General features: G+C 42.7%; 4 protein-coding genes across 7 annotated transcripts; 2 read left to right on the top strand and 2 right to left on the bottom strand.

Moving 5' to 3' along the window:
• Positions 1 to 49,046: 49,046 nt before the first annotated feature.
• DSE (dermatan sulfate epimerase) lies at positions 49,047 to 91,824 on the bottom strand. Of its 3 annotated transcripts, none has more exons than XM_044291514.1 (6): positions 91,150 to 91,263; positions 69,531 to 69,999; positions 61,259 to 61,512; positions 58,217 to 58,456; positions 52,960 to 53,167; positions 49,047 to 51,580 (listed from the first exon to the last, which is right to left on the bottom strand). In XM_044291514.1, the coding sequence occupies exons 2-6, from the start codon at positions 69,944 to 69,946 to the stop codon at positions 49,834 to 49,836; spliced, it is 2,865 nt and encodes a 954-aa protein (XP_044147449.1). In that variant the 5' UTR covers positions 69,947 to 69,999; positions 91,150 to 91,263; the 3' UTR covers positions 49,047 to 49,833. The 3 variants fall into 3 exon arrangements, with proteins under 3 accessions (XP_044147449.1, XP_044147450.1, XP_044147448.1); XM_044291513.1 differs by lacking the exon at positions 91,150 to 91,263 and adding an exon at positions 91,593 to 91,824 and having other exon boundaries at positions 49,048 to 51,580; XM_044291515.1 differs by lacking the exon at positions 91,150 to 91,263 and having other exon boundaries at positions 69,535 to 69,661.
• A 22,341-nt stretch (positions 91,825 to 114,165) lies between these two features.
• NT5DC1 (5'-nucleotidase domain containing 1) lies at positions 114,166 to 387,731 on the bottom strand. Its single transcript, XM_044288786.1, has 12 exons — positions 387,464 to 387,731; positions 383,194 to 383,285; positions 381,893 to 381,964; positions 380,811 to 380,920; positions 363,007 to 363,086; positions 361,360 to 361,441; positions 190,337 to 190,511; positions 183,264 to 183,361; positions 167,871 to 167,989; positions 140,873 to 141,034; positions 131,151 to 131,319; positions 114,166 to 116,159 (listed from the first exon to the last, which is right to left on the bottom strand). Exons 1-12 carry the CDS (start codon positions 387,554 to 387,556, stop codon positions 116,041 to 116,043), a joined length of 1,371 nt encoding a protein of 456 aa, XP_044144721.1. The 5' UTR covers positions 387,557 to 387,731; the 3' UTR covers positions 114,166 to 116,040.
• On the top strand, positions 263,694 to 340,269 carry COL10A1 (collagen type X alpha 1 chain). Of its 2 annotated transcripts, none has more exons than XM_044288785.1 (3): positions 263,694 to 263,865; positions 323,308 to 323,464; positions 332,840 to 340,269. In XM_044288785.1, exons 2-3 carry the CDS (start codon positions 323,323 to 323,325, stop codon positions 334,702 to 334,704), a joined length of 2,007 nt encoding a protein of 668 aa, XP_044144720.1. In that variant the 5' UTR covers positions 263,694 to 263,865; positions 323,308 to 323,322; the 3' UTR covers positions 334,705 to 340,269. The 2 variants fall into 2 exon arrangements, with proteins under 2 accessions (XP_044144720.1, XP_044144719.1); XM_044288784.1 differs by lacking the exon at positions 263,694 to 263,865 and adding an exon at positions 312,309 to 312,386.
• A 24,107-nt stretch (positions 387,732 to 411,838) lies between the features above and the next one.
• FRK (fyn related Src family tyrosine kinase) lies at positions 411,839 to 530,878 on the top strand. Its single transcript, XM_044290865.1, has 8 exons — positions 411,839 to 412,557; positions 462,726 to 462,847; positions 490,268 to 490,431; positions 501,366 to 501,534; positions 503,144 to 503,302; positions 518,132 to 518,313; positions 521,424 to 521,583; positions 526,575 to 530,878. The coding sequence occupies exons 1-8, from the start codon at positions 412,163 to 412,165 to the stop codon at positions 526,787 to 526,789; spliced, it is 1,566 nt and encodes a 521-aa protein (XP_044146800.1). The 5' UTR covers positions 411,839 to 412,162; the 3' UTR covers positions 526,790 to 530,878.
• Positions 530,879 to 535,562: the final 4,684 nt, after the last annotated feature.

Raw genomic sequence — 535,562 nt, 5'->3', positions numbered from 1 at the left:
GCAAATCTTTTCATCATACCTTATCTCTGTATAGGCTCCACTACGGCTTTTGACATACAATCACCTATTGAAATCTCTGATGTGTAAATTAGATGTCAGGGAACAGAGAGTAAGACAAGAGAGTGCACTCTGACTCCACCCTCAACACCTGTCCCTGCCTACTTACACTACTCGCCCTAGGCGACGAGGCGTAACTGGGCGACGGTCCCTTACTTACGTAAGTGCACAGAGGAAAGATATGGAAGGTCAACAAACCAAGGGTCAGAACCAGGAGAAGTGGGAGTACAAATGGAGCGGGCAAATGCAAAGTCAACAGTCAGAGCCAAGGTCAATCCAGGAGAGCAATACGTACAAAGGAGACGAAGTCGAGGTCAAAGAACGAGCCGAGGTCACAAGGTCAGGAGGTCAATCAGAACAAGCAGCCATAGACTAGAACCAAGGAACAAGGAAGCACCAATGGACCAGTATCACAGGCAACCTGTAGCCAGCAGGTTGCCTGCATTTATAGTGGGGAGTGAGGGTCATGTGACGTGGCCAGCGCCACATGACCGACAGACAGACAAGTCGAGCGCCGAGTGATCAGCTCAGCGCTCAAGGCAGACCTAGGAGCAGGGAGCCTCCCAGCTAGCAAAGCCGCCCTGGGAATGAGGCCGAACACAGATCCTCGCTCCCGCAGCTAAGCAGCAGGTCTGCGGCTGATGGGAGACCGAGTGCGCCTTCGGCACCCCGTTACATTAAATCTAAGAATTGTTCTACATTGTTAATAAACTGAAGCCATACCTACAGTTATACATATTCTCAAAGTCATTCTGGCATAGGCAAATATATAATGTGGGATTTAACCCCGGTGAAAAGATAATATTGTCTAATACATTATATATCTATTAGCGTAATATTATTGTGACCGATCCAGAGTGATTTGGGCACATCTGTTTCTGCAAATCACTGTTGAACTGGTTTATATGCAGGGCAAAGTTCCATTTAAATTAAAAAAAAAAATAATATTAATACCTGAATAAGTCAGATAAAAATCTGAGAAAGTAAAGTGGAAGATCTAGAAAATAGGTCCATAAGGAACAATGTCAGGCTGCTGGGTATACTGCAATCTATTCCCTAGTTCAAATACAAGATTATGTTATGGTGGACATTTGCAAAGAGTTGTCTTTAAAGGCGGGTTTTAAAGTGGAAAAAATTCATAAAGTAGGTCACGGATCCACCAAAAAAACTAAACACACAGGCCAGTCATGGCCAGAATATTCGATGTGCATGACAAACTTAAAGGGGTTCTGCAGCTTTTTCTTACTGATGATCTATCCTCTGGATAGATCATCAGCATCTGATCGGCGGGGGTCCGACACCCGGGACCCCAACCGATCAGCTGTTTGAAAAGACAGCAACGCTGGCAGTAGTTCTGCAGCCTTCACGTTGTATCCCACAGGCCCAGTGATGTAATGACTAGTATCACTGGCCAGGGTGCGGCTAAGTCCCATCGAAGTGAACTGGGCTTAGTCGCACCCAAGCTAGTGATACTATTCGTGACATCACTGGGCCTGCGGGAAACAACGAGAAGGCTGCGGTGCTACAACCAGTGCCTGACCCATGCCAATCAGATGCTGATGATCTATCTAGAGGATAGAACATCAGTAAGGAAAAGCTGCAGAACTCTTTTGATATTATGAAGGCCTATAAGAGATCTCAGCCTCTGATGATAGAGGGACATAAAATCTTCATTTTTCCAGACTTTTAGGCCGAAAAGGCTGCTAATAGGATAGCCTGGGCACCTATATGCTCTAAACTGTATGAAAAAAGTTGAAATGTTTCTTGAGTTTTCCAGCTGTTCTGCACATTATGGACCAGAAAGCGAACATGAATATTTTTAGAGACATAACTGCTGCTAACTAATTTGATAAACGGTGGGGCTTGATATTGTAATAGACTTCGCCAAGTAGAAAATATACAGACATGTTGGTGGCATAGTGTATGCTGATTATACAAGTTTCAAGAGATGGTCTTTAAGGGTTCAAAGAGGTAAATGTTATATTTTATGTTTATTATGTGGGGCCAATCTTCTCATAATAATATAATAATCTTTATTTATATAGTGCCAACATTTTCTGCAGAGCTGCAAAAATTAGAGGGTTCATGTACGAACAAAATCATACATTAATGGCGACAAAACAAGTCAACAATTAACACAAGAGGAATGAGGGCCCTGCTAGCAAGAGCTTACAATTTATGAGGAGATGAGGTGACACAGAAGGTAAAAAGTGAATCACTTCTGATATGGCAGGTAACAGACGTGTGGCGCAGATTGGAGGGAAGGGGAGTACCCTTTCACTAGGGAGAGGGAGGAGTGGTGACCCCTAACTCACCTAGCCCTTGCACCTGGCTGCCCTGACATCCCTAGATGGGCTGCTAACCCTTACGCTGATTACGTGCCTTGACCCTGGCTTTCCCTGAAATAAGCCCTAGGTAGTAAGTAGGGCAGTGGAAGCACTAAGTCCTCTCCACTGACACCTAGGGTAACAAGAGGCAACACAAACACCACAAACAATCCCCAAAGGGAGACAACAACAGGAGTCAACCGGAGATCCAACAGCTCCACAGCAACTCCAACTCCACCAGAGATCAGAATAGAAGATCTGGAAAGAAGGTCTATATCTGGCAACAAGAGAAGCAGTAAGGGAGAATATATAGTATCTGTGAGTGGCTGACAGAGAACAGCTGAAAGGAAAAGCAACAGATTCCTAAATGGGATTAAAAGGATTGCAAACCTAAGCAGGAAAACCTGGACCGGAATCCATTACCACCACTAGGTCATGGAGTGATCTCTTGAAACCAAGCAAGTAGCCACCCACTGCGACCTTCTGATCCCAGGCACAACAGGGTCAGCGATAGGTCATGACACCCTTGTGACAAAGTGCTTGTTTTGAATAATAGTCTGTCCATCTTAACCCAATAGGGGAGTAGATAGAAAAGGTGCATGAGCCAGCCACTAGCAAATATCTGTAGTGCTTCTGAGTGCATATGGAGTTGGATTGTGTTTGATGGTGGATTAGGTGCAGAAGAATGGTGTTAAAGGGGGGTAGAAAGAGTTATTGGATGTGATAGGTCACCTTAGAAAGATGAGTTTTTAGGGAGTGCTTAAAACTGTTGTAAATTATCCAAATTTTTTCTCCTCTTTCTTTTCTCACAAAGGAAAGTGCATGTTTTTTAGGTTTGATGGGAAATAGGGAAGATTATCATTGAAAATTGAGGTGCAGGTACCCTTACACGAGGAGTAAACGTTTTTTTCATATATATGAGTACATATTTTAAGTTCTTAATCTGTACAGACAAACTCAAGAAAGCAAAGGTCAGAGTAATGCTTATATATTGTCAGTTGGCAGCAAATGGAACATAGCCATCAGTAGTATCTGGCATCCAGTTCCCGAGACAATGCACAATAACAGTTGTATTTTAGGGCCCTTTACACTGCCCGATGTTCGGGCAGATTATAGCAAACAAGCATTTGTACGGGGAAAAAATAGGGAGAGCTTACTCCATTGGTTGTATCGTTCACAACTACCTGTCGAGGCACTAAAATGTGAGCAACCTTCAGCACTCCAGCTGCTGTTTGTAACTCCCAGGAGGATTCTGGGAGTTGTAGTTGCAGAACAGCTGGAGTGCTGGAGGTTGCTGATCCCTGCTCTAAGTGGTAAATTTGGTCCACTTTGTGTCCATTGTACAATGGACGGTGGGTTGTTTTCCAGGATTGTTGTGATTTATTGCAGGGTTGAGGTACCAGCACAAACAGGTTTTTAGCCATTTTCCCTAACTCTAACCTGGATATCATCTTCACAATTGCAATAAGGGCAAATATTCAGGAAGGTGAAAATGTTGTTTGCAGGTCCTTCTCCCAAGCTTTGAGGAAGAGTAGGCCATCAAATGTTTGTACTACTGGGGCAGCTGATTATATATGAGATTAATCTCACCAGGTATTGTTGTAGGAGTAGGCAGTCTATTGTAATTGGGGTGTTTGAAAACCTCTTTCAGCATGGAAAGTATCTTATTGGACATCAGTAATTGAATGTTACTAGTCTGTAAACTGTGGTAGAGTTCATATGCAGATGGAAGTAGACCTTTATCTAGTAAGATGGGGAGGGGGTAGCCACTGTTCCAAAGGTGAGCAGGGACATAATCATTCCAGCTACACTGATAAGATGCAAAGGCATCACTCACTTGAAGAAGCGGAAATGGAAGTGAGTCAGGGAGGAGGAATAGCAGTTTGCTAAGTAAAGCGTGTGGCCCAAATCAGTGGATTTTGTAGGGTAGGAATCCTAGGGGATGATGTGTTGTGAGCAACCAACAGGCAATCAGGGCTTGGTGATAATGATTCCTCAACACCTATCCATAGTTTTAAGATTGGGGGGGAGGGCGCTTAAACCAGTCCACTGTGCTGTTGAGGTGCACTGATTTGTAATAAGTTTCAAAGTTAGGTAAACTAATAGATTGCCAAATAAATTTAGAGATCCTTTGTGTAAGGGACATAAAACAGGAAATCGTAAGAAACAAGTACTGTACTTTAGGTAGAACAATATTTCCTACTTGGTTTTTCTTGTCCAGCCAGGGAGGTAAACAGAACATACTAGCTATCCATTGTTTGGATGATGTCATCTAGCATGGGTACGTAATTCAGATTGTATATAGCAAGTCCCGGGTTGCAGAGATCCAGATTCCAAGGTATTAGATGGAAGAAGTTGTCCAGTCAAATGGTTAATGTTTGGCAAGTTTTCTTTGTTTATTGTGGAAAAGAGAAATATTTAGAATATCTGTTTTCCATTGATTAATTTTAAAGTTAGAGAAGTGTTCAAAGTGGCCAAAGAGAGTTTACAGGTAAGACAAAGCTATATGGAAATTTGTAATAATCAGCAAAATGTTGTCCACAAAGCAGCTAGCTTGTACATTTTGCCTCTACAACGGGGGGCTTCTGTGTAAGGGGATTGCCTAATTGTCTGAAGGAAGGTTTCTGTTGTGAGGACAAAAACCTTGGTGAGTTCTGTTGTAAATTTTAAAAATAGGAGAAACGGTATTGTTTACTTCCATTCTGACGGGTGGTGGTACATCTAGAACAGTGATGGAGAACCTTTTACAGACTGAGTGCCGAAACTGCAACCCAAAACCCACTTATTTATCGCAAAGTGTCAACACGGCAATTTAACCTGAATACCAATACAGTATACCTTCCATGTACTTTATCATTTATCTATAATAGCCTGCCTACATTTAGGGCGCTGCCTGTGCCGTTCATAGTGCGCCCTGCGCTGATGAATGGTAGGAAAAGTCTAAGGCATACTGGTACACCATAGACTCTTTCCAGGGTGTGGGTGCCCACAGAGAGGGCTCCGAGTGCCACCTCTGGCACCAGTGCCGTAGGTTCGCCACCACTGATCTAGAAAATCACTTCCACAAATTAATCCACATAAAAGCAGTAGGTTTAGGTGTGTCCATAAGGTCCATTAACTGAAACCTGAAATGAAAATGAGTGTAGTAGACCACAGACATAAGGTTAAAGAAAGGATACATCCTTTGTTATGTCCAGCTAGCGTCTGGCAGGAGTTGTTTCATTGTAAGCTTCTCTAGTAGTTTCTTCACCTTCGCTCCTTTGTCCAAATAAACTTGTTCCCATGGAGTAAAAGTGTGGATGGATGGAGGTGTTCTGATGTCCTGCACAGTTGGCCAGTCTTGAATGTTGATGGTCAGTGAGTCCAGCTTTTCCAGTAGTTCTAACAGGTAATAATGTTTGCGAATGGCATCCGTGAGGGGGAGCATGGTAGCGTCTCATGTGCGATGCTAAGCTCCGCCTCTCCCCCTCGATATACGCTGTGGAGTCTCGCAGGCCATGTGGAGATGCTGAGATCCCGGGAGCAGTGAGGAAGCTATGGGAGTGAGGCGAGATAGGCTCCCCAGCCCCACTTGATTAGTTTAGCCCAGCTGAATTTTGCTTGGTGCAGCGCATCTGAAGGCAATACTGCAGGAAGCCGGACTCACTCGGGGCAGTAAAGGAGACGGTGAGAGACAGTTGCTAGCGGTGAGCGGCTCTGTGTGGCTGATGCGGAGGTGGACGTGCTCGTTTTGGAAGGATGAGGAAAGAAAAAGTTTTGTTGGAGGAAAGGAAATTGGAGGTTGGAGGGGTCTCCTCCATGAATGATTAAGGGAAAGAGTGTTAGGACCTGTGTCTCCCTTTATTAACTGCGCCCCCCTCACAAGTACTCTAACCTCTTACTAATAAACTAAGGCTTGGTAATAGCCTGCTAATCCCTAACCTCTAATCTATTAATTTGGGGCTCCCAGCGCTGTCGGAGGTGTGTTGTGGAGGAGTAATTTACGATTGGGGAGATGGTAAAACACTGGACGGCGAGAATCTGAGAGCGTAGTTCTGGAGTTGCCTTGTGGCCATTATTCAGAGATTTGATGATAATTGTGACTTTTTATTGGCTCCTTATCATTTATTATCTGGGATATATTCTTCCATCTATCTCTTTGTAATGTAATGTAAAAAAAGGGAGGATCAGCAGGGGCCTAGTACTAATAGAAGGTCTAAAGCTGGAGCTAGGCTGGAAATGAGGCAGAAACAAAATGTGTTAAGCAAGTATCTGACTCCTACAACCCGCCCATTGAGGTCTGCTGATTCTAGGAAAGAGACAGCAGAGGGATTTGATCCTCAGTCGGAAGAAAACCCTAACCTAAATTATTCAAGGGGAAGGAAATGAATGTTGTAATAACTGAAATTGATGCTAAAATGGTTAAAGAGATTTTACATACTGTGAGTAGGCTTGAAAGTGTGATGGAGAAACTAGTAACCCAGATTGGGACAGTACAAACAGATGTGATTAGAGATGATCTAGTAAAGCTGAGAGAACGTTTGCAGGAGATGGAGAGTAGAACATCAGTAGTGGAAGATTTAATACATAAGTTGGAGAAGGATTTAACGTCTCTAAAGCAAACTAAGGTGGATATGGAGAATAAATTAATAGATTTAGAAGATAGGACAAGAAGAACTAATCTGAGATGTGTGAGAATACTGGAGGGGATGGAGGGATCTAATCATGTTGAATTTATGGTGAAATTAATTTCCGAGAACTGCAAGCCTGGGGCACTTTGTAGTCTTTTTGCCATAGAGTCCCCAGTAAAAAAAAAATACCAGGAGATTATCCGAGATCAATTTTGGTTAAGTTTCAAAGACCGTGGATGCTATCTTGCAAGACTCTAGATCCTCTGATAAGTTTCAGATTGAGAGGATACAAATAAGATTATCTCTGGATTACTCAGCAGCCACTAATGGATGTAGGAAAAAATATACGGACATAAAAAAAGAGATTGAGACCGGCTTGATTAAAGAATAGTCTGTTATTTCTAGCTAAGCTTTTGGTGGTTTATCAGGATAAGTCTTTTTTCTTTCAGTCACCTGAAGAAGCAAATGAATGGGCAGAATCGAAGGGCCTGTGAGAAGTAACTGTAATTTAATATTTGCTTTTTTTCTCATTTTCTAAGCGGAAAAGCGAGGGGGGGGGGGATATATGGAGTAATATGCATAGTTTTGGAACTCTCTTTCTTTTTATATGGGAGCTGCCAGAGGGTGAGGAGGGATGGGGGGTTTCCTTTGGGGAGAGAGGAGAGACGTTTTTTTTTTCTCTTTTGTGAATGTTGAGAGTAATTTCACTTAATGTATGGGGGTTAAGAGAAAGATTAAAAAGGTTTGCAATTTTTGACTGGATGAGGGGATATATGCCAGCCGTAATCTGCCTGCAAGAGACACATTTGGATAGGGATTCAGTGGGGTGGGTGGAAAAAAAATGGATAGAGGGCTGTTATCATTCTATATACACATCATATATTATCATTCGATATACACATCATATATTAGTATATAGTAAAGTTTATTATGAATTTGTGGAATGTAAGGCAGATGACTGCGACAGGTATCTCTTTAGCATAACTGATGTACAGATGGTGATAGCAAATATTTACATTCCGCCTCCATATAAACCTGATGTGATTTATGATCTGCAGAAATATATGCTTGATAGACAAAATTGTGTGTTGGTTGCAGTAGGAAATTATAATGCTGCGATGGATCCAATTAAAGATACATTATCTAATAGTAAAACTTAATTCTATAATACTAACTTGGCCAACGTAATAGCTGAGTTTGACTGGGTGGATGTCTGACGTTTATTAAATCCGTAAGAGAGAGTTTATTCCTTTTATTCAAAGACACACCAAACTTGGTCAAGGATAGATATGATTCTGGGAAATAAAATATGTCCGTATGGCCCTATCAGATCATTGTTCTGTTGTTATAGAGATTGGGCTCATGCCTAAGCAGGGCCCTTCACTATTTAAGTTCAACTCTTACTGGCTAACTCTGTTATAAGATAAGGAAGATATTAAATAATTTTTCAGCGTCAATAAAGATTCAACCAATAACCAAGTGGTTTGGGATGCGGCGAAGGCCTGGGACCTATTATCATGATCTATATAAATCAAAAATACTTTATAAGAAGGAGGAATTATGTCAATACTTAAATGGTGTGCCTTTTGAAAAGCTGTCAGCAACTCAAGGAGATCAATTGGAGAAAGAAATACAATTGGAAGAGTTAGTAAGGACTTTAAGATCTGCCAGGGATAAGAAAGCGCCAGGAGGAGATGGATTACCATTTGAGATATAGAAGGAATTTAGTCAAATACTCCTACCAGAATTAAGGGAAACCCTGTGTGAGGCTATGAGGACAGAAAAGTTGCCTGATTCAATGGAAGAAACCATTATTGTTTTAATTCCCAAGGCTGGATTTTTTTAAACCAGAATCATATAGACCTATATCATTATTGAATAACGATATAAAAATATTAGCTAGGGTTTTAGCGGATAGATTATCGAAAGTAATAAAAACAATAGTAAATGAAGATAAACGGGATTTATTCCTGGGAGAATTATATATTCCAATATTAGGAGGGTGTTTATTAATTTAGAGGGAAATAGAGAAAAAGATAGTAAGAAAGGTATATTGTCATTGGATGCAATTAAAGCGTTTGATTGTATAGAATGGGAATATTTGTAGGAGGTTCTTAAATGCTTTGGTTTCGGGGTTCGTTTTATAGATTGGATTAAGTTCATATATTCACACCCTAGAGCTAGGGTATCGGTGGACCGTGGATGGGGTGATGTCCCTGCATTTTGCCTCTTTTTAGGGGCACTAGGCAGGTTTGTCCCCTATCCCTGCTGCTCTATGCCATTGCAATAGAGCCATTGGCTATTATAATTCGAGTAAATGATGAGATTAAGGGATTTCAATATGGAAGTATTAATGACGGTTTATGCTGATGATATTTTGTTGTTTTGGGGGAACACAGAGGTGGATTTAGACAATAAGTAGTTGATAAGTTTGGATATTTTGTGGATTGAAAATAAACTGGGAAAAATCACATTTGATGTTATTAGGTGAGGGAGATTTGAATAGAAGTTTAGATGTATATATAGTGGATAAAGGAGGTAGTTTTTAATATTTAGGGATATATATTGCCCAAAATCTGGAGGAGTATGTAAAACTAAATGTGGCCCCACTTCTAAGTGAATTGAGAAAGAGAATCCACATTTGGAGAAGATTACCATTATCAATGATGGGTCGAATCAATTTGATAAAGATGGTTTTCTCCCCAAGATTTTGTTTGTATTGCAGAATGCTTCAGTGTGGTTGCCGAATAATGTCTTTAGGACGATGGATAAGTTAAAGGGGTTCTGCAGTTTGTCTAAACTGATGATCTATCCTCTGGATAGATCATCAGCATCTGATCGGCAGGGGTCCCACACCCGGGACCCCCGCCGATCAGCTGTTTGAGAAGGCAGCAGTGCTCCAGCAGCGCCGCGGTCTTCTCACTGTTTACCGCTGGCCCAGTGATGTCATGACTATTATCACTGGCCTGGGCGGGGCTAAGCTCTGTTCATTTGAATGGACGTGATGTTACTGGGCCAGTGGTAAACAGTGAGAAGACAAACTAGAGACTGAGAGATTAATTGCCAAAGAGAGTAAAACCAACCCTAAAATGTTCTTCAATTATATAAATGTTAAAAAGTATAAATCTGAAGGTGTCAGCCCTTTAAAGAGTAATGATGGGGGAGTCGCAGAGAGCAACGAGGAGAAAGCAAAGCTGTTTATTTATTTATTTATTCCAATGTATTCAATGAGGAAAATAAACTGTCAGATGAAATGCTGAATGTAAAAATAAATTCCCCATTAAAAGTGTCCTGTCTGACCCAGGAAGAAGTACAACAGCGACTTAAAAAGATTAAAATAGACAAATCGCCAGGACCAGATGGCATACACCCCCGTATCCTAAGGGAATTAAGTAATGTCATAGCCAGACCCTTATTTTAATGATCTTGTAGAAGGCTTGCACTGAAGAGGACAGTATACTACTGCAGAGGAATCTGGATAGATTGCAGGCTTGGGCAGATAAGTGGCAGATGAGGTTTAACACTGACAAATGTAAGGTTATGCACATGGGAAGGAATAATGCAAGTCACCCGTACATACTAAATGGTAAAACACTCGGTAACACTGAAATGAAAAAGGAGCTAGCAAACTAAGCTATAAAAAACAGTGTCAGGCAGCTGCTACCAAGGCCAATAAGATAATGGGTTGCATCAAAAGGGGCATAGATGCCCGTGATAAGAACAAAGTCTTACCACTTTACAAAGCGCTAGTCAGACAACACATGGACTAGTGTACAGTTCTGGGCTCCTGTGAACAAGGCAGACATAGCAGACCTGGAGAGGGTCCAGAGGAGGGCAACTAAAGTAATAACTGGAATGGGGCAACTACAGTACCCTAAAAGATTATCAAAATTAGCGTTATTCACTTTAGAAAAAAGATGACTGAGGGGAGATCTAATTACTATGTATAAAAAAATCAGGGGTCAGCACAGAGATCTATCCCATCATCTATTTATCCCCAGGACTGTGACTGTGACTGTGACGAGGGGACATCCTCTGCGTCTGGAGGAAAGAAGGTTTGTACTCAAACATAGAAGTGAGACTATGGAACTCTCTGCCTGAGGAGGTGGTGATGGTGAGTACAATAAAGGAATTCAAGAGGGGCCTGGATGTATTTCTGGAGTGTAATAATATTACAGGCTATAGCTACTAGAGAGGGGTCGTTGATCTAGGGAGTTATTCTGATTGCCTGATTGGAGTTGGGAAGGAATTTTTTTATTGGCTTCTACCTCACAGTTTAGGAGCAGTGATGGCCAGTTTGCATTGTTCGCCTGCGAACTTATGCGGGCTACCATCTTTTTTCAGGCACGGCACAGGTAAGCCTTTAACTGTGCCTGTGCGCGAGTCGGTCTGAAAACAAGTGCGGTCAGCGGGAACAGGCAGTTCCGAGAACAGCCACCGTGGGCCTTCATCGGGCTGTTCTCAGAACTGCCTTCTCCCGGTGACCGCATTTGTTTTCAGACCGGCTCGCGGCACAGGCACAGGTACAGGTAAGGGCTTACCTGTGCCTCGCCGGACTTGTGAAAAAAGATGGCAGTCCGCATCTGTTCGCGGGCAAACAATGCGAACTGGCTATCACTGTTTAGGAGTACAATTATATGGTGATCCTGTAGCTTGTATATTGGGCAGTACAATACACTTGGGGTTGTGGAAGGTTGTGAAGCAAGTGCTCTGTAAGCTGCTGTTTCAGGCAAGATTGCTTGTTTTGAGAAAATGGATTGAAAAAGATAAGCCTTCTATGAATGAATAGAAGAAATCTGTGAATAATATGATAAAAATGGAAAGGATATTACAGTATATGAAAATAGATGGATGAAGGACCGCTTTAGTCAAATATGGAACCATTGGCTTAATAACATATAACTTATAAGTCTGATTATAAATGGGCTTAATATCAAAGATGCAACATTTTTATATAATTATTATTTTTTTTTGTCTCTCCTTTCTCTCCACAGGGATAGGTTTTGGGTTGGGTTTGGGTTATCTATAGTGATGGCTAGGCAAAGGAGTACAACCATCAATACATATTGTTTCCGCTTTGGAGAGCATCCGTGAGTGATTCTTCTCTTGGTCAGGGTAATGAGACCCAGGTCTTGGTAAAGGGTGATGGTGCAGTGACACTTATGCAAGTTTTCTTTAACTACTTGCAATTTAGAAGGTTGGCTAGAGTCTCTGGAAGCGCTACTGCCATGTTTCACCATTGTGGACCCAAATGAGACAAGGTAGTAAATGTGAAGCATATAAAATTGAGGTAAGACAATGACATCATGAAGGAAGTCCGAAGAGAAGATGGGGAAGTAATGACTGGAAAATACCACTAGATGGAGCTTAAAGATCAAATATTGATTTCAGTAAGTATCATACATCACCGGTGCCAATTCAGTCTGATAATGTGTCTGGTATTGAAAAGGTGGCTGATTTGAGGCTGATGGAGGTTGGGGGCAGATCTGAGGCTGAGAAAGGGACAAAGGCAGGGGCAGTTGTGAAGAAAGAGGCAGGGCAGTGGCAAGGAGAGTAAAAGCTGGGTGAACCCCTCTCTTGACCACTTTGGGTTTAGTTTGGCTGTCATTAATGCCAAATAAAGAACTAAATATATAACATTCTCAACTAAAAAATTATATGCTATATATCAAAATGGCAGCTGTACTATTTCTAATATATAGTGCAGGCGCCATTTTGTGCTGCAAAAATACAGCGCTCTAAATTTTTTATTGTAACATACCCCTATGTCACTTATATGTTTGACCAAATATAGCCGTCAAATTTTTAAGTTGAGAATTTTTGTATGGCTGCTGAACGATGTTACAAATATCCAAATGTCCCTCGGCAGTAAGAAGGTTCCCCATCCCTGTTTTAGTGATGAACAACATGTAATTTTACAATAGTAGCAGGGGGCACACAGTGTTGCAAACAGCTCAAGCTGTGAGTTTAGACAAAACATGACCTGCCCTTCTCTATGTAAGCTCCAAGTGAGGCCCTTTCCTTTCCCGCTGAGTCGAATTCCCAGAGAGTTCACAGTTTCTCCTTCTCATATGTCGTCTCAGATTTCTATGTCTGGGCTAGCTGTAGTGAGTTGAGGTGAACCACCTGAGGCTCATGGGCAGCTCAATGCACTGACCTGTCTCCCTGTGTTTTCTAGGCAGTCTGACTGCTAAAAAAGGCTCTTGTGCAAATTGTGCACCGGGTTGCTTCTCTGTAGTGAGCGCTCCCACTGCATCTCCAAGTTTGCAGGGCTTAGTAGGCTGCAAGTTTGTTTCCTGCTCTAGAGCTGACCTGCACCTCAGGTGATTAGGACCAACAGCCATCTTGAGTGCCCGTCTTTGTAGGAGCAAGCTGTGACTGATAGCTCCCAGATCCTTGCCATTGCCTGCATAGCCCCCTGATCACAAGTGTGTCAGCAAAGGAGAAGTCCCGTCCAAGCTGCAAAGTAGATCAGTAAGCTCTTCGGGAGTGTCTATAACTTTAGTAATGGGGCCTAAGTGAACTGGGTAAAATATTACAATTCCTGGATGCTCAGGTTGCTTCAGAGCCACTCAAATCGAACACCTGGCTTCAGGCCTTGGAATGCCAAAGCTATTAGCAATACTGGATCTGTTATGAACCACTGTACCAGTGAATAAGTAGCAGTCTGGGTGCAAGGTATGTGCAGAAAGGCTGTTATGTGCTAGGACAGCTTCAGATTAGGTTATTTCTAGTTGAAACTCAGTCTCCATGCATCCGCTCTTTTCTTTTGCAAGCCAAGTGAAACATATATTTTTTTAATTCAAGTATTTATGATGATTTTTTTTTTACAGATGAAAAAAAGATGAAATGGGGAAAAGAGGATCTTTTTACTACAAATTTAAAGGGAATTGCACTTAAGATGAATACCAAATGTAAAATTACTTATTCACACAGATGGGTTCAAGGTGTGTTTTTATTCTCTTAATCCCAGATGGTAAAGTCATAAAGCTTGTGCAGTAATTTTTTTGGGTGTAGGGTGATGGAGTAGAGAAAAAGAGGTAGCCGATTCGCCGAATTTTTCGAAGATTTGATTCGATCTGAATTTATTTGCGGCGAATCACGTTAAAACGCCACAGAGTGACACAATAACAGAGTGTGGAGGTGGCAGCAGCATGAGGAGACGACAGAGTGGCCCAGAGACAGAGTTGTGAGTTGGCAGCAGCATGAGGAGATGACAGAGTGGCAAGGTGACATAGTGTGGAGGTGGAAGCAGCATGAGGAGGCCACAAAGTGGCAAGGTGACATAGTGTGGAGGTGGCAGCAGCAACAGCAGAATGAGGAGGCCAGATAGTGGCAAGGTGACATAGTGTGGAGGTGGCAGCATCAGCAGCAGCATGCGGAGGCCACAGAGTGGCAAGGTTACATAATGTGGAGGTGGCATCAGCATGAGGAGGCCACAGAGTGACCCAGTGACATAATGTTGAGTTAGCAGTAGCATGAGGACGCCACAGAGTGGCCCGGTGACATAGTGTTCATTTAGCAGTGTTCATTTAGCAGCAGCAGGATTAGGAGGCCACAGAGTGGCACAATGTGGAGGTGGCGGCAGCAGCAGCATAGGGAGACCTGAGTGGTGAGGTGGCAGCTGCATGAGGAGACCACAGAGTGACCCGGTGACATAGTGGAGAGGTGGGTGGCAATAACAGTACCCGCTGAAGATGGTGGGTGTAAGAAGGAGCACTTGGCATCAGATGTGTGGCATCAGGCGGGTGGCAGCATCAGAATAGTAGCTGAGACAGGTAGCCAGAAGAAACCTGTCTCTTTTGTCAAGTTTTGGGTGAGGCAGCATGGATGATCTAATCTGGTGCATCAGGCATTGGTGGGTGGAAATTCTGGCTGATCCATGCCTGATTCATCTTGACAGAGGTCAGTCTCTCCACATTTTGGGTGGACAGACGAGTTCTCCTTGGGGTAACTATGGCCCCTACCGCACTAAACACCCGCTCTAATGCCACACTACTGACCAGGTAGGACAGCTTTCCCAGGGCAAACTCGGCCAGTTGCGGACACAAATCCAGTTTGGCTGCCCAGTAGTCCATTGGGTCTTCTAATTGGGGTGGCAGGATGCTGTCCAAGTATGCCACCACCTGCTGGTTCAGGTTCTGCTCCAGGTCTAGCTGCTGCTGCCGGTGAGTAGTTTCTTCACTAGGCGGGTTAAGAAAGCTGCTCATCATCGACTCTAGACTGCTGATGGAACTGGTACTTCTCCTACCCCCACCCCACCACAGTAGCCACGGCAGTGGAATGAGAGCACAGAAGGCCCCCCGGTCAGATCTGCAAGAGGATGGACGCTGGCGCAGATAGGTAGCGGCCAACTGACTACATAGGATGCCTCTATAGTAGTTCAGTTTGTCCTCCCTCTTAGCGGGTGTAAAAAAGGTCCCCAGTTTGGAATGGTAGCAAGGGTCCAACAAGGTAGAGAGGCAGAAGTCATCCCTCTGCCATCCTCAAAGGGCCTGAGCAAACGGCAGGTGCCACGCATGAGCTGCCACTGGCTGACATCGACGTTACACAGGGGAGTACTCCTGTCCACTTGGATCATCAAGAAATCGTTTATGGCCTTTCTCTGTAAGTATAGTCAGTCCAACATATGGAGGGTGGAATTCCAACAGGTGGAAAAGTCGCATATCAGCCTATGTTGGGGGACCCCGTTCTGCCACTGCAGCTCAAGTAGGGAGTGCTTGGCGGTTTACGAGTGGCTGAAGTGCATGCAAAGTTTCCTGGCCATTTTTAGGATGTCTTGCAGGAAGTGCTTGACAACCAAACGTTATTCTGGTTAGGAGTATCTTTTCATATTCATCACAATTTACCTTGGAAAGATCACCCAATATCCAACATTCCACAGTGAATGGGATCATCAGTTTCAACTTATTCATAATGAAACTATTAATCGCATTCCAATATTCTTTTAATTCTATGCAGGACCATAGCATATACAAGTGATCATCCCCGAGTACATCACACCGTGGACAATTAGAACTGTTTCTTAATCAACATTTAGCTAACCATTTCGGAGTGACATAAACGCTGTGCAAAATATTGAATTGAACCAATACGTGATTAAAATTGCGGAATATTAAACTTAAATTCGCAAAGATATTTCCCCAATCATCCAAGTGAATTGTTGGACAGTCAACACCCCAGGCCCTTTGTCCAGGTGACCCTCTGGTCAAATTTCCCCAACAAATCATTCAAAAAGGTAGAAGTGTCTATCTCCAATAGTGATTTATCCTTTACAGTAGAGTGACGAACGTAACTGAAAATATCTAAACCAGGGGGAATTACTCCTATTATCATTCTGTGCTAACCCCGCGATCGGTAAAATTTCTCCATTCCTCACCACCTGTGCAACATAAGAAATATTACTTTTTTGCCAACAGTGATCCCCGACTAAGTTATTCAAAATCTGAAGGTGATGGTTATGCCATAGAGGAGTATAACAAAGAGAATCCCTTACTCCTAACCATCCTCTAATGGTGTCCTATGTCTTAGAGAGTTGTTTTCTACCCTCTCTACAGTCTTGGTCTACATTAATTAAGTTCCCAGAGTCCAATAATGTAAATATGTTGTTATAAGGAGATCTCCTCACCAGACTCTTGCAAAGTACACTCTTCTCCCAATGATAATATAACCATAACTGACCAGCAATGAAATAGCCCATGAAAAAGGCAAGGTTCAGCCCTCCCTGTTCCACAGGCCTGTATAAAAATTTTAGTTTAAGCCTTACCCGCTTTCTTCCCCACAACAAATCATTAATGATTCTCTCGATTAGTTAAAAAAAACATATGCTCAATCCATATGGGTGAGTTCCTTAAAATATAAAGGAGTTGAGGTAGAATTGCCATTTTTACCAAAGATATCCTATCAGCTCTAGATGAAGGAAGACAGAGCCATATCACAATGTTGGACCTTAGTTTAGTTATCAATGGAATCAAATTAAGTTGTAAAAAACTTTTAATCTTGGGAGATATCATAATGTCCAAATATTGAAACGAGTCAGAGACCTTTAACATGCTCAGGGATCCCTTACTGGGAAGTTCAAAACTGTCAATTGGCAAGAAAGTTGTTTTTTTACCAATTTATGTCAAGACCCGAGACCTCACCAAAAATATTAACTATTTCCATAATTCTTGGAAGTATTACATTAGTACGATTAATAAAAAATAAAACATCATCCGCATATAAAGAAATGCGGTCCTCAGGCCCCATTGTTCCAGAACCTTCAATCTTAGAATCTTTCCTAACCATCAAAGCTAGGGGCTCAATATATATATATATATATATATATATATATATATATATATATATATATCAAATAGCAGTGGAGAAAGTTGACATCCTTGACAGGTACCTCTGTTGCAAGTAAAACTCGTTGTCAAAGCCCCATTAATATTCAATCTTGCCATAGGAGAATTATAAAAAAGCTTAATCATATTTATGAACCTAATTCCAAATCCCATTCTCTCCAAAACCCTCCAGAGGAATCTCCACTCCACCCTGTCAAAAGCCTTGGACGCATCCAAGGACAGGATGGAGCGAGAGCCCCCCCCCCCCCCCCAGGAGACTGTATATTCGTAAAAAAAAAAATATGGAGATTAAAATGAGTACCCTTATTTGGAATAAATCCATTCTGATCTGGGTGTATAATTGATGGAATAACCTTAGATAGTTTTGTAGTCAGAATCCTTGAAAGAAGCTTCACATACCATATTCAATAGGGATATTGGTCTATATGAACCCAGATCTAATGGGTCTTTATCCTTTTTCAATATTAAAATTATTACAGCTTCTGTCATTTGTTCCACCAACCTGCCATCTTCCAATGAGTCGACAAATACTTTTAAGTGACGAGGAATGATAACCTCCCTATATGTATGATAATATTCCTATGGAAACCCATATAACCCGGGATAAGAATTTCCCGAGCAGGCTTTGATTGCAATCTCTATCTCTTGCAACGAAAATTCTACTTCAAGCGATTCCCTTTGAATATCTGTCAGGGTTCAGAGAGAAATGGAATCCAGATTGGAGTCCATCATTTCCTCCGCAATGGTATTATCTGCTTTATACAATTCCGAGAAATGCTTCAGAAAAGTAGCCTTTATAAGGTCTTCGATAATAGTACCCTATATGGAGTGTATTAATTATCATTTTTTTTCTAAAATCTTGATTAGAGATCACCCTAGATAAGAGTTTCCCTGGGCAACCCGATTCAGTAAAATATTTTTGACCCTTGAAAAACAAACTGTGCTGGGCCTTATCCAACAAAAAATCGGAGTATGCCCGGCTTGCATTCTGCATCGCCCTTCTATTCTCTTCTGTCTTGTTGTTTGAGAACTCATTCATGCCTGCTATAGCTGCTTCCTTTAAAACCCTCTCCTTGATACCATATGCCTTTCTTAAATTTAAAATATCACTCACAAAAAAAAAACCTTATAGGCCTTAAATGCATCCCACACCAGTTGGCTTTTTTCTGAGTTATAAGTGGTGTCCAAAAAATTGACAATTTCATGTTTTATCGATTCATGGTTGTCTATGATCAAAATCCAGTAAGGGTTTAGTCTAAATGGAGGTCTTACACTACCCATATCAGGGACCATGTGGAGCTCAAGGAAAAAAGGGTACATGGTCCGAGACAGACCTGGCCTCTAGTGTTCCCTCTAAGCCTCTGTGGTTGCTGAGCGGTGCAGCTAGGTAGCTGGGCAATACATCCTGAAATGTGGGCAATCGCCACACTAACCAATTACTAACAGTGAATTCCTATGTAACAACCACGGGGTGACCTGCAATACCGTGTGACCATAATTTAAAGGGGAATTCTCATCTAATGTTTTCAGTGGATTTACAATAAAAGTGCGACAGGTGCTGAATCCTATGGCAGTGTAAAAAGAGGTGGCTTAACATGTGTGGCTCCTTCCATTTACTTCTATGGGAGAATGGGACCTGTGGTATCTGAATCTATGGGACTCCTGTGGATATTCTGTAAAAGTTTTATCTGCAGTCCTATGTAACACTACAAATAACACATTGATAAATCTCTGAGTACAGATAATGTAGTAGATGTCCTCTGTAGTCCTATGTAACACTACAATAACACAGTGATAACTCTCTGAGTACAGATAATGTAGTAGCTGTCACCTGTAGTCCTCTGTAACACCACATATAACACAGTGATAACTCTCAGAATACAGATAATCTAGGAGGTGGTCATAGCTTTCAATTGTTAAAAAGACACCATGCCTCTAACCCTGCTTAAAGTCTATTTATGCACGTCCCAATTCCACCCAGTCCCCTTTGGGGCCTACAAAACTGAATTCCTCCTTACAGTAGAATGCCTCCTTTGATGGACCCTCACAGTAGTGCCTGCCCCTGAATTGTTAATAAAATAAAAAAATGAAACACAGCAATTCCTTCCTTCCACAGAGAAAGATAGAAGCTATAACCCGCACATGACACTGGGAAAGGGAGTCATTTAAACTCATACAAACGACCCCACCCAGTGCACCTGGAAGGAGGCAGATACAGCTCAAATCCAAACCCAAAACAAAACAAACTACACATGTGATGCTAGCCTGGCAGACCTCTGCACATAACCTGAGCAGGGCATGACAGTACCCCCCCTTCAACGGGTGACCTCCGGACACCCCGGACCAACTTTATCCGGGTGGGCCCTGTGAAAGGCCCTCACCAGTCGGCTGGCACTAACATCCACAGCCGGAACCTACATCCTCTCCTCGGGGCCGTATCACCTCAAGTGCACCAGGTACTGAAGGGAACCCCGAAGAACACGTGAGTCGAGAACCCTAGAGATTTCGAACTCTAAATTTCCATCAACCAGAACAGGGGGATAGGGCAATGGCAATGGTTCCACCGGTTTCACATATTTCTTCAGTAAAGACCTGTGGAACACATCATGGATCCTCCAGATCTGCGGAAGATCCAGATGAAACACCACTGTATTGACCACCGCAGATATTTTGTAAGGTCCAATAAATCTTGGACCCAGTTTCCAAGATGGCACTCTCAGTTTAATATTTTTTGTAGATAACCACACCAGATCACCTACACACAGGTCCGCACCAGTCATATACGTCTCTTGTCAGCCATTTGCTTATACCTCTTACCCATCTTCTCCAAATTCACTTGAATACTGCGCCAGATAGAAGACAAGGCAGAAGAAAATCTCTCCTCCTCTGGCAACCCAGAGGAACTAGTCCCAGAAAAGGTACCAAACTGAGGATGAAAACCGTACGCGCCAAAAAATGGCGATTTACCCGTGGACTCCTGCCTACAGTTATTCAAAGCAAACTCTGCTAGGGATAAGAATGAGGACCAGTCCTCCTGATTCTCAGCCACAAAGCACCTCAAGTAGGTCTCCAGGTTTTGATTAGTACGCTCTGCCCATTCGACTGCAGAAGAAAAGGCGAAGAGAGCGAAAGTTGAATGCCAAGCCAAGAGCAGAACGCCCTCCAAAACCTGGAAACAAACTGCGTGCCCCTATCAGAAACCACATCCAAGGGAATGCCATGTAATTTCACGATGTTATCAACAAAACCCTGAGCAAGAGTCTTGGTATTGGGCAAACTAGCTAACAATACAAAGTGAGACATTTTACTAAAACGGTCAACAACCACCAGAATCACAGTTTTCCCGGAGGAACTCGGCAGATCCATAATAAAGTCCATAGACAAGTGCGTCCAAGGACGAGATGGAATAGGCAAAGGTCGAGTGTGAGCAACCTTTGACAGTGCACAGGTCTCACAAGCTGCTACGTAATCCTCAACACTCTTACGTAACCCGGGCCACCAGAACCTCCGGGAAATAAGATCAAAGGTGGACTTGCCACCAGGATGTCCAGCAAGGACAGTATCGTGATGTTCCTTGAATACCTTGTATCACAGTCCATCAGGAACAAACAACCTCCCTGGGGACAAGAATCAGGGGCCCCCTCCTGGACTCCCAACACCTCCATCTCCAATTTGGGGTACAGAGCGGAGACCACCACCCCATCAGCCAAAATCGGAGCAGGATCCTCTGACTCACCTTCCCCAGGAAAACTACGAGACAATGCATCTGCCTTGATGTTTTTAACCCCCGGGCGAAAAGTAACCACAAAATTGAACCTAGTAAAGAACAATGACCATCTAGCCTGTCTAGGATTCAGACGCTTGGCAGATTGCAGGTAAGCCAAATTCTTATGATCAGTATATACCGTAACGGGATGAGACGCCCCCTCCGACCAGTGACGCCATTCCTCAAAGGCCAATTTGATGGCCAGCAATTCCCTATCTCCTACGTCATAATTCCTCTCAGCGACCGAGAGCTTCTTGGAAAAAAAAGCACACGGAACCCATTTGCCAGGAGATGAACCCTGCGACAACACTGCTCCAACCCCCACCTCTGATGCATCCACCTCCACCACAAATGGCTGAGACACATCAGGCTGCATCAGAATGGGAGCAGACGCAAAACACACCTTAATAGCCGAAAAAGACCTGCAATGCCTCCTCCGACCAGACCGAGAAGTCGATGCCCTTCTTAGTCATATTGGTCAGAGATTTTACAATGGTAGAATAGTTCAAGATACATTTTCTATAATAATTGGTAAACCCCAAAAACCGCATCAAAGCTTTCTGATTCTCCGGTTGGTCCCATTCCAGAACCGCCCGGACCTTTTCGGGGTCCATACGAGAACCAGAGTCAGAAAGCAGATATCCCAGAAACGGGAGCTCCTGCACAGAAAGCACACATTTCTCCAATTTGGCATATCATTTATTCTCCCGAAGCATCGTTAAAACCTGTCTCACGTGATCCTGATGGGTCTTCAGATCAGGAGAGTATATTAGAATGTCATCCAAGTAAATTACTACAAACCTTCCCACAAAATGACCAGATTCTTGAAATGACCCTTGTGCGTGTTGAAGGCCGTTTTCCACTCATCCCCTTCCTTGATTCTGATCAGATTGTAGGCCCCTCTTAAATCTAACTTGGAGAACACCTTGGCTCTAACAATTTGATCAAAAAGGTCAGAGATCAAAGGAAGGGGATACGGATCCCGGACTGTAATACGGTTCAATTCCCGGAAATCCAAACAAGGTCTAAGCGATCCATCCTTTTTCTTTACAAAGAATAAACCAACTGCAACCGGATACTTAGATGGTCTAATATGACCTTTTGCCAAACTCTCGGCAATATACTTCCGCATGACCTCTCTTTCAGGTTGAGAAAGATTGTACAGCCGAGACTTTGGCAACTTAGCCCCTGGGATGAGATTAACTGAACAATCATAGTCACGATGAGGAGGCAATTACTGAGCCCCACCCGCCGAAAAGACATCCGCAAAATCTGAGAGATACTGAGGTAAAGTAGATACACCAGAGATAGATGTGCCAAGACAATTGTCCGAACAAAATTCACTCCAACCAGTGAACTGTCTTTCCTGCCAATCTATAATTGGGTTATGTTTAGTCAACCACGGTAAACCTAAGACTATAGGAGCGGGCAAGTCCTTCATGACAAAACAAGATATGATCTCAAAATGTGAATCACCCACCCTTAGGCCTCATGCACACGACCGTGCCGTTTTTTGCGGTCCGCCAACCGTGGATCCACAAAAAAACATAAAGCGCCCGTGTTGCCTTCCGCAATTTGCGGAACGGGCACCAGCAATATAAATGCCTATTCTTGTCCGCAAATCGCGGACAAGAATAGGACATGTTATATTTTTTTTCAGGGCTGTGGAACGGAGCCACGGATGCAGACAGCACACGGAGTGCTGTCCGCATCTTTTGCAGCCCCATTGAAGTGAATGGGTCCGCATCCGAGCCGCCACAATGGCGGCTCAGATGCGGACCCAAACAACGGCCGTGTGCATGAGGCCTTAACTGAATACCATGAGCAATATGAGTGAGACTCCTTTGAGAAAGAGGGGAAGAGTCAATTGCGAAAACCGGAATCTCTCTTTCTAAAGTGCAAGTACTTAGGCCCAGATTTTGAAGAAAAAGAAAATCAATAAGGTTTGCTCTAGCACCACAGTCAAGGAATACTTCAACATTAAATTTCCTTGAGTCTAGCACCACCATAGCTGGAAGGAGAAAACGAGTATTACAGGGAGCTTGCATACCTGCTTGCTCCGCCACCCCATTCACACTACCAAGAGTCAGGGATGTTTTTTTTTTTCTTTATGTAAACCTCTTTGTGATTCTTTATCATCAACATGCGGTTTAACTAAAGGACAAGCAAAAATAAAATGACCACTTTTTCCACAGTAATAACATAGCTTATGCAACCTCCTAAAGTTCCTATTACCAGAACGGAAAGACACCAGACCCAGCTGCATGGGTTCCTCCCCTACCCCAGAGTTACATGTCATATTACCCTGGGGAACAGGTGAGACGAAACCACTCACAGAAGGGATCCCTCGCGCGGAGGGAACCTTACACCTCTCTCTAATACGTCTATCTAACCGTACTGCCAAAGACATAGCATTCTCCAATGTATCCGGGTACTCATGAAAAGCAAGGGCATCTTTTAATCTCTCAGACAACCCCTGACAAAACTGACTACGTAGCGCGGGGTCATTCCACTCTGACTCAGTAGTCCATCTCCTAAATTTAATGCAGTAAGCCTCTACCGTATGTTCACCTTGTAATAAATTATGCAATTTAGATTCTGCCATCGAGACCCGATCTGGGTCAATATAAATTAATCCTAAGGCTTTAAAAAATTCCTCCACCGACCAGAGGGCCAGAGAACCGGACGGCAGAGAAAAGGCCCAGGATTGCGCATCTCCTTTAAGCAGGGATATGATTATCCCTACCCTCTGACTCTCATCACCAGATGAAGATGGGCACAGCCAAAAATATAGCATGACTCTCTAAAGCATTGCATGACTCTCTAAAGCGGATAAAGTCATCCACACCCCCTGCAAATCTATCAGGGAGAGCGACTCTAGGCTCCCCAAAAATTTGACTTCGTCCTATTGCACCTGATGCCAGAGCATTCTAACACCATGTGACCGAATTACGCAGATCAGCAACCTCTAGGGATAATCCCTGCATGCGATCAACTAGCGCATCCATTGACTCCATCTCAAAGCAGCTGAGAAAATGGCAGTCTAAGTATTGGCGGATTATAATGTCATGCTGGGTAGGATACAAGATACAATAGAAACACAGAAAACCATGAAACAAGTGTCTAGGCCAGAAGCTGTGGATAAAGGTCACCTCCTAGCAAATCCCTACCAACTCTCCCTGGACTTCTGTGCCCATGTTCAGACCCTGAAGGTGGGAATAAACTTGCCCCTTGCCTAAGACTGAAGAAACCCTAAGATCCCTAAGATAGTGGAAAAGGGGAAAAGAGACTGCCTGCTTCTTCAAGCAAGGAGGGAGCAGGTGTCTCTCTAACAGCCTAGACAGAAAACAAGAGAGAAACAAACCCAACTTCTCTGTAGCTGAGCAGAAACAGCAATTCATTCATTCCTCCCTTCCTTCCTTCCACAGAGCAAGATAGAAGCTATAACCCGCACAGGACACTGGGAAAGGGAGTCATTTAAACTCATACAAATGACCCCACCTAGTGCACCTGGAAGGAGGCGGATACAGCTCAAATCCAAACCCAAAACAAAACAAACTACACATGTGCTGCTAGCCTGGCAGACCTCCGCACATAACCTGAGCAGGGCATGACACTGGATTAAAAAAAACACAAATTTTGGCAATATCCTACATCTGGTGCCTTTGCAGCATTTGTCAGTGTGAAATAGAAGCTTGCAATACTTCAATAATTTTCTGGGTTTAAAAAAATCACCCATTTTTTGCAAGACCCTACATCTGGGGCCTTTGCAGCATTTGTCAGTGTGAAATCCGATGTTGAAATACTGCAATACTTTTCTGGGTTTAAAAAACACCCATTTTTAGCAATACCCTACATCTGGGGACTATGCTGCATTTTTTGTGTAAAATACTGCAATAATAATCTGGGTTTAAAAAAAAACACCCTTTTTTAAAAAAATATCCTACATCTGGTGCCTTTGCAGCATTTGTCAGTGTGAAAGACAAGCGTGAAATACTTCAATAAATTTCTGGGTTTAAAAAAACACCCATTTTGGGCAAAAAAATAAATTTGCAGCCTTTGCTGCATCTATCACTGCGAGATACACGCGTTGCATAATGGTGTTCTATTCTGTTATTAACAAAACACCCATTTTGGGCAAAATACTGCATCTGTCAGTGTGAGATACAAGCTTGCAATACTGCAATAATATTCTGGGTTTGAAAAAACACAAATTTTTGTCAATCCCCTACATCTGGGGCCTATGCTGCATTTGTTAGTGTGACATACAAGCTTGAAATACTGCTGTAATATTCTGGGTTTAATAAAACACCCATTTTTGGCAATACCCTACATACTGCAGTCCTATGTAAAACCACAGATGAAACTAGTGTAGATTATATGGTAGTGCTACCTATGTCCATAATGTGCCTCCATGTGCCTACCCATGGTACTCCATGCTGGTGGAGCTGCCTCCTCTTCCTCTTCTTCTTCCCCTGCACAGGGAACACTGTGGGCATGGTGATCGTGACACACACACAGGGACACACACATACACACAGAGACACACACACACAGCTAGGCTCTGATCTTTTTCTGGTCTGTGCTGCACTGTGAATGGACGTCGCCCGGAAGAATACCAAGGAGAGGAGAAGAGTACAGATTGTGGAGCGCTAGACTCCCTGCACCTCCTGCAAACTGATGACGGCTTTCATAATGGAAGTGGTCATTAGCAGTCGCTCTATAAGACACACTATAATTTTTCCACTTTTAGTGGAAAAAAGTGCATCTTATATGGTGAAAATACAATAAATATGATCACCAATAGAGAGAGAGTGAGACAAATACATGCATAGGCATAGACAATAGATACCTATACACGTAAAGACACACATTTTATATATATATATATATATATATATATATATATATATATATATGTATATCTATATATATATATATATATATATAGATATATAGATATATACACACACACACACAGGCATACATAGATATACACTGCCTGTCCCAAAAAAAGTCACCACCAAAAAAAAAAAGTCACACACTCTAATATTTTGTTGCACCGCCTTTAGCTTTGATTATGGCATGCATTTGCTGTGGCATTGTTTCGATAAGCTTCTGCAATGTCACAAGATTTATTTCCATCCAGTGTTGCATTAATTTTTCACCAAGATCTTGCATTGATGATGGTAGAGTCTGACTCCTGTGCAAAGCCTTCTCCAGGACATCCCAAAGATTCTCAATGGGGTTAAGGTCTGGACTCTGTGGTGGCCAGTCCAAGTGTGAAAAGGATGTCTCATGCTCCCTGAACCACTCTTTTACAATTTGAGCCCGATGAATCCTGGCATTGTTATCTTGGAATATGCTTGTGCCATCAGGGAAGAAAAAATCCATTGATGGAATAACCTGGTCATTCAGTATGTTCAGATAGTCAGCTGACCTCATTCTTGGAGCACATACTGTTGCTGAACCTAGACCTGACCAACTGCAGCAACCCCAGATCATAGCACTGCCCCCACAGGATTGTACAGTAGGCACTAGGCATGATGGGTGCATCACTTCATCTGCCTCTCTTCTTACCCTGATGCGCCCATCACTCTGGAACAGGGTAAATCTTGACTCATCAGACCACATGACCTTCTTCCATTGCTCCAGAGTCCAATCTTTATGCTCCCTAGCAAATTGAAGCTTTTTTTTCTGCTTTGCCTCACTGATTAGTGTTTTTCTTACGGCTACACAGCTGTTTAGTCCCAATCCCTTGAGTTTTCTTTGCATTGTGCGTGTGGAAATGCTCTTACTTTCACTATTAACCCCTTCACGCAACATCACGTACATGTACGTGGGGGAATGTGGTGCCTCACCGCATCCCCACGTGCATGTACGTGATCGGCTTCACTGTCAGCGCAGGGACCTGAGCGCTGAAGATTCAGTGAAGCCGGCGTGCTGGGGTTGCTAGGCAACCCTAGAAGCCGGAAGGAGATGTATTGGCCCCCTGACCCGCCCACGATCGCTGTGATTGGTCCAATACTGCAGAGGGACCAATCGCAGCGCATCGGGGCAGGTAAGGGGGGTTAGGGAGGGACTGTGTGCCTCTCCTTCTCTGATCGTCCCCATTCCTGTCAGGGAAGCGATCAGAGAAGGAGAGAGTGACAATCTGACTGTACCTATCACATGTATACTAGTCATGGAGCACTGCTACTTAGCGCTCCATGACTAGTATACTCGTCATGGCATAAAACTGTCACCATGTCTGCAGACATGGTGACAGCGCTGAGTGCCGGCTGTTACACACAGCCAGGCACTCAGGCTCAATGTCGATGGGGGTCCTGTGACCCCCGTATCGGCGATCGGGTAGTTTCGGCACCCCCCCCCCCTATCGGCGATCGCTTTATGTCGTTTCTGATCCCTGCGGTCCCTGACCGCAAGGATCAGAAACCTAAAAATGGCCCCAAATCGATTTTTTTTACCCCCCCTGCACCCCTGAATTCCATTTATGTGGCGGGGTGCAGGGGGCGGTTTGTGGCCGGTGCGGGGCCGGTGCGGGGCGGTGTGGCAGTTGCGGGAGGCGGGCGGTGCGGCAGGCGGGATCGCGATCCCCCGCCCGCCTCCCATTATAATCATCGTTGGTGTCTAGTGGGTTATACCAGGGTGCCAGCACATTGCTGGCACCCTGGTATAAACGGCTGACATCGGTGATGCGATGTCAGCCGTTTAACCCTTTCCATACCGCGGTCCGTACGGACCGCGGTATGGAAAAGGTTAACAGCTCAGGGAGCTCCCTCCCTCTCCCATCGGAGGGCTGCTGTACCTTTGCAGTCCCCCGATGGAGAGGGAGAGAGCTTCCAGACAGCCCCCCCAGAGCCCCGTCCTTACCCTTCCCCGTCTGCGCAGTTCTGAACATAACTGAGCAGACGGGGAAGGTTCCCATGGCAACAGGACGCCTCTCAGGCGTCCTGCTGTCCATGGTGCTGAACAGATCTATGCTGAAAGCATAGATCTGTTCAGTGTAAGTAAAATATAGTACAGTGCAATATATATTGTACTGTACTGTATTATACAGACATCAGACCCACTGGATCTTCAAGAACCAAGTGGGTCTGGGTCAAAAAAAAAAGTGAAAAAAGTAAAAAAAAAGTAAAAATCAAAAAACACATTTATCACTGATTAAACATGAGAAAAATAAAATTCCCTACACATGTTTGGTATCGCCGCGTCCGTAACGACCTGATCTATAAAACAGTCATGTTACTTTTCCCGAACGGTGAACGCCATAAAAATAAAAAATTAAAAACTATGATGAAATTGAAATTTTGCCCACCTTACTTCCCCAAAAAAGATAATAAAAGTGATCAAAAAAGTCGCATGTACTCCAAAATTGTAACAATCAAACCGTCATCTCATCCCGCAAAAAATGAGACCCTACTTAAGATAATCGCCCAAAAACTGAAAAAACTATGGCTCTTAGACTATGGAAACACTAAAACATCATTTTTTTTGTTTCAAAAATGAAATCATTGTGTAAAACTTATATAAATAAAAAAAGTATACATATTAGGTATCGCCGCGTCCGTATCGACCGGCTCTATAAAAATATCACATGACCTAACCCCTCAGGTGACCACCGTAAAAAAATAAAAATAAAAACGGTGTAGAAAAAGCAATTTTTTGTCATCTTACGTCACAAAAAGTGTAATAGCAAGCGATCAAAAAGTCATATGCACCCCAACATAGTGCCAATCAAACCGTCATCTCATCTCGCAAAAAATGAGACCCTTCTTAAGATAATCGCCCCAAAACTGTAAAAACTATGGCTCTTAGACTATGGAGAAACGAAAAAAAAAAATTGTTTTAAAAATGAAATCATTGTATAAAAATTACATAAATAAAAAAAATGTATACATATTAGGTATCGCCGCGTCCGTGACAACCTGCTCTATAAAATTACCACATGATCTAACCTGTCAGATGAATGTTGTAAATAACAATAAAAAAAACGATGCCAAAAAAGCTATTTCTTGTTACCTTGCCGCACAAAAAGTGTAATATATAGCAAACAAAAATCATATCTACCCTAAACTAGTACCAACAAAACTGCCACCCTATCCCGTAGTTTCTAAAATGGGGTCACTTTTTTGGAGTTTCTACATCAGGGGGCTTCAAATGGGACATGGTGTCAAAAAAACTGTCCAGCAAAATCTGGCTTCCAAAAACCACACGGCGCACCTTTCACTCTACGCCCCGCTGTGTGCCCGTACAGTAGTTTACGGCCACATATGGGGCGTTTCTGTAAACAGCAGAGTCAGGGCAATAAAGATACAGTCTTGTTTGGCTGTTAACCCTTGCTTTGTTAGTGGAAAAAATGGGTTAAAATTGAAAATTAGGCAAAAAAATGAAATTCTCAAATTTCATCCCCATTTGCCAATAACTCTTGTGCAACACCTAAAGGGTTAACAAAGTTTGTAAAATCAGTTTTGAATACCTTGAGGGGTGTAGTTTCTTAGATGGGGTCACTTTTAGGGAGTTTCTGCTCTAGGGGTGCATCAGGGGGCTTCAAATGGGACATGGTGTCAAAAAAACTGTCCAGCAAAATCTGGCTTCCAAAAACCATACGGCGCACCTTTCACTCTACGCCCCGCTGTGTGCCCGTACAGTAGTTTACGGCCACATATGGGGTGTTTCTGTAAACGGCAGAGTCAGGGCAATAAAGATACAGTCTTGTTTGGATGTTAACCCTTGCTTTGTTAGTGGAAAAAATGGGTTAAAATTGAAAATTAGGCAAAAAAATCAAATTCTCAAATTTCATCCCCATTTGCCAATAACTCTTGTGCAACACCTAAAGGGTTAACGAAGTTTGTAAAATCAGTTTTGAATACCTTGAGGGGTGTAGTTTCTTAGATGGGGTAACTTTTAGGGAGTTTCTATTCTAGGGTTGCATCAGGGGGCTTCAAATGGCACATGGTGTAAATAAACCAGTCCAGCAAAACCTGCCTTCCAAAAACCATACGGCGCACCTTTCACTCTACGCCCCGCTGTGTGCCCGTACAGTAGTTTACGGCCACATATGGGGTGTTTCTGTAAACGGCAGAGTCAGGGCAATAAAGATACAGTCTTGTTTGGATGTTAACCCTTGCTTTGTTAGTGTAAAAAATGGGTTAAAATTGAAAATTAGGCAAAAAAATGAAATTCTCAAATTTCATCCCCATTTGCCAATAACTCCTGTGCAACACCTAAAGGGTTAACAAAGTTTGTAAAATCAGTTTTGAATACCTTGAGGGGTGTAGTTTATAGAATAGGGTCATTTTTGGGTGGTTTCTATTATGTAAGCCTCGCAAAGTGACTTCAGAGCTGAACTGGTCCCTAAAAATTGGATTTCTGAAAAATTTCAAGATTTGCTTCTAAACTTCTAAGCCTTGTAACATCCCCAAAAAATAAAATATCATTCCCAAAATAATTCAAACATGAAGTACACATATGGGGAATGTAAATTCATCACAATTTTTGGGGTTATTATTATGTATTACAGAAGTAGAGAAACTGAAACTTTGAAATTTGCAAATTTTTCCAAATTTGGGGTAAATTTGGTATTTTTTTATGCAAAAAAAATTAATTTTGGGACTTAATTTTTCCAGTGTCATGAAGTACAATATGTGACGAAAAAACAATCTCAGAACGGCCTGGATAAGTCAAAGTGTTTTAACGTTATCAGCACTTAAAGTGACACTGGTCAGATTTGCAAAAAATGACCTGGTCCTTAAGGTGAAATAAGGCTGTGTCTTGAAGGGGTTAAGCATAGCCCTGAGTTCTACTGTTGTCTTTCTTCGATTTGATTTCACCAAACGTTTAAGTGATCGCCAGTTTTTAATAATGCGTTGGACAGTTCTTAACCCAATTTTAGTAGTTTCTGCAATCTCCTTAGATGTTTTCTCTTCTTGATGCATGCCAATGATTTGACCCTTCTCAAACAGACTAACATCTTTTTCACGACCACAAGATGTGTCTTTCGACATGGTTGTTTAAGAAATAAGAAGCAACTCATTGCACCAGTTGGGGTTAAATAACTTGTTGCCAGCTGAAAGATAATCGCCCATGCAGTAATTATCCTATAGGAGGCTCATAACCATTTGCTTAGTTAAATCCAGGTGGCGAATTTTTTTTGGGGGACAGGCATTATATATAGACACATATATACACATACATATACATAGACACACACATGCATGCACAGATAAATATAGACACATATATACACACATACATGCATACATATAGACACACATGCATATATATATATATATATATATATACACACACACACAAAACCATACATATATATATATATATATATATATATATATATGGCAAAAATGTATAGATCAGCAGCTCACCCTATGTACTGAATGGACAGGGTGCTCACCTCTCGGTCCACCCAGACCGCACAGAAGGTGAAAATTGTATAATAAGAAAATGAGGGGCACTCCGTATAAGGGAACAGGAGACAATAATTGGCAGTACAAATTTAATGTCGCATCAGATCATCATACATAAAACCAAACAATAAAATATAATAAAAAATATAATAAAATATATTTTATTATATTTTTTATTATATTTTATTGTTTGGTTTTATGTATGATGATCTGATGCGACATTAAATTTGTACTGCCAATTATTGTCTCCTGTTCCCTTATACGGAGTGCCCCTCATTTTCTTATTATACAATATATACAGGTCATTCTCAAAAAATTAGCATATTGTGATAAAGTTCATTATTTTCTGTAATGTACTGATAAACATTAGACTTTCATATATTTTAGATTCATTACACACCAACTGAAGTAGTTCAAGCCTTTTATTGTTTTAATATTGATGATTTTGGCATACAGCTCATGAAAACCCAAATTTCCTATCTCAAAAAATTAGCATATCATGAAAAGGTTCTCTAAACGAGCTATTAAACAAATCATCTGAATCAACTAATTAACTCTAAACACCTGCAAAAGATTCCTGAGGCTTTTAAAAACTCCCAGCCTGGTTCATTACTCAAAACCGCAATCATGGGTAAGTCTGCCGACCTGACTGCTGTCCAGAAGGCCATCATTTACACCCTCAAGCAAGAGGGTAAGACACAGAAAGAAATTTCTGAACGAATAGGCTGTTCCCAGAGTGCTGTATCAAGGCACTTCAGTGGGAAGTCTGTGGGAAGGAAAAAGTCTGGCAGAAAACGCTGCACAACGAGAAGAGGTGACCGGACCCTGAGGAAGATTGTGGAGAAGGACCGATTCCAGACCTTGGGGGACCTGCGGAAGCAGTGGACTGAGTCTGGAGTAGAAACATCCAGAGCCACTGTGTACAGGCGTGTGCAGGAAATGGGCTACGGGTGCCGCATTCCCCAGGTCAAGCCACTTTTGAACCAGAAACAGCGGCAGAAGCGCCTGACCTGGGCTACAGAGAAGCAGCACTGGACTGTTGCATGTCATTCGGAAATCAAGGTGCCAGAGTCTGGAGGAAGACTGGGGAGAGGGAAATGCCAAAATGCCTGAAGTCCAGTGTCAAGTACCCACAGTCAGTGATGGTCTGGGGTGCCATGTCAGCTGCTGGTGTTGGTCCACTGTGTTTTATCAAGGGCAGGGTCAGTGCAGCTAGCTATCAGGAGATTTTGGAGCACTTCATGCTTCCATCTGCTGAAAAGCTTTATGGAGATGAAGATTTCATTTTTCAGCACGACCTGGCACCTGCTCACAGTGGCAAAACCACTGGTAAATGGTTTACTGACCATGGTATTACTGTGCTCAATTGGCCTGCCAACTCTCCTGACCTGAACCCCATAGAGAATCTGTGGGATATTGGGAAGAGAAAGTTGAGAGACGCAAGACCCAACACTCTGGATGAGCTTAAGGCCGCTATCGAAGCATCCTGGGCCTCCATAACACCTCAGCAGTGCCACAGGCTGATTGCCTCCATGCCACACTGCATTGAAGCAGTCATTTCTGCAAAAGGATTCCTGACCAAGTATTGAGTGCATAACTGAACATAATTATTTGAAGGTTGACTTTTTTTTGTATTAAAAACACTTTTCTTTTATTGGTTGGATGAAATATGCTAATTTTTTGAGATAGGAATTTTGGGTTTTCATGAGCTGTATGCCAAAATCATCAATATTAAAACAATAAAAGGCTTGAAGTACTTCAGTTGATGTGTAATGAATCTAAAATATATGAAAGTCTAATGTTTATCAGTACATTACAGAAAATAATTAACTTTATCACAATATGCTAATTTTTTTAGAAGGACCTGTATATATATATATATATATAGACACAGCACTCCAATAGAAAAATGAAAAAGTGGACCCTTTATTAATCCCATCATTTTGTAAATGTCTATTTATTTTGGACATTAGAAAGCATTAGAATTTTAGAAGCAATTCTTAAAATGTTTAAGAAAATTGCCAAAACCCACTTTTTAAGGACCTGTTCAGGTCTGGTCACTTTGTGGGGCTTACATAGTGGATACCCCCCCATAAATGACCCCATTGTAGAAACTAAACCCCTAAAGTTACTTAAAACTGATTTTACTAACTGTGTTAACCCTTTAGGTGTTCAACAAGAATTAAAGGAAAATGGAGATAACATTTTAAAATTTCACTTTTTGGGCAGATTTTCCATTTTAATGCATTTTTTTCCTTAACACATCAAGGGTTAACAGCCAAGCAAATCTCAATATTTATTATACCGATTCTGCGGTTTACAGAAACACCCCACATGTGGTCGTAAACTGATGTAAGGGCACATGGCAGGGCCCAGAAGAAAAGGAGCGCCATATGGTTTTTGGAAGACAGATTTTGCTGATTTGGTTTTTAGATGCCATGTCCCATTTGAAGCCCCCCTGATGCAGCCTTACAGTAGAAACTCCCAAAAAGTTACCCCATTTTGAAAAATAGGGGATAAGGTGCCAGTTTTATTTGTACTATTTTGGGGTACATAGGATTTTTAATTGCTCTATATTATGTCTGTGAAGGTTCTCATTTATCCAGGTCATGGTATATATCTGTAAAGAATAATTCAAGGCAACTGGACATACTGTAGATTTGTTGAAAACGTTTCACTCGTTCTTCCAACAAGCTTTCTCAATTCTGAGTGATTGTACAAAAATTCTATTTATTCCCAGATTTTTTTTTGTACAATCACTCAGAATTGAGAAAGCTCGTTGGAAGAACGAGTGAAATGTTTTCAAGAAATCTACAGTACGTCTAGTTACCTTGAATTATTCTTTACAGATATGCTCTATATTATGTTTTTTTTTTTTTAGGCAAGGCACCGTTTTTAGGTTTTATTTTTTACAACATTCATCTGACTGGGTAGATCATGTGCTATTTTTATAGAGCAAGTTGTTACAGACGCAATGATATCAAATATGTCTAGTTTCTTTGTTTCAGTTTCACATAATAAAGCATTTTTGGAAAAAAAATATGTTTCTGTGTCTCCATATTCTGAACGCCATATTTTTTTATGCCGATCATCTTGTGCAGGGGCTCGTTTTTTGTAGGAAAAGTTGTCATTTTTATTGGTACCACTTTTGGGTACATATGATTTTTTGATCATTCATTATAACACTTTATGGGGCAAGGTGACCAAAAAATTGGTTGTTTTGCACAGTTTTTATTTATTTATTTTTACAGCGTTCACCTGAGGGGTTAGGTAATGTGAAGCATTACTCTGAAGAGATTGTGTCCAACTAGATGGTCTTCCAGGAATGATTCCATAACAGCACTGCAGTATAGCTACACTGATATACAGAAAGCACTGACAAAAATCATTCTAAAATCAGACAGAAATTCTAATGACAGCAACGATGCCACAAGCTTAAAAAAAAAATCAGCTCTTTTGAGTTTGTGATGAGAGATGTTCTTCAAGCAAAGATTCTGGATGTTGTGGGGCCAATTTCAGAGTGTCTGCAAGCTAAAGACACAAATATTGAGAAAGCAACATAATTACTTCAAAACGCAGTTATAATCCTTCAGAAGTTCAGAAGCGATTATGACGCAGCCAAAAGCAGCGCAATACAATTGTCAGGAAAATGGGGCATAGAAGTCACATTTCAACAAAGAAGACAAAGACGTGTGAAGCGACAGTATGATGAGTTGTGTGAGAATGAGCGACTTCTGGATGCTGAGAGGTACTTCCAGATAAACATCTAACCTGTTTAGACACAATTATAATACAACTAAAACAAAGATTCCAAAGCCTTCACAAGACTGTGAAAAAATGTTAAGCAATCCTTCCCAGCTCACTTTTATCATCATCTGATGAGGAACTGCATAAGGGTGGTGAAAAACGTGTAATGCATTTCAAAAATGACTTTTCATCGGCTCTCCCTGACCAGCTGATTTCTTTCAGAGCTTGTTTAAAACCACAGATCTCACAATTGACAACTGTAGAATAAAATTGCCAAGTTATTAATTGTTGAAAACAATATACTAACCTAAAGTTTTCCTGAAGTATGCACAGCGTTCATTTTGTTCTTGACCCTGCCAGTGACGGTGGCAAGTGCTGAACGTTCGTTCTCCAAACTAAAATTGATCAAAGACTACCATGAGGTCTACCATGGGGCAAGACAGAGTGGACTGGCTATGTTGTCCATAGAAAATGAACGTGCTAGGATGATTGACTTAAATAAAGTCATTGATGAATTTGCAGAAATGAAGGCCAGAAAAATGAGTTTCAAGTAGATCAACCAACTGTCAAACAGGCCAGCAAATGGCAGAATCAAACTATTAAAGTTGTTTGCTCTTTGCCATTTGCACTTTTTCTCATACATTTTCTATCAACAATCTGTAAAACCTACATTGAGTTGATAACTAAATTTCAGTTCCCTTGATTTGGTTTATTACCTTGGTTATTAGTATTTTGTTCTATGTGTTTACCTACAGCATTGTGTATTTGCATCAAAAAGCATTAGCCAGCAGCACAATGCTTTGTTTGTTAGGAGGTGTTCACATTTTAAAGCAAACCTGTCCTTGCTCCTGACATGTCTGATTTAATAGCTTCATGCATTCCCCATGTAATAACAATTCTAGAACATCTATTCTTTTGTCTCTATGTTTTGCCAATCCTTTATTATTTCTACTAGAAGTTATGAATGAATTGCTATTAGCCTTCAGTAAGGGTACAGAGGGGAGGTAACCAGTTGGGGGGTGTACCTGCACAGACTGACTCTATCCAATCAGTGCTGCCATTGTCAGACTGTGCAAGGACACATCCCCAACAGGTAACACCCCTCTGTACCCTTACTGCTAGCAATTCATTCATAACTTGTAGTAGAAATAATAAAGGAATGGCACAACACAGAATCATAAGAATAGACGCTCCAGAATTGTTATTACATGGGGAATGCATGGAGTTATTAAAACAGGCATGTCAGGAGAGGGGACAGGTCCTCTTTAATGTTGCACCTCTAGCGACCCCTCCAACGTTCAGGAGAGGAGCCAAAGGGGTCACTCACCTAAGCACTGGAGGGTTTGCTGAAGAGTGCCAAGTTTATAAAGGAACGGACCCTTACTTCTGTTACAAACTAGCAATAAAGTGTGTAATACAGATTTGTCCTTGGAGTCTTTTTATTAACAAGATATATGTATTTTGCATTTATATGTTTATATCTGTATGTGTGGTTTTGGGGGGGAGAGGAGTCACAATCTTTTCACAGGGGCCCTCTGCTGTCTGTGTCCGCCCCTTGCCTGCCCAATACCATCCGTACTGTGAAGCATGGTGGTGGCAGCATAATCGTGAACGGCCCAGCCAGATGGGCCAGTGCTGGAGTGGGCCTCCCAGACACCATCAGGCCAAGACAACTGGGGCTTGGGCCCTGGATGATTTGCCCAGGACCCAGAAGATAGTATTCTACCATAAATACACCTGTATCACAGTCCTCAGAATTAAACATGAGCAAATTCTCACTGCTCCTTCGACAGCTATTAATAACAAAATGAATAGCCAGGAAACTAAGATTGTGGACCAGCGATTGCTCGGAGCATAGATTTAAGGGTTTTTCCAGACTTTTAATATTGATGACCTGTCCTCAGGATAGGTCACCAATATCGGAACGGCGGGGGTCTGACACCCGGCATCCAAGGCGATCAGCTGTATGAAGAGAAGGCTGTGCGCGTGTGCTGTCTCCTGTCTCTCTTCCTGCTCACTGCTGCTATGTCTATGGCAAGCAGGAAGAGAGACGGGAGATGTAACACGCACACGTTGCGTTACTTAGACTTCTCTTCATTCAGCTGATCAGCGGGGGGTGCCGGATGTCGGACCCCCACCAATCCAATACTGATGTCCTATACTGAGAAAAGGTCATCAATATTAAAAGCCTGGAAAACCCCTTTAACTCTCACCTGGCCAAGTTGCTGGCGATGCAGTTGCTGTTCTACCACTCAGTGGATTCTGCTGCCATTAGGGAACTGATGTTGTGCGCTCAGCCTCGCTGGAAGATACCTAGCTGTCATTATTTCAACAAAAAAAATCATCCTAGCCGTGTATTATCAAGAGGTGGAGAAAGTGAGCTGCTTTACCGTGGACACCTGGAGCAGCTATTATGGGCAGGGACAGTGCATGTCTGTCTCTCACAGCCCACTGGTCAATGTTTTGCAGCAGTAGCAAGGCAGCACCGCAACAATTGGACCAGGTCCTTTTGGCACTTCCACATTTGTTTAAGTCTGGTTCTCACTACAGCCGCTTATCCAACTCCTCCACATCCCAAAAGAAGCAGGACACAGCATTACTCCCACTCCTCCTCCCCTCTATCATATGTTAAATGTGAAATGCTGCGATGCCACTTTAGAGCTGATAAGCCTGGGCTAGATTAGCCACACAGCCAATCACTTGCTAAAATGCATCAAGCAGCAGACATCCGACTGGTTGTCTCCCGATTAATTCCAACTGTGCAATGTGGTCACTAAAATTGGCAGAAACATCATGGCTGCACTGAATTTATGGGAAATAACACATGCTCCCTGCACGTATCATGTAATAAATTTAGTAGTGCAATGTTTTTTGAAAAAGTTCAGTAGCGCGCAGAGGGGCTGGCCATGTCCAGGTACCTGTCCTCGCATTTCAGCCATCCTTATGTGGCAAGAGAACACAGAGAAAGTGCCATGGAGGAAGTAGAGGATGAGGAGTTCCCACTGAAGGAGTTGTCGTCGCTTGTGCAGGACGACGAGGATGGGGATGACACTGGCTATGATCAATCATTTCAGTGGGGTCCAGAGACAAAAAGAAATGGGTCCTTGGGTACACTGGTGAACATGGAAAGCTGTATGCTTGCTTGCTTACGCACTGACAGGCATATCATTTGCATAAAGCAAACTGATGATTACTGGATGGCATGCTTTTAGACACTCACTGTCAAACAAAATGGGGGAATGTTATCCTGTTGCAAAAAAGGGAGGTCGATTCTTGCGATTTCTTCACAAATTTGGACTTTTTTGCGGTTAAAAAGATGATTTTTTAAATTTTTGATGGATAAATAGCCTTTTCTCTGCGTCCCACTCCTCACAGATCAGCCCTTCAGATTTTCATTAACCAGAAATACTCTCTTGCATTTTACTCTGAGCCCCCCAAATATCTTGCCCAGAACTGAGATTGGTTTCTGGACCTCAGTCTTGAGAGAGAGTCCATATCCTCTGAGGAAAAATACGGTAATTTTTCTCTTGCTCAGTACCAGAAATATCCATTATTTATTATTGATTTTCTAACATTGACATATTCTGCAGCATTTTACAGACATTAGCATCACACTGTCCCCAATGGGGCATACAATCTAAGTTCCTTATAAATATTTCTTTGGAGTGTGGGAGGAAACGGGAGTACCCGGAGCAAACCCATGCAAACATGGTGAGAACATACAAACTCCATGCAGATGGTTACCTTGGTCAGATTCAAAACTAGGACCCCAGCATATAATCTCTGAATCTTCCAGCTCACCTTCTGAAATGTCTTCAAATTATGACTCAAAATAATTATCGGAATTAAGCACTGTTCTAGGGCTTTTGTTGGAAGTAGAAAGATTGCTACAAATTGGAGGCGAGTGGGTAGGAGTAGAAGGGACAGGAACTTGCAATATCCGTGCCACAGTAGTTAACTGCTCTTAATTCTAACATGAATGTGGGTTGTTCTTTTATAGGCTACTTTCACACTGGCGTTTTGGTTTCCGTTTGTGAGATCTGTTCAGGGCTCTCACAAGCGGTCCAAAACAGATCAGTTTTGCCCTTAATGCATTCTGAATGGATAAGGATCCGCTCAGAATGCATCAGTTTGGCTCTGTTCCGCCTCCATTCTGCTTTGGTGTCCGTATGACGAAACTGAGCCAAATGGATCCATCCTGACGCACAATGTAAGTCAATGGGGACGGATCAGTTTTCACTAACACAATATGGCACAATAGAAAACGTTTTGGCTATGTTAAAGATAATACAAACGATCCGTTCTGAACGGATGCATGCTGTTGTATTATCTGAACGGATGTGTTTGTGCAGATCCATGACGGATCCGCACCAAACTCGAGTGTGAAAGTAGCCTTAATGAACTTTTTAATACAAACTTTGTGTAAAGGTTTTATGTAAATCTGTGCAATTTTTGGCACAGGAAGCACAGTTTCTTGCCGTTTTGTAGTCTGGCAAAGATTTAACATTAATCTACTTGTCTTCCTATCAAAAAGAGAGAGAGAGAGGAAGTCACCACAGTATGCATATACATATTAGCAGTTGGCACAGAGAAGTGATTTAGGGTATATGGCAAAGAACATGGCATTTGGGTTGTTATATAATGTAATATAAGTGTGTGGATGTTGCACACGGGGACGTTTTAATTAACATTGCAATTCAAATCAATTATTGCTTGTGAAAGAATCCTCAAGTAAAAATTAAACTAGTTTTAATAATTATTTTAACCACTTGCTTACCACTAGGGATGAGCGAACTCGAACTGTATAGTTCGGGTTCGTACCGAATTTTGGGGTGTCCGTGACACGGACCCGAACCCGGACATTTTCGTAAAAGTCCGGGTTCGGGTTCGGTGTTCGTCGCTTTCTTCGCGCTTTTGTGACGCTTTCTTGGCGCTTTTTGAAAGGCTGCAAAGCAGCCAATCAACAAGCGTCATACTACTTGCCCCAAGAGGCCATCACAGCCATGCCTACTATTGGCATGGCTGTGATTGGCCAGAGCACCATGTGACCCAGCCTCTATTTAAGCTGGAGTCACATAGCGCCGCCCGTCACTCTGCTCTGATTAGCGTAGGGAGAGGTTGCGGCTGCGACAGTAGGGCGAGATTAGGCAGATTAACTCCTCCAAAGGACTTGATTAACTGATCGATCTGCAGCTGTGGATCATTGAGCTGCTGATCCTCAATTGCTCACTGTTTTTAGGCTGCACAGACCGTTTGTCAGTCTCATTTTTCTGGGGTGATCGGCGGCCATTTTGTGTCTTGTGGTGCGCCAGCACAAGCTGCGACCAAGTGCATTTAACCCTCAATGGTGTGGTTGTTTTTTGGCTAAAGCCTACATCAGGGTGAAGCTGTCACACCAAGTGCATTTAACCAGCAATAGTCTGTTCATTTTTTGGCCATATACAAAATCAGGGGCAAGCTGCGCCTGTCACCAAGTGCATTTAACCCTCAATGGTGTGGTTGTTTTTTGGCTAAAGCCTACATCAGGGTGAAGCTGTCACACCAAGTGCATTTAACCAGCAATAGTCTGTTCATTTTTTGGCCATATACAAAATCAGGGGCAAGCTGCGCCTGTCACCAAGTGCATTTAACCCTCAATGGTGTGGTTGTTTTTTGGCTAAAGCCTACATCAGGGTGAAGCTGTCACACCAAGTGCATTTAACCAGCAATAGTCTGTTCATTTTTTGGCCATATACAAAATCAGGGGCAAGCTGCGCCTGTCACCAAGTGCATTTAACCCTCAATGGTGTGGTTGTTTTTTGGCTAAAGCCTACATCAGGGTGAAGCTGTCACACCAAGTGCATTTAACCAGCAATAGTCTGTTCATTTTTTGGCCATATCCCAGTCTAATTCTGTCACTAAATCCATACCGGTCACCCAGCGCCTAAATACTAGGCCTCAAATTTATATCCAGCTAAATCTGTCCCTAGTGCTGTAGCTGGGCGAGTTATTTAGTGTCCGTTCAAGCACATTTCTTGTTCTGGGTTGAAATACAATTCCCAATTTAGCAATTTCATAATTTAGTGGTTCCTGCTATATCAGAGCTATTTGAAATCTATCCCAAAAAGGGTATATAATATTGAAGGTGCACATTGGGTCATTCAGAATAACTTCACACACACCCGCTACTGTGTATTTCCAAGTCTAATTCTGTCACTAAACCCATACCTGTCACCCAGCGCCTAAATACTAGGCCTCAAATTTAAATCCCTCTAAATCTCTCGTTACCCACCGCTGTACTGTTGTTGCTGGGCAAGATATTTAGTGTCCGTCAAAGCACATTTTTTGTTCTGGGTTGAAGTACAATTCCCAATTTAGCAATTTCATAATTTAGTGGTTTCTGCTATATCAGAGCTATTTGAAATCTATCCCTAAAAGGGTATATAATATTGAAGGTGCACATAGGGTCATTCAGAATAACTTCACACACACGCTTCTGTGCATTTCCAAGTCTAATTCTGTCACTAAATCCATACCGGTGACCCAGCGCCTAAATACTAGGCCTCAAATTTAAATCCCTCTAAATCTCTCGTTACCCACCACTGTACTGTTGTTGCTGGGCAAGATATTTAGTGTCCGTCAAAGCACATTTTTTGTTCTGGGTTGAAGTACAATTCCCAATTTAGCAATTTCATAATTTAGTGGTTTCTGCTATATCAGAGCTATTTGAAATCTATCCCTAAAAGGGTATATAATATTGAAGGTGCACATAGGGTCATTCAGAATAACTTCACACACACGCTTCTGTGCATTTCCAAGTCTAATTCTGTCACTAAATCCATACCGGTGACCCAGCGCCTAAATACTAGGCCTCAAATTTAAATCCCTCTAAATCTCTCGTTACCCACCGCTGTACTGTTGTTGCTGGGCAAGATATTTAGTGTCCGTCAAAGCACATTTTTTGTTCTGGGTTGAAGTACAATTCCCAATTTAGCAATTTCATAATTTAGTGGTTTCTGCTATATCAGAGCTATTTGAAATCTATCCCTAAAAGGGTATATAATATTGAAGGTGCACATAGGGTCATTCAGAATAACTTCACACACACGCTTCTGTGCATTTCCAAGTCTAATTCTGTCACTAAATCCATACCGGTGACCCAGCGCCTAAATACTAGGCCTCAAATTTAAATCCCTCTAAATCTCTCGTTACCCACCGCTGTACTGTTGTTGCTGGGCAAGATATTTAGTGTCCGTCAAAGCACATTTTTTGTTCTGGGTTGAAGTACAATTCCCAATTTAGCAATTTCATAATTTAGTGGTTCCTGCTATATCAGAGCTATTTGAAATCTATCCCAAAAAGGGTATATAATATTGAAGGTGCACATTGGGTCATTCAGAATAACTTCACACACACCCGCTACTGTGTATTTCCAAGTCTAATTCTGTCACTAAACCCATACCTGTCACCCAGCGCCTAAATACTAGGCCTCAAATTTAAATCCCTCTAAATCTCTCGTTACCGCTGTACTGTTGTAGCTGGGAAAGTTATTTAGTGCCCGTCAAAGCACATTTTTTGTTCTGGGTTGAAGTACAATTCCCAATTTAGCAATTTCATAATTTAGTGGTTCCTGCTATATCAGAGCTATTTGAAATCTATCCCAAAAAGGGTATATAATATTCAAGGTGCACATTGGGTCATTCAGAATAACTTCACACACACGCTTCTGTGCATTTCCAAGTCTAATTCTGTCACTAAATCCATACCGGTCACCCAGCGCCTAAATACTAGGCCTCAAATTTATATCCCGCTGAATTTGAATACAATACATTGGGCCAAATAATATATTTGTTGTTGTGGTGAACCATAACAATGAGAAAAACATCTAGTAAGGGACGCGGACGTGGACATGGTCGTGGTGGTGTTAGTGGACCCTCTGGTGCTGGGAGAGGACGTGGCCGTTCTGCCACATCCACACGTCCTAGTGTACCAACTACCTCAGGTCCCAGTAGCCGCCAGAATTTACAGCGATATATGGTGGGGCCCAATGCCGTTCTAAGGATGGTAAGGCCTGAGCAGGTACAGGCATTAGTCAATTGGGTGGCCGACAGTGGATCCAGCACGTTCACATTATCTCCCACCCAGTCTTCTGCAGAAAGCGCACAGATGGCGCCTGAAAACCAACCCCATCAGTCTGTCACATCACCCCCATGCATACCAGGGAAACTGTCTCAGCCTCAAGTTATGCAGCAGTCTCTTATGCTGTTTGAAGACTCCGCTGGCAGGGTTTCCCAAGGGCATCCACCTAGCCCTTCCCCAGCGGTGAAAGACATAGAATGCACTGACGCACAACCACTTATGTTTCCTGATGATGAGGACATGGGAATACCACCTCAGCATGTCTCTGATGATGACGAAACACAGGTGCCAACTGCTGCGTCTTTCTGCAGTGTGCAGACTGAACAGGAGGTCAGGGATCAAGACTGGGTGGAAGACGATGCAGGGGACGATGAGGTCCTAGACCCCACATGGAATGAAGGTCGTGCCACTGACTTTCACAGTTCGGAGGAAGAGGCAGTGGTGAGACCGAGCCAACAGCGTAGCAAAAGAGGGAGCAGTGGGCAAAAGCAGAACACCCGCCGCCAAGAGACTCCGCCTGCTACTGACCGCCGCCATCTGGGACCGAGCACCCCAAAGGCAGCTTCAAGGAGTTCCCTGGCATGGCACTTCTTCAAACAATGTGCTGACGACAAGACCCGAGTGGTTTGCACGCTGTGCCATCAGAGCCTGAAGCGAGGCATTAACGTTCTGAACCTGAGCACAACCTGCATGACCAGGCACCTGCATGCAAAGCATGAACTGCAGTGGAGTAAACACCTTAAAACCAAGGAAGTCACTCAGGCTCCCCCTGCTACCTCTTCTGCTGCTGCCGCCTCGGCCTATTCTGCTGCTGCCGCCTCGGCCTCTTCCTCCGCCTCTGGAGGAACGTTGGCACCTGCCGCCCAGCAAACAGGGGATGTACCACCAACACCACCACCACCACCTCCGTCACCAAGCGTCTCAACCATGTCACACGCCAGCGTTCAGCTCTCCATCTCACAAACATTTGATAGAAAGCGTAAATTCCCACCTAGCCACCCTCGATCCCTGGCCCTGAATGCCAGCATTTCTAAACTACTGGCCTATGAAATGCTGTCATTTAGGCTGGTGGACACAGACAGCTTCAAACAGCTCATGTCGCTTGCTGTCCCACAGTATGTTGTTCCCAGCCGGCACTACTTCTCCAAGAGAGCCGTGCCTTCCCTGCACAACCAAGTATCCGATAAAATCAAGTGTGCACTGCGCAACGCCATCTGTAGCAAGGTCCACCTAACCACAGATACGTGGACCAGTAAGCACGGCCAGGGACGCTATATCTCCCTAACTGCACACTGGGTAAATGTAGTGGCAGCTGGGCCCCAGGCGGAGAGCTGTTTGGCGCACGTCCTGCCGCCGCCAAGGATCGCAGGGCAACATTCTTTGCCTCCTGTTGCCACCTCCTCCTTCTCGGCTTCCTCCTCCTCTTCTTCCACCTGCTCATCCAGTCAGCCACACACCTTCACCACCAACTTCAGCACAGCCCGGGGTAAACGTCAGCAGGCCATTCTGAAACTCATATGTTTGGGGGACAGGCCCCACACCGCACAGGAGTTGTGGCGGGGTATTGAACAACAGACCGACGAGTGGTTGCTGCCGGTGAGCCTCAAGCCCGGCCTGGTGGTGTGTGATAATGGGCGAAATCTCGTTGCAGCTCTGGGACTAGCCAATTTGACGCACATCCCTTGCTTGGCGCATGTGCTGAATTTGGTGGTGCAGAAGTTCATTCACAACTACCCCGACATGTCAGAGCTGCTGCATAAAGTGCGGGCCGTCTGTTCGCGCTTCCGGCGTTCACATCCTGCCGCTGCTCGCCTGTCTGCGCTACAGCGTAACTTCGGCCTTCCCGCTCACCGCCTCATATGCGACGTGCCCACCAGGTGGAACTCCACCTTGCACATGCTGGACAGACTGTGCGAGCAGCAGCAGGCCATAGTGGAGTTTCAGCTGCAGCACGCACGGGTCAGTCGCACTACAGAACAGCACCACTTCACCACCAATGACTGGGCCTCCATGCGAGACCTGTGTGCCCTGTTGCGCTGTTTCGAGTACTCCACCAACATGGCCAGTGGCGATGACACCGTTATCAGCGTTACAATACCACTTCTATGTCTCCTTGAGAAAACACTTAGGGCGATGATGGAACAGGAGGTGGCCCAGGAGGAGGAGGAGGAGGATGAGGAAGAGGGGTCGTTTTTAGCACTTTCAGGCCAGTCTCTTCGAAGTGACTCAGAGGGAGGTTTTTTGCAACAGCAGAGGCCAGGTACAAATGTGGCCAGCCAGGGCCCACTACTGGAGGACGAGGAGGACGAGGATGAGGAGGAGGTGGAGGAGGATGAGGATGAAGCATGGTCACAGCGGGGTGGCACCCAACGCAGCTCGGGTCCATCACTGGTGCGTGGCTGGGGGGAAAGGCAGGACGATGACGATACGCCTCCCACAGAGGACAGCTTGTCCTTACCCCTGGGCAGCCTGGCACACATGAGCGACTACATGCTGCAGTGCCTGCGCAACGACAGCAGAGTTGCCCACATTTTAACCTGTGCGGACTACTGGGTTGCCACCCTGCTGGATCCACGCTACAAAGACAATGTGCCCACCTTACTTCCTGCACTGGAGCGTGATAGGAAGATGCGCGAGTACAAGCGCACGTTGGTAGACGCGCTACTGAGAGCATTCCCAAATGTCACAGGGGAACAAGTGGAAGCCCAAGGCCAAGGCAGAGGAGGAGCAAGAGGTCGCCAAGGCAGCTGTGTCACGGCCAGCTCCTCTGAGGGCAGGGTTAGCATGGCAGAGATGTGGAAAACTTTTGTCAACACGCCACAGCTAACTGCACCACCACCTGATACGCAACGTGTTAGCAGGAGGCAACATTTCACTAACATGGTGGAACAGTACGTGTGCACACCCCTCCACGTACTGACTGATGGTTCGGCCCCATTCAACTTCTGGGTCTCTAAATTGTCCACGTGGCCAGAGCTAGCCTTTTATGCCTTGGAGGTGCTGGCCTGCCCGGCAGCCAGCGTTTTGTCTGAACGTGTATTCAGCACGGCAGGGGGCGTCATTACAGACAAACGCAGCCGCCTGTCTACAGCCAATGTGGACAAGCTGACGTTCATAAAAATGAACCAGGCATGGATCCCACAGGACCTGTCCGTCCCTTGTCCAGATTAGACATTAACTACCTCCCCATAACCATATATTATTGGACTCCAGGGCACTTCCTCATTCAATCCTATTTTTATTTTCATTTTACCATTATATTGCGATGCTACCCAAAGTTGAATGAACCTCTCCTCTGCCTGTGTGCTAGGCCTAAATATATGCCAATGGACTGTTGCAGTGGTGGCTGACATGAAGCCTGATTCTCTGCTATGACATGCAGACTAATTCTCTGCTGACATGAAGCCAGATTGTCTGTTACGGGACCTCTCTCCTCTGCCTGGGTGCTGGGCCTAAATTTATGACAATGGACTGTTGCAGTGGTGGCTGACGTGAAGCCTGATTCTCTGCTATGACATGCAGACTGATTCTCTGCTGACATGAAGCCAGATCGTCTGTTACGGGACCTCTCTGCTCTGCCTGTGTGCTAGGCCTAAATATATGCCAATGGACTGTTGCAGTGGTGGGTGACGTGAAGCCTCATTCTCTGCTATGACATGCAGACTGATTCTCTGCTGACATGAAGCCAGATTGTCTGTTACGGGACCTCTCTGCTCTGCCTGTGTGCTAGGCCTAAATATATGCCAATGGACTGTTGCAGTGGTGGCTGACGTGAAGCCTCATTCTCTGCTATGACATGCAGACTAATTCTCTGCTGACATGAAGACAGATTCTCTGTTACGGGACCTCTCTCCTCTGCCTGGGTGCCGGGGCCTAAATATCTGAGAATGGACTGTTCCAGTGGTGGGTGACGGGAAGCCAGATTCTCTGCTATGGAACCTCTCTCCAATTGATTTTGGTTAATTTTTATTTATTTAATTTTTATTTTAATTAATTTCCCTATCCACATTTGTTTGCAGGGGATTTACCTACATGTTGCTGCCTTTTGCAGCCCTCTAGCCCTTTCCTGGGCTGTTTTACAGCCGTTTTAGTGCCGAAAAGTTCGGGTCCCCATTGACTTCAATGGGGTTCGGGTTCGGGACGAAGTTCGGATCGGGTTCGGATCCCGAACCCGAACATTTCCGGGATGTTCGGCCGAACTTCTCGAACCCGAACATCCAGGTGTTCGCTCAACTCTACTTACCACCACATAATGTTGGGGCTGTAAGCTTTTACTGTTGACCATCTTAGGGGTTAACAGTGAAATAATATAGTCACTATGAAGGAGTTTCTAATGTTTTGGCAATGTACGGTGCCATAGAACCAGCAACAGAAAATAGGTTGTCAAAAAACAATGTGTGCACCAGTCCTTTGAAGTCTTGCAGTGAGGCTAGCCAGTACATAAATTACAGTACAAACATACGGTAATGGTTTTATAAATATTTTGTCTTGAAATCTTTTGTAATAAAAAAAATAGCTAAAGGAAAAATATTCATTTCTTCATAATTTTCACAATATTCATAATAGTTTAATAATATATCTGTGATCTACTGGCACAAAATAAAGGTGTAATGTGTCCTGTGAAAAATAATATCAAATACATATAGGTTGGTTCAGAAATTAAATAGTAACCGGATTTCCCGCACCATATGATGCACTGGCCCATAAGATTCACCTATAAGAAAAATATCTAATGTAATCAGTCCCCCAATCTCCATCAGACCTCCAAATCAGACCCCTAATCTTCATCAGACCTCAGACCAGACGAAAAATAAAATAACTTACCTCTTCTGCTCTGGATGGCACCAACATTTGGGAGATCCTGTGTGCTCTTCTGGCAGTGGTGCACTGTGACCCGAAGTCACACAGCTTCGGGTCAAAACTAGTGATTATGTGCACAACAACCTGACGCTGGACACAGCACAGTGCGGCACCCGGAGAAGACCTGGGAGAGGTGGGTAAAGCCAGCACCGGCTATATTCACTGCTCCACAGGCCTACTGTAATAATGAGAGCTTCCGCTCATTGGTATACACATCATAAGACACATTGACATTTTCCCCCCACTTTTTGTCAGAGAAGGTGTAAAAAGCTTAGTAAAGTGTGTAAAACTATTGGTAAATGTGATGCAAAGCATGCATGCCAATTTTGTGGAACATTTCAATAGTAAATCTGCCCCAGTGTGTCTTCACTAGAGTTTTCTTCATGGTGTTTTACCTGTATAGAGAAGGTTTTGGCTAAACACCTGAAAAAAATGCCAAGAGTTACAGCATGCTACATTTTTGAAAAGAAGAAAGATAATTAACAGAAACCTCAGAAGCAAAAGAACGCTTGTGTGTCCTGTGTTTCATATTTCCCATAGACCTTCAGCTAAAATCTGGCATTGGCACTCTTGCAGCAAAATACTCTGCAAAATACAATGCAAAAGTGCAGAAAATGCCACCAAAAAAACTATTCGGGTCATATATCAAACTTGCGTGAAGTAAAACTGGCTTAATTGCCCATAGCAACCAATCAGATTCCACCTTTCATTTTTGACAGCTTCTTTGGAAAATGAAAGGGTGAATCTGATTAGTTGTCATGGACAACTAAGCCAGTTCCACTTTACACCAGTTTGATAAATAACCCCCTATGTCTGAAAACATCTTTAAAGAGGTATTGTATAAAATTATCTAATTTTTCAAAGTGATACAATCTTAAAAATAGATTTTCATATACATAGAATAGAACACAACATATATACCACAGCAGAGGCAAGATCAGTAACTGACCTGTACATATTTTGTCCATTGATGGGATTTGTCCATTGATGGGATATGTCCGTCATATTAGAAGTGTACTGGAGTAAGAAGTGGCAAAATATATTAAGAACTTCACACCTTTTTATAAATTTGGCACATCTGACAGTTTTACACTGACCTAGATTTGCACTATAATTTATGCAAACTGCTGGATTAAATTATAGTAAATATGTAAGCCATGGAAGGCCACGTCCTCACACTAAACCCCATCCACTGTTTTAAAGGTGGCTTAGGCGGTGTACAGATGAAAAGGAGCAAATCTGCAACCTTTGTTTATTGAAAAACTGGCATACGGCCTGTGATAAAGTCTCCCCAACTGACCACCTGCACAGCATTTCTAACATACATTTATAGAATATTCCACACATTTAGGTACTTTAACAAACAAAACAAAATTTATTTTCCTGTCTGTAGTATTGACCGAGCAAGTAAACATTCATAGTAGTCCATTCATATTTTATAGTGAGTTTCCCTTTATAAAACATGTCCAGATATAAACGTTTTTATAATATTACCATTTTACAAAGAATTGCAAAAAATTTGCACTAAATGCTGTTGATGTCCCAATTTTGCATAGATGTAAAGGTCTTCCTGTTCTAACACTGTGTCCGATGACATGAGGAATAAAGCCACAATAATATACAGAAATCAACAGACAGTATGACATAAAGACACCTCTTTCTATAGACATTTTTAGTCCTCAAAAATCGTGACAATTGTAATGCTAAGAGAACTATAAAAATGGCAATATTTAGGATTAAAAAAAGTCTTGTATAAGAAGCAGATATTAATGAAGGCTTGTTGTAATGTGTCGTCCACATGGGGCCATGCCTGTTAGGAGGGCTAGATTTCTGCTTTACTGATGGCTCATCTACAAAATCCAGAAGGTCTTTCATTTCTTCATCCTCATTTATTGGAATTTCACTTTGAGCCAGAGCCATGGCCTTTTGTCTGGTCTGCTTTTCATTTACTTCTATTTGTGCAAACATGTCTGGAACAGCATTGATAAACTTGTACTTTCTTGGTCCCTTTTTGGTTTTTTTCACCTTGCTTGGTTGCCTCTGCTGCTGAGAAATAGAAAATAACTTCTCAATTGCCTCCTCTGTATTTCTTTTATCGGAAAACCTAAGAATCCGCTCAGCAGTCTCCCTAAAACTAGCGGTGTTCTTTACATGCGACAAGATTTGTTTCTCCAGTTGCTGGAAGACTGGTTTGAAGTGTTGGAGATGCTGCTCTAAAATGGCCACATAATCCTTTACTTCAGTTGGTGAAGAGCTTTTGATGGATGAACTTTTGTCAAACACAATTCTCTGTCTGTCTGCAACTACTTTAGCATAAATTGACTCACTTGGTGTTTCCCCAGTGAAGAGGTAGACAGCGTAAGCATGATCACTAGTTGCCAGAAACACGTCAACTTGCTGATAGTCTCCATGGACACTAAAACTCTCAACATCAACAGATGGTCCAATAAAAAGGTATATTGCTCTTGTGATTGGCTTCCTGAGATGGGTAGTAACATTCACATAGTTAGTTCCATTATAAGGGTAACCTTGCGGGTAGTTTACGGAGGTGATGATGGCTTTCTCACTCAAGCCAGTGTCATCCATCCAATACATCTTATATATTTCATCTCTGTGCCTAATTATTGCACCATGAACACCATCAATAGAGGTTTCCTCAAAAGGCAAGTCTACATTGTGGAAAAAAGTTGTTGTTGCCTCCAAAGTACTACTGTGGTCTAGGTGAATATGGTCAACAAGTAGCAGCAGTTGTGGATGGAGTAGAACAAGATTTCTTTGAACGCTTTTCAACTTTAGTGCTGGGCTGTAGGCTGAAACCCCTTCACCCCTTATGAAAACAACTCCACTTTTCTCCATTGCTGCAGTCACCCTTCCGTGAGAGTCTGCAGCTTCACCATGCTTATATTTAAGCCATTTTGAAGTACAATCTTCTGTCACCTGACCTTCCCACGGAGAAAAGCAGCAATCTGAAACGGATGGGGAAAACATTAAGACATTGTTTAAATAAGTATATTTTGGTCCGTATAAAGCTTCTGTTATAAAAGGAAATCCATTTGGTGCAAACGTGAAGGAATTCTGATCTGGATGTTCATGCCCAGCATTAAAGTTTCTCCATCCTTTGATCCACTGATTGTATTTATTTTTGTGAACAATATCAAATATTGCACGGCCACCAAGCTTTCCAGATTTGAAAGAGATAAAAGGCCTGTTGATTTCAGCTGGTAGAGAACTCCCAAAGGTCACCACACCCCAGTCTTCAAAAAAATGCAACTTAGGAGTACCATAGTCTGGTGGAGGTGTAGATGGCAATGATGCGTCATACCTGTAAAACATAAAATAAATCCTTTAGCATTAATATTCAGTCACTGTTAAGTTTTTTTTTTTTATGACATTACATATTGCAGTTAAAGTGACACGACAACCACAGTCATTGTGGCGTTTTCAATAGCAGATATGTTCTATGTACAATATTTGTCCTGTGACGACCAATGTAACTTTGAATTTTTGTAATCTGAGACCATAACTCTATGGAACTTTGTTGGGTGATCTCTTCTGTTATAGTTTTTTGGTCAACAGCACATTATCCTGTCTAAACCAGGGACTTGCTGCCAAAAATATGCAAACTCAAAGGGGGATGAACGGTTACAGTAATGATCTTCTATCCCTCATTCAGTTTGCAGAGATGCTACAAGGCAACCAATCAGTGCCTGCACTTCAGTAATACAGAGGTTTCATCAGTGAAATGCCCATGCTTATTGACTGGATCTTCCATCCAATCACACATGCTGCAAATCTGGACTGTCTATGATGACACTGGATGTGGTTTCAAGCTACTATAAGCCAGGAATGACCATTGTATGTGGAAAATATTGTATCCCGAGACTATTGTAACTTGACGGAGCATTGAATTGCAAAGATTTATGAGGTCATTTGTTTCAAATGTTTCTACTCTCAGACCAACTCCTTTGGCTACAGAACAGTAAGCTACCACTGAAAAGTATAATCAGCTCTAGCGACTAGAATAACCAAGCTCACCATATTACCTCTTGAATTCTAAGCTGTCTGCTAAGTATTAAAAGGACCCAGGGGTAATAACACAGGCCAAAGTAGATCCCCATACATTTTAGTGATGAAGTCTGGATCACAAACATACCATAGCTATAACTATCTTAAAATAGTGCAATGCAGTGTGATTGTTAGCCCAATACAAGAGACTTTTTGCTAACTTATAGCTTTCGGCAAGCGATTACAGCTTGATAAGAGTGACCAAAAATGTCTGTGCTAGGTAAATAAAGACTGCTCACTATGATATTATGCTACATCATAGCAAGCAAGAACGTCAATCAAAAGCATTCAAGTATGAAGTCGGAGCTGGCAAGTCTTACCTCTGATTCTCACTGGCTTCATGCAGGTCTACCCCCCTCCATTTTAGAATATGATCAGCAGTTTACTAAATGACTAAGCCACTAGTCATTTTATTAAGTAAGATTAGAAAAAGTGTGTGCAACAATGTCACTGTTAGTAGACCTTTATCTAATATTTTTACAGAGCTCCAATGACTGCTCCCACCTAACATTGGAAGAATCTGAACTTCCTGAGAGTGGAATTGTTTTCAAAACTCTTGGATCCGTGTAAGAAGCTAAATCTGAAATGAAAGTTATGATGCAGTCATTTTAGACTTTAGAGAAAATGCTTGCTTACCAAAGAAACTCTGTGTGCAGAGTACACCAACGTTGACCCTTGGCTGGGGTCCCAGGTCCTTCCTGGACTCTGTTTAGTTGAATCTGTTCCGCCAGCCAATTGCCACTGCCATTCCTCATAACAAACTTATCCAAAAACACCAGCTGGCTCTCAGGACCATAGAACCAATTGTAGTTCGAATCGGCTATGGCAACTGATCTCCGAAAACCTAGAAAAAAAGCACATTATATACATCATCATACAGCTAACCATTAGCATTCTATAAGGCAGTGATGGCGAACCTTTTACAGACCGAGTGCCCAAACTGCCACCCAAAACCCACTTATTTATCGCAAAGTGCCAACACGGCAATTTACCCTGAATACTACAGTCCACTATAGGATATCTTCCATGTACTTTATCATTTAGCTATAATAGCCTGCGCACATTTAATGCGCTGCCTGTGCTGTTCATAGCGTGCCCTGCGCTGATAAATGGAAGGAAAAGTGTAAGGCATATTGGTACACCATAGACTTTTTCCAGGGTGCGGGTGCTGAGAGAGAGGGCTCTGAGTGCCACCTCTGGCACCCGTGCCATAGGTTCGCCACCACTGATATAAAGGATATAAAATTAAAGCACATTCTCAGGCAGTTAGACTATATTAAGGGCAATTGTACACACACTTTATGCAGTACATTTTATATATAATCTATATCAGGGGCGTAGCTATAGGGGGTGCAGAGGTAGCAGTCGCTACCGGGCCCAGGAGTCTGAGGGGCCCCAAAGACCCTTGTACCACATGAGAAGACACCTGTTTTATAGAAGGTGCATACTGGTCAAGTTACACCTCTGGCTGGAGGGAAAGTGTTAGGTCAAGAATTTGGCAGAGGGGGGTGCTGTTTCAATTTTTGCCTCAGGCAGCAGGAAGGCAATGTGCTTCCTTGCCCCTGGCCACAAAGCAATGAGCTAAGGGAGGCCCTAACTGAACTCTTGCACCAGGGCCCATGAACCTTTAGCTACACCCCTGATCTATATATAATCTTTGAAAAAGATATCAGCTGGCCGAGAGTAATGAGAGTAGTGCACTTTTGCAACCACATTTATAGTGACACATGGCACCCCCAACTATCAGCTGTTTTCGGCAGCATCGGCCTCCAGTAACAAAACAATGGATGGAGCTGGAAGCAGAATGCTCCACCCAATGTGTAGTTGCATACTGCCACTCAGCAGATGATCCTGGTCCGCCACACCACTAATCTGATATTGACGACCTATCCTGGAAAACCCTTTTAAAGCCTATTTCAGAAGGATGATAAGAAACCAGTGAACATGGATGAGATTTCAAATGGACCACAAACAGATGGGTGTGTTTTTTTCTCAGAACCCATGTATTTAAATAAATATCATGCTGCTATTTTCTTGGCAAAGACCGTTGGTCCGTGCAAAAAAAAAACACCCATGTGAATGCTTCCATTTAATTGAACAGGTCAGTGCTCAGTCTGGGTGCTGTCTGTTGTAAACTGGGACAGCCACTAGATGGAAGCATCACCCATCTGTAAGCGCACTTAGGGCTGTATTACACCAATTATTTATCTGACCAATTCCTGTCGAATCAGACCAATAGTTGGTGTGTGTAACAAAAGATCTGAATGTGTAAGCGGCCATCTGACCAATGATTGGTCAGAAAATCTGTCAGATAATCTGCTGGTGAAATACAGCCCTAAGACATCCCATCAGGATTAGATAAGAAAATTAGGTTAGTTTTACACCTTGTTTTGGCATCTTATTGAAATGTACAGTTGGGGGGGGGAGCATGTAGCATTGTCAAATTTACTGTAAAAAATGAAGCAAAAGGACAACAAAATGATGCGGCTTTCTTTCTAACCTGTTAATGTGAACCGGTCACCTCCAAAAACCACCCCAAGCCGCCAGCAGTACCTGACAGTAGCCAGCAGCGTGTTTCCGACGATAAATTACTTCCTCAAGGCTGATACGGCTAAAGCTCAGAAAACCTTCTTTTATCCCCTGCCGACGCGCTTCTCTAGTCATGCTTGAAGTCAAGGGGGCAGCGGCCTCATTGCTTCAAGTCAAGATAACCACGCCCCCTTCCCTGCCCCTTCGCTGTGACTGACAGCACTTATGCAGAGAGTTCGGCAAACCCAGCCGAACTGCCATCTGTCAGTCACAGCGAAGGGGCAGGGAAAGGGGCGTGGTTATCCTGACTTGAAGCAATGAGGCCGCTGCCCCCTTGACTTCAAGCATGACTAGAGAAGGGCGTCGGCAGGGGATAAAAGAAGGTTTTCTGAGCTTTAGCCGCATTGGCCTTCAGGAAGAAATTTATCGTCGGAAACACGCTGCTGGCTACTGTCAGGTACTGCTGGCGGCTTGGGTGGTTTTTGGAGGTGACAGGTTCCCTTTAAGGATTCATTCTTATCCTGTTTTCTCTGTACAATAGATACCAATGACAAGATGCAACAGGGTAAATATCCTGTTGTATACTGTTTTAAAGTTACCCTTTTTTCTACCTTAGAAAAAAAAAACTTTTTCATCAGGATTACAAAAATGTGGTGAGAATGGGGCCTTAAACAGTTGTGCAGTGTCACCATATTGATGACCTATCCTCAGAATAGATCATCAATGTCAGATCTGAGAGGGTGTGACATCTGGTTTGAAGTGGCCGCAGTGCTCATGGAAGCGCCACATCCTTTTCAAAGTTTACGAGCACGCCATCCAGATCGTCATAGCAGTACAGTGTAATTTCAAGTGAATATGAGAGGAACCTGTAATTACGCTGTACCATCACTGCAATCCAGACAATGCAGCACTTGCATAAGTGCCACGGCCTTGATGAGAATAGGGCATGAATATTATGAAGCTGAACAACCCATTTAAAGGGGAAAACAACAACCGATACCCTTGTTACCAGATACTGATTACCCCCATTGATAGAATGTATCATTTCTAAATTGTTTTAAATGGGAGAAATAATCCTGTATGGATTGAGATTAAAAAAAAGCGAAAATAAATGCAGAAAATAAACAGTCAAAACCAAATTCTGAGAGTGATGATATAATTAATCATACATAATCTCTGTTCAAAATATGGTTTCTGTGAACTAACCTCAAGCTTTTAGAGCTTCCAATTACGCAGTTTTTTAACGTTTGTGTGGTTGTAGCTCAGCACACAGCATTGTAAACAAGTCAATGAGCAGCTACCATTACAAAATGTTCCTACCAGACAGAGAGATGGAATTTACAAGACTGGGCACTTTCCTCTAAATCCTGAATAAATAACTTTAAAAAGCTGTGGCTTTCCTTAGCCATTAGTCATAGAAAAGAGTCCTATTATCCAAGAGTACAGTCATACTGTATAAGAATTCATCCACGTGATTTCAGCTGTCTCTCGTGTTTCAGCTTGACCAGGTCTCAGATTCTCCTAACTAAAAAAATGTACACGGTATAAAACTGATGAAAGGTAATCCATTCAGAATCTTGTAAAAAGGTGGACATCATGACACCAGTGTGGACAGAGCCATTTGTAATACAAACAAATAGCCTGGGAGACAAAATACCAATAACCAATAAGAATTCAATGTGTTGTATGAATAAGAAAAACGTGTAAGACTGGGCATGTGGAAAACCTTTCGAAGATTTTGGAGAACTTGAATGAAGTTTCAGGAAACTGCAGCCAGAGCATACCCATACGAAAATTCAAAGCTGTATAGAAATGTGTGCTTTGCATAAAACATACCACAAAGATGCTATGTTTAGGGCACCTGGAAAGCCCCAAACACCTCACATTTTCAGAAAGCAAGGGTGGGATTTAACCAGATTGTCTCTCTTCTCTCAATCTGGTTGGTAAAATCACAACTGAATTGCAAAACGGGTTGATGGATGATTCTGCTCTGGTGTCATGTAATTTTATTGTTGATAGCTCTGCTTCAGAGTAACAGTACATACAATGAATTTGCAGCACCAACTGGTGCCAGCCATTAGTTGGTGGTCATGCTTTCCCTGGCGGCTCACAGTTTACAGCCTACTGCTGGTTAAAGGGGTTATTCCATGATTGATGTAGAAAATGAAAATCAGACATCACATGGTACACGAACAATCTCTTTCTAACAAAGCTAGAACCAGCTCTGTACCTCACATGGATCTAGATATCTCCCCATTCATTGCTCCGTTTGTTCTGCTAGATTCTCTTCAGGCTGACATCTCAGGGGGAGTGTCCTCTCTGCTGCAGCTCTTTCCCTGTATCTGACACAGCTTATAACAAAACATATGGCTGGTGGCAGATAAAGATGTAAACTGGGCATGTAGACCACCTCAGTGAGGTGGACAGAGAAACACAGTAAGTAAAAAATCAAAAAGCAGGTAGTGCTATACGGATACATTTCATTTAATGACATCATGTCTATACAAAATTTGTAATTACATGCAAGTACTGAAGTATTCTGAACCAAGTGCTGGTTTCAAAAATGGAGAATATTCTATGTATATACACATACACACCGCGCATTTGGAAACTCTTTAGACCTTCTCACTTTTTTCACATTTGTTACAGCCTTTTGATCAAATGAAATAACCCCCCCCCCCCATCAATCAATCTGCACTCAATTATTATTTTAGTTTCTCTCTTTTAAATAAATTAGCAAAGATTTTAAACTTTGTGTGTGTGTGTGTTTACAATCGCACCATCGCATTTACAATCACGAAATTTGGGAAGGTTTTAGACCAGGTCTTAGCTGTCTAAGACGTACTGTTCCCGAGATATTCCCAAAAAATGCAATAGCCAATAGAAGCTTGATCACATGACTCTTATCAGCCAATAGAAGCTCGCAGGCCGTTAGCATCCACATACACAGTTTTACTCCAGGTTTCCATAACAATCCAGCCATTTATCTTCACTGCTGTAGGAGAGCTTTAAAGGAAATCTGTCACCAGGATAATAGCTATTGAAGTAAAGCCATGGCCTAATAGCATTTATTACCTTATTTCAAGATGTGCCTTTGTTCCAGCAATAGCTGTTTTTATCCTCTGAAAATCCAGTTTATTTGGTATGCAAATGAGCCAGTAAGGTGCCCAGAGGGGCGTCACTCTTGCAGGAAGGAACCCAGACACGCCCCCTGCCACAATGTGTCCACCCTCAAAAGACAAACTTAAAACCCCACCCCCAGGTACCGCTGAGTCACAAATTTAGTAATAAAAAAAGACCTTATTTTCATCTGGAAAAACTGTTCTGTTTAGATAAATTATTTCATTTTTCCAAAGTCTCTTACCTGGCAAGACAGTCCTGTACATAAAAGCAAAGTGTTCTTTTAGCCAAGGATGGTTGAAATGATTGATATCAAAATGCCTTTGGACAAGAAACATATACTGGAAGAGAGATCTTGTTGTATAGCTGCCATAAGCCACACCTTCATAAAGTGACCCATCTGTCACATCATTCAACAGGACTATGGATTTTTCCATGATGGTTAGAACTTGTTTTGTCCAGAAGTAAGCTTCTTGTAAATATCCTAATAAAATGAAAACGCATTCATTTAAAATACAGCAACAACAAAAACAGCATGGTTGAAAATTATTTTAACTGAATCTTTTCAGCTGTATTGTATTGCTTCAGTGTATCTATTAAAAAAGAAAAAACTTTTCTGTAAACCTATGTGTCTCCATTTTTAAAATGTGTAGTCTGATCCTGCAGTCATGTGTTAAGGTCAGTGTTAAGATAAAAGTTGGCTGAAATTGCCAATTTTGGCCAAACATGGTTTGAAAAACTTGACAGATTTGGCTGCCAAAAAGGTGACTTGCCAGGTTGGAAAATTGGCCATAGTCAGCCATATAGTTGGACAGGATGATCTACTGAATTCAGGCATTTATTTACAGTACTATTTTGCTTCAGGACCAGGGTGTCTACTATTGTAAGGAGGACCTGTGATCAGTTTTTGAAATCAACATGGCTTGCCTGTAATAAATCCCACTGCTGGCTGCAGATTGCCTGTGCTTGGCGTTATTCTTTTGGTTCGCTTCACTAGCCTTCTTGTGAGTATTTTGTCTACTAGATTCTTGACCTCTGATTTGCACCCTTAGGGTACTTTCACACTAGCGTTATTCTTTTCCGGCATTGAGTTCCATCCTAGGGGCTCAATACTGGAAAAGAACTGATCAGTTTTATTCTAATGCATTCTGAATAGAGAGCAATCCGTTCAGGATGCATCAGGATGTCTTCAGTTCAGTCTTTTAGACTTTTCAGAACGGAGATAATACTGCAGCATGCTGCAGTTTTTTCTCCGTCCAAAATTCCAGAACACCTGCATTTTTTCCCATTGAAATGCATGAATGCCGAGTGTTCCGGCAAAGCGAATCCGTTTTTTTTTTGGTCTGCGCATGCTCAGACCGCAAAAACTGAAAATGCCGGATCTGTTTTTCCGGTTGACACCAGAGAGACAGATCCAGCATTTCAATGCATTTGTCAGACAGATCAGGATCCTGACAAATGCCACCAGTTTGCATACGTTTTGACGGATCCGGCAGGCTGTTCCGGCGATGGAACTGCCTGCCGGAATCCTCTGCCGCAAATGTGAAAGTACCCTTAACTTGATTTTTCCCTGACTATTTGGACCCCAACATTTCTTCCTGGTTTTGACCCTGGCTTGGTATTGCATCAAATTTGGCTTGTTTTCCCCTGTCTGCCCTCCTGGTATTGACATTGGCGAGGTCCTGATTTATGGTTCCTGATTCAGCTCAATTTTGTCTCTATGGTCTGACCCAGCTTGTCTGTTTCCATCTTTTTCCTGTTTTCATGGTTGCTGATCTGTCACTAGTTTATTATTTTCCTCCTGGCCTTCCCTCCCATATAGACCTCTGCATTTATTATGGAAGGGACTGTCGACCAGTTGAGTGACGCTGTTTAGGCTGGATCGTGCGAGTAGGTAGGGATAGTGAAATGAACGCATTCAGGGTACACTGCTCCCTACCGTGACTACACTACTTACCATATTTTACATTTATACCCTCCAACACTTTTTGGTGCACTAACAGAGAGCCTAAGTACAAAAGGACATAGACCAGCTCTATGCTCCACAGGCAACATGCACAATATCGCTCTTACACTGTCATAGTGGAGAGCATCTAAGCACTGGAGAGGCACAGCCTGATCTCTAGAAAATGTAACTAATCTCGCAAGAGCAGGTTGTGGGAAGACCATCCCCTGCTCCTCCACTTTGAATGCCATCACCGGAACCTGAGTGATTTCAAAAACTGATTACAGGTCCTTTTTTAATACCAACTCCCTATTCAACCAGTTTAGTCTGGACATGTTGCTGGTAAGATTGTTCGTACAAATGATGTAGCCAATTGGCTGCAGCCAATAATTATCTTGTGGCTTTACTATCTTTGCTTCCTCAGCTTGCTAATTAAACTACAGAGAGGTCACACAAATCCACACATCCTACATCCTTCCATCCACTCACTGGTCTACTAAATCCTATCTACTAGTGTCATCAAACCTAGTCCTACTCTAACGGTATATTTATATGAGGCAGACTTGCAGATTATTCTATGGCTGAATATAATTCCCTTTCATCTGAATGGTGTTGTCTCAGAGGTAAGAACATGAAGTTTTGCAAGTCTCTTGGTGCATGGTATACCTTTTTCACCATTTCCCCCTGTATGGTATGCTGACACAAAAGGTTCAATCAGTGTATGTGCTGGGTGCTTTCTCTAAGCAAATTAATAAAGTATAAAGAGAAATTAACACAGCCTTAGTGTAGTGTATACAAGAACTTACTGCATAGATATGGTAACAGAGACAAGCTTACTGCTTAGATGCAGGAACAGAACCGAGCCTACTGCATAAATAGAGAGAAATAACCAAGCCTGTAGCAACTACTAATTGTTGTCAGACCACATCATTCCTTGGTGGCAGCAGTAGAAGACAACCAAAGGTCCACCAAGGTATGATTCTGCCTAAAGTTACTAATAACTAATATCATAATTCCTCTGATTTCTAATATATATGGCACCAGGCTATATACACGTCTGTGTTGGAGGCTCCATTAGAAGCAGATGATGTTGTTTGTGACTGGAAAAATAGTGCCGAATACAGAGACAACTTTTTGTGACAACTGTGAACAGAGGCTCAGAGTAGAATATTCTTGGGCAGCATTTGATGGAAAGAAAACATGAAACAAAAAATATATAGCATATGGCAATATTTTACTGTCAAAGTAGTACAATGTCAAGTAAAGACACCTGAAATTAATGCTTGGCATTCAAAGAAAGGTCAGAACCCATGAACCATACATTCGCCTTCTGAAACATACCTTGATTCATCATGACCAGGCTTCCTGTTAGTAGAGCTACACAGTTAGTAGGCTGATGGTTGTGGAGATACTGAAATCCCCACCCTCTCCTGTATGAGGTTTCATACATGTAACCTGAAGCATTTGCAATTACTTCAAGAAACCTCTCTTTTTGGTGTTTAGAGAAAGAGTTGTAGAGAAAGTCGTAAGCCGTGGCAAAGCCTACAAGTGAGTGTGCCAGGGGAACCTCATCCCACGGAGCATCCTTCACTAACCTGTAAAATAAACAGATAGTTAGGAAAGTTAGGAAACTTTTTTTTTTAAATACCATCATTACAGATATTTAGATATGGAGAAACATGGCAAAAGTCAAAGCAATTGTGACCCCCCCCCCCCCCCCCCCGTATCGGCGATTGCGGCAAACCACAGGTCAATTCAGACCTGCGGTTTGCTGCGTTTCCAGGTTATTCGGGTCTCTGTTGACCCGATAACCCGGAATAGGATGGTGATCGATGGTGTGATAATACACCACCAATCACCATCCTTTGATCCTGAGAGGTGACGCTGATGTCACCTCTCAGGATCGCTTACGATTGGCTGCACGAGCTGGAGGGGTGGTTGACTTCCCCCAGCTCTGCCTCCTCCTCCACACTGCTTCCTGGAGCGTGGAGAGAGGGGCCTTGTGGAGCCCATCTGTGCCCAGCACCCCATCTGTGCCCAGCACCACCCACAGGTACTTAGGGGCAGGTTTAGGGACAGCTTAGATTAGGCAGGGAGATTAGGGAGAGTTTAGGAAAAAGTTGTTGTTTTTTCAGCTTCACCCTGATCGGGTGTCTGGGTGCACAGCACACTTAGCTGTGTGACCCTCATTTTTTGCGGGATGAGAGGACGGTTTTATTGGCACTATTTTGTGGTGCATATGACTTTTTGATTGCTTGCTATTACACTTTTTGTGATGTAAGGTGACAAAAAAAAGAATTTTTTTGGTCACCTGACATCACAAAAAGTGTAATAGCAAGCGATCAAAAAGTCATGCACCCCAAAATAGTGCCAATAAAACCGTCCTCTCATCCCGCAAAAAATACGCCCCTACTTAAGACAATCGGCTAAAAATAAACTGACTCTGAAACTGAATTTTGGGGTGTAAAAAAGGATATTATAGTGTAAAACCTAAATAAATTTAAAAAAGTAGGCATATTAGCTATTGCCGCGTCCGTATGAATCTTCTCTATAAAAATAACACATGACATAACCCCTCAAATGAACACAGTCAAAAAAAGAAACGGTGCCAAAAAAGCTATTTTTTTGCCAAATTTTCCATTTCAATCCATTTTTTCTGTTAACAAAGCAAGGGTTAATAGTCAAACAAAACTCTCTATTTATTGCCCTGATACTATCGTTTTCAGAAACACCCCATATGTGGTTGTAAAATGCTGTATGGCCAAACGGCAGGGCGCAGATGGAAATAAGCGCCATATGGTTTTTGGAACGCAGATTTTGCTGGACTGTTTTTTTTTTTTACACCATGTCCCATTTGAAGCCCCCCTGATGCACCCCTACAGTAGACTCCATAAAAGTGACCCCATCTAAGAAACTACACTCCTCAAGGTATTCAAAACTGATTTTACTAACTTTTTTTAACCCTTTAGGTGTTCCACAAGAGTTGGAGATGAAATTTCAGAATTTCTATTTTTTGTAACCTTGCCTCACAAAAATGTAATATAGAGCAACCAAAAATCATATGTACCCTAAAAGTAGTCCCAACTAAACTGCCACCTTATCCCGTAGTTTCCAAAATGGGGTCACTTTTGTGAAGTTTCTACTCTAGGGGTGCATCAGGGGGGCTTCAAATGGGACATGGTGTAAATAAACCAGTCCTGCAAAATCTGCCTTCCAGAAACCATATGGTGTTCCTTTCCTTCTGCGCCCTACTGTGTGCCCGTACAGCAGTTTATGACCACATATGGGGTGTTTCTATAAACTACAGAATCGTGGCAATAAATATTAAGTTTAGTTTGGCTGTTAACCCTTGCTTTGTTTCTTGAAAAAATTGATTAAAATGGAAAATTTGCAAAAAAAAATTAAATTTCATCTCCATTTGCCAATAGCTCTTGCAAATTTTTGGTAAATTTGGTATTTTTTTATTCACACATAAAGTGACACTGGTCATATTTGCAAAAAATGGAGTTAATGGACCTCTGACTACAATACTGTAAAATCAGAATTGAAATTACTTAATTTGCAAGCAAAACTGCTAAGATATTCTAAGGTTGTGTTCACACTGTGTTTTCAGTGTTCGTTTGGCACTTGTGCTGGGAAAGGTCTTTGCATACACATGGAACCTATCCATGGGCCACATTTTGTTCTCATACTGTAGGTCAAAAGAGTGTCTTTTTGGCCTTTGTCGAGTCTAGTACATGGCCGTATACCTTTATTTTGCTTTAATATATAGCATGATCGACTATGCTATTCTACGCAGAGGCATCCTGTGAAAAAGTTTATTGCACAGTATATATTTTTTAACATAAGAACCTATTGGCAATGTATACCTATACAGTGGCACACATTAGTAGCATAGTTATAATCCTTCTGAAATATGCTTGCAAGTGTACTGCAAATGCAATGGCGAGATCTTAAAGGGGTTATCCCATGATTAATGTAAGAACTACCTCTTGACTAACTCTTTCTAGCAAAGCTAAACCCAGCCCTGTACCTCACATGGATCCAGCGATCTCCCCATTCATTGCTCTGCTACATCAAGCTGACAGCTTAATGGGAATGGGTGTGTCTTTTCTGCTGCAGCTAAGGGGGTGTGTCCATGCTCTCCCTATCACAGCTCAGGAGGCAGTTAAAGGATGAAACTGAGCATGTGCTGCCATTTCAATGAGCAGGACAAAGAAATAAGAGAAAATACAAACAGCAGGTGGCGCTATACAGATATATTTTGTTGAATAACTCAGCGACTATGCAAATTTTTTAATTACATGCAATTACAAAAGTATTCAGATCTAGGAGCTGGTTCTAAAACTGTAGAATATTTTTTGTGAGAAAACCTATTTAATAATCCAGGCGTTGCCCTGCAATTGCTGTCTCAAGTACTAATACAGAAGGAATGTAGAAGAAACTAATTAAAAAAGTCATACCTATAAATGTTTATTCTGGAAAAGTCTATTTAATCTGGCCAAAAATGACTTGTGTTTTGACAAGGCATGATCTGACAGGAACTACATTTCCATATCAAATGCCCCATATCATCCCTTGGAGCTCATTAGCTTAGAGATGTTAAGATTTTCAACCACGTGTGCTCCATTCACAACATCTGTGCCAGGCATGATGACAGAAGCGCACATGTTTTATGCTACCCTGTGCTTAGGGTAGAAAAGATCAAAGCAAGTATCTGCAGAATTGTAAAATCCAAAGGCAAAACCCTCTGGCCAAAAAGCTAAACTTCTCATACATTTCCTACAATGTGTGAAATCTATCAGGATGTATCTTAAGGGTCCCGTCACACGTCCGTAGTGTGTTGCGGATCCGCAATACACTCGGCGGGAACCCCCATAGAACTGCCTATTCTTATCTGCAATCCGCAAGAACATGTTCTATTTTTTTGTGGAGACGCGGCCCAGAAAGTTGGGGCCGTGCTCCGGAAATGCGGATGCGGAGAGCACATAGTGTGATCTCTGCATCTCTTCCGGCCCCATAAATAATGAATGGGTCCGGACCCGTTCCAACAAGTGCTAAGCATCTCTGGGAATTCCTTCAAGACTGTTGGAAAACTATTTCAGGTGACTACCTCTTGAAGCTCATCAAGAGAATGCCAAGAGTGTGCAAAGCAGTAATCAAAGCAAAAGGTGGCTACTTTGAAGAACCTAGAATATGACATATTTTCAGTTGTTTCACACTTTTTTGTTATGTATATAATTCCACATTTGTTAATTGATAGTTTTGATGCCTTCAGTGTGAATCTACAATTTTCATAGTCATGAAAATAAAGAAAACTCTTTGAATGAGAAGGTGTGTCCAAACTTTTGATCTGTACTGTATACATATATATATATATATATATATATACACACACACACACATACTGTTACAATTGCAACTTCATTAACCTCTTAAGGATGAGAGATTTAGCTTTTTTTTAATTTTCAATTTTCACTCACTGCCTTTCCAAAGCCATATCTGTTTTATTTTTCCATTCACATAGCCGTACAAGGGCTTTTTTTTTTTGCGGGATAGGTTGTATTTTCTAATTGCATCATCTTATATTGCATACAATGTGGTGGGCAGCTGGAAGAAAATTCCAAATGTGATGGAACTGAAAATAATGCAATTCTTCCATAGGTTTATAGGTTTCGTTGTTATACCTGTTACCTTCATTCTACGGGTCAGTACAATTATAACATGTGATTGCTTCTCCCATAGACTGCAGTGAATTACCATTGCAGCCTATGGTATTATTGCCAATTACAGACATTGACTGTGGGTGTCTGCTGTAGAAAACAGCAGGCACCCAGCGAATATGGTGCCTGCTACGCTCCAGGCGCCATCTTTAAAGAGGCAACATGTGCCATACGTATACAGTGCAAGTCACTGGGTTTAAAAACAAGAAAATACATTCCAAGTTATGAAAAAACACTGGAGTGATATGAGAGAAACATTTTGAACTATGTATAAAACATGAAACCCATTGCAATATAAAGAGAACACTTAATTGCACTGTAAATACACATAGAAAAGCACTGAGATCATTACTATCATTAAGACCAAGTGTGCCCAATGCTTCCATACTCAGGATTAAAGGGGTTTTCCGGGATTTTGATACTGATGAACTATCCTCGGGATAGGTAATAGGGGGTCCATCACCTGGGATCCCCGCCCAATCAGCTGTATGATAAGGCACCAGCATTCCTGTGAGTGCCGCGGCTTTCTTTCTGATTACCCAGCACAGTGCCGTACATTGTATAGTGGCTGTGCTTGGAATCATGCTCAACCCCATTCACTTCAGTGGGTCTGAGCGAGATACCAAGCACAGCCGCTATCCAATGTATGGTGCTATGCTTGGTAAGCATGGAAAAGCCTTTGAAAACAGCTGATCGGCGGGGGTGACAGACCCCCACCAATCAGATACGGATGGCCTATCCTGAGGATAGGTCAACAGTATCAAAATCCCAGAAAAAAAAACCTTAATTCAGTTTCCTTCCACAAAGAAGGTGAATTGTGGGAATTGAAATGCAGCAAATCGTAGCTCCAAATAAACAATAATCCCGGAGTGTGCATGCCGACAATTTTTTTAAACTCCTGTAGATGTATCCTATCCTTGTCCTACCGTTCCTAAGATCTCTTATACAGTTGCAAGAAAAGGTATGTGAACCCTTTGGAATGATATGGATTTCTGCACAAATTGGTCATAAAATGTGATATGATCTTCATCTAAGTCACAACAATAGACAATCACAGTCTGCTTAAACTAATAACACACAAATAATTAAATGTTACCATGTTTTTATTGAACACACCATGTAAACATTCACAGTGCAGGTGGAAAAAGTATGTGAACCCCTAGACTAATAACATCTCCAAGAGCTAATTGGAGTGAGGTGTCAGCCAACTGGAGTCCAATCAATGAGATGAGATTGGAGGTGTTGGTTACAGCTGCCCTGCCCTAGAAAAAACACACACCAGTTCTGGGTTTGCTTTTCACAAGAAGCATTGCCTGATGTGAATGATGCCTCGCACAAAAGAGCTCTCAGAAGACCTATGATTAAGAATTGTTGACTTGCATAACACTGGAAAGGGTTATAAAAGTATCTCCAAAAGCCTTGCTGTTCATCAGTCCACTGTAAGACAAATTGTCTATAAATGGAGAAAGTTCAGCACTGCTCCTACTCTCTCTAGGAGTGGCCATCCTGTAAAGGTGACTGCAAGAGCACAGCACAGACTGCTTAATGAGGTGAAGAAGAATCCTAGAGTGTCAGCTAAAGACTTACAAAAGTCTCTGGCACATGCTAACATTCCTGTTAGCGAATCTACGATATGTAAAACACTACACAAGAATGGATTTCATAGGAGGATACCACAGAGGAAGCCACTGCTGTCCTAAAAAAACATTGCTGCACGTTTACAGTTTGCACAAGAGCATCTGGATGTTCCACAGCAGCACTGACATATTATTCTGTGGACAGATGAAACCAAAGTTGAGTTGTTTGGAAGAAACACACAACACTATGTGTGGAGAAAAAGAGGCACAGCACACCGACATCAAAACCTCATCCCAACTGTGAAGTATGGTGGTGGGGGCATCATGGTTTGGGGCTGCTTTGCTGCATCAGAGCCTGGATGGATTGCTATCATCAAAGGAAAAATGAATTCCCAAGTTTATCAAGACATTTTGCAGGAGAACTTAAGGTCATCTGTCCACCAGCTGAAGCTCAACAGGAGATGGGTGTTGCAACAGGACAACAACCCAAAGCATAGAAGTAAATCAACAACAGAATGGCTTAAACAAAAGAAAATACACCTTCTGGAGTGGCCCAGTCAGAGTCCTGACCTCAACCCGATTGAGATGCTGTGGCATGACCTCAAGAAAGCGATTCACACCAGACATCCCAAGAATATTGCTGAACTGAAACAGTTCTGTAAAGAGGAATGGTCAAGAATTACTCCTGACCGTTGTGCACGTCTGATCTGCAACTACAGGAAACGTTTGGTTGAAGTTATTGCTGCCAAATGAGGTTCAACCAGTTATTAAATCCAAGGGTTCACATACTTTTTCCACCTGTACTGTGAATGTTTACATGGTGTGCTCAATAAAAACATGGTAACATTTAATTCTTTGTGTGTTATTAGTTTAAGCAGACTGTGATTGTCTATTGTTGTGACTTAGATGAAGATCAGATCACATTTTATGACCAATTTGTGCAGAAATCCATATCATTCCAAAGGGTTCACATACTTTTTCTTGAAACTGTACATCTAAAAATGAGTTTGTCTGTCTGTTTATCTGTTCTTTATGCGGGACCAAACGACTGGACCGATCTTCACCAAATTTGGCACAAAGGTACATCAGGTGTCCAGGAAGGTTTTAGACGTGCCGTTCCTGAGATATTCCCAAAATATGACCTGCATTATCCAATACAAGCCTGCAAGTCTCTCTTTAAATTCCAACTGCCATACACACATTTTTACTCCAGGTTTTCATAACAACCCAGTTATTTTTCTTCATTGCTGTAGGTCAGCTTTAGGCTAGGGCTACAGGATGACAATAAGTCGCACGACACATAGGGCACAACTACGCTGCTACATGCATCCATCCTGGGGTGCGACAGCATAGCCTATCAATATAAAAATTGTTGAGACAAAATGTTATGCAACACTTGTTGTGTAGCCCTAGCATTAAAGGGGCCAGGCACTGTGGAGGTTACTTTTAAAGGGGCAATGCGCTATGGAGGTCACTGTTAAAGGGGTGTAAACTGTGGAGGTCACTGTTAAGGGGGCAGGAGCAACTATTAAAGAGGCAACTGCTGTGGAGGTCACTGTTAAGGCAGCAGGGTACTGTGAGGTCACTGTTAAGGGGGCGATCCCCTGAGGAGGTCACTGTCAAGGGTGTAGGGTGCTGTGAGACTCACTGTTAAAGGGGCAGGCTGCTGTGAAGCTCAAAGTTAAGGGGATGGTCTGCTGTGAATGTCCCATTTTAAAGTGGCAGGGCACTGTGGGGGGGGGGGGGGGTCAGTGTTAAGGGGGTGAGGGGCTGTGGAGTTCACTGTTAAGGGGGTGGGGTACTGTAGAGGTCACTGTTATGGGGGATAATGTTGATATCTTTTAACGACACACAGAAACATTAAATTATAGATGAAATATACCCGTTCGAAGCTGTGTCCTTCTGCTAATATATATATATATATATATATATATATATACACACACACAAACTATATCTTACAGGATATTGTGACTTATTTTATTATTTGACATGTGTGCTTTATATGTTATGATCTAACCGACGAGATAGTCTTTCAGCTGTGGGGAGAAATTAGGGAAACACCACAACCCTGTGTAGAACTCCAAAAGTGCTCCAAAGCTGCAGAATATGTTTTGGTACATCCAGAAATACATGAAAGATTGCACTGTGAATGGTTACATTAGATTACATTCACATGGAAGTATAAGAGTCCCATGAAAGTAGATTAGGGACATGGAGGTTTATGTAAAAGAAACTGCAACAACTCTTCTTTCATCAGTAAATATTGAAAACTAAAACATGCATCAAAAGAAAATATTTGAAAAAATCTACCAACTAGGCTGTGCTGCCATTCTTTCCATGTATTCTCTTGCCAGGCCAATTGCTTCAGTGTTGTCAGGATTCAAGACACAGAACATCGCCAATGCCCCCAAGTTGTTTCCATAAATTTCATTCCATCTGGCAGAGAAGTCCTTTGGATCCCAAGGTGGGAGGTATTCCGAGGGATTGGTGAGCATAGTATAAACGGCTTTATTAATGCGTGATGCAATGTGCTGATGGGTGCCTGCAGCTTGGGTGCGCAGCTTCTCCACCTCACCCTCTGAAAAGTACAGCATGGGGTATCCATCGTATTTAGCATTGAGGAACGGGATTTGAGTATTTGTGCTGACATCGGAGCCATGTGCAAAGGCACAACAAAGCACATATATGAAAAACACACTGGGGGCTCCCCGTGTGTGTGTCCTCATTGTAGCATTAAATCTCCAGACCAAGCACTCTGCCAGACCATTTTTGATACAGCCTAATGGAAAAAAAAATATAGAGATAAGTGTGAGGAAAAGAAAAAAACACAGTATGGAAATGTGGTACTAAATTGTAACTTGGCAGAAAATCACAAATCAAAAACACAGTAACATTGAAAAACTAAACAAGGAGACAGGTAATACCAATCCAGGGCTGTTTTATAAAAAGATTAGCTGTGTCCTGCATGATGCATTTCTAGTCACATTGGTCACCGTGACCAGCTTTTAAAAAAATCTATATAAAAATCCTGGAAAACTCTTTTAAAGCCTATTTCATACATCAGTGCTTGTGATTGAAAAGCAGGTGCAGGTCAAAACCACAGAACAGGAGCAACTCTTTCCATTATACCTGATCTCTATGAAGGCTCCACTCCTGGTTTTGGCTCACCATCACTGAGGGAAACCAGTGACCAAAACTCTGACAAGAGCTAGGCCTGACTATGCTTTTTATTATTAACACAAAAACACAAATGCAATCGCACTCTGCCCTGCCTCTATGCTGGATGTTGAATAAGGCATTGGTGTACATTTTGACCAAAGCGTAATAAGCCACTCACCACGTCAAGGTCGCCTCCATGAGTGGCCAAAATGTACACCAATGCCTCATTCAACATCCAGCATAGAGGCAGGGCAGAGTGCTGGTTGCAGAGTGCGATTGTATTTGTGTTTTTGCGTTTGTATCTGTATTTCGCCATAGCAATCTGTACCTGCTAGGGGTTGTGCGGGCTGAATCGCCTCAGTAAGGCTACTTTCATACTCGTGTTTGGTGCGGATCCGTCATGGATCTGCACAGATGGATACGTTCAGATAATACAACCGCATGCATCCGTTCAAAACGGATCCGTTTGTATTATTTGTAACACAGCCAAGATGGAGCCATCTTGAACACCACTGAAAGTCAATGGGGGACGGATCCGTTTTCTATTGTGCCATATTGTGTCAGTGAAAACTGATCCGTCCCCATTGACTTACATTGTGCGTCAGGATGGATCCATTTGGCTCAGTTTCGTCAGACTGACACCAAAACGCTGCAAGCAGCGTTTTGGTGTTTGCCTCCAAAGCGGAATGGAGCCAAACTGATGCATTCTTGTGCAGAACACACTCTTTTACAATTACATTCCTGCTATTCAATTTGTTGTCCACAGTGCCCTCTATTAGAATGAAATAATATACGGTGGATATAAAAAGTCTACACACCCCTGTTAAAATGTCAGGTTTCTGTGCTGTAAAACAATGAGACAAAGATAAATCATTTCAGAACTTTTTCCACCTTTAATGTGACCTATAAACTGTACAACTCACTTGAAATACAAACTGAAATCTTTTTAACTGGGGATGTAGCTGTGAAGCAATCACATTCAAAATCATGTTATATAGGAGTCAGCATACACCTGCCATCATTTAAAGTGCCTCTGATTAACCCCAAATAAAGTTCAGCTGCTCTAGTTGGTCTTTCCTGAAATGTTCTTAGTCGCATCCCACAGCAAAAGCCATGGTCCACAGAGAACTTCCAAAGCATCAGGGGGATCTCATTGTTAAAAGGTATCAGTCAGGAGAAGGGTACAAAAGAATTTCCAAGGCATTAGATATACCATGGAACACAGTGGAGACAGTCATCATCAAGTGGAGAAAATATGGCAACAGTGACATTACCAAGAACTGGACGTCCCTCCAAAATTTATGAAAAGACGAGAAGAAAACTGGTCTGGGAGGCTACCAAGAGGCCTACAGCAACATTAAAGGAGCTGCAGGAATATCTGGCAAGTACTGGCTGTGTGGTACATGTGACAACAATCTCCCGTATTCTTCATATGTCTGAGCTATGGGGTAGAGTGGCAAGACGAAAGCCTTTTCTTACAAAGAAAAATATCCAAACCAGGCTACATTTTGCAAAAACACATCTGGAGTCTCCCATAAGCATGTGGGAAAAGGTGTTATGGTCTGATGAAACCAAGGTTGCACTTTTTGGCCATAATTCAAAAAGGTATGTTTGGTGCAAAAATAACACTGCACATCACCAAAAGAACACCATCCCCACAGTGAAGCATGGTGGTGCCAGCATCATGCCAAGGGGCTGTTTTTCTTCAGCTGGAACTGGGGCCTTAGTTAAGCTAGAGGGAATTATGAACCGTTCTAACGACCCAAAGCATACATCCAAATCAACAAAGGTATGGCTTCACCAGAAGAAGATTAAAGTTTTGGAATGGACCAGCCAGAGCCCGGACCTGAAAATCTGTGGGGTGATCTGAAGAGGGCTATGCACAGGAGATGCCCTCGCAATCTGACAGATTTGGAGTGTTTTTGCAAAGAAGAGTGCTTCAACAAAGTATTAGTTTAAGGGTGTGCACACTTGTGCAACCATATTATTTAATTTTTATATTTTTTCTTTCCTCTACCTAAAAGATTTCAGTTTGTTTTTCAATTGAGTTGTACAGTTTATAGGTCACAATAAAGGTGGAAAAAGTTCTGAAATGATTTATCTTTGTCTCATTTTTTTACATCACAGAAACCTGACATTTTAACAGGGGTGTGTAGACTTTTTATATACACTGTATGTCTTGTTGGCATGTTGACTCACGCCCACTAATACTAATTTTCCTAAACTGCATATATTTGTATATTAGGACAACATGAAAATGAAATTTCAAATCTATTTTCATTTTCATTTGAATATTGGCACAAATAATGGCAGGATGAAAACTGAATTTAAAACTCTCGTTTTGACCTTTTCCTGTTTTTATTTAACTTTTAATATTAACCATGAAATACCAGGATGGGTGATGAAAACTTCAAATTAAAAAACACAGAGCTTTTTGATTTTCATTTTCTTTTTGTCACATACTGTATTAACCATGCTCGGGTCGAAAATGAAATTGCAAATGAAAGGATTTTATTTTTAATTTCGGCATGAATTCTGCACACATTTTGAAAATGAAATGGCAAATGGGTATTTTAACCCTAGCTTCATTTGCACGTGTATTGGTATTTGCTTTAGTAATGCAAATTACAAGCTAATCTTCAACATTAATGAAATCAATACACTTTCATTTGTTTGAGGTATGTTTCATGAAGCCAGAATGTTCAGCTGTTAAATATTGTCGGAGATGCTCAACCTGTGGCCCTTCAGATGTTGTAAAACTACAACTCCCACAATGCCCTGCTGTAGGTTGATAGCTGTAGGCTGTCCGAAAATGCTGGGAGTTGTAGTTTTGCAACAGCTGGAGGGCCGCAGGTTGAGCTTGCCTGTTTTAGGTAATATCTGTGATTTGTGTATTTGCAACAAAGAAAAAAAGAACAGCCTTTAAGGCCTCATGTACATGGCCGTTGTGTGGCCATTCCGTGCATTGGGGATCGCAATTGCGGTCCCCAATGCACGGGCAACATCCGTGCAGCGGGCCGGACCTATTCAACTTGAATGGGTCCGTGGTATGTCCGCACCGCAAAAAAAAAATGACACCATATTTTTTCGTGGTGCGAAATTACGGAAAGAAACACAACGGAAGCACTCCGTAATGCTTCCGATGTTCCGTTTTGTGACTCTGTTCCGCATCTCTGGAATTGCGGACCCATTCAAGCGAATGGGTCCACATCCGTGATGCGGGGTGTACACGGCCAGGGGACGTGGATTGCCGATCCACCGTTTGCGGGCTGCAATACAGCCACGGCCACCCAACGGCCTTGTGCATGTGACCTAAGTGTGGTAATTCCTTCATTTTTGCCATGGGTTGTATATATCTCCACACGGTGAATCTCAACAACCTAAAACCATTCTCTAGCAAAACCCTCTCTTATCCAATCAGATTCCAGCTTTCATTTTACCACAGCAGGCTAGAGAAGGGAACTGGGCTAATTAGTTGCTGTTGTTAACAGTGTTTTAGCACTGAATTACATAATGGATGGTTATAGTACACGGCCTATTTCTATGCCTTATAAAGTGACACCATCAATATATCTTTACTTCTGAATATGTATGTTCAATTTATACAGAGCCGGCTGCTAATCCCTCAGCTATAACCTTTCCCCTGTAAAGAATGTAAAGAATTCCCTGACTTTCCTCAAGGGATTTTAGGCCTGTTTTAACCGAGACCAAAAAAAAAAAAAAGCTTATAGCAATACTTAATGGTTATAACACACAAGAAAGATGCCTGTTGATTGCATCTGCATTTATTTATAGAGACATGAACCCTAGAGTCTTAAAGATATCAAATATGTCTAGAGTATGGACTGCTGCTAGACCTAGCCACACGGCGAAGAGACTGGAGGCTGCGTTCAGACACGATAACCTTATGTCTGTCAGCAGCTAAATGGAAAGTCTCTGGAGGCAAAGCCGTTTAAAATGGAAGACTTATTTCTTTTAAAAACATGGTTGTAGCTGCATGGTAGTAGTTCAAGTCTAAAGGCTCATTAATATGACTCACGTTTTCTTGTATTTGTAATGATAAAAAATAGAAATTCAGGTCAGCTGAATGGGCATACAATTTTATGATGAGATTAGGATAGGAAGCTGCCACACACTCCTGTTGACACGCATCAAGACGGCAAACAGAATTAGGTGTGCTGAAACCTCTCTGACTCCTTCCAATCTGTCCACGACAGTCGCTTTCTCCCCACCAATGTCCTACGATATTTTGTTAGAATTATCAGCTAAAGTACACCTCACCCCAAACATCCATTCACCCTCCATCCCCCATAAAAAAGAAAAAAATTGAGCGGATATTGCAGATTTTGATATCTGCAGTTGCCCTGGGTTGCAGATTTTGGTCCAGATTTACCCATTTTTTTTACTAAGGCCTCATAAACACGACCGTATGTATTTTGCAAAAAACATATCTTCAAATAATACGGATGCTGTCCGTGTGCATTCAGTATTTTGCGGAACAGAACAGCATTATCCTTGTCCGTAATGTGGACAATAATAGGACATGTTCTATTTTTTGGGACGGACACGGAGAAAAAATACGTTCGTGTGCATGAGACCTAAGGATGTAAGGCCATCTCTGCGCATGAGGAAGAGGTGCTCGTCAAAGACAATAAGACAATTCTAAATGTAGGTACCACATATTTTGCATATACACAATATGAATGTATTTGGGGGTGAGACACACACACCGAATTCAAAATCTGGGGAGAAATGTAAGCATTTTCAGCAAGTTTTATACATTGCTGCATGCTCACTAAAACTAAATTGTCAGTGACCATAACATTTTGTTTCTTCAGAAAACAATTCTGGTATGTAATAAAGTTACATCACACCCCGAAAACACACTACGGAAAGATGAAAAAAAAGAAACCTGGAAAACGTACTGTAATTGAGATTGAAAAAGTATACATTGCTAGTGATGCTTGGTGAATGATGACAACCCTTTTTTTGGGGTTCTGCAGCAGGGCATATCTTGGGGCAGGGTCACATTAATACTGGGTGGAATCTCCCATTGTTGTAATGCAGGCTGCCACTCTGGCATGGTAATGGTCATACAGATGCTGGATATCCTCCAGTGGTATGTCATTCTGTGGCCTTTCAACATGGACCTGTAGGCCAGCCAAGGTGGTTGTTGGCTGCTATGCATGGGAGATCTTTTGCCCCATTTAGTCCCACACTTTCTCTATGAGGGGAGAGATCTGGCGATTGAGCTGCTGGATATGCTGAAGAGCATATATTATATAGTGAGGGCATGTGTGGGTGGACACTATCTTGTTGGAACACTGTGTCACCCGAGTCAAAATGAGTATCAGACTCACCGATAATCTGGTTTCCTGGAAGCCTCCATGACAGAATATGGATTGCCCGCCCAAAACTCATATTTCGTTTACTGAGTGTTACTTCTGTCTTTGGTGGTTCCATTAAAATACACTGGTGTTGAAAGGGAGGGCTGGGGCTTTTAAAACTCTCTGTCTTTTCCTATCCTATCAGGGGAAGGCAGTCTCAAATGTGTGCCCTCATGAAGACGACTGGGGGAAAAGGCAGTAGAACTGGTTCCACAATGTCCAAACTGGTTCTGCAATGTCCTAGACATTCTCCCCATGAATACCAGACAGGACAGTCACGGTAGCTAATACTGCCCCAGGTGTTAGTCCTCTGTGTTTCCGCACTTTGCATGATGGTATTATTTGCTCCTCAACCCTCCTGTGAACTCTGAGACGGCCATCATTAGTACAAAAGCTGAACCTGCTTTCATAACTGAACACGGATGGTCACATTGGCGTTCACAGGAGGGCTGGAAATTGCCTACTGCCATCATGCATAGGGTCAGTACAGCTGGTGATCTACCAGTGGAACAGAGAAGTATGTTTATGACCATTCCTTTATATATCTCAATGGGGGCACAGATGGACTGCCCATTCCCCTCCCCCCATGATCCTCTAGACTGAGGGCTCATTCAAACGACCGTATCCATTTCTGCAGTCCGCAAAACATGGATACCGGCCGTCTGCCTTCTGCATTTTGCAGAACCAAACGGCCAGACTTATCATACAAAATGCCTATTCTTGTCCGCTATTGCTGACAAGAATAGAACATGTTCTATCTTTTTTGTGGGGCCACGGAACAGAAGTACGGATATGGACAGCACACGGTGTGCTGCTGAGCGGTCCGCACCTTTTTGCAGTCACTGTTTCATATCAAAATGATACAAAATAGGAAAGTAAGGCCTGTTGTAGACGAGCATGAGCGGATTAGGTCCAGATGCGTTGAAAATGCGTACAGTGAAAAATGAGCGATTTCGCAAGCAAGGTCATTCCGTTTTGTATGCGATCGCGGGTGCAATGTGATTTAATGCGTTTTGCACGCACGTGATAAAAAAACTGAAGGTTTACAAACAACATCTCTTAGCAACCATCCGTGAAAAATTCATCACAACCGCACTTGCTTGCGGATGCGATTTTCATGCAGCCCCATTCACTTCTATGGACCAGCGTTGCGTGAAAAACACAGAATATAAAACATGCTGCGATTTTCACGCAAAGCACAAGTGATGTGTGAAAACCGACGCTTATGTACACAGACCCATTAAAATGAATGGGTCCAGATTCCGTGTGGACGCAATGCGTTCGCATCACACATCGTATCAGTGCGGAAAACTCTGTGTATCTAATCCCATCACTGGCTGTCAGCAGGCTCTTCCCTCACCATCACCAGAGTGTGAAAAACAGCTTGAATCAGCAAGCTTATCCAATCACATCTGTATCTAATCCTATCCTGTGTGATACAGCCTGTTGAGCGGTGTATCTAATCCCATCACTGACCGTACACGGGCTCTTCCCTCACCATCTCCAAACTGTGATAAACAGCTGAAATCGGCAAGCGTATCCAATCACATCTGTATCTAATCCTATCCTGTGTGTGTGCCTGATACACATCCTGTTGTGTGCGATACTGCCTGCTGAAGTGTGTATCTAATCCCATCTACTATGATATAGCCTGCTGAGCTGTGTATCTAATCACATTTTGTATGAGACAGTCTGCTGAGTGGTGTATCTAATCCTATCTTGTATGATTCTGTCTGCTGAGCTGTGTATCCAAACCCTTATGCACACGACCGTATCCATTTTTCGGTCTGCGAGACGCGTGCGAACAGCATTTAATTTTTTATTTTTTCTGTCAGTCCCATTGATTTCTATGGATTTCAGGTCTGCATTATGAGGCCCAAAATAGACACTTTCCAGATCCATATCTCAGTACAGCAAAAGCTAGAACATGTCTTATTCTGGTCCTCATAATGCAGATCTACAACCCATAGATCTCAATGGCTCTGAAAAAAAATGCACATCTCACACAGGCAGTATCCTTATTTTATCAGATCTGCTACTTGGAGAAAGCTGAACAGATACGGTCCTGTGCATGAGGCCTAATCCTATCTTTTTTGGTCCTGACTGCTGAAGGGTTTATCTTGGGCCAACATGCGTGATACATGTTAGATGCCATAACAGTGTCATCCACAGTGCCCCCATAACACAGTCATCCACAGTTCCCCCATAACAGTTACATCCACAGTGCCCCCATAACAGTTACATCCACAGCACTCCCATAACAGTGACATCCACAGCACCCCCATAACAGTGACATCCACAGGACCCCCATAACAGTGACATCCACAGTGCCCCCATAACAGTGACATCCACAGTGCCCCCATAACAGTGACATCCACAGCGCCCCATAACAGTGACATCCACAGCGCCCCATAACAGTGACATCCACAGCGCCCCCCACAACAGTGCCATCCACAGAGCCCCCATAACAACTTTTATTTGGCTATTCCCCACCCCTCTTGTAATTGTTCCGCTACTTGTGGGCGCGCGGGAATGAGTTGAGTCACTTCGGTGGGCAATCCCGTCTTGCAGCGCGTGATCCCGCAAGACCTGCCGCTGTAGGTCACGGGTCTCGCGGGATCACGCACCACAGGATGGGATTGCGCACCGAAGTGACTGAACTCATGCCCATGTAGCCCGCAAGTAGCGGATCAGTGGAACAAGTACAAGGTGGGTGGGGGGATGATCTGTGGGGTTGCCCAGACGGCTAGGCCCTTCACAGTAGTTATTAACCCCTTTCAGCAGTCCCCCATTCACTGAAGGGGAGACTGCTGAAAGGGATTAATAACTACTGTGAAGGGCCTCCCCCCCTTTCACAGTAGTTATGCCCAGATATGTGCCCCCTTCACAGTAGTTATGCCCTGATATGTGCCCCCTTCACAGTAGTTATGCCCAGATATGTGCCCCCTTCACAGTAGTTATGCCCAGATATGTGCCCCCTTCACAGTAGTTATGCCAAGATATGTGCCCCCTTCACAGTAGTTATGCCCACACTGCTTCTAAAAGAGGCTCACTAATGGACGCTGAGATTAGATCACCCCATACGAGAGCATTGAATCAATGCTTTCCTATGGGGAAAAATTTGACCCTGGAGGTCATCATGCAGGGTGTGAGGCCGTCCAGCGTCAGATACCGGACCAAAGGTCTGTTTGAATCCAGGAATCCCTCAGGTGGCTGCCGGCCACTAGAGACTGACTTATTGCTGGAACGTAAACAATGCAGTTTCTCTATAACATTGCAGCTCGATTTGCCAAAGGGACACTGTACCCAGACCACGTCAATGAGCTGAAGTGGTCTGGGTGCCTTTTGTGTCACTTTAACTTTGAAATCTTATTAAAGATTGTGTAGGGTGTGGCTGGAGGCGGGGCATGGAGGCGGGACAAGGGTGGGGCTTGCAGCAGAACATGGGTGGGGCCTGTAAGGAGGCCCTTGATTTATTTTGCCCGGGGACCCTGAGGGTTCTCAGTACGCCCCTGCCCACAAGGGCACCCATGTGCCATCCAGAGTGCCCATCCAAAGTGTCCCCCACAGTGCCATCCAAAGTGTCCCCCATGTGCCATGCACAGCTACCCCGATGACCTCCACAGCATAGCGATCAGCCTCTGTGCCTCATATGTCAGCCTGTCACTCATGTGCATCGCTTACATCGCTCTGTACATGAGTCAGTACAGGCTTTACATAGAGGCCTGTACACTCAGAAGACGGCCGGCGGTCCCAGCGCATGCGCAGTAGTGTGCAAGCGACAGGACCGAAGAAGGCTGGCAGGAGGTGGTGACGTCAGTGATGATGTTCCGTCTCCTGCCTCAGGCAGGAAAAGAAGAGGACGCGCTGGACCGGAAGACTTGAAAATGCTTCAGGAGCGGTCACGTGACCGTGAAGAGAATCATAGGAAGGGCTGCGCTGTGGAGAGTAAGTATTGGTGTTATAACCTTCCCTCCACAGGTTATGAAGATGGACAATTTTCAAGTAGAGGCCGGAGAACCCATTTAAAGTATAATAGCATTTATGCAATACGGTCAAATATTATTATTTTTTTAAGTATTAAAACATTACACATAGCTAAAAATTTGGCATCACTGTATTAGTATTGATTCCACACCATTAATTATACATTGTGTGGAATATGAAATGGTACCATTAGAAAGTACAACTAGTCCTGGAAAAAACTAATCCTCATATAGCTATGTGAAGGGAAAATGTAAAAAGTTATGGCTTTTAGACTATGGGGAGGAAAATAAAATAATATGACAACTGTGTAGGGTGCCAAGACTAGACTTTTTTGTGATGTAGGTTTTTTTTATTTGTTGGGTTACCAAAATAATTTTTGCTACATTTTTTAAGTAACCCATAGAGCTCTTTAAGGATAGGTTTCTAAAGTTTTTTTCTTTTTTTAGTTTATTTGGGGGAACTACAGAAAAAAATGGAAGTTTTTCAAACTAGAACTAAAATGGAACACATTCCCTGTCTGGGAAAGGCTGTATGTGAGCTAGAGGGCACCAAGAACAGTTTACAACATAGACAGGGGGTGACAGACTCCCTTTACGTTTAGAACAGACACCAAAATGAATGACTAAAATGATTTCTATATTTTCTATAATTTTTATATATAACATACATTCTCGTATGATTAGAGCGGCTATGGCGACTGCATCAGTTGTCTTTTTAAATATTTTATGGCTTTCATTTCTTATATATGTATTTTATCTTTTTTTGTCACATAATGTGTCCACTAAGAGGGCATAAAAAGGCCTCTAGGACAGTTACACTTTTCTTTATTTTTTTATTATGCAGTTTTCCATTGTAACTGGGGTATCCAAAGATCTAGCACGTCTACTATGCCCGAAAACACCTGGTAACATGATCATGGAGTCCAATAGAGTAGCAGTCCCCAACCTTTCTTGCAACTCGGACCACTGTCATGCAAGAAAAATTTCCTAGGGACCAGGGTGAGGCTACAGGCGGTGTGTATGGAAATATCCAGTAGCATATACAGGGGACACTGTTATATCACATCTAAAGCAAATGGCCAGATATTTGCCCAGAACTTCTTATGAAGCAGTGTGCTACTACTGACAATAGTTGTTAAGGCAATCATACCAGTTTGTAAGGAGGTTGAACTGCCACTTTTTCCCTCTTTAAAGTTGCACCAAAAGGTACACCTACACAGGTCTCCTCCTAGGAACGGAGAGGAAGAAACTTCATCTCTGCCTAGTGGGCATTGTCTTCGCCCTGGTTGTGAAGCAGTCCACAGCAATTGGACGGCATCACAGCCAGGGAGAAGACAACACCCAGTGAGCAGAGATGAAGTCTCCTCCCTGTACCACATCATCCATGGCCAGTACTGGTCCACAGCCTGGCTGTTGGGAACCACAGCAATAGAGGAGGCGATACAGCTGCTTAATGTATTCACTACATAACGCTCACTGAGCGGTAGGTACACCGGAAATAAATCGCTGCTGTCTTCTCCTTGGAGGCCCTGGCTGTCCTGATTGCAAATGAAGGGGCTCTAATCCTGCACTGGATTAAAGACCAGCCCATACATGTATGGTAAATGGTGGAAAACAGGGAACATGATTTCCATTACAGCAAGATTACAAAATTAGAAGCAACCAAACCCAAAGAGAAGGGTCTCAGGGAACTGCCGCACATATGCCAATCAGATTAAGATTAAAAAAGGTAAACTGAATAACATTAATCATCTTGTGAATCGTTGCCTGTGAAGGGATACAGAATACTCATGAGTAATATAAAGAATGAAATCAACCATCATATAGTACATGACAACCTCGTTCTAAAAATGCTAGAATCTCCCCATTCATTACATCAAATGCTCTGCTACATTTATTTCAAGCTGGCAGCTCAGGGAACATGTACTTTCTCAGGGGTATGTCACGTCTGCTGGCAGTGTCAATTGTAGGATGGAACCAAGTATGACTGTCAACCTCAGTGAGCTGGACAGAGAATTTAGAAAAAGGTCAGGTGGCGCTATACAGATAAGAGTACAGTGAATAACTCAGTGGCTATACTTTTCAAAGTATTCAGGTCCATTGAAAAATGTAGAATATTTTTCATGGGACCATCTGAGTGGGTTAGGGTTATGAGCACCAAAGCTCATTGGTTGGGAGGGCACTGAAAGTTTGATCATCTGGTCTGATCCCATGGAAGAATGACTGTAGCACAAATTGCTGAAAAAGTCAATCACCAAAATGCTGATGCTTGTGCAAATAAAGTATTGAAAGCAGCACCAATGTCTCTGTCACGGGACGCCGACGAAGAGCTCGCTCTCCTCAGTGCCGTCAGCGTCCCGTCTCTGTGCAGGAGCGAGGACGCGCACAGCGTCATCATCTCCTAGGTGATAGGGGACTGGACGGACTGGCCGCGCACGTCTCCTCAGCGCAGCCGGCGTCCTCAGGGGAGGTCTGAGCACCGAGCTGGGCACTCGGTGCTCAGCTGTATTCAGCAGCGTGGGTCATGTGGCGCTGGCCACGTCACATGACCCCAGCTAGTCAGTATTTAACAGGCAGCCACAGGTTTCCTGTTAATTAGGTTCATTTGCGATTCTGTTACCTGGCATACTTACCTGTTCCTGTGTTCCCTGACGATCCTCTGCCTGCTCCTCCTGTACTGCGCTGCTCTCCTGGTATTCCGACCCCGGCTTCCACCTGACGATTCTCTCCGGACTCCTGTGGTACTTTATTGCTCTCCTGGTATTTGCCCCGAAAATCCGCGCCAAAAACACATGCACTTCCCTATTGATTTCACCATACATCGCTTTTTCTTTCTGCTAGCGGTTTTCAAAACTGCACAGTGGAAAAAAGAAGTGTCCTATCCATTCTTGTCACAGAATCCACGTCCAGAATTCCACCAAAAAATGGCCAGGAATGAAAATCTTCACTTACACCACAACAAATAAATGCATGGAAATGCCCATTCCTAACTCAGAAAATACTTTATGTGAACCTAGCCTTAGACTATGTTCACATCTGAGTCTCTATCACAGATTCTGATATCCAGCAGACCTTATCAAAAGTCATAGGAGTCCATCAGGCGCTGATGGTGTAAGCCATGCAATGGAACTGGTACTATGCCATTGTGTTCATTTATGATGGAAAAGTCACCATAGATATGGATGGCTGATGGGTCCTTCTGACAAATTTATGGCCAGCTGAAGGTTTTCAGGTAGAAACATACAACAGAAGAGAGATAGATAGATAGATAGATAGATAGATAGATAGATATAGATAGATAGATAGATATAGATAGATAGATAGATAGATAGTAGATTAGATAGATAGATATGAGATAGATAGATAATAGATATGATATAGATAGTAGATCTGATAGATAGATAGATAGATAGATAGATAGATAGATAGATAGATCTAATAGATAGATAGTTAGATAATAGATCTGATAGATAGATATGAGAGCTAGATAATAGATCTGATAGATAGATAGATAGATAGATAGATAGATAGATAGATAGATAGATAGATAGCAAAACAAAAAATGGCAGGCAGCACAGCAGTAAATAGGTGAAACAGAGTGCCATCGGCTGTAGAGGCGATCCATCTACTAGACAATCTAAGTAAACGAACTCCACGGCACTTCCCAAAAAAAAAGCGTACGTTTATTCACCAAATAACAGCAACGTTTCGGTCCACACAATGGAACCATTCTCAACAGTGACAACGATTGTCACTGCTTGAGAAAGGTTCCATGTGTGGACCGGAACTACGCTGTTATTAGGTGAATAAACGTACGCTTTTCTTTGGAAGTGCAGTGGAGTTTGTTTACTTAGATAGATAGATAAATAGCTGATGGATAGATAGATAGATAGATAGATAGATAGATAGATAGATAGATAGATAGATAGATCTATTCATATCCTGAGAAACTCCCCAATCTGAGAGACTGACATATCCTTAGCCGGTACAGACTGAGCGCCCACAGACTGCTCATCAAATCCGGGTGGCACAGGTACCTGCCCAGGGAGAGCAGACTGTGCCAACAGTGCGACCAGAAGGCCGTGGAGGATGAGGCTCACTTCCTGTTGCGGTGCCCCAAATACTCAGCAGTGAGGGACTCTCACTTCAGGAGACTGTCTGATCTCTGCCCAGACTTCACATCCATGGAGGAGGAAGAGAGAGACTCTCCATACTGCTGGGGGAAGAGGAGAACACAGCAACCATAGCAGCACAATATATTACTGCCTGCCATAGACTGAGAGGAGCCTGATATACCATGGACTCCTATTGTCACGGATGGTGTTGCAGAAAACAAGAAGTAACAAATAAAGACCCGACTGACTTGATCCCAAACTAAGGAACAAATGGGTGAGCCCTATAAAAGCCCTAGAGCTCTCCCTGACTGCTCAGCCCATGCAAAGATCTTTATGATAGAAAGTTGCATGTCCACGTACCTAGACTGAGTGACATCTGCAAACCCTATAATAGTGAGGGGACACGACCACCAGCTTCCTGCACTAAATACGGAGGGAGTCAAGGTCACCTAGAATCAAGCCAACAGGAAAACACAAATACAGAAATAGACTTATCTGAGGAACCAGCAGTAGTGGCATATAGCAGTGAACACAATCCAGGAAGTAGTATAAACCGCAAAGTGAGGCAGTATGGGAGGGGATATAAAGGGAGGCAATCACTGCTAATAGATGACAGCTGGAAGAGGGAGAAGAGATGTCAAAGCGAAACCAAAACAAAAGAACATCATGCAGGAGATACTGAAGAATGTCTGTCAGAACTTCTCAGAGATCTGGCGTTGACACCTATACCCCCACCCTGGATGTGTCCCCATCCCCCAAACTTACCCTATACCCCCACCCTGGTCGTGTCCCCATCCCCCAACCCTACACAATTATTTCCCACTTGCTTTGGCAATGTATTTAGTCCTGCCAATAAAGCTGATTTGATAAATAGGTAGATAGATAATAGATCTGATAGATATTCTCTCCTTATAGCCTCTATAATGGGTTGATAAGACGCTGAATCTAGCGATCGTATATGCACTTTCATGTAGATCGCGGGTTGGCAGTGTCCTAGACCCTGTTATCAATATAAGATTCTTTAATAACTATATCTATAGAATCCTGCTCCTTATATTCATTTGTTATCCATGTACACAACTACGATTACGTAGTGACTGATGGGCGGCCCCTACTACGGTCCGGACATGCGCATATTACTTGCGGGGCTGTCTCAGCCATCTTGGTTGTGGTTGCCATTCAGTCCCCAGGTGCCGGAAGAATCGCGATACTTGTTCCTCCCGCGCATGCGTGGTGAGTGAATGGGAACGCGGCTGAGCACGCGATTCAAGTTACATACAGTCACCCAGCTGACAGTGAGTTTTTTAATTTCACGTGATTAATGTATTCACCTGCACTCATCATGATCTTTTCCACACAATGTAAAGGAGGTTGTAGTAATGATTCATTATTTATATGCACTATACTTGCCAGATTGTGGTGGTCGTTTATATGTATTCATGTAACCATATGTATATTTATTGATTTTGACTGTATTTTTTTAATTGATGTTAATCTTTTGTTGATCAATGTCCTTATATAAAACATGCTTGTAACACATGTGCACTAAGCTTGATAAAGACAGCAACAAGCTGTTGGAACGTCGCTTGACTTTTGGGTCAATAAACCACACGTTTTCTTTGCTAATCTGGAGTGCTGCTGGCTGTTTTTCTACTTCTAGTTCATTGGACCTAGGTGCTGGTCCACACTGGCCGGACGTGCACCCCTCGTGTTCATAGTGTGCTGCATCCTCATTTTTCAAGGTTTTTCGAGATAGATATATAGATAGATAATAAATACAGAGAGATAGATAGATAGATATTAGATAGATAGATAGACAAAGGCTCCATTGAGAGAGCAGAAACGTTGCATTGTTATTGAGTGTAATAAAGATCCACTTTCTTTCACTGGAAGACCGGAGTGCTGCCCAGCTACTTTTACTTTAGTGGCAGTTTTTTTTTTCGGCCAAAAACCTTTCAGGAATATTGAACCTGGTATATGAAAAGAGTGCTGCTGTACAATTTTTCTTTTTCTGTCTAGATAGATATGAGATAGATAGATGGATGGATAGACAGGTATAGATATGAGATAGATAGTTAGATAATAGATCTGATAGAGTTTAAGAAACATCGACATTCAAATCCTTCTAGAAACATGGACTAAGGCAGAAAGTGAGCCCCTGGCACCCACTGGATACAGGGAAATCTCTGTCCCGGTCCTGAAAAATAAAACCACCAAACTTGGCCGCTGTTTGGGAGGAATACTAGTGTGGTATAAAGTGGAGCTCCATGAGCAGATCAGACCAGTGAAACAGGGAAACAGACACATCTGGATCAGAATAGACAGCTCCATCCTCACCTCCCAGTCAGACATCTACCTCTGTGCGGCCTACAAACCACCACCTGAGTCCCCCTACTACAATCCAGAATGTCTTTAACAAGTGAAATGCATGCTCTATTGGGGTCAGATCAGGTGACTGACTTCGCCATTCAATAATATTCCCCTTCTTTGCTTTAATAAAACTCCTGGGTTGCTTTGGCTTTATGTTTTCGGTCATTGTCCATCTGTATTATGAAACGCAGAGGAATCGGTTTGGCTGCATTTAGCTGGATTTGAGCACACAGTATGTCTCTAAAAAACCCAGAATTCATCCGGCTGCTTCTGTCCTGTGTCACATCATCAATAAACACTAGAGACCCAGTGCCACGCATGCCCAAGCCATTACCCAGCCTCCGCCGTGTGTTACAGATGATGTGGTATGCTTTGGATCATAAGCTGTACCATGCCTTCACCATACTTTTTTCTTTCCATCATTCTGGTAGAGGTTGATCTTGGTTTCATCTGTCCAAAGAATGTTCTTCCAGAAGTGTGCTGGTTTTTAAAGATGTTTTTTTAGCAAAGTCCAATCTAGCCTTTTTATTCTTGAGGCCAATGAGTGACTTGCACCGTGCAGTGAACCCTCTGTATTTACTTTCATGCAGTCTTCTCTTTATGGTAGATTTTGATATTGACACGTCTGTATGCTGGAGCGTGTTGTTCACTTGGTTGGTTATTATGAAGGGGTTTCTCTTCACCATGGTAATTATTCTGCGATCATCCACCTCTCTTGTCTTCCGTGGGCGTTCAGGTATTTTTGCATTGTTTAGGTCACCAGTGCTTGCTTTCTTTCTCAGGATGTACCAAGCTGTAGATTTTGCCATTCCTAATAGTGTAGCAGTTTTTTGGATGTTTTTTTTTCTGTTTTCCCAGATGAAGGATGACTTGTTTCACCTGCATGGAGAGCTCCTTTGATCGCATGTTTACTTCTCAGCAAAATCTTCAAAATGCAAGCACCACACCTCAAATCAACTCCAGGCCTTTTATGTGCTTAATTGAGAATGAAATAATGAAGGAATTGGCCAAACCTGCCCATGAAACAGCCTTTGAGTCAATTGTCCAATTACTTTTGGTCCCTTTAAAAACAGGGTGCCACATGTAAAAGAGCTGAAACTCCTAAACCCTTCATACATTTTTAATGTGGATACCCTCAAATGAAAGCTAAAAGTTTGGACTTTATGTCCATGCCCATTATATAACTATAACTTGAATATATGTTTTAGTAAACAGGTAATAGAAACAAAAATTGTGTCAGTGTCCACTTATACATGGACCTAACTGTATATATATGGAGCACAGACTGACAGCGACAGCTTAGTACATACAGAGAGGAACAGTTACGACAGTACGGTAAATAAAAGTGGCAAAAAAATGTTAAATCTTTGCCGAAGCCTAGGACTCCACATCTTCAACGGTCACAACAAGGGAGACTCTCTAGGAAGGACTACATTAAACTCCCATGTGGGTAGCAGCGTAGTGGACTATGCCATCACAGACATGGACCTTGCAAACATTGGGGCCTTCATAGTCAGCCCACAATCGCACTTGTCTGATCACAACCAAACCCCTATATATTAAGTCCACAAACAAACCACCAGGACAAATACCTCAGCAGGCCGGGCTCTTCACACTACCTCCATCTTATAAGTGGTCCAAGCCATCGGCTCAGAAATATGAAGAGGTGCACAATAAACCAGAAATCCAAGGGATGCTTTACTACTTCAACAACAAGGTGTTCGAGATAAACCCAGAAGGAGGCAATCAAGCTGTAAGAGATCTTAATAATATATTTTACACCATGGCAGAAATGGCTGACCTGAAAAAGTATAGCCACCTGAAGCAAAAAGAAGATAACTTTGATGAGGAGTGCAGAGCTGTACGGAAGACCTTAAGATGAGCCTCAAATAAAAAGCATAGCGATCCCAACAATAGCAACCTGCGGAAAGTCTATGACACAACGCAGAGGCAATACAAAACCATCCTCAGAAGGAAAAAGCAAGAATATACCTCAACTAAACTTATAGAGCTTCAAGATGCCCTCCAAGATAACTCCTTCTGGGAACTATAGAACCACCTGGGCACAAATGAGAAGAAAAAACAACCTCTATATTCAGAGACCTCTACAGAGACATCCCAAAAGAAGAACCTAACCCAGACCCATACACTGCAGGAGATATCAGAGAGAATATCAACCATAAGAGGCAAGAAAGCCAGTGGCACAGATGGCATCCCACCCGAAATTATTAAGTACAGCCCACCAGCAATACAGGCAGCCATAGAAAAACTGTACAACATTGTGCTAAGCGCTGGCTACTTCCTCCAAGCCTGGAACCAAGGTGTCATAACCCCAATACACAAGAGCGGGAACAGGTATGACCCAGCCAACTACCGAGGGATATGTGTCAGCAGCAATCTAGGGAAACTATTTAACAGTATCCTGAACCAGAAAATCCTCGGCTTTCTCACCCAGCACAATGTACTCAGTAAAAGCCAAGTAGGGTTCATGCCAAACCACCGCACCACAGACCACGTCTACACCCTGCACTGCCTCATCCACAGCTATGTCCACAATACAAAGCAGGGAAAGATATATGCTTGTTTTGTGGACTTCAAAAAGGACTTTGACTCGGTGTTCCAGGATTGCTCCTGATGCTATTGGAGAGCAGAATAGGAGGAAAGACATACAACGTCATCAAAAGCTCCTACACCGAGAACCAATGCAGCGTGAAGGTAAATGGGAAGAGAATGGTTTACTTCCAGTAGAGCTGAGGAGTTAGACGGGGCTGCAGCCTCAGTCCAACGCTCTTTAACATTTACATTGAGCTGGCAGCGGCTCTGGAGTCCTCCTTAACACCAGGTATCATCCTCCATGACACGGAGGTGAAATTTCTCCTGTATGCAGATGACCTTCTCCTACTATCACCAACTGAGAAAGGTCTCCAAGACCAGCTAGTCATTCTGGAGAAATTCAGCACCACATGGGCCCTTCCCATTAATTTAAAAAGAGACCAACACTGTGGTGTTTCAGAGAAGGAAAACAAAGTCAGCCAGGCCCCCTACCTTCACACTACACAACTGCCCTCTTACAGCCACCAACAGGTACACCTACCTGGGCCTGATAATTTACCAAAGTGGGAGATTCAAATCAGCCATTGAGGAGCTGAAAGACAAAGCATGCAAGACCTTCTACAACATCAGAAGATGACTGTACCACCTCAAAGCACCCGTGAGGGTTTGGCTTAAAATCTTTAACTCCATCATTGCACTAATCCTGTATGGCAGTGAAGTCTGGGGCCCTCACACGTACCCCAACTGGTCAAGATGGGATTCCAGCCCAACAGAAATACTTCATCTGGAATTCTGTAAGCATCTCCTCCAGGTCCATCGGAGCACCTCTAACAGGGCCTGTCGAGGGGAGCTAGGCAGATTCCCTCTACACTGTACAATCCAGAAGAGGGCGCCATCATTCTGGGGCCATCTACATGGTAGTAGTGAAGGCTCCCATCACCATAAAGCCTTGCTAGATACACCAAGGGATCCCTAGCAAGGCAAAGCCCCAAAATCAACTTACTGAAACCCAGCCCAACCAGAAAATCACCCCACACCACGTCATAAAAACCAGGATCAGGAACAGTAACAAGACACAAGAGGAATACGTCAGTAAATGGAGGAATGAGGTGAGAGCAAACCAGAAGCTGACGGTATACCAGAGCCTGCATTGACACTACAAACTGGCCCTATATCCGGAGAAACTAGGGAACCCCAGAGACCATAAAATCCTGAGCCGCTACAGACTGAGCGCCCATAGCCTGGCCGTCAAGTCCGGGCGGCATCGACAGAGCTACATGCCTAGAGAAAGCAGACTGTGCCAGCAATGCCACCTGGAGGCGGTGGAGGATGAGCCCTACTTCCTGATGTACTGTCCCAAATACTCAGCAGTGAGGGAAACCCACTTTAGGAACCTCTCTGATCTACTCCCAGACTTCAGCTCCATGGAGGAGGAAGAGAAGCAGCCCGTCCTGCTGGGAGAGGATAAGAACACTGTGGACATACTGTAGCGGCACTATATATCAGTGCCTGCAACAGACTGAGAGGAGCCTGATATGCCATGGACTCCGATACCCTGACCCGGGGTTTGTTCCGCACCCCTTCCTCCCCTGTCATGATATGCCACTGACTCCTATACACTGACCCCGGTTGTGTCCCCATTTCTCAACCCCCTATTTCCCACATGCTTTGGCAATACTAATGTATAATTTTAGACCTGCCAATAAAGCTGTATTGATAGATAGATAGATAGATAGATAGATAGATAGATAGATAGATAGATAGATAGATAGATAGATAGATAGATAATAGAGACAGATAAATAAATAGATAGATAGATAGATAGATAGATAGATAGATAGATAGATAAATAATAGATACAGAGAGATAGATAGATAGATAGATAGATAGATAGATAGATACTGTAGATAGAGATGAGATAGATAAAAAATAGATAGATAGTAGATAGATATTAGATAGATAGATAACAGAGATAGATACTGTAGAAAGATAGAGATGAGATAGATAAAAAATAGATAGATAGTAGATAGATATTAGATAGATAGATAACAGAGATAGATACTGTAGATAGATAGAGATGAGATAGATAGATAATAAATAGATAGTAGATAGATATTAGATAGATAGATAGATAACATAGATAGATACTGTAGATAGATAGAGATGAGATAGAGATAGATAGATAGATAGATAGATAGATAGATAGATAATAGATAGATAGTAGATAGATAGACAATACATAGATAGATATAGATACAGAGAGATAGATACAGAATTACACATAGTTCTGGACATGTAAAGTTTGGGGCTAGTTGCCCCACAAACAGCTATGTCTAGTAATGTCTGCTTGGACTTGTACCTTTTTAGAAGACTGAGCTCTACATTTCCTATGAACACTAGTTGTCATCACATGCTACATGTCACCGAGCGACCTTCCTGGAACTGCTGCAGAGCCATCAGCCCCCTCACCTCCTGCACCGCTTCCTCCCAGATAACGCTGCAGACTATCCTGCCTGGTGTGCCTTGGAGCTATATACACAGATGTAGCTGAGCTGATGCTGTCTCAACACCACGATGCTGGGATTTGCTATTTGAAGGGTTACACCGGATCCCAACCTGAAGTCATTAGTTGTGGAGATGGCAGCACGAAACAGTTGATGACAAAACGCAGCTGTTACATAAATACTGTAAGAAAAAACAGAAGAGCTGAGGAATAAAAAAAAAGTTGGACACTTGGGGGGCAGCAAAGTTACTCCAGCTCTTCCCATAGTGCACAGTACATACCCTTGTGCCCACACTCACCCGGGACTGAGCCTAGGTCACCAGAGCTGCCGGCCCGCGAGCTCTGAGGGCTCTGCCACTGAGCGCTTGGCCAGCAGCATCCTCAGGAGGGTCTGTGCCAGCTGGGGAGGATGCTGCCACTCCGTAAGGTCCCGACGTGCCAGCCAGGAGGGGTCTACAAGTTGCAGAACTACAACTCCCGGCGTTCCTATGGAAGGCTAGCGCAGACAATAAGGAATGAGTCCGCCGTCTGCCTGAGCTGTGTTGGCAATGAAGCTCCACCCCTTGCAAGAATTTAACCCTAGTGTGTGAGGGTGGAGGTCTGGGAGGGAAGAAAGGGAGTCTGTATGTTCTGCCGTGTGCTCTGCAACGTCAGCACGAGCATAGGAAACCCAAGCTGGAGATGGGAGCCTGTCACAGGCTGAGGAGCTGGAGATGGGACAGGCTGAGGAGCTGGAGATGGGACAGGCTGAGGAGCTGGAGATGGGACAGGCTGAGGAGCTGGAGATGGGACAAGCTGAGGAGCTGGAGATGGGACAGGCTGAGGAGCTGGAGATGGGACAAGCTGAGGAGCTGGAGATGGGACAGACTGAGGAGCTGGAGATGGGACAGGCTCAGGAGCTGGAGATGGGACAGGCTGAGGAGCTGGAGATGGGACAGGCTGAGGAGCTGGAGATGGGACAGGCTGGGGAGCTGGAGATGGGACAGGCTGAGGAACTGGAGATGGGACAGGCTGAGGAGCTGGAGATGGGACAAGCTGAGGAGCTGGAGATGGGACAGGCTGAGGAGCTGGAGATGGGACAAGCTGAGGAGCTGGAGATGGGACAGACTGAGGAGCTGGAGATGGGACAGGCTCAGGAGCTGGAGATGGGACAGGCTGAGGAGCTGGAGATGGGACAGGCTGAGGAGCTGGAGATGGGACAGGCTGGGGAGCTGGAGATGGGACAAGCTGAGGAGCTGGGACAGGCTGAGGAGCTGGAGATGGGACAGGCTGAGGAGCTGGAGATGGGACAGGCTGAGGAGCTGGAGATAGGAGCCTGTCACAGGCTGAGGAGCTGGAGATGGGACAGGCTGAGAAGCTGGAGATGGGACAGGCTGAGGAGCTGGAGAGGGGACAGGCTGAGGAGCTGGAGATAGGAGCCTGTCACAGGCTGAGGTGCTGGAGATAGGAGCCTGTCACAGGCTGAGGAGCTGGAGATGGGACAGGCTGAGGAGCTGGAGATGGGACAGGCTGAGGAGCTGGAGATGGGACAAGCTGAGGAGCTGGAGATGGGACAGGCTGAGGAGCTGGAGATGGGACAGGCTGAGGAGCTGGAGATGGGACAGACTGAGGAGCTGGAGATAGGAGCCTGTCACAGGCTGAGGAGCTGGAGATGGGACAGGCTGAGAAGCTGGAGATGGGACAGGCTGAGGAGCTGGAGAGGGGACAGGCTGAGGAGCTGGAGATAGGAGCCTGTCACAGGCTGAGGAGCTGGAGATAGGAGCCTGTCACAGGCTGAGGAGCTGGAGATGGGACAGGCTGAGGAGCTGGAGATGGGATAGGCTGAGGAGCTGGAGATGGGACAGGCTGAGGAGCTGGAGATGGGACAGGCTGAGGAGCTGGAGATAGGAGCCTGTCACAGGCTGAGAAGCTGGAGATGGGACAGGTTGAGGAGCTGGAGATAGGAGCCTGTCACAGGCTGAGAAGCTGGAGATGGGACAGGCTGAGGAGCTGGAGATAGGAGCCTGTCACAGGCTGAGGAGCTGGAGATGGGACAGGCTGAGGAGCTGGAGATGGGACAGGCTGAGGAGCTGGCGATGGGACAGGCTGAGAAGCTGGAGATGGGAGCCTGTCACAGGCTGAGGAGCTAGAGATGGGAGCCTGTCACAGGCTGATGAGCTGGAGATGGGAGCCTGTCACAGGCTGAGGAGCTGGAGATGGGACAGGCTGAGGAGCTGGAGATGGGAGCCTGTCACAGGCTGAGGAGCTGGAGATGGGAACCTGTCACAGGCTGAGGAGCTGGAGATGGGAGCCTGTCACAGGCTGAGGAGCTGGTGATGGGAGCCTGTCACAGGCTGAGGAGCTGGAGACGGGAGCCTGTCACAGGCTGAGGAGCTGGAGATGGGAGCCTGTCACAGGCTTGGGAGCTGCTTGCTGGAATATAGGGCAGCTTTTAGTTCCAGGACATGTTCATGAATAAATGAGACTGTAATGAGGCGTCCTGAGGAGAATAACGTAGAGAGTAGCCTGGAATGGGACAAGAGTGTGAGGGTTAAATGATAACGGACCGCTGAGATCAGGATCAGAGAAGTTGGATTTTCATTGTTGGTTCTTTTGGTTCTCGGGGAGATACACTGACACCACAGGGATCTGGCAGCACCTTTCTCGACCCTTTCCATTGGGGGCACATACATGCTCAGCTGAGCAGAGCATGCATGTGTATGGAAGAGGTCAGGAAATATATGCTTAATTGCTGATATCTATGGTCAGTAACGGTACGTGGTGAATTACGAATTGGCCATGCTGCGGTCGAGTACCACGCGTCTGTACAGTGCATCCATTAACAATGCAGACCGACTAAACAGTGCTGTCTCATTAGTTAACAAGAGCCAGCTGCAGGACTAAACCGCAGCACGGCCACCTCGCTACTCGCTACCCCACAATCGTCAGCATGGGAAATGTGACGTATAGTGTTCTATCCATTATCCCTGGATGATGCTGGCCCACTGTGACCCGCAGTGATCCATCCATTATCCCTGGATGATGCTGTCCAATTGTGGCACGCAGTGATCCAACCATTATCCATGGATGATGCTGGCCCATTGTGACCTGCAGTGATCCATCCGCTATCCCTGGATGATGCTGGTCCATTGTGACGCGCAGTGATCCATCCATTATCCCTGGATGATGCTGTCCCATTGTGACGCGCAGTGATCCATCCATTATCCCTGGATGATGCTGGTCTATTGTGAAGTTTAGTGATCCATCCATTATCACTGGATGATGCTGGTCTAATGTGAAGTTTAGTGATTCATCTATTATCCCTGGTTGATGCTGGCCCATTGTGATCCGCAGTGTTCCATCCATTATCCCTGGATGATGCTGGCCCATTGTGACGCGCAGTGATCCATCCATTATCCCTGGATGATGCTGGTCCATTGTGACGCGCAGTGACACACACTGATCGAGCGCTCGGTGCGAGCTCTTCATTACATTGTGGATTTTCCTACTTCCGGTGCGGGCGCCTAACGAGGCTGAGTGCCGACCATTTTTGACTACTGTGATACAGTGTAAGGCCCTATTCACGCAGTCAGTGTTTGTTCAGTGATTTCCATCAGTGATTCTGAGCTAAAACCAGGAGTGAAGCCTACACAGAGATAACGTATAAGACTACATTTACACGAATGTATTTTGTTTCCGCGTCCGCTCCGTTTTTTTGCGGATAGGATGCGGACCCATTAGTATGTCCATTCTGTAGCCCCGCAAAAAATAGAACATGTCCTATTCTTGTCTGTTTTGTGGACAAGGATAGGCATTGTTACAATGGAGCCGCAAAAAAAAACTATGGCATACGGATGTCATCCATTTTTTTGCGGACCGCAAAACACATACGGTCATGTGAATGTAGCCTAAGGCCTCATGCACACGGGGTCACGGAACGGAGCAACGGATGCGGACAGCACACGGAGTGCTGTCTGCATTTTTTGCGGCCCCATTGAAGTGAATGGGTCCGCACCCGAGCCGCAAAAATGGCGTCTCGGATGCGGAACCAAACAACGGCCGTGTGCATGAGGCCTAATGGAAAGATTTCCTCCTGTTCTGTAGTTTTGACCTGCACCTGTTATTAGCTCACAATCACAGACGGAAATCGCTGATCAAACAATGGTGGAGATTTATCCAATTGGAAGAACTGCTTATTTGCCCACAGCAACCAATCAGATTCCACCTAACATTTTCCAAAGGAGCTCAGAAAAATGAAAAGTGGCTTTGTGGCTATGGGCAACTAAATTGGTGGATTGGTGGCTATGGGCAACTAAAACAATTTTGCTTTACACCAGTTTTGATAAATCTACCCGACTGACTGTGTGAATAAGGCCTCATGCACACGGCCGTTGGATGCACAAAACATGCATACTGTCAGTGTGCATTTCGTATTTTGCGGAACAGCTGGCCCCTAATAGAACAGTACTATCCTTGTCCATAATGCGGACAATAATAGGACATGTTCTTTTTTTTTGGCACATACATGGACATACAGAAAAAGAATTGCACACGGAGTCATTGCAGTTTTTTTGTAGCTCCATTGAAATGAATAGTTCCGCATACAGGCTGCATCCATCACCATAGGGTTCGGCTGAAAAAAAAGGTAACTGTTTAATGTACCGTATACGTTTTTAGCTGGATGGAAAGAATAGTATACTGTACACTGCATCCTTTTTTCCTCCCAACATATATGTTAAACATAAAGCGTGATGTGAACACAGCCTAAGGCCTCCTGCACAGCTCCCTAAGGCTTTCCGTTTACGTTCGGTTTTTTTGCGTTCCGTATTCAGAGCCATTAATTTCAATGGATCCGCAAAAAAAAAACAAAGGTACTCCGTATGCCTTCCGTTTCTGTATTTCCGTTCCGTTCAAATATAGAACATGTCCTATTATTGTCCGCATAACAGACAAGCATAGTACTGTTCTATTAGGGGCCAGATGTTCCGTTCCGCAAAAAAACGGAATGCACACGGATGTCATCTGTATTTTTTGCGGATCCTTTTTTTGTGGACCGCAAAATACTGACAAAGCCATACGGTTGTGTGAAGGAGGCCTAAGGCAGAGGCTACACAGCGCAACATGAAGATTGCATGTTATACAGTATTTGTCTATGGAGTCCATTGACGCAACCTGCCTTTACTGCGGCACAACAGTTACAGAAAATATAACACTAAGGGCTCTTTCACACTTGCAGTCTTTTCTTCCGGCATAGAGTTCCGTCGTCGGGGCTCTATGCCGGAAGAATCCTGATCAGGATTATCCTAATGCATTCTGAATGGAGTGAAATCAATCCGTTCAGGATGCATCAGGATGTCTTCAGTTCCAGACCTGAACGTTTTTTGGCCGGAGAAAATACCGCAGCATGCTGCGCTTTTTGCTCCGGCCAAAAATCCTGAACACTTGCCTCAAGGCCGGATCCGGAATTAATGCCCATTGAAAGGCATTGATCCGGATCCGGCCTTAAGCTAAACGTCGTTTCGGCGCATTGCCGGATCGACGTTTAGCTTTTCCTCAATGGTTACCATGGCTGCCGGGACGCTAAAGTCCTGGCAGCCATGGTAAAGTGTAGTGGGGAGCGGGGGAGCAGTATACTTACCATCCGTGCGGCTCCCGGGGCGCTCCAGAGTGACGTCAGGCGCATGGATGACGTAATCGCATGGCACGTCATCCATGCGCATGGGGCGCTCTGACGTCATTCTGGAGCGCCCCGGGAGCCACGCGGACTGTAAGTATACCGCTCCCCCGCTCCCCGCTCCTACTATGGCAACCAGGACTTTAATAGCATCCTGGCTGCCATAGTAACACTGAAAGCATTTTGAAGACGGATCCGTCTTCAAATGCTTTCAGTACACTTGCGTTTTTCCGGATCCGGCGTGTACCTCCGGCAAGTGGAGTACACGCCGGATCCGGACAACGCAAGTGTGAAAGAGGCCTAAGGGGGAGATTTATTATCTCCCTTGCACATGAAAAGTGGCGTTAAAAAGTCGCAGGTATAGGCCTTCGGCAGTGCAGGGAAAATCAAGACCAAAAAAGAAAGCGCTTGTCTTGATTGTTGTTTTTTCAGCCAAATCGTAGCCCTAGAATAGTCACATGACAAATCGCACTGCTTTTTGTAAGACTTGCTGTTGCATGACACCGTCGTCATGTAGTCCCAGCCTTATAATATACACCTCTGGGGTAAATAGACGTGAGCGTGATAATCTAAGGGCTCTTTCACATCTGCGTTCTTTTCTTCCGGCATAGAGTTCCGTCGTCGGGGCTCTATGCCGGAAGAATACTGATCAGTTTTATCCTAATGCATTCTGAATGGAGAGAAATCCGTTCAGGATGCATCAGGATGTCTTCAGTTCCAGACCGGAACGTTTTTTGGCCGGAGAAAATACCGCAGCATGCTGCGCTTTTTGCTCCGGCTAAAAATCCTGAACACTTGCCGCAAGGCCGGATCCGGAATTAATGCCCATTGAAAGGCATTGATCCGGATCCGGCCTTAAGCTAAACGTCGTTTAGCTTTTTCTGAATGGTTACCATGGCTACCGGGACGCTAAAGTCCTGGCAGCCATGGTAAAGTGTAGTGGGGAGCGGGGGAGCAGCATACTTACCGTCCGTGCGGCTCCCGGGGCGCTCCAGAGTGACGTCAGGGCGCCCCAAGCGCATGGATCACGTGATCGCATGGCACGTCATCCATGCGCAGGGGGCGCTCTGACGTCATTCTGGAGCGCCCCGGGAGCTGCACGGACTGTAAGTATACCGCTCCACGCTCCTACTATGGCAACCAGGACTTTAATAGCGTCCTGGGTGCCATAGTAACACTGAAAGCATTTTGAAGACGGATCCGTCTTCAAATGCTTTCAGTACACTTGCGTTTTTCTGGATCCGGCGTGTAATTCTGGCAAGTGGAGTACACGCCGGATCCGGAGAACGCAAGTATGAAAGAGGCCTTAGTGCATACATGGCAATCGGGGGCAATTATCACCTTCTCATGGGTACAACAGGCATCAAAGCTTAGTTTGAATGGATATTTAGTCAACAAACTGTGTTCTAACCACTGTGTGGACTACACCAACTATCTACCATCACTTGTCTACACGGACAGTAGTAAGAAAGTACTAGACAAATCCCTGAAATATTAGAGCAGATTTATTCATCCTAATTTTTAGACGGTGTAAATTTAGGGGGTAATGTATCAAGTCTGCTACATCCGAAAATTGGGTAATTTTTACCGTTTTGTCGGTGGGTTAGGCATTCATGAAAAATGTATTACACATTTGCACTCTTTTTAGGGTGGTTTACACCATGCTCAGCAGTTTACATTTACTAATGGGAGGCCAGATGTTTTGTGGGCACAGCTACATTTATCACAGCGACTTGTATACTCCAGGCTCCTAGTGGAGTACTAACTGACGGACTCTTGTAAGAAGTAAGATTAGGCTTCAGACTGAAATGTCCCTTGTAATTTTGTGTGATAAATTTAATATGGTGTGCAACATTTTGAAAATTTGTTGCAAAATAATGGATTCAAACCAAGCAGACAGTTAAAAAAAAGACAGAAAGTTGCATATTGATACTTTACCGTCTTAAGCTCCATTCACACGTCCGCAAATGGGTCCGCAATTTTTGCGGAACGGGTGCGGGCCCATTAATTTTCAATGGTGCCGGAATGGATGCGGACAGCACACTGTGTGCTGTCCGCATCTGCATTTGCGGAGCGCAGCCCGGATCTTCGGGTCCGCAGCTCTGCAAAAGATAGAACATGTCCTATTTTTGTCCGCAGCTGCGGACAAGAATAGGCATTTCTATAGGGGTGCCGGGTGGGTGTGTTACGGATCCGCAACACACCATGGACGTGTGAATGGAGCCTTAGACTAGACAATCTAAAAATGTGCCAGATTCAGTTGCTGGATGGTAAGTCTGGCATGACTTTAGACTGACTAGTCTAATGGGGCAGATTTACTAAGGGCTCATGGACACGAACTGATAGGATGCAGACATATTCATTTCAATGGATCCGCAAAAAATGCGGACAGCACAACGGGTGCTGTCTGCATCCATATGTCCATTCCGTAGCCCCACAAAAAAAGAACATGTCCTATTCTTGTCTGTTTTGCAGACAGGGATAGGCATAGTTACAATGGATCCGCAAAAAAATAAAAAAATAGATGCAATACGGATGTTACACAGACAGAGTTCACTATGGGGAAATTACACTCCCACAAGGAGCGCATTTCACACAGTGAACACGTCTGAAATTAGCCTTAGGCTACAATCACATGACCGTATATGTATTTTGCAGTCCGCAAAATGCGGATCCACAAAAAATACGGATGACGTCTGTATAACATCTATTGTAACAATGCCTATCCTTGTCCGCAAAACAGACAAGAATAGGACATGTTCTATATTTTTTGGGCGGGGCTACGGAACGGACATACTGATGCGGACAGCACACGGTGTGCTGTCCGCATTTTTTGCTGACCCATTGAAATAAATGGGTCCTTATCCAATCTCCAAAAAAACGGAACGGACGTGGAAACAAAATATGTTTGTGTGAATGTAGCCGTAGGGGCAAAAATATTAAAAGATTTACACCACTTGTATAGCGTAAAAAGGCAGAAATTGTGGTGCATACCATATTTGCACTATAAATTGTGACTTTATATTTTAAAAAGAGCTTAGAAAAGTGGGCGGGGCTCAGTGTAAGGGGTCGGCCAGCTGCATACCAGAGATTTCACTCCAACGGACTTTAGAGTTAGGGCTCATGCACGTGACCATTGCCATTTTTGCGGATCTGCAACACAAGGGTACCTTCTGGGAGCCTGCAGACATTTTTTTCACTCCTTAAGGGCTCATGCACATGATCGTATGTATTTTGCGGTCCACAAAAAATACGGATGACAGCCGTGTGCATTCTGTATTTTACGGAACAGCTGGCCCCTCAGAGAACAGTCATATCCTTGTCCGTAATGCGAACATTAATAGGACATGTTCTATTTTTTTGCGGAATAAATATACGGAAATACGAAATGCATACGGATTGACTTTAGTTTTTTTCTGCGGACCCATTGAAATGAATAGTTAGTTCCGCAAAAAAAACGGAACGACACGGAAAGAAAATATGTTTGTGTGCATGAGGCCTTACACAGAGTCTGTTCAAAGGAACAGGAGATGAAAGGGGTTTTCTTACCATTTAGGGCCCATTCACACAACCCTATGTCTGAGTCCGCAGACCCATTCATTTCATTTCAATCGCTCCAAATCATCCGTGGCCTCACCAAAAACGAAGAACATGTACCATTCTATTCTTGTCTGCAATTGTGCTTCTATCATAGGGCTGGCTGTTCAGTTCTGCATTTTTCCGGTATAAATTATTTTGCGGTCTGCTTTAGCAATTTGCGGACCGCAAAAAAGCATACGGTCATCCGAATGAGCCCTTGAATATACAGTATAGAATATTAATAACCTGCCATAAATGGATGTTTGGTGAGGGACTCCACATGGTTACCTCCATGATTGGTAAAAGAAAGCAGCGTGTCCCTTCACGTTACAGCTTTTTGGCTTTTCTCATTATACAGATGTGAATGTATTATGTTGGATGTGGTTTGTCTATTGCAGCTATGGTGGATAACGCGTGTTAGTGCACTTATATACCCTGTACTTACAAACCTCGGCCCAGATACCATAATGCATTTTGTTAACAGAAGGCAGGCCCTATATTTTGGTTTGTGTGGTTTTTCCCTCTCTGGTCCTGACCACATAAGTACAGTCCATGGACTGTATGAGGCAGAATGTAGGTTAATCTTTGGACAAACTGACGGTTGTATGCCAGGTAGTCACCATCGGTCGGCAGAAAGGACAAAATATCCATATTAATTGTGCTACATGTATTGCTGATATTAATGACAGTACATTTTGTGTTGTATCTTTTTCTAAGGAGTTTGTGCATTTTTTGCGTTGAGCTGTTTTAAATCTAAATATGACATGGTGTGATAAAAAGTAGCATGCTGCCTTGCCCTATGGTACAAAACCAAGGGCGTAGCTAAAGGCTCATGGGCCCTGGTGCAAGAGTTTATCCTGGGCCCCCCCCTTCCCTCAGTGCATTGTGGACAGGGAAGCACAAGGCCTTCCTGCTGCCTGAGGCAAAAATTTAATTGAAACAGCCCCCCCCTTCCCAAAGTCTTGACCTAACCTCTTCCCTCCAGCCAGGGGTGTAACCTGACCTGCATGCACTTTCTATAATACTGGTGTCTTCTTGTGTGGCACAAGAGTCTTTGGGCCCCCTCAGGCTCCTGAGCCCTGTAGCAACTGCCACCTCGGCACCCCCTATAGAAACAACCCTGTACAAAGATTCCACCTTTCATTTTCCAAAGGCTCTCTGAAAAATGAAAAGTGGAATCTGATTGGTTGCTATGGACAACAAAGCCAGTTTTTCTTCACACTGGTTCTGATAATTCCTTCAGTCTGTCTTGTTTTTTTTGTGAATTTAATGCATCTTTAAACATTACACCTTTCTTGAGCGATGCGACTCCAGTTTTTATACTCCACCACCTACTGGAGTCAAATAGTGATTTTTTCGTAACATTTTAAAACTTGGAGTGAAGAAAATGAACATATCTCACCATACCCACTTTCCCACCCACTTTTCAAAACCAGTGAGTGGTCTAAAAATGCAACATTTTGCAAAATTATTTCATAAATAAGCTCAAAAATTTTGCAACTTTTTAAAGCCAAATTCTGGAGTGCTGATGCTATCCTCGGCTGTGCTTCATACATTTCCCTCACTGCAGAGCTAGAATTTCTAGAGCTGGGTTGGTAACTGTCAAAGCAAAACATAGAGTAAGGCCTCATGCACACAACCAGTTCACAAATGGCGGATCTGCAAATTACGGATACCGTCTGTGTGCTATCCTCGTTTTTTTGCAGACTTCAATGGGGCTGTGGACTGCATTTTTTTCGACCAGTATAGAGCATGTTTTATAATTTGTGGAACAAACCTACAGTTCCGCAAACCACAGATCTGCAAAATACGGATGGATACCTTCTGTATGCATTCTGAATTTTGGTCAGACTATTCTCATGTGCAAAATGGACAAGAAGAAGACATGTTCCATAATTTGCACAATGGCCACAAGGACCCTCGAAAATATTGATGTGTGCATGACTCCATAGAAATGGATGGCTCAGTGTGCCATTTGCAAAAAATGCAAACAGTACAGGGTTGAAAAAATACAGTTGCGTAGATGAGGCTTGTATTTAAATCTCTGATTTGTCTATGCTTAGGAGTCATGTGGGCGGTGCTAATCAGTTATTGACAGCCTTCCTTGTATGCATACCGCCTACTGGACTCCTAAGCATAGAAAACACAGATTCAATGAATAAAATACAAGTAAGGCCCCCTGCACACGGCCGTGTTTCACAGCCGTGTGCGGGCCGTGGAACCGCGGCCTGGATCCCTCCTGAGAGCTGGAGCGCACGGCGTCACTGGTTGCTATGACGCCTGTGCGCTCCCTGCTGCCGGCACAGTACAGTAATACACTGGTATAGATCATACCAGTGTATTACTGTACTGTGCCGGCAGCAGGGAGCGCACAGCGTCATAGCAACCAGTGACGCCGTGCGCTCCAGCTCTCAGGAGGGATCCAGGCCGCGGTTCCACGGCCCGCACACGGCTGTGAAACACGGCCGTGTGCAGGGGGCCTTATACTGACATTTTTACACTAAAACTATATATTGATCTGCACGGCTCCTCCAGCTCCACTAAATGCTGTCTGCAGACTGCACTGCATTTTTAACATGACCGGTTTGCTTTGAACACACATACTTAGGCAATCATATACGTTTATGGAAAATCTTTCAGAGATCATCATCTGTCTTTATGAAGAAGTCTTGCATTAAAGGGATTCTGTCACCTAGAATTTGCATATAGAGCAGTTTATACAGTCTGCCACATCTCCTTTAGGATGTCCTCAATATACCTTTGCCATAGATATGAATGCTTTCATTTATTCAGAAAATTGATTTTACCAATATTCAAATTACCTCTGAAAAAGAGCCCAAGGGGCATTCCAGCAGTGGTGGCCATGGTTTCATACTACAGGAAAACGCTCCGGTCAATCTGGTGGCAGGGACTGCAGAAGTGCACGTAGGCCAACACTTTTTCCTATAGTGTGCAAACACGGCCACCACTGCTGGATTACAGGGTGACCGTAACCACGGAAACAAGAAGTGTATAATGTGATGGAAAAATGAATCAAGGAGGCAACATGGACAATCACAGTGCATTAGTAAGTGGCTTGTGTTAACTTTTTATAATAAATGCCATTTGCTGAAGTGAGACAACCCCTTTAAGGTGGCTATATACATTACACAGAATTAGGCCTCATGCACACGACCGTTGTGTGCATCCGTGTCCGTTCCGTCATTTTTCACAGTTTAGCGGAGGTCCCATTCATTTCTATTGGGCCTCATGCACACGACCGGTTTTTTTTAAGGTCCGCAAAAACGGGGTCCGTAGGTCCGTGATCCGTGACCGTTTTTTAGTCCGTGGGTCTTCCTTGTTTTTTGGAGGATCCACGGACATGAAAAATGAAATAAAAATCTAAGTCAAGTTTGCCATTAAAATAATAGGAAAAAACGGACACGGATCACGGACACGGATGACAATCTTGTGTGCATCCGTGATTTTTCACTGACCCACTGACTTGAATGGGTCCGTGAACCGTTGGCCGTGAAAAAAATAGGACAGGTCATATTTTTTTCACGGCCAGGAAACACGGATCACAGATGCGGCTGCCAAATGGTGCATTTTCCGATTTTTCCACGGACCCATTGAAAGTCAATGGGTCCGTGAAAAAAAACGGAAAACGGCACAACGGCCAGGGATGCACACAACGGTCGTGTGCATGAGGCCTAGAGCTGTGAAAAAAAACTGATGGTCATCAGTTTTTTCTCCGCGTCCGTGATCCGTGATTCCAGTCCGTCAAAAATATATAACCTGTCCTAATCTTGTCAGTGGAAAACGGAGGACGGACCCATTCAAGTCAATAGGTCCGTAAAAAAAAAACGGATGCACAACTGGTATGTCATCCGTGTCTGCGTCCGCTTTTTTCTACAAAACCTTGGTGCAATAAAATTACACTGTTCATTAACCTTCCTTTTTTTCCCCTGTCAGACAAAAAAAAAAGGAAGACACAAGAAAACACAACTGAAGCAAAATCGGACACGGACCACTGAAGCCAAATCACTGACAGTGAAAAAACACTGTCGTGTGCATGAGGCCTAAGGCTGATGGACAGTTAAATGAATGATTGCCTAGTGAGCGATTTTACATTTTAGTCCATATAGCCTCTTCTTTTAGACACAGTGCTTCTTTTAAAATCCTCTTTCTATACCGTCTATAATGCAGACCCAATCACCCCTCCTATCTTGCATACCGAAATCTCTGCCCCATGCAAATTCCAGCTATTCATTCTCTTCCTGCAGATGGAGAGTTACTTTCCAAGCAGTTACAAATTTCATTCCTTTTCATTTTGTCATCAAAATATCACATTTTAAAACTATCCCTCTAAGTTTTTATTTTTATTTCACTGCATCAACTTTTTCTTGAAGATACAACATGCTACAATGTATAGTCTTTATAGTCTAATCTCTATTTACACATAAACTCTTTTCCCTCCTTGCTAGCCTATACGGCTGGCCATACACATAAGATAGCCGTCAGACAATGCTCATATCAGCAGACAGCTATCACTCCTATGATTCCCTCATATTCATGCAGGCTTAAGGCCTCTTTCACACTTGCATTGTCCGGATCCGGCGTGTACTCCACTTGCCGGAGGTACACGCCGGATCCGGAAAAACGCAAGTGTACTGAAAGCATTTGAAGACGGATCCGTCTTCAAAATGCTTTCAGTGTTACTATGGCACCCAGGACGCTATTAAAGTCCTGGTTGCCATAGTAGGAGCGGGGAGCGGTATACTTACAGTCCGCGCGGCTCCCGGAGCGCTCCAGAATGACGTCAGAGCGAACACGTCATCCATGCGCCTGGGGCGCCCTGACGTCACTCTGGAGTGCCCCGGGATCCGCACGGATGGTAAGTATGCTGCTTCCCTGCTCCCCACTACACTTTACCAAGGCTGCCAGGACTTTAGCGTCCCGGCAGCCATGGTAACCATTCAGAAAAAGCTAAACGTCGTATCCGTCAATGCGCCGAAACAACGTTTAGCTTAAGGCCGGATCCGGATCAATGCCTTTCAATGGGCATTAATTCCGGATCCGGCCTTGCGGCAAGTGTTCAGGATTTTTGGCCGGAGCAAAAAGCGCAGCATGCTGCAGTATTTTCTCCGGCCAAAAAACGTTCCGTTCCGGAACTGAAGACATCCTGATGCATCCTGAACGGATTTCACTCCATTCCGAATGCATTAGGATAATCCTGATCAGGATTCTTCCGGCATAGAGCCCCGACGACGGAACTCTATGCCCAAAGAAAACAACGCAAGTGTGAAAGAGCCCTTACTTGGTTGAACAAGCGTGCATCCTCATAAGAAGTGCGTAAGAAGCTGGTGCCAGAGGATTGTCTCCCAGAGAACAATATCCAACTTGCCTGACCCTGATCTCTCCTGACATATGCCATCAGGGGGGAGAGTCGGGAGGCCCCCATACACAATAGATGATCAGCTGGTCCTGTGCTGTAAACCACAGCAAGTGATTGGCTACAGAGATGTACACTACCGCTGCAGCCAAAACACATGTGACGCAAAGGGTCAGGTCACCACCGTGGCCTTCTAATGGATTTACCCCCTCTGTTGACGGATGTTGTTTTCTGCAGGCAGCGGAGATGTGAAGCTGGCCGCGGAGCAATCCGGAAGGAAACCAGTGTTGGGGACCAGGTATGTATGCACAGTGTCGCGGGTCCGGGCATTGTAGGGGGAGGGGTTATTCAGCCTTGGATAACCCCTTTAAAGTATACACATTTTGTGTACGAATATTTGTTTCCATTTTGTTTTGATAAGTTTCTATGGTAATTTGTCTTAAGGGTATGCCAAATATTCTGCATTTACAAATGGAATTTGCCACCTGCTGTATATCTCGTTGATTTTATCTTGGTTGATTTAGTCAGAAATGCATCTATACTTTGTGTGTTTTTGTCCTTGGGAAAAATTTGTGAGATTCCACATTCTGCTTGGTACATTTTGTTCACTGCGAAGTGACCTTCATATGATATTATACAGTAAATGTTTATACAGTATGTTGGCAGATGGAAATATTTGAGTGTTTTACACAGGGAATATACACCGGGGAGGGTCACACTGCATTCAGTGAGGGCCATTCACAAAACGGTTTGCAGAAGAAGCTCAATGGAATCTGTGAGCAAATATCAGAAAAGGACTTTACAGTAAAACATATCGTACACGTGTATTTACTAGAGATGAGCGAATTTCATGTTATGAAATTCGTTCACGCTTCATTTGGTGGCAAAAGCAGAATTGCGTTATGGATTCCGTTACCACGAACCATAACACAATTCTATGACGGAATGCATAACGGAATTCATTCCATCATAATAGAAGTCTATGTGCTGCAAAACGGATCTGTCCCGTTTCCGTTATTCAGGGGAGTCCTCTCCTGATCCTGAGTCCTCTCCTGCATAACGGAAACAGGACGGATCCATTATGCAGACCATAGACTTCTATTATGACGGAATGAATAACCGAATGCCTCTAAAGGCATTCTGTTATGCATTCCGTCATAGAATTGCGTTATGGTCCGTGGTAACGGAATCCATGATGCAATTCTGCTTTTACCACCAAACGAAGCGTGGACGAATTTCATAACATGAAATTCGCTCATCTCTCCTTTTTACCTTTCCATACCGTATAAGCTGTATCTGTCAGATCAAACGACATCACATTCCATATTGCGTATAGTAGTGTTCACAGGGTCAGCGATTGACTGATCATATTCACTGTGCTGTTTATCAGGATTAATTTAATATTCAGAAATACACTAAAGATTAAATTCTAATCCCATCTTTTCTTTTATGTATCTCTGTTATTCTTTGGTTAATTACTTTCTATACTAATCCTCTTTATAATGGCTGAAGGATATTTTAGTTTCATTTTGGCTAAATCTAGGCCTGTTGATTTTCATTTAGAAACAACCCAGTAATCTTTAATGTCTGGAAGATAATGCCATGTCTGATTTGATTGTAAAACATTTATATTCAACACAGATAAGTTGGATCAACAACAATAATGCAATGAAGCTTTCAAGCTAACCACCGGGGACAGACACATGACCAATAAATATACATGTATTTTATTTAATCCAAAACCGTACATACAGGAAAAGGAAATAATGAGCACTGTGTCAGTCCTGTGTGTTGTAACGTGAATATCACATAAGTATAAAACTGGTGCATTTGTGCACCCGTACCGTGGCCGCAATGCTCGGTCTGCCTACTGGTTTAATGACCCAACTAAAAGCAACATAGGGAACTGGGATGCTGTTAATTCAAGTCGTCAGACCCATGGTCAGGCTGGGACTTGCAGTCATAGTATTGATGCATAAATGTGATCATATTACACTTGTTTGAAATTGGCCTCAAAGTGCCCATACACCTTCAAAAACGGTTGGGTGCTTATTTGGCCAATGGCTCTCTCTTCTACTCCTCCATACACACACACCCTCGGCAAAGTGTATATGTGCTTTCAGAGAGAAAAAAGTCAGTACTGGGCTTATCTCCAAGAACAATGTTGAAATTGATGTTGAAATACACCATGCCCGATCCTTCTCTACCCAACATCATGTATCTGGGATGGCTTGGAGCTCTCCAAACACAAAACAATGGGTTTAGCCAACTATACTGTACTGTCTGTAGGGGTAGACCATTTGTTGGTTACCCAGCAGTTGGGTCCTTTGAATTCCAAGAATTAGCTGGAATTATATGAATAATTAGAAAAATGACTGCAACACAGATTGCACAGGCTACAGTTCAAAGGAGGCCTGCATTACCAGGCATGGCATCAGTGCTATCACAGATAAGTAATGGATACGGTAACAGTTGCACTTTGTGACTAAGGACCGATTCACACAACCGTACTCAGTCTGGGAATCAGGGAATCCTTGCAGCACGTAAGTGCTAGGATGTGGCTGTGTGTCTTATGGCTCAGTGAGGCCAAAGAGGAATCCATACTCCCATACACAGTGCTGGGTATGGATTCTAAAGCGTGATAGGCTTCAGGTGCCTATTTTGCAAGGAAATAGTGGAAAAATCACATTTAAGATTAGTTTTTAGTAAAGTATATTCCAAGGTCTAGGTACACTTTAGATTTTTTATTCTATTTCCTGAACATTATTATGGGGGCGGCCATCTTGCCTGAGCTGTTCTTAACAGAATTTAGAAAGCATTAAGAAAATTGCTTTACGGCAGCCCCATGGTCCATAGACACAATGCTCAGGAGGTGACCTCACTGACTTCTATGGGAGAGTTCTCTAGACTATGCTCTGTGACCTGCGCAGAGGTCATTGTACAAGGGAAGAATGGATAAACTCAGGCAATCGCCTACTGTGAATGGTGGATCCTGTCTTATCTGTACACAGAAGTGATATCATTACAGGCTGTACAGACCAAGAAGTGGTGCCTATTATTATGCCTAGTGGTCAGTGCGAAAACTGCAGGATTTTATGGTTTTTATTAAAATATAGACATTGACAAAATAACAGTATAAAAAATAATTTCAAAATATATTTAACATAAAAACAGCATTTAAACAATAGGTCATTTTCTGATGACACACTCCCTTTAAAAAGAGGATAAGATTGGTGTAAAAGTGACACTTTCCAAAATGCAAGTCACCAGAGAAGATTCTGTGCAAAAACGGAGCCAGCAAAGCATGTCGGGAGTAAGTGGACCTTGAATGGGAAAATACGGCTTCTGAAGGCCACTAATATGGGCAGTCTTCACACAGAAGACACAAACTGATCAAGGCGAATGTATCATTCACACGATCATATGTATTTTGCCTTCTGCAAAACACGGATCCGCAATAAATATGTGACACTGTAATAAAAACTCCATTCTATATGATTGTGCAATACAATACTATAGCACTGACTAAAGACAGAATAGATAAAAGGAATTACCCGTCATTTAATAGCAAAGTTATGCCACTCTTTTTCTTTCTTCATTTTCGGTGCTGCTTCCTTTGCCAGAGAATACTTGCGAAGCAAAACATCTGGAATCAGTTCCTCTTGGCATCATATTTCCTGAAAGCGGATGTTTCACTTTACAAACACTATTCTAGTAACCCACCCCCCACACCACTACAAGCTGGGGGTTATCCAGTGCAGTTCCACATTCGCCTGCTAGCCCTGGAACAGTATGACGACCTCGAGACGTGTACACCATTCATGCTGCTTCATCAGACGGGACAGATCTAACTTCCAGTGAAATCCTGACAACATGGCTTTTTCCCATGTTTTCATGTATTGCAGTTATAATTACAATAGGCAGCTCCATGCTTTACCAAATGGATAGGTTAACACAGGGATGGCCAAAGGCATATACATTCAGTTTATGTGCAGCTCAAACTGGTCACACGTTATATTAATGTTGCTCAACCATGCAGATTTCAGTGGGAATGGCTGACAATGTAACGTGTACAGGAGAAGTCATTTAAAAGATCTCAGGGGAAAGAAGGATTGGTCATTTTACATGGCGATTCCTTGTTCCCCTTATTAAGAACAGAGCAGATTTATCATGAGGGTGATATTTGAAGTCAGTTTTAGTTTTACTTTGAGCCAAGTTTATAACATTTTACGTGCTGCTTTTAAAGGGATTCTGTCACCTAGTTTTAGCTTATAGAGCTGCGGACATGCATGGCTAGATCGCCGCTAGCATGTCCGCAATATACTTGTCCCATAGCTCTGTGTGCTTTTATTGTGTTTAAAAAATGATTTATAGATATGTAAAATAAGCCTGGTAAGGAGCCCAAGGGGCTGTACGAACCTTCTTGGAGCCCAGCCACGCCCCCCACAGCGCTATGGGACAGGTATATTGCGGACATGCTAGCGCCGATCTAGCCGTGCATGTCCGCATCTCTATAGGCTAAAACGAGGTGACAGAATCCCTTTAAATCTGATGCATCTTTAAACCTTACACTTTGTATAGAAATGCTATTTCAGGGTTTCTACGCCATCCAGCTTCTGGACTGAGTTAGTGACTTTAAAAAAAAAAAAAGTTGCAGTGATAAATCTGGAGTGAAACTAATTAACATAGCTGACCACCTCCACTTTCCCACCTACTCTTTAAAACCGGAGTAGCAAAGCTTTTGTGCAGGTCAGTTCAAAAAGTCACAAAAGCCCTGCGGCTTTTTTGAAGCCAGAATTCTGGGATGAAAGGAATGATAAATTCCGCTCTATAGATTAATATACTCAGATCCTTCTGCTCTGTAACATGATGTCTGCAGTATGCAATGCATTTTCAAGGAAACTGGTTCTCTTTAGAATAGGGCTACATGGCGATGTTGGCCACAATCAAAGATCATTGTGCTCCAGTGCAGCCATCAAACTGAATGTGATTGCAGTGTGACCTCAATCCCAGAATCCTTAAAAATCCAGCCGTGTTGGATTTAGTTGCGATTCTGGGGTCACAGTCGCAGCAACTTGTGAATGGCAGAAAGCTAGGAACTTTCTAGTTTCCCTATGTAGTTTATAATGCAATGTACTTTCTCTGAAGGCTTATTATGACCCATCCATGTATACAGTGTACTTATTGTACAGTGCCTTGAGAAAGTATTCATACCCCTTGAACTTTCCACATTTTTTCACATTACAACCACAAACTTAAGCCCCATTGACACGACTGAATTTTTGGTCTGCATCCAATTCGCGTTTTTGAGGATCACACATGGACCCATTCATTTCTATGCGTCTGCAAAAAAAACGGACTGTACGTGTGCTGTGCGCATCCATGTGTCCGTTGCGCAGTCCTACAAAAAAGATGTCATATTCTTGTCCGTTTTGCAGACAAAACTAGGTATTGTTACAATGGGTCCGCAAAAAACCAAAACAATGCAACACATCCTTATTTATTGCGGATCCGTGTTTTGCAGAAGGCAAAATACATATGATCATGTGAATGATACATGGTTGTCAAAACTTTTAAATAAAAATCTGGAAAGTGTGGCCTGCATTTGTATTCAGAACCCCCCACCCCCAAGCAATACTTTGTGGGACCACCTTTCACTGCAATTACAGCTGCAAGTCTTTTGGGTTATGTCTCTACCAGTGTTGCACATCTAGAGGCTGACATTTTTGCCCATTCTCCTTTGCAAAATAGCTCAAGCTCAGTCAGATTGGATTGAGAGCATCTGTGAACCTCAATCTTCAAGTCTTGCTACAGTTTCCCAATGGGATTTGGGTATGGATTTTGACTGGGCCATTCTAACACATGAATATGCTTTGATCTAGACCATTCCATTGTAGCTCTGGCTGTGTGTTTAGAGTCATTGTCCTGCTGGAAGGTAAACCTCTGCCCTAGTTTCAAGTCTTTTGCATCCTCTACCAGGTTTTCCTCCAGGATTGCCCTGTATATAGCTCCATCTATCTTCCCATCAACTCTGACCAGCTTCCGTGTCCCTGCTGAAGAAAAACATCCCCACAGCCTGATGCTGCCACCACCGTGTTTCATGGTGGGGATGGTGTGTTCAGGGTGATGAGCAATGTTAGTTTTCCACCACACATAGCGATTCGCATTTAAGCCAAAAAGTTCAACTTTGGTCTCATCTGACCAGAGCAACTTCTTTCACATGTTTGCTGTGTCCCATACATGGCTAATGGCAAACAGGACTTCTTATGACTTATTTTCAAAAATGGTTTTCTTCTTGCCACTCATCTATAAAGGCCAGATTTGAGGAGTACATAACTAATAGTTGTCCTGTGGACAAATTCTCCCACCTGTGCTGTAGATCTCTGCAGCTCCCCCAGAGTGACCATGGGCCTTTTGGCTGCTTCTCTAATTAGTGCTCTCCTCTCAGTTTAGGTGGACCGCATGTCTTGGTAGGTTTGCAGTTGTGCCATACTCCTATTTTCACATCATGGATTGAACAGTGCTCTATGAGATGTTCAGAGCTTGGGATATTTTCTATAACCTAACCTTGCTTTACACTTCTCCACAACTTTATTTCTGACCTGTCTGGTGTCTTCCTTGGTTTTCATGATGCTGTTTAATCATTGTTCACTAACAAACCTCTGAGGCCTTCACAGAACAGCTGTAGTTATACTGAGAATAAGTTACACACAGGTGGACTCTCTTTACTAATTAGGTGACTTCTGAAGACAATTGAACACACTAGATTTATTTTAGGGGTATCAGAGTACAGGGGCTGAATACAAATGCACGCCACATTTTAAGATTTTTATTTATAAAATTTTTTGAAAACCAGCATTTTATTTTCACTTCACACACACTTTGTGTTGGTCTATCACACAAAATACTAATAAAATACATTTAAAATTGTAGGGGTAATGTGAAAAAATGTGGAAAGGTTCAAGGGGTATGAATAATTTTTCAAGGCACTGTATATTCTTTTGCCCACTTGCATTATAGGGCTGTTTGTATCTCCTAGAAAGACTAAATAAAAATATAATTACAAAGTGAACTTTGTATATCAAGTTATATGGCAGTTTTTTTTAGTCAAAGCTGAAACTGGGTTGAAAGGAATAGGAAATATAAAACAATGACTTATACTTCTCTTCCTTGCTGGATCCACTTTTGTTTGTGGCAAAAAAAAAACTGCAACAAAAAACTGTGTTTCACACCAGCCTTCTGATCGGTCACTGAACAGAATTTTTTTTAAAAGATATGGATCCATTATTGAGCATCAGTTAGCTTCAGTCTGTCACTTCTGTCAGAGATCGTCACGACTAGTATCAATGGCCTGGGCGGGGCGAAGCTCTGTTCACTTGAATGGAGCTTAGCCCCGCCCAGGCCATTGATACTAGTCATGATGTCACTGGGCCTGCAGTAAACAGCGAGAAGGCCGAAGTGTCCGACCCACCGCCGATCAGATGCTGATAATCTATCCAGAAAATAGATCATCAGAAACCCTTTAAAGATAATACAACCGGATCCGTTCATAACGGATGCAGATGGTTGTTTTATCAGTAACAGAAGAGTTTTTTCTGAACCTTGTCGTATCTCCTTCAAGGAGATCTAGCAGGCTATTCCAGCATAGTGCACCCTGCCATATCTTGCAGGATCCGACATTTCTGGATTTTCTACTTCACCGCCGGATCTCCATTGACTGTAATGAGGTCAGGAGGTCATTCGGCAACTTTCCGGCATAAATGCATGCAATGGTTTTTTGGAAGGCCGATAGTTGGCATTTGTGCCGGATCTCCTGGACAGAGATGTGAACTCAGCCATAGTGCATGTCCTATTTTTTTCTAGTTTGCGGACAAGGATAGGCATTATTACAATGGATGCGCAAAAAAAAACGGATCAGCAAAAAAAAAAAAGGATGCCATACGGAACGTCATCCTTTTTTTGGGCAAATCCGCAATTTGCGGACCGCAAGACACATACGGTCGTGTACATGTAGCCTTACTCATATAGTCTAGTTTTATATATGTGCTATAGGATTAGGCCAGTACAGTTTATCTGCCGATTGAGCTTTGGCAATTTATAGCATGAAACTGTCATTGATGTGATCTTTTAATTACCAACACGGCTGAATTAAGTGTAAATTATCTTAAAAGATAGATTTAGATTTCCCATTTTAGGGTGGATGGAAAACTCAAAACATTTCCTGCAATTAAACTGTAGAAAACATATTTTTATAAACAGGCAAAAACAATTTCAACTCATTTATTGGAGAAATGCTACAGTACTGCAAAAAATTAGGACCAAACAGGAAAGAAAACAGAAATGAAAAGAAGACAAGTGTGGGGTGTCCATGTCCACAAAAAAAAACATAGTTCGCCTTGTGGCCACATTCTCAAGGTCATAATTTTGGATCTCCTCTACTCAGAATATAAAAAGAATAACTTGTTCACACATTATTATATTTGTTGCAGTTTTATTTCAGTCATCATGCACAACAAATGATATGTTCAAAAAGAATGTTGTTCGGGTTTATAGACTGTCCACCTGGTACAAGCAGATATTGGTTACATCAATAGAAAGTATACAGAATTTTCACTCATGATTGAAACCAGTACTGTATTTCCCTCACCATTACTAGTCCAGATACAGCTGAGTTTACAACTGCCATTCTAATGGTTAGTGAGTAGTAAGGGCCCCTTTACACAGGCTGATGCACAGGGCACTGATCAGGAACAAATTTTGTTCCTGATAATTGCCTGATCGTTAAGGTGCAGTAGAGCAGTACATGCAGCAATTATCCATTCTGTATGATCACCACTGCAATCATTCACCCCCATACAGATTCATTGCTCGCCAGCAGCACTTTCTTGATGAAACAAGACGGTGTACTGCAGGCAAGTGATGATTTTAAGTGTGACATGAAAGATGCAATCACTCGATGACAGAGAGTATGCTCATCAGTCAGTTGATTGGCAGCACATTTACACAGGACAATTATCGTGAATAAGTGTTCATATGAATGTTTGTGTCTGATAATCGTCCCAATTGTTGTCATGTGTAAAAGAGGCTAAGGCTAGTTTCAGAGTAGCGCTAGAGATCCGGCAGGCTGTTCCAGCATTGACGGAAGCTTGTAAGTTTCTTTCTAGCCCCATTAACTATAATGGGGACTGGCAAAGATCAGGCTGAGAATCGGTAGGAAGAAAACAACTGCCGGATCTCTAGCGCTAGTCTGAAACTAGCCTAACACTAGAGCTATAGGGACTATGGATCAATAGTGTCATGTGCTTAACATGTAAGGCTGCATTCATGCTGAACTTGGGGCAGACATTTGCAGGACACCTTTGACATTACAAAACCTAGGCAGTAAACATATGCAACTACCCGTCATTGGCTTTCATTCTAAAAATAAATGTATACCCACAGTATACATCAGGGGTACTCAACTGGTGGACCGCGGACTGAAAGCAGACTGCAGTAGCCAGCTGTTTGGACCCCTGCATGTCCTACTCTCAATTGTATCTGCGTCCTCAGGGCCAATTCCAAAGGACACTTTTTTGGCATACATGTGGATAATGGAATTCCATAGGCTGTATATTTCAGTAGCAACATTAATCTTTAATGGAGAACCCAAGCAGTGTGAACCAAGCCTTAGGTTTTCTTATGATAAAACTGAAAATGGTAGTATTTGTGAAATTATGGTTTTTTTTGTATTTGGGAGGCAAAAACAAGCAGTATGTTAATAATTATGACAAATGAATTTTAAAAAGTAAAAGGACATTTTTTGTTGTATTGTATAAAGTCTGATACATAACTTGATGGACAAAATGATTTTCAAACACCTTTAATTTCTGTCTGCAGGACCAACGTAACAGGATGAAAACTTTGTATTTCAACTTCAAACTTTCATTTTTACAAACAGTAGGTCACAAATTTGCTCCAGAATTAATACAAAATGATCTTACAAAACTTTTGGTTCATCCTACTTATAATCAACTAATACTTGGAGTCATTTAATAAAGAAACACTTGTCCTTAAAGGCATATTCAACCAGAGTTGTAGATTTACATGAAAGTTTAGAACAGTTACAGCCATTACAACAGTCATGTATTACTGGGAGTGCCATTTATGCTGCAGTACCCTCTGTGCTCTGAGATATGAGGATTGCGGGAGCCTGGGGGTAGTAGCCATCAATGTCTGTATTACTGCCTGAAAACCTGGTAAATTTATAATCCAGGGGCAAATCTGAAAAACAGCAAAATAAGATATTATTATTATTTAAATATTACTATTACTACATTATTTTCCTAATGTGTATATTATATTGTTAACCATTAGTCCACTGATCAATCCTCTGTACACTTTGAATCTATTGCCAAGCTAGGAATATCTATGGCAGCAATTCTGGCATTACATACAGGTTACATGGTGCCCTGTGTGGAATTTTCTTTTGGTGCCCACCCCATGATCATGTCTGAGGTGCTGATGGGCTGACCGAGGGAGCCTCTTCCTTTGTCATGCTCCTTAGATGCTACAATTAAGTGCAGAATTGAAGGCAGGGGTGGGAAAACTTTTTGCTGCCGAGGGCCATTTGGATATTTGTAACATCGTTCGGGGGTCATACAAAATTCTATATTTGGTCAAACATATAAGTGACTTAGGGGTAAGTTACAGAAATTGAGCTTCAATTAAAAAAAATCTAGAGCGCTGCATTTTTGCAGCACAAAATGGTGCCTGCACTATATATTATAAATAGTACAGGAGCCATTTTGACCACATATAGCAGTCTAATTTTTAAGTTGAGAATTGTATATATTTAGTTCTTTATTTGGCATTAATGGCAGCCAAGCTAAACCCAGGGGGTCCAGAGAGGGGTTCACCCAGCTTTCACTCTCCCTGCCAGTGTCCCAGCCTCTTTCTTCGCAACTGTCCCTGACTTTGTCCCTTTCCCAACTTCAGATCTGCCCTCCACCTCCACCAGCCTCCTATCAGACCCCCCAGCCTACATATGCCTCAGATCAGACCCTCATCAGACCTCCCAACCTCAGATCAGCCATCAAACTCTCCCTAGCCTCAGATCAGACCCCACGAGCCTCAGACCAACCACATCAGACCCCCCAGCCTCAGATCAGACCCCCAATAGGCCCCCCAGCCTATGTACGTGTCAGGACACCGCGTCCTCACACGGGGCCGGAAGAATGCCAGGGAAATTGAGAACAGCTAGCGATGCGCTGTTCTCACCTTCCTGTTGCTCCTGAATGCTAATAATGAAAGCGGTCATTAGCATTTTCACAATATGTTCTGGCAGAGAGCCCCATCCCTGATTTAAGGGGTTAAGCGGCTGGTATTATCCCCTTTTCTGATACCTGTATTTAGAGCTGGAGCCCTGTTGTCAATGACAGCTTCTGTCATTTTTATATAAATTTACGTGAGGTAAGGTATACATTTAAGTAAGGATACATTAATAAGCTAAGATATGTACTGTGCGGTTCTATATACACATACAAGTAATATAGTGATATTTCAGATTTCTAGGCTGCATATTACTCTAAATGATACAGTCATAGAGTTACCAAGTGCCAAAAAAAAATTCCACACTATGACCACACATTACTACTACATATGTCTATGAAGCTTCTCATTCATCCATTTCATGGTATATCGGTAGTAATGCCAGAGCAACTGAACTGCACTTTATGTTTTTCCACCTTGAAGAACGTTCACTAGTCATCTGATTGGCTTTCTCAATTAGCCTCTTTTAATTGAAAAAGTCAGTCAGATGACTAGCAAAATGTCTTTAAAAAATATACAAGTCCAGTTGCTCTGACTTATTACTACTAATATACTACCACATAGTCAATAACATCACCATACTGTTACTAAATAAAAAAACACTATAAAAAGACCAATAATATCACCATATAGCGACTGTCTAGTGATAGACAGAAGTTCTGCACAGACACTTTGCAAATTGTATAAGTGATTATAGTGCAGTTAAATCCACTTACTTATGTGTTCTCTGACCAGTCACTCACTTTCCTTTTTAGTCTTCATCCGACCCAGACCACCATAATTACTTCTCACAACTATAACTTGTCTCTGCAGAGTTTGCTGCTCAGTCATCTTTGGTTCCACACTTTTTCAGTACTCTCGTTTCCTATTCCCTTTCCCTTTACACAAACTTGTCATTTTACTGCTCCTTTAGAAGTTCCATTTCAATACTCCCTCCATTACTGTGTCTGCTCCTATGCCAGGTTCCCACACTGCTGTATCTGTAGTGTATTAACATGCCTCCAAATGCCATACTTTAAAAATAATGCTGTTAAAACTATGACTACTCCCCCAAATTATAGATAGTAACCCAGGATCTAATGTTTCCTCTTATTGCCCCTACATGTAATAATGCACCCTTACTTCCCTTACAAAGTGTCCTCTTAGTGTCTCCTACATAGTAAATGTGATCTTAGTACCCTCCACACAAAGAGTGTTCCCTCACAGTTGTAGTGCTCTGTAAGTAAGTCCTAACCAAGTACCCTGAAAAGTAACACAATTTATACTCACCCACAACTGCTCTGATCTTTGGTCAGCAATTAGCATTCAACAGTGAGAGTAACACAGAAGAGTCAGGGAGGAACACAGTAAAAGTGGCGGTGCACAGCAGCACACAGAACGGACCGTCATAAAGAACAACACTATTATTATCCCTGACGGCCTGCTGCACTGTAGACCCCCTTTACAGTAGATAATGTGACTTGGGTGGTCACAAAGGTAGTACACCTTAAAGGATGGCTATGGTCACAATAACAGCTAAGCATGTGCTAAAGGTCTTTTAAAGAGGTATTCCCATCTTCTAAAGTGATGGCTATACAGGGTTAAAAGGGTATTCCAAGCTGATAAAATAAAGACAAATACAGTGTATATAAAAGTCTACACACCCCTGTAAAATGTCAGGTTTCTGTGATGTAAAAAAATTAGACAAAGATAAATCATTTCAGAACTTTTTCCACCTTTAGGGTCCATTCACACGTCCGTTGTTTCTTTCCTGATCTGTTCTGTTTTTTGCGGAACAGATCTGGACCAGATCTGGACCCATTCATTTTCAATGGGTCCTGAAAAAAAATCAGACATTGTGCTGTCCGTTTTTTTTCAGGACCCATTGAAAATGAATGGGTCCAGATCTGGTCCAGATCTGTTCCGCAAAAAACGGAACAGATCAGGAAAGAAACAACGGACGTGTGAATGGACCCTTAATGTGACTTATAAACTGTACCACTCAATTCAAAAACAAACTGAAATCTTTTAGGTGGGGGGAAGAAAATATAAAAATAAAATAATGTGGTTGCATAAGTGTGCACACCCTCTTATAACTGGGGATGTAGCTGTGTTCAGAATTAAGCAATCACATTCAAAATCCTGTTAAATAGGAGTCAGCATACACCTGCCATCATTTAACCACTTCAGCCCCGCTAGGTGAAACCCCCTTCATGACCAGGCCACTTTTTACACTTCGGCACTACACTCCTTTCACCGTTTAACGCTCGGTCATGCAACTTACCACCCAAATGAATTTTACCTCCTTTTCTTCTCACTAATAGAGCTTTCATTTGGTGGTATTTTATTGCTGCTGACATTTTTACTTTTTTTGTTATTAATCAAAATGTAACGATTTTTTTGCAAAAAAATGACATTTTTCACTTTCAGCTGTGAAATTTTGCAAAAAAAACGACATCCATATATAAATTTTTCGCTAAATTTATAGTTCTACATGTCTTTGATAAAAAAAAAATGTTTGGGCAAAAAAAAAAAATGGTTTGGGTAAAAGTTATAGCGTTTACAAACTATGGTACAAAAATGTGAATTTCCGCTTTTTGAAACGGCTCTGATTTTCTGAGCACCTGTCATGTTTCCTGAGGTTCTACAATGCCCAGACAGTAGAAAAACCCCACAAATTACCCCATTTCAGGAAGCAGACACCCTAAGGTATTCGCTGATGGGCATAGTGAGTTCATAGAACTTTTTATTTTTTGTCACAAGTTAGCGGAAAATGATGATGATTTTTTATTTTATTTTTTTTCTTACAAAGTCTCATATTGCACTAACTTGCGACAAAAAATAAAAAATTCTAGGAACTCACCATGCCCCTCACAGAATACCTTGGGGTGTCTTCTTTCCAAAATGGGGTCACTTGTGGGGTAGTTATACTGCCCTGGCAATTTAGGGGCCCAAATGTGTGAGAAGAACTTTGCAATCAAAATGTGTAAGAAATGACCGGTGAAATCCGAAAGGTGCACTTTGGAATATGCGCCCCTTTGCCCACCTTGGCAGCAAAAAAGTGTCACACATGTGGTATCGCCGTACTCAGGAGAAGTTGGGGAATGTGTTTTGGGGTGTCATTTTACATATACCCATGCTGGGTGAGAGAAATATCTTGGCAAAAGACAACTTTTCCCATTTTTTTATACAAAGTTGGCATTTGACCAAGATATTTTTCTCACCCAGCATGGGTATATGTAAAATGACACCCCAAAACACATTCCCCAACTTCTCCTGAGTACGGCGATACCACATGTGTGACACTTTATTGCAGCCTAGGTGGGCAAAGGGGCACATATTCCAAAGTGCACCTTTCGGGTTTCGCCGGTCATTTTTTACACATTTTGATTGCAAGGTACTTCTCACACATTTGGGCCCCTAAATTGCCAGGGCAGTATAACTACGCCACAAGTGACCCCATTTTGGAAAGAAGACACCCTAAGGTATTCCGTGAGGGGCACTGCGAGTTCCTCGAATTTTATTTTTTTTTGTCACAAGTTAGCGGAAAATGATGATGTTTTTTTTTTGTTTTTTTTTCTTACAAAGTCTCATATTCCACTAACTTGCGACAAAAAATAAAAAATTCTAGGAACTCGCCATGCCCCTCACGGAATACCTTGGGGTGTCTTCTTTCCAAAATGGGGTCACTTGTGGGGTAGTTATACTGCCCTGGCAATTTAGGGGCCCATATGTGTGAGAAGTACTTTGCAATCAAAATGTGTAAAAAATGGCCTGCAAAATCCGAAAGGTGCACTTTGGAATATGCGCCCCTTTGCCCACCTTGGCATCAAAAAAGTGTCACACATCTGGTATCGCCGTACTCAGGAGAAGTTGGGGAATGTGTTTTGGGGTGCCATTTTACATATACCCATGCTGGGTGAGAGAAATATGTTGGCAAAAGACAACTTTTCCCATTTTTTTATACAAAGTTGGCATTTGACCAAGATATTTATCTCACCCAGCATGGGTATATGTAAAATGACACCCCAAAACACATTCCCCAACTTCTTCTGAGTACGGCGATACCAGATGTGTCACACTTTTTTGCAGCCTAGATGCGCAAAGGTGCCCAAATTCCTTTTAGGAGGGCATTTTTAGACATTTGGATCCCAGACTTCTTCTCACGCTTTAGGGCCCCTAAAAAGCCAGGGCAGTATAAATACCCCACATGTGACCCCACTTTGGAAAGAAGACACCCCAAGGTATCCAATGAGGGGCCTGGCAAGTTCATAGAAATTTTTTTTTTTTCGCATAAGTTAGCGGAAATTTTTTATTTATTTTTTTTTCTTACAAAGTCTCACTTTCCGCTAACTTAGGACAAAAATTTAAATCTTTCATGGACTCAATATGCCCCTCAGCAAATACCTTGGGGTGTCTTCTTTCCAAAATGGGGTCAGTTGTGGGGTGTTTGTACTGCCCTGGCATTTGAGGGTCTCCGCAATCATTACATGTATGGCCAGCATTAGGAGTTTCTGCTATTCTCCTTATATTGAGCATACAGGTAATGAGATTTTTTTTTCCGTTCAGCCTCTGGGCTGAAAGAAAAAAATGAACGGCACAGATTTCTTCATTCGCATCGATCAATGTGGGTAATAAGATTTTTTTTTTTTTTTTTTTATCCGTTCAGCCTCTGGGCTGAAAGAAAAAACGAACGGCACAGATTTCTTCATTCGCATCGATCAATGTGGATGAAAAAATCTCTGCCCAAAAAAAAAAGGAGGGGAAAGGCGTCTGCCAGGACATAGGAGCTCCGCCCTACATCCATACCCACTTAGCTCGTATGCCCTGGCAAACCAGATTTCTCCATTCGCATCAATCGATGTGGATGAATAAATCATTGCCGGGATTTTTTTTTTTATATATATATATATATATATACAAAGTGTTTGCCAAAGCATAGGAACGCCGCCTCCTCCTCAGCTCGTATGCCTCGGCAAACGTATCTGTCACTGCAGAGGAGAAAATCCCGTCTTGCAGCGCCGCATACACCGACTTGCGTGTAATCTGACAGCAGCGCAATGCTTCTGTCAGAATGCACATCGGTGCTGCAGCTAGTAGATCGGTTGGTCCACCTGGAAGGTAAAAAAAGAAAAAAAAAAAAAAAAGAAAAAACCAGGCCACAACGCAATAATTTTATTAACTTTGGAACAGAACATGTAACTTTAACTTTTGGAACTAAACATTAACCTGTTTGCTTACCTGTTTTTTTTTTAGTTTTTTTACCTTTATAGAACAAACCTCTCCTTCCCCATGGGTCAATGTGCAAAGCGCAAATCGCCCAAAGATGTGGCGAAGTGCGTTATGCACTTTGTCCCATGTGAAAGGAGACGTTTGCAGCAGCAGTGAGTGAATGGGCCCTAATAGCCCTGTGTGCCTGTCCTGGTGAGATGATCCCTATGCTAATAGTGTACCTGTGAGTGGTACTTCCGGAAACACTCTCCAAAGCATAGGGCAGGGTGGTCCGGACAGTCAGGACAGAAATAGCGGGTGTCACGCCTTATTCCACTCCTGCTACAGACACGACATCTTTTTCGGGGTGACTGTTGGGTTGAGGTACCAGGAACGACATTGGGGAAATGTCGCTCGTGTAGACGGCTAACTACACTGGTGGTTGGGGCCACGGAACCTCCTGGATACAGGAGGTTCTCGATGATCTCTTCCTGAAATTTGAGGAAGGATCCAGTTCTCCCAGCCTTACTGTAGAGAACAAAACTATTGTACAGAGCCAATTGAATTAAATATACAGACACCTTCTTATACCAGCGTCTGGTGCGTCGGGAAACTAAATACGGAGACAACATCTGGTCATTGAAGTCGACCCCTCCCATGTGGAGGTTATAGTCGTGGACTGAGAGGGGCTTTTCAATGACACGGGTTGCTCGCTCAATTTGTATTGTCGTGTCTGCGTGAATGGAGGAGAGCATGTAAACGTCACGCTTGTCTCTCCATTTCACCGCGAGCAGTTCTTCGTTACACAGTGCGGCCCTCTGCCCCCTTGCAAGACGGGTGGTAACGAGCCGTTGGGGGAAGCCCGCGCGACTAGTTCGCGCGGTACCACAGGCGCCAATCCGTTCTAGAAACAAATGCCTAAAGAGGGCCACACTTGTGTAAAAATTGTCCACATAAAGATGGTACCCCTTGCCGAATAAGGGTGACACCAAGTCCCAAACTGTCTTCCCACTGCTCCCCAGGTAGTCAGGGCAACCGACCGGCTCCAGGGTCTGATCTTTTCCCTCATAGACCCGAAATTTGTGGGTATAGCCTGTGGCCCTTTCACAGAGCTTATACAATTTGACCCCATACCGGGCGCGCTTGCTTGGGATGTATTGTTTGAAGCCAAGGCGCCCGGTAAAATGTATCAGGGACTCGTCTATGCAGATGTTTTGCTCTGGGGTATAAATATCTGCAAATTTCTGGTTGAAATGGTCTATGAGGGGCCGAATTTTGTGGAGCCGGTCAAAAGCAGGGTGGCCCCTGGGACGGGAGGCGGTGTTGTCACTAAAGTGCAGGAACCGCAGGATGGCCTCAAAACGTGCCCTGAACATGGCAGCAGAGAACATGGGCATGTGATGAATCGGGTTCGTGGACCAATATGACCGCAATTCATGCTTTTTTGTCAGGCCCATGTTGAGGAGGAGGCCCAGAAAAGTTTTAAGTTCGGAAACTTGGACTGGTTTCCACCGGAAAGGCTGGGCATAAAAGCTTCCCGGGTTAGCGGTGATAAATTGTGTGGCATACCGGTTTGTTTCGGCCACAACTATGTCTAAAAGCTCCGCAGTCAAGAACAGCTCAAAAAATCCCAGGGCCGAACCGATCTGAGCCGTCTCAACCCGAACTCCAGACTGGGCAGTGAAAGGGAAAACTACAGGTGCGGATGAAGTTGGGGACTGCCAATCAGGGTTTGCCAGCACCTCTGGGATTCTAGGGGCTCTACGGGCACGTCTTTGCGGTGGCTGCGACGGGGTCACTACTGCACGTGCCACCGTACCAGCTTCAACTGCCCTTCTGGTGCTCGCTACTTCACCAGGTTGTACGGCAGTGCTGGTACTAGGTCCAGGGAGGGCTGGGCTGCTGGTGTATGCCTCACCACGTAATCCAACAGCACCAGCCCCACTCTGCTGCTCTTGAAGCGGATCCTGCGCAACCTGCGGTCTAGCGACACGGGGCCGGGTACGCCTGGTGGTATCAGGGACCTCAGCCTCCTCGTCCGAACTTTGGGTCAGAGAGCCACTGCTTTCTACAGGTTCGTATTCTGACCCGCTGGATTCATCAGATGAGGGTTCCCACTCCTCATCCGACTGGGTCAGAAGCCTGTAGGCCTCTTCAGAGGAATACCCCCTGTTAGACATGTGGGCAACTAAATTTAGGGGTATTCCCTGAGACTACCCAAGAAAAAAAAAGCAAGCCTGTCTTACAAAGGGGAGGCTAGCGAAGTACCGGAGGCCGCTGCGGTTGATAAAAAATATCAAAACTGATTTTTTTATCGCCGCAGTGCGTGTAAAGTGAATGTGCAGTGATCAAAAAAAAATTTTTTTTTTGTCACTGCGGTGGGGCGGGTGTGGGCGAACGCACGTGTGGGCGACCGATCAGGCCTGATCGGGCAAACACTGCGTTTTGGGTGGAGGGCGAACTAAAGTGACACTAATACAATTATAGATCTGACCGTGATCAGTTTTGATCACTTCCAGATACTATAAAAGTACAAATGCTGATTAGCGATACGCTAATCAGCGAATAACGGACTGCGGTGCGGTGGGCTGGGCGCTAACTGATCGCTAACTACCTAACCAAGGGACCTAAACTATACCTAAAACCTAACGGTCAATAACAGTGAAAAAAAAAAGTGACAGTTTGCACTGATCACTTTTTTCTTTTCACTTGTGATTGACAGGGGTGATCAAAGGGGTGATCAAAGGGTTAATTGGGGTTCAGGGGGGTGATCAGGGGCTATAGTGTAGTGTTGGTGTACTCACTGTGAAGCCTGCTCCTCTGCTGGATCCAACCGACGAAAAGAACCAGCAGAGGAGCAGGCAGCCATATAACAGATCATATTTACAAATATGATCTGCTATCTGGCACTTTGATTGGATTTTTTAAAAATCAGCAACCTGCCAGCCACGATCATTGGCTGGCAGGTTGCTGACGAAATACTGCTGTGCGAAATGCCGGCGCGAACTGCGCATGCGCATATTCGCGTCATCTCGCGTCTCGCGAGATGACGCGTATATGCGTGACTGTGCGCAGCGCTGCCACCTCCGGAACGCACAGTGTGCGTTAGGCGGTCCGGAGGTGGTTAAAGTGCCTCTGATTAACCCCAAATAAAGTTCAGCTGCTCTAGTTGGTCTTTCCTGAAATTTTCTGAGGGATCTCAGAGGGAGACAGCATGCTCCCTTAGCTGCATCCAAGGCATCGCACTCAGCTAGTCTCCGTGCAGATAAAGGGTAAGCACCCTGACACAGCTGTCTGCAGATGTCATCTATTTTTGCAGGTTTTACAGCCTGGCGTAAGATCATGAAATTTTATAATTCCGTTGCAATGTCTGGTCCATAACTGGCAATTTATTTTTTATGTTCACTGGGTGTTCACTTTCCATGTTTTGTTTTTGTCACTAGGACTTTTCAGGGTGACAGCGCCCCTATGGGTACCCCTTTCTGTGGTCTAGAGGTGTGTGTGTGTGTAGCAATCTGTTTGCTCACCCCCCCCCCCCCCCCAAAAAAAAAAAAATTTTTTCCAGACCTTGACTTTGGCTCTTAGCCAACACCTGGGGTGGCAGAGGTGGAGGCCGGAGCAAGACTGGCACTTCTCCAGCTTCGGCTGTGGGGTGGCCCTAGTCCTGGTCCCCTGCAGGTGCTTTCTGGCTTGGAAGGACCGGGATTGGTTTATGCAGGGCCCTTCTCTTATGGAGAGGCCCGTGATGGACAGTGACCTAGACCTAGTCATGTCCCAAGGTTTGTTAAAAAGTTGTACTTTGACTCATAGGGAGACAGTTCCAGAAGATGGTGTTAGCAAAATGGTTTCTTTTCCCTGAGAGATACATCTTTGCAATTGAGTGGACTTAATAAGTTCAGACTTGAAATGGTTTAAAGGGAACCTGTCACAGGCATTTTGTGTATAGAGCTAAGGGCATGGGCTGATAGATGGCCGCTAGCACATCCTCAATACCCAGTCCCCATAGCTCTGTGTGCTTTTATTGTGTGAGAAAACAGATTTGATACATATGCAAATTAACCTGAGATGAGTCCTGTCCCTGACTCATCTCACGTACAGGACTCATCTCAGGTTAATTTGCATATGTATCAAATTGATTTTTTTTAAGCAATAAAAGCACACAGAGCTATGCGGACTGGGTATTGCGGATGTGCTAGCCGCCATCTAGCAACTCATGTCCTCAGCTCTATACCAAAAATCCCGGTGACAGGTTCCCTTTAATCACAAAAGCAACCCATAGGAGAGTAATCCTCTTTGCTATTAATAAACTACATGACTATTTACACTAGTTCTTGCAATAGCAAAGACTTTAGTTTCCACCGGAAAGCAAATAACGCTAAAGCACAAAAGACAACACCTTTCCCAACATATATATTCCTTGGCCCCAAAAACCTGCCCTACCCGTTCTGGTAATAAAGTCCGAACATCCGGTACATTCATCTCTAAGCATTGTCATAATATTGCTTAATGTGGACAGTCAAGTATTGTTATTTGGATGTTATCAACAGTACAAAATACCCTTCTGAGCTTGGACTGAAGAAGCTTCTCGGTTACGTAATTCTGCTTTGCAGACTCACATCTGGTTTATAAATAAGCCCACATCTTTTAAACATATGTCCAGTCTCCACATTTTGGTAACAGTGCTTTTATGAGATTATTGAAATGATTGCTCCACATTCCTCTTAATGGAACAGGCCTGAGATTTGTCAGTTTACAGGCCAAACACTCAATGCTATTGTTGTATTATCACCGTTAAAGGGGTCATCCAAGAGCAAAAATAAAGAGTCAAATCAGGGAAACTGCATAAAATAATAAAAGAACCATTACTCTCCTGCCATTCCAGCAGTGCAGCTCCAGTGCCTGCCATCAGTCTTTCCTTTCTGTGCTAACACACATGACTCCTGCAGCCAATCACTAGGCTCTGTGGTCTCCTCTACTCAATGGTCTACAGTAGGTATATTTGCCATTTTATTGGACTTCTACCCTACTAGAAGACCATTTTTAATGCAGCATGGGGTGTCACTGTGGTCATATATTGTATAAAGCTACATTTTGACACTTACTTCTATTCTAAGTTAGCCAATGTGTATTCATTTTTTATAAAACAAAACAAAAAAATACCAATTAATATCATAACTACAAAAAAATAAATAGGCTATATCATCAAAGCCAATAAATATAGGGTATTATTACACAAACCATGGCAAGTATAGGTGAAGCCAGGCAATTACTGATGCAGAACTCATGGCTCAGCAACAGAACCTGTAATAGCACCCTAGTAGGCATAAATCAATAATAGTAATTGTCATATACCTGTACTGATAAACTACAATGTAGTCACAGTACACACTAAATGAATAGCGATAACTGTCATATACTTGTTCTTATGAACCACAATACAGTAGAAATACCACCTAAAATTCATTAAATTATTATATATGCCTTCAAAATTGTCTTAAGGGCAATCTGTCACCAGTTACCTCCCTTTCAAACTGTTTGTATAGAGACATATCTGCGTTACACCAGATTTAAACATTGGTGCAATGAGTGTCTCCATTGTTGCACCCAAGCCCCTGGCTGGCTGGCCACAGAAAGTGGTGGTGCTTGGGTGCAACAAGAGCAACGGTGACGCCTTTGTTGCACCAAAGGCCACTAATTTGCATATTATGAAAAAAGTATCATAACTTGGGAATACTTGGATAGAAAAACCACACTTTAATCAGGTGAACCACAGGTATATATCTGTGCAAACAGTTGGATAGGAATGTCAGAGCAGCTGACATTCCCGTTAAGAATCAATAAATGGACTAGTATAGATAATAAATATCTAATTGTAAGCTTCTGCACACACAGCGGAGGAGGAAACAGATCTTCAGCTCATAATTAAATCCATAAGTTGTTAAATATGCCCATATTGTAAACAGATGTATTGCTGTTAAAGGGTGTTTTCCTGGATACAGGATTGGTGGGGTCTGACCCAGGGGGCTACATTGAAACCGAAGATCTTGCTTTTTGATGGCATGCATATATTTTTCCATGAACTCTAGGTGATACATACATTTTATTGTAGTATGTCTCCTACTCTTATAGTTCATTTATGCCTGTTTATATGTTAAAGGGATTCTGTCACCAAGTTTTGGGCTATAGAGCTGCGGACATGCACGGCTAGATCGCCGCTAGCATGTCCGCAATATATCTGTCATATAGGGCTGTGTGCTTTTAATTTCTTTAAAAAAGGATTTTATAGATATGTAAATTATTGTTGTATGTGTCCAAGGGGATGTACTACATTGTTGTATGTGTCCAAGGGGCTGTACTAACCTTCCAGGAGCCCAGCCGTGCCCAGCCACGCCCGCCTGTGAAGGAGCCCAGCACCGCCTATGTGCTCCGAATAGATTGCAGTAATCTCGCGATGCGCAGTGTCGGTATAGTGTTCCTTCCCTTCTCTGTGCTGGCATCAGCCTCAGGGAAAGAACTGCGCATCGCGAGATTACGGCAATCTATTCGGAGGACATAGGCGGTGCTGGGCTCCTTCACAGGCGGGCGTGGCTGGGCTCCAGGAAGGTTAGTACAGCCCCTTGGACACATACAACACTAATTTACATATCTATAAAATTATTTTTTAAAGACATTAAAAGCACACAGCCCTATATGACAGATATATTGCGGACATGCTAGCGGCGATCTAGCCGTGCATGTCCGCAGCGCTATAGGCCAAAACTTCGTGACTGAATCCCTTTAATGTGATGTTTGTGTTGTGGCATGTTCATAATTGCTGTGAATTCTGTGGGATCATGCTGAAGACCAAACTGGGCCTGATAATATACAGTATGTATGTACATCACTGTACATTGAATCAGAGTAGCCTTGTGTACATACAGAATCCAGAATATTTTCCAGCTTGCGGCTGGATCTCCGCCGGCCCTTATTATAGTCAATGGGCATTCTGCTGACATCAAGATAGATCTGGCAGGCTGTCCTCTGCTAGAACTATGCTAGCAGTGTGAAACAGGCCTTAGTCTTGATGTCTAGGGCTGCACTAGATTTATCATAGGTGCTCGAACTGGATGTTAAATGTGGTGCATGGATAGTCACACTTTTATTAAGCCCTATTGGTTGGCTTACTTTGAGACAAAATGTTATGCCAGAATTGTGGTGCAATTTTGGCGTAAAATCGGCACATCTTAGGTCCCACCCCTTCACGGGAAGCTTTACTCTTTCCACTAAGCCCCACCCCTTTAAAACAAGTTAGGGGAAAAAGTGTAGAAACCCTAGTTGTGCCAAAATTGCAAAATTTTTAGCAGATTCTAGGAGCAAAACATTAGTAAATCTGGCCCAGTGTATGTGGACACTATGTGTATTTTTGATAATCAATAAGTCCTCCATCCCCTTGTTATTACTGACTGCAGAATGCCAGATTTGCCTAGTTATGTACTGATAAATCCCCCAACTGTATTGTAGCATACGTAGTCAGAATTGCTATTCAGGGTGCCAGGGCTGCAACCAAATTAACCATGTGAAGCTGTGATAGTCTGCAGAATACAAAATCTACCTGTATAAATCCCCCTCCTTGCTCCTAAATCATGCCTTTCAGGAAAGTGAGGAAGCTGGAACAATAAATATGTAAGAACGTTCATAAATAACATTTTCTCAGCAAATTTTTGTTGAATTTTTAGTAAAAAATCTTAAATTTCCTGTAAAACAAATTCAACAAAAAGTACATGAAAACATCAAACATATAACCTATATCACCTATTCCAGATGTAATTCTTGCCCTGGAGCTACACTCATTCCTAGCAGGTCCTTAAGCACAGAACAGCTAAATGTAACCTTTAGGAATGTGTCCAATCCACACATTTTGCAGATCGCACACAGACCCATGTATTTTGATGGGTCAGCAAAAAATGCAGGCATTCCATCCATGCGACCATTCTGCAAATTAGAGAACATGTCCTATTCTAGTCGTTTTGCGGACAAGAATAGGCAGTTCTATTAGGAAAATGCAAAACGCACATGGCCGGTATCCATATTTTGAGGATCAGCAGTTTGCGGCCATAAGTGCTTTGCAGTCCGCAAATCACGCATCCACAAAACACGGATTCCGGTTGTGAGCATGCTGCCTTTTTTTCTGCAGTGATGTCATGCTGATGCACAGATACCAACCATTCTTCATTCACGCCTCATGCGCACGGCCGTAAGTGTTTTGCAGTCCGCAAATCATGGATCCACAAAACACGGAGCATGCCGCCTTTTTTCCCCCTGTCTAGAGAAAAATCCTATTCTTGTCTGCAATATGGTCAAGAATAGGACATGTTCTATTTTTGTTGTGGGGACATGGACTGGACATACAGGTGTGGACGGACACGGTGTGCTGTCCTCATCTTTTGCAGCCCCATTGCAACGAATGTGCCTACATCTGATCCGCAAAAAATGCGGATCCGATGCAGACCAATACTTCAGTTGTGTGCATGAGGCCTAAGAGGGAAGAGAGCTCCCCTGCGCCTGCTTGTTTCTGCAAGTTGAAGGAAGATGCATTTACAGCAGACATTTTTATGTATGTTTTAGTTTTTTCAGGCTTTAGTTTAATGGCCCTCAGCGCTACTCCATCAAATTGAATAGGACTGAGCTGTAATAGCAGACACACCTGTGGGCAGGTGTGCAGCCATGTTTTTCTAACTTATAAATCATGGCCATCATGAAGATCATACTACTTACCTACAATTGCCAGGATGCTGGGGATGGTTATTGTGCTGTAATTCCTAATACTGGAACAGCACCAAGTCACATACGGTGTATCCTGTGAGCTCTTAGCTCCAGCAATGCAGTCTGCAAAGTACGAGCCCCATTTCTTCGATACAGAGTAATTTTCTTGTCCTGTAAGGCTCTAGAACCAAAGAAACAAAGATCTTCATGTGATGTACTGTGGAATGTAAACCTGTAGAGACACTTATATTGTTACCCCTTGAACACCATTTAGTTTTTATTTTTATGTTACTCTTACAGTAGTTGTAGCACTGCTTTCTGACACAGAGCTCCAAATCACCTACAAAAATACATAGTTAAAAAGCATCTGTTAGCAGGATCAACCCCATTAAACCTGGCATAATGTCTGGTAGGGCCGATCCTGCTGACTTTAACGAATAGGAAGGGGAGGGATTGGGGGATTTAATCGCTGTGGGTTTGTTTGTTTGTTAGTATGAAAGGGAATCCATCAATGGATTCATGTGATCCTAACCATGGGCAGCATAAAACACTGGCAGGCTCCTACATTACAAAGAGCTAGGATTTACTCTGAAACACTGCAGCATTTCATAGTAAAAAATGGTTCTTTATAACATAGCAGCCTATCAGTATGTCATGCTCCTGGTTAGGACAGCATGAATCTAGTAACAGTTTCTCCACTGATCAGATAGTGATGGCCTATTTTGAGGACATGCCTACACATGTAAAGGTTTGGATAGCTCCTTTAAACTTACCTTCCTAAGCCCTCTCCTATCCAGCACAGCTGATCAGTCACCTCCACCCAGCTGCCGCTGTGCTTTAATGTTTTTGCTGCAATGCTGACATCTCATATACTGCTGCAGCCACTCACTGGCCTCAGTAGTGTTTGGCACAAGACCACTGAGGCCTGTGACAGGGCTGCAGTGACAAATGGAATGTCTCCGCTGCAGCCAAAACATTATATCACAGCTGCAGCCAGATGGAGAAGATGGAGTGGTTGTGCTGGATCAGAGACAGCTTCATAAAGTGGAACGTAGACAACCCCTTTAATGTTCTGCTATATGCTTTGAAGAGAGAATGTTGGGGGCATTACAGCACTCTGTCTAAATATTCTGTTGATATGAGATAAATTGTAATAGAGGATACTCGGGGGTACTACAAAATGTCACCCCTCCCCAAAAAATCTGCAAAAGCATAAAAAAAAATAAAAAATTAAAATATAGAAAAGAAAAAGTGTCAAATGACCTGACAACCTTAGGAAATGGTATCCAAACTTCCAGTAGAGCAAAAATACAGCAAAAATAAGAAAGGAAGCAATTTTATTTGAAACAGTGATAAATATCCCACCATTTTGTGTATACAGGCTTCTATGGTTACAGCTAGAGATAAGCAAATTCTATATTTTGAAATTCATTCACGCTTTGTTTACTGGTAAAAGGTGAATTGCGTTATGGATTCAGTTACCACGGAACTTTATAGGCATTCCGTTATTCTTTCCATCATAATAGAGGTCTATGGCCTGCATAACGGATCCATCCCGTTTCCGTTATGCAGGGGAGTCCTCTCCTGCATAACGGAAATGGGACGGATCTGTTTTGCAGCCTATAGGCTTCTATTATGACGGAATGAATAATGGAATACCTCTGAAGGCATTCGGTTATGCATTCCATCATAGAATTGCATTATGGGCCGTGGTAACGGAATCTATAACGCAATTCACCTTTTACCAGTAAACGAAGTGTGAATGAATTTCATAACCGGAAATTCGCTCATCTCTAGTTACAGCCTACATCCTGCATGTCATTTCTTCCTGCAGTCATTCATCACTTCCTCTGCCCCCTACTACAAAGGTCCGGCTAGGAATTTAAAATGGCTGTGGAAAAAAGCTAAAAGTAGCCCTGCGTTCTAGGCAAGTCCAAATTGACAGAAGACGGGTCAACACAAGTAGGCGGGGCCTGCAATACCATAGCGGAGCACAAAATACTGCCCCAGCAAAACCAAAAACCACAGTGAAGAACAAAATACTGCCACCCTCACCACAGTATTCCACTATAAGGAAGGTGACACAGTTGCGTTCAGGAGGGCGCCTCTAGCATTACAGATGCAGCCGAGCTAAAATTGATGGTTAACACGTTAAGTAAAAGTGGCACAAAAAGGTTAACTAACTCTTTCAATATATTTCAATGGCTTTTGTCACAAGATGGCACGAGATAAAATTGTGATATGTGTTATCAGAGTTATCAGAGTCAATTTTAGCTCGGCTACATCTGGAATTATAGTGGAAACCATCAGATCATTGTGTACCTAGCTGGCGGCTGTGAGAAGGGCTTAAGTGGCCCCCCCCGGGCATTGGCCCACTGGGAGATTTCCCTCTAGGGTCTATGGCCAGTCCGCCCCTGCAGGGGTGGAAATAGAGTATGTGAACTATTTGCATAAGGGAGTTAAAGTGCACAGTGAATCATGATGACAAAATGTTCCGAAGCAGGGTCAGGTTGTATCTGTACCTGCTGTTTGATTAAGTCAGAAATCCGCTATAGTGGTTTTCTTGTTATGTCGGTTTTTCGGATATGACACATTGATAACTCTGCCCCCAAGTGTTAAATCATTTCCTTCAAATAGTTTATTTCTCTATTTAAAATGCTATATTTAGGTGCTTGACTCTTCCCTACTATTACCGTGAATTAGCATTTCAGAAGTTTTAATTTATTGGTTACTACAAAGAGGCGTGGAAAAAGGACAGATTTTTTTCTATTAAATATCTCAAAGGGCTGTAATAGTTGTTTTTGTTAACTTTGGCAAGGCCACGTCTCACAGCTGTAAGAAATCAGTTTCTGCCCTGTGTCTCAAAGGCGTAGTATGTATTTGAATTAACCAGGATTACACTACTTTGGATTATATTTGCCTTTATGTTTCCATTATCATGCACAGTACACATAAAAGTATGGGTCCGTACTAAATGTCTCTTAGGTAGAGGATTGTTCACAAGCAGTTACTCTTCCAGGTAGTTCCTTTTTAATCCCTGGCTTCCAACTTCTTCAGTCACTGAACTAACTGGCAGCAGAAACCTTTTTTTCTCCCTTTAAAATAAACCAGATACGGTATAGTGCAGACCCGCAAGTATAAAATGTTATTGTACTTACAAGATCATTTCTTGCAACATCGCATATACAATTAGTATCTCGGCCCGACCCGGGTTTCGCTACCAGCTTAGTCTGGGGCGCCATTTATTATCCCACCCCCTAAACACATGTTCAGCTTTAGTTAACCTCCGTGATTAAGCGATATACCTTTAATGAAATAACAAATACAAATATAGAGGGGGAAAACAATACATTATTTCTGTGTAGAAGTTTGAAACCAGATAAAGTAAAAGATTTTAATGGTGTTTTATGGATAGATAGTTAATAAATGAATGATGCTGATATATGAGTTTTAGAGAAACAGGATGTATGTTTTGTGATGTTTTATATTTATTCATGATTTAAATATATGTGGATTTTGTTGGTATTAATGAATAATACACAAGGTAATTCGAAAAATGTGAATATACAAAAGTCCAACTCCGGACCTAGAAAGGGGTGGATAACTAAAGCTGAACATGTGTTCGGGAATAGGATAATAAATACCGCCCCAATGAAGGTAAAATGATGACGCCCCAGACTAAGCTGGTAGCGAAACCCGGGTCGGGCAGAGATACTAATTGTATATACGATGTTGCAAGAAATTATCTTGTAAATACAATAAAATACAGAGAAGTTTTATACTTGCGGGTCTGCACTATATCGGTTTCCTTTTGAAGGGACAAAAAAAGGTTTCTGCTGCTGGTTGGTTCAGTGACTGAAGATGTTGGAAGCCAGGGATTAAGAAGGAACGGCCTCTGGAAGAGTAACTGCTTGTGAACAATCCTCTACCTAAGAGACATTTAGCGCCGACCCATACTTTTATGTGTACTGTTCAGATTTTATAGGGAGAACGGACCTACTCCCTGTTTTTGGGACTGCAGCTTTTAAAAGAAAAACATTCAGAAACTGCAAACAAAACCCCTTTTCTTTTAAGTTCCATTAGAATGTGGCTAAAACACTAACTTGATTGTCTCTAAGATGAAGACAGTAAATATTTCATCATCTGGACCCTTGCCAGGGAAATTGTAACTTTGGAAAGAGAATCATGCAATGACCTTTAAGGAGTACCACTTGACATTTAAAACACTGTTATCCAGTTATTCATCTGCACCTTGTCACAAGCCTGTTAAGGGAACCTGTCAGTAGATTGATGTTGTCCTAACTATGGGAATCATGAAATATGGACAGGATCCCACATTACAAAGATTTTGGGGAACTTATGATGGCCTGTTTGCCGGTTTTCTTCAATAAACAAATTCACAAATTTTGCCACACACCATTTTTTGCTCTTCAGCCGGCCGTTTTTTAACAGCTGTGACATGGCCATTTTCAGAGCCATTGAGGTCTACTGGCCTACTCACATGGCCATTGTCAGAGCCAGTGAAAGACGGACGTAAAAAAATAGCACATGTCCCATTTTGGCTTTTTTCAAGGACAGTCAGCCCTCATACAACTGAAAGGTACTGTTTTTGATGGCCTTCTTTTAGAAAGCATCCATTTTAAAAAAAACGCCCATTAACAACAGGCTATTTTTATGGTTATCATGTGAATTTAGACTTTAAACAAAAAAGTAGGAGGAGTTTAACAGAAAGGGCCTCATAGTCTTGACAAATTTATCATAATTTACCCGAATTATAGCTGAAATCTAGGCCAGCTCATAGATTATCTAGGATTCTGTTTGTGGCACATGGATAAGTCAAAGTAGTGCCAAATTCTTACTCCAACTTTTAAGTATAACTGATGAATGAAACGCCAGTAAATCTGCACATTTTACTAGGAAGTGTATATAGGAAAAGTCCTGTCAATCAAGTGTTAGGCCTCATGCATAGTAAACTGTTGTAAAGAATGTGTTAGTGTTGCCTATGGCAGTCAATCAGATCAATGGTGCTATTCAAACTTTTTTTTTTAAAGAAAATGAAAGCTTGGCTGTCACCCATGTTTCCCAAAAATACAACTCAATGACTGACAGTATAGTAACTGCTATAAATATTATAAGGGTTTATGTTTAAAATTTAATGGTTGTCTCACTTTTCTTGAATGTGTTGGGACAGTTATGTTAAATGTCTTTGTATTGCACTTTATTAGGGAAATATGCAAACTTTTCTTAGAAAACTGACAGTAAAGTGTCCCCTTAGCAACCCTCTAACCCTGAGTTCACACCTGAGCGTTTCTGAGACGCGCGTAAAACGCGCGTATTTGTCACGCGTTTTTATGCGCGTTTTTTGCAATAGTAAACGCGCGCTTGACGCGCGTTTGTGTGATTGACTGCAGTGTTGTCCAATGAGTCTATGGCCCAAACGCGCAACAAACGCCCCCAAAAAAGCTCAAGAACTTGTTTATGCGTCGGGCGTTATACAGCGCGTTCAAACGCGCTGTAAAACGCTCAAGTGTGAACCAGGGCCATAGGGAAGCATTGGTTTTCACGTGTTGAGCGTTTTACAGCGTGTTTGAACGCGCTGTAAAACACTCAGGTGTGAACTTGGGGTAACTGAACTTTGCTAAGAGGAATCCATTTTTTATTGATCTACTGAACACTAAAGATGGATAAATGTATGCAGAGGCAAGCTTCCAAGACCTCTGTCTGTTTCGCTTTCCAGCATAAATGGCGACTTTCGTATGGACAAAATGTCCAGGGCATCCTGCAGTACCAAGTACCTAAGTACCAATTCAGTTACCTATGAGTCTGGCTGTTATGGGAATTGTAATGATCTAACAGCTCAAACAGTATATTGCAATACTTGTAGCAGGTAACAATATGCAAAGTTCATGAGATATGCAGCTAGGATGCATACACGTATAATAATTTGCTTATGTTTCTTCCATCCTGCCTATTTCTTAGAATAAAAATGAGGACTCTGTGGGTGGTATGGAGATATGATCTAAAAGAGTGTCATCAAAAAATTCACTAATAAACCTGGTGCAGTGTCTTGCAGGGCTTAGCTCAGTTAGTGACCAGTTGCTTAATTCTGGAGAAAAAGTACTTCGTTTTAACCCCTTCATAACACAGTGATTTTCAGTTTTTGATTTTTACTCCCGCCTTCCTAGAGCCATACCTTTTTAATTTTTCCGTGGCACCATTTAATAACTTACCTTTGTGGTACAACAGACCTGTTTCCTTCATTCTCTGGGTCAGTATGATTATAGCGAGACCACATTTGTATAGTTATTCCTGTGTTTAAAATAAAAACTTCTTTTCATCGCCATATTCTGACCCCCATTTTTTAGATTTAAAGGATAACTGTCACATTTAGACACAAATTTCAATTTTCATATATGCAGTTACTAATAACATGATATTCCAGAATCAGTTACTATTAGACTGACTTACCCCATATTTAATAAGATTCAGCCCTTAGCAACCAGTCTGCATAAAACTGCAGTTTCACTATTCAGTTAAGATGGCCGCCACTGCCCTCACCCTGAGGCTAATCCCGCCTGCCCTCACTAGCCAGTAACAATAGCCCCCCAAAAGTGACAGTAACCAGAGCCCTCCCCCTAAAGGGTTAATCTCCTGCAGCACAAAGAGATCTCCCTTCCCTGGTCTGCGCTGGTTCAACTCTGCATTCTCCAGCTCTGCTGAGTGAGGGAGCGTCTGCCAAGCGCAGGGACAGGGAGAAGTGCACACAGCCCAGGCACGGTTATCAGCTGCTGGGGAGGACCTGGCTTTAATCATTTACTTACAGTCCCTGGCTGTCAGTAATGTGACCCTGCAGCTCCGTCCTTCAACACATAGACGGACCATGCCTAGCAACCCTATTTTAAGCACAGGTAAAAGTAGGCAGTACAGGGAACAGAAATGTGGAATTAAGGGGTAATTGAATACACAGTGAAAAGTTGAAATAGGGCCACCAAGGTGATATTAATCACCACAATCCAATACAAAAAAATATGACAGTTATCCTTTAAGTCTACAGAGCTGTGTAAGGGTTAATTTTTGTGGGGTGATCTTTAGTTTTCAGTGATACCATTTTGAGGTGTGTACGACTTTGTGTTCAGCAGCAAATCGGATGTTTATAGTTGATTACTATATTGTTTTCTTTTTATTATGGAGATAAGGGGGTAATTTGAATTTTTATATATTTTATATTTTTTTAAACTTAGGCTACTTTACACACTAGCGTATGTAATTCTGCTATTGAGATCCATCATAGGATCTCAATAGCGAATGAAAACGTTTCAGTTTTGTCCCTATTCATTGCGCTCCCATCCTGGGCAGAATAATGCTGCCAACAGAGTTTTTCTGTCCGCGATGTGGTGCGGAGCAAGACGTCCTGACACACAAGGTAAGTCAATCTTGATGGATCAGTTTTCTCTGACACAACAGAAAACGGATCCGTCCCTCATTTACTTTCAATGGTGTTCATGACGGATCCGTCATTGCTATATAAGACACAATACAACCGGATCCATTCATGACAGATGCATGTGGTTGTATTATTGTAACGGAGCCGCAAAAAACGCTAGTGTGAAAGTAGCCTTATGCCTACATTGCAATGAATTATCACTGCAATAAAAGTAGAATTTGCTATGGTCTGCAGGTGGCAAAGCTCCATAAGAACTACAACTGTAACAGCATGTGTTTCTTCATAGCAACTAACGCTATTCCAGACAATGAACGGCTTCCACGAACGCCGCATGGGGGAGCCAAAATGGCCCCGGGAGCACTGCATGGGGAGCCATACTGGTTCCGGCAGTGCAGCGCTCCTGGTTAATTGTATGGGGTTGAATGCCTGTGATCGGCATTATCACCTTGTGTAAAATGGCAGAAACCTGGTGGCCAGGGGGCCCGCTCCACTCAGGATATAACAGCAGAAATCCAGCAACTAGGGTGCCCGCTCCACTCAGGAGAGAGTGCCATCTATGAAGACCTGACATCCGCCGTACATGCATGGTGGATGTAGTGAAGGGGTTAAACCATATGCAAATACCCAGTTAAGAGCACAGAGGGAGAACCCAAGCCAATGTGGCACCTTTACTCTGCCACCTTTATCTGCCTTCTCTTTTTTGATTGATATGGCCAGGGGAGATGACTGTGCAGGAACCTGACCCTTTCAACCAAGAAAGAGAAGGAGGTGCTGGCAGGAAAAGAAGATGGAGTAAGGGTGCACAGAGTGCTTGTGCCCACCCTCGGTGCACTTAACTGTACTTAATTTGCTTATGGATAAAAGGTAATTTTTCTTTAGGATGAAGCAACAGATTGCTAAGTGAAAGTATATTCAGATGAGCTAGCCCTAGAACGCATTGTGCCTGGTTTAAGGGAATCTGTCACTTTGGATGAGCCCACAGCTACATTACTGGAGTCCTCTCAATGCATTACATGGCCAGTTTGTGGCCACACAATAAAGCCTCATTCACACGTCAGTGTTTTGGTCAGTGATTTCCATCAGTGATTGTGAGCCAAAACCAGTAGTGAAGCCTCCACAGACATCAGGTATAAGGGAAAGATCTGCACCTGTTCTGTGTTTAGAGCCGTTCCTGGTTTGGGCTCAAAATCACTGACAGAGATCACTGACCAAAACACTGATGTGTGAATGAGGCATTATAGGAATGGGGGTGAGTACAGAGCGAGAACTTAGGCTGGGTTCAGACCTGAGCGTTCGCGATGGAGCGCTCTGTATGCGCGATTGTACGGGCGTTTGCAATCGCGCATACAGAGACAAGCGAACGCCCATTGTCGCGCGTTCCCGCTGAAGTCTATGTACGGGAACGCGCGACAAGACGCCCCAAAGAAGCTCATGTACTTCTTGGGGCGTCGGGCGTTGTACAGCGCGATCGTACGCACTGTAAAACGCTCAGGTGAGAACCATTCCCATAGGGAATCATTGGTCCTTGCCTGTTGAGCGTTTTACAGCGCGTAGGAACGCGCTGTAAAACGCTCAGGTCTGAACCCAGTTCATTATGTAAAGTATAATATTCACATACTGTAGCCTGCGCTAAATAAGCAGAATCTTTACTGTCAGCAGGAGGACATCCGTTTCTGCCACAACCTCTTGAAATCTTTTTAGGAAATTCTTGCAACTATATATAACACCCACATATAAAATCCTAAGAAATGCATGTATATAAATATGACACAAAGCCATATTCAGGTGCTTTGGCTTTGACGCAAGTCCTTTCTCTACCAATGAGAAGTTCCCATAAATACTCATGAAAGTGGCTGTAAACTGGATTGCTTTACAAATAGCAATTAGCCTTCTACCGGGATAGACGACTCTCTGTGCACTGGCCACAGTTCTGTTTTCCCATTACATTCATTAATCCTGTAAACAAACAGTCCAACAACTTGGGAGCCGCTGAGCTATGTTTGCTGTGCTGGAGCCTGTTTATTGCCTCTCGTACACATGAAAGTGTTATCCTGGACCTCAAAATAGCAATCTTTCCACAGTCTGTCCTGTCAAAAAGATGGGAATTTCCGGATTAAATTGCTGCTATGCCGCTATTAAAATTATAAATAGTCAGTCGACTTTGATGTTACTCATTAGACAAAACCGAAAATAATGCATTAGTAGATGTTTGTGCACATTCCTAGAAGCTTTCCTGTGGGACCTAAAGTGATGCAATTTCTAGAAGAAAACACTAGTAAAGATCACTTACGTCATACTTTCCTTTCTTTTTTAAGGAGGATCCAAAATCCGTTACGTCTGGCTCTTGGACTTCACCGCCTTCTAGCTCCTCAAGAATGAGGACAGTCTCCCAGTTGCTATAGTAACGGGCTGAGAAAATATCTGACCGCATGCTGTCACCAAAATACACCACCTGCAAGCCAGGAAATACATAAATTAGAAGACTCCATTAGCCAAACAGGGTGGCTAGTTTATGCTGGCCTATGAATCAAATAATGATCAATCAGTCATATGAGTAATTACATCTTTATTTGTGACTGGGGTTCTAAAATACTAAGATTGCATTAACACACTCCTACTAAAATTCAGGTAATATACTGTATATACTATACTGATACAAATTGTCCTCATTTAATTCCGTGTCCTCATTACATTTGTTTTCTCAGCTGCTTTGTCTCACATGCCCACTGTTATGGAGCAAATATAGAACACAACAAAACATGAAAACTATGGTACCAAATAAACAGTAGAACATACTGGGGGAGATTTATCAAACCAGTGTAAAGTAGAACTGGCTTAGTTGCCTGTAGCAACCAATCAGATTCCTCCTTTAATTTCCAAAGTATCTGTGAAAAATTGGCAACTTAGGCTACTTTCACACTAGCAGCAGGACGGATCCGACAGGCTGTTCACCCTGTCGGATCCATCCTGCAGCTATTTCACGTGCCGCCGCTCCGTCCTCATTGACTATACTGCAGCACGGCAGTGCACGGTGAAAGGCCGCTGGACTAAAAGTACTGCATGTCCGACATTTTCAGTGCGGCGGCCTCTAACCGCCAACTACCGTGCTGTGCCGGAGCTCCGCCACCCGTCCCCATTATAATCAATGGGGACGGAGCGGTGGCTTGGCGAAATAGCGGCAGGACGGATCAGACAGGGTGAACAGCCTGTCGGATCCGTCCTGCCGCTAGTGTGAAAGTACCCTAAGCCAGTTCTACTTTACACCAGTTTGATAAATCTCCCCCACTGTGTTGACACCAGCTCTTCCAATATGAAGCTAATAGTGACATGAAATTTATAGCTATGAACAAGGATACAGAAGAGTTATAACACATATTAAGCCGAGTTCACAATGCGTTTGAACCCCCTGCTGGTCCTTGTGTCAGTGGTATATGTTTAACCGCCTCCGGACCGCCTAACGCAGGATTGCGGTCCGGAGGCGGTCGATTCATTCCTCTTTGACGCTCAGGCGCGTCATCTCGCGAGACGCGACATGACGCGCATAGCCGGCCCGCGCATGCCGGCAAAAGTCACAGGAGGAGTTCGTCACCAGCCTGCCAGCCAATGATCATCGCTCACAGGTTGGTGATTTTCAAAAAAACAAATCACAAGCCAGTTAACACATTATATTTATAAATATAATGTGTTAAATGGCTTCTGTGCTCCTCTGCTGGTTCCTTTTCGTCGGTTGGTCCCAGCAGCATAGATCACTGTAAGTGCACAAACACCACACATTTAGCCCCAGATCACCCCCCCCCCCCATCACCCCAATTAACCCCTTGATCACCCCTGTCAATCACTAGTGAAAGGGAAAAAAGTGATCAGTGTAAACTGTCACTTTTATTTTTCCAATAGTATTGACGGTTAGGTTTTAGGTTAGTTTACCTTTGTTAGGTAGTTAGCATCGGTTAGCGCCCAGCCCACCGCACCGCAGTCACTGATTAGCGTATCGCTAATCAGCATTGGTACTTTTATAGTATCTGTAAGTGATCAGAACTGATCACAGTCAGATCTATAATAGTATTAGTGTCACCTTAGCTCGCCCTCCACCCAAAACGCAGTGTTTGCCCGATCAGGCCTGATCGGTCGCCCACACGTGCGTTCACCCACGCCCGCCCCGCCGCAGTGACAAAATTTTTATTTATTTTTTATCACTGCACAATCACTTTACAAGCGCTGCAGCGATAAAAAAATAAATCAGTTTTGATATTTTTTTATCATTCGCAGCGGCTTCCGGTACTTCGCTAGCCTCCCATTTGTAAGACAGGCTTGCTTTATTTCTTGGGTAGTCTCAGGGAATACCCCCTAAATTTAGTTGACCAAATGGCAAGTAAGGGGTATTCTTATGAAGAGGCCTACAGGCTTCTGACCCAGTCGGATGAGGAATGGGAACCCTCATCTGACGAATCCAGCGGGTCAGAGTACAAACCTGTAGAAAGCAGTGGCAGTCTGACCCAAAGTTCGGACGATGAGGTTGAGGTCCCTGATACCACCAGGCGTAGCCGGCCCCGTGTTGCTAGACCACAGGTTGGGCAGGATCCGCTTCAAGGGCAGCAGAGTGGGGCTGGCGCTGTCGGATTACGTGGTGAGGCATACACCAGCAGCGCAGCCCATCCTGGACCTAGTACCAGCACTGCCGTAGAACATGGTGAAGTGGCGAGCACCAGAAGGGCAGTTGAAGCTGGTACGGTTGCACGTGCATTAGTTCCCCCGTCGCAGCCACCGCACAGACAGGCCCGTAGAGTCCCTGAGGTGCTGGCAAACCCTGATTGGCAGCCCCCAACTTCAGCCGCACCAGTAGTTCCCCCTTTCACCGCCCAGTCTGGAGTTCGGGTTGAGACAGCTCAGATCGGATCAGCACTGGGGTTTTTTGAGCTGTTCTTGACTGCGGAGCTCTTGGACTTAGTAGTGGCAGAAACAAATCGGTATGCCACTCAATTTATAGCCGCCAACCCGGGAAGCTTCTATGCCCAGTCTTTCCGGTGGAAACCCGTCCAAGTTTCCGAATTTAAAACTTTTCTTTTTTGGGCCTTCTCCTCAACATGGGCCTGACAAAAAAGCATGACTTGCGGTCATATTGGTCCACGAACCCAATTCATCACATGCCCATGTTCTCTGCTGCCATGTCCAGGACACGATTTGAGACCATCCTGCGTTTCCTGCACTTTAGTGACAACAGCACCTCTCGTCCCAGAGGCCACCCAGCTTTTGACCGTCTCCACAAAATTCGGTCACTCAGACCACCTTAACAACAAATTTGCAGATTTGTATACCCCTGAGCAAAACATCTGCAAAGACAAGTCCCTGATACATTTTACCAGGCGCCTTGGCTTCAAACAATACATCCCAAGCAAGTGCGCCCAGTATGGGGTCAAATTGTATAAGCTCTGTGAAAGGGCCACAGGCTATACGCACAAATTTTGAGTCTATGAGGGTAAAGATCAGACCCTGAAGCCGGTCGGTTGCCCTGATTACCTGGGGAGCAGTGGGAAGACAGTCTGGGACTTGGTGTCACCCTTATTTGGCAAGGGGTACCATCTTTGTGTGGACAATTTCTACACAAGTGTGCCCCTCTTCAGGCATTTGTTTATAGAACAGATTGGCTGCTGTGGCACCGCTCAACCTAGTCGCCGGGGCTTCCCCCAACGGCTCATTACCACTCGTCTTGCAAGGCGGGAGAGGGCTGCCTTGTGTAACGAAGAACTGCTTGTGGTGAAATGGAGAGACAAGCGTGACGTTTACATGCTCTCCTCTATTCACGCAGACACGGCAATACAAATTGAACGAGCAACCAGTGTCATTGAAAAGCCCCTCTCGGTCCACGACTATAATTTGCTCATGGGAGGGGTGGACTTCAATGACCAGATGTTGGCTCCTTATTTAGTGTCCCGCCGCACCAGATGCTGGTATAAGAAGGTGTCTGTATATTTAATTCAATTGACTATGTACAATAGTTTTGTTCTCTACAGTAAGTAAGGCTGGGAGAACAGGATCCTTCCTCAAATTTGAGGAAGAGATCATCGAGAACCTCCTGTATCCAGGAGGTTTCAAGGCCCCATCCACCAGTGTAGTGAGCCGTCTACAAGAGCGACATTTCCCCAATGTCGTTGCTGGTACCTCAACCCAAGCACCACCCTGAAAAAGATGTTGTGTCTGTAGCAGGAGTAGAATAAGGCGTGACACCCGCTATTTCTGTCCTGACTGCCCTGACCACCCTGCCCTATGCTTAGGGGAGTGTTTCCGGAAGTACCACACACAGGTACACTATTAGCATAGGGATTGCGTGACACAGGACAGGCACACAGGGCTCTTAGGGCCCTTTCACTCACAGCTGCTGCAAACCTCTCCTTTCACCTGGGACAAAGTGCATAACGCTTTGCGCTTTGCACATTGTCCCATGGGGAAGGAGAGGTTTGTCCTATAAAAGGTAAAAAAAACTAAACAAAAAAAAAAAATTACTGGTAAGCAAAAAAGTTAATGTTCTGTTCCAAAAGTTCAATAAAGTTTATAAAAGTTAATGTTCTGTTCAAATGTTATATAAAGTTAATGTTAATAAATTTATTGCGTTGCGACCTGTTTTTTTTACCTTCTAGGTGGACCAACCGATGAACCAGCTGCAGCACTGATGTGCATTGGGACAGAAGCATTGCGCTGCTGTCAGATTACACAAAAGTTGGTGTATGCAGCGCTGCAAGACGAGATTTCTCCTCTGAAGTAAAATAGATACGTTTGCCGAGGCTTATGAGCTGAGGGGCGGTGTTCATATGCTTTGGCAAACACTTTGTATATGAAAAAAATAAAATAAATCCCGGCAATGATTTATTCATCCACATCGATTGATGTGAATGGAGAAATCGGGTTTGCCAGGGCATATGAGCTGAGTGGGTTTGGAAGTTGGGCGGAGCTCCTATGTCCTGGCAGACGCCTTTCCCCTCCTTTTTTTTTTGGGCAGAGATTTTTTCATCCACATTGATCGATGCGAATGAAGAAATCTGTGCCGTTCGTTTTTTCTTTCAGCCCAGAGGCTGAACGGATAAAAAAAAAAATCTTATTACCCATATGCTCAATATAAGGAGAATAGCAGAAACTCCTAATGCTGACCATAGATGTAATGATTGCGGAGACCCTCAAATGCCAGGGCAGTACAAACACCCCACAAATGACCCCATTTTGGAAAGAAGACACCCCAAGGTATTCGCTGAGGGGCATATTGAGTCCATGAAATATTGAACTTTTTGTCCCAAGTTAGCGGAAAGGGAGACTTTGTGAGAAAAAAATAAATAAAAAATTCCGCTAACTTGTGCTAAAAAGAAAATCTTTTATGAACTCGCCATGCCCCTCATGGAATACCTTGGGGTGTCTTCTTTCCAAAATGGGGTCACAAGTGGGGTATTTATACTGCCCTGGCATTTTAGGAGCCCTAAAGCGTGAGAAGAAGTCTGGAATCCAAATGTCTAAAAATGCCCTCCTAAAAGGAATTTGGGCCCCTTTGCGCACCTAGGCTGCAAAAAAGTGTACACATGTGGCATCGCCGTACTCAGGAGAAGTTGGGCAATGTGTTTTGGGGGTGTCTTTTTACATATACCCATGCTGGGTGAGAGAAATATCTCTCTAAAATGAAAACTTTGTATAAAAAAATGGGAAAAGTTGACATTTAGAGAGATATTTCTCTCACCCAGCATGGGTATATGTAAAAACACCCCCTAAAACACATTGCCCTACTTCTTCTGAGTACGGCAATACCACATGTGTGATACTTTTTTGCAGCCTAGGTGGGCAAAGGGGCCCAAATTCTAAAGAGCACCTTTAGGATTTCACAGGGCATTTTTTACACATTTGGATTTCAAACTACTTCTCACGCATTAGGGCCTCTAAAATGCCAGGGCAGTATAAATACCCCACAAGTGACCCCATTTTGGAAAGAAGACACCCCAAGGTATTTCGTGATGGGCATAGGAAGTTCATGGAAGTTTTTATTTTTTGTCACAAGTTAGTGGAATATGAGACTTTGTAAGAAAAAAAAAGAAAAAAATTAATCATTTTCCGCTAACTTGTGACAAAAAATAAAAATTTCTATGAACTCACTATGCCCATCAGCGAACAGAGCTGCTTCAAAATGCGGAAATTCACATTTTTATACCAAAGTTTGTAAACGCTATAACTTTTGCGCAAACCAATAAATATACACTTATTGCATTTTTTTTATCAAAGACATGTACAGTACAGACCAAACGTTTGGACACACCTTCTCATTCAAAGAGTTTTCTTTATTTTCATGACTATGAAAATTGTAGATTCATACTGAAGGCATCAAAACTATGAATTAACACATGTGGAATTATATACATAACAAAAAAGTGTGAAACAACTGAAAATATGTCATATTCTAGGTTCTTCAAAGTAGCCACCCTTTGCTTTGATTACTGCTTTGCACACTCTTGGCATTCTCTTGATGAGCATTAAGAGGTAGTCATCTGAAATGGTTTTCACTTCACAGGTGTGCCCTGTCAGATTTAATAAGTGGGATTTCTTGCCTTATAAATGGGGTTGGGACCATCAGTTGCGTTGTGGAGAAGTCAGGTGGATACACAGCTGATAGTCCTACTGAATAGACTGTTAGAATTTGTATTATGGCAAGAAAAAAGCAGCTAAGTAAAGAAAAACGAGTGGCCATCATTACTTTAAGAAATGAAGGTCAGTCAGTCCGAAAAAATTGGAAAACTTTGAAAGTGTCCCCAAGTGCAGTCACAAAAACCATCAAGCGCTACAAAGAAACTGGCTCACATGCGGACCGCCCCAGGAAAGGAAGACCAAGAGTCACCTCTGCTGCGGAGGATAAGTTCATCTGAGTCACCAGCCTCAGAAATCGCAGGTTAACAGCAGCTCAGATTAGAGACCAGGTCAATGCCACACAGAGTTCTAGCAGCAGACACATCTCTAGAACAACTGTTAAGAGGATACTGTGTGAATCAGACCTTCATGGTAGAATATCTGCTAGGAAACCACTGCTAAGGACAGGCAACAAGCAGAAGAGACTTGTTTGGGCTAAAGAACACAAGGAATGGACATTAGACCAGTTACAAATCTGTGCTTCGGTCTGATGAGTCCAAATTTGAGATCTTTGGTTCCAACCACTGTGTCTTTGTGCGACGCAGAAAAGGTGAACGGATGGACTCTACATGCCTGTTTCCCACCGTGAAGCATGGAGGAGGTGTGATGGTGTGGGGGTGCTTTGCTGGTGACACTGTTGGGGATCTATTCAAAATTGAAGGCATACTGAACCAGCATGGCTACCACAGCATCTTGCAGCGGCATGCTATTCCATCCGGTTTGCGTTTAGTTGGACCATCATTTATTTTTTCAACAGGACAATGACCCCAAACACACCTCCAGGCTGTGTAAGGGCTATTTGACCATGAAGGAGAGTGATGGGGTGCTGTGCCAGATGACCTGGCCTCCACAGTCACCGGACCTGAACCCATTCGAGATGGTTTGGGGTGAGCTGGACCGCAGAATGAAGGCAAAAGGGCCAACAAGTGCTAAGCATCTCTGGGAACTCCTTCAAGACTGTTGGAAGACCATTTCAGGTGACTACCTCTTGAAGCTCATCAAGAGAATGCCAAGAGTGTGCAAAGCAGTAATCAAAGCAAAAGGTGGCTACTTTGAAGAACCTAGAATATGACATATTTTTTAGTTGTTTCACACGTTTTTGTTATGTATATAATTCCACATGTGTTAATTCATAGTTTTGATGCCTTCAGTGTGAATCTACAATTTTCAGTCATGAAAATAATGAAAACTCTTTGAACGAGAAGATGTGTCCAAACTTTTGGTCTGTACTGTAGAACAATAAATTTAGAGAAAAATTTATATAGAAATGTAGTTTTATTTGAAAAATTTTACAACTGAAAGTGAAAAATGTCTTTTTTTTGCAAAAAATTCTGTATATTTCGATTAATAACCAAAAAAGTAAAAATGTCAGCAGCAATGAAATACCACCAAATGAAAGCTCTATTAGTGAGAAGAAAAGGAGGTAAAATTCATTTGGGTGGTAAGTTTTATGACCGAGCAATAAACCGTGAAAGTAGTGTAGTGCAGAATTGTAAAAAGTGGTCTGGTCATTAAGGGGGTTTAAGCTAGGGGAGCTGAGGTGGTTAAATACCAGAAATATGTATCACTTGAATAAGTCCAAATGTTTCATCTGTGGATGGGTTTGGCTAGCTTGCCATTCGTTTCTGTCTTAAAAAATTTTTCTGGTTAGTATAGTGTAGTCTAAGGGCTCATACACACGACCCTTGCTTGTTTTGCGGTCCGCAAATTGCAAATCCGCAAAACACAGATACCGGGTGTGTGCGTTGCAGATTTTGCAGAATAAAACAGTCCATATCCTTGCCAGTAATGTGGGAAGAATAGGACATGTTCTATATTCCGATGCAACAGAACGGACAAACGGATTTGGACCGCACATGGTCCCCATTGAAGTGAATGGTTCTGCATCTGACCCGCCAAAAATGCGGATGGGATGTGGACATAAAATATGTTTGTGTGCATAACCCCTAAAAGGCACTGTGAACCCAGTCTTTTGAAGATTCAGAATAAAATGCTAAATTATGCAAATCAGGCTTAACTTTTTTGTTTTTAGCTTTTGTTGACTATTAGCATAAACATATTTGTAATATTTCAGTTTTCACACTAAATGTGAAAAGCGGATGCTAGGCTACCACTTTCCGTCTTCTGCAGTTAACTTGTCCGGTTTGCTATATAAATTGGAAGAAAATAACTAATCTCAGTATCATTATTTGAATTTGAGGGATCCAAGCTCCACCCTGACACTCCCAGGTCTAGAGAAAAGGGCAGTAATTCATTACTATCAGCAGTGAGTGACCTTGTATGTATCATCTGTATCCCCGGTTTGATGAATAGCTAATGAGCTATCGAGAGATGCAGGAGAATGGGCGGTGATCTCCTGCATCTTCTGGCAGCTAGTTAGCGCACCAGGCGTAAAGATCACACGTACACTGTTGGCCAGACAGGGCAATATTTATATAGAGGAACATTTATTAAACCAGCATTTTCTTGATTCTTCCTGCGCCACTGGAGGATGTACCAAATTTATGCAGAGGCACATGCTGATTTGGTGCATCCTTCCTCTGGACATGCAACAGTCTAAAATCTACAGTAGCCTTCAAGCTACCAAGAAAACTGGTGTAAATAAAGATAAAAGTGGCAGACCTGCTGCGACTTCCCCTGCCAGCCCTCACCACACTCGTTTCTCACCACTTCTGAAAATTGGTGTGAAGGTTTAAAAATTGCTGATTTTGCCACAAATACAGCATGCTGTACAGCATCTTCACTGTTCAGAACAGCAGAAGTAGTGAACAGTGAAGATGGGTTTTCCATTACAACTCTTTGTCAAAAGGCAACTTCAGGGGCAGTTTTACCATGAAAAAGTAAAAAATCAACAAATAAAGTATATTGCAAAAATTACCTAATTACTCTCAAAGTGTAACTGTCATTTCATTTTTTTACATGTAGGGACAGCGAGAGTGTTGTAATACATTTTATTAGTGAAATATGTTAATATATATTACAAACCGGATTCCAAAAAAGTTGGGACACTAAACAAATTGTGAATAAAAACTGAATGCAATGATGTGGAGGTGCCAAATGTCAATATTTTATTTGTAATAGAACGTAGATGACAGATCAAACGTTTAATCCGAGTAAATGTATCATTTTAAAGGAAAAATACGTTGATTCAAATTTTCACTGTGTCAACAAATCCCCAAAAAGTTGGGACAAGTAGCAATAAGAGGCTGGAAAAAGTAAATTTGAGCATAACAAAGAGCTGGAAGACCAATTAACACTAATTAGGTCAATTGGCAACATTATTGGGTATAAAAAGAGCTTCTCAGAGTGGCAGTGTCTCTCAGAAGCCAAGATGGGTAGAGGATCACCAATTCCCACAATGTTGCGCAGAAAGATAGTGGAGCAATATCAGAAAGGTGTTACCCAGCGAAAAATTGCAAAGACTTTGCATCTATCATCATCAACTGTGCATAACATCATCCGAAGATTCAGAGAATCTGGAACAATCTCTGTGCATAAGGGTCAAGGCCGTAAAACCATACTGGATGCCCGTGATCTCCGGGCCCTTAAATGACACTGCACCACAAACAGGAATGCTACTGTAAAGGAAATCACAGAATGGGCTCAGGAATACTTCCAGAAACCATTGTCAGTGAACACAATCCACCGTGCCATCCGCCATTGCCAGCTGAAACTCTACAGTGCAAAGAAGAAGCCATTTCTAAGCAAGATCCACAAGCTCAGGCGTTTTCACTGGGACATGGATCATTTAAAATGGAGTGTGGCAAAATGGAAGACTGTTCTGTGGTCAGACGAGTCACGATTCGAAGTTCTTTTTGGAAATCTGGGACGCCATGTCATCTGGACCAAAGAGGACAAGGACAACCCAAGTTGTTATCAAGGCTCAGTTCAGAAGTCTGCATCTCTGATGGTATGGGGTTGCATGAGTGCGTGTGGCATGGGCAGCTTGCATGTCTGGAAAGGCACCATCAATGCAGAAAAATATATTCAGGTTCTAGAACAACATATGCTCCCATCCAGACGTCATCTCTTTCAGGGAAGACCCTGCATTTTTTAACAAGATAATGCCAGACCACATTCTGCATCAATCACAACATCATGGCTGCGTAGGAGAAGGATCCGGGGATTGAAATGGCCAGTCTGCAGTCCAGATCTTTCACCTATAGAGAACATTTGGCGCATCATAAAGAGGAAGGTGCAACAAAGAAGGCCCAAGACGATTGAACAGTTAGAGGCCTGTATTAGACAAGAATGGGAGAGCATTCCTATTTCTAAACTTGAGAAACTGGTCTCCTCGGTCCCCAGATGCCTGTTGAGTGTTGTAAGAAGAAGGGGAGATGCCACACAGTGGTGAAAATGGCCTTGTCCCAACTTTTTGGGGATTTGTTGACACCATGAAATTCAGATTCAACCAGGGCCGGTGCTACCATAAGGCAGACCAAGCGGCCGCCTTAGGGCGCACCCTGGGGGAGGGCGGAAAAATGTGACATTGAGGGGGAGAAATGTGACATGGGGGTCTGATGGCTGACATTGGGGGCTGATGGCTGGGGGATGATGTCTGACATGGGGTTCTGATCTGAGGTCTGATTAACACTGGGGGTCTGATTGGGGCTGTGAGCTAAGGGTCTGATTAACATTGGGGGTCTGATTGCTGGTCTGACCTGAGGTGTAATGGAAATTTTTTTTTCTTATTATCCTCCTCTAAAACCTAGGTGTTTCTTAGAGGGTGAAAAATATGGTCCTTAAACCAGCCATTGTCTGAAGCAGAGAGAAGATACCAGGACCACAGAGAGGAGAAGCGTGGGGGGGGGGGGGGGGCGCCAAAATGTAGCTTCGCTTGTGTTGGCAAAAATCCTTGCACCGGCCCTGGATTCAACATATTTTTCCCTTAAAATTGTACATTTTCTCAGTTTAAACTTTTGTTCCGTGATTTATGTTCTATTCTGAATAAAATATTAGAAGTTGGCACCTCCACATCATTGCATTCAGTATTTATTCACGATTTCTATAGTGTCCCAACTTTTTTGGAATCCGGTTTGTAGAAAACTGTATATTAAGTCTCCAATTAGCAACCCTCTAGCTGTGAACTGCTAAGAGAATCCTACTTCAGTGCTCTACTGAATGCTGAATAACTGTGTGATGAAGAGGCAGTCTTCTCAGCCTGCCTCTCCTTCCCCTGTCCCAGCTGTTACCTCCTTTTACCAGTTTTCTCTCCCGATATCGGCACTAGAGCTTACTAAAAAGATGACCGGTAATTTAATTTCCCGTAGCCTCCACAACGGCACTGGTAGGAGCTTGAGCCCGCCTCCCAGGGACAGGAAACAACAGTGGAAGCCTAAATAAAAAGACACCTCCTCCTACATACTCCAGTTAATAACAGAGAACCGGAGATAATTCATAACAGCAGAACATCTTATAAACACACAGTGAATTTTCTTTTTAACAACCACAAAATATGTGCAATATATGCATATATGAATATAGACCACACACAAGTTTTTTATTTTTTTTTATTTTTGGGGGGGTGGACCCCAGTGCCGTTGTGGAGGCTACTGGAAAATTAAATTACCAGTAAGAGTAATTGTCATCTTTCCCTAACGCCTCCACACCGGCACCGGTAGGAGATTTTCAGGGAAGACATTGCTTAGAGAGGGACCACAGCCGAAAAAAAGACTTTACATCCAAGCAGAAGATCCTGGTTAGACATAACATCAAGTTTAAAATGCCTGAAGAAGGTCATGGAATGGGCCTTCAACTCCAAGGGAGGAAAGACTTCCTTTTCTTTATAACAAAGGATGATGGTAATTTTTATCCAACGGGCTATAGAAGCTTTTGAAGCACCAAGACCCCTGTTTTTCTCTGAAATTAGACAAGTAGATGGTTTATGTAGACCATGGTAACGAGAGAGCATCTATTTGATTTAGATTCTCCCGGGGGCAGATGGAATAGAAATTTCCTACCTTCCTGTTCTGCCTTGACGTGAAGAGATCCCAGACTGGAATCCCCCACATCTGTGAGATTTGATTAAATATGTCCTGATTCAATGACCATTCTCCTTCTCTGAGAGACTGTCTGTTGAGAAAATCCGCTAAGGTATTTTTTCTCCTTTTAAATGAACCGCCGAGATGTACTTTAGGTTCTCCTCTCCACACTTGAATATCATCCCTGAGACAGCCGCCAAGGACTTGCTCTCGTCCCCCCTTGATGATTTAGGTATGCCACAGTCGTCGCGTTGTCTGAAAGAACCTTTACATGGTGGTGTTGGATAGTTGGTTTCAGATTTAGGAAGGCTCGGAAGACAGCTGTCAATTCACTCAGATTTGAGAATGCTGAAGACATCTGGGGACCTCATGTCCCCTGTACCAGTTCTTGTAGAGCATGGGCACTCCAACCCTTGCTGCTTGTGACGGTGGTCACTGTAATCTGGTCTTTTGGCCGCCACTGCACTCCTGGTTTGTAAATGTTTCTCCACCGTCCACCAGCTTAGTGCTTTTTTCACTTTGTGAGGGACCTTTATTTTAATTTCCAAGGAACTCTGTGTCTTGTCCCAAGATGAAAGAAGGAAAGACTGCAGGATCCTGGTGTGGGCTTGAGCCCAATTCACAGAGAGTATTGTGGACGTTAAAAGTCCCAGCAAGCGCATGATGTCTCTTTTCTATGCTGTCCTTTTGGAAAAGGGGATTTTTTACCTGAGTTACCAGGTTGATCTGTTTTTTCTTGGGGCAAAAAGGAATATAGATGCTCAGTGTACTCCCAGAAATAACCTCTGCTGGCTTGGGATTAGTTTTGACTTTTCCTGGTTGATGGTCCATCCTAAGGAACCAAGGGTTTCTTTCACAATTCTGAGATGGTCGATAAGACAAGAATAGGAATCTGCGGTGATCAGAAGGTCGTCTAGATAGGGGACCACAATTATTAATTTCAGAAGCAAGTATCCTACCACATCTGCCATTTCGCTGTGGACAGGAACATGATAATAGGCATCTGCCAGGTCGATTGTTGCCATATAAAAATTCTAAAAAAGGAGATTTACAGTACTGCAGACCTTATAGATTTCATTAGAATTTTTTGTAAATTACATACTGATTTAGGTATTTCAGATTGAAGATTGTCCTGAACTTCCCAATTGGATTTTTTATCAGGAACAAAGATAAGTAGACCCCCTGACCCCGCTTGTCTATTGGAACCTTTGTAATGAAGTTTTTTTTTTTTTAAAAAGGGAAGAGACCTCTGATTCTAGAGCCTCCTGTTTGACAGGATCTGAAAAAATCTTGTTTGTAAGGAATCTTATGGTGCCCATCTCTGGAAGGGAATGGAAATCTAATTTGTGACCTGATCTTATTAGTTCTAAAACCCAGATGGAGGCTCCTATAGACTCCCAAGCTTGGCCAAATGTTGAAAGCCTGCCCCCTACCAGACTTCTGGCGTCATTGGTACTTCTTGGAATTGGAACTGAATAAAAATCCCTTCCCCCGGTGTGACAGATCGGAGTGAGGGTAACTCTAATCCGTGGGATGTCAATGTGAAAGATAGCTGCTAGGCCAGGGCAGGAATTAGGGAGCAGGTCACCTCCTATCACATCCCTAATTCTGACCCTGTCTCCTAGCCGTATGAGGCAACCCTGATGGCAGGAGGGCTCATACTCAGGAACCTAAGATCCCTACTAGCCCTTAGGGTGGCCCTGGACTAGGAGCAGAGTAAGACGACCTGTTCCCCCCACATCACGGAGGAACTGGAGTCTCACTGGCCAAGTGCAAGGAAAAGGGAACATGTACAGCATATGGCAATGGCAGGTAAGTAGACTAGTATCACACGTACCTGCCACAGACACACAGCCTGGAACCCATGCACGAGTGCTGCTGTCCACAAGAACACAAACGGACACAGCCCACACCACACATCACACAGGAACCCACGACTATAAGCTGCAATAAAGATAAAGACACCACTAGACATATAATAATACAAGAACAATAATGTCTAACATAACTTATGACCACAAGGGTGGCCCTCAGTGGACAGTTGGAATAATACCAGGAGGATGACTCCAGCAACCGCATGGCTGAAGTACCCCTCAGCTTCTGGCATCCAGCAGGAGCTAAATAGCCCCAAGTAGCCACACCCACACAGAGACACACCCAGTGTTTACACACTAGGAAGGGAATTAACCCTTCCAATACCAAGCAATTGATGGAAGCCACTTAAAGGGGAAAAGCAAAAACAAGCACACACTCCACCTGTTACCGCGGGGCAACGGCATACGTGGCAACCATGTCCTGGGGATCAGCTAGAAGGCCGAGACACTGCCACCACATGCACACAACACCACAAGTTGCCACGGGCAACCACAAGTGAAGGAAAGTGTCACTAAACACACCATAGGCCGTGACACCCGGCCTCTGGAGGATTGCCATCTACCTGATGACTCTTTTTTGTTCTGATTTTGTTTAAACCTGGCTTGGGAACAATTTTTTTTTTCTTTTATGTAAAAACCGGGATTCAAATGGAAACCCCTTCTTTCTGTCTGAGGCTTTATCTAAAATATCGTCTAATGCAGACCCAAAGAGCCTATCCCACTCACAGGAAATAGGGCAGAGGCGACTCTTTGAGTCCGCATCACTCGACCAGGACCTTAACCAGATGGCTCTATGGGTAGCGTTTGAAAGAGCAGAAGATCTGGCCGAGAGCCTCACCAGATCTACTGAGGCATCTGCCAGAAAACTTGAAGCCTGCTTCAAAACTGGGAGAGAGGAGATAATTTCTTCCCGGGGGTACCGGCTGCTAAGTGGTTTTCCATTTGGTTAATCCATACAGACAGGGACCTAGCTGTGCAGGTCTCCGCAATAGCCAGTCTAAACATAGTCTCCCTAGATTTGTTGAGGAGCCCTTCACATTTTTTATCTATGGGGTCCTTCAGTAACCCCATGTATTCAAAGGGGAGGGAAGATTTTTTTGAAATTCTAGCCACCGGGGCATAAATTTTAGGTTTTTTTCCCCATGCTTCACAATCTGCATCTGCAAATGGATATTTACATTTGAAGGCTTTTGAAATAAAGGCTTTTTTCGGAGTCCTTCCATTCCCTAGATATAATATCCCTAATATTATCATGAATAGGGAACACCCATCTTTTCTTTTCCCCCCAATCCTTGAAACATCTAGTCTGGAATTGATTAGGGTTCCTTAACATCTTCTAATTTCATAGTAGCCCTTATAGTTTATAACAAAAAACGGATGACCGGAGCAGTCTTTAGAGGAATCAGAGTCCCCAGAAAAAAGTTCTCCTTCATCAAAATTACCTATGTCCAAGGACAGATCCACAGACTTTGAAGTATATGGATGGGGAGAGGAGGGTTCCATACGTTGATCTATTGCCGAATTAACCTCATCCCTAATAAGGGTTCTAAGGTTTTCCATAAATGAAGGTGAGTCTTCTGCCACCACCTTTTCCATACAGCGTGGGCATAGCGGCTTTTTACAAGCAACGGGGAAGTTCTACCTGCACATGACATTTCTTTTTTGAAGATTCACCATCCGTGGACCTTGCAGGGCCAGCCTCTTTTACCTAGGGAGTATTGTACAAGGTTAGAAAGTGGACCCAAGGGGAGGCCACAACACAGCACCCAGGTGGTGAAGAATAATCCCATACATCAACCCCATAACTAAAACGGAGAAGGTCTCTTACCAGGCTGAGGGTCTTACTGGGATCAGCAGCTCTGCAAGGGGCATCAGTATCAGCAGAGGACATCTTTCTCTTTTCTCAGCAACCGCAAGCGCATGGGATCGCAGAGGCATTTTAAAATTCTGCATCCTGCTTTTCTTTTAGCTCCGCCCCCACGCCAACTTCGGGAGCATGCCGTGCTTCCTCCAAGCCACGCCCCTGGCTGGCCCGCATGCATAATGACATCAGCCGCCGCCGCCGGAAGAGTAACCCTTACTGCAGAGAAAGGGTAACACGGCATACATCAAGAACCTCCGGCCCAACGAGGATTCCCACTGCCAGGATGCGCAAGGCGTCGATCCCCTCTACCATAAGTAGGAACAGCCCGGGATGCCCAACGCAGGACTTACATCAAGGGACAGAGAAGGAGAACAATGCCCCACCTGGAACCTCTGTCCCCTGCTCAGCCCTCCCAAGAAGGGGAAGGATCCTAGGCTGAGCGTCAAATCTTCAGCCAGCGCACTGGAAAAGCTTCCACCCATCCCGAGGGACAGGAAACAACAACTACAGTATATAGGAGGAGGTTTCTTTTTTTTTTTTTTTGCGCGGGGGGGGGGGGGGGCTTCCGCTGTTGTTTCCTGTCCCTGAGAGGCAGGATCAAGATCCTGCCAGTGGAGGTGTGGAGGTGTTAGGGAAATATGTCATGCTTCCAGCACTAATCATTGGTAGCAGTCCTTTCCTCTATTCCCAATGCGTCTCTGATTAGCACTGGAATAGCGAGAGGAGCCGGGCTGCAGTATTCAGCTCTTACAGTAAGTGTATGGCCACATTTTGCCATAAGTAGAGAGATCTGTAGTTATATTATTACACAGAGCTCTAGACACATTCCCTTTAAGAATCCCTTTAAGTAATAGATGAAACTTGGACATTACATTTAGGTCGCTAGGTTATAACAAACCTCATATCATCTTACAGTTTCCGTAATGTATGCTCTTTGTACATAATTCAACTTTTTTTTTTTTTACTTGTACCCCTATCAGCTATGTATGACATATCCTGAAGTTATGCCATAAATGTCTAAACTTGTTCAACTTGATCAGCCTGTTTGTTTAGCCATTTGTAAGCAAGCAGTGCAATACAATGGATATTATTTGAAGGTAAAATCTGAAGACGAACATGTTACAAGTTGGTTCTACTTGATACATAACTAGGAACACAGTGAAGAGTTCAATGGTTCAGGCACTGTCAGTCTTAGGCCTCTTTCACACTTACGTTGTCCGGATCCGGCGTGTACTCCACTTGCCGGAATTACACGCCGGATCCGGAAAAACGCAAGTGAAATGCTTTCAGTGTTACTATGGCACCCAGGACGCTATTAAAGTCCTGGTTGCCATAGTAGGAGCGGGGAGCGGGGGAGCGGTATACTTACCATCCGTGCGGCTCCCGGGGCGCTCCAGAATGACGTCAGAGCGCCCCATGCGCATGGATGACGTGCCATGCGATCACGTCATCCATGCGCCTGGGGCACCCTGACGTCACTCTGGAGCGCCCCGGGAGCCGCACGGATGGTAAGTATGCTGCTCCCCCGCTCCCCGCTACACTTTACCATGGCTGCCAGGACTTTAGCGTCCCGGCAGCCATGGCAACCACTCTAAAAAAGCTAAACGGCGTATCCGGCAATGCGCCAAAACGACGTTTAGCTTAAGGCCGGATGCGGATCAATGCATTTCAATGGGCATTAATTCCGGATCCGGCCTTGCGGCAAGTCTTCAGTTTTTTTGGCCGGAGCAAAAAGCGCAGCATGCTGCGGTATTTTCTCCGGCCAAAAAACGTTCCGTTCCGGAACTGAAGACATCCTGATGCATCCTGAACGGATTTCACTCCATTCAGAATGCATTAGGATAATCCTGATCAGGATTCTTCCGGCATAGAGCCCCGACGATGGAACTCTATGCCGGAAGAAAAGAACGCAGGTGTGAAAGAGCCCTAACCAGGTAAAATCAACACCTAATTATAACATAGTGCTCCTATATTCCAGCCTTAAAACATACACGCAACACCTATATATCCATTTGGATCTTATATATACCATATTTGCTACACTTGAAGACACATGAGGGTCATTTATCAAACTGGTGTAAAGTAGAACTGGCTTAGATGTCCATAGCAACCAATCAGATTCCACATTTCATTTTTGACAACTCCTTTGGAAAATTAAAGGTGGAAAATGATTGGTTGCTATGGACAATTAAGCCAGTTCTACTTTACACCAGATTGATAAATGACCCCAACACTTTCTATCCCCAAAAAGTGGGGTGAAAATGGCAGTGCATCTTATAATGTGAATACTAATGAGCACTTCCATTATGCAAGTGCTCAGTAATACAGTAGGACTGAGGAGTGTTGAACATCGTGTTATTTGCCTCAATCATCATAGCAATGGTCCAGCGTACAGCGTCATGATGTAGTATGCATAAGTGCACACTACGACCTAACACTGTGCATCATCATGCCACAGTGCAGGGCTCAGGAAGAGCGTGCTGGATCTCCCATGCCGTCTGGAGCAGGAGAGGTACATTCTTTTATTTATTTTCTTGTCTGATATGAGATTTGATGAAGATTAGGAGTCTGATTTGAGGTATGATGAAGATTTGGGGTTTGATCTGAGGTCTGAAGTAATAAATAATAACGAAAATATATATATTTTTCTTATTTTCTTGTTGCATCTTATGGTGCGGAAAATACAGTATGAGAACAGAAACCTATACCCACCAGTATTAAGTTAGTAAATTGTTAGTAAATTGTATTACATATGCCATTATTTGTATGCACTATCAAACATCCACTATAAATATATGCACAGAAAACAAATACCAGTTCTAAACAAAAGTCAGGCAGCAGAGTCCTGCTCAGACCATCCAGAGGAAACGATGATACGAAACTCATTAGGGTCTGAGAGGGCCTCTGATATCCACTTTTTTACAATGTTTCAGTGGTCTTAGGTAGTCTAATGCCATACTTTACATTTGTTAGGTTCTAACTAGACCCGAGTGAATCAAAGTTGACGAAGTGGAATTCGATCAGAATTTCAGGAAAATGATTTGCACCAAATCAGAATTTCCTCACGCTTTGTGGTAACGAATCACATTTTTTCCTAAAATGGCTGCTGCACGTGTTAGGACATGGATCAAGGAACTCTGGGAAAGAGGAAGCAGTCACAATGCCATGCATGCAGCCAATCAGCAACCAGCCAGCCCTGTGATGTCAAATCCCCATAAATAGCCTCAGCCATCTTGGATTCAGCCATTTTCCAGTGTATTTAGTGCAGGGAGAGACGTCAGCAGGCGCTAGGGAAAGTGGTAGAAAATACTTACATTTTTTTATTTTGCTGTATAGAAGTTCAGGGAAAGGATAGGGAGGAATCATTCCACAGTATTGAAGCAGAACAGGGTTCAGTAGAGGAGGTTACAGCCTGGGTAATAGGAACAATCCTATTACACCTTGCTGCACTCACTGGGGATCAGAATTGCCATTACACAGCTCTGTAATTCCAGCAGACAGTTCTTGTTATTGGGGAGCAAGTGCTGTTTGATACAGCCATTAACAGGGTTTATTACAAGGAAATATTTTTACATCTCATATGCCCTTGTACGGTGCAGTTATATGTTCTATAGCATGTTTTGACTTGTATTAGTGGGAAAAAGGGGCATATTAGCAGTTGTGTGGTGAATTGAGAAAATTACAAGCTTTTTTGGCGTGTATTAGTGGCAAAAAAATATATGTTATTTGCCTTTCAGCGGTGCAGTTATATGTTTAAAACCCTTCGGTGGAGTGTATAAGTGGAAAAAAGTAAGGGCCTATTTGCCGTTCAGCGGTGCAGTTATATGTTCTAAAGCCCTTTTTGGCATGTATTAGTGGCACAAAAAAAAGTATTTGCCGTTGTGTGGTAAAGTGAGAAAATTACAGCCCTTTTTGGCGTGTATTAGTGGTAAAAAAAATATATATTATATGCTGTTCAGCGGTGCAGTTATATGCTCTAAAGCAGGGGTGCACAACCTGCGGCCCGGGGGCCACATGCGGCCCTTGATACCATTCTGTGCGGCCCCCAACCATCTGGTAACAGACATGTATGCCTATGTCTTGTGGCTGCTCACATGCATTTTTCATGTATTCTCCCATTAGATGGGAGTCCTGGAGGTATAATTAGACATTTATGATATATAACTGTGTGTACAATATACATTCCACTGTTTCATGTCCTGCAACAGATGCTGGTAAATCTGGCTGGTCAGGGGACTGGAGACGTGGGGTCTAGATCTCACGGCCCTGTGGGTGCTGAACTAGAGGAGGAGGAGGAGGAGGACATTGGAGCACAAGCAATGTGTTGCTAAATGGGTGGTTTTTATACACAGGTGACAGTAGAGGAGGAGCAGGATCAGTCAGAGGAGCTACAGGGCGATGAAGATGAGGCAGAGGATCCAGACACACCATGGCAGTATGCAGTGGAGATGGAGGCTGGGAGTCGCGTAGTAACAGCCGAATTGTCAGCATTCAGCAGAGAGATGACTTCTGGCTCTTCATCTTGTTGGACCCTTGCTACGGGTCCAAAATGGGGCCCTTTATTTTTTGAGAGGGAGGACAAACTGAACTACTATAGAGATATCCTATGTAGTCAGTTGGCCGCTGCCTATCTGCACCATTATCCATCCTCTCGAAGGTCTGACCGGGGGGGCCCTCTGCGCTACCGTTCCCCTGCCATAGCTTCTGTGGCAGGGTGGGGGGTAGGAGCAGTTCCAGCTCCATCAGCAGCAACTTAAGTCTAGAGTCACTGATGAGCAGCTTTCTTCACCTGTCTAGTGAAGAAACTACTGACCAGCAGCAGCAGCTAGACCTGGAGCAGGACCTGAACCAGCAGATTGTGGCATACTTGGACAGCATCCTGCCACCCCACATTGAAGATCCACTGGATTAATGGGCAGCCAAACTGGATTTGTGGCCACAACTGGAAAAGTTTGCCCTGGAAAAGTTGCCCTGCCCAGCCAGTAGTGTGGCATCAGAGCGGGTGTTTGATGCGGCGGGTCCAACCTTTGTCAAGATGAATCAGGCATGGATCAGCCAGGATATCCACCCATCAATGCCTGATGCATCAGACTGGTCTCTTCTGGCTACCTGCCTCAGCTACTATTTTGATGCTGCCACCCGCCTGATGCCAAGTGCTCCTTCTTTCACCATATTCAGCTGGTACTGGTATTGCCACCCACCTCCCCACTCTGTCACCAGATCACTCTGTGGTCTCATGATGCTGCCAGCTCCACAGTATGTCACCTTGCCACTCTGTGGTCTCCTGATGCTGCTGCCACCTCCACACTATGTTTTCTTGCCACTCTGTGGTTTCCTGATGCTGCTGCAACCTCCACACTATGTCATTGTGCCACTTTGTGGCCTCCTGATGATGCTGCTGTCACCTCCACACTTTGTCATTGTGCCACTCTGTGGTCTCCTCATGCTGCTGCCACCTCCACACTGTCATTGTGCAACCCTGTGGCCTCCTCCTGATGCTGCTTCCACCTCCAGACTCTGTCATTGGGCCACTCTGTAGTCTCCTCATGCTGCTTCCACCTCACCTCTATGTCATAAAGCCACTCTGTGGACTTCTCATGCTGTACCCACCCTCCGCCCTTTATGACTGGGCCACTATTTTGCCTTTCGGCCTGGCTGACATCATCATTTATTTGACCCTTCTTCTGATCTGTCAGAAGGAAGGAAAAACGAGATGCACAATGGATCCTGTCTATGTAACAGCTGTAGGGCCTGCATGACATGGTCCCTATTTTGCATCAGAATTGGCTTATGATTTGGTAGCCAAAAGCAGGAGTGGGTACAAAACACAGAAGACATGCAAATATTCCATTCACGTGTCATCTCTGTTTTGGATCCCCTGCTGTTTTTTGGGGCTTTAGCAATACTGATGTATTACTGAACAAATGCTGACTGAGTGAAGGCAGTTGCTCCACAGACAGGATCCGTTTTTGGGGGTGATTGTTCTGACGGATCAGAGGAAGGGCAAAATAATTAGTGATGTCAACACAAACTTACTGCTGACACCCACTCCCCTCTGTCGGCGGGGCTTTACTTGTGTAAAAGTGTTTAATATAACAGGTTCTGTAGAAATCCATGTGGAATCAGTGAATTGGTGTAAAAGGAGTGCGCTCTTTCATGCTATAGTAGGATATGGGGCCTCTGCACGGTTCTTTATACCTGGCACTAACATTGACCTTTAAAGGGAGTCTGTCACCTCCATATGGCCATATACAGTGCTTACATGGCTTTGTAGCACACCTATAAAGGATTGTAACGGTACCTTTGTCTTTAGACTTGCACCAGCAGGAAAAACGGAGTTGAATTCATATGCAAATGAGCACTCGCAAGTGCTCAGGGGAGGAGTTCAGTGTGTAGGTGCCCAGGCTGCTCTGCCTTCTTTTCACTTTACTCCTCCCCAGCCTCTGCCTTTGCCCGCCCTCCAAGTCCAGACCTATCCATGAGGCAAGAGACTTGGAGGGCGGGCAAAGGCTGGGGAGGAGTAAAGTGAAAAGAAGGCAGAGCAGCCTGGGCACCTACACACTGAACTCCTCCCCTGAGCACTTGCGAGTGCTCATTTGCCTATGAATTAAACTTCGTTTTTCCTGCTGGTGCAAGTCTAAAGACAAAGGTACCGTTACAATCCTGTATAGGTGTGTTATAGAGCCATGTAAGCACTGTATATGGCCATGTGGAGGTAACAGACTCCCTTTAAGGCTGAGTTCACATTTGAGTTTTAGCCCTGTAACTGCCCAAATAAGTGAAGTGTGCGGTGATTCTAAGAGTGATGCCAGTCATACTGACTCACAGTATTGTTTCACTACCACAGCAGACTCCCTATGCGTGTTACTGCAAGTCACAGTGTTCTACACCACTATAAAGGCTCTCTGCAGCCAGGAAATAGCAGTTTTTTAACACGATTCACCACAAATAAATTCGGATCGATTTTTGAGAAATTCACTAATTTCGAGATCTAACGAAGATCCTATGTCAGATTGGAGGCAGTACAGTAATTACTGCGGTGTTACCGGTTTGAAAAACAGCATTAGAAGCTGCAGAAAAGGTTTAGCTGGATGTATTTGTTGGGAATTCCCGCAATATCTATAATTCCAACCTCCACTGCTTGGACTGCTGTAGAGGTGCTATTGCCAACAGAAGCTCTACGCAGGGAATAAAGACATGTGAAACTATGGATGCACAAGGATTTCAGTACTGTATTGCAGCGCTATAAAAATACAACAATTGGGCACAACAATTTAGCCATTATTAGAAGAGAAAGGATGCAGGATAAGCAGCGGTACGAACAGGCCGCTCCGGCCCTGAAACGTGTCACCAGCCATAAAGAGACAACTTCAATTAAGATACTTTTCAAAGAACTCCATTTTTTAAAGGGTAACTGTTATATTTTTTTTATTTGCTAGTTTATTAGAGCTAGGCATGTATACCTGAGTTAGTCTGTCAATAACTGTCAAAAGATCTGTAATTACCTTATAATAACAGCTTTCATTAAAGGGAACCTGTCACCTGGATTTTGTGTATAGAGCTGAGGGCATGGGCTGCTAGATGGCCGCTAGCACATCCGCAATACCCAGTCCCCATAGCTCTCTGTGCTTTTATTGTGTAAAAAAAACTATTTTATAGATATGTAAATGAACCTTAGATGAGTCCTGTCTCCTCCATGCTTGAGAGATGAGTCCAGTGTTCTCTGACTCTGAGCCCAGCCACGCCCACTGTGAAGAAGCCCAGCACTGCCCAGCATCCTCCGAATCTCCTCCTTGCTCCCAGACGTCACAAAGTTAGAGCGCCATAATCTTGCGATGTGCGAGCTAACACATGCGCAGTCCGTTCCCTGAGGATGATGGCAGCATAGGGAAGGATCACTATGCCGACACTGTGCATGCGCTAGCTTGCGCATCGCGAGATTACGGCACTCTAGCTTTGTAACGCCGGGGAACAAAGAGGAGATTCATATTGCGGAACGCACACGGACGCCATCCGTGTTTTGCGGATCCGCAATTTGCAGACCGCAAAACACACAACGGTTGTGTGCATTAGGCCTCACTGAATGTCAGCAGCCAGCCTGGACCACTGCTGCCCCATTTAACTTGTGGTACTGGATGCTGGTAGGAAAAAAGACCTGTGATGATGTCATCACTATGTAACCAGTAACATCAGGTCCTTTCTGCTACCAGCATCCAGGAGGAATGTTGCTGCAGGAGAAGTTTGCTGTAGCTTTATGTGGAGATTACATCAGGAGATGGTGACAGAGGGTGTTATACTATATACTGCATACTGTGGGGTATTATACTGTACACTGCATAGTTAAAGCGCCGATAAGGAAAATCGCACTGCTTCAAACATATCATAAAAATATAATCTTTATTATAACTACAAATAATTAAAAACAAGTACATGGTATTGACAACTACACCACAGAAGAGGCACCAAACTGTGGTCAAAAAGTACATGCAAGTGGAAACATGAATACATGGGGTAAGTATAATAACAATAACATAAGTTCATATAGAAGTATATCGACCCAGAAATTGCACCTCAGTCAAACCCCTATACGTGTTTCGCGTTGCGTCCTCGGGGGAGGTGCTTCTTCTGTGGTGTAGTTGTCATTACCATGTACTGGTTTTTAATTCTTTGCAGTTATAATAAAGATATTTTTATGATATGTTTGAGGCAAAGTGCGATTTTCCTTATCGGTGTTATCTATTTGTTATTTGTACCTGCAATTATTATACATTATAGGTGTTCCTGTTACTGCATACTGTTGGGTATTGCCTACTGTGGGGTTTTATACTATATACCAGTGATGGCTAACCTTGGCACTCCATCTGTGGTAAAACTACAACTCCCAAGATACCCCCCTTGCTTGGCTGCTCTCAGAACTAGAAATAAATGGAGCATGCTGGGAGTCGTAGTTTCACCACAGCTGGAGTGCCAAGGTTAGCCATCACTGCTATATACTGTATATTGAGGGGTGTTTTACTATATTCTGTGAGGCTGTTATACTATATACTGTGGCGTGCTATACTGTACTCTGTGTGCTGTGGGGTGATATACTACACACTGTATAATGGGGGTTTATAATATATAATGTATACTGTGGTGGTGTTATACTATATATTGTGGGATGTTATATACCAGTGATGGTGAACCTTTTAGAGACTGAGTGCCCAAACTGCAACCAAATACCCACTTATTTATCGCAAAGTGCCAACACAGCAATTTACCCTGAATACTACAGTCCAGTATAGTATATCTTCCATGTAGTTTATCCCTTAGCTATAATAGCTTGCCTACATTCAGTGCACTGCCTGTGCTGTTCATAGTGCGCCCTGCGCTGATGAATGGGAGGAAAAGTCTAAGGCATATTGGTATGCCATATACTTTTTCCAAGGTGCGGGTGCCCACAGAGAGGGCTCTGAGTGCCGCCTCTGGCACCCGTGCCATAGGTTCGCCATCACTGTTATATACTATATACTGTGGTGTGTTAGACTAAAAACTGCATACTGTGGGGTGTTATATAGCATGAGGTGCTGGGGATGTTATACTTTATATGAGGTATCATTTTCTTTAATATCTACAAGAAAAAAATAAACATGGGGCAGAACATGAAAGTGGGATGGTCGGAGGGAGGGCGCCCCAAATGGATAAACAGCCCTGGGCCTATGATACACTTAATCTGCCCCTGCAGGGGGGCCATTTTTAAAGAAAATCTTTATTTTTCACTGTTGTATGAATGTACCCTTAAACTGTGAGTTGTGACTCATGTGAGAGTGAAAGGGAGAGACATCTGTTTGTTCAGTGCACGCAGCTCACATCTCTAGCTCTACTCTAGGAAGGGCCACCCACTCAGCAGTTATGAGAGAGAAATTGCAGAATAGAGGAAACTAATTTTTTAATGATAGGTACAGTATGACGTATATTACAACAGCGGGTGTGGAACCGATGTACCAACCTATGGATTTCCCTTAGGGCTAAACCTAAGGGCATTATCCTGATGGTCCCCATGGCTTTCACCATTTAACCCCTAGACAGGGATCTGGACTTTGCTGTAGGGAACACACCAGGCTGCTACCTCCTGGAGTAGTGTCCATGTGGTTGTCTGCTGACCCACATGGGTCAAGAGACAACAGTGTGTAGCACTGAAAGCACAGGGCAGGAAGAGTACGTGTGAATCCATGAAACAGTCCGAAGGTCAGCACAGGCAGTAAATAGTCAATATGGTAGGGGTCAGGTCAGGCAGAGGTCGAGTCAGGCAGCATAGAATCAGGAATTGGGCAGAAGTTGGCATACGAACAGACAAAGAGAAAAGCACACCTTTGCAGAACTAGCTATACTAATCTATTGCTTAGGCATATTCCCACAGGGGAAGGTGGCTTAAGTACCCTAGGGTTGCCAGCCATTGGATGGTGAAGATTAGGGCGTGCGCTCGCCCTAAGGGCAGACTGGAGAGGCCAAGCCAGCAAGCATAGGCAGTTTCCTGTGGTAGCAGACAAGACATGGGATTCTGGTGGCTGGACCTGCTGTTAGAGGGCAGAGGAGGGCCAGCGTTTCCAGGCTACTGGAACAGAAGCAGTGCCCACCCTGGATAGCGGAGCAGCGGCTGGCACAGAGCACCGCTATAACAATGTAATATATTATGAAGATCTCAAAGTCTGTCCATTACTAGTTTGAGGACTTTTGATTTGCACTTACATCACAATGAATATATTGGTCAGCAACAAAGTATGGGTAGTTGTATAGTCCCAAGGTACAATCCCTTGTTCTAGAATATCAACATATTCCCGCTACCATGAGGTATCCTTTAATCTTTATAAGTTTATAATATGTAACGAAAATCTAAGCTGGAAAATGTTTGACAATAAACAATTTTCATTATTATATTACCTTTGGCTCAGGTTTTTCAGTCATTTTCTTCAACAATTCCAATAAATGCACCCAGTTACCCTGAGAGTACCAGCCAGCCTTCTCCAATGCAGGAAGCATGTCAGTTTCCACATCATTGTCTACAAAAGCAAAAAAAAAAAAAAAAAAAATTAAGAAAAAGAAGATCCATTATGAAAAGTATAAAAACTCCTAAATGCAACTATATGAAGAAATACAGGCCAACTAGATTAGATAGATGACACATAGGCTAAGCTCATCTAAAGAAAATGCTGCCTCCTCCAATGTGAAGAATTAAGAGGTTTTGAAACTTTAAGAAAATTAGTAGTTCCATGTACTGAAGGCGTTGCGCTTCCCTTGGTGCATGAAAGATCCACTTCTTCAGCCACCTAGCCCCTCCATCTGAACGTTCATTGACAGGCCAAGCATTAGATATGTCAACTTGCCTGGCCCTGTCTTGTCACGCAAGTGCCATACGATTACAAATCAGCACATGTGCAGTGGACTTGTTTGAGTCCAGCAGGGACTCCAGGTTGTACTGTGCTGATGCATAATCACACAGCACTTGCATTAAGTGACAAGGCTAGGTATGCCTGGCCCTGACAATCAACATTAAGAGGGAAGGGCTGGGCGGCTAAAGGGGTGGATTTTTAGTGTACCACGGGTGGCGGGAGAGGCTTCTGTGCATGGGACCACCAATTTAAAAATATTTTATTTTTATTTCCTACATGTGCCCTTAACCTAAATTTCATTGCCATTGGTTTGTTGGCACTGCTGCATATGGCAAAATCCCTTTGAAGGGTGTTGTCCTCTTTCAACTTTACTCGGGGGCTGAGAAAGTGTTTAACACAAAGAAAAAAGTGCACCTACTTATTAAACAATACTCTGATCCAGTGCAGAGGCTCCCGTCCCCACTCCCTCCAGCCCCCAGTGGACTAGAAGTGTGACATCCCATCTGCGGTCACGTGCACTGCTGCAGTCTTTCACCGGCCTGAGCGGTGACATTTCTCCAAGTGCAGTGTGACCACAGAGGCTCAGTGGTCAGGGCAGATATGGCAGTTCTTATAGCCCAGCAATCTGGATGGAATTGACTTTTATATAAATCATTCGTTCCCACAAAATCCTACAAAAGTCCTTCAAAAATGCTGTCTCATCTGCATCCTCTAATACCACATTGCAGAATGCAGATGAGAAAGCATTTTTGGAGGATGCATGACAATGTGTCCCAATGAGGACATCTATATTGGACATGTTTTATTTCCTATTGCCCTTGCATCTCTACCAAAAACCTCAGTTTTATAGCTTTGGTTTCTGCTAACGATGTATCACCCTATGTATAAATGTCTGTAAGGTCTTTAAATTCTTTCATTTGTAAATCTGTCTGATGAAGGAACATCTGTGCTCTGAAAGCTTACAAATATGATTTCTCTGGCTATTCCATAAAGGTATTGTGTCCTTTTTAACATAAAAGTATGTAACATCCCATATACCATATTCTCATGTAATATACGTACATAAACACCTATTCTACGAAGAGTTTTTCAGAGGGAGCTTTTAGAAGGGTCTAATTAAGATCAATGTGACACTGGAAGAAATGACATGTTAAGGCAAAGGGAGAGAAAACATCTGTAATCGCTGTGCCACTCTGGGAACAAATGTAGTTCATTAAGACCTAGCCAAAGATTTATACAGATCCAAGGTCATCCCAAAATGGGTGGCCTTAGAAGCAGACAACATGTCTGCCAAATGTACTAGCAGTAGGCTTGGAGTTGATTCGAAAAAGGTGGCCAAAGCAAACCATTTAGCGAGGACATATGGAAGTATGAGTGGGCAAATAAGATGCTGCCAAGGATTTATTATTCAGTAAAAGGGATATGTAATGTTTTCAATTATGAAATGCCCAAACCATCATAAATTAGGGGCAGGACATCCTTTCAAGCAGGAATTTATCCTGTAAAATTCTGGATCACTTGTTTCTTTGTATATGTATAGTATGATTCCAAACAGTATAAGAAAGTGGCATGTGAAAATACTGAATGCTGGGCTGTCAAGCAAAATGAAATGACCAGGCATATTCAAGAGAAACATGTGGTTTGTATAAACTGCTGAGCCTACATGTATGAAATGGATATAAATACAAATCTTCAATTCTGCTGTACTTACCCCGATTCTATAGAAAAATAAAGTCATCACCATTTCCTTTTTCATGAGAAATTCAGTTTCAAAATAATTTATCACTATGAGCAATGCCTTCTTCTTTTTAATATAAATCTTAAAGAAATATGCTTATAAGAACCTTAAAGGGGGTGTCCTGGATTACTATGGTTTGTAACACATATACTGCACTCAGGTAGTTTCTTACCTCATGTACAGTAAGCCCTATTGCTCCTGTTGTGACAAGCTAATTTACATAACATCACAGGAAATAAGAAAGAGATGCTTGGACATGGTCATATGGCAAGCGTGTGACTTTTCACAAGTTTACCCTTGTCTGGGGTACATATGTTCACGACATCTCCAATATTTGGGCCTTTTTCTCTGATAAGGGCCCGTTCACACAGCGGGTTTTACAGCGTAATCTACAGATGCATTCTTGATGAGAACGGACATGTCCCTTCTTGGCACAGCTATAAGCCGCCCCTTAGGACAAGGCGGCGGATGGGGTTTTCAGATGGGGAATTTCACTGTGGCGGTCTGCTCCAAAATTACACGGTTAAACCTGCTATGAGAGTGGGCCCTAAAACGTTCGTAGCTCTAATGCCACTTTATTATCCACGCCCTATTTTCTCTGCAGATTTTTATTTTGGCGTGAATCCTTCTTTCTGGAACGAATACTCACGTTGGTATGTGAAAAATGTGGTGCAATCTAATATATGGGTACATTTTGCCACATTTTTGGGCACAGATTGATAAATCTCCCCCTTTGTCTCCTGTTGGCTCTTCTCAGCGCCCTCTGGAGGCTAGGTGGTTGCCCTTGCAGCTGTCTGTGGAATGCTGAGAGTGTTATGAACAGCAGAACTTTTGCTGCTTTCTCATGTGTACAAATTAGGTACAGCTACAGCAAAGGGTAAGATGCCAACACTGCCGTTGGCTGCTAAAGGGTAAGGGGGTCATTTATCAAACTGGTTTAAAGTAGAACTGGTTTAGTTGCCCAGACTCCTTTCATTTTCCAAAGGAGTTGTCCAAAATGAAAGGTGGAATCTGATTAGTTGTTTTTTAGGAAACTAAGCCAGCTGAAAGCCACCTGCTGTATCCACTGTTAGAAGGTATGACAGATTCATGGAAAGACCTGCAGCAGAAAGACGCACCCCTTAGATAGGACACACGCCCTGATCTGCAGCAGAAAATACACACACCGCTGCCTGTGCTATCAGAGCAATTGGAGCAATAATTTGGGGAGCTCTGTGTCCATGTGAGATACAGGGCTGGTTCTAGCTTCGTAAAAAACACAGATCAGGCTTAAACTGGTCCTGACATTACTAAATAAGTACCTGGCAAAAAAAGCTCACCTTCTGCCTGGCTGTGACGCGGTCCACTGCGACTGAACAGCTCACAGCCAGAGAAAAGGAGACAACCCCCGAGAAACACGGCCGTCTCCTCCTCCCTGTTTTTTTTTTTTTTATCAGATTATATTTATTATGTTTTAACAATGAAAAAGTTAACATTACATTAACAAAAATGCCCCTCCCTCCCCTCCCTCCCCTCACCACCCCATTCCCTATCCACAACTTTGCGGTCACAGGTAAGTCCTTAGAGGAGGAATAAAGAAAGTTCTTCCAACGTCTTCTTAGTTCTCATTCCTACAAGAATGCCAGTACAGTTCCTCACAATGAGTCCACGGATCTTCATCAGCTCCTCATTCGCATCATTCTGACACACACCTAAAGTATCTGTTCTATGTTCAACCCATCATGAACCTTGTCTACTATACATGTGTGTTCTAATAAAAGTTAGCAACTAAACCATTGTATTGTGTTGATTTATCCATATCTACCATATTTTCTCAAATTCTTTGTGGTTCCCTCTCTTTCGGTACACGTAACTCTCTAGTTTTACTAATATATCTATTTTTACTAACTAGCTCTTGGATGAGTGGAGGATTAGATGCAATCCAGTGAAATGCTATCAATTTCCTTGTAGAATACGCATAACAGCTATTTTTAGCTCAAGGGTTACAGCCAATGTTCTAGTAGGACCCAGTACACAGCAATATTAAACACACTGTTTTATTAATTCAATGACCTCTATCCAATACCTTCTTAATCTTGGGCAGTTCCACATTAAATGTATCAGATCAGCAGAATGTGTTCAGCATCTCGGACATTTATCATCTGCCCGGTATCCCATTTTATGTAATAAGACAGGGGCAACATACTCTGTGTATCAATAATAATTGTGAAACCCTTTGAGACTCACTCACCGCCACCACAGGAAAATCTTCCAACACCTCTTCCCATAGTTCCTCTGTTAGTTCAGCAATATCCTGTTTCCATTTCCCATATAAGGGTAGTGGGTTCTTTTTATGCATTGCCTCCATAAGGCTCAAATAATGGAGTGAAATCACTCCTTTTGTATCCCCTTGAGAGGCAGCTAGATCTATAATCCTATGTTTGTCTGCGGGTAATATTCACCCCCCCCCCCCCCACCTTGCTGGTCTTGCATCCGTATAGCATGTCTTACCTGTAAGTAAATATAAAATAAAGACTTAGGCAATCCAAACTCTTGTTGTAGTTTATCAAATGTTTTAAGGGATTTTTCTTCAAATAGCTGACATAGTCGGTTAAGTCCATATTTACCCCATGCTTTAACATTCATTACTTTATGTAGTTCTTTATACAGATAGTTAGGCCAGATTGGTGTTGGGCTTTGCTTATAAGGGCTAATAATCTTCCCACTTTTCCCCCCTCCTCATAGTATTTTTGTTTTTGGAATAATCTCTTATTTTGCGCATTCAAAAGTAATCTGTCATTTAGTGTACGTTGAGCCTCTTTCCACCTATTCATATCTTCTAAAGACGGATGTACCACCTATTTAGCCTCCGTCACCGCCACTTCTTGTGTCAGTTTCTGTCTAGTCTCTCGGTCTCTCTAGTTTCATTTTTCTTCCCATTAACCTTCGCCACCACTATACCTCTCAAAAAGGCTTTTATCGCGTCCCATACAATTAGTCTGGAGCCTGTGGCCAAATTATAATTAAAAAATTCCTTTAATGGCTCTTTGATATCTGACACATCCGGTAGGATATATAGCCAATATGGATTACATTTCCAGCATGTACCCATCGTCACTGATCGAGGCAGTATATTGATATATTGATAACTGTTAGTATCGGAGAATGGTCGGATATTAGTCTACAAAGGTATTCAATAGCAATTGTCCCAATTCTTCATTTCCCAGAACTAAATCAATTCTGGACAATGAGTCATATGTGCTAGAGTGACACGAATAATGTTTTCCATCTGGATTTCTTAGTCTCCAGAAATCAAAGATTGAAGTCTCATGCAGTAATCTGCAGAAGGGAGTAATTTCACTATTTATCAGGTGAGTGGCCCTACTGAGTCTGTCCACTGCTGGACATATCGCGTTAGAAGTATCGTGGGAATATGTGGTATCTCAGCAATAAGAGAGAGCATTTTTTTTTATCACTAATGGCAAATGGGGCGGGGGAATATAGATTCCTATGATAGTGCATTTGGTGGCAAACAGGGTTCCATGTAAATAAATAAACCTCTCCTCCGCGTCTATTTTTTTTATCTATACATATAAATGATATATTTCTATGAATAAGAATGCTCCCCCCTCTGGCGTATGCCGAGTAAGTAGCTGTCACGAGGGTATCGAGAACCACGCCTGACTCCGTTATACCCGGGGTCAGGAAGTCGCAGCGGTTGGCTGCACGCTCTATTTAAGATAGGGCTGTTTTCCTTATGGTAGCTTTCTGGGTTTGCTTTGCAAACCCTTTTGGCTCACTCAGGAATCCAGTAGCTCCTTCTCCTCAGCTGTTCCTTGTCCAGCACTCCCAAACCTCCTTATATTCCTCTCTCACACTTCTCTGGTTGCCAGAGATAGAGCTTCCTGCCTGGACATCTATCCTGACCCACTGGAGCTGTGTTGCTGCGTTCTCTGACTTTTGATTCAGAACGCTACCCTCCGGATCCCTGTTGGACCTTTGTGGACAGTTGTTGTCGTCCACCTGGGTGTTTGTGTTTGTCTGTGTTTGTCTGTCCTCTCCCTGGTGTTTCCCTCTTAGTGCAGTGGTGAGGACTAGCGATCCCACCGGCCCGTTCACTATCTAGGGCTCATTTCAGGGAAAGCCAGGGTTTAGGCACGTGATCGCCGCACGGGTGAGGAACCCGTCTAGGGACGTCAGGGCAGTCAGGTGCCAGCCGCAAGGTGAGTTAGGGGTCACCACCTTTCCCTCTCCCTTAGGCAGGGCTTTCCCTGTTTTCCTCCCTGTGCGTGACACCGGTCATTACAGTAGCATGAAAACTGTGCCCAGTCCACTGGGGGCTGAGTAGATGAGTTTCATCTGACATTAAGTGGGTTTCTTGTAAGCAGCAAATCAAAGGTTGATATTGTTTTATCTCTTCTAGAACCTCTTTTCTTTTGTTGGCATCCCTCTAATATTCCAACTCAGGAACTTCACTGAACTAGCCATAGTTGTCTTTGAATTGGAACTTAATGATCAAAGTGTACCTCTTTAGAACCCCCAGGAGCTTGACCGCAATACCTAAAGCAACCCAAAACTTCCCCATTAAAACAGAATTACTGAGGGTTGCTAGCCACTCCGACAAGTCCCTGCAAACAACTCCAACAATGGGACCGCGGGTTCAACTAGAAAAACCTGTCGGGGCCACTAGTCCCTGGAATTAGGTAAGTAGCCCAAGTGGGTGGCGACAATCAAATAATGCAAGTGTGGAGCAGTAAGCAATATTCAATAATATTTAATAACAATAATAGCAATAAGGCCGGTTGAGTCCTATCACTTGCTTTAATCTAACACCTCTGGCTGATTGTGTGCGATATTGACCCATAGCTATCAAAAATCTCTTTTGTGGACTCTCTGTATCCCTCAATACAAAGGAAAACATATATTGGCAAATCTATCCACATATATCATGAGAACCTTAAAAATCACCCACACATACATTCACTCCTTTTCCGTATGCTCATGTGTCCCGTGATAGACAGAGATGAAGATGGTTCAATCCCCTTCCGCTCTGGGTTCAGCTGCACGTAACTGACGTTCATGACTGTCAAGCCATCTCAATGCTTCTCTTGGATCTTCAAAAAAGATTGTATTCCCCAACATAGCTATTCTCAATTTTGCTGGGTAAATCGTGGAATAGGAAACGCCAAGTTATCTCAAGCGATGTTTAATATCTAAGAATCTCGCTTTTTTTGAATCTCTAGAGAGTAATCTGAAAATAGTGACATCTTGTGGCCATTAATGGACATGTCTGGCATTTCTCTGGCTGTTCTAAGGATAATATCCCTGTCTCTGTAGTGCAAAATCTTCATAAGCATAGGTCTGGATGGGGCCCCTGTTGGTAATGGGCGTATAGGGACCCGGTGAGCTCTTTCAATTGCAAAGAGTGGAGTCAATGTTTCTATTCCAAACTGATATTTCACCCATTTCTCAAAGAATTCAGTGGGATTCATCCCTTCCACTTTTTCAGGAGCTCCCACTAGTCTGACATTATTTATACGCAGAGGATTTTCCAAATCATCCTGTTTGGCCATAATCATGTCGAATTTATGTGCGTGCTAGTTTGTCTCTTGTCTGAGGGGTGACAGGGCGTCCTCCAAATCCCCCATGCGGCCTTCCAGAGCGGTTGTACGTTCCGCCAACCTCTTCAAATCAAGTCGCACTATGGACACATCCTCTTTAATAGTTCCCACTTGCGTCGTGAGTACATTCAGTGACTTTCCACATTTAGTTATGGCTCTCAGCACATCTTTAAGAGTTGGTTCTTCTAGATCTAGATCCACCTCTGGGGCCTCTGACTCCATATCTGCACTACAAGACTGCAGGGGATCATACTTGTTAGAAGTGCGTATAATCTCTGTTCTGATCTCAGAGCTCTCTCCATCCAACTCTGGGCCCTTTGTCAGTGGTGGTCGATGCCGATCATCACAGGCCTCTTTAGCATGGGGTGAAGCAGAGTTCTGGGCATGTTTGCCAAGTTTGGCCGCAGCCTCGCACTGTAAGTCTCCTGCGTGCTCCCGGCGTCTCGGAGTGTCGGGTCCGGCGCCATCTTGGATTTCTCTGTCGGCTCCTTTTACCCCTCTCCGTCCGGTCATCTCAGCACCACAGCTAGACTTTTCAGGTACCAGGGTGTAATCTGTGTATTCCGGATTGCATACAGGGTCCAGCGACAGAAACTTTCGGGTCAATTCAGGATAATAAGCCGATAGTGTGTAGGAGCTCAGCCAGCATGCGTCTGCTTACATGCTCAGCTAGCCACCATCTCCTCCTCCCTGTACCGATGGTATCGATTAGCATACAGGGTGGGAAACCAGAATAGGGGACACAGCGTGGGGAACGGAGGAGCCCATTGGAAAATAAATAAGCGTGAGGATATCTCCTCACCACGCCCTACAGTGCCTGGTACTTACACAGGAGTTTATACTGTAAATGTTGATCTGGACTCCTTAAGTGCAGTACTACTCATGTATTACTGTATAATGGTCCAAGATCATGGTGAGAGATCTCAAATGTGCATGTATGTACATTACCTGGTCCTGGGCCCCATAGTATCTGAACATTGTATATTTAAGAAATCAGTGCAAGAAACTGTGCAGCAGAATTTCAGGTACAGACATGTCAGTAATTGCCAGGCACCTAAGTGGTTTATCACCATTTCTGCCATCTCTGATTTAACAAGCACAGCACAGTGGTCAAAGGAACCCTATTTGCCCAGAAGGAAGTGGTCCCAAAGGTGCAACATGTGGATATGCCTTTAATGTCTACATTGAGTGGCATAGCTAGCTATAGGGTTGCAGCAGTCACACTTGCAACCATGCCCCTAAACCAGGGTGGCCAACAGGCCCGACTCACCACATTATCACTGATTGGGCAGAGTCCCTGAAGCACCATGGCCAGACATGGAGAGAACTGAGCAGTTGTACAGTTACAGCTTCATGGTTCTATTCCTCCCCCATCTTATAGTCTGTAATCATTGCAGGGAGAAACAGAACGTAAAGAAAGGACAACACTGGAGCCTGGAGAGGGGAGTATCCAGTATGCATCATTAACCCTTCCACTGCCCTAGATCACCAGATATTCTGACATTAAAACCTTCACTGCCATAGACCCCCAAGTATACTGGTCTTTAAGGGATTGTATAACCATTAAATGTTATTTTAATATAATTCAGCATGAAAAACTAGTTACTTTTCTAAGTTACTGTCTGTTACAAAAATGCTCCAGTCGTAAGATATTCTCTTTACTTTATTATAATGGTGCCCCTGGTGTTTGGTCCTTTTAACAGGGGTCAGAAATTGTTGGTTTTCCAGCTGTTGTAACACTACAACTCCCAGCATCCTCCATTCACTTGTGGATGCTGGGGGTTGTAGTTTCACCATTGCTGGAGTGCCGGAGGTTGCTGCTTACTGGTGTATAGTAACGTGCATGTCCATCCACTGCAGTGGTCACACATGCTGAGTTCTTTTCTTCAACAGCCACCAACCATTTATACTGTTAGAAGCTGTGACAGTTAGGCTGGGTTCACACCTGAGCGTTTTACAGCGCGTTCCTATGCGCTGTAAAACGCTCAACAAGGAGAAACCAATGCTTCCCTATCGGCATGGTTCTCACCTGGGCGTTTTACAGCGCGTACGATCGCGCTGTAAAACGCCCGACGCCCCAAGAAGTACATGAGCTTCTTTGGGGCGTCTTGTCGCCCGTTCCCGTACATAGACTTTTGGGAACGCGCGACAATGGGCGTTCGCTTGTCTCTGTATGCGCGATTGCAAACGCCGGTACAATCGTGCATACAGACCGCTCCATCGCGAACGCTCAGGTGTGAACCCAGCGAACCAGGGATAGAGCTGAAGCAGAAAGGATACACCCCTTTATCAAGAGCTGCAGTAGAAAGGACACACACCCTGAACTGATACGAAGAGAGAGCTGCAGTAAAAAGTACACGGCCCCTGGGCTGATAGGGAGAGAGCTACAATAGAAAGGACACGCTGCCAGCTTAAAATAAATCTAGCACTGCAATTGGAGCAATGAATGGGGACATCTCTGGAGCCATATGCAGCTTTGGTATCTGATTTCCATTTGTTACATCAATCATGGCACAACATCTTCACTGCCCCACAGGATTAGTTATACTGTCTATATGTGTAAGTAAGCAATAGTGTACAGTGAAGGGTAAGATGCTGACATGGCTGTTGGCTGCTGAAAAGTAAGTGCATAAATGCAAATGCTTATTAAAGGGGTTCTCCGGGAATTAAGAAAATGAAAATACTTAAATATTTCTTCATTATAAATATATTACCAAATACCTTACATACAGACGTGGACAAAATTGTTGGTACCCTTTGGTCAATGAAAGAAAAAGTCACAATGGTCACAGAAATAACTTTAATCTGACAAAAGTAATAATAAATTAAAATTCTATAAATGTTAACCAATGAAAGTCAGACATTGTTTTTCAACCATGCTTCAACAGAATTATGTAAAAAAATAAACTCATGAAACAGGCATGGACAAAAATGATGGTACCCCTAGAAAACACAGAACATAATGTGACCAAAGAGACATGTTAATTCAAGGTGTGTCCACTAATTAGCATCACAGGTGTCTACAACCTTGTAATCAGCCATTGGGCCTATATATATGGCTCCAGGTAATCACTGTGTTGTTTGGTGATATGGTGTGTACCACACTCGACATGGACCAGAGGAAGCAAAGGAAAGAGCTGTCTCAAGAGATCAGAAAGAAAATTATAGACAAGCATGTTAAAGGTAAAGGCTATAAGACCATCTCCAAGCAACTAGATGTTCCTGTGAGTACAGTTGCACATATTATTCATAAGTTTAAGATCCATGGGACTGTAGCCAACCTCCCTGGACGTGGCCGCAGGAGGAAAATTGATGACAAATCTAAGAGACGGATAATCCGAATGGTAACAAAAGAGCCTAGAAAGACTTCTAAAGAGATTCAAGGTGAACTTCATGCTCAAGGAACATCAGTGTCAGATCGCACCATCCGTCGTTGTTTGAGCCAAAGTGGACTACATGGGAGACGACCAAGGAGGACACCATTGTTGAAAACGAATCATAAAAAAGCAAGACTGGAATATGCCAAACTACATGTTGACAAGCCACAAAGCTTCTGGGAGAATGTCCTGTGGACAGATGAGACAAAAATCGAAGTTTTTGCCAAGGCACATCAGCTGTATGTTCACAGACGAAAAAATGAAGCATATCAAGAAAAGAACACTGTCCCTACTGTGAAACATGGAGGAGGCTCTGTTATGTTCTGGGGCTGCTTTGCTGCGTCTGGCACAGGGTGTCTTGAATCTGTGCAGGGTACAATGAAATCTCAAGACTATCAAGGAATTCTAGAGAGAAATGTACTAGCCAGTGTCAGAAAGCTTGGTCTCAGTCGCAGGTCATGGGTCTTGCAACAGGACAATGACCCAAAACACACCGCTAAAAACACCCAAGAATGGCTAAGAGGAAAAAATTGGACTATTCTAAAGTGGCCTTCTATGAGCCCTGACCTCAATCCTATTGAGCATCTTTGGAAGGAGCTGAAACATGCAGTCTGGAAAAGGCACCCTTCAAACCGGACACAACTGGAGCAGTTTGCTCATGAGGAGTGGGCCAAAATACCTGCTGAGAGGTGCAGATGTCTCATTGACAGTTACAGGAAGCGTTTGATTGCAGTGATTGCCTCAAAAGGTTGCGCAACAAAATATTAAGTTAGGGGTACCATCATTTTTGTCCATGCCTGTTTCATGAGTTTATTTTTTTACATAATTCTGTTGAAGCATGGTTGAAAAACAATGTCTGACTTTCATTGGTTAACATTTATAGAATTTTAATTTATTATTACTTTTGTCAGATTAAAGTTATTTCTGTGACCATTGTGACTTTTTCTTTCATTGACCAAAGGGTACCAACAATTTTGTCCACGTCTGTAGTTATAACGGTTCCTTTCATCTGGGGAGCAATCATTAGAAGAAATAAAATGGCCGCCATACTACTGGTCCACACAAAACCTGTCCTAATTACACTGGAAGACAAGTGAAAGAGCTGCGCCATCTTCCTCTCTTACTTGTCAGGGATTATGATCCTGAATACAGTTTAATATGATCTTCAGATAAATCTCTGTAGGAATGGAGTTCATTAGGATACATGAAGTACAGAGAGGATAGTGGGGGTGTAGATAATGAGCAGCAGTCTCCATTACCACAGTCTGTCCTGTCCGTCCTCTCTGTACTTCATGTCTCCTCATGGACTCCATTCCTACTGAGATTCAGCTGAAGATCTTAAAATCTGCATTCAGGATCATAATCCCTGACAAGTAGAGCAGAGAGGAGGATGAAGCAGCTCTTTACCTCAGTGTTGTGCTGTGTGATTAGGACAGGCTTTGTGTGTGCTAATAGGACGGCGGCCATTTTATTTCTCCTAATGATTGCTCTCCAGACAAAATGAACCATTATAGCTAATGAAATATATTTGGGAATATATTTATACTAAAGTAATATTTAAGTATTTTCATTTTCTTAATTCCCAGAGAACCTCTTTAAAGAGAATATTCAAGAGGATGCATTATTAAATCAGGATCAACACAGACAATGTGAACTTAAAAAAGAAGAGAGAGCCAGTGAGCAGATGATACATCTTAGTACATTAGGGAAGGTTTTGACAGGGTACAGCTCAGGAAAAAACCCTTCACTGCACTCGACCACCAGAGATACTGACATTAACCTCTTCACTGCCCTAGAACACAAGTTATACCAACATTAAATCCTTCACTGCCATAGAAAACCAGGTATACTGACATTAACACATTTACTGTCCAAGACGACCAGGTATAGTGACATTAACCCCTTCACTGCCATAGAACAGCAATGATCCTTGCCTATTCATGGGATCCCAGCTCTCCACCTCCTCAATACAGAACAACACAAAACAGCTAGGTCAGTTCAAGTAAGTCACCCAGATGTGTCACCAGGTTATTCTGCTCTTGGATAGGGCAGCATAATACTGGTGCAGATTCCCTTTATTATATATTTGTATATAACTCACCAGCTCAATAGCTACACACTGCCAGCAATGCAGCTTAAAGGGTTTCTACCACCAGAAATACTGTTATGTAGCTGACTGACATTAGAGATGTGCCCATGTCAGCACTACATAACAGTATGTTTCTAACGTTAGTCCTTGCAGCCGTTTTTGTTAAAAAAAAGCACTTTTATTATATGCTAATGAGCCCTTTAGGTGCTATGTGGGCGTAAAATCAGCACCTAGAGGCTCCGTCCACTCACCCTGTATTCCGCCCAGGTCCAGTGTTGTGCCCGCCCAGCTCCTCTTGATTGATGCCACTGTTCCCTGCATCGTTGGTGAAATCCCGCGCCTGCGCCGTTCACTTCAGTCTTCGGCGCAGTGAGTGAAGGCTGCTCTCCTAATGCCGGCTTCCTCACTGTGACGTAGTCGGCGCAGGCGCAGTGAGGAAGCCGGCGCCAGGATCGCATCACTCACTCACTGAGCCTGCGCCGAAGCCAGAAGTGAATGGCGCAGGCGCGGGATTTCGCCTACGATGCAGGGAACAGTGGCATCAATCAAGAGGAGCTGGGCGGGCACAACACTGGACCTGGGCGGAATACAGGGTGAGTGGACGGAGCCTCTAGGTGCTGATTTTACGCCCACATAGCACCTAAAGTGCTTTTTTTTTTAACAAAAACGGCTGCAGGGACTAACGTTAGAAACATACTGTAAGTAGTGCTGACATGGTGCATCGCTAATGTCAGTCAGCTACATAACAGTATTTCTGGTGGTAGAAACCCTTTAAAGTTACACGTGGTCACAGCCAGCCAATATGAAGAGATGTTGTGTGGGGAAGGGAGGCTTAATCTGAACTTTTGGACCATGGTCAATGAACTTTTAGATACACCCTTTAAATACATTGTGAAAACCTCCAAAGCAAATTTTTTTCATTCAGTGAATCAAGAATTACTCCGTAATGCACTTTAACTTTTTAATGGCTGGTCAATTTTCTATTTTTTCCTTTTTTTTACTCTCAGCCTTCTCAAAGCCATAATAATATTATTTTTCCATTCACATAGCCGTATGAGGGCTTGTTTTCTGCGGGATAAGTTGTACTTTCTAATGGCACCATACAATGTAGTAGGAAGCGGGAAAAAAAATCCAAATGGGGTGGAATTATAAAAAACAAAACACAATTCCGCCATAGTTTTATAGGTTTTGTTTTTATAGTGTTTCCTATGTGGTATAACTGACCTGTTACTTTCATTCTATGGGTCATTACGATAACAACAGTAGCACATATCTGTGTTTTAAAAACAAAAACTTTCGAAAAAACTATTTTTTTCTTTGCATCACCATATTCTTACCCACATAACTTTTTTATTTTGTGTACGGAGCTGTGTGAGGGCTCATTTTTTGCAGGGCAATCTGTACTTCACAACTTACCATTTCGAGAGTAAGACTTTCAGCTCACTTTTTATTACATTTTTTGTGGGATGCAAAGGGACCAAAAAACTGTTCTGCCGTTTGTCGTATGGGATAAATATTTGTATATTTTATTAGCACAAGCATCTTCACAAAGCGTGATGCACATGATGCTTTTTTTTAATTATGTATTTTTATTTAGATTTTGGGGAAAGAGGATTGATTTAAATTTTTATACATTTAATTTTTTACACTTTTTAATAGCTTTCCCTAGGGAACTATAACAAGCAATCATTAGATTGCTTCTCTCATAGACTGTAATGCATTAGCATTGGAGTCTATGAGAATTACACTAAGGGGCACATTTATTAAGAATGGATTTTAGACATTTCTCCAAGCAACTGAAGGGCCAACACATTTATAAACTTAGATTAATGGGAGTTTGTCACCTCCTGCAAGCATAGTGCAATGCTACATAAATAGTACTGCTGGAATAGACTCCATGTCACTAATAGGGTGACAGTCACCCTTGTTCCTCTGCTGTGCTGCTGCAAAGCACAGCGGAAAGACATTGACTGGACTTCTGAGTGCACAATCATAATGAAGAGGATCTTCTGAGCACAAACTTGAAGTCCACTCAATGTATTTCCGTAATTCGCAGTGCCACGGCAGGGAAACAGAGGTGAGTATCTAGCTATTATTTAGTGATCTGATCTCTTTAATGCAATGACAAGAACAAACTTACCAAGAGTCCAGAATGGTCTTTGTTGAGGAGTAAGAGAGAAAAATCCTGGCTTTAAGGCGTTAGTAATTATAATGTCAAAAAGCTCCTCAAAATCCTTCCTACAAACAAAAAAATTAAACTATTGAAGCAGGGATATTCCTTCTATAAGACAATACATTTTTCTATGTAGAAACATATTTTGACACCCATGATGTGTTATATAGTGAAATTAATACAAATGATAATAGAAATGATTATTTTACACACATATATATATATATATATATATATATAGACCAAGGAATATGGGCAGCACCACTGTCTGAATAGTACGGACGGAGTGCCAGCGGCTGAGTCGACGATCCACCTCCAAACGATATAGAATAAATGAACTCCGCAGCACATCCAAGTCGTAAAGAAGTAAAAGAAACTTTAATCACCAAGCATGCGACGTTTCAATCCTCTCAATGGTTTTACTTCTTTACGACTTGGATGTGCTGCGGAGTTCATTTATTCTATATATATATATATATATATATATATATATCCCCTATATATACAGGTCAAATTAGAATATTGTGCAAAGTTAATTAATTTCAGTAATGCAACTTAAAAGGTGAAACTAATACATGAGACTCATTACATGCAGAGCGAGATATTTGTTATAATTTGGATGATTATGGCTTACAGCTTATGAAACCCCAAAGTCACAATCTCAGGTCCCCTTTCCTCAGGGGATATGGATTAATTAGCTGACTAGAGTGTGACACTTTGAGCCTAGAATATTCAACCTTTTCACAAAATTCTAATTTTAAGCTGCATAAGGCTCCATTCACACGTCCGCAAATGGGTCCGCATCTGTTCCTCAATTTTGTGGAACGGGTGCAGACCCATTCATTTTCTATGGGAATGGATGCAGACAGCACAGTGTGCTGTCCGCATCCGCATTAGCGGAGCGCGGCCCCGATCTTCGGGTCCGCAGCTCCGCAAAAGATAGAACATGTCCTATTCTTGTCTGCAGCTTGCGGACAAGAATAGGCATTTCTATAGGGGTGCCGGGCGGGTGTGTTGCGGATCCACAATTTGCGGGTCCGCAACACACCACGGACGTGTGAATGGAGCCTTAATGCAACTCCTTTTAATTTGCATTAGGCCTCATGCACACGACCGTTGTTTTGGTCCGCATCCGAGCTGCAGTTTTTGCGGCTCGGATGCGGACCCATTCACTCCAATGGGGCCGCAAAAGATGCGGACAGCACTCTGTGTGCTGTCTGCATCCGTTGCTCCGTTTTGTGGCCCCGCAAAAAAAAAATAACATGTCCTCCAGAGGAAGGCACCAGCCGAAACACGCGTCGGGGTTACGTGGCTCTCCTGAGGTGTATATCCCCATACTATGGGTATGTAGATATGTAATGCTTTTGAGGATTTTTGGGGATGTGTTTACTGGCTCTGGTGCTTAGCTATACCCACTTGGGTTATCCATAGGTGGATGTTGCCGTGTACCTGAGCAATATCTTTATGTATATGGAGTTCTAAGTTGTCACCACAGTTTCCATTGTGATATTGGACCATTGATGTGGTGACTCTCTATGCACTTTAATTTTTTGTTGGCTGCTGGATGTTTCCATACATCTATTGGAACTATTACACATCCATATGTTGCGGTGTAGTCTGTAACCATTTATTGATGTGGTGTTTTATCATTTGCACTTGCACCTTAGTATTTTTTGTTGTTTTTTTTTTGCCCCATATACTGAGTAATTTTGGTTACAGAAGTACATGTAGAATTTAGTGAGGCATTGTACTCTCTTTCTCTGCCTCCGTTTTTGTACTCCATCCCTCCCCTTTATGTTTCACTTGCGCTGATATGCCTCCTCAGATGTAGCCATTTTTTATCTGTTGTCTCACGTTCTCGTCTATATATGTTATTTATTCAATAAAGGATTTATTTTTGACGATATACCCGTCTAATCTCAGTTCATTCTCGTTGTTTGGTGTATCTATATACACTGGGTTTTTACTTACGTTTTCCGGGTCTATTTAACATAGTACATCTAATTACCGTTTATGTGTATGTCTATGTTTTGTGTAACCTACTTGTAATAATTGCAGCATTATTATGTCCGCGATAGGGATGCAACCAAACGGAACACACCAGAATGTATTTCATTCCGATTGGTTGCGTCCCCGCGCACTGTCAGTTTTGTCCCGATTGACAATGAATGGGGACAAAACTGAAGCATTTTTCTCTGGTATTGAGATCCTATGACGGATCTCAATACCAGAAAAGAAAAACACAGATGTGAAAGTAGCCTTAGCAACAAAACTACAGTATCTACAGCAGCCAAAGCATGGCCTTGACTCCCAGCTTGTGCTGGTGAAGGAATTTTTCCCCCTTTCAGGAAGCTGTACTTCACTTCTTCCTGCTTGGAGGCCCACTGTAAATGTTGGACCTGACTAATATTTCTGGACTTCAAAAAATTTCTAGGTGATACGGTTGACGTTCATAACAGAATCAACTATTTGTATGTGTAACATGTGTGTATATATATATATATATATATATATATATATAAAATACATTTACGTTTGTGGGTGTAATGTGAAAAAATTTGGAAAACTTCAATACTTTTTGAAGGCCATGTATATGTGTTTCTACTCTTACATTGTTCAGCCTTTCTGCTCTTTTTTAACCCCTTAGTGACCACCAACACGCCTTATATTGGTGGTCATTAAGGGGCCTTAGGCTGGGCCGCCAGGTTTTCAAGGTGGCCCGGTCTAAGCACTGCATGGGTCCACAAGGCAGCGGAGAGCTGGGACTCGCCTCGCACATAAGAGTGGTGCTCCTGCTCTAACAGCCTGGACAGGTAGAAGGGCCGATCCGGGCTGTTTAACCTCTTACATGCCACAGGCAATGGCGCTTGTTGCATGTAAGTGGTGACAGAGGGAGCGGCAAATACAATCGCGGGATGCTGATGTGTGTAAAGGCTGGCTGGCGCCTGGTATAGGCCTGTAGCCTGCTGGTAAATGCCAGTATAGCACTGACATTAAAATGCAATGCACTACAGGGATAGGAACGGAACGAAATTGCAGACGTGTGAATGGAGCCTAAAGGTAGCACCGTACCCACATTAAAGCGTTAAATGTTTTTTAGGGAAAACACTTTTTAATGTTCTTGTCCCTGTAAAAATACAGCCACACGTTCAGGTTTTTTGCTGCAGTTCTAAAAGCCAAAACCAGGAGTGGATTCTAAAAAGAATGTCCCTTATACATTCTCTCTTTTTATGATCCACTTCTGATTTTGGCTTCCAAAACAGCATCAGAAAACCTGAACGCAACAGCCACCAATAACATACTCTAGGTAGCACAGAGAGGGTCCTGTCACGCAGCGCAGTTGGGAGGCAGTTAATGCATGAACAAAATTTATTTGCAACGCAGTTAAAGAATTTAGCCAGCTTCAATTAATTAAATCATTTAGATGATTTCTGCTATGTAGAACGCCAGTGTTTAATTGGACTGCTGCAGTTACTGCATGTGGTCAACTGCAATCGTTTTCAACTGCAGCACCCTAGAAAGCAGATAGGAACGGGAAGCGGCTGCAGTTCCTCTCCCTCTCAGTGTCTATCAGGCCGTGAGAGAGGAGGGAATGGAGAAGTCTGGAGACATCCGATTGGCTAAGACTGCTGACCAAGGCATAAGATCTGCAAAAAGCTCAGCTTGCCTGCTTAGAAAGCAAAAACATATTTTCATATGGAAAGCAGAGGGATGGAAAAAGATCCAAAACCCACGAAAACACACACACAATCTCTGCCTGCACTGCATCTAATATGTACATGCAGCTGCTTTAAAGGGTTTCTGTCACCAGATTTAACCCTATTAAGCTAGCTGACATAAGCGATGTGCTAATGTCAGCTAAACCTAACTAGCCTATTCCTACTTTTATCTATGCACCCGCTACGCAAAAATCTAACTTTTATAATATGCTAATTAGCCTCTAAGAGTGGAGGAGGGGGCGTTGTTCCTGCTCCTAGAGGCTCCGTTCTCCCACCTTTGTTGCCTCCTTCCAAGTCCTGATTGACAGGGCCAGGCAGCGCTCGCATCTGTCTGCCAGCCCTGTGCTCTGGTGAAATCTCGCGCCGTTCAGTATTCGGCACAGGAGCGGTAAGGGAAAGACGCTCGCAGGCTACCAGCTTCCTCACCGGGCCTGCGACGAATACTGAACAGCTTGCGATTTCACCAGAGCACAGGGCTGGCAGACAGATGTGAGCTCTGCCTGGCCCTGTCAATCAGGACTTGGAGGGAGGCAACAAAGGTGGCAGAACAACGCCCCCTGCTCCTAGACGCTAATTAGAATATTATAAAAGTTAGATTTCTGGCGTAACTGGGGCATAGATAAAAGTAGGAATAGGCTAGTTAGGTTTTGCTGACATTAGCACATCACTAATGTCAGATAGCTTAATAGGGTTAAATCTAATGACAGAATCCCTTTAACCACTACAGGACCGCCGCACGCAGGATTACGAGATTTCCTGTGAACGTGTCCACACAGGCGCACGCGTTCACAGGATCAGCAGGTAAAAGAGTGGATCTACAGCCTGCCAGCGGCGATCATTCGCTGGCAGGCTGTAGATGCAATTTTGTTAACCCCTAAAAGGTATATTAGAGGCTGTTTTGATAACAGCGTCTAATATACCTGCTACCTGGTCCTCTGGTGGTCCCTTTTGCTTGGATCAACCACCAGATGACACAGGCAGCTCTGTAAAGTAGCACCAAACACCACTACACTACACCCCCCCCTGTCACTTATTAACCCATTATTAACCCCTAATCACCCCATATCGACTCCCTGAACACCCCCCTGTCATTGATCACCCCCCTGTAAGGCTCCATTCAGACGTCCGTATGTGTTTTGTGGATCCGCGGATCTGCAAAACACATACGGACGTCTGAATGGAGCCTTACAGGGGGGTGATCACCTCATATAGACTCCCTGATCACCCCCCTGTCATTGATCACCCCCCTGTAAGGCTCCATTCAGACGTCCGTATGTGTTTTGCGGATCCGTGAATCCACGGATCCGTAAAACACGGACACTGCGGATCCGCAAAACACGGACACCGGCAATGCGCTTTCTGCATTTTGCAGATCCGCACATTTCCAGAACTATATAGAAAATGCCTTTTCTTGTCCGCAATTGCGGACAAGAATAGGACATGTTCTATAGGCTCTACAAAAAATGCAGTGTTCGCCCGATCATGCCTGATCTTTTTCTGATCACTGCAAAAACACTGTAGAAAAGCTGCTGTGCTATAAAAAGATCACTTTTGAGGGGCATGGCGAGTTCATAGAAGATAGTTTATTAGTATTTTCTTACAAAGTCTCATATTCCACTAACTTGTGACAAAAAATTAAATCTCACGGAATCCAAATGCGTAAACATTTTTAGACATTTATATTCCAGACTTCTTCTCACGCTTTAGGGCCCCTAAAATGCCAGGGCAGTATAAATACCCCACAAATGACCCCATTTCGGAAAGAAGACACCCCAAGGTATTCGCTGAGGGGCATAGTGAGTCCATGAAAGACAGAATTTTTTTGTCACAAGTTAGCGGAAAGGGAGACTTTGTGAGAAAAAAAATAAATAAAATCAATTTCCGCTAACTTGTGCAAAAAAAAAAATAACTTTGATGAACTCGCCATGCCCCTCACTGAATACCTTGGGGTGTCTTATTTCCAAAATGGGGTCACTTGTTGGGTATTTATACTGCCCAGGCATTTTAGGGGCCCTAAAGAGAGAGAAGTCTGGAATCCAAATGTCTAAAAATGCCCTGCCAAAAGGAATTTGTGCCCCTTTGCGCATCTAGGGGGCAAAAAAGTGTCACACATGTGGTATCGCCGTACTCAGAAGTAGGGCAATGTGCTTTGGGGTGTCTTTTTACATATAACCATGCTGGGTGAGAGAAATATCTCTATATAATGACAACTTTGTATAAAAAAAATGGGAAAAGTTGACTTTTAGAGAGATATTTCTCTCACCCAGCATGGGTATATGTAAAAATACCCCCCAAAACACATTGCCCTACTTCTTCTGAGTACGCCGATACCACATGTGTGACACTTTTTTACAGCCTAGGTGCCCAAAGGGGCCCAAATTCTAAAGAGCACCTTTAGGATTTCACAGTGCATTTTTTTACGCATTTGGATTCCAAACTACTTCTCACGCTTTAGGCCCCCTAAAATGCCAGGGCAGTATAAATACCCCACAAGTGACCCCATTTTGGAAAGAAAACACCCCAAGGTATTTCGTGATGGGCATAGTGAGTTCATGGAAGTTTTTATTTTTGTCACAAGTTAGTGGAATATGAGACTTTGTAAGAAAAAATAAAATAAAAAATCAAATCACCATTTTCTGCTAACTTGTGACAAAAAATAAAAACTTCTATGAACTCACTATGCCCATCAGCGAATACCTTAGGGTGTCTACTTTCCAAAATGGGGTCATTTGTGGGGTGTTTCTACTGTCTGGGCATTGTAGAACCTCAGGAAACATGACAGGTGTTCAGAAAGTCAGAGCTGCTTCAAAATGCAGAAATTCAAATTTTTTGTACCATAGTTTGTAAACGCTATAACTTTTACCCAAACCAATAAATATACACTTATTGCATAATTTTTTTGTCAATGACATGTAGAACAATAAATTTAGAGAAAAATGTATATAGAAATGTATTTTTTTTTATTTTACAACCGAAAGGGAAAAATTTCGGTGAATTTCGATTAATATAAAAAAAAGTAAAAATGTCAGCAGAAATAAAATACCACCAAATCAAAGCTCTATTAGTCAGAAGAAAAGGAGGTAAAATTCATTTGGGTGGTAAGTTGTAATAAACGGTGAAAGTAGTGTAGTGCAGAATTGTAAAAAGTGGTCTGGTCATTAAGGGGGCTTAAGCTAGGGGAGCTGAGCTGGTTAAGGATTAGGAATTTTATCATAGTACTCTATATGTTGTGGACAACTGAGAACCCTGAGACATAGCATGAGTAATCAGAATGCAAGTCAATTCAAATGAATGAAAAAATATATATATGTTACGACTTACCCTAAAATGTGTTCACACAGGAGTCGGCAGTAGTCGCTGTGTGAGCTAGTGATTAACAAAACAGTTTTTCCAGCATTTTTCAGACTCCTTAACCAGTTTTTCAAAGACTCAGGACATGTCTTTAAATATTTGCCTGGGTCCTTCTTCACAGTTGGAAAATATGTTCCACAATTTTCTATAATAACAGAAACACAGTTTTGTTTGATTTGTGTTGAAGATGTTACTATTGGTTGCTATGCACACATACCGCAGTGTCATTAACTGGGAACTCTAGTGGAAGGTGCAATCTTTAAGGTGACCCTTCTAAAGGCCCTTTTTATACTGCCCGATTGTTGGGCAGATTATTGCGTTTGTCCGAATGCTTATTGTTCCTAATAATTGCTGTCGATCACCTGATGAACAAGCAAAACACTCATTCATAATTGGTGTGGTCACCTAAGGGCCCCATTACACTGCTCAATGAAGCAGGCGATTGTCAGGAGGGAGGTTTTACTGTCTGCTGGTCATTGGAGGAGAAGATGCATTTACATGCAGCGATCCCCTCCACAGTATGGGGAGGAGCGATTGCTATTGCCATTGCTTGTTCTCATAAAGCTGCATTGTTTCTGGGCAGCAGAGGCAGTTTATACAGCATTATCTGCTGCCCAGAAATGATCATTTAGGTGAATTGCACCAACGATTGTATTAACCGAACAACAAGCGTTTTGCTCGTTCATAGGGTGCCCAGAAACAATACCGCTATATGAGGATGAGCAGCAATGAGATTAGCGATCCCTTGTTCTCATACTGTGGAGGGGATCACTGCAGGTAAATGCAGCCCTCTCCTGAACTGCCGAGCAGGCGATTGTCGAGAAGGAACGCATCCTTTTGGACAATCACCTCCTCCATCGGGCAGTGTAAAGGGGCCCTAGAGTCAACATATTACCAATATGTGGCCACCACTAATAATCTAATGGTAAATGGAAGCCTGATCTCTGGAGTGTCTGAAATGTGCACATGGACTTATTACACCTCTGTTTTGTACAGAGCTATACAAGGCCAGTCATAGAGGCATCTACATTATCTCCATTTTCATATGGAGGCCCATATTTTCTTAAATACAACAGAAAAAAATTGTGGACTGCTCATTCATATGCTGTATGTATGCTGGCATTCCAACTTCACCGCCAGAAGGGTGCTGATTTGTACGATACGTCAGCGGAGGTCAGAGTTTATACAGCATGACCCCTAGGTCACACGTACCAGATGTATGTATGCTAGATATTATATGTTCATGCTTTGTGGTCCATTCACGTTTGTGACCAAATAGAATGGAGACACTGTAACGGACACTCAGCACCTTTGTGTCATTTGTGTCAAATGTTTTGAATTCAATGGAAAGTCATAAAAATGGAGACAAGGGTGTTTTTTCAACGGCGAATACAGATGAAGTACATAAACACCATGTGATTCACATGTACTTGCTGCAAAATGTGTAGTGTTTGCTGCACACCACATACCACTGCACAACATCCACATGTATGTCATCTGACAGATTTAACAGAAGTTTTTTTTTTTCAATCACTGTTACAGTGTCATCACAAATCTTACAAAGATGCCTGTTCCTGCTCTTAGTATTACAAAAAAAGCTAAACCAATTAGAATACTGGTGACATGGCTTAACAATACTACAATACTACTACTGGCCATAATGTTCTGTGTGCTAGGAAACCGTCCCATCTTCACGGCATAGGTAACAGTTTTTAGATTGATATTCATTTAAAATGTTTAATCGGGTGCAGATTCAGGAATCTGTGGAATTTAATTTATCTACAAACTGTTGCTGACCCCTAGTGGCTAATGTTGGAATTTCTCATTTTTTCATTTACCTTTGACAAATATTTTACTGTTAGCAGATGTCCCTATCAGTGTCCTACCTTTATAAGAAGCAGCAGTCTGATAGCATATACTGTAAGTCAATGCAAAATCAATGTTTTATTATTAAAAATGCAGTTTCAAGAAATGTTACTGGAGATGCTCATATGGAAAAAACGGTATGGAGAAGGAGAACAGGGATTTCAAAGTGCAATGCTACCTTCAGATGACAGTCAGGATACAGTTCAGATTCAGGAAGTTTTTATTATTTAAAGTGTAACGGTTTAATTTATATATATATTTTTTTTTTTGAGTATTGGATTGTGGTGATTAATATCTCCTTGGTGGCCCTATTTCAACTTCTCACTGTGTATTCAATTACCCCTTAATTCCACATTTTTGTTCCCTGTACTGCCTACTTTTACCTGTGCTTAAAATAGGGTTGCTATGCAGGGTCCGTCTATCTGTTGAAGGACGGAGGACGCAGAAGCCCGCTGTGTGCAAGGTCAGATTACTGACAGCCAGGGACTGTAAGTAAATGATTAAAGCCAGGTCCTCCCCAGCAGCTGATAACAGTGCCTGGGCTGTGTGCACTTCTCCCTGTCCGTGCGCTTGGCAGACGCTCCCTCACTCAGCAGACTGGGACAATGCAGAGTTGAAGCAGCGCAGACCAGGGAAGGCAGATCTGCCATCTGCTCAGTGTATAAATGAAAGCAACATGTGGTAAGAGGACCCCTTTGTGCTGCAGGAGATTAACCCTTTAGGGGGGGAGGGTTCTGGTTACTGACACTTTTGGGGGGCTATTGTTAATGGCTAGTGAGGATAGGAGGGATTAGCCTCAGGGTGAGGGCAGTGGCAGCCATCTTAACTGAATAGTGAAATTGCAGTTTTATGCAGACTGGTTGCCAAGGGCTGAATCTTATAAAATATGGGGTAAGTCAGTCTAATAGTAACTGATTCTGGAATATCATGTTATTAGTAACTACATATATGAAAATTGAAATTAGGGTCTAAGTGTGACTGTTATCCTTTAACTTATAACACATTTTTTGTCCGGATCGGACCCTTTGTCAGGCATTAACATGTTCTCTATAATAATAAAATCCCTGTGTGAGTGAGCTGTGTCTGTGTGTGTGTCACCAGTTTTGCACTGGGCATGTGCGGCATCCAATTAGGCGCCCCCACCGCCGTCTGCTCCTCTCTCCACACAGGAGATACAGAGCGCACAGCATCCCCCCCCCCTTTTAGGGTGGAAGAGCGGCAGCGGGGTAGAGTGTTAGCTGGAATGTCCAGCTAACACTCTGCTTGAAACGGCCGACATTGGTGCTGGCACGGATGTTGGCCGTTTAACCCCTTCCATGCAATGCTGTATAGAGGGGCTAACCATCAGGCCGCTGCTCTACCCTGGCAGTGGCCCGATGCTTGAAGGGTTAATGCCCCCCACACACACACACAACACCCCAGCCCCCTCCTTCAAGATGTCAAGATGCAGAGTGCGCAGCACCCCTGCCCCCCCTTTCAAGATGTGAGCGCGCACAAGTGATCCAACCCATCTGGTAAACACCATAAAAATAAAATATGCGAAAAAAATCTATTTTTTATCACCTTACATAACAAAAAGTGTAATACCAAGCAATAAAAAAGTCATATGTGCCCCATAATGATACCAATCAAACTGTCATCTCATCCCGCAAAAAAATGAGACTCTACCTAAGACAATAGCCCCAAAAGATAAAAAACATATGGCTTTCAGAAAATGGAAACACAAAAACAAGATTTTTTTTTCAAAAATGCTTTTATTGAGTATACAAAAAAAAAATAATAATATGCACATATTAGGCATCACTGTGTCCGTAACAACCTGCTCTATAAAAATAGTATGTTATCCAACCTGTCTGGTGAACGCCGTAAAAAAAAAAAAAAAAATATGTGCCATTTTTTTAAATCACCTTACAATCACAAAAAGTGTAATACCAAGCGGTCAAGGCCAGCAGTCTCAGCCGCAGCCACCAGTCAGTGCCAGCAGTCTCGGCTACGAGCCGCAGTCAGTGCCCAGTGTCAGCAGTCTCAGCCATGGCCACCAGCCTCAACCACCAGTCAGCGTGGTCAAGTTCCCTTGCCATTTAATATAAACTGTTCCTACTAATGTTTATGCACTACAGTTCTAGCGCTCCTTATTGTAACGGGCTTAAAGGGAACCTGTCACCAGTTTTATGGTGTCCTAACTAAAGGCAACATAAATAAGTGAATGATTCTCTTAGCAAAATGTTGGGTCACTTTCTTTAATTGACCCAGTCAATATGCCAACATCTTGTATTGAAAAGCTCCAGCTCATAATGATGAATCCTGAATATTCATGAGCTCCTGACTCTCCCCGCCTACCTGCTGCTGAATGACAGTTATTTTCCATATGAATCAGCAGCAGGTGGGCAGGGGAGTGGCTATAGCTCTGAATTAAATATACACTGGACTCAATGATATCATGCCATATACAGCGGCGTCCAGGGATCTCACTGCACTTACTATTAACCCTGGGACCGGCTCCTTTCTCCCGTTATGTCCTCCGGTATGTTTGGGGACATGGTTATAGTAGGAGGAGACTGCCCTTGTTCTGCTGGGCGTCTCCTCCTCCCAGGCTGTGAGCTCTGCGCTGCGATTGGCCAGCGCTACAGCCTAGGAGGAGGAGACGCCCAGCAGAACAAGGACAGACTCCGCCTACTATAACCAAGAGTCATAAGTCTCCGCCTACTATAACCAAGAGTCATAAGTCTCCGCCTACTATAACCAAGTCCCCGAACATACCGGAGGACATAACGGGAGAACGGAGCGGCGCCCAGGGATAATAGTAAGTGCAGTGAGATCCCTGGGCGCCGCTGTATATGGCATGATACTTAGTTCACAATGTTTTTCCAGGTGAAAGGTCCTCTTTAATGTCTAGTGTATTATAAAGTGTGATTTATGTTCTATTCATGGAGACAGGTTCCCTTTAAATTAGACTGCTTTTCGTGCTAAAAGTCCATACAAAGAGGAAGTAGAAGGAGCCAGAACAGAAAGTAGAATACATGGCATGATTTCAAAAAGCTATATCCCAAAAAAATCCATCCATTTTTTATTTTAAAAAATGACATAGAATATTCACATATAGGTTGTAAATATATGACAAAAAATTATGGAAGTGTTCCTTTAATGGCAGTGGATATGACAGGTATATCCAGGCGATGCCACAAATGCAGACCGAACAACCGTGTTACTTTTAGCTCATCAGAAATGGACACATCAGATAAACACATGGATTTGGAATCACCTTCAGGTTTAACAAATGCACGTCTTTCCTATTATAGGAATCCAAAGCCATTAAGAAAACAAACATCTAACAACACTCCAAAAAACGGAGAGCAGGATACAAACATCGAAAACGCAACAGGTGTGATTACACGCCAACAGCACAGGAAGAACTCACCAATCAACAAATTTAAGTCCTCAGCTTGGGTTTAAATGTTGCACCTACTAATTAATACTCCTAATATTTTTGGTCTCATAAAAGACATCAACAAATTTATTAGGGATCTAACAATCAGGAGACATTTTTTTGACAATCAAGATGTTGCTGCAGATGCGGAGCACACTAATGTTCATCAAGATATGGAATTTTTAGAGCACTTATCAGTAATTAATTCTGAAAATACCCAATACATTCTAGGATGGAATCCATGGATGGTTTCCAAACTGTATTGATTAGGGAGATCAAAAGTTTGAATTCTAAATATGATGCTGCACATGTCAATCACAAATTGTCACCAGCCCAAAAAGTTGCATTATCACAGTTACAGAATAAGGCTACTTTCACACTAGCGTTCGTCGGTCCGCTCGTGAGCTCCGTTTGAAGGGGCTCACGAGCGGACCCGAACGCAGCCGTCCAGCCCTGATGCAGTCTGAATGGAGCGGATCCGCTCAGACTGCATCAGTCTGGCGGCGTTCAGCCTCCGCTCCGCTCGCCTCCGCACGGACAGGCGGACAGCTGAACGCTGCTTGCAGCGGAGGCGAGCGGATCCGTTCAGACTTACAATGTAAGTCAATGGGGACGGATCCGTTTGAAGATGCCACAATATGGCTCAATCTTCAAGCGGATCCGTCCCCCATTGACTTTACATTGAAAGTCTGGACGGATCCGTCCGAGGCTATTTTCACACTTAGCTTTTTTTTGCTAATATAATGCAGACGGATCCGTTCTGAACGGAGCCTCCGTCTGCATTATTACGATCGGATCCGTTCAGAACGGATCCGATCGAACGCTAGTGTGAAAGTAGCCTAAGTCACTATAAAGGAGGTGCCGTGGATGTGATGGACACTGTGCAATATAAGCAGCAAACCATGAGTAGGTTGAACCAGCCACTTGAAATCCTGACAAGTGACCCCACTAAAAACCTATTGAAACAAATAAAAATCTTGTTATCTGAAAGTCTAGCTTTGGGGGTCATTAACCAAAAACAAAGTGACTTTTTACTTATTAATGAACCTATTACACCTATTATGTACGGGGTCCCGAAGGTTCACAAGGGGATCTCACCTCCCCCACTGAGACTTATTGTCTCAGGTTTGGGTACCCTTTGTGAAAATCTGGGAGCCTGGTTAGACAATTTACTCCAACCCTTAGGCCTCTTTTACAGGGGCGTCATGTTTTTGGCCCGGATAAGATGCGGGTGCGTTGCGGGAAAAAGCAAGATTTTTCCGCGTGAGTGCAAAACAATTGTAATGCGTTTTGCACACGCATAAGAAAAATCGGCATGTTTGGTACCCAGACCTGAACTTCTTCACAGAAGTTCGGGTTTGGGATCGGTGTTGTGTAGATTGTATTATTTTCCCTTATAACATGGTTATAAAGGGAAAATAATAGCATTCTTAATACAGAATGCATAGTACAATAGGGCTGGAGGGGGTAAAAAAAATTAAAAATCATTTAACTCACCTTAATCCACTTGTACGCGCAGCCCAGCTTCTCTTCTGTCTTTTTCTTTGAGGAATAGGTCCTTTGATGACATCACTGCGCTCATCACATGGTCCATCACATGATCTTTTTTTACCATGGTGATGGATCATGTGACGGACCATGTGATGAGCGCAGTGATGTTACCACAGGTCCTTTTCCTGTGCTCAGCAAAGATGAAGACAGAAGAGAAGCCGGGCTGTGCGAACAAGTGGATTAAGGTGAGTTAAAAAAAAGTTTACATTTTTTTTAACCCCTCCAGCCCTATTGTACTATGCATTCTGTATTAAGAATGCTATTATTTTCCCTTATAACCATGTTATAAGGGAAAATAATAATGATGGGGTCCCCATCCCGATCGTCTCCTAGCAACCGTGCGTGAAAATCGCACCGCATCCACACTTGCTTGCGATTTTCACACAGCCCCAAGTGATGCGTGAAAATCACTGCTCATGTGAACAGCCCCAAAGAAATGAATGGGTCTGGATTCAGTGCGTGTGCAATGCGTTCAGCTCACGCATTGCACCAGCGTGGAAATCTCGCCCGTGTGAAACCAGCCTTAGTATGCAGAGTACCAGGCTTTTTAAAGGGCACAAAAGACGTATTGCGCAATATGGAACCTAGAATTTGGAACTGTAATAACTGATGACATAGCTGTGATGTAACAGCTCTGTATCCGTAATTACCACATGGGTTTATAATGTAAACTCTGGAATTCCATTTGAGAGCTTAGGCCCCATGCACACGGCCGTGTTTCACAGCCGTGTGCGGGCCGTGGAACCGCGGCCTGGATCCCTCCTGAGAGCAGGAGCGCACGGCGTCACTGGTTGCTATGATGCCGTGCGCTCCCTGCTGCCGGCACAGTACAGTAATACACTGGTATAGATCTATACCAGTGTAATACTGTATTGCGGCGGCAGCAGGGAGCGCACGGCGTCATAGCAACCAGTGACGCCGTGCGCTCCTGCTCTCAGGAGGGATCCAGGCCGCGGTTCCACGGCCCGCACACGGCTGTGAAACACGGCCGTGTGCATGGGGCCTTATAGCGAATACTTTAGAAATTACAGTTTTTCTAATAAAAAACAATTTCTTTCAGTTTGACAAAAAAATATGGGTGCAAAATGTGCTCCCTATGGGTGCAAAATACTTTAGGTCCCTGGCCAATTTAGCCATGGCTTACTGGGAGACCATGTATATTTATAATGAAAATAATCATTTTTTGGATAATATTAGGTGGCACGGCAGATACATCGATGACCTGCTATTTATTTGGCTGCCGTACCCCCCTTTATATCCTATTTAAATAATAATAACTACAATCTTGCATTTACCCATACTGTAAATAAATATTAAATTACATTCTTAGACCTAAAATTACAGGGTATACCAAATCAGGAGATCACCACAGCTACATATAGAAAACCCACCTCAGGTAATACAATTCTTCATGCAGGTACATTCCACCCAAAACATACTTTGAAAGCTATTCCCACTGGTGAAATAATCAGAGCCAAACGTAATTGCAGCACAGACAAAACCTACCAATGTGAACAGAAAGCTATACATAATAGATTGTCAGCCAGGGGTTACCCTAACTGCCACTGCCCGTCTTAGGCTATTTTCACACTTGCGGCAGTGTGATCTGGCGATTTGGATGTGACTGAAAGCATTTGTGAGACGCATTCGGATGCGGATCTATTTCACAAATGCATTGCAAGAACGGATCCGTCTCTCCGCTTGTCATGCGGACAGATGGATCCGTCTTGTATCTTTTTTCACATTTTTACCAGTCTGCGCATGCGCACACCGGAAGTACGGATCCGGCATTCCGGTATTTTGAATGCCAGATCTGGCACTAATACATTCCTATGGAAAAAAATGTCGGATCCAGCATTCAGGCAAGTCTTCCGGAGATAAAACCGTAGCATGCCGGAAAAGGAAAAAACGTTAGTGTGTAAGCACCCTTAACAAGTTAACACGACATGAGCTTAACCAAAGAACATAATGAAAACAGGAACAAAAATAAAAGCAAGTTCACACTTACTTTACAATATAATCCTCTGTTTTATCAAGTACGCTCTTTAATTTACAAATATATACCAATACTTTATGAAGATGAAAATTTATACTACATATTATCAGAAGGATTTAGAGTGTCTAACCCTAACCTAGCGATTTAAAAACAAATTATTCCAAATCGCTCACATGGCTATCCAATTTCGGATTTTATCCCTGTAGGAATCATCCCTGCAAGACCTGCTCTTATGTTCACTCAACCAAACAATTCCCACACACCCAAAAAGAAACAAAATAAAAGCTACATAAATTGCAACACAGAAGGCATCCTAAATATGATCATGTGCACACTATGCAATTTAGCTCACATAGGCAGTACAACCAGAAAACTGAAGGTTTCACCAACAAAAATAAAAATCGTAACATCTCTGGCGCATCTAAACAGTTTTGGAATAACATAATAGTAAGGTTGCGTCCCTCAGTTTAATTGGTATAGAGAAAGTAAAATTATACAAGCGAGAGGGCCGTTTCAAAAAATTATTATTGGAGAGAGAAGCTTTCTGGATTTTTACCTTACACACACACAGCTCACCCTTATGGAATGAATTATCATACAGATATGTTATTACATTATTAATATATTATTGTTTCCTGCATTAGTCAGTTTTCAGCCACAGGCATGTACATCAAGAGTTAATATTATCTACATTTTACCCTAACCATTTTCCTAAACATTTTCAATTGATTTCATTTCCCCCTTTTTGCTTAAAAAGCTGTTACATCCCTGTACCTGAATAATCTATACTGTCAATCCATGAAGCAGACCTGTCTTATGGTTGAAACGCGTTGATTTTATGCAGGAGGATTACTTGTTTATACATTTTTTTAAGAAAGTGAGCCCTTTAAAATGACCTGGGTTTCTCCACTGATTACTAAAAAAAATGTGGTTTGTTATTTAAAAGGGTTAAAAAAAAACACTGTATAATCATTTTGGAAAACCCTGATATAAACAAACACAATCTAAGCTAATAACACAGAAAAAGTTGTACCATTCGGGTCTTCTATTGAGCATATTGAGGTACATTTATTAAGCTAATTACACCACTGCTGTGGCATAAAAAGTCGCACCTTATGGCTCATGCCATATGTGTGCCATAATTTGCGACTTTTTAGGCTTCTCGCCACTTTTAAAAGCTCAGTGATCCCTTAAGTGACTTAAAAATGTTTATTATAAAATATAAATATAATGTATTATAAAATTATATTATCTCCGGTATGGGAACGCAACTAAACAGAACGGAATGCATTTTGGAGCATTTTGAAAGGAACAGTTTTTGCTTCACATAGGTGACATCTGACTGTTGGGACACCATCCGGCGGAATTTGCACTGGCATCAGAAAAAGTGGGGTACTGATCTCTCTTAGGTCCCGTTCACACAGAGCTTTTGTCAGTGGAATTTGGTGTGCATTCTAAGCCAAAAAGCCGCTGGTGGCCGCGTTGACTTTACCTCCCATTGTTTTCAATGGGAGGCTGTAAGGGATATTATGCAGCCCTGGTTTACAGCACGCTTGCTCACTGTTTAGTTCCATTCAATGGGGATAGACTGCGAGTGGGTCTACCGCATTCATAATGAAAAACCGTAGCAGAAGCCAGAGGGGTTCCTGCTGTGCAATAATTGGTGGATTTTTATAAAATTTATAAAAATGAACCCTAGAATTATTCAGAGGATCTCTCGACCTACCTTATGAATATGTTTATTTTATAGGCTAAAAAGTGGTAACAGGATATCTTTAATGCTACTTGCTTTTAGATCATATTTTACAGCTACAAAATGAATAATTGAACACTTTTTCATAATGCACAAGAAAAACATTTTTGTGTAAAAAAAATAAGTCTTCCAAGATCCAAGCAAAATAAAATAAGCGGCCACAAGAGTGTGCTATATTCTTAAAAAAATAGAATTTCTGGATTTTTTTTTTCAGACAGACTGGATTTTAACATAGTGCAAGAAGGGATTATTATTAAAGGGATTGTCTAGCCATATAAAAGGGTTTTCAAATGGTTTACAATTCTATAAAACACCCAAAGAAGTAATACCTAACACAGGCTGTAACACAAAATCTGAGGTGAATAGACAGATGGATAGATCTCATATTCTCCTAAACTTACATTATCAATAGCTAATTGTATAGCAGTGGCTAATTGATCTATTAAGCAAATGGTGCCTCTAGATCAAGCATGTCAAACTCAAAGGCTAACATGGGCCAAAAAAACAAAATTTAAGTTTATGTGGGCCGCATAAAAAAAAAAATCGCCTGGCCGTGCGGATCCGTCCAGACTTACAATGGAAGTCAATGGGGACGGATCCGTTTGAAGATGACACCATATGGCTCAATCTTCAAACTGATCCGTCCCCCATTGACTTTCAATGTAAAAGTCTGGACGGATCCGTCTGAGGCTACTTTCACAGTTAGAATTTTTTTTACAATATAATGCAGACGGATCCGTTCTGAACGGATCCACCGTCTGCATTATATGAGCGGATCCGTCTCAGACGGATCCGCTCTGAACGCAAGTGTGAAAGTAGCCTTAGGGGCGAGAACCTGGGATCTTTCATCCCTTGTCCTATTCAGCTCTATCAGGGTGAATAGGACTTCACACTGTCCCTACTGCTCTGTGCCTTGTGCACACAGCATCAGGGATGTTACCATGGCAACCAGGGCTTCTGTAGCGTCCTGGCTGCCATGGTAACTGATCGGAGCCCCAGGCTTACACAGCTGGGGCTCCGATCAGAAGCTGCCACTGCAACACCAATGAGGGGGAGGGGAGAGGTCCCTGTGGCCACTGCCACCAATGATTTCAATACTGGGGGGGGGTTGAGAGGGGCTGGCGCACTGTGCCACCAATGATTTTAATGAGATGGGGGGGGTTGAGGGGGGGGGGGCACACTGCACCACCAATGATAAATTACCCCTTTATACAGGAGGCGGGTACTGGCAGATCAGCAGTTAACCCCTCAGGTGCGGCACCTAAGGGGTTAACTGCCTCTGATCGCAGCTCCCTGTCAGGGGCAGGGTGCCGGCAATGCGATTCTGCTGCCGGCACCCGCCTCCTGTATTGTGTTAAACTGGGCGCCACACAGAGCGGCGCCCAGCGATGTCTCAGCACTCACCATTAGTCCTGGGCGCCGCTCGTTTGACTGCAGTGCTCCATTACTGTCTCCTCTATTGCTCCACATGCTGCTGATTACTATCGGAGCGATGGGAGGAGACATCAGCTTCACTAGTGGGCGTTCCTTCTTCCTGGCTGTAGCGCTGTCCAATCGCAGCGCAGGGAGAAGGAACGCCCACTAGTGAAGCTGATGTCTCCTCCCATCGCTCCGATAGTAAGCAGCATGTGGAGCAGGAGAGGAGACAGTAATGGGGCACTGCGGGCGAACGGAGCGGCGCCCAGGACTAATGGTGAGTGCTGGGCGCCGCTCTGTGTGGAAATAGTCCAATCATTGGTGGCGCAGTGCACCCCCCCTCCTCCCCCCCCCCCCTCTATTCTCATTGGTGGCGCAGTGCGCCCGCCCCTCCTCCCCCCCTCTATTCTCATTGGTGGCGCAGTGCGCCCGCCCCTCCTCCCCCCCCCCCTCTCTTCTCATTGGTGGCAGCGGCAGCAGCACAGGGGGAGGGAGGACAGCTTCCTTCTCCCCGTGCTGCTGAGAGAACATGAGCGCGCCGATAGCGCGCTCATGTTCAGAAATACTTGCCGGGCCGCAAAAATATTCATTGCGGGCCGCATGTTTGACACCCATGCTCTAGATGCTAGCCCATCTGAAGACTAGGTGAGAAACTCCACATTCTCAGAGGAAGCCCCCATTTAGCACAGGCCTGCTAATTGCAAACCATTTGGGCAGCCTAATGAAGACCTGGGAAGGGGATACTTAACCGCTTGCCGCCCTCCTAACGCCGAAAGGCGTCATTGCTGCGGCGCTCTCAGGCTACACTAACGCCGATTGGCGTCATCTCGCGTGAGCCAAGATTTCCTGTGAACGCGCGCACACAGGCGCGCGTGTTCACAGGATCGGAAGGTAAGCGAGTGGATCTGCAGCCTGCCAGCGGCGATCGTTCGCTGGCAGGCTGTAGATGCGATTTTTTTTAACCCCTAACAGGTATATTAGACGCTGTTTTGATAACAGCGTCTAATATACCTGCTACCTGGTCCTCTGGTGGTCCCTTTTGCTTGGATCGACCACCAGAGGACACAGGCAGCTCTGTAAAGTAGCACCAAACACCACTACACTACACCCTCCCTGTCACTTATTAACCCCTTATTAACCCCTGATCACCCCATATAGACTCCCTGATCACCCCCCTGTCATTGATCACCCCCCGGCCATATGTTTTTTACGGATCCACGGATACATGGATTGGATCCGCAAAACACATACGGATGTCTGAATGGCGCCTAACAGGGGGGGATCACCCTATATAGACTCCCTGATCACCCCCCTGTCATTGATCACCCCCTTGTAAGGCTGGCTCCATTCAGAGGTCCGTATGTGTTTTGCGGATCCACGGATCGGATCCGCAAAACACATACGGACGTCTGAATGGAGCCTTACAGGGGGGTGATGAATGACAGGGGGGTGATCACCCTATATAGACTCCCTGATCACCCCCCTGTCATTGATCACCCCCCTGTAAGGTTCCATTCAGACGTCCGTATGTGTTTTGCGGATCCGATCCATGTATCCGTGGATCCGTAAAAAACATATGGACGTCTGAATGGAGCCTTTCAGGGGGGGGGGTGATCAATGACAGGGGGGGTGATCACCCCATATACACTCCCTGATCACCTCCCTGTCATTGATCACCCCCCTGTAAGGCTCCATTCAGAAATTTTTTTGGCCCAAGTTAGCGGGAAATAGTTTTTTTTTTCCTTACAAAGTCTCATATTCCACTAACTTGTGTCAAAAAATAAAATCTCACATGAACTCACCATACCCCTCACGGAATCCAAATGCGTAAAATGTTTTAGACATTTATATGCCAGGGCAGTATAAATACCCCACATGTGACCCCATTTCGGAAAGAAGACACCCCAAGGTATTTGCTGTGGGGCATATTGAGTCCATGAAAGATTAAAATTTTTGTCCCAAGTTAGCGGAAAGGGAGACTTTGTGAGAAAAAACAAAAAAAATCTATTTCCGCTAACTTGTGCCTAAAAAATTCTATGAACTCGCCATGCCCCTCATTAAATACCTTGGGGCGTCTTCTTTCCAAAATGGGGTCACATGTGGGGTATTTATACTGCCCTGGCATTTTAGGGGCCCTAAAGCGTGAGAAGAAGTCTGGGATCCAAATGTCTAAAAATGCCCTCCTAAAAGGAATTTGGGCCCCTTTGCGCATCTAGGCTGCAAAAAAGTGTCACACATCTGGTATCGCAGTACTCAGGAGAAGCTGGGCAATGTGTTTTGGGGTGTCATTTTACATATACCCATGCTGGGTGAGATAAATATCTCGGTCAAATGCCAACTTTGTATAATAAAATGGGAAAAGTTGTCTTTTGTTGAGATATTTCTCTCACCCAGCATGGGTATATGTAAAATGACACCCCAAAACACATTGCCCAACTTCTCCTGAGTACGGCGATACCAGATGTGTGACACTTTTTTGCAGCCTAGGTGGGCAAAGGGGCCCACATTCCAAAGAGCACCAAGGATTTCACAGGTCATTTTTTACACATTTTGATTTCAAACTACTTCGCACACATTAGGGCCCCTAAATTGCCAGGGAAGTATAACTACCCCACAAGTGACCCCATTTTGGAAAGAAGACACCCCAAGGTATTCCGTTAGGGGCATAGCGAGTTCCTAGAATTTTTTATTTTTTGTCACAAGTTAGCGGAAAATGATTTTATTTTATTTTTTTCTTACAGTCTCACATTCCACTAACTTGTGACAAAAAATAAAAACTTCCATGAACTCACTATGCCCATCACGAAATACCTTAGGGTGTCTTCTTTCCAAAATGGGGTCACTTGTGGGGTAGTTATATTGCCCTGGCAATTTAGGGGCCCTAATGTGTGCGAAGTAGTTTGAAATCAAAATGTGTAAAAAATGACCTGTGAAATCCTAAAGGTGCTCTTTGGAATGTGGGCCCATTTGCCCACCTAGGCTGCAAAAAAGTGTCACACATCTGGTATCGCCGTACTCAGGAGAAGTTGGGCAATGTGTTTTGGGGTGTCATTTTACATATACCCATGCTGGGTGAGATAAATATCTCAACAAAAGACAACTTTTCCCATTTTATTATACAAAGTTGGCATTTGACCGAGATATTTATCTCACCCAGCATGGGTATATGTAAAAAGAGAAAAATTTATATATGGATGTGGTTTTTTTAAAAAAAATTTACAACTGAAAGTGAAAAATGTCTTTTTTTTGCAAAAATTTCGTTAAATTTTGATTAATAACAAAAAAAAAGTAAAAATGTCAGCAGCAATGAAATACCACCAAATGAAAGCTCTATTAGTGAGAAGAAAAGGAGGTAAAATTTATTTGGGTGGTAAGTTGCATGACCGAGCAATAAACCGTTAAAGTTGTGGAGTGCCGATTTGTAAAAAGGGCCTGGTCACTAGGGGGGTATAAATCTGTGGTCCTTAAGTGGTTAAAATGCAAAGCCACCCTAGACATGTTGGCACCTTGACCAGTGGGTCGTCTAACCCATTCAGTAGATGAATGAAATAATATCAGAAGCCATAACTCCGACCTCATGGCACCCAAAGCCTCAGAACCCTAATAATTGTGTTCAGCCTGACATGGGCTTGGGGCAGAGTCTGTGCGTGAAATACTGGACAGGAGGCATTTCTCGGTATTCAGGATCTGGCCTTCTGGAACTCAATAACTCAATCACATTTGGTGTCTGTATTACCGGGACAAAGCGACTCAGATTATGGGATCATACCTGTACACGCAGTCCCTGTCATACAGCGAGGAACCGCCGTGATTCATATTTCCACCAAAGTCAGTCTTCTGGGAAGGTGAGGCAGAAACCTGAATAATATCAGACTGCCCATAAGGCTGGACCGAAAGGAGGGAGGTTCCCTCACAGCCCATCCCTCGGCTAAGAGGGGGATAAAAATGGGTGTTTGAGAACAGGTAATTGTCAGCCATTTTGGGGATCCACATCGTTTGGAGTGACTGCCCATATCTTCAGCTGTCCCCACAGCCGGAATATAACTGCTGCATCTCAGTAAGTCAATATTCTGTATTTTACCTCTTTTATTTATTTGTTTTACTGCATTGTTATTGTATGTATATTTTTATCTTTTATCTGACACTTTCTTTTTCTATTGCACTGCACTATTGTGTATTAAATTAAAAAATTGATAAGTCCCTTCTTTGTGGTCTTATAGAACTTGCTCTTTCAGAGGGAATAACGTTACCAGTAGTTATTCAGAGGATTTTAGGTCCCATATAGATAAACTGTGTTGCTGTGTTAAATTTGGGTTGAGAGAATATCTGAGTATAGGCCCCTATTGCCTTATAGTATAGGTGGTGGCAGCTATTGTGATAGAAAATATTGGGGTGTTAGAATCTAGGGGAGTAAGTTAGCATAATTCCGTCATCTAGAATAGGTGGGTGGGAATTTCTGTGGTAACTTGATGAGCTCACTAGTATAATTCACCCCAGTGACGTGACCTATTGAGTAGGGATCGTGACACAGGCCCCACAGTAAAACTTAGTATGGGCCGCCCTGCCCTACCCACTTTACCAGTATGCATGCCTCAAACACTCCTAGGCAATGCGGAACATAAAGCAGAACTCCCCAGATTTTTGACAAATTTACATTTTTGGATTAAAGGAATTGTAAAGTGCAAAGATATTGATGACCTATCTCCTCAGGATAGGGCAACAATATCAAATCTGCGGAAGTCCAACCCCCGGGACTCCCGCCGATCAGCTGTTTGAAGTAGTAGCTGTGTTTGGTGCAAGTATTACTGATACTTTTCCTATGAAACTGTATATCAGTCTGCTTAGTCTCCTGCTCTATAACATTCTGCCTGCAGACTGCACTGCATTTTGTGGTGAGGTCCTCTTTAAGTAAAATAGCGTGAGGGTGCTATATTCATCAGTGTATAAGGCTAACTTCAGATCAGCATACCCACCATGGAAAACAAAGCTCCATGTGGCAGCGTGATTTCCGGTTATGGTCACTGTTCCTTTTACAGGACTGCACAGCGTTATAATGATTTATAATGCTGTGTGTCTCTGCCCGACTGAATTCTATGCCATCAGTAGAATTCAGTAGATGCAAGATCAGCCAGAAAAAAGGGATGCAAATGAGCTCTTAACAAGCTCTGCAGATGAGGTGCTGGCTTATTTAATATCCCAGTCATGTCTCGAGGCCTATTTAAAGGGTTGAACACTGACTTATAGGATAGCCAACTTAAGTAAATAATCAGTTGTGAGCATAAATCCAATGAAATTACTTCAGCATGATAAGTGGTAAACAATATTTCTGACTCAAATTGCTGTTATTTTTATAAGGTTATAAATTGCTATTTAAAGAGAACCATCAGATATGCTCCAAAAGAATGCATTGCTACTGTGACATGTCACAAGCATTCCTGAAGAAGGTGTGCATGGTGCAGGTCTGGATCATAACTGGTGAAGAGGGAGCTTCAGACAGGGCCCCACCACCCTAGGGACCCCTATGCGACCTTCTACTGAAAAAAAAAAAAGCTTCTATGAATGGAAAACAATCAATTAGGGCTCGTTCACACAACTATGGCTCTGGTCCGCATTGTCCGCATCCGTTGCTCCGTTCCGTGGCCCCGCAAAAGTTATGAGTCATGTCCTATTCTTGTCCGTTTTGCAGAAAAGAATAGGCATTTCTATGAAGGGCAATTTGCAGACCGCAAAACACGGTCGTGTGAACAAGTCAAGGTAACCGCGCCCCCTTCCCTGTCCCTACGCTGTGACTGACCGTGCTTCTGCCGAACAGCCGGTTGTCAAAACAGTAGGCTTGAAGCCACTGCCCCCTTGACTTCAAGCCTAACTGAAAAATAGCACGGACGGAGGATAAAAGAACGTTTTTCATACTTCTGCCTCATCAGAATGCAAGAAAATCATCATTTGAAACTCACTGCCGGCTACTTGAAGGTACTGCTGGCGGTTTGGGATGGGTTTTGCTGCTGACAGGTTCCCTTTAAATTATATATTTTGACGAATAAAGATTATTATATATTTTATAGTCATAGTCCCGTTGATCTTTCTTTTGGTTAGAACCCGTTTTAGGCTACTTTCACACTCGCATTTGGTGCGGATCCGTCATGGATCTGCACAGATGGATCCGTTCAGATAGTACAACCGCCTGCATCTGTTCAGAACGGATCCGTTTGTCGTATCTTTAACATAGCCAAGATGGATCTGTCTTGAATACTATTGAAAGTCAATAGAGGACGTTTTCTATTGTGTCAGATTGTGTCATGGAAAACGGATCCGTCCTCATTGCAAGCAGCGTTTTGGTGTCGGCCTCCAAAGCGGAATGGAGACGGAACGGAGGCAAACTGATGCATTCTGAGCAGATCCTTTTCCATTCAGAATGCATTAGGGCAAAACTGATCCGTTTTGGACCGCTTGTGAGAGCCCTGAACGGATCTCACAAATGGAAACCAAAATGCCAGTGTGAAAGTAGCCTAAGGGGTTCAGATTATGGCAATGCAAAGGAAAAATTAACTTTACATTTGTGAGTGTTAAGCCTCATGTGCCACTTCTCTGCCCAAGCCTCCAATTAATCCAGATCCCTCTGTAGCAGTATACTATCCTCTTCCGTGTTAATTACTTTACACAGTTTAGTGTCCGCTGCAAAAATTTATATTTTACTGTGCAAGCCTTCTACAAGATCATTACTAAATATATTGAAGAGTATAGGGCCCAATACTGACCTCTGAGATACTCCACTAGTGACAGTGACCCAATCTGAGTATGTACCGTTAATAACCACCCTCTGTTTTCGATCACTGAGATCCAGTTACTTACTTACTTACTCACATACAGACATTTTCTCCCAGTCCGAGCATTCTCATTTTATATACTAACCTTTTATATGGTACAGTGTCAAATGCTTTGGAGAGGTCCAGATATACGACATTCATTCACTTGCCGCGGTCAAGTCTAGAACTTACCTCCTCATAGAAACTGATTAAATTAGTTTGACATGACCGGTCCCTCATGAAGCCATGCTAATATGGCATTATTTTCTTATTTTCATGAAGGTACTCCAAGATAGCATCTCGTTGAAAACCTTCAAACAGTTTACCAACGACAGATGTTAAACTTACCTTCCTATAGTTTCCGGGCTCTGTTTTTGGATCCTTTTTGAATATTGGCACATTTGCTATGGCCAATCCTCTGAAACACACCCTGTCAGTATAGAGTCCTTAAATATCAGAAATAAGGGTCTGTCTATAACATTACTTAATTCTCTTAGGATACGGGGGGTATATGCCATCTGGTCCCTGCGATTTGTCTATTTAAATCTTTTTAAGATGCCGCTGTACTTTTCCCTGGGTCAGACAGGGCACTTTTAATGGGGAATTTACTTTTATATTCTGCATTTAATCTGACAGTTTATTTTCTTCAGTGGATACAGTGGAGAAAAAAGTATTTAATAGCTTTGCTTTCCCCTCATCGCTCTCTGCAACTCCCCACTCATTACTCTGTAAAGGGCCGACACCTTCAGATTTATACTTTCTACCATTTATGTAATTGAAGAACATTTTAGGGTTATTTTTACGCTCTTTGGCAATTAATCTCTCGGTTCATAGTTTGGCTGCTTTTATTTTAATGCGTCATTTATTGCTTTCTTTACATTTCTATTTATCCACTTTTTCTTGTTCCTTAACCTTTTATTCCCATAAGCTATGTACCTCTCACAATTAGATTTTAGGATGCTTTTAAAAATATCCAATTTTCCCAGTTAGTTAGGCCTATGACCTCTCTTATTTGGCTAAATTTAGCATTGCAAGATTACGGCAATCTAACTGTGACGAAAGAAGGAGATTCGGAGGACATAGGCAGTGCTGGGCTCCTTCACAGAGAGAGCGTGGCTGGGCACCAGGAAGGTTCGTACAGCCCCTTGGGCTACTTACAAGGCTTATTTACATATCTCTAATATCATTTTTTAAACAAAATAAAAGGACACAGCCCTATAGGACAGGTATATCCGCAATGTGTCGAACTCGAGTGCCAGGAAGACAACACACCGTTTGACAATCCCGGTCTTTGTGACAGATTGCCCTATCGGTACCCCTAATAATTGAGTCTCCCACAACCAGCACCTGTCTGGCCTACCCTGTTTTCCTGGTCCCCTGCTTACTGGAGCTGACATTTCCCTGACCGGCAGAGGAGGGGTCTGGCTGCAGCAGTGCTCTCCCTGAACTGACATCCCCCTAATCTGCCAACCATGCAAACTTGATGGGGTGTGGCAGATCAGGGCTAGCCTCCCTGGCACTCTTCCCTCTACCCAGCTTTCTAACTGTTACCCAGCTAGCTACCTCACTTTCCTGAGCCTCCTCACTACCACCCTCCCCCAAATCTACCCCACAGAGTGCCTACTCAGTTAGAAGGAAACTCTGTTCCAAATTGCAAACGCTTCTCAGTGTTGAAACTCGCCAGGTTAGATACTCTATGTGCGATTCCAAACTGGCAATTTGCTCACATTTTGAACAAAGATATGCACCCTCAAACGGCTGTTCCAGGACTGCGTACATTAGAAAAGATGTGCACTGGACTGCGCTGTCAATCATGGAACACCTACTAAATGGGGGTTACGCAAGAAAAGAGAAAAATTACAATACAGTGCAGTGATAAGAAACTGATTTACTGTAGTCCCCTCCTAAAGTCCCTGAAACTCAAGTCACTTAATCTGAGTCACACACAAACTCGAGTTCTTTGTCTGCTTCTATAAATGCAGCTCCCAAACAACTTCAAACCAGACAGCTTTTTTCCATCCATTTATAAAAAGTTTTGTTTAGGGTTCTGGTTTGCTTGGTGAGATATACTGTATTTGTATTAGGCATGCACATCCATGTGTCTACTCAATGTGTACAAAACACTGCTTATGTATTATCAGTTTAGACTGCCTTTTTTTTTTTGTGATAATTGTGACTTAGCAATCAGACTACTTTTTATTAGTAATCTATGCAGAAATCCAGAAAATTCTAAAAGGTTCTTTTTTTCATGCCACTGTATGTGCAGTGCTTGAGCTCCAACCACAGCATCCTCACATACACAGTAGCATCAATGAGGTAATCCATAGCTATGATACAGTACAGATTTAGAATGCTAAGCACATTAACAAGTTAAGAAAATAAGGTATACATCTGGATACTGTTTTTGACAGGTCCGAAGAGAGTAACAGGCAGTACTGTTATGTTGTGTCAAAAAAATCATCTACGGTATATGTACAGTGTTTTTAGTTTTTTTTTCTAATTTTAAAGCAAAAGTTGATAACCGTATGCAACTGCATAGAAACCTTGTTGCTTACATGTTGCAGTGATTTCCAGTGTTATTGATGAAAAATACTGACCGTGTGAAAGTTGCAAAACACAGTCTATGGAGGAAGCCCTCTGGCACTGTTGATAGGATTGCTCTGGTTGCCATTATGGGTTATGTCAGACTATGTAAAAAAAAAAAAAAAAAAAAAACTAAAAACTTTTCATATAGGCTCCCTGAAAGGGATTCTCAAGTCAGCAACTAGTTACATATAACCGCATAACTGCCATAACAGTGATAGAACTTAAAGGGATTTTCTGATGGGATTAATATTTTATAATTATGGTGCACAAAAGGTTATTAAAAAAAGGACACATTAAAAAGGACACACCATTCCCTTGCCACTTCTGTTCTGACAGTTACCAGGTTCCGGGTTGTCTCCATTTCCTGGCCCCAACTTGTCAGACAGGAAAACCCTTGGGGGATATCCTGCTCAGCCAACGAGTGGCTGAAGTGTATCACTGCCGTGGCTAGTAATTGGTTGAGCAGGAATCATATGCCATTTCCTGTGCGTCAAGCCAGGACAAGGAAGTGAAAACCACTGGAGACTAAGGGCTCGTTCACACCTGCGTCATTGTCTTCCGGCATAGAGTTCCGTCGTCGGGGCTCTATGCCGGAAGAATCCTGATCAGGATTATCCTAATGCATTCTGAATGGAGTGAAATCCGTTCAGGATGCATCAGGATGTCTTCAGTTCCGAACCGGAACGTTTTTTGGCCGGAGAAAATACCGCAGCATGCTGCGCTTTTTGCTCCGGCCCAAAAAACTGAAGACTTGCCGCAAGGCCGGATCCGGAATAAATGCCCATTGAAAGGCATTGATCCGGATCCGGCCTTAAGCTAAACGTCATTTCGGCGCAATGCCGGATACGACGTTTAGCTTTTTTAGAGCATACCTACCGTCCGTGCGGCTCCCGGGGCACTCCAGAGTGACGTCAGGGCACCCCAGGCGCATGCATGACGTGATCGCATGGCACGTCATCCATGCGCATTGGGCGCTCTGACGTCATTCTGGAGTGCCCCGGGAGCCGCGCGGATGGTAAGTATACCGCTCCCCCGCTCCCCCTATGGCAATCAGGACTTTAATAGCATCCTGGGTGCCATAGTAACACTGAAAGCATTTTGAAGACGGATCCGTCTTCAAATGCTTTCAGTACACTTGCGTTTTTCCGGATTCGGCGTGTAATTCCGGCAAGTGGAGTACACGCCGGATCCAGACAACGCAAGTGTGAAAGAGGCCTAAGTAAGTTTCGTAGTCTTGGGGTACCAGGGAGTTAAGCAATGCTTTTTTAACCTATTATGCATCTTGTATATAAATACATATATATATATGTTTGGCCTTATACATTATTCTGTACTTGCATTCAAGCGTTTTTTTCATGTTGTCTATGACGTGAGGGTCATGTGATGCATTAACACGTGACCGCTCCTTCAGTGACGTCACGGACATGCGCAATTCCAGTTCCGGGACGCCGTATCCATGAGGCACAGCACGGAATCCTGCATCCACCTGCAACTTGAGCTTGCCTGACTCCATGCCTGGCCCTCCTACAGTGTCACATACACAGGTGACAATTATTCACTGCTGATTATCACTTGTTTGTAATAAGTATATATTTTATGTATCGATGGCCTCGTATGTCTGAGTCATATGTATCTATGTATTTGATTGCATTGTCTCTCTGATATGATGTCCGGATATATTCACATGAAATGTTTTGTATCCTATTTTCACTATTTTGCTTAAGTATCACTTATGTATGTTAATTTGACACGACCATATAAAAACTCACAGTTGTATTTGATGCATTGCTTGAAAATGGTCCCAGCAAGCGGACCGAAACGTCGCTGCTTGGGTGAATAAAGGATCCCACCAATTTTTCACCATCGGATGTGCTGTGGTGTGCTTATTCTCCATATATTATTTATATATATATATATATATATATATATATATATATAAAATCCTGACTGGAAAACCCTCATCACACCCTAATGTGTATGATTATTTGATTTCACACAATAATGAGGGTGAACAAGTTCACAGGCAAAAACATTTGAGGCTTTGGACCCCTATTCTATACACATGCATTTTAATTTCATTAAAGAACCTCTGTTAGCATGAATGACCCTATTAAAATCAGGCATATAGCCTGGTAGGGTTGATCATGATGATAAAATCAATACCTTTATTACGAATATCCGTGGCCCCATTGTTGAGAAACACATTTTTATTTATGTGCTAATGACCTAACTGCAGCACCAGGGGGCTGGACAAAGATGTTGGAGCACCAGTTTGTTACACCCCTTTCCCTAGACTCACAGTGCTAGACATCAGGTATAGCTATGTCTTTTTGTGCCTGCTCTCCTGGTCTTAGCGATTGTTCTATGTTCTCCTGCTGCTTTCCAAGTGTTGAGCCCTGTCATCTGTGCCTGCATTGTATCTCCTGGACTCATCAGTGTATCTCAGAACAACATAACACAGAACAAGGACTGAGACTGGGAGAACAGGGTCAAGCACAAGAAGACATGTGTCAATCCAGGGGAAGGGAGGTGGGAATGAAGGGGAAGTGGTGTAACAGACTGGTGCTTTGAGGGCTTTGGCTGGCCCCTCAGTGCTCCAGTAAGGTCATTAGCATGTAAATAAAAATGAGTTTTTCGAAGCAATGGGGCAACGGATATTCGTAATAAAGGTATCAATTTTATCAGCATGATCAACCCTACCAGACTGTATGCCTGGTTTAATAGGGTTGATCATGCTGGCGCTTTAAGTATTTTAATTTAATTACCACATCTCTCAATCCTCTGCTCATTCCCTGATATTTAACAACCACATCAGACTAAGCAATATCAACTCTGCATCCTGCATGGCTGGTTGCCATCATAAACCAAACATAATAATAAGCTTTCTTCCCAAATACAAATCTTTCCTCGGTAATTTTGAGCGAATGCAATGATATTTAATAAACTAAGCTTGAAATGTACACTGTCTAGGAGCTGCATGTTCACATTTTATATTGGCCACATTTATCTTGGAAACTTCAGCAAAGGGTGTAGTATTTTCCAAATTAAAATAGGGCAATAACCAGGCCCGGATCATCAATGATGCTGTTTTAGCTGCTGCTCAGGGCCCCTGATGTAACCCAGCATATTAAAAAGGTTCTCCAGCCTTGAAAAACATATATAATGAAAGCAGCTTAGAATGTTCCGAAACAACAAATGAGGTCATATTCACCTTACCAGCCCCAGTCAGCATCTACTCTCAGCATTCTCTTGACAAAGACATGTGTCACAGCCACTGAATGGGCCCTGGAAGATGCCGGAGTGGAAGCAACAAGGAATTGCTTTAGGCGAGTGTGAAATTGTTTTCTGTTTTCAAAATAATTTTTCAAGGCTGGACAATCCCTTTAAGCACTTCTTGGAAACTTTATTCAGACCAATGGGAGTTTCAATGAAATAACATAGGGAGGGATTTTCCCATATTCAGTACCAGAGTGAAGCCTGTTCTCTCTGCCAACCTCTCCAGTTGGAGCTACTGGTGAGTTACTATACTGTGCAGAGATGACAGCATCAGGACGTGACCATGGGAGGAGACTAAAGAGCGAATGTGCTGCTTCAGTAGGTGGGCATGGGGAGTATGTGCTGTTGGGGAAGGGGAAAAAGAGAATGTGGGGAGAGGCTGGGGTTATTAAAAAAAATTATATGCAGCTGACACTGCCGATGGTTACAGGACAGTGTGGTGCTAATGCAAGAAGGTGTAGTTGTGGGGGGAAAGACAGTACTGAACAGTTTAGCTGGTGAGATAAGGGGTACGTGATCCAGCAATTATGTCTATTGCGAGGACCGAAGTGCACTAAAGCTTAGGACCCATGAAGCTGGAACCAAGTGGTGGGGAACAGGTAAGTATATGTTCTTTCACAGGTCTGCCAGGATGTGGCAGAATTAAAAAAAAGTTAGTCAATCCCGGCATAACTCATTAAAATTAGAAACCTAGTGTACTCTTTACCAAATCAGGAACATGTGACACCACTATCTACTATTTTTTTGTGGTCTTGAGCGATTAATAGGAACAGTCTGTAACCTTAAAGGGAATGTGTCATCAGAAAATGACCTATTTCTTAAATCATGGTTTTATATTAAACATATAATTTTAAGAATCCTTTAGTGAGTTTTTACTTTTTTTCATGTTACTATCTAAAAAAAAAAGTATATAATCCTGCAATTTTTGCATTGGTAGGGAGTCGGGAGAAACAAGCTATTAACTGCGTATGGCCAGCTTAAATCCATGTGCAAACAGAATTTATTCTGCTATACATTCCCATCATAGGAAAAAAGTATAAAAAAATAAAATAAAATAAAAAACTTGACTGCAAAAGACATTCAGAAAGCTTTAGCAGACTCTGGAGTTGTGATTCATTGTTCTACTGTGCAGCGACACCTGCACAGGTGCAAGCTGCGTTTTAGTGACCGCCTAAAGAACGCAACGGAGACCAAACGCAGCCAAATTGATGCATTTTAAACGGATTCTTATCCATTCAGAATGCATTAGGGCTGAACTGATCCGTTTTGGGGCAGTTGTGAGAGCCCTAAAACGGATCTCACAAGCGGACCCAGAAACGCCAGTGTGAAAGTAGCCTTTACAATCCTGATGCATTTTGCAAACAAGTCCTGTGGACCAATGAGGTTAGAATATAACTATTTGGTCATAATGAGCCAAATAGCCATAAAGGAGAAAAAAGGGCACAAAATTTAATAAAAAAGAACACCTCTCCAAACATTAAGCATGCGGGTGGATCAATCATGCTTTGGGGTTGTGTTGCAGCCTATGGCACGAGGAACATTTCACTGGTAGAGGGAAGAATGGATTCAATAAGATTGTAGCAAATTCTGGAAGCAAACATAGCACCAGCTGTAAAGAAGCGAAAGTTTAAAGGGATTCTGTCACCAGTTTTAACCCCCTCCAGATAAAAATATGGTTATGTTCAGGGAGCTTTACTGATTCATAATGTGGTCTTATAAATGTAATCTGTAGGGTCATTTTGCCTAAAAAACACTATTACTAACCTGTCATTCATAAAAATAAGGTGCCCAAGGGGATGTAAATGGACCGCCCGCACCCGCCACCGTTCGTGCCCAGCTCCGCCTTTCCTGACCTCAGCACCGCCTCATAATCCAGTGTGACGCCTCCGGCTCTCCCTCCCCCTCCCTCTGCTCTAACATCTCGTGCGTGCGCACAGGCCTCTGCCTGATGCGCACTTCTCCGTTCGGCTTCATGGAGCGAGTGTGCAGGTCATCGGGAGGTTGAGCGAAGTGCATGCGCACTTCGCTCCATGAAGCCGAACTGAGAAGTCTGCTTGGGCGCATCAGGCAGAGGCCTGTGCGCATGCGCGAGATGTTAGAGCAGAAGGAGGGGGGAGGGAGGGAGAGCCGGAGGCGTCACACAGGATTATGAGGCGGCGCTGAGGTCAGAAAAGGGGGAGCTGGGCACGAACGGCGGCGGGTGCGGGCGGCAGCTTGGATCTATTTACATCCCCTTGGGCACCTTATTTTTATGAATGACAGATTAGTAATAGCGTTTTTTAGGCAAAATGACCCTACAGATTACATTTATAAGACCACATTAGGAATCAGTAAAGCTCCCTGAACATAACCATATTTTTATCTGGAGGGGGTTAAAACTGGTGACAGAATCCCTTTAAAAGAGGATGGCTTCTACAAATGGATAATGATCCTAAACACACCTCAAAAAAAAATAAAAAAAATAGGCTTCCTCAGAAAAAGACTCAAGCTGAAGGTTTTACCATGGCCCTCACAGTCCCCTGATCTGAACATCATCGAAAATCTGTGGATAGACCTCAAAACAGCAGTGCATGCAAGGTGGCCCAGAAATCTCACAGAACCGGAAGACTTTTGCAAGAAAGAATAGATGAAAATCCCTCAAACAAGAATTGAGAAATAAAGATGGCTTTGGCAGCATCTCGCATCATCCAGTATTTTTTATTGCGACCTCAAGATAAATGTAACAGCAACGTTTCAGCTGAAACTCAGCCTTTGTTAAGCCTAATGGCATCAACATCAATAGGTGTATATATACCCCACATAAAAGACACACCCCTTCGGATCATAAATACAAATCACCAATCATTAAAACACATATCCATAAATTCATTACCTTGCACCTGGCTAAAGACCTGCCATGGCCATGCTGTTCATGTCGGCGTTGTCCCATGTGAAGTGCGCAGCCGCGCATAGCTACACTTGCTCAACCGGATGTATCAATCGTCTCCATGGCAAATGACGGCACTCGTTCCTGGGTCCAATCAGCCATCTCCAAATACTAGTGACGCCCATAATTGCGTGTCAAGTCCACAGACGTCATCCGAACGTGCCCTTGTGCGTCAGATGAGCGCATCACGTGGACGTCCACGTCCGGTGTCAATACAGCGCAAACGTCAGTGCCATGGTAACGGAGACGCATCTGCAGGAAACCTTCCTATCACTATAGGCAAGAGAAATCAACTTGCATCCCTAAGGGTAATAATCGCATGGGACAATTCCGATCAGTCACAATATGAAAATCGCATCCCCAGCATGACCATATAATCTGCAAGGGATAACATAATACATCACATACCCCAATACCGATTGTAATGGGGAAAAAGATACATAATTCAACATAAATGATATGCATCTATATCACATATTATGGATGTATACGATAAAACCACATATTCACAGAGTCATATCGTGTCAATGAATCTATGAATATCTGATTGCCCCATGAATAGGGGATAGATCCTCAAGGATTATTTTACACATATTATAAAAACAAGATGTCCCCATACCTAGAAGACAAACTAGTTTCTCATCCTAGTCCCCACTCCACCATTCACCCAGCCTATATGTGTGGGTGTGTGTGTGGGTGTGTATACAGGTCCTTCTCAAAAAATTAGCATATTGTGATAAAGTTCATTATTTTCTGTAATGTACTGATAAACATTAGACTTTCATATATTTTAGATTCATTACACACCAACTGAAGTAGTTCAAGCCTTTTATTGTTTTAATATTGATGATTTTGGCATACAGCTCATGAAAACCCAAAATTCCTATCTCAAAAAATTAGCATATCATGAAAAGGTTCTCTAAACGAGCTATTAACCGAATCATCTGAATCAACTAATTAACTCTAAACACCTGCAAAAGATTCCTGAGGCTTTTAAAAACTCCCAGCCTGGTTCATTACTCAAAACCGCAATCATGGGTAAGACTGCCGACCTGACTGCTGTCCAGAAGGCCATCATTGACACCCTCAAGCCAGAGGGTAAGACACAGAAAGAAATTTCTGAACGAATAGGCTGTTCCCAGAGTGCTGTATCAAGGCACCTCAGTGGGAAGTCTGTGGGAAGGAAAAAGTGTGGCAGAAAACGCTGCACAACGAGAAGAGGTGAACGGACCCTGAGGAAGATTGTGGAGAAGGACCGATTCCAGACCTTGGAGGACCTGCGGAAGCAGTGGACTGAGTCTGGAGAAGAAACATCCAGAGCCACCGTGTACAGGCGTGTGCAGGAAATGGGCTACAGGTGCCGCATTCCCCAGGTCAAGCCACTTTTGAACCAGAAACAGCGGCAGAAGCGCCTGACCTGGGCTACAGAGAAGCAGCACTGGACTGTTGCATGTCATTCGGAAATCAAGGTGCCAGAGTCTAGAGGAAGACTGGGGAGAGGGAAATGCCAAAATGCCTGAAGTCCAGTGTCAAGTACCCACAGTCAGTGATGGTCTGGGGTGCCATGTCAGCTGCTGGTGTTGGTCCACTGTGTTTTATCAAGGGCAGGGTCAATGCAGCTAGCTATGAGGAGATTTTGGAGCACTTCATGCTTCCATCTGCTGAAAAGATTTATGGAGATGAAGATTTAATTTTTCAGCACGACCTGGCACCTGCTCACAGTGCCAAGACCACTGGTAAATGGTTTACTGACCATGGTATTACTGTGCTCAATTGGCCTGCCAACTCTCCTGACCTGAACCCCATAGAGAATCTGTGGGATATTGGGAAGAGAAAGTTGAGAGACGCAAGACCCAACACTCTGGATGAGCTTAAGGCCGCTATCGAAGCATCCTGGGCCTCCATAACACCTCAGCAGTGCCACAGGCTGATTGCCTCCATGCCACGCCGCATTGAAGCAGTCATTTCTGCAAAAGGATTCCCGACCAAGTATTGAGTGCATAACTGAACATAATTATTTGAAGGTTGACTTTTTTTTGTATTAAAAACACTTTTCTTTTATTGGTCAGATGAAATATGCTAATTTTTTTAGATAGGAAATTTGGGTTTTCATGAGCTGTATGCCAAAATCATCAATATTAAAACAATAAAAGGCTTGAACTACTTCAGTTGGTGTGTAATGAATCTAAAATATATGAAAGTCTAATGTTTATCAGTACATTACAGAAAATAATGAACTTTATCACAATATGCTAATTTTTTTAGAAGGACCTGTATATATATATATATATATATATATATATATATATATATATATATATATATAGCAAAGAAAATCCGCAGCACTCCTTGAAGTATAAAAAAATGTGTAGTTTTATTCACACATGTCAAAATAAGACAATATTTCGGTTCTCTCACAGAACCTTTCTCAAGTCACCTGACTTGAGAAAGGTTCTGTGAGAGAACCGAAACGTTATCTTATTTTGACATGTGTGAATAAAACTACACATTTTTTTTATACTTCAAGGAGTGCTGCGGATTTTCTTTGCTGCTTAAGTCCTGAATCGAGGGACCACCGCGGGCACCTTACAGCTACGGCTGTGTATCCAAAGGAGTGCTGCCTGACTATTTCTATGGATATATATATATATATATATATATACATATACACACATACATACATATATATATATATACATATACACACATACATACATACATATATATATATGTTTTTTTTTTAATTTTCTTATATAATCGCTTTACTGTTCTATGATGTACCTGTATGTAATAAACATTAAGAGGAAGTATGGAGTGGTCTGACGTGCTTAGCTTTCTTCATGCAGTGGGTGCTAGCTGTATACAACAGCTGCGACCCGCTGGCAGTGGTGACCAGGATCGGAGATGACTCCACCCCCGTTGTTTAACCAATCACATCCCACTGTCAATAATAACCAGGGGCATTGCTAGGGTCTCAAAAGATCTGGGGCCCAAGCCCCAATGAATATAGCCCAGTTCTCTAAGTCGCCCCCCCTCCACCTGCACTTACTATACAGCAGCACATACCTCTCAAATGCGTTCTTATTACTACTGGGGTCTCTATAGGAGGGACTTATAGATCTGCCTTATTTCTACTAAGAGCACTGTGGAGAATCTTATTACTACTGCGGGGTCTGTAGAGAGCTTTATTACTACTGGGGAAACGAGAGGGCGCATTATTTCTACTGGGGGCTCTATGAGGGCATTATTAATACTGGAAGACTCTTCTACTAATGGGGGCACTTTTGGGGAGCGTTATCACGGTTGGGGGCACTGTTGTGGGCAGTATTACTAATGGGCATTCTTGGGTGAGCGTTATCACAGTCGGGGCACTGTAGGGGGTAGTATTACTAATGGGGGCATTCTTGGGGAGCTTTCTCACAGTTGTGAGCACTGTAGGGGGCAGTATTACTAATGGGAGCATTCTTGGGGAGCTTCATCACGGTTGGGGGACACTGTAGGGGGCAATATTACTAATGGGGGCATTCTATAAGGGAATTATTATTGGTGGGACTATGAGGAGCACTATTACTATGGGGGGGTACAAATTTTTCTTCAGGATGGTATTGGGGGTATTGGGGAGCATAGCGAGCAGCAGGATAACACTGTGGGGATTCCAGGTTTGGGGATGATAATAGAAATGTGAGGAAGCTAAGATGTCTGTGTGTCACACTCTGCAGAGACAAAGTGCAGCTGAAAGAAGTTGTACAGACCGAATGGAGAAGATGATGACAGAAGAATTACATTTTCTGGGATTTTAATTTTTTTACTGATGACCTATCCTCAGTATCTGATCGGTGGGGGTCCGCTGCCTTCTCTCAGCTTACCAAGCACAGTGCTTTACATTGAATAGAGGCTGTGCTTGGTATCGCAGCTCAACCCCATTCACTTGAATGAGGCTGAGCTGCTCCTAGGCCACGTGACCAATGAACATGACATCACTGGCCTAGGGAAAGCAGAGAGAAGGCTATGGCTCACAGGAGCGTTGGTACCTTCTGAAACCCCCACCGATCACATACTGATGACCTATCATAGCAAATCTACTTATTCATCTTGCATTATTCCTTAAAGGGGTATTCAATGATTTTAATATTTATGGCTTCTCAGAATAGCTCATCAATATCAGATCGCAGAGCCAGACACCCCCTCAGATCAGATGTTCTGCAGTAGCTCAGCACCAGAATTGCAGAGCTTCATCCATCGTGTAGTAGATGAAGCTGGTAACTGCATCACTTCTCCCATTAAATTCAACTGATAAAACCTATACAATCATTTTAATCCAGGCGATTTTAGCCAAATGAAATTTTTTAAATGTTTCCCAATATAACAGTAATTAAAATTTTCAGTTGAAGCACGTCATGCATATGAACCCTACTCTACTTTAGAATTAGATGATAGCTGAGTCTGCAAGAGAAAGGTTCTTTTAGAAATCAGTCCAATGAGCGTCTTATCTTCGAAGGCCAATAAAGGTTGTTACAAAAACAGATGTCTGAATATTTGACTGTTTATCTGCAGTATATTATGTATTTATAAACCACAATCTTCCTTTCCCAGACCATAATCACCGAATTCCATTCTTAAGGTAATGGAAACATTGTGTGCAAGTATGTTTTTGTCTATTTTCCTAAAAAAAAAAAAAAATCATTCTGTCCTGCTTAGATGGCAGTGCTGAACTTTGCAAGCACCAAATATCAGTTTCGTACCTCTTACGGCAATAGATTTCGTTATGAAGAGAGGACAGTTACCTGCGCCTGCCAGCAGACAGTTCAGAGAGTTGCATCATAAATTTTAAGATTCTCCAAAAGCAGCTAAATATTATGGTAAATCATGTATTTGTCAAAAGCAACTACTTAGCATTACAAAAGGAAATGTGACACCATGTCTGCTATGAAAGAGGTCAAAGTTTTGTCAGTAAATATGGAAGAGGACATTTGCATAACTAGTTTGGACTGCAAAAAGAAGCAGCAAACAGTAACTGAATGAATGTACGCTCATGTTTTTCTGAACAAAAAAAACCCACAGATTAAAGGGTCCATTCACACGTCCGTGAATGTGTCCGCACGCGTTTCGCAATTCTGTAGAACGGGTGTGGACCCATTCATTCTCTATGGGGACGGAATGGATGCGGAGAGCACACTATGTGCTCTCCGCATTCGCATTTCCGGAGCTCGGCCCCGATCTTCGGGTCCGCGGCTCCGGAAAAAATAGAACATGTCCTATTCTTGGCCGCAATTGCGGACAAGAATAGGCAGTTCTATGAGGGTGCCGGCCGGGTGAATGGACTCTTATGTATATATGAGCACTAGCAACCAAGGAAAGAAGAGTGTAACATGAACCTCCTCTTCTATTTTATGTACCATAATTTTAGGAATAGAAATAAAAATTACCGTAACTTCTAAGAATTGTTAAAGAGGTCACCACAAAATGCAATGCAATCTGCAGGCACCATGTTATAGAACAGTTTCATGGAAAAAGATTCATTAAAATGTTTAATTTATACATTGACATCTCAGGGCTCCAGACTAAAAAAAATATCAAGGAGCCATTGGCTCCTAACCTGAAAGTTTTAGTCGCCAAATTTAGAATACATATAATTACGGTATAATAAAAAAAAAAAAACACACGTCTTAGCTAGGGTTTTCACGATACCAAAATTTTGACTATTTCGATACCATAAAAAAGTATTGCGATACTTGATATCACGTGAAAAAAATAAAACGCCCAAAAAGCCGCGTGCATTCCACATTTTTATGGAACGTCTGGACCATAATAGAACAGTCCTAACCCAATTTTTGTCGAGACAAGGTGACAAAAAAATGGCAAATTGCACGTTTTTTTTTTTTTCTGTTACGGCGTTCACCGCATAGGAGATATTTTTAAATATTTTAATAGTTCGCACTTTTTCGGGCGTGGGGATATGTAATTTTTTTTATTGTTTATGTAAAATTTGGCAAGAAGGTGATTTAAACTTAATATTTTTTTTAACCTTTTTTTATTTAATAACTATTTCCCCCTAGAACCTGGGATCTTTCATCCCTTGTCCTATTTACCCTGATAGAGCTCTATCAGGGTGAATAGGACTTTACACTCTCCATGCTGCCCTATGCTCTGTGCACACAGCAGCAGGGAGCTGACTATGGCAGCCAGGGCTTCAGTAGCGTCCTGGCTGCCATGGTAACCGATCAGAGCCCCAGGCTTACACTGCTGGGGCCCCGATCGGAACTGCCACTGCCACCAATGATTATAATACTTGGGGGTGGGGGGGGGGGAGTTGGGGGCGCACTGTGCCACCAATGGTTCTACTTTATAATACTGGGGTGGGGGTGCGGTGCACTGCACCACCAGTGAATATCGTTTATGCTTAATACACAAACATATCCCATACCCGGAACTCAGCCTCTATGACTGCGCGCTGCACCCAGCCTCTATGACAACGCGCTGCAATCCGCCGCTATTAACCCCTGAGGGGTTAATAGCGGCGGATCGCAGCGCGCAGTCATAGAGGCTGGGTGCTGGGTATGGGATATGTCCAACACCCGCAGCGCAGCCTGCGGTTGTACTAAGCATAAACAATATTCACTGGTGGTGCAGTGGCCACAGCCCTTCCCCTCCTCCTCCCTGCTATCAGCCCATTGGTGGCAGCCGCAGCAGCTGTGCAGGGGCATGCGCTGCGCTGACAGCAGCGCGTGACATATCAGTTTGTGAAAGCGCAGAGCAGCGGTGGGTCTAGGCGCAAATGGCGACAAGACTACAAAGCCTTGTCGCCATTTAGCAATTCTAACTCGCATTTGCGACCATTTTGGTCGCTATCTGGAGCCCTGCATCTCTGTTCTTTATGAGCTTAGAAAGATCAGATATTGAAATGTATAAATTACATGTTTTAATGAATCTTTTCTCACTAAACTATACATCAATCGGCTCAGTTCCTCCTGCTCTATAACATGTCGCCGTCAGTTTGCATTGCATTATGTAGTTCTTTAAAGGCTTCTGTCACCCCCAAAACTAATTTTTCATTTTTGGGCATATTAAAATCCTTATTGGACGACTATTCCCTATATAGGGCTCTTACCTTGTTCTGTGGCTTGGTTTCACTAAAAATCGATCTTTTAAAATATGCTAATGACTTCACTACCAGCAAGTAGGGAGTCTACTTGCTGGTAGCCGCCGCATCCTCCTTTAAAAAAAACGCCTCCTCCGAAGGCGCGGGATTTGAAATGCAGACAGGGCCAGCCGGAGGAGGGGGCGTTGTAAGAGAGGAGCTGGAGGAGATGTGTGCATGTAATCAGGTCTCCTCTGCTAGTGATCAGCAGACTGTCGGGAAGGAACCCTTTCTTCCCAACAATCTGCTAGATCGTCGTCCAGTGTAAAGGGACCATCTATGTGAAATTCGTTGCAGAAGTTTCTTCTGTGATGCAGTTAGAAGGTGCATCGGGCGGTCTGCCTGATCTAACAATCTAGGTTTGAACAATAGGCTGTAAGCCAGTTAGCATGTTATAGTACAGTGATGGCGAACCTATGGCACGGGTGCCAGAGGCGGCACTCAGAGCCCTCTCTGTGGACACCCGCACTGTGAAAAAAGTCTATGGTGTACCATTATATCTTAGACTTTTCCTGCCATTCATCAGCGCAGGGCACACTATGAACAGCACAGGCAGGGCACTAAATGTAGGCAGGCTTTAATAGCTAAATGATAAAGTACATGGAATATATACTATATTGAACTATATATTCAGGTTAAATTGCCGTGTTGGCACTTTACGACAAATAAGTGAGTTTTGGGTTGCAGTTTGGGCACTCGGCCTCTAAAAGGTTCGACATCACTGTTATAGTACCTTTATCTGTGCGCAGTTATAATACTAAGTAATTACCCTCTCACCTGTGCAGCCTCCATGTAATTTGTTGGGTACTGAGTTTGGCACTATATTTTCAGAAGTACTAAAGGCCTCTTTACATGGGACATAAAATTGCAATGTCCGACAGCAATCATGTTCCAGTTCCGGTTAGTATCAGCAGATGGCTACTAGCTAACTCACCACTACCCAGTGGATCAACTAGAATGGAGATAAGTTACCTGGCACAGTCTGAGAAAAGTCACTACACAATTCCTGCTCATCAAACCCGTTACACAGGCTGACAGATCAGGTAATAATTGGTAACCATCCGTTTGTTCCCAATAATTGCTTGGTCATCAGAGGAGTTGAGAGCTGCATTTACATGGAATCACTTCTGTGATTGCTCATTCCCATAGAGAATCATTGTCTATCGGTAGCAGATCGCTAGTTAGAGAGCACTGACCAGAAACAATGAATTAGGTGGCAGCACCAGCAAGGCTTTCACTCAATGAACGAGTGTTTGCTCATTCATTGGGTGATAGGAGGCACCTGTACACTAGAGTGTTCCTAGGAACACTCCTTCCCAATAGACCATTTAAAAGGGCCTTAATAGTTGCCATTCTTTTATGACCAGTGTGTGTGCCACTATCATTATCAAAAACAATATGGGATAATAATTTTTGAGGGTTCTAATATTGGTACATTTATGTTTGCAGTATAATATCTAGGTGGTATGTACAGTGTAGTCTACATACACTGCCTTTCAGTTTTGGGGGTTTATGGCATTTTTTCCAAACGCAGCATGCTCTGGAATTGCAATTATCCCACAGTTGAAAAACACTTGTAAAAGAAAAAAAAAAAAAAACCAAAAGGCTTAAAATGAATGGCATTTTTTACAAGCATTTTAAAAAAAGTGCTCCTATAAAAACAACAACTTTTTTTGCCCCCTCCCTATGTGTGTATCCTTACACAAATAATTACGTGTTTACAAAAATAACTGTAAAATAAGAAATAAAAATAAAACATTTATTCACTGATCTTCACTCCGCAGTCTACACAGCCGTCCATATAGCATTGTTTATACTAGCACACATACTAAAGGGGGAGTGGGGAACAATTTTTCAGGTACTGCTTCTTGAAACACTGAAAAAAAATTATATGTGTGAAGGGGGACTAAAGGGGGTGGCAAGGGTGCTTTTTTTCTTTCCCTGCCAGATTTTCGCGAGTATAGCTATTAAGTCACATAAGAAAGGAGGAATATTTTATGTGTATTTAAATTATGTTTAAACAATGTTTCTCCATTATTACAGCACAACTGCCAATAAAAACTTACAGCAGGAATGCTCAGTCTCCAAGTGTCAATGAAGAAAAGTCGGATTATCAATGGGTTCTGCTTGAGTAAATAATTTCCAGTAGTGTATATATTACCCCAAAAGCAAATGCAAAGTGTCTTTGTATGGTTCCAGTAATAAAAAAAAATGTAAATGAACTACACAATCCTAAAGACTGACCACTGCTTCACTTGCTCTGAGAATCTCTTTTGTACAGACACATTGGCAAGTTCCCATATGTAGAGATCCAGCCGTGCCGTCACTGGCTCCTGAGCAAAGCAATTCTTTCCAGCAGTTTCACATACCACAAAGGTCTACTAGTTCAACTGTCACGCTCCCAGAGACCACTGAATTTTTGGCAGTCTCATTGGTCTCAGATCTTTCCTGTTTGAATATATTCAAAACTCACTAAACCAAAGAGATTTTCTAAAGAACCATGAGTAAGACCGAGACTGAAAATTGGTAAGGCATTCTTTTACCTACAACATGCCCTTGTGGAAACAAAGCCAGAGTGCAGCACTTAATCCACTTCATTTCCCAGAACACCTCCCTGTATTTCTACTTACAAAGAACATGTACAAATGTATGTTTATATAGCTGGAAATCTGCAAAATCAGACATATTTAACACTATACCTATCAATGTCAATTGTTCTTTAAAGTATGATTGTAAGGGAAAACGTTTTCAGAAGAAACGTCAAAATTCTTATATACAAGTTTTTGCAAAGGCAAGTAATTTGAAAGAACAATTATCATTACAGGGGTTATGCATGACTTGACGACATGATCAATACTACCAGGCAATATGACTGGTAAAATTAAAAAATTACTGGACCACAAAATTATGCCACTGAAAAATACAACATGGCCAAATGCAACAATAAAAAAGTGAAGAAAAAAAAAACCTGCTTAGTCCTTAAAGGGGTTGTCCCACGAAAAATATTCTAGTTTTCATACCAGCACCTGGATCTGAATACTTTTGTAATTACATGTAATGAAAAATTTTGTATAGCCACTGAGTTCTTCAATAAAATGTATCTGTATTATTTTTCTTATTTCTTTGTCCTGCTCACTGAGAAGGATGCCTCCAGAGCTGTGATAGGGAGAGCATGGACACGCCTCCATGAGCTGTGATAGGGAGAGCATGGACACGCCTCCTGAGCCGCGATAGGGAGAATGTGGAGATCTCTGGATCCATGTGAGGTACAGGGCTGGTTATAGCTTTGTTAGAAAGAGATTGTCATGTACTATATGATGTCTGAATTTATTTTTTTACATTACTTGTGGGTTAAGGTCCAAAACATGTGCTGATTAAGGGGTTAATATAATATAAAGAAACAAGCCCCTCCAACCATATCTAAAGTCCTAAAACAATCAGATAATCTAGGGCACATCATCTATTAAAATGAACAGCAGGCAATGTTCAGTCAATTTTAGTAGTTTTTACATGATTAAATATATACAGGGTGGGCCATTTATATTGCTACACCTTAATAAAATGGGAATGGTTGGTGATATTAACTTCCTGTTTGTGGCACAATTAGTATATGTGAGGGGGGAAACTTTTCAAGATGGGTGGTGACCATGGCTGCCATTTTGAAGTCTGACATTTTGAATCCAACTTTTGTTTTTTCAATAGGAAGAGGGTCATGTGACACATCAAACTTATTGGGAATTTCACAAGAAAAACAATAGGTGTGTTTGGTTTTAACGTAAATTTATTAGTTCATGAGTTATTTACAAGTTTCTGACCACTTATAAAATGTGTTCAATGTGCTGCCCATTGTGTTGGATTGTCAATGCAACCCTCTTCTCCCACTCTTCACACACTGATGATGTGTTTCCCTATTTATGCACTGAAGCTGGCATGTTCCCAGAGTTTTTCCAGCAAGATGGTGCACCACCACATTATGGGTGTCAGGTCCGAGCATTCCTAGATGAACAGTTTCCTGGAAAGTGGATTGGTCGTCGTGGGCCAGTTGAATTGGCCCCCAAGGTCTCCCGATCTGACCCCCTTAGACTTTTATCTTTGGGGTCATCTGAAGGCAATTGTCTAGGCTGTGAAGATACGAGATGTGCAGCACCTGAAACTACGGATACTGGAAGCCTGTGCTAGCATTTCTCCTGCGGTGTTGCTATCAGTGTGTGAAGAGTGGGAGAAGAGGGTTGCATTGACAATCCAACAAAATTTATACACATTTTATAAGTGGTCAGAAACTTGTAAATAACTCATGAAAGAATAAAGTTACGTTCCATTTTCAAGTAAGTCGGAAAAAGTTTTAGAAAACCTTGTTTTGCCAAATTGCCCCACTTTTTAGATACATTTTAGGCACAGACACAGGCACCATAAATCTGGGAGGAATTTTATGTGATGCCTCTGAGATAAGATGTAATGACATTCTGTAGTACTACTAAAAAGAAAAAAAAAAAAAACTACCAGAGAAAGCTTATTTATATAACGCTTATTGGATAGAAGTAACGATCAGGGCCGGACTGGCCATAGGGCAGACCGGGCATTTGCCCGGTGGGCCGGGCCGCCTCAGGGCTCGAGTGGGTGTGCCTAATCACACCCCTGTCTGTCTGTGCTCCGCCTCCTGCCAGCCCCGGCCGCACATCTTAATAATCTGTCTGATCAGGGCCGGGCCGCCTCAGGGCTCGAGTGGGTGTGCCGGTATGGCCTAATCACACCCCTCCCTGTGCTCCGCCTCCTGCCAGCCCCGGCCGCACACTCATACTTACTCACTGTGTGAGTCCACCCCCACTGCTCCGCCTCCTGTGCCCGGCCTCTGTGACTCCATCTTCCGGCGGCCGGCAGCGTAACGTCACTCAGACGTCACGCGCCTGCTCCGCCTTCATTAATAAAGAGGGAGGAGCGTGCGACGTGACGTAGTGAGTGACGGCACGTTACGCTACGCGGCCGCCTAGTTTGAATGTTGAAGAGCGGGACTGAACTGGAGCCACCACCGCACCAGCCCACCAGCTTCTGCCTGCCCGCCTGCCCCAGTACTAGTGCCCAACTGGCTTTGGTAAGTTAGTGATGATAGTGATAGATTATTAGATAGTAACTTTATGTAAGTGAGAGAGCTATTGAGCTTGTAAATAAACTTGTGCAAACTGCAAAGTATATGAGTAGTTTAGTTACTAACTACTCATATACTTTGCACAAGTTTATTTACAAGCTCAATAGCTCACTTACATAAGGAACAGACGTCTTACAATAGGGAGGGACACTGTTATGGGGGGGGGGGGAGATGTGATATGTGGATGATGACACATTTATATAGCACAAGATGCTTGCGCTGCCATATATGTGTATCATCCACAGATCCCCCCGGCCACCCATAACAGTGTCATCCACAGATGCCCCCCCCCCGGTATCTGTGTCAGATTCCATCATTCCACAATCCACACAGATGCCACCATGCCAGTGTCATCCACAGATGCCCATACCAGTGTGTCATCCACAGATCCCCCATAACAGTGCGTCATCCACAGATGTCCCCATAACAGTGTCATCCACAGAAACAGTGTCATCCACAGATGCCCCATAACAGTGCGTCATCCACAGATGCCCATAACAGTGCGTCATCCACTGATGCCCATAACAGTGCGTCATCCACTGATGCCCATAACAGTGCGTCATCCACTGATGCCCATAACAGTGCGTCATCCACTGATGCCCATAACAGTGCGTCATCCACTGATGCCCATAACAGTGTCATCCACAGATGCCCCCATAACCGTGTGTCATCCACTGATGCCCATAACAGTGCGTCATCCATTGATGCCCATAACAGTGTCATCCACAGATGCCCCCATAACCGTGCGTCATCCACTGATGCCCCCATAACCGTGCGTCATCCACTGATGCCCCATAACCGTGCGTCATCCACTGATGCCCCCATAACCGTGCGTCATCCACTGATGCCCATAACAGTGTCATCCACAGATGCCCCCATAACAGTGCATCATCCACAGATGCCCATAACAGTGCATCATCCACAGATGCCCATAACAGTGCGTCATCCACAGATGCCCATAACAGTGCGTCATCCACAGATGCCCATAACAGTGCGTCATCCACTGATGCCCATAACAGTGGGTCATCCACTGATGCCCATAACAGTGCGTCATCCACTGATGCCCATAACAGTGCGTCATCCACTGATGCCCATAACAGTGCGTCATCCACTGATGCCCATAACAGTGCGTCATCCACTGATGCCCATAACAGTGCGTCATCCACTGATGCCCATAACAGTGTCATCCACAGATGCCCCCATAACCGTGTGTCATCCACTGATGCCCATAACAGTGTGTCATCCACTGATGCCCATAACAGTGTGTCATCCACTGATGCCCATAACAGTGTGTCATCCACAGATCCCCCATAACAGTGCGCCTGCGAGGAGAGACAGAAAGGAGGGCAAATAATCAGTGGAAGCAAGCAGAGGACGGCAAAGCAGACAACTTAATAGCTTCTTTTGTAAGTAAATTGTTTTATTATAAATGTAGTAAGTAAATGTAGTGGTGCTATAATGTGGACCCCAGGCCTCTCTGATGTCCTGCAGGCTGGGCTGGTGCTGTGGCAGCATACGGTTGGTCAGGCAGCAGAAAGGCTCTGGGGCAGTCATTGCGCTCTGGAACTTTTCCCTTCACAGCCACTGCTATCTCTCTCTTGTACAGTGCAGACTCTGCAAGAGGCTTTCAGTTTGCTCTCCGTCCTCATAAAAGTCTATGGGAATCAAAACAGATCCATCTGGTTCCTGTTATGCAAGTCGGAAAACAAAGTCAATTGTGCTTCCGGTTTTGGCTCCACCCCTAGACTGCAAGGGGGTGGGGCCTGTTGGGTGTCATGTGATTGGGCTGCTCAGTCAAAAATGCCCGGGCCTATTTTTTGTCCCAGTCCGGCCCTGGTAACGATGTGTCTTGGGCTACTTTCACATATGCGGTACAGCCTTCTGGCAGGCTGTTCCAGCATAGAATGCCAGGAATCAGATGGACGCTACGTGCAGCGTTTTGTTCCGGCCGAATCCTGGAGTATTTTCTGGGGAGCGGCCGGACTAGCCCTCATTATAGTTAATGGAGCCGACGGGCATTCCGGTACCCTTCGGCAATGTCGGATCCAGAGAGCTCCAGCAGGCTGTGTTCTGCTGGATCTTTCACCGCATATGTGAAATCTTAAATATGTTATCTCCTGAATATTATTATTTTTCTGTAAGGGCATGAATTATGTATAAAAGTGTCACTTACTATAAGATGTACAGCTACTGCTAAAAAAAAAACAGACATGAATACCTACTGAGAAAAACTGCAAAAAAACAAAACATTATAACCTACACAAGGATGACCATATTAAATGAATCCCCCCCAACAGAAAAGATTTAAATTGAGAAACATGATGATGCGGTGTAGGGTACTACAACTAATATTCTCATATTATGACCACAAAGTGGAACTCTAGATACTCAACACACAGCAAGAGATTCACATGTTCTACATCAAATATTCAAATATCTCACAAATACTGTGCACCTGTTATGACCCATAGCATCTGCACTGCTGAGTGGTCCTCTCCTGTTTAGGGCAATTCCTATGCGACTATCTCATACCATTACTGTGGGTCAGCTGATCAGTGAAGACATTTTAGATTGGACTGCCTTCATGTAAATACTTTTGGTCACTGCTGTGATCTTGCTGGTAATAGTGTAAGCTTTGTGTATTCGTAGCCTGTATATCCGTAAAAAGCAACTGTCAGCTGGATCAATGCTTTGAAACCAGGCATATTTCCTGGTAGAGTTGGCTTCTGCTGATTTACATGATACCCATCGTTTGCGGCATTCCCGATAAAAAATTATTTTATTATTTTTGCAAATGAAGGCTCCTGCTCCACAGCTTTCTAGTGCTTGACATGTCCCTCAGTACAATGAAGCCACAATTTGCATAAAAAATAAAAGTATTTTTTTCTTTTGAACACTGCAACCAATTTTCACAAGACAAGTATCATTTTAATCATCAGGATCAACCCTACCCGGCAGTATGCCTGCTTTAATAGGGTTTGATCGTGCTACCAGGTGCTACAATACATTCTGAAAGTCTTCAGACCCTTTTACTTTTTTCACATTTTGTTTGTTCTGGACTTGTGCTAAAATAAAAAAAATATAAAAAATAAAAAAGTCCCCACCCCCCCCCCCAATCAATCTGTACTCAATAGCCCACATCAAGAAAGTGAAAAAAGAATGTTAGAAAAGTTTGCCAATGTATTAAAAGGGAAAAACGTATTTCACATGGCTATAAATATTGAGATCCTTTGATATGACACTTGAAATTTAGCTCTGAGGCCTCGCATTTCTCTTGCTCATCCTTGAGATGTTTCTACACCTTGATTGGAGAACACTTGTGGTAAATTCAGTTGATTAAACATGATTTGGAAAGACATACTTCTGTCTATATAAGGTCTCACAGCTGACTATGCATATCAGAGAAAATACCAAGCCATGAAGAGGAAAAAAAAAATGACTGTAGAGTTTAGAGACAGGATTATGTGAAAGCACAGATCTAAACAAAAGGTACAAAATGGTACTAAAAGTTACCAAGATCACAGTAGCCTCCATAATTCTTAGATTAGATTAAGAGGTTTGAAACAACCAGGACTCTTCCTACAGCTGGCTGCTGGTGGTCAAATGCGAGAAACTTCCCAAAGGTTAACCATTACTGTAGCACTCCACCAATCTAAGCTTTAGCAGAGTGGCTAGAAAGAAGCCTCTCCTCAGTAAAAGACACATGAAAGTTTGCAAAAAAAGAACCTAATGGACTCCCAGATTGTGAGAAACAAGATTCTCTGGTCTGATAAAACCAAGACTGAAATTTTTGCCTCAATTCTAAGGGTCATGTTTGGAGGAAACCAGATACAACCCAATACCATCCCTACAGTGAAGCACTGTGGTGACAGAGTCATGATGTGGGGGTGGTTTTCAGCAGCTGGGACAGGAAGACTGGCCAGAGTTGGGGGAAAACTTAATGGAGCAAAGTACAGAGATAATCTTAATGAAAACCTGATTCAGGGTGCTCTAGACCTCAGACTGAGCCAAAATACAATGGCCCTAAGCACACAGCCAAGAGAACAGAAGTGGCTTAGGGACAAATCTGTGAATGTCCTTGAGTGTCCCAGCCAGAGCCCTGACTTGAACCTAATTGAACATTTCTGGAGAGCCCTGAAAATGGCTGTCCACCAATGGTCTACATCCAACCTGAAAATAGCAAAAAAATACCCAAATCCAGATGAGCAAACTTTGTAGCATTGCCAAGAAGACTGGAGGCTGTAAAAAGTGCTTTAACTAAGTTCTAAGTAAAGGGTCTGAATAATAATAATAAGTCAATGCAATATTTATTTATATTTTTTCCTTTTTAATAAAATAGCAAAGAATTCTAACAATCTAATTTGTCTTTGTGATTAAGGAGTACTGTATATACTGGCGTATAAGACTACTTTTGAGCCCTAGAAAATATTTTCTAGAGTGGGGGGTTGTCTTATACTCCGGGTATGGCGGGCGCTGTAGTGCCGGGACGCCCGAATTATCAACAGAGAGCCCGGGCTATTGCCTTGTATCCCCAGCAGCTGAGAGCTGCGATGTAACCCACGGCATATGCCCCCCCTGTGCTGTACCTTGTATACCGCCCCTGCTCTGTACCTTGTATACCTCCCCCCTGCTCTGTACCTTGTATGCTCCTTGTACCGCCATCCTCCCGGCCGCTCGCATCTCGCTCCTACGCATGTGCGAGATTTCATGCGGCGAGCGTGGATACACGGGATCCTCACGGCCGCTCGCATCTCGCTCCTGCGCATGTGCGAGATCTCCGTGCGGCGTATCTAAGTGCGGCGCAGATGTGCATATGTGAATGTGAATAATAACATAACAAAAACATTTTCAGGGTATAGGTGGCACATGTTTAGGGTCTGGGAGGCAGGGAGGGAGGACAAGGAAGGTGGTGGGATGCAGGGATGGTGGTGATACCATGGGATGGCGGTGGTACCTAGGGATGGTGGTGGGATGCAGGGATGGCAGTGGTATCTAGGGATGGTGGTGGGATGCAGGGATGGCAGTGGTACCCAGGGATGGTGGTGGGATTCAGGGATGGCAGAGGTACCCAGGGATGGTGGTGGTATTCAGGGATGGCAGAGGTACCCAGGGATGGTGGTGGGATGCAGTAATGTACTGCTGTGTGTTGAAAAAGGGGTAGTCTTATACGGCGAGTATATCCCAAACTCTATATTTTCAGTGTAAAAGTTGGGGGTCGTCTTATACGCCCAGTCGTCTTATACGCCGGCATATACGGTATTTAGTAAGGAATGATGGGGGGGAAAAATTTTAACTTTTTTTAGTATAATGCCACAATATAACAAAAAAATTTTAAAAAGTGAAAGTGTCTTAAGACTTTTCGAACAAACTGTAATTTAGAGGCATACATAAAATGTGCAGAGTACATCAGGGCACAATAAACCGGTATTTGTTGGGTTTGTAATAGAAAAATCTAGCAATTCTGACATAATGGTTCCGATTTCGTTCTTATGGCATCCACTGTGTGATATAAATGACAAATTACTTTTATTCAGCAAGTCAGTACTATTACGGCAATACCTCATATTAGGTTTTATGGTTTACTACATTTATACAATAAACAGATTTTTCAAAATAATGCATCCACATTTTCTTAGAACCATATGTTTTTCTTTTGACGGACCTGTTTGTTGGCTTATTTTTGTAGCATCAGTTGCCATTTTTATTAGTATCATTTCAAGGTACATACCGCTTTTTGATCATTCTTTGACACAATAATCATGTTTTTGTGTCTCCATTTTCTGAGAGCCATCATTTTTATTATTCTGATGATGTATGATAGCTTGTTTTGTGGGATGAGTTGCGATTTTCATTGGTGCCATTTTGGGGTACATACAACTTTTTGATAACTTTATGTTACAGTATTTTTTTGGGGAGGCGGGGTGACCAAAAATGACAGTTCTATTTATTTTTTTACAGCATTCACCTGATGGGATAATGTGATATTTTTATATTGAAAGTCATTATGGACGTAGTAATACCAAGCATGTGTAGTTTTGTTTGTTTCTCAGTAACTAAGGGCTTGATGAGGGCAAAAAGGGTGACATTTTTACTTGGAATATTTGCCTGTTTAGGTCTTTGAATTCTGTGCACTGAATGCCATAATTTTGCCATTGCCTATCTACTATATTGATCCTAGTGCACAAAAAATAAAATATAAATTACAAAAATACTACAAACATTTTGGCAGCGAAGTGTTATTTAAAGATGTTTGTCTAAAACTTGGTTTTTTAAGGGTTAAAGACTTTTGGCATCCAGTTTTGTCAATATATGCATGAATTCAGGATTGGCAGAAAATACAGTTGTGTGTATGTATCCTTATACAGGGCCCTGAATGAAGTACCACCAAATGTTATGTTTTAACCAATTCAGGACCAGTACAATTTTAGCCTTCAGGAAAAGACACATGGGGCCAGATTTATCATGACTGACAGCTCACTCCACTTTCACATATGGCTAAAGTAAGTTTTAGCTAAGTCAGATTTATGATCGGCCCCTTAAGACTGTGATAAATGTGGTTTGACGGTAGCAGTTTATCAGTCAGTAAGCGGCTTTACAAAAGTTGCATGTCTTTACGAAAAAGTCGCATGTTCTTGTAAAAAGTCGCATAAGATAAGCATGGTCCTCACTGGAGTGATTTTGCTAATTTTTTTGCTACTTTTTAAATTGCCGCAATAGTAAATCTGTCTAGAGATTAATTTACATAATGAAACACGCCCACTTTTAGAAAACTGGTGAGCATAGCGCAGAGCCAATAAAAGTCAAACTTTTGCGCAGTTTAAGCGATTGTGCAAAGATTTGCGACTTTTTCACTCCATTACTCTGACTTGAGCTAATGATAAATCTGGCCCACAGTGTAGCTGTTATTTTTGCATGTGTCAGTTTAACTATGTATAAAACTTTTTATTTGTTGGGTTAGCAACATGAATTTTGTGTTTTTTTACACATTCGCAACTTTGCATAATCTGATCATAGCTAGTGATCTTGGGAGGGGGATTTTTTTTAAATGTGGTGGGAATTTTTCCACTTTTCTTGCCAGAATTTTTACACTACACTTTTTTACACTATACTGTAACTAAGGCTGCTCAGCTGAAGTGACAATTGACATTGATAGGGTTGTACATGGTTAAGTTGGACCCAGTAGTAGCCTCTTAGCACTGTAGTCCCAGCAATAATGTCATCAGTCACATATCCACTGGGACCAATAAAGGCATCAGGGGCACCACTGCCTCTATTCTATACACAGCGCTAAAGGAACAATGTGAACACGAGAACAAAGAAGACCTAACTGGTGAAAACTGCTCGTCTTCTCTCCAGGACATTCTGCTCTTTGATCACTCAGGAAGCCATCTAATTCCTGCACTGTAAATACACTATGGTGAAGGCTTTAGAGACTGTGATGAGACAACCCCTGTAGCATTAAGGTAAAATGTCAGGTTTTTCACTACTAAACCTTCTTCACACAAAAGACTTTACACCTGTTTGTTATAGTTTCCAAAGCCTCACAGGCCAGAAATTCTAAGTACCCCGATCTGCTAAAATACAGCCTAAAACCACAAATTGCAGAAATCTGCCATAATTGGCATTCTTTCTAGGACTAGATTATGTTGAGATTAAAGCAATAAAATAAGGGATATTAAAGTTATAGAAAAATGAAAAGGTGTGAAATGAATAAGGATTTGTGTTGAGCATTCTTCAAAGAGGGTAGGCTTGTATTAAAGAAATACAAAACAGTGCAGGTCATGTTCACTAAAACTTTGATAATCCTACATACTTGGGCTGTTGGATATTTTATGTAATACTTATCCAAGTAATGAAAGGCCATCTTTATCAGATATATTAAGTCCTTGCAAAATTCTGATTCTGAAACTTCCCATTGCTGGTCTTTTGTCTCCACTGTTTTACTACAGCATACTGGTACAAAAATACTGGGTTAATTGGGTGTTTTTGTGGAAATCTTAAACTCTGAGTTTTTTTTTTGTTTAAATCTGAATTAGCAGGTTTTAGAAACTTTTTAACATTTAGTTCTAATGCAATATTTATTAGAAAAGCTCCCAGTGCTGGATAAAATCAGGCAGATATTACGTACGTGCAAAAACATTTTTTATCAATTCCATTCCAGTCTTTTGAGCCCCTGCTATGTTTTTATTTTATGCTCTTTCCCAAGCATTTATTTGGCAGTTTCCTCCAATGACTTCTATAAAGAAACACGCAAAAGTAATTATTTAGGCATTTCTCAGCCCCACTAAGTACCCCTGTGTGATTTCCAGATTGGAATCCCACAATCACAAGAATAGGGGTCCCCCAAATGAATGGCGTCAAGCATGTATGCTGATGCTCCAATAATTCTCCACGAGGCTTTGTGGATAGTGGATACATTCATAAATTACAGTAGAACAACCCCTCTAAGCTTAATTTAACAACATTTTTTAAAAAAATCTGTCACCAGTTGTATTAACTAAGGGCAGATCTCCTTAGTAAAACTTTGGATCACTTTCTCTATTTGACCCGGCTGTTCTGCTAAAATCTTGAACAGCTCTAGCACATGCCTCCTTACATTTATTTATGGGCAGTTGTGGTGCAGTTTTGTCCGGGATATCCATCACTGTGAGAAAGAATATAAATTGTGGCATGCCATATTATGGATGTATACTAACATACCAATAATGTTTCCCAGTGGGAATGCTGTTGTAGGTACCTGCATACAAGTCTGTAACATGGACCTGTAAAGCAAAAAAAGAGACAGGGGACCCTATCTGGGAAAGGTTATAAACTATATATTAGACAAAAAAAACTTTGAAAGGCCTTAAACCTATCTTGTCCCAGAAATCAAGATGAATAAAACATAACTTTTACTATATTTGCCATAAAAACTGAACATCAATTGAAGCAAGCAACTGGAGTGGTAAAAATTGCTGGTTCCTATGTCTTCATGAATGGTGAACAGGTCACTGGAAGGGCTACTGGGAGTGCAATTATCCAATTAGGATAATGGCATCAACACATTTGACCCCATGCTGGGTATAATGACTTCTGGCCCCATGCTGAGTATAATTACCAGATGTTGATTAAGTTACATATTTATTCCCAGAGAATTCTTGTACAGTCACTCAGAATTGAGAAAGCTCGTTGGAAGAACGAGTGAAACGTTTTAAAGAAATCTACAGTACGTCCAGTTGCCTTGATTTATTCTTTACGGATATACCATGACCTGGATAAATGAGAACCTTCACAGACACTTCCCTACTGTGCTCTAACTAGCTATCAGTTACTGACATGCCCTACATAATTGTAATTGTCTTCATTGTTTAATATAAATGTATCTACAAACACTGACACAGGAACACAGACACCTAAAACCTGCCCCCCAACATGTTTCACCAGCTACACTGGCATCATCAGGGATAACAGGTAGAATTGAAAAAAGACACCAAACACCTGATATTTAAAGAGTGCCAAAAGATAAGTGACAAAAGGAACCCCCAAAAGTAATCGAAGAAGCTTTGAGGTAAGTATAAACTACATAAACCTTGGCCAATGAGATTAACTGTGAGGCAATGACGCTAGCTCACCTATGATAGGGTAAAGGAGGAATTTACCGGTGACACAATGTGTGAGACTTCCATGCGCATAGACTTAGTCCTGCCAGGAGAGAATGCGCTTTCAACTGAGGCTGCGCAAGAACTTAGTCCCTGGCAGAGACGTGTGTATACATCTGAGGCTGCGCACTGGACTTAGTCTCTAGCACAGCCGTGCACTTAAAGTTGTTTGAAATTCTGGGATGTATGTAAAAAGTCACTTGGTGCAAGAAGGGGCGATTTGGACAAAATCCTCCTTCAGGAAGAAACCAGGTGGATATATGGCCTAGACAGACTCAGCCCCAAAGGCCTCAATAAAGCATTTACATTTTCTTCCTTTTTATGAGTATTTATCAGGAACGGTTAGCAATGTACAAACCGGATTCCCAAAAAGTTGGGACACTAAACAAATTGTGAATAAAAACTGAATGCAATGATGTGGAGATGGCAAATTTCAATATTTTATTTGTAATAGAACGTAGATGACAGATCAAACGTTTAATCCGAGTAAATGTATCATTTTAAAAGGAAAAATACGTTGGTTCAAATTTTCACTGTGTCAACAAATCCCCAAAAAGTTGGGACAAGTAGCAATAAGAGGCTGGAAAAAGTAAATGTGCGCATAACGAAGAGCTGGAAGACCAATTAACACTAATTAGGTCAATTGGTAACATGATTGGGTATAAAAAGAGCTTCTCAGAGTGGCAGTGTGTCTAAGAAGCCAATATGGGTAGAGGATCACCAATTCCCACAATGTTGCACAGAAAGATAGTGGAGCAATATCAGAAAGGTGTTACCCAGCGAAAAATTGCAAAGACTTTGCATCTATCATCATCAACTGTGCATAACATCATCCGAAGATTCAGAGAATCTGGAACAATCTCTGTGCGTAAGAGTCAAGGCCGTAAAAACCATACTGGATGCCCGTGATCTCCCGGGCCCTTAAACGACACTGCACCACAAACACGAATGCTACCGTAAAGGAAATCACAGAATGGTTTCTGGAAGTATTCCTGAGCCCATTGTCAGTGAACACAATCCACCGTGCCATCCGCCGTTGCCAGCTGAAACTCTACAGTGCAAAGAAGAAGCCATTTCTAAGCAAGATCCACAAGCTCAGGCGTTTTCACTGGGCCAGGGATCATTTAAAATGGAGTGTGGCAAAATGGAAGACTGTTCTGTGGTCAGACGAGTCACGATTCAAAGTTATTTTTGGAAATCTGGGACGCCATGTCATCCGGACCAAAGAGGACAAGGACAACCCAAGTTCTTATCAATGCTCAGTTCAGAAGCCTGCATCTCTGGTGGTATGGGGTTGCATGAGTGCGTGTGGCATGGGCAGCTTGCATGTCTGGAAAGGCACCATCAATGCAGAAAAATATATTCATGTTCTAGAACAACATATGCTCCCATCCAGACGTCATCTCTTTCAGGGAAGACCCTGCATTTTTCAACAAGATAATGCCAGACCACATTCTGCATCAATCACAACATCATGGCTGCGTAGGGGAATGATCCGGGTACTGAAATGGTCAGTCTGCAGTCCAGATCTTTCACCTATAGAGAACATTTGGCGCATCATAAAGAGGAAGGTGCAACAAAGAAGGCCCAAGACGATTGAACAGTTAGAGGCCTGTATTAGACAAGAATGGGAGAGCATTCCTATTTCTAAACTTGAGAAACTGGTCTCCTCGGTCCCCAGACGTCTGTTGAGTGTTGTAAGAAGAAGGGGAGATGCCACACCGTGGTGAAAATGGCCTTGTCCCAACTTTTTGGGGATTTGTTGACACCATGAAATTCTGATTCAACATATTTTTCCCTTAAAATTGTACATTTTCTCAGTTTAAACTTTTGTTCTGTGATTTATGTTCTATTCTGAATAAAATATTAGAAGTTGGCACCTCCACATCATTGCATTCAGTTTTTATTCACGATTTGTATAGTGTCCCAACTTTTTGGGAATCCGGTTTGTATTATATTTATGACATAATGGGCCAGATTTATCATTAGCTCAGGTCAGAATAATGGAGTGAAAAAGTCCCCCCAAAAAGTCCCAAACGCTAAAACTGCGCACAAATTTGCGACTTTTTTCTGCTCTGCACTGTGCTCGCCAGTTTTCTGAAAGTGGGCGTGTTTTCTTATGTAAATGAATCTCTAGACAGATTTACTATTGGGACTATTTAAAAAGTCGCAATTTCACTCCAGTGAGGACCATGCTTATCTTATGATACTTTTTAATAGAACACGCGACTTTTTCATAAAAACGTGCGACTTTTGTAAAGCTGCTTACTGACGGATAAACTGCTACCGTCAAACCACATTTATTACAATCTTAAAGGGCCGATCATAAATCTGACTTAGCTAAAACTGACTTTAGCCATATGTGAAAGTGGAGTGAGCTGTCAGAGTCATGATAAATCTTCAATTCGTGATCAATATGAAATAATGAGCAACTTAGATGTCTTATTCTTATTTTAGTTTGTTTTTGTTTCTCCTCTTTTTGTTATTTTCATTTACCAATATCATACATTTTCATTTGCTCTGAATTTATTAGTGCTATTTGTGATATAGAACACAATCATTTGTTGCCATGAAGGTAATGTTCGGTTTAAAGACATCAACTTAGGGCAATTTTTTTTAGATACATATTTGTTTTTTCCCCATATTTTCTATACATATTGGTGCAGTATACTTGGTGCAGTATACTTTGCTGTTCAGATTTATCAAATGGGGTACTGGGCACCATGTTACAATTTGACCCAGGTAGCCGCTTACGACCCTAAGCTTAATGAGCATGTTTCTAAGTCTGTGTGCATTAGGAGTTGTAAGCGCAGAAGTTTACCAGCGGCTAAGTCCGTGCGCAGCAGCAGCTTTAAGTCTCCAGCACAGCCGTGCACTAAGTCCAGTGCGCAGCCTCAGATGTATACACAAGTCTTTGCAAGGGACTAAGTTCTTGCGCAGCCTCAGTTGAGAGCGCATTCTCTCCTGGCAGGACTAAGTCTGTGTGCACAGACTCTCACGCATTGTGTCCCCGGTAAATCCCTGCTTTACCCTATCATAGGTGAGCTAGTGTCATTACCTCACAGTAAATCTCACTGGCCAAGGTTTATGTAGTATATACTTACCTTGATGCTTCTTTGATTACTATTGGGGATTCCTTTTGTCACTCTTTAAATATCAGTGTTTTGCATCTTTTTTAAATTCGACCCGTTAACCCTGATGAAGCCAGTGTAGCTGGCGAAACCTGCTAGGGGGCAGGTTTTAGGTGTCTGTGTTCCTGTGTCAATGTTTGTAGATACATTTAAATAAAACAATGAAGACAATTACAATTATGTAGGGCATGTCAGTGGCAGTAACTGATCGCTAGTTAGAGCACAGTAGGGAAGTGCACTCCCAGTAGCCCTTCCAGCGACCTATTCACCATTCATGTAGACATAGGAACCAGTAATTTTTAACCACTCCAGTAGCTTGCTCCAATTGATGTTCAGTTTTTATGGCAAATATAGTAAAAGTTAAGTTTTATTCATCTTGGAGTCTCTGCAGTACGATCACAGTATGAGGTACCATGTTTGAACACCACCAAAACCAGATTGAGTTTTACTGTAATGTTTATTTAAGGGTGCTCTAGAAGAGAAAAAAATAAATCTTCAGATCATGAAATGCGTTGAAGTGGCCTTGAAGTGGTCTTCCTTCTTCTAGGATATCACTTACTTATTGAGGGCACTGATTGTTAGGATCCCTTAAAATGATGGGGGGCTCATTAAGTGTTGCTTGCCCTTCATACTGGGTCCCCTGGCTACCTGCTGTCCAGACTACTGAAATTTAAAATCACTAAAATGGCAGTGTTGCAGTCGCTTGCACAAAATTTCCATTTTCCAGATCTTTGAGGTTCGTGGGATTAGTAAACATTTAACTACATTGTAATAGCATATCCTAATGATATATGAAAACATACAGTATTTCAAAGGAAGAAATACCCCTTTAATGTAATTCAGAATAATATTAATAAAGGCCAAAAAACTTAAATATTTAAGGTAAGAAATTTTCAATAAAGAAGACAGGTTACCTTTTTAGCAAGGTCAGTGAGTTAAAGGAGATGTTCGATCTTGGCCTTTCCTAAGCTGTTTGCAGAACTCCCATTCACTACTATGGGAATGCCGTGGAGCATCAGCTGCTTAGCCTATTTCTGTTTAGCTTATTTCTGAGGGACCGGTGTCTACTGTTGATTATTTCCATCTCAGGCATGAAAGGTCCACAGAACATCTCACTGTGTTTTAATCCTCTGCTAGGGGACACATTTGAATACTCGAAAATTGTATTCAAACGTATACTATGACAGAATGACAGAATCCTTCACTTCAGTGAGACAAATGGAATACAAAGGATTCATCTTTGCAATCTGTTTGACCTGCTTTCTGTTTTCAGAAAAGCATAGACTACCATGGTCTTATGCCTGGTAAAAAAAAGGAAATGAATCAGAAGCAAGTCAAAAAGAGGCCAAAGTTTAATCTGTGCCTCATTATACCTTATGGTTCCTTTGAAGTATAATGCAAGGAATAACAGTTTTCGAGTGTTCAGACATACACTATATGGACAACAGTATTGGACAAGGTGTATCATGCATCCCATTGCCATCTATATATATGTATGTATGTATTATGTAATTATGTTACGCGATCACTCAAAAACGCAACCATCTATTTCAACGAAACTTGGTATACACATCCCTTGCTGCCTGGAAAGAAATCTTGTGGGGGTCACAGCACGAACCATTCCTGAGATATTCCCAAGAAATGAGAATATGGCACATCACATGACCTACATTAGCCAATAGAAGCCTGCAGGTCTTTCTCTTCATATCCCAACTAACATACACATGGTCACATGACCCTTATCAGCTAATAGAAGCTTCGCAGGTCCTTAGTCTCCACATACACACAGTTTTACACCAAGTTTTCATAACAACCCAGCCATTTTTCTTCACTGCTGTAGGTCAGCTTTAAAGGGGCAGGGAGCTGTGGATGACACTGTTAGAGGAGTGGAGTGCTGTGGAGGTGAAAGTTCAGGGGGCAGGTAGGGTGGCCATTCAGGCCACTCTCAAAATATGGACTTAAAACCCCCGCCCCCAGGTCCCATTAAGCCACTCCCCCTTCCACTCCGCAGATGACAGGGATTGAAAAAATGAAGGTAAAAATCAACTTCTGTCAGCTGCAGGGGATCGAGGGAGGGTGACTTTCTCCCTGCTGCTCATGCTCAGACAGCACAGCGCTGTATCCTTCCAGGCCCTGCGCCGGACGAAGGACAGGGAGTCTGAAAGCCGAACTGTCCGGCCTAAAATTGGACCTCTGGCCACCCTAGGGACAGGCTGCCGTGGAGGTCACAGTTAAGGGGATGGTCCGCTATGGAGGTCGGTGTTAAGGGGAAGATTGCTGTAGAGGCCGCTGTTAAGGGGACAGGGTGTTGTGAAAATCACTGTAAGGGGGTTGGCTACTGTGGAGGTCACTAATGAAGGGGCGGCCGCTGTGGATGTCACTGTTAAGGAGGCGGGCTGCTGTGGAGGTCAGTAATAAGGAGGTGTCCACTGTGGAGGTCTCTGTTAAGGGGACAGAGAATTGTGGAGGTCACCATTAAGGGGGCGGTCCGCTATGGAGGTCAGTGTTAAGGGACGGGGTGCTGTAGAGGTCACGGTTAAGGCAGTTACTTTCGATATCTTTTAATGACATACACAAACATTACATGAAATAAATGAAATATACCCCTGCGAAACCGGGTCCTTCTGCTAGTATGTATATAAAATCAGGCACAGAGCCATGCAGTCTGCAAACATTTGTGAAAGAATCATTGTAAACAGCTTACTGAATTTAAGTATGGTACTGTAACAGCATGCCACCACTGCAACAAATCAGTTAATGAAAAACCATATAAAGTTACAAAGCAGAGTCGCTGAGTACTGATGCACATACAGGGGAATTTATTATTCACCCCATGCCAGTTTTCTGACTTCAAAAAATTGCAAATGCTGTCTTTGTGACTTTTAAACGTCACTACGAAAACATTTTGTTGCAAGTGGTGTTTCTACACTACACTTGCCCCTTTCTTAAAAGAGAGCATGGTAAGAGTGGGGAGGGGTGGGGCCAGCGGGCCTGGCACATTTATCTTCATTCACGCCAATTTTCTGGAGTGAGTGATGACAAATCTACGACAGCTATGAGCCTGCCATAGATTTCGGTCAGCCAGCTGAAAGACATGCCAAATCTATGATAAGGCATAGATTAGGCTAATTCTCCAGCTGTGCAGTTGAAATCAAGATCGGTGAATAAAATTGTCCCCCGTCGTGCATAATAGTCACCAACACCTTGCTGAGCCGCAGAACTCCAAACATTATCTTCAATTAACATAAGCACAAAAACTGTGCACCGAGAGCTTCATGGCATGGGTTTCCATAACCGAGCAGCTGCATGCAAGCCTTACATTACCAAGCACCATATCATGGCAATTGTCGGATGGAGTGGTATAAAGCACACCACCACAGGACTGACAAATCATGCTTTTCTATCTGGTAGTCTAGTGGACAAGTCCTGGAATTAACAAATGTCAGGAGGACGTTACCTGACTGCGTAGTGCCAACTGTAAAGTTTGGTAAAAGTGGAATAATGCTATGGGATTGTTTGTCAGGGTTTGGCCTAGGCCCCTTAGTTTCCATTCCTTCAGAGAGGGGAAACATTACTGCTGCAACATACCAGGATATTTTGGACAAATGTATGATTCCAACTTTGTAGCAACAGTGTGGGGAATGTTCCAACATGACTGTGCCCCAGTGCACGAAGCAATGTCCGTAAAGGCAGGGTTGGGTAAATTAAATGGAACTTGTCACCGCGATTTTGTGTATAGAGCTGAGGACATGGGTTGCTAGATGGCCGCTAGCACATCCGCAATACCCAGTCCCCATAGCTCTGTGCGCTTTTATTGTGTAAAAAACCTGATTCGATACATATGCAAATTAACCTGAGATTAATCTTGTCCCTGACTCATCTCAGGGACAGGACTCATCTTAGGTTAATTTGCATATGTATCAAATCGTTTTTTCCCCCTTTAATTGGTCGACACAGCCCTGACCTCAACCCCATGAAACACCTTTGGAATGAACTAGAATGGAAATTGTGAGCCAGACCCTCTTGTCCAACATCAGAAGAGTGAAAGATGTTTTAGCAGTAAATTAATATGGATTTTGGTCTCCCCGACCAAAATCCATATTAATGCTTATGGATTTAGGCTGAGATGTCATTAAAGTTCCTGTAGGTCTAATGTGTGGGTGCCCCAATACTTTTGTACATATAGTGTATAGCCTTGATGAAAAGTGCATAAAAGGGCTAAACAAAGTGTGAACCTGGCCTTAATATTTTAGATTTGGCAGCAAGAGAGAATCGATACTGAAATCCTTACTTTTTATATAAGGCAGTTAGACATTCTAAATAAATGAAAGTCAGGCTTTAACTTAAATAACCATATGCTCTACACGTCTGGACCTGATTTTGAAACAGATTGGAAAGTAATACTCACCAATGAATATATGATCTGCAAACTACTGGCCAGTTAGTTGTTTTAAAAATGCTTCCAAACATGGTTGTTTTTGTTAAACTGTGATACTTATTTAAATGATATTTTATATTGCGTCTTTAGGTAATAAGAAACATTTACAAGATTCCTTTCAGGGTCTAGGATGTTTTTGAAGAGTGGAAGGGTGTATGTCAAATATAAACTGTATGAAAATAATCTACAAGACTTTGAACTCTGTTCCAACATATCCTATTTCTTTAGGAACTTCTTGACATCGACTAGCAAATCTCGACTTTAAACTGTTTTGCCTTTTGGCATTAAGGTTGTTGAACATTTTTCATATCTAGCGCCTGGAACATTCAATTATTATCCTCAACCCAGTAAAGAATGTAGAACTCACATTTTTATAGTATTTCAACACACACAATTTCCATATGATAATCCACAGTATACTGTTTCTTCTTACTATATGAATACATATAATCACAGTTCAATAATGATTGCTGTACAGTATATTAATTTCTTCCATTACTGTAAATTTTTTAAAGATCCACCAATAATAGTATCATCAATCTTTTGTAAGAAATTATATTTTTAAGCCAAGAGCCTAATTTATAAACTATACATAGCCTCTGTGACGGCAACAAGGTGCAGTTACAGGTTCCCTTTAAATGATAGTTCATTTTATCTTGAATAACTTGCAGGTTGTACTGATACTATCTGACAACTATAATAACCACAAACAGAATCTTCTCTGCGAGCAAAACTAAATTAGAAACAGCTTTTGTCCTGTTAACCTCTACTATACATAGTTCTGATAATAATAATAATTTGTCTCATCTAGATAAAGTAGATTTGACATGCTTAATAGTTTGCCCCCGGAAAGGTAGTAACTGGCTAAAGAAAGTTTGGCTGTGAATTCCACAGTATTTCCTAAAGTGGTTTTACATTATTTAGTTTTACACTGCATCTGGAACTATGTATTGACATAGTGTATTGTTATTGCATTTTTTAAATCGGAGGCTGGCACCTCTAATACATATTAATCCACAGGCTTAGGGTGTTTTGCAATCCACAAATTGTGGGTTCGCAAAACACAGACACCAGCCGTGTCCGTTCCGCATTTTGCGGTTCCATATATCCCTCCCTATATTAGAAATGTCTATTCAGGTCTACAAAATTGACAAGAATATGACATGTTCTATCTCTTTTGCAGTGCCACAGATCGGACATACGGATATGGACCACACATGGTGTGCTGTCTGCATCTTTTGCAGCCCCATATCTGATATATTTGGATAGGATGCAGACCCATGTGCATGGGCCCATAGCTGTCGGTCAAATGCTTTAACGGCTGAAGCTATTCTTTCTGATTTGCACCCCTTCCCATGTAGACAAGCATGTTTGGCCAAGCATATATGTCTCCTCAATAGGGAGAAGGAAATAAAAGGCTGCCAAAATACCCTTGGTGGTGGCTCTTCTTCCATGACAATAAAAGGAATGAGCATTTTGAAATCCAATAAGCCCAAACCTTCTTTCCCCTGACATCTATACTGTATATTATCTTGGTCAACCAATATTAACCGGACAGAATAAGTATCAAATAAATCGAAAAAACAGACCCGCAAGGAGTCATAATAATCACCAAAAAATGAAACTGACTTACGTATATATGAAAATCCCAAAGACTTTATTATAAATATATATGAACAATACATACATTGCTTAATAAAAGAAGGCAGCACAAGGCAGGACACACAGATGAGGAGCAGGACCCAAATAGAGGCCGGGAGATCAGTGCACGAAAATAACAACAGGGAAAAAAGAATGCTAGCTAAAAAAGCATACCTCAAAACCTCATGACAGCAACGCCCCAAACAAAGTGCAAAGGAGGCAATTGTAGAGATTGAGGTTAGAGTACATGGAAAAGATTAAACATACCCTGAGTGGTGCAAAGATCTCTTGGCCGACTCCTGACCCAACGCCGTTTCGCCAGTAAACCTGGCCAGGTTTACTCGCATTGCACTGATCTCCCGGCCTCTCCTTGGGTCCTGCTCCTCATCTGTGTGTCCTGCCTTCTTTTATTATGCATGTATGTATTGTTCATATATATTTATAATAAAGTCTTTTGGATTTTCATATATACGTAAGTCAGTTTTTTATTTTTTGGTGATTACTGTATATTATCTCTATAATATGATATCCAAAGTACAGACATCTTACTCCATAATCTGATTCAATAGATAAAATGCAGTTTCACATAAAGTGCATTATCCAAAATACTTATCACTAACTTTCCTCTCTGACCCATGTGAATGGCCCCGTTGCAAAGCTAAGCTTACCTGCTTCCTGCCACTCTGTGGCTCACAAGCTGTCATCAAATAATTTCCAGCCTCCCCCCCACCCATGAGCAACTGTTGCCAATGACTGGCCTATGTGACCCAGCAGTGAGGTGCCACTTAGGGACAATGTGGCTATGTCTTACAAAAAAAAAGAAGGAAAAAAATAACTTTGAATTATAAACTATAAAGGAACTAATTTGCTTTTTAAATTAGGCTCTACATTTTTCCGCTTGTACAATTCAGGAATTATGGTGATAAAAATCCTGATACAAATCTAAATTAAAAAAAAGCTACAGAAATCCTGTTTTAGATGGCATAACACAGCACATTTCATACATACACAGTATATTTTGAACATTCATTTCTGTTGGTAACATTTACAGTCTAGAATTGCACCTCCCTAGACAAAATAGTGTAACTTAACAAGTCAAGTTGCGTTTCAATCCTTCAGTTAATCAAACAGTCAATCATTTTTTTACACAAAATCTGAAATTAAAATAACTATTGTATAGAAGATGAGCGTTCCAAAATTCACTGGTATTAAAGGGAACCTGTCACCAAAAAAATTGCTTATTAAGCTGTTCAGAGTACCTTATCGTGCTGCATAGTAGTGTCCTATTGCACTTTTTCTTCGTTTTTGCGCATTTAGCCTTATTGAGAAATCAATGTTTTATTCAGCTGCTGCCCCGTGCTTCAAGTCAGGCTTGAAGTCAAGGGGGCAGCGGCCTAGGCATCTCCAATCCTGCTCTCCCCGCCTCCCGCCGCCTTTATTGACACGCTGGATCTCAGTGCCGGGACCGCGCTCTCAGCTCGCATGCGCAGTAAAGGGCTGCTGTAGCGTGATCCCGGCTCCGGCTCGTACACTCAGCCGGCCAGAGATCACGCTCTGTATGCGCAGTTAGAGAAGATGCCGGGCGCGAGTATGTAAGGCTGGCGGGCGCATGCGCAGTAGCGAGACTGAAGCCGGCTGAGTGTACGAGCCGGGATCGCGCTACAGCAGCCCTTTACTGCGCATGCGGGCTGAGAGCGTGGTCCCGGCACTGAGATCCGGCGTGTCAATAAAGGCGGCGGGAGGCGGGGAGAGCAGGATTGGAGTCGCCTATGCCGCTGCCCCCTTGACTTCAAACCTGACTTGAAGCACGGGGCAGCAGCTGAATAAAACATCGATTTCTCAATGAGGCTAAATGCGGGAAAACCAAGAGAAAGTGCAATAGGACACTACTATGCAGCACTATAAGGTACTCTGAACAGCTTAATAAGTGATTTTTTTGGTGACAGGTTCCTTTTAATGTCTTAACGATTTATGTAAAGAAGTACATGTGGATCCACTGTGCATACCAAACAGATTTAGCTTGGGGCTATTCCTATGGGAATTGTCAATGTGGACTCCTGGTCTTCACCCTTTCACCCCGGTACAGAGATCTGGTCTTCCAGAGCAGTCTTCTTTCAAAGGCTACTGACCCAGGTGGATGGAAAGACAACAGTGCATGGCACCAGGAGGGGAGGCAAGAGCTTGGTCGCACTTGTAGCCACTCATAGTACTGCCATTTTTCAGAAGGATAATGATCGCTCACACACTGCAAAAGTTTCCCAGGAATTTCTCCCCCAAACTGCAACTGCCTGGTCATTATATTCATCACCAATCAAGCATTTATCGGACCAGTTGGGACGCCAGCTTCGGCAACCTACGAGCGTGTAGGTTCTACAGACCCAGTTGCAACATTTGTGGACAAATGTGCCGCAGGATACCATACAGAACCTAATATATCGCCCCATGCATCTTGCTCAACTGCTTACACAATCCGCGTTAATCTATTTGTTTATATATAGAATTACTGTGGCACAATATTAAAGGGCTGTCTAATATATTGCCGTCAGCATCTTGTTGAACTGCTGACACATTTGCAGTTAAAGGAAATCTGTCACCAGGATAATCGCTATTGAATTAAAGCCTTAGCCTAATAGCACTTAGTACCTTATTTCCAGATGTGTTTTTGTTTCAGCAATTAGTGTTTTCTATCTTCTGAAAATCCAGTTTATTTGGTATGCAAATGAGCCAGTAAGGTGCCCAAATGGGCGTCACTCTTAGTTTAGATATAAAATTACTGTGCCGCAGTATTAAAGGGTGGTCTAATATATCGTCACATGCATCCTGTTGAAAAGCTGACACAATACCCGTTAATCTTTTAGTTTATATATAGAATTACTGTGCCTCAGTATTAAAGGGCAGTCTAATATATCGCTGTCTGCATCCTATTGAACTGGTGACACAATCCCTGTCAATTGTATTATTCAATTTTTTTTTTATTTTTTGGAGGGGGGGGGGGGGGAGGGGGGAGGGTCGATTAACAAAAAAGGCGGCTGATAAATTTTCCACTATGGCGATCAGCGCACATGAAAAGTTCATATTTTCTAATAAGGCAATACCTATTATTTTTTTAAGTTTAAATATTTTTAAATATAAAATTGGCAAACGGTGGTGATATAAACTTTCATTTTTATTTTTTTACTTTTACAGTAACAACTTCTAACCCCCTTAGGGGGCTAGAACCTGGGATCTTTTGATCCCTTGTCCTATTCACCCTAATTGCCATTCCCCGTCATTGCAGCCGGGTGTCTGCTGTATGATACAGCCAACACCCTCTGCGTATGGAGCGGGCTCAATGCATAAACCCGTTCCATACATATCCTCAGCCACCGTGACGTACGGGTATACCTGACCTCTAGCGATTTGTGAATTAATTCATAAAGTCGAATTTCTTGTTGAAGTTCGGCAAATCGACTGAATCAATCTGTAATTCTTGGTTCCTTTTTTTTCGTCAAGGACTGTATTTTTATATACCCGTTTAGCAACATATTACAAGGCAACATGTTAATTGAGCAGTTATGTCACCTAACAGTAATTTCTGCCAAAGCAACAATGCTGTCATAGCAATTCATGCCCACAATATGGTCTGGCACTGCTAGAAGAGAGGTAATACAGCTGTTACTTTTGCCCAGGTAACATTGCTTATACAACAATATAAACCACAAAAGTACTGTTGTTGCGAGCCACATAGTATTATTATTGGCTTCTAAAGTAGCAATATCCAAAGCTGTGTGCAAAGAATGATTCCCATGCAGTAGTGCCAGGCGTTCAGTTCCTGACAGGTACAACGTAAATATGCCAATTTATGTCTTTAGAGAGATAAAACAGAACAGTGTGATGGATGCGGGTTGAATTTGATATATAGGCAGCTTGAAAGAGTCTCTGTACCGTATATGTCCATTAAGTCAGTTGGCCACTTGGATAGGAAAAAGCCCTAAGGAAGTACATCTAACACCTTGTGCTGATTCAGCTGGTCTCACACTGTACATACCGTTACCATTAGCCTGTAACGATGCAGTGTTTCATGTATTTCCAAATGAAGATTCACACCAACTAATAGAATGTAAAAGTTTATTCTGGATACATTTGTAGACATGATATTAGACACTTTAACCACAAAGCATTCCTGGCAAAGGCGTTCTCACACGATTTTTTTGAAAAATAAACTTAAGAAATGTTGGCATGGATTTGTTCTGACTAGCCAGACATTTAATGTACTGTATGCTTCTCCATAAAAAGTGATTTCTGGTAATCAGACATAGACGTTAACATATTGCAGGCCTTTTAACGTCAAGTCAGTTTAAATATGGGGTTTCATATCGAAATTTACTACTGTAGTTATTCAGTGCATAGACATGAGATATAGATGTAGTCGTGTTATCTTGTGACCAAATTCATTGAAAAAAATCTATTTACATTTTCTTGCCATTGTTTATACATTAACCATCAAGTTTATCTCGGCTACATCTGTAGCCAGACAAGTGGATAGATTGATAGACAGATAGATATGAGCTGGATGGACAGATAAAAGATGGATAATAAATCGATAGAGATATAGAAAGGTTTAAACCCTAATAACCAGAAATTTGAAGGAGTTATCCAAGAATTTGATATCAATGGCCTATCCTCAGCGCTGTGACCTCTTCGAACAGCTGATCGGCAGGGGACCCTGGAGTCGGACCCTGTCGATCTGATATTGATGATCTATCCTGAGGATAGGCAATCAAAATGTAAATCCCACAAATATCCATTTACTGAAAGTGCAATAAATAATCAGTGACTTTCATTCCACAAAACAAGGCCATCAGACCAGTTCCTGATGAAGCAATAAGTGTAAATTGCAAAGCATTGAGTTCTTTTTAATATGTAAAACTGATGTGTGAAGTAAACAACGTGTCCCCTATTTACAGTCTAGGATTTATGATTGATGGAGGTCCCAGACCACTAGAATAGGGGTTCCATGCCCCTGTATGAATGGAATGGCAGGTACCATATGTTTACTGACACTATATTCATTTTCTATCTGACTACCTGAGTATAGCAAGAAAAATATTTCATGAAAACAAGAATGGAATACAGATAACTGATCTGGATGGAAACCATGGTCAAGAGGATGGCCAACAATATCCAGTAGGCAATGTAATAAGATATTTTACAACAACAGAATCAGATTGCAAGGAGACTAGAACACTCAAGTGATCTTCCCATGAGGCTAAATGGCTGACCTGTGTCTTATCAAATAGTCATATGTGGATGGCCCATGGGCTTAGGGATTGAGACTTATGCTTGTTATTCTGGGCGCAGACTAGTGATTTCCTTTCAGAACCGGTACTGATGACAGCACGGGGCACTATAACTGTATTGGTGCTGCAGGAATGACCAAGGAAATTGAAGCCTGAAAGGTTCTTTCTCCAGATGAAAAACAGAAAGACACACGTGTGATTTCCAACAGATGTTGAAACTTTTATTAGTGAAGTTTTAGACATTCATGTCTCAGCTGATTTAGAATTTGTTTCCACCTTTAATCCATCAACTGAACGGAATCATGGACTGGCACAGTAAAACACAGTCTTATGAAATATCACATGGTATTTGAACTGTAACAAACGTTGGAAAACACAGTCTAAACTGACATACACTAAAATGTCTTATGAAAAATACACAAAAATTGTATCTGAACAATGTATATTCTTTCATAGCCTGGCTATTTTACCATATATTTAATGAATGGAAGTAGGCATGTTAAGCAGGTTATAAATGCAACACATCACTTTGAGTATATCACCGTAGGCAAACCAACAATCATTCTCTCCAAACATTTTCTGTGCTCTCATTATACTCCCAGTTTTTACAAATACTTTGCTATTTCAGTACATGTACAGGTTATCAAGGTTACAATATTGCTACAAAAAATACATAGACCCAATATAGGGTAGCCTATAATGATCCCCTGAAAAAAAAAATGCAGACTCGCCCATAACAGATAAACCTACAGCGAAACAAAAGAGTCTAGAATGGCAATGTATACAAAAATAAAAATAAACTTTATTGAATAAATAAATATAAGAACGTAGAGGTGACAAAACACACATTAAATGTGTGATACCTCCCAGCAGACAGGGTATACAAAAGCTAATTAGTACAAGGTGAGCAAATCATAGGAAAAAATGCGTATAGCAGCACAACGAAAAATTAAAGTCTTATCTTGTGGTGGTGCCAGCCGTGTTGGGAGACAGTCAGAAGTTCCCCCTTGGATGCGTTATATAGAAGAAACCGCAGCACTCTCCTGTCTTCAATTCAGTGGAATTTATTTCACCAGCAAAAAAAAATGCGACGTTTCGACCGTAAAGGTCTTTCTCCAAGGTGAGCAAGGCGCCCCCAGAAGAAGGTGTTTCCGCCGAAACACGCATCGGGGAGTGTGATCCTCCCAGTGGTAACAGCATCATTATGGGTAAGCTACAATCATAGTAAGTGCATATGTGTCATTTAATGTGAGTGCCATTATAAAACTTTGACTAGTCTCTATCCTCTGTAGGCTATACACTGCTGCACTTAGCACTTTACTATTGTTTAATAGATGGCCACCTGCAGTTCCTTTATACATGCATCTACTTCATGCCTATTGGTATGCATATACTTTGTGTGGGTACCATTATAGATCTAGGTTTGATTCCTGCTTCATTGGTTGCATGGGTATTGCACTCAGCACTTTACAAGCTAAGTGATATTTAGTCTTTTGCAGGCTCTTTTCTTATGTGCTCACCTTGTACTATTTTAGCTTTTGTATACCCTGTCTGCTGGGAGGTATCACACATTTTGTGTGTGTTTTGTCACCTCTACGTTCTTATATTTATGTATTCAATAAAGTTTATTTTTATCTTTGTATACATTGCCATTCTAGACTCTTTTGTTTCGCTGTAGGTTTATCTATTTCAGTACATGGCAGGAATATTCTAGGACATAGCAGGCACGGTTAAAGCTTTGTTACTTAATTTGTCATGCATTACATTTGTTTTACTTGTGCAATGCATGACATGAGAGAAAAAAAACTGAAGCAATTGATGATGAAAGCTATCATCTATTACATCAGTTTTTCTATACTTCCTTTCTTGGTCCTAGAAAGGACACGAGCGCGCTGTCAGTGCACTCATGTTCCCTCAGCAGCACAGGGGAGAAGGAGTCACTCTCTCCCTCCCCCCGTGCCACTCTGCCAATGAGGAGAAACGAGAGGAGGATAATGATAATTAACGTCTAATACAAATACAGGAGGCGGTGCCCAGCCTATATGACAGGAACCTGCGGGGTTAACTGCTGCCGCTGATCACAGCTCCCTGTCAGAGGCAGGGTGCTGGCTATGTGATTCTGGACCAACACACCCGCCTCCTGAATTAAATGTTAATTATTATTGGTGGCGCACTATTAATATCCCCAGTATTAAAATCATTGGTGGCGCAGTGCGCCCTGTCCCACACCCCCAGTATCAAAATCATTGGTGGCCCAGTGCGCTCCCCCAACCCCACAGTATTAAAGTAATTGGTGGCAGTGGCCACAGGGTCCTCCCCTTCATTGGTGGCAGTGGCATCTTCTGATCGGAGCCCCATCAGTGTAATCCTGGGGCTCCGATTGGTTACCATGGCAGCCAGGATGCTACTGAAGCCCTGGCTGCCATAGGTAAGCTCCCTGCTGCTGTGTGCACTATGCACAGGGCAGCAGGGACAGTGTGAGATCCTATTCACCCGAATAGAGCTCTATTAGGGTGAATAGGACAAGGGATTAAAAGATCTCAGGTTCTAGCCCCTAAGGGGGGAAATAGTTATTAAATAAAAAGTAAAAAAAAAACACCAAAATATTAAATATAAATCACCCCCTTTCCCAAGTTTACATATAAAATATATAAACAATAAATAAACATATCACATATTGCAACGTCCGAAAAGTCCAAACTATAAAAAATATATTTTTTTAAATCTCCTATGTAGTGAACGCCGTAACAGAATTTTTTTATTTATTTTTATGAAAATGCACAAAATAACTTATCGGCTATCGGCCTGAAAGTTCACACGTTATCGGTATCAGCTCTAAAAAAAATCTATATCGGTCGATCCCTAGTATGAACACAACCTGGATTACAACTAATTGGAATCGACTTTTTATACCAACAAGCAGTGGGCAAATGGGTAAAAATGTCCTTTCTGACTGATGGAAATGCATTCACTATCACTATGACGGTGGCGTGTAAGGAGTATTGCTAAAGAATAGGTCAGCGGATATTACACTAAAGATTGGGTATAAAAGGGATAGGGAAAGAGGAAACTGTATAAATTTTATTGATGTTTGTGTGTGTGGTGTAATGGACACAGGAGAACAAAATAATTGGGTGAAAATATTCATCATCTGTCGGGAATCGGGAGCTCCCTATACACATTAAAAGGGTTGTCCACTTTTTCATATTGATGACCATCACCCCCACTGATCAGCTGTCTGAAGAAAAAGCAGCACTCTTACGAGCACTGCCTTGTCTTCATTGTTTACCTGCTCGCCATCTGAATCGCAGAGGTGAGCAGGTGTAATTACTACTAAGCGGTCCCATTCACTTCAAAGGATCAAGTGAATAGGACAGAGGCATCCCATTGAAGTGAAAGGGGGCAGCAGGAGTTGTAATTACACCTGCTGCGTTTGCGATGGTGAGCAGCTAAACAATGAAGAGAAGGCAGTTCTCGTACAAGAGCTGTTTTCTCTTCAAACAGCAGATCAGAGAGGGTCATTTGATATTGAGGACAATTATAAGTCAGCTGATATTGAGGACAATTTATAAATTAAGTATGCCCTGGTGTTATCGGGAAGAAGATTTCAACACTAATAATGGTAAGGTTCTCAAAATGGACTCTAGACATTTTTCTACGTGGTGTGCAGATAGCTATTATTTGTTTCACTTTATGCATTTATGGAGAAGTCAATAATACCTTAGAATATTTGCATACTGTACATTTATGGGTATGTGCACGTTCCAGATATGCCGCTGATTTTCTGCCTTGAAATTGACATGCGGTCTTGATTTTAGAGAGACTTTAAAATGGTAGAATCACAGCCTGATAGAACGTTGAAAAGAAACATATTGAAGTTTTATTCAAATTAATGATAATAGAGGGAACGAATATATCAAAAGGATTAAAAATTAGGCAAACAGGAGACCTCAATGTAGAGGGGGATTTGAGATAATTACCATCTACATACAGGACATCCTGACAAACAGCCTAAAGTTTGCTAGCATTGGAATACCTGCGAACGAAGGCTATCGATCATACCCACTGGGGACAGGGACTTACTGTCAGAGGCTAGCTCATATCATGTATCCACACCCTATATGTATATGTAATCGACAATAGGTGGAGGAAGCACTAGTCTGAAGAGTCAAGTCAGTATACACCTGTTAAATGATATCACTGAATGCTAATACATGCCCTGCCTAGCGAGCTTTGCTTAGATAGCAAAAACGCTCAACGCGTTTCTACATGGACAGCACACACCGCATTTCATCAGGAGCGGTCAAAGTATAGACCTAAATGCCAGTTACAACATTATTGCCGCACTGTTGCGTGCTGGCATCGGCTCTAGACTTTAAATGGACCTACTTAACCACCTCCCGTCTGCCCATTGACTATAAACGTCCAGGAGGTGGATCTCTATTTCTGAAAGCACGTTTTAAAACGTCCTGCAGCTTTCCCCCCTGTGCTCCGCCCCTGTACATAGAAACTCTGTGACTGAGCTCCCTCCTGACAGCCAAGAACATGGAGCTTTACCCTGAGACCTTTTTTGCTGGTCTCCGGGCTTTTGATCGCTCTGACAAGCAGTCAGAGCGATCACAAATGCATTTGCCATCTCCCTCTTATTACTGCCAGTCAGGGAGGGAGATCGGTATTTAAACTAATCATCGCGATGGTAATGTAAAACTGTAAGCCCTGGAGACCGATCAGCATGGTCTCCGGGGCATGTGAGCGCTGTAATTTCCAGTTACAGCGCTCTGAAATGCTTGTACTGTCTCCCTCTCTGTAGCGCTGGCAGGAGAGAGAGATCGGTACATTCACACCACCAGCGATTCCCCAGCAGCTGTTTTTTACTGGAGACAAATCAGCATGTGTTGTGAGCGCTGTAATTTGCAGTTACAGCGCTCAGAAAGGCTTGTACTGTCTCCCTCTCATTAGTGCTGGCAGGAGAGGGAGATCGGAACATTTACACTCCCCCAGCAGCTGTTTTCACTGGAGACCAATCAGCATGATCTCTAGGACATGTGACTGCCTGAGCCGGGTGAGTGCAGGAGCTGTGAGGTCTTTCAGAGACCTCGATCAGCCCTGCACGAAGGCTGTACAGCACAGTATTGCACTGTACAGCCTCTCTGGGGGTGCATTTCTCCTGTAACTGGGGCTACTTTGTCAGCCCCAGTTACAGGAGATATCAACAGTGAAAAAAAAAAAAAAAAAAAAAAAAGTGAAGTTAAATGTCCCCCAGAGGTCTTGTATGACCTTATGGGGGACGCAAAGATGTAAAATAAAAAAAAGTAAAAATAAAATGTAAAAAAAAAAAATAAAAAAAGTTTTCACATGTAAAAATAAAAAAATCCCCAAGTAAGGAATAAAAAAAATAATTTAAAAATAGAAAAAATAAAATAAAATAGACATATTTGGTATTTCTGCTGTCCGTGACGGTCGGCTCTATAAATATATCACATAATCAACCCAGTCCAATAAACAACATAAAAAATAAAATAAATAATTGTCAAAAAAAGCCATTTTTGTCACCTTACATCACAAAAAGTGCAACACCAAGTGATCAAAAAGGCGTATGTCCCACAAAATGGTACCAATAAAACCGTCACCTCATCCCGCAAAAAATGAGCCCCTACATAAGAAAATCTCTCAAAAAAGAAAAAAACTAAAGCTCTTAGAACATGGAGACACTAAAACATCATTTTTTTGGTTTCAAAAATCCTATTATTGTGTTAAAGTGAAATAAATAAAGAAAAGTATACATATTAGGTATTGCTGCGTCCGTAAAAACCAGCTCTATAAAAATATCACATGAACTGAACCCTCGGGTGAACACCGTAAAAATAAAAAAATAAAAACTGTGTCAAAACAAGCAATTTTTGTCACCTTACATCACAAAAAGTGCAACACCAAGTGATCAAAAAGGCGTATGTCCCACAAAATGGTACCAATAAAACCGTCACCTCATCCCGCAAAAAATGAGCCCCTACATAAGAAAATCTCTCAAAAAATAAAAAACTATAGCTCTTAGAACATGGACACATTAAAACATAATTTTTTTGTTTCAAAAAGGCTATTATTGTGTAAAACTTTAATAAATAAGAAAAAGTATACATATTAGGTATCGCCACGTCCGTAACAATCTGCTCTATAAAAATGTCACTTGACTGAACCCCTCAGGTGAACGCTGTAAAAATAAATAAATAAAAACTGTGCTAAAACAACCAATTTTTTGGTCACCTTGCCCCATAAAGTGTTATAATAAATAATCAAAAAATCATATGTACCCAAAAATAGTACCAATAAAACTGGCACCTTATCCCCTAGTTTCCAAAATGGGGTCACTTCTTGGGAGTTTCTACTGTAAGGGTGCATCAGGGGGGCTTCAAATGGGACATGGCATCTAAAAACCATGTGGAGTTCCTTTTCTTCTGCGCCCTGCCGTGTGCCCATACAGCAGTTTATGACCACATGTGGGGTGTTTCTGTAAACCGCAGAATCTGGGTAATAAATATTGAGTTTTGTTTGGCTGTTAACCATCAATGTGTTAAAGAAGAAATTGGATTAAAATGGAAAATCTGCCCAAAAAGTGAAATTAAAAAATGTGATCTCCATTTTCCTTTAATTCTTGTGGAACGCCTAAAGGGTTAACAAAGTTTTAAAATCTGTTTTAAGTAACTTGAGGGGTGTAGTTTCTACAATGGGGTATTTATGGGGGTATCCACTATGTAGGCCCCACAAAGTGACTTCAGACCTGAACTGGTCCTTAAAAAGTGGGTTTTGGCAATTTTCTTAAAAATGTGAAAATTGCTTCTAAACTTCTAAGCCTTCTAACGTCCTAAAAAAATAAAATTACATTTCCAAAATGATGCCAACATAAAGTAGACATATGGGGAATGTTAAGTAATAAATATTTTATGAGGTATCACTTTCTGTTTTAAAAGCATAGAAATTGAAATTTAGAAAATTGCGAATTTTTAAAAATGTTTGGTAAATTTGGGATTTTTTCATAAATAAAAGTGAAATATATTGACTAAAATTTATGACTATCATGAAGTACAATGTGTCACGAGAAAACAATCTCTGAATGACTTGGATAAGTAAAGGCGTTCCAAAGCTATTACCACATAAAGTGAGATATGCCAGTTTTGCAAAATTAGGCCTGGTCAGGAAGGGGGCAAATGGCCCAGATGGCAAGTGGTTAAAAAGGTCCAGAGATGTGAATCTTCAGATTCAGGTTTTACCAACACAAGGACCAATCCTTGTGGGTTAAACACCATTAAAGGGGTTGTGCGCAAGGGGTTGTGTAGAGGCTGCGCAGTGTAATTACAACTGGTCCATCCCATTTAAGTGCAAGGGATGAGCAGTAGTTGTAATTACACTGCACTGTCACTGCAAAGTAAGTTAAAGCGAAGGAGGACTGGCACTTCGCTATATACTAGTGGGACGCCTTCTCTGGAAGTGTGCACCACGTGCAAACCGCAGTGCTGATCCATCTTCCTCAATACTGCAAAGGAAGATGGCGCACAGGTAATTTGAAAAGGAAGCAGCATTAGCACAAGTGCCACTACTCTTTCCAACAGCTGATTGACAGGGGGTGCTGGGAGTCAGACACCCAATGATCTGATCCTGAGGATAGGTTATCAATATCGTAGCACTGCACAACCCCTTTATATCTTCATTCAGGGAATACTTGAGCAGTTTAGAACAGCTCCCATTGGATTATTGCTGGAAACAGTGCATAGCAATTTGTATCTACAAAGTCTCAGGGCTCTTTGGATCACTAAAATTAATCGTAAACACCTGTGATACCCAATGTGTCAATAAACTGATTTGGCTTGGAGCTACTTCTAAGGATGTTATCTTAGTGGCCCCCTGGTCTTCACCATTTAAACCTTATATAAGGATGTGGACTCCACTGCAGGGGAACCACAAGGATGATACCTCTTGAAGTAGTCTCTATTCAGTGACAGCTAATGCCAAGAGACACCATTGCGTAGCACCAAGGGAACAGACTAGAGAGTGTAGTCAGTGGACAGGATGAGGTCAGGGCAAGCAGAGTTTCTACAATCTAGTAAGGCAGGGTCAAAATGGGAGTTAGGGAGAAGTTAGATCAGGCAAGCCGAGAATCAAATCCAGTAAACCGGTAGAGCCTGAGCACAGGAGATAAAAAAAAAAATGGAATGTAGGGCACCTTCACAGGGACTAATAAGGAAGAGACCTATTGCTCAGGCACGTGAGGCAGAATTATGGTGCAATTTGTGCCAAAAACACTGGCATGCATGATTTGCAACACATTTATTAGGTGTTTTAGACACTTTCCGTGATCTGTCAACCAAGGCGGCATGGGTTAAGGAAAGTGGGCGTGCTTTCGCAGGTAAGATGGCATGGTTAAATTTTGGCGCATTTTTGAGTAAACTAAGGCAACAAACAGTTGATGTAAATTTAGACTAGATAGTCGATAGGTGTGCCAGATTTATCAGCCATTGTGATGTATTTGGCACAATTAAGTTTACACTGCCTTACTTTTAGACATCATTAGTAAATGAGGACCATTGTGTATCTACCAAATCTCATTCATTCAGTCTTGCGGCACCCAGCCCTGTTAAAACTGCATGTACACGGCACCAAAAGCAAGTGTTTTTACTGCAGTTACAATTTTTTTGCAAATCAAAGTAATCTTATACTGTATGTAAAGGAGCAGACATAAATTTAGAAATGTAAAAATTAAAAATGTCTATTGAAATATGTATATATGTTTCCTTTCATACACACGCCCTCCACAAACCTAGACACTCTGCTGAGCTACTAAAAAGCCCTTTTATACTATATATTGTTTATACTTCACACTACTAACCATTAAATATAAAGATACACACATTAAAAATGAAAACAAAGAAATAAAACAAAAAGGAACAGACTAATAAACATCAGAAGATAAAATAGCCTCCCTGTCAATTTTTTGCAAGATATATAAATAACTTTGATTTATTAATTAGAAACATTTAGGAATGTATTTTCCAAGCCACACTGATCCAACCTCAGTACAAAAAGACTGCCAAGATAAATGCCATAGCCTTCCTTAATTTAACACATGGGATCAGATGAATGAAAATCCAATTCCCCTTCCACTTCTCAAAAAGTGTGTCTTACTGCTAGGAAACAAAGAAATGATTTTCCTCTGGAAACGAATCAGAAGACACACCACCATTTGGTAGCCAGAATATAATTCAACTCGGTATAAAAACTGAAAAAAAAAAAAAAAAAGTTCAAAATCTATCATATAAACATTGTTTAAGGAAAAACGAAATTCCTGAGCAAAGCAAAGCTTGCAGATCAGAGTGGCCAGGCTGTGGTGATGTTCACATCTGAGACATAGACAGACCCAATGAGAGTGGATTTGGGGCTGACCTGCGTAAGCAAGTGCTAACAGGAACTGGACAATTAGAACCCTCTTCATTCTGCAACAGGTAGGACCATGTGTGCTCTTTGATGTAGGGGATTCTGTAAACTCGTTTAGAAGCAGAGGGATACTGACAACATTTTATTCAGCATACTTTACATTTTTCTTTTACTTGAAGACAGGCAGAGCAGCTGAAATATGTGTGAGGTGGCAAGATGAATAAAAGATTAAAAGGTTCCTTTCTGCATCAATCAAGTAACAGCAAAAACAGACATCAAAAGCCAAACTGCATTAGAAAGTAATTTATATTTACAGAAAATATCTTTGGCATCTCTTTATGTGCAGAATAGAAATTTAGAGAAATGAATCTGGCAAGCTCAGTATTTCGGCTGAAAGTAAAATAATCCAGCAAAAATGAGCTTGCATACTTACTAAAGTTGCCAGTGGAGGAATGCACAAATTGCTTTAGCATGGGGTGTATGAAAGCTCTTAGCGCAAGAAGACATAAGAAGGATGCTAAGAATCTACTGTTAGGAAGCAAGTGACACATCTGTATTGTCCAATTATGGATATAATCAGCTGTGTTATAAAGTTTGAGCTGTGTTGCTATTAAGCAGGTAATATACGTGAAGTAAGTTGGGTTTTATTAGCAAACTAAATTGCTGATCTAAATATCTGTAGGAAACTGTAATTTAGAGAGTGTTTTGCTCCTTGAGAATGCTGGAAAATGCGCATCCACAAAGCAGTACTAATAGTCACAGAGATGTTATAAAGTCCGATACGTCTCACCACTGCATAGGCAATCAACATTTGAAAAAAGTTGCTTAAAGTAGAAATACAGCTCCAGCTAGCAAAGCTTATTCATGGTATATTAAGTGATACAATTCTCCAATATATTTTCTACATAGTTCTCAAGATGTCTGCTTGCAGTAATGTAAAGGGAATGGGCACTGTCTACTTTCAGTGAATACAGCTCAGTTGTTGTCATGTGATGATCAGACAGGTATATATAGTTAAACTTCTTATGCTTCTAACTAAATAACTGATATTTTATTTGTCTAGTTGCTTTGACTATCAAAGTCAGTAGTTTATGCTTTTATACCAGAATAACAGAATACTAAGACCTCATTCATTTTTTTTTTTATACTGAGATCTGTTCACATTAAGGGCACATTGGCTGTTGTTCCTCCGCAGTGGAACTGCGTGCAGAAAATCCACAGCATTTATCGGGTATGGTCCCATCATGTGACCAAAAGTTTAAAAATTAATTGCTGATTGTTGGCTGCATAGCACCTGCAAAACTGTGGAGTCATTATCAATTAACATTTAACAGTCAATTTGAAAACTGCATTGACCTGCACATCTGCATGGCTTTTGGTTGTTTCTTGTTTGTGCAGCATGGTTATTAAGGTTAAAGGGTAAAAATAAACTACGGTATATGAGCCAGCTTTATTTGTGTGAGTCACAACCAAAGTGTTGTTTAAACCCATAGCCTGAAACATAAGATGTCTAAAACGGTTTGCAATAGCGTCATGGGTATTTACTTGATTGCCAGTTTCCATTATAACGGCTACAAACAGCTAAATAGTCAACGGATCGATTTTACATAGTAACCTGCAGTATATCATCCTTCTAACTTCCTGAATAACCCAAATAAAACAGACTTGGGTATTCTATTTCCAGGAATATAAAGAAAATCAGATCTACAAGATCTATATTAGGTGCATCTTCTACATTTCAATAGGTTAACTTAAACCACCTAACTGTTTTGCCCGAGTCCGGCTCGGGCAGTGGGAAAAGTATCTAACTGGAGGGGGAGAGCTGCTTTAGATGCTACTACCTGCTGAATGTTATCAGCTAGAAACATGCAACTGGTCTTGTTTGAAAGCTGACAGTCCACTCTTTCATAAAGACCAAAATGACAGCTAAAGTCAACAGCGCAATAGAGGAGAAATCAGTGTTAGAAATTGAGTCGGGAATGCACTTTCTGCTGCATTCACAGCATCCCGATTTCTATCAGTGATATCTTCCCCTGTACTGAATATATTGCTGTCATTCTGGTATTGTCTGCCAGCTTGGGATGTCAGTTTTCAAACAAGACTAGTTGCATGTTTCTACCATTCAGGAAATAGCAGCATCTAAAGCAGCCCTCCCCCTCCAGTTAGCTACTTTTCCCACTGCTGGAGCTGGACTGGGGCAAAACAGTTAAGGGGTTAAAGGGATTCTGTAAACTAGATTAAAGGGGTTTTCTTCGATTTTGATACTGAAGACCTATCCTCACGATAGATTATCGATATCTGACAAGGGGGTGTTTAAGGTCACATCACGTTTTTCTCATATGTAACATATACAAAAAACATATACTTTAAATGGATGCCTCAGACTGATGCCATTCAATGGCATCCATTCACATCATAGAGTACCATTGCTTTTTTTTTTTTTACATTTTTACACATCCTCTACTTAGGCCATATGACCAATGTGACATGACTGGCCTAGGTCCAGCTGAGTCCCATTCAAATGAATTGGCCTGAGCTGAAATAGCAAGCACAGCCGCTATACAATGTGTGGTGTGAGCTTGGTAAGCTGTGAGGAGGCCACAGAGCTCACCGAAGCACCATGACCTCTACAAACAGCTTATCAGCGTGGGGGTCAGGAGTTAGACCACTGATCAGATATTAATCAAGTATCCTGAGGATAGGTCAGACTATTAGCTGCACAGCACTGCATGAGATAAGGAGTTACCAGACTCTGGCCAAGTCCCACTAAAATGCACTGTTCATACTGCCAAGCTCGAGCTAAGGTTGTCCTCTGCATTATGTGCACTTGGCTCAGCAGTCCAGACAATACATTTACGCAGATGTTGCTAGTGCAAAGTAGGGGAAAGGGAGGCAGTATAAAAATGAAAAGTAGCGATCTGGACTCCTTATCTGCAATACTACTCAAGTATTATAGATAATAGTCCTTAATCCAGCTGACAGATTCGCTTCAACTTTATTGTGAATGTCCTTGGTCTTCAGTAAGGAAAAATGTTTATGGAGATCACTAGTTTCTGACTGAAGTATAGTAGTACAACTAAAGTATACAGTGAAATGCTCTGGCCAGCATTTTTTTCTTGTAAAATGTAGACAAATAATTTAAACACAGGAACAATCTCCCCGTTTCTAAATAATTACCCCAGGAGTCAAGGACTGAATCCAATAGAACATGTAAATAGCATAAAGTAATCCTTGTAGATTTTATATTATCACTGCCTCTATTATGTACAGTATTGGAGCTCAACAGTTTCGCTTGTTCAGGGTCATTTTAGGTGAACAAGAGAAGTGGAGGAGTGTAATAAACTCCCACACTCTTTTTTCCAGAGCAGACTGCAAGTAACCACAATATCCCACTCCACAATGGCTTTCTTACAGTGGTTGGGGAACCTGCAGTGTGGGGAGGACTTTGGTGGGATGCTCATGAAGTTTGGCTGTATGTGTTCTGCCTGTGACAAGTCAGTAGCACAGTTCAGTTCTAATACCTAGCTAAAAAAGGCGACTGTGCTGGAAAAATATCCAAGAGGCTTTGCACCAGAGAAAATGAAAATAATTTATATTTCTGCTAGCTTCCAGAGCGCATATGAGCAACGAATGGGTATTTTTGCTTCAGTGTAAGGTTACATTCACACATAGCTTAAAATTATACTGTTGAACCAGTCTATAATACCGCACCAAACTCACAACAACCTCTGCAAAATCTGTTACATTACCTTTTGGATTTAGCAGCGGATATTAGTCATTGGATGACAATGAATATAATGTGCTCAACTTCCTCAGCAAACTACATTTATGACTATGATCCCCATCATGTCTATAATCCACTACAGATTTTTCATGCTGTAAATGAATGGGGTTTGTGAATGCCCCATTCACTAACATTGAACTGTGCTTTGTTGCAGAATTTCAGAGTAGATTCCACAACAAATATGCAATGTGTGAACCTGGCCTATTAGTGTGTTCACTAACACAAGGCACAGAATCATGGTGGGGTAACACACCAGACTGACGTGTGAAAAAAGTGGGGGGAAAAAGAGAAGTAAATCATTAATGTTACCAATAGTAAGTGTATCCTACCTCACCTCTAGTATTAACAAGTGTCTTGTCTTCTCCACTTCTCCAGTCAAAAAAGCCCCCTATTTTCCTACTAGGCACTTTTGAAATAGTCATTGCAGACTTCCCATTTTCCCTGCAGTCAAAGCATTTTTCCCTGGTTAACTCCCCCAGCAGTCACAGCAGGCCTCCCTACTTCCTCAGTAGTTACAGTGGCCACAGTCACAGCAGGCCTCCCTACTTCCTCAGTAGGTACAGTGGCCACAGTGACAGCAGGCCTCCCTACTTCCTCAGTAGTTACAGTGGCCACAGTCACAGCAGACCTCCCTAATTCCTCAGTAGTTACAGTGGCCACAGTGACAGCAGGCCTCCCTACTTCCTCAGTAGTTACAATGGCCACAGTCACAGCAGGCCTCCCTACTTCCTCAGTAGGTACAGTGGCCACAGTGACAGCAGGCCTCCCTACTTCCTCAGTAGTTACAGTGGCCACAGTGACAGCAGGCCTCCCTACTTCCTCAGTAGTTACAGTGGCCACAGTCACAGCAGGCCTCCCTACTTCCTCAGTAGTTACAGTGGCCACAGTGACAGCAGGCCTCCCTACTTCCTCAGTAGTTAGTGGCCACAGTCACAGCAGGCCTCCCTACTTCCTCAGTAGTTACAGTGGCCACAGTCACAGCAGGCCTCCCTACTTCCTCAGTAGGTACAGTGGCCACAGTGACAGCAGGCCTCCCTACTTCCTCAGTAGTTACAATGGCCACAGTCACAGCAGGCCTCCCTACTTCCTCAGTAGGTACAGTGGCCACAGTGACAGCAGGCCTCCCTACTTCCTCAGTAGGTACAGTGGCCACAGTGACAGCAGGCCTCCCTACTTCCTCAGTAGTTACAGTGGCCACAGTCACACCAGGCCTCCCTACTTCCTCAGTAGTTACAGTGGCCAGTCACAGCAGGCCTCCCTACTTCCTCAGTAGTTACAGTGGCTAGTCACAGCAGGCCTCCCTACTTCCTCAGTAGTTACAGTGGCCACAGTCACAGCAGACCTCCCTACTTCCTCAGTAGTTACAGTGGCCAGTCACAGCAGGCCTCCCTACTTCCTCAGTAGTTACAGTGGCCACAGTCACAGCAGGCCTCCCTACTTCCTCAGTAGTTACAGTGGCCACAGTCACACCAGGCCTCCCTACTTCCTCAGTAGTTACAGTGGCCACAGTCACAGCAGGCCTCCCTACTTCCTCAGTAGATACAGTGGCCACAGTGACAGCAGGCCTCCCTACTTCCTCAGTAGTTACAGTGGCCACAGTCACAGCAGGCCTCCCTACTTCCTCAGTAGTTACAGTGGCCAGTCACAGCAGGCCTCCCTACTTCCTCAGTAGTTACAGAGGCCACAGTCACAGCAGGCCTCCCTACTTCCTCAGTAGTTACAGTGGCCATCACCACTAGTCACATTTGATCCTCTCTCTTAATTCCCCCTAATAGTCAAAACCACCATTATAATAATCACCTCCAAAACCATGAATATTTATGCTTTTTTTTACAATACATTATGCTTTGATTAATCAATACACGTAAAGTGCTAAGAGGCATGTCTACAATGTGCAAGGTGTTTACTTTTAGAAAATATAAGGGAATGATGCTATATTAGGACTTTTTAGGTTTCATTTGTAATGTAATTTGTAATGACAAAAGTTTGACTTCTGAAATTCATGACAGTAAAAGGGCTAATAGTACTTTGGCAAATAGAAAGCTATTTCATGGTGCTTGCAAATGTTTCAGGCTAGTGGTCTATCTGTGACTAAAGCTGGTCATGCATTTTAGCTGTCAACCGAATGGTCATTCAGTCAACAGTTATCTCTCACTACATGACTTACAGCAACAGCTAATTTTCCTGGAGAATGAAAGGATGGGGCATATTTGGTATTGTATTATGAAATGCAACCCATTCCCAAAATGTATTTATCCGGTTAGGTCTTATGTGCAAAATGGTGTACTGTAAGGTAATATCCACCTTCTGGCATTTTGAACTAAAGGGGTTGTGCCATAAACTGCTTTTCCCTCAAGTTTTTTTTCAACAATTACTCTAGCTCCCAATTTACCTCTTTTGCAGTTTTCTCTTATCCCCCATCTACTTCCTGGTTTGTCCTAGGTCTGCTGTCAGATCATGCCTTAGGGCTGGATAATATGTTGAAACATCAGCAGATTATGTGACACTAACCACGACTCTTTCTTACCAACCATGCTTCCTACGGCCTACGTTACAAAACTCTAAGGAATACAACTCTACAGCAACTTAATTTCAAAACAGATTTGCCACAAGATGCAGTGGTAGGCTAAAACTTTAAAATTAGACAGGTTTGATAAATGGTGGTATTTGGGGAAAGTGATATAACAGCAGTACCTGTAGGGTGGGTTATATTCATATTAGTAGCACAACTCCCGTAATGGTCATCAGGAGCAAAAGATGGAAAAGCAGGGATTGATGGAAAATCTTCAATCTTACTTCTTGCCATTCTCATTGCCATATAACTAGTAATCTGCTTAAATGAGTTATCTGCTGATTGCAATACCCTGTCCATATGTCTTGTTAGGGCATATGGACATCACAGAGTGGTCCTCACTTGGAAACTTCCTCCATAGGCTAGAACAATTCCTCCATAGGCTACTCCAACTTCCTCCAACAATTCCTCCATAGGCTACTCCAACTTCCTCCAACAATTCCTCCATAGGCTAGAACTTCCTCCATAGGCTCCAACAATGCTCCAGAAGGCTTAGGTATGTATATAAAATATATTAATACATACAAGCCTAAATTCTCAGTTTCCTGTTCTATGATCATACCCCACAGGAATACACAAGTGGAAATCCTTACACACATAATACATGGAACATTAATACAGAGAATGTGCTATGGAGAAGCCAGCCAAGCTAATTAATTTGCAACATATTAATTGCTCTAACAATTGAAAAATCATACACAATACCATGCAAGCTACATGGTAAGAAAACTCAATAGTAGAACAACAAGAAAAAAATGACCAAACAAGGTTTAAGCATAAAACCTGGAAAAACTGCAACAGGAAAACACAAATACAAAAATATTGGACACGTCTATTTGAGAACTGTGGTTTAGATTTACTTGTCACTCCAAAGCTTTTATGCTTTGATGACAAATTTAAAACATAAATTGGCTTAGGAGGAGTTAATGTTGACTTGTAATTTCATCCTAGCCTCCTCGTTTTAAATGGTTTCCAGGTCATAATAAAGTAACCATAACTAAGTTATTATAGAGCTGAATTACACTCTACTAATATGGATTCATTTCAAATGGTTTCATATCTTTCACCACATTCTTCAGGCTCCATCTTTGAAATGAATATTACGCAATGTGTGTAAACAGAATGAACGGAAACTATTTAGCAGCAAATATTTTATATTTGCATTGTGTTTTTCATTAGGAGATTACTTTGCATATTGCATTTGACTGTGGAAAAAATTCAAGCGGTCCAGCAGCCAAAAACCTGAAGTTAGAAAACACATCCCTTATTTGTCTTTTGAAAATGTCAAATATCAGGTTCCATTGTTGTCATGTTAAGAAATGTGACATTTAAACAACCTTGTTTCAAGATTTTGGAAATCCATGCCAGCTACATATTTCTTGTCTGTAAAATGATACTGGCAAGATTTACTCAAGCTGAGGTGCAATCTTACTAAAACACTGGGTTCTCAAATGAAAAGCACAAAACGCCAACACTTGGGAGTCATTGGCTTGGATACATTGTTTAGGCCAGGTATACACTTCCTAGTGTGATGTGGCGACTGTGGTTGCTTTTCTATTGAACTGCTTCTATTGAAAACTGCATCTGTCAGTGTATTTTTACCTGCAACTTTTTATGTTGCTCCTGAAGTCAATGGGAAAAACATGCAAGCATGCCACTCCTGTATGGGATCTGACCACTGATGTCAATGGAAAATATGCCCCCTCAACCCCAAAGTTTTATAACCCTTCCTGGTTATAGGTTATAACATTTGTATCCTTTACACCACCCTGTAGACTATTATTATCATTAATCTCCCATAACTCGTTCCTACCCCCAGACATACTACTATGTCTAGGTGGGGGGGGACTAAATGCAAAATTCCGTACCACGGCATTGTGATTGTGAGTGCAAGCTCAGGAGTCCACACTATATGCAGGGGGTGTCTGCTGTAAAACACAGCTTACAACCTGCCGAAATTACCTGGATCGGATCTAGCTTCAATCTCAGCTGTTTAACAACTTAGGCCTCTTTCACACTTGCGTTGTCCGGATCCGTCGTGTACTCCACTCCACTACGGAATTACACGCCGGATCCGGAAAAACGCAAGTGAACTGAAAGCATTTGAAGACGGATCCGTCTTCAAAATGCGTTCAGTGTTACTATGGCACCCAGGATGCTATTAAAGTCCTGGTTGCCATAGTAGTAGTGGGGAGCGGGGGAGCGGTATACTTACAGTCTGTGCGGCTCCCGAGGCGCTCCAGAATGACGTCAGAGCGCCCCATGCGCATGGATGACGTGCCATGCAATCACGTCCTCCATGCGCGTGGGGCGCCTTGACGTCACTCTGAAGCAACCCGGGAGCTGCACGGATGGTAAGTATACTGCTCCCCCGCTCCCCACTACACTTTACCATGGCTGCCAGGACTTTAGCGTCCCGGCAGCCAGGCTAAACGTCGGATCCGGCAATGCGCCGAAACGACGTTTAGCTTAAGGCCGTATCCGGATCAATGCCTTTCAATGGGCATTCATTCCGGATCCGGCCTTGCGGCAAGTGTTCAGGATTTTTGGCCGGAGCAAAAAGCGCAGCATGCTGCGGTATTTTCTCCGTCCAAAAAACGTTCCGGTCCTGAACTGAAGACATCCTGATGCATCCTGAACGGATTTCTCTCTATTCAGAATGCATTAGGATAAAACTGATCAGGATTCTTCCGGCATAGAGCCCCGACGACGGAACTCTATGCCGGAAGAAAAGAACGCAGGTGTGAAAGAGCCCTAAGATGCCATGCTCATTGAAGATGACAGCATCTAAGTGATCTACAGGTGTGGTTTCAGGACCCCTAGGCCTCTTTCAGACGGGTGTTGCGGGAGAAGGTGCTGGTGCATTGCGGGAACAAGCGCAATTTTTCCGCACAAGTGCAAAACATTGTAATGCGTTTTGCACTCGCGTGCGAAAAATCTGCATGTTTGGTACCCAAACCCGAACTTCTTCATAGAAGTTCGGGCTTGGGATCGGTGTTCTGCAGATTGTATTATTTTCCCTTATAACATGGTTATAAGGGAAAATAATAGCATTCTGAATATAGAATGCATAGTAAAATAGTGCTGGAGGGGTTAAACAAAAAAATAATAATGTTTAACTCACCTTAATCCACTTGATCGCGCAGCCGGCATCTCTTCTGGCTTCTTTCTTTGCTTTGTGCAGGAACAGGACCTGTGGTGACGTCACTCCGGTCATCACATGGTCCATCACATGATCCATCAACATGGTAAAAGATCATGTGATGGATCATGTAATGACCGGAGTGACGTCACCACAGGTCCTGTTCCTGCACAAAGCAAAGAAAGAAGCCAGAAGAGGGAAAAAAAAGGGATGTTATGGTGTAAACACAGTGAAATGTGGTATCATAATTGTATCAACCCACAGAATATCGTTATTTGTGGAGTTTTATCAAAATTGGTGTAAAGGAAAACTGTCTTAGTTGCCCATAGCAACAGATCAGATTCTACATTTCATTCTTCATAGCTCCTTTGGAAAAAAAAAGGTTGGAATCTGATTGGTTGCCTTGGGTAACTAAGACAGTTTACCTTTACACCAATTTTGATTAATCTCCCCCACTGTGTTATTTATACTGCACAACGGACCCTATAAAAAAAAAAAAAAAACATTGACAGAATTTCTATTTCCGGTAAAAAATAAAATAAAAGACAGCACACATAGGATAGTACGCCAGGCACACCGGAATAAAAAAAAATCTAAATAAAAGCACCAGACTTCTTAGACGTGCACCCTAAATAGGGCCTGACTGTAACACCTTGTTACCAATGTTCCTATATAGCCAGATCAAGAAAAAGAGGAAATGAGGCGACGAAAGAATAAAAAATGGAAAAGAAGCTACAGTAGCTGAAAAAAATAAAAAGGGAGAAAGGGAAAGAGAAAGGAACATAAGAAAAAAAAATATTGTAAAGTACCACTAAACCTCACCTCTAAAAAATGGCATTATCAAAAAGACATGTATTTAAAAAAATCATAACATAAAAAACTAAGACATTCAACAAAAAGCATGTCCTGTGGGTCTTATGGCAAAAAACAAACCATATTTAATAAAAAAAAAGTGATTTTATAAACTAAATGTAGTAAAAAAAAAATGATGCAAATTTGGTATCACCATAACCTTATCAAGCTGCAGAAAAAAGTTACCATGTTATTTATATTGCACAGTGAACCACATAAAAAATACAAAAGAAAAAAAAAAACACTGGCAGAATATCTTTGGAAAAAAATAAAAAATTGAATAAGTAATCAAAAATTCTTATGTACTCAAACAAAAAGTTCTCATACAGCTGCCTCGAACCAAAAAAAAATAGCGACACAAAAAAAAGGTATATTTAGTTAGAAAAATTATTTTATTAGGCAAAGGTAGTAAAAAAAACTAAATAAACCTGATAACGTTACTGTCATATCAAACTAAAGAATAAAATTAACATGTCATTTATACTTCACAGTGAACCCATAAAAATAAAAATAAAACGGACATAATAGCTGTTTTTGGTCACCATACTTCTGAAATAAAAGATTAAAAAGTCATAATAGTACCAATTAAAGTTACAGCTTGTCCCTCAAAAATTTAACCCTCACACAGTTCAGTCATCATAATCGTACCATGCCAAAGAATAAAATTAACAGGTCATTTATACTGCATAATAAACCCCACAAAATAAAAAAAATGTTTGGCCACCTCACAAAACAAAAACAAAAGAAACAGCAATATAAAAGTAATATGTACCCCAAAATGGTACAAATCCAAACTACAGCTTGTCCTATGAGCAATAAGCTCCAGTTATAAGCTGCTAAATTTATTTCAGCAAAATCCATGTTCCAAAGTCCAAATAGTGTTCCTTCCCTTCTGAGCCCTCATGTGTCCCCAAATAAGTGTTTATATCCAGATACTAGCTGAAGAACCCGGTTTCGCTCGGGTATATTTAATCGATTTCATTTAATGTTTGTGTGTGTCATTAAAAGATATCAACACTATCCACTATAACAGTGACATCTACAGCACCCCGTCCCCAAAACAGTGACCTCCACAGCCCCCTCCCCTTAACACTGACCCCCTCCCACAGTGCCCCATCCCTTAAAATTGGACCTCCCGCACCCCCTTAACTTTGACCTTTACAGCAGCCTTCCCCTTTAACAGTGACTTTTACAGCATACCACCCCCTTGACAGTGACCTCCAAAGGGGCCCGCCCCCTTAACAGTGGCCTTTACTGGATCAGCGGTGTGTCCTTTTGATCAGCTCACTCTGTGAGCTGCAGTAAGAAAGTCACCCTCCCTTCCACCTCTGCAGCTGACAGAAGTTGATTTTTACCTTCATTTTTTTCAATCCCTGTTGGTCGAGGAGTGGCATAAACAGATCTGGGAGTGGCTTAGCGGGACCTAGAAGTTGATTTTTAACTTCATTTTTTCAATCTCAGTCGGCTGAGGAGTGGGCATGGCCTAACCGAATCGGGGGCGTGTCCTGTTGAATAGCTCACTCTAAGACAGCAGCACTGTGTTGCTGAGTGTAAGCTGCAGGGAGAAAGTAACCCTCCTTCCCACCCCTGCAGCTGATAAAAGTTGATTTTTATGGGAAATTTCAGCCCGCACAACCCCTAGCAGGTGCAGATTGCTATGGCGAAATACAGATACAAATGCAAAAACACAAATGCAATCGCACTCTGCAACCAGCACTCTGCCCTGCCTTTATGCTGGATGTTGAATAAGGCATTGGTGTACATTTTGGCCAAAGCGTAATAAGCCACTCACCACGTCAAGGTCGCCTTCATGAGTGGTCCCTAACACTAGTTCCTACCTTTTATGGGCCACGACAGCCACATAAAGTCCAGGGAGCGCAGGCACAGTATGCACGCCAAGCACACTCTGCTTTTAACCCCGTCCGGTGCCATTACAGCTTTCAACAGATCCAGGGATGCAAGTACCCACATGCATGCTGAGCCCACTATATACTTCTCCTGGAGCCTAATGGCTACTGGTAGGTGCTGTATAAGCAGACTCAGTTTTATACTGACTTTAAAACCAGCCTCCAGGGGGCAGATTAACTGGACAGGTGTGCTTGACTGCTTGGAGATCGCCACGCCTCCAATACCTACTACAAAGAGAAAAATAAGGGAAATTTAGCGTAATGAGTGGCTTATTACGCTTTGGCCAAAATGTACACCAATGCCTTATTCAACATCCAGCATAAAGGCAGGGCAGAGTGCTGGTTGCAGTGTGCGATTGCATTTTGTGTTTTTACAAAGTTGATTTTTACCTTCATTTTTTCAATTCCTGTCAGAGCAGGAGTGGGAGGGGACATGGCCTAACAGATAAGGGCATGGCATAGCGGGACCTAAAAGTTGATTTTTAACTTTAATTTTTTCAATCTCTGTCGGCTAAGGAGTGTTAGGGGGTGTGGGCTAACCGGATCAGAGGCGTGTCCTTTTGAACAGCTCACTCTAAGACAGCAGCACTGTGTTGTCTGAGTGTAATCTGCAGGGAGAAAGTCACCCTCCCTCCCACCCCTGCAGCTAAGGAATGGGGGTGTGGCCTAACCAGACAAGGGGCATGGCTTAGCGGGACCTGGGGTTTTAAGTCTTTTGAGGGTGGACACATTGTGCCAGGGGGCATGTCTGGGCTCTTTCCTGCAAGAGTGACGCCCCTCTGGGCACCTTACTGGATCATTTGCATACCAAATAAACTGGATTTTCAGAGGATAAAAACATCTATTGCTGGAACAAAGGCACATCTTGAAATAAGGTACTAAGTGCTATTAGACCATGGCTTTACTTCAATAGCGATTATCCTTGTGACATATTTCCTTTAAAGCTCTCCTACAGCAGTGAAGAAAAATGGCTGGGTTGTTATGGAAACCTGGAGTAAAACTGTGTATGTGGAGGCTGAAGGACCTGTGAGCTTATATTGGCTGATAAGGGTCATGTGACCAAGCGTCTATTGGCTACGCATTTTTGGGGAATATATCAGGAAAGGTACGTCCTAGAGAGTCGAGACCTGGTCTAAAACCTTGCCGGACACCTGATGTACCTGTGTGCCAAATTTCATGATTGTAAATGAGACGGAATCCTTTAGCGGACATACATACACACACACACACACACACACACATACACTCAGCTTTATATATTAGATAGGATATTGGCATACTCAGAAGAAATTGAGTAACAAATTGTCCTCTTTCTCTAATTAGCCTTTGTGACAATAAAACATTTGGAGTTAAAAAAAAATAATAGTCACGATCCAATATTAATAAAGTCTAGAAAACATCGGGGGGGGGGGGGGGGTCAAAACCATCACTACACCCCTTGAGCGTGTGTAGTTTCCAAAATGTGATAATATTTAGGGGTTTCCACTATACTATTCCATTTACATAGCCGTATGAGGAATTGTTTTTGTGAGACAAGTTGCACTTCCTAATTCCACCATTTAATAATGGATATGATGTAATGGGGAGCTGAAAAACAAAAATCGAAATGGGGTGAAATAAAGAAAAACACTATTCTGCAACAGTTTTATGGGTTCTATTTTAACAGAGGTCCCTATACGGTAAAAAAGACCTGTTACTTCTCCAGGTCAGTATGATTATGGCAATACCACATATGTATATCTTTTCTTGCATTTTATTACTTAAAAGAAAGAAAAAAAAAAGCTGTGTGAGGGGTAATTTTGTGCAGGGCGATCTGGACTTTTCATTGATACCATTCTGGGATATAAGACTTTTTGATCACTTTTTAGAAAAAAAAATTGTGGGAGCTGAAGCAGCCAAAAACTGTTTACACTTTTTTTTTTTTTTTATAGCTATATATATAGATATATAGTGAGGAACAGAAGTATTTGACCACCCTGTGATTTTGAAAGTTCTCCCACTTAGAAATCATTGAGGGGTCTGAAGTTCACATTGTAGGTGCATTCCCACTCTGAGAGACAGAATAAAAAATAAATCAGGAAATCACATTGTACGATTTTTAAAGAATGTATTTGTCTTGGACCGCTGAACATAAGTATTTGAACACCTGAGAAAAAGCAAGAATTCTGGCTCTCAAAAACCTGTTACTGTGCCTTTAAAAAGTCCACCTCTACTCCACTCATTAATCTAACTTAGTAGCACCTGTCTGAGCTCTTTAAAGACACCTGTCCACACCACAATTAGTCAGACGCCAACTACTACCATGGGCAAGACCAAAGAGCTGTCAAAAGACACTAGAGACAACATTGTGGACCTCCACAAGGCTGGAAAGGTCTACGGGGCAATTGCCAAGCAACTTGGTGAAAACAGATCAACTGTTGGAGCAATTGTTAGAAAATGGAAGAGGCTAAAGATAACTGTCAGTCTCCCTTGGACTGGGGCTCCATGCAAGATCTCACTTCATGGGGTATCACTGATGATAAAAAAGGTGAGAAATCAGACCAGAACTACAAGGGAGGAGCTGGTCAATTACATGAAGAGAGCTGGGACCACAGTTTCAAAGGTCACTGTCGATAGAACACTACGCCGTCATGGTTTCAAATCGTGCATTGCACGGAAGGTTCCCCTGCTCAAGTCATCACATGTCCAGGCCCGTCTGAAGTTTGCCAATGACCATCTGAATGATCCAGAGGCGGCATGGGATAAAGTCATTGGGTCAGACGAGACCAAAGTAGAACTTTTGGGTCTAAACTTCACTCGTCGTGTTTGGATGAAAAAGAAGGATGAGTTGTATCCCAAGAACACCATCCCTACTGTGAAGCATGGGGGTGGTAACATCATGCTTTTGGGGTGCTTTTCTGCGAAGGGGACAGGTTGACTGCACTGTATTAAGGGGAGGATGAATGGGGCCATTTATTGTGAGATTTTGAGCAACAACCTCCTTCCCTCAGTTAGAGCATTTAAGATGGGTCGTGGCTGGGTCTTCCAACATGGCAACGACCCAAAGCACACAGCCAGGATAACCAAGGAGTGGCTCTGTAAGAAAAACATTTAGTTTGCGCTCCGCTATGAGTTTGTCACATGATGGATTTTTTTCAGAATGTTATGCGCACTGTACACGTTGCTGCTTGTGTGCTGCAGCGTGTGTTCTTCTTAGGGTGAGTTATATTGATGCACATTGCACTGACGTAGATGTTTCTTTTTGTCTGGTGGTTATTCGTTGTTTTTGTGTGTTTTGCTTATTTTTCTTGTTTGTTGACTGTAATGATCTAGTTTGTTCGCTGTAATGCTCTCTTAAACTGTTTTTCTGGCTTCTTGGGTTGTGTGTGCTGTTGGATGGAGGACGTGGGACCGATATGTTGCCATGTGGCCCGCCTCGTGGTCCGGTTGCCGGGGGACACACCACACTGCGCATGTGGGGCGGAAATATTGGGCAAAATTCCGGCTGGGGCCTCGTCGTTTCCGGGGGGCGGCGCATGATGCGGTTCACATGGCAAGAGTGCAGGTAGAGGAGTTCCCCCCGGTGGCGGAGTTTGGTCCCCTCCCTTGAATGAAGTGGGCTGTTTTTTGTGGTGCTTTAGAAATGTAGAGGGCTGGTGTGGACAGGAAGGGGAGGCACACAACTATACCAGGCCGTGCGGCGGGTCACGTGACTCGTACGTCATATAAAGGTGACGCCTGAGTATGCACGGCAATGATGCTATTTTACCAACCAATCAAGCCGAACGGGTCACGTGTTGTGTGACACGGTATCGGTAAAAACATGATCTCATTGGCTGCTAAGAGAGATGTGATCCTCTGTGTGGTATGATGACAAATTTGCATAATTATGGGCGGCTGTGTGTGTACGCATACCACTGGTCGGCACTTAACTGTGGGAGTATATAGGAGGGCCATATAGTAGTTTGGAGTATGCCCCATTAGGAAGCGTGAGCGAAATGATCGTCGGGCGGCTACTCCAGACCAGGGTCAGTAAGGAACATATTTTGCGGGATTTCTGCATTTTTACTGTTTTTTCTCTCCCCCTGCAGTTTGTGTGGTGTGGGGTGACACTCAGGTTCACATAGCCTGACCGGTTACTGTGCCTTGCTTCTTATTGCCCTGTGTGTCATTCTGACTACAACTCCACTTCACTGAAACTGCTATAACTGTGGGTTGGGGGGTACTAGTCCCTAATTGGTCTGGAGTCTTTTCTCTGTTTTTATATAAAGGTTTGTTAACACTATCGTCTTTCTATGATAACTGCTTTTGTGTACATGTTTTTATGATATACTGCTGATGGATATCTAATAAAGAAATTATTGATTATGATAACCTCTTGTGTGGTAGCTTTTCTAAGCATTTATAGGTGATATATGTGGCTCTGTAAGAAGCATATCAAGGTTCTGGCGTGGCCTAGCCAGTCTCCAGACCTAAAACCAATAGAACATCTTTGGAGGGAGCTGAAACTCTGTGTTGCTCAGGTGACAGCCCAAAAACCTGACAGATCTAGAGGAGATGTGTGGAGGAATGGGCCAAAATCCCTGTTGCAGTGTATGCAAACCTGGCCAAGAACTACAGGAAACGTTTGACCTCTGTAATTGCAAACAAAGGCTTCTGTACCAAATATTAACACTGATTTTCTCAGGTGCTCAAATACTTCTGTTCAGCAGTGCAAGACAAATACATTCTCAAAAAATCATACAATGTGATTTCCTTTTATATACATATTTTTTTATTCTGTCTCTCAGAGTGAATTTCAGACCCCTCCACGATTTCTAAGTGAGTGTGCAAATACTTCTGTTCCTCACTGTATATACACACACACAGTCCAAAAGTTTCAGGTGGTTTTGGAAAAACATGGTACTAGGTAAGAATGTGTTAGGAAGTGCTACTAGTTTACTTTTACCAATTAACAAAATGCTAATTGAATGAACAAAAAAAAAAATCTAAACTAAAGCACCCTTTCATTAAGATACTTATCCATCAAGCAGCCTTACAGTAAGATACTTATTATTATTATTATTTATTATTTAAGCGCCATTCATTCCATAGCGCTGTACATATGATAAGCGGTGCACATACATAACAGACAATTGTACTAATCATAAACAAGATGAGTTACAAACTGGTACAGAAGGAGAGAGGGCCCTGCCCGTGAGGGCTTACAATCTACATGGTATGGGAGAAGGACACAGTAGGTGCGGGTTGGGTTGGTCATGGCGGCAGCAGGGTCATTGGTTGTAGGCTTGTCTGAAGAGGTGGGTTTTCAGGTTTCTTTTGTAGGATTCCACTGTAGGTGAGAGTCTGATGTGTTGGGGTAGCGAGTTCCAGAGTATGGGGGATGCACGGGAGAAATCTTGGAGTCGATTGTGGGAAGAGGCGATAAGAGGAGAGGAGAGAAGGAGGTCTTGTGAGGATCGGAGAGTGCGTGTGGGGATGTATCGGGAAAGTAGCTCAGAGATGTAGGGAGGGGACAGGTTATGGACGGCCTTGTATGTGTTTGTCAGTACTTTGAAGTGGATTCGTTGGGCAATGGGGAGCCAGTGAAGGGATTGGCAGAGGGGAGAGGCAGAGGAGTAATAAGGTGAGAGGTGGATTAGTCGGGCAGCGGAGTTGAGGATAGATTGGAGGGGTGCGAGGGTGCTAGATGGAAGGCCACAGAGGAGAATGTTGCAGTAGTCTAGGCGGGAGATAATGAGGGCATGTACGAGCATTTTCGCAGATTCAAAGTTAAGGAAAGCACGGATGCGGGAGATGTTTATCCATCAAGCAATACCATCAGGGAGGCTTCTGACTGGCTCCAAATGTATTTTGCATCAGGACTATGACCCCAAACATACAGTCAATGTTAATAAAAAACAAAACAAAAAAAAAACCACTATCTTCAGTGTAAAATAGAACATAGAGTCCTGGAAGTGATGATATGGCTCCCAAAGAGCCCAGAACTTATCAAGTCTGCAATTACATAAAGAGACAGAAGGATTTGAGCAAGCCTACATCCACAGAAGATCTAGGGTTTTCCAAGACATTACAACTGATGATCTATCCTCAGGATAGGTCATCAGTATCTGACCAGTGGGGATCCAACACCTGGGACTCCCGCTGATCAGTAGTTTGAGTAGGCATTGGCACTCCAGTGAGTGCTGCAGCCTTCTCCCTGCTTACCAAGCACTGTGCCGTACATTGTATAGCAGCTGTGCTTGGAATCGCGCTCAGCCCCATTCACATCTATGGGGCTAAGCGGCGCCTAGACCATGTGACTGATGAACATGTCGTCACTGGGCTAAGAAAAGCTGAGAAAAGGCCATGGCGCTCCTGCGAGAACCTCTGCCTTCTCAAACATCTGATCGCCGGGGGTCCCGGGTGTCGGATCCTCACTGATCAGATACTGATGACCTATACTGAGGATATGTCATCATAAACTCTCGGAAAACTCACTATAATAGCACTTCTATTTTTAAAAGCATTCTTACTTTTCAGCATTTTTTCTACATCTACCACAGTACCATGTAATTATATACACTCACCTAAAGAATTATTAGGAACACCATACTAATATGGTGTTGGACCCCCTTTTGCCTTCAAAACTGCCTTAAATTCTACGTGGCATTGATTCAACAAGGTGCTGATAGCATTCTTTAGAAATGTTGGCCCATATTGATAGGATAGCATCTTGCAATTGATGGAGATTTGAGGGATGCACATCCAGGGAACCAAACTCCCGTTCCACCACATCCCAAAGATGCTCTATTGGGTTGAGATCTGGTGACTGTGGGGGCCATTTTAGTACAGTGAACTCATGGTCATGTTCAAGAAACCAATTTAAATGATTCGAGCTTTGTGACAAGGTGCATTATCCTGCTGGAAGTAGCCATCAGAGGATGGGTACATGGTGGTCATGAAGGGATGGACATGGTCAGAAACAATGCTCAGGTAGCTTGTGGCATTTAAACGATGGCCAATTGGCACTAAGGGGCCTAAAGTGTGCCCAGAAAACATCCCCCACACCATTACACCACCACCACCAGCCTGCACAGTGGTAACAAGGCATGATGGATACATGTTCTCATTCTGTTTACGCCAAATTCGGACTCTACCATTTCAATGTCTCAACAGATATCTAGACTTATCAGACCAGGCAACATTTTTCCAGTCTTCAACAGTCCAATTTTGGTGAGCTCGTGCAAATTGTAGCCTCTTTTTCCTATTTGTAGTGGAGATGAGTGGTACCCGGTGGGGTCTTCTGCTGTTGTAGCCCACCTTTCTTTCCCATTCTGACATTCAGTTTGGAGTTCAGGAGATTGTCTTGACCAGGACCGCAACACTACATGCATTGAAGCAACTGCCATGTGATTGGTTGACTAGATAATCGCATTAATGAGAAATAGAACAGGTGTTCCAAATAATTCTTTAGGTGAGTGTATATACACACGGGGGGGGGGGGGGGGGGGGTCTGTATTCATCATGGAGCTTTAAGTGAGCAGAGTTTAGACGCTTTTAGAAATATTAATATTATCATTTGCATATAACACTTATATTAGCACATCTTAATATAACGGAATAGTCAAAGTTATTCAACATAGTAAAGGGCTGGCAACAGAAATATTATTCCTAACATTTGGAAAATGCAATTGCATTTGGGAGGAGGTCTGGTACAGTGGTTAGGGAGTTGGTCTTGTGGGTTTAATCTATGACTGGCCATTTCATCTATGTACTGTTCATTTACGATTATATTTTTATTATTCTAATAAGAATAATAATAAAGTTTAAGTTTAAGAAGAAAGACAGTTAACAATTATGCCTTATAAAAACAATCTATCTTTTACTGCTCCTAAATAGAATAGATAAAAGGAGTATTTATAAATAAAACAGCATGTCTCCTTAGGAATACTAAGTACTTCTCAGCCTGCCTCTGTTCTCCCATTCCCAGCACTTGCCTATCTATATATGTGTGACTTGTCCCTGTCTATCTAACTTGCTGCTGGCACCTTTGCCAATTACTATATCTGAAATTGTACCCTATTTCTGAAATGTCCTTGACTAAATGCCTTGCTGCCAGTGCTGATCATTGAAAGCTCTGCATATTTTTCTCTTCCCTGTGCTGATCTGATATGGATGACCTATCCTGAGGATAAGATTTCTAATTGTCTGTGTTGTGGGAGCATAGTGTATGTATCTTTCAGTTTCGTGTCTCATGTCCCAGGAGAATGGTTTATTATAAAGGAACACTCAGAATGTTCAACTCATGTCATTTATCTCCTGTCTTGTCTGTGCCAGTTACTGCACTATACAATCGATTAAAAAGATTAAACCAACACTAACTTGGGTAAACATTATTATAGTGTCTCAAGAAATGTTAGTAATGTTCAAATAGTTAAAAAAAATATATATTTAAATATTTGTATACCTTTTGCTATGTTTCTTATGTGTGTGAACAGTTACATATACATTCCACAATATTACAATCTTTTATGGTATTGGGCTTTGATCCATTTCGTGTTTTGTATAGTATCCTGGTATGTATAAAATGTTCTGAGTGCCAAACTCTCCTTGTATCTGAAAAAGGAGGCAGTACACTTCCGAAAACACGTTTATACAATAACGTGGTTATTTGGTATCCTGCTCTCCTCAAGCTCACTTTTTCCAAGAGATTTGAAAACTTATTTAAGGCACAAATGCGGGGCATTTATAAGGGTTGTCCGGATTCACAGCTGAACCCATACATATCCCTATTTTCACCCAGGCAGGCCCTCTGATATGAGCATTGTAGAATTTCAAGGGCTGTTTGTTTATATTTTTTACACTGCTAGGCGGAGGCTTCTGCCTAGCTGTGTTCCCGGTGATGTCATTGGCTCTGATGGGCAGGCCTGTAGGTCAACACTAAGCAAAATCCACTTGGCAGTTATCACAGCAACAGTGCTGTTAACAAAAAATTTCATTTGTTTCAAATTTTTTTATGTTTGTCACACTTGTTTCAGATCTTCAATTAAAATGTAATCCAAGGAAAAGTAACCAGTACTCCCCTCTTCATACAGCCTAGATGCTCAGAGGGCCCTCCACAAGTCCTTGTTTGCAGGCTCCAAGCAGTAAGGTACAGTAGCGGTACATGACTGCTGTAGCCAATCAGTGGCCACAGTGATTACATATTGTATTATTGGCATTACCGCTTGCTGACTTGCTGCAAGACCTACTGTAATTATAGCAGAGATCAAGGGCTATCTCTTGGACAAATACTTTTTAAGGCCTGTAAGTTTTTTTAAAGCCAGTAAACAATATTTACTTTCTTGCTTTTGGATTTTTTTTCCCCACAATTCTTTGCAGAAAACTTCTATTTCAGAAATATTTTTTACTTGCATCTACTGCACTCTTAATACATATACCGACAGATTTACAATAATTTTCAAGTCTAAGGACCGTGAAGGCACTTTCAAAAGCTTAATCTTTTCTTTCTGGAATTAGTTTAAAGGTTGTATGTTTTGGATTATTGTCTTCTATAGTTGTAATACCCAACTTACTTTTCAGCTTAGTTCTCACTGAGTGAGAGATATCAACTTCCAGGAAAGATAAATTTTTACTAGAATCCACTTTTTCTGAAAAAATATTTCCAGTGCCATTGGCTGTCACACTATCCTACAGCATAACGAAACCACCCTTACATTTTTCTTGAAAAATTTTGTCTTTTATTCTTTCTCCACCCATGTCTTTGATGATTGCAGACAAATAATTCAATCTTTTTCCATAAAACCACAGCACTTAATTCTAAAATACCACAGTCTTATCTAAATGTTCTTTGGTAATATCACAGTTACAATTTTCTTTTGTTGACTACAGCATGTAGATTATGCTGCAGTGCACCACTACTCATATGGCAAAGGTTTGTACAGGCTGGTGTCAATTGAGTGTCGGTCTTGCTTTGTATATCCGAGATGTATACCATTATAGATTCTGTCAAAGTTTTCTCTTGGTCGTCCAAATACTATATTGACTTTGCCAGGTATCAACTTTCATTTCTTAAAGGGATTTTCCCATGCTTTAAAAATTACAGTTTTCTGTTAGACTGCACAGATCGTAACTATTTCAATTGGATTCATTTAAAAAAAACATCCTTTAGGAAAACAATAAGCAGATTTTGAAAAGAAGAAACACACGTTAGGGGTTTCACACTACAGTATGCCTGATAAAAATAAAAAATAAAAATATGCCCTTCAAACACTTAATTGTAGTGGTGTTTTAGACAGTTTCATTTTTTTTTTATCGCAAAATGCTCTGAGTAGTGTTTTTTAGACATTTTCCTATAGGTGCCTCTGTAGAAAAAAAAAATAGTGGTGCATTTTACACTAGAAATCAGTGTTAATCTTAAATGTATTAATCTGGGACATGGAATATTGTAAATCCTGCGCCAGATTTATCCATGCTCCAAAAATTTGTAGCATCTTATAAAGCTAATACTGGTGATCGATTCTATGGAAGCGCTCAGTATGCATTAGGTGCTGGGAGAAGGGAGTGAAGTTCTGCAAGTGCTTGTGGTACTCACCCTCCCCGGTCTTCCTTCCTGGGGCCGGCGCTTCACTGTCCTGACCGCGTATACAGCGTCGAGACGTAGTGCGCACGCTATGACCTGACGCTGCATGCGGTCATATGACAGAGCAGAGCAGGCCGGGGAGGGACAGGGGAGCGAGACTTCTGCCGGAGGTGGAGAGGAGCCACGGCGCAGGACAGGTAAGAGGAGGTTTTTATATTACTCTGATCTGAGGTCTGATGGTGTCTAACATTGAGGGCTGATCTGAGGTCTTACGATGTGGGCTGATTTGAGGTCTGATGGGGGTATGACAATGTGGGCTGATCTGAGGTGTGATGGGGGTCTGACTATGTGGGCTGATGTAAGGTCTGATGGGAATCTGACAATGTGGGCTTATCTAAGGTCTGATGGGGGTCTGACAATGTGCACTGATATAAGGTCTGATGGTGGTCAGACAGTGTGGGTTGATCTGAGGTCTGATGTGGGTCTGACAATGTGGGCTGATCTGAGGTCTGATGGGGTTCTGACATGGATGGCTGATGTGATGTCCTGATAAGGTCAGATGTGATGTCCTGAAATGGGGGCCTGATCTGATGCCCTGATATTTATGGGGCCTGATCTGATGTCCTGATATTTATGGGGATCTGAGTAAAATGCTAGAAATATTTTTTTCTTCTTTATACAAGCTATAAAAAGTCAAGGAAAAGCCCTTAAATAGTATTACTATCTTAGACATATAGAGCATATTCTGCATATATACCTTAAATGGTCACTAACTTTTCACACAACTTTGCATAAATCAATAGTAAAAGTAAATATAAGAAAATATACAATATGTTAGCAGAGAAAATGCTATGTCCTCTGCTATTTTCTTCCTCCTACCCTTTCCTCTGAAATTTGTGATAAATCCATCTTTTTAAATCGAAGATGGGCCGCCAGCTCACTGTAGGAACAGATTAAATCATTCCATAGTAGACTGTGGAGAAGGGAATAAGTAGAAATGACTGCATAAAGCAACAAGCTTAAAGAGAGGAACAGAAGCCATTGAGCAGGTAATAGTAAATGTCATACACTATCTCTCCCCCAAGTTTTATTTACATAGCTACTGCTCAGTACTACTCTACAATGTCCTATATGCTGTCTGATTCTGAGTAAATGAGTGAGCATTAAGGAGTTAGATCTCTTCTCTATTTGTGCAATGTATGGGAGACATAAAAGTAACTCCATTCACCAACTCAGGGAACACTAGCAGTTTGCAATATAGCCTGTAGAGAGGAAAGACTGTGAAAATGTAATCTACAAGTCATTTAATGGCCAGATATAGTTATAACTCATATATACACAAATGAAAGCTTATTCTGTAATGATATCTGAAAGTGTAGGTATGCTTTAAATAACTGATAGATGCAGGTCCCACCTCTAGGGCCTACCTCTATCTCCAGAATAGGGGTCCTGTCCACTGTCCTGACCAATGAGGGGGTTGCTACATCCAGGAGGAGAATAAATGGAGAGGTCACATATCAACAGCCAAATATATCTATCCTGTGGCAGTGAATGGGGAAATCTGCACAGCTGCAAAGTTTTTGCATGTGAGATGATAATCTGGGGATCCCTTTTCTGGAAATAGGTGCTGATTCCAGAGGTGGGGCCTGAATCTATCAGGCATGTATGGCATATTCTGTTGATATGCCATAAATGTCTAAGATGAGACTATCCCTTTAAGGCGTTATCCAATCCCTATACTGATCCCCTGAATGCCCCCCCTAGATGCTAAGGAGGTTGATTACCGTCGCAGCCTGCTATTGGCTGCAGCCACTCATGGCCGGATGATTTGATCTGTGCAATGGGGAGATGCAGTTGTGTCGTGCAGGGATCCAGAGGGACGTGGGTCCTGGTGAGCAGGCAAGTATGTGTCACGACCATGTTTATGGCCGTGACTCCTTGGGAGCCGCATACAGTTGCCCGCGGTTTGGGTTGTAGTGTCAACCGCAGCTGGAGGCATAATGTTGTTGGCCTCAGGTGCGGTTGCCGCGGACAACAGCTTTGAGTGCGGTTCCCTTGGAGTTGTGTGCGCGTTTGTATGCACTTTGGTATGTCTGTGTGCACTCTGTGTTATGTGTGGTGTGCACTTACATCTTCCCCTCACTGTGGTTGCCCGTGGCAACGTTTGGTCGTTGTGTACATGTGGTGGCAGTGTCCCGGCCTTCGGGCTGACTCCCAGGACACGGTTGCCACCCATGTCGTTGCCTGCGGCAACAGCCACAGTGTGTTTGTTGTTTGGACACTTCCCCTTTAAGTTGTGTTTTCCCTTCTGTGGTTTTGGAAGGGTTAACTCCCTCCCTTTCTGTGTGTGTGAGTCACGGGGTGTGTCTGACCGTTGGGTGTGGCCTCTTGGCCCTATAAAGCCTCAGTTGTAGGCAGTAGCCAGAGAGGGTGCTTCAGCCATGCTGGCTGGAGACATCCTCCTGGTTACTTACCAACTGCCAGTGGGGGCCATCCTTCTGGTCATAGCAAATATAATGTTGTTTGGTGTCTAGAAGATGTGTTTGGTTTTATGCTTGTTTATTGCACCTATGGTCCTGGGTTCCCGTGTGATGTGTGTTGTGTGCTGAGTCCTTGTGTTTGTGGATAGCAGTACTTCCACATGGGTTCCAGGCTTTGTGTCTGTAGCAGGTGAGTGTTATGTTTGTGGCAAGTGCCTGCCATTGCCATAGGTTGTACTTGTTCTCCCTTCCTTGCAGCTTGGCCAGTGAGACTCCTGTTCCTCCGTATCTAGAAGGAACAGGTTGTCTTACCCTGACTCCTAGTCCAGGGACCGGTCGGAGGGCGAGTCAGGGCTCCGAGGTTCCTGAGCATGGGTCCTCCTACCTTAAAGGTCGGCCCATGCAGCTAGGAGTTAGGGTCAGGTTAGGGACGCGATAGGAGGTGAACTGCTCCCTAATCCTGTCGTCCTGGTCAAGCAGCGACCATCTTCCAACATCGCACGGCTGAGGGTTTCCCCCATCCTCAGCCGTGACAGTATGCTCTAGAGGAGGGGATGGACATTCTGGGGGTCGTAATAGGGATTGGATAACCGCTTTAAAGCTGATTTTTAAAGCACAATAAATGGTCAGGTCAGTTATTGCTACACAACCTATATTGAACCCATAATTCTTGAGTACAGGGCTTGATATATTCCCTCCACTGTTCTGGAAAAAAAATGTAATCTTCACCTTAATATTCCTCTCAAAGGGTACAGACTATTTTTGCTTAAAAATGTTGCGCATGATGTTCTGTGACATTTGGTAAAATTTGATGACATTTGGTGTCCCCCGCAACATTTCAAAGTAGTCTGCGTTTAAGAGCTAAAATGAGATTAGACCTGGATTATGGCTCACTTAATATGGTTGACTTTTGCAAAAGTCACCAAAAAGTTGCAACCTACGCCAGACTACTCCCTGGTGTACTTTTACACATATATGTGTAAACTACATTGCACACACACTAAATACATTGGAGTTAAACTTATAAACTTATATATGTTAGACGCAAAAGTAACCACAAATGATAGTTGCCCTCTGTTCAGGAAATTCACAGGTTGTGTCCCCAGAGTAGTCTCCAATAGCACCAATGATGGTTTACAGAGTACCAGAATCGATAAAAAAAAGTGTAGTTGTAATAATTTACGTTGAGTGCTGCGAGGGTTCATGCAACAGAAGAAAGATAAGGGTCAGGGAAGCAGTGATCCCAAGACTTAGACAGAGACATCACCTTCAAAAATGAGCAGGAACCAAAGAACCTTGTAGCATAGGCAAGGTGTAGCATTTCTAAGATGTTTCACATAGTACTTATTCTTCCTCGTTCCCCCAATGCTGCCATCTCCACTGCACTCTCGCACACGGCAGGTTCTTCCACCCAGATGTGGCCGATTCTTTTCCTTTTTAGCTGCATTAAATTTAGACAACGACATCAGGGGAGTGAGGGAGAGTACAGTAAATACTATATGAAACACCTTTCCTCCGCAGGTGGGTACCATGGTCTAAATAGTGAAAAGGAGAGAACCTCTTTAAATGTCCATTGGTGCCTTTTATTTAATGGAAAAAGACAGTTCTAGAAGATCTCCCTGAAGAAAATCAGGATAGATAAGGCACATGTAATAAATTAAAAAAGACATCAGTTTCTCATTGTTTGGGAGATCTCTCAAAGCAGTCATTGAATAGAAACTTTCATCAATAAAAACTTTCACTTCCTATCCTGGTCATGTAATAAACTGAATCTGTCAGGTGCCAGCAGTGTCTGGCACATGCCGGATACAGCAATTTCAGAATTCAGATTTGATATAGGAACAGTATACCGTAATTTTAAACACCGATGTTAAGATAGCATGTATACAATTACAAGTAACATGCGGTTTCACTGCCAATTTTCCTGTCCTGTTGAGAAGTCGATCAAAAAAGTACAGAAGAAAAAGAACAGAAAAAGATCTAAAATCTATTCAGTGTGTTTTGGAAAATGCATGTTCGGTAAAAATGTGTCATTTTTCCTAAAAAAAAGCAATGTGCAAAGCCACGTTAAAAAATATTTCAAGAGTGTTGGGTTCCTTTTTGACCAATGCAATGAAGAAAACCCCTTCTCAAACAAATAATAGACTACAGGCACAAAATTGCATCCATTTTGCGATCCGCAAAATATGTATACCAGACATGTGCATGCCGCATTTTTGTACTAGCACTGGCTATTCTTGTCCTGAAAATAGACTTTTGTGGAACGGCCACACAGATGCGGACCCATAGAAATTTAAGAGGCCATGCCCAACCTGCAAGTACTGTGAATCAGACCCGGAAAAACTACGGTTGTATGCATGTAGTCTTAAAGGGGTTAAGGAACATAAAATGTTTTTAGTAAATGCTAGGGTTTGTCAATACACTTCACTTTTCTAATTGATAATGTGAGGTTTTCCATAAATGTTAAACTGGCAAGTATTTTTACATAATAGATTCATATTGCGCAAAATTGTGGATGACACTGGACATTAAAGGGTTTATTCAAGACTATACAACGCAGCCCAACTGCCCAGGCCCCTCGCAATGAATATATTTACCTGGTTCCTCGTTCCCTACGCTGCTGCTGCTTTTCCTCGTACGCGGATGAAAACATCAAGTGTCAGGGTGGGAGCAGGCAGAGACAGGGACAAGCCTCCCTAGCGTCACGTGCGATGCTAGGGAGGCTCGTCCCTATTCCCGCCTGCCATTGACTGCTCCCCCCACCCCCGATGTTTTCATCCGTGTACGAGGAGAAGCAGCAGCAGCGGTGTGGGGAACCAGGTAAGTATATTCATTGTGAGGGGCCTGGGCATTTGGGCCGTATTTTACAGTCTTGGATAAACCTTTTAAAATAGCACAAGTAAGCAATTTCTGATGAAAAGCACTAACAGGATTTGAGGTTCTGTTGGACGCAATATATATATATATATATATATACACACACACACACACACAGTACAGACCAAAAGTTTGGACACACCTTCTCAGTTTAGTTGGACCATCATTTATTTTTCAACAGGACAATGACCCCAAACACACCTCCAGGCTGTGTAAGGGCTATTTGACCATGAAGGAGAGTGATGGGGTGCTGCGCCAGATGACCTGGCCTCCACAGTCACCGGACCTGAACCCAATCGAGATGGTTTGGGGTGAGCTGGACCGCAGAGTGAAGGCAAAAGGGCCACCAAGTGCTAAGCATCTCTGGGAACGCCTTCAAGACTGTTGGAAGACCATTTTAGGTGACTACCTCTTGAAGCTCATCAAGAGAATGCCAAGAGTGTGCAAAGCAGTAATCAAAGCAAAAGGTGGCTACTTTGAAGAACCTAGAATATGACATATTTTCAGTTGTTTCACACTTTTTTGTTATGTATATAATTCCACATGTGTTACCGTATTTTTCGCCGTATAAGACGCACCGGCGTATAAGACGCACCTAGGTTTTTGGGGAGGAAAATAAGAAAAAAAATATTTTTAACCAAAAGGTGTGCTGTGGGTTTGGAACTAGGTGGTCTGTGGATGGCACTATTACTGGGGATCTGTGGATGACGGACACTGTTATGGGGGGATCTGTGGATGACGGACACTGTTACGGGGGGATCTGTGGATGACGGACACTGTTATGGGGGGGATCTGTGGATGACTGACACTGTTATGGGGGATCTGTAGATGACGGACACTTATGAGGGGGGATCTGTGGATGACGGACACTGTTATGGGGGGAACTGTGGATGACGGACACTGTTATGAGGGAACTGTGGATGACGGACACTGTTAGGGGGGAACTGTGGATGACAGACACTGTTATGAGGGAACTGTGGATGACAGACACTGTTATGGGGGGATCTGTGGCTGGCACTGTTACAGGGGGGGGATCTGTGGATGGCACTGTTATACATGTGTCATCCACAGACCCTCCCAGCCCATAACTGTGCCATCCACAGATCCCCCGCCGCTCCAGTATACTAATATAATATGTCTTATTCAGTTAATAGTTATTAAATATGCCTCTTTATTCCTAAAAGTACCTTAAATCCTAAGCGCTTAAGTACAATGCCGGCAGGCCGGGCGGCCGGCGCGGCGCGTCACTCACTGACGTCACTTGCCTGCGCCGCCTGCTTCATTCATAAAGTAGGCGGCGCAGGCACGTGACATCAGGGAGTTACGCTGCCGCCCGCCCGGCCTGCATTGTACGGATGCGCTTAGGATTTAAGGTACCATTAGGCATAAAGGGGCATATTTAGTAACCATTAATTGAATATGACATTTTATTAGTACACCGGAGCGGCGGGCGGGCCTTTAGTACAGTGACTGCACCGCCCCGCCGCTATTGCCGGCCCCAGCTCCTCCTCCCAGTCCCTCCCCGAGTCCCCGCTCGCTTTGCATCGCATCCAGCGATGTAAAACTGACTGCATTCGCCGTATAAGACGCAGGGGCATTTCTCCCCCATTTTGGGGGAAGAAAAAGTGCGTCTTATACGGCGAAAAATACGGTAATTCATAGTTTTGATGCCTTCAGTGTGAATCTACAATTTTCATAGTCATGAAAATAAAGAAAACTCTTTGAATGAGAAGGTATGTCCAAACTTTTGGTCTGTAATGTATATATATATATATACATACATATATATACATACATATATACACACACACACACACACACACACACACACACAATTGAAAAAAAGGCAGCACAGCCTGAAGCCAAATATGGGTGCACAGCCCGCTGGGAAAAGTCAATCCCACAATTATAAGTAGGAAAAAGGCAGCACTCCAAAAAATATATATATATTTTAAAAACACTCTTTATTCACCTCAGAGGTGAATAAATAGTGTTTTTAGTAAAAAAAAAATTATAATAATAATTTGGGAGTACTGCTTTTTATATATATATATATATATATATATATATATATATATATATAAAAAATAACAAAAGAGGGCAGCACTCCATCAAGTAAAAAATGAAAAATACTTTAATTACCCATATGGGACAAGCGACGTTTCGGCTCAATGTGTGAGCCTTTCTCACGCTTGAGAAAGGCTCACACATTGAGCCGAAACGTCGCTTGTCCCATATGGGTAATTAAAGTATTTTTAATTTTTTACTTGGAGTGCTGCCCTCTTTTGTTATTTTATCTATTTGGATTGGCTTTTATCCGTATTTGGGCCAGTTGCACCCACATTCTTCATTGACGGTGCTGCCACTGAATCCTTTTTCTGCATATATATATATATATATATATATATATATATACACATACATACACACACACAGTTGCAATAAAAGGTATGTGAACCCTTTTCATAAAATGTGATCTGATCTTCATCTAAGTCACAACAATAGACACTCACAGTCTGCTTAAACTAATAACACACAAATAATTAAATGTTACCATGTATTTATTGAACACACCATGTAAACATTCACAGTGCAGGTGGAAAAAGTATGTGAACCCTTGGATTTAATAACTGGTTGAACCTCCTTTGGCAGAAATAACTTCAACCAAACGTTTCCTGTAGTTGCAGATATGACATGCACAACGGTCAGGAGTAATTATTGACCATTCCTCTTTACAGAACTGTTTTAGTTCAGCAATATTCTTGGGATGTCTGGTGTGAATCGCTTTCTTGAGGTCATGCCACAGCATCTCAAATCGGGTTGAGGTCAGGAATCTGACTGGTCCACTCCAGAAGGCGTATTTTCTTCTGTTTAAGCCATTCTGTTGTTGATTTACTTCTATGCTTTGGGTCGTTGTCCTGTTGCAACACCCATCTCCTGTTGAGCTTCAGCTGGTGGATAGATGACCTTAAGTTCTCCTGCAAAATGTCTTAATAAACTTGGGAATACATTTTTCCTTCGATGATAGCAATCCGTCCAGGCCCTGATGCAGCAAAGCAGCCCCAAACCATGATGCCCCCACCACCATACTTCACAGTTGGGATGAGGTGTTAATGTTGGTGTGCTGTGCCTCTTTTTCTCCACACAGTGTTGTGTGTTTCTTCCAAACAACTCAACTTTGGTTTCATCTGTCCACAGAATATTTTGCCAGTACTGCTGTGGAACATCCATGTGCTCTTGTGCAAACTGTATAAGTGCAGCAATGTTTTTTTTTTGGACAGCAGTGGCTTCCTCTGTGGTATCCTCCCATGAAATCCATTCTTGTTTAGTGTATTACGTATCGTAGATTCGTTAACAGGGATGTTAGCATATGCCAAAGACTTTTGTAAGTCTTTAGCTGACACTCTAGGATTCTTCTTCACCTCATTGAGCAGTCTGCGCTGTGCTCTTGCAGTCATCTTTACAGGACAGCCACTCTTAGGGAGAGTAGCAGCAATGCTGAACTTTTTCCATTTATAGACAATTTGTCTTACCGTGGACTGATGAACAGCACGGCTTTTGGAGATACTTTTATAACCCTTTCCAGCTTTATGCAAGTCAACAATTCTTAATCGTAGGTCTTCTGAGAGCTCTTTTGTGCGAGGCATCATTCACATGAGACAATGCTTCTAGTGAAAAGCAAACCCAGAACTGGTGGGTGTTTTTTTTATAGGGCAGGGCAGCTGTAACTAACATCTCCAATCTCATCTCATTAATTGGACTCCAGTTGGCTGACACCTTACTCCAATTAGCTCTTGGAGATGTCATAAGTCTAGGGGTTCACATACTTTTTCCACCTGCACTGTGAATGTTTACATGGTGTGTTCAATAAAAACATGGTAACATTTAATTCTTTGTGTATTATTAGTTTAAGCAGACTGTGATTGTCTATTGTTTGACTTAGATGAAGATCAGATCACATTTTATGACCAATTTGTGCAGAAATCCATATCATTCCAAAGGGTTCACATACTTTTTCTTGCAACTGTGTGTATATATATATATATATATATATATATATATATATATATATATGAGATTTAAGGAGTGAATATGTTGCTTTGCATTCTTTGGTTTTTAGATGAATGGAAAAAAATTTTTTGCAAAAGGATGTGTTTTCTTTACACAGCTGCAGAGGTAATGGAAAGTTTTTCTTTATATAATTTAGAACAAACTTTTATCCAAAACCCCCAAAAAAATAGGGTTTGATGAAGCTAAGTTCAATATTTCTTTGCCATTTCATACTCAAAATGTTCTGGGAAACAAAAGATTTGGACTACTGTACAATGTATTCAGAAAGTCTTCAGACTCTTTCCCTTTTTCCCCATTCTGTTATGTTGCATCCTTTTGTTAAAATAAAAAAAAATACATTTTTCCCCATCAATCTGTACTCCACAATTACAAAGTAAAAACTGAATTTTAGAAATGTTATTGCAAATGTATTAAAAATGAAAAACAAAATTTTGCAAAAACATAAGTATTCAGACCATTTGCTATGCCACTTGAAAATTTGCTCCAGTGGCCTGCCATTTCTCATTATCATCTTTGAGATGTTTATACACCTTGATTGGAGTCCACCTATGGTACATTCAGTTGAGTGGACATGATTTGGAAAGACACACCCCTGTCTATATAAGGTCTCACTGCTGGCAATGCATATCAGAGCAGAAACCAAGCCATGAAGAGGAAGGGACTGTCTGTAGAGCTCAGAGACAGGATTGTGTAGAGCCACAGATCTGGAGCAGGGTACAAAAAGAAATTCTGACTTGAAACCAATCGAACATCTCTGAACAGAACTGAAAGTGGCTATCCATCCATAGTTCCCATCCAACCTGACAGAGATCGAGAGACTATGTAGAGAACAATGGTAGAAAAGCCACAGATCTGGAGCAGGGTACAAAAAAAATTCTGACTTTAACCCAATTGAACATCTCTGAACAGAACTGAAAGTGGCTGTCCATCAATAGTTCACATTCAACCTGACAGAGCTTGAGAGGATATGTAGAGAACAATGGTAGAAAATACCCAAATCCAGGGATGCCATGATACTCAAGAAGACTTGAGACTCTAATCGCTGCCAAAGTTGTTTCAACTAAATACTGAGTACAGGGTCTGAATACTTTTACCTGTGCAATATTTTTCTTTTTTCTTTTCAACAAATTAGCTAATAATTAGAACATTCACTTTGTCATTATGGGGTAATGAGTAAAGATTTTTTGCTGCATACAGATACCCCCGCTCTGCTTTCAGTACCCCTGTAAGAATAAGATTCACTACATTCAAACATTTAACAAACTTTGTTTGTGAAGACACATTTCTTAGATTCTATTAAAGCCATTTAAAAAAAAAAAAAAAAAAAAAAAACAACAAACAATTGTAGATGCATCTCTGCATGGGTGGGCTCTTCATATTTAGGTATATCTCCACCCCTGCTAAACAGTCCTTCTCACAGACACATAAAAAAAACTTTTGCATCATTCCTGCCTTCCCATCTAATGGCTTTTCTTTACTATGTTACTATAAAAGACGTTTTGGGGGACTAAAATAAAAAGTGGCAAAAAAAAGTACTGGCAGAATTGCTGTTGTTGTTCTGTCACCCCGGCAACAGCCCAAAAATATTTTTAAAAGTATATATTACAATACATTATATGGACCTAAAATTGTGTCAATAAAAGTACAACTAGTCTTGCAAATAAAAAACAAACAAACAGGAGCACAGGTGCCTTCTCAAACAGCTCATTAGCAGGGGTCACTGGTGTTGGACCCCCACCGACCAGATTCTGATGACCTATACTAAGGATAGGTTATCAGTATAAAAATCTCATAAAACCCTTTTAATTTTTTTATCAACAGAACTAATTAAATATTGTTCTGGTATGCATTATTACATATAATAATATATAAAAATGTTTCCAATATTTAAATTGCTATGAAAAAATTTGCAATATTACAACTGATTTGCTTATTCTCTATTCATATACAAAAAGGCCAGATTAAGTAAAGTTGTCATATAAGGTAAGGCACCGCTTTAGAAAACTCAACTCTCATATTTTCTAAAATGTGAGCAGGGCAAATTTCTAAATCTCTGGTTTCCTGAACCTACCATTATTATCACCTGGCTGATATATTCAAGAAAAACTGGATCTAAACTTGACGAACTGGAAAAGTTCTGCCAAAGCAGTTTAGTCACAAAAAGGAAAAGGTTATAGCCAACTGAAACAAGCAGACGTCAGTACAGAGCCAAGTCTGGAGTGACAGGCAGCTTTGGCAGCTAGTATGCCAGTATGGCCATAGGAAAAAAATCCTGAAAACTATTCCAAGGTTAAGTGGAATAAAACAGACTGATTGTGAAACAGGCATGTACAAGGAAGTAGTGCAGAAAATAAACAGTGGTAGAAAAGGTGAACTATAAGATTTGATTTAGTTTATTGGGTAAAGTCAGGTGCAGTGAATTTTTCCAACAGCAGATTTTGATGCTTCAAATCCATTGCAAATCAATCAGTTACAGAAGAATGTGAATTTTGTTGTGGCTTTCATCCTGTAAAACACCCTGAAGATATTTTCTGCCACATGTGGATACTGTTTTAAAATCCTATTCACATCTGTTACACTGTAAATTTGTCTCAGAATTCTATAAGAGGTAATGCAAAGTTAAACTCCCCAAAAAATTAAAATACATTTACACAGGCTCTATTCACACTTTCTGGATTTGATGAGGTTTTGTCACATATTATGTGCCAAATATTCATCAAATGTGTTAATTATCTACTATCAATGTATGTCAATGAGTTTTTTGTAACCCAAATCACATGCAGAAGAAACTAAATTTGCATGTAATTTTGTCTGGCTAAAACAAAAATCTGAGAGAAGTGGCAAACTATTGGAGTAGCCAGATTAGCCCCATTTAACAGGGCTAACCCTAGTGTGGACCCACACCACATAAAGCAGGACTATAGTTATAATTTAGATTGACAATAATATACACATAATGGTTCATAAAACAGTACAACTATACTGCACACAAACATAATTTAAGTTAATTGTCTAACAAGCACAGTGCTGTACTTTTGCTAGTGGCTGTGCTTGGTATTGCAGCACAGTCCCCAGCTGCTACTAAACATATCTTGCTGTGCGTGTTAAGCCATAAATCATAAGCAGCACTTGCCAAAACTATACTCCTTTCACACAGAAAACTGGTGGGGGTGCTGGGTGTTAAACCTGATTTTGATGGCCTATCTTAAGGATTTAGTAGTGCTGATTTCGGTCCGAAGTTTAGGAAAATTTTGATTTGCAACTAAGCCGAATTTCCTTGCGCTTCGTGTTGACAAATCAAGTTTTCCTAAACAGTCTTGGAAAACAAGATCACCTATAATGCCGTGCAGCCAGCCAATCTGCAGCAGGGAGACTGCAGGTTGAGTCTAATCGCCATGTGCATCACTTTCTAGTGCACCCACATTCAGAGTTAGTCCCTTATTTTAGTGATACAGTTATAGTGCCTGAGTATATAAGGCAGGTGTAATTGCTGTGTGCATCACGTTTTATTGCAACCACATTGAGAGTTAATTGCTTATTTTACTGATACAGTTACGTTGTGTCCGTATTCTGCCTGTACATGTGTCCAGTGGAACTAAATTGATTATAGAGAATGCCTTCTGATAGCTGTTGCATTACATAGCGTCAGTATTAGGCCACGGTTAGATATTTTACCCCGTAATGTGTGCAGTGGAACTAAATTAATTATAAGGAATGCCTTATGTTAACTGTTGCATTACATAGCATCAGTATGACACCACAGTTAAATACTTTGCCCTGTACATGTGTGCAGTAGAACTAAATTGATTATAGCGGATGTCTTCTGTTAGCTGTTGCGTTACATAGAGTCAGCATGACCCCACAGTTAAATACCTTGTCCTGCACACGTGTGAAGTGGAACTGAACGGATTATAGCAAATGCCTTCCCTTAGCAATACAGTTGTTACACTACAGCAAACAGACAGCTGCTTGGGACCTCCAAAGGAATATGCAGTGGAAAAAATGATGCTGTAGCCAGCACAAGTAGCAGTATAAGAAGCGGTGGTGATAGCAGCAGCCGCAGCAACAGGGCAGAGGTGCCACTGTCATCTAGCGGTCGTAGTTCAACCAACAATCAAGCTGTACTGGAATGGTTGACTCGCTCTTCGTAATCATCTCAAGTTACAACAGATACACACAGCCAGCAATCAGAAGTTTCTCTGACACCACCCTTAGTTGGAATGGCCCAGGAACTGCCTTTATGCACTCAACCTGTCCTGAACCTGCCTCTTGCTTTTGCTGCTGTCTGTTAACCAAGTAACGTTTGCCGACGGCTATGCTTTGCTTTTCAGTTACAATGACCTTTATGGGGACAGTCAGCAGTTACAGGCCAGCACAGAATTAGATGAGAGGTCCACTGTGGACTCCTTTAGGCGTGCAACTACTGATGATGGATGTGTGCCAAAGAGACAGGGTAGAAGCGTGCCCGAGAGACTAGCCGTACATGGATTCATTAAAGCCGAGGCAGGCATGCATCTCTTATCAGCGCTGAAGCTGAATGTGTGCCTGGCCAAGTTGCAGGTACTACAGTCCCTCTCTTTCCATTGACTATGGAAGTAGTATGTATTAGAATATTTTTTTATATTTTTTTTATGCAACCCTTATAGATGGGCCAGGTTTTAATGATGCCCATCCTCATCTTTTGCTGGCTTTACTTCTTCAAAATCATTCTTTGCAGTCTCCATGTCTGAAAAAAGTCAGCAAGATGCAGAGAGAAAAGGGGCAGGATTTTCCTGATGACATTATCATCAGTATTAGATGATGTGGAAAAAAAGGAAAAGCAGATGGAAGAAGAAGGGTTATCCACCTGTAGAGCAGGAAAGCAGTTGGGGTTGGAAGCGTGGGTTTGCAACTAAGGGGTTCAGGATGCAAGGGTTAAACGTAAGTATAACTTTAATTATTAGGTAAAATGTATATTGTGGTAAACTATTGACCCCATGTGGCCCCTTTATGCAATTCTCATACAAAAGTGGCATTTTCAGGAGATTGCAGGCGACAACATCAATCATTTGCATATTTTGCCACACACCCCATAAGCCCCATAACACACCCCAGCCAAGCCCCATAACAGCAACAGTAACAGCCCTGTTTGGCTAACATATAAGGCAGCTAGTTTTCAGGCTCCTGTCTCTTATGGCAATAATCTTGCAGCCATGTTTGATCCATCCACCATGTTCGACACATCTGGTTGTAACTCTAATACATTTTAAAGCAAAATACCATTCGGTTCATAGTACAGTGGTCCCTCAAGATACAATATTAATTGGTTCCAGGACCATTGTATGTTGAAACCATTGTAAGTTGAGTAATCAGTTCCAAAGCCCCAAAATGTCATTAAAGGTAGGAGAAAATGAAGATTTAAGAAAAATAAGCAGATAACTAAGACAGATAAAACAAGTCCTCAAATATAACAGTCAGGAATAGCTGCTAACTAGCAACTAATACAGTTGTTTCACCAGAGAAGTGGCCTTGATTGTTTGGATATGAATCTGAGACATTGTATGTTGTGTATAGTTTCAACTTACTATGGGTCAGAAAAGACCATTGTATGCTAAAAATATTGTATCCTGAGGCCATTGTATCTCTGGTTGGATCACTGTACTGTGGGATGCGAAAGTTTGGGCAACCTTGTTAATCGTCATGATTTTCCTGTATAAATAGTTGGCTGTTACAATAAAAAATTTCAGTTAAATATATCATATAGGACACACACACAGTGATATTTGAGAACTGAAATTAAGTTTATTGAATTTACAGAAAGTGTGCTATAATTGTTTAAACAAAATTAGGCAGGTGCATAAATTTGGGCACTGTTGTCATTTTATTGATTCCAAAACCTTTATAACGAATTATTGGAACTCAAATTGGCTTGGTAAGCTCAGTGACCCCTGACCTACATACACAGGTGAATCCAATTATGAGAAAGAGTATTTAAGGGGGTCAATTGTAAGTTTCCCTCCTCTTTTAATTTTCTCTGAAGAGTAGCAACATGGGGGTCTCAAAACAACTCTCAAATGACCTGAAGACAAAGATAGTTCACCATCATGGTTTAGGGGAAGGATACAGAAAGCTGTCTCAGAGATTTCAGCTGTATGTTTCCACGGTTAGGAACATATTGAGGATATGGAAGACCACAGGCTCAGTTCAAGTTAAGGCTCGAAGTAGCAGACGAAGAAAAATTTCAGACAGACAGAAGCGACTACTGGTGAGAACAGTCAGAGTCAACCCACAGACCAGCACCAAAGACCTACAACATCATCTTGCTGCAGATGGAGTCACTGTGCATCGTTCAACCATTCGGCGCACTTTACACAAGATGATGCTGTATGCGAGAGTGATGCAGAGTAAGCCTTTTCTCCGCCCACAGCACAAAAAGTGCCGCTTGAGGTGGGCTAAAGCACATTTGGACAAGCCAGCTTCATTTTGGAATAAGGTGCTGTGGACTGATGAAACTAAAATAGAGTTATTTGGCCATAACAAGGGGCGTTATGCATGGAGGAAAAAACACAACATTCCAAGAAAAACACCTGCTACCAACAGTAAAATATGGTGGTGGTTCCATCATGCGCTGTGGGGCTGTGTGGCCAGTGCAGGGACTGGGAATCTTGTCAAAGTTGAGGGACGCATGGATTCCACTCAGTATCAGCAGATTCTGGAGACCAATGTCCAGGAATCAGTGACAAAGCTGAAGTTGCGCTGGGGCTGGATCTTTCAACAAGACAACGACCCTAAACACTGTTCAAAATCCACTAAGGCATTTATGCAGAGGGACAAGTACAACGTTCTGGAATGGCCATATCAGTCCCCAGACCTGAATATAATTGAAAATCTGTGGTGTGACTTAAAAATGAACTAAAAATGTTTTGTAAAGAGGAATGGTCCAAAATACCTTCAACCAGAATCCAGACTCTCATTGGAACCTACAGGAAGTGTTTAGAGGCTGTAATTTCTGCAAAAGGAGGATCTACTAAATATTGATTTCATCTCTTTTTTGTGGTGCCCAAACTTATGCACCTGCCTAATTTTGTTTAAACAATTATAGCACACTTTCTGTAAATCCAATAAACTTAATTTCACTTCTGAAATATCACTGTGTGTGTCTCCTATATGATATATTTAACTGACATTTTTTATCGTAACAACCAACGATTTATACAAGAAAATCATGACGATTAACAAGGTTGCCTAAACTTTCGCATCCCACTGTATATATTTGCATAGTTTTTAATTTACACTTGGAATATGGAAACCATTAATTTTTTTTAACCTCTTCCGGACACATGACGTACCGGTACGTCATGTGTATTTTCGATCACCACCGCTCGGCGGGCGGTGATTGGAACCCGATGCCACCCGATGCCTGCGGTTTGCAGCCTTTCAATGTCATCGGGTCCACATGGGGCTGTAGGGGGGACCAGATGGCATGGAAGGCAGTGCATTGCCTTCCTGAGGCATCGGCGCTGCTTTCCTGTGATGAGCCTGTGAGATCCAGCCCCCTGGATCTCACAGGCCGGAAGCTGTATGAGTAATACACACAGTATTACTCATACAGCCAATGCATTACAATACAGAAGTATTGGAATGCACTGTAAAAGGAATTAGACCCCAAAAGTTGAAGTTCCAACGTGGGACAAAAAAGAAAGTTAAAAAAAAGTTTCAAGTAAAAATAAACAAAAACGTCATTTTCCCCAAATAAATTTTTAAAAAATTGGTAAAAAATAGGGGGGGGAAGGGGGAGTTGACATTAGGTATCGCTGCGTCCATATCGACTGACTCTATAAAGATATATCACATGACCTAACCCCTCAAATGAACACCGTAAAAAATAAAAACTGTGCTAAATAAACCATTTTTTGGTCACCGTACATCACAAAAAGTACAGTAAGCGATCAAAAAGGCGTATGCCCACCAAAATAGTACCAATCTAACTGTCATCTCATCCAGCAAAAAATGAGCCCCTACCTAAGACAATCGCCCCAAAAATAATAAAAACTATTGCTCAGAATATAGAGACACTAAAACATCATTTGTTTGTTTTAAAAACTCTGTTATTGTGTTAAACTTAAGTAAATAAAATAAGTATACATATTAGGTATCGCAGTGTCCTTATCGACCGGTTCTATAAAAATATTACATGACCTAACCCCTCAGGTGAACACCGTAAAAAAAAAAGAAAAAGAACATGTAAAAAAAAAAAAAAGCTATTTTTTGAAAAAACTATGGCTCTCAGACTATGGAGACACTAAAACATGATTTTTTTTGTTTAAAAAAAAAAAGAAATCATTGTGTAAAACTTACATAAATAAAAAGAATTGTATAAATATTAGGTATCGCCACGTCCGTGACAACCTGCTCTATAAAAAAAACCACATGATCTAACCTGTCAGATGAATTTTGTAAATAACGGTGCCAAAACTGCTATTTCTTGTTACCTTGCTTCACAAAAAGTGTAATATAGAGCAACCAAAAATCATATGTACCCTAAACTAGTACAAACAAAACTTTCACCCTATCCTATAGTTTCTAAAATGGAGGTCACTTTTTTGGAGTTTCTACTCTAGGGGTGCATCAGGGGGGCTTTAAATGGGATATGGTGTAAAAAAAAACAGTCCAGCAAAATCTGCCTTCCAAAAACTGTACGGTACTCCTTTCCATCTGTGCCCTGCCGTGTGCCCGTACAGCAGTTTACGACCACATATGGGGTGTTTCTGTAAACTACAGAAGCAGGGCCATAAATATTGAGTTTTGTTTGGCTGTTAACCCTTGCTTTGTAACTGGAAAAAATATATAAAAAATGGAAAATCTGCCCAAAAAGTGAAATTTTGAAATTGCATCTCTATTTTGCATTAATTCTTGTGGAACACCTAAAGGGTTAACAACGTTTGTAAAATCAGTTTTGAATACCTTGAGGGGTGTAGTTCCTTAGAAGGGGTCACTTTTATGAAGTTTCTACTCTAGGGGTGCATCAGGTGGGTTTCAAATGGGACATGGTGTCAAAAAAAACAGTCCAGCAAAATCTGCCTTCCAAAAACCGTATGGCATTCCTTTCCTTCTGCGCCCTGCCGTGGGCCCGTACAGCAGTTTACGACCACATATGGGGTGTTTCTGTAAACTACAGAATCAGGGCCATAAATATTGAGTTTTGTTTGGCTGTTAACCCATGCTTTGTAACTGGAAAAAAAGATATATAAAAAAATGGAAAATCTGCAAAAAAAAAGTGAAATTTTGAAATTGTAGCTCTATTTTCCATTAATTCTTGTGGAACACCTAAAGGGTTAACTGTTTTGAATACCTTGAGGGGTGTAGTTCCTTGAGGGGTTTAGTTTCTTAGGCTACTTTCACACTTGCGTTTGGAGCGGATCAGTCTGGTGTCTGCATAGACGGATCCGCTCCTATAATGCAGACGATAGGATCTGTTCAGAACGGATCCGTCTGCATTATATTTCAGAAAAAATTCTAAAGTGTGAAAGTTAGTCAGACGGATCCGTCCAGACGTTACATTGAAAGTCAATGGGGGACGGATCTGTTTGAAATTGAGCCATATTGTGTCAACTTCCAACGGATCAGTCCCCATTGACTTACATTGTAAGTCTGGGCAGATCCGTTTGGCTCTGCACGGCCAGGCGGACACCCGAACGCTGCAAGTAGCGTTCAGTTGTCTGCCTGCTGAGCGGAGGCCAAACAGTGCCAGACTGAGGCATTCTGAGTGGATCCGCATCCACTCAGAATGCATTGGGGCCGTACGGATGCGTTCGGGGCTGCTTGTGAGAGCCTTCAAACGGAACTCACAAGCGGAGCCCCAAACGCTAGTGTGAAAGTAGCCTTAGAAGGGGTTACTTTTATGAAGTTTCTACTCTAGGGGTGCATCAGGTGGGCTTCAAATGGGACATGAAGCAAAAAAAAAAAAAAAACAGTCCAGCAAAATCTGCCTTCCAAAAACCGTATCGCATTCCTTCTGTGCCCTGCCGTGGGCCCGTACAGCAGTTTACGATCACATATGGGGTGTTTCTGTAAACTACAGAATCAGGGCCATAAATATTGAGTTTTGTTTGGCTGTTAACCCCTGCTTCGTAACTGGAAAAAAATATTAACATGGAAAATCTGCCAAAAAAGTGACATTTTTAAATTGTATCTCTATTTTCCACTAATTCTTGTGAAACACCTAAAGGGTTAACAACATTTGTAAAATCAGTTTTGAATACCTTGAGGGGTGTAGTTTCTTTAATGCGGTCATTTTTGGGTGGTTTCTATTATGTAAGCCTCACAAAGTGACTTCAGACCTGAACTGGTCCTTAAAAAGTTGGTTTTTGAAAATTTCTGAGAAATTTCAAGATTTACTTCTAAACTTCTAAGCCTTGTAACGTCCCCCAAAAACAGAATTGCATTCCCCATATGTCTACTTCATGTTAGGATCATTTTGGGAATGACAAGTAATAACTATTTTTGTAGGTATTACTATGTATTATAGAAGTAGAGAAATTGAAACTTTGAAATTTGCAAATTTTTCGAAATTTTTGGCAAATTTTGTATTATTTTCTTATAAATGAAAATGATTTTATTTATTTTTTACTCCATTTTACCAGTGTCATGAAGTACAATATGTGACGAAAAAACTATCTCAGAATGGCCTGGATAAGTTAAAGCGTTTTAAAGTTATCAGCACTTAAAGTGACACTGGTCAGATTTGCAAAAAACGGCCTGGTCCTTAAGGTGAAAATGAGCCCGATCCATAAGGGGTTAAAGGTTTTCATGTCTACAGTGCTAAACAATCATTTGTGTTCTTTTAGTAGTTTTCCATTTGACAGAACAGAGCCATTTACAATTTTAATGTGTACATTTGTATATATATTCTCAGTCCATTTTTGAAAGTTTCTGTTTGTATTGTATTTAGAGTATATACTACGGGGCCCATTTTTGGTTTTGCATTTTAGTTTTTTCCTCCCAACGTTCGAATAGCCATAACTTTTTTTTAAATGTCCATTCATACAGCCATATTAGGGCTTACTTTTTGAGGGATAAGTTGTACTATTTAAGGGCACCATTCAATTTACCATGTTTGGTATTGGAAAATGGGGAAAAAAAATATTTGCAGGGTTAAATTGGAAAGAAAATTTAAATACTATTCTGCCAAGGTTTTTGGGGTTTTCACATTACAGCATTCACTGTGTGCTAAAAATGACATAACGTCCTTATTCTGCCGATTAAGGCCTCTTTCACACTTGCGTTGTCCGGATCCGGCGTGTACTCCACTTGCCGGAATTATATGCTGGATCCGGAAAAACGCAAGTGTACTGAAAGCATTTGAAGACAGATCCGTCTTCAAAATGCTTTCAGTGTTACTATGGCACCCAGGACGCTATTAAAGTCCTGGTTGCTATAGTAGGAGCGGGGGAGCGGTATACTTACAGTCCACGCGGCTCCCGGGGCGCTCCAGAGTGACGTCAGAGCGCCCCATGTGCATGGATGACGTGCCATGCGATCACGTCATCCATGTGCGTGGGGCGCCCTGACGTCACTCTGGAGCGCCCCGGGAGCCGCACGGACGGTAAGTATGCTGCTCCCTGCTACACTTTACCATGGCTGCCAGGACTTTAGCGTCCCGGCAGCCACGGTAACCATTCAGAAAAAGCTAAACGTTGGATCCGGCAATGCGCCGAAACGACGTTTAGCTTAAGGCCGGATCCGGGTCAATGTCTTTCAATGGGCATTAATTCCGGATCCGGCCTTGCGGCAAGTCTTCAGGATTTTTGCATTAGGATAAAACTGATCAGGATTCTTCCGGCATAGAGGCCCGACGACGGAACTCTATGCCGGAAGAAAAGAACGCAGGTGTGAAAGAGCCCTAAGCCTAGTTCACACTTCAGTGATTTGATCAGTGACTTCCATCGGTGATTGTGAGCCAAAACCAGGTGCAGATCAAAAACACAGAGCAGGCGCAGATCTTTCTGAAATATAGCTTATCTCTGTGGAGGCTCCAATCCTGTTTTTTGGCTCACAATCACTGATGGAAATCACTGACCAAACACTGACGTGTGAACTAGGCCTTAATAAGAATATTGCAATTCCAAAATTAGTGTCACGACTTAAAAGAATTAAAATCTTTGAAAAATATCTATATTTTCTTTGTCTCACCATTTTCTGACAGCCATAACTTTTTTATATTTCACTCTACGGAGACAAAGAGGCTTGTTTTTTGGCAGGATGCAATTTAGATTTTATTGGTACCATTTTTTGGGTACGTATGACTTTTTGATCACTGTTATTCAATTTTTTGGGGGGGAAAAGGTGACAAAAAAAACATTGAATCTTGTGTTTTAAATTTTTTCCATTACGGTGATCAGCACACAGGAAATGTTTATTAATATTTTAATAGTTTAGACATTTTTGGATGTGGCAATACCTAATATATATATTTTTGTTTATATTTTTACATTGGAAATGGGGGTAATTTAAAAAAACCTCCTTTGGGGGCTAGAACCTGGGATCTTTAGATATCTATTAGGGTGAATAGTATTTTGAAGCACTCCTTGTTGAGGTGTGCCTTGTACACAGCGCAGCAGGGAGGTTACCATAGCAGCCATGCGACGCTTCAAAAGCGATTTTACTGTGGGGGCTCCAATCGGAAAGCAAAAGGAGCTGCATCCCTCTGCTTTACCTCACAAATGCTGCAATCGGTTTTGATTGCAGCACCTGAGAGGTTAAATGACAGTTTGGCGGAATCGCCATTCCCTGTCACTGTGGCCGGGTGTCTGCTGTATGATACAACCAGCACCCACCGCGAATGGAGCAAGCTTACTGCAACAGCCTGCTCCATACATTCCCTCTGCCACTGTGATGTATGGGTATACCTGATTAAAAACGATTCATGACAAATTAATTCGTAACAAATCAAATTTCTTGGCTACTTCGGCGAATCGGCTGAATCAAATTTTTCAAAACTTCCCTCATCTCTAGGATGTAGAACTTTGTAGTGTGCCAATCATCAGCTATTCCATTGTTTACCGCTTCAAATGGTTTAGCCAAAAGTAAAAACAGAGTAATAGCACAATGCACATTGTATAAAAGGTGATCGAGCATTATTTTATTGAAAATAAGTGTTCAGTAAAGTTTGTGAAAGCCAATGGGTCTTCTTTAACCCCTTTTTGATGCAGATATTTTCATTTTTCAGGCACTGCCTTCACAGAGCCATAACTTTTTTACTTTTCCGTTCTCATAGCTATACGAGAGCTTGTTTATTGCAGGAAAGTTGTACTTTCTAATTTTACCATTTAATATGGCATACAATGCAGTGGGAAGAATAAAAAATATTCCAAATGGCATAGAATTGTAAAAAATAAATTCAGCCACAGTTTTATTGGTTTTCTTTTTACAGCATTTACTATATGGTAAAACTGACTTATGTTATTCATTCTGCAGGTCAGTACAATTACTGCAACACCACATATGTATAGTTTATCTTGCATTTTAATAGTGAAAAAAAATTATAATTTTGAAAAAAAAAGATTTTTTTCAAGAATTTTTTTTCTCGTCATCACCGTATTCTAACTCCCATAACTTTTTTTTTATAACATTTTTTGTGGGATGATTTGTAGTTTTTGCTTATACCATTTTGGGATGTGTATGACTTTCCGATTAAATTTTTGGGGGGAAATAAAGTGATGGAGAAAAAAATGCAAATCAGACATTTTAATTTACACCATTCACCGTATGGGATACTTTTTTTATATTTTAATAGTACAGACGTTTTTGGACATGGCGATGTCCATGATGTTATTTTGGGGAAAGGTGGATGATTTGTATTTTTATACATTTTTTTTTCATATTTTTCAAAACTTTTTTTTTATGTCCCCAAGTGGACTCTAACTTGCAATCATCCAATTGCAATTCGTGTGGCAAATTTTTATTTTCTCCATTATTCTATACAGAAATAGGTATATTACAGTTCAGTGCTGCCACCTGCCGACCTCAACTGTAATATACAAGTAATGAGCCTGGAAGCCTAGTACAGGCTCATTATGAGCATAGAACACTTTCCCCCCTATCTAAGCCAAGGGAAAGTGTGCATGAAACAGCAGGCATCCGGTGGCTGTTGAGCTTGCTCCATTCCGGAGTGGAGGCCATCTTTAACCTCTTAACGACCTTGCCATTTTTCACCTTAAGGACCAGGCAATTTTTAGCAAATCTGACATGTGTCACTTTATGTGGTGATAACTTTAACTTTAAAACGCTTTTACTTATCCAAGCCATTCTGAGATTCTTTTCTCGTCACATATTGTAATTCATGACAGTGGTAAATTTGATTCACAATATTTCATTTTTATTTATAAAAAAATGCCAAATTTGGCAAAAATTTGGCTAAATTCTTAATTTTCAAAATTTCAATTTCTCTGCTTTTAAAACAGATAGTGATACCTCCTAAAATAGTTATTACTTTACATTTCCCATATGTCTACTTCATGGTTGGATCATTTACCCTTTAAGGTATTCAAAACTGAGGTTACAAACTATGTTAACCCTTTAGGTGTTCCACAAGAATTAAAGGAAAATGGAGATGAAATTTCAGAATTTCACTTTTTTGGCAGATTTTCCATTTTAATAAATTCTTTCCAGTAACCAAGCAAGAGTTAACAGCCAAACAAAACTCTATATTTATTACCCTGATTCTAAAGTTTACAGAAACACCCCATACATGGTCGTAAACTGCTGTACGGGCACACAGCAGGGCGCAAAAGGAAAGGAATGCAATTTTGCTTTTGGAAGTCAGATTTCACAGGGATAATTTTAAGTTGCTAGGTCACATTTGAAGACCCGCTGATGCACCCCTAGAGTAGAAACTCCAAAAAAATGACCATAATTTGGAAACTACGGGATAAGGTGGCAGTTTTGTTGGTACCCTTTTAGGGTATATATGATTTTTGGTTGCTCTATATTACACTTTTTGTGAGGCAAGGTAACAAAAAAATAGCTGTTTGGGCACCGTTTTTAATTTTTGTTATTTACAACGTTCATCTGACAGGTTTAGATCATGTGCTATTTTTATAGAGCAGGGGGTTACGGATGCAACAATACAAAATATTAACTTTTTATAGTTGTTTGTTTCAGTTTTACATAATAAAGTATTTTTATTTATTTTTTTAATTATTTTTTCATGTCTCCATATTCTGAAAGCCATAGTGTTTTATTATTTTTTGGGTGATTGTCTTATGTAGGGGCTAATTCTTTTCGGTATGAGATCACAATTTGATTGGTACTATTTTAGGGTGCATATGACTTTTTGATCGCTTGGTATTACACTTTTTTGTGATGTAAGGTTACAAAAAAATGGCTTTTTTGACATTGTTTATAGGGGTTAGGTCATGTGGTATTTTTATAGCGCAGGTTGTTACAGACGCGGTAATACTTAATATGTCTACTTATTTTGTTTATTTAAGTGTTACACAAGAATATCATTTTTGAAACAAAAAAAACATGTTTAGTGTCTCCCTATTCTGAGAGCCATAGATTTTTTTTTATTTTGTGGGCGATTGTCTTAGGTAGGATCTCAATTTTTTCAGGATGAGATGACAGTTTGATTGGTATGATTTGGGGGTCTGTATGACTTTTTGATCACTTGGTATTACACTTTTTGTGATGTAAGGTGACAAAAAATAGCTTTTTTAGCACAGTTTTTATTATTATTTTTTTACGGTGTTGACCAGAGGGGGTGGATCATGTGATATTTTTATACAATTTTATATATCTCTTTTTATGGGAAAGGGGCTTTTTTTTATTAAAACTTATATTTTTTTATTGTTAAACACTTTTTTTTTTCACTTATTTTTTATTTTTGTCCTACTATGGGACTTCAACATTACAGGTTCTGATCCCTGTTTCAATGCAGCACAATACATCTGCATTGTACTGCATTGACTATCAGTGTATCAGTGCTGGGCCTCATAGGCCTCCGTACATGCGGGGCCCTGAAGAATGGCTTGGGGCTGCCATGGAAATCATCTGTGTGGAGTGTGGACCTGAGTTTTAGAGAGAAAGATGTAAAGCATGACTAAACTTTCAAATAACTTTTAAGATTAAGCTGTTTGTGTATACATGAGTGATAACAATATATCTGATCATATGACTTTTGTTACCAGTTTTCTCTGTCACATGCTGCATCTATAATTCGCAGTTCTCCCTAAACTGAAGGGGAGAGGCATTCTGCTTATTATGTCTTCTCACAGAATACACAAAGAATGCAGATTCTGCTTGCTGTCTTCACTCACTCAGAAGAAGCATATAGGACATAAAACAGTATGAGCAGTACAGATGTGAATAAAGCACTTGAAGTGAGACACAAGACTTAGTATTAGCTGCTAAATCTGCTTAGTCATGTTTGTGTGTTCTTGTGCTCTGCCCTGTCTTCCTCCTCCTTTCTTTTTGATAGTCTTCAATGGTATAATGTAATCTGATCTTCCAGTAAGCAGGCAGCCTGACTTAGTACCAGTGACGTGATCCAGCACCTGGTAGTGTATCAGCAGACTGACACAGATCCATGGTGTGTTCACACCCAAAACAAGAAGGACCCAGCAGGTAAAAGATAATAGCTTCTATATTACATGTTTCACATTAAAAATCACACATCATCATGCCGATGATTAAAACCATGAATTGGTCGAAACACAATATGCTTTTTTTTATGTGAATCATGAAATAAAGAAGCTTTTATCTTTGACCCGCTACATTCTTCTCATTGTTTTATGTGAGCCTGACTTAGTTCCACAAGACAGAATTCTCATACATTTCAGAGAGAAAATTATCTTACAAAAGGGAAGTGAGGAGGAAAAACACCCGATACTGTAACTCTAGAACAAGACATTTTATTTGATAAGCTATATTACAAAGTTTCTTGTATGAATGTGGACAAGGCTCTCAACAGCACAAACCAAATGCAATCATCAGGTTGTCAGCATTCAGAATAACTATTCGGTGGTACAATCATTCTTTAAGGTATGTAAGTAGTTAGATTTTCATATTTCTAGCTTAAGACCTGATTTTTGGCCTCTTCATTTCTGGTGATTTTATATAGATATGTGCATATAAACATAGGCATAAGTGGCATATATGAACACTGCACATCTTTATCATTATTTGCATAATGCTGTGCTTTTTTTGTACAATCATAACTGTGAAGGAACAGGTCTTTTTTGGGATTCCCTAATGTTTCTTTCAGTCATATTAATCCTTTTTTATATGGCACAGTTAGTTGCATTTCACTCACAAGAAGGTGGAGTATCCCTTCGGTGAAATCTGCCAACACTGTCACTGTACTTCTGCGACATCCTTTTGCTTACTTCCCACTATGTTAGTTTTCAGCTCGGAGCTCCCAAAACAGATAAGGCTACTTTCACACTAGCGTTCGAGCGGATCCGTTCTGAACGGATCCACTCATATTAATGCAGACGGTGGCTCCGTTCAGAACGGATCCGTCTGCATTATATTGTATAACATTTTCTAAGTGTGAAAGTAGCCTGAGCGGATCCGTCCAGACTTTTACATTGAAAGTCAATGGTGGACGGATCCGTTTGAAGATTGAGCCATAGTGTGTCATCTTCAAATGGATCCGTCCCCGTTGACTTACATTGTAAGTCTGGATGGATCCGCACGCCTCCGCCTGCTGAGCGGAGCAGAGGCTGAACGCCGCCAGACTGATGCATTCTGAGCGGATCCGCGTCCACTCAGAATGCATTGGGGCTGGACGGAAGCGTTCGGGTCCGCTTGTGAGCCCCTTCAAACGGAGCTCACAAGCGGACAGCCGAACGCTAGTGTGAAAGTAGCCTAAGAAGGGGGAAATTACACTTACAGACACACAGGAGGCTCCTATAATCTTCAAAAGCTGTGTAGAAGCAGTTCTTCTATCAGGCTCATCTAGCTATCTATTGTGAGCCATTTTCAGTGACTCTGTTACTAGGGATGGATCTTGCCTGGCAATAGGTTAAAAGTTAGGTGGAAATGAGACCCCTAGTGGCCATGACTCTATAGCTTTTTTTATTTTATTTTTTGGATGGATACATGCAGACATGTTTTTTTAATGATTTAGATTAAATTAAATTGTGTGAAAGTACAGTGACTCTTTAGTGGCATTTTGACAATTTGCCAAGTGTTTACTTTAACAAAATATATGGATAAAATCTTTATCTTCTCTTTATCCATCATGATACTAGTTTGCTTATGATACATTAGCTTGAATCACAAAATTCACTTTTGTGTGGCTTAATAAAGTAATGCTCAACAAGTGCATAAAAACATTTCAATCACATTCTGTGCTTTATCAGCTGATAAGCAAAGTCTTTTCAAGTGTTTTGTGAGATTTTGTACTTTGACCAGCTGTACTAGGGACTATGCCTGCTCTTTAATAAATGAACAAATATAGCTAGTGATAAATAAATAATCATGAGCAATATATGCCTAAGCTGCATAAAGTTAAAAATATGTGCAAAGACAATACAAAGGTTTTTTTAGGAATGCTGTTGTGGGTGGCCTCTCTTGTAGATATTCAACTAGCAAAAAAGAAAAAGGCCCACACACAAGCAAAAGGAGAGCTTCATTTTCCATAAAACAGGACCACCCACTAATGTGTGCTAGTAGCCCTGTTCTGATAAATGCATACAATGTTAAAGCTTTCTTATTTCAAATATTTTTTAGTTTTTTGTGATCAAGATACCTAAGAATTAATTGTAAACTTTAAAACAAATAATGTTATATCAACATAATGTGAACATATCCTTGTGATAAAGTGTTGAAAAAGGAGTAAAGCATATTAAGCTGGCCTTAGACATGTGATGGAACAGCCTATTTCAAAAAAAATTTCCCCCATATTTCAACTTCCATTTATATGATCAATAACCAATAAACCATGTGTAAAAATATTTCCTCTATAGTTGATTAAAAGCAGACATTAAACGGGCGGTAACATATTGCTAGGATACACCACCAATGTTACATAGCTCTGGGACCCCAGAACGTTACTTCTAAGTAAGCGGAGTGCAGCTGCGCATGCAGGGCATTCTCCATTCCCTTTTATGGGACTGCACGTAGTGCTGACCCAGCTATCTTCAGCATTCCCATATAAGTGAACTGAGTGGCAGCCATGCTTGCGCGTACCACTCTACATTCATCTCTATGGTACTGCTGAAACTAGCTGAGAGAGTTTCATTACACTATGCTCTGGCACCAACAACACAGTGATGAGTGTTTCTGTATATAAGCACACAGGATATTTTCATTTTATCTACTGTACGATTGAGCAGGAACTCTATTCTACAAAAGATAGCAACGATCAGATCCTATTATATGCCACCAGGCTGAGCAGCCTGACGGGAATATTCCCCACTGTATTGCGGATGCTGTCGCCTGTCCCACTCATACAGTTCTACAGCTGAATGCAACCCATCCTATTTATATTCGAAGATGGGTTGCCAATTGCCATTTTTGCCCAGAGAATCCCTTCAAATTTGGTTGATCCCAAAATAACAATTTACTTATCCACTGGATAGGTAATAAGGCGGTCATTTATTAACACTGGCGTTTCAGATGCTGGTCTTAATTAAGCCACTGCACTGGTGCCAGCGTCTGCATAACTTCGGTGCATCCAGCGGCACTTGTAAATGTGAGCCAGCTTCCTAGCTGGCGTACATTTAGACCATTTTCTACACCTAAACCAGGTAGGCCCAGCCCCTTTCTCGCCGACATCACGCCCACTTTTTTAGACCTGGCGTGAGCGCAGAAAAGTCACAGATTGCAGCACAATGAACCGTTGTGCCACAATCTGCGCCTGAAATATGCCTAATAAAGGCATATTTCAGGTTAAGAAATGATCCCCTAAGTATTTGCCTGCTGGAGGTCATACTGCTGGAACTCCTACCATTCACAAGAATGAGGGTCCAGAGTCCCATATTTGAATAGAGCAATGGTAACACAAACACACTGCAACTCAGAATATTCTCTGTGGAACTGGTTGAGCACTGAATTCACTACCCTAAGTAGTTCCATAAAGAAGAAATGGACCTGCAGAACAGATATGAGACTGTGACTTCATTCAGACAGGAGACTCAGAACCCCCGTTCTCCATGATGATATAGATTAGCATAATAAGGTCGCCAAGGCATTAATTGGGTCATTTATCAAACTGGTGTAAAGTAGAACTGGCTTAGTTGCCCATAACAACCAATTAGATTCCACCTTTCATTTTCGACAGCTCCTTTGGAAAATGAAAGGTGGGATCTGATTGGTTGCTATGGCCAACTAAGTCAGTTCTACTTTACACCATAAGTGTTTATATGACCCCATAAGTCTACATATGAAGATTACTATAAAATTACAAATGAAAATTACTGTAAAGGCACAACAATAAATAACCTAGGAAAAACATGTTCCAAAAGACATCCATAAAATTTCAGGCCTTCCCAGCTTTGGCAAATGTCAATATATATACACAATAATGAGGAGGCCACCTAACGCAGGTCAGAAAGTAGCCCTAATGGTCTAAATAAAAAAAATGACATACTTACCTCGTTCTGAATTGCAATGCTCTGCAATGTCAGTCTAGTCCTCCTGATGCTGCTTGTTTACAAACTGCAGCAGTGACGTGCTGGTATATGGCACATGACCCCTGCATCCAATCACTATCCTCTGCGGTCTGCCATCACAGTGATTCGCTGCATCGGCCATGTGCCTGGCAAATTTATGCCAGAAACTGGAGTAAATGATAGCTCAAGTCTATGCCAGCTTATAGCTGCATTAGATTTAATTTCAGGCACATGGAGTGACAGATTTACTGTAGGCCATATTGTCTCCCTGTACTTCCTTCTTAAAGAGGTTGTCCAGGTTCAGAGCTGAACCCAGACATATCCCCATTTTCACCCAGGCAGCCCCCCTGACTTGAGCATCGGAGCAGTTTATGCTCTGATGCTCTCCTTTGCCCTGCGCTAAATCGCACAGGGCAAAGGCATTTTCTGGAGTTCCAGTGACATACCGGGCTCTCCATGGGGCTGCAAGGCAGAGGCTTCCACCCAGCAGTGAGCCCAGTGACGTCACCGGGACTGATGGGCGGGCTTTAGCGCTGCCCTAAGCCTGTTAAACGGCTAGGGCAGCGCTAAAGCCCGCCCATCAGAGCCGGTGACATCACCGAACACACTGCTGGGCAGAAGCCTCCGCCCGGCAGTGTGTTATTGTAAATAAAAGAGCCCTTGCCCTGCGCAATCCTTTTATTTACAACAACACACTGCCGGGGATCGAAGCATCGCCCAACATCCTGCACAACGTCCCCCTTGGACAGCACATGGAGCCGCAGGAGCACCAGCAGCTGCCGTAACACATCATGGACTTTAATGCTGATGATTCCCAGCAGCACCTACGGTAACTGTCCTGACAACTGCTCCCCAATACGAGTCCTGACAACCCCACCCAATACGAGTCCTGACACCCCCTGCACGGTGAGAGCTGGCCCTGACAGCCCCCTGCCCGGTGCCAATAGACTCGCACCCTGACAGGATCCCACACACACACCCAGAGTAGGTCCTATCACCTTATCACCCTCTCCAGATACTGGTACAGGTACTGACAGCCTGGGACTTACTGATTGCAGTCCCTCAGATGATCAGAGGTTGTGTTTGCATTTCCTTACACAATCTTTAAGGTTCATTACACTGCTTACTTCTTCCTCTAAGATGTGTCCTGTAATGAAACCGCCCGAGTCTATAGTTGAGATCTATAGGTGTATGTGGGCATTTCCCCACTAACAACCCTTCAAAGCTGCCGCAAACATTGGCTTTCATTATAGTGTCATAATCGCCCAGCCCTAGTACCATACATAATATTTCTAGAGATGAGCGAATTTCAAGTTATGAAATTCGTTCACACTTCGTTACTGGTAAAAGGCAAATTGTGCTATGGATTCAGTTACCACGGACCATAACGCAATTCTATGACGGAATGCATAACGGAATGCATGGGTTGCAAAACGGATCCGTCCCATTTCTGTTATGCAGGGGAATTCACCTTTTACCAGTAAGCGAAGCGTGAACGAATTTCAAAATATGAAATTAGTTTATCTCTAAATATGTCCACTATATTGTACAGCTTTTTATTATCGGTACGCCAGATACTGTTCCGTGATATTTCATACTTTTTGCTTAGTAAATATCTCAAAACAGTATTGGGTATCTGTGGTAATAACCCGTACAATATAGTGAACATATTATTTGCGGTGATTGGTAAACAGTGTGAATAAAAATACAGGGGGAGGCACAAGGTTTGCCTGTATGGAGCAGGGGAGAGCTGATGCTCTGGGGGAGTGGAGCTGAAGGCACTGGAGTGGTGAAGAGCTGAAGGCACTGGCGGAACGGAGCTGATGGCACAGGTGGGGGAGAGCTGATGGCACTGGGGGAACGGAGCTGATGGTACTGGGATGGGGGAGAGCTGAAGGCACTGGGGGAACAAAGCTGATGGCACAGGTTGGGGAGAGCTGATGGCACGGGGGGAGCTGATGGCACTGGGGGCAACTGATGCACTTGGGCTGATCGCACAGGGGGGAACGAAGGGTGTTGGGGACTGATGGCAAGGGTCTGAAGGCAGTCTATTAATAATTTTTTTTCTTATTAGAGTACTCGATTAATCGTAAAAAAATTATCGGTAGAATACTCAATTACTAAAATAATTGTTTACTGCAGCCCTACTCAACACTGAGGAAATATTTGGATATGCCTTCTCAGGCAATCACTTTTAATAGTAATCTTTATAAAAATGCGTAAATGCATTGTTTAATATCGCTTGAACTGATTTTAAGTTACAGCCCAGAAGATTTTTTACATCTCTGCAGGCTTCATAGCTGGAATGAACATCCCCGCCTCCTTTCTGGCTCAGTGTCTAAACTGAGCCTCCTCTGGAGATTTGGATTCTGTAAAGTCCTTACACCAGACCCAGTGTCAATAAACTATAGAAGCACAACTTAGCAGTGATGGATGTTTCTGGCATTAGTAAAAGATCGCTTACATCCCTAGGCAGCAAGGTGGGGCCTCCATGAAATGGACTTGTTTTTCCAGCAAATCTCACAGATGCTTAATGCAACTGAGATCTGGGCAATTTGGAGGCCAAGACAACACATTGTCATGTTACTCAAACCATACCTGAACAATTGTTGTAGTGCAGCACGATGTAATAACCTGCTGAAATAGACAACTTCTATTCGGGAAGAACGTTGCATTAAAGGAGTGCCGTTTAAGTAGGTAATATGTGTCAAACATTCAAATGTATGCCTGGGGCCAAGGATACCCAGTTGAACATTACCCAGTGTAACGATCAGTGGGTGTGGAACCACTGTGTCAAGCAACCGGTTTGACTTTGGGCTAAACCTAAGGGTGTTATTGTGGCAGTCCCCTGGTAGTCCCTTCAAGTAGCTCCATTGTGGTTGACAACTAATCCACAAGGGAGACCCCGAAGCATGGCACTGAAGGATCAGGCAAAACTCTTAGTCAGTAACAGGCCAAGGCCAGGGCAGGCAGAGTTTGTGCAAATTCATGAAGCAAGTCTGAAGGTCATGGCAGGCAGCTCAGGGTCAGTAATGAGATCAGGCACAGGTCAGGTCAGGTGGTAGAGGGTCAGAATCTGAGAATCAAGCATAAGTCGGTACACTGGTAGACAGATTATAGCACCTTTGCAGGTCCTAGTAAGCTTGTAAACCTATTGCTAAGGCACAAACAGAACAGCATAAATAGCAGAAGGCTTATTAACACATTAGAAGCAGATACACACAGAACAAAAGGAGGGTTAACCCCCAAGATACTGCAGAATGAGGTGAGGTTCAATGAAGATTATGTCTAATAGACATACTGGACACTGGCACCTGGGCCCATTGTTAGAGTGCTGGAACTACAACAGACATAGGGTTAGTGGGGCGCTGCTGTGTCTACCTGAAGCAGCGAGTCAGCAGCGGCCATGGGCTGCCGACATGACATCCAGAGCATCAGATTGCCTCCACCAGCTTGACTACTCAGCCCCATAGTGATGCACTGTGTATTCTCATAACTCACTACCAAAGCCAGCATAAACTTTTTCAGCAATTTATGAACAGTAGCTCTTCTTGTTTTATTGGATAAGATAGGCTAGTTTTTGCTCCCCACATACATCAATGAATCTTGGCTGCAAATGACCCTGTCACTGTTTGTCCTTCCTTTGACCACTTTTGGTAGGAACCAACTACTGCATACCAGGAATATCGAAAAAAGTCCTCCATTTTGCAAATGCTCTAACATACGTATCTAACCATTACTTTATGTCCATTATGAAAGTTGCTGAGATCACTAAGCTTGCCCACATTTCCTGCTTTAAACACATCAACTTTAAGAGCTGAATTTCCCAATGTGTGACAGATGCCATTCAAAAACAGTTAGTGTCCATACTATGTTGGATATTTGAGGTGCACCAGAAGAGGGTTGTGTAATGGACAGGCACAACTCTGGAAAAAAAAAAATATAAATGACAGACCATTTCTGTGTGGTTGCTGTTCCAGCCTGCAAATCTCTCCGATTAAGGCCTTAAGGAAACCTATGCAAATAAAAAATCCAATGGGCACTTCCACTGATTGACATAAAAATATTAAATCCAAAAAGCAAGTAATAAGTAAATAACAAAAAAATAAAATAAAAATTATTTGCTTTTTAGATTTAGTTGGAAACTGTAGAATGGTGAGCTTTTTGAACGGATGGACATTATGCGACCTTTCTATAAAGAGTGTGAGTGATTTGTACAGTAGTTATTTTATATTTTTGGATAATACTATTAGGAAATTGTATGGACAGGTTGGATGAACTTTTTGATAGATTTTGGTATAGATATGGGTATTATTTTGGTATAGATATGGGATTCTTCTGGTGTAATACTGGTTGACTCACTATCATATTGTTGTTTGATGTTTACATATTGGTGTTTATTCGTATTAAATGTTTTGGTGTTTTTATTCTTTTTATGTTCATCTTTGTCTCTACATATATATTATATACTGTTTTTATGTACTAAACTATATAATCATTTTTTAAATTTAGATTCAATCTGATTTGCATGTACCTGTGGAAGGGGTTGGTTCAACCGCAAAAAGGCATTTTACAATTAGGCTAGGTCTACACGACGACATTTGTCGCGTGACATTTTGTTGCACTAATGTCGCGCGACAATTTTTATAATGGCAGTCTATGGTGTCGCACTGCAACATGCGACATGCTGCGACTGCGACGCGACAGTCGCAGAAAATCCATTCAAGATGGATTTTTCTGCGACTGTCGCGTCGCAGTCGCAACATGTCGCATGTTGCAGTGCGACACCATAGACTGCCATTATAAAAATTGTCGTGCGACATTAGTGCAACAAAATGTCGCGCGACAACTGTTGCGCCCTTTCTGTTGCGCGACTTTTTGTCGCGCGACAAATGTCGTCGTGTAGACCTAGCCTTAACCTTTTAGACTTTTTATACATATAATTGTGCTTTTATGCTGATCAATGGCCATGGCCTTTGGATCCCTGCATGTATTTTTTAGTTAGTTTTTTTTGAGGGGGAAAATTGTCATGAGAAAATCTATATATTTTACGTTACCTGTCAGTGATTTGAATGTTATGGATGATTCCTGTATGTGCACTGGAAAATATGATGCTTAATGATTAAACGGGTGTTTCAGGATTTTAATATTGATGGCATATTATCAGAAAAGGAAATCAATATCTGATTGGTGGTGGTTCGGCACCCAGCATCAGTGTCAATGAGCGGTTTTAGAGTAGCTCCAATGCTGGAAGCTGGCGTTAGAACTATACAGCACTGCTCCCATTCACCTCAGTGGGATCTACTGCAGTTAACAGCTCCATTCCAGATCTAGGGTTACTCTTAAACAACTGATCGTAGGAGGTACAGGGTGTCGGCCACTCATTAGATATGGATTATACAAAGTATATGTTATCAATATTAAAATCCTGGAAAAACCCTTTAAAACCATGCCTATTGTTTCAGAAAACGTATGACTTGTCAGAAGTTTTGAGCGGTGGGGGAATGGGTTCTGAGGGCGCTGTGTCCCTTTGGTTGTGATTGACACTGTTTAGTTCCACTAAGAGAGCAAAGCAGAGAAGTTTACGGGCTCATAGAAAGTCTGTGTATCAATACCGTCTTAACCCTTCCTCTCAGAGGAGAATCGAGCAGAGTTGATAACAGGCGAACAGCACGTCTGTGTGGAAAATAGAAAACTTCTGATATGTCCCTATGACATATCAAAAGTATGTGTAGATCAAAAAATAGCGCCCAATATGAACAATGTAGTGATCATAGGTGATATATTTATTGGTCTGGTAAAGAATATCTTAAACTACTCAATCCCAGCATCTGACCTGTTGCTTTGTGTATAAATACATGCAGCAATGTAAAAAAAACTAGAACATTTGTATCCAATTAATGTCACTTTCAAAAGTATGATTAAAGGATGGTGTTGATGTGTTTTGCAAACACAATATTTCGAGAACTCCTTTTATAAATTGCAGAAGTTTTTTTTTTTGGGGGGGGGGGGGGCCGACAAACCTTAATTACCCGTTAAGAACCAATTCCATATCAAACATGACTAATACCCCAACAATGGGTGAAACTGGCGTGACCATGCATTCCTGCATTTAATAACCATCTGGATAATTAGCGCTCTACATTCTGAGGGAGGAGTCTGACTTATGCATATTGTTATATTTGCTTAAAAGTATAAATAAATGAATTTATCAATGGACGCGGCTCTTTTCACCAGAGTATAACTGAATGAGTGACTATTACTACACAGCTAAGAATATTTTAACATTAAAATGTGGAATCTTTTAAAAGCTGGGAAGAGATGTGCACTTCTAAATATAGTCTATACAAACTAACAGCAGAAAAATATACTCAGAACGCATTACGGAGGCATATAAACCCAGGTAACATTATATTGCTTTCTGCATTGTATATATGTTTTCTTTTCTAACTATTTTTTTTTAATGGGCTGTTTTATGCTGACATTTTTGTAATATGGTTTATTTAGTTATGCGCTTTAATATGCAAAATATCACAGAAGAGCTATGTTTGCACTGAATTATTCAAGCCACATTTTCTGATATATAGCAACTACATATAGTTGTTTTAGTCAATATGTCTGTAATTCTGACACATTTTACATCAGCAAATGGAATGAAAATGATTTTCTTTTTCCTGTGCAGAACAAGTTTGACAGCATGAATTTACAAAGCAGCATCTTCTTGCTTTTGCTTTTTCCACATTTTGTCCACACAATTGACTATTTTCCTGAAAGGCATCCAAAGCAATCCAGTGTAAAAGGACCGCCGCCTTTCCTACCATTCAATGCAAAAAGTCAAGGTAAGATATAGTTAATTCCATCCGGGTTTCAGATTGAAATACAGAGCTATAACCTTTGTCAGGTCTTGATATTAACAATATGTTTGCCATTGTGGAGTTTCCTTGTTACTATGTAGCTATTTCTTGGAATGAATTGTACACATGTATAGAAAGTATTGAAAACGTATACATGTACTGCAATAAAACAATCTATGCTATTTAGAGTTCTCAGTTTAAGGTTCCAAGTTCCAATGCCTTAAAAGGTCTACTTTATGTAGATATGAAATACATATGACATTAACATAAAATTCTACAATTATTTTATTTATATTGCTTAATAAAGTCATCTTAAATGATTGCATAAAGACTTTAGCATATGAAATATAGATTTGGTTTCTTACAACTGGTAAGGTTTATCTAACAGAAAGATCTACATCTATGTATTGACTGTCTACTGTATCTATTTAGCGAATACATTTGGTTTTGTTTCGTTGCTAATAACAAAATATAATTCTTTTAAAAGTAATATCTTAAGTTTCTGTGGTAACTTAAGTGGAAAAAAAAATTAAAAACAGTTTGTTCCTAGCTCACAGATGCAACCAGCAAAAATCAATGAACTAACCAGCTTTATCTATTTGTTTTAAGAAAGTCACGATCAACGAACTACAGTATGCAGCTGCACTGGGTTCTATAGAAAAAATATTTTTCCCACAGAAATTAGATACTAGTATACTTTCCTACCATTGCTGTTTTAACCCCATTACATTTAAATTGGAAAAACCCTCCAGAAAAGGTCACATTTTATTGTAGATTTTGAATGTATGTTAAGTGCAAATTTGAACCTTATAGGGGTATACCGGTTTTTATTTTTTTCATTTATTAGTTTTTTAGTTTATACAATTTTCTAATATTCAAGTATTTCAAATTCTGCTTGTTTATCGGGTAATGGCATCTTTCATGTGGACACCTATATCATCATTTGACGGCAGCAAATGTTGTTGTCTGAACAGCTTCTGCTGCTGGCAAACAATGATTCTGTATGGGGATAAGAGAGATGGCATTAGTGATCGCTCCTCTCCATACTGTGGAGGAAATCGTTGCATGTAAATACAGGTGTCTGCCTTCACTGAACAGAAGGCAATTGTCGGGGAGGACTGTATCCTCCCTGATAATCATCAGTTAAATTGTGCAGTGTAAAGTAGGGATCAACCGATATAGATTTTTTTTTAGAGCCGATACCGATAATCTGTGAACTTTCAGGCCGATAGCTGATAATTTATACCAATATTTTAGATCGCATAATATATATTAAATAAAAAATAAGAGTACCGCTGCACTGCCAATAAAGTGACATGTGCTTTATTCACCAATAAGGCGCGATGTTTCAGTTCACTCCATGGAACCTTTTTCAAGCAGTCATAATATATAATATATTAGTTGGTAGTTACTAAGGTGGTGGAAATTTGCATTTGGCACTAGTATATTATAAATGAAAATTATAAATGAGTAAAGCCCTTAGTTGGTAGTCAATTTATAATTTACATTGATAATATACACTAGTGACAAATGCCACACCAAACCCCCCTCCTCACTGACTTTATTAACCCCCACCAGACCTCAGATCAGACCTTTCTTAACCTCTATCAGACCTCAGATCCGACCTTTATTAACCCCTATCAGACCTCAGTTTAGACCTTTATTAACACCTATCAGACCTTTATTAACCCCTATCAAACCTCAGATGAATAAAATAAAAAACTCCTCACCTCTACTGTGCCGTGGCTCCTCTTTATTTCCGGGTACGGCGTCTTGCTCCCCTGTGTTCTCCGTTCCACGCTGCACTGTCACCTGACAGCGTGCAGTGCCAGGTCATAGTGCGTGCAGGACAGTGCAGTGTGCGCCCCATCAAAGAAGACCAGGGAGGGTGAGTATCGGAAGCGCTTGCTGCGCTTCTTCCCTGCTCCTGGGACCCGATGCATACTAGTGCACGCTTCCATAATGGAAGCGCTCACTAGTATTCGCTTTATACACATTATCGGTAAATCAGCAAGGTTAGATGCTGATACCGATAATGTACAAAATCCTGAATATCGTCCGATAATGTCGGTACTTCCGATAATCTGTCGATCCCTAGTGTAAAGGGGCCTTTCAGAATTTTAGAAGCAATTTTTTTAAATTTAAAAAAAAAATCCAAAACCAACTTTGAGGGAATTACATAATAGAAACCCCATTTTAGAAACTATACTGCTCAAATTATTTAAAACTGTTAAAAGATAACTGTCATATTTTCACTCAAAATTCAATTTTTTTTATACGTTGTTGCTGCTGTGGTGATAATCCATAGTCACTAATTTTTGTGTTCACATACCACTTGTTTAATAAGATTTCATCCATAGCAACTGCTCATCACAAGACTTATTTCTCGCTATCTTCTCAAGATGGCCACCGATGCCCTTACCCTGAGGCCAAGACCTCCCTCCCTAACTACCCAGAATTCATTCAGCTCATCTCGGGAACGAGCAGCCTCACCCCAACCAATAGGCTTTCTCCAGACTTAAACACGCCCTTTTCCTCATGAGTAACCGTAATTTTTTTATAGATTATATCATAATTGCAATTTTTTTCAGCAAATATCAGCACTATCCCGGTCCGACGGGAGCGCGTACACAGCGTTCGAGACTGCCCACTACTACATCCTCTGTCTTCTGTATATAGAAGATAGGAGACGGAGGACACCTAGCAACGCTGTTTTAGCTGCTCCACTGAAATGCCTGGGGGAAGAAAGAACATGCTGCAATTACTAGGTTATTCAATACCTATACAAAAGTATTAACTAGGGATCTAAGAAACCTGGTCAGACTAATCCAATTACATAAAAAATACACGGTATATGTTACCATATACTTTTGTTAAACCTCCACAAGCATTAAAAGGAAAATCGAGGTGAAATTATTAAAAAAAATATATAATTTGTGTGCAGATTTTCAATTTTAATCCATTTTCTTGTAATTCAGCAACAGTTAACAGCAAAGCAAGGCTCAAATTTATTACCCCGATTTGTGCACTTTACAGAAACACTCCATATGTGGTTGTAACCTGCACAATCCAGGACATTTCATAGAATTTTGAAAGACTTGACTGTGAAAATAAAATCACATTTTTCCTCAATAAAATGCTGCTTTAGCACCATATTTTTCATTTTCACAAGGGGTAACAGAAGAAAAATCTCTAAGTAATTTGTTATGCATTTTCTTCTGATTACTACAAATGTGGTCATAAACTGTTGAAATTGCACACTGCAAGGATCAGAAGGGAAGGAGTTTCTTATGGCTTTTGGAAGGCAGATTTTGCTGGAATGGTTTTCGGGCGCCATGTTGTATTTGTAGAGAACCTGAAGTATCCCTATAGTGGACACCCCCCAAATGTGACCCAATTTTGGAAACAACACTCATCAAGGAATTTAGTGCTTTGACTCTCATGTTTAAGATAGGTCCAAAGTGACAGAAGACAGAGAAACACAAGTAGGCAGGGTCAGCAATACCATAGTGCAGGACAAATTACTATCCCAGCAGAACCAATACCACAGTACAGCACAATATACCCCTCAGAAGTTGCCTATTACATTGGTATCCTGTGTCAGCCACTTCACTCGCTATGTGTCTGTCCGGTGTGTATGTGTCAACAGGAACTTCGTTCAGTGCATCTCATCTCAGGTTCAGCACTGCAGGGGTTACACCCTTTCTCTCCCTGCTCTGTGTGTTACTGTCCAGCTGCTGACTAAGCCATCGGCTCCCCTATAAATAACTGCTTGTCCCTCTCTCAATCCTTCCCGATGAACACAGGTGCTGCTAGGTTCTGTTAGTCTACTTTACCTTGCTACCTGATCTATAATCAATCTACCTGTCAGTATTCTGATGGCTGCCTTCCTGGACTTTGACCTTAGTCTATTCCTGACTGAGATGGCCTGATTCCTCTGGTGTTCCTGATCCCCGTGGGTCAACAGCCTACCACTACTGCGTAGTTGGCACAGTGGATTCACAGATCACAGAACACTGCCCTTCTCTGGTGGCCATCAATAGCTGGCACTTTCTGTGATCCTTCTCCTCCAATTGTCTCCAATTAAGATATGGAACAGGGGGCTTAGGAGCTGGGATGCGGGCAGCAGCAACAAGCCAGCCCTACCTTCAGCATTTGCCTGAACTGCCCCTAGTAATGATCCCTATAGTGCCCCCAGTACTATGCTCCCTAAGTGGCCAAGGAACGAAGAAAACAATAAAATACCTGAGTCCCATTCCAAGTTGCAACAGCAATTGGCGGTGGGGTGGGCACCACCTAATACACATAAGTTCTATCAGTGCACTCCGCCATGCCTATACAAGGCACATCAATTTAAAAAAAGAAAGAAAAGACATGCAAATTACAGGCAACACACTAAAGTAATAAGCTTTATTCGGTCAATGGATTAAAAACACTTAAAAACTTCCCATGAGGGAGGAAAACCGGAGAACATCAATAAGGGATTCCCCTCACAAAAAATACAGCAACAAATCAATTCCATGCAAGGGAACAACTGAAAGTGACAAGTATATTTATAATGATACAATACAAGGGTACAGCACACAAGGCAAAGTATATTGCACCTATAAATATAGACCTTAATAGTAAAATAATAACTCCAATACAACAAGTGTAGTGGACCAAATAGTGAAATGAATACATTACATTCCAAGTTGCAATCTCCAGTGGAGGCCTTTTTCAGCCCACAGCCTTAGATGCGTGTGTACCTGTGCCATTTCTACACTGCCTCATATAGTGGCCTATGAAGTTGATTAGCAGGGCAGGAATCCATGGCCTCCCATGCCCTGTCACAGTATTCAACTGTATCACCATCCTGAGGTCAGCAAGGGCACTATTAACACTGAGACCATTAGATCATTATGTACCTGCACAGCAGCAGTGAAGAGGGCTTGAGTGGCCACCAGGAAATTTCCCTGTGGGGTCTATAGCCAGTTTGACCCAGGCATTTGGCAGAATTTTCAAACAATTGGCTTTCATTTTTTCCAGTAAAATGTTGCCTTTACCCCAGACTTTCACAAGAGGTAACAGGGGAAAAAGCACCCTACAATTTGTTACCCATTTTCTCTTGAATACGGCAACACCCCATATTTGGTTGTAAACTGCTGTATGGGCACACTGCAGGGTTCCGAAGGGTAAAGAACATAATGTGCATTTGAGATCTAGTTTGGTGATTTATCCAGCACTGGTCGACAACTGCAGAGGCTCTAAAGTGATATGAAAAATAAAACCACAAGAACTGACCCCATTTTATAAACCACATCCCTTCCAGGATTTATCAAGGGATGGAGTATTTTGATCCCACTGGTGTAAAGTAAAAATAGCAATTTTTCAACAGATTGGCATATAATGGGCATCGAAATGGCCTGTATCAAAAGAAAGTCCTCTTATTATGCCATGCTTCCCGGTTTTAGAAGCTAATATGAACCTAATCTTTTGACTGGACATACAACCGGGCTCAGGACTAAAAGAGCATCATGAGTGTAACGGATCTCCTGGCACCCCGACTGGGTACCTCCATCGATAGATGCTCCTAGTGCTTTCCAAGGACTCCAAGCACTCTACTTGACACCATACGCACTGCAGACCCCACGAACCGCCGAAGCTTGGTTGAGGTCTCGTCGTCTCCTACCCACCCTGGACCTACGACAAGGCTCCAGGCTCCAGTGGGTGAACCTCTCCTAAAACCAGAGAACAGGAACAGCTCTTACAAGAGCTAGTAGTTATGCCAGGGGAGTATAGCAAATCTTCAGCGTATAGCAATCCCCCAGTGTCGATCAGTTACCCAAACACCAGCCTCAACATGGTAAAGGGTAAAAACAGGAACTCTTTATTTGAACACACAAGCATTGATTTATACACATCTTCCAACAAGGTTACCACCCACAGGGTTTTGTAAAAACAGCCAATAACCACGTACAATACACTCCCACACAAAAATCCTCCCCTCTGCCTGTGATATAATTACCTCACACTGGGTTGATGTAATCATCACAGGCAGGAGAATACACAATGTCTTCTGTCCTGGAGACAACCGAGATGTAATTCAATTATCTCTCAGGACAAAGGGACATTGCCAATACACACAGAGAGACAATGGAACAGACCTCACTACTCAACGTATACAATGTCCCACCCTTTACAATACACAGACATTTAACATCCCAAAATGGCACGAATTAGACCAGGGGTTCAAGTTAGTACAAGTCCTTTGTGAACAAAGGAGGCCTGGCTGATGAGAGGGCCCGTAATCCAGGGGCAGGAAGCAGGCAAACAGCCCCCTCCAAAACACCGTGGCGAAACTGGCTTTCGCCACAATGAGCATTTAGAGACCCAATGTGGTAATTTACACAGTTTGTGCTGACAACTGTAGAGGCTCTGAGGTGAAAAAATAAATGGAACCCCCCTAGAAGTGACCACATTTTGGGAAACCCGCCGTTCAAGGTATTAAAGAGGGTGTCTCACCTCATAATGTCATAGTTATTGTGTGTATAATGGTATTTTCAGACACCTAATATTCTTCTATTTTCTATATTGCTTTTCTTCCCCATTTTCTTTCATCATGCCTTCTTTTAGAACCTGCTCATCTCTAGAGGTTACGGCCGCACTTGCACACCAAGAGAGAAATATCTCACATTTCTGGTGGCCAGGAATCACAGGAGTGAGCATGCAGAGAGGCCAGTTTATGTGCATGCACCCCTGTCCCAGGTCACCTCTCTATATATTCCTTTCTTATCTTCCGTCCCTGCCACATCATAGGTATTTTTGTATTATGTCCTGTCCCCGGCCACCTCGTAGGTATTCTTGTATTAGCTCCTGCCACCTCGTAGGTATTCTTGTATTAGCTCCAGCACCCGGCCACCTCGTAGGTGTTCTTGCATTAGCTCCCGCACCCTGCAACTTTCTTCCTATAGATCAGCTTCAGGGCATGACCTGTAGCCTTAAATCCGTTCTGTACAGTTATGCCACCAAGATAAAGTATAACAGGTTCGGGGCTTGCACAAATAGCCCCAGACCAGTAATACACAGATCGCAAGTGCCTGCTGTAATCTTGTGAAAGATGTGGCTATTTTGTGGAAATGAAAAGGAACCAGTCATGTTGAACATGGTGTTTGAGCTGCAGGAGGCATGTTACTGAGAAGGAGAAGCTGAGCAGATATATAGATTTGTGGAAAACGATTCAGTATAACTTGTAATTTATACATTTAAATCTATGTTCATTCTGGGCTTTGAATTCAGGGAAGCAGTCTTATCAGTGATTGACAGCTATCTCTATATATACAGTCATATAGGGAAAACTGTAAGTCACTGATAGGATCACCTCCTTAACTTCAAAGCCCAGAATGAGCATGGATTTATACTGAATCTTTTCCCACAAAACTAGATATCAATCTGTTCAGCTCCTCTTGCTCAAGCTGCCTGTAGCTTACATTGCATGTTCATGGTGACCGATTCTCTTTAAGGTACATCAGACCGTGCAAAGTGAAAAATGCAAGTTTTCTACAGATGACATTTCAGTGCCCAATATGTTGTGCCAAGCTGGTGCCATCTGAGACTCACACCACACTACCTGAATTGATAGGCGGTGTTACTGGGTACAGAAATGCCATGAATGTGGACGTAAGCTGCTGTATGGGCACATGGTAGGGCTCAAAAGGGAAGGAGCTGCATTTGGCTTTTAGAACACGGATTCTGTTGGAATGGTTTTCAGTCACCACATCACATTTGCACATTTGATGTACCTGTACAGTGGAAACCCCCAAAAAGTGACCCACATTTTAGAAACTACAGCCGCCAAGTTATTTATCAAGAGGTAGAGTGAACATTTTAAGACCACAGGTGTTTGTGAAGAAATATAAGGGCAGGAGACTGTGAAAAATGAAAGGCAGGGTAAAGAAAAAGCAGCAACTCCGCAATTGCCTTTTGGGTTTTCTTATCGTAGGATACAGCGGGGGGGAAACTATGTATTATCTTTATTCTGCTGGTCAGTATGATTACAGAGATAAAAATATATATATATATATATATATAAAATTATAAGTTTTACCACTTTTACACACAGCACTTTTTTGCCATTTTCTGAAAGCCATATTGTTTTTCATTTTCTGGTGATGGTGTGTGGGGGCTCGTTTTTTTGCAGGTTGTGTTGACCTTTTGGTAAATAGCACTTTTTGATTGCTCAATATCATGCATTTTGTGAGGCAAGGTGACCAAAAAATGACTGTTCCGGCACAGTTTTTTTTATTTATTTTTAGAGATAGATTAAGTGATATTTTTGTAGAACAGGCCATGCAGTGATACCCAATATGTCTATTTTTAAACTTTTTTTCAGTTTTATACAATAAGAAGACTTTTGGGGGGAAAAAAAATCAGCTTTTTATGTCACCATTTTCTGGTAAGAGTAGTGTTTAAGGGCTCTTTTTTCACAGTTTTTATTTTCTTTTACGCTATTCACTAGAGCTGGTCATTATGGACACAACTATATCTAATATGTCTAATTAGATCTATTTTATTTTTTTAATTTGAGGGTCTGATCACGTTTCCAATGCAGTCCAATACATGCTGTATTGTACTGAATTGGAACTGTCAGCCACACTGCCTTCCGTAGATAGCAGGCCCGAGACCTTTGCAAGCCATCAGCACCTTTCGATCTCATTGCTGATGGTGTGAGAAAGGGAGTCCCCTACCTCTGTAAACCCCTTTGATTTGGTGTTCAGCATTTTTCAACAATGCCGGTAGATACAGCAAGGACCCAGAAGATTTGTGGATTGAGGATTTTTGCATGGAGTTTCACATAGCATTGAAGTTTATGATGAAATTTTGCATTTAAAATCTACAAACATATAAAAAATACAGTGAAAATACTTTCTGCAGCAGGAAACCCCTCATGGAAACTGAAAAAATGTATGTGTTACGGATTCCCCACAGCCCTGCCCCCGCACAATAATGTGTAATTTACCAAAGAAGATTTTTCTGGTACTGAAATTATGCCACATATAAAGGCAGCCCCCTTATCACCAGAGTTAAAATTACAATTCAAGTAAAACACCTTAACAGACAATCATACAAGCCAGGGTCATGCCAAATACTGTGACTATGCAATTCAGAGCAGCTCCTGAAGGACATGCTGCCTCCCATAGCAATAAACAGCTGAATGCCTGTGGTTAGAAAAGCCAGACCTGCTGCGATCAGGTGGTCACCAGGTAGGCTTCTACTTAAAATGGGATGTCTTCATGAGATAACTCTTTTATAGCTATTCTTTCACATAAAAGAAACGGTCATATTATAATTTTGATGTTTTTCTGTTTTCTTATTTTCTAGTTATTCCAAGTGGGCTTGAGCAGGGGCCACCAGGTCCCCCAGGACCAATTGGTCCGAGAGGTTTGCCTGGACCACCAGGACCTCCAGGAAAGCCAGGTTATGGAACACCTGGGTCACAAGGAGCTCAAGGAGTACCCGGACCCCCTGGATTCTCCTCTATTGGAAAACCAGGACAACCAGGAATACCTGGAAAGCATGGGGAACGTGGAGAACAAGGAGTGAAAGGTGACATTGGACCTATTGGTCTTCCTGGGCCAAGAGGACTACAGGGACCACCTGGATTACCTGGACCAGCTGGAATTTCTGCAACTGGAAATCCAGGTCCTCAAGGAGCAGTAGGAAACCCTGGGCCAAGAGGAGTTCCTGGATTTAAAGGTGAACCTGGTATGCCTGGTATTAATGGACAAAAAGGACCAAATGGCTATGGACTTCCAGGTCAACCAGGTGAGAGAGGACCTTCTGGTATGCCCGGGCCACCTGGTCCTCAAGGGCTCATTGGAATAGGCAAACCTGGCGCAAATGGTTTTCCTGGACAACCTGGAAATGTAGGTGAAAGAGGCCTACCTGGTGTACCAGGGATACAAGGTCTACCTGGGCCTCAAGGACTACCTGGACAACCTGGACCAACTGGAATTGGTAAGCCTGGAATAAATGGTGCTCCCGGTCTTCCAGGGCCATCTGGACCTAAAGGACATCCAGGACTCCCAGGCATGCCCGGCCCTCAAGGGATGCAGGGCTATGGGAAGCCAGGCTTACCTGGAGTAAAAGGGTTAAGAGGAATTGAAGGTATCCCTGGGAATCCTGGGATAAAAGGAGACCAGGGAGAAATAGGCCATCCAGGACAGCCAGGGATGCCAGGTTTGCCAGGAATTGCAGGTGTACAGGGACATAGAGGGCTTCCGGGAGAAGCTGGCTTTTCAGGGCATAAAGGTGATATTGGTCCAAAAGGTTCTCCAGGGGCACCTGGACCTATTGGTGAAAGAGGTTTAGCTGGTTTAGATGGAAAACCAGGCTACCCAGGTGAGCCAGGACTTTCTGGACCCAAAGGGATTCCAGGGATTCCGGGGCAGAAAGGAGAAAAGGGTATTGTAGGACCACCTGGGGTGCCTGGAATAACTGGTCCAATAGGCCCCAGAGGGGAAGCTGGTTACAGTGGAGAACAAGGTCCAAGAGGAGCTACAGGCATACCAGGTATGAGAGGGCAAACAGGAGCACCAGGGATTCCAGGTCTTCATGGTCAAAAGGGTGAACAAGGTGTTCCTGGTTTACCAGGTCCAGCTGGTATTGCAACAAATGGCATGCAAGGACCAATGGGACCACCTGGAATTCCTGGTTCAAAAGGGATCAATGGTGAGCCAGGATTACCAGGGCCACCAGGTCCACCAGGCCTACCTGGTCAGTTCATAATGCCACATCAAATGCCAGATGGCTATGCAAAATCAGGGCAAATTCAAGGTCTAAGGGAGATTCGGGTGTCAGCATTTACTGCTATTCTTTCCAAAGCATTTCCAGCAGTTGGAATACCCATAAAATTTGACAAAATCTTATATAACACACAAAATCACTATGATGTCCGAACTGGAATTTTTACATGTAGGATACCAGGGCTATATTATTTTTCTTACCATGTGCATGTGAAAGGCACAAATATTTGGGTGGCATTGTATAAAAACGGTACACCATTAATGTATACATATGCTGAATACAAAAAAGGGTACCTTGACGAGGCATCTGGTAGTGCTGTCATAGATCTTACTGAAAATGATCAAGTTTGGCTACAGTTACCTAGTGCAGAATCTAACGGTCTATATTCCTCTGACTACATACATTCCTCTTTCTCAGGTTTCTTATTTGGCCTAACATGATACATTATACATTCAATTTTAAACCTGATGCTTGAAAATTGGTGTTATTTTAACAAATTATTTTTTGTAGAGGGGGGTGATATGAGTATAATACAGTGCATTGTATTTTTTGTTTTAGTTGCATGGGTAATTGCTGTATGTTTTTTTTCCTTATTTTTATTTTATTTTATTTGAATGATACTAGGAATCCAAACCTGGCACTTTACTTCATTGACATGTCAGCCATATAAGGTGCTCAGCCAAATACATATTTAAAGTGTACCCAACCTTTCAACAAACTTTGCATTTATCAATAGTAAAGCATGTGTACATGAGGAATAACAATATTTCTGGCCATTATATGACTTGTATCTGGCAGTATCTGGCACTTTTTAGCAGTTTTCTTATCTGTATGCTAGATCATCAGTTTGTAGTTTTCCCAGACCTGATGGGTGGGGGCTAGCTCCCATCCACTGCACACAGAAAGTAAAGAAGAGTCGGCTTTATAACTTTCTCACACTCACTCAAAAGCAGCCTTAGGATCATTAAATACATTACAGAGTACTGACCTGCACAGATGTGAATATAGTACTTGAGCTGAGATAGTAACTGTCTAGTTAGCTGTGCAGTCTCTCTTCCTATTTGTGTTTCACTCATTTCCTGCTAACTCCTCTATCCTCCCCTCAGCGTAGAATTGTATGGGATGATGTAATCTTATCCTTGAGAACAGAGTCATCCTGGCCTCAACAAAAGGAATTTATAATACATTTCAGAGTCAGTCACTTTGCAAAATAGTGGATTGGAAGAAACAGCTGATAACTCTAAAACAAGGCAATTTTCTCTGATAAGATACATTATAAAGTTTTGTATGATTGCTTGTACTATTGGTTTATGAAAAGTTGTGTGAAAAGTTAGTGACTATTTAACGTTAAAGAGGTCTGTTTGCAGTTTTGTCAATGTAAAACACAAATATCTGCTATTAATCAATATAGTGCCATAAAAATAACTTCTATCTCTTGGCTGTATGATACAGCCATCACTCTGAGCAGAGGGGATGGGCTGTAGAGGTGTTCATGCACAGAGCCTGAAGCACTGCATTCTACGAACCCACCCCAATGCAGGTGTGGGAGTGGTGCCTGCGGCATCTATTAACAGAAGCAACTGTCTACCTATGTCCATTAGCAGTTTTGGATTGACAAAACCGCTGTCAGACTCCCTTTAGGTAGTACTTTGAAGCTACATTGTAATAAGAATATATCTATTATCCAAACTGCCTTATTGCATCATTTATAATTATAGTAGACTGCAGAAGGCACATAAAGAGAGCCACTGGGAATTATGATTTCAGCCTGCCAAATTACACAATTCACTTTTAAAAGGGTTATGCCATGATTAAAAGGGAAAAAACGAAAATCAGACATCATATAGTACATGATAATCTCTTTCTAACAAAGTTACAAGCAGCCGTGTACCTCACATGGAACCAGAGATCTCTCAATGAATTGCTCCATTTATTCTGATTGCTCCATTTATTCTGCTGGTTGTCAGCTCAAAGCGTCATAGCCTTTCTGGTGTAGCATCTAACAGAAGATATGACTGGTGGCAGTTGAAGATTTAAAGGAATAGTCCCGTCTCACTGTTACTAAGGCGAGGTGAGACACAGTTCTGACCACCTCCAGGCCGGGAAACAGCAAAGCGTTCTGGTGCTCTGCTGTTTCAGTAGCTCCCATTGCTGTGTATGAGAGCTACTGAAACGGTGTAGTACAACAAGCTATGCTGTTTATGAGTTAGGGAAGCATCATAGCTTGTTGTGCGGCGCTGTTTCATTAGCTGTCATGCACGACTAGAGCGCTCAGCTGTTTTCCAGCCTGGAGGTGGTCGGAACGGTGTCTCATCTTGCCTTAGTAACAGCGAGATGAGACAACCCCTTTAAGCTGAGTGTGTGCAACCACCTTAGCGGGGTGGACAGAGAAATAAGGAAAATAACAAACAGCAGGTGGCGCTATACAGATACATTTTATTCAATAACTCAGTAACTATACTACATTTTTAATCACATGCAATTACAAAAAGTATTCAAATCCAGGTGCTGGTTTAAAAAATGCTAAATATTTTCATGGCACAATTCCTTTGAGGCACATAACTTTGAACAGCCATGCCTCCACATGAATGTTTTTTATGTTCAAACTTCTATGTTGGTATATTTACAAGGGGAGAGCTTAGTTACCATAAATTATAACATTCAGTTTGCCTTCAGTTACCACTAGGGAGAGCTTAAGGGCTTTGTGGCTATTGTTTTTATTATGGAAATTTCTAATCTTTCTATGCCTCTTTGTGGCGATAACTGTCATTGAATGAGTAGGACCGCCCACTGGACTCATGCGCTCAGAAAGAGCAAATGAATTACAAGTTAAATTTAATCTTTTCCGACCAAACGACATATGAATCTGCTCAGCTCCTCCTGCACTAAACCATGCTTTCTATAGATGGGACTGCATGTCTTTTAAAACGCAAAATGTCTACATAGAAAACAAACGTGAGCCATAAAAAGACTAAAGCTCTGTTCATATTTGCAATAAAATGATGGACACCATGAGGGAACATGACAGATCCCATTACCAGTCAATAGGGTCTGTGTGCCATTTGGTTCTGTCAACTATATTTTTGATATGACGTCAGTTGTCACATTTAAACTTGCTTCTCAGCAACTGACTGCAAAATATCAGTCTCTGGGCATATAAATTCGATTTCTACAGAAGAGCAACGCACTTTATGGAACAATAAAGTGTCTGATTTTTACAATTCCTCTTGATAATACATAATGTTAAGATGGCCAGACACATTAGACAGACATAGTTTTATGGTTGAACAACAGTTAAACAATGGTCTAGACCAACATGTTTAAGTTACATTAGTCCAATCAATGACACCAGGTGAAGGATGACATTAATGACACCAGGTGAAGGATGAAGGATCTTTCTGGGAATGTTCTTTCATGGACACATTGTCTATGGATCAGTGACTATCAGATTAATATTTAAAATATGGGCAATTTTTTTTCCAGATGATGACACTCCTTCATCAGTTGACTTAAAAAGGTTGACAAATTTCACCCAGCAAATTATTATTTTGGTTGAAATCATCTGTGTTGATGACCTTAAGACTAATGTGTATGGCCACCTTTACACCGTCATCAGTGACTGGACTGTGTCAGCTAATGCCTTGACAAGAAAGCATTTCAGAGAATAAACTCCATCTTCAGATTGTGAGACATTGATTTATTCACCCAAGCACACGTTTATTTTATGTGTAGCTTCTCAGAAGGTTCTTTTTAAAGGTGTTTTTTGTGCAGTTCTCAAGAATGGAAACTGTGGTGTTCCGGCTCTGTACACTGTCTACTTCTGCAACTGCGACTGCTACTAATATTTGATAGGTGGGGAGTTCTGGGTATTGGAGCCCCACCAATCTCATACTGATGAATGGCAAGTGATAAAATAACAAAACACGCATTATTTACCTGCTCAATAACACACTGCTTCAGTGCTGTAGTTTCTGTCCTCTTCATATGGTCTTTGTTTACGGGACTGTAGTGTTGACATCACGTCAACACATGATGTCTGCAGCCAGTCACCGGCCTCAAAGGTGCTCTGTCAAAACCCTACTGCAAAATCTGCATTTTACAATTGCAGATTTTGCAGCTTCACCCTGGATTTGTGGATGAATTCCACCGCAGGGAAATGTACTATTACATGCTGGACATGGCTAAGCATGTAATATATGGAAGGACAGTCAAAAGCCACCGCTTGATAGTGGCAGTTGTTTCTGGCTAAAGGCGGGTAGTCTCAAGTAAGGGACCCCTATGATGTTCATATCATTTAATAGGGCATGTGCAAATGGATTATTCTGGGGGGGGGACAGCCCTTTTAGTATTGTTCCTTTCCCTTATGTGCCTTTAAAGATCTGTTTTTCACAGATTTAATTTTCTAACTTTCAACTTTTCTGATTGCTTGCTTTGTAAAGCAACACTAATTTGGACTCTGATACATAAAGTGCAACAACAGTGCTCACATGATGATCAGTCATATCCCAAATATTCTCAGCTGTTGTAAATTCCTTCCAGTTCTACTCCAGAATCATCGAACAATATGAATGACGATGTCATCTCAACTAACATTGTATCTGAGGGCTTCACAAAAATGTTCAACATTACCATGCTTTGGTAATAACTGAAATAAAACAGCTGTTGACTCACTGCCATATTCTGTAGATTGTTTCACTGCTACAATGTTGAAAACTTGAAATGCAGATTGAGGTTTCTACTGGATAGAAGCCTTGTAAAACATACAAGATAGAATTTTTACTTTTAACAGGTGTGTCTGGCATTACTCAAAGCATCTTGGCATTCTCTGTTTGACTGGCATTCTCAAACATTTTAAAATAACTATCTTGAAGCAAGAAATAAATCTCTTATTCATTTAAAAATGTATGGCAGACAGCAGTGTGTTGAACCCCCCCCCCCCCTCCCCCCCTCAATAACCCTTCCATTTACCTGCCATTCCAGAGACTTGGCTCAAAATGGTCTCTGCTGGACCAGAAGTCATGGAGACCTGCTTTTGTTCAGGAGACTGCTGCTGCTAATCAATGGCCTCAGCACTCACCTGCACAACAATGGCAGTAACATGCCATTCTTGCACATGTCAGGCCTCTGATTTGGCTGCTGCGGTCTCATGACCAAAAACAGGCCCCTGTCATTTCTGGTCCACTAAGGAGGGAGCTATGGGAAGGTGAGTGAGGGCTTATGTTTTCAGCAAACTGCTACAAAAATAGTTGTATGACTTGTAAGTTAGACCAGGAGCCAACGTTTGGTAATTATTCTTATTGGCCCCCTTTCATGTTTTGCTCATATTTTGCACTTTCAGCAGGAAATTCTTCTACAAATTGTTAGGGAAACCATTAATGTATTATTGCTTGAAAATGTTGACAAATGAAATGAAAGTTACTGAAAAGCTAATTCAAAAGTAACAAGCACCACATCTGTTCTTCCTGTCACTTTTACAAAAACAGCAGCTGTAACAGAACAGGAAAAAACATCAGTATCTCTAGAAGGAGAGTTTTGTAGCATTGCTGAGCAGGACCTTTCCATCTGTTTTGCTTATAGGAGCTAAATACCTGTACTTACGGGTAGATGCTGCCACCTGTTTTTTTTTTTTAAACATCGTTCCTATGTCCCACTGTGCCCTTCTGAAGTTTTCGCGCTCAGTATCCTAATACTGAGCATGGGAACAGAGAGGAGGAGATACCAGGGTTTGTCAATGGGCGTCTCCTTCTCCCTGGCTGTGTCACCAATCACATCAAAGAGCGTCACAGCCAGAGTGGCAGCATCAGGTATTTAGCTCCTATATGTAAAACAGATGAAAGGTCCTCTTTAAGGCTTTCCATGGCTGTATTATTTTGGTAAAAACACCTGCCAGATCTTATTTTTTAAAGGTGTAATGTTTTTGATTTGGGCTTTTATGGCATATTTTAGCAATATGCAGCATGTTCTGCGTGTGCCATTTTTTCATACAGGCTTCTCTATAGGACTTATACATGCCACCAAAAATGCTTGTAAAAAATGTAATGAAAAATGCTTAAAATATGTCTTTGACGGTTATACAATATTGAAGGATCCTCAAGTAAACAAAAAGATATGAGCAGCTGCACTACATCTGATTTACTAATATATGGTAAATTTTACTTTCTGGGAGAAAATTCTCTTTAATAATAAGTTCCATTAATGTATATTTTCCTTTCAATTGTCAATGAGCCAAACCTTGTTGGATAAAGGAGTAAAACAATAAAACTTGAATTTAGTTTGAGTCCATTCCAACACCTTCAAAAAAGCTGTCTGATACAAATGATGGAAAAGTTGCATCTTATGTTCCACCCTAAGCAATAATCTATGTGGTTAGTGGTGTTTGACAAAAAAGCATGCTTTTTGCCTTGCAATATGATCTCTTTGTGTACTGTAAAATACTCCTGATGAAGGAGAGCCGTCTTGCAATCCCCGAAACGCGTCAAGCTAATAAACATACCCACAGCATAGAAGTCTGCAGTTTCCATTCATTGGATGGCCGAGGGTGTCTCCATCAGAAGGGCTTATTTGGCGTGAGAGGTGTGGCAAACAGGTGCCTTGAGATTATCCTGTCTTCTTCCCCCCCCCCCCCCCCCTCGAGTACTGCGAGTAACATGGTGGATTTTACTACTGCCATCTGTATATAAACCCACAGATTGAGCACCTCTATTTACTCTTTATTTGTACTCTTCGTGAATAGGGAGAGACCTGTCAATCAAGCCGAGCCAAGAGGGGAGATGCATCCCCGGTGACTCTTTTCCTTGTTTGCGCAGCAGCTTTTCAGAGTAAAGCATTGTTGTTTGCGACCAGTGGGCCTATCAGGATATTCATTCTGCACGTGGTTTAGACAGTACGAAGCTTCTGACAGGTTCCCTTTATTGGGTACCTATAATATGTTCTAAGAGAGATAATAGTAGATGCACCCACTAAACCTTCCCATCCCCATCTTTTGAGGGGACTATTAGGTTCGTCAACAGATGCATATCATCATTTCTATGTTTATGGTGGGCACCAGACACACTTCTTAATAATAATGTTTTTCCTTTACACACTATTTATACATAGACAAGATGTGTAAATCCATGAAAATGTACTGTAGATACTTTAATATGAACTGTCAATTAAATGAATGATAAACAATACTTCCTTCAATGATGTGTCAATGTGAATGAGTCAATGTACTTGCATATTATAAAAGATTTCTTACTTGTAACAAACATCAATGTGCTATGGTTTAAAATAGTATGTTTCACAGTGGTTTATTTGTAGAATATTTCAAGATATACGCAACACTGCTTTATTTGAATTAGCTCTTTACGTTATACTGATCTTGGTCTGCAATAATGGCGCATCAAATAACGGAACGAAATGTTTAGAACAGTACCTGTTTAAAATAAAACTGTACAATATAATGAATCTGTTATTATAAAAAAATATCCCTGATTAGAAACACAATGACTGTTACATATTTCTACTGGTCATAAAAATGTGACAAAATAAAAGTGTTGCACTTTAACAATTTATGAATTGTTTTATTTGATGTACTAATAAAGTGGCTTAAATTATTAATAATGGCACCTCAAAATTAAAGCTCAGTAAAGATGTTGACATGTGTTGTAACAGATTTATAATTACTTGTGAGACAATGGATAAATGAGGGTATCAAGAGGTTGAACTCTCACGATGTTTCCTGGTGATATGCCACTACTTTAGATAGGTAAAGCTTGGCATTGGCAATAAAGCACAGTGTATAAAAGGTGCTTTTAAATGTATAGGCCTCTGACCGAATTTCTGTCCAATCAGAAAACTATCATTCTGAATTGGTGTTTGTAAGTGGCAAATTCATGCCATTGAAATATGCATCACCTGCCAGAAAACTAATCTGATCTGCGTAAAAAACTGTTTGCCAATCACAATAATTGTAGCGTGTAAACAGTATCTGAAAGATATCCCAAACAACTCCATTATAAGAAAAAGAAAAGGTTTTATTTTAGAACAATATTAACACCCAGCTGAGAGGACTAGGTAAGTATAAACCCCACCACTGGGTTCCAGCTCTGTTACTCCGTGGCCGTGTCTGCAGATCTGCAATGCTCTGGCATCAACATCCTGTTGATGGGCGGCACGTGACCGCTGTATCCATTCACTGGACGCAGCAGTGACCTGTCACTCGTGCAGCACATGACCCAGTATATCAAAATTTACCCAGATAAATGAGGGGTATTAGGTCCTTCTACTTGTCAAATTTGGCTAAAGGTACCCATTTCTCATTTATCCTAAGCTACTGTGCAAATTCTCAGCTTTATGAAAGTTTTTTTTTTTTTTTTTTTAAATCTTAGTGTGATTTAAAAACCCAGCAAGATTGTTGCTATATTTGCCACATGTCCTTAGAATTATAGCTGCAATTCAAATATATAGGCAAGGGATCATGGTAGCGTGCACTTCTACACTCTATTAAATCACCTACAAGATATAGCAGATTGCTTGTACTAATTGCAACGGCCTGCTATTAAATTGTTTTAAACATTCCCCCCCCCCCCTCCTGTGCCCAGCATTTGTCTCCTTACTGCCTACAGCTACTCAGTAAAGCCTTCAGCCCTGAGTCTGTGCTGCTGAAGGGGTTAAGAATCCAGGGAGAGAGCAGACCGCAGCAGAAAGCAGTACAGGGGGGCATGGCCAGCACAGTGACGTCTCGTGTACAGACTCATATCTGATCTCTCAAGCTTGTGCACGAAACATCATCAGAGAACGAAGAGAAGCTGACATCACAGGTCATGTGACCCTCAGTGAAATATGAGAAAGCAGCAACTAGAGATAAAGTAAGTGAACTGTAAAGTCCTTACATTTGCCTAGTTAGAAATATAGAAAGAAAAAAAATAACTCAGACAACCCCTTTAAAGATGACGCTTAGTTTGTGAGTGCAGTGGGAGCTAAAGCTGCCAGGTGCCTGCCGTTTTTAACAGCAGACACCCGGGGCTAATGTCTGTGATCGATAATAATGTTAATTACAGACATTTAACCCAAATGTGACCATGGCATTTAGGAGCTAAAAAATCCAGGAGCATGTGCTCCCAGGCCTGCAACAGCATCCCCTGGTGGGTATCGGGGGAGCCGGATACTGTACAGCAGGTAATCCTGAAAGATCCAAGGCTACTAGAGATATATTCCTATGGAGAAACTCCTGTGGCAAAGCTCCACAGTGAATTCTCATAGACTCCAAATGCTAATGCACTGGCATATATGAGAGAAGCAATCTGATGACTGTTTGTTATAGTTCCCTATGGAAAGTATTAAAAAGTGTAAAAAAGAAAAAGAAAGAAAAAAATTGAAAAATGCTTTTAAAAATATAAAAATTCAAATCACCCCCATTTGCCCAAAATAAAATTAAATAAAAGAATCATGGGCATCACAGTGTGCAAAAATGCTCTATATATTAATATATAAAAATATTCATCCCATATGGCAAATTGCGAAGCAGAATAATACACATACGGTAAATACAAAAAGGTCAGAATATAGTGATGATCAATTTTTTTTTCAGTATTAAAACAAGAAAAACGATACAAATGTGGTATCATCATAGTCATACTGATCTGGAGAATGAAGGTAGCAGGTTAGTTTTAACGCAAATGGAAAGCTGTAAAAACAAAACACATAAAACTGTGGCGCAATTGCGTTTTTTCCCCCAATTCTACTCCATTTGTAATTTTTTTTTCCGACTTCTCACTACATCGTATACAATATTAGATTTAGGGTTGGATGATATTTTTATGGAGCACCTTTTATGATATTCTGACCCCTATAACTTTTTTTTTAGCTATGTGTACGGGGCTGTGTGAGGGCTAATTTTTGGCGGGACGATCTGTTCTTTTCCGTGATACCAATTTTAAGTGTGTGCGACTTTTTGAAAAATTATTGGGTAGTTGAAGTGACAAAAAAATGGACAAATTGGCTGTTTTTATTTTATTCCCCATTACGCCATTTGCCGTATGCCATTAATATTGTTATATTTTTATAGTATGGGCATTTTCACACGCGGCGATGCCCATTTAGTTTTTTTGGTTTTGCTTTTTATATTTGTAAAAACTTTTTTTACTTTTTACTTTTTTCAAGTCACATTGGGTGACAATAACTGGCAATCATTCGATTGCCCATAGTATTCATGGTGATGGCTAAATAGTCATGATTAAAGACTTAATTTGCACTATATCAATACAAGGCTGCCACCTAGTGGCCTGTATTGATATATACATCTAATTGACTCTGAAGCCTGCCTGAGGCTTCAGTCAATTAGTGCAAGATAAGAGATTCCCCAATCTCAACCGGGGAAAGCTGTTACCGGACCAAAAGGTGCGCGACTTCCAGTTCTGGTCTGCGCAGATGCCATGGTCACCTTTGACCACGGCATCTGAAGGGTAAGATGTATGCGATCAGCCTTATGGCTGATCGCATACATGTGCCGCGGGTCTCTACTACTTAAAATAGCAGAAACCATGCGGCTAAGGCGCCCGCTGCACGTGCGAGAGGGTGCCATGTTTAGGGATTAAAGGGTTAAATATACAGATATGTGATGTACATTCTTTTAACAGTCATCACACGTCTGTTTTAATACTAATAGTAGTCTGTGGGTTATTCACACAGCATTTTTTTTGATGGCCAGTGAATAATAGACGTAAAAAAATAGAACATGTTCTATCTTGTCTGTTTTTCACTGACCGACTGCCCCCACACAATTGAATGGGTCAGTTTTTAATGTCAGTTTATTAGAAAGGGATCAGTGAAAGAAAATATCCGTTAAAAATGGACGGTTTATCAGTTTTTAGCTGACTTTTTTTTCACTGTTGTGTGCATGCAGCCTAAAAGCATTTTTGAAAAAACTAAATCATGTTTTTGTGTTTCCATTTCTCAAATCATAGAAACATAGAACATAGAATGTGTCGGCAGATAAGAACTATTTGGCCCATTTAGTCTGCCCAATATATCTGAATCCTATGAATAGTCCCTGGCCCTATCTTATATGAAGGATAGCCTTATGCCTATCCCATGCATATCCCATGCATGGGATATTTTTTTTTTTATATTTTTTATATCCCTATTTTTTTTATATTTTTCGGGGGATTGTCTTATGTAGGGGCTCATTTTTTGCAGGATGAGGTGACGGTTTGATTGGTACTATTTTGGGGTACATATGACTTTTTGATCGCGTGGTAGTACCTTTTTTTTTAAGGTGGTTATCTAACGGGGTGGATCATGAGATATTTTTATAGAGCAGGTTGTTACGGATGCTGCGATACCTAATATGTTTTTTATCAAATTTTTTTACAAGGTTAATATGACTTTTTTTTTACTGATAAAAAAAAAAATCTCTAATTTCACTTTTTTTTTTTTTGTCCCACTATGAAACTTCAACATTTCCTGGTCTGATCCCTGATGCAGTACAATACAGGTGAAACTCAAAAAATTAAAATATTGTGCAAAAGTCCAATTATTTCAGTAATGCAAATTAAAAGGAATTGCATTAATGCAGCTTAAAATTAGAATTTTGTGAAAAGGTTCAATATTCTAGGCACAAAGTATCACACTCTAGTCAGCTAATTAATCCATACCCCCTGAGCAAAGGGTACCTCAAAATTGGGACTTTGGGGTTTAATAAGCTGTTAGCCATAATCATCCAAATTATAACAAATAAAGGCTTGAAATATCTCACTTTGCATGTAATGCGTCTATCTCATCTATTAGTTTCAACGTTTAAAGCGAACCTTTCACCTGCATTTCACGTAATAAACTATCAAAAGTACCTTATAGATCATCCTCATTGTGTTATCATACAGTCTTGTCCCGCTTTTCTGCCATGTATATGCATGAAAAAAATCGCCTTATAAAGTACTCTTCTCCAGCTCCACAAGTCACGATAGAAGTCAGTCATCGCTGAAAGTGGCATATGAGGGGTTAATCCGCTGTCATCAGTGTTGTCACCGATGCTGGTGGATGCAGGGGTCCCTGCCACTGATCGTGACAGCGCATGTCGGGCAAGACAGGGAGCACAGGATGAGAATGCTCAAGTAATGGCCATTTAGGACGAGAATGCTCGTCCTAGGTCCTTAACCTGTTAAAGGTTATGTACACCTTTGGGCGCAAGTTTCTTTATTATTTCATTTTACATATATTTAGAGACTAAAAAAATAATAAATAAAATTCAATTGGTCTATTAAAAACATGTTGTTATCCTTTTTTGTGTACATAGCTGAGATGTTCTAGTAGCAGCCTGTGGATTTTCTGTCTTTTCCATTATTTGGGGAGCTCCTCTCTGCTCTCTGACATTATAAACACTCATTAAAGCTCAATCCTTATCTTACTGATAAGAATGTGACTTAAAAAGTGATTATGACCTCTTAGTAGCTTAGAGATAAGGTTTATTAGATGACCAGCACAAAGAGAAAGTGAAAGAACCAGTCACACAGTTAAAAAATGTTAATCCTCTGTGACTGAATAGCTCATTAATTTTAATACAGGCCAATTGAAAATATGATTTTTAGCCAAAAATGAGTAAAATGCAATCATAAATAAAAATTGCCTCCGAAGGCGTACATAGTCTTTAAAGAATTGACGTTATCAGAAAAAAAATTGAAGAACCACTTAATAAATATATAGTTAAAGTGTTGTACATACACTAAATAAAGCTATTCAGTGAAGACTAATGGAAACTCAGAATAAATGGTGGTCACGTTTTCCACGATTCCTTTAAAAAAAGAAATGGTGCCCAGCAGATTGTGAATTTATTTAATTTTTTTTACTCGTTTTAATTCCATTGTTCAATAAGGCAACTTACAAAGTAAAGAGAAATTGGTGTACATGGGTTACATTACTTGTGTGTATATGCCATATTCGTACATTCTTGGACATGGTATTTATTGTACATGATCGTATAAGACATGGATGGAAGGGCACATACACAAGGAAGGTAATGATGAAGTTACAGATGTGGTTTTTATTTATACGTCTTATTTAAGCTGAAGATAATGCATTACTCAAGTATCGAGCTGAATATTGTGTAAGCGGAGATGAACACCACAATCCCCATACCCTGTCAAACTTAGACTCACATCGCCTATGCTTGTATACGATGTATTCATATGAAATTATAACATTTACCAATGTTTTCCACTGGTTAAGTGACGGACTTCTCTCTCCCATCCATCTCAAGGCAATGGCTTTCCTTGCAAAAAATTGTGATCCTTGGAGGAATATTCTGATATAATGGGAGTATACCACATCATCTAATATACCGAATAGAGATATCTTAGGGTGGGTGTCAATTGGTAGCTTGGTCAGATCTGCTAGGAATTGAGTGACTTTCGTCCAGAATGCTCTGATAATGGGGCAAGTCCACAGCAAATGCCAAAAGCCCGCACCATCCCTGGCACAGCGATGGCACTTGGTGTGGGGCAATCTATCCATCTTATGCAGCCTGACCGGTGAAAGGTAACTTTGATGGATAATATATAGGTGTATGAAACTATTATTAATCGCCGGGGACACACATACAAACGCGATTCCAGCAATTCAGAAATGTCTTCATCCAATAAGTCAGGGACCAAGTCCTCCATCTATCCAACACCTTTAACTGTGTAGATTGTATTCTATTAGTGATCAAATGAGTGTATTTAATACATATAATCCCTCTAGGACCCTGTGACCTCAAAACTCCAATTAAAGGATATTTGGATATAGATACCGCGGTGCCAGGGAATTGGGCATTGAGCGCATGTCTGACCTGCAAGTAGCGGTAGAAACCTGTACGGATCATATGACATTGCATTTGAAAGTGATTAACTGGATAAACCACATTGTCTTGGTATACATCCTTAAGGCAGCATATTTGTTTTCCAATATTGGGAGTCGGGGAAGGCAGACAAAAGGGAAAAACATCGGGTTATTCCAAAGCGGCAGGTCACTCATCACATTTTTTAAGTCATGTATACTCTTTGCAGCCAACCATACCTGTATGGCAACTCTATGAATGGGGAGTAATTTTCATGGGAATAACTGCAGTCTCTCCAACAATGGCCATAAGGACCTTAGATTCAGGTACGTGGCAAGATGAGCCTCTGAATTCGGCATGTGCTTGTATGACATAAGGCAGCCTTTCAGATAGCGCAGTTGTCCTGCTAGGTAATAAACGTAGAGATCAGGTAAAGACACACCACCAGGAGATCTGGAATGACAAATTGTGGAGATTGAGAGCTTAGGTCTAGTAGAGCCCCATAAAGAGTAATATCAAGGAGTTTAATTGTTGAAAAAACTCTATAGTGTAAGGAGAGTGTTCCAGTATGTATAAGTATTTAGGGAGAACCATAATTTTAATCAGATTTATACGCCTTGCAACTGATAGGGGAAGTGATCCCCACACTCAAAACTTATCTTTACAATAGTTTATAAGCGGTTGTATTCAAGGAATGAAAGGTATCAGAATCTTTGGAGATGACAATACCTAGGTATTTGAATTTGTGAACAGTGGACAGTTCCTTGCCAATCTATATTATATAGTGGAAAGAATGAGGATTTCGACCAATTGATGCACAAACCTGAATATTGCCCAAAATCATTGATAAGCGTCATGGCTTGAGGTAGTGTTTCTTCCACATTGGAGATAAATAATACCATGTCATCAGCATATAACCCAACCCTGTCCTCTCTATCTCCTATGCTTATGCCCTGATATATACCATCTTGCCGCCAGTTAAGCGCCAGAGGCTCGATGGCTAGGGTAAACAACAAGGGGGATAATGAGCATTCCTGTCAAGTTCCTCTCCCCAGGGTGAAATAAGGGGAGGAGACACCATTATCGGACACATTGGATCTGGGATTCCTATATAGGATGGAAACCCATTCAATAAAAGGCCGGCCCAAAACCAAATCGCTAGAGTGTACACAATAAGTATGGCTATTCAACTAAGTCAAATGTCTTAGCTGCATCGAAGGAAGCTATAGCCCAACTCTGTTTTTGTCTAACTCCTATCTGAGCAAGTACCTGTACTGGTCTGATGTTCTCAGCCGTGGATTTACCCGGCATAAACCCGGATTGATCCGTGTGTATAATACTGAGGATGCATTTATTCAACTTGACTGCTAAAATCTTAGCAACAATTTAATAGTTAAAGTTTAAACAAAGAAATCGGTCGATATGAGCCAAATTCCAATGGATTCTTAGTAGGGTTTAAGAATAACCACTATTGTGGCGTCATATAGGGATGGTGGTAACGTGCCTGTTGAGAAGGCCGCTGTATACATTTTCTACAGACGAGCTAAGAGATCTAAATACTTAGCATATACTTCTAATGGAATACCATCAGGGTCCGGAGATTTCCCATTAGCCAGATAGGACACCGCCGAGGCGATCTCCTCCCTAGTGATGGGGGAGTCCATTATAACGGAGTCAGTAAGGGAAAGTTGATGGAATTGTAAATTGGAAAGGTAGGAATCTATTTCCTCAGGGGTAGTGCAGCGTCCCACTATGTGCAATATGTGGGTACTTTAAACTTTTGTTGTTAACGGTCTTATTTAATGTATTGTATTATTCTTATATCAGGTTGGCATTGTCGTTACATTTATCCGCCCCTAGGTGGTGCTGGCACCACATCATATATATAACCAGGGGTGTGTTAATGAAGTTAGTTGAAGTTTGAGAGGAAGTAGTTAGTTGGAGTGAGAGAGAGAGAGAGAGAGAGGGGAAAAGGAAGTTAATGGAGGAGGAGAACTGCCAATCCAATTAGAGAGGAAGAGAGAGAGAGGAAGAGAGAGAGAGAGGAAGAGAGGAAAAGAGAGAGAGGAAGAGAGGAAAAGAGAGAGAGAGGAAAAGAGAGAGAGAGGAAAAGAGAGAGAGAGAGAGAGAGAGAGAGAGAGAGAGAGAGAGAGAGAGAGAGAGAGAGAGAGAGAGAGAGAGAGAATCAAGCCTGGAGAGGACAAACCAAGAATTTACTGCAGCCCAGCACAAGAAAATAAGTCTGAATAGGAATATAGAGCAAGTCTAGTGAAGATTAGAGCTGAATCTAGCCAAGGGACTTCACCAGCACAAGTGGTGGAAAAAGGTACCTGGACACGATTGGATGATAGTGCACAGAATTATCCTTTTTAAATGCCTTCTGGGGACATAGTGAATATCAATATTTCAGGATAGCATCCTGCATCAAATAATGTAGGCAGAAAGTTTGCCTGACACGAGGGAGAACACCTTTACTGGATTGCTCAAGGTAAAATAGGAAAACATTATATTCAGTACCTGAGTTATAGAAAGTGGACTTAGTGCAAAACTACTTAAGCAAGAATTTGTCATTCTGCCTGTTAAAGCTAAAGTATTAATAGAATTCCTAAATTGACAATTGCCAGACCTGTATTAAGGAATTCCAGCTAAAGTAACATCTGGATTATTACCTTTGATATATAAATTAACTGTAACAACTGTTCTGAGACCACTGATTCAAAAAAAGTGCAACTGTTTCACTATTTCACCTTAAGGACTTGGCCATTTTTTGCAAATCTGACAAGTGTCACTTTAAGTGCTGATAACTTTAAAACGCTTCGACTTATCCAGGCCATTCTGAGATTGTTTTTTTGTCACATATTGTACTTCATGACACTGGTAAAATGAAGTAAAAAAAATTCATTTATAAAAAAAATTTAAAAAATTGCAAATTTCCAAGTTTCAATTTCTCTACTTCTATAATACATTGATATATAAATTAACTGTATAAATTAACTGTAACAACTGTTCTGAGACCACTGATTCAAAAAAAAGTGCAACTATTTCACCTTAAGGACTTGGCCATTTTTTGCAAATCTGACAAGTGTCACTTTAAGTGCTGATAACTTTAAAACGCTTCGACTTATCCAGGCCATTCTGAGATTGTTTTTTCGTCACATATTCTACTTCATGACACTAGTAAAATGAAGTAAAAAAAATTCATTTATAAAAAAAAAATTAAAAAATTGCAAATTTCCAAGTTTCAATTTCTCTACTTCTATAATACATAGTAATGCCTCCAAAAATAGTTATTACTTTACATTCCCCATATGTCTACTTCATGTTTGGATCATTTTGGGAATGACATTTTATTTTTTGGGGATGTTACAAGGCTTAGAAGCAAATCTTGAAATTTTTCTGAAATTTTCAAAAACACAATTTTTAGGTACCAGTTCAGGTCTGAAGTCACTTTGCGAGGCTTACATAATAGAAACCACCCAAAAATTAACCCATCTAAGAAACTACACCCTCAAGGTATTCAAAACTGATTTTACAAACTTTGTTAACCCTTTAGGTGTTCCACAAGAATTAATGGCAAATAGAGATACAATTTCAAAATTTCACTTTTTTGGCAGATTTTCCATTTTAATATTATTTTTTCCAGTTACAAAGAAAGGGTTAACAGCCAAACCAAACTCAATATTTATGGCCCTGAATCTATAGTTTACAGAAACACCCAATATGTGGTTGTAAACTACTGTACGGGCACACGGAAGGAAAGGAATGCCATACGGTTTTTGGAAGGCAGATTCTGATGGACTTTTATTTTTATTTATTTTTTACACCATGTCCCATTTGAAGCCCCCCTGATGCACTCCTAGAGTAGAAACTCCCAAAAAGTGGCCCCATTTTAGAAACTACGGGATAGGGTGGCAGTATTGTTGGTACTAGTTTAGGGTACATATGATTTTTAGGATGCTCTATATTACACTTTTTGTGAGGCAAGATAACTTTTGACACAGTTTTTATTTTTTGTTATTTACAACATTCATCTGACAGGTTAGATCATGTGATATTTTTATAGACCAGGTTGTCACGGATGCGGCGATACCTAATATGTATAGTTTTTTATTTATTTATGTTTTAAGTTTTACACAATGATTTCATTTTTGAAGCAAAAGGAAAAATAATAAAAATCATGTTTTAGTGTTTCCATAGTCTGAGAGCCATAATTTTTTCAGTTTTTGGGCGATTACCTTGGGTAGGGTAAGATTTTTGCGGGATAAGATGATGGTTTTATCGGCACTATTTTGGGGTGCGTTTGTCTTTTTGATTGCTTGCTGTTGTACTTTTTGTGATGTAAGGTGACAAAAAAATTGTTTATTTAGCACAGTTTTCTATTTAAAATCTTTTACGGTGTTCATCTGAGGGGTTAGGTCATGTGATATTTTTATGGAGCCGGTCGATGCGAAGTTTTACACAATAACAGCTTTTTTAAAACAAAAAATAAATAAAAATGATGTTTTAGTGTCTCCATATTCTGAGCCATAGTTTAATTTTTGTGGGAGATTGTCTCAGATAGGGGCTCATTTTTTGCGGGATGAGGGGACGGTTAAATTGGTACTATTTTGGTGGGCAAACGCCTTTTGATCGCTTGCTGTTGTATTTTATGTGATGTAAGGTGACAAAAAATGGTTTATTTAGCACAGTTTTTATTTTTACGGTGTTCATCTGAGGGGTTAGGTCATGTGAGATATGTTTATAGAGCCGGTGTATACTTTTTTCCCCCCTATTTTTGTTGCCAATTTTTTTTTAACTTTATTTGGGGAAAATGAAATTTATGTTTGTTTTTACTTGAAACTTTTAATTTTTGGGGGGGAGGGAAACTTTATTTTTGTCCCACTTTGGGACTTGAACTTTTGGGTGTCTAAGCCTTTACAATGCATTCCAATACTTCTGTATTGGAATGCATTGGCTGTATGAGTAATACTGTGTGTATTACTCATACAGGTTTCCGGCCTGTGAGATCCAGGGGGCTGGGATCTCACAGGCTCGTCACCGGAAGGCAGCGCGATGCCTCAGGAAGGCATCACGATGCCTTCCATACCATCGGGTCCCCCCTACAGCACCATGGGGACCCGATGGCACCGGTGCCGGAGCACCAGGTAAAAGCCGCAAACCGCAGGTCTGAATTGACCTGCGGTTTGCGGTGATCGCCAACACGGGGGAGGGATCACGTGACCCCCCACGCATTTAGCCAAGGTGATTTGAGCAGGCACCGGGTTCCGATCACCACCGACTATACATGACATACCGGTAAGTCATGGGTCCTTAAGGACTCTGGAACCCTGCCGTACCGGTACGTCATGGGTCCCTAAGGGGTTAAATAGTCAGTCCTGTCTACTGGGATCAGTGGGGTCAGCTACATAAGCCACCTCTAGTCTGGTACATTCCTCTGCCAATTTCCTCTCCTGACGGGCTTAAACTCGCTTAACATATGCTATGGATGACTTCAGGTAGCCCCTAGGGTAAGCTTTCAGGGTTTCCCATAGCACTGATGGATTTTCAAAGGACTCATGATCAGTTAAAAATATGGATAGCTGATCAGGTATCCGGTCATTTGGTGTTAGAAGTGTCAGCCAAAATGGATGTATTCTCATGGAGACAGTTGGTCGATCCATTGAAGTAGATTTGGTTAAATTGTATGGGTGATCAGATATTCCTCGTACCCCAAAATTTACACCTGAAACTTTGCCATATTTCATAGTCCAGGCATGCTCAACCTGTGGCCCTCCAGCTGTTGCAAAACTACAACTCCCAGCATGCCTGAACAGCCTACAGCTATCAGCCTACAGCAGCACATTGTGGGAGTTGTAGTTTTACAACAGCTGGAGGGCTGCAGGTTGAGCATGCCTGGCATAGTCTATACGAAAAAAAGATTGATGACTAGAGGAATGACAAGAGTAGGTAGTGATATTAGGGTTCCTGAGTCTCCATATGTCTACCCATCCCACCTCCTGTATTACGTTAACTAGCGGGATGGGGGTATGGGAGATGGGCTCTGAAGTGTTTGTTGGGTTAAGTTCATCTATTGAAGGCTCTAAAAGAATATTATATCACCAATGCATATAATCAAGGCTTGTGGAAAGGCAGCAGCGAACGCCACAGTTTGAGTCACCACAGCCATGATTGCAGGAGGGGGAACATAAATACCCATTATAACATACAATGTACAGTTGATGAATGCCGCTACAAAAATATACAGTATCTACCCTCAGGGTCAATAACCAGGCTATCTACCTCCCATCTCACTGACTTATGGATCATGAGAGAGATTCCCCGTAGAGTAGGACAGTATGACATGCCCACTGTACCCACGGTTTTTGCAACCTATTAGTATAATCAGGAATGAGAAGAGTTTCCTGAAGGCACAGGATGTGAGGATTGCAGTTTCTGATCCTTGTAAAAACCATTGCTCTTTTTCTCGGACTTCCCAATCCTCTAACATTCCATGATAATAGTCTTAATTCTCCCATTGTGGTAGACTATAGATATGCCTGAATGGTTGGGACATAGTAATATGAGGTGGGAATGGTGGCACGTGCCAAAATAGATTATACCCTTTGGGGGAGCAACTAAATAGGTGTCTATAAGTGCCATGTCTCAGTAGGTAAACAGCAATAATATTTTTCAATTGAATCACCCGTATCACACCTATCCTAGTATAGCAACATTACAAACAAACCAAGAAAAAAAATTAGAAAGGAAAAAGAAAATAAGTGTGTAAACCATGAGTGAAAAACGCACATAACTGTTTGTGCAATAATTGTGGCTGTCATGACAGTGAGTGCTGGTGACTGTTGTCGTCATTTTAGCTAGTTTTATCCATGCCCCCATTACTTCATAAATGTAACTTTTATAATATGCAAATTTGCCTTTAGGAGCAGGGGCGGGTGTTCCTTCTACTTCTAGAGGCTCTGTTCTCCCACCTCTGTCACCTCCCTCCAAGTCTTGATTTGGAGTAACGGGGGCATGGATACAACTATGAGTAGGCTAGTTAGGTTCAGCTGACATTAGCACATCGCTAATGTCAGCCAGTTTAATTTAGGTATTTTTGTTGACAGAAACCCTTTAAAATGTGCATTGTCAGCTACACTTACCATCATCATCCAATGTTTATGTGGGCAGAAACATTGTTGCCTTCTACGATGTGAAATGAAATAATGGTATAACTGTTTTGACTCTTTGGAACAAAAATGATATTTCTTTCAGAACACAAATGCTTGCTCTCAAGCTAAAAACAGTTTTCAAGTCCAAATGAAGAAAGATGGAGAAGGCGCCGCAAAGCAGGTCTCAATATACAACTTGAACTATTAACCTAAAATTTTACTGATTGAAAATGGCAGGAGAGTAAAGTCTGGTGTGGTACGGCAACACAGTGCCGTCAAGTATGTACAACGATCATTTACAAAGCAAAAGCAATTAAAAGGGCAGTTATAATATCATTGATTAATCCATAAATATAAATGTGCCTGCCAACAGTAGTTGCTGAAATGTTCTACCTCATTTTCCTGGCAATGTTAATATAGCATTTTTAGAGAAACTTCTGGCCAGTGCTGTGATCTAGTTAAAATACGGCCACATTACTAAACTCCTTTTTTCTGGTATTATTTGATAAGCATTTTAATGGACAATAAGAAATGAAACAACAGGAACATTGCTAGCATTTGCAATTTCACATGAAATATTAAGGATGGAAAAACTGAATTTTGGTTCAGTTATGTGTTTGATGTGTTGCCATCCTAGAAACTTGAACTATGATCACTGAACATACTATCGAGTCTAGTTTGACCTGGAGATTCATAGCATGAGAAGCCTGGGCAATGGTATAATTAAGAGATTTGTACCTATTGTATGAAACTGACTGAACTGTTGCATGTGCACTTGGCAGCTGAAGACATCTGTGTTTGTCCCATGTTCATGTTCCGATCTCAGCTGGGAGTGGGAGAGCGCGGCTCTGGACCACTCAGATGCTGTGGTCACATTTGACTATGGCATATTTTTGCGCAAGGGGGACCAAAAAGTTGCAAAGCCCCTATTTTGCAACTTTTTGAAGCCAGAATTCTGGAGTGCACGGTATGATAAATTGCCTCCTATATTGCTTTTTTTTTTTTTTTTTTTTTTTAAGAGATACAATATTTCCATAATTTACACACTTATACATGTCTAAATAGTCCTATACATACAAGTATGGAATCTGGAATATTCTAAAAAGGGACAATCAGTAACATATACAAGAATGGAAGAAGGTCATGGGGTCAAAACCAAACCCCTTAAGCATCAGTTGTTGCTGGAGCAGCCTGTATGGAGGCAGTTGTGACTCAGGGAACTGAATGGGAGATACATACATCTTTGTGTGGAGACCAGTCCTTCATTTAAACAGGTTTTGTGGTTCGAAATATTGATGGCCTATGCTCAAGAAGACCTATCCTCAGGATATCGGCAGGACTCTAGGCATCCCTGCCAATCAGCTGTTTGAAGGGGTTGAGACACATTCGCAAGCACAGCAACCTGTTCATTGTTAACATAAGGCCACCTACCTACACGCCATCTGCTTACCATTTCCATTCAAATGAAGAGGATGAAGCAGCAATACTCTGCCCCGATGCAACTAAGTGTGCTGCACACAGACGGACCAAGGTAAACAATGAAGAGGTTCCTTCAAAAAGATGATTATGGGGAGGAGGATTGGGGGGTACTGAGAGTAAGAACCCACCGATCTGAAATAATTATGGCATTTCTTAAAGGGATCCCCGTTTTCACCCAGGCAAGCCCTCTCATACGAGCATCAGAGCATTTCATCCTCTGATGCTCTCCCTTGCCAGTATAGTGCAGGGCAAGGGCTTTTTTGTTTACATTTTTCACTGCTAGGCGGACATCACGGGGCTCACTGATCGGCAGAAGCCTCCGCCTAGCATTTCCATGGAGAGCACAGGACTGTCATCGGATCTCCAGAAAAAGCCCTTGCCCTGCGCAATTCAATGACGGGAAAGGGAGCGCATCAGAGCATGAAATGCTCCGAGGCTCATGTCAGAGGGGCTTGGTGGGGGAAGAAGGGGATATGTCCGGGTTCTGCTCTGGACCTGGACAACCCCTTTAAGGAGGAGAAGAGACTTCTGGGCAGCTTAGGACTATCTTTGAGTAGTACTACAAGGAACTGTCACACCAGCAAGAACATAAGGAAAACTCAACCAGATGGTGTCTACCCCACAAAAAGTAGAATATAATCTTTTTCACCATCGTCAACAACTTTTAGCATCAAATGTTGCTCATGATCCGTTTTGATATTTATTGTATACATCAAACCGAATAATTTTTATATCTGTTCATATGATAAAAATGAATCAGCAAAGAATCCACCAACTATATTAAAACATCATTTAATTCTTCTAACCCTACACTTAATAGGGGGCACCTGTGCCAGTGCCTCCTCCCTTCAATAACATTCTGAATATGCCACGGGAGACAATATTCGCACTTGAGACTTAAGGCTATCATTTTTGCCAAATGTGCCTCTATTAAACAGTGCTTTGAGGAAGACAGATCACATATTAGAGAGAAATTGCACACACAATATCCCCAAGCCCAAGCCTGCTCATTATTTATTTGGACCAGTAAATTCTACATATAAAACATTAATGGCATTAAAAAAGGTTGTCTCACAAAAATATTCTAAATTTTTCAAACCAGCATCTAAATCTGAATACTTCTGTAATTGCAGGAAGTTAAACATATAGTAGCTATAAGCAATTCAATAACTTGTATCTGTATGGCACCACCTGCTGTTTGCTCTTTTCTTCATCTCTCTGTCCTTCTTGCCGAGGTGGACGCACATGCTCAGTTCCATCCTTGAAATGCCACCAGCCCTATCCTCTGTTAGACCCTGTGACGGTTACAGGACATGCCCCTAAGGTCGGGTTCACACATAAGCGTAACCGATAAGCGCTGTTTACAAGCGTGCTTATCGGGCGTTCGTACGCGCTGTAAAACGCTCAGGTGAGAACCATGCCCATAGGGAAGCATTGGTTTTTGCCTGTTGAGCGTTTTAAACGCGTAGGAACAAGCTGTAAAACGCTCAGGTGTGAACCCAGCCTTAGCTGTGAGCTTGATATAAATCTATCAAAGCAATTGGAGCAATGAATGGGGAGATCTCTGGATCCATGTGCGGTACTGGGCTGGTTCTAGCTTTTTTAGAAAAAGGTTGTCATGTACTATATGATGTCCTTTTAAAGGGCTCGCTTTGAAAACACTGTACTTGTCAGAAAAGTTCCCTTAACAATCAGGTGATCACAAATTGCCCTCCTGCTAAGACTTCAAGCAATCAGTAACCTGTGGGGAAACCTGGCAGTAAGTGTTCAATTTGTCTGCAGTGCCACTATAAAGTGAAAATAAAGCATTACACCGTGCCTACAGTGGGATATCAATGTACTGCAGAACAGGATGATCCATAGTGAGAGACGCTCTTTGTAATCGCTCTCTACTCATCACTAAAAGAAAAAGGGCCCCTTATGATATTTCTAATAAGGTATATGAAAAAAAGTGTTTGTTTTTTAAACTGGACAACCCATTTAGGTTCCAGTTGAAAACGTAGTTTCCCTTGAGACGGAAGGGGCCACAGTACTAGTTTTAATGATGTGACTCCCTTTCAAGTTTTCCCTGCACAACAGCACTGTACTCACCAGGCTGAGCAGGGAACTGCAGCCAAAGTCATCTATTTGAATGAGGCCTGGCTGCAGTTTACGGCACAGTGGTTAGCCAGAGTGCCGCTGTGCAAGAAAAATCAGTGAAGGGGACACAGCACTAAATCATTGCTGCAAGCCCCTTTATTCTCTGGACAAGTTGGAGTTCCAGAGGTTGGACCCCACTGATTATAATGCGATACCATCAATTTCTAAAATAGGAATACCTCGTTTGTTTGCTAAGTACTTGTCCCGGAATCCTGTGTAGTGACATTAATTCCTTAGAAATAATCCAGAATAGCATCTCTTGAAAGCATTTCAAACTATTTTAACCACAATGCAGATTAGGCCTGGACTACACTGACTTTTTGTAGAGCTACAGATTGATATTAACTATTGCATCACAGCTGTATTTCGCAGGATTTCAGACAACTCAATGTACATGTACCCTAGATAGGTAAATCAATCAATCACTGTGTAGCTCTAGACTAAATTTATGGGTCTATATTTTACCAGCTCAGTTTTCATCTCTGATTTAACCACCTGGTTTGCCAGAGTCCAGCTCAAGCTGTGGGAAAAGTATGTAACTGTTCTGCCTGAATAAGTGGAAGGCGGGTGGGGGGGGGGCTGCTTTACCTGCTGATATGTCCTGAGTGGTAGCAGCTAGAAGCATGGGTCTGGTCTTGTTTGAAAGCTCGCATTCCAGGCTTTCACACGAGCATTAGCTCAAGATAAGAAGGACATATCACTGCTATAAATTGAGTTCGGAATAATAGCGGTAAATCCTGCTTTTACTTTCACTTTCAGCTGTATTCACTGCATCCCGATTTCTAACAGTGATATCTTCAAATGTAGCGAAGATACTGCTGTCATTCTGGTATTGTTTGAAAGCTTGGAATGTCAGCTTTTAAATAATACATATATCTAGCTGCTACCAAACCACAGATATAAGCATCTAAAGCAGCCACCCCCTCACCCTTCAGTCTGGAGGAGGAGGGAAAGCAGTTTCAGAGCTGACTGCCCGCAGGAGGAAAGTGAAAATAGCAAAATTAAATATATAGAAATGTGGCATAAGCCTGGTTCCCACTGTGAAGCATGGAGGAGGAGGTGTGATGGTGTGGGGGTGCTTTGCTAGTGACACTGTTGGGGATTTATTCAAAATTGAAGGCATACTGAACCAGCATGGCTACCACAGCATCTTGCAGCAGCATGCTATTCCATCCGGTTTGCGTTTAGTTGGACCATCATTTATTTTTCAACAGGACAGTGACCCCAAACACACCTCCAGGCTGTTTAAGGGCTATTTGACCATGAAGGAGAGTGATGGGGTGCTGCGCCAGATGACCTGGCCTCCACAGTCACCGGACCTGAACCCAATCAAGATGGTTTGGGGTGAGCTGGACCGCAGAGTGAAGGCAAAAGGGCCAACAAGTGCTAAGCATCTCTGGGAACTCCTTCAAGACTGTTGGAAGACCATTTCAGATGACTACCTCTTGAAGCTCATCAAGAGAATGCCAAGAGTGTGCAAAGCAGTAATCATACTTTGAAGAACCTAGAATATGACATATTTTCAGTTGTTTCACAATTTTTGTTATGTATATAATTCCACATGTGTTAATTCATAGTTTTGATGCCTTCAGTGTGAATCTACAATTTTCATAGTCATGAAAATAAAGAAAACTCTTTGAATGAGAAGGTGTGTCCAAACTTTTGGTCTGTAGTGTACATTTTATGCACATTTTTCCCGGTCTGCGCATGTGCAGACCGGAAGGACGGATCCGGCATTGCGGTATTTTTAATTGCGGCACTAATACATTTCAATGTAAATTAATGCCGGATCCGGAATTCCGGCAACTGATCCGGAAATTTTGGGACGGAGATTATACCGCAGGATGCTGCGGTATTTCCTCCATCCAAAACACTGTTCAGTGACTAAACTGATGACATCCTGATGCATCCTGAATGGATTTCTCTCTATTCAGAATGCATAGGGATAAAACTGATCAGTTATTTTCCGGTATTGAGCCCCTAGGACGGAACTAAGTGCCGGAAAAGAAAAACGCTAGTGTGAAAGTACCTTGACCCCCACTGATCGCTAGAACAAGGAGAACGAAGCAATGGCATATTGTGCTCTCTCTTCTCACTGCAGGAGAGGAAGAGAGATGGATTCAATAGAAGGTCTATTGGCCTGTCTCGATTCAGTCCTCTGCAGTGAGGAGCGAGAGGGCGCGATATGCAACCATTTCTCTATCCTTGTTCTACCTACATTCTAAGTAAGAGATATAAGGATATTGTGGCGTGGTTCGGGGTGTCAGGAGATCCGTTACAGATATAATTACACAAAGCAGATTTACTGCAGATATAGCTGACTGCCCCATACATCTTATGGAGGTTTGTACAATCCATTTACAGACTGCAGAAACAACCCTATTCAGAGATAAGGAACGTTTTTTTCATTCACAGATATTTTTGTAAAGTCTGTCTAGTGCGAGTATGTCCTAACAGACGTTTCCTCCATTTTCACATGGTTATTGTTATGAATGATGTATTCCCAGTATGAAGATGTAAATGTAACATCTTACCTTTAAAAGCAGTAGTTTTGTAGTTGTGCTCTATTGCAGAAATAATATCTTTCCAGAAATCATACTTCTTTTGCCCATCAGTCTGCATAATAAAAACACATACACTGTGCATATAAGTAACTTTGTAACCGAAATAATAAAACACACTACACATTAAATTACTTATCTGATTGGTGTTGGATAGATAATAATAGGAAATGAAGTTAATGTTATCTCACCACTGACTATACAGGGATATGATAATGGTTAGAGTCCTCCGTACAAAGAAAAAGCTGAAAATCTGTGCTGCTCCAACTTCAGCACATTGTGGCTCTGCCAGAAAAAACACAACTAAAACCATGAGCAGATCACCTTATGCAATAGCTATGGAAGCCCTTCCTGCAACGGTAAGATACAACCATGCAGTTAAGGTTACTTTCCCATGGTCAGAATTAGGTTGGTATTTTACACCGGTATTTGTAAGCCAAAACCAGGAGTGGGTCCAAAACACAAATCTTTTAATTACTGGCCTTCACTGTGTTGGCTCCACTTCTTGTCTTGGCTCACAAATACTGATGATAAATACTGACTTAATACTGCCCGTGTGAACGTGGCCTAAAGGATTAAATGGTAAGCAAAATCTCCAGGCCAAGAAAATTGACGAAGCCCATCAAACTAAACTATTTAAAACCTGATATCCTACCATATACAAACTGCCTTGTTACTTTCCATAGCAATTTGTGCTCTGCAAATTAGACCAACAAAACAACCAAGGGAAAACAAGTAAAAGTAGCCCAAGAAACCATATAAATGGCAGCTCTGCAATATGTGCCAGTTTTGCACAGCTCAGTTTGTTGGAATTGAATAAAACGTTATATGTGTGAATATAATGATGATATATTGGCGTGCAGCCTGACCTATCTGACCACACCATAGGCCAGATGCTGCCAGACTGCAGGCCATGTAGCCTCTTAATACAACATCCCTTGACGAATATGCTTTGAAGGGAATGTGTTGGGACAGGAAAAGCCTACAGAGAGGTTACAGCATATTGGGTGGTCCTTCCACGGATGCTACCCAGTATACACAATAGGTTGCAATGAAGGACAGCGATACTGGCGTTTGATGCTCACTGAGTGGTGGTGGTTGTCTGCTAACTCCAGATCAAACCTGTTATCTGCAATACATAAAACATACATTGGGGGTATACTGGCTATAGACAATCACCAATAAAGTAGTGGTTTTCTGCAAACGCCTTTAATGTCGTTATGAAATTCGATTAGCAAAACATACAGAGGGAGGCTTATTAAAACCGGTGTAGTGGAAAACTGGCTTAGTTGCCCATAGCAATCAATCAGATTCCAATTTTCTTTTTCTAAAGGAGCTCCGAAAAATAAAAGGTGGAATCTGATTGGTTGCTATGGACAACTAAGCCAGTTTTCCTTTACACCAGTTTTGAGAAATCTCCCCCACAGTATTTCTCATCGACTTACTATGGATTTATTCACAGGTCCAGAAGGCTTTTTGGTGGGAGCTACACTATGTAGATCCCTATTCCTATCCTTATTATGTAGCGCTACTATTACATAGATGTAGCAATGATTTCTATCAGGCTTTGAAAAATAATCTAATCTTTTGCAAGTGCTAAATTGTGCATGTTATACTCACCATCTCTAAAGAATCAACTATTTTAGCGCACAGGAGAGCTCCAGGTAAATCAAAATAGTTGTCATAGAAGTAGTATTTAGCTGTAACAAGAAAATACAACAGGTTTACATTTTGCAACTTTATGCTAAGTTAAATTATATATGACAGCTCTACAGCTTTTAAAAAAAACACACCAATTAAATGTGCACAGCATAGATAGTAAAATATTGTCTTTATTAGTACAAATCACACAATCTTAACATAAAGGAACAGCGGATAAAATACACAGGAACAAACTGGATCACAAGTAAATGTTAACTACAGTCCAAGGTGTATACTGATGCTGGAACAGAAATCTAGTAATACCAATATACCATAAGTATATACATATATGTAAAGTGCATAGTGCCGAAACACTCAATAGACAACAAAGGAGAGTAGGTAATAATAAATACAGACCAGTATGGTTCCCAAAAATGTACTTGCTGGTATATACTTATGGTATATTGTAACCTAGCTCAGGGTTTTATATTGGTATTACTAGATTTCTGTTCCAGCATCAGTATACACCTTGGACTGTAGTTAACATTTACTTGTGATCCAGTTTGTTCCTGTGTATTTTATCCGCTGTTCCTTTATGTAAAGATTGTGTGATTTGTACTACTAAAGACAATATTTTACTATCTATGCTGTGCACATTTAATTGGTGAGGTTGATTGTATGCGATTGTGCATGGCACTTATGTACTTTTGAGCTGTTCATTAGGTGTCAGCTAAAAAAAAATGACAACATTTCGCAGACTAGTGGAGCTAAACCAAATGTATTCTGGACACCCAAGCACTCCATGTCTGCACAAATCTCTATTACTTTTTATAGTAAATGTCTCAATATTTTTAGTAGCTAAACACAAGTTTAGAATCAGCAGAAAACGTTATAAAAAGCATTTTGTAAAACAGGTCTTCAAAATCTGTTCTTGTAGTACATTTGTGTGGAATAATCTATTTAGCAAACAGAAAACATACAGCACAACTATCACTGTCAACAGGGGCGGATTGGCCATAGAACTTGCAGGGAAATTTCCAGGTGGGCTGATGCCCAAGGGGCCGCAGAAGCCCCTTATCTTTGCCTCTGGATGGGTCCATAATAAGCTATCAGTGGTAATTAACTCTGCTAGAATCAGGTACTCTTGGACCAGGTCCAGCATAGGAAATTAACCCCTAAAAGTAACAGTTTTATTGGTATACCTTAAAAGGATCCTACTAGGGTCCACTATACATAACAGAAAATATATATAAAGAATTAAACGCAACTGATGTTCACATCCAGCATGTGATAGTGAATAGCCTGGGGTCAGGGAATAGTTATCCCTATATCTACCCCTATCCTGAAACCTCAGGGAGGACTCCTGATGGTGGAGGCCCCTGTCCACGTACCTAGACTGCTACCCCTTCCAATTCCCTACAGGGGTACGGAGAGGAGGTGGCACTAGATTACCTCAGGTTAAGGTGAGGATAATTAATTTATCTATATATATATATATATATATATATATATATATATATATATAAAGATCAGCTGGATGGAGTAAAAAAACAAACAATACAAATACAATACATGAAGTACAGACAAATACTAAACATATAGTCGGTCTGGGTTGACTAGATAGTCAAACACCTTGGCTACCAAGTGGTAGACAACCACCTTGGCTACCTCGCTACCAAGTGGTAGACAACCACCTTGGCTACCTCGACGAGTTTCCCCCCTAGACCGTGCTAAGGGTTCATCAGGAGGTGTAGTTAAATTATTGGTCTATACAAGTAGGATGCAACTAGATAAATACTGACATATAGCCAGGTCGCATAGCAAAATACTTAAAAGATAGGTGCCGGAATAAAGCCAGCTCACATATACGCCTTAAGATAGTCGCTCTTTAATTTATAAATACAGGGGGGTGGAGTCAGGCCAGAGGATGTGCTTAATAGCACCATTTCAAGCCATTGATATGCATATTTAACCACTCGTGCCTGTGTTGAGCTCCTTCAAATAGCAGATATTGTACTCCGCATCAGTTCAGATTTTGGAGAGACTCATCAAGATATTGTTTCTGTTGTCCCACTATCATGTGGTCTTGATAAGAACCGCAATGTTGGAGTCCTTCCCTCTGCTCCTATCAGGGGGAATAGGAGCAGAGGGAAGGACTCCAACATTACAAATATAACAGTATTTATTAACACCTGACGCACACGATATACAGTAAATACACAGCCTAAACTACACTACACGTTCCCAAATTCCACCCATAAACTAACTATACAGTTCACACATACAAGTATATTAACAACCCACCCGTATAATGGATTACAGTTGGGGGCAGATTAAAAAACTACTTGGGATAAAAGGTTTCCTTCAATACACACCTATTTGGAAAAACTTAAATTTGAAAGAGCTACAAACGATTAGGAGTTACATTGACTGGGAAAAAAAGGGGATAAAATATTTAGCACAAGTATTTGAAGATGATAAACTGAAGGATTTTAATACACTGGTTAGGGAGTTCGGGATCTCACAAAAGGATATTTATAAATACTTCCAGCTCAGGAACGCTCTAAGGACAGGGGTTAATTCGAATAAATATAGAAAGGAAAAATCAGACCGAATAGATAAATTTACTGAGAGTGGAGAAAAAAGGGGTATGACAAAAAAAAGATATAGGATATTGATGGAAGGAAAGAAAGAACGGATTACAATATTGGCCAAAAAAAAATGGGAAGTAGAACTCCAACCTAATTTCTCGGATGAGAAATGGGAAGATGCCCTTAGAAATTATCCAATGGTCTCAAATAGGGGTTCACACAAAATATCACAGTTCTTTATAGTACACAGACTACATCGTTCCCCTAAGATCTTAAAGAGAATGGGGGTTAGAAGGTCAAATAATTGCCCAAAATGTGGGGAAAGGGAGGCACACCTAATTCACTGTTTTTGGAGATGTCCCAGACTATTTAGATATTGGAAGGAGATTGTAGACACTGTTACGGTATTCTTGATCAGGGGATTGAAGATCCTGTGATATGTATACTGGGAGCAATGGAACATTTGAAATTAAAGAAGGAAGTACGACTGGTTTTGGGTAAAGTACTTTTCCAGGCTAGACTTCTTATACTCAGGAAATGGATAAAAGAAGATCCGCCTACAGTGGGACAATGGCGGGCAGCAGTAGAAAACCTTATTAAGATTCACCAGGTTTCTGGGCGCCACACTAAAAATCCAGAGGGACTTGATGAGATTTGGAATAAATGGCCACACTAGTGTTTCTTTTTTTTTTTTTTTTTTTTTTTTTTTGCTGTCCTTCCCCTCTCTCCCCCTCTCTTCCTCGGGTTGGCGGGTGGGTGTTTGGGGGGTAAATTATAATATTTTCTATAGCAGTAATAAGGAATATGTTGTATTATGCTACTATGTTATTTTGTGATGTGACGAAAGATTCATGTTTTGTTTTGTTTTTAAAAAGAAAGAAAAGAATAAAGGTATATAAAAAAAAAAAAAAAACACCCGTCTGACTGATCACTGTCCCTACGGGGTACAAGGGGTTAAACACAACAATGGCTCTGCAGAGATTAATACCTGCAGGCCAAGAAATACAGGGTAAAAGGATTGTTTGCAGAGCAGAGGTATGCTCTACAGACAACAGAGCACTGAAGAGGTTAACGCTCTGTACTGTGGCAGCAGAGCAGGGGTTAAGGACAGCAGCAATGCTTGGGTTACAGTAAGGGGGGGGGGGGGTGGTGGCAGGGCGGGGGTTTGCCACCAGGGGTTAATCAGGGCCACTAGGGAAATCAGGGGCCCAGATCAGGGGTTTGGGGTATGGATATAAAGGGAAATCAGGGGCACAGGTATAGTGGTATGGGCTCAGGGGTGTAAGGGTTAGGGGGTCAAGGGTTAACCAAGGGATCAGGGGTTAACCAGGGGAATAGGGGTATGGAAGGGATAGGGGTTAATACAGGGAAATGCTCAAGGTTTTGTTGCTCGTTCGTCCAGGGGTTAACGCCGATCTCCCAGGAGGCGCTCTGCTCAAGGTGGGGGTCCCGATCCTTCTTCCCTGAGCGCCGATTGCGCTCTCATGGGGGAAGCCGGTCTCAGTCTCCTTCTGGGGATATTTATCCCCGGCGGCCCGCACTCCCCACCAGGGGGCGCGCGCGCCCATCATCCACGTGGGCCGGCGCAGGGATATGACGTCACTGCTCTGGCCCGCATCACATCAGGGATGCGCTATGGGCTAACAGGCCTCTAGCATTCCGGACAGCGAGATGTTAATTTCGCTGCCGGAATGCGCATAATAGAAGGAGGGGAGGCTTCTCCCCTTCTTCTATCATGCATAATTATCTCCAACGGCGCTGGAGATAATTGGAACAAAGGACTCAGATTCTGTTGAACCTGAGTCCTTTGTAGTCATCAGGATGTCCGGTCATTTGTCCGGTCATTCTGATGCAATCAACCAGATTGCATCAGTGTGAATGCTTGGGGCACATTCACACTGATGCACCTGGTTGCAGATATTGGAGCCTATGGATATGGGGGCATGTATATTATTATAAGGGGGATCTCATGAAGGGACACATATTATAAGGGGGCACAGCCCTTACATTATAAGGGGGCACGGCCCCTACATTACAAGGGGGCACGGCCCTATATAAATATATATACAGACGTGGACAAAATTGTTGGTACCCTTTGGTCAATGAAAGAAAAAGTCACAATGGTCACAGAAATAACTTTAATCTGACAAAAGTAATAATAAATTAAAATTCTATAAATGTTAACCAATGAAAGTCAGACATTGTTTTTCAACCATGCTTCAACAGAATTATGTAAAAAAATAAACTCATGAAACAGGCATGGACAAAAATGATGGTACCCCTAACTTAATATTTTGTTGCGCAACCTTTTGAGGCAATCACTGCAATCAAACGCTTCCTGTAACTGTCAATGAGACATCTGCACCTCTCAGCAGGTATTTTGGCCCACTCCTCATGAGCAAACTGCTCCAGTTGTGTCCGGTTTGAAGGGTGCCTTTTCCAGACTGCATGTTTCAGCTCCTTCCAAAGATGCTCAATAGGATTGAGGTCAGGGCTCATAGAAGGCCACTTTAGAATAGTCAAATTTTTTCCTCTTAGCCATTCTTGGGTGTTTTTAGCGGTGTGTTTTGGGTCATTGTCCTGTTGCAAGACCCATGACCTGCGACTGAGACCAAGCTTTCTGACACTGGCTAGTACATTTCTCTCTAGAATTCCTTGATAGTCTTGAGATTTCATTGTACCCTGCACAGATTCAAGACACCCTGTGCCAGACGCAGCAAAGCAGCCCCAGAACATAACAGAGCCTCCTCCATGTTTCACAGTAGGGACAGTGTTCTTTTCTTGATATGCTTCATTTTTTCGTCTGTGAACATACAGCTGATGTGCCTTGGCAAAAACTTCGATTTTTGTCTCATCTGTCCACAGGACATTCTCCCAGAAGCTTTGTGGCTTGTCAACATGTAGTTTGGCATATTCCAGTCTTGCTTTTTTATGATTCGTTTTCAACAATGGTGTCCTCCTTGGTCGTCTCCCATGTAGTCCACTTTGGCTCAAACAACGACGGATGGTGCGATCTGACACTGATGTTCCTTGAGCATGAAGTTCACCTTGAATCTCTTTAGAAGTCTTTCTAGGCTCTTTTGTTACCATTCGGATTATCCGTCTCTTAGATTTGTCATCAATTTTCCTCCTGCGGCCACGTCCAGGGAGGTTGGCTACAGTCCCATGGATCTTAAACTTATGAATAATATGTGCAACTGTACTCACAGGAACATCTAGTTGCTTGGAGATGGTCTTATAGCCTTTACCTTTAACATGCTTGTCTATAATTTTCTTTCTGATCTCTTGAGACAGCTCTTTCCTTTGCTTCCTCTGGTCCATGTCGAGTGTGGTACACACCATATCACCAAACAACACAGTGATTACCTGGAGCCATATATATAGGCCCAATGGCTGATTACAAGGTTGTAGACACCTGTGATGCTAATTAGTGGACACACCTTGAATTAACATGTCCCTTTGGTCACATTATGTTCTGTGTTTTCTAGGGGTACCATCATTTTTGTCCATGCCTGTTTCATGAGTTTATTTTTTTACATAATTCTGTTGAAGCATGGTTGAAAAACAATGTCTGACTTTCATTGGTTAACATTTATAGAATTTTAATTTATTATTACTTTTGTCAGATTAAAGTTATTTCTGTGACCATTGTGACTTTTTCTTTCATTGACCAAAGGGTACCAACAATTTTGTCCACGTCTGTACATATACACTAAGGGGGCACATATTTCCCACAGAGGCCACCATGAGCCCCTGGGGATCACCATGGGCAGACGTGCGCAGATGCTGGGCACATCTTCGCACATCGTCCCATGATGCTGTGGTTAATGTATGCACATATATACCATACATGCCCGCACGTGTTTGCAGGCATGCATGGATATATATGCATACGTCTCAACCCTTCCTCAACAGATAGCATACACAATCTATGTGGTAAATACACTCCACGTAATAGTAGACTTATATCAACTGGAAAAAGCAGCTTTACAATACTAAATGCATGTAAGTGCTCTATATAACTGCAAAATGGGTGAACTTACCTCACTCAGGGAACAGCTTCAGTCGATACTCACTGAGACATCACGCAGGATTAGGGAAAACGCGGACATGTCAGCTAGGGCGAAACTACTTCATCCCCGGCCACAAACGAGTTACATCCCCAATATTAAAGATATGTCAGGCTCCGTGACCCATCATCCCAACCAGATTGCTGAGACTTTCAAAACTTACTTGGAATCACTTTATAACATTAGAGGGCAGTTAGCAAATATGCCAGCAACTGATCTCGAAAAGCAGATCAATCAATCAATATGTACAAGATACAGCTCTCCCAACGATATCCCCAGAAACTGCTACTAATTTGGAGAACGAGTTCTCAGATACTGAAATTAGGGAGATTTTATCTAAGCTAAAATATGGACCGGATGGCTTCACAGTAGGGATCGACCAGTTATCGGTTTTACCGATATTATCGGCCGATATTGAGGATTTTAACTGTTATCGGTATCAGCATTTATTTTGCCGATATTCCGATAGCTTATGGGGAACACAGATCGCGCTGCTGACATCGCTCTCCGTGTTCCCTCTGCAGCACAGGGGAGAAGGAAGCAGTGTCTCCCTCCCCCTGTGCTGCTGCTGCCACCAATGGGAGGACAGGGAACAAGAGGAGGGGAGAAACTATGGCCACTGCGCCACCAATGAAAATAAATCTCATTCATTCATATACAGGAGGCGGGAGCTGGCTGCAGAATCACATAGCCGGCTCCCGACCTCTATGAGCAGTAGCTACGATCTACGGTAGTTAACCCCTCACGTGCCGCGGATCGCAGCTACCGCTCATGGAGGTCGGGAGCCGGCTATGTGATTCTGCAGCCAGCTCCCGCCTCCTGTATATGAATGAATGAGATTTATTTTCATTGGTGGCGCAGTGCGCCCGCGGCCCCCCACCCCCACGCCAGTATTAACAACATTGGTGGCGCAGTGCGCCCGCGGCCCCCCACCCCAGTATTAACTAACAACATTGGTGGCGCAGTGCGCCCCCCCAAGCCGCCCCCCCCCGCCGCAGTATTAATCATTGGTGGCAGTGGCCACAGGATCCCCTCTCCCCTGGAGTCCCAGCAGTGTAAGCCTGGGGCTCCGATCAGTTACCATGGCATCCAGGACGCTACTGAAGCCCTGGCTGCCATAGTAAGCTCCATGCTGCTGTGTGCACAAAGCACAGAGCAGCAGGGACAGTGTGAAGTCCTATTCACCCTAATAGAGCTCTATCAGGATGAATAGGACAAGGGTTCTAGTCCCTAAGGGGGCTAAAAGTTAGTAAAAAAAAACAAAAACAAAAAAAAACCCACCTAAATATTAAGTATAAATGAAAAAGAAAGATTTAGAAAAAATAAAATAAAATACACATTACCAAAAAACATTCATTTTCAGCAGGAATTTTTTAATTCACATAATATCGGTATAAATTATCGGGGACCTAAAAAAATCAATATCGGTCGATCCCTACTTCACAGTACCCTTTAAGACATTTAAAGATCTCCTTGTACCTTTTTTGGTAAAGGTATTTAATAGTATCTCTCCCACATGCCCCTTCCCTAAACAGGCTTTAGAAGCTCATATCGTATTGATCCCAAAACCCAACAAAGATGCATCGGTCTGCAGTAATTATCGCCCTATTTCATTAATTAACTGCGATATTAAATTATACTTCAAATTGACTGGGACCTCCTTCTGCCCTATCTCATGTTCGCAGTGCGAGAGGCACCCCTGGCCTCTACTGGGTTCTCGCCCTTCGAACTGCTATATGGCAGACACCCTCGCAGTCTCTTGGACGTGGCCAAAGAGGCGTGGGAACAACAACCCACTCCGTATAAAAGTGTTATTGAGTACGTTACCCAGATGCAAGATCGGATAGAGACAGTGTTGCCTCTTGTTAGGGAGAATATGGAGGCAGCTCAGGGATCCCAGAGTCGGGTCTATAATCGGCAGGCTCGGGTCCGGAACTTTAACCCGGGTGATTGGGTTTTGGTTCTGGTGCCGACCGTGGACAGTAAGTTCCTGGCTAGGTGGCAGGGGCACTACGAGGTACTCGAGAAAATTGGAGATGTAAACTACAAGGTAAACCAGCCAAGGCGGCGGAAGCCGGAGCAGGTTTTCCATGTGAATTTACTCAAACCGTGGAAAGATAGGGAAACCTGTACAGAAGACAGCCCGTGGCCGGGTTTTCTAGGAGAAGAGGTACCGGCCCATTTGTCTGATGCAAGAGAAGCGGCTGCTACAGTAAAAATTGCTTATAAAAAAGAAAATGGCTGCACACCATTATACATACAAACAATAGAGCTAAGAAATGGGGATCATTCTAAATAAAAGTGGTACAATACCTACTATAAATGAGTCAATGGAAGCTCTTAGCGCACATATTTGATCAAACGTGTGTCGGGCCCATCTACCAGGCGTCATTGTGGCTTCAACAGATGGGTCTCTAACACTAGTATACTGCCTCTCTTTGGACTTACCTAAGCCTACAATATTCAGGGCAGTGTAGGAACCGGCTACATATGTACTCTGCTCAGAAGTCCCAGGTAGATGGGCGTGTTTAGTCTAAAAGAGGCGCTACCCTCAATTAATACTACAAGAAAATTTAGACTGGAACCTTCAAAATCACAGGTGCATATCCATGAAGCAAACATGATTCTAAAAAAAGAAAAATGGCTGCACACCATTATACATACAAACAATAGAGCTAAGAAATGGGGAACGTTCTAAATAAGTGGTACAATACCGACTATAAATGAGTCAATGAAAGCTCTTAGCGCACATATTTGATGAAACCAGTGTCACGGACGGTGTACAGGAAACAAGACAAAGCAACATGCATATATGACTGAGTGGATCCAAAGCTAAGGAACCAAAAGGGAGACCCCTGCACAAGACCTGAGACTTTCCCTGGCTGCTCAGCCTATGCAAAGATCCCAGAGGTGGATGGTTGCATATCCACGTACCTCGACTATATAACCCCTGAACACCCTACAATAGTGAGGGGACACGACCACCGGCTCCCTACACCAGACACGGAGGGAGTCAGGGTCACCTGGGATCCAGCAAACAAAAAATAACAGATAAACGTTCAGCACTTAACTTTGTAGCAGGCTGGAAAACAAGATCAGCATGCACACACACTCCAAGAAGTAGTATAAGCCGCCCAGTAATGCATTATGGGGCGGAATTTAAAGGGATGCAATCAGTCCAACTCCATGACAGCTGAGAGAGGCTAACGAGATGAGGAACTGAACAGCACAACAAAGAGAACTCAAGGAGGAGGTTCTGAAAGGCCTCTGTCAGAGCTTCTCAGCTGTCTGGTTGTGACAACCAGGCGTCAAGGTGGTTTCCGCAGATGGGTCCCTAAAACTAGTATACTGCCTCTCTTAGGACTTACCTAAGCCTACAACATTCAGGGCAGTGAGCAGAGTACCTATGTAGCTGGTTCCTACACTGCCCTGAATATTGTGGGCTTAGGCAAGTCCAAAGAGAGGCAGTATACTAGTGTTGGGGACCCATCTGCGGAAGTCACCTTGACGCCTGGTAGATGGGCCCGACACCCGTTTGATCAAATATGTGCGCTAAGAGCTTCCATCGACTCATTTATAGTCGGTATTGTACCACTTATTTAGAATTATCCCCATTTCTTAGCTCTATTGTTTGTATGTATTATGGTGTGCAGCCATTTTCTTTTTTATAATCTTGTTTGCTTCATGGATATGCACCTGTAATTCTGAAGGTTTTAGTCTAAATTTTCTAGTTTGTTAGTGGGAACACGGATGTGTTCTTGGACCTCCCTGGATGCACTTCCATAATCCAGCATGACATGGTCACTGAGCCTCAGGCAAAAGTCTGATTAAAACCATACCGGGTACAGAGGCTCGGCGACAAGCCATATCGGAGGTGGTACAGCTAATGTTTCAGCTATACATCACCGAGGAGTCAAAAAGTGAGTGGGCCAGTCCTATAGTATTAATAACTAAGCCGGACGGGACGTTGCAATTTTGTAACGACTTTCGAAAACTAAACAAGGTTTCCACTAAACAAGCTCATCGAGAGGTTTGGACCTCACGAAAGGGTACTGGCAGGTGCCCTTAACGGAGGCTGCCAAAGAGAAAACTGCCTTCATCACACCTGAGGGGCTGTATCAATATAAGGTCTTACCCTTTGGTCTGCATGGTGCCCCCGTCACTTTTCAGCGACTAATGGACATTGTGCTTCAGCCACATCGTCGGTATGTGAACAATATTGTCATCCACAGTACCAAATGGGAAAGTCACCTACCCAATGTGCAGGCTGTAGTGGACTTCCTTCGGAAAGCTGGCCTAACCGTTAACCCAAATAAATGCGATGGGGTTAGAAGAGACTAAGTACCTAGGGTATGTCATTGGGCGCGGAGTCATCAAACCCCAAGTGAACAAAATAGAGGCGATACGGAATTGGCCCCAACCTGTCACCACTAGGCAAATAAAGTAATTCCTGGGAATGGTGGGCTATTACATGAGGTTTGTTCCCCACTTTGCTACTCTATCTACGCTCTTGACAGGACTCTTGAAGGGATACAAGTCAACGATGGTTCGCTGGGATAATCGGGCAGAAGAGGCTTTCTCCGCTTTGAAGTCGGCCCTGTGCGGGTCCCCGATTTTGGGGATGCCCGACTTCAAAAGGGAGTTTATAGTACAGACTGATGCCTCCGAAGTAGGCCTCAGTGCTGTACTGTCTCAGGAAGTCAACGGGGAGGAGAATCCTGTTGTCTTCCTCAGCTGTAAGCTCACCCCAGATATATAGATGTTTGGAGGTATATAAACTCCATATTTAAAATGTGCCGGATTTTCATCCACAGGCAACATTTAGGTGCACCTGTGAGTCCTGGGCCTTGTCAGTCTTGGGTGGGACTCACAGCCTCCTCCCATTGCAAGCATGGCTGCATGCTGGAGGTAACTGGGAGTTTGCTGTGAGTCGGACCTTACGCTCCTGTAATTTACTCAAGTTCTATATTTATTCAAGTTATCATTGCCTAATAAAGCAAGTTGTTTCAAAATCCCAAACCATTCTTTGAAATAATCATAGACATGTGAATACATCTTTACCGCACTTACATTTAAAGCGGTTGTCCACTGGGAAAAAAAAAAGTGTTTTATTTAAGAAGCAGAATGGGTTAAAAAAAAAACAAAAAAAAAAAAACACAGCATTACTCTCCTCACTGGTCCCCAGCCACTGTCCATCCAATGCTTACTGGGTCTCTGCTTTCTGTACCTGGCTTCACACACAGGAAATGTCTGGAGATGCCTGCTCAGCCAATCACTGGCTGAGACTAGTCGCCACTTTGCTGACTGACTGAGCAGGCATCTCCTGCCGTTTCCTGTGTGTCAGACTGGGACCAGAAAGCATGAAACATATTCTACCTTTAGGCCCCTTTCACACGAGCGAGTTTTCCGCGTGGGTGCAATGCGTGACGTGAATGCATAGCACCCGCACTGAATCCTGACCCATTAATTTCAATGGGTCTGTGTACATGAGCGTTGTTTTTCACGCATCAGTTCTGCGTTGCGTGAAGATCGCAGCATGTTCTATATTCTGCGTTTTTCACGCAGCCCTGGCCCCATAGAAGTGAATAGGGCTGCGTGAAAAATGCATTGCATCCGCAAGCAAGTGCGGGTGCGATGCGTTTTTGACTGATGGTTGCTAAGAGAAATTATTTGTAAACCTTCAGTTTTTTATCACGCGCGTGAAAAACGCATCAAAACGCATTGCACCCGGTGGAAAAAACTGAACAACTGAAAGCAATCGCAGACAAAACTGACTGAACTTGCTTGCAAAATAGTGTGAGTTTCACTGAATGCACACTGAACGCATCCGGACCTAATCCGTCACACTCGTGTGAAAGGGGCCTAACAGTTAAAGGGAATCTGTCACCTGCTTTTACCATTTTAAGCTGGCACCATTGCCATGTTGACTAAAGTACCTTATTTCCAGCAGTCTTCTTTTTACTTTATTTCGTTTTGTAGTTTTGATATAAAAGCGCTTTTTATGTAATGCTATTTAGGGTCCAAGGTGCCCAGTGACGCCCCCCTGCAGTGCTCAAGAACGCCTTCTGATCATCAAATAACCTCCCACAGCCCTGCAAACGGTTCCGCCCCCTCCCCACGTCATCGTCTAACTTATAGAAAGGCTCTGTCCTTCTTCCTGTCCGCGGCCCGAAAAAAAATCATCAACCTCCTGAGGGCAACAGCGCTCAGGTCACATCACTGGGCTCGGCGCACGCCCATTGAGACTTTTGAGGCTGTTGCCCTCAGGAGGTTGATGATCGCGCAGGCCGCAGGCGGTACTGCGCCTGCGCAAGTTTTCTGGCCGCAGATTGGAAGAAGGAAGGGGCATTTCTATAAGGTAGACTATGACGTGGGGAGGGGGCGGAACCGTTTGCCGGGCTGTGGGAGGTTATTTGATAATCAGGAGGCGTTCTTGGGCACTGCAGGGGGGGCGTCACTGGGCACCGGAGAGTGAAAAAAACGCCCCTCTGGGCACCTTGGACTCTAATTAGCATAACATAAAAAGCGCTTTTATATTAAAACTACAAAATGAAATAAAGTAAAAAGAAGACTGCTGGAAATAAGGTACTTTAGTCAACATAGCAATGGTGCCAGCTTAAAATGGTAAAAGCAGGTGACAGATTCCCTTTAAAGGGGTTATTTCATCATAGACAATTGGGGAATATCGCTAGGATATGCCTCCATTGTCTTATAAGTGCGGGTTCCACCGCTGGGACCTGAACCTATAATCGGGAAACGGAGCCCAACAAGGTGGTGGCTGGAGGACTCCGATCCGGCCACCACCAAGCCTGTTCCCCATAGAAGTGAATGGAAATAGCTAAGCCAGTGCTCGGATATTTTCGCCGGCCCCGTAGAAAATGAATGGAGGAAGGCGGCGCATGCGCAGTGCGCCCTCCTTCACTTTCAGGGCTCCATTTTTTATATAGGTGCGGGTCCCAGCTGCTGGGACCCACACCTATAAGACAATGGGGGCATTTCCTAGTGATATGCCCCCATTGTCTATGATGAGACAACCCCTTTAAAGTAATTAATCACAAATATATACAGTATATAGTATCTCACAAAAGTGAGTACACCCCTCACATTTTTGTAAATATTTCATTACATCTTTTCATAGTACAACACTGAAGATCTGACAGTTTGATACAATGTAAAGTAGTTGGTGTACAGCTTGAATGACAGTGTCAATTTTGTGTGCCCTCAAAATAACTCAAAACACAGCCATGTCTAAACCACTGGCAACAAAAGTGAGTACACCCGTAAGTGAAAATGGCCAAATTGTGCCCAATTAGCCATTTTCCCTCCCTTGTGTCATGTGACTCGTTAGTGTTACAAGGTCTCAGGTGTGAATGGGGAGAAGGTGTGTTAAAATTGGAGTTATCGCTCTCACACTCTCTCCTACTGGTCTCTGGAAGTTTATCACGGCACCTAATGGCAAAGAACTCTCTGAGGATCTGAAAAATTAAAATAAAATTGTTGCTCTACATAAAGATGGCCTAGGCCAGGGATGCCCAACCTGCGATCCTCCAGCTGTTGCAAAACTACAACTCCCAGTATGCCCAGAAAGCCTACAGCCGAGTATGATTTGCACATGGGAAGGTATGCATATGGGAAGGAATAATGCAAGTCACCCGTACATGCTAAATGGTAAAACACTTGGTAACACTGACATGGAAAAGGATCTAGGAATTTTAATAAACAGCAAACTAAGCTGCAAAAAACAGTGTCAGGCAGCTGCTGCCAAGGCCAATAAGATAATGGGTTGCATCAGAAGGGGCATAGATGCCCGTGATAAGAACATAGTCCTACCACTTTACAAATCATTAGTCAGACCACACATGGAGTACTGTGTACAGTTCTAGTCTCCTGTGAACAAGGCAGACATAGCAGAGCTGGAGAGGGTCCAGAGGAGGGCAACTAAAGTAATAACTGGAATGAGGCAACTACAGTACCCTGAAAGATTATCAAAATTAGGGTTATTCACTTTAGAAAAAAGATGACTGAGGGGAGATCTAATTAGTATGTATAAATATATCAGGGATCAGTACAGAGATCTATTCCATCATCTATTTATCCCCAGGACTGTGACTGTGATGAGGGGACATGCTCTGCGTCTGGAGGGAAGAAGGTTTGTACACAAACATAGAAGAGGGTTCTTTACGGTAAGAGCAGTGAGACTATGGAACTCCCTGCCTGAGGAGGTGGTGATGGGGAGTACAATAAAGGAATTCAAGAGGGGCCTGGATGTATTTCTGGAGCGTAATAATATTACAGGATATAGCTACTAGAGAGGGGTCGTTGATCCAGAGAGTTATTCTTATTGCCTGATTGGAGTCGGGAAGGAATTTTTTATTCCCCTTAATTGGGGAAAATTGGCTTCTACCTCAGTTTTTTTTTTGTCTTCCTCTGGATCAACTTGCAGGATGACAGGCCGAACTGGATGGACAAATGTCTTTTTTCGGCCTTATGTACCATGTATGATTTTGAGTTATAGTTTTGCAACAGCTGGAGGGCCACAGATTGGGCATCCCTGGCCTAGGCTATAAGAAGACTGCCAACACCCTGAAACTGAGCTGCAGCACAGTGGCCAAGACCATACAGCGGTTTAACAACATGGGTTTCACTCAGAACAGGCCTCGCCATGGTTAACCAAAGAAGTTTAGTGCACGTGCGCAGCGTCATATCCAGAGGTTGTCTGTTCAAAATAGATGTATGAATGCTGTCAGACTTGCTGCAGAGGTTAAAGGGGTGGGGGGCCAGCCTGTCAGTGCTTAGACCATACAGCGCACGCTGCATTAAATTGTCATCCCAGAAGGAAGCCTCTTTTAAAAAAGATGCACAAGAAAGCCCACAGTTTGCTGAAGACAAGCAGACTAAGGACATGGATTACTGGAACCATGCCCTGTGGTCTTATGAGACCAAGATAAGCTTATTTGGTTCAGATGGTGTCACGCGTCTGTGGCGGCAACCAGGTGAGGAGTACAAAGACAAGTGTGTCTTGCCTACCGTCAAGCATGGTGGTGGGAGTGTCATGGTTTGGGGCTGCTGGCTGTGGGGAGCTACAGTTCATTGAGGGAACTGTGAATGCCAACATATACTGTGACATACTGAAGCAGGGCATGATCCCCTCCCTTCAGAAACTGGGTCGCAGGGCAGTATTCCAACATGATAACGACCCCAAACACACCTCCAAGACGACCACTGCCTTGCTAAAGAAACTGAGGGTAAAGGTGCTGGACTGGCCAAGCATGTCTCCAGACCTAAACCCTATTGAGCATCTGTGAGGCATCCTCAAATGGAAGACGGAGGAGTGCAAGGTCTCTAACATCCACCAACTCCATGATATCATCATGGAGGAGTGGAAGAGGATTCTAGTGGTAGCCTGTAAAGCTGTAGCGAACTCCATGCCCAAGAGAGTTAAGGCAGTGCTGGAAAATAATGGTGGACACACAAAATATTGACACTTTGGGCACAATTTGGCAATCTCTCTTAGGGGTGTATTCACTTTTGTTGCCAGTCGTTTAGACATTAATGGTTGTGTGTAGGGTTGTTGCGATACCAAAATGTTGATTCGGTTTTGAAACCATAAAAAAGTATTGCGATACTCGATACCACGCGAAAAAAATAAAATACCCCAAAAAGCCGCGTGCATTACGCATTTTATGGAATGTCCGGCCCATAATCGAACAGTCCTATCCTATTTTTTTTGGGGGGGGGACAATGGCGAATCAATTTTTATCACAGAGATTTTTTTTAAATTTTAATAGTTTGGACTCTTCGGACATGGAAATATGTGATCTGTTTGTTTATTTATTGTTTATATATATTTTATATGTAAAATTGGAAAATTGGGTGATTTATACTTAATATTTTGGTGTGTTTTTTTTTACTTTTTATTTAATAACCATTTCTCCCCTTAGGGGCTAGAACCTGGGATCTTTTAATCCCTTGTTCTAGTCACCCTAATAGAGCTCTATCTGGGTTAATAGGACTTCACACTGTCCCTGCAGCCCTGTGCATAGTACACACAGCAGCAGGGAGCGGACCATGGCAGCCAGGGCTTCAGTAGCGTCCTGGCTGCCATGGTAACTGATCGGAGCCCCATTATTACACTGCTGGGGCTCCGTTCACAACTGCCTCTGCACCACCAATGAAGAGGAGGGGAGGGGACCCTGTGGCCATTGATTTTAATACTGGGGGGGGGCACTGTTTCACTAATGATAATTAACGTCTAATACAGATACAGGAGGCGGGTGTGGTAGCAAAATCACATAGCCGGCACCCTGCCTCGCAGGGGTTAACTGCCGCTGATCGCAGCGCCCTGTCATAGAGGTCAGGTGTCGGCTATGTGATTCTGCCGCCGCCGCACCCGCCTCCTGTATCCGTATTAGACGTTAATTATCATTGGTGGAGCAGTGGCCACAGCCCCTCCTCCGCCACACAATATAAATTAAGCGGCGGCACAGGGGGAGGGAGAGAGTGACTCCTTCTCCCCTGTGCTGCTGAGGTAACAGTAGCACAGCCTAGTATAGATAAAAGGCAAATCCCGGTACCGAACCGATAACAGGACAAAAGTATTGATTGAGTATCGATATTTCGATACCCGCAACAACGCTAGTTGTGTGTTTAGTTATGTTGAGGGCACACCACATTTACACTGTTATACAAGCTGTACACTGACTACTTTACATTGTATCAAAGTGTCAGATCTTCAGTGTTGTCCCATGAAAAGATATAATAAAATATTTACAAAAATGTGAGGTGTGTACTCACTTCTGTGAGATACTGTATATAAACTGTAGTTATATCGGGGAAGCATAAGCTAATAACATGACCTAACATGAAAAGTGTTACAATAAAAGGAAACAATGACACTACTAACATGAGGAAATAAAATAGTTTAGGTTCACGCTGAAAGAAATAATTCAAATCTGTTCCTAAAAATACATGTGTTATCCTGAAACTACAGACATACTGTGGTAGCAGTTTCCAGAAACTGACTTATTCACAACAGCTTTGGAAAAAAAGACTTACTTTAGCGCCATCTACTGTGAAAAACATAAAAATTCTGATTAAAGTTGATCATGTGGTCATGTCATACCTGATCGTGCATATGTTCCATTAATTGCTTTAAAATGTTTCCACTCCCTTTTTTCACCATACACCTCTTCAATCATTTCAGCAGTCATTGTCTTGGTACCATGACACGCCCTGTTAAGAGAATTTGAAAAAAAGGTAATTTTTACATTTATCCTACATTCATGATGGCAGAAGAGCAGCCTATATCTAGACGCTTTTCGAATGTTGTGACCCTACAAATTGTAACCGCTGGGGATCCATAAGATGTGGACATTGACTCACACTCGAACTTCAATACAATGTACTTCATTGGTATTGTATTCCTCTTCCGTAAACTGCTAGAGTATGCCGGGCTATGATAACCAGGCGCACTGCCAGAGGCTGTGCCTAATTTATGACAAGGCACGCGCTTCCTCATAAATTAAGCACAATATCTGACATCTACGCAAGTGGTGTTGAAAAAAGTTGCAAACACGCAGAAAATTGGCTTATATTTATGATAAATTAGGCCCTTTGGCTCTAGAGTCTCGCAAATCCATCCTAGTTATTGAGTCCAGCGGTCGCTTTAACTCATACGCCAAGAGCGCCTTAAAAATATTAGAGTCTACATTATCATATTTTAAGAAAATTCCAGCACGGGTAAAGGATTCCATTAAAAAAATGTCTTCTTTATTGAATACAGATAAAATCCATTGCCAACATGAAAGCAGTCAGCCAAGCTTCACTTACGCATTTCGGATGATTAATCCTTAATCGTATCAGGCACCTAGGAGTAGAGCTTAATCACCCGAAACGTGTAAGCAAAGCCTGGCTGACTGGTTTAATGTTGGCAATGGATTTTATTGTATAAAAAAAAAAAAGAGAGATTTTTATTGGAATCCTTTAGCATTGCTGGAATTTTCTTTTAATTGGATTTACCACCCACCCTCCGCGTTGCCGTGCACGGAAGGGACTACGTTTTGTCGTTTACATGATCATACTGGTTTGTCCAGGGAAAACGGCTGCAATTTATGGAGGTGATGGCTCACTAAACAGGCAACTGGTCCAAAACTGAAATTCTTGAAATTGTCTTAAAGGACGACAAGCTAGTCAAATGGAGGATACCTGAGAATAGTTCCATCTGCAGCAAGTTTAAGAAAGTTTCCTTCTTCCAAATCCAGCATCAAGCCTTTGAAGCTAAAACAATCAACAGAAAAATGTGTTATGAAACTACGGATGAAGCTTACCTTCCGTTACTTTAGCCCACACATTCAATTTGACAGTTTGAGTCAGCAAAATTATTTTTCTTTTAACTTGTATTTGAATTTTATGTATTTTATTTTGTAGATTTAAGCTGAGGCTACAAAAGACATTTGGCTGCTTGACTGTTTTCCATAGAGAAATAATAAAATGAAAATCATACTCTGGAGGAAAACAGTCAAACTTATTTTAAGAACAGACCTTAACCCCTTCCAGAAACTGACAGTTTTAACATTCCTGACCATGGCTAATTTTGCAAATCTGACATGTGCCACTTTATGCATGCTTTTACTTACTGAAGCCATTCTGAGTATTTTTCTCGTCTCGTCATTTTTCATTACATTTTGTTACATTTTTTGAGGAGGTGAAGTCATGAAAAAAAAATAGCAAATTGGCTATTTTGATTTTTTTCCATTACATCGTTCGCCATATTGGATAAATATTTGTACATTTTAAAGGGGGCTCTCCTACATTGATGAACTCTCCTCAGGATTGGTCATCAATATCAGATTGGTGGGGGTCCAATCAGCTGCATAAGGAGACACGCAGTGCACACATGCTGTCTCCCATGTCTCTTCCTGCTCACCGCCACTTTGCCATAGACATAGCAGCAGTAGGAAGAGAGATAGGAGACGACATGTGCCGGGTGCCGGACCCCTGCCGATCTGACATTGATGACCTAATATAGGAGAGCCCGGAGAACCCCTTTAATAGTATGGGCATTTTCAGATGCGGTGACGCCTATGATGTTTATTTTTTTTTATTATTTATTTTTAGTTTGGGGAAAGGGGGGTAATTTCAATTTGTATATTTTTAAAAACTTTTTTTTTATTTTTTACATTTTTAAGACACCCTAGGAAACTATAACAAGTAATCATTAGATTGCTATTTATATTTAGTAATGGAATTTGATCCATTACTGAAATAGAAGATTCAGTATATTCCAATGCAGTGCTGCCACCTGCAGGCCTGCTTTGGAATATACCTGGGACAGATATCGGAGACTTCAGCTTCCCCAGTGTCAGACAGCCACACATGTACGGCTGCAGTTGTTAACATCAAAATGACATTAAAATAAAAATAAGAAATTTAAGGAGTAGCACAGAAAAAAAAAGCATATTAACACAATATATTTCAATTTGGTTATCATAACTAAAGAGGATTACCAGAAATCCCACTCTTCAGATGTAACGGATAGCAAGTCTTCCTTGTAACCCTTCTCATCCACTAGGTACTGAGCAAAACTGTTGTAAATTAACTGTTTGAGAAAAAGCAGAAACATTAAAAGGCAGAAAAAAAAACAACTGTTGCCATGATTTATAGACAATTGGTGTCGCTGCAGACCGCAAATAGAGGTCTGCAATGTACAGGCACCGACAGTGTGCACTCCCAGCTGCGGATGCAGACCCACTGACTTGAATGGGTCCGCGATCCGCAAGATATGGGTAGGACATGTCTTATCTTTTGCGGTGTGGAGGCATGGACCCGAAAGCCCAGAGAAGCAATTCTTAGGGTACTTTCACACTATTCTTTCCCAGCATTGAGTTCAGTCCTAGGGGCTCTTCATCCTAATGCATTCTGAATGGAGAGCATTCTGTTCAGGATGCATCAGGATGTCTTCAGTTCAGTCTTTTTAGGACGGAGATAATACCGCAGCATGCTCCGTCCAAAATTCCGGCATAATTTTTTCCTATTGAAATGCATTAATGCCGGATCCGGCCCCGAGAGTTCCGGCAAAACGGATCTGGCATGCTCAGACCACAAATGACAACTGAGAGACTGATCCAGCATTTTAATGCATTTGTCTGCCGCAAGTGTGAAAGTACCCTTACCCTGGGTTCACACCTGAGCGTTTTACAGCGCGTTCAAACGCGCTGTAAAACGCTTAACACATGAAAACCAATGCTTCCCTATGGGAAGGGTTCACACCTGGGCGTTTTACAGCGCGTACGAACGTGCTGTAAAACGCCCGACGCTCAAACAAGTACTTGAGCTTCTTTGGGGCGTTTTGACGCGCGTTTGTGGCCATAGGACACTGCAGTCAATGACACAAACGCGCGTCAAACGCGCGTTTACTATTACAAAAAACGCGCATAAAAACGCGCGACAAAAACGCGCGTAAAACGCGCGTTTGAGGAACGCTTAGGTGTGAACCCAGGGTCAGTGTTTCGGTGGGCTTTTGGGTCCATGCCACCACTCCGCAAAAGACAGGACATGTCCTATCTTTGGCCACATTCAAGTCAATGGGTCCGCACCTGCAGCACGGAGTGCACATGGCCAGCGCCCGTATATGTCTCCAGTGCTCACCAGGTCCATGTACTGTACAGACCTCACTGCATATTAAAAATTGGTGCCGCCACACATTCACATGGTCACCCAATAATCACCCACATTTTCTGTCAAGACTTGCAAAGGTACAGTCTGTAGTAAATGACAGTACCAGGCACGTGGATCCGATTATACAAATTTCATCCACACTGCAAACTTCTGCCATGTGGAAAGTGAAATGCAGTGGAACGAAATCTGCAATCTAGTGGTGAGAATTCTGCAATTGCATGTCGACCTGTAGCAAAATCTATAGGTGAGGAATTCAAAATCAATGTCATTTTCTGACCATTTCAGTTTTTGCTGGAAAAAAAAAAAAATCACTGAGGCAAATTTGCACAAGGGCTCCTGCACAAGACCGTATGCATTTTTGCAGTGCGCAAGATCCCCAAAAATACAGATGACATCGCCGTGCATTACGTATTTTGCGGAACGGAACAGCTGGCCTTTTATAGACCAGTACTATCCTTGTCCATAATGCGGACAGTAATAGAACATGTTCAAAAAAATGGAGCGGACACAGAAAGAAAATACGTTCGTGTGCATGAACCCCAACTCTGTGTGATCAGTCTGTTGATTTTAGTAAGGAGGGCCACCACACGAATACTGGCCACAAAACACAGATACTGGCCGTGTATATCCTGCATTTTCACCTTCTGCATGTGTGAAACATGCCCTATTTTTGCCGAAAAACGGATATACAGATGTGGACAGCACACTGTGAATTCCGCATCTTTTGTGGCCCTATTGAAAATAATGGAACCGCATCTGATCCACAAAAAATTTGGACTGGACGCGGACAAAAAAATACGGTAGTGTGAATACCCCTTAATATTCAGAAAATCCGACACACGTGGACTCTGTTTACATCATGTTTCAGCCGCCCTTCGTCCTTAGTACATTTTTTGAAAGATGGCTCTGCATAGAATAGTGTTCTCTACTGCCTGCATGGACCAAGTCATTTACCATGGTTTAAAGCCGAAAACTAGTGCAAATCACACTTGAAATATTCAGTTTCTGGTGCATGGACATCCAGCAATGCGCCAAAATAAGAGGTGTGCCCATTTGATACACCATATATATTAACATGGCGCCTTATATTATAAATGAGGCGACTCAGTTATACTAGGCAGAGACTCGTATTCTCGGTTATACTAGGCGGAGACTCGTATTCTCTCTGGGAGTGGTTATCTTTTCCCTGGCTGTGAGCGCATCCAATCAGAGCGCCCCGCTCTTAGCCAGGGAGAATGAGCTCAAGTTCTCGCGAGAATCATGAGAACTTGAGCGTGTAGACATCCTTGAGCTCATTCTCTCTGGCTAAGAGCGGGGCGCTCTGATTGGATGCGCTCATAGCCAGGGAGAAGATAACCACTCCCAGAGAAAATACGAGTCTCCGCCTAGTATAACCGAGAATACGAGTCTCCGCCTAGTATAACTGAGAATAAGAGTCTCTGCCTAGTATAACTGAGTCGCCTCATTATAATATAAGGCGCCAAAATATACAGGGCCAACAGCGGACGAATGGGGGGTTCTGTAGAAAAAATGCGGCACCTGAAGGGGTTAATTGTACTATCATATCCCCCTGTAAGAGCTCAGGGCTGCCAGGCAGCAGACCCCCCCCCTCCCTCTATAGCAGTAACAGCATTGGTGGCCAGTGTGCGGCCTCCCATCTCCCCCCCCACCCCCCGATCATTGGTGGCAGCGGAGTTCTGATCGGAGTCCCAGTTTAATCGCTGGGGCTCCGAACGGTAACCATGGCAACCAGGACGCTACTGCAGTCCTGGTTGCCATGGTTACTTAGCAATAGTACAATAGTAGAAGATTCATAGTTACCTGCTTGCTGCTGCGATGTTCGTGTCCGGCCGGGAGCTCCACCTACTGGTAAGTGACAGGTCTGTGCGGCGCATTGCTAAAGAACTGTCACTTACCAGTAGGAGGAGCTCCCGGCCGGTCACAGACATCGCAGCAGCAAGCAGGTAAGTATGAATCTTCTACTATTGTACTATTACTAAGTAACCATGGCAACCAGGGCTGCAGTAGCTTCCTGGTTGCCATGGTTGCCGATCGGAGCCCCAGCGATTAAACTGGGACTCCGATCGGAACTACGCTGCCACCAATGATGGGGGGGGGGGGGAGATGGGAGGCCGCATCACAGAGGGGCTTCCATCACAGCGTTCAAAAATAGTATTCAGGACTTTTTCTACACAAATTTTTTTTTTAATCCCATGACAGTCAAATGGATCTGTTAGGTTCTGTTCCTATCAGTTATGTGCTGAATTTGTCACTTCCGTTATCACTTCCGCTGATGTGAAAGAGCCCTAACCAGTCACATGTGAACACATACTTTTAAGTGTGGGTGAAAGGATCCTAAGGGTACATGCACACGAACAGGATTGCGTGCAGATTTTCCTCACAGATTTGTGTTTGGAAAATCTGCACTATAGGCCATGCACATTGTATTCTGTGAGAAATTTAAATTCTCATGTACACAGATTTTTTTTCTGTGCCGATTTTAAAATCCGCAGCATGTGAATTTATTTAATTTTTCCTGACTGGATTTTCTCCACTCTTTCCAATGGGGAGAGGAAAATCTGCATGTAAGTGTGCACCAACTCATGCGGATTGTTCGCATGTAAATCTTGAATGCGCTCATTTACCCTCACGGTCGCTTGCTTTGGAGTGTGGCGTTACAGAACAATGGCGTTTACGTAAACCCCTCACAGCATGCACACAACATGCCACCCTTGTGCCAGTAAGACTTGTTCTGTACAGTGACTGGGAGGTACCCGTACACCCACAGTGACACCAGTCTCCCCTCAACACAGCATTTGCAGGGCCTAGCGCAGGTAACAGCAGCACCTTGTGACGTCACAAAGCAGCGCGTCACAATCGCGCATGCTCACATGGACTGCCTTGCACGGATTTGGGCCTGTTCGCCTGGCAAACTGCCGATTAACCCCTTCCTCGCCGCCCGCGGGCAGGAGCGGGTGATAAGCGGTACCACAGTGCTAGGCGCTGAGTCATCCGCTGCTCTGGATTCCGCATGGCGGCTGGCGGGCTCCTGTCCTGAGGTGCTGTTTCTCAGGACACCGCCCTGTCTTATCCACTCACCTTGCTGGATTCCTGCAGCCGGTATCGGCATAGCGTGTGGTCCAGGTCAAAGCCTATGACATCGCAGTCAGAGAGGGAGAAGTGGTCGCCCATTTTTTATTATTATTATTATTTTTTGGCGGGGTGAGCGGTGCACTGTTCGCGCCCTGACTCGGGGCTGAGCTGCTCCCTATAAGCTCCGCCGCTCGTCAGCGTTTCCCGCTGCTCCACACACAATACCGGCAGCTGGCCTGTTACCTCACTACTCTGGGAGATCTTCACCCGCCATTTTGATGGCGTAAACAACCTTTAAACTGGGGGACGTTTTCATCTTGCAAGGCAGTGTTCACACAGTGGGGCAGGTTTACTAACATCGGCTTTTTATGCGGGTCTTAGGGGGAGATTGATCAAAACTGGCGTGAAGGAAAACTGGCTTAGTTGCCCACGGCAACAAATCAGATTACATGTTTCATTTTTCACAGCTCCTTTGGAAAACGAAAGATGCTATCTGATTGGTTGCTGTGGCCAACTAAGCCAGGTTCTTCTTTGCACCAATTGATGCTGTCTTTTATGTCTCATGTCCACAGTCTTTTATGTCTCATGTCCACAGGAGGAGGATTTTGTTTGCTACAAAAAACTGTGTACCTGCTGCAGGTTTGTATGCAGACCCTCTCTAGTTTTAGATCCACAAGCAGGCTCCAACTACGGCTTTGCGAGGGCCCCACGCGGAAAACTTTAAGAATGGACATGCACATTCTTGCCGCGGACTAAGTCCTCGGCCACGTGAACTGTGGCGCGGCCGTCTGTGGTCCGCATGTTGCAATATAGCATAGGACGTCCGGAGACAGAAGCCGGTACCTGTGTTTTGTGGATTCACGGTCTGTTGACCGCAAAATGCGGTTGTGTGAATACCTCCACACATGCAGATTTTAAACTGAAAATAAATAAGATTCATGTCCCCAAGACCAAAATTGGGGCGGACTTCAGGGGGTTAGATGGAAGCAATGACCATAGTGTTAGCAGGGAACAGGTAAACCTAGGTCACGCAGTGATTAGATATGCTGAGCATTAGGAGCTCCAGCAGTGTCCAACGCAGGGTCCTTCAGCTTCTGAAACAGTTTAGCTCCTGTGAAAGTGTGTGCTGTCATTTATTTATTATACTCACTTATATAGCGCTGACATATTCCGCAGCGCTTTACAGACATTAGCATCAAACTGTCCCCAATGGAGCTCACAATCTAAGGTCCCTATCGGTATGTCTTTGGAGTGTAGGAGGAAACCGGAGGAGACCCACGCAGACACGGGGAGAACATACAAACTCCATTGGTCATTAGTCCTTGGTCATAAGAGACGTGGCCACGTTAAAGGGGATGGCTGGTTTCCGATATTGATGAGCTATCCTCAGGATAGGTGATCAATATTAGATCGGCGAGGGTCCAGTACCTGCACCGATCAGCTGTTTGAAGAGCGCTGCGTTTTCTTTACTGTTTAGGCTACTTTCACACTTGCGTTCAGAGCGGATCCGTCTGAGACGGATCCGCTCATATAATGCAGACAGTGGCTCCGTTCAGAACGGATCCGTCTGCATTATATTGTTAAAAAATTTCTAAGTGTGAAAGTAGCCTCAGACGGATCCGTCCAGACTTTACATTGAAAGTCAATGGGGGACGGATCCGTTTGAAAATTGAGCCACAGTGTGTCATATTCAAATGGATCCGTCCCCATTGACTTACATTGTAAGTCTGGACGGATCCGCTTGCCTCCGCATGGCCAGGCGGACACCCGAACGCTGCAAGCAGCGTTCAGGTGTCCGCCAGCGGAGCGGAGGCTGAACGCTGCCAGACTGATGCATTCTGAGCGGATCCGCATCCACTCAGAATACATTAGTGCTGGACGGATGCGTTCGGGGCCGCTTGTGAGCCCCTTCAAACAGGGCTCACAAGCGGAGCCCCGAACGCTAGTGTGAAAGTAGCCTTACCTGCTCACTGTTGACGGTTGTGAGCAGGTGTAATGCCCCAGTTATTTGAATAGGAGCAGGGTGTAACTACAACTGCTCCTTACCATTCACGTGAATGGGCCGGAGGAACTGTAATTAGACTGCTCGCCACCGCCGTGCTGATAGTGAGCAGGTAAACCGCGCACAGATGACTCACAGCACCCTTACGGATAGGTCATCAGTATCCGAAACCGGGCAATCCATTTGAGGGCTCATGTACTCGTGTGCAGCCTGTGCCCGTATTGTGGTCCGCAATATACGGGCACCAGCCTTGTGCGCTCTATATCACAGAGTTTTGCGGAACGGAACGATTCTTGCGGATCACGGACCCTTTCAAGTGAATAGGTCTGCATCTGCAAACGGCAGGCACAAGGCCAGTGCCTATGCATTGTGGATCGCAATTTGCGATCCGCAGCGTGGGCCACAAACGTTCATGTGTATGAGCCCTAAGTGAATGAGAGAGTTCTGCAATTCCTTCCCACCGCTAGTCCTAAAATAGTGCAGTTTTGTAGAAAAGCCAAAAGACCCCTTCTGCTTTAGCAAGATGCGCAGCTTGTGCAAACACTTCAATCTGGAGACCCCACCAATGAGATATTAATTGGAAATCTAATTAATAAGCCATCAGTGTTAGAGTCAGTTATGGTTCCACAAAGTATGGGTTGGCCTCTGCTCATACCAAGTTTGATCAGTATATGCCAAAATAAATAAATGCAATTTTTAAAATAAAATAAAATCTCACAAAATACAATAACACATGCATGTCCCGTATGTTTGAGATATATTGTTCCTTCAGATCCACAGCTATGTCATGTAACTAGGGCTGAAACGATTCATCGATGTAAATCGAGGCAAAAAAATTTGGTTAAATCACATGACCACGTGTTTAAGTGAAGCCTCTTACCGCTCCGCAGCCTCCCGACTCTGCACCGTGCTGCATTGGCCAGGGCCTTGCATGCACACATCGTCAGCATGCTGGCTGACGCTGTGTGTGACGTCAGGTCCCTCCCAGTGCATGCTGGGAAGAAGACGCACACTGCCAGGAAAGGTAAGTATAAAGTTAGCGGGGGGGGTTTGAAGGGGGCACCAGTGATTTGAAGGGGCTGATGAAACTGGGGGACATGGATGGCAATGGCATGGAGGGGCTGATGGTGCTGGGGGAGGGGGGGGGTGGAACATGGATGGCATAGAAGGGCTGATGGCGCTGGGTGGGAGACATGGCATGAAGGGGCTGATCTGATGGCATGGAGGCACTGGGGGAGGGGGACACAATGGAGGTGCAGATGGCAGTGGGGCGCTGATCTGGGGGAATGGGAGACATGTCAAATGGATGGCAGAAGAACAGCCTGCTGGAGTATACCGTATTGGATATAGCTGAATACAACCAGCTATATGCTCTCATTGACTATAATGTGATCCAAGGCCATGTTCCGACATACATGCTAGGTATCGTCCAAAGTGTTTTAGTTTTTTTTTTTTTTTGGTCCAGACAAAACCCAGTTCGAATGCTGTAACACGGCGGGACCCCATTACAGTCAATCACTGCGGCAGCCGACAGTATCCAGCTATACCCGATATGGTACATTCTGGCTGTTCTTCTGACAGAATGTATATTACAGCTGTGAAAGGAGCCTTATGTGTGTGCAATTATTTGCTATAGCACTATAAGAAATAAAAATATTCTTTTTATAAAGCAATACATTATTTTAAGAAGGTTTTTCTTATTAGAGTATAAATCATAAAAATTATATTTGGAATACTCAATTGCTAAAATAATCGTTTGCTGCAGCCCTACATGTTACCAACACTTTGATCTCCAACTGACACAGGACAGGAAGTCAGTTACTTCTCTATTCATTCCTATGAGAGTGAGGCTCCCGAAGGAATACATGGGGAAACTGACTTCCTGTGTTATTTGGAGAGTCAGTGTCAGGGCTCATACAGTCATGTGCATGAGACCTCAGTCACATTACACAGCTGAGGATCAGAAGGGAGGTTGTAGCTCCCAAATACAGTCCCTCTTAAGAAAATTACCTTCACTACAGTTTACCTTTGTAAGAGGTCAGAGACTAACATTTTTTTATGGGAGTGCTACTTTAATTTTTACTGAATGCTGCAAGATAAAAAAGATTATCCTAAAAATATATGACTTGTCTCATAAAAAACAAGACCTCAGATTGCAACTTTGTTTTTGGGCCTTTTTACACAAGTTGTTAAAGGGGTTGTGCAGTGATTTATATTTATGACCTATCTTCAGGACAGGTCATCAGTACCTCTCCACAGAAGAGGACGCATAGCGTAAAGACCAGGAATGACTCGCATGGAAAGCCGCCTCCTAAACAGCTGATTGGTGGGGGTGTTGGGTTTTGGACCCCCACCGATCAGATATTGATGACCTATCCCGAAGATAGGTAATCTATATAAATCACTTCACAATCCTTTAAACTGGTCAAACAAGCCATTCATAAGAACACCTGTGCCTGATCACTGGTGCATCTCTAATTGTAGGTCGGCACCTGTAAATGCTAGAACCCGCTGCCAGGGCCGTATCGTGCACAGGCATTTTTAAGGCTATGTACACCTTCAGAAGCAATTTTTTTTATAATTACGTTTTACTCATTTTGGGCTAAAAATATTTTTTTCAGTTTGTCTTTATTAAAAATATTCTGCTGTTTTGTCACAAAGGGTTAACTGTCTAGCTGTGTGACTAAATTACTAAAAGGTCATAAACACTAAGCCACATTTGTATCAGTAAGATAAGAACTTAGTCATAGTCTTTAAACATGGCAGCAATGAGCTGATAAACAAGCTTAATTTGTTGGCTGATCAAGGCCTAAGAATCATTGTAAACGGGATGTAATATTGATGATGTGGAACTTGTCTGTTCCCCTACAGTTTGCATCGGGCAGTCCAGAAGCTATTTAAAGGGGTATTCCCATCATATACAATGGGGGCATATCGCTAGGATTTGCCCCCATTGTCTGATAGGTGCGGCGGGTCCTATCTCTGGGACCCGCACCTACAAGGAGAATGGAGTGGGGAGAGTGGTGGCTGGAGGACCTGCTCAGCTATTTTCGGTGGCCCCATTGAAATGGATGGAGGGCGGGTGCGCATGCGCAGTGCGCCCTCCATTCATTTCCCCACTCCGTTCTCAGATATGCCCCCTATCAGACAATGTGGGCATATCCTAGCGATATGCCCCCATTGTATGTGATGAGAAAACCCTTTTAAATGAATGCCAATTGACTTGTTATATCTGCGCTTGTTATGACAAGGTATTGGTCTGTGTAAAAATTCCCTTAAAGGGGTTGTCCGGGTTCAGAGCTGAACCTGGACATACCCTTATTTTTACCCAGGCAGCCCTCCTGAGGCTAGCATCGGAGCATCTCATGCTCCGATGCGCTCCCTTGCCCTGCGCTAAATCGCGCATGGCACGGGCTCTTTTGTTTATCATAACACACTGTCGGGCGTAAACTTCCACCCGGCAGTGTGTTTGGTGACGTCACCGGCTCTGATGGGTGGGCTTTAGCGCTGCCCTAGTTGTTTTACTGGCTAGGACAGCGCTAAATCCCGCTCATCAGTGCTGGTGATGTCATCGGGATTCCTGAGAGCCCCGGTACGTCACCGGATCTCCAATAGATGCCTTTGCCCTGCGCGATTTAACTCAAGTCAGGGGGGCTGCCTGGGTGAAAATGGAGGTATGTCATCTTTGAACCCGGACAACCCCTTTAAGGCCCATTCACACGGGTTTTACAGCATAATTTAGGTACAGACAGCTGTGCCGAAATTTCACCCAAAAACCACCAGCTGCCATGTCCTTTCTGCCTCCCATTCATTTCAAAGGGAAGCAGCGCTGAGGATTGCAGAGCCGTGGCTGCACTAAGGACATACAGGTCCTTCTAAAAAAATTAGCATATTGTGATAAAGTTCATTATTTTCTGTAATGTACTGATAAACATTAGACTTTCATATATTTTAGATTCATTACACACAACTGAAGTAGTTCAAGCCTTTTATTGTTTTAATATTGATGATTTTGGCATACAGCTCATGAAAACCCAAAATTCCTATCTAAAAAAATTAGCATATTTCATCCGACCAATAAAAGAAAAGTGTTTTTAATACAAAAAAAGTCAACCTTCAAATAATTATGTTCAGTTATGCACTCAATACTTGGTCGGGAATCCTTTTGCAGAAATGACTGCTTCAATGTGGCGTGGCATGGAGGCAATCAGCCTGTGGCACTGCTGAGGTGTTATGGAGGCCCAGGATGCTTCGATAGCGGCCTTAAGCTCATCCAGAGTGTTGGGTCTTGCGTCTCTCAACTTTCTCTTCCCAATATCCCAAGATTCTCTATGGGGTTCAGGTCAGGAGAGTTGGCAGGCCAATTGAGCACAGTAATACCATGGTCAGTAAACCATTTACCAGTGGTTTTGGCACTGTGAGCAGGTGCCAGGTCGTGCTGAAAAATGAAATCTTCATCTCCATAAAGCTTTTCAGCAGATGGAAGCATGAAGTGCTCCAAAATCTCCTGATAGCTAGCTGCACTGACCCTGCCCTTGATAAAACACAGTGGACCAACACCAGCAGCTGACATGGCACCCCAGACCATCACTGACTGTGGGTACTTGACACTGGACTTCAGGCATTTTGGCATTTCCCTCTCCCCAGTCTTCCTCCAGATTCTGGCACCTTGATTTCCGAATGACATGCAACAGTCCAGTGCTGCTTCTCTGTAGCCCAGGTCAGGCGCTTCTGCCGCTGTTTCTGGTTCAAAAGTGGCTTGACCTGGGGAATGCGGCACCTGTAGCCCATTTCCTGCACACGCCTGTACACGGTGGCTCTGGATGTTTCTACTCCAGACTCAGTCCACTGCTTCCGCAGGTCCCCCAAGGTTTGGAATCGGTCCTTCTCCACAATCTTCCTCAGGATCCGGTCACCTCTTCTCGTTGTGCAGCGTTTTCTGCCACACTTTTTCCTTCCCACAGACTTCCCACTGAGGTGCCTTGATACAGCACTCTGGGAACAGCCTATTCGTTCAGAAATTTCTTTCTGTGTCTTACCCTCCTGCTTGAGGGTGTCAATGATGGCCTTCTGGACAGCAGTCAGGTCGGCAGTCTTACCCATGATTGCGGTTTTGAGTAATGAACCAGGCTGGGAGTTTTTAAAAGCCTCAGGAATCTTTTGCAGGTGTTTAGAGTTAATTAGTTGATTCAGATGATTAGGTTTATAGCTCGTTTAGAGAACCTTTTCATGATATGCTAATTTTTTGAGATAGGAATTTTGGGTTTTCATGAGCTGTATGCCAAAATCATCAATATTAAAACAATAAAAGGCTTGAACTACTTCAGTTGTGTGTAATGAATCTAAAATATATGAAAGTCTAATGTTTATCAGTACATTACAGAAAATAATGAACTTTATCACAATATGCTAATTTTTTTAGAAGGACCTGTACATACCCCTTCTCGGCATAGTTGTGGCACTGCCTCCCATTGAGATGTATGAGAGGCAGAAAAACGAGGCTGTGGGCAGGTTGTCTGCACCAAGATTACGCTGTGTGACCTGCTACGTGAATGGCCCTTAGGCTACTTGCACATGTTGCAGATTACTGTGTGAAATACCACAGCAAAGTGGTATTACAATTAGACAAATTTTATGTTCACTTTGCTTTTGCCTTCTGTGCAGAATTTGGCTTCTGAAGCATGTCAATGCTTTGTGCAGATTTCACCTCCACTTTAATTGACAGGACCAGGCATTATGATTTTTTCACTTTGATTAAAGTACAGAGGGCGCAGCAGTTGTAGAGAGAGCAGAGCCTCTAGGTGTAACGATAACGCCCCCATTGCTCCTAGAGGCTCATTTGCATATATTAAAACTTATTTTTTTTCTCAGAAATGCAGGCACATATGAACATGGGACTAACACAGGTGCCTTCAGCTGCGAGGAACACATGTAACAGGTCAGCCAGTGTCATAGGTATAAATCTGCTGACAGATGCCTTTAACCCCTTAGGGACACCGCCTTTTTACACCTTAGGACCAGGCCATTTTTTGCAAATCTGACCAGTGTCACTTTAAGTGCTGATAACTTTAAAACGCTTTGACTTATCCAGGCCGTTCTGAGATTGTTTTTTCGTCACATATTGTACTTCATGACACTGGTAAAATGAAGTCAAAAAAATTATTTTTTTTGCACAAAATAATACCTAATTTACCAAAAAATCTCAAAAATTTGCAAATTTCAAAGTTTCAGTTTCTCTACTTCTGTAATACATAGTAATACCCCCAAAAATTGTGATGATTTGACATTCCCCATATGTCTACTTCATGTTTGTAGCATTTTGGGAATGATATTTTATTTTTTGGGGATGTTACAAGGCTTAGAAGTTTAGAAGCAAATTTTGAAAATTTTCAGAAATCTTCAAAATCCCACTTTTTATGGACCAGTTCAGGTTTGAAGTCATATTGTGAGGCTTAGATAATAGAAAACTCCCAAAAATGACCCCATCTAAGAAACTACACCCCTCAAGGTATTCAAAACTGATTTTACATACGTCGTTAACCCTTTAGGTGTTGCACAAGAGTTATTGGCAAATGGGGATGAAATTTGAGAATTTCATTTTTTTGTTTATTTTTCCATTTTCACCCATTTTTTCCACTAACAAAGCAAGGGTTAACAGCCAAACAAGACTGTATCTTTATTGCCCTGACTCTGCCGTTTACAGAAACACCCAATATGTGGCCGTAAACTACTGTACGGCCACACAGCGGGGCGTACAGTGAAAGGTGCGCCGTTTGGTTTTTGAAAGGCTGATTTTTATGGACTGGTTTATTTACACCATGTCCCATTTGAAGCCCCCTGATGCACCCCTAGAGTAGAAACTCCATAAAAGTGACCCCATCTAAGAAACTACACCCCTCAAGGTATTCAAAACTGATTTTACATACGTCGTTAACCCTTTAGGTGTTGCACAAGAGTTATTGGCAAATGGGGATGAAATTTGAAAATTTCATTTTTCCACTTCATCACCACGACGGCTACAAGGAGATTGACCCCTGACCTCTGTAGGGGCAGGAACAGAGAGAGGGTTTAAATCCCCCCCTCCCACCACCAACACCAGTGTTTCCTGTCCCTACAGAGGACAGGGGCAGAGAGAGTCTCCCTGCGGGGAGATGAAGATATAGCAGAACTTCCTGACACCTACCGGGTGTTCCCCCTGCCCTCCTGCGGTCTCCGTACTAACGCTGGGCAGGGGCGAAGGAGGGAGGCCTCGCTCCATTATTATATGTGAGCCTGCTCCCGGTCGCGATCTCCCGCCGGGCCTGTTTGGCTATCGCCGGGTGCGCGCCTAAGCGCTTCAGGATAACGGCCGTCGTCACTTCCGGGTGCCGAAAGGAAGTGACGTCATTCAGAGGCGTCTCCGAGTTCAAATTTTCGCGCGCAGCAGCGCCGATTGTCAGTGTACCGGAGCCAGTGTGCAGTCATGTCGGCTGAACCCCGCTCCCCTGGAGACCCTTCTGTGCCGCCTGTAGTAAGTCCCCTGTGGGGAAGCGCTTTTTTTCTTACCCTGTACTTGTCTTTACACTGTACCAGGTTACCTGTTCCTCCTCCTCCACATCTCTGGCTTGGGGCTATATCCTGCTGTTGGCATGTGTACTTACCATAGCTAATTAGGGTTGTTCTCCCCAGGTCACTAAGGAGGCTCAGAGAAAGATCAAAAAACAGTCCAAATGTGTGTCCTGCCTCAAACGGCTACCGGACGACTATCGTAAAAAACTCTGTAAGGACTGCATATCTAATGTGATTGCCGAGGAACAGCCTTCTTTCCTTAAAGATCTAAGGTCCATGATCCATGAGGAAGTCAAAACCTCCTTATCTCAGATACCTTTACCCAGGGATGAACCCCCTTCAAAAAGACATAGGGGCCCATCCCCTTCACTATCTGATCCAGAGATTATAGAGGAGGAGGCCTCGTCCTCCAGAACACGGGAGGACGAGGTGGTCTTCTCTGATCTTGAGACTCCAGAATCAGAACAAAGATTCTGCTTCTCCTTGGACGAGATGCCTGACCTATTAAGGGCAGTCCGGGCCACTATGGGGGTCGAAGAAACCCCTAAAGCACACTCAGTCCAGGATGAGATGTTTGGGAGGCTCAGGGTTAAAAAAACCCGGGTATTCCCAATCAATGAGAACATACGGGATATGGTGCTGGACGAGTGGTCCAACCCAGAAAAAAGGTTGGGGGTATCCAGGTCCTTTAGAAACCGGCTGTTGTTTGACACGGACGAAGTTAAAATCTTCAGCGAAACACCAAAAATTGATATTCAGGTGGCAAAGGTCAATAAAAAGACTGCCTTGCCCTTTGAAGACACCTCTCAACTGCGTGATCCCATGGACAGGAAAGCAGATAGCCTCTTAAAAAAATCTTGGGAAGCAGCGATGCTTGTCTTAAAAACAAACATCGCTGCTACCTCAGTGGCAAGATCCATGAAACTGTGGCTAGAGGAACTGGAATCTCGTATCACAGATAATACTCCTAGGGATGAGATCTTGAGATCCCTCCCCCTGTTAAAATCCGCCACAGCATTTATGGCTGACGCCTCAGCGGAATCGGTCAGATTCGCCGCAAAGGACGCGGGACTCTCCAATGCGGCCCGTCGCGCCCTATGGATGAAAAGCTGGTCGGGCGACAACACATCGAAGATGAAGCTTTGCTCCATCCCGTTCTCAGGGGAATACGTCTTTGGGCCCGTCCTAGACCGTATCCTGGAGAAAGCGGCGGACAAGAAAAAGGGATTCCCAGAAGAGAGACCCTACAAAAGGAAATATCCCTTTCGGGCCCCCACTAGCCAGAACAATCCCTTTAAGGGTAAAGGGAAGTCAGGACGCTGGAGTTACCCTAAAGGGGGCAGGGGTAGGATTACCCCCTCCTCCTCCCAGAGTAAACCCTCGGATAAACAATGACGTCAGAGTGGGGGGGAGATTGAAGAACTTCCTGACTCCTTGGGAGTTCATTACTCCGAACCCTTGGGTCCGGGACATCATAAGATCCGGGTACCGGATCGAACTCTCTTCATCTCCCCCAAACCGCTTCATTGTTACCAACCTACATTCCCCCAAAGTACGCGGAAAGATATTGGAAGGAATCCAAAGCCTTCTGGCAACGGACGTAATAATACAGGTCCCGCCAACACAGCAAAAACAAGGTTTCTACTCAAACCTGTTTTTGGTAGAGAAAAAAGAAGGCTCGTTCCGTACGATCATAAATCTGAAAGCCCTGAACAAATTTGTCATCTATCGGAAGTTCAGGATGGAATCCCTGAAATCCCTGATTCCATTGATAAAAAGGAATGCCCTGATGTGCTCAGTAGACCTCCAGGACGCATACTATCACGTCCCAATTCATCCAGAGTCACAAAGGTTCTTGAGGTTCGCCATTCAGGACCACAAGAGGGTAATCCGTCACTACCAGTTTACGGCCCTTCCCTTTGGGATATCATCTGCACCCAGAGTGTTTACAAAGCTGGTAGTGGAGATGATGGCCTTCTTGAGACACAAGGGACTGGTGGTCATACCGTACCTGGACGATTTCCTCCTAGTCGGCAACTCAGAGGAAGAACTCAGAACAGACCTGCAGTCCTTTCTGTCCCTTGTCCAGGATCTGGGTTGGTTGGTGAACTTGAAGAAATCAAACCTAGTGCCCTCCAGCACTATCCAGTTCCTGGGCGTTATCCTGGATTCTCAAACACAACGTACCTTCCTTCCGCCAGACAAGGTCAGAAACCTTCAATTAAAGGTCCGACGATTCCAGCACAGGAGGTCCTGTCCTATAAGAGAAGCTATGAGTCTCCTGGGTCTCCTCTCGTCCTGCATCACGTCCGTCCCCTGGAGCCAGTCCCACTTCAGATCCCTCCAGTCGTGGATCCTGAGAGCTTGGAACAGACAGCAGGCCTCCTTGGATCAGAAGGTCATGATCCCTCCGACAGTAAAAACCTCCCTAGATTGGTGGAAGAACACAAGCAATCTGTCCTTGGGGGTCGTTTGGGAGAAAATCCCCTACATTCAGGTGCTTACAGACGCAAGCGAGAAAGGATGGGGAGCGACAGTGGGAGACCGTTGGTTTCAGGGTTCCTGGACCCCAACTATCCGCTCTCAGTCCTCCAATTTCAGGGAACTAGAAGCGGTCTGGAAAGCCCTGAAAACCGCAGAGATACTTCTGAGGGGTCAACATGTAAAGATTCTCTCAGACAACACGACGACGGTGGCGTACCTATCTCACCAGGGAGGCACGAGATCGGAGAAACTGATGTCTATTACAAAGAAGATCTTCAACTGGGCAGAATCCCACGTGAATTCCATCTCCGCAATCCACTTAAAAGGGATACTGAACGTAGAAGCGGACTATCTCAGTCGCCAGTCGATAGACCAGACAGAGTGGTCCTTGAATCCAGAAGTGTTCCAGCTGCTGGCAGGAAGATGGGGCACTCCACAGGTGGATCTATTCGCATCCAAAAGAAACGCAAAGGTACCGACGTTCTGTTCATTAAACCCACGGGACAATCCCTGGGCGTTGGATGCGCTCACAATTCGTTGGGACTGGGATCTCAGTTATGCGTTCCCACCATTGCCTCTACTTCCCAGAGTAATCCAGAAACTCTACCTAGAAGATACGACACTAATCCTGATAGCTCCCTATTGGCCGAAGAGGAGCTGGTTTCCTGCTCTAAGGAATCTGTCAGTAGAGGACCCATGGCCTCTTCCTGCCAGGAGGGACCTGCTTCACCAAGGCCCAATACTACATCCAGACCCAAGCTTCCTCAAATTGTCAGCTTGGATCCTGAGGTCCAGAAGTTGAGGTCACAGGGGCTCTCGGACCAAGTGATAACTACCCTTAAAGCTAGTAGGAAGAAGGTTACCTTCTCAATTTATCTAAAAATTTGGAAGAGATTCTGTACATGGATGGGGAACCCAGCCCCAAACTTAGAGCCGCCCAATTTCTTGAAGATCTTGGACTTCCTCCAGCAGGGACTTGAACTAGGTCTCAGACCCTCTACCCTAAAGGTACAGGTCTCGGCACTAGCCTGCTTCTTTGATCGCGATATAGCCAGTCATCACTGGATCAGGAGATTCATGAAAGCTGCCTCCCGTCTACGTCCCTCTCTAAAATCTAGGATCCCCAACTGGGACCTTAACGTGGTACTCACCGGCCTAACTCTCGCTCCATTCGAACCCCTATCTGATTGTTCCATCAAACATCTATCATTTAAAACCGCTTTCTTGGTGGCCATCACGTCTGCAAGAAGGATAGGCGAGATCCAAGCATTATCGATACAGGAACCCTATCTCCGTATCACCGATGATAGGATTATTCTTAAATTGGATCCGGGGTTCCTGCCTAAAGTTGTATCGGATTTCCACCGAAACCAGGAGATAGTCCTACCCTCCTTTTGCAATAATCCCTCTAACGATAGGGAATCGGACTTCCACTCTCTAGACGTAAGACGCTCTGTCTTGCGGTATCTTGAAGTGTCAAAGGGTTTCCGTAGATCTAATAACCTGTTTGTCCTCTTCTCGGGGAAGAATAAGGGTCTGAAAGCCTCCAGATCCTCTCTAGCACGGTGGATAAAAGACTCCATTTCCATTTCTTACGGGTCCCAAGACCTGTCTTGCCCCTCAAATTTGAGAGCTCACTCTACCCGGGCCATGTCCTCCTCCCAGGCAGAACGGGCCGGAGCTTCCCTTGAAGACATTTGTAAAGCCGCTACGTGGTCTAACATCCACACCTTTACAAAACACTATAGGTTAGACCTATCCAGCTCAGACTTGTCTTTTGGACGGAAAGTCCTTCAGGCGGTCGTCCCCCCCTAAGCTATAATTTTTTATATCTCCTTGTAGCCGTCGTGGTGATGAAGTGGAAAGCCGGAATTAGACTTACCGGTAATTCAATTTCCACGAGATCACCACGACGGCACATATATTCCCTACCCTTCCTTAAGCCTTACCTGGGAGGTTATGAAGTAATACCCTCGGTTTAGTATGTTTTGTTCTCACCACTTTTTTTCTGTCTCTGTAATTTTGGACACACTGGTGTTGGTGGTGGGAGGGGGGGATTTAAACCCTCTCTCTGTTCCTGCCCCTACAGAGGTCAGGGGTCAATCTCCTTGTAGCCGTCGTGGTGATCTCGTGGAAATTGAATTACCGGTAAGTCTAATTCCGGCTTTTTGCCTTATTTTCCATTTTAACCCATTTTTTCCACTAACAAAGCAAGGGTTAACAGCCAAACAAGACTGTATCTTTATTGCCCTGACTCTGCCGTTTACATAAACACCCCATATGTGGCCGTAAACTACTGTACTGCCACACAGCGGGGCGTAGAGTGAAAGGTGCGCCGTTTGGTTTTTGGAAGTCAGATTTTGCTGGACTGGTTTTTTGACACCATGTCCCATTTGAAGCCCCCCTGATGCACCCCTAGAGTAGAAACTCCATAAAAGTGACCCCATCTAAGAAACTACACCCCTCAAGGTATTCAAAACTGATTTTACATACATTTTTAACCCTTTAGGTGTTGCACAAGATTTAATGGAAAATAGAGATACAATTTCCAAATTTCACTTTTTTGGCAGATTTTCCATTTTAATATTTTTTTTCCAGTTACAAAGAAAGGGTTAACAGCCAAACAAAACTCATTATTCATGGCCCTAATTCTGTAGTTTACAGAAACACCCCATATGTGGTCGTAAACCACTGTACGGGCACACGGCGGGGCGCAGAAGGAAAGGAATGCCATACGGTTTTTGGAAGGCAGATTTTGCTGGACTGGTTTTTTGACACCATGTCCCATTTGAAGCCCCCCTGATGCACCCCTAGAGTAGAAACTCAAAAAAAGTGACCCCATTTTAGAAACTACGGGATAGGGTGGCAGTTTTGTTGGTACTAGTTTAGGGTACATATGATTTTTGGTTGCTCTATATTACACTTTTTGTGCGGCAAGGTAACAAGAAATACCTTTTTGGCACAGTTTTTTTTTTTGTTATTTACAACATTTATCTGACGGTAGATCATGTGGTAATTTTATAGAGCAGGTTGTCACGGACGCGGCGATACCTAATATGTATACTTTTTTTTATTTATGTAAGTTTTACACAATGATTTCATTTTTGAAACAAAAAAAATGATGTTTTAGTGTTTTCATAGTCTAAGAGCCATAGTTTTTTCAGTTTTTGGGCGATTATCTTAAGTAGGGTCTCATTTTTTGCGGGATGAGATGACGGTTTGATTGTTACAATTTTGGCGTACGTGCGACTTTTTTGATCACTTTTATTACCTTTTTTTGGGAAGTAAGGTGGGCAAAATTTCTATTTTATCATAGTTTTTAATTTTTTATTTTTATGGCGTTCACCGTTCGGGTAAAGTAACATTACCGTTTTATAGATCAGGTCGTTACGGACGCGGCGATACCAAACATGTGTAGGGAATTTAATTTTTTTCATTTTTAATCAGTGATAAATGTGTTTTTTGATTTTTACTTTTTTTTCACTTTTTTTAACTTTTTTTTTTTACCCAGACCCACTTGGTTCTTGAAGATCCAGTCCAGTGGGTCTGATGTCTATATAATACAGTACTGTACTCTATATAGGGTACTGCACTGTATTTTACTTACACTGAACAGATCTATGCTTTCAGCACAGATCTGTTCAGCACCATGGACAGCAGGACGCCTGAGCAGGCGTCCTGTTGCCATGGGAACCTTCCCCGTCTGCCACAACTTCGCAGACGGGGAAGGGTAAGGACTGGGGTGTCGGGGGGCTGTCTGGGGGCTCTCTCCCTCTCCCATCGGGGGGCTGCAAAGGCACAGCAGCCCCCCGATCGGAGAGGGAGGGAGCTCCCTGCGCTGTTAACCTTTTCCATACAGCGGTCCGTACGGACCGCTGTATGGAAAGGGTTAAACGGCTGACATCGCATCAACGATGTCAGCCGTTTATACCAGGGTGCCAGCAATGTGCTGGCACCCTGGTATACCCACTCTACACCAACGATTTACGCAATGGGAGGCGGGCGGGGGATCGCGATCCCGCCTGCCGCACCGCCCGCCTCCCGCACCGCCCGCACCGCCCGCAGCCCTCCCCCTGCACCACCCGCCCACATAATATCATTCAGGGGTGCAGGGGGAGGAATAACATATATATTCTGGGCATTGTAAAGTTTCTGATCCCCGCGGTCAGGGACCGCAGGGATCAGAAACGGCAAAAAGCGCATCAAACCGCAGGTCTGAATTGACCTGCGGTTTGTTGCGATCGCCGACATGGGGGGGGTCACGGGACCCCCCCGCGCATTTAGCCTAGGTGCCTGCTCAATGATTTGTGCAGGCACCTTGTTCCGATCACTGCCAGCCGGGCGGCAGTGATCGAAACAACACATGACGTACCGGTACGTCATGTGTCCTTAAGTACCAGGGCATCATGACGTACCGGTACGTCATGTGTCCTGAAGAGGTTAACCCCTTAAGGACACGGCCATATTTCACCTTAAGGACCATGCCATTTTTTGCAAATCTGACCAGTGTCACTTTATGTGGTGATAACTTTAAAACGCTTTGACTTATCCAAGCCATTCTGAGATAGTTTTTTCGTCACATGTTGTACTTCATGACATGGTAAAATGGAGTAAAAAAAATCATTTTTTTTAATAAAAAAAATACCAAATTTACCAAAGATTTCAATTTCTCTACTTCTATAATACATAGTATTGCCTCCAAAAATAGTTATTACTTTACATTTCCCATATGTCTACTTCATGTTTGGATCATTTTGGGAATGATATTTTATTTTTTGGGGATGTTACAAGGCTTAGAAGTTTAGAAGCAAATATTGAAATTTTTCTGAAATTTTCAAAAACCCACTTTTTAAGGACCAGTTCAGGTCTGAAGTCACTTTGTGAGGCTTACATAATAGAAACCACCCAAAAATGACCCCATTCTAGAAACTACACCCTCAAGGTATTCAAAACTGATTTTTACAAACGTTGTTAACCCTTTAGGTGTTCCACAAGAAATAATGGAAAATAGAGATACAATTTCAAAATTTAACTTTTTGGGCAGATTTTCCATTTTAATATTTTTTTTCCAGTTACAAAGCAAGGGTTAACAGCCAAACAAAACTCAATATTTATGGCTCTGATTCTGTAGTTTACAGAAACACCCCATATGTGGTCGTAAACTGTTGTACGGGCACACGGCAGGGCGCAGAAGGAAAGCAATGCCATACGGTTTTTGGAAGGCAGATTTTGCTGGACTGGTTTTTTGACACCGTGTCCCATTTGAAGCCCCCCTGATGCACCCCTAGAGTAGAAACTCCAAAAAAGTTACCCCATTTTAGAAACTACGGGATAGGGTGGCAGTTTTGTTGGTACTAGTTTAAGGTACATATGATTTTTGGTTGCTCTATATTACACTTTTTGTGAGGCAAGGTAACAAGAAATTGCTATTTTGGCACCTTATTTTTGTTATTTACAACATTCATCCGACAGGTTATATCATGTGGTATTTTTATAGAGCAGGTTGTCATGGATGTGAATAAAAATTGGCTTTTTTTACAACTTTTTTTTTTACGATATTCACCTGAGGGGTTAGGTCATGTGATATTTTTATAGAGCATGTTATTACGTAAGCGGCGATACCTAGTATACTTTTTTTTTATTTATGTAAGTTTTACACAATGATTTCATTTTTTAAACAAAAAAAAATCATGTTTTAGTGTTTCCATAGTCTGAGAGCCATAGTTTTTTCCGTTTTTGGGCGATTATCTTCAGTAGGGTATGATTTTTGCTGGATGAGATGACTGTTTGATTGGCACTATTTTGGGGTGCATATGACTTTTTGATTGCTTGCTATTACACTTTTTGTGATGTAAGGTGACCAAAAATGGCTTTTTTTTACTCCGTTTTTTTTTTTTTTTTTTTTTTACAGTGTTCACCTGAGGGGTTAGGTCATGTGATATTTTTATAGAGCATGTTATTACGTAAGTGGCGATACCTAGTATACTTTTTTTTTTATTTATGTAAGTTTTACACAATGATTTCATTTTTTAAACAAAAAAAAATCATGTTTTAGTGTTTCCATAGTCTGAGAGCATAGTTTTTTTCCGTTTTTGGGCGATTATCTTCAGTAGGGTATGATTTTTGCTGGATGAGATGACTGTTTGATTGGCACTATTTTGGGGTGCATATGACTTTTTGATTGCTTGCTATTACACTTTTTGTGATGTAAGGTGACCAAAAATGGCTTTTTTTACTCCGTTTTATTTTTTTTATTTTTTTACAGTGTTCACCTGAGGGGTTAGGTCATGTGATATTTTTATTGAGCATGTTATTACTGGACGCGGCGATACCTAATATGTATACTTTTTTAATTTACTTAAGTTTTACACAATAACAGCTTTTTTTAAAACAAAAAAAATGATGTTTTAGTGTCTCCATATTCTGAGCCATAGTTTTTTTTATTTTTTGGGCGATTGTCTTAGGTAGGGGCTAATTTTTTGCAGGATGAGGTGATGGTTAGATTGGTACTATTTTGGTGGGCATACGCCTTTTTGATCGCTTACTGTTGTACTTTTTGTGAAGTAAGGTGGCAAAAAAATAGTTTATTTAGCACAGTTTTTATTTTTTACGGTGTTCATCTGAGGGGTTAGGTCATGTGATCTGTTTATAGAGCTGGTCGATACGGACGCGGCGATACCTAATATGTCAACATTATTTATTTTTTCCCTATTTTTTACCAATTTGTTTTCAACTTTATTCGGGGGGAAATTACGTATTTTTATTTATTTTTTTACTTGAAACTTTGAATTTTGTGGGGAAAACTTTATTTTTTCAACTTTTTTTCACTTTATTTTTTTCCCACTTTGGGACTTAAACGTTTGGGGTCTGATTCCCTTTACAATGCATTCCAAAACGTCTGTATTGGAATGCATTGGCTATATGAGTAATACAGTGTATATTACTATTTCTATGTTTCTATAGAATAGTAGATGCATGGAATAGCCTTCCTGCAGAAGTGGTAGCTGCAAATACAGTGGAGGAGTTTAAGCATGCAGGGGATAGACATAAGGCCATCCTTCATATAAGATAGGGCCAGGGGCTATTCATAGTATTTAGTATATTGGGCAGACTAGATGGGCCAAATGGTTCTTATCTGCCGACACATTCTATTACTCATACAGCTTCCGGCCAGTGAGATCCAGGGGGCTGGATCTCACAGGCTCGTCACAGGAAAAGGCATCGCGCTGCCTTCCATGCCATCGGGTCTCCCCTACAGCCGCACGGGGACCTGATGGCACCGCCGCCGCAACCTACAGTAAAAGTCGCAAACCGCAGGTCACCAACCCCCCTCCCCCCCGCACATTGACCTAAGGTGCCTGCTCAATGATTTACTCCCTTAAGTACCAGGACATCAGGATGCACCTGTACACCCTATGTCCGGAACAGGTTAAAGGGAACCTGTAATCAATTTGATGCTGACCTCACTGAGGGCAGCATAATATAGTGACAGAAATGCTGATGTCAGCGATGTGTCACTCATGACCTAAAAGTCAGTGGTTGCTGAGAACCAGCATCGTAACCATTGCAGCACAGGCCTGGAGAAGAGTCAGGTCTACCTGAGAAGAGTCCTGGTTATTCATAATCTCCTGCACTATCACCCATCTGCTGATGATTGGCAGTTCTCTCCTAGAGAGACAGGGAGAAAACTAGGTAGAAGACTGTCAGCCATTAGCAGGTGGGCAAGAATTTATGAATAACCATGACTCAGGTGGCCACGACTCTTCTCCAGGCCCAGTCTGCAGTGATTGTGATGTTGGTTGTCGGCAACCACTTACTTTTAACTTATAAATGACAGACGGCTGAAATCAACTCACCTGTCTCTGCTTTATGCTGCTGTTAATATGGGCAGCATAAAGAAGTTGATGACAGGTTCCCTTTAAGGCCTCTTGCACACGACCGTATGCCCTCTGAGACATACAGCACATTGATCGTGCACACGGGAGTACACAGCATCATAGATTACAATGATGCTGTGCATGTCCGGCCGCCCACGGGGCTATTGTCTCATAGGATCATATGAGTGCGGGTCAATAGCCCCGCGGGCGGCTGGACATGCACAGCATCATTGTAACCTATGATGCTGTGTACTCCCGTGTGCACGATCAATGCCGCTCCTGGACATATGGCCGCTCGCGGACCGTATGTCTCTGAGGGCATATGGTCATGTGCAAGAGGCCTAAGGATAAGGCAAATTTATTAAGCAACCTGTGACATTTGATAAATGTGGCATAAAGTACGCCCCTCAGTGTTTACATTTTGGAGAGCCAGGCGTCATGTAAAAATACAGCAGCAGATACAGAACTTAAACTGTAGGTGGAGCCCTGGAGCTGTACATTTCAGCCTCTGTTTTGAGCCATGTAAGCTGAAAGAACCTGATATATAAAATACTGTTATATAAATCTTTCCAATGTCATTAATAAACAAATGGAGATTGGGCAACGTAAGAGACATGCCTTGCGAGTCCGGATTAGGGGAGCAGTGTTCGGTCTGGGAAATGTGGGCATCACACGGTGCATGTTTCCCGGACCGAACACGCTCTTTTGAAACTGGACTAATGGAGTTTACTTTGTATACAGTATTTTTCATGGAGCTATGACAGGGGTGCACAACCTGCAGCCTGGGGGCCACTGCTGACAGACATGTATGGCTATGTCTTGTGGCTGCTCACATGTATCTTTCATGTACTAGAAGTGTAACTAGACATTTATAATATATACTGTATGTTCAATATGCCATAATAGTATTTCAGTTGATACTACCCCTTTAAGTTATATTTTCGGCCCTTGGAATTGCTTCAGGATGACAGTGTGGTCCCCAACCAGAAAAGGACCACAGCTTTATATGGCTATGAATACAGTGTTTTAGGGTCCATTCACACGTCCGTGTGTGTTTTGCGGATTCACGGATCCGCAAAACACGGACACGGCAATGTGCGTTCCACATTTTGGAGACCGCACATCGCTTGCACTTAATCGAAAATGCCTATTCTTGTCCGCAATTGCGGATAAAAATAGGACATGTTCTATTTTTTTTTTCGGAAACGGAATTGCGGACCCGCAATTCCAGATCCAGGCAGCACATCGTGCGGCCCCATAGACATGAATGGGTCTGCAATTCCGTTCCGCAGAATGCGGAACAGAATAGCGGACGTGTGAATGGAGCCTTACAGTGCTGTGACTGTGTGCCTTAAAGGGAACATGTCATCCACTTTTTTGCTGACCTTACTGAGGGCAGTATAAAGTAGTGACAGAAATGCTGATTTCAGCGGTGTGTCACTCATCAGCTAAAATGTTGCCCCTCATTGCTTATAGGCCATATAACATTTGTCAAATGTATGTTCTATATGTTCGTTTCACATGATGGCCGCCATAGTTTACCAGTACCGAAGTTGGTTAGTGTGCTGTGAAGTATTTGCTGTGGATTTGTTATGGATTATTAGTTTTGATTCTGCACAGAAAACAGATTACACAGTAAGGCCCCTTTTACACGAGCGAGTTTTCCGCACAGGTGCAGTGCGAACCCATTCATTTAAATGGGTCTGTGTACATAAGCGTTGGTTTTCACACATCACTTGTGCGTTGCGTGAAAATCGCAGCATGTTCTGGTGCGATTTTCACACAACGCACAAGTGATGTGCGGATGCGGTGCGATTTTCACGCATGGTTGCTAAGAGATGTTGTTTGTAAACCTTCCGTTTTTTATCACGCGCAGGAAAAATGCATCAAAACGCATTGCACCCGCTCAGAAAAAAACGGAACCACTGAATGCAATCGCAGATAAAACTGACTGAACTTGCTTGCGAAATGGTGCGAGTTTCACTGAACGCATCCGGACCTAATCCGTCACGCTCGTGTGAAAAGGGGCCTAATGCAAGTGAATAGAGTTTTACAAAATGCAAAGGGTACAATTCATGGCAAGTCTGCAAGAAGATGGACCGGAAACTCCCCAGGTAAACATAAATTCTGTTACTACTGAACATAGCTTGAGGCCGACCATATGCTCTTTTACCCCTCCCTACACATACCCATTCGGCCAAGCATGCATGTGTTCTGAACAGAGAGAGAAGAAGAGAGCTCTGCTAGATATCTCAGGCAGGCGGTTATCTTCCAGAGAACAAAATGATCTGATCTAGAAATCCAGTAGCCTGATCCTTCTATCTCCTGATATCTGCAGTCAGTGGAGTCGGACATCTCCCATACACATTAACTGATTGGCCTGTCCCACTGGAATCGGCAAGTATGGACAGTATCTTATGGGTATGACCAGCTTTACAGTATGATCATGGTGAATTTCACGCTTATCAGTGATAATTACATATTTGAATTAGTCAATTTAGTCATTAGTAGTTTTCTGAGATTTTAATATTGATGACCTGTTATCTAGATAGGTCATCATTATCTGATCGGTGGGGGTCTGACCCCCGGGACCCCCACGATCAGCTGTTTGGGAAGGCATCAGCACTCCTGTGAGCACCGCAGCCATCTTCGTACTCACCAAGAACAGCGCTGTACACGTATAGTGGCTGTACTTGGTATCGCAGCTCAGCCCCATTCACCTCCTACCTAGACCATGTGACTAGACGGGGACTTGAATTTGTCCTGGCCGCGGTTATCTTCTCCCTGGCTGCGAGCGCATCCAATCAGAGCGTCCTGCTCTTAGCCAGGGAGAAGGAGCTCAAGTTCTCGCGGGAGAAGGAGCTGCGATTCTCGCGAAATTCAAGTCCCCGCCTAGTTTAACCGAATCTCCTCATTAGCATATGAGGCGCCAAAACAAACGGGGACCACAGTGGACGAAAGGGGGGGGGGGGGTCCTTTGAAAAAAAAGGGGAAAGACATCACTGGGGGTCGCACTGTAAGGTAATATAACTATTTCAATACATGTATCCTGATTCTCTTTAAGGCCTCTTTCACGCTACCGTTTTTTTTTTTTCTGTTTTGCGGGCCGTTTTTTGCGTTCCGTATACGGAACCATTCATTTCAATGGGTCCGCAAAAAAAACGGAATGTACTCTGTATGCATTCCGTTTCTGTGTTTCCGTATCTCCGTTCCGTGCAAAGATAGAACATGTCCTATATTTGGCCGCAAATCACGTTCCGTGGCTCCATTAAAGTCAACGGGTCCACAAAAATAACTGAATGCATACGGAAATGCATCCGTATGTCTTCTGTATCCGTTCCGTTTTTTGCGGAACCATCTATTGAAAATGTTATGCCCAGCCCAATTTGTTCTTCGTAATTACTGTATACTGTATATGCCATACGGAAAAACTGAACCGAAATGGGAACACAATGGAATCAAAAAACGGAACAACGGATCCGTGAAAAACGGACAGCAAAACACTGAAATAGTTTTCCTTTGCACCAGTTTTGATAAATCTCCCCCATTGTCCAGATTAAAAAAATGACAAACTTTTCTTAGGCTACTTTCACACTAGCGAATCCGTCATGGTTCAGCAAAAACGCTTCCGTTACTGATAATACAACCGTCTGCATCCGTTATGAACGGATCCGGTTGTATTATCTTTAACATAGCAATGATGGACCCGTCATGAACTCCATTGAAAGTCAATGGGGGACGGATCAGTTTTCTATTGTGTCAGAGAAAACAGATCCGTCCCCATTGACCAGCATTGTGGGTCATGGCGGATCGTTCTTGCTCCGCATCTCAGGATGGAAGGCATGCTGCGGTTTGTTCTCTGGAATGAGAACAGAATGGAATGCATTTTGGAACATTCCGTTCAGTTCAGTTACATTTTGTCCCCATTGACAATGAATGGGGACAAAACTGAAGCGTTTTTTTTTCTGGTATTGAGCCCATATGACGGATCTCAATACTGGAAAACATTAACACTAGTGTGAAAGTAGCCTTAGTCTCTGACCTTGTAAGATAATAAATTATGACTAGAGGAAAACTTTGAGGACAGGGTTTTGATGAATTTGTCATGAGGCCAAGAGCAGGAACATTGTTTTATCTATCACATAACACACCGATGATAAAAAGCCTTGCTGAATCACAGCTCTGTGCGCACAGGCTGTAGTCGTGCGGCAGCATATTGTCATCACATGCCGGGGACAGGACCTCTCTCTCAGATTTCCCACAGTCAACCCTCCTTTGTGACAGGCTAAGGAACAGGGAAAACTGCTGCTCATTTGCATGAACTGTGCGGCAAGGCATCTGAATTGTCTTACGGGAATTACTGGAAAAGTTTACGCAATCAAATCCTTTCTGTCTGATTCTACAGGTAGCAGAAAGGTTAGATTTCTGGTTCTACTCTTCCTACAAGAACCAGAGAATCGACTTTGCCCAGTGGGCGGCCCTTGCAAAAAGCTACAAACATACCTTAACCAGGAAGTAAAGTGGAGTGATATTCCACCTGCATACCGTCCTCTGCAAGGTGTGCTCTTCATTCATGGAGCCTCAGTAATCCTCTAGCTGTGGAGATTCGCAATTATCTGCCTTTCCCAGAAACGCCGGTGCTGGCAAAAATCGGACTCGTATAGAAGATTGAATTTTTTTCAAAAAGATGACCTTTTACTCCTAGTTCACATTCATCAATATGACGTGGAGGACAAACCTGTACAGAAACTCTACCTGAGAGAACGAGGAATTAGCATTATTTCAGCCGTGAATATGGGAAACTTCTGCAGGAAGCATTGCAGCTGTTGCCCACAGACCTGTATACGCTCTGATAATACATCTGAAAGTTACAAAGTACGTGACACTGTTATTGTGAATAATCATGCGGAGAATGCTGGTTCACGTCCCGTGCTTTACCACGAGACACCCCAAAAGATTACTGTTCCTGTACATTCACGGAAAGACTCCAGCATAGCCTATGTGGCGTTATTTGATTACGAGGCCCGCACAAGTGACGAACTAAGTTTCCATGCCGGGGACCTACTGCTTATCTTAAATTTTACTCATGACAGTTGGTGGAAAGCTAGAGCCTTGATACCTCGAGGGAAGACAGAAGGATTTGTCCCAGCAAATTATGTGGCTCCAGTCCACAGCATTGAGTCTAAACCGTAAGTCTCATGCTTTCGTTATATGCTTAGTTATAGGGTTTTAAGTCAGGGTGGAAGAGTGATGTGCAGGGGCGTAGCTATCGGGGGTGTAGAGGTGGCAGTCGCTACCAGACCCAGGAGCCTGAGGGGGACCAAAGACCCTTGTGACACATAAGAAGACACTGGTATTATAGAAAGTGCATACAGGTCAAGTTAAACTTCTGGCTGGACGGAAGGGGTTAGGTCAAGAATTTGGCATGGGCTGGGGGGGGGTGCCGTGTTGCCGTGTTGCCTCAGGCAGCACAAAGGCAATGTGCTTCCCTGCCCTGGGCCACAAAGGACTGAGGGAAGGGGGGCCCAAGCTGAACTCTTGCACCAGGGTCCATGAGTCTTTAGCTACACCCCTGGTGATGTGTCATATGATGTGTTTGGAATGCCACCTAGGGAACACGTGATTTAGGCCTCGTTCACACGTCAGTGTTTGGTCAGGGATTTCAATTTGGGTTAGGCTACATGCACACGAACGTTGTTTGTTTCCGTGTCCGTTCCGTTTTTTTGTTGGATAGGATGCGGACCCATTCATTTCAATTGGTCCGCAAAAAATGCGGACAGCACACCGTGTGCTGTCCGCATCAGTATGTCCGTTAGGCATTGTTACAATGGATCCGCAAAAAAAAAAAACTGATGGCATACGGATGTCATCTTTTTTTTGTGGATCCGCAATTTGCGGACCGCAAAACACATACGGTCGTGTGCATGTAGCCTTAAAGACTCAGAACTGGTGCAGATACTTCCAATGTACCTTATCTTAGTGGAGGATTCACTCCCGGTTTTAGCTCCCAATTATTGATGGAAATCCCTGATCAGACGTTTCTGTGTCAGTGTCACGTCAGTGAAAAAAAGCATATGTGTTTCATCCGTCAAGTATCCGTGGTTGGTCCACGTGTCTGTTTTTACCATCGGTGTGTCATCTGTAATTCACGGAATTTTCTCAGCTCAAAATTTATTTCCAAAGAATCTTCTCTTCAGTGAAAAACGGACGCAAAACGGGCACATAACGGACCCATAGACTTCAATGGGCGTGCTTGGTCCACATCATGGATCAAAGTAGTGCATCTCTCCGTGATTTTTTTTTTTACTGACCCACAGTCAGTAAAAAAATACTGAAATGTGAACAGACACATTTAAATCAATGGGTACGTTTGCTGTACAGCACACGTCAGTGAAAAACGGAAATGTGAACGTGGCCTGACTGTGTGAATAAAGGCGCATTCACACGCTCTGAGGAGGAGCAGATTGTCGGGATGGAAGTGACAGTCGGCTGCTCGCTAAATGGAGGTGAATCACTGCATTTACATGCAGGGATCACCTCCACAGTCTGAGGGCAAGCGGTCGATATTGTGATTGCTTGTCCCCATACACAATCATTGTTCCTGGGCAGCAGATCGCTTTTGAGACAGCACAATCTGCTGTCTGGGAATGATGATTAAGGTGTCCGCACGTCCGAGTGCAAGTCCACCTTTAGGCCTTACAAGTAGTTTCACTTATTGAAGAAAATTACATTCGTTATGCGAAATCTCCTAGGCACTATCATTTCTCTGAGATTATATAAGGTTATAAGACTGTGAGGATACAAAATTGAGATACTAATTATGAAGTACTGTAATCGCCTAAAACAGTTCTTCATACTGTGAGGTGCTTTGATATAAATAGGAAGGGGCTGATTTATCACTAGAGGAATAATTAGGATGCGTCTTTAAATGTGTCTACTTGTGTAAAGGGTCTTTCACACGAGCGGATGCCGTGCATGGAATCCGCTGCGTGAAAGACAGCCAAGCTGCGCCCTGGACAGCAGAGACACGGAGCATTAACATGATTGATAATGCTCTTTTCCTTTACTACAAAATCACGGTGACAACTTTGTCTCACTGTGATTTTGTAGTAAAAAGGTCACAGAATTTGTTGCAGTTTACTCCATAAATCAGCCCCTTATTGTTATAAATTGATCCCATGTCAAAGATTTGTGGGGTCATTTATCAAACTGGTGTGAAGTAGAACTGGCTTAGTTGCCCATAGCAACCAATCGGATTCCACCTTTCATTTTCCAAAGGAGCTGTCAAAAATGAAAGGTGGAATCTGATTGGCTGCTATGGGTAACTAAGCCATTTCGACTTTACACCAGTTTGATGACCCCATTTGTCTTTTAGCTGAGATTTCGGGCAGCTCAGTAATGAGATCACCCTTTTATTTTAAGTGGACATGCACATCCATGTAGCAGTTGTATGTAGGTCGTATATATGAATGTGCGTACTCATACTGAATTCTGACAAAGCATAAAGTCTCAGAGCGTTTTCTGTACCTCATTAAAGGACACTATAGAACGCCTTAATTTGAAGGGGTTGTACCAAGTATGATAGTATAGGGGGTAACTAACAGATCAGTGCCATCCTAATGGAGCAGTGGGCAATACGCCCTGCTGCTGCATTCATTCTCTATGGGACTTTCTCTTAGTCATTCATTTGTAAAGGTGGCTGATGAAGGAGTCTCTCTGCTCTGAAAGCTTGCAAATACAATTTATCTGGTAAACTAATTAAGATATCACTGTTACAATATTTCCATCCTTTTTAACCCCAAAGTAGATTGCACTTCCAAACATGGTACCATTCTATTTTGCTATATATCTATACATAAATGATAAAAGAAAAAACGTGTGTGACTATTACATGGTCAAAGGTATGTGTGCAACCGAATATCACATCCACATCTGGACCTTTGAACATATAATTGTGGGACTATAATTACTTTGCTGCTATTACAGTTTTTACTCTTCTGGGAACACTTTCCTCTATACTTTGGAACAAGGCTGTAGGGATCTGAATTCAGTGATAAGAGCTTTCTTAAAGGGGTTGTCTCACTTCAGTAAGTGGCATTTACCATGTAGAGAAAGTTAATATAAGTCGCTTACTAATATATTGTTATTATCCATATTGCTTCCTTTGCTGGCTGGACTCATTTTTCCATCACATTGTACACTGATTGTTTCCATGGTTACAGACCACCCTGCAATCCATCAGTGGTGGTCGTGTTTGCACAATATAGAAAAAAGCACTAGTCTATGTGCGCTCCCATGGTCCCGGGCACCAGACAGGCTGACACTTTTTCCTATAGTGTGCAAGCACAACCACCAGTGATAGATTGCAGGGTGGTCTGTAACCATGGAAACGAGCAGTGTATAATGTGATGGAAAAATGAATCCAGCCAGCAAAGGAAGCAATATGGACAATCACAATATATTAGTAAGTGGCTTATATTAACTTTCTCTACATGATAAATGCTACTTACTGAAGTGATACAACCCCTTTAAGGTTAGTAATTAAAGGCTTCTATCAACAAAATAGTCACTTTGTAGCTTCTATTCTACGGCCTTTTCTCCTGCCGAACATAACTACTCTATCAGAGAATGAGAGTTGCTGGTGATCAAGCTGGCCTTGGAGTAATGCCGTTGCCTTCTGGAGGGTGCTAATCATCCATTTATAATCTTTTCTGATCATAAGAATTCAATGTATCTTCAATCAGCTCAACATCACAAACTTGATTTCTTACTAGATTTCCGCTTACTGGATAAAAACGTCAATGCAGATGCCTGATCTAGATCCTTTGAAACAGCTGACCAGGGGGAGGTTCCATTGGGAGGGTGTCTGAGCTGAGGTTCTTAGTTTCTAGTTTACCAGTAACATAGTAACATAGTACATAAGGCCGAAAAAAGACAATTGTCCATCCAGTTCGGCCTGTTATCCTGCAAGTTGATCCAGAGGAAGGCAAAAAAAAAATGTGAGGTAGAAGCCAATTTTCCCCACTTTAGGGGAATAAAAAATTCCTTCCCGACTTCAATCAGGCAATCAGAATAACAATTCTGCTTTTACCACCAAACGAACCGTGAACAAATTTCTAAATAGGAAATTCGCTCATCTTTCACAGACCTTTGGCTCACATTTACTAATGTAAATGCATATTTTGGGTGCATGTACACCTAAATCTGCGTACGTCTAAACCTATTTATGTGGCAAAAATCTAGGTGCATATAAGGCTAGGTCTACACAACGACATTTATCGTGTGACAGTTTTTCGCATCAATGTCGTGCGACACTTTTTATAATGGTAGTCTATGTTGTCGAACTGTGACATGTGACATGCTGCGACTGCGACACGACCCACTCAAGAAAAAAACCCACTCAAGATGGATTTTTCTGAGACTGTCGCACCGCATAGACTGCCATTATAAAAATTGTTGCGAGACACATGTAGTGTAGACCTAACCTAAACCTACTTATGTGACAAAGGAGAAATCTATTGCTAGTATTTTACCAATGGGGCATGGGTTAGTGGGAAAGGGGCATGTTCTGTGTTATGTACTTACCATGCCAGTGACATGGGTACGACTGCAAGGGGTTGATATATCTCTACTCACTCAATCTTCCACTCACCTTCCTCTCAGGCTGCCCCAAAACAGTTTACAAAACTCAAACAGATGCTGACACCACCTGTTGTTACAGTAGATGAGATGCCAACTCATTAACACATCAATTAGGATATTGTGCAAAGTTCATTTATTTCAGTAATGCAACTTAAAGGTGAAACTAACATATGAGACTCATTACATGCAAAGGGAGATATTTCAAGCCTTTATTTGGTATAATTTGGATGATTATGGCTTACAGCTTATGAAACGCCAAATTCACAATCTTAGAAAATGTGAATATTGTGAAAAGGTTCAATATTCTAGACTCAAAGGGCCAGATTTATCATTACAGTTACATCTTACTCCACTTACATATGTCCAAAGTCACTTTTGGCTAAGTCAGATTTATTAATGGTCCTTTAATACTGTGATAAATGTGGTTTGACGGTAGCAGTTTATCCTTCAGTAAGAGGCTTTACAAAAGTCGCACGTCTTTACGAAAAAGTTGCACGTTCTATTAAAAAGTCACATAAGATAAGCATGATCCTCACTGGAGTGAAATTGCGCAATTTTTTGTGACTTTTTAAATTGTCACAATAGTAAATCTGTCTAGACATTTATTTACATAAGAAAACACACCCACTTTCAGTAAACTGGCGAGCATAGCACAGAGCCAAAAAAAGTTGCACATTTTTGAGCAGTTTTATCGATTGCGCAAAAATGTTCGACTTTTTCACTCCATTATTTTGACTTGAGCCAATGATAAATCTGGCCTAAAGTGTCACACTCTAGTCAGCTAATTAATCCATAACACCTGCAAAGGGTTCTTGAGCCTTTAAGGGTCCATTCACACGTCCATTGTTTCTTTCCTGATCTGTTCCGTTTTTTGCGGAACAGATTTGGACCAGATCTGGACCCATTCATTTTCAATGGGTCCTGAAAAAAAACCAGACATTGTGCTGTCCGATTTTTTTCAGGACCCATTGAAAATGAATGAGTCCAGATCTGTTCCACAAAAAACTGAACAGATCAGGAAAGAAACAACGGACGTGTGAATGGACCCTAAATGGTCTCAGACTGGTTCAGTAGGAATCGCAAACATGGGAAAGACTGCTGACCTGACAGTTATGCAGAAAACCATCATTGACACCCTCCATAAGGAGGGAAAGCCTCAAAAGGTAATTGCGAAAGAAGTTGGATGTTCCCAAAGTGCTGTATCAAGGCGTATTAATAGAAAGTTATGTTGAAGGGACACGTGTGGAAGAAAGAGGTGCACAAGCAGCAGGGATGACCACAGCCTGGAGAGGATTGTCATTCAACAGTGTTGGGGACTTTCACAAGGAGTGGACTGAGGTGGGAGTTAGTGCATCAAGAGCCACAGCACACAGACGGATCCTGGACATAGGCTTCAAATGTCGTATCCCTCTTGTCAAGCCTCTCCTGAACAAACAACGTCAGAAGCATCTTACCTGGGCTAAAGAAAAAAAGAACTGGTCTGTTGCTTAGTGGTCCAAAGTCCTCTTTTCTGATGAGAGTAACTTTTGCATCTTATTTGAAAACCAAGGACCCAGAGTCTGGAGGAAGAATGGAGAGGCACACAATGCACGATGCTTGAAGTCCAGTGTGAAGTTTCCACAGTCTGTGTTGATTTGGGGAGCCTTGTTATCTGCTGGTGTTGGTCCACTGTGCTCCATTAAAAGGGTTATCCCATCTTAGACAATGGGGGCATATATGCGGGAACTGAGCGGAGAAAGTTGAGGAGGACGCACTGCGCATGCGCAGCCGCCCTCCATTCATTTCTATGGAGCCGCCGAAAATAGCCAAGCGCTGGCTCAGCTATTTCCGTCGGCCCCATAGAAATGAATGGCAGCGGTGGCCACACGTGCGAGGTGCGCTCCCTTTCACTTCAATGGGAGAGGCGGGGAGCTGCACCTAATAATGGACAGACCCTGGGAAACCCGGGTTCCTCCGGCCACAACTCTCCCTCGCTCCGTTCTCCTTGTAGGTGCAGGTCCCAGAGGTGGGACCCGCACCTATCAGACGCTAGGATGTGCCCCCATTGTCTAAGATGGGATAACCCCTTTAAGTCCAGAGTCAATGCAGACGTCTACAGAAGATATTGGAGCACTTCATTGTTTGAATGCTTTCAATGACCATGGGATTACTGTGCTTGATTGGCCAGCAAACTCGCCTGAGCTGAACCCCATGGAAAATCTATGGGGCATTGCCAAGAGAAAGATGAGAGACATGAGACCGAACAATGCAGAAAAGCTGAAGGCTGCTATTGAAGCATCCTGGTCTTCCATAACACCTCAGCAGTGCCATAGGCTGATAGCATTCATGCCACGCCGCATTGAGGCAGTAATTGATGCAAATGGAGGCCAAACCAAGTACTGAGTACATATGCATGATTATACTTTTCAGAGGAGCTGCCATCTTAACTGACAAGTCCGGCGATGCACAGGTAAGTCCTTACCTTTGCCTGTGCGCGAGCCGGTCTGAAATGACATGCGGTCACCGGGAGCAGGCAGTTCCAAGAATAGCCGCCGGGGGCCTTCATCGGGCTGTTCTCGGTACTGCCTGCACCCGGAGACCGCATTTCATTTCAGACCGGCTCGCGCACAGGCACAGGTAAGGGCTTACCTGTGCATCGCCGGACTTGTCAGTTAAGATGGCAGCCCGCATGTGTTTGCGGGCGAACACGGCGAACTGGCCATCACTACATACCAACACACACTGCTTTCAGGCATTTACATAAATTGTGTTTGAAACTTTTTCCTCATAGCTCTAATAGTAGCTTTATGAAGAATGATGCCTGAAAGTGCTGGTTAGTGATGAGCAGCATAGGCAATATTCGAAATTGCGATATTTCGCACATTTTTGGCCGAATATTCGCCATAAATTCGCAAATTCGAGAATTAGTGATCTCTAGTCATTGTTTACTTGATTGCGAAAATCAGCAATGTAATATATTCATGATAAATTTGCGATAAATTCGCAGTTAGAATATTCAACACTATTCACAAATATGAATATATAGCACTATATTCTAAATCAGGCATCCTCAAACTGCGGCCCTCCAGCTGTTGTACAACTACAACTCCCACAATGCCCTGCTGTAGGCTGATGCCTGTAGGCTGTTCGGGCATGCTGGGACTTGTAGTTTTGCAACAGCTGGAGGGCCGCAGTTTGAGGATGCCTGCACAAATATCTCCCTTATTAAATGAGAGAAAAGCAAGTCTTTACACAAATTTGCATTGCCGCCTGACAGTTTTAAAATGTGTGGTATTTTTGGGTATCTATAAACTCCCTTTTTAAATGAACTTAATAAAGTACTCGTCTTAAACTTTCTAAATTAGTAGACCCCTATAGGGACTTTCTTTGGTCTTTTGACCAGTGGTGTATTTGAGGGTTAATTCCCGAGGGTCTGACTAGGGCCTAATTTTTTGTATTCTAATCATGGTACTGACCCTGTGCTGCCTGCCCTGATACTCGGAGTGTATCACGGACTTGCACGAACTCTGCCTGCCCTGACTGTGAGTTTGACTTATCCTTCATTTCCCCACACTAGAGTGTGTGACCCCTGTGGGTTAATAGTCAATCACACTGGGGCTTCTCCAGGAGGTAGCGGGCTTCCCTGCAGCGAAGTCCACATCCTTGTATATAGGTTAAAAGGTGAAAACCAGAGGACTACCAGGATAAAAACCTTAGGATTACCCGAACTCAAACCTTTTAGTTGACACAGTGGTTCCACACCCACTGCCTGTAACATGTACTTGTGTGTTAATGGATTGGCATCTGATCTACTGTAACAATGGGTGATAGCAGCATCTGTTTGAGGTGCATGGACTGTGTTTGGAGCAGCATGAGAGGAAGGCGAGTGCAAGATTGAGTGAGTACAAGTAGATCAACTCCTTTAAGTCGCACCCATGTTACTTACTGGGGCGGTACATACATGACAAACACTATGCCTGCTTTCCTACTAAGCCATGTTTCATTGGTGAGCTACAAGCAATTGCTATTTCTTTTTGACATATTTGACTCATAATTAGGTTTTAAACTAGATGCATCCATGTTTTTTCTCTTTTTGGTCTATTAGTTCAAATCATCAATGTCTTAGGTGACACAATCCCTTTAATAGCAAAGCAGGAAGAGAATGCAACTGTAATAGCCTATTCAGCCCCAACAGGAACAGCATAGGGTAGTACATCAAGGGAAAGGTAATCTAAATCTATTGAGATTTGGATTACTGTTAGGGCTCATTCACACAACGAATTTTGGCAAATGAGTACGGACCCGTTCATTTCAATGGGACCGCAAAACACACCGTGCATTGTCCGCATCCGTAGTTCCGTTCTGTGGCCCCACAAAAAAGATAGAGCATATCCTATTCTTGTCTACAATTGCGGACAAGAATAGGCATTTTCTATGATAGTGGGGGCCATGTGCAGTCCGCAAATTGTGGAACACACATGGATCGGTATCCGTGTTTTGTGGATCTGCAATTTGCGGACCGCAAAACACTACGGTCATGTGAATGCGGGCAGTGGGTGTGGTTGTGGACCTACTGTACCAACTAACCGGTTGACTTTGATCTTGACTTAAGAGCATTATCTTGGCGGTCCCCTGTTCATCTTTTAACCCGCTATACAGGGATCTGGTCTTTGGTACAGAGGACGAACCAAACTGCTAACACTTGAGACTGTCCTAGTATAGTTGGCGGCCGGCCCTCAGGGGTCAGAGACACCAGTGCAAAGCACTGAGGGGTCAGGCAATACTTATAGTCAGGAGACAGGCTAAGGTCAGGGCAGGTAGTGGAGAATCAGAGTCAGTTGTCGGGCAGAAGTTTGGTACACAAGCAGTCCTAAAGAATAAAGCACCTTCACTGGTAAAGTAGAACAGGGGACCCTTGAGCACTGAAGTCTGTTGAAGTTGTAGGATCCTCACTCTCCCGATAGGAGCAATCCCCACCTATAAACAACATTTATATCATGCCATCAGTGTCTTAGGTGGGGCAATCGCTTTAAAAGAAAGGCAGGTAGGTAATGGACCTCAGCACCCCCTCTCTGCCATGAACCGCAGGTACAGTAATTATTATTATGGGGTGAAATAGTAAGGGAAATGTCATCTTAGGGTCCATTCACACATCCGTATGTGTTTTGCGGATCTGCAAAACACGGACACCGTCAATGTGCGTTCTGCATTTTGCGGACCGCACATCGCTAGCACTATAATAGAAAATGCCTAAACTTGTCCGCAATTGCGGACAAGAATAGGACATGTTCTATATTTTTCGGGAACGGAATTGCGGACCCGGAAGTGCGGATCCGCATTTCCGGATCCGGGCAGCACATAGAATTGAATAGGTCCGCAATTACGTTCCGCAAAATGGAATTGTAGACGTGTGAATGGAGCCTTATTCTATCGTCAGTGGCCTTATCATATGGGGAAATCTTTTTTTTTCTATGAGTATGTATTTTAGGTACGTCTGTATATTTCTAGAGTTGTTATCAGTATAAAGTTCTGGTACAATTATAGTTATCACCTGGAAATTAGCTAGTTTATTACCTCCATAACTTATATGGAGCTATTACAATTTGGATAGATCAGTGGCCTATATGTACCTTGCTGCCACTAAATGAATCGGTTTAGTGATGCTATATAAAAGTACACACTATAATTCTAAGGTAGAAATGAGCTTTGTATATTGATGAGGGGTTTATATGACATAAAATGTGTATATAAAGCTGCAAACCACAATAGCATTTTAGATCTGTATATGTTGCGTGATGAACTGATTGGAAGATGGATTGGAGTTTTGCCCTTTCACCACTGCAGTTTTTCAGTCGTATTTTAATGATACATTAAAGGAACCTATTAAAACACATTGATTGTTATGATTATTATTATTATAAAAACCATGATGTAATATGTACTGTGACTGCAGAGGAATCCTCACCCATGCCTACGCATTTTGAGTATTTACAAGCTCTCTAGGTGATACTGATAAACTAGAGCAAAAATACAGACGTGGACAAAATTGTTGGTACCCTTTGGTCAATGAAAGAAAAAGTCACAATGGTCACAGAAATAACTTTAATCTGACAAAAGTAATAATAAATTAAAATTCTATAAATGTTAACCAATGAAAGTCAGACATTGTTTTTCAACCATGCTTCAACAGAATTATGTAAAAAAATAAACTCATGAAACAGGCATGGACAAAAATGATGGTACCCCTAACTTAATATTTTGTTGCGCAACCTTTTGAGGCAATCACTGCAATCAAACGCTTCCTGTAACTGTCAATGAGACATCTGCACCTCTCAGCAGGTATTTTGGCCCACTCCTCATGAGCAAACTGCTCCAGTTGTGTCCGGTTTGAAGGGTGCCTTTTCCAGACTGCATGTTTCAGCTCCTTCCAAAGATGCTCAATAGGATTGAGGTCAGGGCTCATAGAAGGCCACTTTAGAATAGTCCAATTTTTTCCTCTTAGCCATTCTTGGGTGTTTTTAGCGGTGTGTTTTGGGTCATTGTCCTGTTGCAAGACCCATGACCTGCGACTGAGACCAAGCTTTCTGACACTGGCTAGTACATTTCTCTCTAGAATTCCTTGATAGTCTTGAGATTTCATTGTACCCTGCACAGATTCAAGACACCCTGTGCCAGACGCAGCAAAGCAGCCCCAGAACATAACAGAGCCTCCTCCATGTTTCACAGTAGGGACAGTGTTCTTTTCTTGATATGCTTCATTTTTTCGTCTGTGAACATACAGCTGATGTGCCTTGGCAAAAACTTCGATTTTTGTCTCATCTGTCCACAGGACATTCTCCCAGAAGCTTTGTGGCTTGTCAACATGTAGTTTGGCATATTCCAGTCTTGCTTTTTTATGATTCGTTTTCAACAATGGTGTCCTCCTTGGTCGTCTCCCATGTAGTCCACTTTGGCTCAAACAACGACGGATGGTGCGATCTGACACTGATGTTCCTTGAGCATGAAGTTCACCTTGAATCTCTTTAGAAGTCTTTCTAGGCTCTTTTGTTACCATTCGGATTATCCGTCTCTTAGATTTGTCATCAATTTTCCTCCTGCGGCCACGTCCAGGGAGGTTGGCTACAGTCCCATGGATCTTAAACTTATGAATAATATGTGCAACTGTACTCACAGGAACATCTAGTTGCTTGGAGATGGTCTTATAGCCTTTACCTTTAACATGCTTGTCTATAATTTTCTTTCTGATCTCTTGAGACAGCTCTTTCCTTTGCTTCCTCTGGTCCATGTCGAGTGTGGTACACACCATATCACCAAACAACACAGTGATTACCTGGAGCCATATATATAGGCCCAATGGCTGATTACAAGGTTGTAGACACCTGTGATGCTAATTAGTGGACACACCTTGAATTAACATGTCCCTTTGGTCACATTATGTTCTGTGTTTTCTAGGGGTACCATCATTTTTGTCCATGCCTGTTTCATGAGTTTATTTTTTTACATAATTCTGTTGAAGCATGGTTGAAAAACAATGTCTGACTTTCATTGGTTAACATTTATAGAATTTTAATTTATTATTACTTTTGTCAGATTAAAGTTATTTCTGTGACCATTGTGACTTTTTCTTTCATTGACCAAAGGGTACCAACAATTTTGTCCACGTCTGTATATTCTGAGCTTAACAATGACTAGTTCAGCAAGTAGGCCTAGCAGTGTGCAGCACTGCCAAATTCTCAGGGCTTACTGGTTTAACCCTTTGTCAACATCTTACTAATGCCTGCCTCTAAAGTACATCTTATGACATGCTTGGCATCATTTCTGAATGGTATGTGAGTCCCTCAAAGAAGGATAAAGCCTTTTCACACATCAGGCAATCGTGGTCTTCACAGGTGGCACCCATATCCATTGACTTTAGTGTGTGTGTTCATACATCAGTGGTTCTCAGCAGATCACGGGTCTGTGGAAGCATGCCCTATTTTTGTCCATGATTATAAATCCCTCTATGCCATCCATGTTTGGTCCATGGTTTTCATGGATCTGTTAGCAGATGCTCTGGAGTTTTTAGCCTAGCAGTTTCCATTGAATATGGATGATGCATGGAGGTCAAAAGATGGACCAAACCCTAATGCGTCACAGACATCTTCACGGATGAACCACTGACCACCTTGTCATGGATGTGTGAAAGATGCCTATGGCTGAGTTTATAACTGCATTGAAGGCTTCATTTGTAAGTCAGTGCAGTGCATGGAACACCTCTGTACAACACATCCCACACTGCATTGTGTCTTCCATTATAAACAGATGTGAACAGTGCTTTATACATACCTAAAGAATAATTTTACTGGTTTTTTTTTTGGTCAATGTTGTCAGTGGGTGCATTCTCTGGTGGTGGGTGTTGCTACGGAGCATGGTCAGTGTTCACATGTTGGGTTTATGTGCAAAGGCATTTTTGTTTGAGAAATTCTCAAAACTGGCAACTGTATCTTTAAATTGCATGTTTGGGAAAGTCATCAGAGATAGGTGGTGAATATGTGTGAAGACTTTTTACGTAAAATATTTATACCCATTGAAATGTTTGATGATTTCCCCAGTAATTGTGCCATTTTATAAGGAATGCAGTGTTCTAATAACCAAAACTGTACTGTAGACATTGTAATGCAAACATGGCACCTGGCGCTCCATCAAGTCACCTATTTGTAAATGCCTTATCTTCATACCGTATGTGCAATGTTATGTCCTCATCTGACTCACCAGCTACTGACGAGGAAATAAAATTTGCTAACTACCGCTGATAAGTTTTCAAATGATGGTCGGCCAAAATGGTCAAAATCGCCTGCATTAGCTGACCTTTATTTCATGTGTATGGCCTCTTAGGCATTTTTAGGCCTCATGCACACGACTGTTGTTGTGTCCGCATCGGCGGATTGAATGCGGACTCATTCACTTCAATGGGGCCGCAAAAGATGCGGACAGCACTCCGTGTGCTGTCCGCATCCGTTGCTCCGTTCCGCGGCCCCGCTTTACGGACAAGAATAGACATTATATTGATGGCCGCCCATTCCGTTCCGCAAATTGCGGAAGGCACACGGACGGCTTCATTTTTTCGCGGATCCGCGGTTTGCGGACCGCAAAAAACACCACGGTCGTGTGCATGAGGCCTTACGCTAACTTCAATGCTGTGCTTGATCTCTCAGATTTCTCTATCACTTTGGGGTCGAGCATAACTTATAAGTTGAATTGAATGTAGTGCCTAATCTTTGGCATACTGGAGCATGGAGCTTGAAAAAACAGCCAGTTTTTAGCTCATGCAGTATATAGCCATATAGTTTTAGGGCCCTTTTACACAGGCTAATAATCTGGAATGAACAGTAGGTCCTGCCTGTGTAAAAGGACCCTGATATTCACCATGAGTAGCATCTCCACATGAAGGTTTAGTTATTACTACTACACAGTAAACAAAGAATCTGTGACCACTTCCAAGCAAATAGCAACCAATCAGATTCCACCTTTCATTTTCCAAAGGAGCTGTGAAAAATGAAAGGTGGAAACTGATTGGTTGCCATGGACAACTAAGCCAGTTCTACTTTACACCAGTTTGATAAATCTCCCCCTTGGTTCCTTGAACACGATTTAATGGGCGCATATTCTTTCTGAATATTCTTTCTTTAATTCCATAACAGAAATCTTTCAATTTCATCCCCCACTTCCCAGTTTGTCTATTTGGCTTGTTCATTCTTCAGCCAGTGAAAGGCTTAAAGGGGTTTGGCCAGGAGATGCCATCAATGTCAGATAAGTGCTGGTCCCACTATTGGGGCCCCACCGAAGTGAAGGAGAGCATACCTAGTTTTTCTTGCTGTTTTATTTAAATAACATTTAACGTTGGCACAACCCCTGGAAATGGCAGAGCTTTTTAACCCATTAGTGACCATCAATATAGCTTTTAACAGCAGTCACTAACAGGCCTTAGGGTAGGCCGCCGCCGCGGCGGCCTAGTCTAAGTGCTGCATGGGTCTTCATTGCAGAGCAGGAGCATGACTCTCACACCTGCTCTAATGGCACAATCTAGCAGAAGCACCGTTTTGGGCCATTTAACCACTTAGATGTTGCTGCCAGTAGTGTATCTAAGCTGTTTAGAGGTATGGAGCTCCCTCAGTCAGGCATTGGTACTCCAGAAATTATATCTCTGGGTGCCTATGTCTTAGCATGGCATTGTATTATAGAAGCTATCAAATGATAGCTTGTTAAAGTCCTCTAGTGGGACTAGTAAATGTTTAAAAAAAGTTTTATTATTAAAAATCTCCAAGTTAAAAACACATACCATTGAAAAAATTGCAAAAATGAAATCCCCTCCACATATGTGGTATACCCGTATACATAACAACTCCCACTACACAATTATCATGTAATTTATCTAGTATGTTGAACACAATTAAAAAAAAAAGAAACACAAAGAATAAAAAACCAGGCCAGAATTGCTGTTTTGCTTATTTGCTATGAAAAAAATGGAATAAAAAAGTGTTTTGTTTCCCAGAATGACACCAATAAAAACTACAAGCCCTCACTTATGGGTGTTGAGATGCAGTGATGCAAAAAACATTTAGTTTCTCTTTAAAAAAAAAAAAGGGGGGGGGGGTTTATTGCACAAAAGTAGTAAAATGTAAAAATAATATATATTTGGAATCGCTGTAATCGTACGGACCTAGAGAATAAAGTTATCATGTTATTTGTACCGCATAATTTATAACTCAGTGACAGTATTGCTGTTTTTTTTCTCATTCCACCCCTAATAAAAGTTAATCAGTAAGTTATGCATACTCCAAAATAGTGGTATTAAAAATGGCAACTTGTGTCACAAAAAACAAGCTCTAAATAAAAAACTTACAGTTCTTGAAATGTTACAGTGAAAAAAAATATATATCTTGGTCACTAAGGCTCAAAACAGGCTGGTCACTAAAAGGGTAAAGAGAACCTGTCACCACAAAATGCTATTTATTCTATCTACTGTAACAACCATTCCCATGCTCCCATGTGGTTAGCACTGGTTCCTTGCAGCGCTGGGGTCTTAGGTTCGAATCCGACCAGGACAACATCTGCATGGAGTTTGTATGTTCTCCCTATGTTTGCGTGGGTTTCCTCCCACACTCCAAAGACATACTGACAGGGAACTTAGATTGGGGAGAGTGTGATGCTATAGTAGCGCTATATATGTGCATTAAATAAATGAATGAACTAATTGGATAGATGTATGTAAAAAGGTGTATTCTTCTCTTGACACTCAGCGACCTCAGCTAAGAGAGATGCACTATTGCAAAACCATGAGTGCAAAATCCTAAATCCCACAGCTAGGTCAGCAAATTGTTGGGCCTATGCCTGTAAAGGGATATTTCTGTGATTTAAATGTATAGAGCAGTTGTGATGCTTGGATAAGAGAATGGGATTGAGCTCCAATACCAACACATCTGCTATACAATGTACGGGGTGCTGTGCTACGTATATTGTATAAAGAGGTTGCAGACATTATGCAAACACTGTGGTCCATTGAAACAGCTAATTGGCAGAGTCAGACCCTCACCAATCTGATAATCTTTTATGCATGATTTATTCTTGTATTTGTTGTGCACAAAGTATATGGTCCTAGTTCTGAGACAGGATCCAATTTTTTTGTTACTGGTTTCAGCCCATATCATGTAATTGGGGTGTGTCTTATTAGTTTATTTTATATGTATATATAAAAAGTTACATCATTGCTTCTATTTTTGTTAGCCATTAAAAGGATGTCAAACCTGCAATACTCTAATTTTGTTTCGCTTAATGAGAGCACTAAACTATAAAAAGTTAGGTCATGTTCACGTTTGTAGCTATGACTAAGGGCTAATGTAGAGCCTGAAATGCGTCAGTGGCTGTCCGTGTTCTTGTAATGGATCTGCTGGAAATAATAAAGTCCTTATAGTTTTAATGGAAGGTGGAATCTTCTCTGTTCATACAATATCAGGCACATGTTACAATCAGCCCTGGGATTTGTTGCTAAATTTATATCTGTCTTGCTGACAGTAGATCAGTTTATATAATGGTTATTCATATGCTATTTAAACCTGTCTGAACACTGTTTAGAAACTGATGATACTTTCTAGGGTACAATTAATTTTCATGAAGAAGAATGTCTGGAATTATAATGGATAGTTTTGTAATCCTAGCCTATAAATGGTTATTTAGTGGATTAATTAAACATCAAAGATGAAGCCTAATTCGTCATAGTGGATACACACCCTGACATTTCTGATATACACACATATTTGCTACAGTAGTTGAACCTTTATTCATCATAGTATAAGTCTATTATTCATATATGTGTGATGCAGATTATAGTACTCTAGATATGATGGAAGTGGATGTGCGACTGATAGAAAATATTTTCATGATACTTCATTTTTTTTGTCTATAACTTTCATGTAGCTGATATAGTCTTGCTCACCTACAGAGCTTACCCATAAGCAAAGATTTTCGTTCTACTTCCTCATTCATATGTAAAACTGTACTTTCCTTTAGAATGAGGAAATGAAATTGTTTGCATTCCAGAAAGGTATTGCTTTATATGACGTCTATAACCCTGTGCACCAGTAATCTCACATCAAAAAGTCACAAATTGGCCTGCAAAAATGTGTATTTTTTATTATTCTTTTGGGGGGTAGCAAACCTCTCACGGCTTTTCCAAAAAGTAGGTGAAGCAGGAACAGAGAGTGCGGACATAGACCTGCATGTACTACAAATGTTAGAGGCATGCGCCAGTCTTAATAAAAGCCCTCCCTAGTATAAGACAAGCTTGTATAACTTCTTATTATGCTTACATAAAACTGGAGCTCACTGTTTTAGATGTATTATTTGCCGATTCTGGTTATGTATAATGTGTCATGGAGTGCAGGCTGGCCATCATTGACCTAAGAGACCTGGACCAATGAGGATGTGTGCCGAGGCTCGCCGGCGTGAGCTGACGTTCCTCAGTATAAAATCCGGCATCTGCAGAGTACAGATGCTGGTGAATTTTCCATCCTTTGGCTCCACTACTGGTCTTTGGTATTATTGCAGAATCCCCTGGCTTTGATGGTCATAAATCTGGATTGGATTTATGACTACGGTTTTGGCTTCTGGCGTTCTGGTATCGTATTTGATCTCCTGGTTCTTACTCTTTGGTGTGTTTTGGTTTTTCCATTTGCCTCTGGGGTACCTGTACTGTGTTGACCATCCGGCTTTTGACCTTTTAACGTATGACTACTCTTATTCTGTTTGTGCGTCTGTTTGTCTCTGTTAGGTGTGTTCCCCTTCACATATCGCAGTACAGAGACTGTTGTCCAGTTGTGGTTCACTGTGTAGGGTGACCATGCAAGTAGGTAGGGATAGTGGGTCCACGCAGTTTAAGGCTTCACTATCCCGGTTTGTGTATTACACTAGTCATTATCCTGACGTATTCACCGGCCCTACCTAACTCTGTCTACTGTTCCTTATCATGAATCCAGTCTGTAATTTAGTGAAACAAATGCAGAGTCTAACCCTGACTTAGCTTAGAGGGTCTATAATCAGGTAGCACCTCAGTTTCCCCCATCTTCTGACAGGTGGAGTAAACACATCAGGCTGGTCCAATGAAACCAGATTCGTTTTTTCAGATGCACAATTACCAGTGGAATCACAGGCGCCAAACATAAATAGTTCCTTTAAATTACTAACCAACACATAAAAATACCATCAGAGGGTGGTAGGAAATTCAAACACTGGAAACATACTTGAAACTCTGGATTGTACCTCGTGGCCTCAGGATTTCACTTGCACTTATGGCCCGAATATGTTCTACAGAATTCCTCAAAAAATTGGAAAGGGAGCTAATTGACTCCTCCTTACATCTTATGTCTCTTCTATTAGATGAGGAACGTACAGTATATGACAAAAATACTATTACCCTGAGGGAACTAATTGAGGTTTAAAAGCAATTTGCGAACAATCCTGAGTTTTCACTCAAGGAGCAAACAACTTAGAGATTGACTGCTCAAATACAGGAGCGTAAGCATTTTCAGTATGTTAGGGACACCACTGATTTCAAAGAGGGTCGCATTTTCGATTACAGTAAAAAACAAAGTAAGGCGCTTGAGTTGGATACGGAACCCTCTTTATCTGAAGGGGAGTCCAAGAGCGGCTCAATTAGAACACAAAACATACAATCAGTGCAACCAGACCCATTTCGAGGCAGGTCCTATAATAGAGGTAGAGGCTCACGTACGTGGAGCAGTTTTTTAGGGAGGGGTCAACCTATGTATGATTACCTGCTGAGGGACAGAAAATAAGGCCCCATATAAAGTGGGAGTCTACCTCAGATGAGATGCAGATTGTCAATTTGTCCAGTAGATCATTGAATTGTGATGAAATGACTCTCCTTAATAAAGGTTTATCATTTGTGCCCACAAATGCATTCAATTTATTTGATTGGGTGAAAGATCTCCACTTATTTATACGCAAGCTGAAGTGGAAGAAATTTTTCATTACACATGACAGAACATAGTGTGAGTCTATGTGAGATGAAAGATCTCCCAGATGTCCAAATGTTGGCTGAGCTATGGGAGGAGGGGAATAGAGGTCCAGAAGAGGGACCGTTTACCAATTTAAAATCCCCATCCTCTAAAAATCCACCCATTGGTGGTCACACACCATGTGACACCTTTTTAAAGGTAATGAGATAGACAATACTGGGCACTCTCTCTATAAGTAGAACCATGCGAAAGACAGGTGTATAAGGTGATAAATAATTTATTATCATATACAAATTATATAAAAATTACATTAAATTTATTACTTATAAAAATATAGATGTATAAAATAATAGCTTAAAATATGTAATACCCAATTAATGCATATAAGACATATAAGATAGTGGAACAACCTAAAAATTAAGACCCTAAATAGACATCAGTGCAACAATAAATTACATATGCATATGAGAATAAATAGTTGAACGTCAATGCAACATAGGTGTTTTCCACTCTGCAGCTTATAGCAGTTAGGTCCCAATAATGGCTAGACTAGTGGGAAAAAAATTGGGAGTATTCTTGGGGTCTAATTATATCCTCTGTATTCACTTCCCAAGTGTATCTCAATCTCTTGTTAACAGCAAAGTTCCTGGATCTTTAAGTAGATAAATCACGGTGAGTTTTTAGAGCGGCGTCCCGCTATTACCTGCTTGGTGCCTGCTGGTGAAGCTCCGGTCCACTGTAAATATAGAGATTCTCTCAAAGGTTGCTGCTGTCGCCGGTCTAAGCTTCTCTGGGCACCGCTCCGTTATGCTGAAGAGCCGGTGTCCTCTGAGAACTTAGTAGCCTGCTATCGCGCTGGATTTGGTCTGCAGTTGCGGTCTGTGATGACCTTGTGCTGTGATCTTAGTTACCCAGCGTGCCAGGTCCCCGTTGTTTGCGGGATATTCCGGTCTTTATCACAGTCAACCTAAGGTTATTACAGCATAAAATCGGCAGAAGTTCATATAGGGGTCTTGGACCAAACGCGTTTTGGGGCTAGACGTTGCCCCTTCATCAGTGGTCATCAGAAACGCGTTTGGTCCAAGACCCCTATATGAACTTCTGCCAATTTTATGCTGTAGTAACCTTAGGTTGACTGTGATAAAGACCGGAATATCCCGCAAACAACGGGGACCTGGCACGCTGGGTAACTAAGATCACAGCACAAGGTCATCACAGACCGCAACTAATTTATATTTATTGTCACCTTTTTAAAGGTAGTTGTGGACCAACTGAGTAAGCTGGAGGGACATAAAATATGTCATAGAAATCTGATGCGGAGATGAAAGCGTTGAGATCTTTAGAGTCAAATCCCTTAATTGTAATAAAACCTTCTGACAAGGGAGGAAACATTGTGATTCTAGACCATCAACAGTATACCGACATGTGTTTGAATATCTTGAGTTACCGACAGTGCTATTTAGTTTTTCCATCCAATCCGATGACATCATATCGCAAAGAGATAAATGTAATTCTGTCACAGGCTCTGGAAGCAAAGTTGATAAGCAGATCAGAGTTTGAGTTCCTACTCCCGAAATATCCACAAACAGCCTGCTTCTATGGCCTCCCAAAAATCCACAAAGGGCTGAATCCGCTTAAAGGAAGACCGATTGTGTCAGGCAGAAATAGCCTGACACACTTTATCAGCACCTACAGTACAGACCAAAAGTTCGGACACACCTTCTCATTCAAATAGTTTTCTTTATTTTCATGAGTATGAAAATTGTAGATTCACACTGAAGGCATCAAAACTATGAATTAACACATGTGGAGTTATATACATAACAAAAAAGTGTGAAGCAACAGAAAATATGTCATATTTTAGGTTCTTCAAATAGCCACCTTTTGCTTTGATTACTGCTTTGCACACTCTTGGCATTCTCTTGATGAGCTTCAAGAGGTAGTCACCTGAAATGGTCTTCCAAAAGTCTTGAAGGAGTTCCCAGAGATGCTTAGCACTTGTTGGCCCTTTTGCCTTCACTCTGCGGTCCAGCTCACCCCAAACCATCTCAATTGGGTTCAGGTCCGGTGACTGTGGAGGCCAGGCGCAGCACCCCATCACTCTCCTTAATGGTCAAATAGCCCTTACACAGCCTGGAGGTGTGTTTGGGGTCATTGTCCTGTTGAAAAATAAATGATGGTCCAACTAAACGCAAACCGGATCGAATAGCATGCCGCTGCAAGATGTTGTGGTAGCCATGCTGGTTCAGTATGCCTTCAATTTTGAATAAATCCCCAACAGTGTCACCAGCAAAGCACCCCCACACCATCACACCTCCTCCTCCATGCTTCACGGTGGGAACCAGGCATGTAGAGTCAATCCGTTCACCTTTTCTGCGTCGCACAAAGACACGGTGGTTGGAACCAAAGGTCTCAAATTTGGACTCAGCAGACCAAAGCACAGATTTTCACTGGTCTAATGTCCATTCATTGTGTTCTTTAGCCCAAACAAGTCTTTTCTGGTTGTTGCCTGTCCTTAGCAGTGGTTTCCGAACAGATATTCTACCATGAAGGCCTGATTCACACAGTCTCCTCTTAACAGTTGTTCTAGAGATATGTCTGCTGCTAGAACTCTGTGTGGCATTGACCTGGTCTCTAATCTGAGCTGCTGTTAACCTGCGATTTCTGAGGCTGATGACTCGGATAAACTTATCCTCCGCAGCAGAGGTGACTCTTGGTCTTCCTTTCCTGGGGCGGTCCGCATGTGAGCCAGTTTCTTTGTAGCGCTTGATGGTTTTTGTGACTGCACTTGGGGACACTTTCAAAGTTTTCCCAATTTTTTGGACTGACTGACCTTCATAAGTAATGATGGCCACTCGTTTTTCTTTACTTAGCTGCTTTTTTCTTGCCATAATACAAATTCTAACAGTCTATTCAGTAGGACTATCAGCTGTGTATCCACCTGACTTCTCCACAACACAACTGATGGTCCCAACCCCATTTATATGGCAAGAAATCCCACTTATTAAACCTGACAGGGCACACCTGTGAAGTGAAAACCATTTCAGGTGACTACCTCTTGAAGCTCATCAAGAGAATGCCAAGAGTGTGCAAAGCAGTAATCAAAGCAAAAGGTGGCTACTTTGAAGAACCTAGAATATTACATATTTTCAGTTGTTTCAAACTTTTTTGTTATGTTTATATTTCCACATGTGTTAATTTATAGTTTTTATGCCTTCAGCGTGAATCTACAATTTTCATAGTCATGAAAATAAAGAAAACTCTTTGAATGAGAAGGGGTGTCCAAACTTTTGGTCTGTACTGTATGTGGATCAGATCTTAAGGCCATTTGTCACTGCATTGCCCTTGTATGCCAAGCATTCCATGAATGTCATCAAACACATTGAGGGCTTTCCAGATGAAAGATGGTATGATACGAGCAAGCCTGGATTTAAAGGCGTTATATAGTTCCATACCTCATGAGAGGGGATGTGAGGCAGTGGCTAATGTCTTACTGGAACGCGGTACTCATCTCCAATCCCACAATGTGTTTGTGCTTCAATTAATGACAATTCATTCTGGAACACAACACATTTGTCTTTAACAATAAGTTTTACCACCAAGTAAAGGGTGTGGCCATGAGAAGCCCATATGCCCCTAATTTTGCCAACATATATCTGGGCAGGTGGGAAATTGAAATTGTTAGTGGAAAAGATTTAAGTGAAGAGGCATTGTCGATTGTAATGTGGATAAGATACATTGACAATGTGTTCATTCTCTGGAATGGAGACACGGAGACATTTGCCTCGTTTGCAGCCAGGCTGAATAATAATGTCAAACAATTCAGACAGTACTCCAATTTTTTATGATGCTTAATTGGTTTTTATTAGCCGGACATGGTGGTACACAAAGCAACGTTTCGGGCACATAGGATGCCCTTCGTCAGGCAGAAGAGTGTCCACTGGACCGAGGGAAAGAGCCGGCGCCAGCTCTTTCCCTCGGTCCAGTGGACACTCTTCTGCCTGACGAAGGGCATCCTATGTGCCCAAAACGTTGCTTTGTGTACCACCATGTCCGGCCAATAAAAACCAATTAAGCATCATAAAAAATTGTAGTGCTGTCTGAATTGTTTGACACAAATTGAGTTCCAGGAGGTGGAGCCAGGAACAAACCCCTGACGACCACCCACACCAGTCAGAATAGATAGAGTGCTGTGATCAACTGCGATTATCATATAGGCTAAATAATAATGAGGCCTATTCTTTACATTGGAAACTCACCCATCTAGCATCGCTTCTCGACCTAACTATCTACAAGAGAGAAGATGGTACGTTGGGTACGCGGTTGTTTCGTAAAATGACAGCCACTAACAGCTTGTTAAGCTGGAATAGCTGTCATCCGCAGGCCCTTAAAAGTGGGATCCCTAAGGGCCAGTATTTGCGACTGAGGTGCAACTGCTCGACTAAGCGGGATTTTCAGGTGGTGGCGGCGGACTTACCTCAAAGATTTAGATGTCAGGGGTACCCTACATGCCCTTAGTTATCAACATGCCCTTAGTTGTGAAAGAGCTTTGCTACTTAACCCACGGCAAAGGAGTGAAACATCGGAACAGATTTGCATCATAGGCAACTTTGATGAATCGCTTGAAGTGGTAAGGGATATATTGTCAGAATTTTGGGGCATCTTACGTGCAGACCCGGACGTGGGACACCTGGTTGGTATCCAGCAATCACATACCGACGCGGCCGTAGCATCAGAGACCACCTGGTACATAGCTTCCCTCAACCAGTACCACAAGGTTCCAATTGGTTACATAAGTTTAGATGCAGTTCCATCAAAAAGGGCAGCATTTTTACAAGCATGTATACGGGTCGATCTTACGATATTAGAACATTTATTAATTGTAGGACTACGGGGCTGATATACCTTGCCACTTGTTCATGTATGATTCAGTATGTAGGGAAAACCCAGGAGACGCATTGATAAACATCTGGGGGGACATACACAAAAAGGCAGACACCCCAATTGCGCGCCTTATGATGGAATGTCATAAGGAGGAAACAGCGAGGATGAACTTTCAGGGTATAGAAGTGATCAGACCATCACGAGAGGGAGGGGACATGGATAAGCGCCTGTTGCAAAAAGAGGCCCAATGGACCTTTCGATTTAGAATGGTACGACCTAATGGTCTAAAACAGGGATGGCCAACCTGAGGCTCTCCAGCTGTTTCAAAACTACAACTCCCAGCAAGCCCACACTGCCTGTAGCTATCAGCCTACAGCAGGGCATGGTGGGAGTTGTAGTTTTACAGCAGCTGGAGAGACGCAGGTTGGCCATCCCTGGTCTAAATGATCACATTTCCTACAGTTGCTTTCTCTGATGTGTAAGTGGAGAAAAATGTAATCAGGAACTCCAATACAATATTGTTGTGTTCACTGCTAATTGAGCTACTTCTTCACACATTGTCGAGTACAAGTGATTAAGGTTATGACAAGGACAATATATTTCAATGTGACAGGACAGGATAGTGGCAAGTTATACCACTGTCTCGTACCAGCCTGAATCCCTTGAGTGATACTTGAAGACGAACTTTGTCGCTTCCCATCTAGTGTGCTTTGTATAGGGTTCCCATCCCTTTCTTTCACTAGTAAATATAAATCACAGCAGAATTCTGTTTCTTTGAGTTTTGTTTGCTCAGTACATATAGTTGAACGGCAGTGTGTGAATGTTTTTGGCTCGTAGGCCTTCATTAGACACTGTTGGGATGTGGGAGTCACAACTTCCTATGTTAGGATGTAACACCTGAATGTCAGGGCACTATCCAGTATAACACCTCTCCTTTCTGGCACTGGATAGTGCCCTGGCATTCAGGTGTTCCATCCTAATATATGAAGTTGTGACTCCCACATCCCAACTGCGGCACAGTGTCTGATGAAGGCCTACGAGCCGAAAACGTTCACACGCTGCTGTTCAACTATATGTACCGAGCAAACTGAGTCATAAAAGACAAACTCAAAGAAACAGAATTCTGCTATGATTTATATTTTCCCATGAGTGATATACAGTGGATATAAAAAGTCTACACGCCCCTGTTAAAATGTCAGGTTTCTGTGATGTAAAAAAATTTGATAGATAAATCACTTCAGAAGTTTTCCCACCTTTAATGTGACCTATAAACTGTACCACTCAATTGAAAAACAAACTGAAATCTTTTAGGTGGAGGGAAGAAAACAAAAAACACAAAAATTATGTCTTATAACTAGGGATGTAGCTGTGTTCAGGATTAGGCAATCACACTCAAAATAGTGTTAAATAGGAGTCAGCATACACCTGTCATCATTTAAAGTGCCTTTGATTGACCCCAAATAAAGTTCAGCTGCTCTAGTTGGTCTTTCCTGAAATTTTCTTAGTCGCATCCCACTGCAAAAGCCATGGTCCACAGAGAACTTCCAAAGCTTCAGAGGGATCTCATTGTTAAAAGGTATCAGTCAGGAGAAGGGTACAAAGATTTTTCCAAGGCATTAGATATACCATTGAACACAGTGAAGACAGACATCATTAAGTGGAGAAAATATGGCACAACAGTGACGTTACCAAGAACTGGACATCCCTCCAAAATTGATGAAAAGACAAGAAGAAAACTGGTCTGGGAGGCTACCAAGAGGCCTACAGCAACATTAAAGGGAACCTGTCATGTGGATATTTGATTATAATCTAACTAATTATATACAATCATTAACTACTAAAAAGTCCCTTAGATGTATTCACTTACTGGTGTGACAGATGGTTACCTCATAATATACACACAAATATGCCACATGCCGTATGCTAATGAGCTGATTTGAGTCCAGCGTGATGTCAGTGAGTCCAGCGTTTTTTTAATTCAGAGCTATAGCCACTCCCCTGCCCACCTACTGCTGATTCATATGGAAAATAACTGTCAATCAGCAGCAGGTAGGCGGGGAGAGTCAGGAGCTCATAAATATTCAGGACTCATCATTATGAGCTGGAGCTTTTCAATACAAGATGTTGGCAGATTGATTGGGTCAATTAAAGAAAGTGACCCAGCATTTTGCTAAGAGAATCAGTCACTTATTTATAATACCCTTAGTTAGGACACCATAAAACTGGTGACAGGTTCCCTTTAAAGCAGCTGCAGGAATATCTGGCAAGTACTTGCTGTGTGTGCTTCACGGCCACAATAGTGACGGGAGCGCGGCCACATGGAGTGGTGGTGTGCGTGTATCTATGTATGTTTGTCTGTAATGATATAGGTAGTGTTAGCTGGAACAGTTATAGGGCTCCTGATGAGGTTTCACTTATAACCAGAAATGCGTAGAGACAGAGTTCAACTATAGCCAGCAATAACAGACGATATTAACATATAATTGGCAGCTATATAGATTTTATTCGATTTAGTAAGTGAGGGACATATAGGTTTATGCCAGTGCACCTATTATTACCAACATAGGTAGAAGGGGGTAACTGTGTTATACTAAGTGTGAGAGAAGTACAAACCAGTAATATATAATATAAACCCCCCCAGCCTTAACCCTCACTAATGATACCAATTTGATATAAGAGCAGCGAGGTGTGGATATTGATATAGGTACCCAGGTAGATTAGCTGGGAGCACCCTAGGTTGCTCTGAACTATGGTATCGTATTATTTATAGGTGATTATAAGTGTGGTTCCCCTAGTTTTTAATCAAACTATTTCAATAAAGTTTGTTGTTTTTATTTTTAGCGTCTTTGAAAATTACTGTGAATGATATTCCCCATCTATGGAACCTAAGATCAAGCTTCCAGAGAAAATAGTGGGCGACAGAATTTTTTTTTTGCTTTTAAGGAAGGCTGTAAACTTTATTTTAGACTTAGGCCTTTTTCATCTGGTTCTAAACAGCAGCGAGCTGGGGATTGTTATTTTACTGTTAGAGATACCCCCGCTCTCTTCCCTCTAAATCTCCTACCTTAGCCTCAGTTGATGCTTTCTTTTTGGCCTTAGGTCTGTTGTATGATGAACAGGACAAAGCAGCCTATGGCGAGAGTAAATTAGTCCGTTTGCTATAAAGTAGTCGCCCTGTGGAGGAATATTGTGCTGAGTTTAGGAAATGGTGTGTGGCATCTGGTTGGAACGACCCAGCATTTAGTTTCGTTGGGGTCTTTCTAAGGCCTTAAAGAACTTACTGGTCAACTATCCTAGCCCCAATACCTTAGATGAGACAATGAAGCTTGTAAGTTTGGTTAGTCGACTCCGCGAACATAATAGAGAATTTGTGGTTTCGACAGTTCCCAGGTACCCTACAGATCTGGTTTCGACAGGTCCCCAAAAATGTGATGCCCCAGACGAAGCAGGTAGCGGGGTAGGGCAGGAATACAATTTTTTATGTGCGATGTTAAAAGAATAGACTTTGTAAGTATAATAAAACACAGAGAAAATTTTTACTTGCGGGTCTGCAATATGTTTTTTTTTTTCCGTTTGAAAGGATAACAACTGTTTCTGCTGCTGGTTGGTTCAGAGATCGAGGGGACTGAAACCAGAGACTGAGGAAAAGTGCTCTGGAAAAGGGATTGTGTGTGAACTGACCTATACTTAAAGCACCTTCAGCGCAGATCCAAACTTTATTTTTATGTGCTATTATTATAGGGAGAACGGACCTACTCCCTGATTCTGGGACTGCAGCTTTTGATTATTTTTAGGAACTGCACACAAAACGCTTTGTTTAGCGGTCTGCATCAGTATGTCCATTCTGTAGCCCCGCCCAAAAAATAGAACATGTCCTATTCTTGTCCTTTTTAGGCATTGTTACAATGGATCCGCAAAGAAAACGGATCCGCAATTTGCGGACTGCAAAATACATACGGTCGTGTGCATGTAGCCTTAGGGCTCGTTCACACGACCTCAAATTGCGGTCGCAATGCACGGGCACCTGCATGGGGATCGTGGACCTATTCACTTGAATGGGTCCGCGATACCTCCGTTCCGCAAAAAGATAGAGCATGTTCTATCTTTTTGCGGTGCAGAGGCACAGAACGGAACCCCAGGAAGCACTCCATAGTGCTTCTGTAGTGTTCCATTCAGTGCTTCCGTTCCACATCTCTGGATTTTCGAACCCATTGAAGTGAATGGGTCCGCATTCAGATGCGGAATGCACATGGAACGGTGCCCGTGTATTGCAGATCCGCAAATGCAGTCCGCAATACGGCAACGGACAGCACACGTTCGTGTGAATGAGCCCTTAGTCAGAGATTTTGGCAGTGTAATGAAGTGCAGGCTAATGATGTGTTCCTTGCTATGACTTTCATGCCAGCTATGTGATTTCAGTTACCTCTTGATATAAGTCAACAAATACCTGCATGTGAACATTTTTCCTTTTAACGTCTTTGGCACTGTAGCGGTTATCTGACTGTTTTACATTCTAAGCTGTAATTACGTCATTTATGTGTACAATAATGACAATGCACATCTACAGTTGATTTAGTCTTAGAGCAATACCGGTTGTAAGGCTTGTATGTAACCACAAGGACTTTTTCAATGATTGGGGATAAATAATACTTATGTATAACTTTCCTATAAATATTAGAATGGAGCTTCTGCAGTCCTTCCTCTTCTTGCACCCACATTAAAGGGTAACTGCCATGTTTTCATTAAAAAATAAATTTTAGCATATGTTACTGCTGCAGCAGCATTATGCATAACGCAATCTTTAGTTTCTTCAGATACCACTGTTTTCCTTGAGTTTTTCCCTTAGTTACGGCTGTTTAAAAATTTACAATATGAGGACCTTCTCAAGATGGCTCCTCTGCCAGTTCTCTGAGGCCAAAACTGCTTTCCCTCACTTTCCATACACACTTGCTGTAGCCAGCAGCTCCCTGCCAGCCAATCAGATTGAATTACTGAGAGACACGCCTCCTCACTCTGAAGCCTAATGCAGACATGAAGTGTGAACGACCGCCCCTCCGTCTTCCTGTCTTCTTAGCCAGAGACAGACAAGCCATAGAATTGTCTTTTAAGGGAACAGTGGAAAGGGACAGAGGACATTGATGAAAGCTGTTATTATAAGGTAATTACAGATCTTTTGACAATCATTGACAGACTAACTCAGGTATACATGCCTAGCTCTAATAAACTAGCAAATAAATAAAAATATGACCGTTACCCTTTAAAGCCTCATTCACACGTCAGTGTTTTGGTCAGTGATTTCCATCAGTGATTGTGAGCCAAAACCAGGATTGGAGCCTCCACAGACATAAGATATAATAAAAAGTTCTGGACCTATTCTGTGTTTAGAGCCGCAACTGGTGTTGGCTCAAAGTCACTGATGGAAATCACTGACTGAACACTGACATATGAATAAGACATAACTAAAAGAGATTGCTGTCCTCCTATTTAGGCGCTGGGTGACCGGTATGGATTTACTGACAGAATTAGACTTGGAAATGCACAGTAGCGTGTGTGTGAAGTTATTCTGAATGACCCTATGTGCACCTTGAATATTATATACCCTTTTAGGGATAGATTTCAAATAGCTCTGATATAGCAGAAACCACTAAATTATGAAATTGCTAAATTGGGAATTGTATTTCAACCCAGAACAAAAAATGTGCTTTGGCGGACACTAAATAACTTGCCCATCCACAACAGGACAGCGGTAACGACAGATTTAGCGGGATATAAATTTGAGGCCTAGTATTTAGGCGCTGGGTGACCGGTATGGATTTAGTGACAGAATTAGACTTGGAAATGCACAGTAGCGTGTGTGTGAAGTTATTCTGAATGACCCTATGTGCACCTTGAATATTATATACCCTTTTAGGGATAGATTTCAAATAGCTCTGATATAGCAGAAACCACTAAATTATGAAATTGCTAAATTGGGAATTGTATTTCAACCCAGAACAAAAAATGTGCTTTGACGGACACTAAATAACTTGCCCATCCACAACAGTACAGCGGTAACGACAGATTTAGCGGGATATAAATTTGAGGCCTAGTATTTAGGCGCTGGGTGACCGGTATGGATTTAGTGACAGAATTAGACTTGGAAATGCACAGTAGCGTGTGTGTGAAGTTATTCTGAATGACCCTATGTGCACCTTGAATATTATATACCCTTTTAGGGATAGATTTCAAATAGCTCTGATATAGCAGAAACCACTAAATTATGAAATTGCTAAATTGGGAATTGTATTTCAACCCTGAACAAAAAATGTGCTTTAACGGACACTAAATAACTTGCCCAGCCACAACAGTACAGCGGTAACGACAGATTTAGCGGGATATAAATTTGAGGCCTAGTATTTAGGCGCTGGGTGACCGGTATGGATTTAGTGACAGAATTAGACTTGGAAATGCACAGTAGCGTGTGTGTGAAGTTATTCTGAATGACCCTATGTGCACCTTGAATATTATATACCCTTTTAGGGATAGATTTCTGGAGCCTGGATCTAGATATGAGCATTTGGCCTCGTCATGCACAGTTCTACACCTGTGAGGGGCTTCCAGGTCACTGCTTTGGAAGTTCTCAGAGCAGCGATGCAGGTAAGAGATTGTCAGGCCCATCCAAGATGTTTGGCCCTGTTAATCCAGCAGCAGGAGGAGCATGTACAGCAGCAAGGACAGGCCCTTGCAGGTGAAGAACTCTTGCTGAGACAAATTGAGTTGGAGAAACCAATTAATTCATCTCTACCTGGGTTCTAAAAATCTTTTCAGAAAGACTATAAAAACACTTTAGCACTCTCAAACTCCAGACTAGAGGGGTGTGAATGCTGTAGGATAAGCACTGTGGCACATATGGCCATATGTAGAGAGATATAGATGGAACACACATGATGGAAAATCCTTAAGAAAAAAAAAGCACCAAAACCACATGTAATACGTGAAGCTTTTGCTGCGGAAAAGCCAGCAGATTTCACCTTCTCTGAGAAAGATGAAATCCGCAACAGAAATACACTGTATAAATTGACAAGCTGCGGATTTCAAAACCACAATGCCGCAGCTTTTCTGACACATTTTTTTACGCTGCATGTAGGTGAGAATTCTGAAAGTCTCATCTACTTTGCTGGTAGTGTATAACGCTACAAATTTACTGCGTGTTGATAGGGTTATTGACCACTTCCTTTTCTCACCTGTTGCTCAGTGGTCATCACTTCTACCCTTTATAATCTCACCCCACCCTTCTGACCATGCAGTTGATAGCCTTATTTGGGTTTGGTTGAGCTGGTGTTCTTCCATCGCTACAGAAGTTAAGTGTCGCTTTTGTGTTTGTTACTTTCCCTGTTTTTGTATCTGGGCCTGAGACAGAGACTTCTATTCGTCCACCTGGGGAGGAATGGGTTGTCTCTGGTCCTATACTTATTCCAGGGCCTTATAGGGAAATCAGGGCCTAGGTATTCTGCTTATGAATATTCCTACCTTCGAGGTCTATTCATATTGATAGGTAGTAAAGGCCCGGATTAGGTTTGTCTAGGAGGTGACCTGTTCCTTCCCTAGTTTCCAGGCCCAGTTACTGTTCCCCTTCCCTCCTGTGTTCAGTGTGGAGTCGTCCTCCCCCACACACACACTGATCGTGACACTTACAGACGTGGACAAAATTGTTGGTACCCTTTGGTCAATGAAAGAAAAAGTCACAATGGTCACAGAAATAACTTTAATCTGACAAAAGTAATAATAAATTAAAATTCTATAAATGTTAACCAATGAAAGTCAGACATTGTTTTTCAACCATGCTTCAACAGAATTATGTAAAAAAATAAACTCATGAAACAGGCATGGACAAAAATGATGGTACCCCTAACTTAATATTTTGTTGCGCAACCTTTTGAGGCAATCACTGCAATCAAACGCTTCCTGTAACTGTCAATGAGACATCTGCACCTCTCAGCAGGTATTTTGGCCCACTCCTCATGAGCAAACTGCTCCAGTTGTGTCCGGTTTGAAGGGTGCCTTTTCCAGACTGCATGTTTCAGCTCCTTCCAAAGATGCTCAATAGGATTGAGGTCAGGGCTCATAGAAGGCCACTTTAGAATAGTCCAATTTTTTCCTCTTAGCCATTCTTGGGTGTTTTTAGCGGTGTGTTTTGGGTCATTGTCCTGTTGCAAGACCCATGACCTGCGACTGAGACCAAGCTTTCTGACACTGGCTAGTACATTTCTCTCTAGAATTCCTTGATAGTCTTGAGATTTCATTGTACCCTGCACAGATTCAAGACACCCTGTGCCAGACGCAGCAAAGCAGCCCCAGAACATAACAGAGCCTCCTCCATGTTTCACAGTAGGGACAGTGTTCTTTTCTTGATATGCTTCATTTTTTCGTCTGTGAACATACAGCTGATGTGCCTTGGCAAAAACTTCGATTTTTGTCTCATCTGTCCACAGGACATTCTCCCAGAAGCTTTGTGGCTTGTCAACATGTAGTTTGGCATATTCCAGTCTTGCTTTTTTATGATTCGTTTTCAACAATGGTGTCCTCCTTGGTCGTCTCCCATGTAGTCCACTTTGGCTCAAACAACGACGGATGGTGCGATCTGACACTGATGTTCCTTGAGCATGAAGTTCACCTTGAATCTCTTTAGAAGTCTTTCTAGGCTCTTTTGTTACCATTCGGATTATCCGTCTCTTAGATTTGTCATCAATTTTCCTCCTGCGGCCACGTCCAGGGAGGTTGGCTACAGTCCCATGGATCTTAAACTTATGAATAATATGTGCAACTGTACTCACAGGAACATCTAGTTGCTTGGAGATGGTCTTATAGCCTTTACCTTTAACATGCTTGTCTATAATTTTCTTTCTGATCTCTTGAGACAGCTCTTTCCTTTGCTTCCTCTGGTCCATGTCGAGTGTGGTACACACCATATCACCAAACAACACAGTGATTACCTGGAGCCATATATATAGGCCCAATGGCTGATTACAAGGTTGTAGACACCTGTGATGCTAATTAGTGGACACACCTTGAATTAACATGTCCCTTTGGTCACATTATGTTCTGTGTTTTCTAGGGGTACCATCATTTTTGTCCATGCCTGTTTCATGAGTTTATTTTTTTACATAATTCTGTTGAAGCATGGTTGAAAAACAATGTCTGACTTTCATTGGTTAACATTTATAGAATTTTAATTTATTATTACTTTTGTCAGATTAAAGTTATTTCTGTGACCATTGTGACTTTTTCTTTCATTGACCAAAGGGTACCAACAATTTTGTCCACGTCTGTATGACCCCAGCCTGTCTTCCCTTCTGGTGATTGTTTGGGGCCCCAGCAGTTAAATCCTCATTAAACATTTGATTTAGTAAATTGGTAAGCAATTAATAACTTATTGGAATGTACGTTTGTTAATTTCCAGAGGCCTTTTTAAGCATGGTAAAACACATTTCATTATAAATGCAGACAGTGGATATTTATTCTTTCCCATTGTGTTCATAATAATACAGTTAGATAATAATATTTATTTTAACTGGGTCATATATTTGTTTGTTCTATGGATGGTTCCATGGGAGTACAAATAGAGCATATATGGGTTTCATTCTTCGGGTAGCTCACCATATAGCCAGGCTTCTGTTTGAGGTCACAGATCTCATGTTTTAAAAGGAATATCTATAAATATGCAGTAATTGACTTTGATATGTAAAATTGGCAACACTATATTGATTATATCAGCAAAATGTGTTCAGGAAACTACTAGTGGTATAGCAGAGAGATGAGTGATAGATATTGTCTGGATTACATAGACCATTATTCCCTTAAAAACCAGGCCTATTTAAAAAAAAAAATTCCAATAGCCATAACTTTTTTATTTTTCCGTTCACATGGTTATGTGAGAGTTCTATTGGGGTGATCTGGATTTTTACACTCTTCATTCTGAGCTATACTTCGTGCTTAGCTCAGCATGGAGAATGCAATGGCTGGCCTGAATCACTTCAGCAGCGTCCAGGCTGCCATGGCGACCGATAAGAGCCCTGAAATTTCACTGCTGGGGCTCTGATCAGAAGGCAAGGGAGCCACATCTTTCTGTCTTCACTCACAGGTTCTGCGATTAGCGCTGATCATGGCACCTGAGGGATTAAATGACAGGGGCGGCGCTATTGCTGCTTCCTGTCACCCGATGTGTATGGTGTGGGCCCGCTCCATACACCTACAGGCGCATAACGCCTTACATGTGCGCGTTATGGGTTAAGGGGTTATTGATGATGCAACACTGTATTTCGCTTTGCCGTTTCATTTTTTCTTTTTTTTGCTAATGTGTAGGGACAGTGACAGGGAACATTTTTGTTATATACTTCATTTAGGGAAAATGTTTATTTGTGGTAGAAAACTTAGGCTTAGCAGCTCTCTTTCAAATGACCATTGCTAAAGGACATCCGTCTTCTATCCGCATAGGAGAGAGGGGTTGGGAGCTGCGGGCCTCTGCCTGACCTGCTCCCTCAGAGCTCGGTGGGGACAGGAGCCTGATAGCTTTTCCCCTGCACTCCCGACGTGCTGACTAATGAACCAGCCGCTGGAAGTGATGCTTGACCAAGCATGAAGGTTTTATGTTTGGTCCAGGAGGTTTCCCCAGACATAAAACTGAAGCGCAATTTGAACAGAGCCTTTTTTATCCACGATTTGGCAATATTTCCTAGTGATTTCTATGGGGGAAAAGCTGGGCAGAATGGAAAATGTTTAGTTTTTTCTAGAAGTAGACGATTTAGGAAATGTTTCAGATGACAATCCTCATCCATATCTCCATTAGCATATGAATGTCATAAAGAGGGATCCTGAGCTTAAAAACTGTTGGGGTCATTTATCAAACTGGTGTAAAGTAGAACTGGCTTAGTTGCCCATAGCGACCAATCAGAGTCCACCTTTCATTTTTGACAGCTCCTTTGGAAAACGAAAGGTGGAATCTGATTGGTTGCTATAAGCAACTAACAATCACAGTTCCACTATAGTATAAAAAGTAACCTTTATTATGCTATTATAAAAAAAAAGTCAAACAAAAACAACAAAAATATATATAGTCGAGACTCGATGGTCATCACTCTTCCATGATGTAGGAAGGGGTTGTTTCGTAGGCAGGGTAGCAGTCCTACTTTGGGGCACTTACCCTATTACTTACCCTGAATTCGGGTCCCTGCCTAAGAAATGGAATGGCCGCCCCAATAGGGGTGATCCCGTATTCAGGAACCTCCTATATACCCAAGGATGGCCCTGTAAATAGGTGATACTGACCCACCTCGATGGGGTGGTCTATAATTGGTAATGTGGCCTAATCTAGATATACAAAAAATAAAAAATGCAGAATGTATCACAGATATTAAAGTTTATACTGTATATGATGATAAACTTCATATATCCTTATTGATAACAGTGTTAAACAGCAAAAAGCCGTCCAATCAAACGCCAAATGTGCTACCAACTCTCTCATGAGTTGTTAATATTTCAAAGAAAGGGTACCTTGACAGTTGGAATACACCAACATGTCAAGGTGTGGTCTCTTAGACCCAACGCGTTTCGCCCTGTATTGATAGATCAGGCTCATCAGGGGACACTCAACACTTATCCCAATCGACATCAGACAGGCACATAGATGGTGACAATATATACCGGTGGTTAATACCAATTAAACCGCAACATAATGATTATATTCCAAGTCTATACCAGAAGATATGTTTAGCTAACGGTACCTCCAAATCCCCTCAGCTATTTGTCTCAGCACTTAAATTACACAATTGTAACCTCGAACTAGTATGTTGCACATATTGCCTATATTTGATTGCATGTGTCAACATCACATCAAGGTATCGTGCTACATCAATCTCCTATATGTCATACACTTCATTAGTGGTCACATCGATCATACTTGCGTGCCCCAATTTCCACCCAGTCTGGTCATTATGGATCACCAGTTAGTAAGGTTACTTCACTTCCAGTGGATACGGGCCGCTAGTCATATGATCTGTAACCACGCTCATATGATCTAAGCCAGTTCTACTTTACACCAGTTTGATAAATGACCTCAGGGATGTTTATGCAGTGTAGTATAGATATAAGCAATGGGTGTACTGAAATGACAGATACCAGAAAGTACTGTGATCTATAAGAGCTACTATACAGGCTTGGCTGCATTTTTGTAGTTACCAAACTCCCATATGACTGTTTGCCTTATTAAAGGGCAGCAATAATATAAAGGCACGTCAACTGTTTTACTGGATTAGATGGTACAACACAATATGAAAATCACACAACCAAGTTGCTATAGTCAAAGCCTTATATTCTCATCTGTGACTATATTCAAAATAATAGTTCACAATAGGTAGGTTACTGCAATTTAAACATAATATTTAATAAATAATTAATTAAAAGGTGTAGGCCCGTGTACATTGATTTCAGAGGTTTGTATACACAAAGGTCGCACAAAAAAAGAAAAAGATGCAACCACTGATTAGCATGCCATAGTATAAGGTATACTAAAGTAAAGACAACAGAGGATAGAGGAGGATATGATAGTGATATATATGGAACACAGATACTGGGTCTCTGACCCTATACGTCCCTATATCTATCTACTAATTCCCCTCTCACTAAGTGTCCCTCTTTAAAGGCAACAGTGACTGTCCAGCTTCGTCAACCAGCTCAGAAAAAGAAGAGGGAACAAGAAGAGGGAACACATAGTCCGATCAAAAAAAAGATGTCCTGACGCGTTTCATTGGCCTCCGCCAAATCCTCAGAGGACCATTATACAGGAAGGTATTATAGTGCACAAAAGTCAGAATCAATACTTTTAAAATGTATACAGAGCGATAATCAGTCGCTATCATTGTCTACTTAGGCACGGATCAACAGTAGGTATTCACCTGGCCTTGATTGAAAGATAGATATGTGATTGATAGATAGATATGTAATTGATAGATATGAGATAAATAGATATGAGTGATAGATAAAGAGATACAGAGAGAGAGAGAGAGAAAAAAAATAGCTTTTTATGCAAATCCCTAATACAAGGATTCCCAACCAGGCCTACATGGAACCTGGTGCCCAAAAGACAGACAGCAATCGCTTTCACTTAGCAGTAGACATGGTTTGGCTGCAAGGGGATGAAATTATCAGAAGTTCCCCTGGAAATGAGGTTAGGAATTACTGACAATGGTGAATCTACTTTTATGATCAAAAGGCATCAGCTGCGTAAATAGTATACAATTTAGAATAAAATGACACACAAAGCTTTACCTGTTATACACAGACACAGCATTGTTTTACTTATTTTTAAATATCACTGCATGAATGCTTCCTAAAACCGGCTTGTCTGCTTCTAAAAATGGCTTTCATTTTGGTATGTAGTACTAAAAGGTACAAAAAAAATATTCGTTCTGCATACTTTCACCATAATACCAATAAGAACAATACATCATTCAGTGATCAATGAGAGGTTTTGTCTGCCCAAACAGTATTTACCATGAATTATCCAATGAATGCACTAGATGGCCAATAAAGAATAATAAAGCCTGATGATTTTTTTCTGCATTTTGAAAATCTTTGGCTTGTGTGGGAATTTGCTCTGGTAGACAGGCTAGCGGATGTAGTATAGAGGCAATCACAAAGTCTTTAACTTAAACAGTTCAGTGTTTTATTCACACATAGGGAAAAACTAAAAGTAACGGCTTGCAGTCTTGGTGTTTGTTCGCACCATAAAAAGTCCACAGAACAAAAGCCTTCAACTGGTCAGCAGTTTTTCCACCCGCAGTCCACTGCAAGCTTTAGGGCCTGTTTCCCAGCAGGCATCTCTCAGCCCTTTAGCACGGCACAAGTTCTCAGTTCCAAAACACACAGAAACTAACAGTGCTCCACTGTCAGATGGAGGATAATCCACACCCAGCTGAGACTGCTGGCTGGGTATTATATAGGCCCGGACCCGGCCTGGAGCGTGGGGAGTAGCCACCCTCCCAGCACTTTGGCTACTCCCAGTAAGAGCCGGCCCGGATCGGCTTTACAGCCACACTAACAACAAACAGTGTCAATCAGCACTAGCTGCCGCTGACACTTAAAACTACCGGCTCTTACCTTACCGAGGCCAGGAATCTCGGTGATACATACCTTCCATTAATGACGGCCCCTTGTGCCTTTCTACACTTGTTAATTCATGTATTAGTGAACTGACTCGTAGAGTCATAGTTACAGTACATAGTTGATAACGTGTTGAAAGAAGATACATGTTAAGAAATCTTTCCCAATGTCAAATATGGGAATAAATCCCTGGATCATCGCCCCATCTTCAGAAATCTATAACCCACAACTTGAGACATATTTTTCAAGAAAGGCATCCAAACTCTTCTTGAACTTGAATTAAGGAATCGACCATCACAACTTCGTATAATATAGAGTTCCATAGTTTCACTGCTCTTACAGAAAATAATCTCTGTCAATGATGATGAAAACTTTTCATGTAGATGTAGAAGATGGTCTCTGGTCTTGTTTACAGGTGTAAAATAATCATGAGAAAGACTTTTCTACTGTCCAGTTATATATTTGTATGTTGTAATTGTTATGTCCAGCAGGGTTAGAAAATGATTCTAGTTCATTCTGCCAGAGTCTTAGTATTTCTCAATAGTGATGGACAAACATCTGCCGGGACGGTTCGCGAACGCGATCGCGCGAACACGATCAAATGTTCGCGAACCGCAAGTTTGCGGCGGGTCCCATTCATTTTAACGGCAGGCGAACCTGAAGTGCACAAATAGTCCCACAACATGGACAGTGACATACCAGATGTATTATTCAAATTTGCGATCACCATTCATAATTTTTCTCAATGCGAAATATCGGCAATACCATTTTCGCGTACGCGCATGCTCTAATGCACTATACAGTACCCAAATGCACTATAAAGAAAGTATATTGGTATATAACACCCCGCTTCAATCAGTTTTTTGGGGGGCGACTGGTTCATCACACCAGTAGAAATTATTTGTTCCAATAACGCTTGTCCCTCTATATACCTGCAGTATCGCAGCAGAACCGCACACAACTGCTGCACAATAAAAATGCACTATAATATACTTTCTAACATAGAAAGTATATTATAACATTGTACAAGGAAGGCAGTCCATTAGAATATACATAAAGATAAAACGTAACCTTTAATAATGTTACTATGAGGGTCCATTCACACGTCCGTAAGTGTTTTGCGGCACTATAATAGAAAATGCCTAATCTTGTCTGCAATTTTTGTGGAAACAGAAGCACGGATGCGGAAGTGCAGATGCGCAAATGCAGACAGCACATTCCGGCCCCATTGAAAATGAATGGGTCTGCACCCGTTCCGCAAAGTTGCGGAACAGATGCAAACCCATTTTGCGGACCTGTGAATGAAAAGGATATTCCTCAAAATTAAAAAAAAATTACATTATTAAAGTTAAGCAAAAAGCATAGATGTGGTAGGCAATAACAAGTGCTCGGCGGCACTAAATCAGGTGCTCGGCAGCACCAAATCAGAAACCATATGTCCTACCACAAACCGGAGGGTTCCAGTGCACATTCATGAATCCTGGAGGGAAAGCAAAAAACATCTATCCCTGTGCTAGATGTGGTATCTAAGGAAAGGGTGGGCAAAGAACTGTCCCTGATATTGCCCTACAAGAGGGGGCTATTCTGGCCCTGATAGCCTAACCACAGACCACCCGCCCTGATAAGAGCGACCCCATCCAGAACCTTACCCTATATAAAAATGGCCCTAGCAAGCCCCTAGGCCCCTGACTTCCAGGTGATCACTATATATATCTATGTGTTTTTGACTCCTTATAAAAGTATATTATAAGTATACCGCACCCCTCTGTGTATCACACCTATCGATATCACACCTATACCAGTCCTTATAAGGACTTTTGTGGCCCTATTAGCTAGCGTTTGGTGTCCCTAACAGCCTGTCCCTGCTCCATACAGCAACCTCTTCCTACACTGGCAAAACACTGAATGTAAAATGGCGGCCAGATCAGGTTTATTTATAAGGTAGGGGGTATGTCCATGTGCTGAAACGTCTCAATTGGCTGTCCTGTACCACCTGATGGATGTGTCATGGGTCAAAGTTCTTCACAATGTAAAAGAATATGGCGGGCGCGAATATCTTCATATGTTTGCATGTTCGGCGAATCGCGAACACGCAAAGTTAGCCGCGAAACGACCGCCAGGCGAACTGCAAGGCCATCTCTATTTATCAAGTGGTTAGTGTGGTTAGAGTGCCATCTAGCGGTGTTAAATTGTGTTACACTTTGTTTTTCTGTTACAAAGACTACTGCATTGTGGGTGGTGCACTGCATTGTGGGAGTGAAAAGAATACTGGGAAAGAGAAGTCTCCAGGACACATCAGCAGAGCTGTCTTTTTGCACATCTCCTTCTTAAGCTCCACCATCCTTGTATAAGAATATCTAGTGAGAGATCTACCTTTGTTTCTGGGACATGATGTTATGCAGAGCTGCTCAGCTAGTTGTAATTGTTGCTTAGGGAAGTTGTTACTACTGTTAGCTAGACATGTAATCCTATGTATAGGCAGCCATTTTACCATGTGCTTTCAGTGTTAATGCAAATGTTATAGTACATGCTATCTATACTTATACTTGCTATTTGTATTCTTATAGTTTTACCAATCAAACAATCCTGTTTTACCAATAAACAAGTTAGACTACAAAGAACAGTCCTCTTATTTGGAAGACAGGAATGGTTTATACTGAATGTCAGACTGCACATTGCGTAAACGTGTAGAAAGACAGAACAGTAAAACAGATGCTAGTCACCAGCGATAGTGGATATGACTATACGGAGCCGCCATCACACATGCGATCCTGCGTGCAAGGTTGCAGCGGCTGCCATACAGTCACAAGAAGTGAGAGTGCAGCCCCCAACAAGTGCAGCATGATCCAGACCACACTGAAGTCTGTTCCTACCTAGTCTGCACAGAGACATTAAGCAGCCAACAAAAGGCACACAATGTCCGCTAGCCAGGCATCATCATACAGGACCAGGTCACGAGCAAACTGCTCTAGCAAATCCTCAAAAAAGAAAAGGCTGCTCTCTCCCATGCAGAAGGCTGCAAAAGTAAGGTCTAACTTTCCTGCACAAAAGATGCAACTAAAGAAAGAGAGAGTGTCAAAGGAAAAAGAGAAGGCGTTACTGGAAGAAGAGATGGCATGCCTGCAAGCGTCACTGGAAAAACTTGCCGCAAAGAAAGAAGCGGCAGCCGCAGTGGCCAAAGCAGAGTTCCTAGAAGCCTTGGAGTTCCCTGAATCTGAGAAACACAGAGTACTTGGGCCAGACCTAGATCAATAAAATGTAGGACAGCACGTCTCAATATATGTCCATCAGCATCCCAAGACAGATAACAACTATGATCCAGTGTCAAAATCCCTCCTGTGACAGAGGTTAGAAGATCTGAGAGACTTGCATCACATGATGTTATCTGACACCTCTCGATTTCACTTTGCAGTGTTGTTGTTGGTATGACCACACCTCTTGTTTCAGGTGTAGCTTGTGGTCATTACTATTCCTCTATTTAGTCTGAACTCACACTTCCTACCATGCGGTTACTATTATCTGCCTGGAGTTGGACAAGCTGGTGTGTGGTCCTCATCTGAGTTCCGGCTCATCCATTTTCTATTGAAGATAAGTGTTCTCCCCTTTGTATTTTGTTTTCCACTTTTGCTCATTGTTTACTACGCCTCAGGGAGATGCTGGTTTGTTCATCTGTAAGGGAACCAGTGGTCTCAGACCCTGTCACTAAGCCTAGGGCTTTTCAGGGTATCTGTGGCCGAGGTATACGATGTATGAATATTCCCGCCTTCAGGGTCTATCTATACTGGCAGGAGTCAGGGCTAGGTTTAGGGTTTTCCTAGGTGGTGACCTTTTCCTTTACCTAGCCGTGATGCCTAGTTTGGGGTCATTTTCCTTCTGTTGTCATTCAAGTGTTCCTCCCCTCCTCCAACATTGTGACATCCAGCATATTAGCCAGCCTATACGGAGTGTCTAAGATCCTACTTTGAACCACAGTACCTCGAGCAGGACGATATGTGACAAATCGATGCCAGCCACAACTATCACCCTACAGAACAGAAGCTAGAACCTTCGCTTTGACTTAAAGGGACAACCTTCGCGTCAGAACAGTATTATACAGACTTCCCCAAGTCAGAAACCGCTAAAAGTTATGGTGATACACCACACATGCAGCATAACAACAACACACGGGATAATATTGGTGCTAACCAGGCCGCCATGGACTTCGTTAAGTTCTTTGCTAAACGGGAGCTGGTTACCAAAGGACTAAAGTTCACTGATCGCCCTGAGAACTACAGGACATGGCGAGCCTCCTTCCAGAACGCCATAAGGGACTTAAATCTTTCCTGTAGTGAGGAGTTAGATATCTTGGTAAAGTAGGCTTGGAAGCGAGTCTGCTGAACACGCCAAAAGAATCAGAGACATTAACATAAACTTTCCCGGCAAAGGCCTACAGAGGGTGTGGGAAAGACCTGAGGAGTGTTATGGGTCAATAGAAGCTATAGAAAATGCTTTATATAAGAGAATTGATTATTCTCCCAGAATAGTGGGTAGGGGTTACCAGAAGCTCAGGGAATTCAGTGACTTGTTCATAGAGGTATAGGTTGCTCAGGTAGAAGGAGATCTGCCGGGGCTAGCATTCCTGGACACAGCCAGAGGTGTCAATCCAATTGTCGAAAAACTCCCTTATAATCTACAAGAGAAGTGGATCACGCATGGTTCCCATTATAAACAGTTTCATAATGTACCATTCCCCCTCTTCGTGGTGTTTGTAGACTTTGTTACTTAACAGGCAAGGATCAGAAATGACCCCAGTTTTGACTTTACATTGTCATGGTCCACTACCCCTGGTGTCAAACCTCATAAAACACCAGTGGCATTCCACAAAACTAATGTTGCCGCCACAGGTTCTTCTTACAGGCAGTTTGTCTTCTCAAGGAAGAGAACATACCCAAATATCTTACCAAAGAATGCCCCCTGCACAAGAAACCACATCCGTCTTTAGAGGACCGCAAATAATTTCTCAAAGAAAACAACATCTGCTTCAGGTGCTGCGCTACAACATCGCACTTCGCCAGGAACTGTAAGGTCAGTGTGACATGCACAGAATGCGGTAGCACAGAACACAACACCGCTTTACACCCTGGACCACCCTCTCAGGTATCATCCCAAGCAGAGGAGCAGGACGGGAAGCAGATAGGCACTGACATAGACACCCCAGTAGTCAGTTCTCACTGTACAGAGGGAAATCCTGCTTAAAAATTTGCCTTGTCAGAGTTTATCCAGTCGGCCACTGAAATAAGGCATTCAAGGTATATGCAATCTTAGATGATCAAACAATAGGTCTTTAGCTAAATCCACCTTCTTTGACACCTTCAACATCATAGGACCCGATTCTCCCTACTCCTTAAGGACATGGGCTGGTATCGTTGAGACAGCGGGGAGGAAGGCAACTATGCACTAGGTAGAGTCCATAGATGGTCAGACCTGCTTGTCCCTGCCAACCATACTGAAGTGCAATCACATTCCTGACAACCGGTCTGAGATACTTAACCAGAGGTGGCAGCATATCACCCCCACCTGAGGAGTATAGCTCACCTGATACCGGAACTGGTAGTTCTTACTCCTGGGAGGAGACATACTACGAGTTCATAAGACTAGAGGACAGATTACCGGTCCACAAAATGCTCCATATGCCCAGAGACTTGACCTAGGATGGGTCATCATTAGAGATGAGCGAATCGAAGCTGACGAAGTGGAATTCGATCCGAATATCAGGAAAAACTCGATTCACACCGAATCCGTATTCCCTCACGCTTCGTGGTAACGAATCGCATTTAAAATGGCTGCTGCACGTGTGAGAACATGGAGCAAGGAACTCTGGGAAGGCGGTATCACCCATAATGCCATGCATGCAGCCAATCAGCAGCCAGCCAGCCCTGTGATGTCACAGCCCTATAAATGGCCTCAACCATCTTGGATTCAGCCATTCTCCAGTGTACTTAGTGCAGGGAGAGATTTATAAGTGCAAGGAAAGATTATTCAAGGTGTAGGAAAAGAATAGGAAGGTTACAGCCTGGGTAATAGGAACAATCCTATTACACCTTGCTGCACTGACTGGGCACCCAAATTGCCATTATACAGCTCTGTAATTCCAGCAAACCTTTCTTGTTATTGGGGTTTTACAGCCATTAACATGGTTTATTACGAGGAAATATTTCTACATCTTATTTCCCTTGTGCGGTGCAGTTATATGTTCTAAAGCATTTTTTGGCTTGTATTAGTGGGAAAAAAGGGCTTATTAGCCGTTGTGTGGTGAAGTGCTAAAATTACAGCACCTTTTTTTCGTATATTAGTGGCAAAATAAAAATATATTTGCCGTTCAGAGGTGCAGTTATATGTTCTAAAGCCTTTTGTGGCGTGTATAAGTGGAAAAATATAAATATATTTGCTGTTCAGTGGTGCAGTTATATGTTCTAAAGCCCTTTTTGTCGTGTATTGGTGGCAAAAGTAAAATATATTGGCCGCGTTGCAGTTATATGTTCTAAAGCCTTCTGTGGCATGTATAAGTGGAAAAAAATAAGGGCCTATTTGCCGTTCAGCAGTGCAGTTATATGTTCTCAAGACCTTTTTGTCGTGTATTAGTGGCAAAAGAAAAATATATTTGCTGTTCAGCGGTGCAGTTATATGTTTTAAAGCCCTTTTTTGTGTGCTTTAGGCTTCATTCACATGTCCGTGAAACACGGTCTCTAATATAACGGACTGGCATCCTGCTTAGTGCAGGAGCGCACGGCGTCATTGGTTGCTATGATGCTGTGCGCTTTGTGCCGCTGCCGCAGTACAGTAATACACTCATATATATCATACAAGTGTATTACTGTACTGCGGCTGCACAAAGCGCACGGCGTCATAGCAACCAATGACGCCGTGTGCTCCTGCACTAAGCAGGAGGCCAGTCTGTTATCTCACAGACCGTGTTCCACGGACGTGTGAATGAAGCCCTAGTGGGGGGAAAAAAGGGCTTATTAGCCGTTGTGTGGTGAAATGAGAAAATTACAGACTTTTTTGGGGTGTTGTAATTTCCTTTTTATTTATTTATTTAATCTAACAGTACGTCAGACAGAGAAGTGCCAGGCCCTGCACAGGGGAGTGGCAGAAGCCTAAATGTTTCTGGCACAGGCAGAGGTCGCAGCAGAGTAAGGGGCTGTGACAGCAGGGGTCACTTCAAGAGGCCAGTGTCAGATAGCGGTCGTGTCTTGACCAGCAAACCATCGGTTCTTGAATAGTTGACTCGGTCATCTCTGTTTTGGATGCACTCCTGTTTTTTGGGCATTACCAATACTGATGGATTACTGACCAAATGTTGACCGAGTGAAGGCGGATGCTCCACAGACAGGATCAGTTTTTTTGGGGTTATTGTTCTGACGGATCAGAGGTAGGGCAAAATAATCAGTGACACAAACACAAACTTACTGCTGACACCCTCTCCACTCTGTCGGGGGGCTCTACGTGTATAAGCGGTTAACAGAACAGGTTCTGTAGACCTTTATGTGGAATCGGCTGACAATGGTGTAAAAGGAGTGCACTTCTTCTTGGTGCTAACATCGACCTGTAAGGCTGAGTTCACACTTGAGTTATTTAGTCAGTTTTGGCCCCGTGACTGCCCAAATATGTGAAGTGTGCAGTGATTCTAAGAGCGACGCTTGTCATCTGCATGTCATACTGACTCACAGTATTGTTTTACTACCACAGCAGACTCCCTATGGGTGTTACTGCAAGGCTCGGTGTTCTACACCACTATAGAGGCTCTCTGCAGCCAGGAAATCAACGTTTTTTAACGCGATTCACAGCGAATGAATTCGGATCGAACCAAATGTTTTCCAAAAATTTGACAAACCGGCCGAATCGAATTTTTGAAAAATTCGCTCATCTCTAGTCAAAACACTAGTAATCCAAAATACACAACTAAGAACACAGCTAGTGGTTCCTGGTACGGGTATAAGGCCAGAGACGGGTTTAATAGAGCACAGAGTCCCAGGATCAGAACCTGATAGGTCAGGACTCAGCGCTCCATTAATACAGAACACAGCACACAGGAATAGATCAGCTGAATAATCAGCCCACTGCTAGTCTCCTCCAGCACATGCCCGCTGTGGGGAGAAAGAACATTGCATCCTGTTGCTATGGACGCTGTCGCATCACCAGGGAGCGTGGCTTAGCAACGTGTTTCTCCTGGCACAGTCACGCCAAAACTGGAGATCTCACCGCTGGAGCCCAGACAGGTAAGTTTGTGACACCAACGTTTCTGTGTGTTGTGGCTATGTAGCTGAGCCAGATACATGATATCTCCACTGTGAACATAAGACCATTTTGCTCTACCACTTTTGTTGTACTCGCTAATGACTTAGTGCATAAGGGACAGCCGCACGTTCAGGTTTTTTAAAGCAGTTTTTGAAGCCAAAACCAGGAGTGAATTAAAAAAAGAGAAGTCATATCTGTCCTTAATACCATTTCTCCATTTATGATCCACATCTGAAAACTGCATCAGAGGCCGTACCCTAAAAGCAGTGGCATAGCTATCAGGGATGCAGAGGAAGCAGCTGCTTCGAGGCCCGTGCTGAGAAGGGGCCCAGGAGCAGTCACTGTACTTCGTCACCCCGGGCCCCTGTCAGAGCATCTGACTTCTGCACCAGGTCCAGAGTTGTGCACTTGCACCTCTGTCACTGACCTGCCATCAGTGACATTGCTCCGCCTCTTCCCCTCCTCAGTTCTGATGGACAGTGACCAGCATCAGGACGGTCCAATGTGGGTGGGGCTGTACTAGCCCGGCCCCCTTTCCTACCCACGATTCCTGCAGCCTGAAACTTCCATGCCCAGCAAGCTGAACATCAGTTGGATTGCCACAAATGCACTAGTGATGTGAGTGTTGTGCTTCTCTCCTCTAGACTATCAGGGAAGACACTGATGAGAGGACGATCAGTGTCTCCCTACGATCGCTGCGCTCCCTTAGAGAGCATTGACACTGCTAACAAGCACACTTGCCGTGCCGCTCGTAGAAGTGGCCGGCATTCTAGTGCTGTGTGACCCCGCCCACTGCCCCCCCCCCCGATATCAACCCCTTGTGTTAGCGCGCACAGACCTCCCTGCCTGCGCGTCCCTTTCAAATGTGCCACGTGCAAGACTGTAGCGAGAACGCTCTAACAAACTGCTACACAAACTCTATCCACAATTGAAACAAGGTAACTATCCTTAAATGGACATACTGATATATCCCCAGACTGTTACATATATTCAAAGGTCCACCTCTCCAAAACAGTTACATACATATAGAGGGGAGGGGGGGGGGGGAGAAAAAAAGAGAAGAGGAAAAGGGAAAGGGAAACGTTTTAAAAACCTTCCCTCTCTGTTTTACATGACCGCATAGGCACCGACACGCGCCATTTTTAGAAGGAACCAGGCAGTATACACCCAGCTGCACTTAAACTAGGGTGACACAGGTACTTTTACATATGTTAAAAATTTTTGTCAATGTATAATAACGTATGTCAATCCTATCAACATAAAACGTCTCGTCATATTGAATTATGTATACATTAGTAATGTGGATAATGAATTATGTATACACTATTATTATATATTTACTGATGAATTTATGTTATTGATTTATTTACTCACTCAATGAAGTATTTACATTTTTACTTATTCATCTATTTATGTACATAAGCATATACCTACAGATCTCTTTTTATATATACTTTCTTAAACCCATTGATGTACTTGCCCACTCAATTAAGTGTTCTATTTTACCTATATATTTATTTATTCGTGCAAGTATATATCCATAGATCTCTATAAATCAAATTCTATATACGACTTTTATACATACATATACATATATTTTCTACTATTTATTTTTTGCTATATTTTTACCATTTATGTTCCTTGTAGACTTGATAAAGGGGGTCGTCAAGACCCCGAAACGCGTTGTCTTGTAATAAACTTTGTTGTATCCTGCATTGGGTTGTGGTAATGCGCCTTACGATCGTCTATTAGCTGGATGGACGTCCCGGGGGTTGGCTCAGCGACTTGTGAATCTTGGGAAGGAATTACCAGCAGGGTCTAGAGGGGAATGTAGGTACAGGTTTGTCCACCATGTTGTCGCCTAGGAAACCCCTTGCCACATACCTGTAGACATAGCACTCAAGCTGGCACCTGATGTCGAAAGTGGGGTCCCCCCGTATCACTTCATAAGTGTCAACGTCCCTTAGTTGCCTAAGGGCTTTATTGATGTAATACACCCTCGACATAAGTACCACATTGCCCCCCTTGTCCGCCGGTTTCACTACAATATCATCCTGTGCACAAAGCCAGTTTAGAGCCTGTCGCTCCTCACTACTGACATTATCCTGTACTCTAGGATACACCATAGCACGTATATCCTACTTCACCTGGTGGTGAAAGATGTCTATGCTAGTCCCGGCGGGCATAGGGGGGCAAAATGTGGACCTGATCCCACCTGTAAAGGTGGTTTCACCCTCTGGTACTGCTTCTTCAGTCACCAGACTGCCTTCAGAAAGGAAATCCAGACATTTAAGTTCAGTTTCATTAAACTTGGTGAATACAAAAAGCTCCATAGAGTCGAGGCGAAGTGGCAGCTGCCCCTCTGCCCTGGGGATTACTCCCTGAGGTGTATTTTTAAACATTTTGTGCAGGTGCAATTTCCTCACAGCTTTAAAAATGTGACGGACAAGTATAGGACATGTTCTATTTTTTTGTGAGGCTGCGGAATGGACATAAGGATGCGGACAGTACACGGTGTGTTGTCCGCATCTTTTGTGGCCCAATGTGGATCGGATGCAGACTAAAATAACTGTCGTATGCATGAGCCCTAAGACAACATATATGTTTATACCACTTGGTTATATTATCAAAAGAAATAAATCACAGTATTGATATATATTACTAGGGATGAGCGAATTTCATGTTATTGCGCTTCGTTTGGTGGTAAAAGCAGAATTGCGTTACCACGGGCCATAATGCAATTCTATGATGGAATGCATAACAGAATCCCTTTAGAGGCATTCCGTTATTCATTCCATCATAATAAAAGTCTATGGGCTGCATAACGGGTCCATCCAGTTTCCGTTATGCAATATGAAATTGGCTCATCTCTATATATTACATACTGAAAAATGACTTCCCTGCAACCATTATGAGAAGATTTATGAAAAGGTTCTCAACCCTCATTAGTCACATCAGGGTTTTTTTCCTCCACAGTCATAGTTTGTGTTGTTACCACCAAGAGAATGAATTTGGCAGAATATTTTCAGAAGATAAATAATCTTAGTTATTTTGATGTTACTTTACCTAAGATTAATTCATGGGACGGGTTTTAATGACATGACTTCAACACCACCATGCAGAAACAATGCATACTTTAGACATTTTGATCATAGATATAAAAGAATGCCTAGAAACTTTTTGAATGAGTAGATCAATGAGACATCAGTGGGACTGTTCTATGTCTGTTAATTATATTTGTATAAACATCACATTCTGAACCTAATGATCATACAGAGATTAGTGGGTCTACATACAGTAGACTACTAACGTGTTACTACTTCAGTGCCAACCACTTGTGGCACTCTCACTTTCAAAACCTCTTGTTGAAGAGACTGAGTGGGTTTCATATCAGTCGGTGATGGACAGGAATCCCCCCCCCCTCTTGCTCTTCAGTTAGGCTACATTCACATAACCGTGAAAAAATGGCCATTTGTTTCACTGATGCCTTTCTGAGAAATGGCTGTTATAAATGATCCCCTTCAATTGTATGGGGGCTGTTGGTCCTGAAAATAGAAAAAATAGTACACGTACTATGTTTTGGAGGGCTGTTATTCACGGGCCATAAAAAAACGGCTGGGTGATTAACCCCATAGACTAACCGTTCTTAAAACGGTTGTGTGATGGAGATAATGCCCAGTGTAATGAACAGGAAGCAGTGCTCACATGGAGTGCCACCTGCTCTTCAAACAGCTGATCGGCGGTGGTGCTGGGTGTCAGACCCCCACTGATCAGATATTGATGGCCTTTCCTAAGGATATTCTTATAATTTGAAGTAGAGGGTACATTATTCCATATGTGGCTGCTGTAAGAAATCGAACTTGTAAGATCCAGTATATGCTCCAGAAGTTTGAGCCTTTCCACTCAGTATTAATGCTTTCTTGCAGGTGGTTCTTCCGTGATATGAAGCGTTCGGATGCAGAAAAGCAGATTCTCCAGCAAGACAATAAGGCCGGGGCTTTTCTTATCCGAGAAAGTGAGACCCAAAAAGGGAATTACTCTCTTTCTGGTATGTACATCACATTAATATTTCTGTGCATATACGACATGTGCTTAAATTCATACTTTGTAGTAAAAATTAATAAAGTTTGGTGCTTTTATACTGTAAAAGTATTGCATATTTGTACAATTAATTGGGTATTTAAAACAATTGCAACAAGGCAACCAATTGCATTTCTATATTGCTGTGAGCCCCCTTCCCATTTAAAGTGAGTCTGTCACCACTGTTATCTGTAGTGACACATGAGTAGTACTGCTAAGTAGTTCAGATCTCTATTTTTTCCTACTACCACCTATATCTCCGCTGTCAGCGCTCAAAGCTGCACTGAAATACACAGTCCAGACTGGTGTGCCTTGACAACATAATGGAGAGGACTCATGCTCATATACAGCAGTCCTTGCAATGTATTTCAGCACAGCTCTAAACGCTAAGGCCCCTTTCACACGGGCGAGAATTCTGTGCGGGTGCAATGCGTGAGGTGAACGCAATGCACCCGCAATAAATCCGGCCCCTTTCACTTCAATTGGGCTGTGTACATGAGCAGTGATTTTCACACATGGTTATAAGGGAAAATAATAGCATTCTTAATACAGAATGCTTAGTAAAATAGTGATGGAGGGGTTAAAAAATAAAAAACTATTAATAAACTCACCTTAATCCACTTGAACGCTCAGCCTGGCATGGTGATGGACCATGTGATGAGCGCAGTGACGTCATCAAAGGTCCTTTAGCCAGGTCCTGAAGAAAGTAGAAAGAAGAGAAGATCCGCTACACGACCAAGTGGATGGGGTAAGTAAAATTTGTTTATTATTTTTAACCCCTCAATGAACATTTTACTAAGCATGCTGCATTAAGAATGCTATTATTTTCCCTTATAACCATGTTATAAGTGAAAAGAATAAAATCTACACAACACCGATCCCAAACCCGAACTTCTGTGAAAAAGTCCGGGTCTGGGTACCAAACATGCCGATTTTTCTCATGCGAGTGCAAAACGCATTAATATGCTTTGCACTTGCGCGGAAGAATCGCACATTTTCTGTAACGCACCCGCGCGACGCCCGTGTGAAAGAGGCCTAACAGTGGGGGAATGGAGTGCAGTAGGAAAATACAAAATAGAGATCTGGACTTATCAGTGGCACTATGCATGTATTACTGCAGATATTAGTTCAAGATCGTGGTGACAGATAACACTTTAACTCTGCAGTTATGTCATTGTGTAGTAATAATTGTGAACACATAAATATGTAAGGGATTTCTGGGACTTTAAATATTGATGACTTCCACCAACCGATCATAAGTTGGGAGGGGCCGCGCTGCTTATGCAAGCTCTGTAGCCTTTTCCTTGGCCTATGGCACCATGTCCATTAGTCTTTATGCATTCCAGTCCTATTCAAGTGAAACAGATTGAGCTGCAATACCAAGCACAGCCATTAAATCATGTATGATGCAGTGTTTCCCATGATTCAAAGCTGATCAATAGAGGAATTGTCCTCCACCAATCAGAAGTTGTATTTTTTAATGCTGCCATTTTATATTGCATATTGTGGTGAGAAGCTGTAATAAAATTTCAACTCTGCCATTGTTTTATGGGTTTTGTTTTTACGATGTTCCCTACGTGGTAAAACTGGCCTGTCACCTTTATTCTTCGGGTAAGTACAATTACAGTTATGTGACATTTACCGTATTTGCTGCACCATAATATGCATTTGACAATAAGATGCACAAAGGTTTTAGAAGAAGAAACTAAGAAAAACATATCTTCATCAGACCCCCAAAACAAACCCCCATTCCTCATCATACCTCAGATCAGACCCCCAATCCTCATAAGACCTCAGATCAGATCCACAATCCTCATGAGACCTCAAAATCAGACCCCAATTCCTCTTCAGACCTCAGATCAGACCTCAAAATCATAACCTTATTCCTCTTTAGACCCCCATTCCTTATCAGACCTCAGATCCTCAAATTGGACCCCCATTCCTCATCAGACCACAGATCAGACATAAAATAAAGAACTCTCCTACTCCGAACAGCGGAACCACTTACAGATCCAGCACGCTCTTCCTGCATCCCCGCTCCCTGGTCTTTGGCCGGCGCTGCCCTGCACTGTGACCTATATGTCACGTCACGGCGCGCGGTGTATCGGCAGGAGACCAGGGAGCAGTGAGTACAGTCAGCACCAGGAGCTCTGTATTCACAGCTCTCCGGTCCTACTGGTTACTAGGCACTAGCGGGTACTAGTGGAAGCGCTTATTAGTATCCGCACCATAAGGCACACTGCCATTTTCCCCACTTCTTAGGCTACATGCACACGACCGTATGGGTTTTGCAGTTTGAAATTGCGGATTCACAAAAAATAACGGATGACATCTGTATGCCATCCGTTTTTTCCCCCGGATCCATTGTAACAATGCCTAAAACGGACAAGAATACATATTCTATATTTTTTTGCGGGGCTACGGAACGGACATACTGATGCGGACAACACTCGGTGTGCTGTCCGCATTTTTTGCGGACCCATGGAAACGAATGGGTCCGCATCCTATTCGCAAAAAAAAGGAACGGACATGGAAACAAACAATGTTCGTGTGCATGTAGCCTTATACAGTAGATTTTTCTTGTGTTTTAAAGAATAAAAACTTTTTTATTCCTTTGCATCTTTACATCTATGGCAGAGGTCTGGAAGGGGTTAACATACTTAGTGAGGTATAAAAAAACGCATCAAAACGCATTGCACCTGCCCGTAAAAAACTGAACTGAACACAATCGCAGACAAAACTGACTGAACTTGCTTGCAAAATGGTGTGAGTTTCACTGAACGCACCCTGAACGTATCTGGACCTAATCCGTCACGCTTGTGTTAAAGAGGCCTATAAGTTCCTAGATCAATTACCTGTCTTTAGTAATGTAGTTGCCATAACTTGTGATATACTGTAATTATACAAAAGAAAGGAAAGTAAGGCCCCTTTCTCACGGGCGAGATTTCCGCGTGGGTACAATGCGTGAGGTGAACGCATTGCACCCACACTGAATCTGGACCCATTAATTTCTATGGGGCTGTGCACATGAGCGGTGATTTTCACGCATCACTTGTGCGTTGGGTGAAAATCGCAGCAAGCTCTATTTTGTGCGTATTTCACGTAACGCAGGCCCCATAGAAGTGAATGGGACTGTGTGAAAATCGCAAGCATCCGCAAGCAAGTGTGGATGCGGTGCGATTTTCACGCACGGTTGCTAGGAGATGATCGGGATGGGGACCCGATCATTATTATTTTCCCTTATAACATGGTTATAAGGGAAAATAATAGCATTCTTAATACAGAATGCATAGTACAATAGGGCTTGAGGGGTTAAAAAAATAATAATAATAATTAACTCACCTTAATCCACTTGATCGCGCAGCCCGGCTTCTCTTCTGTCTTCTTCTTTGCTGTGTACAGGAAAAAGACCTTTGATGATGTCACTGCGATCATCACATGGTCCGTCACATGATCCATCACCATGGTAAAAAAGATCATGTGATGGACCATGTGATGAGCGAAGTGACGTCATCAAAAGGTCCTAATCCTCAAAGAAGGAGACAAAAGAGATGCCGGCTGCGCGAACAAGTGGATTAAGGTGAGTTAAATTATTTTTTATTTATTTTTAACCCCTCCAGGCCTATTGTACTATGCATTCTGTATTCAGAATGCTATTATTTTCCCTTATAACCATGTTATAAGGGGAAATAATACAATCTACACAACACCGATCCCAAACCTGAACTTCTGTGAAGAAGTTCGGGTTTGGGTACCACATTCAGTTTTTTATCAGGCGCGTGCAAAACACATTGGGTTTGCCGCAACGCATTCGGACCTTAAGGTGAGTTAAATTATATATATTTTTTTTTTCTTTGACCCCTCCATACCTATTTTACTAAGCATTCTGTATTAAGAATGCTATTATTTTCCCTTATAACCATATTAGAAGGGAAAATAATAATGATCGGGTCCCCATCCCGACCGTCTCCTAGCAACCGTGCGTGAAAATCGCACCGCATCTGCACTTGCTTGCGGATGCTTGCGATTTTCACGCAGCCCATTCACTTGAAAAACAAACAAAATAGAGCATGCTGCGATTTTCACGCAACGCACAAGTGATGCGTGAAAATCACCGCTCATGTACACAGCCCTATAGAAATGAATGGGTCCAGATTCAGTGTGGGTGCAATGCGTTCACCTCACGCATTGCACCCGCGCGGAAATCTCGCCCGTGTGAAAGGGGCCTAACAGGCTGAAGTAGATGGACAGTTGTCTTTTTTCAGTCTTATAAACTATGTTATAAACTATGTAAATTTATCATCCAGCATGAGCCACTGTGGTCATTTTGGCTTATCTTTAGACCACCTGTTTAATTTTACATGGTGTACGTTTTAGAAATGAGCAGTAAATCAGCCCTTATGTTGTCTTCATAAGCATCTATGCACCTTTTGATACATCCTATAAACCTATTTGTCTTGGCAACAGCTGCCTGGCACTAGTTCAAGTATGTTCAAGTACAATCAAGTATGTTTTAATCCTCATGCAGACGTTCATGGAACACGGTCCGTGAGATACCGGACTAGCATTGCAGGAGCGCGCGGCGTGATTGGTTGCTATGACGCTGTGCGCTCCTGCAATGCCAGTCCAGTATTTCACGGACCGTGTTCCACGGACATCTGCATGAGGATTTAGGCTGTGGCTACCTGGGGATGTGTGTTGTACAACTTTGCATCTAATTATTGTCAATGGGGTCACATTAAAACACATGACATGCAACGACTGGGATGCAACAATCACAGAAAATCCACACAATTTTGGTCACAGGTTGCAAGTTGCACAAGAATTTTCTGATAGGCCAAAATGCAAGTTGCATGCACCTGTGACTTTTTCTTTTTCGAATTGGCTGTTTTTAAAGAGCTCTTAATAAGTTGCATGATGGCAAGTTTCAGACAAGTCGCACAATGTTTTTTTGTAGCCCCATCTTTGCACAGTGCTGCATAAGTAACATCAGTCGCATCAGTAAAGAGATTTCCCAGCTATAGAGAATGGGAGAACACAGAGCTATGTACTCCAATAATATTACCTTCATACATTATAGCCAGCTTGGGGCTGTTTATACCCTCAACAATATGTGACGCTTCTTTTCTACAAGCAGTAGGTAGGCATATAGAGACTCTGCAGGCCCTACAGCAGGTCACACCTGTTGTCCACAAGCTATGTTTGCAGCCTATATAAGGCTACTTTCACACTGGCATTAGGTTTGTCCGGCAGGGGAACAGCCTGCCGGATCCATACCAACGCTTGCACACTTGTACTGCCGGAAGTGCGGCCCATCCCCATTTACTATAATGGGGATGGGTGGGAGATGCGGCTGCAGCACGGCAAACATGCTGAGAGGCGGCCAGACAAAAGCCGCAGCATGTGGTGAGGGTAGCAGAGAGGTTTGAGTGTCTAAGTTAGAGCTTACGCACACAAACATAAGTGCTCAGTCCTGCACTTGTGTGCACTCTGTGGTGCAGATGCAGACCCATTGACTTGTTGAGGCATGTATCGGAAGGCCATGGAAGCACTACGAAGGGATTTCAGTCCATGCCTCTGTAAGAGGCAGCCCTGATCATCCAGCAACATTTCCAACACATATATATATATATATATCAGACTGTCATGTTTCCCTCCAGCCACCAGAGGCCACTGTGGCTGAGTAGGACAGTGAGAGGAGTTGTTTCCAGAGGATAAGGAGTTAAGGTTTTTCCCGGGCTGAGCGGGGAGCCTGGGCTGAAGGTGTCTGAGTACACAGGAAGAAGGATGCTGTGCACTGAGAGGGAGATCCACAGGGAAGATTAGAGTGATTTCTCCCTGCCTGCTGTGACACAGTATCTGGGACATTAGAGTGTGTTTTCTCTCTGACTGAGCTGATGTGTCCTGGTGTAGAAGAGAGACTGCTGTAGTGTGAGGCACTTACCAGAGGAACTGTGAGTGAATTCCAGGCCCTGCCTGATTATACGTCCAGAGCTGCTGATTATCTCTAACCAGAGGTACAGAGACTGCAAAGAGAGGCCAGAGCTGAGCCACGCTGAAGCAAGCAAGCAAGCAACCAGATCGGGACCTAGACTGTATCTGCCTGCATGTGCCGGACACCGGACTGTGAGTGCACTGATGCTAACCTGAGCTAGGACATAGTGGAATAGGATTTAGTTTAGTGCACCGTAGAGGTGCACCCCGGGTAGCGGGGACAGATAGGACTACCTAGAAGAGAGTAGCCTGCCATTGTCTGTACTTGTGTTTGTGTTTCATTTGTGTTCTTTATGCAAATTTCCATTATCTTTATTGTGAATTCTCAAGCTGTTCATATTGTAAATCTGCTTCTCCGGCAGTTAGAGTTCTCTTTTAATAAAGCCAGTTTCTGCTTCAGCCTCCTTGTCTGCTGCACTGTACTTGAGTCCTGCTCTACAGTCTCTTCCTCTGCTGACCGTTACAAGTGGCGCTGCGAGCAGGGTACAGTCACAGAGATGGAGGCGGCTGAAGGCAATGTGCATGATGTTAATGTGAGTACCTCAGGCAATGGTGGAACCCTTGCAAGGGCCCTTCCTATTGGCACGTTGTTCAACTTGCTACCCAAATTTGATGGCCAGAACATGACACTGTCAGACTGGGTGACAAGGTTACAGAGTGCTGTTAGGATTTACAATGTCAGCCCAGAACTACAAGTAGAAATTGCTTTGGCCGCTCTCGAGGGTGAGGCCCGAAGAAATGTTCTCCTACAACCAGAAGCCACGCGCAATACATTGCAAGAGATGGTGAGATTCCTGGAAGAAATATATGGGGAAACAGCCAGTGCAGGGCACCTCCGGGCGAAGTTTTTTTACCGGATTCAACGGGAAGACGAAGGTGTCTCTCAGTACGCAACAGCCTTACAGGAAGTGTTGGCCGAGGTACAAAAAAAAAGAGGCAGATGGGGTTACTGGCATGGGACCCATAGACCGGATACTGCGGGAACAATTTATTCTGGGGCTCTACAGCAATCCCCTGAAACAGGCTCTGCGGGAACGAGTCAGAGTAGACCCTACCCTAACCTTTCGACAAATTTTGGCAGAGGCCGTGACGCGAAACAAAGAAGACGGCTATGCTTCTGGAGTAATACGGACCCAGACCGTTACACCCCCCGGGGTTACAAGAAATGAGGAAGCCCTGGTCAGAGTGGTACAAGACTTGCAGAGCTCCCTGAGTGCCATGCACGAAAAGTTGACACACCTGGAGAAATGGATAGAGTCGCGCCATACTACTGAGGCTGCCTATCCAGCCCGACAACAAACCTATCAGGCAACTCCGTGGGTTCCTACACCCGAATGCCCTTATGCTAGTTTACCATACCATCAAGCCCCTCATTACCCTTCAGTGGGGCCATCCAGCCAAGCTCTGAGGGCACCTCCCACTCGCAGGCAAAAAGTGGGCCGTCTAGGGGCACAGTGTTGGCGGTGTGGAGATCTAGGACATTTCGCCAGAGAGTGTCAGAATAATCCAGCTGGACGCCAAGAGCCGCCGTTAAACTACCGACCCCTGCAGTAGTGGGGCGTACTGCAGGGGAGGTGGAGAGCCAAGTTACCCAGCAGAGCTCCGAACACCTGGTCGCAGGGTGCCCCACTATACGAGCTGAATTTGAAGGTGTTCCTGTCGACTGCTTAGTGGATACTGGGTCTCAGGTGACAACTATGCCCGAGTCATTTTTCTACCGTTACTTTCAAGCGCTGGCCAAGCCAGAACGAGAGACACTGGTCCGGGTTACAGCGGCTAACCAACAACAGATTCCTGTCACCGGGGTCGTGTGGATGAATGTACGGCTATGTGGACAGGAAGTGGGGCGGAAAGGTATCTTGTTGGTCCCCGAAACGTTCAAAGAAGATGTGCCGGTGATAATGGGCATGAATATCCTGCGAGAATTGGATCAGTGTCATGGTCTTACCTCCTTGCTGTTCCCTTCGTTTGACATGTGCTGGCGGCCATCTTGGTTTCTGGGTTTTCTTGTAGCCTCCCACCCTGCGGCTCCTCCTTCCCACTGGGAGGAGCTGGATGCCCAGCTCATATATATAGGAGGTCTGTGGCTTCAGTTCCTTGCTTGGTCCTCCTGTGTTCACATGCTTCCAAGACTGCTGCTGCTTTTGGTTCCTGATCCTGGCCTCGTCTGACTACCCCGTTGGTTCCTGATTCCGGCTTCGTCTGACTACCCCGTTGGTTCCTGATCCTGGCTACGTCTGACTACCCCGTTGGTTCCTGATTCCGGCTTCGTCTGACTACCCCGTTGGTTCCTGATCCTGGCTACGTCTGACGACCCTTCTGGTTCCTGACCTCTGTCTCCGCAAGACCCTGCTTCGGTCTAGCCATCCGTTTGGACTTTGCTTACGGCTTGCTCTTCAATAAAACCTTCTTCTTCTCCACTTATCTCTGTTGTACGTCTGGTTCATGGTTCCTTGACATTAGGACCAAGCCATGAATTCTGACGGTACAGGGCCACCCTCGCTACCTACGCTGGTTGCCAGACTTGATCAGCAGGATCACCTGTTGGGTCGGTTCGCTGTGGCGTTGCAAACCCTGCTTGAACGCACGGCTCATTTAGCTTCCGTTGCCGATGGGTCGGTTGTCGCTCCTGGGCCCGCTCCTACTGCCGCTCCAGTTGTTGCGCCAGAGTCTACCCCGACACCTGTTGCTGCGCCTGTGGTGTTTCGGGGTATGACCGGTTCTGCCCCCCTTCCACAGCGCTTTGGGGGAGAGCCAACTCAGTGCCGAGGTTTCCTTAACCAGGTGGGCATTTACTTCGAGTTGCTGCCACATGCCTTTCCTACTGAGAGATCAAAGGTGGGCTTCTTGATCTCGCTGCTCTCGGACAAGGCCTTGGCCTGGGCCAGCCCTTTATGGGAGAACAACAATCCGGTGGTTGCCGAGTTTTCCGGTTTTGTTGCTTCTCTTCGGAAGGTATTCGATGTGCCGGCTCGTGCTGCCTCTGCTGCGAAGCTCCTTATGTCCATCAGACAGGGTTCACGATCCGTAGCTGAATACGCCATTGAGTTTCGTACCCTGGCAGCAGAGGTGGGCTGGAATAATGAGGCTCTGGTCGCTGCTTTCTCTCATGGTCTCTCGGATGCCTTGAGGATGAGGTTGCAGCTAAGGACCTACCAGTGGAGCTCGAGTCTCTTATTTCTTTCCTGATTTTGATTGACACCAGACTCAGGGAGAGACCTTCCTTTAAGGAGAGCCTGCGGAGGTCTCCTAACAGATTGGCGCCTACGTTTGCTGTCCCACCCGTGCCTCCCTCTCCTCCCACGCCTCCTGGGGATGACTTGTCTGGGGGTGAACCCATGCAGCGGGGGTTTGCTCGCCTTTCCGAGGGGGAGAGGGCACTCCGGAGACGCGAGGGCCGATGCATGTACTGTGGTCTCGGTGGGCATTTTCGGTTGGCATGTCCGAACCGTCCGGGAGAACGCTCGCACCTGAGGTCCTGTCGGGGGCAGATCTTGGGTGGAGTCTCCTCGTCCCCGGTTTCCCGTGTTGACAAACCACTGATTACTGTTGTCCTCTCCTGGGTCGGGGGCTCGGTGACGACCCAGGCGTTGGTGGACTCTGGTGCTGGTGGTTTGTTCATTGATGGTGTGTTCGCCGCCGCCAATTCCATTCCTCTGCAGCCTCGAGGTTCCCCACTGGCTCTTGAGGCGATAGACGGCAGACCCCTTCTGCCGCCACACGTGACTCATGAGACCCTTCCAGTGGGGATGGTCATTGGTGCCGTTCACAGAGAGTCGGTCTGTCTCCAGGTTATTTCGTCTCCACACTACTCGGTGGTCTTGGGGTACCCCTGGCTCCAGAAGCATAATCCGACTTTCGATTGGAAATCGGCCGAGATCCTCTCGTGGTCACCGCAGTGTGGGGCTAGTTGCATCCATGGGCCTGTCAAGTTGCTGAGTACTTCCTCGGACTCTCTGTTGCCTCCTGAATACGAGGAGTACCGGGATGTATTCGATAAGGTGCGTGCGGTTGCCCTACCTCCGCACCGCCCATACGATTGTGCCATAGAGTTACAATCTGGTGCCGTTCCTCCTCGTGGCAAAGTCTATCCACTGTCGGTAGCGGAGAATGAGGCCATGGAGGAGTACGTGAGGGAGGCGCTTTCACGCGGACACATTCGCAAATCCTCGTCCCCGGCAGGGGCTGGATTTTTCTTTGTGAAAAAGAAGGGCGGTGAGTTGAGGCCTTGCATCGATTACAGGGGTCTCAATCGCATCACGATCAAGAACGCTTACCCGATACCCTTGATTTCCGAGCTGTTCGATCGCCTCAAAGGGGCCACGGTCTTTACCAAACTCGACCTGAGGGCGGCATATAACCTGGTAAGGATCAAGGCGGGCGATGAGTGGAAGACCGCGTTTAACACCAGGACCGGTCATTATGAATCCTTGGTTATGCCCTTTGGGTTGTGCAATGCGCCCGCAGTCTTCCAGGAATTCATCAACGATGTTTTCCGTGACCTGTTGCAGCAGTGTGTGGTGGTCTATTTGGATGACATCTTGGTATATTCTGAATCCATGGAGGCCCACATTCTGGATGTCAGACGAGTGTTGCAAAGGTTACGAGAGAACAAGCTGTTCGGTAAGCTTGAGAAATGTGAATTTCACCGATCCCAGGTAACCTTCTTAGGTTACATCATTTCCGCTGAGGGGTTCTCCATGGATCCTGAGAAGGTTTCGGCTGTCTTACAGTGGCCCCAGCCCAGTGGTCTTCGTGCCCTGCAGCGCTTTTTGGGCTTCGCCAATTATTATCGGAAGTTCATCAGGGACTTTTCCTTGCTAGCCAAGCCTCTCACGGATCTGACCAGGAAGGGAAGTAATCCCCAGGTCTGGCCGCCCGAGGCCATCCGAGCTTTTGAGGCTCTAAAATCCGCATTTGTGTCGGCTCCGATTCTGTCGCATCCCAACCCTGGGTTGCCGTTTGTCCTCGAGGTGGACGCGTCTGAGACGGGAGTAGGCGCCCTCCTGTCTCAGCGTAGAACACCGGAGGGTCCTCTGCTTCCTTGTGGGTTTTACTCCCGGAAACTGTCTTCCGCGGAGTGCAACTATCAGATTGGTGACAGGGAGTTATTGGCCATCGTGCAGGCCCTTAAAGAATGGAGGCACTTGCTCGAGGGCTCGGTGGTTCCGGTTCTCATCCTGACGGACCACAAGAATCTGACCTACCTCTCTGAGGCCAAGAGATTGACACCACGTCAGGCCAGATGGGCTCTGTTCTTGTCACGTTTTAATTACGTGGTCTCCTACCTACCCGGTTCCAAGAACATCAGAGCGGATGCCTTATCACGGCAGTACTCCGAGCTGTCCGGGGAGGAGTCGATTCCGACTTCGGTCATACCTCCGAATCAGATCCTGGCCGCCATTCGCACCAGCCTGACCTCTCCCCTGGGTGAGCAGATTTTGGCGGCTCAATCTGGTGCTCCCTCTGGGAGACCCAACGGCAGGTGTTTTGTGCCTGAGGAGTTGCGCACTCGGTTGTTGCGAACCTACCATAACTCCAAGGCCGCGGGGCATCCTGGAAAGAATCAGCTGTCCTGGGCTGTTTCACGTCTGTTCTGGTGGCCTTCCCTACGTTCCGACATCGCCGCATATGTAGCGGCATGCTCCGTTTGTGCCCAGAGTAAGTCCCCTCGGCACCTTCCGTTGGGCCTTTTGCAACCCATAGCCACCGGGGAGCGTCCATGGTCACACCTGGGGATGGATTTCATTGTGGACCTCCCTGCATCCCGAGGCCATACGGTCATTCTCATGATAGTGGATCGGTTTTCCAAAATGTGCCACTGTGTTCCTCTCAAGAAGTTACCCTCTGCACAAGAGTTGGCCTCGATTTTTGCCAGGGAGGTCTTCCGGTTGCACGGTTTGCCCAAGGAGATTGTGTCGGATCGGGGGAGTCAGTTTGTGTCCAGGTTCTGGCGCGCCTTTTGCTCCCAGTTGGGGATTCATCTCTCTTTCTCCTCGGCCTACCACCCTCAGTCCAATGGGGCCGCAGAACGATCCAATCAGGCCTTGGAGCAATTCCTTCGTTGCTATGTCTCCGATCACCAAGACAATTGGGTTGACCTCCTGCCTTGGGCTGAGTTTGCCAGGAACACGGCGGTGAACTCTTCCTCTGGGACGTCTCCCTTCATGGCCAATTATGGGTTCCAACCTGCCGTGTTACCGGAGATATTCTCTCCCCAGGATATTCCGGCTGTGGAGGATCACCTTTCCGTCCTACGTGCTTCTTGGGTACAGATCCAGAGGTCCCTTGAGGTCTCTGCGCAGCGCCAGAAACTCCAGGCTGATCGCAGACGAGCGCCCGCTCCTTCCTACCAGGTCGGAGACCGCGTATGGTTGTCCACCCGCAACCTCAACCTTCGAGTGCCCACTCCCAAGCTGGCGCCTCGCTTTGTTGGTCCCTTCCGAGTGCTTCGCAGGGTAAACCCGGTAGCCTATGCCCTTGCGCTTCCTCCTGGCATGCGGATCTCCAACGTGTTTCATGTCTCCCTGTTGAAGCCGCTGGTGTGTAATCGTTTCACTTCCTCGATTCCTCGGCCTCGTCCGGTCCAAGTGGGCAATCGTGAGGAGTATGAGGTGAGCAATATCCTGGACTCACGCCTGGTCCGCGGTCGGGTGCAGTTTTTGGTCCATTGGCGTGGTTATGGTCCAGAGGAGCGTTCCTGGGTTCCCTCCGCAGATGTCCATGCTCCTGTCTTGCTCCGAGCCTTCCACGCACGCTTCCCTCAGAAACCGTTCCTTACTCCGCGGAGGAGGGGCCCTTGAGGGGGAGGTACTGTCATGGTCTTACCTCCTTGCTGTTCCCTTCGTTTGACATGTGCTGGCGGCCATCTTGGTTTCTGGGTTTTCTTGTAGCCTCCCACCCTGCGGCTCCTCCTTCCCACTGGGAGGAGCTGGATGCCCAGCTCATATATATAGGAGGTCTGTGGCTTCAGTTCCTTGCTTGGTCCTCCTGTGTTCACATGCTTCCAAGACTGCTGCTGCTTTTGGTTCCTGATCCTGGCCTCGTCTGACTACCCCGTTGGTTCCTGATTCCGGCTTCGTCTGACTACCCCGTTGGTTCCTGATCCTGGCTACGTCTGACTACCCCGTTGGTTCCTGATTCCGGCTTCGTCTGACTACCCCGTTGGTTCCTGATCCTGGCTACGTCTGACGACCCTTCTGGTTCCTGACCTCTGTCTCCGCAAGACCCTGCTTCGGTCTAGCCATCCGTTTGGACTTTGCTTACGGCTTGCTCTTCAATAAAACCTTCTTCTTCTCCACTTATCTCTGTTGTACGTCTGGTTCATGGTTCCTTGACAATCAGATCATGTTCACCAAACGGGGGCCGGGTTACTGGAAACAAGCCACCCCGCACAAACCTACCCAGAAAGCATTTCAACGGCTAATTCGTTTTTGTGGAACACAGAAAAGTGTACCAGCACATCAGGCGGTGGGAACGATCCGAGCGCCAGGAAAGGCTACCTTCACCCTTTCCCCTGGTCGGGAGACCGTGCTGACGTTACCCATGGGAACTTTCCGTAATCTTGAAGGCATGGAGGTGTTCGTTGAACCAACAGGCCTAGGAGAGCTGGGTCAGGACGTCCTGGTGGCCCGGACACTGGGAGTGGTCCAGAATGGACGAGTACCCATAAGAGCTGTGAATGTGGGATATCTAGAAGTTCCCTTGACTCCAGGGGTGGAACTGGCTCGTGTGTACCTACATCAGGGAGAAATCCTGAGTCAGAGAGAAGTGACTCTAGCTCCGGTAGGGGATGCTGTTTGGACCCTGGCAGTCACTGCCAGTGCAGAAGAGGCGCCGACCCCAGAATGGAATGGGGGAACCATCTTGGACCAAATGGAGATAGATGTTAAGGCTCTCAGTTTAGACCAACAGCGAGCAGTTGAAACCATGCTGTGGGAGAATCAGGCTGCGTTTGCCCGCCACGCTGATGACTTTGGCTGCACGAATGCTATCACACATGATATACCGATGGGGGACACTCCTCCAATTCGGGAGAGATATCGACAGATTCCGCCCAAGTTGTACCAGGAAGTGAAGACGCTATTGAAACAGATGATAGACTCCGGAGTGGTGCGGGGAAGCCAGAGCCCTTGGGCAGCCCCAGTGGTGCTTGTCAAGAAGAAGGACGGCACTATTCGATTTTGTGTGGACTACCGGCGGTTGAATGCTTGCACTGCGCGAGACTCATATCCTCTGCCACGCATCGAGGAGTCTCTGACGGCTCTAGGACGAGCCAAATACTTCTCCACCCTGGATCTAGCAAGTGGGTACTGGCAAGTACCCGTGGCTGAGCAGGACAAGGCAAAGACAGCATTCATACTCCCCATGGGGTTATTTGAATTCAACAGGATGCCATTCGGACTGACTAATGCCCCTGGAACCTTCCAGCGGCTGATGGAGAGATGCCTGGGAGACCTGAATTTTGAAGCCACTCTGATATACCTAGACGATATCATCGTATACTCTGCTACTTTTCAAGAACACTTGAATCGGCTAGGGCAGGTACTCGAGCGACTGCGATCCCATGGCCTGAAGGTAAAGCCAAAGAAGTGTCATCTCTTCAAGAGGGAGATCGAGTACCTGGGCCATAGGGTGTCCCAAGACGGAGTGCTACCGTCCCAAGACAAAGTGGCTGCAATACGACAATGGCTAGTGCCGAGAACACTGCGTGAGTTGAAGGCCTTCCTGGGACTGACTGGGTACTACCGGCGGTTCATCAAAGACTACGCAAAAATAGCGGGCCCTCTGAATGAGTTGTTGAGAGGAACGGCTGGGCAACCCAAGGGCCAAAATATCCCCTGGGGACAGAAACAGGAAGAGGCCTTCCAGGCCCTGAAAGAAGCCCTGACATCGGCCCCCATCTTGGCTTATGCCGATTTTGATAAACCATTCATCTTAGCTACTGATGGCAGCCTCTACGGACTTGGGGCAGTCCTGTCGCAGGTACAAGATGGACATGAGAGAGTGATCGCTTATGCCAGTAGATCCTTGCGAGATACGGAGCGAAACCCCATAACTACAGTTCCTTCCGGCTGGAACTCCTTGCCCTGGTGTGGGCTATGACGGAGAAATTTGCAGGATATCTGACAGGAGCTAAGATCTTCGTACGGACGGATAACAATCCCCTGGCCCATCTGGGTACTGCCAAGTTGGGAGCCCTGGAGCAACGCTGGGCGGCTCGCCTCGCAAAGTATGACTTCTCAATTCGCTACCGCTCCGCTACAGAGAACACTAATGCTGATGGTCTCTCGAGGGTTACTTTTGAAACTCCAGTAGGGGATATGGATGAACAAAAGGAAGAAGATGAAACTCCTGACTTCCGCAAGTTCGCTCCCCCAACAGTCGCGGCCCAGACAAGTGGGGAGGCCCGTAAGCTACCCAAAGCATTGGGGAGAACTAATGAAGAATGGGGCAGATTGCAAGATGAAGACATTGGACTGCAGCAAATGAAAAGCTGGGTAACCCAGTGCAGGAAACCCAACAAAGAAGAAAGGACTGATCTGGATGCCGAGATGAAGTCCGTTCTACATCAATGGGACAGACTGGAAGTGCATGGAGCTGTTTTGTTCCGCAAGTGGCAACAGCCTGCCGACCTAGAGGCGAGGTGGCAGGTAGTGATACCCAGAAGAATGGCACGGGAGATAGCCAAAGAGGCTCATGAGTTTGGAGCTCACTTCGGGCCAGTCAAGACATACCAGTGGCTGCAGCGTTATGTGTATTGTCCGCGACTGGAGGCCACAGTTGAAGAAGTTTGCCGACAGTGTCGAGTGTGTGAACTCACGAAGAGTACAGACCAGAGAGCACCCCTACAGTCCATCCAGACCACAGAACCGCTGGAAGTGTTGATGATAGACTATCTTCTTGTGGGACAATCGTCAAGAGGTCCACAGTATTGCCTGGTCATGATCGACCACTTCTCCAAGTTTGCAGTAGTCACCCCAACTCGGGACCAGACGGCCGAGTCCGCTGCACGAGCCATTTGTCAAGACTTCATTCGGGTCTATGGGTGTCCAAAGCGGATCCATTCAGATCAAGGGGCGTGCTTTCAAGGAAAAGTGATGGAAGAGCTACATCGACTGTACGGCATTGAAAAATCCAGGACAACTCCTTATCATCCCCAAGGAAACGGAGCCTGTGAGCGCTTTAACCGCACATTGCTGCAAATGCTGAGGACGCTAGAGGAAGACAAGAGGGCACACTGGCCTGACTACCTGCCAGAATTAGTCTGGGCTTACAATAATCATGTCCACACCACCACCGGTTACACCCCATACATGTTACTGTTCGGTAGGGCTGGTCGAGAGATCGTGGAATTAAACCTAGAACAGCCAGAAGACCTAATAGAGCGATCAACCACCTCATGGGTGAAAGAACACCGTCGGCGTCTCCAGACCATTCGCCGGTTGGCAGGTCAGCGGTTACAGGAGAGAGCTCATACAGACCGTCCTCCAGTTCAGGAGGTTCCATTGCAGCCTGGGGATCGGGTACTGGTACGAGAGAAACGTCCCAGAGGCAAGTTGAGTGAGCGTTGGGAAGTACAGCCATACAAAGTGATCAAGAGAGTGTACCCTAATGGTCCGGTCTACGAAGTGCAGGTTGAGAATGGGGAATTTGCTTCGCGGACTCTACATAGGAATATGTTACGGCCATGCCGGTCCAAAGATCCCGCACCTGTTCAGAGGACACCTTCTCCTTCTCCTCCTGCCCCATACTCAGAATTTGTTATCTCTGATGGAGATGATGGTGAAGACTGGTGGACTGCTCCCAACACTGAAGAAGCCTCCCAGGTTATAGGTGATGGAGGCACTGTCACAGAACCATTGCCAGCCCGTAATGGAGAGGGGCCCTCGGACACACCCGAACCTCCTATTGTGGTGGATGAATCCAGACTGGCAGTTCCTAGTGGAGAGAGTCAGGTCGTAATAGATAGCCAGGACCTCCGGAGATCCAGTAGGCTTACTGCAGGGGTTCCACCAAACAGGTACGCTGCTGATGAGTTCATTTGGTCCACCTGTATGCATTGTGGACAATGTTGTACTGCTGTATAAAAAGTTACACTAACCATTATTTCTATGGACTATATAGCAAGGCCGAGGACGGCCACCTTTAAGTGGGGAGGCATGTAAGAGGCAGCCCTGATCATCCAGCAACATTTCCAACACATATATATATATCAGACTGTCATGTTTCCCTCCAGCCACCAGAGGCCACTGTGGCTGAGTAGGACAGTGAGAGGAGTTGTTTCCAGAGGATAAGGAGTTAAGGTTTTTCCCGGGCTGAGCGGGGAGCCTGGGCTGAAGGTGTCTGAGTACACAGGAAGAAGGACGCTGTGCACTGAGAGGGAGATCCACAGGGAAGATTAGAGTGATTTCTCCCTGCCTGCTGTGACACAGTATCTGGGACATTAGAGTGTGTTTGCTCTCTGACTGAGCTGATGTGTCCTGGTGTAGAAGAGAGACTGCTGTAGTGTGAGGCACTTACCAGAGGAACTGTGAGTGAATTCCAGGCCCTGCCTGATTATACGTCCAGAGCTGCTGATTATCTCTAACCAGAGTTACAGAGACTGCAAAGAGAGGCCAGAGCTGAGCCACGCTGAAGCAAGCAAGCAAGCAAGCAACCAGATCGGGACCCAGACTGTATCTGCCTGCATGTGCCGGACACCGAACTGTGAGTGCACTGATGCTAACCTGAGCTAGGACATAGTGGAATAGGATTTAGTTTAGTGCACCGTAGAGGTGCACCCCGGGTAGCGGGGACAGATAGGACTACCTAGAAGAGAGTAGCCTGCCATTGTCTGTACTTGTGTTTGTGTTTCATTTGTGTTCTTTATGCAAATTTCCATTATCTTTATTGTGAATTCTCAAGCTGTTCATATTGTAAATCTGCTTCTCCGGCAGTTAGAGTTCTCTTTTAATAAAGCCGGTTTCTGCTTCAGCCTCCTTGTCTGCTGCACTGTACTTGAGTCCTGCTCTACGGTCTCTTCCTCTGCTGACCGTTACACCTCCACACCGCAAATGAAATAGAACATGTATTTTTTGCCATGTATTGCGGATTCCAGACCCATTCAAGTCTATGGGCCTGCATCTGCAAACTGCGTGCACCCAGCCGGGGGCCTGTGCAAACAGTGGTCAGCAGCACGAGGTACACGTGCTCGAGTGCATGAGCCCTTAAAGGGGTTGTTCGAGTTATATACCATAAAAACTCGACAACCCCTGTAAATGGCCTAAAATAATAAATGAATGTATAATCCCCTGTTTTCTCCACTGCTTCTTCCAGCACAGTGTTCATTCTTCACAGCTGTTCCTTTTTCCTGGCTGCAGTGGTGACGTTCTGTGCACACAGGTCACCTCTGTAGCCAATTAATGGTATCAGCAGAGATGTTCCATGCACTGCTGAGGTCAGTGATTGGCTACAGACGTGACCTGTGTGCATGGAGGATTACTGCTGCAGCCAAGAAGATGCCAGCAGCGGGAGGACTGGAGCGCTGCTCTGGAAGTAGTAGGGAGAAAATAGCTGAGTATTGATTTATTTGTAATTTTATGCCATTTACAGTTTTTCTACAACTCAGACAATCCCTTCATAGGTTATGGACACCTTTGGGGCAATTCTTTTTTATTATTGCATTCATTTTGAGCTAAAAATAATTTACGATTCTCACAGCTAGGTAGAAGTTATGACAGGTATGACAAAGCTTTTTAAGTATTTTAAGCCCAAAATGAATAAAATACAATCGTGAAACAGATGCCCCGAAGGTGTACATAGCCTTTAAGGTGCAAAGGCCTTCAGGCAGGAAGCAAAGTACGTATATTCTCTCAGTGCATTTAGCTGTACTTGTATTCAAGCACATGCCTCTCTTTTTCACATAGTTCACCAATTAAATATTTTCAACTGAGAAACCTCTTTAACCCCTTCCGCTATAATAGTATGGTGGTTGTCAGGTCTTTAAAGATGGTGCTTGCACCGGAGCGGAGTGGAGTGAGCACCATCGCAAACGGATGCCTGCTGTTTCACACAGCAGACACCCGGGGCAAGTGTGCACAGTCTGTGGTAATGGCAATCACGGACATTTAACCCCTCAGATGTCATGGTCAAATGTAACCAAAGCATCTGAGAGGTTGAAAACCAAGTGGCAGCACTGAAATGTAATATACAGATCTTTGTATATGGTAATGACTAAAATTCCATTACTTTACATAAATTCCAATCTAATGATTGCATGTTAGAGACCACTTGACTTGGGGGCCTAAAAAAGTAAAAAAAAAAAAAAAGCTTTAAAAAATATAAGCGAAAAAAAGTTTAAAAATATAAACAAAAGATGAAAATTCAAATCACTCCCCTTTCCCCATAATCAAAATAAACAATCACAAAACAAACATCGTCTCCAAAAACTGCCATATTATTCAAATATTAAAAAAATCTCATACAGTGAATGATGTAACAGAAAAAAAATTAACATGGCGATTCACAGTTTTTTCATCACTACACCTCCCCAAAATAATTTAATAAAAAGTGTTCAAAAAGTGATACACCCAACAAATTTGTATAAATACAAACTACAGATCATCCCTCAAAAAATGAGCCCTCATTCAGCTCTGTAGACATAACTATAAAAAAGTTTTGGGGTCAGAATATTGCGATGAAAAGAAAAAAAAATCCAAAGTTTTTAATTTTTTTCAGTATTGAAACACAAGAAAAACTATACAAATGTGGTATCGCCATAATCATAATAACCCGGAGAATGAAAAGCACAAGTCAGTTTTACTGCATAGTGAATGCTGTAAAAAATATATATATATTTTTTTCCATTTCTGTCACATTTGGAATTTTATTTCCAGGTTCCCACTACATCCTGAGCGATCTTAAATAGTGCCCTTAGAAAATACAACTGGTCCCACAAAAAAAAAATATAAAAGCTTTTATATGGCTATGTGAATGGAAAAATAAAAAAAGCTATGGCTCTAAGAAGGCAGGGAGTATAAAATGAAATTCAAAAACAGAAAATTGCTCTGTCAGGAAGGGGTTAAAAATGGGCTACCTCATTATTAGCATTTGTCTTGTTCCAAATATTTTCCTCTGTCTGTCTATGCGAGAAATAAATGTAATGAGCATTAGTATTTTTCTCTTTAATTAGAATAATAAATCTTATGTTTGGTAGAAACTGTTTAAATAGCAATTAAACCAATCTATTTCCAAGCAGCGCTAAGTTGTCGGTTTACTTTACTAATTAACGTCAGTAAATTGCAGACTGGCAAAGTCAATGAAGACATACTACTGACTGTCTCCAACAATCTGCTAATAACAATATGCTGGCCTGTAGACAAACACTTAAAATATGAAGAATAATTCATTACACGAAAAGCACTTTCAGATTGTGAGCATTTGGAAGGGAATGTTCGGGAAGTTTTCCGTAGATTTTTCTTTTACCTAGCATTTTGGTTATCTCTAGTTTAAATTTTTCAAGGGGGTCTGTCACCTTTCCGTATATAGTACACACTTAATACAGAAGGTAGTTGTAATTTTGTCATGCATGTCTTTTACCTTTCTTGCTCCTATCTTCCGTTCTGGGCTGTGGTCACATGACCATGTCCATGCAGCTCTTTCTTATTTGATGTGATGTTATGTCCATGGGCATGCCACAGGATTCATTTTGTCCGTCACATTACACACAGCTCGTTTCCATGGTTATTACCACCCTGCTATCTAGCAGCGGTGGTCATGCTTGCATATTATAGAAAAAAGTGCCAGCCTATCTGGTGGCCGGACCATGGCAATGCGCATAGGCCAATGCTTTTTCCTATAATATTCAAGCGCGACCACTGCTGCTGGATTGCAGGGTTATCGTAACTAGGGATGAGCGAATCGACTTAGGATGAAACATTCAAAGTCGATTTGCATAAAAATTTGTTTCAATACTGTACGGAACGAGCGCTTCGTACAGTATTAGGCTACTTTCACACTAGCGCTTGATCGGATCCGTTCTGAACGGATCCGATCATATTAATGCAGACGGAGGCTCCGTTCAGTACGGATCCGTCTGCATTAATAACTTAGAAAAATTTCTAAGTGCGCAAGATGCCTGAGCGGATCCGTTCAGACCTTCAATGTAAAGTCAATGGGGGACGGATCCGCTTGAAGATTGAGCCATATGGGGTCATCTTCAAGCGGATCCGTTCCCATTGACTTACATTGTAAGTCTGAACGGATCCGCTCGCCTCCGCTGCAAGCAGCGTTCAGCTGTCCGCCTGGCCGTGCGGAGGCGAGCGGAGCGGAGGCTGAACGCCGCCAGACTGATGCAGTCTGAGCGGATCCGCTCTATTCAGACTGCATCAGGGCTGGACGGAGGCGTTCGGGTCCGCTCGTGAGCTCCTTCAAAGGACGAACGCTAGTGTGAAAGTAGCCTTAGAATGTATTGGCTCCGATGAGCCAAAGTTATTACTCAGTGAAGTTTCGCAAGACTTTGCATAATAACTTCATAAATTGATTTCTACTGTAAAAAAACATTTCCCGAACTCGGGTTCAGTTCCAAGGTACCACTTGCTGGCATAGATTTAGTCCACTTTCTACGCTTAAGGCCGTATGATCTATACCAGTGTATTACTGTACTGCGGCGGCAGCAGGGAGCGCACGGCGTCATAGCAACCCATGACGCCGTGCGCTCCTGAACTCAGCAGGAATCCAGGCCGCAGTTCCACGGACCGCTTACGGCCGTGAACAACGGCCGTGTGCATTTGGCCTAAAACAGGCAAAAAAAAAAATGAAAGAGAAGGGCTGGCCCCACCCACGCCACACACCCTTTGTTCAGACCTGGCGTTAGTGGGAAAAGTCGCAGATTGCGGCGCAAGTAACTTTTGCCAGAAATACGCATAATATAGACATATTTCTGGTTAGTAAATGACCCCCTTAGTATTTATTTAATTTCAATTAGAAAATTTCTGACACCTACTTTTGAAACTATTGAAATGCGCCACGTATTATTTTCATCTATCTTGATCTGTACAATAAAGTTTTATTACAGAAGACGTAAGCTTCCCTGGAGTCTAAAGATCAGCTGATAACAGGAAACACTTATTTGCATTACATATATTTTTTTTTATTATTTCTTCCTTAAAAGCCTTCTGTTCAAAAAGGATAAAACTATTGCATTCCATCATATTCAGTCAATACACATATGTAAATTACTATATATATTTCCCACCTTAAAGGGGTTGTCCAGAATTTTGATAATGATGGCCTGCACCCCCACAATCTCATTAAAGTGAATCTGTAATCAGGAAGTTTAAAAAATGTAAAACCATAAACAAACTCTTGAAGGGCTAGCTCATTTTAATGTAATGACGCCTTTCACTAAACGATGTGTTAAGTACTTTTAAACCATATGCAAATGAACAGTTAAGTGCACTGAGGGTGGACCCAAGCCACTCTGTGCACCCTTTCTCCTACAGCTTTCTTTGCTAGCTCCATCCTTCTCCTTCTTGATTGACATGTCCAGGACAGATGACTATGCAGAATCATGGCTGTGTTGGTTAAAGGGGTATTCCAGTTATAGAAAATTATCCTCTATCTACAGGATAGGGGGTGACTATCAGATCGTGGGGGTCATACCGCTGGTCGGAAAAGTGCACCACCACTCCATTCATTTCTATGAGAGCGCCGGAGATAGCTCCGCTCCATCCATTTCAGGGGGGCTCCATGGGGTACGGGGCCCCCATTCTCATAACCCAAACTCCCATCGATCTGATAGCCCTACAAGGTATTGTGCCTGGTTTAACAGTGAACAGGTTCCCTTTAAAGAGGAGTTGTCACCTCTCCTGACATTCCTGTTTTAATAGCTACTTGCATTCGCTATGTAATAACAATTCTAGAACATCTATTCTTATGACTCCATGTTGTGCCATTCCTTTATTATTTCTACTAGAAGATATGAATTTCTAGCAGTCTGAAGTAGGCCTGCACGATATATCGTCAAAGCAATCGTATCGCGATCATCGATTGCGATATGGCGATTTGGAAGACCCGAAAATGCTGCGATAACCTATACACAGAGGGAGTAGGGGCTGGGGGCCGGCATCTGTATTAGGAATGACAGCGGGGACCGGTGCAGTCCCTGTGTTTTAATGCACCGGCCCCGCTCACTGTTGTATAATATTATCTAACATGTAGGCATTGTTAAAATATAATAATCCTGTATAATCCAGCTGTATTACTTACAGCTAAGTTCCGTAGAAGAGAGGAGGAAAGAGGCAGGCTGAGAAGACTCACTAAGTCATGCACCGGCGCCGCCCACTTTATGAATGAAGCAGGCGGCGCGGGACGTAGTGAGTGACGCGCCGCCCACCCTCCCGGCCTGCCTGCTCCCTCCTCTCTTCTACGGAACTTAGCTGTAAGTAATAGAGCTTGATTATACAAGATTATTATATTTTAACAATGCCTACATGTTAGATAATATTATACAACAGTGAGCGGGGCTGGTGCATTACAATACAGGGACTGCACCGGTCCCCACTGTCATTCCTAATACAGATGCCGGCTCCCAGTCCCTTCACATTGCAGGGAGACTATTATGGGGGGATCTGTGGATGGCACATAGCATAAGATGCTATATATGTGTCATCCACAGATCCCCTCAATAGCAGTGTCATCCACAGATGCCCCCATAACAGTGCCATATAGAGATCCACCATAACAGTGCCATCCAGAGACCCCCCATAACAGTGTGTCATCCACAGATCCCCGATAACAGTGTGTCATCCAAAGATCCCCCATAATAGTGTCATCCACAGATCCCCCATAATAGTGTCATCCACAGATCCCCCATAACATTGCCATCCACAGATCCCCCATAACAGTGCCATCCACAGATCCCCCATAACAGTGCCATCCACTGATTCCCCATAACAGTGCCATCCACAGATTCCCCATAACAGTGCCATCCACAGATTCCCCATAACAGTGTGTCATCCACAGATTCCCCATAACAGTGTGTCATCCACAGATTCCCCATAACAGTGTGTCATCCACAGATTCCCCATAACAGTGTGTCATCCACAGATCCCCCATAACAGTGTGTCATCCACAGAGCCCCCATAACAGTGTGTCATCCACAGATCCCCCATAACAGTGTGTCATCCACAGATCCCCCATAACAGTGTGTCATCCACAGATCCCCCATAACAGTGTCATCCACAGATCCCCCATAACAGTGTGTCATCCACAGATCCCACATAACAGTGTCATCCACAGATCCCCTATAACAGTGTCATCCACAGATCCCCATAACACTGTCATCCACAGATCCCCATAACAGTGCCATCCACAGATCCCCCATAACACTGCCATCCACAGATCCCCCTTAACAGTGCCATCCACAGATCCCCCATAACACTGCCATCCACAGATCCCCCATAACAGTGCCATCCACAGATCCCCCATAACAGTGCCATCCACAGATCCCCCATAACAGTGCCATCCACAGATCCCCCATAACAGTGCCATCCACAGATCCCCCATAACAGTGCCATCCACAGATCCCCCATAACAGTGCCATCCACAGATCCCCCATAACAGTGCTATCCACAGATCCCCATAAAAGTGCCATCCACAGATCCCCCATAACAGTGTCACCCACAGATCCCCCATAACAGTGTCATCCACAGATCCCCCATAACAGTGTCATCCACAGATCCCCTCCATAAGTGTCATCCACAGATCCCCTCCATAACAGTGCCATTCACAGATCCCCTCCATAAAAGTGCCATCCACAGATCCCAAATAACAGTGTCATCCACAGATCCCCCATGACAGTGTCATACCATAACAGTGCCACCCACAGATCCCCCATAACAGTGCCATCCACAGATCCCCCATAACAGTGCCATCCACAGATCCCCCATAACAGTGCCATCCACAGTAATGACGTAATTGTGCCTACAACATGCATACAACTGCTTTTTAACCCATGCAATTTTTATTTATTTTTAACTAAAATTAGGAATAAACGGAATGTAGTATAGAAGATGACTTCACAGTCAGCCATAGACAGCAGAAAAGCCTGGGAGAGTTCCAATGAATAAATGTTAGCAAATCTTTCTGCTTGCGATCTGTGTGTGGGGAGTTCTCAATTTTCTGTCTGGGTAAATGAGGACTGCATATTTAGGATTTCATTGAGGGTGCTGCAAAAAAAAATAAAAAATCACTAAAAACACGACCGAAACGCAGCACAGCAGCAACAATTGGTAGCAGCTGTAGCAAAGCCATAGAAAGAGAGACATTAGAAACATTGGAAAAAGAAAAGAAAAAGAATGGAGAGAGGGGATCAGCCATGGGCCACTTACTGACCGTCTCTTAATAGAAATCAGGGGAAATAATCATTACCAGGTATCTTATACTGCCTCCAAATTCTGATTTAAAAGGGGTTGTCCCTTTAAGACAACTTATCCTCTAGTGTCTGATCATCGGGGTCCGACTGCTGGGGCTAATCACGAGAATCGAGTCCCCGCCAATCAGACGCTTGTGCCCTATTCTGTGGATAGGGGATAAGTTGTCTTAATGGGACAACACCGTTAAAAGGGGTTGTGTCACTTCATTAAATGGCATTTATTATGTAGAGAAAGTTAATAAAAGCCACTTACTAATGTATTGTGATTGTCTATATTGTCTCCTTTGCTGGATGGATTCATTTTTCCATCACATTATACACTGCTAGTATCCATGGTTACGACCATCCTGCAATCCAGCAGTAGTGGTCGTCCTTGCACACTGTAGGAAAAAGCACCGGCCTATGTGTGCTCCCATTAGATGCTAGCACTTTTTCCTATAGTGTGCAGGCACGACCACCGCTGCTGGATTACAGGGTGGTCATAACCATCGAAACGAACAGTGTATAATGTGATGGAAAAATGAATCCAGCCAGCGAAGGAAGCGATATGAAAAATCACAATATATTAGTAAGTGCCTTGTATTAACTTTCTCCACATAATAAATGCCACTTGCTTAAGTAACGCAAACACTTTAATTTAATTGCTGGCAATTACCCTTGATATTTTTGACTGAAGGTCAGAATTAAACAAAGCTGTCTTCCATGGTGTTGTAATAATAGTCTTTACTGCACGGAAAATAAAAGATAAGAGTTTTGATGTTTTACAGAGTTATAAATGATTAATATGTGCATGAATTAGGCCATTGGGCTATTGGGCAGGCATAGCTGGATACTGCCGCTCTCCACTGGAGTTTTTATCGCGCGGGTGCAATGCGATTTACTGCGTTTTGCACGTGTGTGATAAAAAACGGAATGTTTAAAAACAACATCTCTTGGGCCCCTTTCACACGAGCGAAAATTCTGCACTCATTTAAATGGGTCTGTGTACATGAGCGGTAGTTTTCACACATCAATTTTGCGTTGCGTGAAAATCGCTGAATGGTCTGTATTCTGCGATGATTTTCACGCAACGCTGGCCCCATAGAAGTAAATGGGGCTGAGTGAAAATCGCATCCGCGAGCAAGTGCAGATGCAATACGATTTTCACAGATGGTTGCTAAGAGATGTTGTTTGTAAACAGTTTTTTATCAAAACGCAGTAAATCACATTGCACCCGCGTGATAAAAACTGAGCAACTGAACGCGATCGCAAACAAAACTGAATGGATCGCGCAGTTTTCACTGAAAGCATCCGCAACGCATCCGGGACATAATCCGGACACGTCTGCAAGGGGCCTTAGCAACCATCCGTGAAAATCGCATTGCATCCGCACTTGCTTGCGGATGCGATTTTCACGCAGCCCCATTCACTTCTATGGGGCCAGCGTTGCGTGAAAATCGCAGAATTTAGAAAATGCAGTGATTTTTACGCAATGCAAAAGTGATGCGTGAAAACCACCGCTCATGTACATAGACCAATTTAAATGAATGGGTCCGGTTTCCGTGCGGGCGCAATGCGTTCGCATCACGCATTGCCCCCACGTGGAATTCTCGCTCGTGTGAAAGGGGCCTAAGAGTCTCAATGTTTAGAAAGTCATAATTCAACTTTATTTTAATGTCCATATTACGAGCTGTGATACTACTGAACCCAGAGCACCCCACAACCCTATGGTGATGGGGTGAACTGTGGAGAGTCCAGCTCTTGCAACCATAATACAGATGGTTAATTGAAATGGGACTGCAAATTTACATGAAATGGACGTGATATATAAATTTTTAGATTGATGGCTCAGAAATAAAATCGCTTGCCATGCGCAGCCTTGCAGCTTTGAAGATCTCTATGTACAATATAGCAGATAATTGTGCAAACAAGTTGCCTGTGGGTAACCACAAAACATGTCATCCTTAATACTCTGAAAAGGTGTTAATTGTCTTTTAGTGTATGATGGCATCACCGTGAAACACTATAGAATCAGAACACTTGACGATGGTGGATATTATATAACGCCCAAAAAGAAATTTCAAGATTTGGAGGCGCTTGTGGAAAATTATACGAAGGCGGAGGAAGGACTTTGCTGTAAGCTCAGAAAACCATGCATAAAGGTATAATATAACTCCGACAGCATACTGTTTTGAAAAAGTCAGACTTTACAAGCTATAAACAGTGATAGGTTTCCAAAAAGAAGCAGTGACCTCACTCACAGAATATGGTCGTCATCAGTGATAGTCAGTTCGCAGTGTTCGCCAGCGGACACATGCGGGCTGCCATCTTTAGTAAGGTAGACTCACCCATCCGGCGATGCACAGGTAGGCCCTTACATGTGCCTGTGCAGGGAGCCGGTCTGAAATCAAATGCAGTCACCGGGAGCAGGCAGTTCCGAGAACAGCCCGATGAAGGCCCCCCCTGGCGGCTGTTCTCGGAACTGCCTGCTCCTGGTGACTGCATTTGATTTCAGACCGGCTCCCGGCACAGGCAAGGGCTTACCTGTGCATCGCCGGATGGGTGAGTCTACCTTACTAAAGATGGCAGCCCGCATGTGTTCGCTGACGAACTCTGCGAACTGACTATCACTGGTCGTCATGTCATTTTTAGCACACAATAGACACCGTAAAAACTAAATCCCCAAAAAACTTTGGTGGAATTGCCATGGTTTCCCATTCACACTCCACAAAGATTTTTTTTCCCATTCTCCAGTACAAGTTATGATGAATTAACTGGTGCCGTTAAAAATGACAACTTGTCTCGCAAAAAAATTTGCCCTTTTACGGCTATGTGAACAGAAAACTAAAAAACAACAACTATATGGCTCTTGAAAGGCAGGGAGAAAAAAACTAAAACAAGCAGTGTCCTGAAAGGGTCAATGATTTTTATTGAATAAAAGTTAATAAACAATGTATAAAGGATATACATAGTTTTTATCTTCCTGTTCCTAACAGTCCCTTTAATAAATGTATTGTGTCCATTAGATGAGTGATAAACTTATATGGACCACAAAAAGTAAAAAAAATCTCCAACTTGTCCCACAAAAATAAATCCTTAAATATTGCAGTAAATGTGAACATCAAAATGTTATGTATAGAGAATCACGGGAAAAAAAAATTCTGTGGTCCTTAGGCTACTTTCACACTAGCGGCAGGACGGATCCGACAGGCTGTTCGCCCTGTCGGATCTGTCCTGCTGCTATTTCGCCGTGCCGCCGGACCACCGCTGGGGACAGGGAGCGGAGCTCTGGCGCAGCACGGCAGTTCACGGCGAGAGGCCACCGGACTAAAAGTACTGCATGTCCGACTTTTTAGTCCAGCGGCCTCTCACCGTGCACTGCCATGCTGCGCCAGAGCTCTGCCCCCGTCCCCATTATAGTCAATGGGGACGGAGCGGCGGCACGGCGAAATAGCGGCAGGACGGATACAACAGGGTGAACAGCCTGTCTGATCCGTCCTGCCGCTAGTGTGAAAGTGTACCCTAAGGTATTTCAGCTTTTTGATAGTGATGACCTATCCTCACTTGAATGGGAGGTGTGTATGCTGGTATGATCACTACTAGTAATGAGTGATCCGAATTTCAGGATAAATTTGATTCGCCACAAAGACGAATTTCCTCCTGCTTCACAGTAGCTAATTAATTTAACCAGAAATAATTTAAAAAATAATTTAAAAAACAAAAATAATCATACTTACCTAATCCATTTGCTCACGACGGGCCAGCCACCGCTATCTTGCTTGAAAATCTCAGCCGAGCAAATGGATCAGGTAAGTATGATTATTATAATTTTTATTTTATACTGTATTTATCCTATGAGATGTTAGCTGATTACGGCATCTGAGGGGTACAATGACGGGGAGCACTGTATGTTACCTTGTTTTGTGGGCCTAAATTATACAGTAACCCTAAATACCAATGAAATACAAAGCTCAAGCCAGAGGACATATGCTGTCACATTTAATAACCAATGACCAGTGTACTATATCTAGACTTTTCATCATACTTTCTGCATTTCTCCATTTCATGAAAATATATGCATTCTAACCTTCGGCTAGTTGTGTGTATCCAAAAACACGTCCTACCTTTCACTAAATATTAGTTGTTTTTCCTTGAACAAACTTCCGTGTTTAGCATGTTTGTGAGATATGGAAATCTCCAGTGCCATCTTGTGGACATTTGTCAGAATGCAGATCCTCTCAGTGGTTAAGTGATCTTTTTCCTGCACTGGTCTGGAATGATTAGTTTTCTATAATTTTTATGTTTCTTATTAAAATAAATATTGAATGGTGAGGTCTAATAATATTTACTAACAAATAATGATAAGATGTGCTGTTTTAAATGAGTATTGTGACAATAAAAATGCATAGATGGTGAAGATTTCAGTCTGTTGCTTATGCTGAACATAAGCTAACAGATGCAAGCAGTTTAAGGGAGTTGTGCAGAGATTTATATTAATGACCTATCCTCAGGATAGGTCATGAATATCGGATCTGCAGGGGTCCGACACCTGGCACCCCTGACGATCAGCTGTTTGAAGAGGAGGCGGCTTTCCGTGAGAGCACCGCTTCCTGTTTATTACACTGCACTTCATCTCGGAAGTGCAGAGTAACGACGAGCACTCCTTCCATTCAGTTCCATTATGCTGCCGCTTAACAGGAGTTAAAACAGCTGATTGGCGGGGTTTGCCAGGTGTCAAACCCCCGCAGATAAGATATTGATAACCTATCCTGAGGACAGGATCATCAATGTAAATTACTGTACAACCTGTTTAATCTTCATTTTAAGACACGGGCCTTATACAAACAGCCTATGGTATTATTGTTTAATGGGGTTATATAAAGTCTAAAAGGTCCCCCCGGGCCTCTCGTATACATTATACTTACCAGCTCCCCGACACCCACATGGCTCCAGATCTCTGCATGGCCACCGCTTCCTCTCACCGTCGTGCCAATAAAAACATCTGGTGATAGAGGGAGCAGCCAATAGCAGGCCACTATGGTGACCAGCCACCCTAGCAGCTAGGGAGGCTTGTCCCTGCTATTGGCTGCTCCCCCCCCCCCCCATAGCCGGATGTTTTGATCTGCGCGACGGGGAGAGGCAGCGGCGGCCATGTAGGGATCCGGAGCGACGCAGGTGTCGGGGAGCAGGTAAGTATAATGTATACAAGGGGCCCGGGCATTGGGGGGTTCTTTTGAACTCCATATAAACTTTTTAAACCTCAGTATTGTGTGGAGTTTTAATATGGCACCCACAGATTACAAACGGAGGCAGTTTTCATAACATGATTTACACATGCACCATATTGAAGCACATGGAACCTTAGGGACTATGTGTGACTATGTGAAGGCTCCATGTACACAGTTCTGCCATTGGAGCATGATATTTCAAGGAGTTGCAAGGTGCATGATATTTCTCTTAGTTCTGTGGGTTAGTTCCTGTTATGAGAGGTGAGTGGCTTTTTTCCTTTATGTCACACACATTCCCAATAGTAATTTGGGTTTGGAGGTCAGGCAAACCCTTTACTATTGTCTTTAAATGAGAACCTAATCTATGAAGCAGTTACTTCTGTAGCTCTGTCTCAACTAGCTCCTATCAAACTGTCATAAATAGAGATGAGCGAATCGAATCAATGAATGCAAATTTCCTCGGGCTTCGTGTTAACGAATCACAATTTTTCCTAAAATTGGGGCTACACATGTGAGGACTGAGGACATGGGGCAAGGAACTTTAGCATTTTGTTGTCCGTCTGACGAAACTGAGCCAAACGGATCCGTTCTGACACACAATGTAAGTCAATGGGGACGAATCCATTTTCACTGACACAATCTGGCACAATAGAAAACAGATCCGTCCTCCATTGACTTAAAATGGTGCTCAAGACGGATGTGTCTTGGCTATGTTAAAGATAATACAAACTGATCCGTTCTGAACGGATACAGACGGTTGTTTTATCTGAACGGATCTGTCTGTGCAGATCCATGATGGATCCGCACCAAACGCGAGTGTAAAAGTAGCCTTATTTGTGGCAAAAACGTTTAGTGGCCTATTTCAGTGCAGAAATAAAAATATATATGCACTTCACTGGTGCATTTATTTCTTGAAAAAGTGTTTAGTGGCCTATTCCAGTACAGAGAAAAAAAAATGCATGCACTTCACTGGTGCACTTATTTGTGACAAAAGCATTTAGTGGCCTATTTCATTATAGAAAGAAAAATATTTAAGCACTTCACTGGTGCATTTATTTCTGGTAAAAGTGTTTACTGGCCTATTTCAGTACAGAAATAAAAAAATATACGCACTTCACTGGTGCATTTATTTTTGCTAAAAACGTTTACTGGCCTATTTCCGTCCAAAAAGAAAAATATATTCTCAAATCACTTCTGCAGTTATATGTGTTGAAAGCGTTTAGTGGCCTATTTCAGTACAGAAAGAAAACTATATACTGTAAGAAGGTTCAAGGAATCATCGTGGATGATAGGTACGTGTCACCGAGGTTCCTGGCCTCAGTGGAGTAAGAGCCGGTTTTTATGTGTCAGCAGCAGTTGCTGTTTGACACCTTGATACTTAGTATGGCTTTAATAGCTGATCCGGGACGGCTCTTACTGGGATTAGTCAAAGTGCTGGATGGGTGACTACCCCCTATGTTCTAGGCTGGGTTTTGCCAGGCATACAAACCAGCCAGCACTGCCAAGTAAGGATTACCTCCGTCTGACAGTGGAGTTCAGGAGGTGTATGTGTTGTGATCTGAGGACTGTGTAGGGATCTGCGGCTTGAGCTGGACTGGAGGGCTCAGACCCCTGTAAGGGCGAACAGGCCGCCTAAAGAGTGCCTGTGGACTTGACAAGGCAGAACTTCCAACAGGGTGTGAAGTACCACCCAGGAGAAAAGGTGACTGTTTTATATATGAACTTTTCATGTGTGTGAATGATCACCAAGCAACTTGCGTTTTTGATTTGCTTTCACGTGTGAATAAACACTGATGTTTAGAACCAAGAACTTGCACTTTGCCTCTGTGCTGTAACCGCTTATCCTAACTTCCAGAGCGAATGCCCAAAATACGCACTTCACTGTTGCATTTATTTCTGCTAAAAGCGTTTACTGGCCTATTTCAATACCAAAAGAAAAATATATTCTCAGTTCACTTCTGCAGTTATATGTGTTAAAAGCATTTAGTTGCCTATTTCAGTACAGAAAGAAAAATATATGCGCACTTCACTGTTGCAGTTATTTGTGGCAAAAGCATTTAGTGGACTATTTTAGTACAGAAAGAAAAAAAATATACGCAATTTACTGGTGCAGTTAATTCTGCTAAAAGCGTTTACTATCCTATTTCAGTACAAAAAGAAAAATATTTTTGTCACTTTTAGGGGTGTTTTAATTTGCGTCTAATTTATTTAGTTCAGGTAAAAGTATGTCACACAGAGAAGTGCCACGCCATGCATAGAGGAGTGGCAGCATAAATGTTTCTGTTGCAGGCAGAGGTAGTAGAAGAGTAAGGGGGTGTGGCAGCAGGTGTCGCAGCGAGAGGCCTGAACTCCCAATGTCATCTAGCGGTCGTGTCTTGACCAGCAACCCAGCGGTTCTTGATTGGTTAACTCGGTCATCCACTTCATCCCAAGTGACATCAGACACCCCCAGGCAACAGTCAGTGGGTTCGTCAGACACAACCATTAGTTGGCATGGCCCGGGAGCAGGCCCTGTGCCCTCACCTATCCTAAACCTGCCTCTGTCCTTTGCTGTTCCCTCAGCCACAGAAGTATTGTATGCTGTGGGCTCATCTCCACTATACAGAGAGGACGAGCTACAGGACAGTCAGCAGATACTGCCCAGCCAAGATCTGAAGGAGACATCCGCCTCTTCCTCCACTAGGTGGGCAAGTAGTGATGAGGAGAGTGGCGTGGGAGGTGGTGTTGCGAGCGGTCAGGCTCCTGACCCAAAGGCCATTGAGGAGGACATCAGTGACGTGCAGACACTACTCGATGATGATGAAGCCGATCACACTTGGGAGCCGGGTGCAGAAGGGGCTTCATCATCATCACGAGAAGAGGGTGGCAGCTTGCCCGTGAGCCAGCAGCAGAGCCAGCAAGTCGATAGGGTGGCCGGGAGTCAGCAGGGTGGCAGCAGTGGGAGGTCGGGAGCCATATGTACTCGGGGTAGACCACCTGCTTCGCAGCAGCCTACCTGCCCGGGAAGTAGTGGTGCAGGGGTTCACGGAGGCAGCGTCAGTAGCAGTCAGTCAGTGCAGACAGTTGGGGGGAAAATCACCCACTCGGCGATATGGCAGTTTTTTGTTAAGCCACCGGAGGAGGTGAACGGGGCCATATGTAGAATATGTGGGCAGAAGGTGAAGCGTGGCCAGGTTAGCAATGTTGGCACTACGGCCCTGCATCAACATATGCAGCGTCACCATACAATGGGCTGGGAGAACCGTGGCTCCGATGTGGTGGTCCAGCCTGCCGCAGCTACCACTGCGTCGGCCAGTGGCATGTACCCGGTTTCAGCCAGTCAAGGCTCCACCACCTCAGCCGAAGGGAGCTGTCTGTCTTTCCTATCTTCTGCTGGTCCAGATGCTCCTGCTTCTCCTCCTCCTACTCCTCATCAGCCATTCCATCATCAATCGATCACTGAAGCGATTGCCAAGAGATAGTAGTATGCGTGCACGCATCCAATGGTGCTGAAGCTGAACGTGCTCCTGTCCAAGTTGCTGGTGCTGCAGTCCCTCCCTTTCCAAGTGGTGGACTCTGCACCTTTCAGAGAACTGATGGCTTGTGCCGAGCCGAGGTCAATAGTCCCAAGCCGTCATTTCTTTGCGAAAAAGGCAGTACCAGCCCTGCACAAATATGTAGAGCAGAAGGTGGGCCAGTCCTTGAGCCTGTTGGCTTCTGCCAAAATGCACGGCAGCGCCAATGTGTGGAGCTGTAACTACGGTCAGGGACAGTACATATCCTTTACGGCCCACTGGGTAAATGTGGTTCCTGCACAGCCACACCAGAAACTTGGCCAGGTCACCCTGCTTCCGCCTCCATGTTGTCTCGCCGTTGGTCCGCCTCTGCCTGCTCATCCTCCACCATGTTTTCAGCCTCCACTGCAGTGACAAGTCACAGTGCACTTCCAGCGTACACATGTGCAGGGTACGGCGGTGTCACACTGTTCTGCACCTCATTTCCCTGGGAGAACTGAGTCACACAGGGGAGGAACTGCTCTGTGTCCTTTGTCAAGAAATTGAATCCTGGCTTTCTCCCCGACATGTCAAAATCGGAATCATGGTGACCGACAACGGGAAGAACATTGTATCGGCGCTGTGTCAAAGAGGGCTGAGCCATGCACCCTGAATGGCACACTTGTTCAATTTGATTGTCAAGCGGTTCCTGAAGTCTTCCACCCATCTGCAAGACAACCTAAAAATGACCAGGAAACTTTGCATGCACTTCAGCCACTCTTACACCGCAAAGCACACCCCCCTTGAGCTGCAGTGGCAGAACGGCATCCCCCAACATAGGCTGATATGCAACATTTCTACCCTTTGGAATTTCACACTCCATATGTTGGACCGCCTGTACGAACAGAGAAAGGCCATCAACAATTTCTTGATGATGCAAGCGGATAGGAGTACTCCCTTGTGTAACTTCGATATTAGCCAGTGGCAGTTCATGCGTGACACCTGCCATTTGCTCCGGTCTTTTGAGGACACCACATTGTTTGTCAGTCGCCAGGACTACGGGATGAATGACGTCATTCCACTGCTTCATGTCCTGGAACAGATGGTGGTAACAATGGCTGGGGACTGGAGACGTGGCGCCTAGATCTCACAGCCACATAAGCCCTGTGGAGGCTGAACTGGAAGAGGAGGAGGAGGACATTGGAGCACAGTCAATGTGTAGCAAAATTGGTGTTTTTCTACTCCGGTGACGGGGAGGAGGAGCAGGAGCAGCCAGAGGAGCTACAGGGTGATGAGGAAGACGAGACCAAGACACACCGTGGCAGTATGCAGTGGAGATGGAGGCAGGGAGTCCCTCCGAGTCACTTGCACAAATGGCCCGATGCATGCTCACTTGCTTGTGTAGTGACAGTCAAATTGTAACCATTTGGCAGAGGGATGACTTCTGGCTCTCCACCTTGTTAGACCCTTGCTACCCACTGAGAGGGAGGACAAGCTGAACTTCTACAGAGACATCCTATGTAGTCAGTTGGCCGCTGCCTATCTGCACTATCATCCATCCTCTCGCAGGTCTGACCGGGGTGGCCCTCTGCGCTCATGTTCCACTGCCATGGCTGCTGGGGAGGGGTAGGGTGGCAGGAGCATAGTCACCAGCAGCAGCAGGTAGACCTGGAGCAGGACCTGAACCAGCAGGTGGTGCCATACTTGGACAGCACCCTGCCAACCCACATTGAAGATCCACTGGACTACTGGGTAGCCAAACTGGATTTGTGGCAGCAACTAGCAGAGTTTGCCCTAAAAAAGCTGTCCTGCCCAGCTAGTAGTGTGGCATCAGAGCGGGTGTTTAGTGTGGCAGGGGCCATAGTTACCCCAAGGAGAACTCGCTTGTCCACCCAAAATGTGGAGAGACTGATGCGGTATGCAAGACCTTGCAGGGGAATTATGTGTGAGGTCACGGTGTGAGCTATAGGTGGGCCGAGGTAAATACAGTTCTGGTTACTCACAGTTATGTCTTCCCTGGGCAGGCTCGCATAAGTGAAGAGAAGAATGGCACAAGGATTCTCTGGGGCACACTCTGGTGTAAGGGACACTGGCCAGATGTTGGTTTGAGGTGCCCTTGGTGGTCTGTATTAATGTGCCAGTTGCAAGGTCCCTTGTAATTGTGATGCCAGTACCTTTTATATGGAGGTACAACCATTTACTATAGTGTTAATAGAGGAACTGAGTCTGAGGCAAGCAGGGTGAAACTCCAAATGGCACTTTACTGATGATGACTCTTGATTACAATACATCCATTGGCATTAAACAGTCTCTTGATACAATCCGGCATTAAGCACAATCTCCAATACCTATGGGGAAAGGGAAATGCAAATCCTCAATGAAGTACAGGCTCTTGTTATACATAAGAAGACTACTGCTCAGACTAGGCTGGTAATAATCAAAGTCTTACACTGGTAACAACTCCGGCCTGATTCTAATCCTTGATTAAAAAGGTGCTTTTCTGAATCCTGGAACTTCTAATCCAATGTTGTTCTGACTGTTGGCTTGACTGTCCTCAGGATTTAAACTTGAGATGTAGATGCTTCAAGCTATCTCCTAGACCTACTACAAAGGTGCTTAATCAGTCCTCAGGTTATGACTATCTTGCTAATCCTTTGTCTGGCATAAAACGTGATAATTCCTTATATACTCGGCTGTATACAGTTTAGACATTGGTCACCCTGGAAGAGCGATCTATAGGAGTGGATTGCTCACCTCTAGGAAGAATACTTGCAGGCCTTAACCCTGGGTTATGGAACCGACACGGACAGAGTAGAGAGGCTAGGAAGATGCCTCCCTCCAGACATTCAGCTACATGGCTGTTGCTTTCTTCAAGGCTCAACTGAACTCTTACTTGGGTTTACCTGAGCTCATCTGCACTGGTTTGGATTCACCTCAACCAGGAACTGAACTGAACTGAACTGCACACTTTTGCACAGCCTAACAGGTCTGAGCTAAGCTATAAATACACACTGACACTGCTCCATCTAGTGGAGAAACAAGTGTAGTGCACCCTGACTAGTCCCGTGTAAAGGATATTTGCATGTAAAATCACATTGTGACATAGAGAATATGACAGGAGATAAAATACTAAATACAGGCATATCACATGACATTCATACATAATTAAGATACGTTTGCGGGGCCCATGGTTACTTGAGTGGGACACTGCACTGACCTTTGTCAAGAAAAATATGGCGTGGATCAGTCAGGATTTCCAACCACCAATTCCTGATGCATCAGACTAGATCATCCATGGTGCCACACCAACACTGTGACAAAAGAGACCGGTTTCTTCTGGCTACCTGCCTCAGCTACTATTCTGATGCTGCCACCCGCCTGATGCAACACATCTGATGCCAAGTGCTCCTTCTTTCACCCACCTTCGTCAGTGGGTACTGGTATTGCCACCCACCGCCCCACTCTGTCACCGGGTCACTTTGGGTCTCCTGATGCACTATTTTGCCTTTCGGCCTGGCTGACATAATCATTTATTTGACTTTTCTTCTGATCTGGCAGATGGAAGGAAAAATGAGACGCACAACAGATCCTGTCTGTGTAGCAGCTGTAAGGCCTGTATGATCCCATCAGATTTGGCTTATGATTTGGTAGCCAATAGCAGGAGTGGGTACAAGGCACAGAAGACATGCAAATATTCCATTCACGTGTCATCTCTGTTTTAGACCCACTCCTGTTTTTTTTGGGCTTTAGCAATACTGATGGATTATTGAGCAAATGCTGACCGAGTGAAGGCGGATGCTCCACAGACAGGATCTGTTTTTTGTGGGTTATTGTTCTGATGGATCAGAGGAAGGGCAGAATAATCAGTGACGTCAACACAAACTTACTGCTGACACCCTCTCCATTCTGTCGGGGGGCTCTACTTGTATAAGCGTTTAATAGAACAGGTTCTATAGATATCTGTGTGGAGTCAGCTGACGACGGTGTAAAATGAGTGCGCTTCTTCTTGGCGCTAACATTGACCTGTAAGGCTGAGTTCATACTTGAGTTATTTGGTCAGTTTTGGCCCTGTGACTGCCCAAATAAGTGAAGTGTGTAGTGATTCTAAGAGCGACACCCGTCATCTGCATGTCTTACGGCTCTCAGTATTATTTCACTGCCAAAGCAGACTCCCTATGCGTGTTACTACAAGGCACAGTGTTCTACACCACTATGAAGGCTCTCTGCAGCCAGGAAATAGACTTTTTTAACGTCATTCTCGGCAAATATATTCGGATCGAACCAAATAGCACCAATAGGAAAAAAAACTAAGAAAAAAACCCCTTTATATCGCAAACCATGGTTGCACAAATTACTAACAAATTTAATTTATGTTGCTATTTTCACTGAAACCAGAATGAAGTTCCTCTGCCTCCAGACTTGTGTTATGAAACTGCTGATCACTGGGAAATTGACAGAAACTCCTTGAAGTTTTTGAAAAAGCTGGGGCAGGGCCAGTTTGGAGAAGTTTGGGAAGGATTGTGGAACAATACTATATCAGTGGCTATTAAAACATTGAAAACAGGTATGTAGAGGTACAGTGTGGAAATCAACAGATGCAAACTGTTTCATAAAATTTGACATTGTAAGAAGAAGCTGGTATGACACTGTGGGTACCCAATGAAAGAAGGAATACTGCAGCACTCCATGTCTTCAAGGATACTTCAGGTTTATTTCACCAAGACATGTGCACAAGACATGGAATGCTGAAGTATTCCTTCTTTCACTTAGTGCCCAACACTGCTGGCACCACCACCTCATGGACTTTGGTAACAACAAAAATCCGTGGTGCTGTTTACCCTTTAGATGTATCATTACTGTGGGTACCCAGCAACTTTTTCCTGGTGGCCGATCTGCATCATATCATTCTACTCTGACTCTGCTGCTGCAGTAGCTCCAGCTCTTTTAAAAGGCCAGTGCTCACTAAGTGGCAGCTGACTCCAGCCCTTGAACATATGCTCTAAGCTTTATAAGGGTGTTTTGTACACCACTCTAGGTCTGAGCAATAAAATCTATTTGCTTCCAGTTTGCTTTTGTGTGAGTGTGTTCTTGTTTATGATTCAGCTTGTCTTCCTGACCTTGTTTTCTTGTCTTCTGCCTGTCCTGACCTTTCTCTGATCTCTGTTTATAACTTGACCCCCTTGCTCCATCTAACTTGGATTCCAGCCTATTTACCTGGAACACCTGCCTGTTTGTGGATCTTCTGACTTCTCCGCTTATAGCAGGCATCCTCAAACTGCGGCCCTCCAGCTGTTGCAAAACTACAACTCCCAGCATGCCCGAACAGCCTACAGGTATCAGCCTACAGCAGGGCATTGTGGGAGTTGTAGTTTTACAACAGCTGGGGGGCCGCAGTTTGAAGATGCCTGACTTACTTTGTGAACCCTTCATAATTTTCTATATTTCTACATAATTGTGACCTAAAACTACATCTGATAACCAAATCAAATGAGTCAAAAATATTAGACTTGGTAATTTAGTTGTTGAGGAATATCTTCCAATATCACATACCTGACAGTGGCAAAAGTATGTGAACCGTTGATGATTTTGGAAAGGCCAAAGTCCTGACCTTAATCCAACAGAAATGTTGTGAAAGGAAGTTGTTTTGCATGGAGGAATTGGCTAAAAGTAAAGGTTCATATACTTTTGCCTCACAGACATGTTATATTGGATAATTTTCCTCAATAAATAAATTACCAAATCTAATATTTTTGATTTGGTTATCTTTTTCTGCTTTTAGGACTTGTGTGAAAATCTGATGTAGTTTTAGGTCAACTTCATGCAGAAATATAGAAAATTATGAAGGGCTCACACACTTTCAAGCACCACTTTATTAGGGAATAGCATGAACAGAAGTCAATTAACTTTTGAGGTTTTGATGATATATAGTAATATTCTTTCTTAATAGTTTGTTATTGCATTTTTAAGTCTGATTCTTTATTTTAAACAAATAAAAGAATTGCTTGTCTACCTAATTTGGCATCCTTTAGTAATGCATGTTCTTCATGTGGAATGGTATTGTTTGATGTCTTAGAATGTATGTACAAAAATTGAAGACTATCATTTGTTCTAATGTGTTTGTCTTATAGATACCAACTGAGTTCATAATTTGCATATATTTTTTTGTACCTTAGGATCAATGAATGCCCAAGACTTTTTAAGGGAGGCGCAACTTATGAAGAGCCTCAGACATCCAAAGCTTATCCAGTTATATGCAGTGTGCAGTTTGGAAGAACCAGTGTATATTATAACGGAACTCATGCGACATGGCAGTTTGCTTATATATCTACAAAGTAAGTAACAACTGAAATTTTGTGGCTTTGAAAAAAATGAATCTGAACTGTAGGTATATGGGGCACATTTACTAATCCTATCTAAATTGTAGACAGTGTATTTTAGACAGGCAGTCTAAAGAACCTCAGGCTGAGTTACAGACAGTGGATGTGGAACCACTGTACCTACCAACCAGTTTGACTTAGGGTTGGACCTAAGGGCGTTATTCTGGCAGTTCCCCTGGTAGTCAAACTTTAATCCCTATACAAGTATCTAGACTTTGCTGCTGGGTTACCACCAGACTGCTGCCTTTTTGAATAGTCCTGATGTGGTTGCCCTCTGACCCACTAAGGTCAGAGACAATGGTGTGAATAATCGGGAGTTAAGTCCATAATCATAGTCAGGAAATAGGCAGAGGTCAGGGATGGCAAAATTCATGTAAATCCATAAAACAAACCCAAGGTGAGGGAAAGCAGTAATTGATCAATATGGTAAACGGACTAAAGTCAGGTCTGGAAACAAATCATGACACACTCTTTCCCTTTTAGAGTCAGAAAGACCATACACCCTGAGAGGAAGGAACTATGTCTTTGGGAACAGGCTAAGTCCTGCAAACAGGAGACACGTAGGACCACAGAAGGAGAGTAAGAGATGCAGTGCCTCTGCTCAGACAGAGGCCAGTGGTGGTTACAAAGCAACACCATAAGCCAAATGATAAATTTAGTGCTATTGGTTAGCTTACTTTGCGAAATAATTTTTGCTCTCAGTGGCACAGTGGCACATTTAAGCCACACCCGCTTTCCCCAAAGCCAACCCCGTTGGATGAGACACAGTTAGTTGCTTTATAAATATGTCCCTCTCCTCCCCTTCACCTTGCTGAATGCTTTTCATTTCGAAAGAGGTCTTAAACTTGTCCAGGATGGATAAGCACCGCTGAAGGATCATATCACAGATGTCAATAAAAGGGGAGAGGGGAGGGGGAGGAGTGAGAAAGTGCTGAGTGAAACAGGACTCCAGGAGAGAGACTAAAGAGACTTTTGTAGCGACATAGGACGTTTATATTTCACCCCAAATTCTTTATTCATAGCCATACAGTTCAGTACTTCTCTGTAGCGTCCACCATGATCCTGGGGTTGCTTCTGAGTTAGTAAGATACGTTTAGGAAGCAGATTCTTCTCTTATTTCTGTGTGCAGTGGATGGCACCTAGTCTTCACCTATCATTTCTGGGAGAACTGCAAATTACACATTCAGCATGCACAGAGGAAAACTGTTAAAAGATGGCAGATACAAGTCATATAATGGCCATAAATAGTATTATTCCTCATGTTCACACACTGTACTATTGATTAATGCAAAGTTTGTTGGAAGGTTAGGTACACTTTAACTCCTTCCTGACTGTCAGGTCCTTAAAGATGGCACCCTCTCCGGAGCAGAGCAGGTACCATACCTACCAGGTGCCTGCTGTTTCACATAGCAGACACCTGCGGTTAATGTCCCCGATTGACGGTAATGTGAGAAGCCAAAATTCTGGAAGCGAGCAGGAACGCCTTCCCTGGGCGGAGATTGGACGAGGCATTCCTTATAAGTAATGAGCCAGAGCCTTTACTAGGCTTCTCGACTTATTACTTGTATATTACAGATCAGGCCAGCAGGTGGCAGCACTGAATTGTAATATAGTGATCTAGGTGTAGGGAAATGGAGAAAATTCCATTACTCTATACAAACTGTAATCTAATGATTGCATGTAAGGGTCCACTTGGGGACCAAAAAAAAAGTGAAAAAAAGTGACAAGAAAAAAAATAATTTTCCAAAAGTTTTCATTTTTTTTTAAATATTAAAACGCAAGATAAACTATGCAAGTGTGGTATCACCGTAATTGTACTGACCTGGAAAATAAAGAGCACAAGTGTTATCGCATAGTGAACGCCGTAAGAACAAAACCCATAAATCTGTAGCTGAATTGCCTTTTTTTTTTTTCCAATTCCACCTTATTTGGATTTTTTTTCCAGCTTCTCATTACATTCTATGCAATATTAATTGGTGCCATTAGAAAGTACAATTTGTTCTGCAAAAAACTAGTCCTCATACCGTCTGTGAAGGTTCTCATTTATCCAGGTCATGGTATATCCAGATGTGGATTCAGTTACATATTTATTCCCAGAATTTTTGTACAGTCACTCAGAATTGAGAAAGCTCGTTGGAAGAACGAGTGAAGAAATCTACAGTACGTCCAGTTGCCTTGTTTATTCTTTACAGATATAGTCCTCATACCGTTACGTGAAAGGAAAAATAAAAAAGTTATGGCTCCGGGAAGGCAGGGAGCAAAAAAATGAAAGCTCAAAAATGAAAAAGTGATGCGTCAGGAAAAGGTTAAGCTACCCCTATACACAGATGCCATAATAAACAAATGAGAGATGATTCTCCTGGCGTCTATTAAAACTTCTCTGTAAGAAAGGGAACATTTTGAGACCATTCAACTGGATATTGGTACCCTTTTGTGTCGTGTGTACTTGTTAGCGGTAGTGAGTAAGGCGCTTGCAGCTAGCATAGTGATTCGTGTAAAGCATAGAGAAAGTATTGTGTAATTATTATATAAAGGCATAAATAGGCGGAGTCATCACTAGACGGTTCCTCCTATTTAGGAATATTAATTATCGATATTCGCATAATATTGGTGATTAATATTCCCCCTTTACACATTCTTATTTGTGAATAGGAAAAATCTAAAACATTTGTGCCTACCTCAAATGAAGAATTTAGGCACTTTATAAAGACTCAGAAGTAAATGTAAGCTCGCATTTTTGTTCTCACAGTAGGCTTACTCAGGTCATATCTATGCAGATGTCTGAAAGATGTTCCCTTGTTATTCAAGCTTTCTTACCCAGAATAAGTAAACATGTTAAAGGGATTCTGTCACCTAGACTTTGCCTATAGAGCTGCCGACATGTGCACCTAGATCGCTGCTAACATGTCCGTAATATACATTCCCCATAGCTGTGAGTGCTTTTATTTAGGCAAAAAAAACTATTATATATATATATATATATACATATATATGTAAATGAGGCAAGTAAGGAGCCCAAGGGGCTGTTACTAATGTTTCTTGAGCCCAGCCACGCCCACCGTGAAGGAGCCCAGCACCACCCCGCATCCGCCGAATCTCCTACTTGCTCCGCGAGGTCACCAAGTTAGAGCGCCGTAATCTCGCGCATGTGTGAGTACGCGGCATGTCAGTGCCGGCATAGTATTCCTGCCCTGTGCTGGCATCAGCATCAGGGAATGAACTGCGCATGCACTAGCAGCGAGATTACGGCACTCTAACTTTATGACGTCCGGGAGCAAAGAGGTGTCCACTGATGATTCTGGGTTCATCACCTATTCAAACACAGCAATCCTCTGAGCTAAACATAGCAGCAATTTTCTGTCCTGCCCTGGACTTAGTAATGACATCTCTTATTTACTGTTATTTAAAGGTTATGGACATCTTTGACATGGAAAACATGATTGTGGTTATCTTGAGAAAAAAAATTGTCCTAAGTTTCATTCTGCAGTCTTTATACCTTAATTCATTCTTAGACCCCCTTGATATTCAGATTGCAGCCTGCTTCTATTTTCAGACTCTTCTTATGTGGGTGAGTCCCTCCCATTCATGTTGGAGCTGGCCTCGTTGAACCCCTTCCCCCTCTCCACACTCTGATGTGCTGTGTCCTTTCTAACACCGATAAAAAGGAGGAGGAGCAATGAGAGGCATCAGAAACATGAACATTGTTTTGATGGATTGATGTCAGATTCAGCAGCAGTAGGATTTATATACTCTACAAATGAAAATAAGACATTTTGAATAAAGATTATTAAAGAGGTTTTCCAGGTTCCTGATGTGAGCTATCTGACTGATGAGAGTCCAACATCCCATTCTCTGTAGCTTCCAGCACTGGAACTAGCACTTTAAATGGAACAGGAAGCACAGCCTCATTCAAAGTGCAGTGGGCGTGCTGAGTTACTGAAGCTCAGCTTCCATTTACTTCCGTGGAAGCTTAGCTGCAGTAACCCAGCACAGCCACTACACTTTAAAGGGAGCTATGCTTATTGTTCCATTCAAAGTGCTATTTCCAGTGCCGTAGTCTGCAGGGAAAGGCTAATTGGTGGGGGTAAGGAGCGCAGGATCCTCACCGATTTGAATATTAATGACCTGCCCTGGGGATAGTGTAAAATATTCAGGGCACACTCAGGATGCATACAAAATTGGTAGTCTTAATTTTAGTTTTTAATCAAATGAAGTAATATTTTATTTTCTCCTAACCACTGAGCACGGGGCTCTAGGTTTATATCTGACCAAGTACATCATCTCATGGAGTTTGTATGTTCTCCCTGTATTTCCGTGCATTTCGTCCAGGAATTCTGGTTTCCTCTCATGCTCCAAAAAACAAACAAAAAATAAATAAATTGATAGGCAGCTTAGATTGTAAGCCCTATTGGGGGCAGCTTGATGCTAATGTCTGTAAAGCGCTGCAGAATAATAAATATTAATAAATATTTTCCCATAATTAAATCCAGATACGGTAAGTGACGACGTTTTGGTCAGAGTGACCTTTGTCCCACCTGGAGGAGGGAGAATAGCTGTGTCTACTGCTGGAGAAAGAGGACGAATGCCGTAGGGGATAGGTCATCAATATCAGGAAATACTTGGAAAACACTTTTAAGAAAGTTGCTAATTTTTGCATTTAGGGAGCAAAAAATAAATTATGAATAAAAAAAAAAAAAGACAAAGGTGCAAGGGTGTCCATAGGCTTTAAAGCCTTTATCTCGTGAAGATAATCCTTTTTAGTCTTGATCACTGTGGTTCAGCTGTACCGTCATCTAAACCATGTCGGAACATGTAGTATTACTTTGCGCCAATTTATATTAATGGCTGACATTTTTTAACATCAGTAGTCTATTATGTATTTAACATCTATTAAAAACTATCAATATATTCACCCACATTTGCAGTGACTAATCATATATATCAGATGCTATGTGTCTGTGGGGGAGGATCGACTGGATTTTTGTGAATTTCTGGAAAATAATTTACCAATTTTTTTTGTTTTTTATCAAATAAATATTCTGATTCTTTTATAGTCAACATTCCAAATGCCTTCCCTCACAGCCGGCTTATATTGTGAGGTTAGAGGTTTATTTTGTATACATACTGACATCTAACCGACGTTGTATTCATTACCAATATGTAGTTCTACCTTTTCATCATGATAACACTGGGTTGCCCATACTCAATAAGTTCCAACACCCAGGTTTGACCATTGTATTGGGATCAAGAATTACACTATGCATGGTATCCTTCATAAAGACAGTTCTTCAGTCAGTCTGTTTTTCCATATTAGCTTTCAGGGATTATTTCTTATCCAGGTTTTTTTTCATCCTTCCAATCTATGTGTTGCAAATGAAGATTTTAACAGATCTGATCCTATGTTCAATGCACATCGGCTTATTTGATCACTGACACATTGAGAAAACTGGGATGTATTAAATTAAAAAGGTCAAACCAATAAAGAATAATTGTTGCCGAAAAGCCCTATTAATTATATCACAATTACAAGAGGACTGCAGTTCAGCAAGTTCACAGTAACAGTAAAGTCTCTTTACTTTGAAAAATGTGGATGCATTTGTTCCTGGCTGAAATTGTATTGCTTTGTACTAGACAAGGATGTGAAATATTGCAGTTTCAGGAAAGAAAAGTTAGAAAAATTTAATGAATTACTTTGGCAATAACAAAACTTTGGCTATTAGCAGAATACCAATTACTTACAGCTCAAATGAAAGGCACTATCCCAATAATAAAAACACCTGATTGCTTGTCATGGGTTACTTATAGGCAATTTTACGGTTAGGCTGTGCGCTGTAAAGACCAATGTTTCATGAAATAAATATTTTATATATATATATATATATATATATATATTCAGACAAAAGTATTGGGACAAGAACGGTATCTACAAGAACGGTTGTGAGATCAGACACTGATGTTGGATGAGAGGGCCTCCATTCCTCTCTCATCCCAAAGGTTTTCAATTGGGATGAGGTCAGGGCTCTGGGTGGGTCAGTCAAGTTATTCCACAGCATACCCACCCAACCATGCCTTTATGAACCTTGCTTGATACACTCTGCCACTGCCATGCTGAAAAGGGCCTTACAAAAACTGTTCCTACAGGGTTAAAAGCATACTATAATGTCTACAATGTCTTAAGAAAAAGGGAAAAAGTCTGGTACCTTGTTAGCCAATCGAAAACTAGTTTAGTGCTCTCATTAAGAGAAGAAAAATAAGAGTATTGCAGGTTTGATACCTTTTAATGGCTAACAAAAATAGAAGTAATGCTGTTACATAGCAAACTTTCAAGCCATCACCAGTCCCTTCATAAGGCATCCTACAAGAATATATGAAGAAACAGCAATATATATATATTGCAATAAGAACAGAGACATGGGGGAATGAATGGACATTTGAAAAGCAACATAACAACTGAATATCAAAGATCTTGATCATAAGCCCTTAATTATCTTACAGATAAGGGGTTTGAAAGTTTTATGGTCTCTTAATTGATGTTATCTTAGAGACCTGGTGCCCCGACTATGGCTACAGAAGACACTTTAGATCCTGGGGACAAATTCAGTCCAGTATTCAGAGTGTCAAGCTGTGTTATAAATTTGTATTCCCCAATTCTTCTGGCTCTTTGGGATTTAAAGGTACCTTTTAATATGAGAACTTTCATGTGTTCTTCATTGTGTCCTGGGCTACAGAAATGCTTAGCCACAGGAAAGTGTAGGTTCTTCTCTTTAATTGTGTGGTGGTGGGACCTCATCCTTACATTGAGTTTCTGTCCTGTTTCTCCAATGTAGAGGCCCCCAACAGGACATTTAGTGCAGAGAATCAGATAAACAACTAACAACAATTAGATGTAGAACATGTGAATGTCCCCGGGATCTTATAGTCCTGCTGTGATTTGGGGATCCAGATCTTATCTATGGTACCATGTTTTGCATCTTCTTATATTACAGGGATGGGTTCCTTTTTCTGTAGTACATGGCCTTTAACTTGATCTGATCAGAATTCCTTAGATTTGTAAGTTGTCGGTAAGCTAGTAAGGGGGGATCTGGGAAGATTGTTTTTAGTCAGTCATCCTTATGTGGGACATGATGTAATTTTTTTGGCAGTTTTCATCAGTACCTCTAATTGTGGGTTGTAGGTCACAACCAGAGGTACGAGCTGGTTCTGTTTCTTTTCATTGTATTGGAGAAGTTGACTTCTGGGGGACTTGGTGGCTTTTGTGATCTGATCTTAAATTGAAGCAGGATGATAGCCCTGGTGTAAAAATGTTTTCAGATTTTGTAAATGCTCATGCCTGTCTGATGGGCTGGAACAGATTTGGTTATATCTGATGGCTTGACTATAGATGATGGACTTTTTAATATGTTTGGGGTGGAAGCTTTCCCATTTGAGGTATGTAGGCCGATCAATAGGTTTTTGATACAGGGATGTCTGTATTGAGCCGTCTTGGTGTCCAGAAAGCTGACTTCTGTGTGTAAATAGTTGACGGTCAGGTTTATAGTGGGATGGAATTTTTGAATTATTCATTAAATTTTATCAGTTCATGTTCAGAGTCGGTCTAGATTATTAGGATTGCCATTAAGAGATTTGCATATTGCAGTGCCATTTTACTTCCCATAGTGGCCCCAGTGCACTGTAAATATACTGTATCTCCTTGTCAGGGGCGTAACTAGAGGTGAGTGGGCCCCACAGAAAATTTTTGTATGGGCCCCCCCCCCCCCCCCCGTGTAAACCCCGCTCCTTTGGCTAGTCACGATCTAGACCAGACTAGGCTGCCATGCCATCCTTTTCCTATTATATATATTATATACATACACACACACCCTATCTGTCATGTAGTGTCATTCTATCATACTGTTGTGGGGGCCGTGTCAAAGTCTTAGGCCCCTTTCACACGGGCGAGTTTTCCGCGCGGGTGCAATGCATGATGTGAACACATTGCATCCGAACTGAATCCGGACCCATTCACTTCAATAGGGCGGTGTACATGATCAGTGATTTCCACGCATGACTTGTGCGTTGCATAAAAATCGCAGCATGCTCTATATTCTGCGTTTTTCACGTAGCGCAGGCACCACAGAAGTGAATAGGGCTGCTTGAAAATTGCATTGCATCCGCAAGCATTGTGGATGCAATGCGATTTTCACGGATGGTTGCTAGGAGATGATAGGGACCCGAACTTTATTATTTTCTCTTATAACATAGTTATAAGGGAAAATAATAGCATTCTTAATACAGAATGCTAAGTAACATGTGGCTTGAGGGGTTAAAAAATAATAAAATAATTAATTATTCACCTCATCCACTTGATCGCACAGCCCAGCTCGTCTTCTTTCAGGACCTGGCAGGAAAAGTACCTTTGGTGACGTCACCTCGCTCACAACGTGGTGAGTGTGGTGACGTCGGAGCAGGTCCTGCTGAATGAAGATAGAAATCTTCTATCTTCATTCAGCAGGACCTGCGCTGACGTCACCACGCTCACCACCAGGTTGCAAGGAGATAAACTTTAGTTTAGTTTTTTATCATGTGCATGAAAAACGCATCAAAACGCATTGCACCTGCGCAGAAAAAACTGAACGCAATCTTAGACAAAACTGACTGAACTTTCTTGAAAAATGGTGCGAGTTTCACTGAATGCACCCTGAACGCATCTGGAGCCAACCCGTATCATTTGTGTGAAAGGGGCCAGCCATTCCCGTATTGATGACCGCATGTGCGGATCAGCAATAAATGGGCACCCTTCCGTGTGCATTCCGCATCACGGATGCGGACCTATTCACTTTAATGGGTCCGCAAATCCAGAGATGCAGAAGGGTGCGAAACGGAATCACGGAACAGAACACTATGTAAGCGCTACGCAGGGCTTCCGTGGGGTTCCATTCCACACTTCCATTCGACCAAAAGATAGAACATGTCCTTTTTGCAGAATTGTGCTTTCCTGGGTAATATACCCGGAGAGGCGAACATGACATCACACTACACTGTATGTACAGTATGACCCCTGCTGTAGCATAGGCACCCATTCTATGTATTGCTGCAGGGCTGACATCGACTGTAGTCTGTCCCCATGGTCTGAGCCCCTGGTAACCAGTCGAGTAGCTAGAAATGACTGGGCCCCACAGCAAATTTTTAAACGGGCAGGCAGGCGTCATACAGTGGCATTTGATTCTTTAACATACATGTGTTTTTACTGGACTATGACGTATACAATACAAAAATGCAGTACTCCACGGTCTTGTATTCTGCACAATCCGGTAAAAAGAATTTTTTTTTTTTTTTTTTTTTTTTTTTTTTTTTACAATGAAACTCTATGGTGAACGGATGTCACTGTCATGGCATCAGTATGAGGCATCCGAATATGTTTTTTTGTATACGTTAAACGGATGGGAAAAACGTGATGTGAACCCAGCCTTAAAGGGGTTGTCTGGGTTCAGAGCTGAACCCGGACAGCCCTCCATTTTCACCCAGGCAGCGCCCCTGACATGAGCATCGCAGCAGTTCATGCTCTGATGCTCTCCTTTGCCCTGCGCTAAATTGTGCAGGGCAGAGGCATTTTTTGGAGATCTGGTGACGTACCGGGGCTCTTCATGGGGCTGCCAGGAACCCCGGTGACGTCACTGGCACTGATGGGCTGGACTTAGCTCTGCCCTAGCCAGTAAAACGGCTAGGGCAGAGCGAAAGCCCGCCCCTCAGAGCCGGTGACGTCACCGAACACACTGCCGGGCGGAAACAAAAGAGCCCGTGCCCTGCGCGATTTAGCACAGAGCAAAGGAGTGCATCGGAGCATAAGATGCTCCGATGCTAGCCTCAGGGGGGCTGTCTGGGTGAAAATAAGGATATGTCCGGGTTCAGCTCTGAACCCGGACAACCCCTTTAAATGTTGGACAAAAATGTGATGTGAACTAGTGGTGCATTGTACAGTTGTGGAAAAAAAACATACTCGCCTGCTCCACGCCGCTCCGTGATCTTCCAGTCCCCATTCTGGCCTCATACTGGTGTCCCCAAGCTGCACATGGGCGCCCAGAGGAGTGTGGCATCAGATGGATAGGGGGCCTAGAGGGCAGGGCATCAGATAAGTAGGGGGCCCACAGGACAGAACTGGGGGGGGGGGGGCTTCTGAAAGGACAGCAGATGAATGCAGCTGGGGAGGCTACATGAGATGCAGGACAGCTAGGGTTGACAGGCATAAGCCTGGAATGTATGGGCTCCCGATAGTGACACAGCATCTTCATTCTGCAGCACTTCCAGTGTCACTATTCAGTCTCCCCTCTCCCTCCTATTACTGCCGACTACAGAGCAGTCTCTGTAGCAGGAGCTGGGCTGTACTAATAGTTAGGAGAGGGAGGGGAGACAGGATCTCCCTGTAGCACACTGTCCTGAGCCCTGGCTGCACTATTAAGCAGCCAGGCTCCTCTATTAATGGTCTGTGCTGATGGGCGGGGCTTAGCTCCCTGCTCTGCTCCGAGGATATTCCAAGCAGCAGTGAAGTGAGTGTAGAGGGGGTGTGGCCAGTCTGTTTACTACTGCTCCGGGCCCCTTGTCAGCCCGGGCCCCGAAGCAGCTGCTTCCCCTGCTTCCCTGGTAGGTACGCCACTGCTCCTTGTCATAAGAGAAATAGTTATGGGTGAGGATGAATTTGTTCCGTTGTAGTACAGACTCTGAGACAATCCCATTCGTCTCCAGGTATACTCGACAAACAGTTAATCCATCATCGTGTGGGATATTTGAATACAAGGATTTCACCTCCATGGTGGCCAAGATTGTGTCTTTAGGGAGGGGACCTATGGTTGACAGTTTGTTCAATAAGTCAGTTATATCCTGTAGATAACTTGTGTTCCTCACTTATGGTTTGAGGATACCAAATCTATCTATCCAACCTGAGATCTTTTCAGTGAGGGTTCCCACAGCTGAAATGATTGGTCTCCCTGGATTTCCTGCTTTGTGTATTTTGGGAAGCATGTAGAATACTCTGATCTTGGGATTCTCAGGTACCAAGTCTAAGTTGCGTGGATTCTGATGACATTTTTTAACTCTCGCAAATATTTCAGAGTTGGGTCTCCCTCCATTTTGATGTAGTATCATGTGTCTGTGAGTTGTCGGCGTGCTTGTTCTACATGGTCCAAAATGTTCAAAAGGACTAGAGCGCCACCTTTATCTACAGGTTTTATGGTGATTCCTTTGTTGTTTTTTAAGGTTTGAATCACCCTCCTTTCCTGTATGCTGATGTTGAATGTTTTTTTTATATGTTTGTCCAGTATTGCAGACTGTACAACATTTCTAAAGGAGTGAATGTACTGGTCCAAAATGGTACTGCGGCTAGGGGGAGGGGTCCAGTCAGACAGTTTTTTTGTCCACCAGGGCCAATTGTGTTTGGCTATTTGAGAATTCTCTCTCCTGTTTGTCATGGAAGAACTCTTTTAGTCTTAATCTTCTAAAATTATCCTCCATGTCACTACAGAGTTCTGTTTTGTCAAGTCTTTTGGTAGGGCAGAATGAGAGTCCCCTGGAGAGCACCTTGAGTTCCACATTATTCGGTTTGTTGATGACAGATTAATGACACAGCTGACTTTACCAGGTTCCTGATCAATGATCTGATCCATCCTGTCAGCTTTGGCTTGTACTCGATTGGTGTGTGAATACTGCACCACTCTAAGTCGAAGTCTGTGAAGTTTCTTTTTCTTGTTGTCTATCATATACAGGTCCTTCTCAAAAAATTAGCATATTGTGATAAAGTTCATTATTTTCTGTAATGTACTGATAAACATTAGACTTTCATATATTTTAGATTCATTACACACAACTGAAGTAGTTCAAGCCTTTTATTGTTTTAATATTGATGATTTTGGCACACAGCTCATGAAAAACCAAATTTCCTATCTAAAAAAATTAGCATATCATGAAAAGGTTCTCTAAACAAGTCATTAACCTAATCATCTGAATCAACTAATTAACTCTAAACACCTGCAAAAGATTCCTGAGGCTTTTAAAAACTCCCAGCCTGCTTCATTACTCAAAACCGCAATCATGGGTAAGACTGCCGACCTGACTGCTGTCCAGAAGGCCATCATTGACACCCTCAAGCAAGAGGGTAAGACACAGAAAGAAATTTCTGAACGAATAGGCTGTTCCCAGAGTGCTGTATCAAGGCACCTCAGTGGGAAGTCTGTGGGAAGGAAAAAGTGTGGCAGAAAACGCTGCACAACGAGAAGAGGTGACCGGACCCTGAGGAAGATTGTGGAGAAGGACCGATTCCAGACCTTGGGGGACCTGCGGAAGCAGTGGACTGAGTCTGGAGTAGAAACATCCAGAGCCACCGTGTACAGGCATGTGCAGGAAATGGGCTACAGGTGCCGCATTCCCCAGGTCAAGCCACTTTTGAACCAGAAACAGCGGCAGAAGCGCCTGACCTGGGCTACAGAGAAGCAGCACTGGACTGTTGCTCAGTGGTCCAAAGTACTTTTTTTCGGATGAAAGCAAATTTTGCATGTCATTCGGAAATCAAGGTGCCAGAGTCTGGAGGAAGACTGGGGAGAGGGAAATGCCAAAATGCCTGAAGTCCAGTGTCAAGTACCCACAGTCAGTGATGGTCTGGGGTGCCATGTCAGCTGCTGGTGTTGGTCCACTGTGTTTTATCAAGGGCAGGGTCAATGCAGCTAGCTATCAGGAGATTTTGGAGCACTTCATGCTTCCATCTGCTGAAAAGCTTTATGATGATGAAGATTTCATTTTTCAGCACGACCTGGCACCTGCTCACAGTGCCAAAAACCACTGGTAAATGGTTTACTGACCATGGTATTACTGTGCTCAATTGGCCTGCGAACTCTCCTGACCTGAACCCCATAGAGAATCTGTGGGATATTGGGAAGAGAAAGTTGAGAGACGCAAGACCCAACACTCTGGATGAGCTTAAGGCCACTATGGAAGCATCCTGGGCCTCCATAACACCTCAGCAGTGCCACAGGCTGATTGCCTCCATGCCACGCCGCATTGAAGCAGTCATTTCTGCAAAAGGGTTGCCGACCAAGTATTGAGTGCATAACTGAACATAATTATTTGAAGGTTGACTTTTTTTGTATTAAAAACACTTTTCTTTTATTGGTCGGATGAAATATGCTAATTTTTTTAGATAGGAATTTTGGGTTTTCATGAGCTGTATGCCAAAATCATCAATATTAAAACAATAAAAGGCTTGAACTACTTCAGTTGGTGTGTAATGAATCTAAAATATATGAAAGTCTAATGTTTATCAGTACATTACAGAAAATAATGAACTTTATCACAATATGCTAATTTTTTTAGAAGGACCTGTATAGTTGCAGTATTCTGTAGTATTTTTGCATTCCCAGGACCAAATGTCTTGGCATGCTGAAGCATTAAGATTTCCCTTCACTGGAACTAATGAGCCTAAGCCAACCACTTAAAAACAACGCCATGGCATTATCCCTTCTCAACTAAATGTTACTGTTGGCTCATGGCAGTCAAGATGGAAAAGTTCTCCTGGCATACACCAAACTCTGACTTGTCCATCAGACAGCCAGATAGAGAAGAGTGATTAGTCACTCCACAGAACACGTTTCCACTGCTCCAGAGTCCAGAGTTGGCGGGCTTTACACCACTCCATCTGACACTTGTTCTTGGTGATGTAAGGCTTGCATGCAGCTGATGGCCATGGAAACCCATGCTATGAAATGCCTAGCTGATGTTAATAATAGAGGAGGTTTGGAACTTAGGCGACTTTTATACACTATGCATTTGGCGACCCTTCTCTTTTAACTTTTCATGGTCTGCCACTCAGTGGCTGAGTTGCTGCGGTTCTTAAACACTTGCAATAATACCACTCACAGTTGATCATGCAATATCTAGGGGCTGGACTTAATATACTTGCAGCAATGGGAATGAATGCAACTCCCACATTCAATGATTAAGAGGTGTCTACTGCTACTTTTGTCTATATAGTGTTTATATAATGAAAGTTCTGCAAAAAGTCTCTTTGTCCCTGATCTCCCAGTGCAGATAACCACCTGCACAAAGAACTAGAAGTACAGTATATACTACATTCGATACTGAAGAGACCATTTGACATCTAAACGACTCTGTGTTCACATACATACAAATGATGTGGTGAGAAGTTTTATAACCTTTTATTATTCTACAGAAAGAGATCTGGGGCATTGATTTTATTTGCAGTTATTTTTTTCCTGGGCTTCTGGGTGTTAGGCTCATTGCAGATGAGAATGGCATCACTTAACTCCTGTTTGGTATTCCAAAATGGAATATATAAGTTAGAGAGAGGACAGTGGGTCTCTGCTTGGAAATTTATGGAAGATTTAAAATGCTAGGCTGCTAACACAACACCCATAATCTACAATGGACATCTCTTTTCTGTCTGAAGTTCTGACAGGGGAGAAGGACACCTGGAACTGGTATATACTTTCAATATACTATAAATGTATTAGCTCATAATACCTTCTTGAGTTCTATTGCGACCCTTGGGAAAGGTTAAATGTGACAATGTGACCCTCAGATCAGAAAAGGTTGTGCATGCCGGATATAGCCCACAGCACACATATCACTCAGATGAATCTATAATGTAGTCATCGGCTTGAGGCAAAAGAGGTTATTTTATTGATTGCATAACAGAAAATAAATGCTAGTTTTAGCTGAAGGCTGTGTTTTACATGATAAAATGTTTTACTTGTTAGCCTGTGGTGTAGTATTCATCATTTTATATTTAATGCTTCATTTCAGATGATAATGGTGAGACAATCAAGGTACCCCAACAGTTAGACATAGGTGCACAAGTGGCCTCAGGAATGGCATATCTGGAAAGTCAAAACTTCATCCACAGAGATCTAGCAGCTAGAAATGTACTTGTTGGGGATTATGGTATATATAAAGTAGCTGATTTTGGACTTGCCAGAGTTTTTAAGGTAAAGCTGTCAATTTTGAGATGCTCTGTTTCTTCATAGCTGCGATATTTTATGCTTACTTTGCTCCACGATAATGTGTAATTGACATGATATAATTTTTCTTTATGGCATGTGTTAATACCATATCAGTGCATAATGTCATCTTTAAATGCTTTTCATAGATTATTCTGTATGTCCTTATTAAAAGAGGACCTGTTACTACTCCTGATATTCTATTTTTAGTAAATATTTATATCTCCCAAAATGTAATAACTATAACATCTTGTTTTAGAACTCTGTAAGAGCCATTGGTTTTTATTCGTTCTAGACTTTTATGAATAGATTGACCATTGGGGTGTTACAAGTTGGGACTATGTTCTTACAAACTGACACGGTCCAATAAGTGCTGACAATGGCAGAGGATGTAAGGATATACCCTTTGACAAGAAAATGCTAATTGACAATATTTTTTAAATTGTATTATGGAGTTATATGGAGTTCTAGGTAAAGATGTTTCAGAATTGTTATTTCAGTAGAAACGCAAGTATTCACTGAAACAGACATGTCAGGAGAGATCCTCTTTAAGGGGTTTTCCCCAGATACAACACTTATCCCACATCCTCAGAATAGGGGATAAGTGCTTAAAGGGGTTATCCGAGTTAATAAAAAAAAAAACCTCTTAAAATCCACCAGGATATACATATAATTTGGTTAAGCTAGATTTCATCAAGTTAAAACCCATACTTACACCTTTTCATGGTTCTGTCATTGCTTTGTTTACATGCTGAGGGGGCGTATAACAACAAAGCCTGAGCTCGGCCTCATGAATATTTCTGGGCGTGAACAACCTGACCTTTCCCTCACCCTGCTCTGCACTTTGCAAAAAAAAAAATAATGCATTGGAAGAACGGATCCGTCTATCCGCTTGTCATGCGGATGGACGGATCCCTCTGGCAGTCTTTTTCAGAGTTTTCCCGGTTTGTGCATGCGCAGACAGGAAGGACGGATCCATCCTTCTGTTGTTTTGCAATGCTGGATCCGGTAGTCAGTTCCTTCGTTGGAGCTGCCTGCCAGATCTGCCGATCAGTGTGACAACTGACAGCATTTGTAGACGGATCCGGGTGCGGATCCATCTAGAAATGCATTGCAAGAACAGATCCGTTTATCCGCTTGCCATGTGGATGGACGGATCCCTCTGGCAGTCTTTTTCACAGTTTTCATGGTCTGATCATGCGCAGACCGGAAGGACGGATCCATCCTTCAGTTGTTTTGCAACGCCGGATCCGCAAGGCAGTTCCGTCGTCGGAGCTGCGTGCCTGCTGGATCCGCCGATCAGTGTGACAACTAACAGCATTTGTAGACGGATCCAGGTGCGGATCCGTCTAGAAATGCATTGCAATAACGGATCCGTCTATCCGCTTGTCATGCGGATGGACGGATCCCTCTGTCAGTCTTTTTCACAGTATTCCCGGTTTGTGCATGCGCAGACCGGAAGGACGGATCCGTTCTTCAGTTGTTTTGCAACGCCAGATCCGCAAGGCAGCTCCGTCGTCGGAGCTGCGTGCCTGCTGGATCCGCCGATCAGTGTGACAACTAAGGCTACTTTCACATTTGCGTTCAGGGCTCCGCTTGTGAGCTCCGTTTAAAGGCTCTCACAAGCGGCCCCGAACGCTTCCGTCCAGCCCTAATGCATTGGATGCCGATCCACTCAGAATGCATCAGTCTGGCGGCGTTTGGGATCCGCCCCGCTCAGCAGGCGGACACCTGAACGCTGCTTGCAGCGTTCGGGTGTCCGCCTGGCCGTGCGGAGGCAAACGGATCCGTCCAGAGTTACAATGTAAGTCAATGGGGACAGATCCGTTTGAAGGTGACACAATATGGTGCAATTTTCAAACTGATCCGTCCCCCATTGACTTTCAATGTAAAGTCTGGACGGATCCGTCTGCGGCTACTTTCACACTTAGAATTTATTTTACAATATAATGCAGACGGATCCGTTTTGAACGGATCCCATCGTCTGCATTATATGAGCGGATCCGTCTCAGACGGATCCGTTCTGAATGCAAGTGTGAAAGTAGCCTAACAGAATTTGTAGACGGATCCAGGTGCGGATCCGTCTAGAAATGCATTGCAATAACGGATCCGTCCAGCGGCACGGCCAAATAGCGGCAGGGCGGATCCGACAGGGTGAACAGCCTGTCGGATACGTCCTGCCGCTAGTGTGAAAATATCATTAGCATTATCTGTATCTAAGCAATATCTATATTATTCAAATATATATTCAATATGGATATTGCTTAGATAAATACATATATTGGTGGCAGATAGGGATTTTATATAGCTGAATAATGATGATGATGATGGCCAATTATTTATTTATATTTCCCAGGGGGTGTTCAATTTGTATTAGTTGGGGAGGGGAGGACAGGGCTGTAATAACGATCCCCAGATGCAGAGGGGAACGTTTACAAACTGCCACCTCTAGCCCCAGTGAATGCAGGAGGGAATAACATACCCTGCTGCCGGAGAAGAGATCGCCTCGGCTCTGGTATGTACTGCGCATGAGCGATCGCATAGCAGAGCCGAGGCAGTGTGAGAAGAGCTGGAGAGGGGCGGGCACCAGAGGCTCTGACGTCTCGTTTACAGAGCCTGGCCACTCCCTCAAGCAGGGAGAAGCCTGTAAACGAGACGTCAGCACCAGAGCAGACTTACTGACGTCGGGGGTCACATGACCCAGAACTGAACTGGCCAAATAGTGATAGATAGGTTATGAAAGTGATTTTAATAAACTTTCACTGGACTACAATAAAAGCAATTAGAATAGATTTATTTAAGTCGGATAACCCCTTTAATAGGCAGCAGTCTGACTGCTAGGACTTCTGGCATGCACACGCATGGAGCGTTGGTAGCACTTTCTGTTGAACTCCATTCAACTGTATGAGGTGGTTGAACATAGCTGGGCACAGCATTTGGCAGTCCAGCAGTCCCATAGAGTTTAATAGAGCGGCAGCAGACATCCGCCAACCATGCTCCACTTTAACAGGTTGATCCTAGGAAATGCCCTTTAACGCTATACTCTAGAAATCCCAGACTTCATATAACATGTCAAGAATTCTTGATTTCTTTTTAAGGAAGATGATGTTTACCAGGCCAAAAAAGACACAAAACTTCCTCTGAAATGGACGGCGCCAGAAGCAATCCGAAGCAACACATTCAGTGTTAAGTCTGATGTATGGGCATTTGGTATTCTTCTTTTTGAAATAACAACGTATGGGAAAACGCCATATCCAGGTAAGATCTTCCTTAATTGTTACCTTAACATTTCTGATGCTGATTCTGATCACTCACACAATTTTTTTGTAAGCTGCAGTTTTTGTGCCAGTTTTGATGCAGTTTTTAAGACAAAGCCAGATGTGGATTCAAAAGGAATGGGAAATATGAATCAAGGATCCATTTCTGCCTTTGGCTCAAAAAAACACTTTTTTTTTCCATGGTTGGGTGAAACAACCATGACACTTGTCATAACTAGAGATGAGCGAATCAAATCTGACAAAGTGGAATTCGATCCGAATTTCAGGACAAATTAGATTCGCACCGATGCCGAATTTCCTCACGCTTCGTGGTAACAAATCACATTTTTTCCTAAAATGGCTGCGGCACATGTGAGGACATGGAGAAAGGAACTCTGGGAAGGCGGGGCACCCAAATTGACTGGGCACCCAAATTGCCATTATACAGCTCCGTAATTCCAGAAAACCGTTCTTGTTATTAGGGTGTTACAGCAATTAACAGTGTTTATTACGTGTGAGGACATGGAGAAAGGAACTCTGGGAAGGTGGTATCACCCATAATGACATGCGTGCAGCCAATCAGCAGCCAGCCATCCCTGTGATGTCACAGTCCTATAAATAGCCTCAGCCATCTTGGATTCTGCCATTTACCAGTGTACTTAGTGCAAGGAGAGATGTCAGCAGGCGCTAGGGACAGTGTTAGAAAAAACTTCATTGTGCTAAAAGATACGATTTACAAGAGCAGGGAAAGATTATTCAAGGTGTATGGAAAGGATAGGGAGGAATCATCACAGCATTTATGTTGAACAAGGTTCAGTAGGGGAGATTACAGCCTGGGTAATAGGAACAATCCTATTACACCTTGCTGCACTGACTGGGCACCCAAATTGCCATTATACAGCTCTGTAATTCTAGAAAACCGTTCTTGTTATTAGGGTGTTACAGCAATTAACAGGGTTTATTACAAGGAAATATTTCTACATCTTATTAACCCTTGAGCGGTGCAGTTATATGTTCTAAAGCATTTTTTGGCTTGTATTAGTGGGAAAAAAGGGCTTATTAACCATTGTGTGGTGAAGTGAGAAAATTACAGCCCTTTTTGTTGTGTATTAGTGGCAAAAGAAAAATATATTTGCTGTTCAGCGGTGCAGTTATAAGTTATAAAGCCCTTTTTGCCATGTATTAGTGGCACCCAAAAATATATATTTGCCGTTCAGCGGTGCAGTTATATGTTTTAAAGCCTTCTGTAATTTGTATTAGTGGCAAAAGTAAAATATACTTGCCTTTCAGCTGTGCAGTTATAGGTTCTAAAGCCTTCTGTGGCATGTATTAGTGGCAAAAGTAAAATATATTTGCCTCTCAGCTGTGCAGTTATAGGTTCTAAAGCCTTCTGTGGCATGTATTAGTGGCAAAAGTTAAATATATTTGCCGTTCAGCGGTGCAGTTATATGTTCTAAAGCCTTCTGTGGCGTGTATTAGTGGCAAAAGTAAAATATATTTGCCGTTCAGCGGTGCAGTTATATATTGTAAATCCCTTTTTGCCATGTATTAGTGGCAATTTTTTTTTATATTTGCCGTTCATCGGTGCAGTTATAATGTTGTAAAGCCCTTTTTGCCGTGTATTAGTGGCACCAAAAAATATATATTTGCCGTTCAGTGGTGCAGTTATATGTTGTAAAGCCCTTTTTGCCGTGTATTAGTAGCACACAAAATATATATTTGCCGTTCAGCGGTGCAGTTACATGTTGTAAAGCCGTTTTTGCTGTGTATTAGTGGCAAAAGAAAAATATATTTGCTGTTCAGCTGTGCAGTTACATGCCACAGAAGGCTTTAGAACATATAACTTCACGGCTGAACGGCAAATATATTTTTCTTTTGCCACTAATGCATGCCACAGAAGGTTTTAGAACATATATTAGTGGCAAAAATAAAATATATTTGTCGTTCAGCAGTGCAGTTATACATTCTAAAGCCCTTTTTGTGTGTAAATGACATTTTCTTTTTTTGGGACGTTAGAAGGCTTAGAAGTTTAGAAGCAAATCTTAAAATTTTTAAGAAAATTTCCAAAACCCAATTTTTAAGGACCAGTTCAGGTCTAAAATCACTTTGTGAGGCTTACATAGAGACCACCCATAAATGGCCCCCATTTTAAAAACTAAATCTATCAAGGTATTCAAAACTGATTTTACAAACTTTGTTAACCTTTTAGGTGTTCCACAAGAATTAAAGGAAAATGGAGAGGAAAGTTCAGAATTTCACTTTTTTGGCAGATTTTCCATTTGAATCCATTTTTTCCAGTAACAAAACAAGGGTTAGCAGCCAAACAAAACTCAATATTTATTTCCCTGATTCTGTAATTTAGAGAAACACCCCAAATGTGGTTGTAAACTGCTGTACGGGCACATGGCAGGGCACAGAGGGAAAGAAACACCATATGGTTTTTGGAGGGCAGATTTCACTGGGATAATTTTAAGTTATCATGTCACATTTGAAAAACCCCTGATGCACCCCTAGAGTAGAAACTCCAAAAAAGTGACCCCATTTTGGAAACTACAGGATAAGGTGGCACTTTTGGTTGGTACTATTTTAGGGTACATATGATTTTTGGTTGCTCTATATTACACTTTTTGTAAAGTAACAAAAAATAGCTGTTTTGGCACCGTTTTCATTTTCAGTTTTTTTTTTTATATTGTTTTACAATGTTCATCTGACAGGTTAGATCATGTGCTATTTTTATAGAGCAGGTTGTTACGGACGCGACAATACCAAATATGAAAAAAAATATTCTTTAGTGTCTCCATATTCTGAGTGCCATAGCTTTTTTATTTTTTGGGCGATTGTCTTATGTAGGGTCTCATTTTTTGCGCGATGAGATGATGGTTTTATTGGTACTATTTTATGGTGCATATGACTTTTTGATTGCTTAGCATTACACTTTTTGTGATATGAGGTGACAAAAAAAATGGCTTTTTTTAAAGTTTTCTTTCTATATTTTTTAAGGTTTTCACCTGAGGGGTTAGGTAATGTGATATTTTTATACAGCAGGTTGTTACGGATGCGGCAATACCTAATATGTCTACTTTTGTAAATTATTTAAGTTTTACACAATAAATGCATTTTTGAAACAAAATAATTATGTTTTAGTGTCTCCATATTCTAAGTGCCATAGCTTTTTTATTTTTTGGGCGACTGTCTTATGTAGGGTCTCATTTTTTGTGGGATGAGATGATGGTTTGATTGGTACTATTTTATGGTGCGTACAACTTTTTGATCGCTTGGTATTACACTTTTTGTAATGTAAAGTGACAAAAAATGGCTTTTTCAACACAGTTTTTATGTTTTATTTTTTTACGGTGTTCACCTAAAGGGTTAGGTCATGTGATATTTTAATAGATCTGGTAAAAAAAAAAATTATTATGAAAAACACTTTTTTTTTACCCGATGGAGATGCGGAGGACACCCGTACCCTCTGCAAACCCTCTGCATGCCGCGGTCAGCTTTGACCGAGGCATACAAGGGGTTAATACACTGGCATCTGTGTCTTCACCGATGGCAGAGTATGCAGCAGGGACCCGGCTGTCAGTGACTGCACAAGCTCCTGCACCCGCCCGATCAGCTCGCTGTACATATACTTCCCTGGTCTTAAGTCACGTCCAGCTGTGACGTACATGTACGGTAAGGGTCCTTAAGGAGTTAAGGCAAGTTTCACATATGCGGTACTGCCTTCCAGCAGGCTGTTCAGGCATAGAGTGCTAGGAATTGACCAGACAAAAACCGCAGCACACAGTGGTTTCTGTCTGGTGATTCTCTGCATATTTCCAGGTTATGGCCAGATCTCCGCCACACCCCATTATAATTAATGAGGCCGACAGGCATTCTGGTAGCCGGATCCAGAGAACTCTGGCAGGCTATTCTCAGCTGGAACAGACTGCAAATGTGAAACTAGCCTAAAAACACCACAATAATCCTTTTTCATGGCAGATGTTTCTTCTCTGTCTAATAATCTCTAAAATGGTGACTACCATTTTAAGCAATTTGTGTGGGACGATTAACAAATGTTTTGTATTCTACTATTATGAATTTTTTAGGAAACTTGTAACAGTTTGTTTATCTCTAATCTCTTCCATTCACTTTTTAAGACCCATTTTGGGTTATTCATTCCTTCTACATCCTGGCGATATAAGTCACTTTATACTAGATTTCTATCCCCATATGTGAGGATCTTGATTCCATAAACCTATTTATAACATGTATAACATGTACATAAGCGTACAATCATTTCACAATGATATACATAGTTGGTGATTTATCAGAACTGCAAAGTTAGAAATGTCTTAGAAGGAAAAACCAAGCATACTTTATTTATAAGAACATTTCTTGCCACATAATATAGTAGAGGGAGCAAAAATACTATAGAAATATAAAGTGATTCCAACTAATGTTCTTGAGGTATTTTTTCTCTTAGATGATGACTATGTTATGCCTATGTTAAGGCAATCATATGAAGAGTGTAAATGAATAGAATAAATCAGAAATACCGTAGGGTTGATTGCCTATAAGGAGGAAATGTTTAGCATTGTCATCCTTCTGCATGAATGTTATTAACTTGTGGCTCATAAAAAATCCTAAGCAAAACAAAAAGAGCAGACGATGATGCCATCACATTTTCATTTAATTGAAATTATCCATCTATTATTAAAATAAAACAAAACATTCCTAACATACTGCAGTAAATTTCACTTTCATTTGAAATTCTTTAATAAGAAACGCAGCATGCAGAGAGCAATTACAAATATGGTTTACCTGCCGTTTCACCAGCTGAGCAATTTCATGTTTCTTAATTGCTGATCAAGGTCTCGTTCCTTTAACTGAAAAGACAAGGTCATCGTGTACTTAAAGGAATCCCGCGGCGCACATTGATAGAAATGATTCCCTTATGTAAATTCTAAAATTACATGGATTATTTCTAACACTTTTTATTCTCTTCTGCAGGCATGAATGGAAGACAGGCATTCGAAAAAATTGAACAAGGCTACCGGATTCCTAAACCTTTCAACTGTCCCCAGGACCTTTATAACATCATGATGGAATGTTGGAATGCAAATCCAGAAAACCGGCCAACCTTTGAAACCTTACAGTGGATGCTTGAAGATTATTTTGAAACTGAAGATTCAGCTTATCATGATTCAAATTCATTTGCTAGTTAGAATTTAGATAGATGGACCAGCCATGAGACTCGATTTATATGTTTTTAATCACTTGAGTCATCGATACTGGAAAGGAACACAAAATATTTTCCTACTGAAGGACAATCAAAATTAGCAGCATTTCAATAAGTCATTAAACTTGGACATAACTACCTGAAGAAATTATTCACATGGCTTTAAAAGGTTTATGTGAAAAAAATAGCACTTTCATAGAAGATAAGCACTCCGGAGGCATAATGTAGGCATTTAGCGTTTACAAAGAGTTCAAGAAAATGTGACCTTTCTATCATGGTGTTGGTGGCACTCTGTCATCATTCTGTCATTTTGTGTGTTGGGATATATAATCTTAAGAAAGGTGGCTGGTCTCAGAGCATGGGGCATTAGTGTAACACACCTATTTCATGTTTGAAACAACTTCCTAACTTTCTACTTCTTGAAAATTATTTTTAGCATAAATATTCACAGAGAACAAGTGAGCATGAAAATGCTACAATCTAAAGGTGGCCATACACAAGCCTTAGATAAAAGGCTGAACCCTCCTACGTAGGATGTTGGGGCAAAGAAAGAATATTTGTTCTTGTGGCTGATATGCAATTGATGGAGCTGTCTGGCAGCTGCTTAGAATCTTCTCTCCACAGAGAGAAAATGACAGTTTTTTTTTTAGTTGGGAGGAAAAGCAGTTACCTGAACAAGTTATCTGGTACACTCCCTAGGGGTTCTATTCTAGACCGTACTAGGATGCTGATTCTCGGCCAACTTTGAACAGTTATGCAGATGAAAGGCTTTCTGGAGAGAGGCACAGAGTTGCACAATGAGAAGAAAGACCATTATTGGGTTGGAACAGGCTGATTTGAGGTGTAGAATCTAAGGAACCCTCTGTTCTTCACCTTTACTTCCTGCAAGAAGGTGTGACCCGTCAGATACCCAAGTGGTAGCCCATGGGAGAGTCCCTAATAGTCTGACAGCAGAAAGTGGGCTTGGCTAAAGAAGTAGTAAGGGTAGATTTGGTTTAGCAACATGTAGGTGACCATCAGCTTTGGAATCAGTGTCGGAAGGTTAGGTAGTCAGATCAAGTGAAGTCAGGTGGGCTGGGTCAAACACAAGAAATCACAGAAATGCAAACAGGAAAATACAGTAAGCCAGAAACTCACTAAAGAGTACTGGAAAATGTTGTGATCGAAGGCCCTAGAGGAGTGAAGTCAGATGCTGTAGCAAGTCCCGATCCTGTGGCTGGACCTGCACAACAGAGACAGAGATATGGGTGTAGACAGCCATGACGTCCTATCATCTTGTTGAAGTCACGGATATGGGTGGGCTGACATGCCTGATTCCGTTGAAGATGAAGCATCATGGCTGCTGACACTAATGTGTATGACCAATAACCAGCTTTACATGCTTGATTCTGAATTCTCATCTCTATATGTTTTTCAGCCAGTGGAGTCTTTAACTTGTTCATAAAGTAAATTTCTTGTTTTGACAGTTGTCTGATGTAGAAAACTTGCCAGACGTATTCCATATATATTACACTGGGAAATTATTTTAGCTAAATCTTGTATGGGATTATCTTCTTCAATGGCACTGTTGTTGGCCAATCCCCAGTTATTTCTATCAGTCAGTTTCTTTAAAAATGTGTTGCATATAGAAACTATTGTATATGTGTAAAAAACAAAACAAAACAAAAAAACATTTGCATAAGACTGCTGGGGCTATATATGGCAGTTACCAATTTTTAAAAGGATTTTCCAGAACTTAAATATTGATGTAAAAACTTTAAAACAGGTCATAAATATCCCATTGGTGAGGATCCAACTCCCAGCACCCATGACAATCAGCTTTTAAAACGTGCCACAGCACTTAGGTGAGTACTGAGACCTGTGGCCTGTGACGTCTTGTTCATCACTCACATGGAATTTCCGCTGTGAGATCCATTCAAGTGAATGTGATTTAGTTGCAATACCAAGCACAGCCACTATACAATGTACATTGCTATGATTGGTATACCATGAAGAGACCACAGTGCTTTTCCAAGCGTCATGCCCCTTCATACAGCTGATCAGTGGGCATGCTGGGAGTCGGACCCCGACTAATTTGATATTGCTGATGTAGGTTACCAGTACCAGAAACCCCTTTAATAACTACATAATTGGCATGAATATTTCCGTTTCTTGTATCATTTTATTAACTTTGCCATAGGACACCATATTACCTGATTGGTTGTTTAATATCATTAAACCAGTTCTGGGTTGTGTTGGTATTTTTATAGCTACTGGACACTGGTAAACCACTAATAGCTTCCATTACATTGTTCCTAGGGATAGTCATCAGCTTGAGGCTGATTTGTCATGCAGAATTATATTTACTATAGTTCCTTGCTCCTACTTATCTTGATGTTATAATTGGCACTAACAAAGTGGCATATCTAGGATTTGTCACTACTGCACACTATTAAAGGGGTTATGTCATCTCAAACTTTGATGGCATATCACTAGGATATTCCGCCAAAGTCGGATAGGTGAAGGTCCCACCTGTGAGACTCACACCTTTTTGCAGAACGGGCCCCCAAAAGTGAATGAGCGTGTACCATGCATATGCAGCATGCTCTCCATTAATTTCCATGAGCACGCTTGGCTATTTTTGGTAGGCCTATTGAAATTAATGGAGAACACACTGCCCAAGTGCAGTCACCACTCTATTCTCTTCTATGGGACTGTCGGAGATAGCCAGTGCTCGGCTATTTTTGGCAGTCCCGTAGAAATGAATGGAGGTAGGCAACGCATGCGTGTCTGCCCTCCACTCACTTTGGGGGTCCTGTTCCGCAGATCGGTGCAGGTCACAGACGTGGGACTCGCATCTATATAGAATTGTTGGCATCTTCTAGCAACATGCCACCAATGCCTAAAATAGGGCAAACCCTTTAAAAGATTTGATTCACTTACAATTAAAGTTGTAAATAGAGAGAGGTTGCAGTCTCTAATGCCTGTGGGGCACCTATCTGTTGCAGTCTATGGTAAAAACTGTCAGTAGATCGCACATTCAAGTCCCCTAAGGTGACTAAAAATTACAATACTAAAAGGATGATTTTTTTTATGTGTAAAAACCAAAAGATATAAAAAATTCAAATTGCTCTCCTTTCCCAATTTGACATATCAAACAATAATAAAACAAACATAACTGATATCTCAGTTTCTGAAAATGTACTATTATTTTCCTGTGCAGTGAATGCGATAACAGAAAAAAATGGCCAATTAGCTGTTTTTTGGTCACCTTACCCCTCAAATATTTGAAGTTAAAGTGTTAAAAAAGGTACTGATAAAAACTGCAGTTGTCCCCACAAAAAAAAAACACCGCTCTGTAGGTCCTGTATAACAAATGATGGCCATTAATTATGGCAATGCAAAGAAAAAATTGTTTTTTTTCAAAGGATTTTTTTAAAGTAGTAAACCATGATAAAAACTATATATATTTGGTATCATCGTAATCATACTGACCCAGAGAATAAGGTTGTCATGTCATTTTTACCATACAGTGAACATTGTAAAATTGAAACCCATGTACTTTGGAAGGCAGGGAGTTAAAAATGAAAAATAAAAATAGGGGTCCAGAAAGGGTTGAGGGGTTAACAAGATCATACATTTTATTTGCTTCCAGTTACTTTGGGGAGAGGGGGTCAGATTTACTGTATAACACAGGTGTGGGGTTGCCAAATTCAATATTTGTCCTGGGTGTAGAAAGGCCTATCTACAGCTCTGCCAACTATGACTAAGCAGGAAAGTGAGTGTGATGTGTGTGTGTGTGTGTATGAGTATATACTATTTGTTTAACATGACAAACTTTTATCTATACTTTCAGCGTTGAACCTATGATTTTATGTTTCTGATCTGCAAATAAAGCAATGTTAATATTCTAATATTCTTGTGGTTGTATTGTAGACTGTTCTTGAAGTGATGAGATTTATTGCTGCGCAGCAGGTCTGTGTTTGTGTCTTTTATGCATCTGTTCTACATTTACAAAGAAGGGAAACTGATTGCGAGTGCAGAAAACATGCACACAATTGCTTTGTTTTGACTTCAATTCTAGGAATCAATGCCATGTTGTAAAATAAAAGAACAGTTCTAGATTTGCTAGAATATTATCAGTTGCATTATTATATGCTCACTGTAGATCAGCATAACAAATTTAGCATGTAGTAATGATTTTTTTTTTTAACCAAGATACAAATGTAAAATAACTTTTGGTCCAACACACTGAAATTTTTCTGAAAGCATTAATTTAATATAATGTGCATTCAAAGAGGGAGTACTTCAAGTGTTAATATTTTGTAATATACATTCATTAAAGGAACACTAGAAATAAATGATAAAGGTAATGATAAGGAATAAATGATAAAAGTAATGATAAGGAATAAATGATAAAAGTAAAGAGGAGAAACTTGTCCACAATGTTTTTTAGTTTACAAGATTTTCTGCAATATAAATGCCGCAGAGATCATAGGAATCTCTTCTTCAACTGGTCCAATTTCAGTTAGGCCTCCTACACATGAACGTGTGCGCCCTGTGGCCGTGCCGCACGAACACCGACCATGGGGCAGCCGCAGCGGATTCACTTTAATGGGTCCGCGATCCACCGGTTCCACAAAAAGATAGGGCATGTTCTATCTTTTTGCGGAACGGAAGTACGGGACGAAACCCCGCGCAAGCACTCCGTAGTGCTTCCATGGGGTTACGTTCCGTGCCGTTCAGCATCTCCGGATTTTAATTGACTTGAATGGGTCAGCATCTGTGATGCGGAATGCACATGGAACGGTGCCTGTGTATTGCAGATCAGCATATGCAGTCCGCAATACTGCAACAGGACACCTACGGTCGTGTGCAGGAGGCCTTAAAGAACGCCTAAGGCATGGTTCTTAGCCAAAAAAGTTGGGGCTTAACAAAAGTTTTGTTCTACTGTGTAGAAGGCAGAGGAGGGAGGCTCATGCTTTAGCCAGATGGCTGAGCATCTGGGCTCCATAGAAAAGATTTTTTTAATACAGTCCTCAACATTGAAATTGCAACACCAAGAAGGACCAGCCATAGGGTTAAGTAAATTGGCGAAGTAGCAGGTGTTGCTAAGATTTTACAAGCACCTAGCTCCAAAGTTGAAAACAAAGTTTTTTTGCCACAGGAAACTTCAAAAAGTGTATCAACTCATGTGAAATACCTCAGGTTCATCGACGTGTAAAATATTACTACTTGTAGCAAACTGAGAGGGACAGAATCCTTTAACTGACGGCCTTGGTTTTTCTGGCAGATCACTATGCGTCTAGGTTGAGATGCCAACACAGTTCAGCGTTGCATATCCCTGTGGTTGGGTGAACCTCTGCATGGACAGATGCAAGTAAAATTGGTTGTGTTATCCCAATAATAGTGCGGTAATCAGTGTTTACACAAACTTTAGAAGACTTTTGCACAACATTGGGCTATGAGCTAGATGTCCAGGTACAGGTGTGTCATTGACCTCACTCCACAGACTATCATGATGCACAGCAAGACACCAATGGCGGCTGGAATGGAGATCTGTCCTATTCAATGAGCCCTGCTTTTGTCTCAGATGCAATGATAGCCATAGATTGTTCTGGAGACCATATGGGCAACACCATGAAGAGGCCTTCAGACAAGAACATTACAGCAGTCCTACTCTCTAGTCTTCATTTCAGATACACTAACAACTTGGCATTACATTGATTTGGTTGTGGAACCAGCAGTATAGCCATTTCTCCAAAGTGCCCCAGGAGCAACCTGCATGGCCTAACCATGCTACCAGACCCACAGTGTCTCCGGACTTGTCTCCCGTCAAACACGTCTGAGATGTTATTAGTTTAGAATTGCAAAGGCAGCTGCCAGCAGTGGGTTTTGATGATTTCCCTGCCCGGTTTTATTCAGTGCAGTGGAACATTCCTCAGATAACCATTAATAGCCTGCCAAGGTGTGTAAGTGTGTATTGCTGCCACGTGGTGCTCATACTCGATACTAAATAAATCAAGATGTTTTGAGTATTTTGTTTCCATTTTTATCATTCGCATATCATTAACATGGCTATCGATCCTGTTATTACTATCATTTCATGACATTTCCTTCTTGGTGTTGCAATTTCAGCGTTGAGGAGTTTAGATTTATCCATGTTTTATTATAATATGAGACAAAATAGGATCAATGGACCCAGTGATATGAGAGGATGAAGCGATTGGATCTTTTTCTTCTTATTTTGTCATTTACTATGTTTAAAGGGGTTGGCCACTTTCTGGCTACTTGTGACCAATGTGTATGTAAGATAACGATATGGAAATAGCTAATATAACATTTTTTATATTCTATGTTATATTTTATAAGGCATGCCCCCTTGTTGGCAAATATTCTATACTGTCCACACAGAGGCCTGGTCCATAAGATACAAACCGGATTCCAAAAAAGTTGGGACACTATACAAATGGTGAATAAAAACTGAATGCAATGATGTGGAGGTGCCAACTTCTAATATTTTATTCAGAATAGAACATAAATCACGGAACAAAAGTTTAAACTGAGAAAATGTACCATTTTAAGGGAAAAATATGTTGAATCAGAATTCCATGGTGTCAACAAATCCCCAAAAAGTTGGGACAAGGCCATTTTCACCACTGTGTGGCATCTCCCCTTCTTCTTACAACAGACGTCTGGGGACCAAGGAGACCAGTTTCTCAAGTTTAGAAATAGGAATGCTCTCCCATTCTTGTCTAATACAGACCTCTAACTGTTCAATTGTCTTGGGCCTTCTTCGTTGCACCTTCCTCTTTATGATGCGCCAAATGTTCTCTATAGGTGAAAGATCTGGACTGCAGACTGGCCATTTCAGTACCCGGATCCTTCTCCTACGCAGCCATGATGTTGTGATTGATGCAGAATGTGGTCTGGCATTATCTTGTAGAAAAATGCAGGGTCTTCCCTGAAAGAGATGACGTCTGGATGGGAGCATATGTTGTTCTAGAACCTGAATATATTTTTCTGCATTGATGGTGCCTTTCCAGACATGCCAGCTGCCCATGCCACATGCACTCATGCAACCCCATACCATCAGAGATGCAGGCTTCTGAACTGAGTGTTGATAACAACTTGGGTTGTCCTTGTCCTCTTTGGTCCGGATGACATGGCGTCCCAGATTTCCAAAAAGAACTTTGAATCGTGACTCGTCTGACCACAGAACAGTCTTCCATTTTGCCACACTCCATTTTAAATGATCCCTGGCCCAGTGAAAACGCCTGAGCTTGTGGATCTTGCTTAGAAATGGCTTCTTCTTTGCACTGTAGAGTTTCAGCTGGCAACGGCGGATGGCACGGTGGATTGTGTTCACTGACAATGGTTTCTGGAAGTATTCCTGAGCCCATTCTGTGATTTCCTTTACAGTAGCATTCCTGTTTGTGGTGCAGTGTCGTTTAAGGGCCCGGAGATCACGGGCATCCAGTATGGTTTTACGGCCTTGACCCTTACGCACAGAGATTGTTCCAGATTCTCAGAATCTTCGGATGATGTTATGCACAGTTGATGATGATAGATGCAAAGTCTTTGCAATTTTTCGCTGGGTAACACCTTTCTGATATTGCTCCACTATCTTTCTGCTCAACATTGTGGGAATTGGTGATCCTCTACCCATCTTGGCTTCTGAGAGACACTGACACTCTGAGAAGCTCTTTTTATACCCAATCATGTTGCCAATTGACCTAATTAGTGTTAATTGGTCTTCCAGCTCTTCGTTATGCTCAAATTTACTTTTTCCAGCCTTATTGCTACTTGTCCCAACTTTTTGGGGATTTGTTGACACCGTGAAAATTTTAATCAACATATTTTTCCTTTAAAATACATTTACTTGGATTAAACGTTTGATCTGTCATCTACGTTCTATTACAAATAAAATATTGACATTTGGCACCTCCACATCATTGCATTCAGTTTTTATTCACAATTTGTTTAGTGTCCCAACTTTTTTGGAATCCGGTTTGTATATTCAATAGTAGTGGAGAGCTCCAAGCATATATTTCAAATATATTTAATTATATGAAAATGAATAATAAGTATGCATAACACTAATAAAATAAAAATGACACATAAAAATTCCTAAAAATGTGGTGCATCAAGAAATAGTCACAGATATGCCGCGGGCCCAGCAGCTAAAAAGATGTGGATCCACAATGAATGTATGCACAAGTGGCAGAAATTTTAAGACCCTCTAATATATCTCTAATATATAGCTGGTTACTTTGATTATAGTTCTTCACCCAAAGTTCAAAGAAAAAGTAATTCAATGCAAGTAATTTAAATGTTAGTAAATGGCATAGCCGTATATAGCGGCTGTCGCTAGTAAATGAATAGAAACAACCCTGCCAGGTGCTTGAGTGGCTCTACCCTGCCATTTACCACTCCATAGGAGCACATATATTGTGGCACACAAACAAGTGAGTTGTCTGGCGGCTTCTTATCTTATCTATTGGCTAATTTTTGGGGCCTGTACTGGCCGACAGTTAATTCCCTAATATAGACATATTTCTATATAATAAATGACCACCTAATTGTATTATTATTCAGGGGAAGGGCTAATATCTTTATATTATATAGGTTCTAGTGTATTATACTGTGCCCGGTATTTCCCAGTAAAAAATGATCCTTGGGAAACACAGTCCTCATCCCTGACCACCACGCTGCTCCGCTGTGTACTGGTGCTTATTCTGACACTAGGGCTGGGTTCACATCCTTTTTTTGCATCCATT

This window comes from Bufo gargarizans, chromosome 4 (assembly GCF_014858855.1).
Source record: "Bufo gargarizans isolate SCDJY-AF-19 chromosome 4, ASM1485885v1, whole genome shotgun sequence".
NCBI classification, from domain to species: Eukaryota; Metazoa; Chordata; class Amphibia; order Anura; family Bufonidae; genus Bufo; species Bufo gargarizans.
This window is presented reverse-complemented; position numbering and strand designations above follow the sequence as displayed.

Coding starts and splice junctions, on each gene's coding strand:
- DSE (XM_044291513.1), bottom strand. CDS start 69,946: ATGAGGACACACACACGGGGAGCCCCCAGTGTGTTTTTCATATATGTG. Junction 61,513..69,530: donor ATGGCAGCACAGCCTAGTTG/GTAGATTTTTTC, acceptor TTTATTTTACAG/GTTAGTGAAGGATGCTCCGT. Junction 58,457..61,258: donor CCTGGTCATGATGAATCAAG/GTATGTTTCAGA, acceptor TCATTTTATTAG/GATATTTACAAGAAGCTTAC.
- COL10A1 (XM_044288784.1), top strand. CDS start 312,354: ATGAGCAGTACAGATGTGAATAAAGCACTTGAA. Junction 312,387..323,307: donor ATGTGAATAAAGCACTTGAA/GTGAGACACAAG, acceptor TTTCCTGTGCAG/AACAAGTTTGACAGCATGAA. Junction 323,465..332,839: donor ATTCAATGCAAAAAGTCAAG/GTAAGATATAGT, acceptor CTTATTTTCTAG/TTATTCCAAGTGGGCTTGAG.
- NT5DC1 (XM_044288786.1), bottom strand. CDS start 387,556: ATGGGCGACCACTTCTCCCTCTCTGACTGCGATGTCATAGGCTTTGAC. Junction 183,362..190,336: donor CTGTGTGAACACATTTTAGG/GTAAGTCGTAAC, acceptor TTTTGTTTGTAG/GAAGGATTTTGAGGAGCTTT. Junction 131,320..140,872: donor AAAAGAAAGGAAAGTATGAC/GTAAGTGATCTT, acceptor CTTTGGTTCTAG/AGCCTTACAGGACAAGAAAA.
- FRK (XM_044290865.1), top strand. CDS start 412,163: ATGGGAAACTTCTGCAGGAAGCATTGCAGCTGTTGCCCACAGACCTGT. Junction 462,848..490,267: donor AGGGAATTACTCTCTTTCTG/GTATGTACATCA, acceptor ATTGTCTTTTAG/TGTATGATGGCATCACCGTG. Junction 490,432..501,365: donor TCAGAAAACCATGCATAAAG/GTATAATATAAC, acceptor CACTGAAACCAG/AATGAAGTTCCTCTGCCTCC.